Source organism: Falco cherrug, chromosome 1 (genome assembly GCF_023634085.1).
Source record: "Falco cherrug isolate bFalChe1 chromosome 1, bFalChe1.pri, whole genome shotgun sequence".
Taxonomy (NCBI): Eukaryota; Metazoa; Chordata; class Aves; order Falconiformes; family Falconidae; genus Falco; species Falco cherrug.
The window spans coordinates 68149006-68725721 of NC_073697.1; the positions used below are offsets into that span (position 1 = coordinate 68149006).

The 576716-nt window shown below is 40.0% G+C and overlaps 5 protein-coding genes and 1 long non-coding RNA gene across 9 annotated transcripts; 2 read left to right on the plus strand and 4 right to left on the minus strand.

The window, feature by feature from the left end:
* Positions 1 to 420: 420 nt before the first annotated feature.
* On the minus strand, positions 421 to 50231 carry SEC24B (SEC24 homolog B, COPII coat complex component). Of its 4 annotated transcripts, XM_055702396.1 has the most exons (25): positions 49927 to 50053; positions 44413 to 45764; positions 43636 to 44340; positions 36877 to 37062; positions 31479 to 31583; positions 26633 to 26713; positions 24945 to 25126; positions 23181 to 23365; positions 21895 to 21997; positions 20908 to 21034; positions 20170 to 20279; positions 19120 to 19232; positions 17487 to 17605; positions 17079 to 17134; positions 16546 to 16752; positions 15788 to 15911; positions 15032 to 15190; positions 14409 to 14582; positions 13621 to 13731; positions 12332 to 12507; positions 10511 to 10648; positions 5169 to 5273; positions 3970 to 4062; positions 2532 to 2635; positions 421 to 1307 (listed from the first exon to the last, which is right to left on the minus strand). In XM_055702396.1, the coding sequence occupies exons 3-25, from the start codon at positions 44321 to 44323 to the stop codon at positions 1193 to 1195; spliced, it is 3561 nt and encodes a 1186-aa protein (XP_055558371.1). In that variant the 5' UTR covers positions 44324 to 44340; positions 44413 to 45764; positions 49927 to 50053; the 3' UTR covers positions 421 to 1192. The 4 variants fall into 4 exon arrangements, with proteins under 4 accessions (XP_055558371.1, XP_055558351.1, XP_014141102.1 ...); XM_055702376.1 differs by lacking the exon at positions 44413 to 45764 and having other exon boundaries at positions 49927 to 50231; XM_014285627.3 differs by lacking the exons at positions 44413 to 45764; positions 49927 to 50053 and adding an exon at positions 49386 to 49419.
* Positions 50232 to 95294: 45063 nt separating this feature from the next.
* Positions 95295 to 404387, plus strand: COL25A1 (collagen type XXV alpha 1 chain). Its single transcript, XM_055700917.1, has 34 exons — positions 95295 to 96105; positions 96582 to 96651; positions 263851 to 263895; positions 265973 to 265980; positions 291942 to 291959; positions 311712 to 311738; positions 311904 to 311930; positions 323837 to 323908; positions 324815 to 324922; positions 329444 to 329479; positions 339648 to 339674; positions 342378 to 342422; positions 353015 to 353068; positions 354616 to 354642; positions 357013 to 357057; positions 361985 to 362017; positions 362180 to 362215; positions 366147 to 366191; positions 379258 to 379320; positions 380009 to 380077; positions 380992 to 381036; positions 382707 to 382751; positions 383310 to 383387; positions 386426 to 386449; positions 387903 to 387947; positions 389541 to 389585; positions 389889 to 389969; positions 390700 to 390762; positions 392534 to 392584; positions 392946 to 392972; positions 398000 to 398053; positions 402224 to 402277; positions 403498 to 403524; positions 404265 to 404387. Exons 1-34 carry the CDS (start codon positions 95746 to 95748, stop codon positions 404346 to 404348), a joined length of 1938 nt encoding a protein of 645 aa, XP_055556892.1. The 5' UTR covers positions 95295 to 95745; the 3' UTR covers positions 404349 to 404387.
* A 19803-nt stretch (positions 404388 to 424190) lies between these two features.
* ETNPPL (ethanolamine-phosphate phospho-lyase) lies at positions 424191 to 438873 on the plus strand. The gene is made up of 13 exons (XM_005445984.3): positions 424191 to 424316; positions 426599 to 426717; positions 426880 to 427039; positions 427930 to 428004; positions 429762 to 429855; positions 430841 to 430957; positions 432699 to 432781; positions 433288 to 433513; positions 434382 to 434536; positions 435280 to 435369; positions 435575 to 435705; positions 436620 to 436687; positions 437561 to 438873. Exons 1-13 carry the CDS (start codon positions 424225 to 424227, stop codon positions 437690 to 437692), a joined length of 1542 nt encoding a protein of 513 aa, XP_005446041.1. The 5' UTR covers positions 424191 to 424224; the 3' UTR covers positions 437693 to 438873.
* Positions 438874 to 471267: 32394 nt separating this feature from the next.
* OSTC (oligosaccharyltransferase complex non-catalytic subunit) lies at positions 471268 to 475979 on the minus strand. Its single transcript, XM_005445985.4, has 4 exons — positions 475756 to 475979; positions 475421 to 475514; positions 473612 to 473809; positions 471268 to 472283 (listed from the first exon to the last, which is right to left on the minus strand). The coding sequence occupies exons 1-4, from the start codon at positions 475892 to 475894 to the stop codon at positions 472265 to 472267; spliced, it is 450 nt and encodes a 149-aa protein (XP_005446042.1). The 5' UTR covers positions 475895 to 475979; the 3' UTR covers positions 471268 to 472264.
* A 3854-nt stretch (positions 475980 to 479833) lies between these two features.
* Positions 479834 to 483595, minus strand: RPL34 (ribosomal protein L34). The gene is made up of 5 exons (XM_055712462.1): positions 483459 to 483595; positions 482572 to 482645; positions 482375 to 482474; positions 481551 to 481654; positions 479834 to 479961 (listed from the first exon to the last, which is right to left on the minus strand). Exons 2-5 carry the CDS (start codon positions 482634 to 482636, stop codon positions 479877 to 479879), a joined length of 354 nt encoding a protein of 117 aa, XP_055568437.1. The 5' UTR covers positions 482637 to 482645; positions 483459 to 483595; the 3' UTR covers positions 479834 to 479876.
* A 7826-nt stretch (positions 483596 to 491421) lies between these two features.
* Positions 491422 to 512638, minus strand: LOC129736237 (uncharacterized). Its single transcript, XR_008732543.1, has 3 exons — positions 512487 to 512638; positions 493350 to 493624; positions 491422 to 492205 (listed from the first exon to the last, which is right to left on the minus strand). It is a non-coding gene; the product is annotated as an uncharacterized LOC129736237 (long non-coding RNA).
* Between the last annotated feature and the right edge of the window lie 64078 nt (positions 512639 to 576716).

Sequence of the window (576716 nt, forward strand, 5' to 3'; positions counted from 1 at the left end):
GGTTTCAGAAAGATGCAACAGTGTGATTACATTTTCAATTGTGACATTTTAAAGCCTTTACTTGTACTGATGTAATTAATTTTTACACCCCATTTTTTTTCCTACAGATTGCAGCAGAAATCTAATCATCAAGTCTGAGTGATTACCAATGCTTACTCTAAATGGCAGCCAACAGAAGTCACAGAAACCTGGACCAAGACTACAGTAGTTTACAAAACATAAAACAAGGTTAACATATATGTCTTCTTTAGGATAACACATAAGAAGAGTTTTAAGAACTTTGTATCAATAGCTCATTTCTGACTATGCAGTGTCTTCTTGCGTAGGTCTGTGAAATGAAGTGGTAAACATGTTCTCTTCAATATTGAGTTCAGTAAGAGTTTAGTTGCAAAATGATTATACTTGCATAAACACACATGATAAAGCAAAATATTTTTAATTAGTAAGCCAATCATAAATAAATTCACCTAAAGTTAACAGAAGAAGCAGCTGTGTTCCTTCTACATGGATACTTTTTTTTAGCATGTTTTAATAGTCAACTTCATTGTCTAGCCTGGGACAAAACAATTCATCATTGAGCACTCAACAATTCTGCACACTGAGCTAAGTCTTTTTTTTTAGTTACATTTTTTACATTTTCTTTACAAATGTAATACTTATGTACATTATATATTTCTACAGCTGATGTACTTTACTGAAACTCTACAACTTTCACAGGGAATTCACTGAAGTCTTTAGTAAATATGAATCATCATTCCTTTTAAAAAGAAATTCATATAAACAACCAACATACATGTCGCTGCCCTTTGACATCTCTTAAGAATTTGGATCTGGAAGGGCTACTATAATAAATGTAAGAAAAAAGGTTTTACCTAATTGTACATTTTTTTAAGAAATATCATCCCACATAGCTACATAAATTCACCAGCTTGCAATAAACAGAGCACCATACCGCTGCACAACTGGAAACGTGTATAAACTAGTGAAACAGCTTCATCACTCCTAGAACTTTTAGACTGAAGTAAATCTGCAAAATTCTTTTGGAAACATACTTCTTCAGTGTAAAGCTTCCAAAACAGTGCTGGTCACTGTATATTGTGAAGAACAAGCACCCACTTTTGTGACTTTCCATATGCTTCACTTGGCCCATGCTTCTATCCGGTCAGGAGTTTTTCTTCTATTTATTCCTTGTTCACTTACAAACCTGTTGTTGAATATTAAGTAAAAATTCATAATATGAGAAAGCTGCTTCTGTCCGATCCTCAATTAAATGCTGAAAAAATTCTGTTTTGGCAGGGTTCTCATCTCTGAAAGAAGAGAGGAAAGTATTTTAGTCCAAACATTGAGCAAAAAGTCCACTATAAATTCAAGCAGAGGCATAAGCTCTAATGGATTGCTTGTTGTCCTTTGAAGTCGACTCAGATAAAAGATACTACAGTTGCAAGCAACCCAAAGTATAGGAAAAAACCAAAAGTTTGTAATACACTAACAAAAGCATCTTTAAGTACTATAAAATGGTAAAAAAAGTGGGTGAAATATAGTGTTTATCTTGTAGAAACACAAAAAAGAAAATACAAAAATTTTGTTTTAGAGGTTAACAAATATGCTGTTGACAATGAATTCTGAAAGGGTTAAATTAAATCCTGATAATTATTTTTAAAAAATAAATAGAAAATTTACATCTCTGGTTACGTGTAATCTCAATCCCCTCCCCACTTTTTCTTATTTGTCAACAGACCAGAGAAGGCAAACATGTCAAAGATCCAAGACTGTTGCCCCAACAAAATTTTGCTGGGACACAGTCCTCTGTACTGGTTTAGTATGACATACTGTAAGCTCTGTTATTTACTGTGGTGTCTCAGCACTACTTGCAGTTCAAGCGGCAGACACAATGACAACAGTTGAAAAGCTTCAGTCCTATGTTTAAACATCATCTGAGTAAAAAAGTCATGCTCTCTAAAATGTGATCTCCCACCTGGCTCAGTAAACTGAGTACTTCTAGAGAAGACAAATGAAATGTAAACTCAAACATAAACATTTTACAGAATTTTAATTTCTTTAAGCAGGTCATGGCTTGAAAAAGCTTTAGAACTTGCCTGATCTGTCATAAATCAACTGCTGTCCTACGGAGCTCAGAAACAAACACATATAATTATTAAGCCATCTACAGATTGTTAACCTGACTTGAATTTTTTTTTATATGTATGTATTGAAATTAAAGAAGCTATACCAGAAATTAACCTGGTTAATCCAATGACCGTAAGAACATCCACTGCTTTAATTTATTCTTTAAAATATATAAATATGCAACTAATTCCTACCAATAGAACTAATAGTAACCGCATTTGCACTAGATTCAATGTTGATGACTTTTGCTGCTAAGGGGTATTAGATAACAGCACTATATCAACTGGAAAGAGGATGTTACTCAGTTTCTTCCAGGCCACATATTCCCACTTTTCATCAGCATCAATTAGAAATTATAAATACAAGTTGCCAGTAATTACTCAGTATCTAACAGAAATACTTACTTTATTACTTGAAGAACTGGACTTAAAGGTCTACTGTCTCTAAGCCAAGATATAAAAGATCGTGTCCTTTCTGAAGAAAGAGCATCTACCTCAGGAAGCTGCGTCTGGTTGAAGGTAATGGAAAGAAGTAATTGTCTTTTATTATCAAAACTATTAAAAAAAATATATCCCGATTTGATAGTCATAATTGTGACCCAAGCCACAATTTCTGTTAAGAAATTACCAACCATGGATTACATATACACATTTTTTTCTTCAGTTTTAAGTACAAAAATTCAGTAATATCTGTTCTGTAGGAAGCAGTACATCTTTAACTTAAACTGCCTTAAGTGCAGAAGACATTAGAAAGCAACCCCATTGAAAGTAATCTTTTCAAAATGCTGCTTTCAGTTTTCTTGGGTGTATCTTCCCCTGTCAATCAAGTTACCACATGTTATATTTTGCATCACTGAAAATATGACCAAACATGAAGATGTGAAATTTGAATTGTAAGCAAATTCCAATGCAAAGATTATACTGGACTATTTGGTGGGGGAATGAGCTGAAAAAAACAGAATTAAAAAACTTAAGCCATTCACTAAGCTAAATGTACCTACTCTTAAGCCAATATAACCTTTTAAGACAATTAATATGACATAAAATAATTTATTACAGATTTAAGAGTAGTTTCATTGCTAACTTTGTAGTAAATGAATGGAGGACATAATTTAACAGCAAAGGTAACTTTTTTATCTTATTTTTATTATAATAGCTGCTATATAACCACTGAAAAAAGTTACCATCCTTCCTTTATCCAACTTCTTCCTGAAAACTGTCAACTAATACTTAGCACCAGCTGATCAGAGGGGACAGTTTTAAATAGCTAAATAAAAAAGCAAAATACAAAACTCTGAACAGAAAGTCCAATTTTATAGTAGTCTTAAATGTCACCACTCTTAAGTTGTTCTTGTAATTACAACTTGTCATTTACTTTCCCCCTTCATACTATGCAAGCTTTCTAAACAGAAAATATCTTCCTATGTGTTTCTGCAATGACTGATATGTTATTGGTACTATCTGAGTATCTAACACAGGCTTCTGAAAACCATGGTATCAATATAATAACACTAGTCTTAATTAACACATCTGAATATGTATTCTTTCTAAGAAATCCCATCCTGTTCTTATGAGTCCACAAGTATTTCCATAAAAATAAAAAAAGCAGAAATGTCATAGAACAGTTTTTTGATGTTATGGAATGCCAAAATTTACATGTTTACATCCTTTCCTTGAAAGCCCTTGACAACTTCTGTCTCCTACGAAGGTGGCAAGAGCGAAGGTACCAAATAAAACCCCCTAATTCATAGTTACATAATAAAAACTTGAATATGCAGAAAACCAGATTAAATATAGATTCCAAATGTAAGCACTATAGAGCACAGCTCATTAAAACGCCTACCATTGTCTGTGGTACTGATGCATAGTTTGGGTATCCAAGGACATCTTTTATGAAGTTGTTATCACAGTTTTTCCCAATCCAAATGTAAAAAATCTGTAAGATATCAGAATCAGTTTTACTAAAGGCCTTGCATAAATTTCAGAGAGAGACAAGTGGCGATGCAATTAGAGGAATACCAGAACAAGAACTTTCATGCAAATGAGTCACTTGACAGCTCCAGCTGCAACTCATATATACATCTCTATATTCATTATTTGTACATTTACTTATTAATACATCAGTAGCATTTGGAATAAGATCATTAAATGTAAAAAAACCAAACCAGGCAGAATGCAAACACTGAAAGAATGGGGATGAGGATGCAGGACACATCTATATTGGAACAGTTAATGCAGTAATGTCCCATGTTACCTCCTAAAATGAAAACCTAAAATTTTATAAAGTCACACTGCTGTGTCAGTTACTGCATATTGACTTCTCAATCTAAACAAGTCATAGTAAAGCATCAATTATCAAAACATATAATGTTAATCATTTCAGACATCTGGAGACAGAAGCTAGTTTTGACATTCACACTCAGCCCCTGAACTCACACAAGTTTTAAAGCACTTTCCAGACTGCCATTAGAGTAGCATAATGCTTTATTCAATAAGTGTGTTCTAGTGACATTTCTATGAAAACCTTAAACTGTATTTATAGGTTGCATTCACTCCCCACAATTCCACCATTCTTGCAATTCTTACACAAGCCACAAATCATAAGACCACTTATATCTGTGTGTAACTGGGAAGGTTCCTGCAACAATGAGAAATGCTTTATCAGAGAGACTGTAGTAGTACACGTAATTTAATAACCATGAAGAGAAATTCTGGAAAATAGAAATCCATTATTTCCAGAAAAAACACACCACCTTGATGTGAACTCTTGGTATATTCTGATCAGTCCAGCATGAAAAAAATTAACCTCTGAAACCTTAATATGCAACCTCAAAGATACTTCTCTGATCAAAATATGAAAGCCTTTCTGTCTGATCAAAATATGAAAGCCTTTCACTGGAACACAGATTACTGCCAGGTTACCTGGAATGCTGATTCACTACACTGTTACTGTTGAGACTGACTGCTTTAAATAATACAGCATGCACTGCAGCAGTTTTTTGTTTGTTTTTAAAAAGGGGATGTGTGAAACCAGTAACTTACTGAACCACAATCCATAAGAAAAGCTCCTTCTCTTGTCAACTTCTCTGCAGACAGCTTCTGAAGAGGTGGCTGAGGAACAACTCTGTCATTTACATGTATTGTACTCTGTAACAAAAACCAATACTCAATCAGAATATAAATAAAACCTATTTTTTATCTTAACCTGGTAAAATAATACAGGAAAAAATATTGTTAATCTCCAGCAAAATGCTGAGGATTCTCATGTAACAAAATACTATGCTAAGCCTAAAAAGATCACGTATATCAAACAATTCTAGAATGTTACTTAACCTAAAGGCTACTTTATTACCTAAAAAAAAAATAATGCAAGTTCATTTAAGTTGTGTACGTAACACTTCTCATGCTATATACGCCAAACTTATAAAGGAATTCTAGTGTTTAAATTTTCTACAAACAACCTCCCATAGATTTTTTTTTCGTTGCATTGAACTTCACTAGAAACGCTGCAAGGGCAGATCACCATCAAATTCTACTCCCTGTAAGGATTCACTGTTTTACTGCATTCAAGTAACAAAAGTTCCTTGATGTAACATCCTGCCTGAAGCAATACATGGGTTTATCCACAGAGCCCTATGACTGATCTTATTAAAACAATCTGGCTCTTAGCAATGACATTATTAAAAATACCGCCTTCCTCCTCCTCAGCAATAAAAACAAACAAAGCCAATAATAAACCCCAACCCCCCAGTATTTTCAGATTAAAGCTCCAGTACAATAATAGGTTTAATATCTACTAAGAATCTGTGAAACATTCTGCAAATAATATATGTAAAACAGTTTTGAAACTAAGAACATTTCTACATGACAAAAAATTATTAAATTATTTCAAAAATCTCATACTATAATGCAGTAGATCAGAAGGTTTTGGGGATTTATACATAGTGATGACAAGCAACCTACTGAATTCCACTTGGGAAAGTTCCAGGCTTTACTCAGTGCTCTCAAGAATCAAATGTTCAAAGAAAACCAACAAAAACATTAAAAAAAATCTGTAATGTGTATCACAGAATTTTCTAAACAAACAAGAAATTTAAGAACAGCCTCTGTCACAAATAGTTTAAACCAAAGTAGTGCTAAATAGCAGATTTGAAAAGTCTTGAAAGGACAACTTGAATCTGGTGAATCAGCAAATGGTTACAGGACTGGTGCCACAGCCAGGGGCTTTGGCTACTTAGACCATGGCACTTGCTTTGAGAAACCTGGTCTGCTGGGGGCTGATGGTGTCCATCTGTCAGAGAAGGGGAAGAGCATCTTGGGTCATATGCTTGCCAGGCTGGAGAAGAGGGCTTTAAACTAATGTGGCAGGGGAGGGGAACCTCAATCCATCCCACTCCTTCCAGTTTCAAGCCAGTGTTGGCCATAGATGCCCAGAGCCTGGACAGGGATCGCAGGACACCTGAAGAGCAGCACAAAGGAATCCCAGCCACTCCGGCCAGTAAGTCACCTCCACTGGGGGCCCAACTTCAATGCCTCTATGCAAATACACATAGCATGGGGAATAAACAAGAGGAGTTAGATGTGCACATGCCTTCAGGGCTATGATCTTACTGGCATCATGGAGATGTGCAGAGATTGCTCCTACAACTGGAGTGTTGGAATGGAAGGATGCAGGCTCTTGGGGAAGGACAGGCAGGGGAGACAAGGAGGGGGTGTCACCCTCTATGTCAATGACCAGCTGGAGTGCACAGAGCTCCACCTGGGGATGGACAAGCAACTGACCAGACAGAGTTTATGGGTCCAGATTAAAGGCAGGGCAGGAACAGGTGACATTATAGTGGGGGTCTGCTACAGGCTGCCTGACCAGAAAGACCAAGCAGATGTGGCCCTCTATAGACAGATAGGAGCCACCTCACATTCATAAGCCCTGGTCCTCATGAAGGACTTCAACCACTCCAATACCTGTTGGAGGGACCACACAGCAGGGTATAAGCAATACAAGAGGTTCCAGGAATGTGTTGGTGATAATGTCCTTTTCCAATGACAGAGGAGCCAAGGAGGAGAGGTGCTGTGCTGGACCTTGTTCTCACCAACAAGGAAGGGCTGGTGTGGAATGTGAAGCTCAAGGGCTGCAGTGACCATGAAATGGTGGGGTTCAAGATCCTTAGGGCAATGAGAAGGGTGCATAAGTAAGCTTGCTACCCTGGGTTTTGGGAGAGCTGACTTTGGCCTCTTCAGGGATCTGCTTGGAAGAGTACCATAGGATAAAGCCCTGTAAAGAAGAAGGACCCAAGAAAGCTGGTTAATATTCAAGGGCCACCTCCTCCAAGCTCAGGAGCGATGAGTCCCAACACAGAGGAAGTCAGGCAAAAATGCCAGGAGGCCTGCATGGATGAACAAGGAGCTCCTGGACAAACTCAGACACAAAAAGGAAGCCTACAGAGGGTGGAAGTAAGGACAGGTAGTGCAGGAGGAATACACAGAAGCTGTCCAAGCAGCCAGGGATCAGGTTAGGAAAGCTAAAGGCCAGATAGAATTAAAACTGGCCAGGGACATCAAGGGCAGCAAGAAAAGCTTCTATACATATGTTGGTGACAAAAGGAAGACTTAGGGAAAACGTGTGCCCTCTCCAGAAGGAAACAGAAGACCTGGTTACCCAGGATATGGAGAAGGCTGAGGTAACTTGATGACTTTTTTGCCTCAGCCTTCACCAGTAAGTGCTCCAGCCACACCACCCAAATCGCAAAAGACAAAGGCAGGGACTGGGAGAATGAAGAACGGCCCAGTGCAAGAGAAGACCAGATCTGAGACCATCTAAGGAACCTAAAGGTGCACAAATCCCTGTGACCTGATGGGATGCATCTGCAGGTCCTGAGGGAACTGGTGGATGAAATGACTAAGCAATTATTCATTGTATTCAAGAAGTAATGGCAGCCTGGTGAAGTTCCAACTGACTGGAAGAGGGGAAACTTACCCTTTTTAAAAATGGAGTTTACAAAGCACACCCAGGAGAATTACAGGAGAGTCACTCTCACCTCTGTGCTCGGCAAGATAATGGAGCAGGTCCTCCTGGAAACTACACTAAGGTGCATGGAAAATAAAGAGGTGATTGCTGACAGCCAACATGGCTTCACTAATTTCTTATCCCTTCTCATGGGGTTACAGCATTGATGAATAAGGTAAAAGCAACTGACATCATCTACCTGGACTTGTGCAAAGCATTTCACGCTGTCCTGCACAACATCTGTCTTCAAACTGCAGAGATGTGGATTTAGGCTACTTGGTGGATAAGGAACTGTCTGGATGGTTGCACTCAAAAGAGCTGTGGTCAATGACTCAATGTCTAAGTGCAGACTGGTGACAAGTGGTGTTCCTCAGGGGTCAGTACTGCATCCCGTGCTGTTCAGTGTCTTTGCTGGCAACATAGACAGTGGGACTGAGTACACCCTCAGCAAGTTTGCTGATGACACCAAGATGCGTGGTATGGACAACACACTGGAGGGAATGGATGCCATCTGGAGGGACCTGACAGGCTCAAGAGGCACACCTATATAAACCTCAGGAAGTTCAGCAAGGCCAAGTGCAATGTCCTGTAGTGGGTTGGGGCAATCTAAAGCACAAATACAGGCTGGGCAGAGCGTGGATTGAAAGCAACCCTGTGGAGGAAGACTTGGGGGTGTTAGTTGACAAGAAGCTCAACATGACCTGGCAATGTGTGTTTGCAGCCCAGAAAGCCAACCATATCCTGCGCTACATCAAAAGAAGTGTGGCCAGCAGGCAGAGAGGTGATTCTCCCACTCTACTTGGCTCTGGGGTCCCCAGCATCAGAAGGACATGGACATATTGGAGTGAGTCCAGTGGAGGGCCACAGAGGTGAGCAAAGGGCTGGAGCACCTCTCCTATGCAGACAGGCTGAGAGAGCTGGGGCTGTTCAGCCTGGAGAAGAGAAGGCTCCAGGGGGGACCTTACAGCAGCCTTCCAGTACTTAAAAGGGGGATTTGTAAGAAAGCTGGAGAGGGACTTTCCACAAGGGCACGTAGTGATAGGACAAGGGGAAACGGCTTTATACCGAAAGAGGGTAAATTTAAATTAGATACAAGGAAAAAATTCTTCACTGTGAGGGTGGTGAGGCGCTGGCACAGGCTGCCCAGAGCAGCTGTGGATGCCCCATCCCTGGCCGTGCTCAGGGCCAGGCTGGATGGGGCTCTGCGCAACCTGGTCTAGTGCAAGGTGTCGCTGCCCATGGCAGGGGGGTTAGAACCAGGTGATCTTTAAAGTCCCCATTCTCTGATTCTACGATTAGCGCTCTGGTATATGATTTAAAAAGTGGTTTGTCAATTAACTTGAGTAGGTCAAATATGCCCTATTTTCTCTATTATTCTACTAGAAATAACTGATCTGAAATCCTTTTCTGTGCTAATGAAACTGGATGTCCCGAAGGCACTGCTGGTTCTTTACAGCACTCGCACACTGAATATAGCATTTCAGCATAAGTTCCACAAAAAACTCAACAAGGTTAGTTGAAGAAGTTGGCTTCCCAAATTCTGGGGGTCGGGGAAGAGTATAAAAAGACTAACTAATCAATTCCACTGAAGAACACTGAGTTTAGACTTGCATATGTGAGTTTATGAAATACCTTAAAAAAATGTTTGAGACTAACTACTCGCATTATCATATGAATTTGTGTGACACTTAAAAACAAACTCCTACATATACTTTTCTGAAGCTAGTGACTAAAACTCATAAAAACTTACTTAAAAAAACCAACGTATTTTTGCCATTATAGCTAACTTTGACCTTAAATAAAAGCCTAACTTACTACTACTTGTTAGAAAAATGCATCCATTTCCTAGGCTACCTCTGTAAAAGGCAAACTAATAAAACCTGGTTTTGTACATGAAGTACTTCCTCAGTCTGATCATGTCCATCTAGAAGTAGAATTCTGTTTCATCCACATCAGTCTGATAAACAACTGGAAGCTTATTATTGCAGGCAACTACATCTTGTTTCAGTACACAAAACCTAGAATCCTCCGGCACATCTACTTCACCCATTTCTCCCTGACAGTTCTAAAACACAAAACCATAAAACTAGAGATGTTTCCAATGCATACTATCTTCTCTGCTTTCTTTGCACAGTAGAAAAACATGTAATTACTGTCACCACTGAAACAAGGTGAAATAAAACCACAGTTCGGCTCATAACACATTACTGTATTTTCAAATTTTGAGTTGAAAATACAGTAATGTTTTTCTTGAATTTTCCTAATTTACAAAAAAAGTTCAGTTTACATTACAGTAACAACTTTAATTATTGCAGCACAACATCAGGTTTAACAGAGCATTAAAACTAGAAAATGTTATAAAACAGGCTTCATACATTACCTCATCAATCAACTTGTCTATTCTGTACAAGTTGGGATGTATCATTTTCATCAAATGAACAAGAGGCTGGCTCTTCATCTGGCACATTGCATAGACGCGATCATCCAAGCGTGTACTTGTGCCTGTTCTAAATGCTTTCTGAAAGAGAGCAGTGGTGTTACAGAAATAAATCCTCTGGTTTATGTTCACGTCTAAACAGTGTATTTCCAGTTTTTGAAAGTGTCAGGCAAAGAAGGCAAAGCTTTTGTAAAAAAAAATATGTATCTTATTGAGATACATTAGAATCTTAATCAAACACAACCTGAATACAATACCTTTTAAAACTTTCTAAAAATGTATTATTATAATAATACAGTAGCACTGTTAGAAAGCCACAAACCTATAATCCATTCTCCCTTCTTATTGATGAAGGAGAATAAATTTTCCCTCCACTTTGTATAAAATTTTATGTGATTGGGCCAGCATTTCTCATTTTTATTCTTGACAAATGTTACTGGCCTGTGAAACTCACTAATGCAAGATGTCATGGGAAGATATGAGCCTAACAAAATTGAAAAAAGATAATTCTGTGGATAAGATTAACTGATCTACTATTAGTAAGAATTAAGTGTTAAGAAAAAGCTTTGGAAGGGAAATATACTTTCATGTTTTATAGCAGGAACTAGGCGCTCTCAGGATAAAATTTCCTTTTAACTCTCTCCTCTACTGGACTTCTCAGATCTCCTTTAGAAGCAATCTGTAAACAACCACTGTGAAAAGCAACACGATGGAATAAGCACCATATTCTGATTCAGTGGAGAATATTCCTATAATCAAAGTTTATATTCACTTTTACAACAAAGCTATGTACATCAGTGCTCTTCTCCTCAGCTGCCACAGCATTTTGGGTTTGGTTTCTCTATATCCCAGGGTTTTTTGTTATTACTAACAAAGATAATTAAAAAAACTACCTCAGCAACTTATTTTCTCGGCCACTCTTCCTTATTTTTTACACAGATCCTCTTGAAAATAAATGGTCTGGTCTTTTCTCCACCATTAACTGCATTACTTATGCAACTACCAAAGAAGTTCTAATCAGTATATTAGAGACTGAAATTAATCACTAAGCCAAAGAAAATGAGTTAATATAACTGGATTTCTTACTAAACTTATATAAAGGTTTATAACAAAGAACGTCAGACATGAAAATCTTTAAACTATGCGATTTACTAATAACAAAAGCCTGCAGGAAGTTCTCTTTTTAAATATGACGTTTGGTAACACAAAGTTATTGAAAAATTAAAGGGTAAAAGTAGTAACCAATTCTATATGAACTTTTAAACTACATCACTTTAGTTTCTGTAATAGGTTTCATTGTATCTCCATGGAAACCCACTGTCCTTCTTGGTACTTTAAAATACGAAGTGTATGTACCGAAAAATATTTGACTTGTTTTTTCTTCATAAAATAAAACTGAAGAAGTACTAATAAACAGCTTCCAACAATCTTTGGGGGCAACACCAATTAGCTGCCAAAATCTAAGAAATGCTAATTGTTACCATATGTAATTTTAAAAAAATTATATATTTATTTATTTTCATCATAAAACCAAGTAAGACAAAATAAAAAAAAATTGAAATCAAGTAAACCAGTAAACCATTCAGGTACTAATCATTTAAAATAAGCTAACATAGTGATCTTCTACGTGAAAGTCCTGTAAGCTCAAAGAGGATAACTCAATTTTCATATTTTTAGAGAAGTGCAGACACTGCTTGACCTAGAGCTGAAGAATTCCTCATATGGACCAACGAATTAAACATTTATTCACTAGATTATACATACCTGTTTGAGAAGGGCCAAAATATACAGTGGGAACAGCTTGAGGGAATTTGGTGCTATCAGCATGGACTGCTGTAGATTTGAGGCAGTTGACATGTATGCTGCCAAGGAGTCTACCACAGCATTAACTAAGGCATCTCTTGCATCCGCAAGACTAGATGAAACTGAGCGATCCACAGCTGTTGGGTTAGAAGGACACAAGAAGTTACTAGAGTTAGCCTCACTCATTTCCTTAAGCTGAACATATTAAGTCATGCTTTTGGGTGATTACTTTAAGATTTAAAAAAACCCCAAACCACCAAAAATCCAATCCAAACCAAAACAAAAACCCCACCAAAACACCACCTGTGGTCCCAGCTTTTTTTAGAAGTAAATAAAATGACTGTCCACACAGAAACTTAACTTTTCCAATGCTTAAGAAATACACAGTGGCTGATCTCTGTTCCCTAGTTCCTACTGCTGAAGTATTAAAAAAATTGTTTAAAGACGTGGTATGTACTTGAGACTAAATATAAATCTTTTTAACCTTATGCAAATAGCTTAGCTGATGAAACTCTGCTGTCCTATCTCCAAGATAAGATTTGCAGCAATTATTTTATTCTGCTGAGAAAGGGCTGCAAATCCTTTGGTTGGAGGAAGCCACCTGCTGGACTGAATGCACATACAGGATGAGATACAGACATACTATTTATTCCTAATTTTTTCAACTATTAATATACAATGCAGCACATGCTAAAATGCTGCACAGAGCCATCCACATTCAATAGCAGAGATCAGTCTATGAAACAGCTACCTACAATCCACAAGAAGGGGATAAGCAAGAATTTTCAACCTAGTAATAGCAGGATAAAAGCATAGATAACTAATGCATATCCTGGATACACTGTTGTCAGAAATTGCCTTTTAGTCTCCAGCAATGGACTAAACCGAATCACTCTGCTTCTTAAGTAATCCTAGAATGCTAAACTTTCAAGATAACAACCATGATGATACAAAAAAATGAGTGTTTTGATCAAAGTCTATTATGGTTCTTTGCCCTTTAATAAACACTAGAGAACAGTATAAGCAGTTCCCTTTAAAAGATTAAAGTCAACTAAATATTCAGACTAGGAATATTTCTGTTAATGGTTTAGGTGTAACTGATTTTGTCGTCTTTTATATTCTCAGGCTTCAGTGTGCTCCACTCCAACCTTTTACTACAACACCCAGGCTCCATTCACTGCTTCATTTAAACAGCTAGCAAAATTAAGAACATACAAAAGGATATTTCAATCTTCCTGGTCTGTACTCACCCATGTTTGCTAAGAGGCATACAACTGCTTGTACATCTGCTCCTGCATATACCTCAGCCAGTGAACTTACTACAGGCAAGCAAAGCGTGTGCACTCGAATTCGACGTTCACCTAATAAAAATAAGTAGAAATTACTATGCAATATCTCCTGGTAGAGGTATACAAGTTCAGTCATTACAGCGTATCTCCTCTCATCCACAATGCACTTGTTCTGTAAAAATGTGCTAGTCAGCAAATTGCTGTAACACTCTCCCACTCCTGTCTCTTGACCTGTTCAAATTCTGCAGTGCTCTAAACCATTCAACTTAAAAATCAGCACAGGTTCATAACACAAACCAGCTTGTAACACCCACAATAAATGTCTTGATGCTACAAATGAAGTACATTGATTTCCATCCCAAAATTCTGTGGCATTATCCACAACAGAAAGTGGCTGCTATTCTTTATGCCCACCCAATGTACTAGCAACTTACTCCAATCCATCACAGGTCTGGGATTCTGGACAAAGTGTGCGCCTAACAGGTTACTATTCATAACCACAACACGCCTTTTAAGTAAAGGAATCTTGCTGAATCCGCTTTATACAAGAGGGATATAAATTACATTTTCCCATCAAAACATCTTTATAAAGATTTACATTATGTGATCAACTGCCAAGTAGTCTCACTAGCTTTGACAAGATTCTCTTAGGGTACAGAGAACAACAAAAGGCTGTGGAACTAACTATACAAACATCATATTAGAAAAAACCAAAAAGCCCAGTGGTCAATCCATTTGAATTTACTCACCTTTGCTGGAAGTATACAAAAGAGCTGTTTGAAAACAAACTAAAGATGTGTCAGTCAGACTTTCCTCAATGGACATTTGTACTGCAAATCCAGCATCAGGATTGACATTGGCAAGGGACAATAAATCAGTAGATCGTACAAAAAAGTTACCATGGAAAGTGTGTATTGAAAGACCTAGAAGCAGATTAATTAGAGTGAGATTAAAACAGCATGAAAAACTATCAATAATTAAAACTCACAGCCATCAAGCTATGTTTAAGAAAACAGTAAAAATACTTATTCTATCACACAGAACCAATTACATGAATCATTAGACATTTCAGCATGATCCTGTAGAGTTCATGTTCCAATTCTGAAGACTCCAAACTGAATGATGCCCTTACACTACACGTCAACTCAGCTGAAATGAGATAGTGCCATCTTAAATTTAAAAAAAAAAAAAAGAAAAAAAAAGGGAAAAGCTAATGTAACACATCAAGAAGGCAACTACCTTACTCTTCAGTGGAAAAGAAATAACCTGACTGCTACTAATCGTCTACTGTTGCTAAAGACGAAGCACATCCAAAATAATAGTTAATAAGCTTACACCAACTTTTCCATATATATCTGTATTTAAAACTTACCTTTTGTACACCTTATGCGCATAACTGCTTCAAACCCAATCTTTCTTGTAAGGTATCTTTTAAGGTCTTTTTGCAACTTTTCAGCCTGAGCAGGATTATGGCTATGGTGGAAAGATGGATAGTAATAGATGCATCCAGCAGAATACTTGGACACGCAAGCTGTGAAGGGGGAAAAGATATAGTTAAGAGGTAAAACCGTAACATGATGTCAGGACACAAAAATCATGCCCAATCTTCTGCCAAGTCACATCTATGTTCATCTTTTTCTTGATATGACCTGCATCTCTAAGACAGCAACTGGTCCATACTCAGGCCACTCAAGACAGTGATGAGTCACCCCAATACAAAATTATCTAATTATACACTTACTTCAATAAGCATGCTACCTTTGGCAGCTAAGACAGGAGTGCATGCAGAAATATTTAAAGGTGTAGAGGCAAAATCAAGTGTGCAAGAGACATAAATCTTTGTTCTACTCTTAAGATTAAGCTTTATTAACTCCTTGCCATAAGCTGTTTCCTGTTCTTGAGCAGGAGAGCAGCACCTTGTTTAAAAATGAATTTCCAGAATAAATTGTCTGATACCATCAATCCAAACCTCCTGTTCTTTACTTCAAAGTTAATTCCTTGCAGCATTAGCTGCATTTACAAAAGTACAAAAAGGTCTACGTGATTTAAAAATTCCTTAAGTAACCTGTGCTTCCAAAGACAGACAACAGTATGGAAAGAGCAAAAGCATACGTTAGGTACTCCTTACCAAGAGAAGCTAGATCAGAATATTGTGAACTTAAGAGAAATAAATCCACAGCAGTCTGCTGGCCTGAGCAGTCCAGTGCCAACTTCTTATAAAAATCTGTTGCTGGACCAAGATGCTGGACCACCTTTGGTGAATAAATTATACAGGAAACAGTTAAGACTAAATCATGCTCTCTTAAGACTTCATGAAACAAAAGAATATTATTCAGTAGCAAAGTGTAATAAGGAAGTTTCCTTTAAACAATAATTTATAGGCATTTCCACCTGGAGAAATTATTTTCCTTATGCTCCATGTTATTTTAGTTTGTATTTACAAACACTTATGTTCCTACTTTTAAGAAAGTTTATGTTCTCATACAAATAAACATTCATGTAACTATGTAACACTGGATAGAGGGCATACAAGGCCATAAAAATAAGAAATCATGTTTTAGGTCTACAATAACATAACCATGCTTTAGTTCAAAACCCAGGTTGCTATCAACTCGGTCAGAGATATTTGCAGCTTCTTTTGCTTGCCAAGAAAAGCTATGGACCAAAGGCCCAAAAGAGAGCTCGTGCACTTCGAAACAAGTAATTCCACACACACATACATGCATAAACCAGTGATCTTAAATGCACAAACACAGACTTTAAATCATTACAATTTAGTGAATTGTTATAAAAAAACCCCAGAGTTGATCTGCAGAACTATGCAAGTCAGAAAGACACAGCCACTCCCTAGTCTCATGAGATGAATATTCAAGGAAGTTGTTGTACCTTTGTGCTTGACCTTTGATTGGGGTCTTCTCTGGAATGTAAAAGCCCTGCTCCCAGAGATGGTAACTGAGTTTGAAAGACAGATATCCGGCCACCCGTCGGAGACATCAGTTTAAACGCAGCCTGAAGAGCAGGGCCCAGTGCACTGTGTGTTTCTCTTGTATTGGTGAACATATTTGGTAACGCATTCAGTAGATCTTTTATCAGCTGCAGAACAGATTGAAAGGTGTTTATGGAATTTTTTAAGCTTGAGATTTTCTGCTATTTCTAAAAAAGTAGGGGACTGCCATAACTGAAGTGGAAAAAATCAGTAACAAATATTTCAGCTTTGTTTCAACACACTAAGGAAAACAAAGTTGTAATTTTAAAAACTATGGTGCAAACAAACAAACAGCATGTAATACTTCCATAATTAAAAAGTAGTATTGGAATGACGTATTATGAAGATAGGCTGGAATTCAAAGTTTAGAAGGAATGTCTAATTTTGAGTATTTAACTCCTTAAATTTGATGTCATATTTTGAGCAATCATACCTCTTTGCTTTCATGGAGATTTACAAGTAAACTATCTGGTGTAGGCAGGAAAATATCTGTAGGGAGAATGGAAAAAGCATTTTATTAAAGAAAAAAATAGCGTTAAAATAGAATAAAACTTTTCACTGACCACTGCTATACATACAATGAAATAGTCTACTTTTCCGATACATATGTTAGAGAGAACAGCACAGTCTATACAAAACTTGTTTTATTCAAAGCCAAATTAACATCTGAATTTCACTTTTTAAACACCACCTGCTCTGTAGTTAAGATTATTTTTCAAATATATATTCCTATATATTCAGTAAAATTGACCTAATATCACAATATTTGAGAGATTCTGATCTTTCTTCTGGGAAAAAAGTAGCTTCTCAAAAATTTAGTTTTAATTTTCTTTTTACTTACCATCAATATCTGAGACAATCAGCATCTGAGGCTGAGATAAACCTTCTTGTAAGTTGTAAAACTGAACAGTGCTGTCAAACGTTATGAACCCTATTCTTGTTCTTGAGTCTCCAGGCAGCCTGAAGCATTAAAAAATAAACTATTAAGCCCTAAATTTCTCTCCCAAGACACATACATATGCACAGCTTCTGCTGATGTTAGCAGAAACTCAGCTCATTGTATACAGGGGTGAAGGGAGAACAAAAGAAAGGAGATCTGGAACATGAATACAAGCAGTATTTTTTCAGCATTTTCTGAAAAGCTGAGATAAAAATAGAATATGGATAAGCACTAATATAATGATGCTTTATTCCAAGACAGAACTTAGTAGGTTCATTTAAATGTTACGCTGACACATGAAAGATGGTAGCCTTCTCAGTTCTCCAACAGAAAACAGTGCATTCTGCTCTTTCATAACTTAAAAAACCCAATTACTAATTTAGTTACACAATACTTACAGCTCTAAACCAAAATTTAATGTCTCTACAATGCAACATACTTGTTTCTCATGTGGACAATATTCTTATGTATGGTATTAAAATTACAAAAAGAAAACTTAAACAGGATTGCTCAAATAAAATACAAAACATCAGCAAGCTCTGAAAACCATGACTGAACAAAAGCAAGAGGCAAATACTGGGTTTACCATCTGGGTATATAAATTAACTGGATGTACTGATTTTCCTATAGACTTCGCATGGAATTTTATGAATCTTCCTATAGGAATTTAGCCTATTTCTGAGAATCTGACAAAATACCTGTAAAGATCTGAACAAAGCCAGACTAAACCAATAAATTTAAATGAAGATTTTTGTTGTACATGTTGATGTCTTTGTCAGAAATTAAAATCAAGCTTCCTAAGAAAAACTTGTAGAAAACAAGTTTTCAGAGTGAGGCCTCCATAGGAGTTTTCTCTCCATAGTTTTCAGAAGACATGAACACGGTGAAGTTTATTAACCCTCCCTCAAAACGCACGACCAAAAATCCCATACATGCCGTTCTGGTACAAAAATGAGAACAGACAGAAAGTGGCACAGGTAGATGTAAGTAACTGTGATCTAAAAAAAAAAATCCCAAACTGACAACGCAATTCACCTAGGCAGTCTCACACTAGAGGTTACAACATTCCAGTACGCAGCACCTTGGCCATTTTAGTGCAAGAACCAGCCAATTTAATCACTGTAATTTACGTAGTTTTGTTGGTCTAGGCAGCAGGGAAGACCACAGTTTACAGGTGTTTGCACAGTCAACACATTATTCCAAGTTACAGATAAATATTCTTTGCAGATGATTAAGTAAATTATTTGCAGATCCACTTTTATAATCATATGCAGGGATAGCTCTCATCATCTAAATTGCTTCAATATGTTTTTTTTGTGGGGGGATTGGTTTTTTTGCTTGGTTGGTGGTTTGGTTTGTTTGGTTTGGTTTGTTTTTTAGACATGTGTCACATTTCAGAATCTCAGGCAACAGAACTTCTGTCCTTTAGGGACAGAATGTTTAAACACTATATGCAAGTTTTCTGCAAAACTGTAGGTTAGTATTGTTCATAATAACATGTTAGATAATTTGAAAAGGTTATTTATGTTCTTACTTGTCTAGGTTTTCCAGCAACGACTGGCAGACTATTGTCAAATATCCAGCCTCCACTGCATTATGAGACACATCTAAAACAAATAAATATACCGCAGGCTGAGGAGGACGAAGCTACAAAGTAAAAAAAAAAAAATAAAAAATAATGTTCAAAAATCATATTTAAAGAAATGTTAAAAATTATTAGTCATTAAAAAGGGAAGTCAAAAAAGGGAATACTTAGAAAAATGCAAGGTATACATTATGCAATAAAACTGATCTACTAAGAGTCACGCAGATAGATTTAACCCAGTCCCAGTGGTTATTAATTCCCATTTGCAGTAAGCATACGGTGTTATGCTTCAGAACAGAAAGTGGGTATTTTATTCTCCCCTTCAGTCAACTCAAACGTGACACTGATGCCAGATATGGAATTCACTCTTCAAAACATTTTATTCAGCATGTGAACAATGTGATCTATTAAATGGGGTTAAATTTTCTACCTACATCCTCTTCCCAACCATATAACAAGCTGTATTTACTTATTGCCAAAGGTCTTGGCCACGTTGTTTCAATTCAAAGACAAGAGAACAATTTATTTTTGCTGCTGTTAATAATGGAATTATGAACAGGACCTTTTCCCAGGCCTTGTTTATCTTTCTTGGAGACAAGACTGCTACCACAGCAACTGTAGGTTCACTCCTAGTTAGCATTGTTTCTGTCACAATTACTAACTAAAAATTTGAACCCAATTTAATTCTCTTGTTATTCCATTACTGGTCTTTTAAAACCTCTTCAAAATGAAGGAGAAAACCAGAAACCACACTGCATCGGACTCAAACCAGACTATGCCACACGAAACTGCACTGGACTACACATATTGCAATTGCCTTTAACTGAAAAGCCTCTGCCAACACTCAAAATAAATAGGAATTTTAACTGTTCTTTGGTGTTAAGAGGACCTTCACAGGAAAACTAAATCACACCACTGGAGTAATATGCAATGTTAATTTCAAACACATTTATATTAACATGCAATTGCTATTGAAGTTACCACGAAAACTTTTTTTACCATATAATCTGAGGAAGCAATTAATTCCACTGTAGAATTTTGGACCTCTGGCCGTTTGTGAGGTTCTCCATAAGATCGTGTCAGAGGATTATACATAAATTCTTCAGGAACTAGGAAAAAAAAAAGTTTCCCCCACAAAAAAGTTTATATATTTGTCAACAAATACAAACCATTATGGCAGCTAAAAACAAACTAATGCAGACATATCTCAATTATCACTAACAACAGAAAAAAATTCAGAGTAAGGCTACATAAAACAAACAAACATTTCAAGTATCCCAAGAAACATCAAAGTTAAATAACTGGAAACAAGAGGTTTATTCAAAACAGCAATATAGCCCCAATTTTAAAACACCAATGCAAGTAGAGCATTTCACAACAAGCTTCAATCTGTATTGTTTCTCATAACCTCTGGCCTAGATTACAGACAGTATTAGCTGTCATCATGTGTCCATCTGCATATTGCAACAGCAGTCAGTGGAGTTGAGTTGATTTTGTTACACGAGTGATCAGGATAATACGATCACATTTTCTTCATCTCCCAGAAAATTGCAAAACAACCTCTTGCTTCAGAAAATGCACAGCACATTTGACTTATGATCCACACATTTTAAAAAACATCCTAAAACCACTGCCATTTTCACCTACATTTTAATCTAAAGTATCCCATACTCAAAATACCGCAAATACTCAAAACAGATTCTATAAATGGAAGCATCTCCTGCTGCAGAAACTTACCATCATTCACTCTATAACACAGATTGCATTTCCACCTTCTTTGATCAATGAAAGAAACAAAAGGGTTGATATACGTCCTGCAGGATCTGCACCTCACTATTGTGCTTGTTGTTATTACTGGTAATTGCTAAAAAGAAAAAATGGTACGCTGTAACAAAGGTACATAATACATTTAATGGAAAACATTACTGTGCAGTACAGTGCATAAAAGCTTCATAAAACTAGATACTCTTATCTTTCCTTTTATCTTTTTAGCTTATTTTCACACAGAGTAATTACGATGCCTATTATAAACATCCTCCCATTGAAAGTCAGAAGAAATAACATTTAATCATTGTCTCAATCCAATCTCACAAGTCAAAGATGTAGTAAGATTTTTCATGAAATTACTTTAAATTACACAGTTACAATAGCAGAACTACTATGGTAAAAGGAATTACAAAAGACAGGACAACTCTGAGTGACTAAATATGACAGACAGCAAACCTTACACAAAGAACACACACTGTAAGAAAATAAGTCATATCAGAGTTATTCACCTCTTCACATCAATACAAGTAAGTTAGGTGGAGAGGAGTTGCTTAACAGTTACGAACACAGCTTCGATCTTACATTGTGCTTATCTTCTACTGACAGAAATTATCATGCCATTAAAACATCCAACAAAAGCACCTCAAGACAGGTATCTGCCAGTTCTGAGCCAAACACACAGAGTAGTAATTCACAGCTTCAGAAAACCACAGACAAGCAAACATTCACACAGTATGGAAAAATTTTTGAAGGACATGTCCAAAAATATTTCCCTTACAAATTTCAAAGAGCAGCAGCTGCAAGGCTTTTTCCCTTCTTCCTCTCTAAGACCCAAACAATTTTTTGCTACTTTTGTTAAATTCAGGACTTACAATTCATTGTATTTTATTATTTGAACAAAAGTACAACGAATGCATATATTAAATATAGATACTAAAACCAAAAAAGCTACTTTACCGTTAGGTCTCTGAAAGGATGTAGCAACAAACCCAAAGGAAGCTTAGCTTTGTTTAACAAAGCCTGTGTCTGTGGAATATTTGTCAATGTACATCGAAAGGAGCTGAAAAGAAATAAAAATATTATGTTGCAAATGAAAATTTGGAAGAAATTAAACCCACTGTGTTAACATCTGATTTTGAAGAATTTTGAAATTTAAGAAATCCTGTTTTACAAAGCTTATTTAATAAGCAAAATTAATGCACCACAGAGATTAAAAAAGCTTCCTAAAGAAACAAATACTTTCCTGCCTCCCAATTTAGTAGTTCAGCAACACAAGTATACCAAAACCACTTGCAATAAAGAGATAAAACTGCTTTTGGTACAACACTCTATGTAAAGTGACATCTTTTTTTATTCATTATAAAGAATTTTAGGGTGAAGGAACTAAAGAAGGAATATAGTATTCACTAGTTCTCAGAAAGCAATTCTATAAGGGAATAGTAGAAAATACAAGAAAATAGTAGATCTCAAATACTGGGAGAGTAAAAAAAAATATCTTTTCTTTTGTGTATGTAAAGTAGAGGGTGGACTTAACACTAAAGGGCACTAAAAAATCCCTATGTACGAATAGTGCTGTCCAAAGTGTTCCACACATACAAATGATTTTGAGATCCCCAGTTTTGTTATTCCTATTTTCTGGTAGGATCATGCATTGCCACTAGGGCAGTAAGCTGAGTTAATTTGGGGCAATGTATAAATTTTATTTTGGAATTAGAATAAGTTCTTTGGGGGAGAGCAGTTTCCATCGTACCTAGCTGCCCCTGATGTGGGATAGTAGATACTACTACTTAGCATTAGAGGTGAAAGGATACATCATAATTGCAGGATTACCACAGTAAAATATACTCACAGTTTATTCAGTGTATTTAAACATTACCATTGTAATTTTCTGGGAAAAAAATATCTATGCAATATTACAAAAATATTCTATGTAATGTACTGCATAAAGTGAAGGTGTTTATTAATTATTTTTTTTAGATGCATAAATCAAGGCAAGGATTAAGCAGGTTTCTTCATGTTTTAATAAGCGAGCTACATTCACTGCATATAATGTATTTTGATGGCAGGACAATTTCAACGTTTGTATAAGGATGTAGAGGATAAACTTATTTTCAAGTGAAAGGGAGTATATTAGCTCATCACAAAGATTAAAAATCAGCAGTCAGTTTACATATTTTTTGATGCTTTAAATAATTGTTAGTCACTGAAAAAATGTAAGATGTTGTTCTAGACAGTACACTTACTCTGGACTGCAGTTTAGTTTCCTAAGATCAGAATTCAAGTTAGGCACAGGTGCTGGAACTGAAGATACAGGCAAAATATTTCTATCTTGTGTAAGGTTTACTGGTCTCAAACTTTCTGGCTGCTGAGAATGCTGTAGACTTAACCCCCCTATGGAAGAGGTTAGCTGGTTCACACCTGGATATTGCTGAAAAAAGGAAGAGCATTGCAAATGGGTAAACACACAATCATGTTTAAACCACCACCTTAATCTTGTGATTCCAATTCTTCCAGAGAGATATTTAAAAAAAAGATCCAGCGGTAGTCAGTAACAAACCCAAACAAACAAGAAAAGAGTTGTATGGTAGAAACCTAAAAATTCTAAGACAAATGTGACATACCTTCCAAATATGTATCATTGGACAAAACTGAAATTCATATTAGAAATCAACATTTGAAGCCACACACAATCCTTCAAGATTTCCAAGCATAAGAAAACAAGTTACTAGCAAGGTGACAATTCTTTTCCCCCTTTGAAGACGTTACAATGTAACTTTTCCACGTTAAAGAAACTTTTCGTGTATTTATTTTAAAATCAAAATAAAATGCCATAGAAGAGGAGAAGTTGTTTGTCTGGAAGGCACCTTTGAGGTCTGGCAGTCCAACCCCCTGCTCAAGCAAGGCTAAATTCAAAATGAGGTTGCTCATAGTTTTGTCCAGCTGAGTCTTGAAAATAGCTAAGGATTGACGATTTCATAACATAGTCTGTTCTAGTGCTTCCCCATTCCCATTCTAAAGAATCTTCTCCTATGTTCAGCTGGAATTTCACTTGCTACTTCTAATTGTTGGGTTTTATTCTTTTACTGTACTCCTGAGAAAAGCCTAACTCCATCTCACACTATAGTGAAGATGAAGTCTTTCAAAAAAGATTTAATAAATGAATATATAATTTACATCTCCTCCAAGTAACATTTTACATTACCTCCGCACCAGCAAAAGCATTCCTGGATATTATATGCCAACTTGTGGTACTACACTCAGTTCAGTAAGAAATTCTGATCAACTCCAACACTCATTTGCCATTCAACTCATTTGCCAGCTAGGCCTTATTTCAGAGAGTGGAATTTGTAAATCAGTATGTTCCATTTTCTATACCCCTTCTCACACACTTCACTGCACTGCTTCAGCATTTGTATTTTGCCTCAGTGTCTTGCCTCTTCTTCAGTTTCACTGCTCTTGGGTGACTCCCATGCACACTGGGAGCCAGGTGAGCGTATACAACTTCTTGGGTGTTTGGTGCTCTCTTTACCAGGAAGACAGAGCAGATGCAGGAGGCAGCCTGCTCCACCACACACCCAGCAGAGGCTTTAAGAGCTCTCTCATTTGGACCTTATGCCATACTTGGCCCATAAGGCAACATAATGCTCGAGATCACAGCCCATAGCAGTGCTCTAATCAAACTTACATTTGCTGATCAAGTACTTCATTATGCTTCTGCATGTTTTCCTATCAATAAAGTACAGCTCTTTGAAACATCAGACCTTGAAACTGTGAACGCTGCTAATAACTGATGAAGCAAAATTGTTAAGCTTATTTGGAGATACACTTAAAATTTTAATCCAAAATCTTTCTAGTCAGAAGTTAAGATCCAGAGATATGACATCAATATTATACTTAACATCTGTCTCAGAAATTATAAAAATAAAAGATGAAAATATGTAAAAAGCAATACATAATGCAGAAAAGACTGTTCCCATGATGTTACTTTTAAAATTTAAAATACAAACCTGTGGATAGTGCTGAAGCCCAGGATGGTGTCCTGGATTACTGGGCTGCACAGGAGTAGGTGCTGCTGCATTTTGGTAGCCAGGCTGCAGTGTTGGATATCCATAACCAAAGGGCTTGGAAGCTTTTGATGTTTGGGGGACTGATGGAGCAGGAACTGGACTGCTGGTCACAGAGCGCGTCTCTGGAAGGACAAAATAAATCCCACAGGTATTGAATACACTTACTATTTCTTCATTTTAAACGTAAACTCCTAAATACTTAAAACAACACTTCCATTTAAGTTTTTGCATTATCCACCAGGTTGTTTATCTGCACTGACCAAATAAATTAGCTGCGCAGATTACTGCAAAGGGGACATAGACATGGGAAGAAGACTACAGACTTATGTAACTACTAGCAAAATGCTATTTTACCCATGCAACTTAGGAAAAAAAGAAGCATTTCAACTGAATGAAAAAAAACCCCAACCTTAGAACATTTTATTCCAAGATTTTTACTTGACATAAACCACAGAAGAGACCATTCATGCCTAGTCTCTCCTCTATCACTTATGAATACTGTTAAAACATATGGCTAAGGTGACAGAACTATTTTCTAAACGTAATACTTCAAGAAAAGCTCTGTCTCTACTAGTCGTGCCTGTATATCACTGCAGCACAGTTTAGTTCCACTATTTTTGAAGGCCAAACTGGAAGTAACACATAGACCTAAATTCTTAGAAAACTTAACGGTTCTAAAGAGAAGAAACTACTCTTTAGAAATGTTTATAAACATGGGCTAGGTTTCAGGAGGAAAACAAGTTATTTTTGGAATATGCCTTCAGCAGAACCAAAATGGTTATTAGCTGAGAAATCAGAATTCATAACCCTGCAGCCATACCTCAGCTACCCCTTGTTGCATGAGCTAGACCCTATGTGGACAGCAGTATCAGCTTTTTATTTAACGGAGATTGCACTTTACACAGGAATCCATTAAACTAAGCAAACTACTTTAAGTCTCAGAGGCCAGAGCAATGCAAAAAAGCTAGACGGGGAGGTCCCCCAGATTAATCCAATTATCATTTAAAATATTGGTTAACATACCTACATTGAAGAGCATCTTTTTCACCTGCTCTCAACATGACCACTCTACCAATTTCAAGACTGAGGCAGTTTGCTAGTAGGCTCACTTAGAACAAACCTGACACTCCTGATATTTTTACAGATAAAAATAAGCAAAATAGCAGCCATTTTCTTTAAACAATGAAAAACAGAATAAAATAATCTGATCCAAGCATCTCTGCAAGCTGGTATCGCTTGTCTCAAAACTTCATTGGCATATCAACTATTACGGGCTACTAATGTCAACACAATCAGGTATATAGTATAACCTAGAAAAAGACGCCTGCTTTCACAGACCATACTTCCAGCACTACCATCAATATTACAATGGGAAGTAAGACTTACGATACAGGGAAGATTTATTAAATGGTTACTCCAACTTAACTGTTAAAACCATGAAAACTGATTAAAAAAAGCAAGGTATGCTCTCTAATGATTGCACCCACTCCTTTCATAGACATTTCATTTCGCCTACTTGCTAATTAAAAACAGACACCACCAGAAATAACTTAAAAACCAATCATAAACAGTAGGAATTTAAGTCTTTAAACAAACAATTCATAATTACCATGTGATAAACTGCTTACCTGGATAGCCACCTCCTTCCAGGGCATCATAATTGTTCAGAACAGGAGAGGCACTGCTCGTAGTAGAGGAACTATCAATTGCTGGGGAAGGAAAATTATTTAAGTTAGGTGCTTTAGGAATGGCAAATTTTTGAGAAATAGAGAGACTAAGATTTTTTTCTAAAAACTTTCTTAAGAAACTGTCAAGAAAGATCCTGTGAAAGAACACCAGTTCAGCCCTACAGCTTCAAAGCTATTACCACTACAGAGGAGAGGAAGGAAAAGATAAACAATCAACACGATATTAAAAAACAAATAAAGCAACACACGCCCAAACAGCAAGAGATATCAATGGGAAAAGGACAAAAACAATGAAAAAAGTTGCTTCTTGAAACAGATAAAGTATTTTTCTATTAAACTAAAAGTTCTTTCTAGACTACGTCAACTGAAGCTATGTACAATTTTAAAATAGTCTCTATTGTGACTTCCTTCATAACTGTAAACAAGTGTTCTTCATAGTGATTGTGCACCATCCCCACCTTCAAGCAAAACAAAAAAGTATTTAATTCTTTCCTCCTTTCTGTGCAGCTGTAATTCAGAAGGTTTTTTTGTTTTCAATGTAAAGCTTCTATTTTCCACTGAACAATGACAAGTGGTCTCTGCTTCAGTCATAATGTTTTGGCTGCACCAAAAGTACAAAAATTGTAAAAAGTAACTATGCAAAAGCAAGTAACAGAAGTTAACTAGCCAGAAGTAGAAAAGCACATGGACACACACATAATTAGTTGTTAGTACTGAAGGGACTCCTAATGCTTCATTTTTAGTTCACCCTATGTGTATATCTTGAATATCTTACTGTAAAATACTGGAAACAAAAATATATTTTAAAAAATTTCTTCCAGTGCCATTTCACACACATTTACAAAGAAAAAGGGCCAAGGGGATTAAATGTATCAGCTGCTCCTTAAAACACCCCAAGCCATGAAGTGAGAGGAAAGAGTACCTTTAAGAATTCAATAAAGTCAATTGTGTATGTGTATCTACATATCTATGTATCTATCTAACTTTTGTGGCAGAATAGACTCAAAAGAGATTCACCGATAACTGTTCTACTCAGAAGGGTCAACCATGACCACACATCCCACTGTGAGGCTGAAAGAATTTCTAGGAAGAACTTAAATAGTCACACATTCAGATTTGATCCCCCTTCAACTGAGATTTCCAAGTAAAGAGACTCCTGCATATGGAAACATAACACCACTGACATCTGGAACACATTAATACCATGGCAACATCATGACTGTATAGATTATTTTTGATCATTTTGCCTTTAAAGTGTTCATCTAAGAAACAGAAAAACTATTCCAAAAAACCACAACACTAAGAATAATTTTATTTTTAGAAGTATATAAACACTGTGAAACTCATACAATGTTAGTTTTCAGATTGTTGTAAATTTCCCCTATTTTTTCTTCCTGAAGTTTATAACAGAACATAACTGCATGATTTCTTTTCCTACCAAATTTTACCTTTCTTCCTGTTCTAGAAACTGAAGGAAACAGGATTCATTATTTTGTTCCCCAAGGAGGAGCACAGCTTTTAAAAGTTTGGTAAGTCCTACTACAGGAAAGCCAAAATATACTTTTATTACGTCAACAAGATCAAGATTCAGAATTTTCAAGAAGTATTTTTTGTCTGACCAGAAGTTAATTCTATATTTCAAAGAAATACCAAGAGGATATAAGCAATTGTGAATGTGCAAGACAAGGTTCAAGCTTTCTGATTTAACCACTATGTCACTCTTTGCAGAGCTTCCCCACACACACACACACAGTAAATTGTATTCGTAAATTTATATCCATCTGTAATAAAATTCCATACAAAATGTGTTTGCTATTTTCACCAGGAAGATATTAATGATACAGTGAGTTGCAAAGAAATATGTACTTCCCAAGCTCTGCTGGAAAAGTTAAGAGCAACTAATTTGACAAATATATGAAAGAAAGTGTTTTAAAATCGTGCTGTAAGTAAAAATAATGCAATTTAGTCATACTTGTACTAGAAAAAAATATTTATGCATCATTTCTGACATACAGAAAAGTTCTAGTCAGAAAGCATAATCTCAGATATTTTGAAACACAAACAAGGTGTCTAACTTAAATAACAACGTGAATACCATTACTGAGAATCCCATATACTTACTGAATACCTTCAACTTAAGGTCTTTGCTTCTAAAGAACTTTCAAATTTTGTAACATATTCTTGAAAAATGTCAGAGTCCCAGTGCCTACAAGAATTATGATGTGTCCTGTTTACTCTCCACTGGAAAACAAACAGTTGACTCAAAAGCAATGAGTTGTACAGCTTCCTGCAGACCAAAAGTAGCTTCAAACTCTACGCTGGTCACAGGTGTCAGGGAAATCTCACAGGTTCTCCATTGATAAAACACACAAGAACTTCCACAAAATTAAACAAGAGTTTTTCTATGTTTAAATTGAGCTACAACAGCTGTCAAAGTTTATAAGCAACAGATGAAAGAACATATTAGGAAGAAAGAAAAAAAGTCTAAAGAATATTAGAAAACACTGCTTAGACAAAAGCAATACTTGTAACATGCTTTTATAGTTAAGCAATTATTTTATCAATGTAACTTTTGCTTTCAGAGTTTTCAAGAACTCTTTGGCAACAGTTAAAGACCTAACTGGTAAGAGTGACAAAAAAATTGATAAGCTATGTTAACACAAGCAACCAGATGTCCAACACCTATTTTTCATAAAACCACTGGCACCACCTGAGCTAGAAATCCGTCTACAGAATTTGTTTAGGATTTACATTAACTCCTCATGACAGGGCATAAAACGGGATGCTTATTAATCAGGTATCCTACACATTGAACATGAGTGCCCTTTCACTCTTTTGCATAAGATAAATTCAATGATAGCTCAAAGGCTTCAGGCTTTTGCAAAGTAGAAAACTTTAGAAAGATGGTAGGTAGTATGAAAACTTTGTTTCTGGTAGGTTTAGGGAACAAAGCAAGGAGACAAAGGTTGCAACTGATAAAAAAAAAAAGTGACACATCATTTGACAGAAAACTTGGCACTGGATTAGGCAATGATAATTATCTGCAGAAAATTCATTAGGTAGCCCTGCAACAAAACCAAAATGCTCCTCTGGCTCTTTTAGCCACTCTTTAGAAAGTGGAGTTCAAACAGCAGCTGCATCACAATAGCCAAAGCAAATTTTATATCCCAAGGCAGAATTGTTTTCTAGCTGGTTAAGTCTAATTGGATTTATCAGAGCTTTAAAAAAAACAAACACCTGGTATCTAAAATTAGGAAGTATCCTTAGATTTAGAAAGAACAGTTTATTCAAGAGTTACTATACATAATTTCATACTAACACTCAAGCCTGTTGAAAGATCAAGAATGTGTTATCACAAAAAGGGTAAGAAAGTAAAGAAACTGAACCAATAATCTGAAATAGCAAGGATTTGCAACAGAATATGCAAAGTATCCTAATATTTGTGCTCCCCTGGAGTGGAGGCAATAATACCACTTGTATTGATATTACCGCACCCTCCAAATATTGTCCTTCTCTGGCTGGAGCAATGACAAATGTCTTTTGCTGAAAACGCCTTCCTCCTTGGAAAAAGAACAACAGCAACTAATTTCTTCTAATGTTCTAATAATTCAACATAACAGTTGAATCACTATTACTCAAACTGGTAATATGAACCCATCATACTGTTCTTGGTTATGACCTGGATGTCGTCATTGTTTTGCTTCATTCTTCACAGTATTACTAAGAGTGCACTAAGCTACTTTCACAGTATTCTAGCTTAACGATTTTATTATTTCATCAAAAAAATCAGAATTATACGGCACTGATTTTTTTCTGCCTAGCTGCAATATGAATTATAAGCCTACAGGAAAAGTTACAAACGTTTGTTATCCCAAGTAAATACTCAAAGCCAACACACACAAATAGCTGTAGTATTTCAGCACAAGGTATATGTGCTATTACTTCCAGCTATCAACAAGGCTGGAAGTCTAATGTTTAATCTCAAAAAGCTTTTTACGCTCTTACCACTCATATATAGACTGTAAAGACTTTTCTTTAAGTTAGAAGAAAAGGGCTACCATCCAAGAAACTAAGATAGTGAGAAACATCAAACTTGCAAACCCAGGCCATTTGGACAATATAAGCAGAATCCTTGCAACCAAGAATATAGTATTTCAATCAATCAGGATAAACTGCTTCTTAAAAAAAAAAAAAAGGAAACAAACTTTTTAAGTTCCTATACAAAGCAAACAGGTTAAAACTGAACCTATGTGCCTAATCATAGAGATACACCTTGGAAAGAGAAAAACCAGCACAGATTAATTTACTGTCTTAAAAAGCAACTTACTATCTTTCAGTATTTTACTTTACTAACTTAATTGTAAGAGTTCCCTATATGTAACATGAGAAATACGGTAAACATCGTTTAATGTAAAAATACAAACAGTATCTAGCTGCTTAACATAAGAAATCATCAGTCTGAGTTCTAGAGCTAGTTATCTTCACTTAAGAGTTTAAAACATACTGAAACTCAAAAATATGGGGGTCTTGCAAGTTGTGAATATTTCTGTTAGATACATAAACCATCTGATATTAAAATGACAAAAAAAAGACCGTTTGCTGACCACTACTGAACTCCTTTTTGTTTACTACACTAAAAACAGCTGGGAACTTTATAGTTAACTTGGTACATGATGAGTCAGAGTGACATTTTTGTCTTAAAGGAAAAAAAGTTTCAGAGGATGGAAATACGGAACAAAACTTCAGTAGGAAGAGAACAAGATACTGGTGTAAAGCTAAAGCCAACCTGCTTCCTCATCCTCCTCATCCTCTTCCTCATCATCTGAACTTGATGACAAGGGAGCTGGTGCAGAGCTAGCTTGATTATTAACATATCCACCATACTGCATGCCTGTGAAGTGGAAAGCACAAACATAAGAGTCAGACAGACAGGAAAGATGAGAAATGAAAGTCACAAATCATTGCATTAAAAGTGAGAGAAATTAGCCACTCTAGCGAAAATCCCAACATGCAAAAAGTTAAATCTACAACCCTGGACTACAGAACTGTAGTTCATATATGAACTATATAAGCAATACAATAGAAGCAGGTTTTAGTGGGCTAGTTTAGCAAGTTATTAGTAGCACACGGAAGTTGGCAGGAAATTTTTTGTATATGTGTGTATGCACACGCATATCAGGAAGTTAAACACACACACACAGAGACTTCCTGTATATGTATTTAAAATACATCAGTTTATCCACCAGAATACTTTCATAAGTTAATATATAGAAATAAATTAGCTCCTTCCTAGATAAATTCAAATTGCGTTATGAAAACATTAATACTCAAGTTCTGCTTGGCACACCTGCCCCTTTTAACAAAGGAATAATTCACATGAGAATTCCAAACACTGTCAGAAATCAAGGAAATATAATGCTGCTGCAACATGCCAAAGTACAAACATACACCTCAGCAACACAGTCCGTGAAATTTAAGCTAAGTAAACCTGAAAACTTGGTTAGCCTTATTTTTAAATTAGTGCCTAAATTCAGTCTCATAGACCATATTTAAGCACCTAAATACACTGTCCACTTTTAAGGTCTGGTAACAACTCAACTATTACCACATACAAACTGTAATCTATGAGGTTCTTTTAGTAGTAGGTGGGTTTTTTTTAACAAAATCTATTCTAAACATATGTGAACAAATATACCCAAAAGCAAAACATATATATACAATTTTAAAATAGAGTAAAGCACGCAGCAATGGCTTATAATTAGTTTCCTATGTTACTCATGATAGATGCAATTTCAGCTCCTCCAAGAAATCTTAAGTTTCTCTTGTCACGGGGGCAGGGTTAGCAAGGATTTTAAGTATGCTTGTAGTCAGGCAGAAACATCCTATGTAAATGCATCTGATGACTGTTTTTCTTAGTGTGAAAATATCCTAATTCTTCAAAACTCTTCAGAATTTGGAATTTTTTTCCCTGTAGAAGCACTATGGCACCATCAGGGTAGTGCTCTTTATTTAACACTGTAAAGCACTATAGTGTTTTATGTTACACGTAATCTGAAACTATCATGGTAATCAATAATCGCCCCCATTCACAACTTCAAGTAAAATAAAGATTGATGTAGTTACATTTAACTAAGGACTAAAAATGCTGTTAGTTTCATGGCTTTTTAAAAAAGGGTTAGCAAATGAACCTAGGAGGACCACTTCAATTTCACTTAAGAAAAACCAACGAAATCAAGGTGAAGAGCATCTATTCAAATAGTGGAAGTAAAAAGAAAACAGAGCAAAACCGTATCACAACATTATTGAGAAGCTGAACTTTCATACAGAGGTTAGTGCAAGGACAGACATTATTTCACTTTATCTAGTGCATTAATACTCATACAATTCCAATTAAGTTTCTCCACAATACAGGTAGTCACAATGACAACGGCAAAAATCAACCCAAGTGCAACTGAGGTACATTGCATTGCCTCAGTTTCTCTATACTGCTAAAATACAGGACTACCTCAAGGGATTCATAGTCCCATCTTTTATGAAGGCTACTGGATGTACTTGATAAGGAGGATACAAGAAAACCACTCTGTGCAAAACCAGACTACAGCCAAGGAGACTACGTCTTTTCTCAGGCCTAGGAGAGCTACCAAGAGTAAGACAGAACAACTGTGTTACTGGGAAGGAGAAAACCCAAAATAATTAGCATGCAAGTAGAAGGGGGGGGGAAAGGATGACAAGAATAGATGCACTGTAACACTGAGAGCCAAAGTAAAAGAAGATGGGCACAGTGTGAGTGCGCAAAGACAAACCTCTAATAAATACCTCTAACAAATAACACAGATAAGAAGAAAGAAAGTAAATGTACCTGGGAAAGGGCATGCCAATGCAAAAATTCCAAGTATGGGCAGATGAGAGAAAAAGACTGAATTAGTCATTCTACTAACACTACTTCGGAGTCTTTGGAATGTTCTTTAGAATAACAAACTTCTGCTAAAACTCCCCCTTTTCCAGTCACTGGTCACATACATAAAGGATACATGTACTCAGAAAGAATATACAGAGATTAAAAAATATATTAGTGACACAGAAGTTTAGGAATCATAACCTATGTCACCACGAATCCTCTGGAGGCAGGGCTGGATTGACTTACCAGCCTTATGAGTTTGCATAGATGTTTTTTATTTTCATTGACAGCAGTACTACAAATTCCTACCTTTAGGCCACTCCAGCGCTGTGCTAGCACAACTGTCGGGCTACAAAATATCTGAGAACTGATGTGGCTGAAAAATAACCTAGTTTACCAAGTCATTCTTGGGTGGAGAAGCCTCCTATTTTGGTTCACTGACCAGCAATACCTAGCATAGGGGAAAAAGCAACTGATGGGCAGAAGTGAGTGGCTGAAGACAACAGTTCCAAGTGCCACCATGTGCCTAATCATGATTTCTGTTGTGACAACCCAGTTCTGCTTAGTATCTTTTACAGAGTTGATAATAATGTTAAAATATCTCACTCTTAAAACCATAAAAGCCTGTTTTGAAATTATTCTTTATTTTGAGTGAGATTACTTCATAGGTCTGGCTTAAAATGCAACCACATAATTTAAATCAGCACAGGCTTCTTGGACTGGAAATTTCTAACCCTTGCCACCAGCATACCTGTGATGTAATAATATCCCATTTTAAGGCTTTATCCAATTATCTGTTACAGACATCTGGAAATGTAGGCAGGAGGACACAAAAAGTTAAGAACTCATTTGCCTATGAAATAAACCAACTATTTAGGTATTTTAAGTACAACTACCCATACCATGAAAGACTTTAAAACGTAAAGCATACATTTTATGTGGCTTAAGTTTCATAATGGAGGCCCCACCAAAAAATGAAAATTAACCACATGCAGAAACATTCTGAAGTTCTTCAACTGGCTCTCTATCCATAACCCTCATATTTTCAACAAATTTTCTACAGCATTAAGATCTTAATACTACAAATAGCAGTTCTCACAAAACGAACCCTCCTTTTCTCAATTCTTAAGCTCTTTGCTTTAAGTTATTTTCATTTACCCATCAGTTCCTCTCATCGACATAAAACCTAAGGGAGTCCACAAGTAACATTCAGACAGGACACACATTCTCAAAGTTCATCTCTAGGATGCCATTTTCAAGTAAATTATTTTTATCTGCATTAATTTTGTATAGATGTCTATGTAAGATTAAATAGGCTTTAATACACTAAGTTTTTTTGTCCTGTTAGAACTTAGCCCAGTAAACAATTATAGTATTTTAATTCTGTACAGGAATGCCCATACAGGAGCTTAAAACAATGAAATCCACTTAAAAATTAAGTCAAACTGGTTTTCCAGAATGCTTTCACGTAGACAACGCTACTCTATAATAAGAAAATAAGGGCATTTGATCTCTATATGGGAAACACACTTTGAATTCTAACAACTCAGACAAATATTCAGTAGATGTATTCTATTTTTTCAGTAGGTTAATTTCTACAAATAAATTTATCACACTTAGTTGGTGATAAAAAGTTATTGCAAGCATACATTATGTATTTCAGACTCAAATGAAACTACATGAAGAATTTCAAGTCTTCTAATGCTCATAAAAATACCATCTAAACATAGAAATTGTGATGACATGTACATGGATTTATTATTGATTATATCAACATAAATACAACTAAATCAATGCAAACTCCTAACATCTTTATATTCCTGACATAGGTATATTGCTGGTTTTAAAGTGTGCTCATTCAGCTACGTATTGCATTAATGTTCACTTATATGGAAGTATTTGAATTTAGAGAAGAGTTCAGCAGCAACTGCAGTGGTTTCTATTTAATGCACCAAATGTTCACACATTATACAGGAATCACTGCAAGAACATATATATTGCATATCAAGGCAAGCACAGTTCAACAGCTAAAATCCTTTTTCTCATTAGAAACACGGTTATGCAATTTCTTTGTCAGATGAAGCAATAGGTTTCTTTCTAGCAAGCACATCTACAGTACAAATTCTAACCAGTACCAAAGTCAACTATAAAACTGTGCAAGAACCAAGCACAGTTTCATAAACTGATTTATCATTTTCCTTAAAATGGTAGACCATGCATAGCATGGTTTATAGCATTTATAGCAATGAAGAATTATCTTTTTGCCTGTAAGATCTACAGAGTTGATTCACAAACAAGTTACTTCTTTATATTTTCCACTTCACCAGAAAAAGGACAAAATGGAGAAAAAGGGGAAATTTAGACATTTATGTCAGAGGATTTTGGAATTTAAGAACAAAAAGACATGCTGTGACAGTCATAACCCATGCTTTCTACAATTATTTTGAACACCAAACATGTCACATTTTCTGGACAAAATTAACACCTACTTCCACCTCACGCACTGAGTTCTTTCTCTGTAAGAATTTTAAATTCTGAAATTACCAAGAGAAAACACAGTCAAAAAAAATAATCAATGCAGTAAATTACATTTGGAATACTAGATACAGCAACATTTAACAGTCAAGAGGCAGGTCAAAACATCAGGGTAGAATTAGCATGGCCAAAGAAGGCTCAAGACCCACTGATTCTTTGTCAGGAGGCTACCAACATCAGAATAAAGAAGGAGCTTATAGAAGAACGCCTCTGTTCTCCCACAAGGACTCTTGTAGCAGCTTTCCACAGGAGCTTACAGCTAGGGAGTAAGAAAACAATTCTATCAGTTTGAATTTAATACTCAAACTTGCTCTGTTTCCCAGTGCAAGTTTCATTTACACCTGACTTTTCAATACAGACCGATCACAATAGTGAGCGAGCAGCTGTGTGGCATTTAGCTGCCTGCCAGATTAAACCACAACAGTCGTCCTTCCAAGATATTAAAAATGAGCAGCTTTTTAGAAGACTAAAGGGAACTAGGAAGAAGGGCTTTTTGAGGAACAGACATGTAAGACTGCTAACAAAACAAACAAGCAAAAGATGACATATGGCCAAAGGAAATCAAACAGAAGAGCTAAGAGAAGCTAGAACCAGGTGGTATAAAACAAGAATGCTAAGGGAGCCTGATGAGATGCAAGAGACAGTCTTTAGTCAGACAAACGCAACAGCAATAAAGCTTCCAGCATTCATGTACGCATGTGGAACAGGGCAGAAGCCTGTATTGTAACTTCATCCCATTCTCTTTTAGTACCTTCCTGAAGGGCCAGCTCTGGTGACTGTGGAACAGAGGGTGAAGATCGCGGCTGTGAAGAAAGGCTTGGAGCAGGTGTCCTTACTGAGGAGATCACAGCAGAGGAAGCAGATGTTCCAGCCCCAGGCTTGGTAAATGAAACACTCTGGCTCTCAGAGTGCACAGGCTGTGAAGAATCAATGCCACCTAAAAACAAAAGCAGAAAGCAGGAACACTTTGTATTTGCACACACAATTACACAATGCAAGCAATCACATTTGTTTTCACAATAGCTACAAAAACAATACAGTACTTCAGAGACATGTCTTCAAACAAGTATACATGGAAAAGTTGGAAGATTTTTATAAAAAAACACCTATAATATTAAAACTCCATTAAAATGAACAAATTGCTCTGACAACTAACAACAAAATGGAAAGCATGATGTAGTAAAGTTAAGATCAAGCAGAAGCTAAACTGATCTATTTTTGATCCATCCCTGCACATCCATACTTTCACAGGTTCCTCTTCCCAGTTAAGAGGAACAGTCCATGTGGGATAGCTCCCTCTCAATATTCCTCCTACACACAGGAAACCCGAGAGTCAGCTGTGTAGCAAACCAGTATTCTGCCTCCCTCACAGGGCTGGCAATTTGCAATTTTGGTACTCTGTTGTGAGACCCACATTCCAAGCAACTTGTTTCAATCAATCCTGCGTATTCCACAGAACTTCTGATGTGTTTTAAACATCTGGAATAGATATGATCTTCTTTAAAAAGTTAGATTAGTGCTTTGAGAGATTTAACCCAGTCCACAGAGAAGGACAATAAAACCTCAATTAAGTTAGCTTTAAGAGGGTTGGTCTGTGTTTATAAATAGAAAAATTTACACATTTTTCAATTTATAAATCGTCATTGTGCTAGGATTCTTTCTAAAAAAAACCTAACAGAGCAAGCTGTTAAAAATAATAGAAATAGTTTGACCAATATTAGTCAGTAAACACATAGAAAATAAGAAGAACAAAATTTACTGTTTGTAGAGCACTCATTTAAGCTACAGAATTCATTAAAGGATGCACATGTAATATTAACTTTGTTTTATAGCAGTGCAGTTTATCCAGTCCCTGACTTTTATTTAAATAATGGAGCTGATATCTGAAGGACTTTAGGGGGAAGCTGAGGCTTCCTTTAGAAGGGGAAAAGAAGAAAAGGTGGCTTAAAATGATCCTTCTGTTTTTCTAGTTTACCATCAAAATTGACAGTATACATTGTCACCACCTTCATGGAACTTTTTATTATGCAGTTTTCAAATATAATGTTGAGCATACATATGGCTTTTTCACGTGTTACCAAAATTTTTATTTCTCCAAAGTACACATACACAGTACTTTCTATTGAAATGCACTTGCTATAACCTCTGGTTCTACACATTATGTCTTGTAGACTCCCCACAGAAGTATCAGCACCTGTCAGCAGAAATCTTGCTAGGGTAGCTAAAAAGCTTCCTCAAGCAAGGTATGCAAGACAACAAGGCAAGTTCTTTGTTACATTAGCGTGCTTACCCAGGTTTTGTAGCAGAGTTGTTTATGGGGTTATGGTATTTTCCACACTTCAAGTCAATACAGCAATGCTTACAGCACCAAGTACTGCTGTAGAGCATGCTAAATGCTATAATGTCACAGTGTCACATGTTCAAAGCCAAAACCAATTTAAGGTCAGATTAGCTGAAGATTAAATACCTTCCTGCCAAGTACTACTGTGTATTCCCAAACAAAAATAATCTAAAATACCCTACAAAATTACATGGATCCTTTACATGTATTGTAAGAAAACATTTTTAGACTCTGAAGAAAAACATAACAAAACTAGTAAATAACATAACCCCCCCATATTTAATACAAAAATCCAACTGGCAAAACTTCATGTTAAACTATTTGGTGAGTATGGAAAGTTTTCAAAAGCTGTAAGTAACCAAGATCAAAGGAAACATTTGGACAAAGTTGATTTAAAAACTACAGAGTTAGTAACTGTCATCACATGAGACAATCTATGGTTGTGGTAATTATACCATCTTTTTTTTTTTTTATCTCTGGCCAATAAGAGGATGGTACCCTGTCATGTAAGTACTGATGAATTTAGGATGGTGTATTTCAGCTCTATTTCAGCTCAAGACACAGCTGGACTGAACACGAGTTTAGAGTACAAGTTCCCCATCAGCTTATCCAGGACAAACCCAATCAGGCCATACAACGTTCCCACCAACAGATACCACGAGAAGCCAGCAGCTTTGTCAGGCTGCAGTAAATTACACAACCCAAACTCAATGACACAGTATTTTCTGGTTTTTACCTCCCACTCCTCTCACATTTAATGTGCACTGAAGTTTTCCCTCATGCCTTTCAACCATGAATGCCTTTTGCACTAAAAATGACCAGGTACACCACTTGGTTACAAAAACCATGTACTAATAAAGACCTAAGCTAAAAGGTATGTTACAGAAAGAATCCACAGAGCTGTGCAAATGAGGCAGTGTGATTCATTAATTTTTCCTATACACTATCACTTACAGGTTTTTTTATTTCCAACTTGAGACCTACAGGAAGCTGTTAAGAAGTGTATCACCACAGTACCTTCACAGATTTTCAGGAGAGTTCAAGAACCACCCCTTTTGAGTTGCTACAGCTACAGTCTTGATTTCCTGTCCTCCTGCCCCCTTGCCCCCCCATCACAACATGTAGTTTCTGCCGAGAGGTTTACCACCTCTCTGCAGCTTCCTCTTCAACATCTTATCTCCCCAACTTCCTGTATCTTGTCTGCAGTCCCTCCCCTGTTTCCAGCCACACCTATATTAGCAGATTTACAGGATTAGAGCCTACATTCCTATGGAACTGGGGCAGCAAGGACTTTAGATAGATCTGACATAAGGGGAAGTATGTGCATGAGATAAAGAAATTAAAGCGTCTCCTGCTCAAGCAGGCTGCCTACAATTACAGGACAGTAGACAAGATCCAGGAAGCAACGAAACCCATACCATCTACCTGCAACAGGAGTTCTCTATCTCCCTCTCCTCAGGGATAAGTCCAGTAAAATTTGGGCATCCTTGCTGATACCCACACTGACTGGAAAGCACCAAGAAAAATCAGAGTGCACCAGTTTCAGCTGAAATAACCTAGAAAAAACATTAAGGAAAGCCGTTGACCTAGAAAGACAAAAAGCCTAAATAATAACAAGTGAGTTATTTACACAGCACAACACCATTTCTGCACAGGTTTATACCAACACTGTTCCAATGAAATACAGAATTTAAAACTAGAAGATGGCATTTTTGCTAGATGAAAGTAGTTTAAACCAGCAAGCAGAAAAATATCAAATATTCCTTTATTTATTTATACTTTGTTTATACTTCCTAAAGCAAACAAAATCAATCTCACTGGCTGCTATTCATCAACACAAGTCAACTTCCAGAAACAGATTCCTCTTAAAATAAATTTTTCTTTTTCTAGTGAAATCTCAGCAAGCTTCACTGAAAATACTTCAGTGATTTCAGACAGTGGCTGCCAAACTTTTAGAAAAAGGTTGTGTTGCAGTTCTAAGTCCTTAGTACGAGACGTACAGCAGCTCAGGAGTTTGATCATAATAGATGCAAAATTTTGGGGGCTTTCCAAGGCCTACACAATTGGATTTTTAAAGAAATCAATTTGTAACTCCAATGCTTAGAACTCTTCTGGTTCAAGCAGAAAACAATTCATACATCACCAAACTTCTGAAAGGCTTAGGCCAGCCTAAGTTTCCTGAGCAAGTCCTGTTTAAACATACAGATTTTATTAAAAAAATGTCATTCTTTCACATAAAGAATGTTTGTTTTTCATCAGAGAGCTTTCAGTGTTCACTGACTGCACAAAACTGCTGCTGGAAAATACAATACAACAGCATCGTGACAGTCTTTTTAAGATTTGCTTATTTATATTTTAAGGATTGTAAGGGGTCTTCTTTCACAGCACAGCAGCAATGACTGCAAACTGTCTTACTAGCACAATGACTAATAGTAGGATACTGTATCAAAATTTCTTTACATGAACAGTCCCAGAAAACACGCTTAGGAATTTCAGTGTATCTTAAAATTTTCCAAGCAATTTTGCAAAAAATCTCTACACAGAACAAACTGCAACTGTTTTCAATCATTTTTTCCTTCCTGCAGAACAGCAGAGAGGATGAAATATTCAGAAAAATTCCTTCTTATAAATCACTCATTTCCTTAAATTCCTTTTGTGTTGTACTCAGAAACTTTCCAAGGACATGAAACAACTGGTAAACAATTTTCAGTAAATTTGCAGTAAGACTGCACTGGGAAATTCAGAAAGCGTATCAGTGTCCCAAAAAGTTAATAAATTATGCCAGGACCAAACAATCTATTATTATTTTATTAGTTATACTCATTGTATATTTATAATATATTTTTAATTACATATATTATTATTTTATTAGCCAGGTGTTGTAGTAATCTAATTTTAAATAATCTTAGCCAAAGATGTTGAGTTCTAGCCTAAAAAAAAAAAAGAAAAAAAAAATGTCTGATATTGTTGGAGACAGTCTGTTTAGCCCCAGACTTAAAAAATGGTATGTCTTCAGAATTTTGTAATAAAACAGCCCAGCTTCTCCTTCAGCCTAGCTACTGGTTGCTATCTTTATTTGCTCTTTCCCCGTCAGTAAATACAAAATCATGTATTTGTGTGCTGAGGTTGAACCAGGATTCAGATGAAAGAGAAAAAAAGTTACATCTCCAGATAAATCAGTTCCACAATCCAGTCCACTGTGCAATGAAGCACGGGGGTGCTTATTTCCGCAGCTTTACAAGCTCAGAAAGAATCTGAATGCGGTTTAAGTAGTTATGCCTACAGTCTGGCAAACAAACCAAGTACTGCAATATTAATCAAGTCTAACAGAAACAGTGGATCAGTGATTATTTTTGTAACTGCAAAGTATACACCTGTTACACACCACTACCACAGCCAGTTCTGTCAAGAGCTCTTTGAAATTCAAATGTGATATTACAACTTTATTACTTTTTCTTGAGGACATGTATTAACTCGATCACTCCCTCAAGACCACCACTGAATGGTTTAGAAATAAGACTATCCTCATATTGCTCTTCATGGTTTGGTCAGCTCCACCGTTTTACCTTTAAAACAGCTTTTCCTTAAAAAAAACTACCATAATGCACAAATCATAGATTTCAAGACACCTCCAAAGAAGTAAAATTAACAGGCATTTAAATTAAAACGTCTGTAAATAAAACACTAACAGTCTGAACAAACAATGAGTTATTTTCACACTACTGTGAATCTTACTATTCTGGAATGATACCTGCATTCTGTCAAGTTCAGCTGTAGAGTCTGCACTCAGCAGAATCAATTTTTTTGGCCAGAATTTTAAACCTTTAGTCCTTGAAAGAATTCATTTTTATGCTCAACAATGAAATGCCATTAACTTCAAAAGCTTTTTAAAGAGCTCCCCTACTTTTTCTTTTTTAAATAGTGTTTTGCTTCATGGTTTTGAAATATTACAGAAAAATCTCACTGAGCACCTTATAAACAGAATTCAAATCTACTAATATTCAAAGTACTAAAACTGAGCTGAATGATGACACTCTACATCCTACTCTTAAGGGGAGAAAAAGCAGTACTGAAACCAATTTCAACCTTGGTATGGATTGCATGAGCTTGATTTAGGCGTAGCATTTTTTCCCAGACAAAGCTTTATCATCAGTAAATCATTAGTCTTACAAAACCTCGGCTACAAGGACTCCTAAAACAATTCCAATGCTAAACTATAATCTGAAATATCTGGCATAAAAAAGGAAACATTATGTAATTCTCTAATCTCTCTCTCAGCAGAAGAGAAAACCATTAGTCTTGCACAGCTTACAAGTCAAAACTGCATGAAGTTAGAAAATTACCATTATAGAAAGAAAATTAGAATTTTTCTGTACGGACTATTGCTCTCTCAGAGGGACAGCAAGATGTTTCAATGTGGAAGCACTCCCACATCTCTAACCTCTTTCATTCTTAACAAGTACTGCCTACCCTATAAGCTTTTACTCAGTTTTCCCATGAACCAGAAGCTGCAACTACCAGCAAGGACTAAGCATACTTGCCCTCAACTGGCACCTTCACAACTTCAGTCTCTACAGCTACATCCATACTAAACATCAAGTTGTTGCTATAAAAATCAGTTAAAACCACTGAACCTGCTCTCATTCAAATGCTTATAAAAAATATTAAACAAAACCACAATTTCCTCCAAACTCATGCCAGGTTCCACTTTTTCTGAACTTTCTGAAGAGTGCATGCATGTTCACTTAGGTAAAATTTAAAGAATCAACTTAGATCTTGACTTAAAAAAATCCTCTAGCCAAGAAAGGAAAAAAGTATCTTTGTGATTAACAGGCATTTCAGAAATTACACATTCCTTCAAACCTGCATGAAAAAAAAATCCCTTCCAAGGCCACTCACATTAAAAAAAAAACCCAATAAACTCAAACCACCCCCCAAATAGTGTCTTTTTCTGTATCTCTCAAAGAGAAACATGTCAGTGATACCATTTGCTGCTATTGTGAGGACTTGGTAACCAATGAGAAAAACCTCAAAAAGGAGCAAGGACCAAATTCAAAATTACAACATACAATGTCACGTAGTGAACAAGTACAAGCCAACAAAAGCACATGATTTCTGATGTTTCCCAGACGCATCTGGAAGTTCACTATCCTTCAAATACTACCATACCTGTGTTTATTTGGTTGTTTACTTTAGCAACCGATCTAGTGAGATTGCTGCAGAGGTTGTCTTGAACAGACTGAGCAGATGAAGTAGTTGATAATGTTGTGTTATATCCCACAGGAACATGCTGTTGAAGTGAATGAGGTACTGATGTACTCTGGCTAGAAAACTTGTTTGTCTCTTTCACTTGTCCAACGACAGGTAGACTCTGAGAGGTAAATGCCTGCCCATACACACTGCCAGGAGCCGCAGGAGGATAGGAAACATTAGGATACACGGCACTGGAAACCACAGGCATGGCGTAGTGATCAGAATTAAGGGGAAATCCCTGAGATGCAACTGAAGAACTGACAGAAGTGCTGTAGTGATTACCAAATGCTGAGTATGACTGCTGAGCACTCGTATGCAAGTAGGATGCAGATGATATTGCTCCTTGAACAGGTCCTTCAGCTGACCCCACTGTATGAGGAGTTTTGTTGTACAACTGCTGTGATTCCTGTGTATTCAACACACTGGTACCCACAGAAGGTGTCATCACATTTTGTGCTGGTGATGAATAGTAAGTACGGTAGTAACTGGCTCTGTACTGATTATCCAGATGTGAAGCAGCAGCTTTATTGGGCACTTGGGAATAGTGTCCTGAGGGTGCACTGTAGTTGGGAGGATGTGAGCCATAGCCAGAGGGAAACTGCATCCAATTCTGCACAGGACCTGAAATGAAGAGAAAATGTCACATGTATTAAAGGTGTATCTGCTAGTAGTGCCAATGGACTCTGTACTTACTCTAACAAACAACTGGCTGCTTCTTGTTTTCTGTCACTATTTTTGAGGTCGCTGTCCATCAGCAGAAAGAGAATAAACCAAGCATTACACACACAAAATACAATATTTGAAGCAATTTGCAAATATACACAGAAGTAATAGAAAAATTCATTGTTTCCATTATCAAAAGAGGTCTCCATGCCAGGACTGTATGCCTCACATTTGTTGTACTTTGAGTATTTTTAAGAGGTTAATATTTAAACAAATAGTGAGCAATGGTAAGCACCAAATTGATGCTTCTGAGTGTCTGAATATGCCTACGGAAAATGAAAAGCTGTAGTCAAACCAATATGTCAATATACAAAAATGTAGGTATTCTTCACAAATCCTCCATACAGTGACCAAGATAAAGTGCCACAGGGCAGCTATTTTTGTCTTCTGTGTTTTGTGTTATGCTTTTATGAAAACAAACATTTTTATGAAACTATTGAGTATCTTACAAGGCACTTCATTTCTGTTTAGTGCCTGAAACTTACATCAATTTTAAGAGATGTTGATATCTGAGAACTTGACCTCTGCTGTCACCAAAACTGGCTCTGTAACACTAGAGGTTAATTACATACAGGTCCATCAAGGGCCAGTTGAGTAGTTGTTTGCTGAATGTTAACTATGTCCAGGCTGTTTTTTTTCACTGCCAACTGATCAATGGTAAATCTGAAAGTTCTTCCTCAAGTTCTTTTCCCAAACCCTATTTTTTGTTTTCTAGAGAATGAAAAATGCATTTCCTTAGATAACCTCCTTTCTTAAAATTACCACACCCTACTGCTTAGGTCATGCTCAATGACTATGGTGTTATTCCCAGCCCTTGGCAAATACAAATGCACAGCACTGGGCCACTTGCAAACTAAACAGCAACTGCTATAATAATTAATTTTTCATTTCCCCCTTATACTTACAATGATTATAAAATTCATGTATCCCTTTTCTTGTCTTCAAATTCTGAAAAGTCATTGCTCTCCAAATAACACCCAGATAGTCTATGATTAACTTGCTTATGGGATTCTGTTAACGAATTCATTATTAAAACTGCTTTGCAATGAACATACTGTCTAAAATTGCTTTCTGATAAAATTAAAAACATATTTTTATAATTGACAACCCAGAAAGCTGAGCAGAAGAGGAAGAAACTAAAAAATAAACAACAGTAACTTGGACTGCTGGGTCAAAAGACAGAAAGGCACTTTGGGAGAAAGCATAAGGAAGCTTAAAAAATATATATACTCTCCTCAAGACTCCGAATGTAGCTATGCTGCTGATTCACCATTTTCTTGAAAAAGTGGGAGCTGCTTCATAGAGCTCTGTAGTTTATTCTCCTTTAAAGGAAAATGATTTTGAGTTAGCAAGTCATTAGCAGCTACGTGAACTGTGGCAGACTTTCAACTCACTTTTTTGAAATCTGAAAGAGCAAACTCAAAAAATACACCAAAAACCTATATCTGTCAAGGCTTATTGCTTTAAGCAGTTACGCCACTTAAGATGGCAAGAAAAGATGCTTCCTCTGAAGAGTCTGCACATTTGTTCTACTAAAATATGTGGAATAAACTAACTGAGCAGGTGTAATTTAGTAACTGGTTTAGGAGCACCTAACTCAAAAGGTTGCATGTCAAACCATCTAATGTAGTATCCAGCTTTGGTTTGAAAAGCACACACCACAAATAAAGGCAGATTAAATTACCAATACAAGATATCAGTCTCTACATCACAGGATGCCAGAGTCACCTTTATCAACATCTTTAAGTAGAAACATCTGTAAGTTTAAAACTACACATGAGCACACAAAACTATAAACCCATTAAAACCTCACTAAGACAGACACATCTGACATTTTAAAAATTGTATTTTTTATTTCAAACTCCTGTTTTTTTAAAACAAGTTTTACAATTACAGATGAAAGATTATTCCCATTATCTGAAGTGAGGGTTTTGTCCATTTGGTTATAAAGAATGTGAGTAGAAAGTAATTTTACTGCAATTAGTAGCTGAAGCTACTAATGATGACTAGATAATTGGACTGTTTTCAATACTGGAAATCTGGGTACATCTTCAGTGTCATTTTGATATCTGGTTAATTGCACAATCTGTCCCAATGTCTCAAGTGCTCCACCTTCCTCTCAAACCACTTGACAAATAGCTCAAAAAAAACCCCCAAACCTCCATGGGAGGAGCTGAAAACCTTGGCTGCACACAGGTGTACTGCTAAAACACCACCTCTGTAATGAAAGCAGTGAACCTCTCCTTCTACAGACAAATTAATGCTTTATAATGTATTACTATACAAACATTAACAGGCAAACCCCCAAAGCCTTATCACTTTTTAAGGGGGGGAAAAAGCAACCACTAAAAAAACCAAACCCACTGCTGTGGCTATAGCACTACATGAATTAGTAAAGCTTTGCTTGCTAGTTTCATGTTTCTTTGGGTTTTATGTCCATGCATTCTCTCACCTGAATAATTTAGCCATCTGCAATATACCCTGCCCACATGTAGTCTATGTACATAAACTACAACATCAACTTCCTTTCCAGCCAAAAACATGTTACGTCTTCTTTAACTTTTAACATCCCTTTACTGACCTCCAGAGACTCACCACAGCTCCCGCACATGTCCCTTATGGGATGGACAGAGAGCAGCATTACTGTGCCTCGTTAACTGCCAGCAAACAAGCCAGCACATCAAGCCACTGCTGAGCTCTCACAACAGCTCAGTCATGCAATTAATGTCTGGCTCCTTCGTTCACCCAGCTTCCCATTTCGCAAAATATTCAGGAATTTCGTATCTTTCAGATCTCTACCTCTTTATCACATTTAATGAAACTATCCAGAAGACCCAAAATCCGAGCAGGGATGGAAAACGGAGCTAAATAACGCCACAATGAAAATTACGGTCCCAAAATGCTAGTAGAGATAACAATGGTAAACTCACAAACCATTTGTAGACACCACTAGACAAATCTTCTGAAGAACCATGAGGATTCAGTATAATTAGCTTCTCAGTGTTACATTTCAATACTTTAAATTGTTAGCACTGAAATCCTCCATGCTACTGAAAAATACACCATCTTTTAGTAGTGATTTAACAAGCAACATTTTATTATGCTGAAGTCAGAAAACTGGTCACTTTCCACTTACATACAAAGTCACCTGTAAGACTACTACAATAAAAGCTTCTCAAACTTGCAAGACTGTATTCAGAAGAACTACATTTCAAAGTCCCAAACTCATGAACACCCCCTCAAAGGCGCTTTTTTTTTTTTAACACATTATTTGAGTACAGGATCAAACTAAGACCACCGTAACAGAAATGGGAAAAAACCCCAAACACAAACAGAATTTTTTAAAAACCTATGTTATAATAAAACTGAAGTTTTCATGGGTCTCAAATGGACTTAGTCATTGGAGCAAGCAAAACTTATTAAAAAACAAAGCTGAACATCCTTTTTAATATCCTGTATGTGCAACAGGTTGCTTGCTTTCTGCAAAAAAAACAGTCTCTCTTTTATCTGATCCCTGGAACTTCAAGGTTTTACCTGAAAAATCCATGGTTTATGAAATTAAAACATAGAGCACTCTAAACATCTGAAAGGATGCACTAGTGTTTTCTTTCAGCCAATACAGAAATAGCTGTATTCACTTAAGTATCTTACACTTACACTCCACTGTACCGACGTAAAATGAAATTTCAAAAGTGATGTCAATCTTTGTGAAATTTAGTTTCTATCAGAGAATGGAAATTTCCAGTAGTTTTTTTCCTGTTACTATTCCCCCTCTTCTCCCCCTCCTATCACAATTTAAAAAAGACTCAAATCCTGTGTTATAACTCCAGAAGATTAGTACTAAAAGAAGACAGATACACTAATCTAAAAATTCTGTAATGCTATTGCTAAATGACACAAAATGACAAATTCAGAGTTCTTGCCTGCAAATGATCAAATACACATTACTGTAAGATATCTTAAGGAACACAGAAGCCAAAGTTAACTTGAGTAGTCTGCAAGTTATACAACAAAAATTCAAGACTATTACTGAACAGTGTACAAATTTCCCAGAACTGAGGAAAAACTTCTGAAGAAATTAAGTGGTCTACTACAAGGTTTTAAACAAGCTATTTTTGAGGATATTAGCAAAAACATAGAGTTAATTAAAGAAACAAACTGTAATGATGGCTCTTTACAGTTTCATTCTGTTAAAAACACGAAAAGAACATGTGTCAGTTTCTCTTTCTATGATATTTGCAGGTTATTGATGCAGTAGTAGCTGTGTCCTGATGACATGTGTTTTTATTAAAAGCCACGTAAGCTGGCATTTTTTGAGTAACTTTAATATTGTAATGCTGAGTTTTGTCAAAGTTTGGACACATCTAAGGCATTAGTATCTCCCTAAAATCTACCATTTAATTACTTTTGTTTTCTTACACTTCAGTGACTTTTGCATTATCTGCAAACTGACTCAACCTACTTTATAGACACGTAAGTGCTTAACTACCACTTTGGACACAAGAAATATTCATGAGTAAAAAATATTGTAGGTTGTTAGCCTGCGTACTGATCTGTACAGAAAACACACCTGTGCACAAAACAGCTCGACTACAAAAAACAGCTTCACAGCAGAAGCCAAAACTCTATGCAAGAGGCCCCATTTAGATACCAAACCATCATTAGGTGGGGACAAAGACCATACAGGCATTCTTTAAAGTTAACGAGGTGTATTAATAAAGAACTAATTTTATAGCGCACCAATTTAAAAACGAGGAACTGCACGGTAATTATTTTAATTCGCGTACTGTTAAAGGCTCAGCACCTCTTCAACTGAAAAGCAAGTCAGTATTTTGTGACTCTGAACCGTTTTACCACCGTTTTTCAGTGGCCCACATTTCACCGGTCCAATCTTGCTTATTCAACTCAAAATCCAAGAACCAGTTGCGGGAACGCCTACCCACCTACTACTGTTAAGTTCATGAACAGTTGCGAAGTAAGCACTCCCGTCTGCAATACGTGGTTCGCTGCCCGCGCTCGGGCACGGCTGCCAGCGCCGAGGCCTGGAGGCGCCCCGGCACCCGGAGCGCTCCCGGGAGGCCGCGACGCGGGCGCCGCAGCAGCGAGCGGGTCCCAACCGGCGCGCAGGGAGGCGGGTGCCCCCCGCCGGGGCTGACAGAGCCCGCGCCCCGGGGGAGTTAGCTCCGCACGCCGCGCCGGGCCGGGCCTTTCCCCAGCGCCTCCGCCGCCCTGCAGAGAAAGGACTCCGCCGCGGCCCGCGGGGCCCTCCGCCGGACCGGCGCCCACGCCGCCCCCCTCAGCGGCTGCCGCGGCGCCCCGCACCTCCCGCCACCCCAGGAGGAGGGGAAGGCGAGCAGGGCCCCCCCGGCCCGCGGAACCCGCCGGGCCCCCCGCGGGGCAGCCGCGCAGATGGCCCCACGAACCGTCTCTCCCCGCCGCCGCGACCGCCAGTGCTAGGCCGCGCCCAGGCCGCCCGCCCCTCACCGTTCTGGTAGCCGGGCGCGCCGCTCGGAGGGGCCGCGGCCTCCCGGGAGGCACCAGGCCCGCCCGGGTAAACGGCGGCGGCGGCTGCACCGGCGGGCCGCGGTGGCAGCCCGGCAGGCGCGGACATGGCTTCTCGCTGCGCTTCCTCACTCCGGCCCACTCCTCTTCCTCCTGCTTCTCCGCCCCGGCCGCAGCCGGGCGTAGAGAGTCGCCGACGGGCCGGGATGCCGCGGCCGCCCCTGGGGAGCGGAGAGGGCAGGAGCGCGCAGGCGGGCCCGAGCGCCGCTCCCGCCACCGCGGCCCTGCGGCCGTTAACGCCGCCGCCCGCAGCGCCCCCTGGCGGCGCCTCCGCGGCACCGCCCTGCCCGGCGTGAGGTAGGCCGGGCGCCCCTCCCGCCGCCGCCGTGCCGGGCTTCGGTCCCTGCGGGGGTGGGTGCTGCAGCCTGACCTGCCCCGCTCCCTGCGGGGCGCGGCCTGTGCGGCTGAGAGGCCCGGCCCGGCCCGCTTGGCCTGCGGGTGGTGGGGGCCGCCTGCCCCGCCTGCAACCCTGAGGGTGCGGGTGGACAGGCCCGGGGAAGGGGAAGCTTCACCGCCCCTGCCACGACGCACAGACATACCGTACAAACCCCTGCCATCGTTCTGCCCGGCTGAGGCTTTTCTGTCTCTATAGACAGGTAATAGATTAAGAACACATAGAGGTAATGTGAGTGCTCTGCACGGCGGAAAAGGCCTCACAAGGTGAGGTGAGGTGAAGCAACAACTGTAATTCTGTATACACCCTGGGAGGCAGGGTGAGGTGAGGGAAGGCTTTTATTTCTGTATTAGTAGGAGTGCACACTCCATAAGAGCATGTGTATACTGTCTATTTAGGCAGAAAGGCCTTGACAAGGAGGAGTGAGGCGAGATGAGGCAAGGCTTTTTAGTCTTTGTACAGAACATACACTTTATATTCTCTGAACAGAAAGTGTTGGTGAGCCTCCCGTGTTGGCTGCTGTTGGCAAAGGGTTGCCATTCAGCTTAGCACTTTCCACTGTCAATCACACACTAAACCGTATTAATTTTGACTGTGTGTTTGTCTCTACCACCTATCAGCTGTCGTTCACTCAGATGCTGTTCAATAGTGAATTCATTGCTCAGGTTCTTTTATTAATTATGTCCAGAAGTTGAAAGCACAGTAACATCTACTGGTGATCGTATTGTCAAGACCAAGCCCAGCAACACTGCGTCACCTTGTTATATGTATTTGACCAGTTCCTTCCCTGTCTGTACACTTTTAACTGTTTCTGGTTATTACATGTGTCTGTCATTAAATACTTCAATACTTTTTTAATTACTTTGCTTGCACTCTTAAGTATATGGTCCTGCTCTGTTTCTGTTATTATGAAGCATGCAGGGCATCTTTAAATGTGGCAGGAACTGACTGTATTTTAAAGTTTCTCTGCCTTCACATCCTATCAAACTCTGTACAGGTGTCTTGCACAGGCCTCCATTAGTCCTTTGATAGACTATAGATCTGTATCTGAAAGAAATTATTTCTTTTCCATATCCTAATAAGCTAGGGCAAGAAATAATGGGCTCAAAATGCAGCAAAGTTCGGGTAAGCTATTAAGAAAAATACATTACCTTAAGATACTAAAGGAGCAGATGACATGGGAATGGTGTGATGTTGCCATAACTGAAGGACTCTTAACAGGGGTTACACAAATATATTGAGATTCAGATCGTTATCCAGCTTTGGTGCAAGTGAATTCTTGAAGTCCCTCTTAGGGCTATATTGTGGTGATATGGCTAACAAATTCTGCTGTTAAAGTTGTTATTCTTTCTTCATAACCCATCCTCTATTTCACAGAAAGTACTTGTGTGAAATGAATGCGTGACAGCAAAATATTTCAGAAATATGGGCAACCAGTTGGTTTGTCTTTTCACTCCCAGTGACATTTTAGAAGGTGTATAACTGTTTCCTTGTACTATAACTATATTTTGTCACAGCATGCAACACATGTGAACCTGTGTTTTCACAAAGGTGTTCCCTTTCCAAAATCTTGTTTCTCTAACTCCTGTACTGTGAGATTGTAAATATATCCTATATCACAATCTGTGAAAATTATGCATCAATTTACGAATTTATGATTAAGCACAAGGGGTTATATATCATCATGCTAAAAGCAAGCAGAGGCAACTGGGAATTTTCCCATTGCTTTGAATGCTTTTACAAAACCTCTTACATGGCTTAATTAATGATTTTCTATGAACAACTGTTACACTGTGGTTAAACCCATTCACTCCTAGGAAATCCAGATGTATTGGCAGCTAGAACACAAGCCCCTAATGGAAATCCACTGTGAACTCAAATCCATTAATTTTGTTTTCCTCTTTTATAATGAATCTGAATGCATTAGCAAGAAATGAGTATTAATGTCCGCTGTTTATGATATCATGCAACAAATAACACAAGAGCTGGTTCACCTAGGCCATTGCTTCCACTTAGTCTGGTAACAAGCTTACAGGAGTAAGAAAGTCTTTGGCCAGTTGGTGCGGCTTAATTACTAACAGATTTATTTTGACCTTTGGTGCAGGAAATTTTGCAATGACACAAAAAGGTCCCTCTGTCATTTGGGGCTGGGTGAGCAGAACATGAAAGTGTATCTCATTACCTGTAATCTGGTAAAAAGGGCATTAAATGCCCAAACCTAGAGAGCAAAAGTTATTTTTGCAAAAAGGAAAATCTGGAAACAAAATCATTATAAACTGAGTTAGAAATAATTTTGAACAAAACTAAATCAAGTCTCTTCCACTTTGCCATACATTTCAGAAGGAGAATGCCAAAATTAAGTGCTTTTATAATCTCCATCAACAAAATACAGCTGTGAGTCACCTTAGCTCACTAAAAAATTCCTAATTATTCTCCTGCTTTTCTTACAGGACGTGGGCCACTTCAGTGCAAAGTAATAAAGCTTCATGTTTTCACAACCAGAAGTCCCAAATTGTGTTAACATCGTTGTATTTGGGTAAGTTGACTGTAGTCACTGTAGTGCAATTGCTTTCCAGAATGAGAGGTTGCAAATCAAGACTCTTGGTGTCACTGTAAAACGTGCCTCTGCTTGAGTGACCTCTGCATCTGACTGAAGGATAAATCCCTGCATCTGTTGGGTGAGATCTGTGCTGTACTTCATTTGTAGCTGGCTAATGAGTAGAAGAGGCCCCAGCATAGTCATGTTCCACTTTAAATAAAAATCTTTCAAAGATCTAAAACCTACCAGAGAAATGTGATGCAGCTCAGCTTTCTTACATATGTACAAATTTACTTTCCATGTAGTTTATTTTATTTATTACCCAGGTAACTCCACAGAAGTTCTGTGTCTCAGCAGCGAGCAGACCTTTTTGTCTGCCTGAAGTGCTTGGCACCTATTCAGGTTGGGTACACAAGACTGAACTGTGCTTAATTTCAATGGGTTTTCTTCTTTCCTTTTCCTTTTTTTCTGAGGTATGTATACCTGTAATGGAAAAGGCTCAGAAAGCAGCAGGATCTGCCTGGCTGTGGTTTTACCAGCTCTAAGGAGAGCCTTATGCATGCACATTCTATAAGACATCATTTTTACCAGTCTCTATGCAGATTATAGGATAAAATGAACTGTCACTGCGACTACCAAGGTAATTGTGGTGATCCAGCCACCTTTGACTACCTTGACATCAGCAACGGTCTAATAGTCATCATCCTAGGGTGGCTGTAATGATGTAAGAGACTGACTTAGCTTTTCAAATCTTCTAGATTTGAAGGGGGAAGGGACTAAAACTAAGATCATTAGAGATGAGCCTGGGGCAACATGCCAGGATTTGAACTGAGATCGATAGCACAGCTGAAGTGCATCTATGCCAGTGCCTGAAGCATGGGCAACAAATAGGAGGAGCTGGAAGCCATCGTGCAGCAGGAAGACTGTGACATACTTGCCAGCGCAGAAACATGGTGGGTTAACTGTCATGACTGGCGTGCTCCAATGGGTGGCTACAAACTCTTCAGAAGGGATAGGCAAGGAAGGAGAGGCGGTGGGGTAGCTCTGTATGTCAGGGAGTGTTTCGACTGCCTAGAGCTGGATGATGGTGACAGTAGGGTTGGGTGTTTATGGGTGAGAATCAGGGGAAGGACCAACAAGGCAGATATCCTGGTGGGAGTGTGTTATGGACCACCCAGCCAGGATGAAGAGGCAGGTGAAACATTCTACAAGCAGATCCTACAAGTCTCATGATCGCCAGCCCTTGTTCTTGTGGGGGACTTCAACCTACCAGATGTCAGCTGGAAATACAACACAGCGAAGAGGAAACAATCCAGGAGGTTACTGGAGTGTGTGAAAGACTTTCTGACACAGCTGGTCAGTGAGCAAACCAGGGGAAATGGCCTGCTGGACCTGCTGTTTACAAACAGGAAAGGACTGGTGGGTGATGTGGTGGTCAGAGAACATGTTGGACATAGCGATCATGAGATGACAGTTTTCAATTCTCAGAGAAGTAAGGAGGGGGGTCATCAGAACCACTACCTTGGATTTCCAGGGGGCTGGCTTTGGCGTGTTTAAGAGGCTGGTTGACAGAGACCCTTGCTAGACAGTTCTGAAGGGCCAAGGGGTCCAGGACAACTGCACATTCTTCAAGAAGGAAATCTTAAAGGGGCAGGAGCATGTCCCCATGTGCTGGAAGATGAGCTGGTGGGGAAGACCAACCTGGCTGAACAGAGAGCTTTGGCTGGAACTCAGGGAAAAATGGAGACATTACCACCTTTGGAAGAAGGGGCAGGCAACTCTACAGGACTATAAGATGTCACGAGGTTATGCAGGGCAAAAATTAAGAGGCGAAGCCCAGCTAGAACTCTGGCTGGCCACTGCCTTAAAAGATAACAAAAGATGTTTTTACAAATACATTAGAAACAAAAGGAGGGCCAAGGATGATCATCCTTCATTGGATGTGGCAGGGAACATTGCCACAAAAGATGAGGAAAAGGCTGAGGTACTTAACACTTTCTTTGCCTCACTCTTTAACAGCAAGACTAGTTACCCTCAGGTAACTCAGCCCCCTGAGCTGGAAGACAGGGATGAGGAGGAGCAGAATGAAATCCCTGCAGCCCAGGAGGAAGCGGTTAGTGACCTGCTGCTCCACTTAGACACGAACAAGTCTAGGGAGCTGGGTGGGACCCACCCGAGGGTACTGAGGGAGCTGGTGGAGGAGCTCACCAAGCCACTCTCCATCATTTATCAGCAGTCCTGGCTAACTGGAGAGGTCCCAGGAGACTGGAGGTTAGCCAGTGTGACAGCCATCTACAGCAAGGGCAGGAAGGAGGATCCAGGGAGCTACAGGCCTGTCAGCCTGGCCTCAGTGCCGGGGAAGGTTATGGAGCAGACCAGCCTGAGTGCCATCATGCGGTACATACAGAGCAACCAGGGGATCAGGCCCAGCCAGCGCGGGGTTATGAAGGTCAGGTCCTGCTTGACGAACCTGATCTTCTATGACAAGATGACCCCCCCAGTGGGCAAGAGAAAGGCTGTGGATGTTGTCTACCTGGATCTTAGTAAAGCCTTTAACACTGTCTCCCACAGCATTCTCCTGGAGAAACTGGCTGCTCATGGCTTGGACAGGGGTACTCTACACTGGGTTAAAAGCTGGCTGGATGACCAAGCCCAAAGAGTGGTTGTAAATGGAGTTACACCCAGCCCGTGGCCGGTCACAAGTGGTGTTCCCCAGGGCTCAGTACTGGGGCCAGTTCTGTTTAATATCTTTATCGATGACCTGGATGAGGGTATTGAATGCACCTTCAGTAAGTTTGCAGACAATACCAAGTTGGGGTGTTGATCTGCTGGAGAGCAGGAAGGTTCTACAGAGGGATCTGGACAGGCTGGACCGATGGGCCGAGGCCAATGAGGTTCAACAAGGAGAAGTGCCGGGTCCTGCACTTGGGTCACACCAACCCCACACAGCGCTACAGGCTTGGGGCAGAGCGGCTGGAAAGCTGCCTGGGGGAAAAGGACCTGGGGGTGCTGGCTGACAGCCGGCTGAACATGAGCCAGCAGTGTGCCCAGGTGGCCAAGAAGGCCAACAGCATCCTGGCTTGTATCCGAAACAGCATGGCCAGCAGGACTTGGGAAGTGTTTGTCCCCCTGTACTCGACACTGGTGAGGCTGCACCTTGAATCCTGTGTTCAGTTTTGGGCCACTCACTACCAGAAAGACATTGAGGTGCTGGAGTGTGTCCAGAGAAGGGCAATGAAACTGGTGAAGGGTTTGGAGCATCAATCTTATGAGGAGTGGCTGAGGGAACTGGGGTTGTTTAGTCTGGAGAGGAGGAGACTCTGTGCAACTATCTGAAAGGAGGTTCTAGGCAGGTGAAGGAAGTCTGTCCTCCCAGATAACTAGCAGCAGGGTAAGAGGAAATGGCCTCAAGTTATGCCAGGGGAGGTTTAGACTGGATATTAGGAAAATTTTTTTCACTGAAATGGTGGTGAAGGATTGGAACAGGCTGCCCAGGGAAGTGGTTGAGTCACCATCCCTGGAGGTATTTAAAAAACATGTAGATGTGGTGCTTAGCTACATGGCTTAGTGATGGCTTGGCAGTCCTGGGCTGATGGTTAGGCTTGATGATCTCAAAGGTCTTTTTGAACCTAAATGATTCTATTATTCTGTGATTCTCTAGACCAAGGTGATGAGCTCTGCTGACTGCTATGCTAGAGTTGATGGCTGCTGAATGTAGCTAATTATTATGGCCTCAGTGTCTGTGACTGAAAGTCAGAATAGTTGTTCCATTTTGTAACCCCTAATGATTTGTGTCATCCCTGTTAACAATCTAGTCTATAGTTTCTGTGATACCTCTTCAAATCTGGAAATATGACATAATTTCTTACTTAAATTGATACTCCTGACTGGCAATTATGCCTGGTAAGCCTCTTGAGTATGCAGTGCAGATAAACATATATATATCCAGACTTGTAACACTCCTGGGTGGTTTCATCAGCTGCAAAATTCAGTCTACAGGATTAGTACTTAGAAATTGCCAGGCAAGCTATGAATAAGGAAGAGCCTCAGCTATATCCAGAGATCTAAGTATTTTCATGAAAGGGGAACTCTAGCCACAAGCTTTCACGTGACCTTGGAGGACAGCTAAACAAAAGTGAGAGAGTCTGGGGAATTTTTGCAGCTGGTGTGCCACATGCCAGCTGTAGAAGTGTAGTGATGCCGTGATCCAAACAGGCTGAGCCTAAGCTCATGAAACCTTTTCACTTTTCAGCTATTAAAGTTATATGTTTTTCCAGTAATTTTTATAAGACCTGTAAAACTAATAAACCCCTGAAAGATCTATTACTCTCTGGCAGTTTGATATTTTATAGGTTTTCCATTAAGATGGAACAATGACTCATCTAAACCACTGGAGCTCCCTTCTTCCTCCTTGGCTCCAGATGTGCCGTTTGCCCCCAAAGCAAAGCTTGTTGTTCTGAAAAAGAAACGTGCTGCAAACATGGGAACTTGCATCCAAAAATAGTTTCTCAGTTTTTCCGGATGTCTGCATCACTGGTCTCCACTGTATCTTCACATGGGCAGTAAGAAACCCACAGACACAAACCAAAAGACACAGTTCCTCCCCCACATTATAGGACTGTGCAGGCTCCACTTACATGCACACCAGAGGTCCTGAGGAGCTCAGTCACATGGTAAACCCCTTGGCTTCAAAGGTTTTTCATATGAACGATGGCAATGAGATAGGCTCATATGAACTGTAGATCAAACCATCCAAAACTAAAATAGACGATAATTAAACTATCGAAGCACAATTAAAACTTAAAAATACCATGTTGTGGATTAGCAGCTTAATGCCATAAACTTCAAGGACTTTGCAGTGATTGGTGCTTTAGAAACTCTGTTTTTCTGTGTACATTTGAAACAACTTCAGAAGTTGAAATTGCCTCTATCCTTATCTGAAGAGACTGCTGCCCTCTGAAACTAATTGAAAAATTCCTCTCACAAGATGTTTTGGCAATATTTGGGAAGCTTGTCATGCCAATTAAATATTATGGACACTGGCTGGTCAGGGCCTGATTCTGTACTGACTGCCTTGCTCTCTTCAGTGGGACTAACTCTGGAGGATACCCAGGAAGCTCCATGCCGGTAGGAAAAATATTACTCAAAAGCATCATGTAAAGGCACATATTCTTACTTTACAGCCATATAGTTGTAGTACCCCTTCCAGTACTACTTATTTAAGGTCAGATTTTTTTCATGAGTAGCAGTGCATTGTTTTCAGCCAAGGGAGCCCACAGAGTGCTTTTCACTTCAGAGAATAAATAAATGTAATTAATAAAGAGTTTACAGATTGAGTCATATGATGTTATATGCATGAAAAAAATTAAACAGTAATTCTCAGTTTCATTTCCAGGCACAAGCTAAATAATAGCATTCATGGAGAATTCGTGGAGAGAGACCTGAAAGAAGCAGAGGACAGTGAGCACTTTGGATGTAGGAGAGATAAGGAGGGGCCCTGGGAGAGCCAGGGGGCCTGGATGAGGAGAGGCTGGATGGGAGAGGAGCTGGAGAAGAAAAAAATTTGGAAGCAGCAGAGACAAGGAAGCAGGGTGGACTGGCCTGAAAAGGATGAAGAAACAGCACGGACAGCAGATGAACTTTTGAAACCTTGTGGGGGATTGGTGGCTGTGCCTGGGCAAGGTGCAGGAACTACTTATTGAAGTTAACCTGGTATGGGGTGGTAAAAGCCTTGGTGCAGCTGGCTAGTTTGGATAGTGCTGTGACACATAACGAGAGGCATCTGTTTTTTTCTTCCCCTTTGATGTCTACCTAACTGCTTCAATTGTAACTGAGATCCCAGTTTGGGATTGGTTCTAGAAATAGATGAACATTGGCTGACAAAATATTTACTACCTGCGGAAAAAGCAGCTCTGGCCTGACACCATTTGGAAATGTGGCTGAATATTTTCAGTTTCAGAAGTACTTTCTTTAGCATTTTTGACTGCTGTAGAATGCAAAATGAGGAAAGGTGATGAAATGACTAGTAGCAACTGAAATGCAACTAAATGATTGATACTAAGTTCAGCTCCCATCTACCTCCTTTTTCTCCTTGATATCAAAAAGCCTTTTGTTTTCATATCAGGCTGACCCAAAAGATCTGTTCATTTATTTTCATTTTGGCCAGAAGATCAAAACCAGCATTGTCTTGTATTCCTTTTAGTACTTAAACAAGTCTTCTGCTTCACAAACATGTGCCCGAAGTTAATCATGTGTTTAAGTGCTTTCCAGATTAAGGGTGTTAAGCATGTGTCTGAATGTGTTCCTGTGTAGTTTCCAAGGGCAAAATACTGCCAGAAAAATCGACTGGACAGGCCCCATTCCCCTAGTTTGCTTGTCCCTAAGAGTGGGGATTATGTTTATAGGACATAAATTAACGCAATGTGATCTGAGGTCTCCGAAACTGGGAGCACTTGCCATGCAACAGTGTTTTTTTCTTTCCAGCTTTAGGCTGGACTTGAACAGGGCAATTGGGGTTAAACTTAGCTTTCCTGTTCAAAATTTCATGCTGTTAACTTGCTATAGCTGTGACAACTTCTGTTGGTCTTGTTGCACAGTGTTCACTTTTTATAGACTGGGGTTGTGTCACAGGACCAACATGTTTATGTATGTGCAGGGTGGAGAAAGCAGAGAAATGAGGGACCCCTTTTCCCATCTCCTTGGAGACCTGGGAGCAGCTGAGAAGCCTGTGCTCAAAGATTTTATTTTACTGTTCCCCAAGTAAACACATTCATGAAGAGACCTGGTCAAGCATGGAGGGGACCATAAATAAATCGCTCCCCTGAGAATAGCCACAGGCATTCACATTTCCCAGCTGCAGAAGCTGTAACCAAGAAGCATTCTGCTAGCTTTGGACATGAATCGATCCCTAGGATACACGTTTAATGTGCTGAAGTCATTAGTTCTTAAGGATTTCAATTAGAAAAATCACTGATATTCAACAAATGGCAGGGAATAATACTAATTTTTTTTTAAAAAAATTATTTTTTAAAGTTGAAAATTTATTTTCAGAATTTTTTAAAATGTTGTATTTTCTCCATTAGCGTATAGCATGTCAGAAGCAGTGTACAATATGACAGCATTACTGGCAATCAAATAACAAGAGGATCAGTATGATGTCCCTTATTTGAAATAATATTTGACCTGAAGCATCATCACCAGTGATACTGGTTACTAATAGTACACAGGGGCTTTTGCTTGCCCAGTTTGACAGGCTGCACAATAATTCAGAGAAAACTGATTGCTCTGCAATCTCTGCAGATAGATATCCCAGAGATAATCCTGCTCCCTTTGTGCTGTAGTACCTTCTTTGGCCTTCGAGGGAAAAAAGAGAGTATGTTTAGTTTTAGATGGGATTTTCCTACCTGCAGTAAACAATGCAGGTTGCAAGAGGAGTTTTGGTGGGGAGAGAGGCGGAGAGGATGAAGAGGAGAGTCCTGGGCTTCAATATCACATTAATGCTTAACATATTTCTAATTCTTACTTCAAACTGAAGAGATGTGTAGTTATTTTCAGGATTTTTCTTTTAATTCTACCTATCAAGGACAGCCAGCATCCAGTTGTCATGAGGATTTTGATCCCCTGGTTCTTCAAAGGTACTTAGTCTTTCTGGGTGCCATGAACCTATATAGCATTTTCTCTGTTTTTTGTACTTTGCAGTGCAAACACTCTATATTCCACCCCCCCACCCCCCCCAATGCTGCTCATCTGCTAAATCTTTAATATTAATCTGGCAAAAAAAGCAACATTTAAATGTAAATGGTGAATTGTTAGAGATTAACATAGTTTGCTCTGATTGTCTGGCCAATGACTCTAAAGTTGTTTTTTCCAGGCTACAAAACCCTTGAGACAGGGCCTGTGTCTCTCTCTGGGTATTGTAAATGTCAATCACACAGAGAGGGCTCAATAAATAAATAATGCTGGTTTTGTTACTGCTGAATGATGTTTCCCTTGCCAGATAAATTACAGCAGAGCAAAGATCAAAATTCATATGAAACAAAAGAACTACTCTGATTTATTGGTGCAGAGGACAGAAAACTGTGTGAGAGCACACTCCTGTGCAAGTTCAATGTTACTTCTTCACTTTTTTTTTAATGTTGGAGATGGAACACTTGGTCTGTCTTAATGTTCTTCAGCAGGCTTCAGAGGAAACGATACTGAAGTTTCAAACAGTCGTGGGGTAATGCAAGCATGGCTATAATGACCAGGATTAGGAATTAACTCAATAGGCAAGTTCCTTCCCAAATAATGGGCTTGACTTGATTCAGGCAAGTCCCCAAATATGTGCCTGACACTTAATCTTGACTTCAAGAGAAGCTAAGCAGCTGCTTAAGCTGCCCTGAATAGCAACAGTCTCTCAACTATGGACTTCTTACGCTGTGCCTAGCAGTGGCAGTGACCAAAGGGACTGTAGTGGGTGTCCAGCAGCTCCGAGGATTATGCCCATCCTGTGTGTGTTGGAAACACTGTACTTTGTTCTGCATGTGCTGACGAACACAGCTCCAGTCTGCTAGCTACAGATTAGAGTTGAAACAGTAACAGCATCTCTAATCTCTGCTGCATTTAGCATCCTGAAATCCTATACATCTCTCGAGCCTTGCTACAGAAAGTACAGAAGCAGATAAAGCAGAGGATAGATTTGTTATGAACTGCTTAGAAAGTAAGTAAACAACTTTTTCACTTAAGCTGGTAAAAGTCAGGACTTCAGTAGCGTTACACTGGTGTAAATGAGCACAAAATTAGACCTGCCATCTGATGCAAGCCTTGCAGAAGCTCTTCCCACGGAAGACCCTCGGCCGGGGCCACTCGGCAAAGCCCACCCTGCCTTTTTCAGCGGCCGGTGGGATGCGTTACGACCCTCACGTTGCCAGATCCTGCGGTAAATCAGGGAGCAGCCCTCACTTCAACCGGTGTTAACAGCGGAGCGCTGCTCCCGCACCAGCGCGGGGAACGCAGCGAGGCGGTGGGAAACGGCGGGGGCCGCGGGGAGGTGCTGCTGCCCAGGGGATGCACCGGCTGCATCGAGGGACGAGGGAGAAACGCTCCAAACCAGGCTGATGGGCTATAGCACGGGGGGGAACAGTTTTGGTTTTTGTTTGTGGTGGGTTTGGGTTGTTTTGTTTTGTGTAGTTTTTTTCTTTTTTTTTTTTTTTTAGGCATTCAGGTTGGAAATTTCAGGCAGAAACGTGCAAGGCTGTTGTGTGGAGTGAAACTTAACTCATGGTTTGCAGTAATTCCGGAGGGCTACTTTAGCGCTTAAGAAAAAGCATTGCCTTTGGGTTCGATACTAATTGCTAATCCAGGAGTTTACTTCTCTAATCTAGAACGTTGGCTGCTGGAATTCAGGTAACAAAAAGATCTGTGGTGCTGTGTGTGGAAGGGTTTAGCCTGCTTGATAATATGACCTAGACATATATTGAAAAACAACCACCCCAATTTACAGGATAAAATGAAATTAAAATTCAGGGATGTAATTAAACAGAGAAATTAGAAATATGCCTGGGAATTCAAGTAAGGGGATTTTCTATGTCTGGGCAGAAATCCGATAGGTTTAATGGTGATTCCAGTTTGAAACTGAGGTGTTGGAAAAAGCTTTTGCTGGAGCTGTGTTGAAGGACTTCCAAAATATGAAGATTAACTGAAAAGTCCATTTATGTGTTTATATTTACTTGTCGCCGTAGCAAAGCTCCAGCTGCTGTGTAGTTTTTATCACATTTCCCAGTGACTGGGGATGCTGTGAGTGCTTGCATTGTTCATTTGCTATTACATAGTATTGTCTTCTGCTGGCCTATGATGATTGCTGCCATAAAATGAAGAATGTGAAAATCGGTAAAACAATGTCAAATTTGTATTGTCCATTGGCACATAAATGGCTATTCATCCACAGGGAGCCCACTTATCACTAGTGATCTTTTCTCTGTGCCTTTCTTGACATGCTGGCTCAACTCTGGGAATTTTTGTAAAAGCTTTTCTGTTTTGTTTAGTTTTGTTCAGGGCTCTTTGAGGGGTGGGTGGGAGAAGGGATACTGTTTTAGAAGTATTTTGGACATATAAGTTGCGGCAGTTCTCTTGCCCCCATTTTATAGAAAAAGCCTAATGTCTTCATACTTGTGTGTTTATTTTTAGATACCCTATTTCCATATTTAGTGAATGCAGTTCTCAGCCTTGCAGAAAAAGAGGCCATGTATATGGGTATCTAAACGCATAGAATTGAAATTCCAGAATAGTGTATAAATAAGTAGCTCAATTCCCAGTCAGACTCAACTCTGCGCATTTATGTGCCCCACCCCGCTTAATGGATACACTATATTGTGCATCTAAAGCAAATGTATATTCTTTAAGGTGCCATTTTAGGGAAAATATGCTTCTCAGCTACTGCCTTCACACAGTTTCCATCGCTGCTGCTGCTACTTTTACAATCAGATCCCACTTCTTGCCTCTGCTGAAGGTAGGCATGGCAGCTACTGTCTGGTGGCTGCAGCAATGGGAAGCAAGGCATTGGTCCCTGGCAAAACCAGCAACACGAGAGGTAGTAGTGGGATGTGGAGACTGGGAGTCTGAGGTCCCAAGGAAGATGGAAATTGATGTGCTAAAGGGGACACATGCATTGCATGATACATTTGATATTTTTGTGTGGGTCAGTGGTAATCAGGTGTTACGGCACAATTCCAGCTCAGCTTTGCCAATAAGCCAACTGTAATTCTGTGGGGCTTTGCAGGGAGAAGACAGGGAGATAAATATACACTGAAAGGATAAAGTAACTGTTTAAATTTAATTGGGTAAGCTGAAAAACTTGTTCGTGATCAGAAAGCCTACGCTGATAAGCCCTAAGCTTCCAGGAAAAGTATGTCTTGTAGAACAGGGAGCATAATGAGAAATAGTTTAAATTTTACTGTTTCTATTCTATATGGCTTGCAAATATTCCTTGTGTGAGAAGTGTACTTATGAGTCTTCCAAGTATTTCTATGTGCAATAGAAATATTTCTTTTTTTTTTTTTTTTTCTTTCTCTAAGAAACTGGTTGGAAGATTGTGCTGTTTTCAGCTGTTCCACTGGCAGGACTCAGCTGGAGGGTCTGCCATCAAAACTTTACCTGGGTTATATCAGATTCTCATTGTTTTTTGGGGGGAAGGAGGGGCATGATCTTAAGATACGTGTATGCTTTGCAAACAAATATAAGACTAGACCCTGCTACAGGCAGCACAAAGTCTACTTTAGGCAGAACTCGCTGATACTACTTTACCATGAAGTGAGAGCAGATGTTATTGGTGAGCAGAGGAACATTGGAAGCCTTTCAAAGGAAACACATTTAAGGAGGGATTTGAAGGAGGAAGTGGCGGGAGCTTTGCACGTGAGAGGTTATGATGAAATGTTTAGACTTGATCCATAAATGACAGGACAACATTCAGAACAGTCTCACCAAACGAATCATAGGCTATTTGATCTGCAAGTGTCAAGCCTGAAAAGTCCCTTGGCTGCTTGTAAGCATTTCAAAGTGAATTCTTATAAAAGGTAAGCTTAAATGTGTGCCTTCCTTTGGAAGGCGGATTAACAGTGCTCCTAGGAGTATCAAAATGAGAGACATACTCAGTTGGTCAAGAATCTTGATTCCCCAGTCTACAATCAGAGGGTGAGAAAGAAACTAAAGATAGTGGTTGACGCCAACACTTCTCTTCTTGCAGATAAGCTGGCTGTTATATGAAGTTTTCAGTATGAAATTAATTTCAAAGCTAGGACGGGGAAATAAAAAAACCTTTAATGTGTGTTTTCAGTGCTCATCAGAGCAATCAGGAACTTCTAGGAGCTGAGTTTGGACATGTTTCCTTTGCCTGGTAGAAGAATGCCAGCACTACTTCGACCTTTCTAAAAAGTACATCTTTCCCAGTGATTAATTTGCAGAAGAAAAATACACATACTGATTGAAGGAATGAAATAAAATGTAAGAGGAAGGAAGGAATTAGAATATTTAACTGGAGGCTCTGGTCAAATTCATTCTTCCTGGTTCTTCCATTCTGCACTGTTTACTTTAGCTGCACCCCACTGCAAAGTTCAGCTCAGTGTGTATGAATTTATAGAGGATCTCTTCTCTATTTTTAATACACAGATGTATCGAAACATATTTTCACAGAAAAGGGGGAATCTGGTCTTACAAATGCTTTTAACATTAATGGAAACCCTGCTTCTCTGTCCTTTAATTGCCTTGAGACTCTCCAGATGGGGGTCAGATCCTTGTCTCCTATCAGTTTTCTACTGACCACTCACCCAAGTGAGTTACTGCAGGCTTATGCAAACAAGAGAACTGTGGAATCAGATCCTTGGGTTTTCGGCATGTACCCTTCTGTGTTGATGATTAGTCTCTCTAAAATCAAGTGAGATAAGAGCAGTAAGCTCTGCTAACACAGCCAGGCCGTGTATGGACTTTGGGTGATGCACTCCTCTTAAATCACTGCCTGATTCCTTCAATGATTCAAAAGCCAAACCCAGAAACTAATCTATCTATGGCCAAAGTATTTCTGTTCCTAAAAAAGCCAGTGAGCTCCATATGCAGATTTGGGGCACTTCTTGCTGTTATTATTTTAAGGTGATGCCTTCTGAGTAGCTGCCATTTCTCATTGCTGTCAGAGCAGACTAGTAGCTCAGACTGTTGCTGCTGGCACTGTGTCTTGTTGCAGAAATAGTTTATTTGTATAGGTTTCCGATCCTTTGTAAGTAGGAGCCCTGATGCATTTTATTGATGCTTCTGGCTGAAGGTGGCCAGTTCTCATTCTCCTTTTACAGTCTGCATGTAGTTAACAGCTATCAACTGCTCTCATGGAATGAGGATGAGCGTTTGTAGTAATTCTCTCTACTACCACAAACAGCTTGCTGGGTCTGTGCCAGCTTCTTCAGTGCTACCCCACTGTGATCCCACCGCTTGTGTTTCAGATCCCTCGGTTTCTCCTTCGCTATCTAATTCTATGCACTTGCTTCCTGGCAAGGTCCCTCAACAACACGATACCACAGAGCAAAGCTAATATCCTCCATGCTAGGATTTTTTTTAGGAAGGGTTGAAAAAGGCTCTCTTATCTTGGCAGGCTGGCATCTAAAAAGTGGGAATGTTGGCAGCTTGCTCTTGGATTGGCCATTCTGAGGAAACTAGCTTCATCTCGCTCTTCATTTTTTATGCCTTTTACAGTCTCACATGTACAGTTTTACTTCTTTTCTTGGTGGAATAGGTTAAGAGCTGTTGATTAGACAGACTGCATCACAGTTGGTTGAAAATCAAAGGTCGAGATTTTCGAAATGTTTAGGAAGATGAATAAGCAGCACGCTTCCTTCACGATTAAACCAGTGGCTGAGCTGCGGGAGCACAGAATGTATGTGATTTGGGCCATTTATTCACATTCCCAAGTATGGCCTTTTGAGCTAACTTTAGGTACTTCTGAAAAAAATCTTGGCCAACTGTCAACAACATAATCAACAAGCAGAGAAGTCAGTTCGAAGTAGACCACCCTGAAATAGTTCTGCTTTTGCTGGCAATTTATACCATTCCCCCCTGGATCTCTGCCTTGAGTGGAATATCCTGTTGGATTTATTGTGGCTTCACCACAAAAATGGTAGCGAAGTCCCCTCTAAATTTTCTCATGAGGAAGGATTCAGCTGCGCACGAGGAAATAAGGTGTCACAGATAGCATACATATTGTTTATAACCTTTTTCTTGAAAGTAAGTATCTTCCACCATCTTTGGATCTTCTTGGATTCTTTATCCTGCAGAACAGGCAAAACTATTCATAATGAATCAGTAACATGTATTTTGGCCCTGCCCAGAGAAGTGGGAAGGCAGTGTATCTCGGTTGCAGTGGAAAGAAAAATATGCTTTTAGAGGATATTTAGACTTATGTGTTACAGCTGGGAGCTGCTCTCCTTCTTTTATGGAAGACAGAGGAGCACTGAATTCACCTAGCAAACCCACACATGGCTTTTAGTGCAGATGTTTCTGACACTTTAAGAGCAGTACTCCTCAAATGGGGCACTCTGGCATGGGTGAGGATTTTAAGCACCGTTTGCCCAGACCTCACCGAGGTCTCAGACTGACATGTGGGAAATCTGTATTTTTTGCCAGACCCTGCAGGTCTCCCAGGGGGCAGCTGCAGTTCACTGCCTCAGTCCCCAGCTGTGGAGGTGACGTGTGCTACATTTCCAGGAACTAAACCTCAGTAAAACTAACCAGCTGGCCTTGAGCTCCTCTGTTTTGGGACTCTTCTTGTGGGTCAGTGTTGGGAATGTACCAATATTAGTTTCCCAGGTGCCATGACAAGTTTTACCATTTTGTTAAATGGTGCTAGGTTTTGTTGATTATATCCTGAAATACAAAAGTAAACTCTGCCTTCCACCAGATTTAAAACAGTGGTGGACTATTTGCTTTTTGATGAGTATCGTGTAGAGGCATTGGTATTAAGTGTTGTGGGGGGATTATGTGGCTTTTCCTTTATTGCTGGATGGGAAGTTTATATTAAAGGGATACTGGGATGGAAAGGTTGAGAGTCAAATGTTTGGTGTTTGGTGCTGACACTGAAGTCATAACTAATGAGAGCAAGCAGGTATACAAAGAAACCTATAATAATTCCCATGATAATGGAGTTTAGCACCAGAATAGTGCATACTTGTACATTATACTCCATGAGGCTTTAGCACTGACATAACCACTAACAGCTAGAAAAAAAATTCATTAGTAGGATGTGAGGAATTAATTTCAGTACTGATAGAAATTGCACCTCAGGTGCAAAATGCTTAAAAAGTAGATGTACGTGGGAAAGCAATGTCATTTGCACTAAATGTTTTTACAGTAATGCATGTGAAAAAATAATAACTTTGTGCTGTAAGGATAGGTGAGTTTAACAAAAAACCCACGTAAGATATTGCCTTCAAATAAAGTAGTCTTCCAGACCCGTGTACAACTTCTTTTCTTAGTTGCTTTTTACCTTTCTTCTAGCCTCTGATTAAGATTCCATTTGGGTGTCTTTTGTATCCGCAAAACATCAAATCTGAATTTACTTCACCATTTGCATTTTTGGTTTCCTACTGCTTTACATCTTACTTATCAGTAGCAAACCTGTTTTTGTCACTATTTATTTCAGTTCAGATATTGTGCTGCGTGTTTCAGGTTCCCAACCACTCTTGCCCCTCCACATGCAGAAAACAAGCAACAATCTTTGCAGGAGTGCAGATCCCAGCGTAAAACATTTCTGCTAATGTGACTTTGGTGCATATGCCCATAAGACAGCAGTGTAAAAGGAAGGGAAGGCATTCTTCTGGGTGACAGGTTTTGCTGGCTTCATAAGTCTGTGGTGGTCCCCCACTTTGTTAGGTTGTTAACTGGTGTTTGGGAGGGGCACAAACTCATCGTTCCAGAGGCTATGGGAGAATAAGAGGAAGCTGGCTTGGCTCATAATGAAGAGAGTGCAAACAGCAGGGTGAACTATCAAGGCACAAACTCATGTCAAGACAGCAGTCATGTTGGGCTCAGGCAGTATTTTAAATTCACAGTTGGCTACAGCTTATTGGAGAGCCTTGCTCCAAAGACTGAAAATACCAAAAGGTGCCTGAATAAAACGCATCTGGAGAAAAAGAAGTATTCAGAGTACTGGTCACTGTAGGGTTCAAGGACATGTTATTAGTAGGTTATTGCTTCATTTTCTGGTATAGGCAGTTGCTCTCTTTGAGGCATTTCTATTCATATTCCCTCTAGGACCACAATTTCCCCTTAAAGAAGGTTACTGTGTGCACAGTTTTATATTTAAGCAAAAGCAAAATACATTTAAATTGTAGATCTGTTAGAAGGAGTTACCTATTTCTTTTTTTCAGGGCGTTGGGCTTACTTAGGGCAGTTCTACATTTGCTTTGTGAAGCTAGGAAAGAGATAGGTTTAGAGATACTGTGTTTTACTTAATTTCTTTCTAAGAGATGACTTTTACTATCTTTAGACATGAATTTGGATGGAATAAATTTAATTCATATCAAAATTAATTTAGGTTTCAATTTCTTAGCTTATTCTTGTATTGAGAGTAAGTCAGAGAAACACATTGATCAGTATTAATTTTCTGTTTCATAACACTGTGGTAGCTGTAACACAATAGTGGGACAATGACTGGTTATTTCCCTGAAGTTTCTTGAAGTCCCAGGGCTGCACTGTAATCTTCTCAAGATTTAACATGCATTTACTAACAGCATAAGTTCTAGCCACAAAGCACATGATTAAAAAGTGCTGAAAGAAATGTTGATATTTAATTTCCTTTACATTAACAGTGGCATTCCAAAAAGAAATAAAACTTAAAGAGTTCAGAAAGTGAACAGGCAAAAGGGAGACTTGGGGGAAAGTTTCAGTTTTCTACTGTGCATTTGAGTTTACTTAAGGTAATGTGATTTACTTATGCATGTGAAGTGGGGAGTCAGCGGTACTTCTCTCTGCAGGATCCTGGAGCAATTGTGCCCAGTTCGTCGGTATGTCATTGCTGGACAAGTCAGTGGCAAACTCATTGTGTTGCTTTTCTCTGAATTCTCTCAGTTGCAGTCTGAAGCAAGTTTGGCTAAGCCATAGGCAATACAATACCCACATATGTTAGCCAAAGCAGTAAAAGCTGATAGGAATGAGTTAATACAGTGTGAGTGAATAATGTAGGTGAAATGGAGGGTTCTGGTTTGTGATCCCTGTCAGATTTGGCAGTGGCAGCTGATTCCTAGCTGCACCAGCTGGCTGTCCTGCCCTTTTTTAAGGTTAGTGCCCCTGTAGCAGAAGCGATGGAGCAGGAGATGTACCTGCTCCTCAGCAGCAGTGCACTGCTCAGTATTTTAACATAAACTAAAATCAGTGGTGCTTTAAGTTGATATGTTGGGCTGTGCACTGTGGCGTCAGTGGAGCTGACGTGTTGCCTGCTGTGCTGTCTCTGCCATCAGGGCAGCAGCTTTTGGCAAAAGGACAGAGAGGATTTGAGGGGCAGCAAACTTTTTTGGATGGCTTTGCTATACATGTTGGGAATTGTGTACTATATTACTAAATTGAGAAAACGTAAAGAGGAGGAATATAATTGCACAAACTCCCTATTAGTGACATATTAGAATATTATAGCACTCACAGTTTTACTAGGTTCCCTGCTATCTTAACCAGCTTTGAACTGTAGTTTAACAGGTCACAATCCTATAGTGGAATTCCACTTGAATTTTGGCTTCCAAAGGCAACTGACAAGATTATTAATTTATCGCACACTGCCATTTGCCTGACTTCATCACCAGTGTTCACAGCATTTTGCAAGGAAACGTGAAGCAGGTCCTAGCTCTGAAAGACTTGTAATTCAACAGTCAGACCATGGCACAGAATTAAATCAAGGAAGGGATGCAAGTCTTTTTTTCAATAGTATGGTAGAGAGTTTGCCACAGCCACATTATCTGAAAGAGAAATTCTGTGGATGCAGAGGAGCTCAGGCGAGCTCAGGAGGGAATGAGTTGACCCTTCTATGCTACAAATGTTCAGCAATGGATTAAGCATTTGGAGAAATCCATCTGAAGACATGTTCTCTGAGACCTTCAGGAAAAAGAGAGGGTCCCAGAGCCAGAGCAGAGACAAAAGATGTCCAAAAATATGGCTTGTGTATTTTGTACCCAGGTTTCACAAAGCTGTAGGGATCCTGGAAGTTGAAGACTTTCTTCCATAAGAGAATGAGCACTGTTCTTCCTTCAGCCCCAGTAACTATGACAGACAGCACCTCCTCTTTGCAATCCTTCCCATGAGAGTGAGTCTCCACTTCTGGCCAGTGGAGACACAGATGGGCAAACAAATGTAGTTAGCTAGCAGACCAAGAGTGAAACTCACAACCGTAGATGATCATAATGCTCTGAACTACTGTCTAAGTGTGGAATTTATTTTATATTTCTTGGAGGTGTACACAGCTTTTAGCAGCACCCTTTTCTGCCTTTGAAATTGAGCAAAACTAAACTAAATGCAGAATATATGAAATCAAGTCCAACATGCAGACCAAATGGGGTTAGTGTTTGAAAGCTAAATATAGACAGTGTTTCTAATCAGGGTTGGAAGGTCAGGAATAGAACAGCATGGCACACAGGATGCAGAAAGATAGTCAATTAACCTTAATTCAAGTTCAAAGTTTCAGTCTGTGCTGCTTTGCTGGCTGGGAGTGTGTGTCGAAGTACCCATGATATTTTGGTGAGGGCACTATGATCTGTCAAGATTTTCACAGCCCACATCTAAAAATCTATTTTTAGACTTCAGCTCTTAAAGGGGGGGAAAAAATAAGCAAGCTAAGCCAATTTTTGAACAAAGTCTTAGAATAATATTTATTGCTGGGCTGAAAACCGTGATGGCCAGTTACAGATGAGCTACAAACCCCAGAAAATGAGGCTTATAGTGGAAACTGCAACTCAACCATGTAACGATAGCATTGTAGATGGGATATGGTAACACAGAGCCATTCCCTGCCTGAGTGAACTGTCTGCCTTGGAGTTCTGACTCCATCCTCCTCTTTTTGGGGCTGGAAGGGAATCAGCAGACATCTCCTCAGATGCTAAGCATCAGAAACATCAGCATATCAAGTTGTATCACGGTTAATTTCAGGCCTGGAAATAAGAGAAAGACTTTTAGAATACACTGTAAATAGTTAGCAAACTGTAGAATAGGCCACTAGGAGAGAGGGGAGAGGAAAAAGTAAAGGATCAGTGCTCTAGTGGCTTAAACCATGCCCATAAATAAGGGACAGATGTTTCCCGTTGGAGCATCCACTTACAAAACAGCTTCATCTGTGCAAAGTGGCACACTGCAGCTTCTATATATAAACTGCAGCATAACACAACATAGCTGAGTGTTTATGGAAGCTTGTTTATTTGTAAAACATTAAGAGTAAAATCAGATATTTAAGAGCAGGTGGGATGTCTGTTGGTAAGTTCCCAATATTTCCATGTACAACAGCACAATTTTTTGTCTGCCTTCACAGAAGATGCTGCTATGTTCCTGCAGTCAGTGCTGGCTGTCGGTTCTGAATGCTACTTTTTGCATTTATGCAAGACATGAAAGCATCCAGAAGGTTGAGATTTAGGCCATCCAAGGCCAGATAATTGAGGGCTAATGTACTCTCCATATCCTTAAGTCTGTTTCCATGCACAAGTGCATTATGGTGTTTCATTACCAGATCATATAACAGTGTGATGTGACAATGTGACATACTATTCAGCAAAACAGGAAATGTTGAGAAACCTTTCTGTATTATTCACATCAGCAGCTTTCAATAATAAGTGACATGCCCTCCGTGATGGAATGAGTACGGATCCATTAGTATTCTTCATAAAGCATCACTCTTGTCATTATGGTAATGACAGACTTGCATGCTTAACCTATCACTTACAAAAAGAGTATGTTTGTTTCTATAGAACCAGATTGTTCTCCCCCACGTGTACTCAAGTAAGTGAGACAATTCCAGGATTAAGGGTCTCAGCAATGTCAGCAGGATTAAAGAGAACATTTTTTCAGAAGTGACTGGGATTTGTTAAAAGCCTCTTTCTTTAAAGTGTTATTTTTGATGCATTCCAGCAAGCACGGTTTTTACTAGGTTCATCATATACTGCAGTGCCTCAGCTACAAAATCTGGATCCGGATTCATAACTGGACCAAAGTCTCAGGTCTTTCTGTCCTTTACAGAGACAAGAAATTGTGGCTTATGACAGCCAGACTCCCTAAGAGCAGGATTTAGTATTAGGAGATTAGGAGTCCCTTTCCTGATGTACCTGATCTCAGGTACATCATTTCACTTGTATTTCAGTTTCACAATTTCCAACAAAGAGGTAAATAAACTTTTCTATCTGGTGAAAGGGAATCATATCTATAGGAAACATAAAGCATATTAGCATGCATATATTCAAAGACATGGTTAATCACATAAAATAGTTTTGGGACACCTCAGAAAAAAATGCTTTTTCTTGAAGATACCCTCCCAACCTTATAAAAAAAGTCCAGACATGTTTGTTTCACAAGCACCCCTGTTCAGTCCTTGCTAACAATTTCTGTCTGCAAGATTGCACAGGCAGCCCTGCCCCAATGCAGCATCAGCATTTGGAAATGCTTTCCCTGACTGTAGTTGGCTTGAAGTGCCCCTCGCTGAAAAAGTGCTCCTGTGTAATCAGCAGGGGCAGGCAGGATGGTGTTTGCTGGGGTGTGAATTTGCAGCACATTAGCTGCTCTACATTAACTCCCATAGTAAATGTGTCATTGTGCTCACAAAAGCATTCTTAGTACAGATTACGGCTATCCACACAGGAAGCTAGTGCAGAGTAGCTAGGGCTGTATAAATTCACACCTTAGCTTAGTCAGTACTAAATTTCCCCTGTGGACAAGCCCACTGTCTATTCACCTACTTAGCTTGTGTGGCTCATAATGCTGCTTTTCCTCAATTGCCTCGTTTCTGAATTTGCTCGTGGATGCATCTTCTTTTCTGCCTTTGAGAGTCATTCGTTACATGCTAACCACCAGGCAAACCTCTGGTTCCCGCAGCTGCTTTCACGTATGGTACTGGTGGCCTCTGAGCTATCAGCGCTAGGTTTGCCTGCTGGAAAACAGGGATGCTGTGGGATGGTACCTCAAGTTACACCCACTGCCGTGTTTCCAGCTGTAGCTGGTATTCCCTCTATGGACACCCTCCTCTGTCCTCCACGACCGATTTCATCTTCCCCTGCCTCCTCTGCAGCTCTTTGTAACTGGCTTGGATTAGTGTTGTGTGAGAAAAGTGAAGTCCTAGCGCGATCTAAGCATGGGCTCACTGACTTACCCCATACTCTGAGAGCAGCATGCTCAGGGGACAATCTGAACCATACCTGAGCAGAGCTGTTATAATTTGATTATTTGTTTTACAATAAGATCAACACCTCCAAATTGTTTGGACACCTTTGGTTGGGTATAAAGCTATCCGTTATAAGCCAGGAATGCTATAAACTTCCCTTTAGCACCTGCTTTGCCTCATTACTTGCTTTTATGTTGCTCAGACTTGTTGTCTGTCAGTTGGATGGTAAGCTGTTTGGGACAGAATGGATGCCTTTTATACTTTACCAAGGTCTAGGAGAATGGGGGACCCCTATCCTGTTACACAGGGGCACAGCCGCAGTACAAGTAATGGTGATCGTGATTACAACTGACAACTGAAATAAATGGCGCTCTGCAAACCTCTCCCACTTCAGCTGCATTAACATGAATGGCAGAGAATACAAACATGATCCCAACATTGAAATCTAGGATCAGACTGGTAGTGTTACAGTTGTATTTTCCCTCCCCTTTTCATGACCGGATTACACACCTTATTAAGAATATTTTCCTGCATGCTTTGTGTTATTCCTTTGCCCTCAACGGTGAAGGAATGCAAGAGCAAGCCTAGCATTTCTAAGCTTTCTCTCTTTCCCCCTTGCTAAAGTATGTGGGACTTGATGTCTAATCCATACGGTTTCTAGGGCAGGGTACTCAAAGAGAAAACACCATTATTGATAGAGGACATCACTGAGGTGCTTGAACAATGCCCCATTGTGAGAATGGAGAGGTTGTTGATGGTTCAGCTCCAAGCCTTGAATACCCTTTGCTAACCCCACAGCTGACCCACAAGAACATTTTCTCCTTGCCTGCTAGCCCTCTCTTTTCCTGACGAGTCTTTGTTGCTTTTCTATTAAGGGTCCTCGGTGTACTCATTTGCATGGCGATTTGCACTTCCAGCTCACAGATAATCCACAGCCAGGATGTCGCTTCTGTTCTAGAAATAAACCAAAAGGGTCCAGAGAGCTTAAATATTGTATTCAAGGATGTGCTTTGCAGAGGAGAAAGAAGACCATTCCTGCTCCACTCAGCTTCTGCGCTGTACGTCTTTCAAACACAGAGTTATTAATGCAGTAAGTGGGAAATTCTTTCCAAAATCCTCTCTGAAAGCTTGATGAGGTGTATGCCCACTTCCCTGTAACTCCAGCAGGATGCTAACTTTTTATCACAAGGCCATCATAAATAATGGATTTTAGGGGAACTTGGAATCATTGCTAGGAAGTCTTACTGCTCCATAACCACAGATGGAAAGCTCTTTAGAATGGACACCTTGTACTGATTTCCTTGCTGAAAACCTTCGCAAATGCAGATTTTGGCTTCCTACCCAAAGCTTTGAAGAAATTGCTTTAATAAAATCTATCCTCCCCTCCCTAAAAGGTTATTTTCTCCCCACAGCTACCAGTGTCTCAAAGCAAGTTAGTTTAGCCAGGGTGTTTAGCAGAGAAGAGGGTGCATGTAATTCTCACTTTTGACCCTGCAGGCCTGCGCTTAGGCACTACAATCACAAGCTGCCTTAGTCAAACATGGCTTTTAAACATCCAAGTGAAAAGTGTGTGTGTGGTGATGATTCCTAGTTTCGGGTTAGGTCAAAGTAGGTAAGCTTTATGATGGTCTTAACTTTTCATTTCCATGTTCCAAGTAAACACTTGTTACTAATTTTGTAAACGATGTGATAAATAAATATGTTACTGAGCTTCAGCAACTTTAACTTCTTTGGTAATCTTCGCTTTTTTTTTTTTTTAAAAAAAATAAGTATAAGGAGATTAACTACTGCAAATGTGAATGTTTGGGTTTATTGATTTGACAGGTTAATATTGAACTCTTGTCTTGATCAATATTTGCCTAGGAGGATATTAAATCTTAGTGTCTGTTACAAAAGTCAGTACATGTATTGTAACTAGAACAGAAGAAAGTTGTAATGCTAGAAGTTTTATTAACCAATAATGAAAGTTTGGTAGAATTAATTATTTTCAGGTTAAAGTCAAATTAATCAAACCACTGGGCTGCTTTTTTAAGAGTGGTCAGGCATCTTGACCTGCAGTTTGGAGATGCTTACTTTCAATTTATCCAAGTTTAATAAAGGAAAGTGTGTGGAGGGGAAACAGCCAAGATGATTGATTTACAGTTACATAAACCATTTTGTTTAACCAGAGATTAATATATTTAATTTCATGTGAAAGAAAAGCCCACTGAAGGAACAAACAGAAAATCACAATACTTTTCACCTCGCTTCAGCCAACAAATAGAAAAAGCAATGCTTTGAGCAGAGCTTGTTATTGCATTTGTTATACTTGCTTTCACTAGGTATGTCAAGAAATTTCTCTGTATTATGGTAGTCTAATTTAGATTTTAAGAAAATGGGGGAAAATAGGCAGACAAACATTTATCTCCAGGGAGGAAACAACTGATTCAGCTGCAGCCAGCTGTTTCCATACATTTACCAGAGTACATTCCTCCGGGGCTCTCACACTGCTGACCTATAAAAGGTGAGTGCTAGGAGCTTTCCAATGTGTTATCTTTCCAGCGTAGATGCAAGACAACATGAAAAAGGGAAATAGTTTCCCTTGTTCTCTTTGCTTGACGAGCCACCTTCCTCCTTCTAACGGGTTTCTCAGAGCTCTGCCACTTAATAAAAAAGGAGGTGACACTGATCCCCAGCACACATTCTTCCCATTTCCCTGGGCATAGGTATTTAACAAAAAGGAATGTTCCTCTAAAGTTTTGCCTAACTCTTCTCTGAATTACTGTGGGATGGCTCATGCCATTCCACAGCTGTTGTCTTGTTTACATAGCATGGTTTAAATGGACATTCCCATCATGGGACATATGGAGCGTGGATGTTACATATTGCATTCTAGAATAAGGCTAGTTAAATCCCACTTTTATGGCTTGAGTTTTTAAGTCCCTGTGAGACTTTGCTGCAAGAGACTGACAGGAGGGACAGGTGTATCATGGCTTCAGCCTGGTGACAAGTTTTCACATTCAGCTGCATTCTTCCAGTAGCAAAGGGCTGAGCAGCTGGCAGCCCCCGAGCCTCCCTGCCTCTGCGGGAATGCCTGTGGCAGGGAGAAGAATGTGCTGCGTCCCTTGACCCATCACGCAGCCGCATTACAACACAGGCACGGCTGCCACTCGTGTTCGTCAGGTGAGGCCTCCCTCCGATGCAGCCTCAGCCACCCTTATTTACCCTGAATGTGGTCCTGAGGTCCTTACCCTGAGAGATGCTGAGTGCTTTCAGGCAGTAAGCAGATCTCGCAACCAAGAATACGCAAAGAATAGGGCTTGCTGCATTCAGGTCTCTTTTTGCAAACAGCAACACTTTCCAGTTTTGAAATTGGGTGGAAAATGGACATACCTCATCATGTTCCCTTGCTTGCTTAAACCGAGATTTTAACAGGAATAAATTGCACTATTTTTTGCAGGATACAGTTTTAAAAGGGTCCTTCTGAAGTCCATTCAGCCTGCAAGCAAGGTAACTCCGTTAAGTGAGTGCTCCTAGATGCAGATACCCTTTGTGTGTCTATTTTAGGCAGCAATTTTGAGGAACAGGTATATAACACAACTGTGAGAGCCAAAAGCACATAAAGACTGGGCTTGTTTTGGCTGCATTGCAGCTGAGGGCAGCTAGGTATGAACCAAAGGGCTAGATTACACTTTGTCCTACATGGATGTGTTAGGGACGAGAGTACATCCTCCCTACTCCCTCCCTCTGCCTCATGTCGCATCTCTCATGGTCTGCAGAAATGTTTCTACATAGCTCCAGGGGAGGAGCTGGTACCACTGGCCAGGACTAGACATTTCTGTGGAAGCATAAAGTAGGGCTCAGCAGGCTGGGCATATAAACTGGCTACATTGTCAGAGTGGGCACAGCAAGGGCTCCCTGCACTGCTCTTCCACCAGCTTTCACCTGGGCCGTCCCTCTTCCTTCTCTTGTGCATGTTTGTGGTGCTATGGCAGTGAGCAGGATGAAGTGCTGCACCAAATTCCTATCCTAACTATTCAGGCTAAAAACCTAGCCGTAGGAAAAATAGCTAAGAAAAAGCAGAAACCAGTCACCTTCTTTGGTTGTAAAAGAGGAATGGTGTGAGAATCCAGGGTGAAGTCCCAGCCCCCCACCCCCTCGTATGAGCTATAGCCAGCAGGCAAGCGCTTTTCAGAGTCTTTTCTTGCAAGATGTGTTATAGGTATTTCTGCATACAAGCTATTTCCTCTTTCTTTTTTTTTTTTTCCCCTCTCCCCTTTGAAGGTCACTGTAAGGGTGAGCTGCACCATTACACAACTCAGTAAAGGCAGGTGCTACAATTACCTAGTCTAAAGAAGCATGCAAGAGCATTTTCTCTTTTGCAAAGAGAGCAAGCATCTGGATCTTTCCTCTTTTACGGTAATTTCATTTGCTGTGAAACGAATGCATTCAGATCCCTGAATTTTCCTTGAAGACTATCCCTAGGTACCAGTGAGCTGATCTGCAGTGATCTAGAGGCTGGGGGATATATAAATCTCATTCATTTATGGCCACCTTCCTCCCGCCCTCCCCCCAAATCATATTCTCTCCCTCCAGATAGCAGCAGCTGTGACTGATGCATCCATCCAGTGGCAGGGAGGACAGCGTGGGTCTGAAGCTGCAATGTTGCTTGGTAACCACCTGCTGAAAGCACCACAGAGCCAGGTGCTGGAGCCCGTGGCGTCGCATCTCTCAGACAAATGGGTGCCTCACAGTTGGCCTGAGGATCAGCAGTGCTCGACATGGACCCTTTCTGCGCGGCAGCCGCTGCGTTATGTGCTGGGTTGTCTGGTCATACCGTTTGAGAAGTTTGGCTCTTTTTCTCATCTCTGCAGTTGATGTTGTGCTCTTCACATGTGGCTTTGGAGCACTCCAAGTCCATAAGGACAATGCAAACCTATTCTGCACAAATGGACAAGGACATGACCCTGCATCCTCAACACCATGGCAGAAGAACTCAATGGCACAAGAACTCATGTATTTATGAAAGTATTCCTATTTGGATATATTTATCATATAACATTTTGTGATGTTCTGAGACTTTGTCATGTGGTACACTTAAAATATATTTTGGAATTCTGACATATTTGGAGCTGAGTCAGATGTGGAGCTTGGCTCCAGATCAGAATCTCGCTTACATTAAGTCTAGTTGTGGTATGAAACCCTAGACTGGGGTTTGTATTCAAATTAAATAATACTAGAATCCTGCAAGCTGTTCTTGTAAGAGCTCAGCTATATTTAGCGGCTACCTGAGCAGCTGAAGCTTTAAATAAAGTCAGTAGCACTTGCTGGACTTTTGTCCAGCATGATCAGAAGTCTTGTTGAAAAGGAAAAAAAATAAGGGTTTTTTTTGAAACTGAGCTGGTATATAGGCTTTACTTTTAAAAAAAGGAAGTATTTGGCCACAGGTTTGAGTTCATATCAGGGAATTAAATGAATTTTTCTTTCTAATGCTTTCCTTTTTCTGTATTTTTCTTAGCAATGAATGAGCCAATAACTCAATGAAAGGAAGAAGAAAGATGACCAAAGCAACATAGCCATGAAGTATCATGTGTCTGATGGTGTTGAACACAGATATCAAATTTGTCATTGTGCACATTACTGGCTTAAAACTCAGAAGCAAAATCCAAACCAGGATCAGAATGTAGCAGAACATTTATTTTGGCACATTAAACATAGAGTCACGTATTTAGCACAGCTTGTGGAGGAAGAGTCACACCTTTAAAAACAAAATGAAGCCTGTGTTCGCACCTCACGTGTGAAAACTGGACCTAAAAATAACACAATGGTTTTCCTGCATTAAGCAGACTAGAGCACATGGAGCCATCAAGAACTTCCTTAGTTCCTTGGACCTCCTACCCATTTAATACCTGTTCCTTGCCACGATCCCTGCCTTGCCATTTTCCCCTTGCATAAATATACATTGTCCTATCTTAGGCTTACCAAGTGGTGCTCAGAGGCCGTGGCCTCCTGGCAAGCAGCGTGGACAAGAGGAGCAAAGCTGCAGAGCAGAGCCATGGGTTCTCCTGAGCCAGCACCAATGTTGCACAGGCTTCAGGGTCTTTGTCCCCAATCACATCATCCTATTCTCTTCCAGCAGGGAGCCATCCAGCCTCATGGGCCCAGACTGCCAACCTGAACATGGTACTGGTGGGTAATCCAGGCAATTCACTTGAAAAGCACGCTCCTGGTCTGAGCTAGAGCATTAATGTATGCCCAGTCTGATGCGGCAGCAGCTGCTAAGCATCTGTTATTGTTGCTGTAGGCAGGGGCATTGCCTGAAGGTGCCCCTCTCCCTTTCTGTCTCTCTGTTGGTGATCTGATAACACAGAAAAGCCTTAATTTATTCATGCCTTCCCTCTGTGTGCTGTGCTCTCAGTGCCACCATACATAATGACAGCGTGTTAGTGAAGCTCTGTGCCTGCTTATGAAGCACAGCAGGCACTACAGAAATGCTCTGTGCTATTTTTCAGAATTACACAATTTTATTTAATAGTGCACTGGCTACAGGCTCTCCTGGATGCTGTAGGTAATTTCCCCATATTCCAGCCTGGTAAATGAGGAGGAGTCATCTTGTTTCCTCCAGGCACTGCTCCCCTGGGAGTGCTGCTGCCTGTGCAGATGCACAGAAGAAATGGTCCAGGTGTTCTTCTTTTGGTGCTGCTGCAAGGGGCCCTGTGCCTGCCAGGCTGGGGGGGTGGGGGGGGTGGGGGGGAGCGTCCTCCCTGCGCTGAGCTCCTCACACCAGCACCAGCCAGCGGGTCAGCTGTGACATGGCTCCGCATAACTTTCAGACAAACCCAACCCCTCTTTTTCCTGATGCGCAAGAGGATTCTGCCTGCCTTAGTAAATGTGATTCAGGTATCCGCAGTGATGAGAATGAAACAGAAGGTAAATCACCCATTCCACCAATGGGAAGGACTCAACAAGCGTGAATCTGGTAGGTCTTCATAAGAAAGTCATGAGACTGGCTGTGATTCTTCAAAGTACACAAACGTAATTTATTTTCAAATTTGCTTATGGTCTGAGCCTCTAGTATTTGCATTTTCAAACTCTTCTGAGATTTGGAGGGCAAGAACTTACCTCACTCTCTTTCTTTTCTCTGTTTAAACAGGTTCTCATGTAATCCTGACCCTCAGCACTGGGCTGCAAAGGAGCAGGCCATCCCTGCCATCCTGCCTCAGGCAGCTTCCCCTAGGCGAGAGCTGCCACCCGTGGTGCTGTCTTGCAGAGAAGGGCCGAGGGAATGTGTTTCATTCTGAGACATTCCCAGATTGCTGGCTACACAGCCCTGCTCAACAGCTGAAGAAAACACCAGTGACCCAGAAAGAAAGTAAAGATAGGAATGAAGCCCAAAGAGGAAGACCGTGGCATTGGTGACTGGGATATCTTTGACTTCAGGAGAAATAGCAGAGGCCAGGGACAAGCCAGCGTGTTGGCATGCTGGTGGTGGCTCAGAAAGCTACCTCTACCATCAGTTTTCTGCTGCCTGCCGTGCTGCACGCGTGAGTGGCTGTGCCCTGTTTGCTGCGGAGGATTTGCCTCCAGCAGAGCAACCTGCCAGGGGCAGCCCTGCAGCAAAGAGCTGTGGCGGTTTCAAAGCGCATGCAAACCAAAGCTCTGACTTTGTGGTGCTCACAAGACCACAGTTGACAGGACTCTGTGTGTGTGTGTAAGAGTAAAAAGCAAACAGTAATGTGGTAACTTTCCCCTTAACACAGGAGCTATTACTGGAGTCCGTGTGCATGGCTCACACAGCCCCTTTATTATGACACCTTGTAAGAGCTACCTTGCATGATAGAGTCCTTGTTCTCTCTCATCCTTTCCTGCTGTAAGTTTTCCACATGGAATGACACTTTCTTTAAGTGCTTCTTCATTACACTATCAGCTACCTCTCTCACCTGGGAAATAAAAGCTAATTGGCCCTGTGCAATTACAAATTCATATCACAGGCACTCGAGATAGGCAAGATTAACTAACAACCATTGCAAAAATGGTAATGACTAAGCTAGAGACACCTTGAAATTGTTACCCAAAGCGAAAAATTGTGACCAGCATATTACCCAGGTAACGGTAAACTATGAAGTCATACAGACATCTTTGGAAGCTATTTACAGGCAATTAAAGCAGAAGTCATAAATGATAAATTGCAACATTCTCAAAATCTGAAGTGTTAAGTGCTTCCATCCTAAGATTTCTAAGCTATGGATAATATATCCCCACATCATTTTTTTAGAAAATGAATTGCATGCAAGTGACCTTCTATCCTCCTCTGTCTTGATACTCTGTTTCACTTTGTTAGCAATTAGTACTACAGAGAAGACATCTTTAGCTCAGAACAGATTTTTCAGCTCATTTAACAGTTCATTGTTGGATGATAGAAAAACAATTGAATCAGAGAGTGGAGCTAAATGGTTCATCTGAGTACAGAAATGCTGTTTATTATTTCGGACACGTGTAGAAATGGCACTCGCTGTCTCAGGCCATCATTTCAAGAATGAACTGGGTACTAACTCCTAATTCTGTCTACCATAATGGTTGCCACAAGTCAGCGTTGCTACCTATGGCCTGAGGCTGAACTTCATGCAAAAGCTCTTCCTTTCCAAAATGGACCCACTTAAAGCCGTCAACTCCAGTAGGCCTGCCCAACCCTACAACCCACAGCACTACCTGGCCACTGCTGCACTTGTAACTTGTAAAGTACTTAAGGATGAAAGATAATGGGAAAAAAAAAAAAAAAGATTTTGCATTTTTAGAGCTCAAAGAAGGCTAACAAATAAATGAGTCTTTATGTTCATTTTAGAACATTGTATGGCTTCAGGCAAGTACATGCTCCTTTTCAGGGTAAAACAGAGGAGAAGCAGTTTTGGTCTTTTTGGAAAAGTTTACAGAGGAAGCAAATCGTGTCTCTTAAGTGGAAGTGAAAAAGAAAACAGTAAAAAGAGCCATGTGCCTGCTTCCTTGAAAGTCCTCAACAGGGGAAGGGGGGAGTCTTGTTAGAAGGGTGAGATGTGGTCTATACTTGTATAGAGAGGGAAATAAGAAAATAGCTTCAAGAGGTGAGAAATGCCAAAGAAATAAAATAGGTATGGTAAAAGAGGTGTTTAAGAGGCTTGTTCTCCCTCAATGTATTCCCTGAAATCCTGTTTAATATTAACGGGACTTGAATACACAGCTTGTGGGGAAAGAACAGTGACCTTTGTGGGTTTAAGTAGGATCCTACAAAATTCAGAGCAACACAGGAGGCAGCCAAAACAAGTTGCTTATGTTCTAAAAAAATGCAACATACAGATTCACAGAATGAGCCACTGGGAAAACAAAACAAGACCAATAAAACAAGAGAAATAAAGAGACAGTTAACGTGAGAGCCATACCCTAAACTCAGGCAGATTCCTGGCATCTAGTAGATCTCATTGACCCGTAGAAATGGCATTAGATATGTAGTCTGTAATACAAAGAGCTTCTGCTCACTCCAGCCAGCAGATAACTGCAAAGATATATACATTCTCAGCAGCACATTACTGTAAAGAGTGTTCCTTCCCCTTTTTGCTATGCCATGTGATGAAATGCCGATGATGAAATACACCTCCTTGCATGATTTTTCATATAGCCACAAAGAAAATAACTCAAGAGACAGCATTGCAAATATTCGTACTGAGCTACATTTCTGCTGGAAGCATTTAAGAATATGTAGCAGTTCAGTCTTCAATGGATGTTTGGCAGTAGAGCTCTACAGAAACCTACAGAGCTAGGATGCGGTGACAATGCAGCTGCAGTCAGAAAGGGGACAAACTCTGCTGGAAAGAAGGATGCTGTCTCTGAACTAAGGGGAAGATGCGACAAGCCTTTAACTGGAGGGGATCACAGGAGCCACAGGAAGAAACAAAGAAGGTGGGAGTAAACACAGAGGGTGATTAATTTTGACGGGTCCCATCTCCTGACTGCAATAAATCAGTACATGTTAGCCTCAAATCTGGAAGAAGCGACGTTCCGGCAGATGCCTCTGAAAAGCTGATTGCTCCAGCGCACCCTGATTCGCAAGGGTATGAATGGCAGCAACAGGACAGCTACAGCAGTAAATCTCCCCACGGCTTATCTGCATTTCTTTGTCAATATATCTTCTCAAATCAGCATCCAGCAAAAAAACCCCAACAAAACCACCACCAAATCCCAAACAAACCAGCCTCCAGATGAAATGGCTAAGGCAACATGCAACTGCCCTAAGAAACAGAGCAGGAGTTTGGTTATGGTGCGTGCTGAGGAGCAGCCAGCCTGCAGCACAGCTACCCAACCAAGAGGCTGCGAAGACCCTCAGACTCTTACATCAGTCCAGGAAGCTTTACATCAGGGTTGGAGTTCATGAAATTTTACATCTGATTTATATTATTGGTTTCAGAACTCTTCACTCTTTTATAAAGTGTATGGGACTTTTCCCATAAACATGGATTGAGGATAAGGCTTTCGAGTATTTTTTACACATTGTAATCATATACAGGCATGCTATCGCTTGCAAAAAAAAAAAATATATTCCCTCTCTCTACGTGTATATCTCTCTCTCTCCCCTTTTTATTTTAAGCATATGGGCTGGTATTCCTGTGGGTAAACCACCTAAAAATTAGTTCCAGAACAGACACATTAATGGAGACTCAAATAACTAAAATGTAAAGTACAGCTGATGAAACCTTGGCAGCAAAATATTTGAGCATTGCCAGAAGAAAGTAGATTCTCACCTTATGGCCAAATTTCATTACCATTTTGATAACCAATACTACCAGTTTGCTTTGGCCTTGGTAACTTTTCAGTATTTCTTACATTCTGGAGATTAATGTGTTGTTGTCTGCACATAACACATAGTACTGCGACACTGTCGGATTTCTCCAGTTGAGTTGGGGTCAATGCCCGGATGGGGCATTTCCCGGGCACCTGCGGGATGAGCCCCCTCCCGAGCAGCACAGCACGTGAGCCTGGCGGGACCATTTCTGAGCACGCCACTAGTACCAGCTTTTTCCATGTGGCAGAAAGCTGACAGGCGCTTGCTTACACCCGGTAAAGATTCCAGGAGGAATTTGTAGATGAGTGAGTTATAGATGCCTATTTTCTGGCTTCCTGAAGGGAGTTGCTCTGACGCCAGATTCTATATTCATCACAAAGTTCATTGGAAAAGGTATCTTCACTTCATTTTGAATCTGTTTTGTGAAGCATCTGCTATGTTTCATGCAGGCTATGGCTGATTCCTGTGGAAGCGAGCAATTCCTACGTAGGATTTACACATGACAGCAGCAGGCAGAGCATTGAGGGGCAGGCTTAATCCTCAGCTGTGCTCCAGCTGATATCAAAGAGCTTTTATATTTAATAAGTCTCAAACACTTACAATCACAGAGGACAGAAAAGTACAGAAAAATACAGTAGAACCAAACTATACTCCAGGGCAAGATGAAACAGAAAATTAAAAGCACAAGATTTCATAAATGGCTAGAAGTCCACATTCAATAATAATGAATTATAAACAAATCATCCTGCTGTTTCAGGAGGATAGTTTGTTTAGATATGATGTCAGGCAAAACCCACTGAGTGCTGATGTTGGGTAGGTATATGCCAGAAAGCAGATATACAAGTAAGTACCCTGGGAGAGGACTTCTCCCTGAACCTTTTTTTCCTTTCTTTGTTTCATCTAGGAGAGCGATCCTCAAACATCATAGACCCCTCTCCAGCGAGGCTTTCTGTGCTCTGCATCTCTGCTCACCCACCTGGCCTTCCACATCAAGCAGAAAATACTTCAGCTGCAGCGATCAAAAACATTCCCTCTCCTGCCCCACCGGGGGAATGCTGCTCCCAAAGCTCGCTGGGGTCTGTTTCTGTCCCTCTAACTCAAGGACTGTTTTAATTTTAGACCTGAGCTGTCCTTAACCAGAAACATCAGAAAGACATGTTTTTAGAAGTTTTAAGCAACCCAGAACAAAAATCTCAGCTGGAAAACACTCTTCCTTAAGTCCATTGCACACTTTCTTCCTGCAAGATACCCCCAGTGCCATGCACAGGGCAGCCTCTCCACATGCAAGAGGCCAGCTTCTTGATCTTGAGATCTGCTGAGCCCAGTTAAGATGGCTTCATCCTGTCACCCGTCTAGGTAGCAAAACACAACCTTGAAAGTTCCTGTATCTCCTCCTGGTCCCTGTTTATATAAATATCAAGTGTTTTGTGTCACCATGATAGAGCTTTTCTGCCCTTCTGCTTTTTCATCCATAGTGTTATGATCCCCCACCATCAAAGCCTGTCCACTCTCTTCCCTGAGTCCTACTTCCACTCTGTCAAGAAAGATAGGAGCATTGCCCTCAACTATGAAAGACTATAATAAATCCCCTTTCCTCATATTTCCCTCCAAACATTATTGCTTTCTGCAGTGTTAACACCGAGTTGCCCTTCTTCTCCAACTTCCTCCTTTACCAGCCCCCACCGTCACTGATACTTGCTGCCGATCTCATATGACCCGTTGCTGATATGTTCCTGCTCACCCATAAAGACAGTGTCTCTCCCAACTTCCTGAGAGACTGAGACGGAAAGAGCATTTAACATACATGTAACTTTCAGCTGACTGTTTTTGACAGTGCAATCTTGGAGAGATAAAGAAACAGGAAAGCTTGTGTTGATGTCTAAGCAGACATCTATAATTCAGCAGTGCAATTTTCTGGGAAGCATGCGTGTGGAGGGCTCTGGGTGAGGAAGCAGCATAGCGGGGCTGTGGAAAAGCCCTGCAGAAGAGATCCGGGACTAAGGAGCATGACTGATACCAAGGATGGTAAATTAAGAGGGTACCTAGTGGTCCCTTTCTCCCTTAAGACTCACTGGGTTAGATCTCCACAGCCAGCATTATCAGCAAAGACTTACATTTTCTTAGAGGCACAGCAAATAGGGAAGACTAACCAGCTTGACTTTACCTTTGGCATAAAAATAATAGAAGTAGTGTAAAGAATATGACAGCTACCAGAAGTCTATGGCAGTAATTTGAAGAATCTGTGCCCCTGAAAGATGCAATAAAGTCTCTGGCAGCTGGCGGCCTGATGGAGTTGAGATGATGCAGACACAAGGCTGGGACCTGTAATCCCAAGCAGCCGTGCTATTTTATTATGCTTATTCACGTGAATACTTGTGAAATCTACAGGAGATCTATGGATTCTTTAGCTGATAATATCTCATGACTGGCCTCCTTTATCTCTCCTGGGAAAGAAAAATGTCCTAAATGTTCATGATCAGGTTTCAGACACTTTTCTGACAACCAGCTTACTTTTTTAGCTTTGTGACTCTCGAAGGCTGGGCTCAGTGACACCTTAGCTCCATAATTTTTTGTCCAGATATCACAGGTATCTTACCCCATTCTCTTTCCTTGACAATGTCACACAGAAGAGGTTACAGGGCATGGAGACACATGTAAAAGAGACCTCTCACATCCATTTTTGGAATCAGCTTTAATGGTTACCATTCCATACCCTATAAATCACCCTTTCAAAGCTTTTACAATTCTGCAGCCTTCAAGGAATTGGGCTTCTTTCCTCCTTTTCCTCTGCAGAGAAAAAAACCAAAGCCTAGAGAGTCACAAAGTCAGGAGCTCTGGAAAGCCTGTTGGTCATCTTCATGTACTTCTGCTCTGCAGCGCAGGAGGCAGATCCAAGCCCATTGCAAGGAGAGGGAAAGTGGGTGACCTGACAGCTGGTGGTTTGGTGTGGATGAAAGGTCTGAGAAAACCAGGGTGTCTTCTCAAAACCTCAGTAAATCCATAGGTCACACTTCTTTTGCACTTAATAGTAACCCTGTCAGATAGATTTTGTCACATACTTATAGGCAACTTAAAATTTACTTTAGATCCAGGGAAACTAACCAGCCATTTTGCAGACGCAGATAAGCCTTAGAGTAGGGTTTTCTGGTGTGTGGGGTTTTTTTAATTTGTTTTATTTTATTTTTTTCCCTGCCTGGGGTGTGATGCAGTTGAGCATCTTACCAGTAAAGGGGTTGCTATACACATTTGATCTGAGCATGGTCAGGAAGGGAAGATTTTTCTCTGGAAAATTTTTATGAAGAAGCGACAGTTTCCCTGAACTTTGTTCATCTCCTTCAAAAGTGGATTAAAATCTTCAGCTGCTAATGGCATAGCATTTTGAAACCATACTTGAATAACTGGGGAAGGGACCAACATTGATAGGGATAGTCAAACTAGGGATCGGTGCAGAAAAAAATAGAGCAATAAAACTGGGATTTCCTTTGAATCCAAGTTTGATCTGTTCAAATTTTTGTCTTTTATCCTGACTATCTTCAGCAGTGGCTGAATTATGATTGTCTTCAGAAGAGTAGGAAAAATTTGCCCGAGATCAATCATCCTTTATTAAAAAACCCTACACATTTAATATATATCAACATTGCATTGAATTCTATAATACAGGAAGCTGAATCTGAAATTAAATTGGTTCTCAGATTTTCTTTTCAAGATACAACAACTTTGAGAGTTATGACAGAGCACTTGTGCTTGGATTACTGACTTTTTTACCGTTTGCTGAATGATGTGACACTTTTTTCCTGTGATGTGACACTGGGTAGGTAGTAGTGAGCATGTAGACATCTGTGCCCAGACCTCACTGAAGTAATGAGAAATTCAACAACTGATTGGAAAAAGCAAGTCTTCAGACTTCGCTGCTGCCTTCTTCAGACCTAGTAACATAAAACAGAAACCTTGAGAGGATGGAGGAATCACTAAAAGCATCAAGAAAGGAAACTGAAGATAAGTGCAGGTACTGGACATCCTGATAAGGATTTTCACTTGGTATCGTCATAGTAATTTGGTTAAACAGAGAGAACAATTTGGCCCTGAACAGACTTGTGGAGGCCAGTTTAAAATGAAGCACTTGTCATAGAATCAGAACGGTTTGGGTTGGAAGGGACCTGAAAGATCATGGGGTTCCAACCCCCCTGCCATGGGCAGGGACACCTTCCACTAGACCAGGTTGCTCAGAGCCCCATCCAGCCTGGCCCCGAACACTGCCAGGGATGGGGCATCCACAGCTGCTCTGGGCAGCCTGTGCCAGCCCCTCACCACCCTCACAGTGAAGGATTTCTTCCTAATACCTGATCTGAATCTACCCTCTTTTATTTTAAAACCATTACCCCTCATCCTATCACTACAGGCCCTTGTAAAAAGTCCTCAAATATGCAGTGATTGTAAGAAGATATTTTATTCCAGATAAATTACTTGGAATATACTAATTCCAAGTTGGTTAAAAATAAAAATCACAAGACTTTATCTGTCTTTAAGTCACTTGGAGGACATGGTCCACCGAACCAAGGGAAAAATTCCTGCTGCAACTAACTCCCTCACCCTCTTAAAATCGATACAGAGATTTTTCTTCTGCTTGCTTCCTGGTTCTTTCCTTTTAATTTGGTAATCAAATCAAATCAGTCCATCTGCTTCCTTTTCTGATTCCTGATTGTTTGTCCCACAATAATCTTTTCAATCTTTGACCCACAATGTCTGTAGGTTTCAGAAGATTTAGCCCGTTTTAAGGATAATGCTTATAGAAATGTTAATCTGCATTATAACAACTCTGTGATTGCCAACGTCCTGTGATCTTCACCTTCACATTTCTGGTAACTTTTGTCTTTGTGTTGGGGCATAAAAATAGCCTCCGAGTTACTGTTGCCTTTTTCAGAAGTGGTTTCCACTGTGATCCCTCAGAGGTGTATTGGCTATTGTAATAATTTCTCTGGGAGATAAAATTACTTCTTAAAAGTAACTGCTTCTGCATACAGAAATTATTTAGTAATGACCTCACATGAAAAAATAGGAAAAAAGCAACCAGAAATTTGGAATTAACTTGATGTAGACAATTTCCCTGCTGTATAATTAGCTTTTTGTTCTGGATCCTATGTCTTGACACCCATCTTGGCATTTTTGTATCCTCCAAATAGTCCAGCACACTTGAAAGTTTACTTCCATGACTAATCCTATTGATTTGCATTAGACAACTCACGTGAGTGGTTACACATTAATATAGGACTTTGCAGGCTCAGAAACTCTTTGTCCAAACTTCGTCCTCCCAGCCCTTCGCCATGACCAACGGATTCCAGTGGTGTTCATTCATATACAAATAAACAAACCAGGGAACCAAGGGATATTAATTGGCCTGGTGCCAGGGAATGGATGTCTTTTTTTCACTCTGAGGTTCTCAGGTCTGGTCTCCTTGTACCATTCCTGATTATGGTTCTCCATTCAGCAAAATTCTTGCCAGTGTTTCCCAAGCATCAATTGCATTTTAAAGCAAGTATTTGAAGCAATGAAAAATATAAGATAGTTGGTTTATCTGTTATGAGGTGTTTTGTAATACAGTCACATGAAAAATGCTTGTGAATTTTAGCAAAGAATGACATACAGGGTCTGAATTTTGTCTTGAATCAGTCAGTTTGTAGGGCTAGGCGAGCTGGTTTCATCATGTTGGAAAAGGAAATCCTGTGAAATATATTAAAATCCAGATGTAAGTGGGGCTTTTTTATTTCTCTCTCTCTCTCTCTCTCTCTCTTTTATTATCAGGTTTGCCAAAATACCAGTAAGGTTATGGAACTAATAAACTAAATCCTGGGCTCATGTGACTCAATTGCCTCTAGTCTGAAGATAAGTCTGACTTAAAGATTCAAATATATGAAGTGTTTGTACAGTAGATGTGAAATAAGTATATTTAAGTATTAAATCACAAGCAAGTGTTATCCATCTGCTAAGTATATTAATGTACTGCATCATGTATACTGTACTTTAATGTGCTTGTATTAAATTTAAAGTGACAGAAGGCAATCAATTTGGATATTTGAAAGTGAAAGGCGTTTCCAGTTTTTTTCCCCAAAAACAGTGAAGTAAATTGTTTTCTGGAGGTTTTTTGGTGATTCTGTGCTATCTTGGCAGATATTATGAGCAGCTCAATGAGAAATACCATACTACCTAACCTACCAGGGAGCTGAGAAGTGAGGCTAGTCGCAGAAGTGCTGGATTCCAGTTCTACCTTGCATTTTACCCATATAAAACCACAAAAGTTGAGTAAAACCTCATTTAGGGTGCAAGATGCACTCTAATTCAAAGGCTGAACAGAGCAGAAGTGAGAGGAATGGAGGAAGCAGTAGAATGCAGATACAATTCAAGTCCACATATAATGAATAATATATAAGTTCCATTTGAAAGCGGGAACATTTGGAATACAAGGTTTTAACTCTATCTTGGAACATGCATGACCATTATTAATCAGTTAAGCTTTTATCCTGGTGTGTGTCACCTCAGTTCCAACACAGAGTCCCAGACTCCGATTTATACCTGTATTTATTCTCTGCCTTCTGCTCTCTTTGACCATGTGTGCAAAATATTTTACAAACTGAATGCAGCTTGTCATTTCAGCAGATGAGTGCTTATTTTTCACCAATCTGTTTTTGCATAATTCTAATCACAAGTTTATGTTGTATCTGGTAAAGAAATCCAGTAGTGGATTGTGGATTGGTCAGCCAGAATACAGCACACTGTAGACATAAAAATATGGAAAGAACTCCAGACACTAGTCCTGTCTGGTGGAAAATTGTTATCTGCAAACACCATCCACATCTTCAAACACAGACCCATGAAATGCAAACAGTAGCATCTTGTGTCAATACCTTTGGCCTGGTCGTGCACGAGATCTGCTGAAACGTGGCGTTTAGAGATTCAAATCTTCAAAGTGAGAGCACTCTCCTCCTGGTGGGAAGCATGGTTGCCTCAGGTCTGCGTGCATGAGCACTTCAGCAGACCTTACCTAAAATTCTCCTCCTTTTTTGCCACCGTTTGAGTTGTGTACTGCAGATCTGCTATTTCTTATATTCCACCTGCACGTGTTAATGGTCAGCTCAATATATCTGGGGTACAGTTCTTATTTCAAGCTGCGTTATTCTAGCTACCAGATACAAGATAAGCTTTTTAAGCATTTGAAGAGTTTTGTAACCTGAACTTGCATGCTATATCACCTTAAGTGTGATCAGTAATGTCTGAGATACAGTTCCTGACTGCAAGCAGTTAAATTACTGCTTGCTTGTATGAACAGCCATCGGGTTTACTCCTGGAGTAGGAGTTTGACTCTTCAGACCAAGTTACTCTCTCTATTTCAAAACCTATAAATCTTCACCAATAAAAAAAAGTAAAAAACAATAGGTTTGTTGTTTGTTTGGCTTTTTTGGGGGTGGGGGTGGGGTGGGGAGATAAAACCAGTTCTTCCATTGCATGGATAACATTCTGAAAAGTGCTACAGCAATCTGGTTTCAGTCTTTGCTATGATGTTAGTAGATGCCTTTTTGACTCTGGCATCATCATGGCTGCAAAATAAGAGGCAGGCTCACTGGCACTGAACATACACATGTCCTGGCTTTGCTCTGCCTCCTGCTTGTGGAAAGCTGGCAAAAGCAGCAAGGCTGAGTCTTACATGTTTTTTATCCAGTTTATTGTGTTTAGATGGGGTAAGTGTACTGCAAAGCTGCTGGTTGTCCACTTGATGGTATCAAGTAACTGAACACAGGAGGGTACTGCTGTTTAATGCTCTCTATTTGGGCAGACATGATCAGATAATTTTTTAACAGGTAAACCAGCTGTGTTATGTTCTTCACCTACACGAACAACTTCTGTGTTAGATTTAATCAGATTATGCTTCATTTAGCTTGCAGCTCAGATTCTGTAGTTCAGTCTAGTCTATTCAGGACCAGCCTTGCTGTAAGGTGGATAAATATGCCTAATCAGGAAAATCACCATGGTTTTTCTGTAAGAAGGGGATACTGCTAATCTGCATCTTCAAAGATTCTCTGGTATCTGTTTCTACATGAAAACACATTAGGAAGAAAAGCTATTGGAATTAATTTATTCTCAAATTCTGTCATTATCAAATAGTTTCTAAGCATTTTAACAAACTTTTAGATTAAATCTTTCCCAGACCAAGTTTTGGGAAAAAGAAAAATGTAACTTTAAGCTAGATCAATGAGAAAAGCTTGGCACCGGTCTTTCTCCTATCACTCTTCTCCATTACATTTCCCTTTGAGGATATATGTGAGCAGATTCACGCACGAGGAATGGATGAGCCTCATCTCTTCTCAGAGGTGACACTAGTCAGGGCTAAGATTTCTCTCAAGTGCATAGAGGCATAGCTACCCATTGCAAAAAAAAAGCACAAAACCAATTTCTTGGATAGTTTAAAGTTGTCCTTGCCTGGCTTGGGCTTTGATTCTAGTACAGCAGAGTTTTCTATTTCTCCCAGAGGGAAAAATAAAGGTTTCTCATCACACCTCTCCAGAATAGGAAACATCCAGCATGAGATTTTTTATCCCATAGGAAAGCAACTTTGCATTGTGTCCCACAGAAACATGGTGATCTGGCTCATTGGGCAATCTTTACAACAGCAAGTACGTGTAAACCTAATGCAACAAGGGACTTTCTGTCTCAGGCTATTTAATTTCTGATGTGGAGTATGCCTTGTCCAAAACAAACGGATGGCATGATGCTGGGACAGAAAGATGCTTGGACAGAAAGACTGTGTCTTTCGGCCAAGCAAAACATTGAGCCAGATCACACTGATATATGGGTACACAGTTGTCTGTGCCCCATATGGGGCACTGAAGCAGTCAGAGGATGTCCATATCTGCACTGAAATAAAAAGACCTGATCTCGGGAGGAAATTTCACCCTGGCCTAGATGAGGCAGCACCCACTTGAGTACCGCACAGGCAGCAGTGGCGTGTGAGCAGCAAGCCTGCCTCAGCCAGAGGCGCCTCAGTAACCGCCTGCCTAAAATGATAATCATATCCTAAGGGCTTGCAGCTTTACTTTGCTGGATGTCACCACGAGCAGGGGTGAGTAATGGCACTAGTGAACTAACAGCAGGGGGTAATGTTAAGCGCTGGAGCTGGCGCCGACGGCTCCCAGCGCCTCGTGGGCCTGCCAGCTGCTCCAAGGCATCCTGGGGTACCGCTCATACCACACTCAGGGAGCCCGTGCAATGCACCAAATAAGAGCATGTGGGTATTGTTTGTTTTCTTCTGTCAGATTATTCATTCCAAATACCATCTTGTCTTCTTATTACCAACAGATAGTCTGTGAGCAAGTCCTTGTTTCGAAAAGAGCAGTTGTTTTTCACAAGTCGTGATCATGAAGTACGTGTGGCTTGGGGAAATTTGTTTGCAAACCATCCATTGCAGCTATTAACTCTTTATCACGAAGAAATTATCACCTAGGGCTATGTAATCATGATTTCTTCTCCCTGACTAGAGCCCACAAAACTTCTTTTTAGAAAGAAGAAAGACAAGTTATGAAGAATAAATAGCTACAAATTTCTGGTACGCTTTCTTCAAAGTCTGAGTAATTATACCAAAATCCACAAAGCTTTTTGGATCCATGTTTTCAGGCAGTTCTGATTGCTTGAATACCTGGGAAGTAACAGGTAATAAAACTGCACAAATATGACTCCATAAGGAAACTCGATTTGTAGCACAAACCAGCCCTCTCAGTCTTATCTGAGAAGTGCCGTAGTTGCACAAGTCTCTTTTTTCACCTCACGAGCCTTTGTATCTCATAAGGAGTCAGTATTCATGTGAATAAGTGCCAACCAGGGCGAACTATGTGTTTCTGCAGAGTCTGGTCCTGCTTTGAGAAGTTTCTCTATTTTGAGAAGTTTGTGGGGCACAGGAAACGTCTCATGAAGGTGGTGCACCGTGCTAAGGCCAAGATGAGAACCAAACGGGTTTGGAAGGCAAGAGGCAGCGGGGGAAGGAACAACACCCAACAGGCTGTCCGCCAGGTCACACGTGCAGTTCTCTGGGTGTCGATGCTTCCTGCTGTACAAACCAGGAGCCATGAAAATGGGTCAGTGAGTGTGGAACAGCGAAGAAGCAACTTGGTAAATAAGTAAATTAGCTAAAATTAAACCGGCTGCACGCAACGGGGAGTTAGCGCACGCCGCTCCTTTGGAAGCCAGCCCTCGCACCGCGAACGTGGCGACCGTTGAGTTAGACACATTCGTCCTCCCAGCTCTATAAAAAGAGCGGGACGGCGGAGCGCACCCCGTGTTTCATGCCCACACCGTGGGCACGGCGGCCCGATCACAGGCCGCTGTGCGTCACCCAGCGCGGCCGCCCGCAGCTCCCCCGCCCGGCCGGGCCGCCCCGCAGCCCCTCAAGCCGCCGGTACCTCAGGGGCGCGGACGAGCTCCCGCCCTCCCTTCCCGCCATTTGTTAGTCTAATGTCCCGCGCGCGGCGCATACGTTATGCAAAGAGCGCGGCCAGCCCGCCCCTCCCTCCGCCCAGGTGAATAAATTATGCTAATGAGGAGGGGGAGGCGGGCGGGGGCGGCGGCTCCGCGGCGCGGCTGGCAGCGGGGCAGCGCGGGGGCTGCCTGCCGCCTGCGGGCTTCCCGCCTGGCGCGGCGCGGCTGCTGGGCGCCGGCAGGCAGGTGTGGGGGCAGCAACAAGTCCGCCGGCGGCGGGGAGGAGAGCGGCAGGCGGCGGTGGGGGGGCGCTTCCCGCCCCGCGCCTGATAAACCTCTCTGACAAGTGGCAAAGGGCTAGCAGAGCACGCTGCTCCCTCCGAAGGGCGGGCGCAAGCTGCGGGGGCTCGCCCCGCACACCAGCCCTGCTGCCGGCTCCTGGCTCCTCGCCCCCCCCGCCCCGTCCCCCCCCACCCCTTCCCGCCCCTGCTGCGGGGCTGAGTCGCGACCCGCTGCCGGGCGGCGTGCGGTGCGGACCGCGGTGCGCGCCGCCGCTTCGCCTCGAAAGTGTGTGAGCCGGTTGCGGGCTTTTCTTCTGCTCCCCGCATTTTGAACAACGATATTCTTATTTTGCCTTTTTGTTATTTATTTTCCCGCACTTTATTGCTGTTATTTTTCTTGCCGCTGTTTGCGAACTAATCGCCTCCATGGGGGGCGGAGGGAAGGAAATCAAAGCTGCCGCAGCCGGAGGGTGCCGGAGCGCGCCGGGGGAGCGCCGCGGAGCCGCAGGACGGGATGGCAGCGGGGAGCCCGGCTGCGGCGGGGAGCGCTGCCCGCGGCGGGCCGGGCCGTGCGGCTCGGCGGTGGCCGCTCTCCTCTCGGCGCTGGCGGCCGCCTCCTGCGTCTACCTGGGAGTGCGGACCAGCGACCTCCAGGCCCGGGTCGCGGCCATCGAGGGCGCCCGAGGGGGCTTCTCCGCCGCCGCCCCGCTCCCGCCGCTGCCCGGCTTTTCCCTGGAGCAGCTGAACGCGATGATGCAGGAGAAAGTGGAGCGACTTCTCGCCCAGGTGTGCGGGACGGGGGTGGCCGCTCAGCCTGCCTGCCTGCCGGGGGTGGCGGGTGCGGGGCGGCGGGGGGCGGCCGGGGCAGCTCCGCGGCGGGGAGAAGCGGGGGGGCGGCCCGCAGCCCCGTTGTTGGGGCGGGCGGGGGTCCGCGCTCACGCTTTGCTCGTCCGCAACTTGCCGCCGTGCCCGAGCCTCAGTCCCTCTGATTCTGGATCGTGCGTGTTTAAAAAAAAAAAAAAAAAAAAATATGCGGGGGTGGGGGGGCACTTGCGGCGGGGATGGGAGAGGGTGGGTGGCGTCGGGCTTGTTTTTGTTGTGGTGGGGGTGGAGAAGGCAGTGAGACACCTTGGGTCGAGGCCAAGCGGAGACGGCACGGCTGGTTGCGCAGCCCGTGGAATAGCGGTAACGCAGTCCGCGCCCGCGCTGGCTGTGCGGGGCTCGCTCGCCCAGCGCCCTCACGTCGCTTCTCTCGCCCACAGAAATCCTACGAGCACTTGGCAAAAATCCGAGTAGCGAGAGAAGCGCCTCCAGAGTGCAACTGCCCACCAGGTAACAGAGACAGCTTGGAAACCTCTTCTCTGAGGATTGTAGCTCTGGGGGTTTTGGTATCCCGATGTTTTGCCAAATGTAAGTCAGATCCATGGGATGCCTCTTCAATCACCAGTTGTACCCTGGGTGGAAAAGCCCAGAATTGTCTGTTTCCACTGTGGCACTGGATCTGAATTAACGGTGGTTAAAAACCCCGGTTAGGCTGGGTGATGCCAAACAGTAACGCTTAAGAAGTTCATGGTCTACCCTAGCAAGAAAAAATATATTGTGTCTTAAATGGGGTAGTACTGAATCAAGGCATTGTATGCCGAGCTTGGGAAGTAGAACAAAAGTTCCTAGCAAAAACATCGAACAACTTATCACACGGATTGAAATAGGTGGAGAGTCTGTCGCAAGTTAGCAGTAATATATACAGGCGTTTTTCAGTCTCATTTTTCTGTAGTCTTGGGTGAAAGCAGTTCCCCTAGGAAAGGACTGCAGGTTCATACCGAGGGTTCAAAACTGCATGTGTGTTTATGCCACCGGTGATGTTGCTTGACTGGAGATGGGGGTCCCTAATACTGGGGTCAGTTGTTCATACACACAATGTACGCGTGCAATGTTTCCTGTGTTTTCCATGCTGCTTTTTGACAGCTGATAACTGTCTATATTGTTTTATCTTTATAAACTTCTGCTTATACCCAAGTTCAAATGGCATCTTAAAAGTTAAGAAAATAATGTCAGTGTTTCACAGGGCAATGCAGGGATTCCAGCATCCTCTGTGTGTTGAAGCACACTAGCTGCACAGTATGCTTTACACATCCTGCCACTCTGGATGAAAAAAAATATCTCCTTTACAGGTGGAGTATTGACTGTCAACAAGACTTAAGGTGCTGATATTTGACAGTAGGATGTGTGACAGTACTGTGTATATAAGGAAGGAGCTATTCTAGTTTCAGATTTAATTCCTGCCAAACTCATCAGTCTGAAAGGACTACGGAATCTCTGTGTTAAAACCGACTGCAGTGGTCGGTACAGTATTTTGCTGATGCTACAACTGAAAGTGGAGTGTTTACTGGCTGGTATAGGAGTTACCAGGGCTAGCATGAAAAGGGTAATATATATGACTAGGATTGTTTTAAGTGTGCATAGAATTACTTAATTCCCAGCTAGTTTTGGTAAGGAACATTGGCTTCCTACTGTACTACATATGATTTTTTTTCTTTTAAGGCTGACATGTGCATACAGTGTTGATCTTTTTCTGTTGCTTAACTGCAATAAATGACACAATTCAAGTTCCTGCACTAAAAATGGGGGTTGTTTCTCAAGTTGTATGCAAAGATGTATCCTGTGAGCCCGAAAGGTTGAATTTGATGCCAAGCTCTTTTTCCTTGTTTGAATTAATCTGTTACAATGTTTTCACTTGCTGTTTTCATACTAAAGGTCGGTATCTACTTTTCCACAGTTGGTGTTACATGCTGCTTTACTTCCCCACTACCACTAGAGCTCCACATCATACCAATTTTTATCTGACCTTTTTTCTTAAGTAGTATGTTTTATGAAATAGATAAAGAGCAACAGAATATTTCTCACATGCATTGTAAAAGTCGTTGCTAGATGCAAGTCAAAGTGATCTGGGAAAAATTTTCAAGGGGGCAAGATTTGTGGGATCAGGAAAACCTACATGAATCGTTACAAAATAAAAAAGAAAATTGCAGAGAGGACTAGTTGGTATGGGAATTAGAAATGTGATATGGAGCTTTTCACCTCTTGGTAACTATTTCAGTTTGGAAGCAAGTTTTGTAGTGACTGAAAGATGTTGCCATGTGATAGCCTCATTTTGGACAGCTTAAAATGAGTTGATGCTCTCATGCTTGTTGCCAGTGGACAGGTGTCTACCTCAAAATGGCATCATCTTGGGAGCCTTGTCTGAGAGAACAAGGGCTGAGTGGCACCACCACCCGAGTGCAGCGCCTTCCTAACAGCAGGCTTAGGCAAAGCAGGAGGGGATAGAGCAAATAAATTGTTGTTTCTTTGTTTGGCTCACTTTGTTTGTTAGAATTCCTTTTTGACTGGACAGGATGGACTTTTATTTTCATCCTTAATGCTGCTATTACAAATCTGGACTACTGTGTTCAGAAAGATGCTTGGTTTAATAGGAAAAGCATTATGGAAACCTGGTGATTTTTCTGTTGCCTGCTATTTTTGAAGCCAAAGAGTACATTGCCTCTGCACTTTCTGACATGGCTCCCTTTTGCTGCTTTATTCTGCTCTGCGTTTCTTCCCTGGGTTTCTGTAATAATAAAATACATGTCTGTTAGAGGTGACTTTGGAAGGCCTTCATGGTACAGAGGTGATTTTTGAAACTTCCCTATGCTGTGAGAAAAGTCTGCTGCTAAATGGCCACCAAGGCAGTTTCCACCAACCTGCTCTTTGAAGAGGAATAAACATTATTTAAAAATATATTACATTGTTCTCTACCAAAAGAAGAGAGGGAAATTCAGTCTGCAGACAGGAGGTTGAGAATGTGGCCTTTGATTTAGGATTAAAGTTATGTGGCTGGTGTAGTTCTCATTAGCTTGGGATGTTCATCCTGTTGTGGCTCTCCATGGTAGGAACTTGTACATTTGAAGGAAAGTGGGTTGGAACGGCTTGGATACCAAAGGCAGCCAGATTCACAACTGCTTGTAGCTTGCAAAGCTGTCCACGTGTAGCTCCTTTAAATTCAACAGTATTCAGTGTTCTGCCTTGAACTTTGTCTGGAGTGAAGGGTGGTCACATTTCTCTTTAAAAACTTTGTTTTCACTAAATATGTTTTTTCTAATTATTATTATGATTATTTTCTAGTTATTATTTTCTATTTTATTACAAAAGAAACACGATGTGAGGAGATATTGGAGTTTTGATTTTAATTCTGCAGGACTAAAACCAGATACCAAAGATCTTGTAAATATTTTTAAAATGACAATAGCAGGCATTCTTTCTCTTAAAGCAGAGTAATAAAGTTTGAAAAGTAAATGCATGCTGACATTCCTCGTAAATTACCTCAGCTCCACCAAGAGTGCCAGCTTAAATCTCATGCTTGCAACTAGTGCTGCAGTCACTGCTGGCAGTTAGCCTTCTGCACATGGGACTGGGTGGCAGACTGAGTGGCTAAAATTATTTTAAGGCTAATAAATTAATTTTACTTTTCCAAATTTATCATTTATTGTAAATTAACTATTTTCTACGGTAAAAGATGAAAAAAAGAAAAGTAGGTGTGTAGGTAGTTATTTCATGCATTTCAATCTTCCTTTAAATAGCTGCAGGAGCATAATGAGCTTTTATGAGAAACAGTCAAGCACAGTGCTGGATACTTCTTATCAAGTGCCAAGAATTATACTGTTGTGGAAAGAGTAACATGCAGAAAGACAGGGATGCTACCAATTCAATAGAATTTTAAGAAATTCTTAGGTTTTCATAGATACTTCAGAATTTCCTCTTCCAGAAAACATTCGTGTGTATACCTGTGCCCTGTAGACCTCAACTAAAACAATGCTTGCATGTTTCAGTGAATTGATCCTTTGTATGTTGTAAGGGTCAAGTTCTGACACTTGCAGTCATGTGCGTGATGTCTCATTCTGTAAGGGGTCCTCAGAGCCCACTCCTGGAGTCCGATGATGTTGGCAGGAGTAAGAGTCAAGTCTATTTGTACAGAAAGTTCAAACTTGCTCAGCAGGAAAGCTAGCAGTGATTATGTGTGGGTCTACATGTCCCTGTTGGCCCGTTTAGGGAAACAATTACTTTTTTTTTTTTTTTTTCCATTTTCCTGCTTTTCTTTTGAGGAAGACCTTTATAGTGAATTTATTCCTTAAAAATTATATGCAAACAGTATTATATAGGTAGGAATGCCTATATGCTACACACTATTTCTGCGATGACAAAGTGTAGGTTACATAACATAGGAGACTTTTTTTATCTTGAATTGCTACATCACACTATGCATGGATGCTCACTATAGCTTGCATGTAAAATGATGAGGTTTGCAGGTTTGAGGGTTTTATTGTTTGTTTGGGTTTTTTTTCCCCTTCTTTTTCTCCCCAGAATGTTATCTGAACTTTGCTGATGGATAGCTGGGAAAGTTGACCAAACAAATTTACTTTTGTTTTTCTTTGTGCCACAGGCAATGTTTATTTCCTTGCTGTTTCTCTTGTAATTTTCCCATCAAGAAACCTGCTTTTTTCTTCCTCTTGTGTTCAGATACCTGTGACTTCAAACCTTTTCCAGGCGTGGACACTGTCATCATTCTTCTTTCTTAGCCAGCTATTTTGTGCTGGTTTTGTAATCATGTCATCTTGATTCTTTGTTCCAGTCTTAAAAAGCCTTATGGTTTGTCATTTGAAGTACCTCCTATTTCACTGTGTAATTTGCTGTGATCAGGTTATAAAGCTTGTTTCAGTGTTGTTGTGTGTATATAAACCTGTTCATTCAGGAGATCAAATGCCATAAGCCAAGGGTATTTTTTTTTGGGATGGAGAGTACCACTTGGTCTTATTCTGGTTATAGTCATTCTAGTGTGAAAACTGTGTTGTACAGCTAGTTCTTCCATAAAATAATGAGTCTGCTGCATGCATTTTTGGCAGCAGGATGGGTGACAAAAATCAATGTATTTTCTTAGCATCCCAGTACTGTTTTTGTTGTCTTAAGCACCTAATGCTCTTTTTGACATGCAGTGGAGGTACAATTTGGACACTCTTTCTTGTTTCCACATGTTCCATAAGGACTGTTTCCTGGTGCCTTTTGATGAGTGAGGCTGAAGGAATGGAGGTTAAATAAATCTGGGGGAGTAAAAGAATCCCAAAACAGGTATCAGCTGGGTATTATTTTTTTTTATTTTATTTATTATGACTACAGTAAAGCAGTTGTGTAAAGACTGAAGAGGTAAAGAAAAGAGGAGCTGACTTAAGTGTTCAGTGGTAGAGAGACTCAAAAGAAAATACAGATAGATACAGAAAGTATCCAAAGTGTTTTTCCCTGTTACTTAAAATTCCAGAGTCTGCTATCTGAACCTAGCTCCCAGCGCTACTTATTTCTGCCATGTCTGTATCATCTATTTGCTGAATGCGGTGCTCAGCTCTAATTTTGTAATTTTTCTGACAGGGCTTTGGGTTCTCCTTTCATACCTTCACTGGTTTAATATTTTTCATTTCAGTTCCTAGATAAAGATGTTTATTGATGTGCAGCAGCATGCAACCTTCTGGGTAGTCTGTTGTCTTGTTTGGATGACTGATTAGAGATACTGTTTTCTCCCCACAGAATAGCTAAATATATTTTATTGGCTAAGATGTGACCTTTTAATTCCCTTCCCTCTGGGTAAGGAGGTAGGGCGTGCAGCATGATGAATGAAACATAATGTAGCTCAAAGGAGAACTGATTGACAGCAGGCTGCACCAGGTTTTTATCTTTTGTAATATCATTGATGTCAGTGGTGGTGTAACAAAGGTTGATTTGACCACAGATGTGTTATTAACAAAATATTTCTCTATGACTTGGATTAAAATTCATTGAACTTGCACACTTTTGTCAAAAGGCACATTAAAAAGGTTTGACTAGCTGCACAAATGGTTCTTGGATTGAGATTAATATAAGAATTTACGTTCTTATATATGTTCTTAGATTTCCTTCCATGTGGCAGCTGTCCATCTTGAACTGCTGAAGTGTCAAAGCAGTTCAAGTACAGTGAGTCTTGCAGTGTGAGAAGTGGCTGCTAAGCCCCCTTCTGGAACAATGCCTCGCGTGTGTGTTCTTTTGTCTTTTTTTCTTTTTGTCTTTCTTAAATCATTAAATATATGCATCTCTTTCCTTAAAGAGTCTTTGAAGCTTGGGTAACTGAGTTCTGTTAGGCAATACTCCCCACCCCTTTCGTTAAAGGTTAGTGGGTTCTTGGGAATGTGTTGCCAGAAGAACAGCGCTGCCACACTGGCATTACAGCACTTGCTCTCCTGCTCAATCCCTTCTGAATTTACTGGCTGCAGCTTACTTGTCTATTTTCTGTATACACAGAGCAGTAAAAAAATCAGCTGGCTTTGAAAACAGCATGACTGACAGAAGCTGTCTTTATAGGGCCTTTTATGTTATCAGATAGAATCATATAATTAATATGTTCAAGCTACCAACCCTGTGAAACCATCAATCTTTAACACAGAACTTGAGCAACGTTCTTTCTTCAGGAATGTTCATCTACAAGGAGCAATTCTCCCCGTCATTGTTTCAGTTGATTTTCTAAGTCAGCTACAAAAAGGAAATCTGACTGCTTGCTTAGAACTATTAAGAAGATGTAAGAAAGCATAGAATAATACAGGCTGGAAGAAACATTTTTCACTCTATACAATTAAAGCTGCAGCTTGCAGTTAGATAATACACACAATAGTGAACACGATGCTGCAGGCTTGCTTTTTGGAAGCTTCTGGACTGTCATGTTTTTACTGATTAGACTTACTGCAAAGCAGTGCCTGCTTAGATTCATCTGCTAGGGTCTTTTCATGAAATTAAGCAGAAAAAGCTGTTTGTGAGACCTTAATAAAAATAAATGTCAGGACAAATTTTCAGAACTGAGTGCCAAATTTGAAAGTGCAAGATTCATATGTACCTCTCATGTAAATACAGCTATGTTTTTCTCTGTTTAGACTTGATCTTCTGGGGTATCAACCCTGCCTGTATTTCTAAAGTTTGTCATCTCATTCATGCTTCTGGCCTCTGGAGCAAATGTATCTAGGCCATTATCAGATATTTCCTTCCATGTGGTTCACAACTGCAGTGTCTAGTCAGTCGTAGCTCAGCAAGTTGTAGGATCTGCTTTAAATTTGTGATTAAGTGCAGTAGCCTTGTGTAAATAGTGTCCTCAGCTAAAAATGTGCTGCTCTGCAAATAGGTGAATGCGTATGACAAGAAATTGCTAATGCATAATGTGCCAAAGCTAAAATAATCTACTATTTAAATATTTCCTTAGATTGTCTAGTTCTTAGCAGGCAAGCTACAATTTACTTATTTGTAAAGTAAACCACTTGTCCTATGCTTCGTATTCACAAAGAAAACCTTGTCATTGTTCTCTCCTTAAAACAGCTTTTAAAATATGTTGGAAGACAGTCTTGTCTGTGATGCAGCTATGAAACTTATCCTTTCTTCTCCTCCCCTGCTCTTCTGTCCAGGTTTTGGGTTTTTTTTAGGTGTGTGTGTTAAATTAAACTTGATTCTTGTTTATATGTGCAGATGTATTTTTACAGGAGCAGGCATTTACATGCAGTTGTAAATATTGCATGCGTGTTTGGGGAGAACTGTTTCTTCTTGAGCTTGGAAAGCTTTGAAACAGATGATGCTGCCTGGTGAGCTTTTTGAAGAAATATGAAGTTATACAATTGTGTAAATCTTTTTACTAGAAACATATGTTCTTGTAATTATCAAAGATACAATGACAGCACTTTGTAGGGCAAAGGAACAACAAATGGAATGAAGAAAGAGTGTAATAACAGAGGTGATAAAACCGGGATGTTACTTTTTCTTTTAGAACATTCTGAAAATTAATACAGTGATTTCAGAGACTTTAGCTTAGATGTGCTCGACCAAGAAGCAATGTGGCTTTTAAGCAGGAATAGTTTATCCTACACTGTCTTAAAAATTAAGCAGGAAATTGCCAACTATGATGAAAATATAGTTTTCTTTAGAATATGTACAGATGAATTACCGGAGGAAATGGATGGAGGTCTATTAAAATCAGTACTTCTGGTTTAGTCTTTGTTAGGCATTATAATTGTCATCTTAGTTTTGGTTGTGCATGAGACTCATCTTGCAATTATTGTGTGTGGGCATGTATATCAGAAAATTAATGATTTGTGTATTTTTAAGTGCTTAGGAATTTAAATTTGGGTTTTTAGGAATAGGTCTTACAGAGATATATTTTTTTTATTTTATTTTATTTTTTCTCATAGATATTTACCTCTGCTCGTATGTCTTGTTTGGGCTCACAATGGAGAGTGGATCACAAATTCAGGTTCTTGGAGAGGTTGACAAGGAGGCTGTACAGGGGATAATGATGGACATGAATCCCTCTAAGTAGCTTCGCCTACCTTTCTGTGGCTCTACTACAAGCTCAGCTGAAGTAGTGTTGAGGAGAAGGGTACCAAATGGTCTTTCTCTTTGATCTTTAATCCTCCTTTTAATGCAATATACTGTACTGTATAACATAGCAGTATGATGTTTTTGGTAGTCTTTCACACTCTGCTGTAACTTGGACACATAGTAGGCTGTCTGCCGAGTCACAGTGAAATAGCGTAGAATATAGCTTGCTATAGCAGGGAAAACCTGCATAAAGCCAGGTGGCTGATACACTGCTTCCCGCTGACCGAAGTAGCTGGTTTGTGCCATTTCCTGGTACTGCTTTGGTTTGATGGTACCTGGGAGGTGCTTCCCCTGAGCACTAAAGATTTGTGGGAGGGTAGTGTTTTATTTTCTCCTCTTTAAAAAAAAAAAAAAAAAAAAAAAAGAGAGAGAGAGAAGGAGAAACGGAACCAGTTAGCTCATAAACTTTCGTTTTCTTACCCTTTTGAAGAGTTCTAGTACCCCTAGGAGTAAGGAGCTGTAGAGGATGAAAATAGCACGGGTGAAAGACTGTAGAAAATAAGTAGTTTTAAGGCCTTTACTGTTCTTTCATTTGCAGTTTATGCTGTCTTAAGAGGAAATCCACTTATTTTACTTTGCACTTGAGTATTTTTAATATCCCTTCTCTGAATATAACAGCACGGGGGAAAAAAGTCATACCACATGTATATGTTAAAAGTTTAGCTTATGAATGAGGTTCCTTCCATAAGTATAAACTCATTCTTAGCACTGAGGTTCCTTCCATAAGTATATACTCATTCTTAGCACACTGTGCTTAAGATTATGTTGAAAAACTGTTACTGAAAAGATCTTTTCTAAATTGTGTGTGTGTGGGGGAAGGGACGGGGAACACAGAACGACTTTCAAAATCAGGGAAATATATTGAAAATTGGAGACGACAATCTTTTATCAGAGGTGTAGCTGCCATTGCAGCGATAGATTCGTGTATGTATATCTGAAAGTGGAACAGCACCCTGTAATTTGAAGGATGCTAAATGGAGTCTAAAAAGATACTTCTGTGACTAAGACCATGTACAGCCTGTAAGAGCAAGAGCATAGCCAGCTACAGACTAAGACCTGGCTTCTGCTCATAGTGCTAGTTGTGTTGCTAGGGAATGATGTAAGGTTTCTTAAATATCTGCTTCAGCTGGGTAATAGTAGGGTTTTCATTGAGGACTGTGGTGCTGAAAGTCAAAGTGTAGATATCTTAAGCTGAGGAGGTATTTCCTTCAGCTGCCACCTCTAATAATCTCATATTCTTATATGAGAACCAGCTGCTTGAAGGCACCCCTCCTCTTCTTTCCTGCCCTGTGCCCATACCCTCTGAGTAAGCTTCTGTTCCCTTGATGCCATTGGGCGAAGCCTTGATACCTGAGCATTGGGGTATGGCTGCAGGGGATTAAAAGGATAAACTCCACAGTCTGTGTATTAATATTCTCTTCTCCTGTCACAGAGTTTACATCTAGATAATGCCCAGTGCCTTCACTGTGGAAAAACACTGTGAAGTGTTGGCTGGAGAATCTCTGTGCTGTCAACCCTTCTGCTGCTTTTTATCAAATGTTCCTTTAATGTTTGTACCTCCACTGCTGTACTACTGGTTGCTGCCAGCTGAAGGTTGACAAATGCTGAGAAATTGTCACTTCACCTTGACATGGAGGTGATTAATATACTATTGATTTCATACCTTTCACCTCTCAGACAGGATAGCTGTCAAACTTCAGTAAAAAAATACTTCCTGACTTGTAATTTGGCCCTTGTACCAGGAGGTGTGCTCTGTGTAGACCAAAGTGGGGCCCTTGTTCAGGTGGCCCTTATGGCAGTGCTGAGCGTGAACTCTGCTGTTCTTTGTCCTCTGTCCTGGTGGATGCTTGATGGTTGTTTGTGTTGGTTAATAATACGCAGCTGAGGGAATGGCTTTATGTGGCACTTAAAAATGTGGTGGTATCTCAGAAACGGATCGTGGTGTTTGCTGTAGCTGTCTATGTGTTCTTATGAAAAAGTTGCAGTTTGGTAGGAATCATCTTATGTTTCCCAAGTGGCTCCTGGGAGTAGATGCACAGAATACTGATGAACCAGAGAGGCTGAAAGATACAGTGGCATGGCATCAGCTTAAAATGAACCAGTGCTTAGCCAGCCATTGTCAATACTTACTTAGAGTTGGTGTCTTTGTAACGATGACAGCCGTGTTTGTAGAAGGCTGGAAATGTTTCTGTATGTGAAGATGAAGTGTTTTTCCAATGGAGCAAGCATGTAAGTGCGCTGTATTTTTTTAGTGTAGGGAGACTCATTTTAGTGAAGAGAGATTGAGGTTAATATTAAAGTCTGACAGTTGTGGATTTCACTTTAGGACAGCCTTGCATAATTCCTTAGTTTGAATTCCAGGCTAAGCCACATCCTAAAGTGCTGTGGGAGGACTTTCTTTCAGTACATTCAATTAAGAAGCAACACACAAGCTGTTGGAGTGGCCAGTTAAAAAGAAGCATAAGCCTTTAAAACTGAACCACCAGCAATGAGTAAGAAATACAGCAAGACTGAAACCCTCACTTGTTTTTTTTTTAATTCTCTCTTAAAATTGATTTGCTGCTACAAGGTAATCTTTTGATGTATTCCAAATAATTCCAGTCCATTTTAGGATAATAGGGAGAAATTAATCTGTTTTCAATGTGTATTATAACAACTGGAACGCTCTGGAAACACTCTGGAAAAAGCTCTTTCATAGCACTTTTAAAGGAATGCACCTTAGAGGACACATTGTGCTTAATGAATTACAGCAGGGAGGACTAAGTAAGAGTTCTCTGTTGTGACTGTATTCCTTTACAGGACTGCAAAGCTGGGGTAGAGCATCTCACTATTTGAGTTCTTCCACCTCTAAAACAGAATTGATGTAAATATATTAACCAAAGTGCGCCAAAGACTTACAGGTACAAAATATTCATAATTTTGAATAAAGTTACTGTCTTGAGGAGCAGAAGTTTTGTTCTCTCCAATGCATTCCAATAGTCTCCTTTTAAATTTTGGTTATCACCTCTCCATGCTCCGTTTTGGTCAGTAGTACAGGATGTGATCAGATGGAACCTGTTGAAGTATCATTGCTGGCAGTCACATGTTCATTTTCTGACCATACTGAAACAGGATGTTGTATAGTGCTCTTCTCTTAGGTTGTTGAATCATCATGTGTGAAAGTAGTTGAAAAAACATCGATTTGCAGCTGAAGTAACTTTTTGGGAACTGTTTTGAAGGATGTTTTTGTTCTAAAAGCAACCCACTCAAGAAACATTTTCTTAATTGAACGTGTGGGCAATGCTAGCTCAGAGCACTTATGCAAAGACAGAAGTAGCTGCTTCCGCTATCACAATTTCTGCTATCCAAACACTATTTTACTCTTAACTGAAGGTAGGTGGAAGTAGCCTTTAACTGGAATTCTGATTGACAATAATCAGAACTGATATGTGCATATATGTTACTTCAGGCACATTAATAGTCTCACAGATTTTAACTGAAATCGGTAATTACTCTGGAATGAGAGAGCTGAGTTCGGCCTCATTTTTTTTGTTTTATTATTTGTTTGGGTTTTTTTCTTGTAACCTTGTGCATATCTGTTTATATGTGCAGCCATTATCATCTGCTTTAGCTTTGATATATATAGTTCTTTTCCATCGTAAAAAATATAATAATTTTTGTTTATTTACCATTCATTTTATTCTTTACTTTTTCCAGTCTCTAAGCAAGAACATTATGTCTATTATCTACATCTACTTCTAGGAATACAGAATTAGTTTTGTAATATTGTAAGAGTTATGGCTGCACTTGGGGACAGTCTGAAAAGTAGAAATTATTAAATATATTTATCTTTATGGGAAAGTTACATATTCTCAGATCTCAATTCATCGGTCACAGACCTGCTGAGTATTGTTCTGAGAATTGTTGATTGTTTAGAATGATTAGATAAAGCTACTAAAAAAGTCTTAAGGAAGTCTTCAAAACCTCAGTTCTCAGTTCTGAGGGACAGAAAAAACCAGACCCAAATATACAGCTGGACCTTTATCTTAATTTCCTTACCAACATGACGGAATTCTGCATTATGCATGTTTTTTTCTGCTCATATACATTTTAATACTTGTGGAAGAGGTGATCCTTCAGTTCAGCTCAGACCGTTCTTTTAACTCTGAACTAGCTCTCCTGTTTCCCACTTTCCTGATGCTATTCTTAAAAAGTCTCTATTTACCTAACCCAAATGTTCCCCTCTTCCTTTTTTTTTTTTTTTTTTTTTAAGCATTAATTAACATTTTTCATACCAATGTGTTTTTGTAAATTTCTTTGCTTGCAGTGGTATGAAAAATTTGAAGATCCCTGTTTGGGTCGTAATGTGGAATAATCATAAAATCACGAAATATCTTGAGTTGGAAGAGACTCATAAGGATCACTGAGTACAACTCCCTGCTCTCTGCAGAACTAGCAAAAACTAAACCATATGATTAAGAGTGTCCAGATGCTTCTTGAGCTCTGACAGGCTTGACGTTGTGACCGCTCCCCCGGGGAGCCTGTTCTGGTGACTAACGACGGTCTCAGTGGAGAACCTTTTCCTAATGTCCAATCTGAATTTCCCCTGATGCAGCTTCATTCCCTTTCCTCGTGCCCTGTCTCTGGTCACCAGAGAGAGGATATCAGTACCTCCCCCTCCTCTGTGCTCCTTAAGGAAGTTGTAGACCTTGATGGGGTCACTCCTCACCCTTCTCTTCTCCAAGCTGAACAAACCAAGCGACCTCAGCAGCTCCTAGTAAGTCTTGCCCTTGACCTTTCACCACCCTGGTTGTCCTCCTCTGGATACACTCATAGTCTGATGTCCTTCTTCTATTAAGGTGGCCAAACCTGCACACAGTACTTGAGGTGGGGCTGTGCCAGTGCAGCGCAGAGTGGGATGATCACCTCCCTCAGTTGGCTAGCTATGTGGCGCTTGATGCACCCCAGGACATGGCTGGCCCTGTAGGCTGCCAGGGCACACTGACTCATATTCAACTTGCCATCAACCCAAACCCCCAGATCTCTTTCTGCAGGGCTGCTCTGCAGCTTCTTTTCCGCCAATTTGTATGTATAACGGGGATTACCCCATCCCAGGTGGAGAATCTGGCACTTGCTAAATTTCATATGGTTGGTGTTTGCCCAGCTCTCTGGTCTATCCAGATCTCTCGGTAAGGCCTCTCTGCCCTTGAAGGAGTCCATAGCTGCTCCTAGTTTAGTATTATTGGCAAACTTGTTTAATGTACATTTGATTCCTGTGTCCAGATAATTTGCAAAAACATTAAAGAGCACTGGCCCTAAAACTGAGCTGTAGGGAACACCCCTGGTGACTGGCTGTTGACCGACGTAACCCTATTTACTATCACTCTTTGAGCCTGACCTGTCAGCCGATTGCTCACCCAGTGTATTAGGGACTTGTCTAGCTTGTATGGTAGACATTTTGTCTGGAAGGATATTGTGAGAGACAGTATCAAAAGCTTTGCTAAAATGCCAAACCACCACATCTACAGGCTTTCCTTGGCCAATTAGATGGGTGACCTTGTCATGAAAGGGTATTAAGATGATTTAGCAGGACTTTCCCCTCATGCTGGCTGTGACCAATGACTATCTCTCAACTGTTTTTCAGTAACTCCCAGAATAATCTTCTCCATAATTTTACCAGGTACTGAAGTGAGACTGATAGGCCTGTAATTACCAGGGTCTTCCTTCTTACTGTTCTTGGAAACTGGGACATGCTAGTCGACTGGGACCTCTCTAGACTCCCAAGACGGGTAAAAAATAATGCAGAGAAGTCCCATGATGACATTGGCCAGCTCTTTCAGTATCCTGGGATGAATCCCATCAGGCCCTATAGATCCAGCACACCCAGCTGGAGCAGCAAGTTTCAAACAAGTTCAGCATTGACTGGGAGTTTATCATCCCCCCAGTCATAGTTTTCTAGTGCAGGGCTCCAGGGCCCATCATTGGTGTGGAAGACCAAGGCAAAGACATTAAACATCTCCTCTTTGACTACATCCCTATTTGTGAGGTAACTGACCTCATCAAGTAATGGACCGATGTTATCACTGATCCTCCTTTTGCTGTTAACGTATTTTAAAAAAAGCCTTTTTTGTTGTCCTTCACAGTGCTGGCATGTTTCTCCCTAAAGTGGCAATCAGCATCTCTGGGGTCCTCCCATGTCACCTGTACTTGCTTCCAATGTCCATACACTTTCCTTCTACCAGAACCCTGCTCAGCCAAGCTGGCCTTCTGCTCTACTTGCTTGACTCCTGACACTTTGGAATTGCTTGCTCCTGTGCTCTTAAGAGATGGCTCTTAAAAAGTAACCAGCGTTCATGGATCCTGATACCTTCAAAAGCACATTCCCAGGGGACTTTGCTGACTAGCTCCTTCAGCAGCCCGAAATCTGCTCTCCCCATATGCAGGGTTGAAGTTTTGCTGGCAGTTTTTCTCCTATTGCCAGTGATTTGAATCTCGGGTACTTCATGGTCACTGTGACCATGACAGCCGCCAGTCACCACCCACAAGTCCTCCTGTTTACAAACAACAAATCTGGGAGGGCATCTTTCCTAGCCAGCTCCCTTAGTACCTGCACCAAGTATTTACCTTCAAACATTCTTCAGCAGTGTGCTAGCAGAGGGGAGAATACATTAGTCTGTTGCTAACTTCCATACTCAGAGGAAAATCCAGTTGTCAGAGACTGAGGTAAGTGAGGAGGAATATGCCATAGCAGGGACAAGGTGCCTGATTTGTTCATAAAGAGTCTTCCAAGATAGCCTAACAAAAAAGAATTAAGGATTGACACAACCTGAGGGAAAAAACAGTAAAATAGTCTTTTAACATTTTTTCTGTATGGCTTTTCTCTGCAGCATCTGGGAAAGGTTAGCTTGGGGTGGATTTTAGTATTCTGGAGATTGTCTCGCACAGTACTTACTGCTCACTCAGTCTGAGCAGTGGATGACAGCAGGATATGTTGAAGTGTAAACTGCTGAAAGGGCTTCCCAAAGCTTAGCAAATACGTGATATCACGAGGAAAAAAAGGTGACATGTCTGTGGGGTGTCTTCTACTGAAGATTTTGTAGATATCTGCTCATCCAAGATCTCCATATTTAATGGCTTGAGGGACAGGTTGGCTGGGGACTTGAGCAATGGTATGTAGTGGGGTAAGTGCCTCTTATTTCTGGGTTGCTTCCTACTGATGTGTATACGCAAGTAGTCATTGCACGCCCTCAGCTTCTCCTGAAAGATCACGAGCAGGGAGAATGCGTGGCCTGAACGCTGCCCTCCTGACAGAAGGTGTTATCCTGCTGCGTGGAGCTGACAGGGAAGGAATTTATAGGAAGACAGAGGCTAGTGTGAGCTAGTAGTAAGTTATTCCCTAAGAAAGGGAGTGATCATAACTCTTTCCTATTCTATATCACTCTCTTCTGGTCTGGTAGTAACACGACACAAGCAGAAGCCTGAAAACAGTGCATGTGCTGGCTTCCTCTGTGCTGCAGCAGTGTTCTTCAAAGCCCACAGGAGCCATCACACTCTGCATGTTATTTATCTCTATTGAAACAAGTTCAAGTGCCAAGACAAACGGGCTGTGGCAGAAGTTGACGTTGAAGTCCTAAAGCATAGGGATGGACTTGATTTATTCCAAAGGCTGTTATCATCCCTCCTTGCTTGATCGTGTTGCTGAGTTCTTTATCTCTCTTTTATTTCCTGCTTTGTGTAGAGCAGGAAGGACAACAGCTAGGGCCTGAACTCTGATCCCTCCTATAGACTGGTGTTTTGCTAGAACTGGACTTGACTTATGGACTTATGGTCCCAGATGACTTTTTTTTTTTTTTCCTGAGGCATGTAATTTCATTTCTATGCTCGGCTTAGTAGCCTAGTGACCACATATCCCTATTACATGTGTGTTTGTCTTGTGAAGTGTAGGGCTTCACAGGAAAAGATTGCTGGGGCACAACATTATTATGCTGTTAATAATCATACTTTGTGTTGAGCTGTAATCACTTAGTTACTAATAATAGCAGTTGGATAGGGATAATGAAGCCAAAACTTTCTAACTCTTTGGGAAAATTCCTGCTGGTTCTAAAGAATGCTTGTTTTAAATGAAGACACATATCTCCTCAAACTGTCATCTGTCTTTCAGATGCCCAAGCATTCTCTCTCTTTGACTGCCTTCAGTGTTCTCTAGACTGTGTTACTGGACGTGGCCAAGAGGGTTACTCACATCTCTGTATTGCGCTGTGTTCAGACACACTAATCTTTTTGTTAGGCTGTGATTGGTCACCTCAGTCTAAACCCTGTGAAGCTGAGTAAAGTGTCTTGAGGAGGACTTTTTGTGACAGATAGTCAATAGTTTAAAGTCTGGGAGAAATCTATAGTGATCTGTGGGGGTCCTTTTCACGGCAAATGGACAGATGATATTCTCCACTTGAGGTTACACAAAGCATACAATAGCACCAGGACTTGCATCCACGTCAAATGAGATTGCATGGCTGCTTCATGATGGCAGCATACACCTTTCATAGACACAGCAAGGGGACATTTACTTGTTGCTACTTTCCTTTCATTTGCTTTGTGAGAATAAGACTGCTCTTTTATGAAGTGAAATAGCATTCATAGTAAAACAATAGCTTCATAAATGATGCCATTATATACATATGTACCTTCTATAGAACTGGCCCCCATTTTCTTTCTGAAATGCAATCACAAGGAAGGCTAGAACCAGTAGTTCTGAATTCCGTTGATTGTTTTGGTAAAATACAATTAGTTTTTTTAATTGTGCTGTGAAATGATTGAACTGAATAAAAAGACAATTTTTTTTCCATAAAGAAAGTTAATTACATGCTCTTTGATTAGCAAAGAAAGTACATAACGTTAATTTTGCTGAGCATGCTGCAAAATAACTACTAATGTATTGACCAGCGGCAGGCGGCTTATGTTCATTTGCATTCTTTAAATAGGCTGCATTTTACCATTCAATTAATTTTCTTGTTCAGTTATGTACTAAATACCATCTTCTGACGTTGGCCTTTTTAGAGTCAAAAAATGCCTCTTGGTTTAATTATGAGGACAAAGGACCGATTTCTTATTCTGCTGTCAGCTAAGAACAGTTATAAAATAATGAGATGGAAGTTGGGAGTCTTTTTATCCCTACATGACATACTTAAACTTAGTATGGTTTGGGTTTTCTTTTCCTTTTCCTGAGTGGAACATCTCTTATTGTGGTCCATGACAATATCTTTTAGTGATAATGTGTTAATATCACTTTTATTTTTCTGTTCGCTGTCTGCATCAGGAGTAAAAGTAAATACAAATCTTGCTGGTTGACTTGGTTGTCAACAGCTGAATACACTTAATGAAAACAGTGGTTTAAAACTTTTGCCCCAAAAGGTGAACTGTAGGATCAAAGTGTATTTAGTAGTGTCGTTAGCAATAAGTTGTCTTTCTAACCTGTTCTCACATGTAGTGTATTTTTCAGTAATAACTATTCCAAAGCCTGGAATTTAAGCTAGTGTATATGGCTATATATTAGTGAATAATTTTTTTTGCTTCAAGACAATAACAGTGAACAGACTATCAGCAGAACTTCTGTTAAAAACCCCAAAAAACTAGCAAAAATCTTCTATCCTTGGAAGCTGTAGCATTCTTTTAAAAAACTTGAACTTGAAAAATCTTACAGCCTTATTTCCCAAAAAAGTAATGGAAAACTGCAGAAAACTTTTCTTTGAAAAATACCTCTTTGGATTCTTTCTGAAGTAAAACTTTAAAAAAAAGTGCAAACAAACAAACCAAAATCAAGAGAGACCCCATTTTTACAAGACAGTTTTTCATTAAAAGTTTGATAAATGACTGAGCAAAACAGACTAGCTATAGGCAAAGAAGTATCCTTCAGTGCTGTACAGCATTGCTGGACGCATGTGGTGTTACAGGATATCAAGGGAGAGGAGGAATAGAATGTTCAGAGTTTTGTTAGTGTTTTCTTTTAGCCTTTTTGCAGAAGTCATTGCCTGTTTAATCCAAGCATAGTCCCTTAAAGTGAGAGGAAGAACAGCTCCTTGGAGCTAACTTTGAAATTTCATGTTATTTCCATTAATATGGACTCAAAAGTGATTTTTTTCCTTTGGAGACTCATTCTCGTGTTACCTGATTTGGTAGAAATATTTTCACTTGACTTGAATGAGAACTAGGTAAAGTTGCACTACTTCATATGATGAACTACCTCACAGGATTCTTGTGATACACCATAGCTATTAAAAAACATTGGCCTTTATTCACAGGATATACCTAGCTGATGAATCCAGCTTTCAGGTTTTACATATTTAATGGTTGTTGGTGGAGGGCTACTCATACTGAAATACTTTATTTTCAACGGTTACAAATCTGTTTTGCACAGTATACAAGATCTAGGTTGTTACTGGGCTGGATTTCCAGTGCTTTGCGCTTATTCTAAACCCCTTATACTACTACATTAAACAGCTTAAAATAGCTCAGTGTGTTCTTCCTGATGGATCTGTGGTACTTTATCCCTACTACGCTTTTTAGACTGACCTCGAATTTGAATTAGAAACTGTATTTGTTTAAGTCAATTATAGTTAAGATATATGGAGAAAAGGTGACTTTGAAAAAGTGAATTTATGTTTTCCATACATGTGTTTTGTTTGCAAATGAGGGTGTGTTTTTCTTTCTATTTGGCAGCGTTGCAACCCATGCTAAGTGAAAAACAAAGCTGCATTCAGTGTAAAGCTCCCTTCTCCCTGCCTCCCACCAGGAATCACTGTCAATAATAAACCTTTTGAGGTAGTGCTTCTAATGAATCAGGAGGCAGAACAGGCCATTTGCACTTCTGTTGTTTATTTGGTTTCTAGGGAGATTCTTCTTTGCATGTAGAGATGGCTGTTGAGATGTAAGGATATATAGGCCGGAAAGAAAGCCTTGGTTAATAAGGTGAGACATTTCTAAGTTACTTTCTTCTTGCCCATTAAAATAATGATTGGAATGCATTTTCTAGAAACAAGGTGCCAGTTCCCCAAACAGATGTATATTGCTGTTGGCTGGATGTGTTAATAGGATAGGTATTACATATATATGAGGTGTTAGGTCCTTAGCTACTTATTTGCATGTGCAGCTATACAGACGTATTAGGGCACTCCTGTCCATGCATATGCTTATAGCTCTTCTGGTTGGTTTTTTTTTTTTTTCTGAATTTTTGCCTTTAAGAATTTAGATTAGCACTTTACATCTCCATTTGTTACATCCAAATGTACAGATTTCCCCTGCCTTCCATTAGCCTTGAAGCATTGCAGGGGGGGAAAGCCTTATTCATGTAACAAGTGTAGCTTGGATCGAATCTCATCTATTGTTGGTGTCAATCAAAGTTGGCTTTCTCTGCTTAAGTAAATCAAAATTTACCAGGTTGGGTTTGCCCGATCCTTTATTGTCCCACTAGATTGGTCAACAACTTCCTAACACCTAGGTTTGTAACTTCATGTTTTATCAGAGTTTCTGATGTACTTTTTCTGGAGATCTGATGGGTTCTCATAGGCAAATGATGACAAGTTGTCTTGGTTTTGGCTGGGAGAGAGTTAATTTTCTTCCTAGTGGCTGGTACAGTGCTGTGTTTTGGATTTAGTATGAAAATAATGTTGATAACACACCGATGTTTTAGTTGCTATGTAGTGCTTACGCAAGTTGAGGACTCTTCAGTTGCCCATGCTCAGTCAGTGAGGAGGTGCACAAGAAGCCGGGAGGGAGCAGAGCCAGGACAGCTGACCCAAACTGGCCAAAGGGATATTCCATACCACAGAATGTCACGCTTAGTGTACATACTGAGGGGACCTGGCGGGTGCTGCCAGTCACTGCTCAGGGACTGTCTGGGCATCGGTCAGTGGGTGGTGAGCAGTTGTGTGTGCACCACTTGTTTTTCCCCTTGGGTTTTTTTATTCCTCTCTCTCCCTCTCTCTTCATTACAAGTGTTATTCTTGTTGTTGCTATTATTTTTTACTCTTGTTTCAATTATTAAACTGCTCTTATCTCGATCCATGGGTTTTACCTTTTTCTGATTATCCTCCCTATCCCACCATGGGGGAGTGGGGTGGGAGGGAATGAGCGAGCAGCTGCATGGTACTTAATGGCTGGATGGGGTTAAACCATGACACGAGTAAACAACTTTTTATTTTATGGTAATATTGTAGATATTTACAGTTACTTAAAAGTTAGTAAAAGAAGTTATTTAGGATAAAATTTGTTCTCTTTAAGTTAATAGGACTTTTAAAACTGCATCTTTTCCACATGTTGCTTATTTTCATGAATTATTGTTTGCCCATAGAACAGTACCAAAAATAGAAGAGCACACCCTGTTCTTACAGCAAACTCTTTTTTTTTTCTTTTTCCCTCCCCTCTATGTACCATATTATTACCAGAATAATTTATGCCATGATATGCTGCTTTAACTCATCTGCGCATTCTTTTTAGCTGTCTAGCGGTGCTTTCATTGTTGCTTTAACAGGTAAGCTAGTGAGAAGCATTTTAATTGCACACCTAACAATCGAAACTGAAAGGCATTTTGTTGTTCAGTCTTGCTTCCACTGCTGCTTTCTGTATGTTTCAGTTTCTGGAACAACCTGGGAGGATCTGCAAATCTATTTGAGGACAGAACTAGAATTCAGGTGTCTCAAAATTGAAAGGTTTACATGAATCCTGAAGTGGACAAATAATCTGAAAAAAAAAAAAAAAAAGTGTGCAGTTGAGTAAGGCTGAGTACAAAATACTTGGGATGTAAGTAAGATTGCTGTACAGACATTGATAAAGCAGCTATTCTGAAGAACTTTCTGGGGTTTATAGTCAATTACAAGCTGAGCGTAAGTGTTATACTCTTATGACAAATGACAAATAGCGTGGGTATATCGAAACAGGTTATCTGTATGAAATAGCTCCTGCACTCTGAATTGGTAAGGTGTCACTTGCAGAATTTTGTCCAGTTCTGGGAAGCATTTAAACACAAACATGGCTCAGATGAGGAGATTCCAGAGCACAGCTGCAACAGCCATCAGAAGAAAGCCTGTAGGTACAAGGGAGTTTGAGAACTGGAGTGGTTTAGATTAGAAAGAACAGAGGGGAGGAGTGAGTTTTCAAGACCTAAAAGTCAAGTTGGGGGGTGTGTTGGGGGGGTGGAGAAAGAAGGTAGAGCAAGCTGTGTGTTTGTTTCTCATCTTCTCTACAGAAGACAATGCAAGCAGTGGAACCTGTTCTATTTGATGGTTATAGCATCTCCATTACAAGATGTTTTTTAAGAAGAGACCTGTAAATACGTAAGGAGTGATATTGATAACTTTTGCCCTTACTTTATGGAAGGTGTCTAGATGATCTCTGGAAATTCTAGTGTTGCTTCTCAGTTGCTCAAATGTTAAACATCCTGCAAGTTAAATATTGATTCATTGCTTGTGGCAGGTATCATTGCTCCATCAATACCCTTCATAGATATGACTTTTTAGAATCCCAGGATTTGTTCGCTGTCATCTTTACACTTGAATTCAATTTAAAAGATAAGACTGCCTGTAGGTATAGGTGTAACATTGATATCAGAAATGTATAACTGCCAAGATTGGAAAGGAGAAACGTAGCTCAAAAGCCAGGGCTAAGGGGTACTGTTCGTGTATAACAGAAATGTTCTGAGGAGCTAAGAGATTGGCAGTACTTTCTTTTCCAGTTTTCGGTTGTTGCATAGTATGGTAGTACTGAAATATTGCAGTCAGATGATTTTATTTCTAGAAATTCATAGATTCTAAAGTTAGAGTGATTTTCTAAATTGCCAAGATAAAACTTAAAAAAATAAACTTCACTGCTAACACTATTTAGGGGAGAGTGGAGTGCTTTTTGGATGATTATTTGTTGTAGTAGCATAGTGACTAAATTTTTGTAGACCTGCTTGCCAGTGTTTGATTTCTTTCTATTTAGCATGTATATGGATTTTTTTGGTAAGAATTTTTCCTTCAGTTTCAGTGAGGCTGTGTGTATCTTTGGTGATCTTTTTACATGCAAGTCAAGCGATTACAGCTCTAGTAAGTACTTGGTTGGTAGACTGTGAAATAAAAAAAGCAAACATGCCACAGGAGATACCAGAGTGAGTTAAGTTTCATAGTGCTTTTTTTGGTGTGTTTATGTGTGCTGTTGCAGACGCAATATGTTATGGTAGTATTTGGAGAAACTGTGAAATTGTGTGGTTGTTTTCTTTTCTTTGGGCATGGTACTGAAATTGTGATCACTGGTACAGTAGATGCAGTTCTGTTTCAAAAATAAACAGTAAAACATATTAATAAGAGCTAGGATAGAATATACCTCTCTAAATCCTCAGTACTTCTGAAATTGTTAGGAAATCTGTTAGGGTAACACTTGGAAAATCTGTCTTTTTGCATTATGTATAGAACTTGGCGTGGGTCTGTTTGCTGTATTTCTTGATTCTCCTTTTACACAAACCTCCTTTACCTGTTTTATTCTTCACAAATTAATTTACTGGGAATTCTCCTGCAAGATTTAACAGAATCAGTCTGATGTGTTTTTCTTCATTTCTCCCCATGTCTTCCTTAAACCTTTAAGAAGTTGGCATGGCTAGCTAAATGCTGGAATGGTAGATGAATGCTCCTTAGGTTCAGAAAAACCAGGGGCCTCACAGTGAAGGGAGCCTCCTTTGCTTTGAGTCACAGTTTGATCAAGCTTGGTGCTTTCTGTGCTCCTTATGAAAAGAGGTTGCAGTCAAAACCATAGTACTGTTGGCATCATTTCTGTATATATGAGGTGGCAGCCGTGATTAAGCAAACATGACTTTAAAGCGTGGCTGAATTCTAAAAACTGACTTGTAAAATTAACACCTTCACTAACTGTCTGTTCCGTATGTGTATGAAGACATGAAGTATAATTGACTTAAGTGACAAAAAATATCATTATTCCTAGTCCTGTCATCAGCAGGGTAAACTGCTCCTTAGGCATCATCAGAATTGTTGCATGACTTACAAGGCTAATCATTCTCACCCATGCTAACCCCCGTAAGCTCATGTTGCAGAGGTCTTTGCCAACAAAATGACTGATATGTTTTGACTCTCACAAGCTTTATGGAAATGGTGTGCATGAAAATAAGAATGATCTTGCTTGATGTTGTGGGTTTTCTTTTTAAATAGGTTATAGACTGATTTTATTTTTCTTTCTTTCTTTCATAAGAACAACTGTAGATTTACTGCTATATCTTTTGGCCAGTAGCAGATCTGCAGAAAAAACATAGAATGGGTACGAATACATCTCTGCATAAATCAAGAAACATAAACCTGAAAATATCACTGTCGGATGTGAACACACAGTAATTTTTCACTTAAACATGCTTGCAGCCTCCGGTAATTTGCTTCTTGGAGTGGTGTTCAGGTACTGATTGTTTTCTGTGGTGGGCACATATAGTTTACCATCTAAACTGGTATCCAAAATTACACTTTAAAATTACTTTCTCCTGAAATAAGCTGTACAGAGGCAGTTGATGACTGCCAGCACATGGGGTAATATTTGTGAGAAACGGTACTTACACTGCTGCCGCAAACTCTAGGGATCAGGATATCCCTATAACCCCCATAAAGACCATTATGTGCACATATAGAATGAAGCACTAAGACCAGTGTCTTAACAACAGTCACGTTTCAAACCTGGGAAATATATTGAGGGATTTCATTGACTATCTGCAGTTTGAAAGCTAGATGCCGATTTTGTAGATTAGCCTTTCTATTTTGAGAGTTGTTATCAGAACGACAGCAAGTTCTTAATGAAGTTTGAGCTTTGTTGCTGCTAATGATTATGCCATTGTTATTTATATCTGTAAATGAAGGTTTTAAAGATGAAAAGAAATGAAGCTTCAGAGGCAGCTTTTGGGACTCCATCCTCAGAGGAGTAAATTCAAGATGGTGGGCGGGTCCTTGCAGGACCCTGCTGTTCCTCTCATGGGTTTGGTTTGCTTTTCAAAGGAGACAACTGTATAAATTACACTAATTAATAAGAGGAACTGTATTCCCACTAGTTTCTCTGAATTAAAGCCCTACATGATAACCTTGGACAAAAGAAATGCTGTAAATGTTTTTATTACAAGTATTATTTTGTACACGCACAGATTTTATGGGGATCTCTTTACGTCTCTGTTTCTCTTAAGAGCAAGATTAACATTTCTGCAAAAGAAGGTCTCCATTTGGCCTCATTATGTTTGCTTTTTGGCCTTTGCACCCCTGTGGTGGTGGGAAACTTGTCTGTAGTCTTTGGGGGATTTGTTAGTGTGAAGGGGAAAAGAGGAAATGTCTTTGTGATCTAGATTCATTCAAATGGGGGGATGGCTATTTCTCTTTTATGAAAGTGCAAAGGTGCATAAAAATTGTGTGAATATGTCAGTTAGGGGGCTGTTTCTTGTAACCAGTGGATTATAGCCTATCCTTAACATTTAAGCAATTTAACTTTTTAAATAAGTGATATAAAAGCGTATCTTAGAACAATCCTTGTTATTTTATAGGGCCTTAGAAATGTGAGTCTAAAATAAGAAACATCTTATGTTGTAACAGTATGGAAAAGGTAAGTAATGATTTTCATTAAATTAATTTGAGAGGGTTTTGTAACTGTCATCAGTCTTTGGGTGTTTCTTTTTTCCTTTTTATAAAGAGCAGAATGTTGATGATAGTGAGTTTTAAAGAATGATTCAGCTACTTGATCATTTAAAAGTGGAGGAGTTTCTCATGTAGTACCTATGCATTGCCAAGGAAACTTTTACGTCATTAGTAACTCTTTGGGTTAGGCAATCTTGTTACTTTAAATAAAATCTTTACTGTTTCCCAAGACCTGGACGATTCTACATTGTTAAAAGAACCCTAAAGATGTTATAGTAATATTGTGCAACAGTTGGCAGCTGTTGACTGGAAAGTTTGCTCATTTCAGTGTATAGTCTGTTAAAAAAACCCTAAACCCAAAACCCACACCAAAAAACCTACCCCATGCAAAAACACGATCACAAAACCACCATCACAAAAACATATCATGAAATACTTGCAAACAAAACAAGTCATGACACTAAACGATCTTCTAATTTTGGTAAGCATAATTGGCAATAAGCTGCTAAGAGGAGGAACTTTGAAAGAACAGTCCTAACTGCTTACAAGGGTAGGAGTATGGTCTTAGTAGAGAGATTCCACATACGGTACTGAATTGTGTTACCATTCCAAATTCAGTTTACATTACTAGAAAAGTCTTAAGGTGATATTTACTATATGGAACAGATTACAATAGTGATCAACAAGTTATATATAAGTATAGTCTTAGGTATAATGTGTTTATTCCTCTCAGTATTACTATATTGCTTAGGGACTTTGCTGGGATCAAGATTTTGTTGCCCCAAGTATTGTATAAACAAAAGGGGGAAGGGGGAGGCAGTCTTTACTCCTGACACTTTACGATTTAAGCGTGAGGTAACAGGAAAAGGTAAGTTCAGTACAAGCTCTTGGGGAGAATATGTAAACAGTGTGGCAATATTGGTTAGTACAGCAGGCAATCATTGATCAAATTGGCACCATAAGAGTTATGAAGTTGTTTTATTTGATTACCTTGTCTTGTAGCAGGAAACCAGAGGGTTTATCCTTTTAAGTAGGACTTGAAGAAAAATAATAAGGAAGCTTTGCAGATCTTTGAAAATGTCCTGCAAAATGGGAAGGGCAGGATGGGGAAAGCTTTTTGGAAAGGTACTGCTTGAAAATTAGAAAAAACAAAAGTGGGCAGACATTGTTATTTGCTGTTTAGGCACTGAGCCTGATGTTTTGGAGATGAGATTATTGGGAATGTGGAAGAAATTGAGTCACAGAATGGTTGGGGTTGGAAGGGACCTCTGCAGACCATCTAGTCCAACCCCCTGCTAAAGCAGGTTCTCCTAGAGCAGGTTGCACAGAATCGTGTCCAGGCAACTTTCAAATGTCTCCAGAGAAGGAGACTCCACTGTCTCTCTGGGCAGCCTGTCCCAGTGCTCCGTCACCCTCAAGGTAAAGACGTTCTTCCTCATATTCAGGTGGAACCTCCTGTGTTCACTTTGTTCACATTGCCCCTTCTCCTGTCAGTGGGCACCGCTGAAAAGAGCCTGGCCCCATCCTCTTGACACTTGCCCTTAAGTTATTTGTATGCATTGCTAAGATGCCCTCTAAGTCTTCTCCAGGCTAAACAGGCCCAGCTCTCTCAGCCTGCCCTCATAAGGGAGGTGCTCGTGTCCCCTCATCATCTTTGTATCCCTCCACTGGACCTTTTCGAGTAGTTCCCTGTCTCTCTTGACCTGGCGAGCCCAGAGCTGGACCCAGCACTCCAGATGAGATCTCACCAGGGCAGAGCAGAGGGGGAGGATAAGCTCCCTCAACCTGCTGGCCGCACTCCTCCTAATGCACCCCAGGATGGTACCATTGACCTTCTTGGTCACAAGGGCACACTGCTGGCTCATGGGCAACTTGCTGTTGACCAGAACTCATGGGTCCTTCTCCACAGCACTGCCTTCCACGTAAGCATTGATCCATTAGAGAAAGGAGTGCCAACAGAAAGAAAAGGGGAGAGAAGAGATTCAGCCATAGCATTCCATACAGGTTCTCACATCTGTCCTGAATGAAAGATGATGTGCAAACTGTGTTCCAGAGTGACCAGGAATTTATTCACTGCTCTTGAGTTGGGAGACATGGAAAGAAGTCTTGTGATGGAGGGATCGGGGTGTCTTTTCATGTTGAACATATAATTGAACACGTTGAGTTGAGAAATAAGAAACAGCTAGGCAGATGCTAGATGCTATCACTGGACTCTGAAATGACTTCAGTATAAACTTCTCCATCTTGGTCATACTATTGAACTGGAAAAGTTGGAAACTACCTAAAGAAAATGCATAGAGGTAGAAATAATAAGGACCAAAAAAAGAAAACAGAGGTTCCCTCTGCCAGCCTGGCTTGAGGTGATACAAATATTGCAGCATCCTTTGAACAGAGCCTTGTTCTTTAGCATTGCCTGCCTGTAACAGATGTATGCTTTACTTTATCCAATTTCACGGCTTTGGTTTGTACAAGTTTTATGTTTTCACAATACTCATGTGTTTTTAACTGGATACGATAAAGTTTCTACTTTCTGTATAGTTCCTAATTCTTCTGAAGTGCTATATGGCCAATAATTTTAATGGAAATAGGAGACCTAGAATTCTGAATTATGAGGGTTGGATTTCTGAAGCTGTTCTGGAATTTGCTTCTCACTGACTTAGTTGAAAAGGGTAGTAGGTGCTGAAATCAATCTAAGTGCAAGTCCTTACTGTGATGATGTGTGTTAAGATGTTGCCTGAGCACATACAAACATAGACACTTAAATGCTTTGTTAAACCTGGGCCAAGATGTAATACTTTAAGAGCCAAGTATCCATTTTTTTTCATCAAATATATGAAGAGTACACACACAGTTGCTCTCAGCAGTCTCATGCGTGACTAAAAATTGCTATTCCATTGGCAATGATACCATGTCTGTGGTGCAGCCCAGCTGTATCAGACTTAATGACAGAAGCATCAAGCCAAGAGCGTTTAGCCTAGACTATGAGCACTTCAAAAATATTAGAATTCATCAATGGTCTGCAAAGACGAACAAAAAATAGCTGCACAGATAGAGTATGGTTAGGCTGTAAAAATTCTGGTTATTTAAAGGAGGTACTGGCATGTAACAGGGCTCTGCTGAAACGAGTAGATCTCAGACCTCTCTGTCTTGGTGACATTGCTCAAATTGAAAATGTCAGAAATGTCACCATTTGAGCATGACGCATGAACATGAAACTTTAATTATATTTCTTAAAAAATGATTTTACAAATGATCAGATTTGCTTGGAGTTATGATGAAGGCCTGTTGCTGTTCAAGACTGTAATGAATCATCAGTTTGTTTGCTCAGTATTCACACACCCTTCATGCAACACAGACAACATGATTTAACTGAAAAAATAGAAAACATTTATTATATGAAGATGGAATACACTTCAGAGGCTGAGACACAGTGATGCATAGGTACATGAGTTCAAACTAGCATTTTGGGGCCTGATTCTGTGGAGCAGTTGCAGAAGAAAGATTTGGGTTTGAGTGGTGTTTTGTATGTGGTTTGGGCTTTTTTTTTTGGGTGGTGGTGATTGTTGGCTTGTTTTTCTTTGGGGGTGTGTGTGTGTGTAAGTGCAAACATGGCTGAGCTTTGTGGAGGAACTGCAGTATGCTTTACTCATTAAACTTGGGCTGTAGAGTTCTCAGAGTAAGTGGAATAAGAGGATTTGAGAAAACTATAAGGAGTTATCTACCCCCTGCAGACCTTGGATCCTGTGTTTATTGCAAGTAGTATGAAAAGCCTCTGAAAAGCACTTTTTGTAGGAAGATGAAGTTGCTATAAGACCTTTTGTGAGAATGCATATCAGCATGTTGGTTTTTTTTTTTTTTTTTTTTTTTTTTCTGGCTAGGAAACAGCCTGATACTTCAAGCTCCCCAATCTCAGTTTAAATTTCAGTTTAACAAACCTTCTTTGGAGAATGTGATTTGATTTCTGAGGTGAGTTTTGTGAGAATCTGAGAAAATGTGTGTTTTCAGCACAACATGCTAGTTACAGCTGCGGTTTCTCTTGTTTGTTTATTTAAGCTGAAATCTGAATCGAGACTCTGGGATTGGACCCTGGCAAATTAAATCACCTCAGTCTGAAACAAACTGGTACAATTTTAAGAAAGGGACATGTTTATTAAAAAAACCCAAACAAACAACAAACCCAAACAAACACAAAATTTTAGTAAGTGCTACTAGCATTTCATTATACCTAAAGCGTGTGGTAGCTCCTGATATTGTGTTGGGAGAATTTTTGTGAAGCTGCTTTACAAGAGTATTTCTGTCTGGCTCAGTGAAATATCTCTAAGATTTGTTTTCATCCTATGAGATGAGGAGTTGATGTGTTAGCAGTAGGGGTAGTAGGAGAGACTGTTTTCACAACAGGCTAACAAATGAGAAGCTAAAGGGGAAGGACTGTGACAGAGACTTCTTGTGATCTGTGAATGTTCAGCTTCATTCTGCTGCTCAGTGAAAGACACTTAAGATCAATCACGATGGTAAGAAAGTTTAAGATGCTGTTTGTTCTGAATTTTTACCTTTTTTTTTTTTTTTTTTTTTTTTTTTTTTTTTTTTTCCCTGAGGTGTAATGACAATTCCAGTGCCAGGGTCATCCCAGATTTCTCATACCTCTTGAAATGTCTCAACATAACCAAATGTGTTTGAATATGTTTCTCCACAACTTGTGGGTTTGCTTTAAAGCAGCTAAGTGTATTGCAGGAAAACTGTTGGCCTTTTTATTCCACACTCAAGAAACTGATGAAAGGTACCATAAAAATACCTGACTGCAAACAAAACCTCCCTCTGCTGATACAATTGTCTTAAACCAGAAAGATGCACTTGGAGTAGTGCTGCAGTGAGCCAGATGTGTTCTGTGTAGGACTATTTAGTTGATCCTAGTTCTGTATTCATATAATCTTTTTTCAAAAGTAGGATGTATTAAAGGTAAGTCCCTATGTTTGCTTGTTGGATATGATGCTAAACTTGAGATTGTTTATAGATAAAAGTTCTACTTTTGAAGGTAAAAAGGAAAACTTGTATTATTGGCTGCAATTCCCCACAAATCTCACAGGTTGTAAAATGTATCTACAGGCAGGTGTTCTGCACACTTAATCTGGTATCGTTACTGCCTGATGTGCTAGTTTGTACCTCTTGGAATATTAATTTTAATAATTACTCATGTGTGGAAATTACAGACTTATTAAGTCTCAGGGTTGTTTTTCTGAGAGATGATAAAAAGCAGGTAAGCATGCCTCTGTTCAGAGAAGTTTATTTGTAGTAGACTTTTGTCTGGAAAGGAAAAATTGTTAAAATTGAACCTTGTATATAACTGTAGATATGACTGGATGTAAAATGGAGACACTCAAAGTTAAGAGGGGGGATACCTGCTCAGAAGTAAAAAGAAAATAAAACCCCGAATTAAATATAATTTCTTTTTCTCCTCCTGCATAAATGCTCTTGAGCATTGGCCATAGCACTGCTACTGACTGATGTGATTGCAAAAGGCCACCAAGTGATGTGATTTTGCAGAAATGCCCAATAATCAAGAGGTTTTGTACTTCTCTCTCTGTGTGTATGTATGTTTCCCTATTGCCTGTTAGCGACGTAGAATTCTGTTATTTCTCAGCAGTTATGTGAACTTTTTTTTTTTTTGGGGGGGGGGAAGTCCTTTACTGGCAATATTTTTCTGGAACATCATGTCTGTACTGTAAGTGGATTTGCTGTGATTCTTATTGCCCATACTATTACTATAGCTTCTCTACTGGTTCCAGATGTGTAAAATACAATATGGGGTGGGAGGAGGGAGAAGTATAATGAAAAACTTCTGGATTTCCATATCATAGACAATTGCTGTAATTTGGCAAAGAAAGTTTATGGAAGTGCATATGATATTTAATGGAAATGCAGTTACTTGATTAGATCACTTCAAGGAATATAGAGTAAAAAAAGCTAATTCTGGACCCTCCATATGGACCATATAAATACTACTAGACAGTTTGCCCATAAAAGCAACTGTCTTCTTATATAAAAAGGAAGAGAGAGATTGTAGGTCAGAAACTGTTGTATTGTAGCTGGAAATACACCTGAAAAGATTCTTGAACTATGAAACCATAGAGAAAGCTGAAAGTTATTCTACTTCCTTCCACCCCCAGTTCTCTTTGTGAAACTGGAGTTCTCTGGATGTGCTCTGTTTATCCAAAGGCTTTGATCTTGGAAATTTGTTGGAGATGTCTTTAAGTTCAGTAGGGATTCGCAGAACCAGCTGAATCTTTGGACCTGTCACTAATGAATTTAAACTTCCAAGCAATCTTCAAAATGCCTTAATGTCCTTGTATCAGATGCTGAATGCATCCACCTAACCTGTTTAAATGTGGGTCTTTTTTCAAGAATGTGGTTTCAAGTGTATTGTGTATACATTCAAAGACAGTGAAAGGGAGGCCCTCGAGCTAAAAACAAAGCAATCCCCCTAAAAATAAAAGCATCCTACAACATCCAAGGATCAGTCATGACTGAGATAACCAAACAGGCCTTGTAGGTGAGTAGCCTCAAAATCAGAAGGGATCCTTACTGTGTTGAGAGCAGCAGACTCAAAGCATAACATGGTCATCCTGGCAGAGCAAACTGCTCAGGGTATTGTAGTGAGGGCATGTTTGATACATAGCACTCAGTTTGGCTTGATGTTATACTTATTTTTGAAGGACAGATACTGTTCCTTAATACTACAGTAAGTTGAGAATAACCCCCTGAAGTCAGAGCTCTCTCTGATCTAATATACAGATTATTAGCTTAATTCTTATCACAGGTAACTGCAAATTCGTCCCTGATGCACAGAAAAGCTGTTGTAGTTAGACAAAGGTGCAACCATTTCTGCTGTCACTTCTACATCTGTAATTTTGCAATATTGCTGTGTGTGCCAACAGCATTAGTCTGCTAATTTACCAAATACTAGAACTAAGCCAAATATACACACTTCAAGAACACTGCTGATCAGTAGTTTAAATATTTAGATTAACCCGGGCCTGCTTGTAAAACAAGACAAACCCATCGGTTTCCAAGCCAGTCAGACTCAGCATGAAGTAAATTAAGATGCACATTTTACTAAAGAAAAGCTAGAATTAATTATAGAAGCAGCTACAGCGTCCCATCAAATATGTGGAGAGCTGGGAAAAGATGGCTTTCTTAAATTTCATGATTCCTGAGAACCATGTATTTTCTTCCATGGTCTTTGAAGATAAACATTTTTGGGTTGTTTCAATAATAGATGTAGATACATGAAGTATCTTGTATGAACTCCTCAGCTTGTTTATTCATCTAAAATCATAATTATATAATCATCTTAGCCACTGCATGTGTGCGTTATATTGTGGATTAACACTTCATATTATTAATTGGGGGAGGGGGAGAAAATGTCTTTTTGCTTTGTGTAACTGCAGTGCATGTTAATAGCTTAAAAATGCTAAAATAGAACTTGAAAGTGTTCTTAATGGTTAGCTGATTTACTTTTTAATTGAATTTCAGACAGAGGGCAAAAGTTTGTCTTTGAATTCAACTGCAAGACAGCTTTCAAGTTAGGTTAAAAAAAAGTGGGAGTCACTTTTGAAAAGACAGACTACACAACTGTCTATCATTTGGGCAAATGAAGCTGGCTTAGGTTACACAACTCTTTATATTGGGTTTAAAGGGGATAGTGCAAAAACAACAAGTGATGCTATGTAAAAAATTATATTAAATGGTATAAACCAGAAAAAGTTGCTTGCTTAGAAGATTATTTGTCTGTAAACGGGATGCTTTTTTCTTGACGTATGTGTCCTGAGTTGTCTCAATGATCAAACAGATTTTCAAAATACTTTGTCCTAGCAAATGAAGGAGCTGGATACAGGGTTCCTTTTAGATCATTTTTAGTTAAATGTTTCCTACCTTTACTTTGACAAAAAGAGAGGCCTGTAGGAAGTAATGCTTTCATCATTTCAAACACATATTTCTATTCTAAGCATCTCAGGTGGTCTGTGTGCTCTTAAAACTGAGTCTTTTGAAATAACACATAGTTTTAATACTTTTTTAAAAAAGTATAGCATGCAGTAAAATAACCATAGTTTGTCTTCCTTAGCATTCTGTGTTTTAAGCATTCATGTCACTGTATTGGCTAACATGACTCTGGGGAATTTCCTTTATAATTGTTGCGCTTACACTTCAAGAGTGATTAGAGTCCCAAAACTATTTCAGAAAGCAAACTGATTTTCAGCATTCTCTGTCGAGAGGAGAATTGAACCTCCTTGTTGTAAGAGGTGGTGTGGGGGTGCAGGAGATAGGGGAGACTAAGCAAAAAAAAAAAAAAAAAAAAAAAAGAAAAGATCTCTTAATATCATGGGTTGGACCTTATGTTTGAATGTTTTGGGTACTACCAAACAGTCACTTCAATACAGTTTTGGATTATGACATGCATTATAATAGATTTTGAGATCTATGAATTTTCTCTCTGAAGTTGTGTGCAAAAATATCTCGTGTTTGAGTAGAGGGCATATGAAATGGTTGTGATTCAGGAGGCGGCTGCAGCTAACTCTCATGTCCTCAAAGGAGCCAGCAGAGTAGGTAGGACCTTCATTCTACCCTTGTGGCACTAAACCAGCAGTGATGAGTTACTGTCCTGGTGTCTGGCCCAGGTGGGAGGCAAAGGAACTGTTTATCAAGCTGCAAGCAGTTTGTGACCTACCAAAGGTGAGTGAAAATGCTCTTGTGAAACCACTGGTGTTCTGTTGTGTAAGGTTTTGTAGAAAATGGCTTTAGGGATGCAGTTAAAGGATATTGAATTTTGTTGGTAGAGTCAGGTCCTGTGACTTTGTAAAATTTCAATGCTGATAATCAATATCCATCTACAAAAAAAAATAATCTAATACAATAATTAACAAACACGTGCTTACTTTTTAACACTGTAAGTACCTTTTCTTCACTGTCTCTTGTTTTCTTTCTGTATGCTTTGTGGGAGTTTGGAAAGAAAGGTTACTTCTGTAGCTTGTTGCATAACCTTTTCATGAGAAAGAATTTTCTCAGTAAGTTCCTTGCCCTTATAGAAAAATCTAATAGAGAAAAATGGGATTCAACTCTTGAAAGGAAATGGGTAGTATGAACCATGAAGGAATGAAAGTGATCAAGTCATCAAAGGGTACTTAAAGACAGTCTCTAAATCACCAGCAAAACGAAGTCATTCTTTGGATCTTGGGGTTTGTGGGAGTCTGAATTTCAGGTGCCACTGTTCAGAGTCTGAAGTGGAAAAGTTGTCTGCTTTCAAGAAAGGAGAGAGAAAAAAATATATTAAAGTTTATGCTGTAGTTAGGTTTCAAAGTTGGTGCTGAAATAACTTAATAAAAGCTCATGATGTTGTTTCCATGAAAAATCAGTGGCTAATATATGCTTTGTGTATATCTGTGATTGCAGAAGCTGAGACATCTTTTATATTTTATTATGAATTCATTCATTTGCAGTAGATAAAAGTGCAGTGGCCAGAGAAATCTAGGCACCACTAAACCATATTTATCTTGACATTGCTTAAGAGCACTGAATTGTAATTTTTTTCATGGGTAGGAGGATTGAAGAGAAAATAATTAAGCAGAACAATCATTGTCCAGGCCATCACCTGATAAATAATGCTGAAATATAAGGCATGTTAGTATTTGACGTCACACCTCCATTTGCAATAAGTAAAAGCATCCAAAAACCCAGTAAGTTTTTGTAAACGAGAAGAAAGTGTTCATCTTGGTAGTTTACTTGGAAATTTTTATTGGGGTTAATTGCTTAGCAGAATATCAGAAGAAGCTTGAATATTGACTTAAGAAAAGATGGACTGAAAACTAAGTAATGGTTTCCCTGCAAATGCATGTGGGGAAGCAGTCTGTTGAGCACTTCCAGAGCATTGTCGGGATGAAGAGACTGAAGAGCTCCCAGGGTACTGGGTATGTCTGCAAGCTGTATGTGTGTTTATTTCCATGCCTCAAAAGTGCCATAAATTTACTGCATGCTTAGTGTGGTTGTGTGTAGTCTTTTCCTGACTTCTGTAGCAGGAAGGAATTTGAGATTTCTCTTAACTATACATGTATGTGCTCTCATAGCAATCTCTCAGCTTGCCTTAACTTCTCAGTGTTTTTCCTTTCACCTTTTGCTTTCTAATCTTCTGCTTACACACCCATTTTCCTGTAACAGTTGCAGAAACAATCGCTACTGAGGTGCCTATTTATTTATTTATTAGTGATGCTAAAATAAAATACTGATAAAGCAGAGTCCAGTTTCTGACTGTCTGGCTGATGGACCTTCCTTTTTTTTTTGGCCAAGGTAGAATTACACAGCAGGGAAACAAGTTAGGAGAAGAAAGTTTAAGTGAAAGAGTGACAGCACACGTACAGATTTGTGTGTGAACATGATATTTTCCATTCAAGTCCTTTTTTGATGGAGTTTTATTTTCTGCTCTTTCCAAGGATCCAGGCAAATGAGCTGTTTTATGGTTGGTATTTAGGATAGTTTATTAAACCCGTCAAGCTGGTTCCTTTTGGTACACATATCCAGACATTTACCGTGTCTCTGCTGAGAGTGTCTTCTGGAAAGCATTTTGAAGATGGAGCTAGATACTTGCGCCCCTCGAAGTCACTTAATGGTTTTCCTGGCAAAGATGAGCAAACCTGTGGCCATCTTCAGCAAGTATGTGAGGATTTCTCTGGGGATGTATGCAAAGCTGCACTTCCTGTTAGTGTATGTCACCTTAATTGGAGCAATCTGTGCATACAAGCACTGGGGAAACCTCCATTGTGAACTTCAGGATTTGTGATAAGGCATTGAAAATCACTCAAAAACATCAGTCGTGGCCTGGATCATATTGTATTAGACGTTGTGTAAACACAAAAGAAGACTGTCCTTTTTCCATAAAGAACTATGGACATGTTGGAGCTGGTCCAGAAGAGGGTGACAGAGGTGAGCAAAGGGCTGGAGCACCTCTCCTATGAAGACAGGCTGAGAGAGCTGGGGCTGTTTAGCCTGGAGAAGAGAAGGCTCCAGGGAGACCTTACAGCAGCCTTCCAGTACCTAAAAGGGGGATTTGTAAGAAAGCTGGAGAGGGACTTTCCACAAGGGCACGTAGTGATAGGACAAGGGGAAATGGCTTTATACTGAAAGAGGGTAAATTTAGATTAGATATAACAAAAAAAATCTTCACTGTGAGAGTGGTGAGGCACTGAAACAGGTTGCCCAGAGAATTTGTGGGTACCCTATCCCTGGCAGTGTTCAGGGCCAGGCTGGATGGGGCTTTGAGCAACCTGGTCTAGTGCAAGGTGTCCCTGCCCATGGCAGGGGGGTTGGGACTAGATTATTAATGTCCCTTCTAGCCCAACCCATTCTATGATTCTATGTTCAAAGTAAAAGCTATAAACAGAAAATGGGGTGGGAAACAGGACCACTGAAATATGTAAAAGAAGAGTGATCCTTGAGGGGTGGGAAACAGGACCACTGAAATATGTAAAAGAAGAGTGATCCTTGAGGGTGGCATCATGTTGCCTTGTTCTCAAATAAAAACACCTCAGACAAAAAGGTATGAAGGGAAAGTTGCTGGGGTCTGACCAAATGCAGTAAGAGACACTGATAGGCACTTTGGAATCAGAAAATGGAGGAAGTCTACAAGTAGAAATGTGGGAAGAATGTAGGAGGGTGGCAAAGAGGGTGCCAATTCGAAGAGACTGGCTGAAGAGGAGGAAAGAAAAGAGACAGTAGAGAAAAAAAGGTAATATTCAAAAAAGTAGTTTTACATGCACTTTTCAATATATAATCTTTAACTGTGAGAAACCATTGGGAAGAACTTGTGGTCACTCATTTTGACAAATCAGGCACCTTACTGAGATGCTGAAATGAGGATGTGCACCACTGGTTAAGCCACATTGAATTAAATTAATCTGTTTACAGTTTTATCACTGAAACAGTGTACAGATGAGGGAATTTACTTTTCTGAAACATACTTTTGCTCGATGTGTCCAGTTCTAGGATTTCCAGTTCAAGAGAGACAGGGAACTACTCGAAAAGGTCCAGTGGAGGGATACAAAGATGATGAGGGGACACGAGCACCTCCCTTATGAGGGCAGGCTGAGAGAGCTGGGCCTGTTTAGCCTGGAGAAGACTTAGAGGGCATCTTAGCAATGCATACAAATAACTTAAGGGCGAGTGTCAAGAGGACGGGGCCAGGCTCTTTTCAGCGGTGCCCACTGACAGGAGAAGGGACAATGTGCACAAAGTGAACACAGGAGGTTCCACCTGAATATGAGGAAGAACGTCTTTACCTTGAGGGTGACGGAGCACTGGGACAGGCTGCCCAGAGAGGCAGTGGAGTCTCCTTCTCTGGAGACATTTGAAAGTTGCCTGGACACGATTCTGTGCAACCTGCTCTAGGAGAACCTGCTTTAGCAGGGGGTTGGACTAGATGGTCTGCAGAGGTCCCTTCCAACCCCAACCATTCTGTGGTGTGATTCTTTGAAAGGCCAACACTGACCTGGAGGTTCAGGTATGGCTAAACTGTTAGTGTTAGTCAAGTTAACTTGACAAATAAAACTTATTTCATGAAAATTAAAAAGAAAGTAGAGGCAATATATGTGCATTGCCAAGGATTTAAAATTAATTGTATAAGGAGAAAAAATAATTTCTTTGATTATATTTTCTTGGAGAATTTTATCATATAATAGTTTGAGCTGGAAGGGAATTTTCAGGGACATCTTCAACTAAATCAGGTTGCTCTGAGCCCCATCCAACCTGACCTTGAATTTTTTCCAGTGTTGGGATATCTACCAGCTCTCTGGGCAACCTGTTCCAGTGTTTCATCACCCTCATCATGACAAATTTCTTCCTTATTCCCACTTGAAATCTACCCTCTTTTAGTTTAAAACCACTACCCCTTGTCCTATTGCAACAGGCCCTGCTAAAAAGTTTGTCCCCATGTTTCTTATAAGCCCCCTTTAGGTATTGAAAGGTCACAATAAGCTCTCCCCAGAGCCTTTTCTTCTCCAGGCTGAGCCAAATCTCCCCAAATCTCAGCCTGTCTTCATAGGAGAGGTGCTCCAGCTCCCTGATAGTCTTCATGGTCCTCCTCTTGACCTGCTCCAACAGGTCTGTGTCTTTCCTGTGGTGAGGACTTCAGAGCTGGATGCAGCACTCCAGGTGGGGTCTCACCAGAGCAGAGCAGAGGGGGAGAATCTGTATTGAGCTTTTCCAAACTTTCTGGTATGGTAAATAACAGAATTCTCCTTCTTATGGTATGATATACTTTGTGTATGTTTATTTAGTACATTAATAACACTGTTGTTCTGGTGGTGTTCTAGGTAAATACGTGTATTTTCATGTAAGGGGAAAATATCATACATGGCATAAATGAGATCCAGTGGATTGGGTGTTATTCCATTTCCAGTTCGTGCATAATCTTACAAAACATTTACTGCTGGTTTTAGTTTTGGTTGTAAGCTGTTACTAAATATGTGCTTGTGTTTGTACGAAAGTAAAGTACTACCTGTTGTAAAAACCTAGCTAGAAATGAGACTGAAAATTTTTATTCAGTCTTAGAGGTGTTATTGGTTGATTGAGCTTTGAGTTACTGAGCTGTACACCTGGTACTCTCTTTACCTGTTTGTTTAGTAGAAAAGCAGGTGCATGAGGAGTGTGTTGCAAAGATGTATGGATATCCCACTTAGGTGCTTTGGAGCAGTGACATTGCTTTTGCAAAATGTGATGTGCTTGAGGGGAAAAAGCAAGACTGCTAGTAATAATCCAGGCAGAAAGTTTGCCTATATGCTTTAATCTCTATTTGCAGAGCTGAAACAGATCGAAGGACAGGGATGCAAGAATGGAAAGGAATAAATACCTCTTTGTGTGATGACACATATTTTATGTGAAACTTACTTATTTTGGGGGGTTAAGGTACTAATGGAAGCACAGAACAATTGTTAGAGTAAAGAAGACTTATGAGCACAACAGGACCTTAAGTAGATGAATTAAAGATATCAATGTACCTGTCTGGGAGTGAGATCTGGGTTTTGGGGGTTTCACTAGCACTACTTCAACAACAGTTTCAAAATGTCTCCTGTGCTGTAAATTAGAAACTACTCTATTTTAATTAAGACCATGTGGGAGCTCAAAGGGGACTGAAGGTTGGGGAAAACGCCAAGGTGCATGTATTTGTAGCTGCTTGTTTTCAAGGAAAGAACCTTTCTCTACAAAGCAGCATGCTGAATAGAATGAAATCATTGAATGTTGTTTTGCAGTCACTATTTTTTTACATTGTAGAGTATTAAAAAGATTAATAGGTAACTTGATTGTATTTGGGGAGAATATTTCATATATGTGCATATTCCCTTTAAATGATGAGTAGTTGAAATTTAATTTTAAGTGGTGCTAAATAGAATGTACAGCACAGTGCAAAAGGCTGTAGGTATTTTCAACATCTGCATGTCAAAAAGCATAGAATTACAAAGTTAAGCTGGTTCAGATTAAACCAAAGGTAGTGTTTCATTTTTGTGTGTTTCAAGATGGCAATGTGAAAGTGATGCTTCATTTGACATGAAATGGTCTGTCTGAGTAGGGACAGAATACTTTATTTTGAACACTCTGTGGCCAAGTGAATAAACCCAGAGATTTAAACTTCTGAGAAGGCATCTCCTTACATCTGACAGCTTGAGCTGTGTGTTAGTTGCCCTGGATGTGCTAGGTGGAGCCCAGATTTGCCATGTATCCACAGTGCTCTGGCTGGGCTGTTGGGTAGTGAGGGAATAATTCCAGCCTCTGAGGGAGGTTTTATGACACTGGCTCTTAGTTTGTTTTTCCTCAGATTAAATTAGTCCAGTGGATTTGATCTGGATTCATTAATCCTTTCAAGTTGGCTGAAACCACACGTTTACTGAAGAAAAGCCTGCCCGCTTGAGCCAAATACCCTTGTCTTCGTTGCAAATGGAGAAAAAGAGAGCATAGCTCTATGAAAGGGTCACAGCTCCGTAAGGTCAGGTCCAGCGCTGCTGCTGTTCTTTTAGGAGGGGAATTGAACTGAACAGCCTCTTATCTAAATTTCTCACACAGTTTCTCTAGTAGCACATATCTAATGCTGAAAGCACTGCACTGTTGAGAGCTAATTTTCTTTATTTAGGTTCAGTAGTTTGCTTATCCTGCTACAGCTGATAACTTCATGCAGAAACTTCAGCCTTGATAAGTAGAACAGGAAGTATTTTAAATCCCGTGGATATGAAGGATGATTGTGTTGCTTTGTTTCATGTTAGTTTAGTAATGGAGAATTGATTTTGTTTTTGAAGTAAATCTCATAACACACACAGTTTGCAGTTGTATTCCATGGGGTTGTGTTTGTGTGTGCATGTGCACATATGTGTGACTTAAAGATTATTACCCCTTTTTACATATTGTATGGTAGGATCAAATTCTCAACTAAGAGGAGCTGAGATCCATGCAACTTTAGTGGTGCTGTGCTGATTTAAATCAGCTGAACTTCTGTCTCTTAAGTCACTGGCTATTAAGCTCATGTTTGCCTAATATGTAGTCTAAACTTATCTTTTGATTACCACTGCCACAAAAATTGCAGGTTTGCCTGGGTGTTTGCATGTGTCTGTTTGATGGGTAGGTACGAGGTTACAAGAACTGATGTGCAGATGTATGGTTTTTATGAATGCATACAGCACGTATGTGCATGTCCCTGGAGCCATATAGAAAATTAGTCTTTCTGTGATAGGGAAAAAGCAAGGTAGAGGCTGACCTCCCCATTACATCACGTAACCAGACAAATTCATGATGTAATGCCTTGTTCCTTCTAGCACTGTGAAGATCATATGTATTTCTATTCTTCTCCCTTTGTCTGAAATTAATTTATGAACTTTCAATGCCTTTTATATGTAATCTAGTGCATATTTTCCTCTGCTGGATCAGTAAGAATCCAGGCCAACTCCATGGAAGTCTATGGCACGATTAGGAGCAGGGGGTGAACCTTAATGAACTCTTTTTCTCTGGAACTGCAGTATACCATCACCTCCCCTAAAAATGGGGGCAGGTACAGATGCTGCAATTTTTGAGAGAATCCTAGAGGAAGAGAAACATGGAGCATCAGCAAAATCCCGTAATTCTCACTAGACAGAAGACAGAGTTCCCACTGCCTTTCGGTAGGAGCAGAATAGCTTTGCTCTTGTGGCAGTGTCTGGCTGTACTCCTGTGTGGAAATTCTGTACTGCTTACGCCTTGTCACAGAGCACTTCAGCCAGTGGTGGTGTGTGCAGGTTCCATTACAACACTAAGGATGTAGATGAACTTTTTACCCTAAATACCTAATAACATGGTGCATGCCACTGTATTTGGACGCTTATGTAAGCAGTTGATTTCAAAGTGTTCCTATTGACTTCAAAGGGAAAATATATCTTTTGATGTATGCTTAGATGCCTAACTTTTGGCATCCAAAGTTTCTAAAGAACTACATTGTCATTAACATCTATAGCATATATGTTTATACATATGTAGGAACAAAGGTCCTACCTTCTAAAACCTGCCTAAACAGATCCAAGACAGAAGTTAGAGTAGTTAAGTGTGGAAAGATAAAGCTCCAGATTCTCTTACCAGCAATGTAATCTTTTACAGGGACATGGCTTTTTCAGAAAGTTCTTTTTCAGGGGAGGAGTCGAAAGAGAAGGCATGCATTCTTGTTGTTGAAAGCCTGCTTGTGCTTTTTATGTTGACCTTTTTCAGGAGCAGTCTATCCATACATAAAGGAATGCAATGCTGACAAGTTTAATAAAGTTTTTCTGAATTGCTCTGAAAGAGGTGAGTGGGGGAAAAAAAAATTAAGATGCAGGAACTACTTTTCCCTCACAAATAATTTAGAAAATCATTCTCATATTTTGTTTTCTGTCTACCAGTGTACGTAACTCAAGGTGATCTCCCCCTGCTTTATTTCACTTGACTAACACTCGTGCAGTAAATTCTGTTGCAGTGAATTCCATTTGGCCCAGCCCTGCAAATGCTTGTATGATGCATGCTCCAGAAGGTAGCCCGATTAATAAATCAGTTCCTCTGCTGTAGCTAAGGTATACAGAAACTAAGACATGTGGAGAATGATGGCTGAAAGGTCTCTTTGCTTTGTAGTCCTGTTTGATATGGCAGTACAAAGTTACTGCAGCTTTTCTCATCTGTTATACTGAATGTATTTTTATCTGATATCTCCTATCTGGTCAGAAAACTGAATTACCATTGAAGGGAAAATGTAATCATTTAAGAAGAAAGCGAAATTTTAGCATAGAAATCTACCACAAAATGCATGTTCCATAAAACTTCGGTGTAATCGGATAATTCATGGAGGTGCAGTGGAATTCTTTTGTTTAAATCATCTTGAACTGCTTTTATGTTTAATTATGGTGAAAGCATACACTACTACTAATAATTTAAGATTACTACTCCACTTTGTAATTTGGAATGAACAGAATATTTGGAAAAATATTCTGATACATTACAGATGTATGTGCTTGTGCACTTGTCTTCATTCTTGATATGAAATGGGAAAATGGAGTTCAATTCATGCATAATGAATATATTTTGTGTTTAGATATAGCAATGTATCCATAAAAATAATTGCTATTGAATAGAATAGTTCAGTTGAAAAGGACCTACAGTGATCATCTACTCCAACTGCCTGACCACTTCAGGACTGACCGAAAGTTAAAGCACATTAAGAGCATTGTCCAAACACCTCTAGAACACTGACCGGCTCAGGGCATCGACCACCCCTCTAGGAAGCCTGTTCCAGTGTTTGACCACCCTCTCAGTGAAGACATGCTTCCTAATGTCAAGTCTGAACCTTTAAACCATTCCCATGTGTCCTGTCACTGGATCCCAGGGAGAAGAGCTCAGCACCTCCTTCTCCACTTCCCCCCCTCAGGAAGCTGTAGAGCGCAATGAGGTCACCCCTCAGCCTCCTTTTCTCAGAACTAGATGCACCCAGAGTCCTTGGCTGGCCCTCACAGGACATGCCTTCCAGCCCTCTCACCAGCTTTGTTGGCCTCCCCTGGATGCATTCGAGTACCTCAACACCCTTCTTAAATTGTGGGGCCCAATTCTGATACATTACATATGCATGTGCTTGTGCACACAGCCCCAACTGTGTTGTGAGGCTGCACTGACGCTGAGTGGAGCGGGACAGTCACCTCCTTCGGCTGGCTGGTTATGCCGTTCGGTCACCACAGGATGCAATTTGCCCTCTGCTGCCAGGACACACTGCTGGCTCACCCCCAGCCTGCTGCCAGCCAGCACCCCCAGACCCCCTTCTGCAGGGCTGCTACCCAGCCACTCCTCTCCCTTTTTATACTTGTGCCCAGCAATACTCCGTCCTAGATGCAGAGCCCAGCATTTGGTCTTGTTAACTTTCGTACCATTAACAATTTTCCAATGCTCCAATTTATTTAGATCCTTCTGCAAGGCCTCTCATCCCTCAAGAGAGTCAAAAGCACCTCCCAGTTTGGTATTGCCAGCAAACTTGCTAATGGTGCATTGAACTTCTGCGTCCAGATCATTGATAAAGATATTGAACAGAACTAGTACTAGAATTGAGCCGTGAGGAGCACTGCTAGTGACTGGTCACCAGCCAGATGTAGCTCCAAATATCAGGTATTGATATAACCTTATATTTAATGAGAAAATCTGTGTCAAAATATTTTTGATCCATGCAGCTAAATACTTATGATAATCTGTGCAGTCTGATACACTCTGTATTGTTTGCTAGGAAAATTTTATAACCTTTTTAGTGGACCTGTTCTAATTTTTTCTACAAGGGCTAACATTGGCCAAAAGCACAACTACAAAGCAGCACTGCACAAAGGTTGTCTGGCAAATCCTTTTCCTGCTGCTCTTGTGGTTTGTTTTTTTTTTTTTTTTTCCTGTGCCAGAAACAGTTCTATCCTGATGGAAGCTAGCTGTTACAACAAGGAGCTGATCCTCCTGGGGTTGGTAGAAAGGGCACTTGCCTTATGTTGTGGTTAATGGAGCATTGGAGAAAGGTTGGGAAAGATGAGGGGGAGCAACTGGCTTCAGCCTGCTTTCAGAGAAAGGAGGGAAGTATTTTTCCCGATTTTTAACTAAAACTGGATTTATTCAGTATGCGTAGCCATTGTGGCAGCAGTAATAGTGATGATAATGATAGTCTGTCAGTAGGTGGGTAAGACAGCCAATCTTTGCCCCTCAAGCACAGGCAGACAAGGCAAAGTGCTGCCTCTTCAGGTTATTCCTACAGACGGCTGTCTTGGACTGCTTGTGCCTTGAGTCAGCTCTGATACTTGCTGGGGGAAAAAAGAAAGAAAATAATCTTGGTGCTTTAAAAAAATATTTTCAAATCTATAGCAGTGCAGAGTTTAAATTGCACCTAAATTCCTTCCTGACAAATGCCAACCTGACCATCTGCACAGTTTGCCTGCAGGCCATGCTGCAGAATGGCTTTAGTATGAACTGTGAATCATCAGTGTTAGCACTTGTAGCTCTCTGGATACTCTGAAGAAGTAATAACCCAGAGGAACTGTGTGTGAGGTCTGAGGAAATCATAATATCTCAATCTACAGCCTAGCTCTTTCATGTAAGGAAAGATTTTTTTTTTTTTTTTCCACTGTTGCACTGTTAAGAAGATGCATTTTCTTTTCTAATATAATGGACTATAGTAATCAAGTGATTACTTGAAACCTTGCAATAAAGAACTCAAGAAATTTTTTTTCAACAGCTTGTTTTCATAATGTACTGTCAGAAATTACTTGATCTATGCTGTTCATTCTTAATTCAGAAATTATTTTTGACATTGTGTCCTTACAGTTTTTATGCTGTAGTGACGTTCATCTGAATGGTCACCTCCAGCAAACTGGAGTTCTTATTCTCTCTAAGAAATAGATCACATTTGAAATATTTTTACATGCAACTATCTGGTTACCAATTCAAGAAGTAGAGGGATTGTTATCATACTCCCAGGACTGTGATATAAGTTCTAAGTAAAACAGAATACAGTGTAAGTTGTTCGCTTTTCATGACTGGTTTGGATCATACTGATTCAAGTTTTTTAAGGCAGATGTGTTTTCCAGAATGACAAGGGGAGGTCACATGGTAGCTCTTCACACAGTTTAATTTATCTGGACCTCAATTTACAAGGATCTGAAACAATGTCAAGTTACTTTTCTGTCTAGTGAAAATGCATAACTATAACAGCATGCAATGGTCTCTGCGCTCATTCACTTCATTGCTGTCTGATAGTTGAACTGGAATGACAGAAACAAACCAAGTGTTTTTAATTCTTTCCTGGGGCTGAGGATATTAAACAGGAAGGATATTAAATGTCGTGAGTCAGATTATCACTTTGGACAAATTGGAGTAATGTCACTGAAGTCAAAGCACTGGTTTACACCTGCTGAATGTGTTTCCATGGCCTCAGTACTGTGCATAAGGGCAGCAATTCCTCCAATCATCACTTATAGTTCTTATAATAAATATTGATTTGTAGATATCAGCATCGGGAATTTCTACTTGAAAATAAAGTAATTCTTGTGAGCAATAACTTATTTTGAACAATCTTTCCATTGTCAAGAAAATTGTGATGGCTTAGGACTAACAGCCTCTAGAGGCTTTCCATATTCAGGTTTTGATATAAACTGGTTCACTTAGGGAAGAGTTTCACAGGGTGTGTACAACTTACTACTGTCCTCCAACTTTCTGAATTTATGAAATATACAGATCCAGTGGGCAGGGGTGACTGTTGGCAGAGGCTTTTAAAAACATCTGGGAAGTTACATCTGTGCTGGGAGTTTTAAATCTCAGTTGAAAGTACCCTGCCAGCCTCAGTTTTTTGGCAGCCAGGGAACTACAGATCTGTTTTTGAAAGAAAATCAGTTTTGGATGTCGCTTATGTAATTTATTCATGTATTGCACTAAAGCTTTTTTTTTTTTTTGTCAACAACAAAAAGGTAGCTGGTTATATATAGGCATCAAGTAGCACTCTGAGAAGATGAAAAGCGGGTGCCAAGCCAAAATTTTGGATTCTTTAGAAAGACCAATCCCATTTTGAGTGTGCATTCAAAGCAGTTACGGGCAATTTTAAACGTATTATTCTACAATGACACCCTTTCTTTTGAAACTTAAACTGTTCAAGAACTTAGATGGAGAGTAGAGTAATAGTTTTTAGATGACAGAAAAATACCAGGTCGGTAGTTCTACTAACTTGTGACAAATGGAATACCTTGACATTTTATTTAGACTTCAAACTCTGGCTGTGGGCTAGAACGTGCATTTTGTTGTGTGTCTGGGTTGAGGGGGCAGCGCACAGAGGAAGCTCCAGAGACGCAATGATGTCCCAGAGGCATAACCTGTCTTTGGTGCCGCTACTGCCCCAAGTCACATCTTAAAAAGGCGCAGAGTGCTTCTGTTAGCCCAGCTTGATGTGGGTGCCTGTCGTGCCTATGCTGCAGCCATGCAAAGCAGTACTCTCTTTCTCCCCATGAGAAACTATGCTCTTTCTCACACACACATCACTTTGCAGCAGCGAGGTCTGAAGGGAGGCCCTGCCACAAAATCCTAGTGTTCAGGTAAGTCAGGAAGGTTGACAAAGCACAGACAGAAGGGGCGAAGCAATATTCTGCTTTGACAGAATAGTCAGAAGACCAGGTTTGTTTCATAGCGGGAATATGCCACACTTTCTAACAAGTTACTAAACAAAAGGCTAATTCAGGTTCTGGTATAGATTGTCTGGGTCCTGGTATACATTGTATATGGGAATCTATATCTCCTGAACAAGGCCGATGTTTCAGTTTGTGCTTACGTGGTACGCAGGCTCAACTGAGTGCTGTCTTTCACTGGTGTGGTGAAAGATGCATCTACAATGTACTTTGAAACAGCGGCTGCAGTTGTGTGAAATACCCTGGCTGTCTCGGGGTTAATAGTAAAGTGGGGAACAGTGCTAGATGATTTCTGTGTGCCTCGGGAAGATTTTGCTACTGATGGCTGTGGTTTCTCTACTTACCGGTCTAGCTAGCTGCAGAACATACATGTGCCACAGCTGTACTGTGAGAGTCAAGTTACTCAAGTCATTAGTTGTCATATAGCTACTGCCAAATTAAATGAGTGTCCAGAGTTACGAAGAATGTAAGATTCTACTAGAGAGGCATTTATTACCCAAGCTGACGGATAATATGTACTGAAGAGTTTACATTAGTAATTCTTTTCTTGTTTTATGGAGAGCCATAAATGTCTTCATGTTTTTAACAAGCATAAAAAGACTGACCAAAACTTGCTTTTTACATTGATGCTGAATGGTCTACTGTACATACCTGATGCACGCATCTGTTCTGTTCAGTACAGAATTCATGCAATTCCAGACACAGTGCATGTTAGATACCGTCCTGCTCTCTTAGGGGGTAAGTGCTATGTTAAGCCCTGAGAAACCAGTTCCCAAAGGCTCTTGCAGATTTGGAAAGAGCTGAAAATGAAGTAAAGGTGTGTTGAGAGAGGAAAAAAGCTGTCATTTGCAGAGGCTAAAAACTGATCCCTGCTTCAGGTAAAGCCTGTGAATAGCTGTGAGCCATTGGGTTCATTCTCTCTCTCTCTGGACCTCTGTTAACTGTTAGCAAATCTGTGACATTGGCAGTGTCGGGGCAGCAGAAGGCATGTCTGTCTACATTCAGATGGCTCCACATCCTCTCTCATTCCAGCAGTCTATTACTTCCTCTTTCTCACTTCAGACTGCAATTAGCACTTTTTTATGACTTTGAAATATTAGAAGGGGGAACCATGATGGATAGTAATGTAGATGCTTGAACTTTTGGGGAACATTCTTTTCATATAGTGGTGGTGCCAGCTGCTCCATTGGCTCTGTCTGGTTAATGCTTTTTCTCTTGATGGTTTTTAAAAATGAAAACATGCTGAAACCAAGACATCAAGGTTATTTTAAGTCTAGCCAGCAGTAGAAAAAGTGGCTGAATTAAAGTGCTTTGTTCTTCAGTGAGGGGCAGAAGTTTTAAGGCTTGCCTTTCAGTGGTTGTAACCCAACAGAATAACTAAATACCCTATCAAATATAATATGCTACAATATTCTGTATTTTGTGGCCATTAACACTTGCATCTAAACACATTCTAAATGTGAGCAATCAAGAGGATATCCTGCATGGTGTTTTCATGAGGGATACAATTCCTCCAGTTCTGACTTTGTCAGCCTAGCATTTCTGGATGGTCTCTTCAATTGGATGCCTGCCACCTTGGTTCACAACATGTAATATACCATCTATACGTGTTCTAATACAAGCGTCAGCCGTACTAAAATTTTAATTTTCTCCCAGTTAAAATTGCCAGTTTCATTCCAATATGTTAAATAAAACTGACCTTTTTTGATTTTAGATAATTCATTTTTTAATAACTTGGATTTTAAAATCAGGTTTCCATGTACCAAAAACTGTCTCGAGGTACTGGCAATGTGGCCAGCTGTAGACTTCTAACTTGAGGTACTTAAGACTGTGATTATATAGTTTTTCAGAGCTGAAAATTGTGCTGTGGGCATTTGTACTGCAGAGGTGATTTTGATGTTTGAGAAACAAAACTTAGATAATGAGAAGTTGATACAGAAATAATTTAAAAATTAATTTTTCATAAGCAGCAGGACAGAGACATTAAAAAGCTCGGAGTGAGGGTGGTGATGAGAAAACTAGCTAGGTAGGTTGTTTGGGATGCTGATGATATTGAAAGACATTAAAAGACTGCTGATTAATTTTATCATACATTAAAAATAACTGAATATTATATGTTCATCTTTTGTTGATTTAACTGTGACTGTCATGTCTAATTTTTGTAGTATTACTTCAAACAAACCCTTTTAAAGTGAATTACAAGGTGAGACTGTTGTTTTGACATGGGAGGTGTGAAAGTAAGTGTGGTGAAATAACACTCCTTAATGTTAATGCAACATTGTGCCAAGTGCAATGACATTTTAGCATCATAATGCACTGATGCCTGGTAAAGGTTGGGCCACTTCATTCTACTGATCTGTGGAAATACCAGCCAATGTTGCAGAAAAATGCAGTCCTTCAGTCCAATTCCCATTAACTATGTGGAAATATTCCTACAGAGTAATAAAGCTTAGACTGACACTGGACTATTTAATATGTAGAAAAAGGAACTGCTGTAAATTTTATTTGGCTTAGATATAAATGAGATCTGATTATAGCACTTCATGCACTCTTTATAGCAGCACATATTAGTCTAATGGCTGAAGAAAGAGGATCTCAAGCTACCAGGATAGTAGATCTTCATACTTTAATATTGATGACACCAGTTAAGATCCAAGTTCAGGAGAAAAAAGCCCCAACATGGCTTTGCCTTCTATGTGTAACTGCATCATTTTACTCTCCAAGTCATTGCTCTTGGCAGATCAAAATGTCAGCTACACTACTATTACCCATCAGGCACTTTTCAAATAATAATAATTACACTAACAAACAGATAAATAAATAAATTTAAATGCATTGTTTAAAGGGGATAAATGTGTTTTTCCTTTGGGGAAAGCTGTGTTGATAAGGAACCCACCTAATTATTGTTTTTGTTGGGTTTTTTTAGTGTCCAGTAAGAGTATCTATTAGACAATGTAAACATTTTATTAACATAGCCTCTGCTGTACTTGTTCTGTGAGGTACAGGGTGGCTTCTGTTACTAGCTCTTTCATATTCTGGCTAATACATGTAACATTTTTGTTTTAAAAAAGAAGAAAATGTCCATACTATGTCTTATCTCACACACAAACCGCGCCCCCCCCGAGCCCCGCCTCCCCCCCCCCCCCCCCCCCCCCCGGTCACATTCCAAGATATTCAAGAAAAGATACAAAATTTTAATTCTTTAGGCCCAGTCTGTCAGCCCTTTTGATTTTGCTTTTATGGGGACACAGTGTTTTGCCCTTTGGTTCTGTGACCACAGAGGGTATAAATGAACCTTTCGTTAGTAGGCCATTGCTTTATATGCTGAAAAAGTACCTGTATTCATCAGCTTCCGTGTAGATGCTGTAACATTGAGGAATTGTGTGGAAAAGGACAGAGAAAAGAATCTTATGAGGTTACTATGGTAATATGATGATTTCATGATGTAATTCCTGGGTGCATATGTAGTGCTGCTCCCCAGTCTCAAAAAGGATGTGGTAGAACCAGAAAAGTCATAGAAAGGGGTGAAAGGCTGACTGAAGCTATGGAGTCATTCCTTACACAGAACAAGCTAAGACTCCTCATGTTGAAAGAGGTGCAGATATCACTGTGTGTAAAAGCTCAGCTGATCCACAAAAGGTGAGCACATAATGACAATTTGCTTGTCTTTTTAATGCAAGGTCAAATGATCTTTGCACAAAACTGGCTTGCTTACAGCAAACAGAGTTAAATGACTTTTGTGCAATGTATGGCGAGTCTGTGGAAGTCTTTGTCACAAAAGATGGTTGCTGATGGTGTACAAGGCTTCAGAAAGCATCTTTATACATCTATGAAAGAAATGTTTGTCTATTAGGCATATACCCTTACTTCCAAAATGCCTGAGCTGCACTGTCACTGGGACACTTTTCTGAGAAAGTATCATTGTGTGCCACTGCCCTGTAATAGCTTTCCCCAAACATCCACCTTTGGTCTGATAAGCAAATTCTTGTAATGTTTTGAAACTAGCTAAAAGTGACATCAGAATAGCGTGGCACATTTAAATTTGCTCCAAAGTTTTAGAAAAGGCATCTATACCAGCGAAAACTTCACAGGCAATTTTCAAAAGCTGCGTTCTACAAATAAGTTGATTAATTTACAATTTATGTGGCGCTTTTTTATTTAGTGTTTAAAAAACAGTACAGAAATGGGTAAGAAATGTTAACAGAGGTTGCAGATGGAGTTCACAAAGAGCAAAAGATCAAACTTTCAGTTTCTGTCCTCCCATGTATTGAAACAAATTACATAAGATTTAAACTATAAATACAGAGGTTAAAAGTTATGCCCTAGTTTTAGCTATGTAGATATCTTTCTCTGCTAGGGGCTGTTTGGTCAGAAATAATGCATTAGTGGTATGAGCTGTTTGAAGAAAAAAACTCACCCCATCATTACTATTTATACCTCTAATTTTTTATTTATAAAAGAGGTTGTCATAGGAGTCCTGTTTCTCTCCCATACATAGAATGTGGCCAATCATCTGCATAAGAGTTGCATATCTAAATGATTTTGTATATCTGGAGATGAGCGTCTGAACAGGAGTCACACCCATGAATCTGTGGTGAATCAACGAAGTATTGGATTTGCAAGCTTCACACTTGGACTTCGTCTTGGAAATTGTGCTGAACCTGTGTTAAGCAGAAAGTTTGTCTAAACACTTACAATGATTCCAACTTTGAGCGTATGAATTGTTCTCCATAAAGTAAATTTTAGTGTAGTTAGGGCTTCTATTTCAGAATATAAATGTTTTAGGTACTTAGTGAGCTGCAACAATTACAAGATTAAAACTTCAGTACTAGGCAATTCTGCTATAACCAATACAAGGTGCTGGGTTAGCTCTCTAGACTACTACATATTTGAATTCTGCTTTCAGATGCAATGTCTTACAGGACTGTGCAAAAGAAGGATATCTTTTTTTTTTTTTTAAATAATGCCATCGGCAACATATAGAAACACAGAACTAGAGAATAAAAATTAGGGGATTTTTAAAATGGAAAAATCTATTAGATGCCCTAACAGGCAAAGAGTGTTTTTATCTAGTATTTTTCTTCCGGGATACTGCTGTTATATTGCAATAGTATTTCTTTTTCTATATTTGGGGGATGGACAGGACAGACTAGCTGGTTATTCCCCAGTTAATTTAAACAAATATTAATAGTATTTTTTCATAAATCATAGGCAAGATTGTCCTTAGATATCCCCAAAATATTTTTAAAAATCCTGATCTTCGAGGTATTAAAGTACAATGGAAAGTGGCATAAGATTTTTTTTTTTTTTTAAATGAAACAAGTTATCCATCATCAAAAGCCAGAAAGCAGGAAATCAACAAATATTTCTCTTATACCTGTATGGTAACATGTACTGTTGAGGACTTGCATGACTCTCAAGTTACTAATTTTTAATTTAGATATCCGTTAGGTGTTAAATTTGAAAACTACACGGTGCATAAATGTTTCTACTGGGTACTACCATCAGAATGTCATTGAGCAAAATTATTTAGCTTTCTTCCACTCTTTTCCAAAGCTTACTGGACTTTAAAATCTTGGTTAGTGGTGGTTTTTTTTTTGTTTTGTTTTAGGAAGGAAACCCCAATTCAAGTTGTTCTATCACTTTAATTCTTTTCTTCCTTAGAAATGACACCATGTGTTGAGAATTTTTCCTTGTCTTAATTTCTAAATGTTTCTAAACCATTGGGTTTTCCTCCTGTTGAATGAATGTTTTTTAAAAAATAATAGTAATTAAACACTGGAACTTATCTTTTGATTCACTGGATTTTCCAGCACTTGCAACACTTCAATTACTTTCTAAAAGATATGTTCTACGTCCAGTAGAGATTACGGGGCTGTTGAAAGCGTCAGTTAGTGAAATTCAAGAGATCCAATGAGATGGATGATCATAACACTTTCTTCCAGGTTTTGGTGTCTGAATTTATTGAAATTACTGTGTTTGTCAGCCAGTTCAGTCAAATTTCTTTAAAAAGTTCATAGAATAGACAATAAGCCATCATAACAGGCACAGAAACATAGTCCCGGGACAGAACTCCCACTGATGCCCTGATTACGGCCTGAATAAGGATTTGCTTTCTGGAATAAGACCTAACAAAGTGTGGATTGTGCTGCATAAATGCATTTCCAGTGTGGGGTTAAGCAGGAGGTCAAAGGATGAGTGCCATTCACATAAATATGAGTGTGAAGTAAAAGAATTAATTTCAGTTAACTGTGCACAAAGGAATCAATGGAATTGTTAATCCCAGTAAGCTGTTCATTGCTATATGCTCTTGTAATAGCTATAAACTTCTTTCTTTTTTAATTGAAAGGAGAAATAATTCAAATTAATGAAACTCTTGAAATGATCTGTAGCTCTTGAATATTTTTTCAGTACATTTTTGGATCATATTTTCAGAAGCGTTCGACTTCTGTGTTATTGTGATAAGTGATAACAAGCAGACTTCTAGTGTCCCTTGTTCAGAAGGTAAATGGGGGCAATCTTGAAAACAGGGTTTATTTACGTGAATAGGTAACCAGACGCTGTTAGGCATAGGGGAGTTCTGGGAACCTGCTTCGCTCTCAAACCCAGCTGCAAAGTTGATGCATGATTTGGACCTGTGCTGGTCATTGTTTTCATAACAGCCCAGTGTAAATTAAATGAGTCTTGAACGACAGCTATACGACATACCTATATGACCTCTTCTCTCACATTTTAGTCGCTAGTCAGATCTCCTATTATAACTGATGTATGTGCAGTTCTCTAGAGCACAGGTCTGCCTTTAAGTAGGCTGTTAGGGTGAAGGTAAAGTTTAGGTCTTTTGTATTTAGAATGATGCCTGGGCTTAGGGATGGATCACTTAATTTAACCCAACTGTGCTAGGGCAACTGAATGAGTGTATTATCATTGTGTATTGATGGGTACACACACATCTTGTCTAGCAGTAATGGACTGCATAAACAGTTTGCCATTTCAGCTGACCTACAGCTGAAAAAAATTATTTGGAAACGTGTAACAACTTGCTGCATTAGCTGGGGAAGTTCAGTCCACAAAAACTGAATTGTGGGTGTATAATTTTACCTTGAAGGTACCATTATTTCATTATGTGTACCTTGCTAGACTTCACTGTTTTGCAGACCATGATGATGCCTTTTTATAACTGGACATACTGAAACCTGATGCAATCAGGCCAATAAAGTGTTGAAACAACTCAGGGTTAAAGCATGCTGTGTGCTTGCCCTACAAAAGGGAAAATTGGTTCCATGTGCTCAAATTAAATGTTGATTTAGACCTCATTTTCTGAAATGTAAACCATGCTTTTGAAAGAACAGCTTGGTAAATACTTTTGGTTTTATTATATGGATTTAGAAATAAATTGGGGAGAACTTCAGGCCTGTCTTGTCTTCCTTCCTTGGGAAGAGGTTTCATTCAATTGAGCAGTGTATTTCAGTGTGAGTGTGTACAATACGGACCCTTTTGCCATGCTCAGCACTTTGTATACCTGATTGAGGGCTATTAAACTCAAATTTGATGCACTGGCGGAGTTAGCTGAGTCTTGTTTAACATAATTAAAATTCTGTGGTCAACTTTTTTTCCCCCTGCATTCCACAGCCAGAAAAGCCAATGTGTGCTTCGTGAATGGCCTTTGTAGTCAATCTGTTTGTCTCTACTGAACTGCTTTTGTTTTTAATAGATGTCCTCTGTATGGTCATTTCTGAATGTCTCTTCAGTGTGAGTTAAACTGCTAATACAAGTACCTAGAGTGATCTGGAGGTCTGTTCAATCTCAAGGAGCCTTAAGGTTCAAACAAGGGTCTACTGAAGAGCAAATCAGTTAACGGTTAAGACAAAATGTAGTGAGCCAAATAAAGAAACCACAGTTCACATAGCTGACATCATCCTATAATATCTCCCAGACAACACTGTTCTTTATAATGTGTTTGATGCATTTTTTCTTCTGTAGACACAAAGATTTCAATTGACTTGAGTGCTCCAGAGGCTGAATTGTCAAAGGTATTTGAGTACTTAAAGGTACACACAGAAATTTATTTGGATTAAAAAATAATGCCTAGGCACTTCATTCCTGTTTGTGATTTTAGGGACACCTATTTGCATTCCTAGATACTGAAATACTTTAGAAGTCCGGTAGACAAGAAGGTCTTTCATTTTCTGTGAGGTGTGTCATCCTCCCGTTTGCTTGCTACGCACATGCTACGCACAACATTGGTGTGGAAAGAGGTGAGAAAAGAGTGGAAGCTGAAGAGCTGATGTGACTGAGCATGTTTACCACAGTAAGCAATGCATTTGACACGTTTGGTCCTTGTTTATGGTGATATCATGTATGGGATAAAAAACTGGTACTGTCTGATGTTTAAAACATAGCTGAATGCTTGATCTCTGACATTCTTAGTGTTGATGTTGGCAGCCAGCGTATAGACAGAGGTCTCAGACATTCCCTTCTAGCACAGCCTCCTCTCAGATAGCAGAATCACTTACGAGTCTTTTACCAGCTCTTTTCTTGGAAGACAAAGATGATAATTGGCTCCCAGTTTTGCCGAAGTACCCTATTCCTTCAATTGGTGGTGAAGTAATTTTCTGTCAGTGTGCTCCCCACTATTTTCTGTAGGCTGGATGGCACCCTTTGAGGAGAAAATGTTCTGAAAAGGCTGTAAGAAGGAATTTTTTAAAATGCGGGTTTCTTTCTCAGTGGCCTGAATAGTTAAAAAAAAAGAGGAAAAGAGTGCAACATCTACGTTAAGGTATAAAACCTCCACCTAGGTTTTGTCTAGCTGCTTCCTCTGTTTTCCAGGCTGGGTGTCAGTGTTTGGACTCGCAGTGGCTGGTTTTGAAACAGCCACTGAAGAAGTTCTGCTGCACCGAACTGTGAGCCTGGAAGAAACCCACGTCTGAGAACAGTCCTGCCTGTGTGCCTGAAGAGTACTCATGTGGCCACAGATCACTTTATTTTACATAAGGCAAGGAGCCTGCAGCTGTAATGCTATAGGCAGTCAAAACTTTGATTAGCTTATACTGATTAGCTTTGTTGTGATTTACCATGACATAGCCTGTCATTTGACTTATGTCATCGTTGTAAGTGGAATGTGATTTTTCTGCTGGTTACTTTGGCTAATACCGCATCGTTGTGATGGGAATTGTTGACTCCATGTCTAGGGAGTCCAAGATACAGTTTTACAGCAGTGGCGAAATATACTGCATAGAGCTGTCTGGCAAACAGTTTACTATCTGCCCTAAATGTTGCAATGTTATTAATATGTTTAGAACCAAAATTATACTGACAGCTATTGTTTAGTAATCCATTTTGTTACAATCTCTTTATGACATGGGTCAGATTTTGTATCTCTAGTGCATTTTTAGGGCCCTGTGGAGTTTTTTCCTTACTTAAGTAATTGAAATCATGATAGTAATTAATGTGTAAGGTTTCTGGCTATAATAGAACCCCTGTCAGAAAGTACAGAGTCTTCAGGAGACAGGAAAAAACATTTAGTGGGAGCCTGTTTTCAGAATTGTCTTGTTTCTCTAGGAAGGAGGATTTTAATGCTGGTTTGAAATTGTGCTTGGTGTTGAAGAGAAAGTGCATTTAGGGAAATATGGCTTTTATTACAAAGGGCTTTGCATGTGGGAAATTGGAAAATATTGTTTTCAGTGATTTCTCACAGTAAATCTAAATGCTGTGGGGAAAAAAACAGATGACCTCTCGGTTTGGCATTCCTGTAGCAAATCTGAAGGGAAGGCTCAAGTCGCCAACACAACTGTGGAGCTTACCAAAGCCCAAAGGGTGATTAAAGCATTTCAACAGTATTTTACTCTTAGTCCCATCGTGCTTGGGTATGTCTTCCAGATAGCTGTACTGATCACACTCTGTGGGGGGTGGGGAGAATCTAGGGAGAAGGATTAGGATATATCAGGATATTTAATCAACTTAGGTGAATTGTTTAAGACTATGTTAATAATAATAATAATAATGTTGTTAATAAATTCAGTCTCTTTATCCTACTATTAATAATATAATAATAAATTTAAAGGACCAGCTCCTGCTTTGGTCAATGTGGAGAATTTACGGTTTTGCTTTTAAATGCATCAGCCAGGATTGAGATTCTGTAATACCACGAAGTCCTGTCCAGTGCAAAAGAAGGTGCTGCTCCTTTAGAAATATGACTCTCTTGCTGTGAATACGTGTACTGTTAGTTGCTGCTTTTCTGTTGCCTGGCTGGTTGTGCCCAAATTGCTTAACTTGGTTAGTTTCTTACTTCATGATCGTTACAGACAGTCAAGTCTGTCTTCATCTGTGGGTGAAAATAAAAAGTACAAGCTGTAGATGGACATAGAAACTGTCTTCTCAAAATGAGCTGGTGTCCATAGCTGTTACTAGCTCAGATAAAATGCTGTTGTAGAAGCAGCAGTCAACATTACTAAGACAGGTATTATGGAACCTAGTAATTGGGATATGTAGAGCTCATTCTTAAAAGGGAAATTCTGACAAGTACAGCTTAGACTCACCAGTAGATGCCTACACATTAGCATATTACCTATTAGCATATGTACTGAGGGTTCCTACCCAGTGATTGTATTGATGTGTTGAATCTGTTGGGGAAAACACTCATGGATGTATTTTGAAATAGTTATAAGTAGTATTGTGTTTACTGAAGCAGCACAGCATGGGCAATTCCAAATTTAGGATGGAGCTGGATAATGAGAATCTCAAGCTTTGTGAAGCCTAGCTTTTGTCTATTCCCTATATGGCTGCAGAGTATTGCAGAGGAAGCTATATGGAAATGTCTGCTCTTTCCTTCATTAACTATTTTCAAACTATAACAACTGTGAAATGAGAGGGGTAGGTAGGACTCGGGCTGGTTGAACAGCCCTTGATTACTTCCCTTGATAGTGCTGAAAGCTGTATGATTCTAGATCCAGCTCTGAGATTACCAAATGCTATCTTTGCATTTCCCTAATCAGGTCCTATCAGCCTGACATGGAAAAGAGTGACATCAAACCTGCAGGCCCCCTCCAGAGAAGAGCATATTAAATACAGGAACTTGTCCCATAATACACTTTGTAAGGCCTTCATTAGCTAGAAACCCCCAGCATGTCCTAAACTTGACAAGCAGAAAACAAGACTGGTGTACAGCCTGTGCATACAGAACTGAACTTGGGTGAATCCTGAATAAATGGTTCCATGTATACCTTCGCCTAAGGTATGCCAGCATGCTGCTTTTCTGAATTTGTTCCCCTTTGGAAATTTTTGTGATGCTTTCCTAACTATTCAGCAGTCAGAAGTAATAATAATAATAATGTTTAATTGTGACTAGTCATGGAAAAGGACACAAGAATAATGGTACTACAACTCCAATCAGAATACCCTGAAGGTTAAAGTTTGGCTTGTAATTATAGTAATGTCCTTATTGTAAAAGGGTGCCTTTTTTCTTATGGGACAACATAAATTTGAGCTCATTTCTTATCTGAGCTCATTTATCTTTCACGTTTTCTTTCCCTGTGAAGGGAAATGGAATCAGAAGTCAGAAATGAATTTTTAAGATGTATTAATTGGTAATATCTCAATCTTTGAAATGAGGCATGTGGTAATTTGATGTTAAAATGGGAAGGAATGGAAGGATATGCAGTCCAATTGGGAAACTGAGAGGGAGGCATACTTTTGCTTGATAGAACCTTAGCTTTTTACAGATGCTATAGTAGAGCTCAGTTATGAGCATGTGTAAGAAAGGGAGTGGCGACTGTTTAATAGTAAGACCTTGAATGTCCCTTTTGCTATTCATGCAGGCACTGATATTATTTACATCTCTATAACCATACTTTAGGGCTGTGCCAAGATTTTTTAAGTCTCCCCCCTCCAGCTAATTGATTATCTGATGTGGGCTGCTTTGACTTGGCAGTATCATATATACACAAAATGAGGTACAGGGGCAGCTGGCATGCTCATTTCTAATTTCAATGCTTGGCAGCTTCCGAAATCAGCACGGGGCATACTGAAACACTTGGCACTTCACCCGAAAGTAATGAAGTCTTTCACTTAACCCAGTGTGAGGGTAAACAGGATGTTAGCCAGAGTTGCTTTGGTGTCAGATATCAGGTTAAGGATAAAAGGCACAATAATTTATGGACTAACTTAAAAGTTTCTCTTTTACCATTCCATTTTTTGTTTACATTATTAATAATCCATTCATATGTTTTCTTTGTAAGTTGTAAATTGTTATCTGCATAGGACTATAAAACAATAATTGAAGTCTTTCTTTAATATAAAGCTAATTTCTTCTTCCGCTTGACAGATTAAGGAGATGATAAACAGTTTCCCTCGTAGTACACGTGCTGTGGCTTCAGCATTCTTGCCTAACCTTGTGTTTCTCAATTTTTGCTTCTGTAGGCCCTTGCCAAATTTATTTTACCTGCAATGCCTATATGAGACTAAATTCTGAAAGAAAGAATTATGAAATGTATGCATGTGTGTAATGGCACAGAACAGAATATGTGTTTATCAACTAATGCAGTATTTACCAGTGCTAATAAAGTAATTAATAAAGTACTAGGAGAGATGATACTAAAAATTTCTCTGTAAAGTAATTGTCTTGTTGAATACAGAAGGTATAATTGGTCTAATGTGGACTTTGTAAGCATTTGCGAAGGATCTGAGATATTATTAATGTAGCTGTAGAAGATGGGTTATATTCTGGAAGTATTTGTAACTAACTGCCCAGGGAGACTAAAGTATTTTACAAGAATGAATGTGTAGTGTAAACAAGATTCTGCAATTTTGTCCTCAAAAGAACTGTACTTTATATTTTCATGAATAAACTTAGCACAGAAATACAGAATTCTACCTATAAGGAGGGAAAAAAGACAACAGTTTTCCAAAACCAATCAGAAATTCATGTATATCATGTATAGGATAAATGACCTTGAGGACTAGAATAATAAAATAGAGGTTAAACAGCCTAGTTCAAAGAAAAAAGTCATGCATTTGGGGAGTAACAGTCATCATAATTTCTGCTGTAAGGTGGGGGGCCAGCAGGTAGAATCCCTGGAAAAGGAGGAAGGCTGGAGTATTATTCAGTCGATGAAGGTGTAAAAGGTGTAAACTGTCTATAAATAAAATGAAGCACAGAATATAGAATCTATCTTTTGAAAGTATGAGTTCCTGCATGTTCCTTCAGTAGAAACAGGAATAGGAAAAAAAGACTAACTGAACCAGGTAGTTAATCAGCCTATGACAAGGTTCCTTGGGGTCCTGAGAAATTGTATTTGTTTGTCAAAAAGCTACACTATGCCAGAGGAGTTCTTTTGATTTCCATATTTTTTATGTGAAAATTCAAGTCTCTGTGATCAACCACAGCTTGGTTTCTATAATAAACCTAACTGGATAAATCCCAGTCCTTCTGTGTCTAGGATAATCTCTGATAAACAAAAGCAAACAAACAAAGACCTCTTAGGTTTCCATCTGTTTCCAGTGTCAAATGCTTTCTTCTACTCTGGCCTTTGTACAGTGTCTGCTTTTATGTGGCCTGCAGCCAGCTGTCCTTAATCCATGATTTCGTGATCTTACAAAGTTAGCTTGGTCATTATGCAGCTGGGAGGTTTCCAGGAGAAAAACTAGATTTTGGTAGGGTATATTGGCACTTCAGTAGGTGGCACTCTTCACTTTAGGTCTTGCCCTAAATTCTATTTTTCCTCAGGAATGAGAGGTTGCAGTTTTGCCTGTGGCCTTAGCTAACTTCTGTTTTGGCAAATGTTGCTTGATCCCCCTGAATTCCTCTCGCTGTGTTGTTTCCATGCTGTGAATTTTACTTCAGTGAAATATTTGAAGTAAAATCACCCTAACACTGGAGTCAGATCAGAAAAGGACCCAATAAATGGGACATAATCTGCTTCCTCTTCCACAAATGTTCATCTTGTAATAACTCAATGGTTTCCATTAAATTGTTCCAGATGGAGTTGGGTAGAGCTGAGCCGTAGTCGTCGTTATTCCTTGCTAATATTTTGTATGCGGTCCAGGCTACTGTGGTTGGTACTGCAGTACTCAGCCCATGGTACACCTAAATCTTCATGTTGGTGGTCTGTAAAGGAGCCAGCCCTGTTTATCTGACATTCCCCGTAGGCACAGGGTCTTGGTCTAATGTAACTTCACAGGAAGGAAAGTTTGCAGTTAAGCTGCCTTTAGAGCTCCCTAAACACACTGGCTCAACTACACCACTTCCTAAAGCTTTAATGTTTTGGACCATGGTTTTTCAGTTCACCTTTTCAGGAAATGTAGTAACTGAAAAATATGACTTTCGGAAAAACCCAAAGAAATCCCAACAGACTTTTGCTTAAATCTGTGCAAATCTTGTCCTACCAAAAGAAAAATGACATGTACCTCAGTTTCCACATTGTGTATTTCTTGGGGTTTGGCCTTAAATGAAGTTCCTGTGATCCCTTTGCTTGATTCTCACTTACTCAAATAATTATATTTATCTGTCTTAATAATTGGTGATCTCCCTCTGTAGTTGGTCTTCTGTTAAAAGGGCTTACTTCTAAAAAAGGGGAGGGGGACAAAAGAAAAAATGCTGCTTACTTTGTGTCTCTTTTGCCTTTGACTTTAAAAAAAAGTTAATGTCTTAACTGTATTACCTTCTCTTATGTTTTGATGATATTCTGAATCTCACTGCCTGCCAATACATATAACAAAATAAGATTTTAGTTTGGGGCACTTGGTCCCTTTCCTGTCTGTAAAACAGCACAGCTCAGTCAATAAGGTACACTGTTTGTGCTGGCTGTCTATCTGTTCTGGTTACAGACAATGATAGAGGATCTCCTCAAGCCTTGCACTGCATATTCGACTCTAAGGCATACAGTAATTATTGTAATAAGCTGGTATTGATTAAATAGCTGTGTTTCCCCAAATGATCAATCTTTATTTTCTCTTCTACGCTGCTGCCTGGTGTTTTTTATGTGTTGCCACGCAGTTTTCATAAAGGTGATAGCATGAACAGAGCTGCATTCTGTGAAAGAGAAGATTCTATACCAATGGCAGTTGCTGTGACAGTAATATTTCTCTGTATTATTTTTATTATTATTACTCTATAACCTCCTAAAAGCAGTTTTTAGCTTGTTTAGAAGTTCTTACTTCTGTTCACTGTAGGAGGAGAGTAGAAAGAGAATATATGGCTTGAAATAATTGTACCTGCTGACGTGGTTCTAAATAAAGATTTTTGGAGGTCTGTGCCTTGAAAAACACCTGTCATTGTGTGGCACTGCAAAGCCACTGTGTTATTTCTTACTGGCTTTGTCTGCATCTAACCACTTACAGTGTAACTTTTCTCATCTCGATATCATTCATTGTATGATACTGAGGATTAGACTGATGACATGAGAGGTCAAGATTCTCTAATCTTCCCCCCTCCCCTCAAGCTTTCACTTTATTTTTAGAAAAGTTTCTCTGATACCTCAGCGCTCTCACTGTTACAAAAGCGACACAAAATGTGTTGCTTGGCTGGGGGAATGTGGGTACAAATTTTGCTGTGGCAATGGAAGCTTCGCCTTGGTGTGTCTTTTACTGTAACACGGTGACAGAGGGGTTTAGACTGTATCCTTGTAGCCATCAGCTTCTGTCCAGAGATTTTGTATTGTGGCTCTCCTGTGACTGATAGCTTTTGTAGAGTTCGCTGGAACCACACTGACCTTTAGCAATTCCCCTCTATCAGAACAAAGATGTCTGCTGATTCCAGTCTGCATAAATTCTGCATTTGCTTTTAAGCTGTTTCTGTATATAAGTGTAGGTTTAAAACTTTCAGAACCCATTTTTAAGCACTGACAAAAAAAGAATAGCATTTCTAGGACAAGAATGTCTGCAGAACAGTAGGAAAATAGCCAAGCTGTCTTTCACCTGCATTTTTTAACCCTTCTGTAGTAGTGGTTATATGAAGCAACTCCCTTTTTACTACTGTCACAACATTTTGGCTCTAGTCACTCTTACTTGTGGGTTGAAAAGATACGCTTGCTCGGAAAATGCACTTACACAGTGTCCCTCGCAAATGTTTGGCCAGATCCTTTTGCAGTAAGCAGACAACTCCCCGAAAGTAAAATGCCATCTTAATTTCATCTTCAGATGATGATTTCATAATTGTTGCATTTCAAAATCCCTCTTGGACCTTATAGATATTGCTTCTGTCTTTACTGGAAGTTTTCAACAAGCAGATCTGGAATGGATACTAGTCTGGTTTGCTTTAAAATGACAGATAAGTGAAGACTGAATGAAGTAAATCCTTTTTGAAAGGAGTGGTTTTGGTTTTGGGTGTTTCTTATGCTGATTAATATTTTCCCTGCTGGCAGGGGGAAAAAAGGCCAGTAATTTTGTATCTTCTGACTGTGGTGTAACCTGCTTGGAAACAGTGTATTATAGCTCATGACCCTACAGAATCTCACTGGAATCTCTTTGCTGGACTGTGCTTTTCAGTAGATTGACATGTAATCGCGTAGGTTTGAGGTTTTTAAAACCTATTTTCTTGCAGCTCTAAAGGTCACTTCATAATGGCAATTCACTTGGAAGAGAAGTTAAAATTAAGTCATATTTTTTCTCACTTCTTTTCTAGATTGTAACCAAATAAATTTCAATCTCAGTTATCACATAGAATTTTGCTTTTGTTTAAGGTTCTAGATATCTGAAGTAGCTTGAGTTGATTCCAAATTGGCTTTAATAGGACATGAATAAGTTCTGGCTGCAAATTAGAAAAAAATCCCTCAACATTAAATGAAAGGTCTGGAACAGTCTTCTGATTAGAGAGTGTTTGGTTCAAAAATCCCAAAGTATTTTGAAATTGAGTTTGTTAGGTACTGTATGATAACTGTACATCACTGAACTTGACGACTCGGGAGGGCTCTCATGTTCTTGTGTCCCTAAATGTGTCTTGTAGCTGAAAGCACAACTGGCCCTGGTTATTAAAGCGAACTGTTAACTGGAAAGGATGAGGTAATTCTGTTTCCCAAGATCCATTTGTGTTTCTGAGGTGTGGGGAGCTATGCTGGCTTGTTTACTTGAGACCCATGCTGGGTGGTTTGTCGGTGGTGAGGAGATTATGCATATCTTCACAGCTGGAATAAAATAACTGCAAGCAAACTTGGAAAGGAAGCAGAACTCAACATATGCAAATATGGAATATTATTTTGAGAAGCCTGAATATTTTCAAGTAGCAGAACATTACTGCATTAATCTCGTATGGAAAGAAAATATTATTGGAGATAATAGCTAAATATTACTGAATATAGCTACATGTACAGCAGTAATAAATATGCCGTTCCCTGGAGGATTTTTAATATTCAGAGAAGAAGTCTGACAGTAGTGCTTTACAGTGTCTCAGATCCAGAGATGGGAAACAGTAGAAGTTTCCTTTGCCAAGGGCTATATATCTGCATTGTAGCCATACAGGCTTGTTAGTTCCCTGGAGGTAAAGTGGCTTTTTGGTCACCTTCTATATCATGTGATTTGGGTACAAATATTGCTTTCCCAAAATTTCCTCACAGGACTGGTTAGGTCTCCATAGCTGATTCAGCTGTCTTAAAGCTATGATCCAGAATACTGGCCAGAAACATGTTTTCAGTAGGTACCAAGTTGTACGCATTGGTTGCAGCGATCTATTTTCAGATGTGGATCTGTTTCTGCACATCTGAAGATTTTTTAGCTGCATTAGAAATAGTTTCTACAAGTAACTTATAAGTGTAGATGCATACGCAGTCGTGTTGACATAGTCATTTAGTCTACTTTTAGACTCATAAGAACTTCACAGTCAATGCACCTTATCTTTTAAATTGTATGTGAATAATGAACATAAATGTGCTGGGCAATAATTGCGCATCAGTGATTGTCAGCTATTAGATTTGTAGCAAAAAGCATGAATGTTTGCTAAATAGGGGTGTGAATAATCACGTGGTATTTAATGAAGGAATTAGGTGAATGATTTATTATTTTAATAACACAGAAATAGCCTGGCAATTTTTATGTTTTAATAACTTGTTGATATTTTGAGCAGCAGCTCATATACTGGACAAAGAAATCAAATCTAGTATCAAAATTTGTCTTCAAACTTTGGCAATGAAGTGTAGGCTTTGATAGGTGATTTAGATTAATCAGATTTGTGCCTAAACTGTCCCCGGTTCAGTATTAAAACTAAAAATCTCTAGGTTTTTTGCTATTATTTTGAGTATGCTCAAATATACAGTTCAGTGGAAGGAATGTATTGTACAGAAGAAATCATTTCACCTGTAGGTTCCCTTCATTGTTCTTTAACCTATTTCTGTGCTTTTAGGGAGAGCTGCCTAGCAATTTTATACAGATGCTTCACAAAACAAGGTGTATGCAGCGACTTGCACTTCTGTGCGGGTGGAATGCTCTGGGGGGATAGGTAACAGCAGTGTTAGACAGGGATCCCCCGTAACTTGTGGAAGGAAGCTTACCTTGCGGGAGTTGTCTGTTGCATTTTCCTAGGTGGCACTTCGGTCAGTTGCATGTAGTATGTAAATGTGGGTGTGTATCCTTCCAGAAGATATGTCCTTACTGTACATATGGTATCTATCTAGCACGTAATTTGCGTAAATCAAATTTCTTTCTTCAGAGTAAACTTTTGGGTGACAGCCAAGCTGTACAGTCATCTTTATGTTGCCGTTTTAACCTCATTAAGGGGAAAGGGAAAGCTGCCTGTTTTCCTCTACTACCGTGTATGCATCCCAAACTCTCCAAATCTAGCTTCCTGTCTTGTTGATCCAGCTCAGTATTTCTACAATATATGTACAACATGTGTTCTGGTTACAGTACACATGAAGGCATCTCCCTGTGCGTACTCACTGCCAGAGTGGTACCTTCCTTTAGCTTTGAATAGGTGGCTCTGGTGTGCCATCTGCTTTGAGTGGGAGTGAGTGTACACCAAGAAGGAAGAGGAATTGGCTGCAAAGATGGGCGCTAGGCCCCCTGCCCCCTAAGCTTAATAATAAAAAGAATATGGACAGAAGCCAAGTATATTATGTACCAAAATCACTTCCTCTGCAGAATGCAGTTAAATGAAAAACATATGGCGTAGCTTGTTGAGTTGATTTTGTTCTGTGCTCTGTCCTGGTAATGGATTTGTTTTCAAAATTGAGCGTTCTGCATGTTTCTTGGTGGATGCTAGTAGGCTTGGAAATATCACAGCATGTGGGACCCAGTAAAACACGAATTTCATTTGTTTTCCTTGGCTTCTGTGTGTCATGATGTGTTCAAGATGATAAGGTCTGGAAAACTGTAAATTTTAGTTAGGTCTCAAGTATGAATCCTGAGACTTGTCTTCATCTTGCAGAGGAAGTGTAGTAGTAGGAGGAAGGCTGTTGTTCAGCTGTGCTCCTGAGGGTGTACTGTGCAGCCTATGTTTTGTTTACATTAAAGGTATGCTGACAAAGCTGTTGGCTCTAATACTGGACTTAATAGTTTTGTTTGGCTTTGCAGCTGTGTCTCGCTGTCCTTTCACGTTGCCTGCCTGCAGTTCTTCACAGAATTATATACTGCAGCAGCAAACCCTGCTCCAGTGACACTGCTGAGGCCAGGATTCTGGTATATTTATGTATTGTCTTCGGAGTTTGCCAGGCACTTTGAAAAGATGGAGATAAGTGGATGGGCATCTGTGTGCTCTCATTGTTTTGTGACCATTTAAGGAGCTGTGAGCTGAAATGAGCCATATGACTATTTGTTTTTCCTTCAGCCTTGTTCTTGAAAAAGTAGAGTTGGGGAGAGTGAAGATAGGGTTCCCCTAGCTTATCTGGCTAAGATACATGGTTCAGAAAAGAAAAAAAGTCATAACTTTAAGAGCTTGGAAGGTGAGCTTTTCATAAGGAATTAAAAAAAAAAAACCCGAACCCAAAACAAAACAAAACCAAAACCCCCTGAAAACCTGAAATACTGTGACTTTACTTCTTAAAAGAGATGTTAAAAATTCAAAACCTGGCTGCTTAATATGCATATTTTAAGAAGCGCTGCAACTCTAAGGGGCTGTGGTCCTGTTGTACTAGCTACCATGGAACCTAAACTATACCCTGCCCAGTGCAGCGTGCTGCTCTTTTGGACTGTGATGGTGCAAGGCATGTCATCTGTGGGGAATTCTTTGTAAGATAGGGTCGTAGAAAGATAAACTAAGGTCAAAAAGATCATGAAAATTGCTAAAGAAGGGAGCTCTGGCTTCCTTGTTACTGAAATATGTATTGACTTCCTCCAAATTTTATTTGGACAAAGGACAGTTCGTGAGGGAATTCTATGCCACTTTTCTATTTAGTGGCAATTTATTTAGCAAAATAAGTACTTACTTTTAAGTAGGGTGAAAATGTTAGTCCATCAGCCTCTCATGTGACACATTTGATCCTAATGAAAGATGAATATTTTGCAGTCTAGTCAGCAGGTCAGATTAAAGCACAGATTTTCCCATCTACCTATGTGGACCTCAGGGCAAAGCTGACTGAGGTCATAAGTGAAAGCCAATTTGCAAGTCCATGTCCTTAACCGATGGTTGTAAGTCACTACGTTTGTTGAAATACAGTTCCTTTTTCTGGAGCGTACCAGGATTTCCTAACATCTCAAATAGATACAGGTTTGATATTTTAAAGGCAGTGGTATTGCCAGAGAAACTACACTGAGTAGCTTTCACTCGATCAGCTCTCAGCTTTTATCTATTGCTATAATTCCTGGAATTTATAAGTAAAGGTATTTTGTCCAGCTTGCCCTGATAGATTGACTGTTTTGTGTCTGGGATAGTGTTTTTACGTTGGTTATAAAGGAAAAACAGATTTAGAGTTTGGGCACTAGAGGAACTTCAAGAGTCTGCTTGCTAGGTTGTGGGTACTTGGCCTCTTCAGAACAGCTGCTTAAGTTCATTTCACTTCTCTCTGTTTCTTGTGGGTGATGAGTAAAATCTCTCGGGGGGAGAGAGGCAGAGAGAGAATGAAGAGACATCGGGGTTCATAGCCTCAGCTGTTGGAGTTCATCACCCAAATCGGATAACTAGGATTCTCTTCTGAGTTTCCCACAGTGTGTTCTTCCTGCCAGCCTACAAGGTCATATGTATAATTGGGTATTGCAGTGAACTTCAGTCTAAATCTGCTCTGGTCATGTGAATAGTAATCTGAAAAGTGACTTCTGTTGAGCCTGTGAAGTCTATCAACCTGCAGCGAGACAGAGCTCTTCAACACTTCTTTGATTTTCACTGCCAGGAGTTGTTGCACCACTACAAAATACAAGCAGGGTAGTTGACAGCTGGGTTTTCTGAGTGATGGCTGCTCTCTCTGCAGATAGTTAAATAAGCCCAATACCACAGATTTGCAGCTGTATGTTGTAGACAGAATGGTTTGACTGGCTGATTTTAACAGTAGACGGTAGGGCAATGACACAGGTCCTCCTTGTTCCTTGGTAGAAGTGACAGTGATTTGGGCCTTGTGTACCTCAAGGAGTCTACCTGCCTTCAACATTGTCACCTTCTCCTACACACTTGTATGGCACAGCCTGCATTCTTCATTGCCTGGCTTCCCAGGTTTTACTGAGGCATGCTGAAATGGGCTATACAAAAACACTGTAAGACACAGGGTCTGCAGTCCTGCAACGCCGTCTAGGTTTAATTTCCTATCCTGCTATAATTCTTTATAGCAGTTACCACTCATAAATTATTGTGATGCAACAATGTCACTACTTTTTAATGGCTCCTCAGCTGGCATGAATTGGAAAAACCCAAGCAATGAAGTGGGATGACACCAATTCATACCAAGTGTGGATTTGGCCACTATGCTCATTCTGGCTTTGAGCTGGAAGCTGTATGAAGTGTGTCTTTTCCAGATTGCAAAGTGTGGCATTTCTCCGTATCATTACATCTGCTAGGTCTAGTGGGTAGAGCTCTGTTTACGATAGCTGGAAATTTATATGGAGAAGGATAGGTTCAAAAGGTCTGCAAACATCAGAGTAGAATTTGAGTAATGGCCTCGTGTGGTTTTCCTGTGTAATGGTACTGTTTTTATAGGCATTTAAACTATGGGGGGAAAAAAAAGTCAGGCTTGTGTTTAGATGACTTTTAACATTTTTTTCAAGCAATAAGTTTGATTTTGTTCAGCAAAACTCAGTTATTTTTCAGAAGCTTAGATGCTGAAGAAGATGAGTAAGATACACTGCAGAAATCTAGAAAAAGGTATTTTCAAATTAAAATAACAATTAAGTGTGCCTTATTTCATAAACTTGCATGAACATTTATCTAATCTTTCTTGAATTTGATACCAGCTTTTTGGTCTACAAGGAACCTCTCTTTAAGTGACTGGGGGTTAATATAATACTGTGTTATCAAACTTCAGTAGTTACCTGCTTTGACACCTAATTCAGCAGCTTACCTCATTATGTGTGCTTAATCACACTTCTAACCATAAGCCTATAGTAAATCCCACTGCTATTACTGGGGGGGTTTACCACTTGTGAGCATTACCTTGGATTATTTTGAGTTATGAAGTTCTCATAGTTCTGGATGTCTTTTTCAGCGATCGGGTATTGCCTCTTCAGACTGCAACATTACTGTTTTGGTGTGAGGAGTTTTGTAAACGCACAAGATATCAAGGCCAAGATGAATATTCTGAAGGAGGAAGGTTATTATTTTTTTTCCCTTATGATAGTGTAATGTTTCCTGTAATTAATCTGCTTACCTGGCTGCTAAACAAATAAATGTGCTACAACTTATTTTTGGCACAGGCACAGTGTGGTTAAGGGCACTAGCCATACTCTGACATGAGCTGGCATTCTGACACCTTTTGGCTGTTTTTGCAGCTCTGATGAGACCCATACGTTATCCCAGAAGGGGCAGTTATATCCACTGGATTTTCAGGGGAGTCCTTGTTGTGTAGGTTGCCATTTCTCTCCTCCATGTAGCTTCAAAGTAGGAATAACAGACAGGAGGGCAAGCCATTACAGCAATAGCACGTGTTGTGCCTGTTTAAGGTTAGTAACAGCATGATGTCCTACCCTAATTCTGGCTTTAGTATCATAGGAGAACTGATGGTGCACAGCCCTTCCAAAAGTTCAGAGCCCCAAATGGCTATTGCGCTCCCCCTATTGCAGCCTAGATAAGGTAGTCACCCTTGAGCTTCCAAAGTGCTTGCCCTCAAAAGTATACAGGTTTTAGTGTTACAGGAGGGCAGAAACTGGCCTTTTAGCTTGGGGGTTAGGGGTGACTAACATCTCATTCTGGTTTTAAAAAAATAAAATAAAGGCAAAAAACCCCACCCATGTCCAACACTGACTTTGCGCAGTTTGGCTACTCTTCATATAGCTCAATGTCTTCAACAGATGCTTGCTTGCAAAAGGACCAAACAGTGTAGAAATCTGTCTCATACTTGGAGATCACAATGTAAGCATGTGCCTACTTGAAGCCTGTGGTGAAAGAGGTCTCTTTACCCAGAATTCATACCCAAAAGTGTCCCTGTTTTCTTTTCTCCTTGCTTTGGGAAGTCATCTTTTACTGAATGTGGAATCTGCATTTCGCATGATGGAGTATGGCCCTGAAGTTACTGTATCTCGATCCTGCTGAGCTTCCCAAGTAACATTAGTTTTTCCCCGAATATGACATTGAAGCCTGTTCAGTCTGTGCTTTAAGTAGTCATGACTGGTTCTACTTATAAAAGTACCAGTATTGCACTTGTATACTAGACAACCAAGGTCTGTGCAGGAGAATTATTTTCTGCTCAGCGTTGTAACACCTCATTAGAGTGGGGATGTGGTCCTCAGACTACATGCCAGTACACCCATTTTATTTCAGTGCCAAGAAAGAGGAGAAAAAAACCTAAGCTGCCTTATTGAGAAAATTCTGGAAGCACCACCTGACTTTGTACAGAAGAAAGATGTCAACAGGCATTCTGGACCTGTTAGTGCAATTTCCAAATAAAACCAGACATTCCTAAACTGATAATACATTATCTGCTGAATATTTAGTTCACTATGATCCTACAAGCAATATTCCTTTAAGTTTTACATCTGGAACTGAGCTATTTGCTTGGCCACAGGACCCCAAAAGCCAAGAAAACCACAGCCTGCCCTCTCTAGGGTGTGTTTGAAAAGGGCAGGACAATGAAACATCATATCCTGACTTCTACAGAGATTTTGTGCTTAATCCTTCCAGTTTTGCCATAGTTTGGTTGTGGTCTGTCTGGAAGAGGCCATTGCAGGTCACCTTTTAGAACATTTGATTGTTTTGCCACCTTTACTCTTAGAAAGTTAATTGCCTATATCCATAAACATGTGAAGGGCCAGTTACAGTAAAACCCCTGAAGAACAACTGTCTCATATGTAGCCTGTAGCCTGTGTCATTTTAAAGGAAGTTATCATCATTGGAGCAAATTCCAAGCAGCAAACTCAACATGGTACACTGGTCTTGGTGCAGAGTTTGCTAGGGTCAAACCCTTCTTTTCTCTCTCTTCTGTTCTTCTGACGACATGATGGTGAGGGCACAGCAAGGCTGGCACTGAGAAAATAGAGGTCTTGTAGAGGACCTCCCATGTATCTGTTAGAGATGAGGTCGCTAGACAGGTGAACTCTCAAGTGGAAATAGGATGCCAGGAAGCGAATGGAGAGGTACAAAAAACTGGCTTCACTGATAAATTGGGAAAGGAGAACTCATACCTCGGGGGAAGGGCCCACAAATTCTTTGCCCAGTGCTTTACAGGAATGTAAAATTCTGGTGGTGTTGGTCTTTTTTGGCATCTTGTTATCAGCAGCCTTCTCTTCATCTGTTGTCCCTTAGTACAACATAAAACTGGCTTGGTATTTAGTCTAAAAAGCTTAATTTATGAACAATCACCAATTAGCCAGAAAGTGTGACAGCTTTTTTATTTGCTTTTAAATAGTCCATGCATTTCCTAATCTCTGCAATAGGGCTGTCATGCTGAAAGAGCCAGACACACAAATTGAGTCAGAAAATGAAGTGGAACCTACTCTTGCCTTTCTCTCATAAAAAAGATGTGCTTTTAATATAGAACATGGCCAACTCCATGTAAGTATAGAAAGGGCAAGGAGGGGTGCAGCCTTTGTAAATAGCTCAGAACTGATGGTGGACTCCCCAGAGATGGTGGATGGAGCAGAGTCTAGTACCTAATGTGCAAGATAAGATTCTGAATTCTTGAAGTACCAGTAACAGCAACAACTCAACATTTTGTCTAAACTGCTCCTCCTGCAGCTATACTTGCACCTTAGCTAAAGAGTTGCAAGAGATGGAAGAAGAGGAGAAGTAATATATCTAATCTTCAGGATTTATTTTTTAAATTGTTTTTATGTTTTCAGCAGATGTGACATCTAAATGTTTTGCAGCTCAAGTCTTACATAATAGAGTATCAGAGAGGGATAGCAAAAGGGGGAAAAAGTTGTAGTATGAACGTGCTATATGGAAGTTTGAATCAGGATTTAGTTTCTGAAGTCCAAAGGAGATGTAGCAAATGCTTGGGATCGTGACAACATATCAGCAGTCTCAGATGACCATGGTATAACCAGGATGACACCAACACGCATAGTTTAACCGTACAGGGCTTTGAAATCAGTAGCACTGGCTGGAGCTGTCCAAACAGTTGTTGTGTCAGGTGCAGCTGGGGCCAGTCACGGCAGGTTGCGTGGAAAGCAGTCTGTGACGTGGTGAAGGATGTGTTTTTGCCAGTTTGGAGGAATTCCAAAATCAGCTGCCCAGCCCATGAAGCTGCTAGGGTACAGATGGTGACTGTTGCCTTTGGTGGTCACAGTGTAGTGAATGTTAACTTGCAATGAATGGGAAGTGCTAACAAGGTATGAGGAAATGACAAGAACGTGCTTGTAGCAGGGTGGCAGAACATGTTCTTGGGTCGTCGAACAAAATATTTATTCTTGTAAATTAGATGAATCTCTACAGCAAGCCATAAGTTAATCATGCTGCAATGTATTTAAAGAAATAAAAAGTCCAAGGGCTTGTCAAAACCAAGACAGAAAGATCCCTGGAACAAAGGCAAGTTCACAATTTTTGGAGCTCTGAACACAGAGCCATCTGTCAATGCATAACATACAGTGGAAGAAGCAACAACAAAAAAATTATCCCAAGCCCTTATGGGTTGGGGTGTATCTTTTAATAGAATGTTAATTCTATGACCATTCTTGCTACTCCAACTGGACTTGTATTACACCGTCTATTCTAGCACTGTGCTGGTGTTCTGTGGCCCGTAGAAAGATTGGAGTAGTTACAAAGCTCCTGCAGGTTGCCTGTCTGTGTCGGTTAAAGTACCTAATAAAACTGCAAAGCTTGCTATGCCTGAGTTATGGTAATTCATGGAAATATGTCAGACTGATTCTATTCCAAAAAGTAGCATTGAGATGCTAAGAGTGTGCCTACATACCCAACTTAATGTTGAACCACGGATTTGCATCAATTCCAAAGCATCTAAATACACTGTCCTGCTCTTCAGGGTTGCTATTTACACTGTTTGAATTTAGCAATTCTTCTGTTGGTTCCAACTGTTCTGAAGAATCAGGCTGGTTTTATTTAAGTCTGTCAAGGTTTCTTTAATTAAAAATGGCTACAGGTTCAGGATGTTAAACATTCAAAAACAAAACAAAAAAACCCCAAAGCCCCTCTTAGGTTAAAAACTCATTTTAACCTCAAACAATTGCGATTTCATGACCAGATTTTCAACAGTGTTTGGGATCACCAGACTTCACCTCCTGCAGTTATGGATGGATTTGTCATAAATGCTCATGTGTAGGAAGGCAGTTAATGGTGGGATTTTCCAAGTTAGACTGGTCTAACCAGTTTGAAGGGCTTGCAGTAAAGGCATAGGGTAGTATGACGTGACCTATCACAAAAGCTAGTATCCTAGATTTTTTTTCCCCCAATTTATTTATTTATTTTTTGCTTGTTTTGAAGCATCTCTTTGATTCACTTCTGCCTTCCTGGGTGGATGGTGTTGGTGATACATGAAAACTTTCAGGACATAAAACTTTTTCATCTGGATCTGCAAGACTGATGATACTAGCTATAATGTTTTAAGTACTTTTCATATATTCTTGATTTTGAGGCTTGACGGTTTTTTGTGAATGCTTAGCTTTCCCTCAAAGATAAAGGGCACCACTGACTAAGTTGAAGTTGGTTTTGTGGAATCTTGCTTTTTCCCTTTGCATTATTTATAAAGTTAGTTTTGATGACTTTTTGCAGTCAACAGTATGTGTAGTAGATGCATGCAGACTCTGCTGGCACCATAATTAAACAATGAATTGTATTATCTGGCACACCAAGCTCTGAAGTTTTAAATTATTCAGAAACGTTTTTGTTGTGAGCTGGCGCATTCTCATTAGCATGGATCTGGTCAGCCAGGATGAATCAGTCATGCAGGGAAAATTTGCGAACTGCTAGGCTTGTCACCTCCTGTTAACTCAGAAGGGAAACTTGGCCTGAAGTAAGTCTCGACTGAGGGGTGTGTGGACAGTATTGATAGCAGATGGTACCCACTCCATTAGCCCTGAAGGAACTCGATTACGCATTGATGGGGTAGGCTGAGGAATGAGGACATGGATAGAAGAAGGTCTTGTTACTCATATGAATATGAAGAGATAAAAAGATAACTTGCTGCCTTGTACTGCTGAAGAATAACAGTACAAGTTTCAGTGATGTAGGCACCTGTCACTGACTGACTGAGTACAGGGCTACAGTGGAGAAAAATCACAAGCACAACTGTCCTTTGCGTGCTTAATTCCTCCTAAAATATTTTTCTGGAGTTGAAGAGAATATTCAACCTTTTTTAGAAAAAGATTGCTTAGTGTTTGTATTGCTTTAAGTTTGCAAGAAATCCCTTTTATTCTCTTAACTTCTACCTAAAGCAAGCACTTTCTTGTTTGTTTTTGTCAAGGAAACAAGAGCTCAGTAGCCAAGTCTAACTTACATTTGCATGAAAATTAGGAGCATCACAACTAGGAAACAAACAGCAAGGCTTTTTTGTTTTGGTGCTGGGTCTCATGGTGCATAGGGACGTTGATATGCTTGGTATGTAGGATGAAATTTTGGTCATGTTTAAGTCAAGAGGGTTTTCACAATGATTTAAAGGCAGGGGGGAAAATCAGGATTTCATCCCAGATATTACCGTCCCCAAGACTTCCAGGCCTTTCAACTAATTGAGTCATAAGGATGAGAAAAGAATGGTTTATGTGTAAGATGTGTAATACTGTAGAATATAAGTATTCTTTTGTATGGTATTTTGGCTTGCTTTGAATGAAATGGTGAAGGTCAGAATTTTTTATACCCCATCCTTTTTTTTTTTTTTCTTCTTCAGATTTTGTTTGGTAAAGCTACACCTGCAAATAAGTGAGACTTAATGTAAGTTTGATGGCTGACTTTAACAAAGCTTGATGTTTTATCAGCAAATTAAAGCATGAAATTTAATCCTTATTTTTCTTCAGCAAATAATATTTCTGTGTTGCAGAGTTGTGGCAGCGTCCCACAAATGAATTTTTGGTCTGTTGTCTAAACTTTGCTTACACTTTATTTCAGGTTACATAGGGAGCAATTAAATGCCGTTTTCTACAACACTATCAGAGGCTATAGAAATATTTTTCAGGACCCTGATCAGGATCACAGGAGAGAGTGGAGGCTATGTTAAATAAGCCAAGAAGTTTTTGTAGGGGTTGTCTAAATAGGTAGGAGCCAAGTCACAGGTTCAAAGGTAATAGAAAACCCATGGAAGGCAAAATGGAAGGACTAAAGTAAGGCAGTGGCTTGACCATGCATCTGTGAAAGGGGCTGACTTTGCAATTTGCAAGGGGTGGAAACTAGGCTTGAATTTCTCACCTCTTATGCTTCTATTTCTTAAATTTCATTGGTTATAGCAGTGAAAATAAACAGAACGGTACCAAAGAAACAGCCAACTTAGTAGTCACATACTTCTCTTTACTTTGGTATAGCCCAACAATATCCTAGGCTTTGACTAGTTTCTTGAGCCAATAAGCAACTGTATACATATTACTGTTAAAAAACAGTTAGTATTCAGATTATTTTGGTGGTCTGTAATACCTCAGATGCTTCTTTCAATGTACCCAGAATGGAGAATAATCATCACTTCTCAGACACTGCAAGTGGTTGCCAGAGAGTATTTCAAATGGCAATCTTCCTGATTTGAAGAAAAGGATAAAATTCCATAATGGTGATTTGGCAGGCTGAGGTAACCTCAAATCTGAGTTGCCAAACTAAAGTCTGTTTTTAATAGGAAGAGATAAACTCAAAGCAAAAAATCAGCAGAAAACTTTTATTAAGTGTCCACACCAGAAAATGTGGTATTGCTGATCATAACTGGATTTGAAAATAGTAAACTATTGCTATCTTAAAAGACAATACTCATAAATAGGGCAATATCAATATTCAGTCTGTCCAGCTTAATATAACGGTGCATGTATTTAAAGCCATAGATTTGTATTACACAACTCTGTCAAATATCTGGCTTGTGTGTCTCATAGTGATTTTCATACTGAACCCCTGAGCAACTGATCACCTATTACAGCTCCATTGCCATGAAATTAAATTAATGCTTCCAGATGAATAAGCAAAAAACTTCAGACAAAATCTCATATGACCTTGGGGTTTTTATCATTCCACTTCTTGTCCCGCTTCTAAGGTCTAGGAGCAGTCACTAGGTCAAGGCAGCAAACAACTGTTCAGCTAGCTGGTGGAGCCAGAAGTGTTCTTGGTGTGTTTCAGGGGAGCATTTTTAAATGGTTTTCTAGAACATCTTGGCAATTTCATGTGCAGTAAACACCGACAGCTGTTCTGCAACTCTGTAAAATGCTTTCATAGCGGAAGAACATAACTCTACTGAACACTACATGAATTGTACACTCTTTGTAAGACAGGTTTTTTTTCCCCACTCATATGGATATTGAAGAGAGCTGATAGCACGCACTTTGCCTGTAATGATGAGTGACCAGTTCTTTGGTTTCCAAGGGCTAAACTCCATGTTCAGGATTGATTCCAAGGGATATTAAGATCCTGTAAGATGTTATGAGTTCAATGAGTGCGTTTGTCTTATTGTACATATGGTTACTGGTAATATCTAGTGCTGTTTCTTTCAGAGAAGCATGAAAATAATAAAATAGGTGTGTGAGTACTCATGCAGGGTAAGGATTAGGCTAAAAATCAATATTGTGGTTGAACTAAGTACTGCAAGTACATAACAAAGGAGATATGTTACCATTATGAAAGCGTCATGGATGGCTAAATCTTTATTGGATATGTGAGTACATAATTCAGAAGGCTCCTCTGACCTTTAGTTTGGTTGTAGACCCTTTTGTTATATTAAGCATAAATATATTAGAGATATGGAGAGAATAAAGAAGAGAGAACACTTTTTGCTACATAAAATAACATGACTTTTCATTTAAGCATTAATCATTCTCAGTGCATTAACTACATTTTATCAGATTGCTTGACCTTTGCTGTCAAGGGAGTAAATGCAATTTTACTTCTCCATAATGAAAATAACATCAGGAAATATATGCAAGAATGCTTGTTTAATTTCCTCCTCCCTGCTTTCTTTCTCTGGAAAATTATGAACTGTTGTCTCAGTCCTATGAAACATATTTCGCTTGGTCTTGACTTTAAAACACGAACACATTTGTTTTTACTTCAGGATAAAACAAATTAAGTTGGTATTAAATGAGGTAATCAAATTTTTATCTTTCACTATTCAGTGAGTGGAGTTAAATTACTGCTTAGTTGTACATGTTTAATATTTCTAGATTTAGGTAAATGTGTGTCTGTATATGCGTTTTATCTTCAACAAATTAATATAAACAAGGTAAAGTAATATTAGTTAATGGTAAATTAAATTAAGTGATGATTCTGTGTTCTAGCACTAAGTTTCTGTGTTTCTGTTCCTGCATAGGAATATATCTGAGAGAATCTGAGAGTAAACTGAGACAATATGAACTCATCCATCTTGACTTCGGGCAGTTGAGAGAATCCTGAAATAAAGATACAATTAAAATTAAAAGGGAGAATGCTAAAACAGTTTCAGGCTGTTCAGGCAAGTGAGGCAGGAAATCTGGTAGAGGAGATGCTTTTGGAAGAGTCATGCAGAAAATACCAAGAATAGCTAGTGATAAAGAGAAGCAAATGTGTTATGGAGTCCTGATATTGTATGGTCCATCAAGAGCAGAATCAATTAAAATGACCCATCTCACTGCTCCTCCCAAAACACCTTCTTGGGGAATGGCTCTTGCAATACCAGGCAATTACCAGGGAAGGCAAAATATCCGTTCACTAAACACAGTACAGATGTATACTGGGCAACTTCTGGTGCTAGCAAGTGAATGAGAAGTGCAAGAAGGACAATTTAGATGGTGAGAGAAAGTTTTACTCTGAAGAACATGTTGTAAGTATGTTTGACATGGTGATTTAGTATTAGTTGGCAAATACACGATGCAGAGACTAACATCTACTTAATGGGCAAATGTAAGATACCCAACAGACTAAGAACAACGTAAGAAAATGGACAATGTAGGACGAACAGCTAATATTCTGTCAAATGCATTAAGTGATTGAATAATCTCAAGGAAAATCGTAGATGTTGTATTACTAATTATGATGGGTTAACCCTAGCAGCAAAGTGCCCACTTAGCCACTCTCCCCCTCACTCATCAGTGGAAAGGGAAAAAAGGAAAAAGTCAGAAATGAGAGAGCTTGTGGGTCAAGATAAAGGCAGGGAGATTGCTTATAAATTACTGTCCTGGGCCGAAAGAGGACTTGGGTAAATTTACCTTGCTGCTAGTTAAAATTGATTTAGGTAGTAAGAAACAAATAAACATTAACCTTCCCCTCCTATCCCCTGACTCAACTTCACTCCTTTACTTCACACTCCTCTACCTGCCCCAGGTGGCACAGGTGGGATATAGTCAGTATAAAGCAGTTCCTCTCTCCTGCTCCTTCCCTCACAATTTTCACCTGCTCCAGCACAGTTCCTCTCCACAGGCCACATTTCTTTCAGGAAATATCCACCTGCTTTGGCATGGGGTCCTCCATGGATGTGGATATCTGCTCTGGTATCACCTCCTCTTCTTTAATTTTGTTCTTGCTGTTGCCCCTGGTTTTTTTCATAGTTTTTTTTAATCCTCCTCTGCCTCCATGGCATTTTCTGCCCTTTGTCAGAGGTGTCACCAGCTTGGCTGGGGGGCTCAGCCGTGCCCTGTGGTGGGTCCACTGGTGTTCACTAGACTCAGCTTTTTCAGGCATGGGGCAGCCCTTGGCTTACTGAGGCCACCTCTGCAGCCTCCCACTGCCAGCCACCTGGGCACTTGTGCTTAGTTCTGTGTCATTGACTCAGAAATTATATTTTGAAAAACTGAAAGGGAATATGCAGTAACGAACACTATTGTACTTTTTTTGTTGTTAGTGTACACCCATTTTGTGGCTAAGTGGTAGAGGGGAAAGGAAGAGTGTTTTGTGTCAAAGTAAAGAAAATTTTTTGTTATTGTAGATACACTATAAAGTAAATGGTTTTGGCATTGTATTACTCTTAGTTTTACTGTTTTACTGATGACAGAAGGACTCGTAACTCAGAAGACTTCCACCTTAAGCAAGTTATGTGGTCTTGTAGTCAGTCCCTCATGCATGAACTGACAAGAGTGTTTTCACTTGCAGGCACTCATAATTTTATTCTGCTTGTTTATTTTGTGGTATTTCCCTCAAGATAGTTTCTAACACTCCAGATGCTCTGCACAAAACTTTAAGAAATAGTAATGTCATTTTGAGGATCGCTCAGCTTCTGCTTAAGCTGCACTTTGTAGACAAAACCTCAGTGCAGAATGGGTGCTCAGGTGGCAGCACATTTATGAAAAAGCTCTGTTTTATGGACTTCATTTTTGTTTTTCTGTAGATACCAAACAAGAGGCAACATATTGGTGGTCTGGTTTTGGAAAATACAGGAAGTGTTTATTTCTGTCCTGATAGCCTCTTAGTCTGGTAGGGTAACAACCTTCACAAACCAGGAGCCTGCCAGGTATGAACATCCCAGGCAGGGTGGTGAACTTTCCACTGCCCATTCTTGCTTCTTTGTGTCAATAAACTACAACACAGTTCGGTGTCAGCCAGCTTTCCTAAACCACATCACACTACAGCCTTGCGTGTCCTCTGCCTACATCTGTACAGTTGTATGTCTCTGTGGAAAAAAAGAATGAGAAGAATTACATGGTGGTAGAGATATAAAAACCTTTATTAACGAGAGCTTCAGAGATTATTTAGCTGTATATAATTTGTTGTAGTTTAACTCATAACGGGTGAATGTTTGTCTTTCTAGAAGAGTGCCTGTTAAGCCTGTATATGATGTAATGGCATTATATATATGTCATAGATGTTACAAAAGATCCCAGGATTTCATGGATCTGTGAACATTGTAATGGGACTATTTCTTGTGTCTGGCTATAATTTCTAAATTAATTCAAGGAAAGGGCAAAGAAGTCTATACGCTGCTTCTCTGGACTAAAGATTCCTCAGGTCTCCAAGAGTCTGGGGTTTTCTGTACAGGTTCAAATCCTGAACAGTTTATGGCCTGCGAGCAGCAGCCCACATCTCAGGAAGCTACAGTCTGTAACCATCCACCTCTTCAGCTGTGGTGGAAGATATGTCAGGCAGAGAAAACATTGCTTTTTTTTTTTTTTTGTAATCTTGCAGAAGCAGTTACTGTGGACATTATCTGTGAAACGTAGGTGTAGCTGAGGGCAGTGTTCTAGCAGGAGAACACACTGTATCTGTGTGCAGCTGGGGCTTTATGGTCCCTATTTTCAGGATGCATTTAGACCTATAAGTTTTTCCCACAGAGGTAGAACAGGTTCAGTAGGTTGTGTCTATTGATGTTTGTGTCTGCCTAGATGGGCTTCCTAGTAGATGATACACAGTACATACTCCTTAGTCAACATAAGGTTGGTAACTCCAAGAACCAATGGCGACCTAATAATAAATCTGTGTAGTCTGCTGTCAGATGTGCTTTGAGAAGGGAGTACTGGATAGGAAACATGACTGTATCAGTTTCCCTTCCCCTTTCCCCTACAATTTCTGCTCTGATTAGATAGCTACTTCTCTCCCTGCTCTGGTACACAGAACCCAAATAAATTCTAGAGCACAAACATATTGGTAAAATAGAGCTTAATAATTTAATTGGGAGCCAGAAACAGAAAGGATAAGAGAGTTACGCTGACCATACTTGTGACATTCTAATTTTACTGATTTTGGAGTCAAAACCAAGGTATGAAAATGGCACTATCATTCAGTGAGAAAGGGTTGTGTGTGTGAGGAACTGAAGAAGTGCATTGTGACTAGATTGGCAAAATGACGCTAATGCGTTACAGCTGTATTTAGAAGAAAATCTTTCAGGTTTTGAAAATTAACTGGTGATGGATGGATGGAGGCTGTGGCAATTGATATAGCAGTGGTGCCAAGTGAAACACATTTGTTACCAACAGGGAATAAAATATATGCTACTGAAACCCTTTAGCACAGCTTGGAACGTGATATAAATAAAGTATATTTTACAATTATGCCAACAGTCATTCCCAAGAAATGGTTTCACTCTTTGATTCTTCCCCCTCCACCTCCCTTCTGCATCAGTTTGTACATACGTACAAGTTTCTGTATTATGTTTTAATAAAGAAGTATGCTCAAATTAAGTAACTCTTACATTCAGACTGAGGAGGCACTGCATTCAGGGATATGCACTAGATATTCATTGAGCATCCAGACACACCAGCTCTCTTGAAGTGTTAAAAAGTCACCATCCAGTTGGTTGTGGATCATCAATAATAGTTGACACAATTGTTTTGTGCTGTAGAAGTGCCTAGAAACTCCAGTCATAGGCGGGCAGCACTCTGTCAGGCATGGTGTGAACGTTACATGAGAAGATGGTAGTTGTCCTAGAGAGCTCACAACCCAAGCTTCAGGGCTGTTGTGTGCTGTTTGTTAGACTTCACTTTTTCAACAAAGGGACATCTTTTGTTGTATTTTGCAGAATTCCTCTCCTCCCATCCACCTTCCCTAGTCAGAATAGGATTAAAAGAGAGTAGATAATCTAGTGCTGTCAGATCTTGTATTTCATCACTGTTGCACCTAAATTTGAATTTAACTCCCAGTTGGTGCACTGTGTTTTGAAAAGATGGATATAGCAGGCTGAAACCAATTAAAGAACATGGTCAATCTCCTGAGCTTTGGAGAGCGAGGAATAGGAGACGGAAAGGAAGAGAAGGTCTTTTTTCACCTATACTACTTGCCTGTTCTTTTCATAGACAAAATATATACCTAATAGAAATAGTAAAATAACTCCTGACCTCAGCTTTTTAATAATAGATTGAATTTTTAAACTGCTATGAGGCATGAAGTTTATATCCAGTAGTTCTAGTGTAAAGGTAAAAGCCAGGACCAAAACCATAGCGATGATTATGGCAGTTTCAGCAGCTTTTAAAATTTTATTCCATGGTTGGATTCTGTGTGCTCAACAGCTGTGACTTCTGTCTGTTGGTAAACATATGTTGAATTTGAATGGCTGGATAAAGCTCATGATTAAGTGCTGCACATCTCTATCATCCAAGTAATAAAGTTTCACGTGGAATGCTGTCAAAAATATGTGTCTACTGAAGGCTATTAAAATGGTACCAACGTCTTTTCTCAAAGATATCCTTTAGCAATATGTATGGGTCTTATGCCCAGCAGCTATTTAAAAAAAATCACTGATAGATAGATTCAAACCTTTCAAGAGGTATGACTGAGCCTGGTCTGCAATAAAGCTTTAAATTACTTAGGCTTTATTTTTACTTTGAAGAGGCTTGTTTTCTGATTAGGGCTTTGGTTTGCTCATTTACGTCTGTGAAAGGACTACATAGGATCATCTCAGTTTTTTTCTGGAATTTGCTTAGCAAGAAAATATAAAGTAATACCCTTTTCTAAACAAAAGCAACATGTCAAATGGCCACGTGAACATAGAAGTGGATATTGTGTTGGCTCCAGATCATGGAAACGCTACAAGCCTAACATATTCAGCATTATTCGAGCTGTCTAATGGAGGTGAGATTGAAACAATTACATACAAAATCAAAAATGAGATCTCGGTTGTTGGAGGGGAGACGGAGAACAATGGTAAGTGCCACTAGTGTGATTAAATGTCTCTTTCTTAAGGTTTGTATTAACTTACAGAGCTGTAAGAATTTGGATGGACGTGACTGTGAATGCTCTTGGGAGGGCAGAAGTATCTAAGAACTTGGAGAAGTTCCATTTGAGATTTTGTTTCTATTACTCTAAAAGTAAAAATGTAAAGGATTGGAGGATGCTTTCAGTCCCATGCAAGTTTAGATGGTTGCAAGCTTTTAATAGTGTCTGCATGTCAGCAGTTCTGGGAGTGCTTTGTACCTAAAACTTGGTGGGGGGTGGGACCGAAGGATGTGGTACAGGGAAGTACAGGTTTATAGACATGTTCTGTCAGCATTCATCCTCATGGTAATAGTTAAATATATCTGCTGCCATACTGATATAACTGAGCTGATTCACAAAATGAACTATAGATGCTTCACCTGGAAAAGTTAGAGGGGAAAGAGGAATAAAACATCATATAATTCCATGTTTTAAGAAAAATGAGGCCTGGTTTATGGTGCAAGAGAAAGCAGAGTATGATTTTTTCCTATCACCACTTAGTCCTCCTGCTGTGGCCTTTCTGTGGAGAATTTTAGAAGCTTTTCAGCACTGTAGAAGAGGGAGGAGCTCAGTCCACCAAAAATAAGAAACCAGGTGATTGAAAAAATAGTACTGAGTAACGACTCATAACAGTTGAAACCAATTCTGACATTTTTTTTTCACTGTGAAGCCCGTTGTTATAGAGCAGTTTTAATCCAGTATATGAGCCAATTCATATAGACAGGTTTGGAACTACAGATGCGGAACAGAAGCAGAAAATACCAGGAGTTTAAACTTCTATAAAGTTTGACAAGACAGAGAAGAGAGCGCAGTTGATAAGGGCAGAAATCTTGAAAGGGAACCTTTTAAGCAAAGATTTCCTGAAGATAGTCCAGAGATTAAATGTTGATCTTTAGGATAAGAATCATATAATGAATAAATCTTTTTACAAAGAAAGAAACGGCTATTTTTACTTGCATATAAGAGCAAGTAAACTTTTGCACTTCAATATTTTCATGTTCAGCTTGAGTGATTTTGCATAAGGACACTACAATTACATTAGTGTTTCAAGGGTTCCGATTTCTAAATGTCATTTTCATTTCCAAAGCAAGGAAGAACATACAAGGACTTCTTGTGTTATATACTGCTTTTAGTTGGAAGACTGTAAGATAAATCTCCTTACATTACCTGTAAGTATCATTCAAGACTAAATAAAACCAAAAAAGATAATGGATAAACTACTTTATATAGTACATATCGTTGTTGATCTTTGTCCCCGTCAGGCCTGAGTGGTCAGTTAACCTTTACTTTGTAGATTGCTTAGCATTTTTCTGTGAGAACTTAATCACCAACCTCAGAGGAAGCGAAATACTGAACTCTTGGACTGAATGCAGTATTCCATGATTCAGTGTTCTCACTTTTGCAGTGTATGGATTGTCCATTAAACTCTCCAGGTAACCTTTTTTAAATTAGTCATAAGTCGTGGAATTGCAAACTCAGAACTGTTATCACAATGGATATAGGAAAAGGGTATTGCTGGTGGATTCTCTGACTTTAAAAAGAAGTAAAATAAAATAAAAATATCTGTGAGTGTTAGCTAAGTGAATAGCAGATGCTCAGTCCTAGTAATTTCTCCAGCAGTTCCAGAGATTTTCTGCTCAGTATTTCTGGAATTCTAACAGATTTTTACTTTTTTTTTTTTGGTTCCCCAGGGATATATTCCTTCTGAAGACCTGCTAGCAATGAAGAGGTATTTTTGAGGCATTTGCACATAGTCATTAGGTTTGCTTTGGGGCTTTTGTTATAGGATATACTTTCTGACAACAGTTACAGTGTTCTATAAACAGCAGAGAGCCTGACCTTGTGCTAGGCCATGAAACCTTTCAGTGTGCAATCATACTGTGACCTAGAGCTCCCTTAAGGCTAACAGGTGCTCTGCTCACCCTCTACGCCAAAAAAGATACTTAAGATGTAATTGTGAACAAAAATTTATCAGGCCTGATTCTGAAGTCAGTTGCACTGAAATACAGCAGATGTGAAGTACACTCCCCATGCAAATTTAGTACCCAGTGATTTCAGACCTCAGAACTGAATGTCGTGTTCACCAACACACAACATGAATTCTACAGTTAATTGCAGTTATATGTTGATTATATATAAACTTTTGGTGGCTGGGAAGAGTCAGTGCTTTACAAGGATATTCAGGGCTTCATCTGTTAATTTCGCCACCCCTTTGCAGATTAGAGAGGTTATGAAAACAAATAGGGTGGTCTTGCCAGCAACATTTCACTTAATGGTAATACTAGCAATGCCCTGTTAAGAAGTTACTGACAGCTTTCTTGTGTTGCGAACTTGTCAGCAACAACGTATAGAACTTCGCCTGTGTTGTGTTAGCATAGAGGCTGGTAATTCATAAACGCTGAATTGTTCAGTTTTTGGCATGGCAAATGTTTTTGGGCTGACGGAGCAGATTGCTAATGCACTCAAAACAATAAAAGGCAATTGTCTCACTCAAGAAGAACTTGAGAACACATGCTTAATTTTCTAACAATTTCATCTTGTTAATTATCTCTTTTTCTGAAACATCTTCCTGGGAAATCAAGTTTTTTCAAGTGATACTGGGATGCTACAAGCAAAGCTCACTAGCTAGGACCCAAAGTTCAGTGTAACAGGGAGTTAGGAAAGACATCTTTGCTTTGCAGGAGGAATGTGTTGTGTACCTTTTTATTCCAAGAAGCTTAATTTGAATTCCTATAAAGTAAATCAAAAAAGGTTCCGTGTAGTTCCCAGTTACAGCAAAGAGGATTAGAAGTTGAAAAGATATCTGATATCTGCAGGTAATGAAACTATTTGTGACCTGAGGGTTTTTTTGTTTGAGCAATTACTCATTTGGCCTAGTCTGGGAAAACCATTAATCATAATGACCATTTTAAAGTGCATCCTTTCCTCCACGGGCAGAACCACAGAGGTCATCACCTAGTCATTCAGGTCAGTGGAAAGGTCACACGTCTCCTCTTGCTTGACTACTGGCCCAGCATGTAAGTTGACATTGGGTTAACAAATGGCCACTCTTCTAAGCGTAGGGAATGTGGCAAGCTTGTACAAATGGACAAGGTTCAGGCTTATAGAAACATACAGGTGGCTGGGCCTGTGGTTAAAAGCTGAAACAATGTAAGCCAAATGAGTGCTGCTCTCACCTGAATGAACCTAGTGTTCTCTAAATGACATATTGTTTGGCAGTTGATTCATGTTTGGTATAAACATGGTACAGAGAGAAAATTCCCATAACAATTCAGATTGCATATAGTTTTGGTTTTTAGGTTTTTTGAGACTCTGACCTCTCGAAGATTTAAGTATAATAATTTAAAAAATGCGCTGAATCGTGCCATTAACAATACTTCATTTTACACATGCATGCATGCTGTATAATGAAATGTATTTGTCTTTGTATCTTTATAGCAATGTTTGATTTCAGTAATAGACCTTAAAAGAGTATTAGCCGTACAATATTGATGAATATGCAAAAAAGTAAATAATTTATTATAAGCACAACTTTAAAGAAAAAAAATCTAAATACGGTTTGTTTATGAACTTGCATTTGAGATGCATAACTTTATGTTGGCTTTGTTTAAACTCCTGACTGATAGAAACATATGGTGGGAGGAAAAAGAACCTCAATTGAGTCATCTTCCCAAGGTTGATTAGATGAAGTCTAATTGCCTGTATGTCTGTTGTCATGTCCTAGGAATGTAGCGTTCCAACCAATATTTGTAGCTTGTGGGGTCAAATCCTAAGCAAAGTGATGTGGGAACTTGTAACAGCAGTGTTAGAAACGTGTTGTAAAACTCTGTGTTGCTGCCTTGTGTAAGGTGTGCTGTGGTGGCCATGTAGAGGAAGAGGGAATTGTTTGACAAGTAGAAGCGCTGTTGATGTGTGGGCGGACAGCACAAACTCCATCACCGATTGCCAGTCTCCCAGCCACATGGTCAGTCCCAGGCGTGAGTTGCTTGGGACCTGAAGTGAGAGCTGGCAGCGTGCTCGCAGTGCTAGTGCACCGTATGCTGCTGATTCTGATCCTGCGACTCCACTGCTGCATGCAGTTTCATTTTTACTTGGCTTGTCCTTTTATTCCCTTTACGGCATTTGGCTGGTAGTTAAGACTGAATTGCAGTTTAACTTACTATACTCACTGGGGAGCTAATACAGTATCTTGTCACTTGTAAATTGCCTCAGCATGATGCAAGTTGTCTTTTCAAATGTGAATTTCCTATCAGAAAGGAGCTGCATTTCATTACCTTGAGAAACTTATAAAGCCTTTTTTTCTGTAGTTGCTTGCCAGGCTCTGCAAGGTGGAAATACGTGTTGCGGGAAAATAGACTGCAGACAACATGTGATACTGGGTGCTTTGCAGAATAAAAATAGATTTTCTAAGATGTATGTACACATATGTATGTTTGCATGCCTATATATGTTTATCTGCTTTTGAATCAGTCAGCGTATTTTCATCTTTTAATAACCTAGTAAAATTGCTTTTAAATTATAATCTTCCCCTTCTTTCTGATATAACCATGTAAAGATACTCGTATAATTCAGTGAGTCTACTAGCTGGCCTGACTAGCTTTCACTTCACATCTGTTTGTGGCTCTGACAAGAACAAATTAGTACTATTTTCACTCCAGTGAAGGCAGCACAAGTCAGAAGGATGGTGTAAAGAGACTGTGAAAGAGATTTATATGTAGTTTTGTGATGCAAGTTTTATGCAGATAGGTTGGACTGAGGCTCCTATCCAATAACTAGCAGTTTTTAATCTGTGCATTACAGAAAACCTAGTGATTTTGCACCATGAATATAGTCCCTCCCACTATATCTGACTCAAGATATAAAGCAGGCTTTGGAGTTATGTTCAAATGGGACAGCATACACACCAATACCGGGATTTTTTTCTATCCAAGTATAAACCTTGAGATTTAGGGCAGTCATTAGCATTCATGGGATGATGCAAATGTAAAGGATGTTTAAAAGAATCCATGGGGATCAGCCTACAGGTTTTTCACAGACTAATTTGTTCCTTTGTAGTTAATGGCTAACTGAAAACTTTCCCTCTGAGCAATCCCGTAACTTTCTTTTGCAGATGTGTATCTCAGTCAAAATTCCAAATCTGCTTAGATCTGAGTTGCTGGTATTTGGTGTTTTCCATAAAAAGTCATGAAGTAGTTCTTGTAGTACTTTTCCAGCCCCAAAATATCCAAATTCAATGAATACTACTTCTTTCTGTGCATAATATGTTGTGCATTATGTAGCATATAAAAGAAATTTTTATAACAAGTGAATTTGGCTTGTTCCTCAAACACTGGGGTCACGAGCTGCTCTCTGCTTGCAGGTCTGTGGTTTTTTTGTTGTTGGTTTTGTTTTTTTTCTTTTTTCCTTTGGGCTTTATTTTGTGATCTTTAGTTTTATAGCTTTCTCTCCTAACAGTCTGCTGCTTATAGCTTCTCTTTGCTGCTGTTTTTCTTGCAGATTGTTCTCAGGCCAACCTGACCACATTCACTGTCAGCCAGCCCCTGTAGTACTTAATGTCCTGTCTGTTCAGAAGTTTCCCTACTTGTAACACTTGCACCTATTCACAAACATTTTACTTGCAAAGACCCCAGGTTCAGTAAATCTGTAATTCTACAGTCTAAGGTTCTGTCTGTAGTTTTCTTACTCCTGAATAGGTTCTGTGTTTACAAAAGTGTTTTCACCTCTACATTCTTGCAGACTCAAAATCTGACTTGAAGTCTCTTGTCTTCACCTTTGCTCTGGCAGTGGAACTGCCCAAGTTAGAGTGCACTACCAGAACATTTTGCATAAAGCTTAGGTTATACCTGGGCTGCAAAAAAAGATTACACAAAAGATGGCCAAGCTAGCTTAAAATCTAGCAAGCTGAGTATGGTGATCTGCGCTGTGCTCTATGCAACTTCAGTCACAAACAAATAAATACACCCTTGATAATCAGCTCTCCACCACTAGTGCAAAGCTGTTTGTTTTTCCTTCTGATTTCTTCTTGTTTTCCTCTTCTCCCTCCTTCTCCAATAAAAAAAGGCATCCTGCACAGTGCAGCTGCCATGTTTCTTTTACTGCAAAACCAGTGAGAACAGTACCACCACTTCAGGACTTTTTAAATGTTACAGTCTATTCCAGTCTCTGTTACGTCTCTCAACCTGTTTCTCTGCTTTCCAGGTCAACTTGTTCCTAGCTTTTAAGAATAGTAGTCTTTTTGGGTTCTGCATATGTAATGGTAACTGTCTGCTAATACTTATTATCAGATTCCATGTCCTCCAACCACTTGGAACTGCTGAATGTATCTCAATTGTGCTTAAGTGCCTTCTTTTGTAGTATAACTCATATACTGCAAAGAAATTCTAAACCCCACTCTGTTCTGACCACAGACTTTTAAGACTTTTACATTCTTATTACATGTATGGTGAGAGACAGCTAGGAAATAAAGATAATAGCTATTTACCGACACCTTCTTACAATATAATGCAACCAAGTGTGTGTGCAATTGAATCCACAATTCAAAAATAATAAAGTTCCTAGATATGCCTGCATTTCATGGAAATGAGGGCCATTTGTTAAAACAGAGATCTTTGAGATTAGAACACAGTTAAAAAGTGCAAGTTAATTTTTTTTTTTTTAAATGTGGATTCGTAACTGGATATATAGTCTTCCACTCCTGGGTCACCAGTTCAAATCTATCCCAGGTCAGTAGTCACTGAATCCTGGTACCATCTAACAGCTGGTGGTTTATGTGAAATGAGTAGCCTGTCTTACTTCAGTTTGTAGTGAACAGGTGTCCACACTGCAAAAAAGCAATAAACTACAATTGTTAGCTTAGCTAGCAGTCTTTGTATGGGAGCAAAAATCTGGGCTGCTGTAGAATTAAACTGTCCTGCAGCACTTGAAAATGATTTCTCCAAACTGGCACTGAAGTTTATTTGTGGGCAAAATGATAAGGTTTATAATTCTTATATTCTCTTCTTAAACTGCAGATATGGGGAGCTAGAACACTTAATGTGGTGGCCAAGATGGCTGTGTCAGAAACTCTAAATTACCTTTGTAAAAAGGAAACAGTAAGATGACAGCCTAATCTAAGTATCTAAAGATTAGAAAGGTCCGCTCTACAACATTGCTATTAAAAAAGCCAATGAATTAAAAAAATCAAGGAATTTCCTTGAAATTGTCTCCTGTTCTGTGTTATAGTTCTCATCTGATGTTGTCTCCAAGATCACTTTTCACAATCCCACTCTTCCATGAGAGCAGTCCTACGGTGGTATTTGAACATACTGAAAAGCAAGTACAAGACGTTAAAACCTGGTATTTTCAACAGACATACGCCCTGTCTATAGGTGAGAGAATCTTTGACGGGAGGGAATCTGAAAAATTAAAAATTAAATTCCTTAGTCATAGAGATGGATCATTAAAAAGTTTGTCTTAGCCTACCACCCCCGTTCCCCAACTCAGTAATGAAACCTACTGGCCGGGAATTTTTTCAGAAGCTTCTTTTTCCATAGAGTCCCCGTTACAGTGAGGAGCCTCCTCTCTCTGCCCCTGTCATTTTGCCCCATTGCAACAAATGTGAGGTTTGGTGCTTGTGGGAGGGCACGTGGCGCTGCTCGAAGGGTTGACAGGACCTGTGTGATCCCAGGGAGCATGCCCTGGCTGAGCAAGCCAACGTGCCTCTAGAGCCAGGGCTGTTGCAGGGTTCCAGCAGGCATCGCCGGACTGCCCTGCCCCAAACACTCGGCCGTGGCGATTCACACGCCGGGGCTGGTGTGCTGGGGAAAAGGAAAAAATGTCATGAGGACATGCAGTAGAAGGTGGCCTCACAAGGGCACAATGTTACACAGTTTTTCTTCAGCCTAACAGGTGGCTTGTCAACATAACTGTAATTTTATATAGAGGTATTCAGAAGCTTTAGAGACATAGTCTATGGCATTTCAGTTATGTCCATGCCTTTGATACTGGCGCTAGAGTGTTGGGAATGGTATGGCACTATTTAAACTCGGTGTATGTCAGTGTTGGCTACATGGTTGTGTGCCTAGTGCCAGCTCAATACTTTCTTGTGTCAATGACTGCTCATGCTGTGCATGTAAAAGGCAGCTGGAGTAGTAAAGCTTGGGTTTCGCAGATTTGTTGATAATACGGATGAACACTGTGTTACAAACATCATGGTAAAAAAGCCTCTTGGTAATGCATGATGTTCCGTCAGCTGAACACAGGAGTTTAATAAGTAAAGAGATGATAGCACATGGTTTAAAGTGTCACCTTTGTTAATGGTTCTGGTCCATGCAGACTATATGAGTGTGTGTTCTATTTTTGTTTCTCTAAAGAGGAGCTGTGTTACATTCTCTGCAACCTTTAGGAAGAAATAAGGACACTTTTTTAATTTGAAGAGTGGCTTAATGATTATTTTAAGCCCCTGGATTAAAACAAACCAACCAACTTGATATCTGTAAGGTTTCTTCAAATTCATTAAGAATTATTTTTTTTTTTCAGTTTTGTATTCTGACAGATGGTTTCTTTCTCATCTCATTTAGACTGAGTAGTTCTACTGACTTTCTTGATTTGTATCTGTGTATGTGAAGGAAGAACACGATGGCAGATACGTACTTATACTTCTGCCACATTTTCATTCCTATGATAACACGAAGGGTACTTGATGTGTTTAAAGTCTGCTTATGTCTCTGTAAAAGAAATTGATTAGCAATAAGACTGATTTTGCTTCCTTTAAGCTGAAGAGAGTTTTTGCTGCTGTTGTCAGAGTCACTTGGTACAGGCGATGCTGCTGTGCCTTTTTTACAAAGAAGAAACTATGAGATTTATACTCATTATGCTCTCTACCCATCAACCTGAAATAAATTCTGATTTCCACCAGTAGGTGAAAATGGAAAAGAAACAAGCTGTGACAACTACTCAAGTTTTCTGTGGGGAAAACTGGTTTAGCCTGATAATTTTAATTTAAATCTGAACTGTGAATTCCTTTGTTTGGGTGAAGATCCCCTAATAACATCAATTTTGCTTACCTATTTGTCTACTCTCTAAGAGGTCTTAAGTGGCTCTTGTACTCTTAAAATCACATTGCAGAGGAAATAACCTTCTATAGTAAAATCTAACTGTAATAACATTAGATTGTCAATTTATAGTCACTGAAATAATAAGTAGTCAATTCTAATGCTTAGTCTTTATTTTGCTTAGTGGGTTGCTGGTGGTCTACTGTGTACTCTGTAGTTTCTCCCCTTTTCACTTGCAGCTGTTTCTTTTGATGCCTTGGCAGCTGTAAGAAGAAGAAAGAGGAGTGATTGCTTAGATCTTCCCTAGTGCTGCTTGTAGCCCTAAGAGCAGGGAAGCGACATGAGAAACACCACCACTTTGAAATGGAATAAAGCCCAAACACCTACTTGTTATCAAGCTTGGAGTTTCAGAGAGGAGGAAAAGACTTGGCTTTCTTTGGCTATACTAAAAGCAGAACAGATGCAGGAAAAAGAACAGTGTGAGGGTACATGACAGAAAAGTCAGTCATCCCTACTTACTAGGACACCAGAAACAACATGATGTTTCTTCCTGCCTGTTTAAAGCACCCTATTAAGGAGCAGGAATGCCAAAAGGGAAGATAAATGAGCACTTCAAGCCTGTGTAGTGAAGCAGTGCTCAGCTCTGTCTCCTTCCCCTCTTTATTAGGTAGCTGCTCAGCAGGGCAAAGAGGAGGATGCTGAAGTCACACCCTTGACGGTGGATATTCTTTTCCCACTGTGTGGAGTGGCCTGAGTGCCCAAAGACAAGAACCAGAACCACTGAGCAGGAGAACATGGCAGTGTTGGAGACCTTGTCTAGTGTTTGCAGTACAATGAGTAGGATTGCACATTGCACGTTGCTAGTTGGGCTTTTTTTCATCCGCAGTCTAGGGCTGCCCTTTCCCGCTATAGCCACTAGATTCTCTACCTTTCCGCAGCAGAGATCAACATTAATATAAGAAATTAAAGAATATGTCAGTTGACTAATTTGGGTGTCACAGGAGCAGAATCATAATTTCATAATGTGATGCATATAATAGCAGCTGTTTAAGTGGAATAGGTATGATTGTCATAAATGGCCACATCTGGAATTACTGATGATGTTCAAGAATAAAAACCTAGAGAAATACCAGCATTTTAGGTAGAATGTGGAGTGTGTGATCTGTTGTCGCTTATGTTCGCTGGCTGATCAAACTGATACTTTCCTTCATAAAGGAGAAAGAAAATTGTGTCTGGATGTCCATCTTGTGCTAGACGGAGGTATAATATTTAAAGGCTGCTTCAGCTTTAGTGAAAGCAAAAATTGCCATAGTGAAGAGCTGTGAACTTTGAAATAAAAAACCCCAAATTGTTGACATTCTGGTACAGCAACTTCTGGAAAAAAGATGCTGGTCAACACCTAAGAACAGACCGAGGATTACGGTTTTTTGATTTAACTGGAATTGACAGAAGTTTTACTTCTTTGAATACTACTACAGTGTGTGCCACTCCTACAGGAAATAATTTACTACTATTAGAACAATCAGGAAAGGTTGAAAAAGGAAAAAATGCAATCAGTAAGATTCATAAGAGCTCATCAGGATTTCATCAGTTGCCTAAGATTGTGATATAATAGGTTTGTTTTCAGACCTAGCCTTTTCACCGTGCTGTTTGAGAACACTTAAATTGTTGGCCTAACAAGGTAAACGTGCTTTGAAGGAGGCATTTTATATATTTTATTGACAGTTTTTATGTTTTTGTTGTAAAAACAAGAGGAGATATGGGCAAGGCTTTATTGTTTGCTTAAAGTGTTCCTAAATAATGGCTAATGATGCAGAGTTCTCAGACCCTTTAGAAAAACCTGTAGGGACTGTTTGTCTCATGATAGATTTCTGAAGATGCCTTCGTAAAGAATGGCTCAGTGTGCTTACAGTAGTTAGCAATGGCTTTTATTCAGTCAAGCGGCTCCTTTTATGCATCAAATCTAACGCACCAATGATTATCACAAAAGAGCTTGATTCCTGTGTTACAACAGTAGAATAATAAACAGCTAGCTGAGAAGTAGCTCTGTATTGCCACTGGTTCTCTGCTCAACAGATATTGAAAAGAACCTGTGTAACTCTTCCATAATGGTTAAATAGATAGTAGCATCAAATATGTATGTGTGCCATTCAACTGCCCCCACCTCCAACGGTCCTTTAATCTTATGCATCTTCTTAGTGAAGGTAGGAAAGGGAGTTTGCTCTTACTCGTCTATTTTATGTGTTGGGTTTGCCATCCATACCTGAAAAATTAAAACTGGGAAAAAAAACCCCAAATAATATTGGGCATATCCACACCTTTTCTGTGAAAATTATGTATTTAGCATTTCATATAGGCTGTATTAGTACCATACCTCAAACTATATTAATCACATAGACTGTTCTCAGTTGGGATTCATTAGTGGATTACATTGTCATTAATCTGTTGTAAAAAGTGTCTAATGTATAATCGCTGTAAGCAAGTACATCCCATACAACTGTTGAAGAAAAAAAGTGTCTGACATTTAGTAGAAAAAGATGCTATTAAGATTGTTTTTAATTTAGTATTTTTAAAATAGTTTTCAAAATGTGGATTTTGTAATTTTTTTAACGTAAACTTTTGTCTTTTTTCAAGATCACTGTGTTAACTGAGTAGAAATATTCCTTGTTGAACTGTATCATTTCATGTTATTTTAAAGGTAAAGAAAATAGGAAAATGACAGATTTTTTTTTTTGTTACCTGAGTGAAAACAATGACTTGCAATTACTTGTGCAATTTGTTCATACATACTGCCATATATTGAATATTATACAGGTGAAAAAATACAGTGTGGAGGGACAGAACAGAGGATAGTTGTCATCACAGCTCTTAGCATTTGATGGATGATGGATGTGGCTTTTAATGCATTATCTACAGATCCATGTATTTAAGGATTCATTGATGATGGGGAGAACTTTGGTGGGTCACTAACTCACACTCTACCCCAGAAGTCCCTTGAAATTTAATTTATTTTGTGATACTGGTGGCCTAGCTACTAAAGTTTTCAGGCTGCATGACTATATAATTTTAATGGTGTTCTTGGTCTTGCTCGTATCTGAAAAGCTAGGAAGTTTTGATGTTAGATTTATCATTGTTAGCATTTAACAAAGAAGATTTTGTAAACAAAGTTGTGCTTAATTCTCTGTGGCAAACATGAATGAACGCTTGAAGTGGTGATTTGACTGGAAGGTCATGAAGATGTTTTTTGACTGCTGAACTGCATCAACTAATCCTAGCTTTTCATAAGATGTCATCTGTGCAGTGCTTTCGTCTCGTTATGTTAATAGTAGTAAGAATATTGTTGGGAAGAATTCAAAAAGGTGAACTGAAAATATTTTTTTTAAAAAAAATATTAGGGCTAGGAATGATTAAACTAACTTCTTAAACATGCTTCTTACCTTGTGTCTGCAGTGTAATGTGTATTAACTCTTGCTTCAAAAGCTGTGCCCATATGTTATTCTGGTAAATTCCTATCAAACTGCTCTCATTGCAACAATTTTTCCTTGTCTGTCAGGACTTGGATAAAAGGGTGTATAACTGAAATGTTATACATTTTTTTTGTTTGTCTGTTTTTTACTTGTTTGCTATTTGTAGTCTACAGTTACATGGATACCATGCAAAATTCTGTCTTGTCTTTTATGGGCCAACTTCATGCATCTGTATGATTTCGTTATTGGTGTGGTGTTGCTGGCAAAGATGCTGTTTCAGAAAAATTGAGTTGAAATGATGCATATGTCTAAAGCTATCTGCAAAGCTGCAAAACTTCATATTAGGATATGTGTGTGATAAAATACAACTTAAAGGAGCTTGGAGATGGATCATAGATGCATGAAGGTGCCTTACTGTGCTGTTCCTCAGTTGATTGCTCTTTAAATACTTACAGCTCATGTTCCTATTTCCTGGAGTGCTTGGTGGTCCCTTGGAGGAAAGGGGGCAGAAGGAGTGGGGTGGGAGGTGAAGAGTCAGTGGAAATTAGAATGTATTTTACCCTTGCCCTTGTTTTAGTTCTGGGAAGCCCGCTTCAAAAGCTGGATCTTTAAAGGTCTTTGCTTTTATCTGGAACACACAACCCCCTTTAGAAAGTTTCTTTTTCTTTCGCTTGACACCTACACACTAGGTTAGCCAGTGTGCTAAACAGCAATGTCTAAATGCTTCCTTTTATGTGTTTCTAATTGCGGGGGGATGTGGAGTTCAGAAGGGTCAAATTAGAGCTTGCACACTGAGCTGTGACAGTGACAACTGACAGGACCAGCTCAGTTCTGCCTCTTCAGGCAGCCAGTTGGAAAAACTTCTTTTTAAAAGTAACCCCTGTAAAATTTCTTGCTCTGAAAGTGCATCTACTAGGCATGTTTGTGCTTACTATCCCATGGGCTGTTTTGTTTGGTTTTTTCCTTAAATATAAGGGAGTTTTTGGACATTTACTGGAACCATGTAAAGTATGTTTGCTTTTTAATGAAATTTGAGGAGTGAGCAAGGGTGGATGCGTGAGAAAGAGAAACAAAGAGAATAGGAGTGGCAAGTGGATACTTTCCTAAAATTTGTAAATGCTTTTATTTGGACTCATATAGAAGAAGAGTACTTGCACTTTTTCCCTATTTTTGCCTACATTACTATTATACTACTATTCTAAGCAGAATTGCTTCATAGTATTAAGAACGCATTTTGTGAACAAAACTAATAGCATTGGGTAAAATGTTAGACTAATTATCTTAGCTGAATAGATCCCAAATTAGCACTCTAATTATTATATAGTTCCAGGGTCACTTAATGGAAAACCAGTGGAGCTACTCTGTGTATGGAAAGGGAGAGCTAAGAGTAAACTTTAAATGTAGAATTATATATGCAGTCTTTTTGTACTTCAGCATGCGTTTGAAAATATGCTAATGAAACTAGAATAACAACATAAAATAGCTGGGTGCAGAAGAACAGGCAGGTCAATGGAATGCTTTGTTTAGATATATTCTGTTAGTCCTTATGATATTGTTCACATAGGATCAGAGTTTGCTACTAAATGCTGCTTTGCGTTTCTTTGCAGCAAGGGCACCTCACTTATGAATTACAGCTGTTGAAACCAGCTCTTATAATAAGCAAATTTGGTGAGGTGGTAGGGTGTTTAAAATTGATACCTAAGCCTGAATAAACTTTCTGGAGTTCTAATATTTTACTGGATTATAACCTGTTGTTTTATAGCACTGAAAGTAATTTATGACAGTTAAAATAAGTGACAAATGGGGGTTTGGAATGTGCTGCTTTTTCCCAGGAGGCTAAGGGTTAGACGTGGAGGTCAGATATGCTGTACAGGCAACTTTGCCTTTTCTTTAGAATGCCTCAGTGCTCCTAGTTTGAAACAAAACAAAAAGCCAAACAGGCTAGTTGTCTCAGAACAACTTAAGAAATTGCTTCAAGGGTCTTTCAGTTTTTCCTAATGTGAATTTTGATTAGTTTTTTGCCTCTATTTTTTTTTTTGTTTTTGTTTGTGTGGGGTTTTTTTTGTTTTTGTTTTTGTTTTTTTTTTACTTTGAGTAAAAATTTTTGCTGCTGAACTTTTCAGGAAACGTTTTAATTTTGTAAGTATTACTCTCTTTTATTGTGAATTGCCCATAGCATCATCAAAACTGCAAACTGTGGTCTTAGATTTTTACTAAATGTCATCATAGTATATTAGTTTCTGTTTCGGGACTGTGTAGGAATGAAAGACCAGAAAAGCCTCAGAAGTTTATCCTGTGCGCTATCTTTCTTAGGCAGGATGGTTCTCTAAGTACCTGTTGTCCAATCTTGTTTAAATTGTTCTAGTGCTAGATTTTTTCCATTTTCATTGGTAATGAAAATCCATTCTGTAGCTTCTTCCTTGTTTAGCTGTATCCACTAGTTTCTGTGGATTCAGTCCTTAATAATAGGTGTTAGATAAGAGTCACAGATGAGACAAACAACTAGACCTGTTCCTTGTATTGATGGAGGACAACTGCATTAGCCTGCTGTGGAGGATGGGTAGCCAGCTTTACATCCTGCCCTTCCATGATGGAACTAGTTATCAGGTAGCTGGGGCAGACTATGTGTTCTCAGAAGTGAACGTCTGTCCACTGCAAAGTGTCACATCCAGTGGTGTCATCACCAAACTGCTGAAGGATTATTTCAAGCCTATGCTCATTTTGCTCTATCAGTAGTGGCAGAGTCAATTTGCAGACCCTAATGAGGCATGTTGAATATTCCTTCAAATACAAACATTTCTGCTTCAAAAAACTTCTTGATGGACACTGCATTTTTCTGGGTAACCTTTCATTTTTTGTAGGCCAAATGAGCATAAATACTGAGGCACCATCATTCTTGGTGCCTAGATTCTGCAGAGAGAAGCCATGGATAAATAAATCTGTACATCTTAGGGCATTAAAAATAATATTTCAGGTGAAGCAGCAGTTGCAAATGACTTCAGTTTTATTTGTGTTGAGTTTTGATACAGTCATATAATTTAGTTTCTTTATTGTCATTAAATATTTCCATTTGTAACAGCTGTGTTACTTAAAATACCGATACTGGGAAGTACAGCAGGAGATGGAAATACTTCATTTGAGAATTAAATGATTTACTAAATTACAGTTTAAAACTAGTTGCTTCAGTATTTTAACAGTAACGTTGGTGGGATATCAATTATTTCAAAATGGTGTTTGATCTGCTTTCCTATGTATTTGCTACAGTTATTAATTCCTGTATTACTGAAGCTGGTGGGATTCTTTGTTCTGCTCCTAAATACATAACGTGAAGTCTGAGGAGCCCCAACTAATTTAACTTTTATCCCAGTGGAACATCATCTCTAGCATATTACCAAAATAAACAGTAAGGCTAATGAATTTTTCCCTAAGTTGATTAATATTATTTCCTAATTGGAAGTTATTATAATGCAACCAGTTTTACATTTATGGTAATTAGGCTTTAGAGTGAACATTTTCTGTATTATAATACAAACATGCTTCAAAGTGTGGACCATTATCTCTAAAAGCTAAATGGAGAGAAGCATCACATGTGGAAGAAATGGCTTACCTTATAAAATATTTCCTAATTAAATGCTGAATAACCTGATTGCTTTAAAAATGTGGGGTAAATATGACTTAATACTAAGATTATTCTCCAAATACAGTATTAACCACCAGCAGAATCTGGTCTTGTGTCATAGATGCTCCAATATTGTACCTGGCTATATTTATATTAGAATGCCTTCAGTAACAGCAAAACATCTTCTGCTTTCCATGGGTCCTAAAACAAATATCCTGAAGATCTCATCTCATCAGCTTGCCACTGTGTTTGTATTAAGTAAAGTGAACTGTTGAAGATGTGGGAGCTGCATGCAGCATCAGGGGGCGAAATGACACAGACAGTGGGTCTTCATGGGCTGTGTTTTTTCTGAGCAGATGTGATTATAAGTAAGTGGGTGCCCTGTGAGAACACTTCCCTCTATCTGTTCATATAGTGTGTCTTTGGCTTTACTGAAATTCAAGTAAAAAGAGGTATGATAGGACCTGGGCACGCGTGCTGAAGTTTACTGAAGTTGACAGCTGTTTACCTTGTGCTTGTGTGACTCTTTGAGCAGAGCTGTATTTACGTATTTGCTTAATCACTTTACTGAATAGGAATATTAACTGGCAGAACAGGTTTAATGCAGGCAGCACCTGCCAATCTACCTTAGCTGCGTTGCAGAACGACACTTTCCAGAACTCTGAGGGCAATTCATTCCTCATGCCAGTCACTGGCCTCCCTGCCCAGGCTGCCAATAAACTGCCAATTATGATGGTGGATTTTGTGAGGCTAACAGGTGTTCTTGAGGAATTGGACCACCAAACCATTTGACACAGTAAGCAACAGCAAAGAGTGAATATTACTGTATATGTAAATGTGTCACTATATATCTTTAGTGTTTATACACCATATTATGAATTTTCCAGAGAATGTTTTTAATCGATGCAACAAAATGTTACAGTTGGCTATATATTCTGTGTAAAAACTGAAAGGCTGAACTAGCGTGACAGAGACCTCCTGTTTGTGAGCGATTTCCCCCGTGCAACACCCTGCAGAAACAGCTTTGGCACCAGGAATGCACAATAGCCATGAAAGGCTGTTTTGTAGCAACCTACTTCCTCCCGTTTCCTCCCACCCATGAGTTTTCCCGGTGGGTACTGTCCCCAGAAATGAAGACCAGTGCATGTGGACCACCCAAAGAGATGTTTCTGTGAGGTTTTAGCAAAGGGAGGCAGTGCACTGGTGGTCACAGCCTTCCTCAGGTTCCTCCATTTTGCCCAAGCGTGGGATGAGGGGCAGACAGGCTCGTAGTTTCGGACAGACTTTGAGAATACATGGCCTCGCGCCTTGGTGCCGTAAACCAGTTTGCATCTGATAGTGTGGTGTTCTAATGTTTGTTTAATTTTATAACTTCACTGCTATGGTATTTGAATGTGCACTTAATTGGACTCACAGCTCTCCTGTGGACCCAGGTTATCACTATGTATTTACATCAGCCAAATGTACTGCAGGCATGAGTCAGAAAAGTACTGCCTTCAGTATTCTCGTCATGCTTGCAGTAAGGTAGAGAGAGCTGGAGGAGTCCTGAATTCAGCTTCGGGTATCTGTATATTTTGTGTCTAAGTCGTGCCTGATCACATGAAGTGTGTTGTAGATGCAGAAGGTTAAAATGTGTTTGCTTTTTTAAAAAATGCCCTGTGTTTCTGTGGATAAGAAAGATTTCCCAGCCAGACAGAATTCCATTCAGAAACTGGATTAGTTGATGACTGAGTTGCTATGAACAGCTTTGGGTGCTATCTGATTAATCCATAGCTGACTGTAGGGAAATTACAAGATATTTTGAATGTTGCTGGATTATGTGAAAGTGAAGTAATTTAAAAATGAGACTAAAGATACCTGTTAAGAAGTTGAACAGTGTCTGCCTTAGAAAACAGGTATTACTGAATTCTTTCTTTCGTGTTTCCAAATCTAGTAATCTGGTTCAAGGGGCTTTGCCCACTGCTGTCCTCCATATCTCTGCATGTCATTTGGGAAACACTTGTTTTCAGGACATGAGACAGTAGTCAATTACTGTTCTTTAGGAAGGAAACAAAAATCAGCGTCGTCTTCATTTTACCTACCATGAAAATTGATGTAGTAATGCCTACATCACGTGGAACTGGGATATTGCCATTGTTGATAGTGTGCTTTGAGGTCTCTGAGTGTACTATATACTGTATAACAGTATTTTGTTTCTATTGAATATTAATATAAGCATGTATATATTTGTTCATGCTTCCACATACTGTGAAGGTTGCTCCTTGGAGGTTAAGTGTAGACTTACAGAAGTTATTTCTTTTTTAGCATTTAATTCCATTTCCCCTGCTCGTTCTCTTTTTGAACTAAATTATTTCTGATGCATGCTGTTAAAATAAATTAAAAGGTTGCAAAGACATTTCTTCAAGTACATATATTTATCTTTTTTGCCAAATAAAGTACTGTTTCACAGATTTACTCCTGGGTCTTACCCCATGCATAAAGACTGGGTTGTAATTCCTTGAGTACTATAAAAATGGGATACTTAGTCATCTCAGAAGAGCCCTCAGGAGGTATTAGTTGATTAACTGAGTTGAGGAGAACGACCAAAGACTTTGGAAATTCAAGAAGTCTAACAATTATTTTTTTTATTATTAGTATTTTTAGAACTGTACTGGGGTAAGCCAATTTTCAAAGTATCCACAGCAAGATTGATCTCAAAGCATATAGTCGTATGAACTTGACGGTCTGTGAATGAACCTTTGTTTTTCACAGCTTTTCATATTGGGCTCTGATTTGAGATGACCAGAGGCTATATTTCATCTTTCCCACCAGAATTCGTATATATGAGATTGCAACTTATTTTCTGATATGTATAGAATATTATTAAAAGGATGTGATTTAATGATATTTTATCATCTTGTAGACCAATTAAATGCTCTTCATGCTTTATCTTTTTTTTTTTTTGCTTTTTCTTCCTTTTCTGGTTTTGCCTCTTGCCAGCACAGTGAATGTAGAATCTGACGGAGAGAGATGCAATTATTTTAAAGCATTGTAGTGCTCTATTACAAACCTTTTGTCTAGTGGCTCATAGTATCTCTATTTCAGATTTCATTATGTATAACAGAGACTTATGCGTTAGGTATGACTGCTAGGCAGTGGTTTGTCACTCGGATGCCTGCTATGCTCTGTGAGGACTAATGAGGGAAGGAATGTTTTGACTAGACTGCACAGCCAATGTACTGAACTTTATGCTCAGCATTAAAAACCAGAAGATCTGTTCGGTCAGACAAGCTGCATGTACCTAGAAAACAGCAGGTTCCCATGCTGGAGAAGACTTTAATGGTGAATTGATCAAGGCCTAGGGCTGTTAGTGCCCCTTCTTTGACTTTAAGTCCACCTTAGCTTAGTGATGTAAAGTTTAACAGTATACATGGTGGTGTTTATTCTTTCTCAGTTCTTCCCCTTGTCTTTTGCAATTTGGGTGGACTAGGAAAGTTTCTCAAACAGCAATCTGCTGGTACTTCAGCATAAGAAGGATGTACTTTGCTCAGGTGCTCACCTGAGTCAAATTTAGAATCTTTGACTCAAAGACAGTCAGGTACAAACTTCCCATGGAGATTTTTTGCCGAGGCTGAGCAATCTGTAACTCCATGCTGTCTCATTTAAACCTGCCTTAGATACATCAATATGTCACAATTGCTGCTGTGTACTCAATAGGTCCCTTAGGTTTGCATTTTTGTTGTTATTCCTCATAGACCTTTTTAACCAGAAAACATACAACGTATGTGTGTGTCCCATTGTATTTTTTCTGCACCATTTATAACAAGAAATACTATCTGTTACTATCTCTCCCAGACCCAGTTCAGCTACTCAAGCTGTATGGCATAAATTAGAAAAGGTTTGATTAATTTCTCTCTGTTGCAGCCTTCCTCAAACCTTGCCTTCCACTTATGCCATAAAATAGCTGCATAGACAGCATCACAAAGGCCAAAAGGAGACTTGTCCTGAACAATCTGTCCCATGTTATTTACACAGTATGTATAAGGTAAGCATATCTTTGTGGTTTTAGGTTTTGATTTTTTACCCCTGAAAAGGGAGAGTTTAGCCAGAAACAGTTGAGTAAGAGAAAAAAAAAAAAGTTTAAATAGTCAATGTAATGATCAGTTGGTGGTTGCAGAAGAGCATTAAGGGCTTACAAAAATGTTGGAAATCACAAATTTACAAAGTTCTAAATTTTTTATTGCTTTCAAAATAACACACTGTTCTCTGCCCTGGAATCTACTGCGGCAATGTGATGTTCCAACCTCAGAGCCCTGATTCCTCAAAAGACAGTTTTACACTGATGTTTATTAAGAGGGCATATGTATAGAGAAAAAGTATTCTAGAAAACTTTTTTTACTATCTAGCATTTATTTTACCGTAAGCGTATAAAAACTGCAGAGACATCCTTGCTTTACATTGTCTGTTCTGTTTTAATACTTCTATTACCTTCTTTAAAAGTATATTTGCAAATATACAGCAGACTTTCATAGCAATACAATAGTTTTAGTTACATAAGAAAATGCCATTTTTTATTGTCTCAAATTGTACTATGAACAGTCCATGAAGTTATGCTCGCTTTAATCTGAATTTCAGTGCATTGAAAAGCATAGATTTAATTTACAGCGGTTCATTATGATCTGCTAGTATGAATTGGTGTATAAAGAGGTCTGTGGAAATCCTCAAAGTAGTTCTTCCTTTAGGAAAACACTCAATTGGATTTTACGTGTCACCAATGATACACTATCTTGACCTTCGGTAAACTGAGTGGTTAATGTCATGTTACATATGTTTTCTTTATCAGACCTCTGAATTTTGCCCAGCTTTTGATTTCCTGCCAGTGTCTGGAAGTTGAAATAGTGAGTGATAGACATGGATTAAAATGCAGCTTCCCTAATTTCTCAATTGTGAAACATCTCCAGCATAATATACATATTGACCTCAAGAGTAATTGTGGCTTTTAAATGTTTCTCAAGATTTAGCATTTTTCTTCATGACACAATGCTATAGAACACAAAGGCATGGCAGTGTGCTATCAAAAGGCTTGCTTAGCTACTGAAAGGACTGTAGTTATATTAGCATGGTGCTCAACTAATTAGTTCCTCCCACCACCCTGTCATCATGAGAAGACTGCTGTGATACCTGAGCTAGCACTATATGTGATAGTTTCTAGCTTAAGTTTGCTAAATCATTTTCCATTTCCATCCATCTCCTTCTGCCTCCTTGGAAATTAAGGCGTATGAGCTGACTGACCACTTTGGTTAGGAAAAAATAAAATAAAACAGACAAAAATATCCCAATTTGAAAGACTTGCAGGAGTGTTGAAACTCTATGTGACAGAATGCTAGCATACTCGTAAATCCTGATCTTGTACCTGAGCATCACTGTTATACCGTACCATTCATCTGTACACCTGTACTTGGCCTTGCATGCATGCATTTCAAATGAGCTTCTGAAAACTAAATTAGTTTATTTTTGGTCAGAATTTGAATTTTCAGGACAGCATATAGCAGTATTCATACATGGTCTTGTTTTTGAAGCTGTAACTCTCTCTGGAGTGATCTAGGTGCTGTGGCTTTCACTGGCTGAATGGAACTTTGTTTCTTCTGAGCATTCTTTTGTGTTTTTATCATTATGTGCCTCTTATTTTCCAAAAGCTTCTCAAACATAAAAGACAAATTCTGTCTGTGGGACATTTCCATGTGTCAGAAATCGTTGATGAGAAGCCTTAAAGTTTGGAAAAGTTTGTGTGTGTATTTTAAGGGAAGCAAAATTGAAGGAAATGAGAAAAAAAAAGCCTAGGCAAAGCAAGTACATGGAGAACTTGCTGTGTATTTAAGGGTATCTGTTATGTCGGGACATGGTATGCATCACTGCTGCCTCTTGACAGGTTCACCATGGAAAGACACAAATTAAATTCTTTCAGTTGCAGTTTTGAAGCTAAAAGTGTTTGACTGGTTCAGCCTCTGAATGGTGTTTAAGGAATAAAGGGAAAAAGAACAGGAAGTTCTAATTGGCAAATTACTTCTTGTTATTTAGTTTGGCTTCCAAATTGGAAATTACGATAATGAGGAGCTTTGTGGGACTAGCCCTTGAAGAGGGCCAGGCAGCTTTTTGTTCAATTACCATTTAATGTGAAGATATTCAAGGAACATATTGTAGCATTTAAGCCATCACTTTCTATTAAACAAGTATTCTAAAGTAATGATTTTTAAATCCCTCTCTGTGGATGGCTTTTGTGATTTTAAGATGTCTAAGTGAAGTGTAGATTGCAAACAAAGGCTAAAAGGTTTTTGTTGTTATGTAATACTTAGCAAAGTGACTTAAAATATATTTCTCAAGATGTAGTAAAGAATACAGTGTTGTATGCCATGATAGGACGACTTCACACTAACTCAGGAACTGTCAAAGTGAATATATACATTTTAAATGCAACTTTCATTCATTCTGTTGTGTTAGAATTTCTTAACAAGTGTTGTTGTTGACTGAAAGCAAGATCATTGAGAAGGATCTGATCCTGGAAATATATATGTAAAAAGTGTTGTTAACTCGTGAATTTTATCTTGCTGATCAAGGCCTAAAACTTGAACTGTTTGGTGTTACATGTATTTATAAATACAAGGGAAAAAAGTCTGAAAATAACAGAGGAGATGTGAAAACTCAGTCCTCTGAGAGGAATACAGTGTGAACTCTTAATGTTTAAAACTTGCTACTAGTAATAGGTTTATGTTTATTTAGAGTGCAAACAGAGAAAATCAGTTGTTGGTTCCATAGAAAATGGACTGGGATTGTACTGTTGTTTTTTTGACTCTCCCTGTTTTGTGCTTTCTTAGTGCAAATGACTCATTCCTTTTCTTTGCCTTGGAGCGATCTGTTTTAGCAATCTTGTCTACTTTTTATTTTGTAGAGCATGCTGCACACAAGCTTGGTAAAAATCTAAAGATTTTTACTTTCTGAGCAAGGAAATGCTGTAGACAAACCAGTTACCAAGTTCCATAAAAAATCTAAAGGCAAAAAGTATTCAGTAATCATGCCTTGAATGGACCACTTAAAAATAATAGTTTTACGCTATTAAGAACCATTTCACACATGCACATATTTTCTTGCCTACAGTTCTGTAATTGGCCTTTCCCATTAAGTTGCAAGCTCAGAATAAACAATCCTAACTAGCTGACTTTTCACTTTTCAATGTTCACATTAATTAAAATGGTTAAGTAGAATACTGGAAGAGAGTTAATTTGTTCAGCATGTTTCCTTCTGAATTGGATCCTTTCAACCCCAAATCTGGCCTAAAGCAAGTGCACTTAATGCCATTTCTTAAACCTCTTAAAACAGGGGCATGTAATAGGAACACAGTTCCTGAACTCCAGCAATGATGCTGGACGCTGTTCTCAGACTGACTGTTCCCGTTTCGGTATGAGTGGATGACCAGTGGGTGATGCATAGTTTCACTCTCCTGTCCAGCACAGAAAGCTGTTTGAGAGCAAACCTACAGGCAATTTGCTTTATGTTTTCCATTTGGCATAAGCTGTCCCAGGAAAAAAAAACCACATCAATTCATTAAAAAAAAAAATATTGTTATGTATGCTGTTTAGTTACATTTATATGTTAATGTGTGTGAGCATGCAACTGTATATCAATGTATACACAGATTCATATGTACATATACATGGTACTAATAAAGGAAATATCAGCAGATTATAGTAGTAAAGTACTTCATTTTCTGCAGTCGTAACCAAAAATATTTGGAATTAGCCCCTGAAAAAATACGGTAGTTCATATCAAAGTTTCATAGTAAAGCCAGGAAGGGACCTCTAGATCACCTATGTTGACCTCCTTCCGTATATCACAGGGAATACATTTTACCCAGAGACTGTAATGAAAATATTTTATTCCTCAGGAGACTGCATGCCATCAGCAGTAAGCAAGAGAGACAAATGCATTAGTAAATATCTGAGCCTTCTGTTATCATCCAGGTTGTATAAAATATATCCCAGTGGCCCCAGGGAAAGCCTGTGTTCAGCAGTGGAAGGGGAGTGAGGAAAGAAACCAAAGTCCCTTGCTCATCTAACTCAGGGGAAACCTTTTCATATTTGAACGGTCTGGTGATCGGTAATGCCTTGAGCATGTGAACTGGTCGCATACCAGTCAGGTATCTCAAAGGCAGATTCCTATGGCAATTTTTAAACAGTGGGTTGCTTCATCTCCTATCTGCTTTGAACCCGTGGCTCGTCTCTGATGGTCCATGGGAAGGCCTGCCCAAATACAGTGAACTGCAGAACAGCATTTGTTTCTGACCTCTCCAACATCTGGCCGAAGCCCTGAAGCATGAGATTCAGTCATGCTGAGTGTTGCAAAGCATTACAAGCATTTGGAGGTCAATACAGGCAATCTTACTCTCCCCTTTTAGCCCTTGCTAGACTGAGATAAGCAGGGGGTGTCATAGATCATCAAGTATCAAAGCTAAAAAGGACAGCAGCATCCCTGCAGTAGGACCCTTCACAAATAGGCCATTGTTTGTTTTTTTGGTGGGGTTTTCTTTTTTCTTCTTCCAGGAAGTAGAGGATTAAAATGTCTTGGATATTGTGTCTTTCTTAGAAGATTCCTGGTAAGATCTTACAGAGTTTAAGATGTTTGCAGATAAAAGTAAAGATGAGTTTAAGTAGACCTTGCTTTAACATTCATAAGAGACCTAGATAGACGGTGTGGGTAGTTGACAATTCAATTTATCTTGGCAGTTCCCTCTACCAAATCTTAGTGCAGCCTTGAGAATGAATACGTTCTGCTAGTGGAGCACAGTCATATTAACCTGAATGGCACTGTTTAAAGTATTACTCAGTTTCTTCCATCAGAGATGTTATTGGATCAACTTCCCAGTTATATGGCATTCCTAAATTATTTTTTTTTTATTGGTACATTAGTTTCTGATTCTGAATTATAGATTCATTTTGATCTACAACAGCATAACTGTTACAGATATCTGGGATGGTGTATGGAACACCAGAGTATCAATAAATGCATTGAAACATCTTTCCTTTGCTCTCAGACATACCTATGACTTTTGCTAAAGGAAAAAGATTTGCTTATCAAAAGAAGATAAGTTTATAACTTAATAATTCTAAGTATCTTTTTTTCAAGAAAATATGTTGTGTACTGGGTGCTTTTTTAATAGACATTGAAGAACAAGGACCAATGACAGTCAAAATCACAGACAACGAAAAGCATAAAAAAAAGATGATTAAACACCGGAGCTTAACACTTTTAAGAGAAATGGTACATCTCTATGTCAATCTTTTTATGATTGAATGCCTGTCAGGAAAACGTGTAATAGTGGAACATGGTGCCCAGTGCAGAGGTAGATCATGCAAAGGGAGTCATCCAAAGATGAGTAATGTGAAATAACTCTCTAGCTTTAGCACTCTAGAAACGCAATATGCACAATTATTTTTATTACTGATTTTGCTGTTTGTTTTTCATTGCAACTTCTTTTCAGTCCAAGACACAATTGAAATATGTCTTCACAGTAAAAGAGAAAGTAAGAAAGGATAGAAAATTGAGATTTTAAATCCCCTATTTAATAGTCACTTATGTCTAATGTAACTTCAGTTCTTGGTTTCTATTCAGAATTAATGATGAGGAAGATGGAATATTTCATATCTCCACTGAACCAAAGATGAAACAGTTAGACCATTGTCATCTCGATAGAAGATTTCATATCTCTTTTGCATAAATCTGGCATCTGAATGCAAAATGCAGTAAGCACATCATCACCTGTCATCATGATGCTATCTTTGACGGGTTTGAGGAAAAGTTAGTATGCTTCATTCATTTATATATTTCTTCTGTGAGTTTTATAAATGAAGATGATTAACCATACTATCAGTAATCCTACTGCAACTCCAAAAGCAGAAACACAAACATTATAAAGTCAAACTGAATTTCACAGGAGCAGTGAAGCAACAGCACACTGTCTCACACAACAGGCCCATTAGTAAAGTGAAAGACCTGTCACTTATAATTTATTGAGTCACTTATAATTTATTGAGAGAGGCACACCACAATTTTGGAGCCGCGAGGACATTTTTTAATACACCTCTAATGATGCTGTATCATCCTCCATAAAATCCTACCGTCTGAACTGCAATGTGCTTCATCACCTTCTGGCAGGCAGAGAAGGTGCAAAGGAAAGAGTGTAACAGAGCCATGCACGTTTTGTGGCTCTTGTTCTGAGCGGTGCACATGGAGTCACAAGCTGGTAACCAGCTAGATGAGAACAGCAGGGGAAATGAAATCATATAATAAAGGGAATGCAGTGAAGCGATTCCTTCTTTAGGGTGAATGAGGTCAGAGGGGCAAACGTGCTATGAACTTTGTTGCTGTAGCAAGAACTGTGCTTCAGAGAGCCTCAGAAATGCCATCCACTCAAATCTCAGTCCCTCCTTTGTTTTTTATTTTTTGAAATCTAGCACAGCTGAAAGCAAAATACCAGGCATTTAAGGGATTTTAGACCCACTTTCAATTACTGTTGCAAAGTTAATGCTAAAACTTAGTTAAAATGAAACATCTGCCTCACTGGTGCTTTCATAGGGCTGATGTTCCCTTGGATGATAACAGGGGATGTCTCTGACATATACGGAGACATTAATTAAAACTGCCATTTTCAGCTGCCTAATTTCTCTCTTCTCTGGAAGTCACTGTTCCCACCACAGGATCAGCAGGAGGGGAGTGTACAAATCTACTGCTACTCTGTTGTCTGCCTTAAACTGTTGATGAAGATGGGTTTATGCAAATATTGTGTCCATGTCATTACTTCATGTTGATTTGTTATTTTTGGGGGTTTATTTTTGTATTTATTATTTTTATTTTGTTATGCATAGTATATTTTAGAATTATTTTATTTGCTTGTTTTTCTTAGTTTTGTCTTATTTGTTTTTATATCTTACTCTCTTTTTTCAGTTTGCTGTCTCACAGAGTAAATTCCCCTTTCTTTTTGTCATACCTCTTCGTTGAGTTTATATGTCTAGTTGTAACACCTGAATACAGCCATACAATATGGAAAAATCAGTTTTCTTGGTAATGAAGTGGCTAAAGTGTAGTCTTTCTACCTGTAGTCGTTACACTCTGAGTATATATATTATATGGAAAGGCACAAAACCCCCAAGAAATCAGTATCAGGAATAAAGTTTTAAAAATACCCAAGATTTCTATCATAAGTCCTAAAAAGTTTTTGTGGCTTGCTTAGATAGCTTGGTAGATAGAAGGAGGAAAAAGGAATATTTTCATCTTATGAAACAGGAAAATCCCATTGAGCCACATCTATACCTTTTCGGAAGTTTATTATATATCTATAGAAAAGAGGAGGAGAACAACAGAGAAAACTTCTTCAAGAACCATAGATCATATTGGGAACATACTGTCACTGGCTTATCCATATTTCCCAGAGGCATGTGGCGACGGAGACAGCCATTAAGCTGAAGCAGAGCTATACTTTCAGGAGATGCAGGACACAAGAACAAAACAAAAAGTGTAACCAATAGCCCGTTGAAGGGTTTAATTAGGGCACACTATATAGATGTAGAATGCTTCTCTGTGTTTTGACCATTTAAGTTCTCATTAGCTTCTGCTGACCTCTGTGTTGTCACCGACATTGCCTAGTGCTTCAAGAACATCACATTCCTCCTGCTCACTGTATTTTCCTCATGAACTAAGCTAAGGAGTAATTACCATACAACGTGATAGTCCTTTGATTGTTCTCAACCCTGAAGGTCCCAAAGAACTCATTTCTGTATCATATGTATCTAAAAGCATAGAGACACAACAAAATGTTAGTTCTCTTATGCTTTCCTACTGTGTTTTAAAATGTCTTACTCTTGAAGAGACGTACATTTTGTTGTAGTTACTCCCTGGACTGAATTATTGTTTCCTTGAAAAACACAGCATTTTTATTCCATTGCTCTGTTGCTTCTTCAGACTGTGAGCTGATCCTCATCCTCGCTTTTAGGTTTTACACTGACTTCTCAATGCAACCCAATTTTAAATTTTCAGTCGCAGTGTAATGCTTTCTTGAATTTTTATTGTTTTGCCATTGAAAAAAGTGAAGGAAATACTGAATGGCATACAGAGATATAAAAATTATATTTTGCCGAACATAGTTAAGAATATTAATTATATGCAGTAAAATTTCATCATCATTTTTATAGTGTCCTGCATAAATAACAAAAAAGCATGTATTCTAAGAAGCCAAAGAGGGCCAAGCAGGATCTCACATCTCAGAATGTTTACAGCTTTTCTTCAGACTCCTCAGTGTATTTTTAGCATAAGAATCAGATCAAAAGCAAATACGATAGCTTTATTTTTTTTAATGCATTACGCTATTTATTGCCTTCTGATATCCTCTTTGGTAGTCATTTGTTCTAAGTAGGGAAAGGAAGTTCAATGGAAGATAGAGCTATTTTGTCAAAGCAGATCTCAGTGATGCAGAAGAGTTCAGGAGTGAAATAGTTTTTCTTGCTGCTGTTCTACTGAAGGCATACAGAGAAACTGTAACGTGCATCGTCCTGAAATGTCACACTGCTTTGTGCTACCTTGCCATCATTGTGTTAAATTGATATTGCCATGAGGGGAAAGAAAATGTGACTTTAAATCTCAGGGATCTTGCTGTTCACATTTTGTCTCTGTTACATTCTTCATTAGGCGAAGGAGTTTCATAGTGAGCAAAGTTTATTGTTGAAATTTTTCAAGACTGGAAACAAAAATCTTCATTTTGTTGAGGGATTTTTTGGGTATGCGTGTGTGTGCATGTGCAGGCAGGTTTGCATATCCACATCTGTGTGTCAGTGCTTCAAAGTGGAGTTCATTTTGGCCAGAATATATATGAGAGAATGCAGTTGGCTTCTTTCTTTGACAGCTCCTTACTGGCATGTAATTGCTCAGTAGCTTGTGTTGATCAATTTGCAGCCTGAAGTGAAAATGCCACCATAATGTGAAGGCTGTGTATATCCTTAGGCAGTAAGGACAGTTCTTTTCTTCTGACAACAGGCCATTTAATTTCATCTGGTAAATATGTAATGAGACAATGCTGCATGACTAAATGTACCACAGGAAACAAATCCATCTGTCTTATCCTTTCATAGGTCATCATAATGGCTAATTCATCTCACTTAAAAATGTATACCTTCACCTTGTTCCCAGCTCTTGAATCTAGCCATGCATTCCTCTGCTAGAGTAAATGGCTATCTAATCTGAGGAGTCTGTTCATGTGTAGCTACTTACAAACCATAATCAGGTCACATCCTAACCTTCTCTTTGATAAAATAAATAGATTAAGTGCTTAAGCTTTTCACTCTAAGGCAGATTTCCAAGCCCTGAATAATACTGTTTAGCTGTTCTCTGAACTGTTTCCAAATTGTCAGATTCACATTTTCAAACTGATGCTGGTACTGACCACTTATTTGCAGTTAATGATCTAACTAATGTTATATGAAGTGTAAGCCTTACCTCACTCTCTCTGTACAAGCTAGAGTTGCTTCAACTGCAGCATCTGCAGATGCTCCTTTTTGCTTGGTTAGTAACCACGACCAAGGACGCTTCTTGGAACTCATACCTGTCTTTAATCAGGTTCCCCCATCATAACACTGGCCCTTAGGATTTCGTCTTGAAGACGTGACTTTGCATTTGACAGTGGTCCGGATTTTTCTCAGGAAAAATTTCTCTGTATGCAGTTGTTGATTCAATACACTTTTACTCAGTAACTGAGAGCTAAACCCATGTCATAACAGCTGAGGTACTCTCCCTGCTGAGGAATACTAACAAGGTGATTCAGTTAACTCCAGAGTGCTGGAAAGAAGATGAATTCTGCATGTAATCTAAGCAAGTGGGGTCCAAAAGGAACCCTGCAGTTGATCAGGCTTAGGAGATAGCTGAAGCCTTTGTTATTTTTAAAGCAAACTGAAATATGAGGTTAATCCTCACAACAATAAGTTCTCGCTCCTAATCGAAAGGGCTTTGTAGTTGTTAACTAGCAGTTCTGCATGAAGTTCAGCAACAGCAAAAGAAGTTTCCAGATGCCTGATACTGGATATTTGGAAGCTTTAGTATTGATCTGATTCTTTTGCACTGAGTTTGTGCTCAGCTTTAGAGAATCTCGCTGGGGGCAATAGCAAAGGCAGTTCAGCAGCTTCAATATGGAGCTCCATGCATGACAATTCACTTTGCTGAGCAGTGCAGAGCTCCATGCCAGCAGGGCTATATTGAGTCTTACACCTGCTATGGGTTCACTCAGAGCTAGCTCCTGTATCTTTATGATGTACGTTACACCCTTAGGCTCTTTTGAAGATCCAACCTGTGCTGTTATTTGAGAATAAGAATTTCTCCTGGCATTTATGCAATGTTAAGTCCTTTAAAGTCTATTTTAAAATGTTCAATGATTATTAAAATCAATCTCTTTGAAGACCTAATATTGATACAGTGGGCAAATACATATCTACTATACACATGCACACATGCAAACATTTACAGATGCAAATACACAGGCACACAGAGCACTCTTCTGCAAAACCCACCACTTTTTCTAGCCAGGAGCACACTAGGTTTCACGGAGCCATTATAGTACTAGCGGGTCCCACAGGCAGCCTTCTGTGAAACTGTTATTGTCATAGCACTGTGATTATACAGTATTTGATATTCTCAGTGTGGGCAGAGGTGGTAATGACACTGAAGCAAACACTTTACGGTGTTTAGTCAGCTGTGTATTAAATGTTATGTATCAACATACCTCCTTGTTTGAAGATTTACATTCTTGCTGGCCTGGCTTTAAAACAAGATAGATGTAAGCAAAGCATATACATAGACCAAAAGTGGAATACGTATGTGAAATATTTGTGTGCTTTTTATTTGTTGGAGGAGTAGAAAGTTTAACAATTACAGCAGATTCACTTTATTAGGTCACCACAGTGTCCAACATAAAGCTGTTAGAATGTGAAACTGAAAAGAAAAAGCCAAATTTATGGATTTGTTCAAATCTGATGATTATTCAGGACTGAGGTATGGGAGTTTGTCTCCCTGTTTATAGGGCCAAAACAAGAGCCAGCAGTTTGTCTCATTATCTTTATTGAAGGATTTGTTTGTGTTGTGTTGCAATTTCCCTAGTTTTCCCTGAACAGCTGACGTGAAGGGTATGTTTTTGGTTATGTAGCTAGTGGCAGGGAAATATCAGTATCAAGAGTATCAATAAATTTTGGATACAGATGCAGTGATCTATGCATCACCTTAATTTGGATGGAAGCCATGATTTTTTTTTTTTTTTAATTTGTGAATGTACTAAATGTCGTGTGTGTAGAACTGAGTCTGAACTATGAGATAACTGCCTTTTCTAGTGCCCCTTTACTGAAAACTTTAATCCTGTCTCAGGGAATCAAGTTAATCAAGTGAGGGAATCAAGTGAAACACTGACATTTCGATGAAGCAGAACTGTTTTCTGTGTTGATTGGTTGAAAGCATAAAATTTTACTAATTTACAACATTTAACCTTAAAGAGAGTTGAAGTGATTGTGTGTTGAATTCTGTGTTTTCTTTCCCTTGAGTGAGCTGGGGAAACAGGGGTGCCACAGCTGCTGTGAATGGCCTGTTAGGAAGAGGCTGAGGTGCCCAGGTGTGACTGGGGGTGACAGGACCAGCTGTAAATGGTGTGGTGAGGGGCTGGAGGTGCATCCCTGCACCTGGGACCAGGCTGTGACCTCCCTCCTGGCTTTAGAGTGGGGGTGGCTGTTTTAGAAGACCAAACTGCATGTAGATAGAGAAGGGCTAGAGGAATTTGAAAGTATTATTTCATATAGACTTTTGGAAGAGCACATATATGTGTTTTGGAGGTATAATAACTTCAGGTTTAACTTTGCTGGAACAAGAAGGATTTGGATTTAAAAATCTGTGTGTCTCGCACCTGGAGGAGTACATCTGTCTCAGCAGAAGAGCATGGCTGTTCTCTTTCATTATGGGGAGCTTCGATCATTTGAAGCTTGTTCCTTTGAAGTGATACTAGTGAGGGGAGAACTGCTGGGAAGTTCAGAGATGTAAGTAGGGGCTGGAGCTGTTGGCTTGTCTTTATTTGCACTTTTACTTTGAGTTTTGGCTGATGAACTGTCTTTCCTCAAGAAAATGTGGCATCTTGCACATCTGAAGTGTGCTGGCTTAGTCTTTTTGGAGTAAAAGACTGAGGTGGCCAAAGACTGTCTGTCCCTATCCCACACACACCCCAAATTAGGCTGTATGTGAGTGAGTCAATATTATCTTTCAAACACAGCTAAATTTGCAGAAACAGGGAGATAAAATATTTCAACTTGGCAAACTAAGCTAATTGTTGTAATGATACTGCATATAGTCAGTGAACAGCTTTTGATTAATGTCTGACAAAAGCATGCTTTCAAACTAGTTTTAAAGGTCCTGAAAATCACCTTTTCCCTGAAAATACTGAATTTTATGTGACAACATAAATATATGTTTAGTAATACATGTATTGGCTGTGAAAACTTTTTTTCTGATCCTTGGCTATGCAGCACGTTTCTTCTGACAGGTTTCCATTATAGTGTGACATCTTGAAGGACTGTGCTCCCTTCCACTGAGGATAAGCTATATGTTAAATAGATTATAAACTTTACAGGAATATATTTTTATCCGTGTGTTTATTAGTCATGCAGACACATCAAAGTCTTTCCCCTAATGGATAGCTGTCTAGTTGCTTCTCACTGCCTAGGAGTAAGCAAGGAAAAGTTTACAAACCGCTTGAATATACCTTATGGAAAAGGAAAACTATTTCTATCAACAACAGTATTTAAGCTTTTCCCAGAAATTATAGTCATCTTTTTTTTCTTTTTTTTTTTTTTTCCCCTTTCCATTCTTTCTTGTTCTCAACAGGATGCCTTTTGCTTACTTTATCCTAAATATAGTCTGAGCTGTAATCATGGAACTATTTGTTCTGAGCAGTAGTAGTGAAAAGAACAATGTGGCTGATTTGCACAAGGATTTCTTACTCTTTCTATAGTTCTGACAATTTTGTACGTGAGCTGCATTTGAAATGTAAGCTTTTATGGGGTCCTTTATGAACCACCTGAACCTTTGGATTTGCACTAAATCTTGAAAACTACTGCTATTCCATGGAAAATTACTTTCTTCCTCTGCTCAATGGTAAACAACTATATATGAAACACTTGAAAAATGCCCCATTGAGTAAATGCAAATGGTAAACAATAATCCCTTACATAAATAGCTTTTCTAGAGGGAAAGGGGCATTTCAAAATGGAAAATCAGGGAAGTATGTGAATAATTCACTAGCTCTACTAGCTTTTGTTAAGGGTGGCTTGGTTGGTGAAGGTTTCTCTGCTAAGAACCTTTCCCTTTTGGCATTCATGTCCATCATATTGATAGCTTTCTACTCTATGGATAAAAAGGATGTGACTATTTTTATTTTTGTTTAATGTGGAACCCAAGGCTGATGTCCTTGGACTACTATGTGCCAAAATAGTAGTAGTAGTCGGTTAAATGATAAAGCTTACTGTAAAGATTTGGTACTTCAGCAGTATGGAGCAGAAATAGTGAATCATCTCTTTTCCTTTGTGCTTTGATACGTTACTGCCAACTCTTTAACATGCTGATCCTGAACACTGTTTTCATTGTTATTTTTAAATAATAAGATCTACAGAGCCAAATAAAAGTAGTAACATTGAATAAGTATATTTGGAAAACTTTATTCAGATTTGAATTGGCAATTGGCACAAGTCAAAGTCTGCATGCTTCAGTATGAAAGTTGTTCTCATGTGTTCTTAATGAATATAAAGTACTTTGCATCACTCAAGGGATATCAAAGCATATAGTGTATGATCATATAGGTCTTACTACAGAACTTTATTCTCTGTAGAACTATTAGAGCTTTTCCGCAAGCCCTCTCCACGAAATAAAGGAGTTAGGTAGTGTACTGCCATGAGACTAATCCCTTATCCAAACCTCAAATCCTGTTCTGCTTCTATCACCAAAGGGAGACAAGGCACTGGACCTTGAGAGCTGAAGTTGAGGCTTCCTGTGGTGTCTACTTAGTGTTGGATGTTCATATAGAGAAATGGAGCCACTGTACTGCCACGGTCTGACTGGCTGTACCTGCTGGTATGCAAGGCAGGTAGGACCACATCATACCAACTTGCTTCTCATGCTGCAAATAGCCAAGTCAGAACCATATGATGTGACATCTTGAGTTACAGCTATGGTCTTGCCTTATGCCTTTCCCCTTCTCTTAGGCAAATCAAACACTTTTCTTTGGTGTTATCCCAGCACACCTTAGAATCAGTTTAGGTTGGAAAAAACCTTTAAGATCAAGTCCAACTGTGAACCCAGAACTGCCAAGTTCATCACTAAACCATGTCCCTAAGCACCGCATCTACGTGTTTTTTTAAACACCTCCAGGGATGGTGATTCCACCACCTCCCTGGGCAGCCTGTTCCAATGCTTCACCACCCTTTCAGTAAAAAAATTGTCTTAATATTCAATCTAAATCTCCCCTGGTGTAACTCGAGGCTGTTTCCTCTTATCCTGTCACTTGTCATCTGGAGAGCAGGCCTACCCCCACCTGCCTACAACCTCTTTCCAGGTAGCTTTAGAGAGCAATAAGGCCCCTCCTGAGCCTTCTCCTCTCCAGGCTAAACAACCCCAGCTTCCTCAGCTGCTCCTCATAAGCCTTGTGCTCCAGACCCTTCACCAGCTTCGCTGTCCTTCTCTGGACACGCTGCAGCACCTCAATGTCCCTCTTGCAGTGAAGAGCCCAAAAGTGAACACAGGATTTGAGGTGCAGCCTCACCAGTGCTGAGTAGGGAGGGTACAATTGCTGCCTTAGTCCTGCTGGCCATGGCATCTCGGATACAAGCCAGGATGCTGTTGGCCTTCTTGGCCACCTGGGCACACTGCTGGCTTACGTTCAGCCAGCACCCCCAGGTCCTTTTCCCCCAGGCAGCTTTCCAGCCCCTCTTCCCCAAGCCTGTAGCATTGTGTGGGGTTGGTGTGACCCAAGTGCAGGACCTGGCACTTCTCCTTGTTGAACCTCACACAATTGGCCTCTAGCCCATTTGTCCAGCCTGCCCAGATCCCTCTGCAGAGCCTTCCTGCCCTCCAGCAGATCGACATTCCCTTCCAACTTTGCATTGTCTGCAGACTTGCTGAGGGTGCATTCAATGCCCTCATCCAGATCACTGATGAAGATATTAAACAGGACTGGCCCCAATGCTGAACCCTGGGGAACATCAGTTCTTTAGAATTGAGAGTTAGGTTTTCATACTATTTGCTGTTCATAGACATATGCTAGGAAGGATGATGAACAACATCTTCCCAGGTACACAATAGTGTTTGTGCAAGACAGCTGCTTTTATGATGTAGTGAAAGTTGAGGAATGCTGAGAAATCTTTGCTTCCTAAAAGGTAGATAAACTGTCACTTCATAAATTGACAGAAATGGGTTAATAATCATCTGTTTCTTTACTGGTCAGAAGGTCAATAGATGAACCCTCTATGAGTCGGCATTGACAAGGTAGGTTTGAACTGGAATTTGACAATGGGGCTCCACAGTGAAGCTTAATATGAATTATATTTTCTTACAATGTATTAGAGCCAAATGCTACTGAAATATGAAAAACATGATCAAAATCTGTTTTACTGCAGTGCTTCAATGAAATGTGGAAATCCATACAACCTGTGAGTTTCCTACCATGGATTAAATATGGTCCCAAGTCTGTGCATGCATCTTGGGGTTAGATATCACAAACTATTTGAGTTTCTAATTACACTGAGTGTAATCAGACCCTTTTGATGTGTGTGCATGTGAACATATAGTTTACATTTACTGGTGAAGAGATTACGCTCTCCTTGCTGCACGTATTTGGTTGTTGGTATGTTAATAGAAGCTTTGTATAAATTGAGTGGAAAATGTGAGTCATAGTTTCCTTTCTTTCTGTCTGTATACCCTGTACAATACCAAGGAAGGCATAATAATACTTGGTCTAGAGTGCTCTTTAGAACGGAGATTCCTCAGCATACAGCTTCTTCCTGTTTTTGCTGCAGTGTAAATTATTTTATCAGAGGAAGCAAATTAATAATGAAACAGTTAAGTAATGTTTTCCGAAGTGTTATTCTCTTACCATGTTTGAAAAATGCAGGAAGTTATATTACCCATTCTGTAACACCATGTCCAGTGACACTTGTTGGAGCTCCAATTTTGCCTACGAATGTGTGAAGAAAAGCTCCTTGCACTTCAGGCTTGTAAATTGCTTTATTATTTAGTCTCAGCCAATTTATGTTCCACAGGTGGTGATCTTGCAGGTGTCAAGGTGTGGTTTAGGAACACACAGATGTTTGCACTTGTACTGGTCACCTAGAGACTCTTCTTCATCAGTGATGACCATTTTCTAACCCACCCCACCCTCCATCATGTGGATTCTTACCCTACTTCACCACCTTCTCAAAAATCATCTCATTTTGATGCTCTGTTGGGGAAAGACAAGATATACACACTGTATTTTTCCTATGCTCTATTGTCTGTCATAATTTTGTGCAAAATTTCTTCATTTTTGGACCTGTAAGAAAAGACCTGTAATTCATATTTCAGAATGAACTGAGAGGTGTTACTACATCACATACAAATCACCATAATGAAAATACCGTGGCACCTGATGAATATATGCAAGAACAAAGAACAAAAAGTATCCCTGTAAAAAAAAAAAAAACACCTCAGATTACTACTGTTAGGACTAAAGTAAACTCTTTTCCCAGCTCTGTGCATCAGAGCTGCAATCTTGAATTGCAATCTGGGTGGAAAACCATATGCAGGAGTTGAGAAGAGCATAGAAGACTGTGTCTCAGACTCATTGTCTTTGATGCACAACTTCCAGCAAAACAAATCAGTAAAAAATACTGTTTTGTAGGCTAATAAAAAATACTTCACAATGCATCTGAAGATAGATCCATCAGAGGTTTTGTAAGTTATCCTCATCTTGCTACTTAAAGATGAAATCATCATTAACATTGTAAAAAGCATATTTGATCTTTCCTGAGGAAAGTGTAACCTGCAGTACCACGAATGTGGGTATTTACACAGTCTCAGCTGTTTGGGTGGGTTATCAGATGAAAGAAAGCTGAAGACGGGGCCATAGTCAAAGTAATATTTTCCACTGCAAACTTTCCATGAAGGAAGAAGTTTCCTGTTTCCATGTTTTTATTCAGAAAACTAATGTATCAAATCAGAAAAGAATGTCACTGATACATTGATACTTTCATATTTCTGTGCAAGTCAGTCAGCTGGTTTGAGGCCAGTGGCTACTGGACAAAGAACTCTGTGGTAGAGTTTGCTGTCATAAATAAATGTTTTTTTGGTTATGTTAAGAGAAAGGGGATAGATAGAGAAAAAAACATGAGGGACTTCTTATTTTTCCACTTTCTCTGCTTAACTGGTCACTCGGATAAGTGCAGCTTTCAGGGCTTTCACCTGTAATTGACATTCTTTTGAATACTGAAGTTCTTGCAGTTCTCCTTCTACCTCCATCTTGAGACATGCTTACTGAGGGGGAAGTAAGAACATAAACCAGAAAAGCCAATATGGATGGATGCATAGAGAACACATACATAATAAATACATAATGTAAGTAAAAGTAAGGTGTGATTGCGGGGGGGTTGATGATAAAGCTTATGCATGTATAGTAGTAAAAACCTAATTGTAGTTGTAACTGATACAATTGGAAATGCTTTTCAGGTTTCAATAATTTAAAACCAGATTATAGGCTCTTTATTCCTAGTGTTGAGTAGAAAATCAATCAGTTGATTGATATCACTGAACATGCTTTCAAGAGGTAAAGATTTGGAAAGAGACTTGAAAACAGTAACAGACACAAAATAAATAATCATCTTCTTTGTGTAATATTGATGGTTTCCAAAGGAGTTTGTTTAACACCAGGACACACTTTTTTTAAAAGCAGTTTGGGGTTTTTTTGGTTGGTTTTGATTTTGGTTTGTTGTTTGGGTTTTTTTTAGTATGGCTAAAGAATTCAAATGAAAAGCAGATGGATAATATTTAGAGGTTGGGTGGAGTTTTTGCCAACAAAAAAAGACAATTCTACATTTAGATACTTTTTGTAAAGTAAAAAACTTTCATATAACCAAAGAGCATGCCAAGCAGAATAAAATTTGTGATCACTAGAATTGCAGTGCTGTAGCTCTGTGTAATATCAAGGGGGAGAGATCTGTTTTGCACATTCGTGGTAAATCACTCCCCATAGCTACAAAACAACTTGCTTCTGTCATCAGGGGGTTAAAGATGCGGTTGTCTTCCTGTTCTGTTAAGAGAACTTTTATCCACCCTTAGCTGTTCAGGGAAATGCATCAGGAAAAAGATTATTCACAGTTGTCCAATACTGCTATTACATTTCTTTTGAAAAAAATCTTTTTCTTTGTTCATCCAGTGTTAAGAAAATATGGAACTTCACCTGTCATCTTGTCAACTTATTTATTTCTTCTGTCTTGCTGAGCCGTTTTTATTCATAGGTGAACTTGTGAAATCATTTGACTGAAAGAAATGGGGCATTTTGTAGATTAATGTAATCATCAAATTAGAGGCAAAGTTCTTGTCATGTATGTCTTGACTAAATGCTGTAGCCTCCAGAGTTTTGACTCATTTTAAATGTGTGGTTATCTTAATGCAGAGCCTGACTAAAGGATATTTGTGGAGAGTGTGCTGTCTGGCATTTTGTATATGCCTTCAGCCCCTGTAATTGAGATACAATGAAACACCATTGAGAAGACAATTCTTTTCCGCAGAAGTGTTTGACAGTAGATATCATTGCAGGACTTTAGGAGAAGAAATTTTTAGTAATTTACAGATGTCTCGTACTACGTTGGTTGCCATTTCCATTTTAAAACAAAGTAAAAAATATTATTTTTTTTACCTGTAGGACTCCAGACTCTCAGGATTAATTTCTTACAGGAATGAGGAGTAATTTCTTACAAGAAGATAGGATTCAAGGTCAATTATACCAACCTAACAAATTAAAAAACCTAATTAAAATATTGTAAGGAGCTGATAAATAAGCTAGCTTCAAGTATTTCTTTTTTTTTTAAAAATGCTGTTACCACAGAATCATAGAATAATTCAGGTTGGAAAAAACCTTTAAGATCATCGAGTCCAATCATTAACCCAGGACTGCTGTGTCCCTAAGCACCACATCTATACATTTTTTTGACACCACAAGGGATGGTGATTCCACCACCTCCCTGGGCAGCCTGTTCCAATGCTTCACCAACCTTTCAGTAAAAAAATTGTCATAATATTCAATCTAAATCTCCCCTGGTGTAACTCGAGGCTGTTTCCTCTTATCCTGTCACTTGTTATCTGGGAGAGCAGGCCTACCCCCACCTGCCTACAACCTCTTTCCAGGTAGCTTTAGAGAGCAATAAGGCCCCTCCTGAGCCTTCTCCTCTCCAGGCTAAACAACCCCAGCTTCCTCAGCTGCTCCTCATAAGCCTTGTGCTCCAGACCCTTCACCAGCTTCGCTGTCCTTCTCTGGACACGCTGCAGCACCTCAATGTCCCTCTTGCAGTGAAGAGCCCAAAAGTGAACACAGGATTTGAGGTGCAGCCTCACCAGTGCTGAGTACGAAGGGTACAATTGCTGCCTTAGTCCTGCTGGCCATGGCATCTTGGATATGTCCCATATGTCACATGATGGCACTCGGGCTGGTCTGCTCCATAACCTTCCCCGGCACTGAGGCCAGGCTGACAGGCCTGTAGCTCCCTGGATCCTCCTTCCTGCCCTTGCTGTAGATGGCTGTCACACTGGCTAACCTCCAGTCTCCTGGGACCTCTCCAGTTAGCCAGGACTGCTGATAAATGATGGAGAGTGGCTTGGTGAGCTCCTCCACCAGCTCCCTCAGTACCCTCGGGTGGGTCCCACCCAGCTCCCTAGACTTGTTCGTGTCTAAGTGGAGCAGCAGGTCACTAACCGCTTCCTCCTGGGCTGCAGGGATTTCATTCTGCTCCTCCTCATCCCTGTCCTCCAGTTCACGGGGTTCACTGGTACAACGTATACAATTTTTTAAAGAACAGCTTTAATATTAGTCACAAAATACAGCACATTGCATAAAAATAGCTGTATGTACACTGCTAAAAGATAATGTAAAACCATTCTGAATAGGCCATGCAAAGATTAGTTTGATACTAGAAGTGTCTGAGCCAAGGGGTGTGGAACAGGTGAGGGAGGGCATACGGATAGCTGAATGGCACCATCACCTATTGGACTTGATCAAATAGAGCTATGAAGGAATTTTTTTTGCCACCAATATTTTATGTTAGACAAATGTTTCTGGCCTAGTTGTTACCATGAGGGCTGGTTGATGGAATTGAGAAACTGGGCAGAAAAGGAATGAATAGTTTTTTTTTTAAAGAATCTCTATTATAAGAATTTTTATTACTGTTTCAACTCATGAGGCCTGAAGTGAACTTCAGTATATTTTATTCTAATATACTTATTCAGTGAATTTTAATAGATAAGATTTTGTTTTACCACCCTTTCATTTTTAGCTGGAAATATTAAACATACAACTATATAGCAACCAGAAAAATAACTGAATTGAAAGCTTGAAGTGAATGCCAGTTTGGGAGCATATGTAATTCTTTGTTCTTTGGTTTGTTTTTGCACTGACTGAACAGGTGAATATGTGGATTCAGTTTTTCTTGTTTTGATAGCTTGAATATGGTTTAGTGATGCTGCTGAACCTACAAAAAGCAAAACAAAAACTCCAAATCAACAACCAACAAGAAAAAAAAAAAAGTCAGTAGCTCTTTCTATACCACTTAGTCATTCCCTGTGAAAGAGATAGGAAGGCGATGAACAGGGTGGCTTGAGCGCTGAGAGTAACATGGAAAACTTTCCAGGCTGTCCCTAGGCATTAAGCTGAGCTCTGTTGGACAAGCCTGCTAGGAGTGCGCAGGATGCCTGCTGCATCCCTGGCTGCCGGGTTGGTGGGGTAGTGACAGTGGCAGCAGAGCCCTCTGTCCTGGGGTTACCTTTGCAGGTGGTGGGAGGGTTTGTCTCTGAAGTCCTTATCCTGTGCTGGTAGCTTTTGCCGTCCACAAGAGGACGAGGAGCAGTATAATCCATGCTTTGCAGTAGGTAAGCCTCCTTTTTCTTGCTTCTCTCTTTTTGCATACTGACTGCCAAGCTGTCTAGGTGCAATCCAGATACAATGAGCTGTAATGCGAAGTAGCTTAGTCTGGCTTTTTCCTTTCCCTAGCCCTTTGCAGTGTTTAGGTGGGAAACTGTCTCCTCTGACAAAGTCAATAGATCAGCAAGTGTCAACAGACAACTGTTGAGGCCAGACAACTGTCCTGACTTGCTTCTCTTTATCCTGACCAAGGAAAACTTCTGAGAAATTAACACCTTGTTTAAAAGAAAAACATTGTCAGCACATGACTACTCAGTGGTAATTGTGTCTGAAGGTCTATGCTTTGCTGCAATCATTCAGACTTGCACAATGTCAAAAGATTTGTATAATGTAAATTCTAGCGTTTGAGGCAACAGGTTGATTACTTCCAGAACCCAGACAACTCTCTGCAGTGAATAAACAGTAAAAGAAGAAATTACAATAATTACTAAACCACCCTTTCTCTCTGAAGAGATGGGTTAGAGGAATTGTATTCAGAAAAAATACAGGGAAGTAAAAGGTGATGGGAGGTTAAGACCAAGAAATGTAGAATGAACTTCTGTTAATACATGCCTTTTAGGGCTTTTTAGCGTGGGTGGAAGGCAATGAGCCTACAGGTCCTTCTCTGCAATTTAACTTGTGCTAAAGCAGGTGGAAAATTACTGGGAACCTGGAGTTTGTTCTTTATATTATTTTTGAAGATATAGTTAACAGTTGTACCAAGCGCTGTGGCAACTTCAGATACTGAAGTGGCATGTCTGACAAAAGATTGGTGTTGAATGACAGTCCTCAATGATCAGGTAAGAATGTAAAGAAGGACTGGAACAAAGTATATCTGTGGCTTGAGAGGTCTGTTCTTGCCAGAGAAATAGTCTATGCATCTTTAAAATTGTATTCGTCGTGTATTCGCTGTATTTGCTTAAGCAATGTCAATTTAGCCTCCTTAAAATCTTATTTTTAAATTAATCTCAACCTATAATATCACATTCCAGTTAGTCCTTGACTAGATACATGAACCTTTCAGTGCCTAGTCACTGTAATATATAGGAAAACATAAAAATAAACTGAAATCTTAAAGATAAGACCCATCTGGAAAACAGCAGAAAACTGTCATGTAGTGCATCTGGAATGACCTATTCCCTCAAATTTGTGTGTGAAATGGAGTATAAATCAAGGCTATACAGAATTTTCCACCCCAACCAAACCAAACAACCCATAAAAGAAAAGCTATCTGAATTCATTATGAGGTGTTACCATAAAATTAAGGAGTTCTGGAACAACACTGGGAAAACAAATCATGAGTTATGCATCAAAAAGTTGCAAAACCTTGAATGTTTGCTTCAGCCTACTTTTGCTTGAAGGTTCAGTGACTGAGCTATCATTTCTTAGTTAATGGAATGACATAAGAAAGGAAGAGGATTATGAATACAAGTTGAAAATCTCTTTTCATTAAAGATATCACCTTGTGAAGCAGTATCAGTGTATTTATCATGCTTTCGCCTTAGGAATATTATGTGGGTGCTGAAAGGTATTGACTTCAAATTTTGCAGAAACAGACTTGACTAGCATTCCAATTAGGCTGAGTTGTGGCTATTTTTGTTAACAGGGTAAATTGCTAAAACCACATTTCCAGTTGGCAATTCATTTTTTGAAACATATCAGTATGTCTTTGATGGTTGTCTTTATTTTGTAGAGAACCAACTTGATATAATCAACATTTGATGTTTCTTTTTGTTGACTGAAGCTGTCAACAACTGTACCATGCAAGTGTGGCATGGTATTTGTGGTTATTCTTTATTTATGTTCTTCAAAAAATAAGCAAGGAAAGACATGCAGATCAGTTTGTTGGGTTTTTTTTTTTTTTTGCTCTGTGTTACAGGAGCAAATTTTCATTGGCTAATGGAAATATTTTGAACTTTTTTTTAAATGATAATTTAGTAAACATTTAGTGTTCTCATCTCATTAGAAACTGAAAGACCATAATGCAATATAATGTGACAGCTTAATGAGGTTGTATCTATTTAACTTTACCTGCTAATAATTTCTTTCCCCATAAAAACATTGGTAAGTCTCAGACTTAATTTGTTTTTTGACAGCAAGCTTTATCCATGTGTTCATTCAGTTGGTAACAATTGCTTCAAAATATCAGAAAATAAAGAATTAAGTATTTATGCAATAGGCTAACAAAAGGCTTTTAGGAAAAAATCCTGGCAGAAGGCTTTCCTTATTTTTTTCTTCTTTAAACTCTTCACTAACAGAGTTTTAGCATCATAAAGAGAAGCTTTTTTTCATGCTTCCTGTGAACATTGTAACAGGAATTAATTCCTGACTTTTACTACCTTTGAGGAGGACTTCTGTTTATTGATGCTGGATTCATATATTTATTTTTTTAAAATGGGTTATGTAGTCAAAAGTCTGTAAAATAGAATTTGTGGATTCTAAATTACATACTAAATTTCTTTGTTTTGCAAAAGAAAAACAATTTCTTCTCAAGTATGTTCAGTAATGTTATCAATCTTGGAACTTTCTAGCCATTGATGAAGCCTGAAGTTTGTGTTTGGTTTTGAAACAGATACTTAATCCTTACTTGGAATATAACACACTGTAGACAGCAAACAAAGCATATGTTACTATACCTTTTGCTGCATGATATGACTTCTACAATGTCTGGAGGTGATTAGGAATATGGAAAACAAGCTTTCATGAATATGACCACATCTGTCTTTCTAACCAAATTCTCCTATGGGGTTTGAAATTCCAGTGCTCTGAGCTCCTTAGAAACTCTTTCAGTAACTGAAGGATTTTTCAGAACAGTATTTAATGGATTGTGTTTAAAGAAAATGTCATGTATTGTAGCAAAATAGAAGGGAAATTGTTTCTCAGTCATCAGCTACAGGAACATTTAATGCCTTCTCCCTCAATAAAATCACTGGTGGTGCAGTTTTTCCTTTAAGCAGATATATTGATTGATTTTTTTTAGTTTGGGTTTTTTTTTTTTCCTTTTCTATTTCAAAGGCTTAAGATTAAATAATTTCTTAAGCCCAAGTTATCTTCATTTTTCCAGTGTAATTTAATATGTGACACTTAGGTCAAATGGAGGGTTAACTTCTACCAGGGAGTTAACTACACTGTAAGACAGTGTTACAGTGATTAAGTAATACTGTGAGTTCCTTCTGTTTCTTCTCTGCAGTACGTGTGCAAAATAAAGAAGTCAAGATCTGGTTTAATTTAGGATTTCTATTTCCTTGTAGTCATAAGAGCTCCTGTATGGATGTGTCTGCTGCAGATGTAAGGAATTTATATTACATCTGTTCTGAGTGGCCAGCTACTCTTTTGGTGTAATAGCTGTTCATAGAGAGTAGCCCTTGTTTTTCATGAGTGGTGGCTCCTGATGGCTCCACCATGGCAGGGCAGTGCTCTGCAGTGTCATGACATTGGCAGCCAAGTTTCTGCATGGAATTCTACTGTTTTCCATCAGTTTTCTGCTATTAATATTATTCTGATTTCTTTCGAGGTTTCGGTGAAAATATGGTAGCCAAATTAACTTGTATCAGAAAATGCAATGAAAGGATGGCCCTTTAGGATCCTGTAGATTTTCTCTGTGGATCCAGCTCTAGCATTTCTCTGAGTGGAAGAGCATGTTGTCCCTCACAGAACACTTTACAGGTAGCATGGACAAGAGATTAATGCACACCTTCTATGATCCTTCCAAATCCCAAGGTACGGGGATAAATTCAAGACAGAACTAATTTTTCTTGGGGTAGATTTTAATGCTGTTAATATTAAATGGATTATTTTGAATTATTTTCCTTCAACTGGTGTATAAAGAAGAGTCATGTGAAATTCTATGTGTGGCAAACTTTATTACAAGGGCCAGGATGTGCCCTGTTTGCACTCTTCTTCGATGTAAGTGAGAGTTGAGCTTCTGAGATTCTATAATTGGTCTTTATTGGTCTTCCATAATAGTGCTTCTGAAGCGCGTGTTGAAGGAAATAATACATATTTTAGTAGTATAAAAAGGATAGTTTTCATGTTATTTATTTTTTAAAAAATCTTGTAGCTTTAGCATGGGTTTTTTAATAAGGTGAGACACAGAGAGCTGCTGGTTATATGAATTTCTCACTGGGGAGAGAAAAGAAAACTCCATCAGTAGCTCTGTCAGCTTAGTGTGGATGCAGGGAAGGCCCAGGAGGAACAGAAAGCAACAGCCAGATGTCAGCTTGATGGGGAAACTTTTTTCAATTTCTGTTCAGACTATGGGTTGTTTCATGAGAGGATGATAAACATATGGAATAAATTATGGGGAATCTATTTGGAAGCTAAAAGCATAAATGAATTCAAGAAACACCTAGATTTCTTTTTAGAGAAAGGCAGTATTGAGGGATATTGTGAGAAAACAGGATGACTGCATTAATGCCATCCTAAAGTAAGGAGATACTCAGGGCCAGGTGGCCTTTTATTCCTAATGCTTCTGTGTTTTTTACTTTATCCTTGAATATTTGTGTTCTGAAATACCCATCTCCAGTTTGCAGTTGAAATATGAGTTTCAAAACTGGCACGTTAATTGAGGCTAAGGTTATTGTCCTTAGGTGACTGAAAAGAATTGCCCTTCACGATTAGAGTAGCTTTCCGCATTAGTCTGAGTGGTATGGGAAAGGTTGTGCTGTATGGACAGCTAACAAGAATGTTAAATATGGTGATTAATTTATTACTCAAGGAGACAGTAGAGGAACATTTAAAAAAGCTGTACCTCTGGATTCTGTGTTATTTTGGTCCATTTCTAGGGTTACTCATTTACATATTCGATATCTTTCTTTGACATCTTTACATATAAAGGTATTTTGGTCTGTCTCTACTCGGTTAAACGTAATTAAAATTAAATTATTCTATAAAAGTAATTTAGTCCTGCTGAGATCTTACAAGACTTGTGTCCTAATTGTGCATCCTTATGTATGTGATGTGGGACAAAATGAAATTCTCCTTTCCTCCTTAGGGGCCATCTTTCCATGGTGCTGTATGTTTCCTGCCTACATTTCCAGTAACACTGTAAGGGACTTAGTTTGGAATCAGGCCCTCACAGTCCTGTACTCGATGCGGAATCAAATAATTGATTTAGTAGTAGCTTAGAGGAAAAGCTTCTTCACATCAGGTGTTACAGCTATACAGCATGTGAAATTTAAACATTGTACCATGGTTCTCAGATAAAAATTGTAGAAAATCAATGCACTTTTGAACTAGCACATGGTTAATTAAAATCTGAACAGTTCACTATTGTTCAGTGTCTCTCCAGTTTTATTTTGTTTTCTACCAGAAGCTCCCCTTAAATTGAAATATTTGCAGTCAGAGCCTTTGCTCACAAATGAAGTCGCCCCATAGTAGGTGATCATATAATTGTCTGACTGTGCTTTTACAATAAGTGTGAAATAAAAGCTTTAGTACAAATAAATACACTTAACATGCATCCTAAAATCAGGAAATTTATCTTTGAGCTTAAGCATAAGGATGTACTGAAAGATCTCACTGTATAATTGCTTTGAAACAGAGTGAGGAAAACTTTATGTTCATCTGGACTACTGTAACTGGCCTCTCCTGTCTGTTCCTTTCTTCTATCTCATGCCCTCCAAGGGCTTTGCACGGTTGCTTTCCTTGCATGTAATCTGGCCCTTGAGCTTTATTATTTTAAATTAGTCTTCACTTACACAAGTCAAAATCTGGAATTCCACTTCCATCTGTTTTAGATCAAGAATTAGAGATAGAAATAACTTCCTACAACTCAAGGGTGTTTGTGTGAGATCTGAAAATAGAACTTGGTGGTAGTGGAAAAAAGCCAGCATCTCGTTGCCTTGTGAGCTGAAGCATCTAATTGTAACTGGAGGGAGAAAGTAAGTTAAGTGTCAGAATGTGTTTAATATTTCTTTTGCTGGTGCTAAGGCAGCAATAAAAGATGTAGACTCACAATAATAGGAGAATCAGGAATAGTCTTTGGTGTTTGCTGACATAAGTAAAGAGGATACGGGCCAAAAAGTGTCCCTAGGAGGAAACGCTAATTATGTGGCTGCTTGAAAAAGGAGTTCAGAAAAGCTCTGTTAATTGTTTGGCTGCTGTTCATGCCAGATCTGAATATATCAGCATTTTAAGCCATTACTACCTTTCCATCACTGATAAAGCACTCCAGACCTTCTGATGAAGTAACTTACTGCGAGTAGTTATACTCTGCCTGTAGCCTGCTGAGATCATTTATCCAGCCCATGGTGGCATCATCTTTGGGGATGCTGAAAGGCACACGATCTGATGATGGGCAGTAGGAGGGCCAGATTCCCTCTCTTTATCCCAGGGGAGATGCCAGCTGTTAGAAAGCTGCCACAGGTACAGTTGGTTCACTTCTGAACCCACTACGGTATGAGCCTGAGGCACCTGTGGGAAGGTGAGTCTGTAGGAGAGAGTGGGTGGAAGGCAAGAGCTGTCAGTTGTGTCGTGCCTGTCCGGCCATTGGGGCTTGGCTCTGCTGCTCTGGTGCAGTGCGGTTTCGGAACGTGCACACACAAGGCAGTTGCTGAGGTGAGCACAGGCACAGCAGCCCCTGACAGCTGGCGGTGCTGCATGGCTCTCTGCCCAGCAGAAAGGTTGGACGCTGGTCACCTGCAGTGTCTCCAGAATGTGAAGACCTAGCGAATCTCAATGGCAGTGCTGTACAGATTCACAGATTTCTGTGGGTGAACAAACACTGCATAATCATGGCAGACTTTTACCCTGTGGCATGGCAGACAAGATCAAAGTTGACAAATTCCAGAAATTTGTGTTCTGTTCTAACGAGGTTTCTAGAAGCAAATACTGATTTTCAGTATCTGATTTCTTCATGGGTGGTTTAAGCCAAGCAGTTTTACATAGTTTTTTGTGGTGTTGTGTTTGGTTTTTTTTTTTTTTTTTTTTTTTTTTTTATTTCCCATGTTGATGGGTCAGAATTCATGGAATCGGTCCGACTTTACCACAGCACACATCGAAACAGTACCTGGCTCTTGTCTTTGCTGTAGAAACCTTGTACCTGACTAGTGATACGGGGTTTGGAGGGTCTGCACCTGCATCTTCATCTAAACCTACACTATATGCTTGTTATTCCAAGTCACAAGACTAATGTGGACACGTGAACTTAAAGCATTTTGTGAAGGCTGAAAATGTAAAATACAATTCTTCAGGAGGTGGAAGTCTAGACGTGAGCGTGCTGTGGTGCTGTGTGCACGGGGGAGCATCACACCTAAGAGCAAGCAGGCAGGTGCTGCTCCAAAGGAGGGTACAGGTCTCCATTCGCATTTCTGCCTCTCTCAGAGCTAGAGACCAGTTAGCCAGCCTCCAGGGGAACTTTTTTGCTCATCCTCCCTCTTACCTCTGGAATGGTTTAAGTACGAAATGTCAGCCGTATACAAGCTTGGACTTGGGAGAAGGCACAGATTTAGATTGTGCCTACTTATTAGCATTGCTACAGAAGTGCAAAAGCCTTGTGAGCTCCTATTCCAGTAAGAACCTGAGCAAGTAACAGTCCCAACCCATCCTTAATCAATTAATCCGTTTTTTAAATTTTTTTTTCTGTAGAATAAGCCAGGTGGCTTGGTTCCCAGTTGCTTGGCTTTGATCATTAAACTATATGCGTTTTCTGACATATGAGTCTGAGTACCCTGTGACAGGCAAGCCAAGGGGATCAATGGAGCTGTGTGTTTTCTTAAAGCCTTTGTTAAGTTGTGGAATAAAACACAACTTATTTTCAGTTGAGGGAAAAAATATATTTCTCCTTCACAGAGATGAATGGAATTGGCTGAGCGCTGGTTTTGTTTCCAAAATCATTCCTGCTGTTCTTCATGCTTTTGCCAGTTTCATATGGAACTTCCTGGATTTCTCTCTCACTATACATATAACATTAATGTATTAAGCATGATATTGAAATGTGGCTAGAGTATTATGTTTACTGAAGACTGGCATGACTGCCTTCATGAAACAATTGTTACATGCTAGCTGTGCATGGAAAACTTGTTCATATGTACAGCATTAAAATATTGCATCCCTTTGTCTAGACATCAAAATATTGGATTTGGTCACCTCATGCTAACACGCAAGTTTTAGAATGAGCTCAACATTGTCTATCCAATGAGATGATAATATCTTTTTCTGTTAGGTTTACCTTTCCCAACCAGGAAGTAAGATCTTTGAGCTAGAAGTGAAGCTGCTTTCTGGTGGGTACCTGCCTTCCCCCAGAAAGGGAAGGGACTGCCAGCAGGGCAGCTGTTACATAATGCCCTGCAGACACAGTACGGGGGGTGGCGCGTTGTTCAGTAATCTGACTTGTTCGTTAGCCAAAAAGTGATTTCCATGAAAAAACTTGTTGGCATACAGAGCTTGATGCATCATGTCACTTTATCTCTGTCCCTCCCTCCCTATACGTATTAAATTTCTTAGAAACAGGTGAAGTGATCTGAGTGAGATTAGCCTGTTCCAAGTTTGTTAAACAAAGAAGTGGAAACAACAGGAGTGCTTTCAAGTGATGGTGATGACGGCTGGTGTAAATTTGGGATCAAAGCTAGTCTCATATTAAAAAATGTTTAATTATTATTCTGAAAGAAAGAGGAATGGAAAAGGATACCTCTTCTGGCATGGCCAAGGTAATTAAGTTAGATTCAAGCATACTTGCTTGCACATTAGAAAACCTTTCACTAGCTTAGAGCACAGCAGGTGGTTACCCATGTCTTCTAAGTTTCCACCTTTGGATACGTGGACTTTGACAATACATTTTGAGAGAACGGCACTGGCAAAAGCTAATACGTTTCAGCAGCTAGGTCTCTTAAAATTTTGGGCATTCAAATGCCCCTTTTATTTCCTATGGTCTTACCCTGTATTAAATAATCACATTCCACTTCACCTACCAGGTACCCCTTTCTCTGTGAACAGGCAGACATACTCGATTGCTTTTGTCTTGTGAAGCCAGTGTCAGCTGTAAGCAATGTAGCAGCAGTACATCTGCTTAAATAAAAGCAGCGTGCTGTAAGTCCAGGAATTTTTTCAGGAAGCACATGATTTTGATGAAGGACTATAAATTACTGTCCAAAACAATGAAGGCCTTTGCGTACACTCTGCTATAGAGTGAGATCTTTGGAAAATCGATAAGACTGTCTTCCCTGCGCGGATGTTGTTTCCTCATTGTTCCAAATGAACTTCATTTACTGCTTTAAGAATGGCATTTCTTATTTACTTAGGATAACATAATATCGATTTAGGAAGTTCACATGCCAGCAGCAACCCTGTGACCAGAATTAGCTCTGTGCTGTGAAATATTGCTGCTCTTGTGTTGAATTCCTGTGCAGAACTGTCAATAATATGAATAGTAATGGATAGCTTATATAAAGCCTAAGAACACCTAGAAAGGAGGTGACACCATAACTCATCAATAAGTTATTTTTCCTACGTATTGTTTAAAGTAAAATGATAGAATTTCTGAGTGAAGTCATTAGATCCGGAAGTCAAGTGCTTGTCCGTAGGCAACAAACCAGCTGAGAGACTTCTGAAGAGAAATGTTAACCTTGTTCGCATCTTGGTCCTTACCACACAACAACCCCTATGTCCATCATATTTACCCATCAGCCACTCTAACCTTGTGGTCATCAAAATTCAACACAATTTTTCTGTATTTTGCTTCTATGTGTTTAGCTTTTCAAGCATGAGTTGATTTCCTCTCCTTGGGTGATACTTGCACTTCCTTCAGCAGAGAATCATCCACCGTTAAGGTGCTGGATGCCCTTTTCCAGGCTTTAGCAGTGTGAATGGTGCTGATTCCCACATTCCCTCCTTGGTCTGCTCAGTGCTTCATCATGCTCAAAAACACTGTTTCCTGTGGTCTTCACTTTAGCCTAGGTTCTGTTCTTAACCAGGGCAAAGGATTTTAGTATCGTTAACCTCAAAGAAAGTAATACATTACAAGGTTTTTCTTTGTAGAGATTGTTTTATTACAGTAGCTATGTTTCTTTTGTATACTTGATGCAACCTGGTTTTTTTTTCATAAGCCTTTACCTAAAATAAAATTGCTTCAGAAGTTCTCTCCAAATTATGAATAGACAAAATCAACAAAGCCTAGAATTAAAACAATATCAGATGTTTTGCCATTTTGCCTGATTATATACATATGGCCAATATAAGCCAAGCTGAATAGCATTTATTTTTTACCCCTTCCCCCAAAGGGATTGAATTGTAAAAGGTCTCTCAACAGTTTTAAGTTAATTTTTGGTTTCATCTAGTTGGTTCACCAGACCCTATAGATGATCCACCAGATTATTGTTACTTATTTTTTGTGAAATGAATTAATACTTGAAAGCTTGCTTTCTATTGTGGCTTACTGGCAAATGAAGTATGACAATATGCATTCTGAGTAAGAATTAATTTTTCTGTCTGACTAACCTCTGAGTCAAAGCTTTTCCAACAGATGGCATGAAATGTATTGCAAAACCCCATGCACTAATGCTGTGATGTAAATTATCTAATTGAACTTTGACAACCTGCTAACCAAATTGTGAATCTTACATCATGCACTAGGTACATATATGGACTAAGATAAACTCTCCTGTAAGTAATAAGAAATGCAAAAGGATTCCTACACGTGTAGAATGAAAATGGTAAAAACATACTGCTAAAACAGTTTAGAAACCAGGCAATCAATTGCTATTAGCATACCACGTAATGATCATGAAAATGTGGCATACTGAATATAAGTGGTGCAACCTCAGGTGACCTCCCCAGTGGATAAGGGAAAGGCTGTGGATGTTGTCTACCTGGACCCTAGAAAAGCCTTTGACACAGTCTCCTACATCATTCCCCTGGAGGAACTGGCTGCTCATGGCTTTGATAGGGGTACTCTGTGCTGGGTTAAAAGCTGGCTGAATGACCAGGCCCAAAGAGTGGTAGTAAATGGAGACGCATCAGCTGTTGGCTGGTCACACGTGGTGTTCCCCAGGGCTCAACACTGGGGCCAGTTCTGTTTAATATCTTCATTGATGATCTGGATGAGGGTATTGAATGCACCCTCAGCAAGTCTGCAGACAACACCAAGTTGGGGGGGAATGTTGATCTGCTGGAGGGCAGGAAGGCTCTGCAGAGGGATCTAGGCAGGCTGGACCGATGGGCCGAGGCCAATTGTATGAGGTTCAACGAGGAGAAGTGCTGGGTCCTGCACTTGGGTCACACCAACCCCACACAATGCTACAGGCTTGGGGCAGAGCGGCTGGAAAGCTGCCTGGGGGAAAAGGACCTGGGGGTGCTGGCTGACAGCCGGCTGAACATGAGCCAGCAGTGTGCCCAGGTGGCCAAGGAGGCCAACAGCATCCTGGCTTGTATCCAAAACAGGGTGGCCAGCAGGATAGGGGAAGTGATTGTACCTTTGTAGTCGGCACTGGTGAGGCTGCACCTTGAATCCCGTGTTCAGTTTTGGGCTCTTCACTGCAAGAGGGACGTAGAGGTGCTGGAGCGTGTCCAGAGAAGGGCAATGAAGCTGGTGAAGTGGAGCACAAATCTTATGAGGAGTGGCTGAGGGAGCTGGGGTTGTTCAGTGTGGAGAAAAGGAGGCTCAGGGGAGGGAGACCTTATTGCTCTCTGGAGCTACCTGGAAGGAGCTTGTAGTGACAGGGATGTTGGTCTCTTCTCCCAAGTAACAAGTGATAAGATGGGAGGAAAGGGCCTCTTGTTGCATTAGTGAAGGTTTAGACTGGATATTAGGAAAAAAAAAATTCACTGAAAGGGTGGTGAAGCACTGGAGCAGGCTTCTCAGGGAGGTGGTGGTATCACCATCCCTTGTGGTGTTTAAAAAATGCATAGATGTGGTTTACTGATGGACTTGGCAGTGATGGGTTAATGGTTGGACTTGATCTTAAAGGTCTTTTCCAGCTGAAATAATGCTATGATTCTAAGTTGGCACGATTTAAATAGGGACCTCTTTTTTTCTGAAGATCTTTAAATGGAGGTGTCTGTCAGTTATGTCATCTGATTGATTTATATATTAAACAGTTATCAATGCAATAAGAATATATTCCTGTAAAGGGGGGGGGGGGGAGATAGCTGTGTTAGCTTGTTACATAACAACCTGCACTAACTGCAATGAACTATTCAGAAAAAGTTGTGACTATAACTTACTGGACACCTCTGTGTATGGCAAGCTGCAGTTTTCATGCACTGAGCGAACAGCTGCTGAACATACAGACTTCAGCTTGTTGACTGAACAGTTTGGTTGAAATAGCTGTTTCTTTACTTCTTGACGGGTAAAGTAATAAAATCTGATAACATGATACATGAATCCTGCTATGAAGTATAAATAAAAAGAATTGGAGCTGGACTTTCTTGTAAGCTCTGGATAATTGTTTGTAAAGCCAGAAAACCTTTTAATTCGTATCACTCAGTGAAGACTAATGTTGCAAACATCTATCCTTTATTGGAGTGTGGTATTGGACGCTGCAGGCTGCCTTTGCAGAGAGCTGTAATTTGTTCTGAGAATTTTTTTCTTTCTATAGCTACAGTGCTTTGACTCTAGACATGCTCTAGTGCCACCTTCTCTTCCAGCAGTGCAACCTAATAACGTTTTCAGCTCAATACCTGCCTTCAGCAATGCTAGCAGATAACTAGAAAGAAGCCTGCTGTTGATAAAGGAGGAGAAAAGTAATAGCAATCACGGTGTTGACACAAAATAAATGAAGGGCAGTTTTCTAGAAAATGGAGACAAGTAATAGCAAGAGAATTAGAAAACAGTGGGACATCCAGCCTGCAGAGCTACTTAGAGAGATGAGTACTTGCTTCCAGCCACATTCATGAGGTTTTTTTACGAATGCCTAAAATGCCATTATGGAGGAAATTAACCTGAAAACCTAAATAGTCTATGGGGGGAAGGAGGAAAAAAAAAAAAAAAAAAAAAAGAACTTACCAGAATCACTGAGTTACAAGTCAGGCTATATCCCAAGCTATATGAATTTTTTTTTCAGGTGAGAAATAACTTATCTTTTCTTCTGTTGTACTTGACCAAAGGATATCTATATCTCACAAAGTATTCAAAAGATACAGATGATAAACAAATGCAAGAACAGGTTTTATGAAATTCATCTGTAATGTTTTCTTATGCTATAGGATGAAAGAGGATGAAATCTAGTTTCTACTAAACTTCTTGACCATGCAGCTTTGTTCTATTAGAATAGTGTTATTTCAAAGCATAAACATGTACGGGCTCCTTAGCCTCTTTATTGAAATGTCTCTTTAGCTAGTGGACCAACAAGCCTGTTACAGAGATTCTAAGAATTGAGTATTAAAATGCAAATATTTATTTTTTTAATGTTTTTTTTTAATTATTTGGTGTTTCTCTGTAATATTTCTTCTAAGAAATGGTGAATACATTTCCAGCATCGTAATTGGCACCTTGGAGAATCAACATATACAGCAATGAAGTTAAACTGGGTTTCGTGGAGAAATGAGTCTGATGCTTTAGTAAGTCTCCGATTTGAGAATGTATGCATAGCTACAATTGGATTCTGTCACAGAACAACTAGGAAGGTCTGTTGTCCTTGGACCAAAAAATGACCTGAAATACAGAGTGCATTTTGTTGCTTAGCATGCATTGCCTTCTCAAGGTTTTTTTCCTGCTTTTTCTTTAATTTAACTTCTCCTGCTGGATCACTGTAAGTAAATAATTCTTTACAGAGGAAGAGAAGAAAACAAGGATGTTGACTGAGGCCAGAATCAGTTCCTGTTAAATGCAATATAAGGTAGTGTCTCTGGAGAAATTTGTGTTATTGTGAAGCTTCTAGAACTCTTCATGGTTCCTAAAATAGCTCTACTGTGAGACTGCAAGGTATCTGTTTGTTTTGTGGGCTAGGTGCCAGGTTATTTCCACATGGAAACATATTCGAAGAATAACTTCAAAAGCTTTCTTAGTCCTCATGGGACATTCCCTGTTAAGAGTGCAGTCTACTCTCTCTCCATGTTCATTAAAACCACTTTTGATTGACAGTGAATTTGTTCACAGAATTTAGTGGAAATAATTTCCTTTTCATAAAAGGAAGTTGTCATGCATTATTCACGAAGGACAAACCCATCCAAGTACAAACTGAGCCATCACTTTCCACAACTTGGATTGCCATCTTTTTCCCAGTAGCAACCCTTCAGGAGTTCTGCCCACTCTGTGCTGGGGAGACTTGTTAATAGTCTGTTGTGCGGATGCTTGACTGCACCTCGTTGAAGCTTTGGTTTGGCTCTGTAGCTGGGAGGTTGTAGGCAGTCTGCCTGCTGAATCCTCTTCAAGTTGTATGAACACAAGATCACATTTGCTTGTTGGGTTTGTTGGCAATGATCTGTGGAACTGTCTGATCATCAGGAAGGATAGATGTCACTCACCAGCAGCGACCTGGCTTTCACTTAAGACTAATCTGGCCTTGGTCATAGTTTTGAGGAGGTACTTCTGAGTAAGAAATGGAAAGTTTTGTATTATACAGTTTTTTAATTAGGCTGTAATATACTGCTGATTTCAATCATTTTGCGATTTTCATGACTGGTCATCTCTGACACGCCTTTAGAGACTGACCCTTTTTAAATACAAATTATCTCTGTAATGACCACAATGCACTCAGGAAAGACTAAAATTGCCTATTCTAAGCAACTTTTGTCTGAGTTAATGGTTCCTTGTTCTGGTAGTGGTGCACTTTGTCAGCTTTCTTTTTTTTTTTTATCAGATGGGGAAATGTTGTTAGAAAAAGAAAATCTTGCTAAAAAGAAATGTTGTAATAAATAGAAAATTTGAAAAGAGCGTGGAAATTTGTTTCTTAGGAGGGCATAGCCTCTATCACCAGGGAACCACTGTCTGGTGGATCCCTTGTTGACTGTGGATCTGTTTCTGAAAGCTTCCCTCCTCCTGGGGACTGACTGTCAGCTGTAGCAAATCATTGAAAGGGAAACCTTTCAAAGTGAGGAGGCCACAAAGGTGGTAGAATAAGTGCTGTTTAATTGCTCCAAAGCAAATAAGGAGAAGATTAGGCCCTTTTTGAGGTCCCCATTCACATCTACAACAGAAGTGCCTTTTGTGCAGTAACCTCTATCCATGCTGTAAATACGATAGTGACTGGCATTGGTGCAGATACAGAAAGATTCATATGGTTAGGGTTGTCAAAGCTCAAAAAATTCCTTCTGGGGTTGGTAGACCCCAATTCAGCTGTGATGCAGTCAGTGACTAGTGTGTCAGGAGCTGTCGAGGATATAACTCCCATGTGAATGGGGAAGCTTTTATCATAAACCTACCATGTGCTATTTTCTTGTGCTTTATGTGAAAACTGAATTTTGCTCTAGTACCTCAGTATCTTGTGCTTTTGCTTTTGTCCATTGGGCAGGCTGCTGTTTTTTCATATTTAATAGAATTATTTTCTAGGAGATAAGTCAGCTGTGTCTGCAAGAAGTTTTCTGTAATGCTATAGTGAAAGAAGGCATTACTGAAGTAATGGAATGGCATCAGAAGAGATTTTTTTAAGTAGTGAAAGAAACAGTGAGCTGTGATGATACGATGAAGAGAATGCAGTGACAGTTAACCACCTAAATTGGGAAGATCCAATCCTGGTTTAAAAACTGTAACTAGTTGTCCTAGAAAACCAATTTCACCTCAATATAGGTTTCTATTGAACTAAAATGAATTATAATTCACCTTATTCTATGCAGTCATGAAATCTTTTCATTCCAGAAAATTCTGTGAATCCCCTGCTCTCAAGGAAAATCAGAATATATAGGTAACACTAGTATCAAGAGCTTTTAATCACCACGTTTGATTTTTATCTGGAATGGGAAAAGAATTGAGGTCCAGACTATGGGACTCTGCAGTGAAAATTTCCTAATGCAATGTTATTCATAACATCAATATATCTGAAAATAGTTTGGAGAGCTGGATTGTCTTATCTCTAAAAATATTTTCTTCAGAATCATAGACTGGTTGGGGTTGGAAGGGACCTTAAAGATCACCTAGTTCCAATTCACTTGCCAAGGACAGGGACATCTTCCATTAGACCAGGTTGCTCAAAGCCCCATGTAACCTGGCCTTGAACTCAGGATATAGTAATATGTAAGGGGAGCTTTGCATCATAAAATGAAAAAAATATGTTCTCATAAAATGTAGTACTTTGTTCTGTGTTTTTTAAAATTCTCTAGGTATGGCAGTTTGGGGTTTTGTGTTCTCATCCTAGAATAAGCCACCTTCTTATCAAGTAGTTTGCCAAATATACTTACGTCTCTATAGCATCCTGGATGTGTGCCTAATTTCTTCTTTACATTTGACTCCTGATTTCCAGAGACTGACAAACAAGAGGTGTTTTTGAAGTACGGGAATGTAACCGATACCCAAATTTCCTCTTTATATGCTGTTGACATCAAGGTGAAGGGTCTGTTTCAGTAAGTAATAATCTGAGACATTAGGTTCTTCAGTATATATTTGGGCACTGAAATAAATACCATGGCTTTCAATACCATTGGGGGTTCATTAGCTTTCAGTGATTCTGTTAGCAAGTGTTCAGATTTGAAGTTCACTTCTGTTCTAAGATATTCAACAGCAGAGTGTTGCTCTTGGAAAATCTTTTACTTCACTTCTACATGCAAGCCCAGCAGCAGACTATTCCAGAGAAGTGTTGAAATGCATCAGCCTGTTTCAGATTGTTACTAATTCAACTGCATCAATTTCTAAAGAAAGAAATTGGTTAAACGACTCTTTTAGCTAAAGAATTGCCATTTGTTACAAAAGGTGAATGGACTGTGAAATATAGGCTGTGAAAAGTTGACATAGTTGACCCTAAAATGATTTGTTGACCTCAGAAGTGACAGTTGCTACTTTTGAAAGCTCTTCATGTCTTTCTAAGCCTCTTATAAATGTACACTGCTATTGACTGAATTTTTTCCCTTTTTCACAATCTTAAAAAATGAGAAAATGAGTCTACACACTGCTTAGTGCAATTAGAGAAGTATTTATACTCAGTTTTTTTTGGCTAATGTGTTTATCCCTATAAATGATTCTTCAAGCAACACTGCCACAAGCATTGTTTTTGATGAGCCCTCAGTCTTGTTCTCTGTCTATGTCCTGACTTCATCACTCAGTACCTCATACTCAACCCAAAATAATCACTCATTAAAGTGCTGTTGTATTTATAAGCTCAGATGGTGTTGGTTGAGAAAATAAACTTTCAAGTGCAATTTCTATTCAGTATATTCTTCTGGACATTCAAACTGAAGTGTTAGTATTTGAAATGAAAGGGAGAAGGAAAACATTTCTTTGTGACACTTATGAATAAATTACCATTACTGTAACACTTGCAGCAAACTAGAGATGAAGGAAAGTGTTCATTTACATTTCAGTAGTTGAAAGGCCTGCGTTTTAGTCATTGCCTTATATGCCAGAAATGTAGCTTTTAATTTAGTCTAAATAAACAACATGAGCAGGTTTTTTTCACCGTTAGTTTTCACTGATTTCTGATAAGCATGGTTAGGTTTGTATGATGGATGTGTTCCTTGCTGGGCGAATCGATACAGAAAATCACTTGCAAAACTAAAAAGTAATTATGTGGGGGCAGAATATGGAAGGGAAATAAAGTAAATCTGTTAGTTAGGAAGCCGTTTGAAGATTAAATCCCCAGATTAAACATTCATGAATTAATTATCAAAGGCTTTATCAAATGGCTAAACCTTGGAAAAAACTTGACAACACTCCTATGTCTCTTTCCTTGTCTGTCTAAAATGCTTGCTTTATATAAATGTAAAAAGACTTCCTTGTTCAAGAGAAATCATTTAGTTTAAAAACATTCTGAATTTTCTACACAAGTGATTTCTGTCATTTAAAGGTAATTTTTGTTTGTAAGAGCAAACGCCTGGCATGTTTTCAGATGTGAGGCACAGGGCTTTGGGCTTTGGATTTTCTCTTAAGGTTTTTTTTTGTTATTATCTTTCCAAATGAGAATGTGACATTTGTGTGTTACATTGCAGACTTCATCTGCTTGGTTTTTTATGACGTCATTGAGATTTTTTTTTTCCTTCCCCCTTTTTTTTTTTCTCCTGGTTTCTTAATTCTTCTAGGAACTTTTCTGAAGCAGTTATGAGTCTTCATATTACTAGAGTTAGTAATGCCCTGAATTGCTACTAACATTCAGAAGTAGTCATGGGAGACTGGGCAAGGTGGCCACTAGAAGAGAATCACACCCCTTGTTGACACACAATCTAAAATGTGTTTATTTGGCAAGACATACAGCGGGTCGATAGCGATTCCTGTTCTACAAACACACATGTATCACACACAGACCAGAGCTTCAGTCCTACAGTTCAGACCCATCCGGTGACAGGGGAATGGGGTAGTCACTCAGCGAGGTGACATGCAAGGTGTGTGGGTGACGGCTTGGCTACTACATGTACCAGTTGTTCTCATCAGGCTGCAGCTTCTACAAGGTATCCGACATCCATGTATTGTATTTCTCTCCCCTGGCCCCTCTGTTGGCCCTGGGACTGTCCTCATAACTATTTATTCCTCTCTACATTAGATCATTGGCATAGTCATGTAGCCCCAGGCCAATGTCTCTGACTCCCTCCTCCCCTGAGGCTAGCTAGTGGTTGCTGCTGTGGTTTCTATCCCCCCTTGGCCTCCTGCCTGTATGTGTTATAAGAAATGTTACCTTTGTTATCCGGCACATGCTGGATTAATCTAGTCAGCTTGCACTGGGCAGATTTAGTCAAGTCTTACTTACTCTAGGCAGCACCGTGGATAGGTTACACCTGGTGTTGTGAGTTACGAAAAAGAGAACTCCAGGCAGAATATTAACTGGACAGACTAACGGCAGCCCCACTGCCCCACAGTAAGGTGCTGTTTGCAGCCACCTATTTGGCAATCCAGGAGCCCTGTAGTTATGAATATGGTAATAAACAGCGTATTCTGCACTGCCCATCTGTGGCTCTGACCTCCCCGTCCCCTCTATGCTAGTCTCTCTGTCCTCACACGGAAGGGAGCCACAGAGCTCAAGTAATTGGGTGATTAGAAATTGGATTTTCAGAGGCATTTTGTAAAAGCTTTTTTCTTCTCAAATGTCTTTGCCTGACATATAGTACTTTCCCCAGTGATTGAGTTCTGGCAAGGTAAAAGGGTGCCTGAAAAGACATACATTAAGGCTAACACTGAAAGCTGGTTTTGTGTTTTCCAGTGACTTGGATAAATGTGGAGGGATTTTTAATGATGTTAAGTTTGTTCTTTTTAGGTAGGCATCAACTCTAAATCGGCTGTAGACCCCTACAGAGCATCATAGAAGAGCAGTAGCTAGTGATTCAGTGCCACTTGACTGAAATCTTTTTTAGAAAGCAGAGTACCATCTTTCAGAGTTGTCTCCCATAGTGCTGCCAGCTTATAAAGCCACTTTCTGAGGGAAATTGTTGCTCATAGGCAGAGATTTCATTAGTTCTAAGCGTATGATAATGATCTGAACACCACAGTATGCATGTAGTCTTCCTAAAAAAATCCCAGTATAAATATGGAACTATTTGATTCTCTGATATAGAAGCATTTGTACATATTTCTACTGATTCTCAGGTTTTTGAGACCTGTGATGATTCAGGAAACGGGTGTAGTGTTTTTTGACCTTTTCGCAATGTGTACTGCTGTAGTGGGCATCAGAAATCCTGCGTATCATATGCGAGAAAGCATATCTTTAAAATTGCTGGAAGCTTTCCTAGAATGAAGATGACTTTAGAAGAAGCCAGAATTGCTGATTCAGAGGGGAGCTCTCATAGTCATGACGAGAATTTTTTTTTTCTTCTGTACAGTGATGTCTTAAGGGAACAGAGCAAATTCAAACCTGTTGATTTTAGCGGGGCTCAGGATCCTCCAGCTCCTGTAGCCTTTGTCTGCAGGCATGTATAAATGTGTCCCTTCCTTTGAGATGCTGAGGAGGCAAAGTACAGAAGAGGGCCTCTCGGTCTTAACTATACATCCTGCGCTTGACAAATGAGCAGCACTTACGTTGTTTCCATTTAGTCTGGAGTCCTGTCCTGCACCTGTGCAAACAATAGCTTGGGAGGTGGATCTGGAGTAGTGCACTGGGTCAGCACGTGGCAGTGGGTCAGGCTGGCATCAGTGAGACAGCATGTCTGGATGCTTCGCAGCACTTTTGTCTGCCCTCATACTTCAATTTAGAGGTATGAGTTCAAATTACTTTCAGCGTTTAAAAGCTTTAAAAGTGAGGAAGGTTTTGAGTGCTCCTGAAGGGCCATATTGACTCCCTGTATGTGACTCTCATACAACGAAAGGTTTCATAGAATTTAAGAATAATACCCACAGCAGGAATCACTAATGTCATTGCTGAGTGGCTGGGATCCAGCCATGATTCCTGCATTTCTTGAATGTTGCTGCTACATCAGCTTCTCAGGACATTTCGTCCACACACCAGGAGGTTGACAGACAGGTCCATGTTTGGCCTGCAGCATTACTCACGCTCCGATGCTGTCAGTGATGAAACTGTATAGCATGGACTCAAAGTGGACTATAGGTGACAGCAGGTGTTCCATTACTCACTGTCTGATAACCCTTTTCTTGCCTCGATCCCTGCTGGCCAACACAATGCAACATACTGTGCCACTGGACCTGTTATTGAATCTGCTTGTGGCACTCAGATAATGCTCTGTAGGTGCCTGAGAAATTCTGGTGGGACTTTTAACTAGCTCCTTAAAAGGTCCGTGAAGATATTGTGATTTTATGTACAATCTGTTTTGCTAAAACCGGATTCCCAAGCATGGAGCAGAAGATAACTAGTAATACTTTGCTCTTTTACATTATGTTCATCAATGATCTCAAGCTGCTTTGCACTCATCACATTCATCCAGAGTTTGTGATGGTTGGACCTGTTTCATTCAGAGAGACACTGAGGCCCAGAGAGGTTTTATGACCTGCCCAGCATCACATAGCACAAACAAATTATGAATCTGGAAATGTCTCCTTGCAGAATATTTTGACCTCAGTGTGTGCTAACAGCACATTTCACAGATGGTCCACAATGAAGACCTTGTGAAGGTAGCCCGCTTGCCCACTTACCAGTTTTTAGGGCTTGTTGGTGCTCCACTCTGCAGGCCTTAGCAAATGCAGAGGTAACGGCCTCTTGTTTCACTGCGAACCTCTTTCAGGTGATTTTAACACCTGACAATATCCCCGTGAGCAGGGTCTGTAGTGGGAAGTTAACCCTTTGTGGCTTTTCAAAATACTGGCAGCTTCTTATGTGCTTACTATTGGAATAGCTGTTCCAAAGCTGTTTGTAGTTATTTATATTTGTGGAAACCTGTATATTTATTTTTAACAAGTTCTTTATATACAGTAATTTTGGTTGATTTTTTTTTTTTTAATATATGGCTGCACCTATTTCTTTTTCTACAAGAAATGGTGTTTCTGTCTTCATCAGGGCAAATTTACATGTACAGTAGCTAATGGTCTCAATATTTATGAATTGTTCCATAGAGAATCATATTTAAACAGTAGGGTTTTTGGTTGTGGTGGTTGGGGGTGGGAAGCACAGAGTGGATTCTTTTTTGCACTTTATCCAGCACTGATTTCTAAACAACTCAATATCGGTTGCTTTTCTCATTTTGTGACCCAGACAAGATGCTGTGCATTTCAACCAGGCAATTGATATTCACAGTCTTTTTGTCTGTTGCACAAACCTTATTCAGAGTCTTTAAGTTCAAATAAGTAAATGGACAGTTATATTTTATTCATGGTACCAAAGATATTGTATTTTATTAGTGTGGAATTAACACGAGTAAGCCTTGGGAAAACTTCTTGGATCACACTGTATTCTGTGGCAGCCGAGTAACAAGAAGATACTGAGAAGCCAAAAGGCTTCTCTTCCGTTGTGAATACAAGTGGAAACTATAGCTGAGAATTAATTTTTTCTGTTGTTTCAAAGTTTAAAGATCTTTTGCCCTTGTCAATGTAACATGTGATCCTAGATCTGATAAATGAGGTGGGATTCACTTGAGGAGCCTGTTAAAGTTAATGTGCCAGTCTTCTTGCATTCTACTGTTGCTGTTTTGTTGAAAGGGTTGGCTGTTCGTATCTTGATTTTCCCAAATACATCACACTGCAATAGTCTGAACGTTTGTTGAGCACCTGTTCAGGGTAAAATGCTGACAGGGTACACAATAGAAATTGCTATATAATGTTACCTATGAAAAAGGCTGTAGAAACACATTACAGTGCTTTGAAATTGGCACGCTCCTATGCCATTCCAGCTTGCTTCCAAGAAAAAAATACCATTGACTCCAGCAAGATAACATGCCCAGATATGAAATTCATCACCTTAAACAATGAGAAGCTGACATAGCATTGTAACTGTACCAGCATGGGCATTATGCCCAGCTGCCGATGTCTTTAGAGTTCATTGCTTTAGACAAGAATAAAATCCCACTCTGCAAGTTTGCACGTGGCTATTGCAGAATTGGCATGAATTCCTGAAGAAGATAGCTTACTATTAAGAAAACATTTAGGCCTCCCGTGGTGATAATGTTAAGTCACTTATGTGAAAACATGCCACAGCTATCTGGGCTGGTACAAACTATTGCTCTGGAGTACATGATATTTATATGTGGCCTTTTAAAGGTCTTGCAGTGCTTGGTAGATGATTCCTCTTATCGGCAGTAGTGAGTTTTGAGAAGTCTTGACCTTGAAATAAGTGAAAAATGTCTTTAAAGTTATTGTCATTTTGGAAAAAGAAAACCAATGTCCTCCACAGGCTTCTTTTTTGTTTTGTTAGTTTTGAGGGTTTTGTTTAGATCCATTAAATGCCAGCATACGAGTGTATTTCTTAATCCTGTCATTGCAAGGCTGGACATGAACCCCTTACTAGATAATGGACTGTATTGGCTATCATGATAAAGTAGTAATTGCACATTTTAATTTGCAGAAGTACTTGCAGTGCTGGGAGGAGATAAGTAATTGCAGGTTTGAAACCTGGAGTACTACATTTAAAGTATGAAAGTTATAGATTCATACATGTTGACCTTGAACTGCCAGAAACAGTAATAAACATGGTAATGTAATATTTTTCTCAGACATAATAATCCTATTAAATAAACATTTCAGAGTCAGCTTATTATGATTTGTGAATACAGAACATTTCTTCTCTTCCCTAATGTAATAGTTTGGATATTAGAGGAAGTAGAGTCAATCCACGCTGGAAAATAGAAAGTGAATTAGATCCTTTTAGTGTTACTTGACCAAGATTTTACAGTAGATGGCTACTCTTAAGAACTGATAGTAAAGAAACTATCTTCATGTCCGAACTATAGCAACTGTAAATACTGAGCGATTCAAGTTTTAGTCTTCACTTTCTCTATTTTTGTGGTTCATACAGAGATGATGTGATCCCAAGAGCTTATGTTCTCATGAGAAACCAAAATGAGTGACTCCTGATAGGGAAAAAATAGTCCAAAGGTATTACAGATACTGAAAAGTTTCAGAATACTCACACATATGGTAGGATTCTGAATTAAGTACCTTTTTTATTCATGTTTTCTATAGGCTTTTATATTTAGTTTGTGTGTTGTCTGAGAAAGCACTTTCAAATCCCTTAAGGGTCTTTAGAACAGTTTCTTGCTGTATTGATGCAAAGACAATAAAATGATAGTTGTGTGCTTGTCAGTTTTTCATTATTAAAAAAATTAATAAGAACTACTAATTCCCATCACTACACATTATATCTTTTCATGAAAATTTCCCATTCTTCAGTCAGGTATTAACTGAAGGAAGTTTTCGACACATGGTATGTCAATTAAGAAGGCAAGTTGACAGTTACTTGTGAAGTTCTGCAGAATGTGAACACAGGTTAAGAAGATTGCAACTCTCAATGTGATTTATGTTGTTGATAATTTTTATGTGTGACAGCATTCTGAGCTTAAAAAATTAATATGAAAAAAAGGAGTGATGCCTATGCATTTTACTGCAATGGACGGTGTGGAGAATCTCATGACAAGGAAGAAGTATTAATATACTTTAGGAGATTGGCTAGCATTTTCATTCTTAGTGAAATTGCACTCTGAAAACTACTAGTATTATATGTCTAGATATACACAAATACCCTTATGTCTCATGGAAAGGAAAGAAATATCTGGAAGATGCTTCTACACTGCATAGCAAGAAAGAATGAGGTAGTTCAGAAAACTGAGACTGATCCTGAGTATCAGGAGTTGGTACTCAATGCAGGAGGCTGTGAGGACTGTTCAGACTGCAGGAAAGGGGAGGAACAGAGAAGTACTCCTCCCTTTACTGTAATGAATAAGCACTTTGTACTCCAGTCTAGTATTTTCTACCCTGCTCTTTCCACATGGTGCAAAATTTCTAGTGGGGAAAAAGATGCTTTCATAGTCGTGACTGAAGTTTTCAGCACCCTAATATGTATGAACACCTTGGTGATCAAGATTTTACATTGCATGCTGGGCAAATGACTCGAGTAGCACTGATAATTCAGTACATCTCTATTTTCCATATGATAGATTCACTGTCTAGGAGAACTGCAAGACAGCATTGAACAAAATCTTAGAATTGTTTATGCAATTTAGAAGACTTTGGAAGGTAATTTCATTAATCCCCTGCTGGTCCTGCTGTGAAAAATCTGTGTGAACCAGAGATTATAAATACATGAAGATTTCCAAAAGCTCCACAGTAGTAAGCACCTGCAATTTTACTAGTGCTAGGAAACTGTTTTCCATATTCAGCTGCTGCTTCATGCATGAATAATAACCACTGTAAGCTGTTCTTCCTTAGGTATTTGCATATATTGCATACACTCGCCTACTTTAATAAACACTTTTGGATGCACACTTTCTGATTAAGCTTATGAAAAGGAAATAAATGACTTAACTATTACATCTATAGCAAAACTCTTCACAGGAATTCTGAAATTTTTGCTATGCATGACAGTCTGGCAAATGAGACAACTATTATGAATTTATTGCGACAGTATTTCTTGTTTTTATCAAAGGTATATATTTTTCACCTTACATTACTTTTTTGTGTGTTGAATGGTGAAAGTTACATTATAGTACCCTGGAATATTAACTCGTTGTTATTTAAGGACAGCGTACCAATGGCACTGATAATAATGGTATTACCAACAGTAACTGCTTCTTACTTAATTGTTTTCTCCCATAGATCTCAAGTTCTTTACAGAGGAAATTGTAATAGCATGTGTAATAAATGTATAATATTTGTAATGTAGTGCTAGAAATTTTATGGCTTGGGAGAAGGAGGGAAGAGGGGCTTATACTTTGTGAATATCACTGTAAAAAAGCCTTTATTGAGTAGAGTGGAAGGGAGTAGATGTTAATTAAAGGTCCTAAACAACCCCATGTATTCATTACTGGGGGAGCTGAGGCTCAATGGAGAATATGCCTTGTCTGTTCATCATTTTAGACAGGCTTTAGGCAAGGCCAAGGAGAGTATCAGGCTTCTGAATTGGAAGGAAATTTGGTTCAGAGACCTTCTGAACCAACCAGCAACACCTTTGTTTTCTGGCTTTTGTCTTTGTTGGATTTTATTTTTAGAGGAAAGGTTACATTTATCTTGTTATACCTGGAAGGGGGAAAACAGTAACATCTTAGTGAAAGCTTGAATAATCAAAATCAGGGTTTGATCATAGGGTGCTGATTGCATTTTCTGACTGTTCCATAAGTGAACATTTCTTTGACTACTGTGATAATGAGAAGAGGGAAATCTGCCAAACATATTCACAGTAATGACATTAAAGATCATGAAAAGGAAGCAGCTGAAATCTGGACATTTTCTAGCAGCGATGACATTTCTGCAGGCAATCAAGACCCTAAATACAGAAAGCTTCCCTCCCTCCTCCCTTTCCTCACCAAATGTTGAGGTTTTTTAATAGGTAATAGTTACATGACTCAATATCTGGCTGTCAAAATTACTCTTTTCATGGTGAAATGAGTAAGACTTTCAAGAGCATGAAAGTGAGTGGGCTGCCCCTATTGAACCTCTATTGAGCTTCTAAGTGACCTTGTTGCAGATTTTTGTCTTTCCATCTATCCTCATCCAAAAGTGATTAATCCTAGTGCTGAGTTCAACACCATTGATTTTGACATACCTTTAAATTCTGGTTCTTCCTTTGTGCCCAGGTCCGCTATAAAGCGATTTTAATGGTACACATCCAACACCACACCAGTATCTAGTTAAATGTTCTTTTGCACAGGAATTAATATAACCTTTCAAATAAATAGATTTGTAGTTAAAGGCCTGCCTTTATTTAATAAGTGGATGTTGCCCTAATTTTTAATTGTTCATGCATTTGTTGTCTTTCAGTTTTCTCATAACATGATCTGAATCTGGCTGTCATCTAACTCAATTAAACCTGCTCAGGCCACTTGTCTTTGGCAGAGACTAGAGACTCATATTCACTAATAACAAAATTTGTGGGGTTTTTTTCCTGGTTACTTTTAAGCGTTAACTTGGGCAAAACAAATTGTTTGCTTTCACCAACAAGTTGTGTAAATATGTAAGTGAGGAGTTGCAAATAACAACAATAAAACCCCTTTTTCTTCTCTGAAATTCTTACTGTGTTATAGTGAAATTGCTGAACTTCATAACAATATGGTTAATATTTGCTCTGTGGTCTGTTATTTGTGTGTAAGTTATCTGAAGACCTGGTAGACTTCCAGATTTGGCATTTTGTGGCCCATAGAGAGGGGCTGCCTGTCCTAGATCTGCTAAAGCTTGCTTCCTTCTCTGCGTGTGCTTATATGTACACACGCATGTGTATGCTAGCACTCTCTAGTTCATGGCTGCATTTGAAAGGCCACAGTAAGCAGGTGGTTTTGCAGCCGTGTTTTCCGTTTATATAGGCTTTCGTTGATTGCATTCACTATCCCTTTAATTAGGGTTGATATCGTAGTCTTAATTCGGAAATGATGTTTGAGCTTTGATGTTCAGCAGACGATCATGACCCTGTATTAACATCTGAGAAATATTGCCAGACCCTAGCATGCTTATTCATGACTGACACCGAGGAGTTAGTCTCTGCCTTTATCCAAGAGAAATTATTCCAATACTCTGCTGTCTGGCTTGCCAAGTAGGTTTATATGCAAACTGTAACTTGTTTCAAACATTGTTGCCAAGTTAGTATTTTGTTCAGGAACATATGAGTACATATCACCGATTTTGGAATCTAAATAAAGCTGTAGGCTTCCAACCCCCTCCCCACCCCCACCTCCACCCCCCCCCAAGAGCTCTTCACACTTGTTTTCCACAAAAACACTGGTCTCTTCCAGCAGGTCTGTGGCCCTTACTAGGGCAGTTCTGTAACTACGGTGGTAGGAGGGTGTTTCGCTTCCTGACTCAGACAGTCCTTGTTAGATCCCACTTGAAGATTCTTTTAGTAATGCTTAACCTTGATGGGGGGGGTGTGTATAGCTTCCAGTTGTATTATAAACATAACTTTTCCCTGCCTGTAGTAAAACACAACACTTAGTCATAGGAAAGTGCTAATGTTTAACTTCCTGTAAGTTCCGCTTTCAGGATATTTAAGTACAGCACCGTATAAATTTATTAACTCTGGACAGCATTTTAGGTGTAATAGAGAGCCCAGTGCTTTTCAACATCCCATTCTTTTGAAGGAGTGTTAAGTCATACTGTCTAGTTTAACTAAGAAAAATGTTTGTAAAAGAAGTGGCTTATTCCATTTGTGACACCCTGAATGCGTCACATCTGGCCAGGTTAAGAATGTCACTCTTGCTCAGACACCTGTACAAGGAACAGCCTTCCATTATGGTCAGCTGCTAGAAGGTTATATTGTGACGCTCAGAATCAGGTTTTCAATAGCTCTTCACACAGAACATAATAGGGTCCTTGCAGCTTGACTTGTAGGGTAAAAAGCCAAGAGCTTGCTGTTTTCAAGCTTGTTCTCCATGATTGTCATTTCACTCCAAATGTTATTGCTGCTTACTGATTGTGGGAAGCTACAGTTGTGTTTTGCAGATGGAAGGCCAAAGCAGGTTGCCCTGTCGACAGCGAGGTGTGTTTCTTTTGTAAGTGGCTTACACATCAACCCACTCATGCTTGGACACAATTAGAAAAGTGTGCCACTATCTACGAATTTGATTAACTTGATTGGCTTAAATACCAGCCTAGCTAGCTTTGACTCTGTGCTTGTATTAGGTATGTAAAAGCTTGCTTAGTGTCTTTATTTCACTCTCTGAAAATACTGTGAGTAGTTTGCATCTAGTCTTTGAATATAAATAATAACAGGTTATAAGTAACCAGTGTCTAGTTTTGGTGTATGAGGATCTTTAACTCTTGTTTACATGGAAACATGTATAAACTATTGTGTGTTGGAGGACAGCTAGCTTTGTAATATATTATGAAGACTATCCATTACTTTGGTGTTTTCTCTGAGACTGAGCTAAATCTCAAGATGCTTTTTTTTAACATTCGGCACTTTCCCAAGTAAAAGCCCTATGGCTTCAGGGGAAGATCTGCCTCAGTCAAAACTGATAAGACCCTCTGGAGTTGCCTTAAAGTAGAAGGCTCTTTTGTGTGTGTGCTTGACTCTGAATGTATATTTGTGTGTCTGGCAGTCTAAAATGATAAATCAACTCGTGTATTTTCTTGAGATGGAAATTTTACTCATTTGTACTGCTAGTCCATTTTCTTTGTATATGGGTAAAGGATGTTCTATATAAGTTAATATGAACAGTCATTAGATTTGTTGTGTCTCTATTATGTCACGAGAAAGACCTTGATAAAGAAAAGGGCACAGGTTCCACCTGTGAAAAGGCAATAATAGAGTGGATTAAGTTATGTGAGTTCAACATGGGGTTACAGTTGGCTGACAAAGTTATAGCACTGGACGGTTTCCAAGCTACCGAAGATACAGCTGGTCACAGAGAAGCAGGTGAGAGCATCCATTCTCTTGTGCTGCTTTCTGCAAGCCCGCTATATGTGGGCATGTACTAAGCTTTATATTTACATCAGGCAATTTTTGACTGTTTAAAAATAATCAGAAACATGTCATGAAACGAGTCACTACAATAGTATAATAAACTTTTATCCATTAATTCTTTAATCGTACTCTGAGCCTGACTTAGTACAAGTTTCCTTGGTTGTCCTCTTAAATTATGAGACGCGTATAGCAAGAATGATCCAACTCCTGGTTGTTTTGGCACCTGCTGAAGTCTTTTTGTTGTCATTATCCAGTGCGCTTGCATCTCAACCTGAAGTACTGTTCAGTGGATCAGAGACACACTGCTATATTACATAAGCACAGTCTCACAAGAGTGTTTAAAACATGGGAGATTGTACTTTCCTTGAAGACTTTTTTTCAGGCAAGTATTCTGTTTGAAATAATTGAGACTAAGGCGCAGGATGTAGCCCAGGATAATAAAAATATTTTACTGCTCTCTGCCGGGTCAAATATGTGTCTCCTTAGGAACCAGAGCCAGTGTCACTCAAAAGTTCACAGGCAGCTGTAAGATGTAAAGCAAAGCAAACAAGTTACTACTTTTTTATTATTTTTGGTCTTTTGCAGTTGTGTACCTCCTGTGTTAATTCAGACAAAATATTTTGAAACATTTGTGTTCAGTTTGTTGTTTTCCCTTCCTGTAGGTGAGTGGTGCATTAATAGAGGGGATGCTTTTATAGATTATCCAGAAGAAACTGACATTTGGAGTTTGGGAGTAAGGCAGTCCTGGCACTCTTTTTATTTATTTAGTTTGTTTGTAAGCAATAATTGCGCTGCTTTGGTGCTGTTATGCAATAGAGACTTATTGAACCTTTTAAAGCCACTTATTATTTTTTGTAATTAGAACTAACTTGTGCAGCTGTCACTAAGCTCTTCGTCAGATGATATATTTATTATGTTAGAAATGAGAGGAGGCACGTGAGTAAGACTTTGAAAAGAATATGCTCTGCTCAGGGTAGGGTTTTATGTTTAAATGGGTGATCAGCACGTGTGGTTAGACCAAGATGATTGCAGTACCAGTGCCTGACTAGTTATGTGCTGCCTTTAATCCCGTGGTATTGTATTTCATTGTCTCCCAGTACACTACTGTCACAACTGAAATAAAAACCCTCTAAATTCAATGAACACTTTAATCTGTCATCATAATCACGAAAGTCTTGTCAATCATGGCTTAAAATTTAAGCATGCGGATCAAATCTGTAGTAAGAGGAGACACCTGGACTCCACAGTGTAAGTGGAGACAGTCTTGGATGTTAAATATTTGTTTCATTTGTGTTGTACAGTTTTAACTGAATATGGTGTTAGTGTCGTTCCACATCTTTAAAAATTTAGAAAGGTTATTCAGTGACTTTGCTGGAGAAACTTTTAAAATAAAATGAAACTGATATGACAAGTAATGCAATGGAAATTTTACTTTTTTGTGTCAACACTTTGGATTTTAGGCTTGCTCTTGAGCTGAGAAGTAAAACCAGAAAATGTGGAAATTTGAGTGGCTTATAAACAGGTTAAGGTAGATCACTTGCAGGTTGACCAAAAGGCACTAAAACTGAAAGAGACTCTAGTCACTTAAAGGTGTATTTGGTTCATCCTCAGCTTGTAAACAGATACATTTGGTAAGCCATTTGCTTTTACATGTTCATTTCAAATGCAGATTTAAAAGTATGTTGCTCTTTGCTCACATAGCAGCTACTTCAGTATCATATCCATAGTACATAAAATAATAAATTTTACACCCTCTCAATAAAGTCTAAGGCAACATTGCTGTATTGTCAGTTTTAAAAAGTTGGATTATTTTTTTTTTTTAAAAAAAAAAGTGGTACTCAAGAAATTACTAGTTCTGTAAGTGCTGTAATAGAAAAATGTAAAAATTGCAATTTGTCATACTTCAGACAGGTTTTGCAGTGTCTAAAGTGAAAAATCCATTTGAAAGCCCTTTCAGTGAGGTTTTCAAAAGCACTTGTATTAATCTAAATTGAATCTTATTGGGAATTGTAGCAAAACTCCAAACTGATGATGAGCATTCGGAGTGATCTGGATCATTGATCCTTAGGTAATTTTACTTTCACTGCGGCCAGTGAAAATAACGTGACTGCCCGCAGTATGGGTTGTGAGTAGCTGACATATCATTATTACCATTGCGTTGCCCTTGCCATTGTGAGGTTCAGTTTTCAGTGGCTTATCTTTTTGCCAAAAATGAACCACAGTCTGTCAGTGTTTCTTTTTAAACAGGGCCAGATCTTTAAGACAGAAAGTTAAAGGAAATATCTTCTGGCTTTGTGTTCTTTGTTAATAAAATCTCACATAACCATATTCTGGAGTGAAAGATTGAGATTTAACTGTGGTTGGTATTTTTATCAGGTATATGACCTTCTGCTATTATCATGTGGGAGGAAAAGATAACACTCTAATTTCACAAAGTTATAAGCCTTGGGAAAGTAATTTTCGTATGCTTGACACTGTTTGCACTTAATCATGTTTGCACGGAGGTGAGCTATCCCAGCTGCTCCAAAGCAAAACCACCAGCCTGTGTTACATCTCCCCAGAGCACTGAAGGTGTGTGTAACTGGCACGTGGGTGCCTGAGCAGGATTTTTTCTAGCTGTTGCCCCTACTTGCTGTTGTACTGGGCCTGGCAGCTGAGAGCCATATGGCCAACAAGGATGAAGGATGAATTTTAAAAAGCAAAACAGAAAAAAACCCAAACAACAACCAGGTGCAAATGCAAAGGGAAAGAATGTGAGGAACTTGGTGGAAGTTATAGAAAGAATAAATTGTTGTAGGACTTGGGAGGAAATAGAAAACGCCACTTTGACTCTAACACGCTGTCGGGGTTTTGGCCTGTGTGGCCCATACATCTAAGCTGTGTCCATCCCACTGCCACATGGGAGAAGTGTGTTGCCTCAGGAGAGAAGAGTTGCTTAAGGAAGCTTTAAGGTCATGTGTTTCCTCAGGTCAGAGTGAACCCATAGAGAACGTCATGACCAAAGTCACCCATGCACATGCAAGACCATGTGCCTAAGTGAAAAATCGCTCAGACTGAGTGTAACTTGACAGAACTAACATGAAAGCCACAGCCAGGATGGAGGCCCGCATAGTGCTTCCTGCATGGAAGCGTACCTGCCTTTTAGTGGGGTGGGGGAGTGCACTGACCGACACAGAAAAGTCCCTGTTTCTCAACAGCACTACATGAAATGCTGCAGTCCTGCTCCGTTCTGACCTATAGCTTATGTTACTGTGTAGTTACTAGGGAAAGACTGACTTGTTCTCAGGAACCGTGACAGACTCTGTACTTGAGAGTTAGCATGCCCAAAGCACCGCGTTTGAGAAGGATGATGCTGTTGTTGTTTGTCATTTTCCGGATGGCAAAAATGTTGACACTGGGGTATAATGTGGCTTCCTAGAGGTGGATGCAGATTAGGTTTTAAGGTTTTAAGGACTTACAAGTCAGAAGCTTTTGCTTTTATACAGCTATGGTTGTACTGTGTAGTTACTTTATCATCCAGTATGGCTGGCGTCCTGAAAAAGTGTCTAAATCTGTTCCTAAAGGTAATTTAAATTGTATTGAGTGTCAAGAATATTTCAATTCTGATACTTTATTTTTTATTTCATCTGCGTTGGTATCTGAAAAAGTTAAATGAAGCCTAAATAGTTTTTCTTAATGCAACATATGCTTTTTGCATCATAGGACCAACTATTGATACAGCATGATAATAATACAATGGAATGGCAAGTTGAAATGATGAGAAGACTTTCATGCCTTGCTAGTATAGAATAGCTATCCCTACATACTTCAGCTGTCCCTCAGCAATATTTGTCAGCCAGGTGATAGCAGCTATTTCTGTGTTTGCAAAGATGACCATGTGTGCTTGGAGTGTTATATGTTCATTAAAATAGTTTAGCAGCCTCACCACTAAAACTTAGTCTGTAAGAACCAGCAAACTTTTCCAGCCCAGGCTACTGGGATGTATTTCAGACTGCTTTAACAAGATAGAGCATAATTAGTGCTGAACACAAAAGCTGTGATCTGAGGTGAATAATTTTGCTGGTTGCCTTATAAATGTGAATCTTCACCTCTGGCAGTATTTTAAATATCAGTTACACACGTTCCATCACAGCACTTTGGTGATGCAGCAACTTGTGAAAAATACAAGTGTTTCCTATCGTACTCCTCCTTCTACTGAACAGAAAAGAAAGAGAGAAAATGTCAGTACAATGAAACTTTGGGACCGTAATGCATCACAGGCTGCCTGTGATTTGGTAAAGTTTTGTGATATATATATATGAATAGGTCAGTGAAGGCACTCCTAAAACTACAGCTGTGGCAAAGGACATGGCCAAAGTGTTGGCATACATAAGGATGAAGAATAATGCAAAATATGCTGCAAGCCGGTTAGGTAAACCAGTGGTGCCTTTTTTGCTGGAACACTGGTCACTTGTATAGAACATGAAAACAACAATATTGAAACAAACACAGAGAAAAAATACAGACTGCGGGGAGGAGGATTTGCAGGGACACCTATTACCTGTGTTAATAAGGTCATGTGTGGTATTTGCAGAAAGTAGATAACATACCTTTTATTGTGGCGTTAAGGGAAGATATGTATACTGGATGTTTTGTGTGATGTTTAATGGGCTCAGTCTTCAGGTTGGGCTGGGAGCTGGTAGCCAGCAGAGCAACTAAAAGGGTGAACATCCCTTAGGCACTCGGGCATCGAGCCCCAGGGAGCAGCACCAGCAGCCATCACAAAGGTCTCGGGCAGCTTCAACCCAATGAACGATCGGTGAGCTGGGTAGGGAAACCTAACTTCAGGCACTTCCAGTGACTGACTGGATCTGAAGAGGACCAAACTGGTGAAGTACATTCATTCCAGAAACCTATATCTGTGAGGAGTGTAGGTGGAGGGAGAGAGAGGGAGAAGTGGAAGTTATGCAGCATTTAGGGAATGCTCAAAACCCAGGGTTGCTGTGAACCCTCTACTGCAGCTGTAACAGAAGGAAAGTATCTTTGGACTTCTAGGTTAGATGGAAAAGAAGAAAGGGTGTCCAGTGGTTGCCCATAGACAAGAATTGAATTTTATGTACATCTTGCTTGTCAAGGCTGATCTTCTACTTTATCGTTGAAGACATAAAGTCTTGCTTAAGAAACTTTTGCCTTTGGTTTAATTTTGAGCCAGTCTCTTGTTAGGGGGAAAGATGAGGCAGAGTGAAACTAGCAGATTTAGTGGAGCTGTCTTTAGAGAAATCATGGAAGTAAGTTTTGAGTACAGACACTGCTTGGAAGGAGGACCTGCTCTTGGGAAGATGCTTGGGAACCCAAGGGCTGAGCGATGCCAGGCTCTGCAGGAAAGGCTGTGTCAGGCTGTTTGTCACCAGCTGCTGACTCCTGGTATGGAGCAGCTCTGCTGGACATACATTAGTGCTCCTCCTGTAGGAGTTACGTTGGAGCGAGACCTCAGGACTGTGGACAAAGCATGAAATGTTTCAGCCTTATCATGCTAAAAGACTCACTGCAGAATCAGAGAAAGCTTAGGAAAAGGTAACAATAATTATGATTTACGATATGGAGAAAATTCAGATGGAGAGACTGAAAAAATAGGGTATGTTCACCCTACAAAGGAGACAAGAAAGCATCTTTACTAGCGTGTGCTATTTAGCACGGTGGTATCAAGAAGCTGGGTAACGAATATGTTTCTCAGTCTTGTAACACTGTAAAAGGAGACACCTGTGATTTTATAAAACAGCAAACTTACCATCAACAAAAAGAAGCAAATAGTTCCTGAAGCAGGTTTTACACTGTGAGGCTTATTGTTACACAGGGTTTCTTAGGCCAGCAATTTTACAAGGTGAAGGTGAAAAAAGGCTAGACTTTGACAGAATTAATTCAGAAATATAGTACTGATTGATTTTAGAATTTTTGGAAGAAATGTCACCTTTTGTGCTTCAAGCATGTTTAACTACCATATAAGAAAAAGAATGAATATATCTGTGTATGCACAGTTCTGGCTATTTTACAAGTGATAATAATGGGATTCTTTGAGCTCCCTCACTAGTACCTGGTACTGGTGAAATGATGTACTGTAGTCAGATGGCATTTAGCATGCAGAGAAATGGTACAAATAATCTGATTTGGGGAGGTCAGATTTCTTTGCTGTGGATCAGATAGACTGATTTTGGCATTTCCTCATCCAAGTTGCATAATAGCCTCTGACATGTATCCAAGCCCTGCGATGCAATGATGTTTCATGGTGAGCCAAAAAGATGATGTACTGTGTGTGAAACAATGAATGATATTTATCCAGCTGAGGCTTGAAATGAGATAGATAATTTTATGAGGTAGGAAATTCAGGCAGGCTGTCCCAGTCACACTGAGGTACAAAGCAGAAGACTGACATGCCAGGTGGAATGATTATGCAGAATGGGAGCAAAGAAGAGTCCAAGTGTTATGTGAGCTAAAAAAGCTGAGAAAAGAGGGAAGAGCAAAAAGGCTGACAAAGTAGGCTGGAATAAATCTATGCAGTGTTTGTATGAAGGTGCTCAGCTTTGGAGATAGAAATCTTCCCATTCTTCCCTATTTGGGGTGGATTTGACAGCAGAGAAGGGACAGTGGATGTGTCTTTCGAGTCTCATGTTGCCCAGACATCCGTCGGGTGAGCTCAGCCCATTGGGATGTTACAGTGCTGTTTGCTGAAGTCAGTGACCATTCCAGCAAGAGGAGGCTAGCAGATTGGGGCAGTTAATCATGCAGCATTAAATGGAGTCACCGTGCTGATCCTGGCATGCATATTTCACAGGCAGAGGTGTTAGGCTCAGCGGCTGCTGCTCTGCTTTGCTGCCTACCTGCATCGCTGGCCTGTGCTGTCACTTGGTGCTCCTGCTGCCATAAAACACAGACATGTCAGTTTGCTGGGGAAGCATTCCTCTCCCTGTGAGCAGCGAGGGGTTGGCTCTGTTCAGCACGGTCCTGCAAGTCCTTCCTGAGCTGTTCTTGACAGCAAGAAACGTGGAATGGGATTAAATGATGGCAGCTGTGTTGCACTCTGGGAGTGGAAAGGAGGGAGTTGAATCCATTGCCAAATTGGGGTGATGGAGACTGAAATGCTACCAACAGCAGTTATCTTGCCAGTGCTACAGTCAAATCAGAAAGTGGGTGGCCTGGCTGGTTTGGTTCAGAGGGCTTCTAGATATTTTAATTGCATGCTTTCAGCAAGGTTGGCAGCTTTATGCCTGATAATACTGAAGTGATTCTACTAACCTCAGCAAAGTTGCGCAGAATTTACTCTGACAGTGTAATTGGGTCAATTCATTTTTCTGACTTGACAGGCAAAATCTTACGCTACTGTAAACTATGTGTGAACTGGATGTCCTTTGAAATGGCCAGGAAAATATTCTTCTTTTGATGTGCACATGGAATTCTCATTACTTTTAACAGTAGCTACGTGTGTGTGTCAAGCAACATGTGAGCAAGGTCCAGGGCATCAGTAAAACAGGGAACAGGATTCTGAACTCTCTTAGGTTGGTGCACTGGTTTGGTGTAAGAGCTCTTACTTGCAGGGACAGTGAGGACCAGCTGGACTTTGATATAACCCGAGATAGGTAAATCTTTTTCCTTTGACTTGACAATGCCACTGTACCACTTTCCAAAATTAGGACAAACTTGACTTTCTAGATAGGTTGAAGACCAAATGGCAAAGTATTGTGATGTGCCTGGCAGGTGCTGATAGAGGAACTCTAGGTCTCATCCACCAAATGGGTGGGGGGTTTTGTGTTTCTTTTTTTCAGTCTGCTGCTTTGAAAAGTAGGATTTGTTTGCTGTAAATATATCAATGAATGAAAGAGTACAGGTGGTGCCAGTGTAACAATATGCTAGTACCACCCTTAGTTCTAAAGGTGAACACGTGGATTTTTTTGAAAGACCTGACTGTTAAGGCATAACTTCCTCTCTCAGTTTGGGTCACTTAATTATTGAATCTGTCTCCTTAACAGCACAGGATTAGTCTTTAGAAGAAGGTTACAGAGCCAAAACTTGATGTAGGCAAAATGCACCTTGTCTATCCCTCTGTTACCAAATTTCCTACCTGGTGTGAAGCAATGTAACTTCATCATCATCACTGATTCATACTAATTAAAAACCTGAGCCAAATTTTTCCAGTGCCTCATAAGTATGCATTATTTTAGCGTAAATTATTTCTTCTATAGTGAAAAAATCTATCTCAGAGAAGGAAAACACTGTTCTTGTTTTAGACTTTTGATAGGTCAGTCCTTTTCCCCTTTGAGCAAGGACAACCTGTTAATGCTTTTGAAATATTCTTTTTTAAAAAGTAGATGGAGAACTGAAGACAATCCTGCTCTTGTTATCTAATGTGTCAACAATATCCACCAGCTTTACATTTTTATGTCTTTGATAAATTAATGACGTCATAGTTTAACTTATGATTCAAGCCCAAGCACTGCAAAAATGCAATAATAAATACATTTTAAAAGAGTGTATTTTCCATCTGTTGTATCTGATTTAGAAAAATATGCATAGGTCTGAAATTAGGATTTATGGTGTTCTTAACTGTCAGATTAAGGCAGATTCTCTTGTCTCTTAAAGCTCATGTGACTTTTCTTGATATATGGCAAGGCACATAGTGGAGCACATAGAACAGTAATTTGCTTTCCTCTAGTAAAAACTGTGTTCCATATAGCAGTATAAAAACAACAGATCTGCTGCAGACCTCTGGCACTGCTGAACACAGAGGACAAATTATTAAATTGTTAAAAAGAAATAAGGCACATTGAGGCAGCCTCTCCAGAACCACAGCAATGATATGACAGTAGTCTACCAGTACAAATTATTTCTGATTTGGATCACTATAATCTAAGATCTCTGATTGTAAAGATTAGAATACCCATTACTAGGAAGTAGATGTCACCAAAATTGTGCTTAATATGTTTTAAAATGTCTTGGAAAAGCTGTTAATAGTTACATTCTTGTTCCTACATGGTCTCTGCAATGGTACTACATCAGTAGTTATTTTGACAGCTACTGTCAAATTTTGTCGAATACTGACTATTGAGAAGAATTGTGGGGTTTAATTAGAGGAATTTGGGGGCGTAGAGGAATTGTTTTTTACAGGCTTATTATTGAGTTGTTACTTCTTATTGCTTGTATTTCAGTTAAAATATCAAGTGCCAAAGTCTAAAGCTGTTATCTGGCTGAAGCTGGTTGTGTGTGGGGTGTGAAGATTTTTTCTATTTGTGGGTTTTCGTTTGTTTGCCAGTTTCTTACAGTAGGTAAGAAAGGCAAAACTTTTTGAGCAGATGAAATTTAGTGCTTGAGAAGATAAATTCAGATAAGTGATTGACTCTTAGTTTTTGGACATTGGTCACGTGAAAAGGGGTAGGGGGGCAGAATCCTCTCAATCCCAGGTGTTTGATCTGTCTATTAGCGCCCCAGGAAAGCTGAGACCCTTGTGCCTGACCAGTCTGTCAGCGTCCTGTTACAGGGACCCTTCACTGGACACTCCCGCTGGATCGGAGGGTGATTCGACCGACTTGTTCAGGGAAATGCAGCAACAACATCAGGGGGACCCCTCGGCGGGTCTGCCCACTTGGTTTAAATGTGTTACCCACCGCTTGCAACTGCTAGTGCCCACGAAGGACTCACACTAACAGTTTATGGAATAACACTCTTTAGTATAAAATGGTGGCAATAAAAAGATTTGTGAATGCCGGTGGTAGGGACTGTCTGCAAAAACAAGTACTATACAACCAAAACCTTAATTACTAATGACAGCTAGAATGAGTTAGTTATTTAGCATGCATAAGTCAAAGTTCTTCCCCAGTAGGCATCCCTATGGGGGAGAAGACAGGTTCAGCCTGTCAACTGATCCCAGAAGTTACAATGGAGTCTTCCCTAACTTCCCCCTCATTCTTTCACTTTTTATACTTTTTTTTTACTCTCACGTGGAACTTGAGTGACTCTGGTCATACATTCTTTCATTATTGATTGGTGTAAACTTCTCTTGCTTTCACTTAAAGACATAGTTGATAAGAAATAGAAAGCACGTGCTCGGTGAGGGGTGGTCGTGCCTTGGAGGTGGGTAACTTTGGGGTGGAGGGGTGTGTTAGTATTACAATGAGATTATAACAAGCAAATTTCATCTTAAGAGAATAGTTGTGCCACAGTTGTTGGCCCAGCAACGGACATAATCTCATGTATTTTCCATTTGACAGCCGGTACGGTACCATCAAGTCCCAGCCCTGCAGGGAGCACAGCAGAGCCTGGCTGCGGTGTCTCCGCTCTGCTCCACCCTCCATTGCTCCTCCAGGACAGCAGGTTGTGTTCCCTAGGGAACCATGGTGGAGTAGATTCTGTGCATGCCAGCTGTCCTAAAGTGGCAACCATATTTTTCCCTAAAAAGGTTGTTATAATAGTACAACTTCTATTAGGTCCCAGTTTTCTAGAACTTCCCCTAAGCAATTTTCCCACAGAAGTATAAATCCTCCCCCTCCTCCCCATTTCTTTAATTTTCAAAATTCCCTTTGTGGATGTGGAATGTAGCATGTAGATGTAGCAGTGGCATTCAATTAAAATACTTCCTAAACTTTCTCTTCATAAAAATCAGATTCATAAATGTTTTTGGAAGAATAAAATAATTTCAAATATTTTGAAGCTAAATTAATTTAAAAATGAAAACCAGCTGATCTCCTGGCATTTCACTTTTACTCCCTACCTGTCAGTAAATGTAGCAAGCTTAGGAAAACAACATTAGGCAAACTTGGCTACTATAAACTAGCTTTTGCTTATTGCTCATTATCATTAATCTTTATTAACCCAGCTCGTTCCACTGTGATTCAGACTTTTGTTTTTCTTTCTAAGTGTTATATTTTTAATATAAAAATATATTCAAAGCAACCTACTTTTTAACTACTCTGGATTAAATTCAATTCAGCATGGATGTTTCTGATACAATTCTAGAGACATTGTTATGCTGGGAAAGAAAGTTCAGAATAGTTGTGTCATATATTGTGTACCTTGTGCAAGCTGCAAAAACCTGTGGACTTGTTGTAAGCTGACACTGTCCTTAGAATAAATTTATTCACCACTCCTTCTACTACAATGAGTCTTCATGAAATCGTCCAATTAGTGCAAAGTTATAAAACTGTAGACAGATGGAAAATTAATATTTATAGCAAAATGCCCAGGGTTTTGATAACTGGAAACTCTTAGAGCAACAGATGATGTTAGCAGTTAAGATTTAGAGAAAGCAGCTGGTTCGGGAAATCATGAAAGCTTATGTACTTTCTGAAATACTAGGTCATCTAGTGATGACCTTAAATGTCAGCGTTAATGTTTCTGTGAATACCATCTGTGATTAACTGTTTAAAATGAATTAGTTTATATTGGTAAAAAATAAATAAATGGATAAAGATAGAGAAATTATTTTTTCATACAGTCCCCAAAACCTGGTAAAAATTTGCAAGACCCACCTCTCATCTCACAATTTCTAAGAGGTTTGAAAATGCCACCACCTTGACAGAGACCCAAGTAGTGCAGAAATCACGAAAACTTTTAATGAGAGAAAGAAGCGATCCACATCACTCAGTAGCCTTAAATGCTGCTGGCCTGATGAGCCACAGGTCAGGGGCGGTGCTATGATTTCATTAATACTGGTGTAATTCCAGAGTAATTTTCCTAACTTCAGTGCTGTGGTTACTTTGGAAATACAATAAGTGGTTTTCTGGTGATTGACACTTGCTCTAAATGTAGTAATCTCAGAATAGCAGCTTGGAAGGGATCAGCACTTGATGTCAGAGGAAAGAACTGAAGCCCCTTCTTTACTGCCACTGTACACAGCTACTAAACTGGCAATTTAATGCTCTGTGGAAATACGGTTTGCTGGTCAAATTTAATTCCCTCCTAAAATTCATAGCTTGAAGTTACCTTCAGGGTTTTCTGTTAGCGGCTTTAATGCCAGACAGCTGGTCTGTAGCTGAAGCTTTTTAGTTTCAAAGTTCTTTTCTTTTCTCAAAAGGAAACTTGGTAATAGACACGTTTGTGTATGTGCACGTGCACTTCTATAGCATAGTTAAAGTTTAATAAAATAATATTCTGCAGAACAGGCTGGGAATATTTTGTTGCTATTTGCTGAAAGACAGGTCATCACCCGGTGAAGAACCTTATAAGCTTCTCCTGCACATCCATGTTTCTGATCAGCCCAAATTGCTGCACAGCTATGTTGTGAGCTTGGGGATAGTCCAGGAAACCTCCCCTGAGGGCTGCTGCAGGGGCATTGTGTGTGCACAGGGACTCGAACAAGTTTCAGTGTCAGCTGGGGGAGGGGGGGAACTATGTGTGTGGAAACTTATTACATGTTGTAACATGCCTCTACCTGTGTAAGGAGTTTCCATGGATATAGAGGCTGGAGTGTTTCAGGAGGAAGTTGCAAGGCTCTCCACACTGAAGTGGCACTTCTGCTATTTTTCAGCATATAATAACAAAATATTCTTGTCTCGTTAAGTATGCTGTTGATTATGACTATCCTATGCCATTCTTGCTTTGTAGAATATTGTCTTAAATTTGTGTTGCATCTTGCCCCTACTGTAATTGTTAGAACAGAAGAAGAAAGAAGGATTTTAGTGAGACTTAAAATGTTCTGATAGGAATAACATTCTCTGCCTTCAGGGCAAGAGCTGCTTCTCTTTCTTTCTTTTTCCTTCTTTTCTTTTTTTTTTTTTTTTTTTTTTTTTAAATCAGTTCTTTTTTATTTCCCTGGCAACCTAATGCTATTTCACATATATATTGGGATTGTATCACTAATGTTACTTTTCAGCATCTTACTCTTTTAAGCCAGACCGCTGTAAATACATCATGCAAAGTAAGATTTGACATTCATATGCATTTAAATACTATGGGATGATAGGATGACTTGTAAAATCTTGTAGCTGTTTAAAGTAGCAGAGAAACGCGCAACATTTGCACAAAACCAACTGTGCACCTAATATCTATTACAAATGGTGAGATACAGCCCCAGCAGAGGTGCTTGTGCTCCTGCATGCGTCGCTGCTTGTGGAAATTCCACCTGTGCACCTGCATTTCTTCAACAGCTCTGGAGTCCCACCCACCTGCGGTTCTCTCTGCAGAGCAGCAGCATGTCTGTGCCACCACCATAGCACCACAGCTGCTGCCTCTCCTCCTGGCTGTGCAAGAAGTGCAAGTCCCTTGCATTTTCAGGAACAGTATGTGAAGGGCACTGAGAAGAGAGCAAGGACGTTGCACTGGTGTCTGCAGCTTAGAAAAGATGTTGAAGGTTGGAGTGCAGAAATGAGGGACAAAAATGATGTAATTTTTTTTTCTTTAGAGGTGGCAGCAGACGCTGACTACAGTATGTAAATATTTCTGGAGAAAGGACAATGAGCAGTAAAGGTTTCCTTAGCAAAAGGCATGCAGGGACTAAGCTGTTGTGTTATGACTACCAGGTACAAACTGGATGCAAAGAACCTTAGTGTCCAACAATCCATACGCTGTTGTTACTGTTCGGGGGATGGCGAGCCAGGTGATGGTTTCACCATCTCTTGGATGTTTTCAGATGAAGGCTGTATGCATTTTCCAGAGGATATGCTCTCATAAATAAATATTAATCTTTGGGCTTAATACAGGAATAACTGAATGAAGTTTAATGCCTTATGCTAAGTTTGGCTTAAGAAGATTGAAGGAACGGTGCAGCAATTTTGAGGAATACAAAGACCTTTTCTTGAGAGAAGAAAAGGAACAATTTCTTCTCTGGGATTGGTGGTGGAAAGCACGAGAATTGATGGGCTTCAGTGCAGCAAGCTGGAAAATAAAGAAAAATGTTCCACTTGTCAGAACAGTGAAATACTAGGGTAAAAATGCCTGTGGAAGTTGCGGTAATAATTTAGATGTGGTAAACTATTTCCTTGAGAAAGAGGGATGAACTGAATGACCTCTCAAGTTTCTCCTAGCCTGTAGTGGGTAATGTAGCTGTCAGTTTTATCTCCAGCTTCCTAAATCTTATTCTGGTTATCTTTTACCCCTGCTCAGCCAAAGTCTCTGGACTTCATGTAATGCATCTGTTTAATCCCTTTACATCCAAACACAAATGATATTCTACACAAAATTTCAAGAAAAAAAGTTACAACCCACCATCTTCTTTTCAGGTCCTCCAGGAAAAAGAGGTAAGCGGGGCAGAAGAGGAGAGACTGGTAAGTTTCCAATTTCATAAGATCCATTGTTACTGGATGTCTGTGTTTTTGGGAGGATGCATACCCAGCATGTCTTCATTTTCAGTTTTATTGCTTGTGTGCTCTGAAAGAGAGTTCTGAAAGTCCTCTGGTAAAAACTTGTGACCCTTGGCATATTACCTGGTGGCCTTCCAGAGTTTTCTAGTCTTGGGCATCGTTAATTTGTAGGCACACTTCATAATGCTTGACATGGTACCATTGGTAACACATTGGTAATTGTCAAACCATTCTGGTGTTAGAATAACTCCGTGTAAGTCAGTAGTTGGAGTACTGTAAGTCGGCATTGCATCAGGCCCCCCTGGTTTGAGGTGAACAGTTTTATAAGGAAATAAAGGAGGAAATAAAATTACTTATGTTAAGAATGTAGATATTCAGGGAAATAATGTGGTAAGTAGACTATGTATGAGAGAAATTTTGTTTACTAGAAATGAATAGCAATTAAGTTCTTACAAAAATAAGAAAAACATTTGTCGGTTTGTTACCCTGTACCAGGGAGATTGCTGTTGAGAGAATCACGCTGTTGGTGCAAAGCTTGAAATTTCATTTGCGACAATGGTGTGAGATGCTGAGTATCTCTTCCTGCTGACCTTCATGGGAATTGAACTGTTGATTAGCTTGCTGTGTTGAGTTTTTCATAACGGTGAACTTTCTGGAGATGATGCAGGACAAAATGAGCATTTCTGTTCTCCTTGACTGTCTCATCTGATCTGCCAGCTAGGACAATCTTCCAATCAGCTTGATTTCTGTAGATCTTCTGTAGTCTTTCTTATCTCTGTAAATGATCGTTTATCTGGTTCCTGAAATCTATGTCCTTATTTTTCTGCATCACAAAATTGAAGCCAAGCCCTGCCAAAGGTTAATGCAAATCACCTTGGTGTTTCCATTCAGTATTGGCTTAGTATTTACTTCAGATAAAAATGCTATGGTACAGAAGGAAATTCTGTGGTTGAAGATTGTCTTACAAATGATCCTCGCAATTACATTGCCGGATGGTGTGGATTCATTTTACATCTCAAATAAACACATATTAAACTATTAATAAAGGAAATTGTTCTCTCTCATTTAAAAGCAGACCTGCACCTTAAAACGCTGTTTAAGAATGTTTACCAGGATAAAGAAATTACCTTAGTTACTGGACAATAAAATCGCATTGTTAAAAGCAAAGGGCTGTCAATATTAAAAGCAATCTCAAAGTACAGCTGCTGCTGTTTTATACTCCTTTTGCATTTCACTTGACTCAGAAATTAGAGAGAGGCATAAAAGCTTAATGAAATGCCATTGATTTGGGAGCTGCAGCTGCTCAACTTAATAAGACTGAAATTGTAGATTTGATTTGTGGCCCTTTGATAATGTTTCCAAGAACTGCTACACAAAAGTCTTTGAATCTAAATAATTGAAAAAATGTGTAAATATCACTTCATGAAGTGTGACATTTTAATAGGGAGCATTTTATATGTGTGCCTTGAGAAAGGAAGGTGATGAAAAGAAAGTTCAGCTCTGTCAGGTGGCCACTGAAACCTTCCCTCATAGGCAAAGTTGGAAGGCTGGAAGATGCTGGTGCACGTATGTCTTGACAAGATGCCCAGGTTAAATGCCAAGGGTACTTTGTGCAGTTTTGCAGCCAAGCTGTGATCGAATGCCAGCTGTGTGGCTAACTGGTGGGGTGGGTACATATGCTTTATGTGGAGTATGGCAACATGAATTGTAGTCAATGACTGGTATTTTTGGACTGGCATGAAATTGCATGGAAATGGATGGAGAAGCAATTTGCATAAGATTGCATGACTGTAATTGAAGAATTGATAAGGTAAGTGCATGCATTCAGGCATTCGTCATATTTACAAGTTGCAAAGCACAGCCAAAGTTAAAAAGTACTTGAATGGGAAAATGTGTACAGTGTATTAGCAGTGTTGCTCACTTAAAATCCTGAGGCCTTGTGCTTGGCTTCATACATGTGTCTTCCTTTAATAACTGCATAAACTTACATATTCTTTTTTCTCTTTTGTTTTACCCTCTTTTCCTCTCCCCCACCCCACAGGACCTCCTGTAAGTACAGTGATACATTGTTGGTTCTTCCAGAATCAGGGAGAAATCTGTTAGATCCTGTTAAGTTACCACCGTGATAAAATGATCTAATGTCATCAAGAGGGACTTTTGATATTTATACTTACACAGCGTAAACACTAATTATCTTGGAGCTGAATAATTTAATTGGAAAGTTCCTTAAGAAAAAAGTCTTAAAACCGTAAGGCTTTATATTCAGCACTCAGATGGCAGTTTGGACCACAATTCCACGTAAGTATGTTACGCTCGTTTTGCTTATGACTTGATAACAGATATTTTACTGCAGTGTAAAAATGTGTGAATATGCCAGACTGAGTCACTTTTGCTGGGTAGTAACTTCTTCTGTGGTTATCACAAAGTCTTGGGGTGCAGGCTCCTTGTCCCTTGGAGGTATGCAGCCTCTCCAGCACATTGCAGTGTAATTGCAACTGAAGCCAGGAAGTGCTTGTGTAAAATGAGTATTAAATAATACTTGTCAGTTTAGAAAGTTGGCTGGATCTTGTGCTAATCCTGTTGGTAAGAAAACAGTTTCTGTCTTCTGTGGTTTTATGGTTGTTTTGGGGTTTTTGTTTGGCTGGGTTTTGTTTTCTGTGTTGTATATTCCCAGGGTAGGTCAAAAGACTAACTTGAAGAACAGAATTGAACACATATATCTCAGATATCTGTATTTTTCATGTCATCCACATGCACCAGATGGTGTAAAAGTGTGACTATTAAAACTATTTCTTTTACCGTGTTTGCAAACTTCTATGTTTTTTTTCTTTGATAGGTATTGTATTTCCACAATACTTTCAGGACCAGATTATCTGTCTGTTCTATGCTATGTGCATGTTTGAGAACAATGAATTAATATGTTGAGGTTCTTCTGTGACCTAATGATTTTCTGTAAACTGTGTATACTGAGCAGTGATACTACTTATGCTTGAAAGATTTTGACCATGTGCTCAGCAGTTCATAGTGGCAAATTCGTTTGACAAGCCATCAATGAAAAGCCAGGCTTAATGCATAATGCTGCTGTGTATTTGAAAGAAACACTGGCTTCCCCAATTTCTTTTGCTGTCTTCCCATGAAACACAAAGAGCAACCATAAATCATGATACAAACCATTTTCCTGTAGCAAGACAACGTGGCAAGAGTTCACTGTGTGCCTCGTTATGAATGTCTTTGGCTTCAGCTCCCCACTGTTTTTGTATAGGTCCATTTAAAAAACAGAAAAAGACTTAACTGTACCAATATTAACACAAACCTAAAATAGCTCCCAAAATGTAATAATTTTAAGAAGTATCTGACTTAAAATTCCAAGTTTCATTCTCAAAACTTAAAAGATTTCATCTTGGCTGACACACAGTAAGGGTTTAAGTTGCTACAAGGCATTTAAAAATATAATTTCTGTTCCTAATACACTTTTTTATTTTCATAGACACAGTCTGGCTAGGGGAAACTGTTGTGAACTTAATTATTGTTTTCACCTGGGAGATTGTGTTATTTGTTTTATTTAAAATAGCAAGTATTTGTATATCCCACATAACACTGCATGGAATTAGGTGTATGTTGTATTTTCAAAGGCTGCTGCAGTGCTGTTTATTTTCCTTGTAAATGACTACTGGCTGTCACATACAATAACAGTCAAAGGCTGAGTTTTTTCAAATTATTTTTAATGATCTCTTATACCATTCTCAAATTGCTTCTTTGGTACCTATGTTGTAGTTGTAGCTTATGTATCTAATTCTTTACTGCCTAAGCGCTAAAGTTTTTTTTTTTCTTTTAACCACATATTACCCTTCAGTCTGCATGGACGATTCTCTTCATAGTAGAAAGGAGTTTCAGTGAGCATCAAAGTAGCCAGTAGCCTTTCAGTTAGAGGGTTTATTTAAGTTAAAACATACAACTTTCACTGTGAAAGCCTTATTTCTTCACTGTGTAGTACCTATTTGATATTTATTGGTTTGTAATATTGTCATATATAAAAATTAAACAATATGCAAATTATAATTTACCAGTAATGTACTCTGCATGTTTGTTATGTCATATGTCATGACTGTGTTGTTAATGTGTGTCATACCATTTCATCTCATTCAACCAGGGTCTACCAGGGCGAAATGGCTATCCGGTAATGCATCATATATTTATGATAGCGTATATTACTTTAAAATCATGTTGTATTTTGGTGGGGTTTTTTATTACTGTCAAAAAGACCTTTTTTCTGTTTCTCAGATGCCTAGAAAATATAGGACTTTCCTTTAAAAACAAAATGAAAAACCTTTTAGAAGTTTTGAATAAGAACCTGTTTACAATGCATAAATGCAATGCACTGATTATTGGACAGTTTACATATTTTGTGTTGAGTTTCTGCATTCTTGCATACAAAAATAATTTTTTTACTTTAATTTTTAAAAAAAAATCTTTAGCAAGCTACTGCATCTCAATTTTCCATATTAGAAAGCTGCACAATTGACATATGGAACCTCTAAGTCCTTTCTTTTTACTCTGTCCTTTTTCTCTTGACTGCTTCATTCAATGCATTTTGAGCAAAGTAAAATGCTATTACAGAGGTCCTAGGAGTTGGCTGCATTGTCTTTTGCAGAGTAATTTCTGATAATGGAGATGCAATTCATTTTTCTGTCAGTTTCATTCATATCTTTAGGATTTATTGCCTGAAAAAATAAAATATGAAATAATGCATCTTTCTAAAATCTATTAATAACCTATTTCTTTCAAGTAGTCAGGCAAGCTGACTACAGTGTCCCACTCAGGGAAAAAAGCATACGCCTACCGTCACATGTGTATTAGAAACCAAATGACAAAATGTGTTAGTGGATGTATTTCAGAGACAATATGTATGTACAACATAATGACTGTTAAAGTATGATAATGACCTTACTTGAAGCACTAGAATAGTATAGCTCAGCGGGCCCTCCTATACTGATTTGCCTATATATTTCAGACAAAAGATGCTTAATTTTTCTGTGGCTTTTAAAAATGTTTCTATTCATAAATATGAATTGGGTACCTTGAACACCTGCAGGTAGAGGGCAATTTCATAGAATCTCAGAATGGTTTGGGTTGGAAAGGACATTTACAGATCATCTAGTCCAACCCACTGCCACGGGCAGGGACATCTTTCATTAGACCAGGTTGCTCAAAGCCCCATCCAACCTCACCCTGAACACCTCCAGGAATGGGGATTCTCTGGGCAACCTATTCTAGTGCCTCACCACCCTCATCATAAAAACTTTCTTCCTTATGTCTGATCTAAACTATCCTTTTTTAGTTTAAAATCATTGCCCCTTGTCCTGTGGCCTTGGCAAAATAAAATATATATATATCTTCACCTTTCTTATAAGCCCTCTTTATATATTGAAAGGTCTCAAAAATGGCTCCCCAGGGCCTTCTCATCTCCAGGCTGAACTCTCTCAGCCTTCCTTCATAGGAGAAGTATTCCATCCCTCTGATGGTTTTTATGATCCTCCTCTGGACATGCTCTAACAGGTCCGCATCTGCCTTGTGCTGGAGACCCCAGAACTGGGCACAGTACTCCAGATGGGGTCTCGTGAGTGGAGTGCAGGGTCAGAATCATCTCCCTTGACCTACTTGACCATGCTTCTTTTTATGCAACCCATTTCAATGCTTTTCTCTGGGCATCTTCTTTAGTTGCAGAGTCTTCTGAGAAATGTTACCAAAGACACATCATCTAATGTCTATTTTTACTATTACAAGTAGCTGAAAATCACCTGGTGAGGAATCAATCATCGGCATCAAGAAACCTGCTTGGATATACTGAAAATAATATTTGGTTTCAGAATGCATACCCCGATTTTACTCAGAGAGCTTAATCTGTGTAGGTGGGTGCACAAGTGTGTGGAGGAGAAGATGGAGTGAAAAGCTTGCTAAAAATACCTCTTTTGGTCATCATCCAGCTGTAAACTCAGTATAGAAAGGTAGGGATTTAAAAGAAAGAAGGACCACAGTGACAACAAACAAGCCCTTAGGCTCTTAGGTGATCGCTTCTGTGGAAATTAAATATCTTTGGTGTTCTTCATTCCAGTTAATGAGCTTAATGCTCATAAAGTTTACACTGTGCAAAGTACAAAAGCCTCACAGGCTTAACTTCTTGGCCTAAAGTATAAACTGAGAAAATGAGTGAATGTGTGTATCGGTGATGGACTCATGCATGTTTTGCAGGCTTCATGGAGACAGTTTGAAAATGTAATTTTCACATTATATTTTTTTATATGTAATATTTAGAGCCTGAAAGCCCAGGCCTTTGTCTAGGTCCAGCTGCTTTCTTGAAGAGATTTGTTGTGGGATCTGAAGACAGATCTTGGAAGCCATGTTATTGAAACTGCTGGGTCTAATTAGTGGCATTGGTATGGGCAAACTTTAGTCTGAATGCATTTCTGTGCATGTGTACAGGCATCTCTGTGTGCACAGGCAAAGGTGTGCTAGGCACTGATTGAACACTTCTGCCTGCCTGAAAATAACTGGGAATAGAACTTGGCTTTGGTTCTTCAAAGGCATCACTTGGCTGGCTGTGTCGATCTTTCAGTTACAGCCATATCCTCATGCTTTGAGTGGGAAATATGTAACAGCGAGTTCAATGCACTTTAAAAGTACTTATACAGCCCTGTAGAGCTCTATGAAAAGGCTATTAGTGTTTAAAGTTATTTCTCTAGGGTCCTATTTAACTCCAGTAGAACCCTTATTGCTTTAATCTTTATTGGATTTTATAGGATATTCTGTTAGGATAGTGAAGTATATCTGCCACGTATAACCTGAAAAAGCTCTCTGCTTGATAGGCCAAAACATAGCATTGTGATCTCACAAAAGCTAGTGGCTGTTTTCTCCAAGACTCAAGTTTTCATTGTCTGTGTTCATTCTAATTTTAAAGGTAACTTAAGAAATAAGAACAGTAAGAGGAATTACGGTGAGCAATAGAAGTTTCTAGGAAGATATGGTATCAAAAGTCAAGAAAATAAGCTGGACTTACTGCTAATGAGTACCACAGTTAAGGGATTTGTAAGACCATGATTAACTGTTTAATATGTAAGGCACCATGAATACTATAAAAAACATGCATTGGTACAGCTTTTTTCCCTCATTAACATTTGCATAACAGACAGTGACCAAATTCAGAGTTGTAAGTCTTGCAGCTTGAGTTTAAAATTGAAATAGGCTATCACTTGTTCTTAAATAAAAGAGAACAAGAGTGCACAAACATTAGAGAATGAGAACACAGGCGTTTGTTTCCGGGGGTTTATATGACGATGTCACTTCAGAAATAATGCTAGAACTTGGAAAAAAAAAAAAAACCAACAAAAAAACCTCAACCACTAAAAAAATCCAGCAGCTTCTGAATGCAGTGAGGAAGCCAAATACACAAACCGTGTAGTGCTCTTCAGGGGAAAAAGAATCTTATAAACTGGTTGAATGGGTAGGAGTTATTTACTGTTTTCCATTGAAAAACTGAGGCAGACTGAGAACATTTTTCCTACTCCTTTTCCCAAGTTGGGTTAAAGATCAAGCTCAACATCCAAGTAAATCATCCTGGAAATTGTTGCATGTCTGGTGTAAAGCTGCACTATTTTCAGAATAAAGTGTTAGAATATGAAGATGCTCACATAAGTTTACTTCATAGAAGAGTGGATTGGGGACATTTCTCCTACATCTCTCCATGGTGTCAGTTTGCAGAGCACCTGATGTATTTACAAGACACTTAGGAGCTGTAGAGGATTATGACTGCTGCAGGTGATCATATGAGTACATGGTTATGAATATTCTGTATCTGTGACTGTGATAGTGAAGTAACAACTGCCTCATCTGCAAAAGCCAGCAATATAACAAGATATTTTTACCCTTTTCCTCTCTTGCAATTATAAAAAGAAATTGCCTTAGATAAGCAAAAATAGAAACTTCACATGGTGATTTAAGAAAATTATTTGTGCTGCAATAAATGCCTGCCTACTGGTATGTTCTGGTTCTAAAATGTTTCAGTCCATTTTATACATAGAATTACAAATAAAGATTAGAAAATTAATGGAATAATAAAACAGCATTATAATAGATAAGCTCACTGTGCCGTTAGTAATACAGACAATTGTTACCATACGCTGGATCCACCAAGACCCTCTTTAAAGTAGCAATTTCCATCTCAGATGCATAAACAGAGGACACCTGTGTTGTAAAATCCACATCTCCACATGGCATTTTCTACATGTCAGCATGTGATGCAAACCAAGCACATAATGCGAGGATACTGTGGGTTAGTGAGGATCACTGTAGTTTAGATTCACAGCTGATGTCAGTTCAAAATCATACAACCCATATATCAATCAGAGAAATACAGAAATATGGCTGATGGCATACAGATAGGGTAGATGTAATTTAACAATTAAATGTCTTGTTTTCTGTATTCTCCCTTGCAGCTTTAAATATGACCCTCTTCTTTTTCCTAATAAAGCATGTATAGGTAGTGAAAGAAATTAAGCTGATTTGTCATTTATTTGACAGTGTACATAAATTTCTGGTCACTCTAGGCTCTCTGTTGAGTTCAGCTTTGCAGCTAAGCAGGTGGCATGCAGAAGGCTGTAGTTATGATTTTCATGTTTATGCTTTGGCAGGCATAACTAATGCTTGAACTGTACCTAAGGTCATTCATACTTGCCTTTTGTTGGGCATGCCACTTGAAATTTCCCAGTCATTTCCTCACAACGCACGATGCAACTCTCTGGTGTAACAGAAATAGCTTTATTTATGAAACAAACTACCTTGGAGCAAAATTTTGTGTTCCAAAGAAGCTGTAATTCTAGGACTCAATTCTCATTTTGTATTTGGCAATTGCACATGGTTGTAGAGCAAGTAACCAGTGACAGTTAAAAAATGCCTCTTACAATTTGCCTGAACTGTAACTTTCTCACAAAAAAAATTGAGATTCAAAGAAAATGTTAAATCACTTACAGTAGAAATCTGGTATTTAATTATTACTTATATCTGTCACAAACAGCAAAGGAAATTCCAAACCATCCTATAAGAATTCTTAAGTCATCGGTTCCTTCACCTTGAAGGAGGGTTGCCAACATGATGCGTCATTTTCTTTCATGCTGGATTTTTCATTTGGACTTGTGATATAGCTGAAAGATATGTAAAACTTTACTAGCCATACAGCTCCCAGATGAATATTCCTATGTGGGAGTTTAAGTGCGTTGTTAATCCTAGCTGAGGTCAAGGGCTATAATATTTCATTAAAGAAACTTATTCCTAAATCACTGGACTAGGTGGTTGGATTCTGTGATTTCCAGAAAGTGCAAAATAGAAGTGTTTTCTGAAGGCTGCAGCACGCCTGCTTCCCCGTGTGGTCAGCATTCGGTTCCCATTTATAAGACAGGCAATATGAGGAGGGGAACATCTGGAGCAGGCGGGCACCTGAACAGGGTGTTCTTATAAAGCTGAATGAGGAACTTTTCCCCTACTGGGAATCAAAAAGTTCTTTCATACACCTGTGGTGGGCCCCACACTGCTTTGCATCATCCCGTAATTACACCAGAAGTGATATGGCTAGTGCTTGTTCAAGCTAATAATGTTCTCAAAGATATGCTTTGGGTGTTCTTTCTTAATGTGAGAAGTTAGCTGGTAGAACAAAGCCCTAACGTACTTTGTCTCCATTCCTTGGGATCTTTGGGATGGGCACATTTAGTGTGTATCTTGCCTTTTGCATCACAAGGAAAATACTAGGGTGTTGTTTGGACTGCCCTTGTTTTTTGTATTCTCAGCTACATGTGTGCATATTAAAATCAGGATTAGTTAAAGCAGTTTCTGAAAGCAAACATACTTGTCTGGTAGGAAGGATTTATACAAGCAGTGTGGAATGTCAGTTGCAAGTTTATTTCCATGACTGTGTAGGATACAGATCATAAATCATCCTTAGAAAAAGGTTATTTTGGTTCTTTTTTTTTTTTTTATTTCTCTTTTTTCTCCTCTCTCTGGCTTAAGGTAAAACAATTAACATTTATTGGTTTTGCAAATATTGGGATCTGCATAGTGCTGATAATCTAACAGAGGACCACTGAGTTAAGAATTCTTTTTGGATTATTTTATACATGTTCACAGTAGCTATTTCCAGTATAAACTAGAGGAATTTAACCCTTTGCTGCTTTGCTTCACAAAAGGAGCATAATGGAAAAACAATCATGCACATGAGCACTCATCAGTTGAAAAGACTATTAAGTCTTTAATGTAGAAATCAGTTTATTGCTGCTACATAATATTCTTACCAAAATAAACTGCTGTTTGCTTCAGTTTGGAAGGCTGGAATTCTTAGCAAGTGAAGTAATGCCAGAAAAAAATTGAAAATTTTTAAAAGTCACACTATTCTTTCTGTAACAGTTCCTTGTTTTACCAGATCAATTGCAACTAAGATAAACAAAGGTAAGGGCAGAGTCTTCTACTTTTCTTCATGCTGAGCAGCAGTTACTCAGAGAAGCAATCCCCAAAAGAAGTAGTACTTACTATGAGAGGGCAAGGTAGAACTGGGAGCCATGCGAAGAAAAAATCAGGAGACAAATTGTGGGTGCTAAGGAAGTTCTTTATTTCCTGGTACACAGATTTTTTTGTGAATCGGAAGCTGCATCACTGTATTGGAGTTTAAGGCTTACATTCAAATTCATATTTTAGTTCAGTAGTATTAGACATGTATATTGAGGTTTTTGGCCTCCAGCAGTTGGAACGATCTCAGTTTGCCATTTGCAGTTAGCTTCACTGGGTGACATTAACAAAGGTACAGTATTTTTCTATAGCTGAGAGTGAGGTTGAAAGGAAGTGCTCCAAAAGCACCAGGAGTAGCAGACAGGCAGTTCAGGAACTTCTGTCATGCATAACGTAGTATTTGCATACCCAGTCACTGTGAAAGTTCAAGTTGAGGTTCCTTTTCTTAATCAGAACACTCTTGAGTGAGGCCTGTGATTTTCCTTCAGGTAGTCTGACTGATTAGCCCATCTCCGAAGGGAAAGTGACCTCAGCGTTTCCACTTCCAGCTGTGTGGATCAATTACCCTGATTTTTTAAAATCTACTCTGCATATGATAGGAGATCTCTCATTTTAGTTCTCTGCCCTTAGAGTATGTAAAGTGTAATCTGGTATTGCCATCACACGCATATTGTTTCTCCCTAGCTGGGAATACAAAGAAACACACTTTTGTTCTTCGTGCTGTCACCAGCTACTGCAAAACTCTTTCTATAATCTTGAAAACCAGTTATGTCAGAAGAAAGCAATGAGTATGTTTTATTTGGATGTATTCATGTGTGGATCCCCAAAACTTACAAGAATAGTCTAGAGATTTTGAGATTAAACGAACTAATGAGATTGGTAAATGCTTTAGTATTTTTAAAGTTGTTTCACTGAACTATATTTTGTCTTTGGATTCACCTGTTCAGCTCTGGTGAATTTCAATTTAACTTGCATAATTTGACTGAAATTAGAAAACAAGTGAGAGGAGTGTATGATTTGTTAGAGTATGGCTCAGAAAGGCACAGGAATGTAATATTTGCATTTGCAAGTTTTCTTGGCTCTGGGGGTAGCCCATATTCTGTACTGTAGATCGATCTGATTTCAATAACTTTTGTTTTTTTGGCTAAATGTTTTCTCGGTTGAGTTTGCCTGTTTCTGCTTGTGCAGCAGTTCTGAAGGCAGAAAACTTACTCTCTGACTGTGCAATGACACACCAGCTCTACTTAGAGTTAAAAGGGGATTTCAGAATCAAAGTAGAAAAATCTCTGAATTTCTTTCTGGATAGGCAAGCTTCAAAAAGCAGATGTACGAGTATGGAGAAACTTAGTAGTTTTTCCTAAATACCTTGAGGGGGTGAAACGAGCAGCAACTCAACAGCAAGATTTTGCAGAGATGAGCTTTTGTTCTCCAATGTAAAAAAAAAAAACAACCACCACCTCCCCCCCAAAAAACCCACCAAAAAAACCCCAAACCAAACCCAACCAAATAAAGAAAAACACACACAAAAGAAATTCTACTTCTTTTCACATAAATTTCAAAAATGCATAAATGGAATTTGCCATGAAAGAAAAAGAGTTATCGGAAGTTTTTTTGGAAGTTGGACCTGTATATGTCTTTTCACCTACAAAAAAAAAAGAAAGAACTGCAGAAGTAGTCTGAAGCAACATTGCTGCTGAGGATCTGAATTAAAATGACAGGATTCTTCTAGCATCCTCTCAGTAGTCTCTCTCGAGCCAGTTACGAGCAAACAAAATTCCCTTTAGACACTCCATCTAGCTGGTGAATATATGGCTCCAAGCTTTCCCCTTCATGGCTGCTTTATTGTATTGATTCATTCTTGAGTGAGTCTCTTTTCTTCCTCCTCTGTGACTTGCTCCAATTCCTTACCCAGCAATATAGTTTCTAGGTCCCTCAAATCTTTTGGCAGCCAATATAGTGTTACAACTACACTCTTTCAATCATCTGCTTGCTTCTGATAACACTTTTTTTCTCCCCTCTCCCTCTCCCTCTCCCTCTCCCTCTCCCTCTCCCTCTCCCTCTCCCTCTCCCTCTCCCTCTCCCTCTCCCTCTCCCTCTCCCTCTCCGCATTTTCTCCCTTTTTAAACCCTTTTATGTTTCTTCTTGAGTGAAATATTGAAAAGCAGAAAGTTCTTAAGTTTTCCCAATAGTCTCATAAAAATACTAGCACCAACAGAAGGGTTATCCTATCTCAAACATTATCTCCTACCCAGACACTATTCATTGTCATTTTCCAGGCATGACTGACACCTGGGCTTACAATAAAGAACACCCAACTTCTCCTCTCGCTCCTCTTCCTCATCCTCCACACTCATGTGAACGGGTCAACCTGCTATTTTCAACCTTGTCATAAATTTCCGAATGTTACACTTTAGGTTTAAATTGCATTGTCCAGTGTTTTGCTTGAAAGGCCATTAGGACTGTGGTCTGACGTCAGTGGGACAGGACATTAAGGCATTAAATGAGGAAGAAAGAATGACAAAGTTTGTAGTGCATCCCCAAATACTGATTTATTTCCTGGAACGAAATAATCTTTTAGAGTTTGCTTCATACAGGTTTTTTTCATAATGATTTATGCTTTTTGAGAATTTACTGGTTCCAAGTAATTTTGGAGGGGACAGAATTTTATGTGGTACCATTAGCTTTTGATGAATGATTTAGGTTATAGTGTGTTTAAAACAGTAGTGTCTTTAAACTAGCTGCGTGTATATTTGTGCCTTTTAAATCTAGTAGGTACATGACAGAACTATCTGAATGGGCTTGCGTGTGCAGAATTTTATATTCCAGTTATTTGAGCACATTTGGCAGTGCATAGCTGAAAACACCTGCTTTGGAGTTTAAGTTTTAATGCAGTGCATCCGCACCATTATTTTTTTCTCATCTTGTATCCCAGTTGGAAATAATGCATTTTTGGACTAGGACTAGGTATGAACGCTGGCATTTTGGTTATCTTTGAATTCTTCAAACAAAGTTTTCTTTGACCACATGATAGACCAAAGAGATTGGGGGTTTTATCTACATTTTTATCTATTTATGAACACTTTGTTACTTTGGCTTTTAGGTTTTTTTATCTTTTAAGGCCTTTGTAACTGTTCTCTTTTTTTGGAGATGTATCCACTCTGATTAATCTCTTTTGTTGTAAGTCGAAAGGAAAGTATCTCTATGGCAGCTGTATGGTGTTTTTTTTCATTCCCTGGGAGCCCCATTCAAAATATGTGCCTCTGTAGGCAGATAAAAGGAACGTGATGCTCAGGTTCTTCTATCCTAATGGAACAAAAATCAATTTACATACCTGCTCTTGAGTTTTGGTAATCTTCTAAAGCTGATGGTTCCACCGAGGGAAGGTCAAAAATTGGCTTCTGAAGGTTAGTTCTCTATGATACTGTGTTATTTACCAAACAACTGTATATATTTTTTTTAATTAGCGGACTTCATTCCCTCTGAAAAGAGAAAATTTCTACAAACCAAAAAAAGAAATTTACTAAAAGAAGCATAATGGTTTGTTTTTTGTTTTTTGTTTTTGTGTTGGTTTTTTTTTATTATTATTATTATTCTGTAAAGCCATCAAACAGGTAACAAGAAAGATTGTTCTTTAGTAGGGTTTCAGTGAGCAAATGGATTCACTTCCATGGTGGTGTAAGGAGACAGATTCTTCAGAATTATTCCAGGAGAACAAAAATCTAATTCATCAAAGTCATCGTGCCACAGCTGTTACAACAATCTATCTCCCGCTGAATGCTAGCCAGCTAATTTTTGAGAAGTGACATTTTTTCACAGTTTATTGTTTTCTCATCAACATGGCACCAACCACATCAAATATATTCACACAGTGATGTTGGCGTTGATGAATTAGCCATGTGCTTTCTATTTACAGATACAGGAGTTTCAATTTCTTCAGGAGAAACTTCATTCTTTTAGGTAGAATGTAAATTTCTTCCTGCTCTGTGTGTATGTTGTCTGTGTTCAAGTACTTGTTAAGCTATACAGGAATTCAGTAGCATAATGAGGTATTTTTATGGAAACACGTAGTTCTGCAACCTATTGCAAGGCTGTTTTTATGGATGGGTGAAGCATATGGGGGTAAGCACTTTAAGATCACAATTTCAAAACAGTTTATTTTTTAACAGCAGGCAGTTACAATGTGCTGTTTCTCAATTCACTGTACCATATATGATTTGCCAAGTTTAGGCAGGTTCATTTTACAATTTTCTTTTTTTTTTTTTTTTCTTCTCTCCTGAAGAAGTACCTGAGTATCGGTTAGGTATTTCATACTTGGAGTTTTGATCTACGGTAAACAGTGTTAGACAGTGATAAATAATCTGTTTAAAATGAACCAAAACAAAACAGAGTCCACATGACTCCTTTCTTTACTGTAACTTGAGCTATGTTGCTTTTACTCTTTCTAGGGTCAACAGTAGTTTCCCTTTGCAGTAATTTGTCATACAGATATGACTGTACAAATGTTGCAGATGCTGGTGAGATGTATAGGCTACAAGGAGAAAAACAGTGTCTGTCTGGAAATAATCTTCTTGCTAGCCTGATGTATGGAAGACAAAAAAGTGCTTCACAGTTTGGGGTTCACAGTCATACTTGGCCCTTTTCTCCTATATATTTGTGATGTGTGCGATGTTGGCCATGATAAATAGAAGGATGTCTGCCTACAGTCTTTTAGAAGAGTTCATTCCAACTTATATCTGCCCAGTTTTTTCTCATGGTTTTTTAGACATATGTATTTCAGCAGGAAGGGCAGTCATAGTTCTCAGATACTCAAAAATGCATCTGCACCACAAGAAACTGCCTGTCAGATTTCCTGCATAAACTATAAAAATAAAAAGTATCTCGGCAATTATTTTTCGGCCGTGAAATATGCTTTTGAAAAGCTGTGACTATAATTTTTCTTGCATAGAACTCTTTGTACTCCCTTATTGTTACCATATGCAGTGCTTTTTTTGTAGTTCAGCCACTCTGAATAGCCAAACTCTGAACAATTTTTCTTTCTTCAAATCGCCTGCTTCTAGACATAACCAGTCCATCTTATGATTGCAAAGGAACTATTAGAGTATTCAGACTGCATGTAGGGCTCCCAGCTGGGAATCTTGTAATCTAGGGTGATATTGCCCCAAGGAAAAGTTTGGAAAATGTACCTGGCATTTCTGGTTTATTTTGGAATCTTTAAAACTGTCCCTCACTTTCTATCTTGTTCCATCATCGATGATTTCTGTCATCTAACTTAGGCTAATATAGGAACCAGAACCACTTCATGAAATTCATAACTTCAGTTGCATGTCCTTTTGTTTTTTGAAATTCAAAGAAATTAAAACGTATGGAAAAATGCAAACCTTTTCTGTAACAAGAACAGCAAAATGCATGTAATATTCCTGCCAGTTATGCTTGGCAGCTTACTATTAGCATTGGCTTATTGCTTCAGATGTGCATGCTGCATATTTCTCTGTACTGAAGGCACTACACTTGACAGGTGGTTAAAAATATAAATTGGAATAACTTCTGATTACCTTTATGCTCATGAACTGAAATCTCAATACTGAGAGCCTACTCTAGGCATGGTGTAGCATTTCTGGCTGATGGAGGTATAGCCTGGAGACTTAATCATGGTGCTGCTATTCTTCATTCTCCAGGTTTTATCAGGACCTTGCTTCTGAGTCACTTTGGTGTTTCCAAGGCATGTTTGAGATCCTTATTAGCTTTTTAAAGGCAATTTTGCAAGTGTTTTTGATGAGTTAATGGCTTGCAACCAAATGAGAGATTCTTGGATTTACAGGATGAGGCTATTAAAGGCTTAAGAATGCCCCCCACCCTCACCACACCCCACCCCAAAAAACCTAAAAAAAAATCCCAAAAATACCAGTGTGATGGATTGGGGAGCAGTTGGAGTTCAATTCTTGAATTAATTTGAATCACTATTTTGCATGAGTCTAGGAGAAGCAAGATGTTGCTTCTGAAGGCTGAATGAGATGAAGTCTCTAGCAGTTCAGATGGGATCTGTAAGCTCCTGGTCAAGAAGATCAAGCAGCTGAACAGTGCTGTGAATTTTTTGAATTTTTTTTAAAAAAACCCAACTTCATTTAAAACTAAATTCCTACCTTGGAATACATTTATACTTATTTTGCAATCTCCAGGTGATGATCCATCTAGTTGAGTTTTATGTCTCAGGTAGTAGCTCATGTGAATTGCTTGAGGGCAGAATTCAGGAAATCCTGAAATGGACTTCTTAGAAAGAATGTTGTAGTACTTCATTTGTCTTTGTCAGTAATTTTGCTTTATGTGGTAAAGGGTTTTAGACAGCAGGCTCAGCTCACCTTTCTTTCACTCTTGTAGAACATTCTTTTCACAGAAGAGTTTTCTCCAGCCCAAATGATCTGTATTATTTGGGGTTTTTTGCAGTAATATCCTGATTGCTGGCCAGAGAGACTTGTTGCACGTTGATTTAGTGTACTTTTTTCTCCCAGGCTTGGAGCAAGTGACTTCTGTACCTGGGCTGTTCTCTCACGTTGTTCTTAATGGCAATCATTTCCATTCATTTTTTGAAAAAGAACCAATAATATTTCATCAGTAGGAGAAATTTAGCTAGCTGACGAGCTTATCTTACTCATTGCCCTTATAAGTTCTAAACCAAAACTTCACTAAAAAGAAATCTTGTCAGACTTGCTAGGAATTATATAACCTTGCTAGGAATACTATACTACGTCTAATTAAAGTAAGCCTTGATAAACCTGTCATTAACCAAAGGAGAGAAAAAGACAGACATGGAGATTCATCATTTTAACGGTGTTGTGATGAGGAAACCTGACAGTTGTGTGGTTTTAAACTTCTATCAATCTTGAACTAAAATAGGTGGTTTGAAAAGGCAATGTGTCATCTTTCACCTTACCTGAATTTAGTGGGGTTGCAAACCTGCTGTCTGAGAGAGATTTCCTTTCTTTTCCCACACATAGGTATTTTAAAATTCAGTCTGACACAGTAACGGGCATGCAGCTCATACAGCGGCTGTAAAGCTAGATTCCTGCGTTCTTCTGAATCTCCTATTGTATATGGATTGACATAAGAGATTTCCAAGCAGTTGCAAGTACCAATTTAACAATCCAGCTTACTATAAATTTTTTAGAAATGTGGAATAATTTAGCCAATTTTATCAGGGTAAGAATTTCTGAATTCTGAAATGCTGCTGTAAGAGTCTAAATTAGTGTATCTTAAGACTGCCAAATGTGTGATCTAAAAAATTACTGGGGGACACTTTAAAATGTTGGGGGGTTATTTATTAACAACTGAGTGCTGAACCACACGCCTATTAAAATCAATCTGAAAATGCACTTTTAATTCAGTGCATTACAAACTGAGTCCAGAAAAGACTTGAATACTGGCCAACTTCAGCTACAGCATTGTTATGTCTCATTAGCTTTATTTGTTGGGCCAACACTGGCCATGAGAAATGTTGAAATAACCTCGGCCACTTATTTGTGCCATGAAGTTCCAGTAAATTGAAATACAGTCTACCATGGTGTCACTGGGATTCTGTTCAGTTTTCTGTATTCATACCTCTCTCTAAGATGTAGGTGTTTCTATATTAATTTTGTGTTTGTGGAGATTTTGAGATACCTATGGTCTGCACTGGGGGAGAGATGATTTTTTTTTTTTTTTGCCAAAATACTTGATTTCACACCAAATAATCGGTAAATACAGAGAGTTGCCAAAGTCTGAGAAGTCATTAACATTTGGAGATAATAATTGACCTGCTTGTAATTTTTTTATACTCAAAACTAGAACTAATTTGCAGTGTCAAAATTTTTCTTCATTTTTTCCACAGAGAAATGTGTTTGCAACATTTCTCTGCATGCTTCCAATTAATATAAAAGCTACAAAAATTATGCATTCTTAAAATATGCCAATCTATTTTATTTTAAAACAAAAAGCCAAACCCCTTCCTTTAGGTAGAGGGTGGTCTGCAACTTATAAAGAAGAAATGACATCTGTTTCTGTTTATTATGTATCTCCTGCTTCACAAGTCAGTCTTCTGATGAGTATTCCTTAAACGAAAAGGATCACTGAAGGATGAGTGGAGAACTTAGAAGTAAGAAGACAGGCTGCATCTTCCTTTTTTCCTTCCCTTGGAAGATTTTTTTTTAATCACTTAGTAGATTTCAACATTTTCTTATCTTCACTTTTCACTTAGAATTTTCTGAAGAAATTAATATTACATTAAAACTGCCTAAAGTAATAATACTGACTATCTTTGTGGTAGGAACACACTCAAGATTTTTGATGCATTTGCTTACGTATTTAATTTCTAGCAATAACCCCTAAAATCCTTAAAATACTTACCTCCAGAGTAACCCATATGTAAAAAGATACTGCTTAGATGAAAAACTACCGATTTTGTATAGCGTTCAAAATCTGACTAAAAATATCTTTCTTTGAGAAATGTTACATTTACAGTCTTCATGAGGAAAAAACCAGACCAAAATGGCACTCATACCCCCCTTACTCCCGTGTGTTGTCTCTGTCCATATTAGGGTTTTTATATAGGTAGGTAGTGCTAAGTAAATAGCTGGGTACTATTTGGAAAAAAAGCAACATACTGTACAAACACCTTTGGTTTGGTATCTTGGAAAAAAATGTATGTAATGCTGTAAGTAAATATCCAGTGTCGTGGTTTAACCCCAGCCAGCAACTAAGCACCACGCAGCTGCTCCCTCCCTCCCTTCCTCCGCTGGTGGGACAGGGAAGAGAATTAGAAGGGTAAAAGTAGAGAAAACTCATGGTTTGAGATAAAGACAGCTTAATAGGTAAAGCAAAAGCTGTGGACACAAAACGAAACAAGGAATTCATTCACCACTTCCCATGGGCAGGCAGGTGTTCAGCCATCTCCAGGAAGGCAGGGCTCCATCACGCGTAACAGTTACTGGGGAAGTGAAATAACCATCACTCTGAATGTCGCCACCTTCCTCCTTCTTCCCCCAGCATTGTATGTTCAGCATGACACCATATGTATGGAATATCACTTTGGTCAGTTGGGGTCAGCTGTCCTGGCTGTGTCCTCTCCTAAGTGTTTGTGCACCCCCAGCCTGCTCGCTGGTGGGGTGGGTGAGAGGTGGAAAAGGCCTTGGCTCTGTGCAAACGCTGCTCAGAAGTGACTAAACCACCTGTGTTACCAGTGCGATTTTCAGCACAAATCCAAACAACAGTCCTGTACCTAGTTACTGTGAAGAAAACTAACAATTTCCCAGCCAAAACTGACACATCCAGTAACAGCATACATTTAGAAATGGTAGTGGAAACCTAAAAAGGGAATGCGTAGCCCAGAAGAATCATTTTCAATACCATGTGTCGTATCTACAGTAAGCAAACAAATAGTGTACATGTCTGTTGCATAAACCTAATCATCCCCCTGCCTTTCATGATACATTGTCTTGTCTAGTTTTCTAAGTTTTTTTATGGCCATGGCGTTATAGAAGACTATATATTTGGTACTTGTCAAAAATTACTCACTAATCTGTAGTAGCTGTAATTTAGAGAACAAAGCAGAAAGCAGTTTGAACTATATAGTGCAGCTCTGGAGACAATCAAGTTTAAGTCAAAGACAGGCTATAGTTTAAAGTCTTTCTTTCAGAAAGAATAAAAATATCTTTGAGTATTTTGTGAGACTTCCAGTGCAATCATGTAATGAATTTCAATATATATTGCCTCATGTTGGATTTTTCTCAGTACATCCTGAAGTATCCTTACGTACTCTTTCAGCTTATCTCTCTTAACCAGCCTGTATCAGTTCTGGAAATTCTTATTGTTTCCATTTTTGAAAAGTGTTTTTTCTATCTTTCCAACACTAGAAAGAAGTAATTGAGAAAAGAAGGAAATGACCATGTTTTGCCTTAAAAGATTTAGTATTTTTATAATGAAATAATAATATTAATTTTCACAGTAGTGACCTCTTATCTTCAGGGGTATTTTTTTTCTCCTGTAGGGCAGTATGTCTCAAGCAAATTTCCTTATTATAAAAAGCAAATCCCAGAAGCCTTTCCCAGACTTCAGACCAAATACTCTTGATAGGAATGGAATCATAGGGAAAATACCTGTTATTTCCCATTGTGTGCAGGAGCTTCTCTTCAGACTACTGGGAATTTCTGATTCTTCTTTACTGAGACTGTTCAAGATGCTACACATAGTCCTTTAGTTCAAGTGCAGTAGCTATGTAGCATGGGTAGAGAGTAGGCAAAAATTTAGCAGTAGTTAAAATACCTATCACTGTAAGGGAGTACAAATTGTATTTTTTCCCTATGATAAAGAAACGTTCCCAGCAAAAAGTGCTTCTACACAAAATGCAAGCATTGCTACAGCTGCAAGAGCTTTGGGCTGGTCCCTCTAAGCCAACAGTTTGACCCCATGATGAATTTTCCTTCTACAAATACTTGCATAATTCTTTTCTGTATTCATTCATCATAACAATAATTAAATATTTTGGGCTAAGCTTGCAGCAGACCAAACAGTTCAGTTTAGCTGCTGGCCCACACAGGCCTCTGGGGAACCTTAGATACTTACCATGACCTTACTTTTGAGTGTTTTAACTGGTAATATCTGTAGTTTGCTTTCTAGAAGTATATGTATTCATAGCCAGGCTTCAGCTCAGCCTCCATTTTTGCACCTGCAACAGACTGTGTGTGTAAATATTACTAGATAAATATCCTGTAGTACAGTGCTAGAAAAATCTGGGAAAGCCAATAACTTGCAGGCATGCTTTGGTTTTTGGGGTGTATAGTACCATATTTAGAAAATTGCTAAATAACTATGAGAAAATTAGTAAGTGCTGTATGTGTGGGATCAAGAGGCACTGAGGAAGCATAATAATAAAAGCTGGCTTGTTAATGCACTGTGAAGTGTTGTTTGCTTTGTTGGATACCAGTGAAGAAGTGTACAGAGATAACATTTGAAGGATATTGTAGGTTATCCCAACAGTCACAAGCTTTCCCAGGACATCAGCACATAAAAAAGGTAGTGGCCATGCAGATAACTAAGATGCTGGTGACCCACTTTACACTCAGTATGTCATCTACTCATGATGTGACAGGACATCACAGTAAGTGCTGGAGGGAAAGAGAGGTAAGGGGGTTTATTCCTGTAGGGCTTCCCAGGCACAGTAACTTGTTATTGGATCTGACAAGTACATTAGTGCACAGTCTTCTTAGAAAGCCAGTAACATACCCCAAATAATGAATTTCACAGTATGTACATCCAACTGATGTTCTCTTTCCTACCGAGTATGTCTGGAATTCTTGGCAGAGTCCATGATCCAGGCTGGGAGAGGACAGATTGCTAGGGAATGCATTAGACTGATAAGGCATCACTTTTTTATAGTGGTTTTATTTTTTTCTTCCTAGCTGGTTGAAGTGACTTATTCATGTGGCTATAGTACCTATTAGCAATAGTCTAGAAGGTAGGAATATGCACTCCTGGGTGAAGGGGTCAGTAGAACCCCTGTCAACCTGATTTAGACTAAGCTATTACACTTCAAATTCTTCTCACAAGCCAAAGTAGTGCTCAAAAAGGAAGCAAAAACCAGCAAAGATAAAAATGGGTCAACATAAAACCAGCAAATATATGTTCTCTTCTCAACAACAGAGATCCAAATCAAGCAGTGTGAGCTATCAGTTCTAAGGAGCCGTGTGCTTAGGGAGGGCAGTCTTGAGAGGTGCCTGTGAAGCTCCAGGGGGAATGTCTGACTGTAGTGCCAGCATTTAAGAGAAAGCTTCTCTCCAGCAGGTGTAAACTAGTGTCCCTTTTGCATGGGACAAGACCTGAAAGCTCACAGTTTCAGCCTAAAAGAGGAATTTAATGGTAGAAACAAGTTCTCTGCCCACTCTTACTCCATTGTCAGTGAAAGGTAACTTCACTCTTCATTTGTCAGAAGGCATAGCAATTAAACAGAACATTTAGAATTAATCCAACTTTCTCTAGCCCTCTTCTGTGATCACTTAAATCTGCACTCGATACAGAAGCATTTACTGAGTTACAACAGCTTACATTCACGGTAAATCCTTCCTAGAAGTTGCACCCATATAACTGGAATCAGCCTCTGGACTCTGAAAGAAATAAGTGAATTGTAAAGTATCAGTGAAGATAATTCCATGTTTCCCAAGGAATAATAATAATAAAAAAAAGCAGGATAAGGCACAGGACTTCTTGACTAAAGTATTGGCAGAAATCGTTAGTACCTCAATGAACTGCATGAGCTGAAGTTTCTTATTAACCATCATTATTAATGTTAATTTAAATACAGATCAGTTATGAGATTTTAAATGTTTGCTCTTTTCATCCTGAAACCATGTAAAAAAAAGGTTCAGTAAATAGGCTAACTATTCTGTTTTCTCAGTTATTTAAAGAAAAATACACAAACCAGATGCATTATTTCATATGTTTGGTTATGCTGTGCCACTGTGATTTGCCAAACTAACAATTCCTTCATTGCACGTTGGTCCTGTCTTTTGTTAAACACCAGCTACTGCCTGGTTACTTCCCACCATTCTGTTTTTATTAATTCTCTCTTAGGTCTGCTTCTTTTGTTGTTTCTCTTCTGTGTTTCATTCTCAAAATATCTTTAAGGTATTGCATTTAACTGCTGACATAAAGTTACTCATCTTCCAAAGCCCACAGTATTCCCCAAGTCTGTATATTTTCCCTCATCTTCAGTGTTCCTTTGATTTAACTGTTCCATTTTGTTTTGACTTTTGATTATCCCAGGGTCCGATTGGTATGGATGGAAAGCTGGTAGGTGATTTGTTCAAAACCAGTGTAATTTAGGTCTTGCACATAGTCCCTCTTCACTTTTGTAATTATTCTGGATGAAATGTATGTTAATCACATATTAGCTTCCTTCAGCATAACTTATTTCAACCTCAATAGCATAGACTTTTTATGAACTGCTGAAAAGCCACTTCAGTCTTTTGTGTCTACAGAAGTAAATGGAGGTCAGCCATGCTGCTCCTGTTTCCTTATCATTTTCTGTCTGGATTAGATGGGAAGATAGATGTTCTTACTTGGGCACTCTGTCCAAAGAACACTCCACAAGGGTAGTTTGGTGTTGCCTTTCAAACAGCAGAATATTATTTCTGACCACTTATCTGTGACTCTTGCTGGCTTCCTTTTTCCACAGGTTTTTCATTTTTGTGTTTTAATTTCTCCATCTGGATTTTGTTGGCTGATGAGATCTGAACAGCCCCATGTCTCATTTTAAATGCATTTGTATGCTATCCCAGATATTCTTCAGGGAGATGCTACTTGAATTAAGTTAGAAATAACTTTTTTTATACAAAGTATTTTTAAATATATTTCTGTTTATGTATATATTTGTACATTTATGTATTTGGATGTATGAGCCTGGAAGTTTGATGTTCCAGCTCTTTAAAGGTTAAAATCAAGCAAAAGATGTGAAAATCCAGTTTCTTCACTTTCTCATGCTATTGTTTTCACTCCCCCTCTCTTTTTCTTTTCCAAGACAGCCCTTTTCTTCAATACCCTGAATACATCTTTTCCTTTCTGTCCTTTCGCTTGCTATAAGCCCCGTTTCCTTTGCAAGCTCAACCTGTTAACTTGCAGTGTCAGCTTCCATTTTCTTCTCTTAAGACTTTTTCCTGTGCTCCTTGAGGTCTCTTTCTACGGTTAAGTGACTTTTCTGCAATGATTGCAGCCTCCAATCAATAGGCTTTTTCTTTAATCTCCTCTTTTAGCAGATCGATCGCTTACCTGTTGGCTTCAGCTAGACCTGGCTACACCATATATATTTTCTTTTTCTTTTGATATCGTTTACATATCAGCAGCTAATATTAGGTTAAATTGCTAGGAAGGGATTAACTATCAACCACAGAAGACCTTCCATCATGGTAATTAGAATAGGTTGCCAAACTTAACCCCTTTTTTCCCTGCAAAAGAATGTATTAAGTTGGTAATGTATAGGAATATATAATGGAAAACTGTCCTGAAAATTTTGCTGAAACCTTGACAGATTAGGCAGCTATACCCCCTGTAGTAAGGCAGATTTAAAAATAAATAAATTTTTAAAAAGCAGAAATCAGTAGTAGATAGTCAAGTACGTGAACAATGAACCAGAAGTTCAAAGTAGCATCCACTAAAATACACCTGATCAGTTATTGGTGTTGGGACTGATCTGCACATGCATGCAAAGAGCAGCAGTCAGTTGAAGCTACAACCAGTGAATCAATTTTCAAGTACATAACATGTCTGAATGAAGAGGTGTTCATTAGAAAAAAACTCGGAGTAATGCTGACTTTTCAGCCTTGAAGAGTTTTCACTCTGATTGTTATCTAAACTGTAGAGAAATACTTCCAGCCAAAATATTTTAATCCACGAGTAACATGCATTGGGAATAATTTATGCAGCAATGAGCCAGAATGATGTCAGCAATCCTGGAGCCCTTTTGGGCACACAAGAATATTAATTGAGATTGAGCTTGCTCAAATGAGTTATAATATCAGACTGTATTTGTGTTAGAGGGTTTTTTAATGAACACCAAAGTAACTCACAGCTTTATTCCTGATCCTTTCACAACATAGAAAAATGAGAAAAGGCAAAATGAACAACCTCTTTTTCATCTCCGACGCTTTGAATAGTTGTGTGACAATGACCCTTTACAATAAAAAGGTCAGTATGGTGATGCCTCTCTCTACCTGTACCTTTGTAAGCAAAGCTGATGAGTTCCCTATTACAGTGCTTGCTGCATCCTCTGGTTAGTGTCACTTACTAGATCATTAGTGAGAGGGAAAATTATACTGTTAACTGTAGTAGCCAGTAGGGCAAGGAATATCTAAAAGCATATAAAACTACTGAAGGATTGGGAACAACAGACAAAACCAGAAAATAATTACCTTCACTAATACAAAGTTCCTTCTGTGTTCAAGAAGCCAAGAGGATAAAAAATCCTGCTATGAGTACTTTTGTATTCAGCATCTGCATTTACGGTTAAATGCAGGATGGTTGCAATAGTGACAGCATATATAAACTAAGAGTAACACAACTACTATATTCCCCATTATCTCATAGTTCTGTTTCCAGGTTTCCTCCCTCTGTATGGCAGACGTGATAAAAAAGTAATTAAAAATGCACAAAAAGAGAAAAAGGTAAACCAGTAATGCTGTTAAGACTGAGAGTAGAAAGTACTTTCATGGGAGCATGATTCCATCCCTGACATTCAATTCAGGATATGTTTGTGTTATGTGTGTACGTCCCTTATATATGTATTTATAGCATGTACCATGTGGACACTTAGTAGCCTACACGTCTAAGTTTGGTTGAGGGGAAAAGTGTCAGTTTTCAAAGAATTTTGTTTTATTTATGTATTCTATTTATGTGCTTTCTACTGCTTTGAATCAACATTTTGTTGAAACGCTTGGTAATTTACTTTCATTGAAGTGCTTTTTAACATATATATCTTGGAGACATTTGGTCAAAATGTACTGCAACTTTGGATATACTTGCGAGACAAACAAATTGTGAGTTTGTATATAAAAGTTTGCATGCATAGGTCTCAGTTTAGTTAATTTATACAAATTAATTGTACAGGCTGCCCAATACTGCATCAGTAAGCAATTTCTGATAATTTTAGCATAAGGTATAGCATGTAATAGCTCAAAAACTGCTGTGATGAGCAGATTGTGGTAAAGTCTGAGTGCTGAGGAGTCCAGTTGTATTCATTAACCTAGTGTGATGTGTAACTGCATAGAACTGACCAATTCAAAAACTTTACTTCATATTAGAACTGGCAAACTTCAGCCAGTTTTTTGTTTGTTTGTTTGTTCTTGTTTGTGTGTGTGTGTGTGTCTGAAAACCTCTATAGTGCAGAGTTGTTGTAAGGAACTAATACAAAACTGCAGCACCTACAACAAGAAATGCTTTAGGCTGCCTTCAGTGTAAGGATTAGATAGCCACAGTAATTCTTTATCTCACCATGATTCCTCTGTAACCTTATGTCTAATATTTCTTATATTTGTTTAAAAAAAATCTTTGAAAATTTGCATGTGAATTAAAATATCTTTTTCTGGGTTTTAATTTAGCACAAAAAAAAATCTTTTTAATTGGTAAAAAAAGCATTTTTCTTCAGCTGCTTTTCTTGAAGATAGCAGTTCCCTTTTGAAATGCTTCCACCCTTCAAAGTCACAAAGAATCACAGAACATCTACAGTTGGAAGGGATCTCTAGAGGTCCTCTGGTCTAACCTCTCTGCTCAAGCAGAGCCATCTAGAGCAGGTTGCCCAGGAACACGTCCAGACGGCTTTTGAATATCTCCAAGGATGGAGACTCCACACTCTCCCTGGGCAACCCAGATCAGTGCTTGATTACCCTCACAGTAAACAGTTTCCTGCTGTTCAGACACAAAAGTTTCAGCTCTTTGTAGTAGTACCTTGTAGCTAAAGTGAAGAGGGTTTTGTAAGACTCATAAGAAGTCTCAATAGTCAGTTTCAACAAAAGGTTATGTAGTTTCAGTTCAGAAGCTAAGGTAGCCCTAGGAGTTTCAGAAATTCTCTCTTTATAGGGAGAAGTATAGAAATATTTGTCTCTTTCTTACAGTGTGAGCTGATTGTCTGGGTCGTTGTAGTTCATAGTCACAGCTACTATACCATTTTGTAATATAATTCTGCTTCATGCAAATAATTTGTAATGAGTGGACTGGAACATCTGAAGGCTTGCACTGACTTTCCTGGGCTAGGGACCGTAGCGATGGGAAGTCTGCTCTGTAAGGGCTTGCAGCAGCTAGAGATACATCAAACTCCTCACTGTGCAGAGAGACCCTCTCCGTTTGCCAGGAGTGGTCCAAGGATGATGCTGATAAATAAGGGGGAGGAAATATATCAGCTAACTCTTGGGTAGCTGATAAAAGTTCATCTACTGCTGACTTGATGGTTTAAATATTGGTTTACGCTTGGTTAAAACTCTGGTGCTGGCAGCAATGGCAAAAAGACTATTGTTTGCCCAGCAATGCCTTTCCCCAGCTTTTAGACTTTAATTGTTCAACAGGCAATAATGAGCACTTCCTTGAAACTTAGGGGTGAGCCAAAATACAGGAAAAGCACCCAATGCCTACTTCTAAATCAGCTCAGTATCTGTAGATTTTTTCTAATTTGAGAGTGATTGAATTGGGTCTTTCTGTAACTTCTAAATTATTCTACCTGAAGTATGAAGTTTCTCAAATGCAGGTTCAATGATGTGTTATTGTAATTTATTTCTGCAATAAGTGAATTGCAAGAAAGTTCATCAATTTGAATTAAAACATTCAAATTCAATATACACTTAAGAGTCCAGAATCTGACTTCAATTTGTTGTTAGAGAGTACTGTAACTTCTTGCTACTATTTAAGGAGTTAATTCTTGTCATAACTTTCCATAACATTATCTTTTTCTTGTTTTTCAGGGTCAGCCTGGTCCTCAAGTAAGTGCCATCTTATTGTCTTACATAGTTTAAAGTTAAAGACAAGGCCCACCAAACTCAGGTTATCTACAAAGTATTTTGATGGGGTTTTTAATCTAGTGTAATAAGCTAGAAACTGGTAAGCATTGCATAATTCAGTGAGGCAAGTATTTTCCAAGAGAGAAACATCAGCCCCCCCATATGGTTGTCTGAGTTCCCTCAGCTGTTTGACCAGATGGTGGGGTTGACAACATAATACTGAATAAAGCAAATCTCCTAACTATGGCTTGAAACTTTGCCATTTAACTTTAAAGCAAGATAAAATAACTTAGCAAATGTGTAGCAAATGTCATACTTCAACTGCTTATTAATCACATGCTAATAATGTTGCTATAATCCAGGCAGCTCTCAGTTATTTTAAATATTTCAATGCTAGCTATATTAATTATATACACTGCTTTGAATTAGTTCTGGTTTATGTAATAGTAGAACTACATAAGGTAGTAAGATAATAAGAACTACTTAAGTATAGTAGAATTACTAATAGTAGAACTACTGTTTAAGAATAGTCACTTTGGTGAGCTGTAATTGAAGATGTGGAAATCCAGGGACCTAACTTAAGTTCCAAGGTAGAAATAGACCAGCAGAAAGGAAAGATTAGGTATAGCAAAAGTTAAATGTAGATTGTTTGACTTAAAGAGCAGTATAGAAATGTGGAAAAGCAAGGAAATGGGGGGGAAGCCAATACCAAAACCAAACTTAGGAAAATCAGCTTCAAAACTCTACCTTTTTGCATACTCAAGATGCATTACGGGAAGCAAATTCTGGTCTGTGGGACCATTTTAGCATGAGTTGCCTGAAGCAGGATTTCTGTGAAGGGTGTTTTATATTGCAGAATCATAATTGAAAGTCAAAACTTCACAACCTTATTGACAGATAATTTTTTTAAGTTAAGATTTTCTTTACAGGAAGCAAGCATTTTCCTCAGACTTTTTTTTTTTTTTTTTACTGTCTCTGATCAGCCTTTTCTGTTGAAAAACAATTAGTTATAAACCCTCATCCTACTCAGTTTGATTACCTAGTATCCTTGCACTGCCAGGCTCTATTTAATAGTATTATGCAAGTAGCCTGTATGATATTGGAAATGACCACCCCCCCATAGCACTTATATTTCACAGTAGGCTTTTGATGTGTGTCTTACACAAAGAGGTGTCTTCAGCCTCTGTGCTGCTGGGGGTCGATGAAGAGAGAGCTTGTAATTGTGTGTGGCACTCCTGCTCTGAACAAGCTCTGCTGAGGGCCTGAGGCTGTTACTTGAGCCTGTGAGCTGCCCTCTAGTTGATGTTGACTTGTGCTGCCACCCATGTCTCTTCCCTCTGGGCTTGGACCCCCACCTCCCACATTTCAGTTGCTTGGAGAGCGTCTCTTGATTAATTCTTGTAAACAGCTTCTCAGTCTTTAGAGCTCATATCTTTACGTGGAATGCCCTGAGGTAGCTGTAGGCAAAGAACCACGGTGGATATGGCAGCAATCAGTGCTATTGCAGGGGCAGAAAGGCAGAGAAATCCTGCCATGATTGTAAGAGAAGTGGGTGCAAACCATAGGAAAAACCCTCTAATAATCCACCCACCCCGCCTCCCCAAATTGTATTAACCTCTGTGCCCTGAACATTTATGCCGAAGGCATGTACAAGCTACTAGGACCCACAGGACTTTGGATGAGTATTCTTATATTCTAACTTCAGTAGTTCCTCTCAGTGGAAATGCTCATCTCTGTGGCAGTGCCATTGTTCTGGGCAACACTTTCCTAATTTGTTCTGGGCAAGACTTTCCTAATACTGCCTTTTCCCCCTTTTCAGCTCATGATGCTCTTATTGAGGCAGGGGTATATGTATGTACCCAGACAATCTGACTGGTTGATTGAGTCCAAGAATAATTCTTGCAAGGGCACTGGTGAGGAAGTCATAACAGCAACACAGTCAGAGTAGGATTCAGCTTCACATCATAACAGCTTGAGACAGAGCAGGAATTGGCCTTAGGTTAAGATGCCTAAACCTAGAAGCTTGTGTGTAGGTGTTGACATGTGAAGTGTCTAAGGACTTCTTGCAGTTAGTGAAGATTGAGTCAATACTCAGTGTACCTACAGACCTCTTCAGCTCATTGTAAACCATCAGGGCTCAATTACATTGCCTGCACACAGGCTTTTTTTGTTGCATGAGATGATCCAGGGTCTCCAGCCTAGCCTCTGGCTGTTGTATGTACAACGCCTGGAGCTTGTGTTGGACCACTGTTGCATCTGTCAGTCATGGGCAGCTGTCTTGGGTACCTAGGGAACCTCTCACATGATACTAGTTGCACACATTCATGCTTCTTAATTCCTGATTCTGCTTATAAGCGGCTACTAAATCAAATAACCATTCTGCTGAATTGCTTTCTAGCCTATGTTAACACCTGTGTGTCTTAGGGAACTACATGTACGCTGTACATTTAGATCTTTCCTCTTAAACTGGAACCCAGATCCAGGTAACTTCATGAGACAGCATTTTAAAAATGTTGAAAGCTGTGGTTGAAAATCTTGAGATTTTTAAAGATCATTTTAAAAGTATCAATAGAAAACAGAATCTGTTCACATACAGCTAAAATAAGTTAAACTCCCTCAGTTTCTCATTAAAAAACTGCAGAAATTTCAGCCACCCGTGATTGTCAGTAATTTCCCTGGTCTTAACTGTGACCATGAGAAATCCAAAATGAAAAGTATTGGTGGGTTTGGTTAGTAAGTAAAGGCTTCCTGTCTTCAAAGACCAGCATTGCTATGCTGACAAACGAAGCATTTAGGAAGTTTTTGTTGTCATAGCCAGTAAGTCCACACTAAGATCAAAGACAAATTCTAATCCTTTGTACACTCAGTGTTAATTATTAGCACCTACTCTTCTTTGTTACCATTTTCAAAAAGTGCACGCCAAATTCACCCAACGCGTACATAATCACTGTGTGCAAATATAAATTCATAACATATCAGTAACACCTCCTATCTTTTTATCTTGGAATTTTTACTGCTTCTTTTCATCAAAAATACACTGCAAAACATAATTTTGCTTCATATTTTCCTGTTTTAAGTAAAAAGATTTATTACATCTCACAAACGTGGGGTTTTTTTTTCAGAAAAGCTCATGGTTCTATTGTATCTCTGAAAGGTAAAGACTATAATCAATAGCTAAGGAATTTCTAGCATAACCTTTAAAAAAATAAAGTGCCTTCAAATGAGTTTGGTTTTCTGTTAGAAAGAAAGCTGTTTCAAACACTGTGTAAACAGAGTTTCTTTGTAGAAGAGCAAGTAATATTTTTTTTAATATTTTTGTTGAAACTTAAATTCCGGCTTTTGACTCACTCCAAAGAATACCTACTTTTTCTTATTCAGAATGTAAATATATGTTTAGGTTAGCTTGTACCAGAAAGGGTTATTTCCCCAATAAATCTATACTGTGCATACATGTCCTGTTTAAAATAATGGAAGTATTCATGTTTGTCAAAGAGCAGACTTTAGCTTCTAATCTAAAGTTAATTCCATAAGGAACGTACTATCTGGGTAAAGAGAGAAGGCTTGTTATTTTTAACTTTGTTGTTTAGAAGTAAAGTTCCTATAAATATTAGAAAACAGTGCATTTAGTATTACAGTGAAGGAAGGCAAAATGAGCCTTTACAAAATCCTGCTGAACTAAAACTATTAACAACTGCAAATGTGGGTCAGGGGTGGTGTTTCAGTGTGACTTTGTCTCAGTCAGCCAAGTATTTTATTCTTCATGGCAATATCCTCTCCCTGGCCTATCTCTAGTGCAACATACTTTCTCTCTTATGTCAGCATACACGACCACTCTTTGTGTGGGACTTTGAGATACAGCAGCCCCACAGATGCTTCTCCCTTCTCTTTGGCAGCCATTCAAATCTGCATTAGAAATGGACAAAAATACTGATGATTGATATTTGTTTTCATGAGATTCTTGTTTTCCTGTATGTGGGATGTCTGTGGAAGAGATGTTATTTCAGTCCGAAATTTTCCAGTGTTGTGTGCATGATGAGGGTAACCATAGCAATTCTGGTGACAAATATATGCGTGTGTCTTTTTCACTGTCAAGCTTCAGAGTATGTGACTGGAATATTTTTAATTTCTGATGGCAGAGATTCTGATTCATGGTTGGACAGGCTATTACTGGCTTGTGCTGTCAATAGAGCTGGTGGGAACCATTTTAACTTTTAGTTTGTCAAGGATTGAGAAAAATAGCCAGCAGGACCTAGGCCATAGTTTTGTGGTGTTTGGGATGACAGCAGTGTATGTAGGAGGTTTGTTTGTCACTTCCTAGAGAACACTGTGATGGTAGGGGGAATCCTAGACCTTAGGGAAGAGTTGAGTATCTGACAGCAGGAAGGATGGGAAGGGACTTGTGTAAACAAAATGTATTTAATGTCCTGTTGAGTTTCCCTTTCAGTTTTGGTAGTTTGTATAGTCACCTTCATTCCAAGACCTGTTAAATATTCCTCTTGGTTAGCAGATGCCATTCAGTACTGGGCGTTGACCAAGTCAAGTTATCATGGATGTGTTTTGATGGCTTTTTAAGCTATGGGCAAGGTACATAATATGTCCTATTGACTAATGTTGCAAAGTGATCTCTACCTGTCAGACCCTTAAAGCTGGACATGCTTCTTTTGTTCTGATTACCATAAACTGAGGTGTAAGCTCCATGTTTCTTGTTCTCAGCAGTTTGCCTTTAGGAACACCTTGAGTTTCTCTGCTTGTGTGGAGAATGGGGGAAGGAGGCAAGAAGTACGCTTACGAAGGACAGAATCTGCATAAGGCTGGAGAAATAGTTCATCAGCTTGAGATACACAGTGCAGTAAAGTTGCTGCTCCTGAGAGGAGCCCAGTGGTTGTACTCAGGCCATCAGCTGTTCATACCCTAGAGAATGATCTTGTGTGGTGTTGCTGCTTCTAGCAGCTGACAGCCTAAGCTCTTTTGTAAACTTTGATCCTGCTGAAGGATTGTATGACTCAGTTTGAATATGCAAATGCTACTCTGCTTTTGAGCTAGGAGTTGCAGGTCAGATTTTGCTGTCAAACTTTAATTGGTAAGTTAACACCAAACAGGTACAGTCACTGAAATGTTTGTTTCCTAGGCAAATATGGGGTGGTTATCTTTGTTTTATATATTTGTGTTTGCATCCACACCTTTTTCAGGATGCCATCAGGCCATTATTTCAGGGAAGGTTATGAAATTCTTTCAATAAATTTTAGGCCTTTTAGTTTCTTTTTAATTCCTTATGTAAAACTGTGATTACCTATACAGAAATCAGAATATGACTAAGAAGGTGGGTAAATTCATGGAGGGATACACTCTGTTACTGTGATCTTTCATTTAAAGGGAGCCAAATATAATTTTGCATCCAAAGTTTTGGGTTCAGTTTTTTGTTTCTTCTGAAGTGTCTTCGCTAACATGTAAACAGGGGAAAGAGATACTGCATTGCCCATGTTCTGCCCTCGGTATTAGCGATGTCAGTGAGTGTTGAATACAGAACCTTGATGTCATGTCAAGGCAGGTGCTATAAATTAGGGAGGAAATCTGTTTTCAAAGGGGAATTAACATTTTGTTAGCTTTGGTAAAGAAGGACAAGTACCGAAAGAGAATAAATAACAGGGTTTTTCTTTTGAAAAAAAATCTTCCTAAATGAGTTTAAAACATTTTGGTTTTAGTTTTGAAGTTTTCATATGCATGCTCTACATCTCCTCTCAACTACTGTCATCAAGTCCAAACTAATTAGTTATGCCTGTGTAAATGAAAATAAATTTAGATTTAGCCTAGGAGTCTGGGCTCGTAAACAGCAGTAGAAATAGATTAATGTGTCTTTTAAAAAATAATTAGTCTCATCTAATAGCCAGGTAGGCATAGGAAGACAGCCAAACATGGTATGTAAAAGGTATTTTTTTTTAGATAACCTTATAAAAAAGGATATACAAAAAAATGTATAATGAGGCCAAATACTTGATCCCATTGCTGCTAATAACAATTTACTATCAATTTTGAGATCATAAATAAATCTTAACTGTGGTCAACACGTAAACAAACAAGCTTGTACTAAGTTTCATATGATTTAGCAGGCAGAGCTTCACCATTTGCTTACCATTTTCCTTCCTTTCTAAAGCTGTAGTAGAATTCCTGAACACTATTGAAATTGTGCAGTCTTAGCCCATATTGACTTGTGAACGCAAATGCCATCATCATGGCTTTTCATTTTATGTTAATTGCCAAACCGAACCACATCAGAGAATTTAGGAGGAGAAATCATGCTCAAAACTTGTTAACTGTCTGATGTGTACATAAATGTTTATGACACAAAAGATGCAAGAAATACATCTTTCCAGAAGGAGTTAATGTATTTAATTGTCTTAAAGTATGTTGCTTTCTCAGCTTTGTATGTAATAAAGTAGAAGTTAATTTTGTTAAAAGGAACTAACAACAACAATAAGCACTTCTAAAATATGAAACACTTCAGTTACCCCTGATAGACTTTCATACATGTGTAAAGCAGGATAGCTGTGAATATTAAATGCTTTTTCAGCTAAGCAGATGGCATTAGTGAAAATAAGAGGTTTCTTTGCTTTGTGAAGAAGAGACCACAGAACTGAAAATTTAGGTACAAATTGTGCTGGAGTATCAGTTGTACCAAGACTAAGGAAGCACCACACATAAAAGGCTGAGGAGAGTAAGTTCAAGGCATCGACAAGAAAAATTCTTGTAGCACTGGATATTGTGCTCTGCTTCCAAGATGTTTTTTTACTGGTCTGTTCCCACCCTTCTTGTCAGGATTTTTGAAGGAGCCTCTGGTGGCAGATTAATGACTTCCTTACAGTACCCTGATAAGTGAACTTAGTCGGAGGTAATTGGACTTGTTAGAGCTCTGTTCATCTAATGTTAGATGCCTGAAGCGGAGGCCAGACTCCTACCCCAACTGTGCTACTGTGTTATTTTACCTGCTCTGATAGGCATGCTTTTGAGTTACAATTTCAGTAACTACCTCTGGAAATCTTGTGCTGAAATAACAAGGTGTTCAAATGTTCTGCAGCATTTCCTGGAAATGGTAATTTATTTCTGGTTTTCTTACCTGATTCAGAAAAATGTCAGATTTTAAATCTGTTAATCTAACAATTACCAATTCAATCTAGGTTTTGATTTTCTACAAGCACAAAAATATGAATAGTCATTGTACAGAAATCTATGGAAAGGGCTCTTCAGGCAAGGTGATGTCAGCTCTGGATGCCCTCATAAAATAAGGTCTGTTGTTATGAAGGTGGCTTCTTTTACTAAACCTGAAGGTCTCCTTCCAGAGCTGCTGCATGCAAGAGATGAAGAAAAGGTGGAAGATGGGGTCTTGGAACAGTTCAAATTGTTTGGCCCAAAACTTTTGGAAGTTGATTCCCTCATTCATAGTTCACATAGTGACCACTGATGGTACTGTTACTCTGAAAAAACAAGTCTTAGAATAAAAAAAATTATAAAATTAATATATAAAAATCTAAAACAAAACATGAAGGACAACATTCTGTTTGTAGGGTGTTATTAACTTTTCTTCATGGTGGCATCATTAGTTTCTGAAAATAATTGGGTTTGTTTAAATAAAATAAACATGAAGATCTCAATCATTTGTTACATATGCTAGCATAAGCATCATGGGGAATCACACATTGGCATTCCATCTATTCATCTAGAAGTCGCAGCTGTCGCCAGAGCATACTAGATCTAACAGCAAGTGAAGAACTGTGAAGCAAAAATTACTTGTAAGCCTTATTTTAGTATAGTATTGCTTAGCTTAACAGAGTACATGAGTACAAAAAAGCAATTGCAAGCCTAGTACAGTGGTTCCATTATGAGATGTACAAAGAGTTGTCAAAATATAATTAAGAACTCTGAAATATCTCTTGTATTCCTAAATCGTTTCTTTATCAAATGACCTTTGTGTTTTCTTCACCCTATTCTACAGATGACACAAATACACTAGTGTCTTCTGTGTTTTATTAGGAATTATGTCAAAGTATTGCACTGAGTTCAGGAATATTATATAGTATTTTATCATCCTGCTGCACATGTTTTTAATTTAATATTAAACTCTTACTGGCTTATTGTTTTTACTGATCCTCATGCTGTATTTCAGATTTGAATTCCAGGTCAATTTGTCGCAGATTCCAGTAGTTTCACTAGCTTTAAAGAAAAATTAAATGAAATGAAGAGTTATAAAAATGTGTATTTCATCAAGCTTATGGTGACTTAAAGATAACACTGTGATATATAAGACCTTAGTCTTTTAGAAGTTTCTGAAAATATCAGTTTCCTTGAACACCCATTATCAGCCCAGAGCCCTGGTGACTTTCTGTGCTGGAAGCTTAGAAATCCTGCAAACTAGAGAAGACCTGGGAGATTTGAATCTCAGACTGTCAGATGGAAGCCTCAAAATTTGTATTTTCCATTTTAAAGTGACACTTTTGTCAATTGAAATTTTACTTTAAGCAGCCTCATATGTAGCAGAAATGCTTCAGGTTCTTTATTGAATTGGTGCTGTCATGAAGAGCTGTGATGATGTGCTATTCTATCCTGTAAGTATGAGTCAAGTTTGGAGAGGAGAAAGAATAAAAAATAGAAAATGCAGCAATTCCTTTCATTGGAGTGTTTTGTGTACTGCCAGTAATGCTATTAACGAGCATGGCACGGAAATGTCCATTCTATTTGCGAGCTTTAATCCACAATGTTAGGCTTGAAAAATGCTTTGTCTGTCCATGCAATAGCATAGGAGTTCCTAATAATCCTTTTTGCTGATGTCCATCAGTAACATTCAACAGTTGTGAGCTGCTGAGAAACATGTGAGAGGATCACATATTTTCAGAAATACAATCCAGTTATATTGCACAGTATGTCTGTTAGTGATCATTTGCCAAAAAGAATGAATATCCATTTAAGTATACAAATACATATGTGTGTAATTTCCCCTGAAGATGTTCTGAATTTTGTAGACCAAACTATTAGTCTTGAGGAGAAAACTGTTTTGTTTTTAATAAACTTTATGTTGTCTTAAATTGCTTCCTGTATGAAGATGTTGCCAGCCTTGAAGGTTACAAAAATATCTTCAGTCATCTCACTTTTATATATGACTATGTATAAAAGTATGTGTATGTTTGTAGTTGATATAAAAATTCCTTTACATTTATCCAGTGTTTCAACTCAAACTTTACAAATCTGAACTGTTCTCAAAGTAGCTCTATGAAGTATGTCATTGTAGTTACCTCCTGTTGTAGATGAGGAAATTGATGAAGATAAATGAAAGGTTTAGTTCTCATAGCATTTGTTTCAGACATATTATTTTATATACTATTTTTATGCGCTTTAATTTCTATATACTCATTGACTTTGAATAAATTGATCTTTGATTAAGGCCTGAAACATCCCCATCAAGACTAGAACTATCACTTACGGTGTCAAGTCTTTGCCTTTTTTACCAATGACTTGTAGCTAGGATAGTTTGTAAACATTTGCAGTAACCTGCCTCATATGGATTTGTGCAGTGCAGCTTTTATCATTACATTTGTCAGGCAGTTCTTGTAAAAAGGCTTGTTTGGGTACTGGTGGAGCATGACATGCACAGAAACTGTTTAAGGAACTACAGGACGTGCAAGAGGGAGATAGGAAAGAAAGTAGGATAAGATCTTCAGACAACCGTATGTTGGTATTTCACTAAAAATATGTTTTTCCCAAGCATTATCATATCCTCAAGTTTAAAAAGTTACCTAGGTTGTGAAATATTTTCATTACTTTTAATCTGTGGAGGTTATACTGCAGTCTCAGAAACTTCTATCCCTTGGGCTATGTTGTACACTGCTATGGCTTTATACTAATATTTTACTGCCATCTTCTTTTAACTGTTCATGATATAAGTAATCAAACACACCACTTCTTTTGCAGCAGCATTTTATAGTAGCGTTTGCAGACAACACTAAAAGAATATCTAAATCTTTCTTTGGCATTCTGCTACCTTGAATGTGTAAATGTATCCTGTACTGAGTAGTAAAGTTTGGAAAAGAAAAAAACAGTGTATGACAGGATGCCATGCCTTTGAAGTACTCAGTGAAACTCAGGGCATTGGTACTGAAACAAGTGTGGATTCACCAAAGTAAACAAAAGAGTGGAATTGACCTCCCCTCATTAAATGTCTGTGTTAAAATATATTTGCTGAAATTAAGTTTGGAGTTGAAATACAGCAAATGTATGTTAGCTGCAAAACCTTGTTTGTATGTGAGCTATCCAATATTGCTCATTTACGCAAGTTCAGCTTTTATTAGTTGCCTTGATATGCCTTGATATGGTAACAGGTACGGGCCAAAATTCTTCAAAAAACGCACTAGACTTTTAGTAGAAGATTCTTTGAAATTAAATCTTACTGCTTTCAGGAATTAATTTTGGGTTGGTTTTAATTTCTTCCAAAGAGGGAGATGGGAAAGTGGGATAATTTATGAAAACAGAATTAAATTAGTATGGGTCACAACAATCAACCTGGTTGGGTTTTTTTCCTTGAATAAGCTTACTATTACTTCACTAGCTGCCTTGTTTTGAAACTAGTCCTTATTTCAAGTAGATGAACAGGGAGTTTTTCAGGTACCTCAGTCATTTGTTTCTGTGTGGTTATGATTTTTTTGTAGAGCTGTACCCTGCACAGCATCTGTTAATGAAGTACATCAACCTCCTTGACCCAATTGCCAGTGAAAGGCAGATCTGCCTGGTAGATATTTATGTGCTATTTCTCTACATACAGTAATGGAAACAGTAAAATTGAAAGATCCAGAGGGCTAGGTAGCTTGGAAGACATATTTCAATGGCCACAGGTTATTCTCTTGTAGGTAGTGACTGGCATTGGTGAATCTCCATTGCTCTGAAACTTTCCCCTTCCCTTGCTTTCTTCCTTTGTCTGTTTTCTTCAAAATACTTGAATTTTAGCCTTTCATCCTCATCAAAAAGGTTCTTTTAAGTCAAACAAAAAAAGACCAAGTGAGCAAAGGACACTCATCTCGGCTGAATTACCAACCAGGCCATTAAGCAATCAGGGAAGCAGGAGACGTCTTTCAATTACAGAAGCCACTGTTCAAGTTTTAGGTAAAAAATGATGGAAACATAGAAAATGAACTGCTGTTTCTGAAAATAAAAGGAAGTTGTTAACTCCCAGTGAGGAGCTGTTTTCTTACTAAACTAAGAATAAATGAGAGAGCTCGCCTATGCATAAGTAGCTATCAAAGAAGGTACTAAAAATATTTAATAGTGTGGTTTTTTATCTCAAAAATATGGAAAAAGGATTTCATGAGCTTGATTGGTAGGAGGTGTAATTTTTTTCTTTTCAATGTCTATTGTGTTGGGAAAGAAAGCCAGAATGTACTTCCATGATCCCTGCAGTTTTATAAGCCCTAAATTCCATCAGACTATATTGGTCTCCCTTTTTTAGTCTTGTTCTTTTATTATTATTATTGTTATTGTTGTTTTCCCAAGTTCTCATTTGGATTTGGAGCCTATTAATTGCTTCTACAAAGTAGAATGTGTTATTTGGGTTCAAGGCATTGATACGTAATGCATCTGCTTAGATGAGGGGACCAGAAGGATACCAGGCTTTTTGAGGCTGATTGCTGGTACTGTCCCCATTGGCAAGTGCAGAAAACTCCTCTGGAGTGGTACTATGCCATTGTTATTTCAGTAAGTGGGAATAACTGGGAGGTTAAGCAGTGCTAGTTATTTTTTTTCTCCTTTGTTTCATATCCCTTTTAACGTTCAATGCAAAATAAAAGGTGTGAAGTCTGTGGCACTAAAAACTGTTTAGAGCTATAACTTCTTTCCTGTTGCGGTAGTTTAACACAACAATAAATGAAGTTTTTATGAGGAACAGGTGAAGCCATCTACCTTGAAAACTCTTCACGGTCTAGTTCTTCTTATTGTAAAATTTGAAAGCAGCCTTTCATTCTTCTTTGTCTTTCTGTCCCCCAAACATGCTTTTTTATATTTAATTCATTGCTCCTTCAGTTTCTGTGGCATCATTTCTGTTGACTGCAGTGAGTATTTACTAATGAAAGTACAAGACTCTACTCAATTGCACTTGTCATGTTATCGAATCTTATAAACTATGAATCTTATCAAGAAGCCCATGACTTACAATAAATATTTTCATCTACTGATAGCAGACTAATTTTTTCCCATTCCATATATGTAAGTTTTTTCTGTCACTTGTGACATAACCACTCAACTACTGAGTGAAGGCTGATACAGAAATGCAGTCTGGTTTTTAAATTCCACCACCAGCATGCTCACACATGGGAAGAAACACACATACGTATATAAATTCCTATTGGAGAGGATATAACAGGGACACAAAAATAATCTGCTGTGTAGTAGTCTAGTATAGGATGGTGCAGGACTTCAAATGTCTATTCTCAATGCAACAAAAGGAAGAGGAGGAAGAAGTAGGGAGGCTCCGTGAAGTTAAAGGAGTGCAGAACAGCTGAACAGACTACCAGAGATACTGGAGGATGAGGAGTTAATCTCAGTCATACTGTATATTTTAGCAGGGTCTGTTGCAACAGGACAAGGAGTAATGGCTTTAAACTAAAAGAGGGTACATTTAGAATAGATATAAAGAAGACAGTTTTTACAGTGAGGGTGCTGAAGCAAGAATAATCTGTCTAGAGGGGTGGTGGATGCCCCATTCCTGGAGACATTCAAGGTCAGGCTGGACAGGACTCTGAGGAACCTGATTTAGTTGAAGATGTCCCTGCTAATTGCAAGGGGGTTGGACTAGATGACCTTTAAAGGTCCCTTCCAACCCAAATTTTTCTATGATTCTAAGACAGCCTGTGATGCATTTCAGTTCTCAGTTGGACATGTAATTTGACAGGGATCTGCTGGAGGTTTGGTGGAAGACTAGGAAGCCTGAACAAGTCTGTATCAAAAACATGTCTCATTTTTTGAGTGTTTTATAAACCAAGTATTGAATGCCAAAATTGGTATTTTGTTGTACTATCATTAAAAAATATTTTTAAAATCATGAATTGAACTTCAAACAGTCCTGAGGCTGGTTTGGAAAAAGCAAATGTAACAGTTCCAGTCAAAAAATCTCACTGTTCAGTCTGTTTTAGGAATTGTGATTCTGTAGGGCACACATCAGTTGTGTTTTCAAATGTCTTCCTGCAGGTCTGAGCACCAGCAAAAAAATTGTGTGTTTCTGTCTTTTTGCTATACCCAAGATCATGCATTTGTGTCCTCCTTGCATCTATGGCATTATTGAAAACAGAAACTCTGGATGTTTTCTTATAAAATCAGAGAATCAGCAATATTGGATTTTCTCCTCTGTGTTTTTATGTGCTGTCTTACACGTTTAGTAGAGGAGGATATCCTTTGTGGTGGTTGTTTTTACAGTATTGCATCAAAACTCTAGTATCCTCAGTAAACTTCTGCTTATCTAGCAAGTAGAATAGAAAGGTGTGCTGTGGGCAAGGCACTGAGGGCTTACATCCAGGAAATACATGTATTACAGTGTATTGAGCAGTAAGTGGTAGTCAGGAGGCTTTTGACTTTACCAGAAGCCATTTTCTTACCTCTGGCATGTACAGCAGCTACTCGATTCACAAGAACCTTAACAGTCAATTTAGATTATGATGTTTGCTTAAATTCATTTACGGCAATAGTAAAGCCAATCTTGATTTTTCGTGCTCAGGCAATGGGTGCAGTCATATACTCTCTGTTCCATGGAATCTTCACAGGACTATTTGTGTTGAGTTTTGCAGATTTTCAAAGAAAAATACTGTGTTTGTCTGTAGAAGGAAATAAAAAGTTGGGGGAGAGGACAGCCTTATTCGTTAAACAAAGAAGACAAGTGTGTCAGGGAAAGGAAGAGGAGACCTCCGCTAGCAGGTTCTTTCTTGGGACACTGAACCTTGTGTTTCTTCCTGGGTACTGAACTAGTCAGTTAGCAGTGACCTCTGTGCAGCTTGCGATGCAATCTGATGATTTTTGTGGCCAACATTATAAAGTTCAAAAAAGCACCCCATCCTCGTCTCAGCAAGAGCGCTGCATGAGAAATGAGTGTCTAAATTACAGTCTAAATGCTTTCTTGACATATTTTGGGTAGATCATGTTCTCCTGTCTGCAGTTTATGAACTTGTCTGATTTATGCATTGGCGTAAATCACTAGCTTCTGAATATGGTTGTATGGATTTACAGCAGCATTCACTTACAGTTTACTTGTTGGTATGAATGTTAACTGAGCTGTTTATCTAGATTGTTATATATATCAATTTTATGTTTCTCAGGTTACATTTATTTACATTATGTTTATGAAGCTAGGCACAGTTATCATGTCAAATATTCAGGTTTCTTTTTCTCTGCCTTGGAATATTGTAACAAAAACTTGGAATATAAGGGGAGCAAAGAAAAGATTGGTAAGTGTATTTTAGGTGATGGCTTGGCTTTTTCTATAAAGTTTTCACCATAAGTCAGTCATATCCCAGGCAAAGGATAAAATAAGTGAAAGAGAAGGGTATATAGTTTCAGTGGTACAAGCTGTTCTGATTCACCAGAAATTCTTGTGAGCCCTTGTAAAATTGATGCAAGGTGAGATGTTGGCATTGTAAACTAGCATATGTAAACATTGGCTGTAAACAGGGCCAAGTTCAGCAAATGTCAAAACCACATTGTGCAGTCATTCAGGGCTTGCATAGTGAATGCAAGACTAAAATGAGTGTTGTAACTTTGAAACAGTATTGTGTTTCATAACACTCCATGTAACCTCTTATCTTATGATTCAGCGTATCTTACCCTAATATTTTGCAGCAGCTCTAGGTTAGCCTGGGGATTGTTGTTATAGTCACGAACTTGCAATTTGTGAAAGTCATGAGCCAATTTCAAAGAAAGAAAAAAGCTGATCTTTGTAACGGAATACTTTGTTGTCATGTGCTGAAACCACCTCAAAATAACTACCCTCAAAATAAACTGCAGGAATTGAAATAACTTAGGCAATGTATGGCATATCATTTAGATGTGAAAACATGCTTAAACTAAGTTGGCAAATTGGTTTCCTTTTTGAATTTGTCTAGATACCATTGGCCTGTTTAGTTTGCTTTTCTGCTCATCCACACAAGACCACTATTCCCTTACACTGCCAGTTATACTGTTATTGTGGGTGCTGTAGCTGCCAGTAGGGATGAATGCATTGTATGCTGTTTTATCCCAAATAGAAATGAAAAAATCTTGCAGGCTACATTCAGTCCTCTAGCTGCCAGGTTGCCTTAGCTTATGGCTGTTGTGGTTAAATATAGGAAAGCAGTGACTATATCTAAGAGGTTATCATCACCTGCATTTCAGTGGTACCTCTGTCTGATGGGAGCTGCTGAGTTTGACATCTCAGGTTCCTTAGAGCCCTGAAGGTGGATGATCCCACTGGGACCTGGGACTGTCACAGTCCAATTGATTCTATTTGGGTGGTTGTTGCCAGCTTGTGCTGGGCACTGGCAGGTCCTTTTAGCAATGGCAACATATGGGTTACCTTAACAGTCAATAAAATTCTGGATTACTCAGCCTTGACTTTGGAGCTTTCTATAGAACCTAGAAACATTGCTGTTTCTTTGAACCCCTTCCTGAGAATCCTTTACAATTTTCAGTTCTACTTTCCCCTCAGTGCTTGGAGGAGCCTTTTTGGTCAAGTCACGGTAGAACTGCCTGTATTATGGTTAAAGGCAGATCTATAGCAATAGGAATATGGACAGAATATATCTGTAAGAGAATTCAGATAATTTTGAATGTTTGTAAAACCAATATAAATCAAATACTGGCTTTTAAAGAGGTCCTCTGAATATAACCATTGCAAAACTATAAAGGGGGAAATGGCTGCAAGGGTGGCATATAAAATTAGCATCTTTCAGGGAATTAATTAAAAAATGCCAGCTGTGTGAAAAAATCATGCTAATCACACTCGGATAACGCAAAGGGGAATGTTGTCTGAATGAGGGATTGGTCTTATGTTTTATTGTACCACGTTCTCTTGCCTTTCTTTTTCTTGTACACATATTTATAATAATGTAAACATTTTTTACAGAGAATGGAAATGGGATTTTGATAGCCAAAAAAAAAAAAAAAAAAAGGTGACCTGCCAGTAATCCTGAGCATGGCTGTTGAATGGATTTGACCCTGATTTCAGCTTTGTTCTTGGCTGGCAGGTGCCTGGAGGCTTTTCAGTCTACTTCAGAAGACCTTGTTTTAAAAACAGTAGTATTTGTCGCCCAATTATGAATGCAGATTTTGCATGTGTTTGTGATTTACAAGGCCTTGCTTATGTGAAACAGGCTATAAACTCTCCTTGGAAATGTATAGTAGTCTGGAGTAGATAATTACACTTTGAGAAAAGAGCCTCTGTTTCCAGTGAAAACACTGTAAAGTTATTTCAGAAATGCTCTGACCTCAGACGTTTCATATAACTTACACAAAATGCTTTCACATTTGTGCAGCAGCTAGCAGCTTGATCTCTGCCATCTCATAAACGAAAGCACAGAAGTGTCCCTGGGAAAAAAGCAGGATGTCTATGCTGTGGCCTACAAAGCTAGTGTTATTTTACTCACTCTGTTCTTTGTGTCTATACCCTTAAACAGAAGAAACCTTGCCCTCCTTTAAACAAATCTGTCTCCTAATCACACCCCACCCCCGCAAACCCAACTTTCCCTCAGATTTGTCTTCCTCCCTGCCTCCACTCAGTGTACACACACTAATAAATTCTGCAGCAAAAACCTTGGGAGAATTTCTCAGCACAAATGGAAAGAAGATGTCAAAGGCTGAGGCTAGGAATTTTGTTTTTAAAGTAGAGAGAACAATAGAGAACAATTGAAACAATGGGGGAAGAGCCAGAGATGGGTGAACAAGCCATGAAAGAATTGCATTAATTTTCTTTTGATGAAACCCCACTGGTTCTCTTCTCTAGCATCCAAAAGAGCTATTTTTGTTTGCAATTGTTTGTTTGTTTTTCAAGACTGTTGGTGGAAAGCAAAAGCATTGCAAACACAAGTGCAGAGGCTTGTGAGAATGTTTACACCAGAAATGCTCTTGTGGCCTTTTGAAAAGCTGTTTTTAACTTCTGGTACAATGAAGTTGTCAGATATATGACGTCGTGTGAAAAATGTGTGTGCTGGAAAGATGATTTAATAGAAACAATGGTGTGTGGCACATCATGAGAGCAAACACCAAACAGTCATAATTGCTGGCTTTGCCCAATAAAGAGCAATGAAAAAAACCCTGGATTTCAGAATATGATGTAGACAGGTAATTCTCAGAAAACCCTGTGCAGAAAAAGGAGAACAAAATTTAATTAAGATATGTGTTTCAGTCTTATTTAAATACAAATTTGGGTATGGATTGTGCTTTCAGAGAACTCGTGACAGAGGAAATTACGCAAGGGAAAGGCAAGGGCCACTTCTGTAGGTAGAGACAGTTGAGCATGTTGCCAGCATTTGTAGCAGGCAGACAGTCTAGTGGCCCAGCAGATTTGCTGGCTGAAGCTCTTGTGTGAGCATGCTCCAACTTGTTTCTATTCCAGTGAGCCAGGAGTTCAGTGTTCAGGGAACTGATGCAGTCTCAGCTGTTTCAGTTTGTACCAACTGGCAGAGCTGTGGCAGGCATGCCTCGGGAAAGTTGCGAGCCAAAATCCATCAGAAGCAGGGCTACCCTTGGACATAAGAACGGCGTTGAGCATCTGGATGAAGACAGTAACAACTCCCACAACCACAGCATGATCCAAAAGCCAACATCTGTCTGCAGTCTTGGTCATGTCGTGTTATCTATAATTTCAAGCCTAAGGCCCAAGAAACAGGATTCTGACTGTTGCAGATAGGGGTCATGTTATTTGCAGTTTGCAGCCAGTAAGATATTTAGAGCCAGTAATGGTTTGATAATTTGAGGAGATAGAACACATGAGCACAGCCCTTCACTTGTGCTCAGTGTTGACTGTGAAAAAAGGCAGTAACAGCCAACCCTGGCTGATTTTAGTTCATCCCATTCTGCAGTTACTGTTACTGATGGTATGAGTTTGTGAATTCACAAGCTCAATGGAATGTATGTGCATTTTTTAAAGTGGGCCTGCTGAAAATATACTCTAATGTCATGTCCAAGTAAGTATATGTGGAGTCTGTAACTAACAGTAGACAATGCTGCATGTAGATTCCAGAACACGTGCATTGGAGAGGGTCAGTAAGAGTTAAAGTATGAAAAAAATAGACGGAGAGACCTTAAAGGTGCAGCAAGGTTGTAATCCATTAAATTATTTTGTTTAATTTTTTTTGAAGAGGACAAGTTCTTGCAGGGTAACACAAAGTGGGCAGGGGTCATAGTTAATGCAGCAGATAGTTTTGCTTCAGCTAGTGGTGAGCACTGTCCTTTCTGAAGGAGGCGTGGGGATGTCAGGTAGCAGACTTGTTTCTATATCCTCTGCAGCAGACAGAAGAGATGGCAAGCTATGGAAGGAGAGGCATATGCTTTAACTCCTTGAAAGATTTAGCAGCAGATGCTCCTCTCTGGCATGCATTAGAAGTCCTTAAAAATAAGCAGAAAATTGGCTGCAATAGGGGTTCTCAAAGACTTGCTTGCGGTTGATCACATCTTTAATATACAGCAGACTGACCTTCCTTCCATTTGCATTTATGTGAACCACATGAATTTTTACTAGTATAAATTCTGAAATGGTTCAAATGTGCTCGGCTCAACTGGGTTGCACTTGGTTATTTCTAATTATGTTGCTGGTGGCAACCTTTTCTTGTGCTGCTTGCATGCAGGCACACACACACTCACTCTCTCTGTTGTAACAGTGGATGTTGCTAGCTTGGATGGCTCCTTCTCTGTTTCCAGCTGCTTTCATTATGTACCTCAGGTCTTTCTTTGTAATGAAACACCTGCGTATCTTTCAGAAAGCTGGAGGTAGAGTCTGCTCTGTGTAAGCAGCCAGTTCTCTGCAGACTGCTAGCATTTTTATTCACAAGATACTAACCTGAAAACTAGTGTTTTAGAAACCTGCTGGTAGCTTTCTGGAAGGTGCTCAATAAAAATGGCATAGGAAAGGGCCTCGCTGTTTTGTGATTCTGTCACCTTACTGTTTGGCTGGTGGTAAGTAACAATAAATATTACTTCTGCAAAACCATGTTATAAAAAGAGCTCATTTTGCTTGAAACAGTGTGCTTGAGACTAAACACCAACTTCAGCTTTGCCGAAGCTAGGAATGGAAACACTGCTTTTAGATTCCCTAATCCATTTTTCTTTGGCAATCTAAGCCAAGGAGGGTGCCAAAATACATGACAGATATATATGTCTCTGAATTTATTACCTGCACTTGCAAAGGAGTTTTATAGTCTTAGAAAACATTTACTATCTGGTAGGAGATAAACTGTTGTCCCTAACCAAAATCAATAGAAATTTTGCCATTTCAGGCATAGTTTTGCTTGTCTGCTAGTCTGATTCAACACAAGGGGTGAGCAAGCTATTCAAGAAATAACTGCAGAGTGCCGATTATTAGTACAGTGAACAAGCCAGCTCTGGAATAACCCTGGCATTTGGAGTGAAAAATAATAAGGAACTGCATTGTGAAGAAAAAATCACAGGCTGGTGCAGACCTGTTACTTGCTGTATCTCAGGACTTCGTTAGTATCAGTAATCTATCTTTGCTTCTGTTTCTTTCAGGGCCCTCCTGGTCCAAAAGGCGAGAAGGTGAGTTGATGTACGGGTGACACTAACAACGTGAATGGAAAGTCCTCCCAGCATGAACTAAAGAGACCGTTTCTATTGACGCAGTGTAATGTTAGATTATGTAAGAGAGCTGGGTAGCACACAGATGCTGTGTTAAACCTATCATCTCATCTTTCCACTTTGCAGGGAGATCAAGGTGATCAGGGCCCTCGGGTAAGCATCTTAAAAAAAATGTTACACTTCCCCCTCGCTCAGTAGGCAATTAGTCTTTAGTGCAAAACTAAATTAAATACACTGTCTGAGCTAATTATGCTTATTAGCTGCATTTACCCTGCATGTTGAAGTTAAATGTCTGCAGGACAGTAATACTGAACATGACCAGATAGTGTCTGGGAAGATTTGAGTAACAATAGTAATGCATTAAAATATAGTTTCCATTACGGGTGGAAGCAGGTTTCACAGTGATTTTGCTCTGCTGTTTAAAAGCTGGCTTTCCTAACCAAACCTTTCAGTTTTCCCAGCAATGTTTTCACGCCTTGCATGGGCTTCCACAATGCAGAGGGACGGTGGGTTTCTAATAAAAATGTACTTCTAGATTTCATGTAAAATATATCTAGTATTTAGGGAATTATAAACAACTATAATGTATGCATGTATTAGCTCTTTTTCCTTACATGTATCTATTTAATATTTTTAATAGCAACAATATTATCACCTCATAAATACACCCAGACAGTTAAACAGAACATGGTTTAGTTGTGGAAATGTAAAGGTTCTTTTAATTTTTAACTGTCATGTTTATTTTAATAGAGGAATACAGGGATGAAAGTTCAGATAGATTGGCTGTGCCTCTTCAATCTTTACATCTGTGCTTCGTTAGAAAGTATTTAATTACATTGTTCTGATGATGTAGTGACTCTCTTCAGTTACACATTTATAAATTTTTCCATAACAAAGTGTTCCATGATATTTTTTACTGTCAACTATGATAAGTATTTTGAATTTGCAATTTTATTGAAGTATTTTGTTTCATATTATTTTATGTATTTTAGTTTAATTTCATTTTACTGTTTGCAGTCAATAAGATTATCTAAAGTCACAACATGTTTTTATATCTGAATTTGATGTTGGTGCTACCAGTGTTAATTACCTACAGGGTGTCGAGTTATGTTTGGGGATATGACTGCACATTATAAAGACAGAGGCCTATTACTAAACAGCTTTAAATATTATTTCAGTTGAAACTCAAAAAGAAGAATTGGAAAAGTATTTAAAGAATTAAAAAGGAAGTAGAGGGTAATAAAGCGAGGAATATTTTTTTGTAGGCTAACTAATACAGACACTGAAGATTCTGAAGAATGGGAAAATTTCCTTTTAATTTCTAAGCAAATTTAGTATCTCTCAGGAGCCGTGCTGGGCTGTGTATTTTGGCTGGTTCTGTGCTACAGAACCTCATGAGGAACATGAGGAGAGCGAGGAGAGTGTCTGTGGCTTATGAGAGGATGCTCCATTCAGATAGTGTGAGTCAGGGGTCTGCGCACAGGTGCTTGCACTAAGTGACCTTATGTTCAGAAGAACTGGTGGTTCGTTCAGAACAGGAGAGCACATTTGATGGAGGCATTAGAGAGGGATGCAGTAACAAATAAATATGGAAGAACAATGTTGTAAAGAGTATTACATAACTTGAGGGTAGGAATTTGGAATTATGAGTGTTGGAGAAGTTTCCAGGGAAAGATCCAGAGGTCTAAACACAGAAAAGCAATTGAAGTGGTGTCAACACAAGGGAATGATGATGCTCTTTTTTCTTATGGTGGCACAAAATGTCAGAGCAGAGGACAGTTTTGGAAGGAAAGCAAAGGTGCCATAGCTTCCACTGGTGTAGATATCCTGGCAAAATATTGGAGAGATGCAAGAACTGGAGAGTAGATAAGTGTGCGAGGCTTTCAGTCCCTGGGCTAGAAGTGTTGGCGATACCCAGTAAGAAGATGCCAGTTTTTTCGGTGCTACCTTATAAGAGGAAAACCTGCAAGAGCTGCAGTGGAATATCTGCTACACAGAAACCATTGTGTGTCCCACTTTGCCAAGACATACCCCCTATACTGGAAGGCAGTAGAATCCTTACTGGACCACACAAATTATGGTTATGGCTACTTTGTGGGTTTGATAAATCAAGTACAGCTAAAAAGCAAAAAATATCTAACCTAAGGAATTCACGTTTAAGGACATCTGCAGCAGTAGCTGGCAGTTGAGATTGAATTCTATATCTGAATGTAGAAAAATAATAAGTTCAGAAGTAAAGAGGAAGAGGTGGAAAATAGCACCTTGTGGGTTGGCTGAACCTCCACGGACTGTTTAGTCAGTGCATATTGTAGTAACATACCTCTTTTTTAACTATAAGCATATAAATTAGGTAATTTGCCCAGTCATGTTGTTATCCCTTTATCTCTTTTGAAGTGCATTTGAATGTGTTGTACAGCAGCTTCTCCTTTTTTGCCTTGTGTATTTCACAAGTAATAAGTACTACAAAGCCTCTAACCATTTTATGTTTCATGGTACAGCAGTTATCTCTTCTGATGACTGTCTTCAGCGTAAATCTGCTCAACTTACTGTGCCAGAGGATTTACAATATAATTAATGAAAAGTATATGTGTAAGTTAGTCATGCCCCAAATGAAACTAAACCCATTTAAACCTGGTTGGTTACCTTTGCATGAAGTTTTCCATCACTGCCTATGTAAAATAAATGGTTTTGGAAGTAATACCGTACTGTATTATTTTAGAGAAATGTTGTACCTGAAAGTGACTGTGGGATGACATCAACATTTGGATTTGCCAAGTCTACAGAAAGACTGGATATAGTATCTAAATGTGATAAACATTTTAAAGCTAATTAATCTTTTACAGATAAGGAGCCTGAAGTTTCCTTGGGTTTATATTTTTACATATTGGTTTGAAACTAGCATTTAGCTTAGCAAATATTTCCATTGTTCCAAGTAATTTTTATGACTGAAATTTCAAAATTACCCTCATTCTTTAGAAAAGCTGCTTCTTTTCCTCCAGGCATTTTCATTAGTAAAAGAAACCAAAGTAAAATGTAAAGACTGTCCGGGTCAAGCTGAGACCTTAAACTTTTAAAATTCTGCTGAAAAAAAAAAATATTTGTGAAAGAAGAAATTTTTACTTTCTGTCCTCACCAAAATTTTCACCTTGAGACTTTTGAGAGGTCCTTCTTTCCAAAAAAATTTCAAAAGTGTAAAAACAGAAATCATTTATCTTTAAAATTCTTATTCACAGTCACTGGACATGCTGAGTGTATATACTGAACTACTTGGAAGTTCAGGTTTTCTTGAAAATGTCTTCAATAAATTAATACACTAGTAGGAACCCGGCCCTGACAATACTACCCAGAGTTCAGGCAGCTGTATTTTTAGAATAATGGGTCTGGTTTTGTTTTGGTTTGGGTTTTTTTTGTCTTTTTTCAAAGAAACTGAGAGGTTTTCTTAAGTATTCAGAAGTAATCTATTGATCAATCTCCATCATACAGAGATGGCATAAGGGCTCTAGTTCATAATGTCATATAGCTTACTCTACTTATGTCCATACTGCCTGTAGAAAATGTGAGCTAAAGCAACATTCCAGTAGTGTGACTGATGTTGAAAATCATGCCCTGAGTGTGAGTTTGAGCAGCAAGTTAATACAGCTTTTGGTCACATGAGACCACAGATAAGGTAGTGGTGGATGCGTTCAAAAGTCCTAATCTTATTTGAAAAAAACGCTCTTTTGATTTCTTTATATATTTTTTATGTCAGATCTCTACTCATTACTCTAAAGTTCTAGTAGACAACATTTAGGTCAAATACAGAACTAGCTTTCCTCAATACCAGTGTAAGAAACAGTAATGTTAGTAAGTTTTTTGGATTCTTGTCTTTTTGCAGAGGACATGGCTTCATGACATGTCTACAGAAATTTGCATTACTGTTCTGAGCCATGTCAAAATTAAAAATAATGGGGTTTAGCCTGTGGACTATTAGAATAAATGCTGATGTCAGTCCGGTGCTCAGTTTCATTTGCTCAGCTCTACCACAATTTAAAAAAAGCCTTTGAAGATTTCATAATGGTAGGATTGCAAAGGATATATTGCCAAGTAGAGATTGTACCATGACTAAATCTTCCGAGGTGAACATTTAGGAATGGAACAGCTAGTACTGAGTGTCTTAATAAGTCTGTTCTCATCCTTCTGTAAATGACATAATAAATCTCTTCTGTCATTTAGTTCAGATGCATGAGAGATTCCTTGTTTATTAGGTCCAGAAATCATCAGCTAGCAGCTGCCTTTAAATTGAACTTGGTCTAGGTACAATAAGAAACAACTCGGAGGCCATACTTAAGTATTTCACAAAATTATTTTCTCCTTTTGGTATGCTTAACTAAATTTTCCTAGCAGCTGGTTCTACACAGAACTGATAACATCTCTAAAATATCTTCAGCAGAAGAGATTAAGTTCTAGAAAGGAAAGGTATTCAGAAGTTTATTTTATTGTGTTATTTATTGACTCAAAGTTTTAAGATTCCTTGTGTACTGTTAAAACAGTTAGTTTTGGGTAATGATAAAACATTCTTTTCTATTTAACTCTTTCCCCTTTGCTGATTACTTTTAATATATTTGCCACTTATTTGCTGCACACTAGAGAGAAATCATTGTTCTACAATAGAAATTTTGCAGGTTCTACTCTTATGTGCTGGCAAAGTATTTTAAAATTGTCTAATATTGACAGAAATGGTCCTGGAAGCAGTCTATTTACTGAAATAACTAAATACAAATATGTGTGTATATATAGATACAAGCTATCTCTTTAAGCTCAACTATTGCTTCACTTGTTACATTATAAACAAAACTTTTTTTACTGTCCCATATTAAAGGAAAATTAAAGGTATCCAAGTGATACATTTTCAGCCAATTTTTCTTTTAAGAAAACTTTAGAAAGTCTGGTTTTAATATGTGTGCATTATTACTTGTTAATATTTTTCGAAGGAATGTGTAACAAATATTTTGAACCTTTTCCTGTTCCTACTGACAATAAATGGAAAACCTCTGTTGATGTCATTAGAATCAGTACCTCATTCATAAATCAGAAAATACTAGTTACTGAGTGATGATCAAACCATGATCATTAACTACTCACCCTCTTTTAAAGCCATCTTATTTTGTATTATGTTTCATTCAAAAGTTGGTTGGTGGTTTTGGGGTTTTTCTTTTAGAATGGAATAGGTTTGCTTCATAAAATAGATAGTACTATATAAATTAACCTGATTTCTTGCCTTTACCAAAAGCAGGATTCCATTTTTTGGAGGCATTGCAACTGTAGCAAATGTAGGTAAATCAGTGATGTAATAGGAAGCTTTGTTCCCAAAGAGTGCATGACGCTATTTTTATCCTCATTCAACATCTTGGCAAAGCAAAAATGTATTGTATTATAGTCACAGTACTATATTAATTAAATAAAAATGTACATAATTTAAACATATTCTGTGAATTTCTTTCAGGACTGTCCTTGATGATGTTTGATTAGATACTACTAAAGTTTCTCTTAACTTCTATAAATACTGCTCATTAATTTTATCTGCCTTAATAGAAGGACTACATAGCTTTCATTAGCATAAATTAGCATTGTCCCCACCCTTTTCTTTTCTGATTAAATACTCTTTGGTTTCACCTATATGAATACACTGCAAAAAGCTGTGGCAAAGGTGGTGATACAGTGATGCTATTCCCTTAAGTGGTATTCTTATGTCTGTATAAAAGCTTATTTTCTGGTTTACTATGTGTTACTTCAAACATATAATATAAGCACAGTACTGCTTTAAATTCATACTTTATCAGTATGACTACCCACATAGTTATTTCTTCTGTTATTAATTGTCCTGTGTAGAGCAAATTACAGTTCAAGTTATAAACTATATATAACCACTGTTTCAAACTGTACCCTTAATGTGCCACAATAAGAAGGCTAAAAAATGTTCGTGATTCTTTCTGTTAACATAACTTTCATGAAAGTAACATCACTGAGAAAACTGCTGGAATCTGGTTTAATGTCAATTTATCATGAGCAGTTAATTTAACTTCTCAGACATTGTTTCCTTATCTGCTACATGGCTACAGGGGTGTTCACCTGCTGCATTCCTCGGACTAATTATCTGTTCTGCTTCACTAGTACTAGGCTGATGTGGCTCCCCTGTTTTCCATTAAGCTGAAACTAGGGTAACAAATTGGAGCAAAGTAACCTGGAGCTTTGTAACTAGAAGAGGTTAGGAAAGAACTCAGATTGTACTGGCTGCCAACTTTGTCTGAAGCATTGGGACACTCAGACTTGAGATGTGCCTCCTTTCAGAGTTCATGGGAGCATCCTTTTGGCTCTGGATGGCTCTCCAGGGCCAAGCTATGCCTTTGATGTTTTGCTCCTGAGGTTCCCCTGGGGAATGCAGAACAGCTGTGACACTAGAGTGCCACATACTTGCTCCCAAGACAAGGATGTTGTCATTCCTCTCTAAGAGCTAGGCAATGCACATCTTCAGTCACCACCAGTTGGTTTGCATCTTGCCCCTTTTTAGTAGTGACAGAGGAATGGTGAGGAAGGAAGTCTCTGAACATCCTGTTCCTTTTTCTACAGCCCTGTCCTGTGACTGAGAAAACATCATGTAGTCATTCCATCTCAAACTGCATCTGCCACACAAAAACACTGCAATATTTCACACTTGATTTAGACCAATATGATCAAAACCAGCTCTAAAACCCATCCAGCCCTAATAAATATCACAGAAGTGGCTTGAACCACTTACTTGTATTGCATAACTGCAGTGGGTATAAAATTTGAAGAGAAAAATAAGCCAGGGGAGAAGATTTTTGCTGTAAGAACCAACTTTGGGGGGAGGACCAACCCATCCTGAAGTTAACTTGATGCCTGCCACCACTTTCAGTGAGAGGAGTAGGTTTACCTTCAGGAAGGGTATTCTGTGTAGGTCAGATAGTGATCACTCATCAGAACTCGTAACAGAGTTGTGTGGAAAACACATTTGCATCACTGAAAATTCATCTTTAATACTAAGACCAAAATAGAGAGGTTTTTTCCAGCTTTGTTCATTTTGAGTGCAGCATCAGGTAGAGTTCGTTGTGAAAATACAGAGATTGTTATAGGAAATAACGCTTTTATAGTGATACGTTTGTGCTAGTTCTTTAAACATTACATTTTTATTATTTTAATACAAAGTCTATATTGTTACATAATGTATTCAAATTAAAGGTCTTTGCCGAATGATTGCCTAAGCGAAAAGAAATTCCTGGTTCCTTGTCTTGTTGTGGTGCACTGTTTTAGTTAGCAGATTTGCTGATGGAGAAAGCAGCAGCTATGATAAAAGGGATTGTATAAAAGAGCTCCCACTGAGAGTCCATGGCACCGTACAGGGTGATACCAAACACTGTATTCCCCAGGGCAGTTACAATAATTAGCTGCAGGACTGGCACTTGGTCTGAGGGATTAATTAGAACTGCAGGTAGTGTTGGGGGGAGGTAAAGCAGCCATAAAGAGTGTCAGGATCGCTCTGGCCTGAAGCCTGTGTGATTTGATGTGAAATAGCAGCAGCTGGCTGTAACCTTAGGAAGTGCAAGTGAACAGCAGGTGGTAATTCCTGTCTCATTTACCATGTCTTCACAGGAACATGTAAGCTTGTGCAGCTTGGGTTTATTGGCAGGTCAGAAGGAAAATCCTAAGGAGGACTGTGACATTTACTATACTAAGCAAATGCAATAGTCAAAATGGAGTGTACGCAACATAGTGCAAAACCAGTAAAGCTGTTGCTTAATGTTATTATACTTGCCTTACGACGAGGTTATAATGAACTTATAATATTGACCTCATGGAGACCAATGCACAAAGCTGAATGTACTGTGAAATATCTAGGACTGCTAGTGGGAATTACATCTTTGAAGGCTGTGATGTATGTAACAGGAGGAGTATTCCATCTAAGTAAAAAATCAGAGAGAGGGAACAATATGTTCTGGCATCCTTTGGTTTTCTCAGTAGCTGTTGTATGGGGATGAGTAGGCTTTATCTGCATTTCCAGGTAGGTAAGCAGGACACTGCATTACATGGTCACATGCCTGTTAGCCTCCACCAAGCATCATGTTTTGCTTGGCATTTGGGCAAAAATTGCAGCGAGGCATGCAACAAATGTGCTAGTTTAGAAATTGTAACCAGCCAGCATTTCAGGGTGAGCTTGAGTCGCTGTCAGCAGAGGAATTTAGTGGGCCAGTGGTCGCTGTTGATCACTGTAGTGTTTTATATTCTGTGAGGGCCTCCCAGGGTGTAGAACGAGAGCCCTTCCTATGTGCAGTTCAAGAATCAAACCAAATAAAGAGAAAATTGAGTAACTTTGAATCCATCGTTGAGAACAGCTTTAGATAGAGAAAAAATAAAACAGATCTGGGGGATATTTGTGACTATATTTATAGCAGAGTGACAGGAAAGGAAGAGAACTCATTTTGTGGGAAGGATAGCTCTTTTTATGCCTTTTTAGAAGCTCATTGTTTGCCAACATTATCTTCCATGGATGCCAGAAGATGCAGTGCCTTCTAAAGCCTCCCACACATGCAAAAACTATGTACCCATTATAGTTTCTTTGCTGGGTTCCATTTCATATTCACGTGTTTCTGGCTGTCTCCAAATATGCCTGTTACATATGGGGAGATGATCCAGATCCAAGCTGGCACGGCATGTCTCTGACCATTAGGTCTGAGATTATGCCTGCTTTGGGTGAAGGAAAGAAAGCTTTGTCCTACTTGGGAAGAAGCTGAAGTTACTAAGCTGCTGATGGAAGAATGGGATTGTCCCTTTTTCCTCATGCGTTGTTTATCTAGGCAGAAAACTGCAGTTCTGATAGCTGCTCTTGAACTGGTTCATGTGGTGTTGGGAAGTATTGAGAATTCTGGGGCTGGACTGTGAAATGTAAATGTCTTTGTGTGGAGCTACACAAAACTTTAAAAATTCTTTCACTTCCTCTCAAGAAAAAAAATATCTTTCATGGCAAACCAGTATATTTTCTGAGTAAACTCCTTTCTTAAACAATTCTCAGCTCTCCTTCATGTTCAAGAGAGATAAACCAAACCTAATATGAGTTTTGAGCTTCTGCTTTTTAAAACGTCGAATTGAAAATATGCTACTTTTAGAGGTAGCTGGAAATTACTGTGCTGTAATCCTAAAGGCTAATGAGTAAAAATGAAGTTGTTAAAAGATTCTCTGTTTATCCTCTTTTTTTTTAATAAATGAGATTTAAAGTTTATTGCTGGCTACTCAGATTTTAGTTATTTTGTAGGTTTCTTGTTTGTACTCATTTCCATTACACGAGTATTCAAGTTTTATTTAGAAGAGGAATGGACCATATGCACAGCAGGGCTAATGAGTCACAGATGTAAAGATTCTGGCACGGTACTATCTAATAACTTCTTTAGCTCGTATTCCATAATGAGATAAATGTAAATATTATACATCTGTTTTCTAGATGATTTATCATTCCAGTCTTAGCAGTGTCTCAGGAGTGAGTTTCTTTAAATGTTTGGAGGTTTAGTCTATTTTGGTTTTGTTTTCTTTTTACTTGTTTCTAAAGAGGAGATTTCAGGTCACTGAGCCACACCATGTTCGTCAGAATGGAGTGGGAAGGCTGGTAAAACTGCCACTGGCTTTATGGGATCCATTTACAGGGTCTTAGCTTGTCTCATGGTTATATATCAGGAATAAAGATGCTGAATGCAGCCCAGAGGTGCTACTGAAGGACATGTATGCATCATGTACCTTTTTCCGTAAAGACCAGTGCAGTCTTCGTGATCCAGAGGATCTCTGATGTGAATGTATGTGGAGTTGAATAGAGCAAATATTTGTCATATTGAAAGAATCTGCTGCAACTGAGGGACCTGGCAGGCTGCTGTTGCCTGTTGGTGCTTTCCACCAGGCCAACGAGACTGCAAAGGTCTCTTGCACTGTGGCAACATGGGTTGCCCCAGCAAAGCCTTCATGCAGGATGTCTTGGAAGCCACCTTGTCTGGCAGCCAGAGCCAGGCACAGCCTTCCCTTTCAGAGGTGCCAAGCTGCAGTCCTGCAGCCATACACTCCAGGCCTCACACAGGGGCTGTGCCACCAGCCACACCTCATAGAGGTGGCATGGTGCATGCATGCATGCGGGGAGCTTAGGGCAACCAGACTGTATTTTAATCTATTTCCTCAGCTGATGCATATCAGCCATTGAACAAGCCTCTACTTCAGTCAGCGTGCTATGCTAAAGGCAAGGAGAGGACTTGGGCATTTCTTTCTTTAGGAGTTCACTGATCAGCTCTATAAGGTTTCAGTTTTATCAGAATGTCTAATTTGCACCCTACAAGGCAGCACAAGAAAGGTGTTGAACTGAGAGCAAAATTCACCCCTTGTATTGTCACAGCAGGCCACAATTACCACACTCTTCTTTTTTGTACCAGTACAGTGCAAATTCTGCACGTGTCAGTAGCATAGGATATGCAAAACCATATGCAGCACACAGCACTTCAGGGGAAAAAAAATTGCCCTGCATAAGAAAATGCAGCTATGCATACGTTTTGAAAATATTGGCCTTGGCCATTTCAGACTACCCAAGATGTAGCAGTAGATTGTTGTTCAGTGTTTATAATTGTGTACTTATTACCAGTTTATGTGCTGAATGTCATATGTTAAACAGAATGTGAGGAGCAGGAAGTTAATCATGCAAAGCGCTTCAAAATCCACTGTCGCTGCTGTCAAGTTCTGCAGCAATCCAGAGTCAAAGCTTTCAGCATAGCTCTCTTGAAGTGCTACAGCACATTTCATTTGAAAATGGCTCAGTCATCTGCTGGCTGATAATCTAACAACTGTCAAATGATCATAACTATTCACTGTAATTTTAAGAAAATTAATCCCTGTGGGACTGCTCCTTCTAAAATCTCTTGATATTCTTGTAGTGAAGTAACAACCTGCATCTGCAGTGTAGTGCAAACCTAACTGTTTCCCATATGACAGAGAGGCTGTTTCCTGTCAGTAGGCAATGTGGGGTATACTAAACAGTGTTCATTCTGTTTGTCTGTTAGTAAATTGTCTCTGTGATGTTTGTGTTGTGCTGTTTTGGTACCATGTTATGCTGTGTCCCTAGGGTCTGCCAGGCTTCCCCACAGTCGCTGCTCTGCACAGTAATCAGATCCTCACCGTCAAGGTTTGTGGCTGACACGTACCTGTTCAGTCAGGTCTCTCTGTATCAGCATAAAAGTGCACATGAAAATTTGTTTTTACCATGGAATACCAATGAATCCTTATGGTGGACCTAAGTCAACCCTTACAAATTGCATTGGTATAAGTACCCCTGATGCAGAGCATGGCATCAAATCTGTAACTGTGTATAGTGTTAGCCCTGGAAACACCCACAATCCCCGTTATCCTGGTCAGTATTTTATTTTCAGATGAGATTTTTCTGTAGTTCTGCTTCCCTGAGGCACACAGGAGTGGGGAAAATGCCAGTGAACTCCATACTGGTTACGTAGAGTCAGCTTTTTGTGTTAGATATCAGAGGTTTAATCTGTACATACAGATTTTTGCAAATTAAGCAGGAAGGATTGAAGCAATCTGGTCAAGCTGGAACTCCAGTCCTTATTAAAATCACACCATTCTTCATGGCACAATATGCTGGTTAGAAAATCTGACTGAAAGCTGAACTGGTGCTTTGTCTCTAGAAGCTTTGCTGAAGGAACAGCATATAAAAACACTTATTCTTAGAGCCCAGGTAATGAAAAAGTTAATACACTTGAAGAATTCTCACAGAAAATCTGTGCAGAAAAAACTTACACAGTTAAGTCATTTATACCATTAATTCATAAAGTGTCGCGTCCTGTACGTTAGAGGTAAATTTCTTCAAAACAAAATGCACAGTTTCTGTCAGGCAGAAGCACCGGTTTGTATTATTTTAGCTATGATAAATCTAATGAATATGTCTTTATTTCTTTCTCGGGCCTTCTGATGTCTATTCTTCAATTCTCTCATCTCTGATCTTCAACCTTTGACCTCACCTGCCTGATCAGATGGTGTTTCCTAAAATCAATCATGGGTTTCTCTCTGCTGATCAGCAGCTCATTAAACGCCGCCTCATTAAGGTAGTGCTTCATCTCACTGGAGTCTGGTTCTTCTTTACATTCAATTTACTTTCTGCTGTACCTGTTTTGTAAGATGCCTTCTTATAGCAGGTTGTTAATATGAAAATGTTTTTGGAATGAAGCAACTGTTAATGATATTAACAATTTAAAGGCTATGGGTAGCTTTGCTAAACGATCCACATTTAAGATGCAGTCAGCTTTTTACAGCAGTTTGCAGTGGTGTGCTGGAATTTAAATAACTTCAGCACCATTTTTTGGTGTCTTTTTTTTTTTTTTTTTTTAAAGGTGAAGGTAATATGTTTTGACAACTCTTTTGAAAATTGGCTTTTAGAAATGAATTAGTAGAAATCATTAAGAGAGTCACATTATTGTCACTGTAAAGCGGTTCCCCAAAACAGATGAAAAATTACATACAGGTTCCTGGAAATGCAGTTATTTTCTATGCTCATTTTTTAAATCTATCCATGCATCACTGATTGGATTGGAAAATTGCCATGCAAACTGAATATTCTTACATTCTACTTCTCTTTGTTGCCTCAGCTTTGTTATGATTATGCCAATTGTGAAGCAAACAGCTGCTTATTGAAAACGGTTACTTGCTCTGGAGAATTAGACGAGTAAAATACTGCAAGGCTACCCCAAACTTTGGCACATGTCCTGTAGTAGGACAAGCCATTTAGAATTTGAACCTCTGCTCTATGGCTGATTGTACTGGACAGATAAAACCCCTGGTCTTCAAGGCAAAGTGCAGACTCTTGTCACAAGCAGTGAAGAAGCCACTGTCCAGCTTCTTCTAGCCTGGCACTCTTTCTGGGTAAATCTAGCACTCTTTCTGGGTAAATCAATGTCTTTTTGTGTAGTTGATGGCTCTAAAACAAACTTGTGATGAGTTTTTTGTTGGTTTAGGGGGACCAAGGACAAGCTGGACCCCCTGGGCCTCCAGGACCACCGGGACCTCGAGGTCCCCCAGGAGATACCGGCAAAGATGGTCCTCGCGGGATGCCTGGCTTACCGGTGAGTTAGTCTGTTGCTGTCATGTTTCCAAATTCCTCTCAAGTGTATGCCAGCTCAGTTTCAAAAATGTTTTCTGAGGCAAGACTGGCAAGTAAGACATGTGGAAGCTGAACCACTGGCAGATTTCATGGTGTACCTGAAGTCTCACATATACAGGGCAAGTTCATAGCAGGGCCAAGAGTAACACCTAGGTTCCTTGCCTCCCACCCTTGACAGTTTCCCCACACGTTCTAAGGTTTCCCAATTGCTCATTGATATTTAATAGCTGCATAAGGAGGGTCTGTCCCTCTCCACAAGTAGTAAATGTTTCTACTTACACTGCAAGACAAAATTGAATTTGAGATGTCATAGCATTGGATGGGCTTGACTTTTCACCTCCCGATTTAGCCTCAAAAATCATGGAATTTAAGTAATAAACTACTAAATGCTGCCCAAAATGTAGTGAAGTTTTAAGTCAGATTCTGCCATCTTTACACAAGTCAGATGGAACAATTTTCTTTGGCTTATCCCCTGTATTTCACTAGAACAACCAGCAGAATCCAGTATATAGCTTATTGTTTGGTTTAAGCACAGGATCAGACCCACCACCTTTGGCACTTCGTAATCTGATGATTAAACGCTTTTTAAACAGATGCATAAACACGTGGCTTTTTTTTAAAAAAAAAAACAAAATATGAATATGGTTTTGGTTTTATATTTTGCAGCCTCCTTGATTTTCATTTTTTTAAAATAAGTACCCCTCTTTTTCATCACAAATGCCACTGTGTTATTAGTGTGGAAACAGAACCACAGAGAGGAATGAGATGTGACAAGTGAAATACCGCATGTACAGATACACATCCTCACACACCCCCATGATAAGTAAAGATCGCAGCCAAGAGGACACATAGGGAACTAGCAAGGGACCAACACTGAAACATTTTTTTTTTTAAGAAAAAGGATTGCTCATTATGTGGGGCCAGGACAAGAAGGCATTACATGTCCCTGTAGGGCCTTTTATAGGTGAAACCAAGAAAGAAAATATCCACACTCTTGTTCTGGCCCTGCTCGGGTTACCTCATCTGAAATTGTATTAACTGTACAAATATAATATAACATGATGATAATAGTAAGACTCTGCTAAAATTTCCTGTGAAAACCCAGCAAGGCTTGCCAATTAAGACCTGCAGTACTGCAGCGTTGCCTCTGCTGCTGTTTTGGTTTGGTTTGTATTTTACCACCATTGCCCTTGAAAGTTCTAGCTCAAGGTTATGAAATAACATGAAAAATCTGTTGCTTCCATTGTGTTGCTTTACTTTGACCAGCTACTCATTTCTTGTTAGTCCTGCAGGAGATCAGGCTTTGGGCCTGTTGTGGTTTAACCCCGGCCAGTGACTAAGTGCCACGCGCTGCTCGATCGCTCCCCCTCACCCAGGGGGTGGGAGGAGAATCGGAAAGGAACGTGAAACTTCAGGGTTGAGATAGGAACAATTTAATAATTGAAATAATATAAAAATGAAAGAACAATGATAGTAATAACAGTTGTAATGAAAAGGACGGAGAGAGGGAGAGGAATGAAATCCAAAGGGAAGGGAAGAAAGAAAACAAGTGATGCACAACACAACTGCTCACCACCCGCTGACCGATACCCAGGCAGTCCCTGAGCAACGATCAGCCCACCCTGGCCAAGTCCCTCTGGTTTATATACTGAGCATGATGTTTTATGATATGGAATACCCCTTTGGCTAGCTGGGGTCACCTGTACTGGCTGTGTCCCCTCCCAATTCCCCGTGCCCCTCCAGCCCTCTCCCTGACAGGGCCTGAGAAACTGAACAGTCCTTGACACAGTATAAACATTACCCAGCAACAACCAAAAACATCAGTGTGCTATCAACACTGCTCTCACACCAAATCCAAAACAGCACTGCACCAGCTACTAAGAAGAAAATTAACTCTCCCCCAGCCAAAATCAGGACAGGGCCTCATCTGGGCCTGCCTTGTGTTGTTTTAGTATGGTAAAATTGGCTGCCAACAGCACAGTGGCTTCTGGTTTGCTGTAGTGAGGGTGAGACTGAAACCAGAACCCATTTCTGACTGCAATGATACCATTTTTATAATTCATGCACAAAAGGCCAGCAGAATCAGCTGGTGTTGCTGATTACAATGTGACTGTGTGTTGCTTCGGGTTTTGTGCTTTTTAGCAAAGGGAACATTAGTGTTTCTCATAACAGGAAAGTCATGCATTTTATGCAATGAGGTCATTCCGTTTCATAATAGTTCTGTAGTGATTTTGACTTTAGATGGCAAGGGAGAGTTTCTTTTTATAGTTTTTTAAGCTGTGGCTATCTTAAGCCCTATAGCATTATGGAAAATCAGTTGATAATACTGCTTTAAAATCATATACAAAAAAGCACTTGGATAGAAACCATCCAGACAGATTGCTGACTGTTATTACCATCCCGTTCCTTGCTACTGTCCTGTACCCTCAGGTTAATGTTTCTGATCCTCAAAAGGCTTGTTCCTCCATAGTTATGTGATATACAGTTGAGCAGCAGAACTGTAAAGGGAAAGCTTAGCTGAGAGGTAATGACAGCTTTCTATTTTTAAAAGGCTTGTGTGGACCTTTGAGCTGAAGAGCTGAACAACAGTAGCCACACTGTGTTATGAGCAGGGACATTGCAACATCACACAGCTATAGAAGGATGTCCTTACAGTGGCCAACCACAACTAGAAGGCAGTAATACCCTCCTTGCAGTGCTAGGCAATGCAGGGGCTTTTCTTCCAACCTGTCCTGCTCAAGCAAGGAGCTTTGCAATCACCAGAGCTATAAGATGATGTTTTGGCCCTTGCTTTTCCCCATGCCTGTACACTTGCTGTGTATCCTGAAAAAGTCAGGCAGCCAAGGTAGCAAGGCACAGTGAGCAACTCCAGCAGCCACCATTACTTCTCTTCCACAGTGTAGCAGGGCTGGGAGCAGCCTGTGAGCCCACACCTCTCCATCTGTGCCCACACATCTCCATCTGTGTCATTACCACCTTGCATACTGGAAGTGTTCATCCTGATACAGATACTTAAAGCTTCTAGAGATGTAAAGGTGTTGGTTTCTCAGGCAGGAAACCTTTAGAGCTGAGGAGGTAGAAATGCTAGGGAAATGCCATTGGGCCTACTGCCAGGAGAGCAAAAACCAAGGAAGGGGTGTAAGAAAAGGTTGTGAAGCCTTCTGCTAAACTTTTCTTTGGATGTCAACAGAAGAACCTGTTGGAACCAGAACATACTTGCGTTCCTATGGCATGATACCTAGAATAGGTTACTTCCCTTTGCATCGCACAGAAACCAGCACAGAGACTTTGAAACTTTAACACCTCCAAGAAGAAGTAAAAGGAGAATAAGGATTTTTGCTGGTAATAAGACAAAAGAGTGTGATGCAAACTCTTGAAATTATTTCACCATTATCTCCAAACATTTATGAGGATCTCTTGATGCTCACATCAGGCTGTGTGATTACTGTATATGTAAGTTAGCAAGGCTTCAGAGTGAGATGAAAAGTCCAACAGGTCTGGCTAATTAGCTGTCAGAAATCTATGCCTGTGTGGTTTCTCTCTCCTGGGTGTCTTGGGGTGCAGATGCTCCTGTGTGTTTTCTTCTGAATGGAATGCGCACATACCCGGAGAAGCAGTTCTGATTCTTTTTGGTTGCCAAGAACAACAACCTCAGAACAGTTATCAGGTTTTTGATAGTTCTCTTTTATAACAAAGCTGCTAAAGAAGATCCTGCAGCTGTGCTGATACAACAGCATATGGATTGCCCTGTGCTTTCTTGGGTTTATAAGGGAGTGATCTATAAACCAGATCACTCAAATGGTAGGAACTGTTTTTTGGATGGATATTTTTAGTTCACATTGTACAACTTACATGTTTTACTGTGTCTACAGACAGTTGTATGTGTTCATATGGGAAGAAAGGGGAGAAGGTAGATCCTGACTTCTTGTAGATCTGTGCCCACAGAAAGAGAATACATTGGCAAAATGAAGGATTACTGTTTTAAAAGCCAATCCAAGTATTTAACAGCTGAGTAATTATTGCATGGCTTCAAAACACCAATATTCATGGGTTTATATGGAACATGATAATTTCCAATGGTAAGTTATGCCTGCTAATGGAGGTGATGACACAAAGCAGTAATTTTGCAATATGTAAACAGGGGGATTCAGCACATATGTGAAAATAGCATTTCATTTTGTCCTTTAGCGCCATTGACTGCAAGGGAATATTACATTTGGAACCAAGGAACAGAGTCAGAACAACGATACTTAACTGTTGCCTCAAGAGCTATACCATTACAAGATTGTGAAATAGCACTTGGCCTCTTAAAATGTCTGAGGCTTGGCCTAGTAGTTTAGAAAGAAAAAAAGGTTATATATTTAATCTGCAGTCAGCTGCCATACCTGTTTAAGAGTGGAATTTTAAAGATATTTTATTATTAGGTAGAAAACTGATTTCAAGACATGTTACTGGAATTATTTTCTCCTTTTTTTATTGTCAGGGTGAGCCAGGAAAACCAGGAGAACAAGGACTGACAGTAAGTATTTGTCTCTTCCAGTTTATTAAGAAACTGTAACAGATACATGACATACACAGTTTTTAAAACGAGAAATTCCAAAAAGCTTTATAGCTGTGTATTTCCTAACTTTCCTTTGTCACAGACTATTTGAAGCCTCACTTGTGAAGAAAAGATGAGAAAGACAGCATACTTTTTTTACATACGGTTGCCCATTACATAAGGCAATTTTTTTTAACTTCCATAAGTAGAGGGAAATAAAACAGCTAAGGGCAAGGGCATAGCAAAGCAAAAAAAGAGCCGAGCCAGGTGTTCCCAGTTCCTGGCCCCCACTTATCACTGTCTCTGAAGTTGAGCTGTTTCCATCTTGAGACCATGGAGCAGCACAAGAACCATGTACTTGTTTTAAGGGCCAAAATCCCAGCTGTCTCTGTGGCAACAGCTCTGGCCCTTTGCCTGATGGAACAGCGCAGCATACTGAAACTCTCAAATATTCTTCTCTCCTGGGGTTTTGTATTTTTCCCTCTGTGTGTGTGTGAGAATGTAATAGTCAAATGAATGCATTTTTTACAAATATTAAGATATGGGAGTAGATGTTTTCTGTTGCATCAGGAATTAATTAACCCTATTCATTTCAAAGCAAATTGAAGCTCCACTGGTTGTAAATCAGCTTCAGGCACAGGGTAAGGCATCAGAAGTTTCTGCCTGTCACATATTCCCAGAACTGTGAAACATACAGAGTTTTTTTTCCCTTAAGTTCTCCCTAAACACTCATGGTCATTCCTATTTTTATGAGAGATGACAGAATTGTAGCCCGTGACATGTGGTTTTGATTCCTGAATGCTTCTGAGGAGGAAGATTATATGCTTAGCAATCAGTGCAGATATGATTGCTTTCTGTTGGAATTTATGAAGTTTTAAACAGGTGTGATGATATTTTAACTTGGCAAATTGCAAAACATTTTGAATTGACAAAATCCAATATTTTTTGAAGAAAAAACTAAGATTCTGAGACTCAGAAATACCTGCTGTGATCAGCCAGTTAAAGTGCTGTACTTTTAAAATTCAAGATAATTGTTTAACAAACCAAAATCAAAGCCTCCCAAATGTATTACCAAGGGCTTTTGCATGTTTTTGGGCTCTGTTTTGTTCTGTCCTTTTGGTTTCTGAGGGTCTGTTAATAATAGGTGCAATAGCTAGGAAGGGGGGGGGGGGAGGGCGGTTGTTAGTTTTGTTTTCTTTGGAATAGTGTCCTATTTGACCTCTGGACAAAACTCACTCAGATTCTACAGCAGTGTCTTCCTTCTATTCAAGACCAGATCTTCAGGTTCACAGAATTCCTGAGGGCTTTTAAAGCAAAACATAGTTCATCACCTTTTAGTCTCCACATTCAGAAGATTCCCGCTGCTCTAAAGTAACCATTTGTGTGTAAGAATACAGAGCTACTACAGACCTGTTTCTCTAAATGCAAGTGTGTTTCAATAAAGAAAAAAAGGTGTTTAAAATATCAAATTGGCAAGCTTGAGTTAGAGAAAGACCCCAGATAACATGAGTTTCCAGCTCCAAATGCCTGCTCTAAAAGTCAGGCTGACAGCTTAAATGTTACATTGTGTGTAGATCAAGTAAAGAGCATCAGAGTATCAGGGAGGTAATTAATTTCTTTTTATTCTTCTGGATGCTTCTGACATGCTCTTTATGCCAGTATAGATTTCCAGACTTTCTTCCCTATGGAAAGTGGTACAATTATTCAGGTGTTGTCTAGCCGCTTCTGACATTTTCCATTGTGGATTTCTGTACTCAGATATCTCTCTACAAACATATTGGAAATTGAGACACTACTTCAGAAATGGCTGATTTCCCAACAAGTATGCTGTAAAATTGTGCTGTCAGAGAAAATAGGTATATTTTGATGTGGAGAACACAGGCCTTTGCCTACCTGAGATTCTTTTTCTGCATTTTCCATGTATTATCTTTTTAAAGTAAATGAACGTGGAGATCTCTGCTCAAAGGAACTTCTAGGTTAATTCTGCAGGAATTCTTTTGTAAGGACTTGCCTTTGTTTCACACCAAGAGTCTGGAGTCCAAGTTAGCATCCTGTTTGTTGAAAATAGCATTCCTGGTTGAAAATCTTTCCAGATTGTCAGAGTGCCAGTATGCTTCTATTGCTCTTCTATTCTTGCAGTTGAGATGTTTGGGAGAGCTGTTTACAAGGGGGTTTGGGCTCTATATGTTGCTGTGTCAGGAAGAATCTGTTTTCTCTTTAACCCAAGATAGTTCAATTTGGTTTTAAGCATGATGGAGGCTTAGGTTTAAGTTAGAAAGGTATGACTGTATGCATCTTTAATGTTAGAAGGGAATGTAAGAACAACTAGTTGCAATTTGTGTCTGGTTTCCGTTGCACTTGAAAGCCCTGCAGATCTACTTTCTACAAGAGATGAAGCTATCATTCCTGTGTGCAGAAAGGATTAAGAGAATGCAGAGGGAGACCAAGCAGAGGGTCAACCAAAGGGATTAAGTTTTGAAATATTATGTGGAACTAGCAAAATATATGCCCTGCAAGAGGGAAGGCCAGTAGTTTCCTTAGCTTTTCAACCTTTTCAGTTAAAGTTGTGTCCTGCCTCTCCTAATTCATCCTTACTCCCATGCCATTTGTCTTCTTTTCCTGGTGATAAGGACTCTTAAATACTATACATTTTTTTCTGGTTTATCTTCTAATTTTCAGAATAAGTTGTAAATGACTTTGTGATTCTTTTCTACCCAAGAGCTAGGATTTCAGTTCCAGACTATTCATAAGAACTTAAGGTGTTCAGTGATGGGAAATCTCAAAAGCTGACACTGATGATCAAAATTTTCCGGTTCATAAACTGCAATAGGATGGAAGGTGTGCATGGGGTGGTTTTGTTTCTAATTTCCACGTGGAAGAGTTTTTAGTGCTTTTGTGTTTAACATATTTTAAACTAGTGCACAGTAAAAAAAATTTGGAAGAATAAAATTTGCAATGTTTTCAGCTCCTTGTAAAAGAATTAAATTTAAACACGTTCAATGTATGAATCAACCACTTCTTGTCACTGAAAAAAACCCCGTATATTATTTTATCCCCCAAAACTGGCTTTAAAGACAGGTAAGTAATTTTACAGATGTTTTGCATGAACAGAATGAATCTCCAGAATAACCAGAAAATTCAGGTAAAGGTGTCTCTCTGCAAAAGAAATCTATACTATAATGATTAACCCAAATGCAAAATCCCTCTGCTTTAAGATATATTGTTTTCCAAACTAATAGTTTTGTGCTTATACAACCTTGCTGGGCATCTGTTCAAGAAAATAAGACCTATAGTTACTGCTTTTACTAGTTATTCAGAATAAGAAGGATGTCCTTCCAAAGGATATTGCCATTTCTGTGAAAAGCAGTGGAAAATTGTGACCTTGCAGTTGAGTCTGCAAAATATCACATCTTTAAAATGAATTAATATTAATTTTTCATCTTAGGTTTAAATGAACTCAGAAGGATCAGGCAGAACTAACTGGGGAGTGTTGCTGGCTTCAATTCAGGCTTTTAGACCAATGGTCAAGGTCAGATCCTCAGCTGGTGTGAACCTTCATAGCTCCTCCAGGAAACTACCAATTGTGATTTTCTTTTCAATTGCCAAAGTCCTGCAGCAGCCCTCTTTGTTTCATTCTGTTAGCATGTTCACAGTAAATTTTATGAGGTATCATTCTTTAGCTGTTTAGCTGCAAACGTTTACCAAGAACTAGCAGATAAAACAGAAATTCTCAGCCCGTGCCTCTCACAGCAACTATTTTTTTTTTTTTCTCAAGTACAATTGCATTGGCCTTAAACTGCAGGAATTCTCAGGAAAAATAGGCTTTGGCATTTTGTAACCTCTGTACTTCAGTAACGGTTGCCACAACAATAACTAAGAGAATGATGATAAGAAGCTCTGCCTGAGCACTAATTAACTCTTATTGCTGCTCTTTTCATCAGCTAAGGTAGATAGCATAGGAGGGGGGCATTGCTCAATCAGAAGTTATATAAGGTTTCCCATCGTAGTTAATCTGTTTTCTTAGCTGGTCATTCTTTTATCTAGGCAATTAATTAATACTAAAGTATTGCACCTTTCAATACTAAATACTCTAGAAATTACAGTCTTTATGAAACACTCCTTAACCATGCAAGAACACATTGTCAGAATTGCGTTATGTGCCCGTTAAACACAGAAAATGGGATCAGTGGGTAGAACACAAGTTCCACTGAAATGCGGATGAATACTTTGTATGAAACCTGTGCTTTCCTCTTCATGTACGTCTGCTAGTTCAGGTTTCTTTTTGAGTTCTTTATGTCATTAGAACAGTAAGAAATTGGTTTGTTGAAATAAGGAGGTGATCGTTCCCCTGTACTCGGCACTGGTGAGGCTGCACCTCAAACACTGTGTTCAGTTTTGGGCTTCTCACTACAAGAAAGAAATTGAGGTGCTGGAGTGTGTCCAAAGTAGGGCAGTGAAGCTGGTGAAGGGTCTACAGAACAAGTCTTATGAGGAGCAGCTGAGGGAACTGGGGTTATTTGGTCTGGAAAGGAGGAGGCTCAGGGGAGGGAGACCTTATTCCTTTCTACAGCTACCTGGAAGGAGGTTCTAGGCAGGTGGGTGTTGGTCTCTTCTCCCAATTAACAAGTGATAGGATGAGAAGTTGTTTCTAGTTGCACCAAGGGAGGATATTAGGAAGAATTTCTTAACTGAAAGTGTTATTAGGCACTGGAACAGGCTGCCCAGGGAAGCGGTTGAGTCACCATCCCTGAGGTATTTAAAAGACATGTAGATGTGGCCCTTAGGGAAGTGGTTTAGTAGTGGACTGAGCTGTGCTAGGTTAAAAGTTGGACTCAATGATCTTAAAGGTCTTTTCCAACTGAAATGATTCTATGATTCTATTTTAAGTGTTTGATGATTCTTATAGGCACCAAAAGGGAAATACCTGTTCTCAAGAACAGTCTTGGAACTTCTTTTGTCCTGTAGAAATATAGACACAGTGTCTCCTAGAGGCCTTCTAGTTACTTTACATAGGAAGTGTGGGAGCTTGAAAAAGTCTTTTATTCAAAAGCTTTGGGGGAAAAAAGAGAGGTTTTGTTTGACAGTGTATTGTACCATTGTGATGTATTTTCCTATATAACTTTTTCAGTATACAAAAACATTCACTTTTTCATCGTATTTTTGTTAGGCGTTTTCATTTGGTGTTTGTGCTTACTGTCCATGAACTCTGATACCTTGTAAAAAGAACCATTATTGCTGCCCCAGACCTGCAAATTGCCCGAACTTTCTATTTCATACATTTCTTTAAATGTTAAATAACTAAGTCACTAGAAGTTGAATATAAAAACACTTTGAGAGGCTGTTGCTAATGTATCATTCCCTGAATTACTGTGCTTTGAAACTGCAACTTTAACCTTTACAGGGCAGAATTATTTCTTGTTTTACAGCTTGCTAAAGCACAAGGAACAGAGTAAGCTTAAAAGGAAAATATAATTGTAACATAGAAGGGAGGTCTAGGACGAATTCTGTACTCAGAACATTTGTTCTAACTACATTTAGGTCAGTCTTTTCAGTTTTTGTTGTTTTTTTATTTTTATTATTGTTATTTTATTTATTCCATATAGTTATTTGTGAAGGCCCAACTGAAGTGTTGAACTTCATTTGATCATTTCTGTGATGCCAAGGTTTGATATGATATAAGCGCTGGAGGTCTGTTGATTTAAGAAAATAGTGATTGAAGAATGGCATCCATAGTGGAAATATTTTACCTTTTAAAAACCACAGTTGCATAGAAGACTTTTATTAACATTTGTTTATCCTTGGTTACCCAGTTTTCCAAGTGCTCAACTATCAAATAATTCCCCATCTCCAGAGAAACATAGGTAGCAGTTGAATTTCTTTGGAGCAATACACCTTCTTTTCCATCCTCCTATTGAAGAGCTGTTTGAATGAGAACCTAATTCATTGAAGCCCTGCAATAGCTTTTCATAGCTGCCTAGATAGTTTACTCAATTGCATATGATGGCAAAGGGTTCTTCTGAAGTGTTCATGGTATGTGAAACAGAACTATTTTTAATTTTTATTGTATTTAGTTATCTTCCTATTCTGGGCAACCCTTACAATGAAAATTTTAAGCCCTCTCAGCTGAAGTTTCTCAGTGAACGTGTGTATCAGTTTAAAGCAAAGTAGCATAATTTTCTAAAATGTTAAGCAGTCACGTAATCCAAACAGTTTTCATAAACTTTCATGGGAATTTTTGAAGCCTAGGTGCTCCTTATAAAATGAGCTTTTTAACATTAGTCACCAATGGTTTAGGAGTTGATTCTGAGCGTGGAAACTCTGGCAGCTTCCCATGATGCAGGCAAAAGACAAATATTTACTATCAACATTATCTGCATAGACTATTATAGAGTGATTTGTTGATCAATTATAGATAACATACATATAGGCAGGAAGTGAAAGAATTCTACAGCTCTTTTCTTAAAGGCTTTTGTTTTACCTCTTTCATATTCCCAGGGATGATAGTGACAGAGATTGAATGACAATATATTAGCTGTGGTAGTAGATCAAGCCTCCAACTACTGAAGACTACTGTGTGTTTCACAAGTGCATGGTCACTGCAGAGCAGAGGCTTTGGGCTTGAGAGGAATGAGGTGGAGAGCTGTGGTAGTAGCTCTCTGTACTGGGCAGCCTGGACCAGAAGAGCTATCCAAAATGAAGTTTAGCCAAGTCTGCATTTGCAAAGCATCCCTTTGGTACTACTGCAGCTTTTATGGAACAGAGAACAGCTGAAGAAAAAGAAAGAAAAAGCAAAACAATCTAAGGAGTTGGTTGGAAACCTTTACGTATTTCTTGCCTTCTGCTCCTGTCTCAAGCCCTACACAGAGATTTTGATTGCTGGTCTTACTGTCTGTTCATCAAGTGAGCAACACAGCACTCTTCCCATTTCAGTAGAGTAACCGGGGAGGGGAGAAATCCATGTGGACTTACTGAATTTCCTATATAGGTTCTTCTAGAAGCTATCAATTATACCTCTGGAAATGAACTCAAGTCTTGAGGGTTTTTTTTATTATATCCCTTCATGTTCTTCTCTTTCTCCCAGATTGTACTTGGGAGAATACTTGCTTATTTCTATCTCACCAGTGTGGTTCTGTGCCTTGCTCAGAGAATGTAACTCACTCACGGAAAATAGGCAATTTACAGCAATTCTGCAGTGGTTTACAGTTTTTTGAAGTCATTTTCTGTTAGTAATTTAATTTCAGGTTTTCTGGTTTAAGTGGCTGCTGGCAGGGTTATGTGGGGGAGGGATGGGAGATTTCAATGGATGAGCTGCTAAGTTTCCAGTGGCTTTGAGCTTCTTTTCCATTGCTAGGGAGCAGTGCTTTAAATAAAAATTGTTCCCTTTCAGCTATATCATACAGTCTGAACGGTCAAAGGATAAGCAGCCGTTGTTATCATGTGTAAATTGTGAAATGTGTCACTTTAGGTAAGGTTTTAATTACAATTGGTTTTCTAAGCATAGCTTTTCTGAAGGTAGCCATAATGTTGGGGACTGTTTTTGTCAAGTGGCATGGTAGCTCAATGGGCATGAGCAATGGGAGCCATTTCCAATCTGAGAAAGCCTTTAGTACCCGAAATGGAAAACTACTAATTGTATAAATTATTTATTGATAGGTATCTGCTGCTGCTTTTCTCTGAATGATTCATTTTGAAGGCACAATAAGAGCAAGACTATGCTATGTATAAATATTCTCTTATTCAGTAACTCCTCTGGAGGAGCTGGAATGATGGCAATGGTGAGGGGGAAATTCTGGGAAAAGACCTTTTCCTGGAGACGCCTGCAACATCTTGAATTATATCCATCCCACAGGCTCACAGCTGCAAGCACCACGCATAAAGTGCTCAACAGAGCAGCACATTTAACAGTTTACTTTGGGGGATGGTAATAATAAGTGAATGATCATTTTACCTTTAAGTAGTAAATTTGTATTGAAGGCTCCTGAATGGTAATTTAATATAGCTGAATGTCTTCAGGTTTTATCAGCTTCTTAAATAGCTAGAAACTGAAGAGGCAATATCCATTCCTTGAACGTAAAAGCAGCAGGTATGACCTATAAAGGTAATCTGTTGTTTTGTATTTGGTCTGGCCTATTGATGGAGGAATTTTTCTTAAGACCTGAAATTCCCCCAAAATGTAACTGGTTAATACATGAAAGGTCAACAGATAACTGATGCCCAGGGTGCAGACATCTGGAGCTTATTTTGGTAACGGTGATGTAGGAAAGCTCTAGTTTGTGCATTAATTTCTTGGAGTTTTTAAGATGTTAGTCAGACCTGCACCTTTCTCACAGAAGAAGGAGAGGGTTCCTGGCTTATCACCTTCCATGATGTCAGACACTGAAAGAAACTTATTTCACTCTCTGGAAGAAAGGGAAAAAAAGCTGTTTGTGGAGTATGTTGTTGTATCTGTGATTGCTTCCCCAGCAGGTCACTTTAACCTATCAACATTCTCTTGATTTGTTTTATCTAGTTTTTTCCCTGTCTCCAGTGTTCTTGGAGACTACAAGCAATGCTTAAGAAATAGGCTGTTCTTCATTTACCACATTCAGTATTACTGGTGTCCTCAGCCTCTAGCAAATCTTAGGGTTAGAACTCAGGCATTTACTGAAAAGAAGACCTGATTTAAACAGCAGGTTTTCCAAAATGCAGTGGGCTGCAGGGATTTTTTCTCCACTCTGTAAAAGCAGATAGTGTCTCTACTCATTGCTGTGATCATCACCAGTCCTGAGTGCAGGAAGAAGGAATTTTTCATCCTTTACCTCATAGTTGAATTTCCATTAGCAAAATATGTCCCTGCAGTGAAAAGGAGATGCTTATAAGACGTAGTTCTGCTGAGACAACGAGGCAAAAGTTTCAAGAAGCAACATTAATCTATGTTTTTGCAAGGTTTGATGCCCAACCTTAGACATATGAATCCACTTTTGAAATCGCAAGACTTCATAAAAATCAGTGGATCCAGGACCCAGAATTACCACCAGTGGAGATTATCCATGTTAGCAGTTTAAAGTTGCATTGGAGCAATGTTCCAACAAGTCCTGCATCTGCCAACAGTGGAGGATTCTGCCTAACTTCACACTACCTTAAGAATAAAATTGGCCCTGCATTTTGAAGCAGCTGTTTTTTTGAATAATTGCAGTTCTGATATCTGTCAATTCTTCTTTTGTTCTTTCACACATCAGAAGGATTTGGATTCTCGAGTTTTGACTTTTTGTTTTACACCCTCATGGACTCAGAATTCACCTTCCTTGATACAGCACCAGAACCCAAAGTAAGAACACGGGGAAAACAGTAAGAACTGTAGTATATATGGTCTGGCTCTTACCAAAACGGAATGCCAAAATGTCAAGGACATAGTTGGCTGATCTATTTCCCTGCTGCCTCCCCTCTCCACTGTGGCCACAAACCCTGGGTACTTCAGAGACACCAGATGAGAAATGGGTTCTATTAATATTAACAAGACTTTGACTCTTGTATGACATTAAGCAGTTAAGCTTTCCTGAATTGAAATATCTCTTCCTGCCTTCTCAGGATAAAACGGTGATTCTTTTACTTCCCAGGGGCATTTTTAATAGTTTCTGAAATAAACTCTTAATGATTTTTCTTTTAACTTGCAAATGATGGCACAGATCACATATTGGGTAAAAGATAGTCATGTATGCTGACACCTAGAAGGTGAAAAGTTTTTGAGTCTTATGCTTCTCTCTATCTTAAAAGCTACCTGTCTGCCTAAACCTTGGTTTTATGCTGCCAAGCAGATGTATTACTGTGGACACACAACTGGCTAACTGTTAGCTGGTATCAGAAAGAGAAAAACCACAGTTGTCTTAATGTTAACAGATTTGTCAGTATTAGAAGAAACAGATGGGTGGAAAAGAAAAGATTAGAAGGGGGAAAATTTGCGTCTTCCAGTTAGTAGTTAGATCAGTTCCAAAAGAGAAGGGAACAGATCCAATGTGCATTTTTAGTATAAATTTTTACTTGATGTATAAAACATAAGCTGGTTTCCATCCAGTATCAGAGTGCTTGCACAATAAGACAGTTTTAATTGCTCATTTTGGTTTAAATTGGCTAGAGTTATGATGTTAATTGAATTGTTTTCCCTTTGCAGGGACCTCAGGGGCCTCCAGGACAAAAGGTATAGTATAAAAAACAATACTGTGAAAGTGATTATTCCTCCTGGTGCCAAATTGCGAGCAGAAAAGGTGAATGGAATTAGCTACTGTACACCGCATTGAATCAGTTAGTTTAGGCTCTGAATTTTGTTTTTGCAAAATGCAGCTGTATAATGTGAGACATCAGATTTCTCATTTCCGCCACCATAGGAAGTTCAAGAAATACAGAGCAGACTGTTTTCAATCTGTCTGCTTAACTTTCAGGTGAAAAGGTCACTACAATTTTCTTACTCACGCACTGGTATGACTAGGAAACCAAAGTTAAAACATTGTGAAAGGTGGAGAGATAGAGTTTCTGCTTAAATGCATGTCCTTACTCAAGTAGATCAGTGCCATATGACTAAAGAATTGACCAGCAGAAACAAAGGACATAGGTGTTGCTGATAAATGGTGCTGGGTTGGCAGTGTTCAGGTGGTCCGCCGGTGTCTTCCTGTTCCTTCAGTAACCGGAGACCTGACTTCCTGGGAATGCTTTCAGCATTATTTACACTCATTAAAGCTGACTGCCTCGGTTTGATGGAGTGAGCTTAGGATTTATGGAATTACACCATTAAAACAGTTCTAGATATATCAGCAATAACAGCTAGTAAGTGGCACTTCTCCAGCATCTCACCCATGCACCACCAAGGCAAGTAATTTTCTAGATAATTTCAAAAGTTTAAAAAGTTGTGTGGAAGATATTTAATAAAACAGGCTTAATTTTAACATATGCAAGAAGGATACCACCTCTGTTTTATTTCTTCTGCGATAATATTCTCTAGGGTGAAGGTTTGCTTGCATCTGTTCAAATGGAACTTTTTCAACAAAAGAAAGAAAAACCTGCTGATATGTAAAAATGTAATCCCAAAGCATGTAAATTGGTGGAATTTTGTCAGATGTGAGCTGTATAGGGTTTGCAAGTTGAAGGAGAAGACTACCCCTCATGTTTAGCAATGAGGGAATGCAGCATTGTAAAGCTGTACTAATGTCTAAGTTGTCATTATAAAATTATACCCTAAGACTCAGGGAGGAGGATATGTTACATGTACAGCATCAGCAAAACCTATGTGATGATGACCTTTTGAATATCTGATAAACTTGTACTTGCCATGGTAGAAACAACTTTATTTACACTTTCTAACATCCTCTGTCTCATAAGAAAAATCAACAGCTATAGAAGACTGACACTGAGAGGAAGAACTGTTATGATTAGGATAGTTTATTAAGGCTGATGGTTTAATATTCTCCTGAGTTTTTTCTTTAGTTTTCTGGAAAAATTATACAATGATGTGAAAATGTTCACTAGGCCCCCTTTGCAGCGGGTAGCAGTCACAACCACGCATCCAGCAAAAAGAGCCAACAGGAACATCAAAGTGGAAGCTTTGGGAGTAAGGGGAGAGCATTCTGGGTCATGGAGATATGCTGACATGCCAGTGTATTATTTCTTAGTGGTTTGCAGCTCTGTTATGAGCTGGAGCCTCCTGGGCATTCAAATGTTGGAGGTATTTTGTGATCCTCATGAGTTGCTTCTTTTCTTGTTTCACAGGATTTCTCAACTCTATTCATTGAGAAACATGTGCATCCATTTTGGATGTGTTCCCTTTGGGTGTTGGTGCCCTTTGACTAAACCATTTCTAGTGGAACATCCAACCAATATGAATAGAGGGGGAAATGTCATGCATTGATTCTTGGGATGGAGACAAAGCAGGGCATGAAGGGATTCACAGGGTGCTTATTTGTTGTAAGGGTTCTGGGAAACTGCACATTTCACTGTTAACAAAGCCTCTGTCTTTCCCAGTACCCTGTCCTCTTTTTAGGGTGCCAGCCTTTCAAATAGCTGTTATGGTTTTGTATCCTGTTACAAAGTTTATAAATGAAAAAGAAAAGTAATGCTTTCAGTTTCCTTGCTAAGCGATACCAGTATTATGTAAAACTAGGAGAATGCTGTGTTAAGCATATGCAGTTTTCCTGCTTTCCTTATGCCTCAGGTTTTCACTGAACATCTGTACCAAGTCGCACAAGTTCCTTCAAAAACATTGTCCATCATACAGAAATTTATAGTATGAGAGCTTTGTAAAATTATCTTTCTGATGTTACAAGTCAATGCTGATATTTTGCTTTCCTTCTTAGCTCCTTGTGTTTGGTTTGTGTTGGCTTTTAAATATTGATTGCAGTAATACTGATGCAATTCAAAAGACTATCTGCAATTTGCACTGTCAGGCTGAACTGTTGCAGATTATCTCCAAAAAGCCTTAAAACAGATAGGTGCTACCAGTTACTGAGCTTCAAGCATCCCTCTTGAAACATTAATGGTTTTGTTCAGGTGCCAAATTCCATTTTGTAGGATCAGTCTCAGAATTTATTGAGAGCACTAAATGGAATTGCACTTTAATTCTTTCGTTTCTTGTGAAGCATCCACAACACTACAAAGAAATCAGCTTGAAGTTTGTTTCTGGAAGAGGCCATACAGGGCGGCAATCATTAAAATGTACAATATGAGAACATGTCTAATTAGTATAAAATCTCAATTGAAAAGAGAACTCAGCTTGGATAAAAATTAGGTTTTGAAAAATTTATTGCAGTTACAATAAGCAAGCATTTACCATAATTTCTAAGTGCTGTATTAAGAGATGAAAGGTTTCACGACCTGTTTAATTTGCTAAACACTGGTGTCTGTTTCCCACCAGGGTTCTGTTGGAGTGCCTGGTGTTCCAGGGAGAGACGGACAAGTGGTGAGTTCACTGACTTTGTCAGCACTGCCATTATTTATGTAGTTGATTAAAGCTACTTAGGGCTTGTTCACATGAACAATATGCAACCTTACATCCAGAGCTGTGGTTTCGAATTGGCTGCATTGAAAAACTGTACAATCTGGTTTGTGCTCTGAAGTATTTTTTTCTAGTTTTACTTGAACAGGCAGCAAATGTAATTAATTAAGCTGAAGATCTGGTGGTTCAGATTTGATGGTGACTGATGGATTCCAGAGAGAAATGTGTGTTAGCGATGCGCAACTTCAGACAGTATATTTACAAATATATTTTCCTGTGGATTCTTTTTTTTACTGTTTGTTAACTCAGTCCCATGATGCAAACACTTACGTTAAGATTGGGTATTTATACAGTGCCAATACACTGTTAATGCAACCTATAAATAGAGAATAAACAGAAACTGGAAACACAGGTGGAGAATAATCTGAAATTGAAGTTGGGGACGAAAATGCAGAGGAACAAACAAAAATATTCTTGAACACAACTTGGAGGAAATGCTAACTCAAGCAAGTCAGTGTCATCTTTCAGTGCCATCACCAAGTTAACTCATAGTTCAGAACAGCCATCCATAAGGAGGGGTCGCAGTAAAGCAGCAGGGCTGTTTCACAGCATTGCTAAGGTTTGTTGGCAAATCTGGGTGGTGAAGTTTAAATAATATGCCTCCCTGACTGTAAACTGTACTATCCATCTGTTGTTCTCACAAGCACTAACATTCCCAGTGAACTTCAAAAGCACTTGCAGGGAATACCAAAAGGGAAATGTATGATATAGGTTGTTCCCTATGTTTAAGCAGCAGCAGATGGTAGTGTATAAGGATCACATTATACAACCCTTCTGCTTCCCTCCCCAACAGCCCTAGGAATAAAAGCACTTAGATGTTTCAAATAATTTAATTTTAAGTCCTCTTTCTTAACAAAAAGAATATATTGTTTATTATAGCATAACGTACAGTATGAGACCTGTGTTTTGACAGTGGTTACAAGAAATTATGTAATAATCAATTATTTCGCTTTCATGATAGTGAGAATGCTAGGAACTTATTTTTAAAATATTGATTATTGTCAGTCCTGTGGAACAACAAAAGAAAAAATATTCAGAATTAGCTATATATAGCACACAAGAAGTTATAATAAAATGTATGAAACAAATTTGCATTACGACCTGAGATTTTTTCCTTCATATTTTATAGTTGCATTCAATTGCAAAATGAATGGGAGACAATGGTACTTGCCAACACAGATGCTGTTGCTGTACATAATTCAACTAATTTTTGTGACCAAAGTATGAGTGAAAAGCCAGTGAAGGCACACTTTGCAGCATAATTTTCTTTGGATGTGTAGCAAGATGTAAGAAGACTGGACAGTGTGAGGTTGCAAACCACATTGAATAGAACTGATGATTCACTTTTTATCCAAGAGCTTTATTTTTAATAGCATCATCACATAAACTCTAGTCAGAAATCTTCACTCAGATGAGCACAAAAATTGGATGTTGATGAAATTAGTCAAATGTGCAAAACTTATCTGATTATTAAAGTGTCGTTTGGGGAGATGTGGAATTATTTTTAAGCTGTATTGGCAAAGTTGCTGTATGTCTATTTTTAGGAGACCACACAAACTTACCTGCAGTCATGAAGAAGGAAAGAAATATGCAGTTGCCTTTGATTAAGGGAAAATGCACACACATCTTCAGATGTTGTTTATCAACTTTAAATTATGGTTTTAAAATGCCTCCTAACATTTTTAGTTTATGGTTTTATGTTTATTTGATTTATTTCAATATTTAAGGCACCTAAAACTTTGAAAGCATTCTTAAATTATAGCCACATTAATAAAGATGTCAGCATATTTTTAGCGTAGCTGGACTGTTTTACTTTTGACCTTTAAGAAAAAAATAGATAAAATTCTAAACTAAAATCTAGATAACCGGGACAAAAACCTTACAGATAAAAATGAAATGTGTTCACATTCTTTTGTTTGTTTTCATGGTTGGTTGATATTGACTAGCAATCACTTCCTTATGTGCAGAAAATACATTATTTTCATATAATACTAAGCAGATGAAAGTTGAGTATTGCTACCTCTCAATAAATAGATAAGAAATTCTGCTACCTGGAAACAGCGGTAGAAATAAAGTTAAACTGATGCAGTATTTATCAAAAGTTAGAAAGTATAGTGCAGCCTAGGACTCCCATGGTAATAGTTTGCTACCAAAGGGTCCATTCTTCCAATTTCTATGAAAAAACAGATTCTCAGTGCACTGTGACACAGAAGATATTGTTGAACAAAGACCAGAGTAATAATTTCAAGGGTTGGGCTGTACTATGAGCTGGCTGCTGGGACTCCTGGCTTTACTCATACAGATTCATGCTGATTTGCAGAATAGTGGAATTTGACTTGAATGTGTGATGCAAGTCATCCCCTTTTTAGAAGTTATGTAGTTAAAAGGCTTTACAAAAGCCTTACTGTCTTGTTAGCCTTTTAATCAGTGAGCTCACTCTGTCAAACAGCAGCATGTGCAGTGTCCTGAGTTCCAAGTTAATATTTTTTCTTAGCTTAAAAGGCAGTGAGTGTTAAGCACATGCTTAAAATTAAGTGTGTGTGTGAATGCTTTCCTCATCTGGACAATGAAATATCTTTCAGCTGATGAATGCCAGCAGTGAATTAGCTGTGTTCTCCTTAAGTTGAATAATACAGAGCTAGGTCATCTCCATCTTATATGTGTCTCTGTAATTTTCCTTTTCCTTTCCCTTCACTTCTTCTTTAATTGAAATAGTGGATTATGGGAGACGATTGACAACCAATAGGTCTGGGAATGAGATCATAAATTCTGAGTGCACTTAAAACAAGTTTCTAATCCCTTAACATATGAAGTACTTCTCTTAGACAATCTCTAGATAATAAAGTAAGTGTAATTTTACATGACCCACATGTTTTTGCAGGACTGTTAACTAGTAGATTTTTCTTGTTCTAAGAGCAGTAGCAAAATCATTGCCATAAAAACTTCACACGTTTTTTCTTTTAGGCCAAATCCAATGAAACATTACAGGTAGCTTACACGGGCATTAACATTCTTTCTTTGTTCCTGCATTTGGGAAACTACAGCCACACTGCTTATCTTGTTGAGAACAGTAACTGGAAAGGAGATGCCTAATAATACCTGCAGCTAGAGAGAGTGTCATCCCTGGGATGGACAGAAGCCTTCTGAGATAGGTCGGAGAGTCTTTCTGAGTGCTCCCTTTCCTTTGCAGACCGTTGTACAATCCACCTGTAGTAGGTTGCTTCCTAGCAAGATGCCACAGAAGACAATCTTCCCTTTCTTGATCCGTGGCAAGAGGTCCTCAGATACTCAAACAGTATGAGAAAGGATTATGTGCGCATGGAGATACGAGGTTGCAGTGGTCTAGGGATATCAGATCCCTACTTTAATCATGTTGAAATGTCCAGGGGTTCTTGGAAAGTTTGACTATGCAAGCATGGCATACGTATTCTGGTATATGTTTAGTGGTACTGATTTGATAAGGACTCCCGGTGACTGCAGGACAACACAAGGAGAAAAAGGGAGATTCCCTAGGTAAGGATTGCATTTGGCCTGAAGGAGCCTAGTTTCTGGAGTCTGTGCAACTAACTTTTTTTTTTTTAAATAGGGTTTGTCTGGAGTGCATAAACTCCTCACTCTATACTTCCATGGAATGCTTTTTCTTACATAGTACTGGGTGGTTTTGTCTTTTTGCAATGGTGTCTTGAGAACAGAATGTGTGGTCAGGGTAGTTCCTTCATTTCAAATTATTTCAGAGTTTGACAATAGCAATTAGATAAACCTAAGAAATATTTCCTTTCTTATCAATAGAGTCTGGGTGTGCACATTTCTTATTGCTTTCTTCATGCTTCTCATCACTCTAATTTACATGTATTTCCCCATCAGTGTTTACTGTATTATGTAGGGGACAGTTTTTAAAGTACTATTATCACATTTCTTTAGAGAAATGAGGGAGAGCAAGTGTGTACTAACATTTTCTTCAAGTAGAGAAGCATAAAGGAAGGAAACATCATTCAATGCACTTCAGAAATTCTCAGGCAGTTTTGCAGGCCAGCTGAGCCTTGTTGAAGAGTCTTTCCACTTAATTTCAGCTGGTGAGTGGGCCAGGAGAGATTTCCAGTCCTTAAACAAACAATTTTAAGTTACTTTTGGGGGGGTGGGGGGTGTGAAAAGCAAGTTGAAAGGCAGTAATTCAACCCTGGGTTGAAATGGAAATCATAGTAACAATGTCTGAGAAAACACTTTTTTCCCTTCCGTCCTCGATTATATATTTTAGAGTAAAATTAGACTGGATTAGGTTTGGGGGCCTCTTGTATTTCCTTATCCTTAAAATTGATTACATTCTAGTGACTAAAAAATATAGCAATACTGACAGCTTTTCTTCTTTAGGGTGAGGTGGATATCAACCAGCTGGTGCAGTTATACATCTCACCAAAACCAAACCTATTTCAGAACAGCAGCCTCCAGACTGTTTTTCTCTTACAAAAAAGAAAATCTGGGGCCTCCAGCCATGTTATTTTTAGCTGATTAATTCTGGATATGAAGGTATATGCCTCCAGGGCACAAAGCACTCCAGTAAGGAGAAGCATTCGTTCAGCTGCCTTGACTCCTTTCATATGGACTAAGTGGGTGAAATATTTTCAGACCTGTTCTGAAGTAGGTTTTATGAGTCCATATTGACAGATTTTTCTCATATTAGTGACAGAGCCCAAGCACTGCTTTACACATTTAAGTGCTCATCAAATTTATATTCGCTTCAGTGTAAGCATTAAGACTGCCCCTGCCACAGGAGTATCTGAGGAAATTACTACACCTATGTATTGGGCAGAGTGCTGAAAGACGTTCTTTCCTATATTCCAAATATAGGAAAGACAGAGACAGTCTGTCAATGTTAATACAGTTATACAATAAATATAGGCTCAAGAGTGCCAGGTCACAAACCAAGGAGTTCTCATGTGCTGTTCAAAGGAGCATCCTTCTGGTTATTCTTTGAACTGTCTGAAACTCCTGAATTGAATGCTTGGTTTTGGTGTATTCCTGGCATGTTAGCATTTCATTTGCTCTGGTAATTAATATTAATTGGAAAGAAAATCCATATATTTATGAGTCTCAGAGCATTTTGTTGAAGCCAGTTCTGGAAATTATCAGGTTTTGAATAGCTAATGGTGATCTTCTGCATAACTCATTCAGTCATGCCTTGACACTGCAGTTTACTGATGGAACAGTCTTCTTTCTAATTCATCACAGCAGTGACAGTAACTTAGTTTCTTAGAGTGTTGCTACTTTTGAGGAACCAAAGTGCCTGTCCTCCCATCAGGGCCTTTGGGGTTAACATGTGGGACTTATTTGGTGTTAATGGCAGTCCTCCATCCACAGGTTAGCTCCTGTAATATGTTAAAGACTTCCTGTTATTGACAGCAAACACCACACCACAACATATCTGTTAGAAAATGCACCATCACCGTTCCACTGATGGGTTCCCTGAAATTTCTCTACAGCATATAAACAACAGCAAAAAAAAAAAAAAAAAATCCCACCGAGTCTACAGCATTCTTCTGTCTAAGTGGTCATCAAATAAATTACTGGAACATTTACAATCCTGCTGAGTTAAGCTGCTTGATTTTGGGTCAGTGAAAGAACAATAGCACATTTGCTGGAAAATTTTATTTCCTCCATTCTGAGACCATTTGTGAATTCAGCAAACTGGATCTGAATAAATTTGGATACTGGTAGTGAATAACTGGGGACTTAAGTGTTTATAAGTCTTCTAGTGGCAGTGTCTTTTTCTGCATAAACAAGAGGCTAGAGAATTACCTTCTAGTACTACATAGGTTTTACAAGAAATTTGGGGAAAAGGAGCTTTTCTAGCATTTTCTAACATTTTATAGTCTATTTGTGTAGTGAGTCATGTCATGAAAACAGTCCTTTTTTGGGGATGGTGCAGTTACTCAAAGGCAAGAGAAAACAATTTTATATGAAACAGAAGCTAAAAGCGACCTAAAGTATTCCTGATGCAGTGTGCGGGTTTATCAGTTTCGGGCAGGACATTTGTACATCTGGTAGTTTTGTTACTGCTTTTACAAATGCAGCAATATCTTGGTAGACAGTATATTCAGATAAGATGGTGCTGGTAGCACAGCATCCTACTAGACTATTTCTTTGTCAACCATAGTTCAGTTAAACTCCACATTGCTGAGCCAGTGTGTAGAAATCATAGCCCATCTCAGTGCCAGTAGGGATAATTTATTTTTGTTATGGTATATTATGGTTGTCCCACATGATTTTCATTGCACAGCACAGCTTCTATTGTGTGGTCTTGCTGAGAATAAGAATGCAGAAGAGCAGAAAGGGCTAGTGACAATTCCTTTAAACAGAGTACTGAGACCTTTCACATCTCCCCACAGCATCTTCTCTGCAGTCCATCCCTTTCAGCGAAGAGTTTCAAGGGGATGCTCTGAGGGTGGCTTCACACAGTTTCTCTGTGCCTTGCATCTTCTTCTTGTGTGAGGGTGTAGTGTGGCCCTCATTATAATTTTAATTGGGAAAGTGGGTTGTGTTTTATGTAGGCACTAGAAGGTTTTAGAATATGTCTGGGTTTTGTGATTCCAGTCTCTTTGTCCCTGAATGATTTCTCAGGATTTCATGATTGCAGAAAGGCAAGTTATGACCTAAAATCAGATGCAGTGTAGACAAAGTTACTCTTCATATGGAAAAGAAAAACCGCTGGTGAGGCCACTCTTGGAGCACTGGGTCCAGTTGTGAGCTTCTAAGTACAAGAAAGATATGGACATACTGGAGAAAGTCCAACAAAGGGCCTCGAGGATGAGTAAGGAACTGGAGCATCTCTCCTATGAGGAAAGGCTGAGAGAGCTGAAGCTGTTCAGTCTAGAGAAGAGAAGGCTCAGGGGGAGTCTCATCAATGCGATCAAACACCTGAGGGGAAGGTGCAAGGAGGATGAGCCAAGCACTTTTCAGCAGTGCCCCGTGGCAGGACCAGAGGCAGTGGGCACAAACTGAAACACAGTGGCTTCCCTCTGAATAGCAGGAAACACATTTTTTTACCGTAAGGGTGACTGAGCACTGGCACAGGTTGCCCAGGGAGGATGTAGAGTTCCCATCTTTGAAGATAAAAGCCATCTGGACGTGCAACTCTAGGTGACCCTGCTTGAGTAGGGAGAGTTGGACCCAATGATCTCCAGAGGTGCCTTCCAACCTCAACCATTCTGTGATGCTGTGAAAAAAAAAAAAAGTCTAGATCTGAAAGCTAGATGACGTGCAGAAGACAATTGCTCCTGCAGCCTAACACCTTTGTTGTTAGTGCTGTTAAAGCAAGGCTGCAATGTGAGTCAGGAAAGACATTACCCATGGCCTGGTGAATGTAAAAAACACGTGAGATTAAGGATCTAGTTTTATAGCTTCTCCCATTTTACCAAGTTGAAAAGCAGTTTGATTGAAATTAGTGCATCAGATGACATTGTTGAATGTCTAGTTTTCCCTTGCAAGCATCACTCCTTGAAGAGCAGTGTGTCTTCAGCCTTTTAAAGGGCAGCTATACTTCTTGTTCAACTCCAAATACTAACCTGTGAGGCTGAAGCATACTCCTACAGCATTTTGAGCTGTATGCAGTTTTAAGATATGCTTCGATTAATAAATAAATAAATAAATAAAAGTAACTAAATGGACAGAAAGTAATTATCTGTACGTCCTAAGAGGAGTATTTTAAATTATTTTCATGCCAAGAATCAAAATCGTCTTTTGGGACCAATATTTCTAAAATCACACAGTACTTCAGTGTACAACAAGGGGAAGAGCTGCCAATCTACTCGCCTTCAAAATGTTAGGTTTTGCTGCTGGTTTCCTTCATGTCTGCTTTTGGAATTTCCTAACTGGTGGGAGGTCTGTCAATGCTTTATTCTTTTTGGGGGTTTGGCTGGAGGGGAAACCAGGGGTGTTGGGGTTTTTGTAGTTCTTTTTGTTGGTGGTGGTTGGTTGGGTGATTTTTAACGTTGGGCTTTAATGGAATTGTTAAAATATATGCCGGTAAAGCCAGACTGCCATGCCTACAAGGCACGCAGTGTGAAAAAGAGAGGCTCCCTGGCACAAAGCTTGTTTTGCTGTGCACTGAGAATGTTCACCAGGGGTAGGATATAGAATAGCTTATGTGCTGTACATTTTTATTTCGTCTTACTACTCCCTGATTCCTTGTATGGACAAGAAAACAGGGTTCCAAAATAGAGAAAGAACTATTGCAGATATGACAGGAAATTATTTTAGCCCCTGTTCTTCTGGCCTTTAGAAACAGAGGGATAATCCACTTCAAAAGCATAAAGCTACAGGGTCATTTCTGTGCTGTCCTAGGTTTGCCCTCTAATTTCTGATCTAATTTCTGCTATGCTAATGCCTAGTACTTTCAGTGCCAGAAGTGTAGCCTTGGCCATAGGAAGGTTGCATATAGGTCAGAAATGAGACTGTTGGTGTGAATAGGGATTAACTCTGACTAGGTGACAGCCTGAGGTTTTCATTTTTTTTCTGAAGAAAATAAGATAATTCTTTTGTCCCATTTTTGCAGTCTCCTTTTTATCACAGTAGTAGCTGTCTGCACTCGGCACTGATGTGTAAACCTGGGAGGAAAGTGCAGGCTTGGGACCTCAACCCTCTGCTTAGAGATTTAAATCCCTGAAAGTGTCAGCTGACAGCAGCTGTTTTAAAATGAAGGGGACAGAAACAAATTTGTTTGGAGTGTGGGGATGAGGAGAAACACGTGCATATTCATTGGTCCCTCCTGCTTCATTTTGTCAACTGGCAGTTTTCTTCAAGTGCCTTTTGGGTCAATCCTTTAGGACACTTATGCCTAATCTCCCAACAGCTTCAAATCCTGACCACTCGTGTATCAAATGCCTGTGGTACTGTATCAGCCTTAGAACTACGGTAGTACAAAGGAGCCTTGAAAAAAGGGCTGACTCAAATGGCTATTTAATTCCCTGTGATATTAATGGTACCTGACACTTTTTCTCTGGCTTGGAAAATACCTCACTAGTGTTTCACTAGAACTTCGATGGTTTTGTTTTATATTTTGAAATAGCCCAGCTCTTAATGAAATCAAGATGTAATTGCTGATCCTGTTACCTAATTTAGAAATAGAATGGAACCTACTTTCATGGACAATCAGAGTTTATGTATCTATGATTAAAATATGACTGTGGAAGTAAGGAAAAGTCCTTTCTTCATGGAAGACTTTTATGCAAGATTGGAAGATACATGCTGTTGCATTTGCAACAAGCCTTTATCTTAACTCCTCTGTAACTTTTGAGTAGAAGGTTGGTTCTTCATGTTTGCTAAGTTTGAACACTGTATAAAAGTTGTCCACTGAGTTTCTGATATGAATTACTGTTTCTGATTTGATTACTATATTAGCTATTTATTTAACTTTTACACATTTCTATACATTTATATCGCAAAGGGCTTACAGAAGAACCTACTTGCAGGCTTTTTGAAATCTTTTTTTGGGTGTTATTTTAATGTGCTTTGCCACCCTAGAAGTACCATGCAGTTGTATACATGAGGATTACCAAAGAAGATGGGTATTTCTTGTGAAACTGAGACATACTTCTGCAGAAGGTTTTACCTAATTAGCAAACACCCCTAGCTGTTTTACAAAAAAGTCTAACCATTGCTTTATCATTTTAAAATAAAGAATATCTGTGGGGTTTTTCCATAAATCTGGGAAATAAACACTAGGAAATATCTTTAATGGTTTGTTTCGGGTTTTTTTCTTTTATTTTTTGGTTTTGTTTTTACATTTGGGGTGAAAAAGGGTATTTATAAGTAATTGTTATTTGTTGATTGACTGATGAAAATTATTTATGACTCCTTGAGCTGTGGAAGAATATACATACTATACTTTAAACATACCCCAAATTTGGAACATTGACGTAATGGTGAAAATTTTAAAATCTTTTAAATCTACTTTTCAGCCACTGGTAGGAGTGTGAAAAGGACAAGTAAGGTATATTTAAAAAATTAAAAAGCTGTCTGTTCTAAACTCTTCCATTTCTGGAACGGGACCTTCTCGTTTTTCTTCATTATCTGCTTTCTGTATGAAACCAGAAGCATAAATGTCAGAAACATTTAAGATAAACATTTCTTGTAGTATGTCTGAGTTGCAGAGAAGAAGAAAGCATTGGCAGTCTTACTGGGAAGGCTATCCTCTTAAGGTTAATTGGCTAGCTTTTCAGAATCAGAAGTCACAGTTCTGTTTTTTTAGTTTGGCATCTGTGTATTTCTACCACCTTCAGTAAAAAATATTTCTTATCTATACAGGAGTTAATTAGAGTTAAGCCACCCTAACTGATGAAATAAAGCCCAATGATGAAATTTTTGTGCCCAACCGTGGAGTATTTACAGTGTCTTTTTTTAATTTTATCATTACTTACCCAATAAGAGACAGCAGGGGAAATGCTGTTATTATACTTCATCATGTCTTTCTTAACCCCAGCTTGTGTTTTCTTTGCATTTAGGGTGAGCCTGGTTTGCCTGGCATAGCAGGAGAGAAGGGAGCAGCAGGGCTTAAGGTTGGTATTGAAAATGGTTAAAACCAGAAGCACACAGTATGTGAGTGAATGTATAGATAACAGTCATGCTTTCCAAATTGGGTTTATATTCTGACTGGCTTTTAATAATCTGCTCCCTCCAGTGATCAGTGCTGTAAGAGGCTTTACACATTTCACCATAAAGAAGCATATTCTTCTGCTATGCATGTATAATTCCAGCCAGTGGCACTGACACATATGCATCTACTGCCATGTGAATGTAATATGCCTGCAAATGTTTGGAAATTTGGGAAGCTCTTTAGAAAGGCTTTGTTTATGCTCTTTACAACGTGTTTCAGGCTTCTTTTCAAGAACTACTGTGGTCAATTCCTTGACAAATGTCAGGATTAAGTCTTGAGGGCTGATCCTGCTATTACGGAAGTTAGCAACAAGCCTCATTAGAAGCATGTCTCAGCCTGTATTTGTTAAATATGAATGTCTCTTTACACTTGATTGTTAAATAATTTGTTCAGCTATTTTAATATTGAACAAGTGAAACAACATAAAGTTTATGATAACTTCATTTAAAAGAAAGCTCAACATGTCTGACATGATGGGATCTGTGGGCCTCTTGGAAGGGGTAATACTAAATTCTAATCCCGTCAGCTGTGAGCGTGCATCTTTGGTGCACATGTGCTCCTCAGCTGATTCTGTGCATCATGCTACTGCTGACAGACATGCAGGGCAGGGTCTTTACATTTACTGACTGGCTGCTTGTCCATCAGGAATGAAAACAAACCATTTGGGAACATGACCTTTTCTTACTTTGTATACAGAAGAAGCCAAATTATGGCAGTTGATCCTTAATTCGTATTCACAGCTGTAGTCTTTGAGTTGCCTAGCGACTGCCAGCCATCACAAGGGGCAAAGATGAGCCAGGGTGCAGTTCTGAGCCAGAAATGCAGAGCTGAGTTGTCAGGGTCAGGCTGGTGTCCAAAAGTGCATTTGCCATTGAGCCAGTTTCTCAAGCAAATTATAATTTTGAAAAATGTCTATAAGCCATCTTTTTGTTACAGGCAATGTACGGAGCACTGAAGGCTTTGCACTTTGAATAAATCATGAATTAGTTCAAGACACTTCAGGCATTTTGTGTCTCCCAAGGAGCCTTCTAAGCTGTTAACAGAATCATAAGTCTTTTCCCTCACATTTGGCTTTTGGATTTTTCCTTTGTTTGTTCCTAAAATAAGAAGAACCAAATGTAGGAGTCACATAGGTCCTGGCAGGCTGCTTCACAAAGATATATGTCTGTTTGTCAGGGTTTATTCTGGGGCAAAATGGGGAAAAAAAGTCTTTAGATGAAAATCATCAAGCTTTAAAAATTATGTTGAAGATATATTGCCTTTTGAGTTCTATTAAATTTACATATTTTATTGTTTATTGAAGATTTTCTTGTTGGATTTTATCATCTAAGACAATGTCACAGTAGTGACATAATTGTTAGTAATTGACATACTAATGACAATATTACTAACATTTTGATTTTTGCTTGTGGTAGTAACTTACAACTTTGCTCCAATTATTTTCATCAGGGTGACCCTGGAGAAAGAGGAGAAAAGGTGAGACATGTTTTATTTCCTTTGTGGTGGTTGTGTTTTGGAGAGCCGCTTGGAGAATTGCCAGTGCACTGATTCAGAGTTTAAAAAGAAATAAACACAGCTAATACCTAGACCTTGAGCAGCATTGTGCAGCCTTTACGAGTTTCAAATGAATACCTACTAATGGAAGTTACTGATCCGCGATTACTGCAGTGGGATTAGTCACAGAAAGCAGTCAGTGGTCATGTGTTAAGGACTGCACAGCTGAGCAACTGTGCAACTAATCCTAACCATGATTAGTCTCAGAAAAAGATGAGTCTGCCTGGATAAATGAGATCCACACATTTCTCATAATTTGGTTTCAATGTTCTGTCAACTGTGCAGAGTAAAACAATTCGGTAACAAAGCAATAACTACACAGACTCTAAATGATAATATGGGTAACCAGTTCTCTGCATACTAAAAGTGGATTCCTCCCTTCTTGCTTTGATCAGATTAAATAAGAGCAAGTGAAGCTGTTAGGCTATAGAATGCATGGAGAGGTACCAGCAGCACAAATGGTACACTAACGGTGCTCTGACTTGCAGTGAGTTAGCAAGGAGCTACTCCTCTGACATCCAGTCATGTGAAGGCAAGATGAGGGGGCGGAACAAGCTCCACACTGCAAAAGTGGGTGTAATTGTGCTCCTCCAGGGAGAATGGGCAGTAGGGGCACCCACATGAGAGTACACACTGAGTGAGAGTCAAGCTTCTGCATCTGTACGAGGGCAGCTTGAGAAATTATGTAAGCCAAATTTTGAGTAGGAATTTGTACACAGCCTCATCTTCTACGAGTACACTGAGACATGTTTTTAAAAAATAAGTTTGTTGTATTTAGGTGCAATTTTCTCTTGAGAAATGTTTACCCATGTCTTTGCAGCTGCAATTGAATTTCACTTCCAGATCTTTGTAAGTCTGGGTAATAGCAGCTGGAAGCATGTTTTGCAAAGGCAATTCATTTCACATTTTGAAAGACACATCATAAAAATAATCCAGGGGAATCTTGAAAGTGTATACCCCACATGTAGAGGTATGTAACTGGGATTCTCTTTTCATGAAATCATTGCTTTGGTTAAAATTACATTTGTTGAAGAACTTCAGTAATCCTTTGTTTGTTTTCATACACAAAACAAATAACTACAAATGTTAATATATACTGAATTTCTGTTACTTAACATAGTGATATTTTTCCATGATTATCCTTTGACTTTTCCTAAAAAATGTAATTATAAATGCCCTCAATATGCTTTATTGTGTCAAATGAACTTGGGATGACATTTCTAACAGTTGCTATTTTGTGTTTCCATGTTTCATCAAGCCCTTAATTAACATGCTGTTAGATTGTCAGCTAGTTCCCATTGTGACAGTCACTGTGACATACAAAATGGTCTCTGTTATAAGTATTCTGAATGGAATTTTACATCAAGGTTTTCAGAGCAATATGGCAGATACTGAATAAATATTGTTATTGGAATAGTACTATTGGTTATCAGACAAAGACCTGGTAGAATTTATTCTATCCTACTTAGACAACATTTATCAATTTTTTGGCATTTTAAATATTCTTCACCCTTTACTTGAACCTCAAATCCCACAGAAAATTCTGGCCTATGGTCTTATATAGAACAAAGACTTTTTGGTGCAGTCTGGGCTTATTGTGTGGCTATATAACTATAAATGGAAATTGCATTTTTCAATAGACAAATCTTTTGAAATGTTTCTTTTTCAAAATTGTTTTTAAAGTAGAAAATGTCTTCCCAGCCGTGAAAAATTCTTTTCTGAACATCACTTCTTTGAACAGTAAACAAGGCATAGAATTTATGTAGAGATAACAATCATTTTGGTGGCTTCTTGGAGGAATGGCATTCAGTGAAGCTTTCTAGTTTGTGTATCAATCATGACAGACTTCAGACTCAGAAAGTATATGCCATAAATTATTTGAGAATCCTAATAAATAATATAATAATACCTAAATAATAAAAGGTATTGGAATTGTGAGTCACCAGAATTTGATTAGATGCATTTAGGTGAATATCTCCCTCTGTGTTGGAAAAAAACATACTGGTAATCTAAAATGCTGAATCACCATGAAATCATTCCTTCATTGCTAAACCACAGCGAACTGGGGAAGTCTGTAGACTATACCAACAGGTAGTTATTTGATAGTTTGTGGGGGTTTTTGAGGACCTGTGAAAGGGATTACATTTATAGTGAAGACTGTGTAAGACATAGCAGCTATATAAACCGTGCTTGAGAGATTGAGCTTGCCAGTCATGTTGTAATGTGGACTCTTCTCCGCATGCTGTGTGCTTACATAAAATCATTAAAATATAATACGTATTTTAATTATAGGGTGATGCTGGAGAAAATGGACCAAAGGGTGACACAGGAGAAAAGGTACACTATTTAACAGTGGAGAAAAAAATGTGTGCTTTAAGCGTGCTTGCAGTACAACTAGTTAAGGAAAAAGAGTAATTCCATCAAAAGAAAAATGCATTTTAAAATATGTGTGTGTGTGTGTGTGTGTAAAGATGTTGAATGATTTGACTGAGTTCCTTTTTATGAATAGCAGAAAAAATATCATTGTTCTGTCCAATTACACATAAAGTTCCTGACTTTATACATTAGAGCTTTAGCACAGGATACATCATAAATCAGCATCTCTCTAATTAGCACTGCTCTTTGCTGAAATTTGCATTATAGGAAAACTTTGGTCACAAATTGCCAGACCTCTGGAACTAGGTCTGCTGGGTTATAGCCATTTCTGATATATCCTTTTACATTTTCCCTTCTGTGCTCCCCTCAAAGGAAGGGACCAAATCAATATGGGACAAAAAAATATGGTATCATGATGGGTAACTTCACTCCAAATTGCCAGCTGGACAATTTAGAGTTGAAGATACAAATAAATTTTAAACCTTCTTGCCAGATGACATCAGACATAACCCCACTTAATACTTTGCTAGTTCATTGTTGCAGAAGACCAACACGTCGTAGAAGTCACTAAAAGGTAGACATTGTCAAAATTTTATTTTACTTAGTTTTGATTTATTTTATGTGAGACCCATACTGTATCACTGGGGGAAAAAAAAAAAAAAACCCACAAAAATTGAACTTGAGTTATTAAATGTGCTTTACTTATACAAGTTATAGTCTTTAGCAGTCAGAGCAAAGCCTGTGTTGCATGGGAAGAAGGGTCAGTCTCTTCTAGCTATCACTTCGGAACTCATATGCTTCTAAAAACATTCATCTTAGTGGCAAAACTTGGACAGAAGCATAAAAATTTCTTCATGTATCGCTATATGTGTAATTGCTTAACCAACTCACATCAGTTTAGTGCAAGGAGAAATTTATGGCAGATTTATCAAGCTGGTAAGGTATGCATGCAAATCCCTCAGGTCCTGTAATCTGGATACAGTAAAGCTATGCTTTCAAGAACACAAGGATTTTATGGGGCATATTGTAAAATCAGCAATTAAAAAGAGAGTAGATTGAAGAATAGTGAAGTTATTTGATTCCCAAAGTTCATTTAAATAATACTTTATCTGCAACCATGCTTATTAACCCAGATGAAAGTCTTAAGAACTTTATTTAGTTACTTACACAATGTATGCCAATAACATCACCTTGATCCACTCTTATGTGATTCAGGAATATAGTCTCTTAGCAAGTATGAGATTGTTGCTCAGATACGTAGTCCTGCAACAAGTAAATGGGAAGTTTATAACCTCTCAGGGAAGCCTAGTGCAGCTTCGTGTGTTGTTCTTCGTGTGTGTGTTTATCAACTGTGAGAGTGAGGTTGCATCCACTAGAATGCCTGTACTGCACTGTGGCACTGTGGTCCGCAGGGCACATATCTCTCTTTTTGGGATTGTTTAAGGAAAGAAAAACTTCTCTCCTTCTTTCAGTGGGAAATCCTTCCTCCCCAAGTATAATGTTTTAAGTATTTCTGTGTGAGCTTTCAACAGTTTGGCAGTCTAGTTGGGATCAACTTGTGGAAAGTATAGGTCATCAGGAGACTGCTTATATTGCTGTATCTGGAGAAACTTCAATAATTTGTTGAACTTCTTAACACAGAAGTCTCCCATCTCTTCCAGGTTTCATATAAATTTCAGAGGTGGCATGGCGACATGGGAATATATGCTGTTTGTGCGAAGTGGATTGCTTTAACCATAGCAAGCTAGAATCCACTACATGAATTTTTACAACAGTCAGCAGCACTGTGACTTAGTTGACTTTCATTATTTTTCCTCCATTTTCTCTACCTGTAAGACAATCTGCCATCCAGAAAAAAAGATCCAGATCTTATAGGAGAGCTGCATCTTAAAGCTTCTGATACATAGCTGTGCAAAAACCACTTCATAAGGAGCTTAGGAGTGTGGGTTTTGACAATTTAGAAGTAAGAATTAAACTTGATGTCATTACATTACTTTTGTACTGTTAACAAGGATTGTATTATTTCCTGCTTTTCAGTGTAGGCAGGAAATTTTTGCTGTATGATCATTATGTATATATAATTCCAGCAAAAATTCGGATTCCAGCAATAGCCAATCATATGCATTTAGAGGAAATCAGAATGATTGTTACAGCCACATTCAACGAACATGTTCACAAAGTAGCCTTGACTTTTTTCTGTATTTTCTTATTCGTATTTTTTTCTGTATTGTGTCTTCACTTGCTCTACTGGTGTCATGATCATCTTGAGGTGGCAGTTAAACTGACCTTGACTATAAACCCTGCTATAATGCAGGGTTTCAAAGTAGCTCAATAGCATTCCTTCTGTATTTTCCACTGGGTGCTTTGTATTGGGTGGGAAATTAACATAACAAACTATGTTTGCTTTCTTAAAAGAAGCAGATGAAAGCAAGTTTCAACAAATTTCACAACCAGCCTTATTGATGCACTAAGCTTATATATAAATCTCTTCTGTTATAGTTTTTCCCTACTATACAACCTGTGCCTTGTATTTGGGTAAATCTGAAAAGTCTGGGGCATGTGTTACATTATGAAACTTCATTAGTTTTTTTCCAGCTGAACACTTGTGGTGAGGAGTGTTAGACTTATTAAGGCTCAGTTTTTAAAGGCTGTTTTTAAGAGAGCTGTGGGATGTATTCAGAGACAAGACTAGTGTCCATACAGTTCTCAGGTGTTCAACCACATCCATGTACAAACCCTTCCTGCTCAGTAAACAAGCCATTAATTTTATGTAAATAAATGCAGAGACAATTGCACTAGATCATAATGCTGCACATATGCTTAAAAGATGTAATTCATAGCTCCCAAAACTTAAAAGCATTTATCTAAAAGCTTAAATAATGTTTCTGTGAGAAAAATACTAAATTTTAATTTTTGTGGTCAGAGAGAGATCAGATGACAACAGTTTCAGACTAGGTTTAGGAAAGAGTTCTTGTTTGTGCGATTAAAGTAGCTTTGTTTTCCGAACTGCTGTACCTAGTGGCTCTCAGAAATATGGAGCTAGGTGCCTACTTCTTGGCCTGTGACTTAAGAAATAAACTGGTTTTGTTAAATTGTTCTACTTTGAAGACAGTCTCAATGCCAGACTTGAGTCCTTCCTTCCGCTCTTCCACTGCAGTCTTGGTCCTTAGAAAATACCAAGTATCTTCCTTCTGTGTGCATGTTCCCATGCTAAAGTTTCTTCATTTGCTAACTGTCTGACTCATCAGAGAACTGAGAACATGCTGTACCATATTTTTTTCTTTAATCCCATATAAATTTCAATTTTTGCTGAAAGTGGATTATAAATACTTTGTGTCCTATCTTCCCTGTATCCATCATTACCCCTTAAAATGTTTAAATGGTAAATGTCTCTTACCAGTTGTTTTTCCACTTTATAGCTACAAAAAATCCTTGAGGCTTTGCATTTAGTTGTACACACTTGTAAGGGATTTCAGCAGTATCACTCATGCATGCCTATCAAAATGAGGCAGCTCAGGTTTCTAGACATTAATCAAGCTGTCATAATATCACTTTTTGTGTTTTCTTCACACAAGAGCAAGCTGCAGTAACTGTGTAAAGAAAATCTATTCCTACTCTTCAAGGAGCGGGGAGCACGTTATCTGGTAGCATTTAATTTTATCAGGCAAATAACAAAAAGATCCCAAACCAACTTTAAAACTGGCATTCACAGGACACTTCCTGCAGTTTTACTGAATCATCAGGAATGGGTATCCCTTATTTATATTTTAACACAAAGAATATTAAGCATTTATACTCTGCTTATAGATCTTCAAAGTGGATTACAGTACTGGCTTCTGTGCTACCTATGTAAATCACTAGCAGGCTTTGGTAAGCTTGAAGTTGCTACTGTGTAGTAAACTGTAACTTTCAATGAACAATCCAAATTTATTTTGAATAACAAATAATGAGACGGTTCATCAAATATAAGCACTCTAGCCGTCTTCAGCAGCAACTAGCAAACTTTCATTAATTTAGTTTTTTTCAATTTTTTTTGGTGTGTCATTTAGGGAAAAAAAGTGCAGCAAAGTGAGTATACAAGAATTTTAAGGATCCTGCGACAATTGTACAAAACTGGGAGCTAACAGCTTCCTTGGCCAGGTCACTCACTGATCCTCTGCCCTTGTGCGTATCACTGCTTACCAAATCCAGTCAACCCAGCAAAACACAGAAATATCTTTCTGAATGCTAGATGCCTCCTCAGAACAAAGACCCTTCCTGAATACATAAATTATTATAGCTCTCTCATCCTGTAAAGTATAATACTTAACTGCATTAAATTATCAGTTAAAATATGCTGAAGAGCTGTGGAAATAGAACTGTGACTTGTCCTGATGGGGATAAACACAAAGGTCACTGGCGTGTTTTTTCAAGGTAAACTTTCATTAGCACAAAAAGCTTTGTCAGTTGAGACCCGACACTTGCCATCTGTAGAATTAGGTTGCAAAGATTGCCATATTCTTTGTAAATGGCAGTAAATTATTTTTAATGTGTATCAGCAATTTAGAGATGTCAAATTATGTCCCATCTTCTGGTTTTATAGAAGTACACTTATACAAAATCTGCAATTATTACATCTACATTATTAGTTGTGAAATTTGAGGTTAACTATTATGTGGTTTGGATGAGTGAAACTAAAACTCTCTGCTGTTCTTGAAAACAATTTTCTGAATCACACTGATTTATTGGCTAAATTCCTATGTAGCAGTACAGAGAACAGGTAGTCTTGCTATGTATGTAGTTATTTTGCTATATAATCTTGCTATACTCTTGAATGTTTTGTTATATCTGTTTCCTGAAAAACTGTATATGTAATAAGTGTGATTATTTCTTGTGGATTTTGTATCAGGGTGACCCTGGTTCTTCTGCTGCAGGAATTAAGGTAATTTAGTTTTAAAGTAGTTGTACAGGGAGAAGAGGGATGGTTGGTTTGTTACTTTGTGGTGTCACAGACATTTTAGATACCATTAATGTTATGGTTTTCCCCAGCTCTATTTTTAATGCATTTTGTCATATCTCATGTCTTTCATCTCTTTTTTTTTAGGGTGAACCTGGTGAATCTGGGCGGCCTGGACAAAAGGTATTAGTTGGAAATGTTCAGTTTTCCTTTTCTTCTCTGTTGGATTTGTTATAAATGATGTTACACAGATATTACCAGTGGCACTTACCCATATTAGGATGAACCCAAGACAGTACAATTTAACAGCCCAAGCCCTGTACGCATTTGGTGTATGATCATTTTGTATTTTAAAAAAGCACAGGAATGATGATAGTAATTAACATGAAAAGCAGTATCAGACTAACTCACCCACCCTTCTAGCCACAGCACACTTCTTGCCTTGAAAGCTTACCTAATATCAGCTGCTGAGACTAACAAAGAACAGCTCTGCTCCTTGAGTGTTCACAAGTTAACCCTGCATGTTTGACTGAATATTAATATTCAGACTATAGTACAATATTACATCTCATTAGGAAGGAAATAAATACTGACTAGAATCCCTTTCACGTATATCTGTAAGGGGAATCAAACTGTCAGAGGTACACGGTACGTTTGGAACGACATATACCAGGTAATGCCGTTCTATTCTTCCTTGCAGGGGAAGAAATTCCCCTGCGTTCTGCGTAGCTGAGGCTGCTATTGCAAGTAAAAGTTCAGCAGGAGCTGTAATGACTCTATGCTGTACAAGGCCCTCTGAAGTTGGGGAATTTCCTCTTTGAATCCACAGTACATCAGACACAGTGAATGCTGTGCCTTCAGCTGCCTTTCATGAGGAGGAGGCAGGTCCTGCTGGGGAGAGCTGATGAAAGGGCAAAGAGAAGAGACAATGAGAGAAACAGATCTTTGCTTTGCAGTACTTGGTTTCCCACGAGAGCTTTCGGCACCATTCTTTCCTCTTACAACATTGAAAATTACCCACTACTGCCAGAGTGGAGCGGAGTCCAGCTGCCAGTTGAGCTAGCAGGTATTCCAGCCAGGCAGCCAAGAACTAAAATTTTATATAGTGAATGGCAGTACAACCATTTTCTAATACTCTAGGTCTTTTGGTGACTAAGCAAAACCCCAAACACATACAAATACACAATAAAAGACAAAGACTTTTGCTTTGAGAAATTATAACTGTCATCAATTTTAATAGACTAAACAAAGACTATTATGGTTGCAAATGCAGTTCTTTAGTAGAATGTAGTGTTAATTAGGAAAGGTAATCAAAGTAGTTTAAAGCTATCAAATCCACAGAATCATTCAGTGTGTATATACTGCAGTGTATGCTTTGCTTGGGTAATAAACTAGACAATGCACTTAAGAGCCTGTTGAGATTCATACTCTCATTAGCTGGCTGCCATGGAAGCAAAACTAGCAGTGATTTATCAGCAGGCTCCTGGATCTCAGTCCCCAGGCACTCAGGTTTGATCTCATTTAGGTAACATAGATAAGTCAGATGTACGCAGTTCAGACTTTCTTTAGTCTCAGCTTGTTGTTCACACAAAAGGTTTAATGTGTTCTTTCCACTTCACCTCACAAGCTTCCAGTACGCCACATTCATGTCCCCAGCATGAACAAGCAGCTCCTGTAATACACTCATTCAGAGTGCCTCCTCCAACCAGGTGCCCCACGTCTGCTGTTCTGCTCCCTGCTTAACAGGGACTTGTTCACCACATCAGAGGTTGCGAGAGGCCCTTTTTTCAACTGGAGACATGCCTCTGCTCTCCATGTCACCTCAGTACTTTTCCCCCTACTGTGTCCCATTCCTATTTCCTTCCTGTATCTTCTCTCCTTCCTTATATTTTACTTCTTCCTCCTCTTCCAGTTATTCCTTATCCATCTTCTAAGGACAGATATACTGAGCTGCCCACCTGAATATTGTTTCCATGAAATGAAACGTGACAGTATTTCAGTGGCTTGACAAGGCTGTTGTGCTGCAGAGGTGGTAGAAGAACCTGCTCTGCCAACCTGAGCATTAAGAGATGGAGTTAGTATACAGCTTTGTATACTAAAAAATATGGTTTTGGATGTACTTTAAAAATTCTCATAAATCTTGCTCAGACCTTTCATATCAGGAAAGGTCCTGAAAAGAAAATATTATGCATTCATCTACAATACTAATTCTAATGAAGCATTCATGATTTCATTGTGTTTCACATTGTTTAATATATCTTTGAGAGGCATTTTAATGGTTTTAGATTACTGTGACTCCGAACTGGCTTTGGTGGATCCTTGCTGCTTGTTATGTGTGCGTCTATGGGGATTAACTTTGTCCCAAGACTAAACAGTGACCTACTGCAGCAATGCTAATAGGTTAGCAGTTATAATTATTCAAATGCTGTGCTTAAAAGTGAAATTCATTGCTTCCACAATTAGATTAGAAAAGGTCATGGTAGTAGAGTGGTATGTATGGCTACTGAAGAAAGAAACTGAAAGACAGAGGAGTAGGGTTTTGGAGAGAGCATTTTGTCAGGAATGAGTACAGTGGAGACTTTTCAAGATTAACAACCTGTTTTCTGCTTTAGAAAGTGTTAGGCAACATATTGCAAAATAATAGTGTCTATTTAAAATGGTATCCTAGCTTCTATTCCTTCATGTGATTTTATAGTTAGTATTTTGAGACTGGAATCTTTCCTGTGCTTTTAGGGAATGTGAACAGTTAAAGTTCTGGAGCAACTGAAATGGACAAAGAAGCTGTTATCAGATCCTTCTATAACATTTTAAAATCACTCCATTTGGTAAAGCAATTTGCAGACCCTTTATTGTGTTTTTCAGTTGGTGGCAGAGTGTAATTTTGTTATTAGTGCTTCAAGTCTACTTAATAATACTGCCTCAAAGAAGTGTCTTTGGCTACTGTAGTCTGATGAACAGCTGTATTATGTATACATGTCCTTGTGTACCTATACATGTGTATGAATGTATGTAAGTGTGTATGTATACACACACACGTAAACTATTTTAATAGCATAATCAGCCCAAACCACAGAGTTGAAATCTGGATTTCTGTAAAGCTCGGGAATGTACAAAAGCTGGAATATAGTTCAACTCATTATAAAACTAAAAGTTGGCTTCGGAGTTCAGATCTGAGCTTCCAGAAAGTTCAGGGAATGTTCAGATCCAAGGTGCTGGTTGGAATCCATCTCTGCATTAAAAAAAAATCTCCAGCCTTTAAAATAATGTTTTCTTCACATGTGTTTGTGCTTTTTTTCCCCCTGTTCATCATCTTTATTTCCCTAGACAACATCTTTCCATTTAGCTGGTATCTCAAAATGATCACTTGTGTGAATGTTGTCGTTCCTGTCCTAGACTAATATCAGCTTCATTTCAAAATTAATACATTCAGTTTTCAACTCCTGTTCCAAAATTACCCTTGCAAATGTAGTACTATAGGTCTTTTCATTGCAGTTGTACATAAGCAAGGTGTTTCTGGGTAAAGCAATAGAAGGTTACATTTCCACTATCCTTCATGACACCCTGTATATTCACAGATAAATAGCAAGCACTGAAATGATGCTACAGATAGCTCTATAAAAATGATGGCCCAGTTATAATTAGGCAGTCCTGCTTCAATTGCACAATTTAAACCAAGCTCTTCTGAATTGCCTTTTCAAAACTAAATCAGACAGTTACACAGCACAATATCTAGCTCAGCGTTGAAAATGGAACAGAATTAAACATCTGTCGTAAGTATGGAACTGAAATGGCAGTGTGTAAAAGGAACCAGTATGCTTCTTTTTTTCTTCTCTTTTGGTGAAGGTTAACGTGAGTTCATTTTTGGCTTTCCTGACAGGGATTTTCAACCTGGGTGTCATCTTCATATCCATGGTTCCCAGAAGACATTTAAGTTCTTAACATGACTCTTACTAATTGTATATTTAAGTCACTCATTTTGAAAATATCAGTACTGCTTGAACTGACTAGCAATCATCTGTGCTGTTCTATCTTGCTGTGGAATATACAGGGGTATTCACTGGATAGTGACCATAACTGAATAATGTCTGTAATATTATGTAATTTTCCTGTATAGGGTGAACCAGGTCTCCCTGGGCTTCCTGGACTCCCTGGGATAAAGGTAAATAAACTGTAGTCTCTGTTGTACTGGGGGGACACCACAAAGAGGGGGAGACTGCAAGAATGTGGCTAAAATAGACTTATGGTACTTGTGCTATATCTTCCGAGTCTCTGGTATCGAACTGGGGATTGTCACAGAAAGGTTTCACTTGGAAAACTGGTTGTCTGTGAATAAGCAAACAGTATAACTTACATTAGAATGTGAAGTAGAACATTGCATTCTAGTGCATTAAAAAATAGCCTAATAGAGAATTTTTATATATTTTTATTTAATGGAAGGGTCTTGTCATCAAAATTTTACTTGGTTTCCACTTTAATGTGTGCTTTCCAGTAACAGTAGTCTACTGAATTTACCAAGCCTACAGCCAGAGGACTGCATTAATTGTACACAGGCTGTGGAGAGCTGGCTCTGTCAAGAAAAACACTCTGTGCTCCATTACACAGCAGTGATTTCCACCAACTAGTCAAAATGTTTTAATAAGATTCTATTCAGTGTTAGCCGCAGTCCCTGACCTAATACCTGGTTTAGTCCCTGGCTTCCGGTTTGTCTGGGATCTTTAGGTAAGTTGATACAAAAGACATGTGGTTGGTTTAGCTCTAGCGTAAGTGGTTGCATTGGGAGTTGCAGACACTTGCACAGTTTGAGCTGTAACTGTATAATGCTGCACAGAGTGGATTCACGTATCCTGAGTGAATGCAGATTAGAGTGGTTGCTTCTCCTCTGTGGCAAAGGCTGTTCATTCAGAAAACAAAATCTCTTTGAAACTTTTTCTTTGCATTCCAGCACGGGCCTGTGTATACCTCAGGAGATAGTTTATATCATTTCTCCAATAACAAGGGGAATAAGTCAGAGGCCAAATGCTTGTCCATTTTGGTAGAATACTGGATTTAGCTCACGGAATATAACATTTGCAGTGGTTTTCTCAAGGGACCTGTGAATTGCCACAGTAGTAAAGCATAATGTCCCTTCTGTGTTACTGGTAAATTATGGGAAGAACGGAATGTGCATATGAAAGTTTGCATGTTGTAATACCTGGAAATATAGATCCCAGGGAGGCTGTTCATTTTCTACAAGGGCAAACTCTATATTGACTAATGAAGATCATGTAGGAGCAAAGTCCTTTGTGTGACCAAACTGTGTTTCTGTGAGGACCTTTGACAGCAATCCCTATGCTGTTTAACAGTGAGCAGAGGTAGCTCAGCTGGTCAGTGCCAGTGTCCTGGGGGCACTTGCCAAAACCAACTGGAGTTGTGGCTGGTCTTCGGGAATTCCATTGATGCAGACCATGCACGTCCATGCATATTATCAACAACTAAATAAAAAAGTCTGAGTCTGAGTATCTTGTCTGGGAAAATTATTGCTGTTAAGTTTTATTTATTGGTGGTACGAATGGGTTAGAAGGGCAGCTTTCAGGTTCATCCAAAAGGCAAGATGTGAAGTAAAAAATGGACAGAGCGTGGGAGTTTTGCTCAGTGAAAATTTATCTCAGAATTCAGTGGATACAGTGGAAAAGCAGTACAGTTGTTTGCAGAATAAAATGGAATAATTTGGTCAAATATTAATCCTTTAGGAGAGCGCTAGCTTCTATTAAAAATAGAAAGGGGAGAGTGATGGTTCAGTGAGGAAATTCTATCCAGTGCAATTTTGCATTGAGGTGGCTAGACACACCCTAGATGGTGACAAGTGACCTAGCAGAACATGCATAGGAGAGAGCAAAGCATTTCTGATCACATCAGACTTGCAGGGTGGGTGCTGTTTGATTCAAGGCATATGTAAACTCTGTTCAATTAAGAAGTCTACAGAAAAGCCTAGATTTTTCTGTCGTAGAGCCTACATCTGTGGCATGAGCAGTGGTAGCAGAAATTAGAGAATGGCTGGAGTTAGGATAGGGGCACTCATCAACAAAGAAAAAGTAGTAGTTTAGCCCCTTTTTCTCATCCTCTGTTTTAGCAAAATTTATGTATCACCATGGTAAAATAATGTCAGCAATTTCCAAGAACAACCTAAGTGATATTGAGAAACAAATTTCCAGTCAACTAATGTTGATTGAAAGCTACTGTGAAATAACAGTGACTGGATGAGAAACCTGAGCATGAAGGAAATCCATTTGTCTGGACTTGCAATCTGTTGAAGCTATCACGATATTACCACACAAAACTGAAAAGAATCTTATTTGGAGCAATGACTTTTTCTTTTTTTCCTCATTGTTCCATGTTGTTTGTTACATTTTTTTCAGGACTGCTGGGGTCTGTCCCTATCAGGACTTTATAAAACTCTAAGATATGTCTTTGCTCTTCTGTCTTAGTAGTGATACGCAGTGGTGGCATAATGCAAGACACAGCACAAACCCCACACAATGTCATTACAACATCTAGGAACTTGTTACAACGTGTAAGAAGTTTCCATAAGGGAAATGGATTAGAGTTCTTGTGCATTTGCATGCCAGCACAGTAGCTGTCAGGAGGGATTTTGCAGGCTATTCCCAAGCTTTTTGAGATGGACATCTGGCCACTCTAGCAAATCACTAGTAGGGGCATGTAGGAGAAAGTGATGGGGCTCAGTACAATGCAGTGGCCATTTAATCTCTTTCCCAGTAGGAAAAAAAAATGAATATTCTTGTATTGCTGGTATTACTTTAATACTATTCTTTTCTACAGTATTGTTCTCTTCAGTTTCTGTGACATTATGCAGGTGTGCACATGCACACTCCAAAGTCTTCTATAGAATACTCTGTTAAGGTCCCTTACAGCTAAAAAGCTTTAGGGTTCTCATTGCACTTTTTGATCCTTCTTCAGTCCTATGTAATTCGAATTACAGAATGTTCTCCAAATTTGTGTCTTCCTGTGATGTTCTAGAAATTAACATGTTATATTTGTTTTCTGGCTATTTCCCTGAGTTATTCATAAAACACATTTCCCAAATGGATTGGAAAGATTAGCCCTAGGTGGCAAGTGCATCTGAAATGCATTAATTCCTGTAGATCAATGGATATAGCTTAAACCAGTGTTCAACTGGCCAAGTAGTCAAAGAAAGGGGACATTATATATTCCAGAAATCAGATAAACAAATAGCAAAAGTTCATATCCATTTGATATACAGTAACATAAATCACACAGGTGATTTCAAATTAACAAACTAGTTGTCTGAGGATCGTGTTTACAGAGCTGTTATGTTCTAGACAGCTTTGGAATGGCTGGATGTTGATAGACAAATACATAGAGGCATCTTCAAGACAGGTGACAAGAAAGATGCAAGAGAAGACCCCATGTTGCCTAATTTTGAAAGAATTTCCTTCAGTATCTCTTAGTACTTCCACGTAATGAAAAGAAGATAGCATACAGGGATATTCTACACACAGGACACTCTTGAATGTGGTTCATCTGGTCTTCCCTTTGACTATTGCGTAAGCAACTGAAATCTCCTTTTCTTCAAATGTTAGCTGAACTATGAATTTGCTTTCTTGTGAATGAATCTCTCCACAGTGGCAGGCTGTGTTACGAAATGCTTTAGGTAACTGTGCACATACATGGCATTCCTTACAAATGCTACACCAGCCTGTGAAAACATAAATGCCATGCCAGGCAGTGGACCGTATCTTTCCAGCTACATCTCAGCTTTCTTCTCATGGTTGAAGAAGCTTCCCAAGGCATCCAGTCCAGTATGCTTGAACATGTAGCCAAACTACTTAAAGGATTAATAAATACTAATCACTGGGAAAGTTTCAGCTTCTTATAATGCCATTTCAATTAATTAATCAATGTTCCCAGGAACCTGTTAGAGCTTGGTTAAACATGATACTGGAGTCTGAATGAACAGCAACATTGGACGGACATGCAAGTATCATATCTGAATTCAGAGTATGCAGCAGGGTCTTTTATTACTTTTCTAGACCCATTCACTATGCACATACGGATGTCTTGGGAGTTCTTCCTGTTCTTTTTCATTCTCTCCTCATTGTCAGTTGGTGCCATGGAGGAAACACAAGCGCAGTCAGTTATTTCCAAGACAGTGATAAAGCTGTCTGTGACATGCTGGAGAAACGTTTCTCAAGCACCTGTTGCTGTTTAGGAATGGCTGGAAACTTAATGAGCCCCTGAATGTGTTCCACCATGTCACTTGGGAAGCAAGTAAGGCACCTAAACACGGAGTATTAACTCATTGCTCTGGTATCTCCCAACTGATGCCAAGCAGACGCAGAATACTTTCTATGAAACAAAAACTTCATATATCTGTTTTATCTCATAACTTTCATGGGATGATAAATACAAAGCAGTATGATGATACATACAAAGTACTCACCGTAATGTAAATCATGTATACCCTTATCCATTGTAATGGCAGACATCTCTCAAATCCATTGTGTTGCATTTTCTGGCATTTGGGCAATACAGTCCTCAGATTCATCACTGAAATGGGAAGACCACAGAACACAAGCTTCTTCTCAGTAGCAGCACTTTATGCAGGATCTGGCTTTTCTTTAACATTTCTAGCAATTCTTCCTGTTTTTAAAACAAATACTGAAACAAATTTTGTGAGTGCAACTAAGTTTTTATTCTACCGTGTTCAAGGAAGCTGCTGTTGAATGGTTTGGCATGAGAAAAGAGAGGATGCTTAGCCCTTCTGCTTTTAGGATGTAGGAGAAGTTTTCTATTTTCAGATCCAGTGGAACTAGCTGACTCAATAGACTTGCCAGTATTAAGCATCTTGTATCTTTTTATTCAATTACTTTGGATTGACTTCCCTGGGACTGTGCTTGAGCAAGGTTTCAGAAGAACCTTGATAAGGACATGGACTTTTATGAAAGCAAAAGCAGTTCTAGTTTTCATCTGCTTTGTACTTAAATTTCTTTTTCTCTGTACATACTCGAAGATCTTATCCTGTGACTTCCCTAATTCCACGTGAAGACTGAAAAACTTGCTGCTCCACAGAATGTATTTTTTATAAGAATTGATACTCCTTTCATCCAGTGAGTTCTGTTACAAAAGAAAACTTTCAGAGAAAATGAGAGGCAGAATTTTCAAGCTGGGTGCATAGAAGTTACTCTCCTATTTAAACTCTTTCCTAACAGAGACTGACTGTTGTTGAAGCTCATGTGTTTAGATATTGGTCTTCTCATCTGGTAGCAAAATGAAAGGAAATCTGAAGTAAATGGTAGCTCCAAGCATTTCATTTTGGAGTCAATGTCATTCATCACTTATAGGGAAGTTCCTCAAGCTCCCCTTTCCCCCCACAAGTTCTTAGGAAGGCTGGGCAAATTTTCCTGATACATTTTTCCTTTTCCATATTTCCATACTTCTTCCAGGTTTTCTTCCTTGTTAGTGGCTGTTACCAGAAAACCTGGAGGGCCTATATCTCTCTGCATTTTTTCCAGAACTCAGATATTCTCGTTCAGGCTTCAGTTCATCATTACCCTGTAGGTCACCATACTCGGACCTCTTTCTAGCCTGAACTCAAGAGCAGGAAGGGACCAGCTGACCTTGTGACAGGCACCTCCAAATCCAGGATCCAGACATTTGCTGAACACGTTAATTGCAGCAATTGAAAATTTTGGGAAATCAGCTTCAAACCCTGCTTCATAGAAGCTTAGGTTTCTCCCTGAATTGCACTTTCCTGAGCTGATACATATTTTGAAATATTAAACTGTGAACTAATCTCCAACCTTTCATCCCTCACATATAGTGTTCTTAAGAGTGGGTCATCTGCCTGAGCAGAGGAAAATATACAGTGTAGTATAGGTCAAATACTGAAAAGTAGACTGGAAAGATGTATGTTCTGGGTGAAAAAGAGAACTGATCTAAAAAAAACAAGACTTAGTACCTGTGTTTGAAGGGCTTGTTTTCAGAAGTAGCTCTATGCATGGGTAGGTAAAATATAAAATTTTAAAAAAATTACACAACTGTGAAATTGATTTTCAGTATTCAGTTTCTAGAGTGGAAGTACATATACAAACATGTATCTGTATGGATGTAGCTATGTATCTAGCTTTGTTCATTAACTCCTAACTGTCTGGTTTCCATATGTTACAGCAGTAATTACTTGCATAGGGTAGACATGTAATTTCCCAGAACTAATTTTGAGAATCAAGGCCAGAAAATGAAATCACTGTTAACATTGGACAGTATGCATGTGTCAGGAGTGTGTACTGGCGCATTCTTTGAGATATATTCAGTTCTTATTAATCCATCAGAAACTATATCTTCGAAATCATGAAAGCTCTCATTTTCTTTCCTGGAAAAGGCTAAAACATAACTGAAACACTGGATGTTGTTTCCTCTAAAGCTATTAGTAATTGGAAGACTGAGTTTATAAAGTTCTATTTCACAGCATCTGTTTCATAGTGTATTTTAATTTTTTTCTTTGGGGAAAAAAACCCAACAAACAAACAAACAAAAAACCCCCAATCCAAATCCAAAATTTTGAAAACAGCTGGTTAATCTGAGAGTCCAATATTCTGCTGTATTCAGAAGTCAATCAATTTTGTTATCCAGAAAGAAGACTTGACATCAGTAATCTGAAAGTATTTCTGTGCCTCAAATACACAATTTTAGATGGTCAGAAAAGAGTGTGTGCAATAAAGTACTTTATATTTCAGAGTAGTAACAAAAAGTCCTTAGATTTGTCATCTAACTGTTTTCTAAAGGAAGCAATTTGGTGAAAGATTCTTCATAATTTAACAGTTCGGTCATCACAAAGAATTAAAAACAAGGCATTTTTTTGTAATTACATTAAACATCATTACAACAAGTGTTTTTATTCTAATTCTGAGAAGCAGGTACCATGCTGACTTGAATTATAATTAGCTTTTAAATAAGAAGTCCTTGGCATGACTAATACCTGCAGAATTAATCAGTATTACTGGTTCTGTTAACACCTTCCAAAGCAGCATACCTTCTAAGCAGGAAGAACTTAAAAGGAATGGGAATATTAGTCTCACTAAAAAGCAATAAATGTCGTACAAAGTAGGGTATGTTGTGAAGCTTCAGGGTTTTAGCCAGGTTGTAAGGTTTTACTTCTCTAATTCTAAATGAATCATAAAGGCTAAACATGCATCTGGAAATTCTAAACCAGAATGTTTTTTTCTAAGTTGAGAGAGTGATTTGGGAGTAAAGATATTGTTTCAAATGCGATGAGTGAGCCAGACAACCTGTTTTAACTGGTCATTTCTGGAGCCAATCCTGAACTCTTACAAAAAGCTTTAACAAAGACCTTATAAAATGGGGTTAAGGTTTTTTAACAGATTTCCTTTTATCTTGCCTATTTCTTTCTTATGAGCTGAATACTGTAGTCCTCCCAAGAGCAAAATTCCGTTGGACATCAGGTTATATATAAAGTCCCTTTAATACTCTTCACATTGAGAAATTATAAGGTGCCATTCTCTCTGACTTGTATAGTCTAAGGCCAACAGAGTTTCTGAAAAATTGTCTCACTGGAACTGAGTGCCATAGATGCAGGCAGGACATAAGTAAGCACAGCTTCATCAGTTGCCATGGACTGCTCCATTCCAGTCTCCTGAGAATTTACCCCTTGTGCCTCTCCAGAGTGGAAAAGTTGCAGCATTTTGGTTAGATAGTAATCTCAGTAACAATGTCTGAGGGCAGAAGATGGCAATTTCTGGGAAATCAACACAGGTAGCAGTGAACCAAATCCAATTTATTATAATTTCATAGTTGTTCTACAAATTGCCTTGCATCTGGGTTATGGGTTTGGGGTTTTTTTGCTAGGTCTTCTTCTGTATAGCATCACCTTTGCAGGATTTTTTCAGTAGAGTTAGGCAAGGAAAGGTTATCAGACTGTTTTTGTTTTAAATATGCCTGGAGTGAGTCAGGGTAACATTTAAGACAAGCATACCTTGGTTTCTTGATGTGATTAAAATGAGAACCCTTCCATGACAGTGTTTGTCAGAAAGGATACTTTGGGCTCTCCCAAGATCTATGACTCGAGTTTGCAGGGTGCCCCATGCTGGATGCAGGAATTTTGGGAGAACCATTAGACCTACAGGCAGGAGTTTGGAAGCTCCAAGCCTGCCCCCAGGTTGTGTGTGGAAGTATGTCAGGGTTCTCCTCCAGCCCTCACAGCTAGGTTTTCCTTGTATGAAAACTGTGAGATGGACCCACATTAGCAGAATCCTCCACAGGAATTCTGGATGTTTTGGCATGGTTTCCCACCCCAGAGGTGTGCACACGGGAGTCCTGGCCTTGGAGTGTTCAGACTTCCAAGTAAATGCGAGGGAAAGGTGAATCCTGGCTCTGTGGCAGACCTGCCAGTCAGCCCTGGAGGCGCAGAGCTGCCATGGTCCCAGCACTAGGGCAGACACTGAATATAATGTTTCAGGACCAATAAGCCATGTAATAAAGGTGAGAGTCTGACATTTAAACTTCTCTAACTAGTTCTAGTGCATAGCACTAGATAAGGATAAGGATCGAAATGACATTGTTCCTTGCAAATTCATGGTCTAAAAGTTGGTTTAGTCTCATTTCTACAGCATAAAGAAAATAATGCAGTAATCTGATGTAGAAGGAAAATAGTAAGGTGGTCATGAGACTTTAAAAATTTGGGTTTTCTGAGAGCTGTTGCACAATTTAAAACCATAAAGGGAATAACTGGCTCGTGTGTTTTACAGTTTTAGCAACAATGAAATATTTTATCAGTTACTTCAAATATTTTTATTTACCAAAGTAGGATAGTAATTTCAGAAATGGAAGCAAATTTATTTCATTGTTACAGAAAAGTCCATGGTTTGGGTGCTTTTCTGCAGCACAGCTTTTCTTTTTGGCAAACATTGATCTGGATGGGAAAATGTGTGTTACATTCATTAGAAGAATAATTATAGAAGGAAGATCCTTCTGTGGGAAACCCGTGTATCCAACAACTGCTGTTCTCTACTGATGGGTTGTATCAGCATAGAGCCATGTATTTCAGGCACTGAAAGTGGGCTGGGTCCCTCTGCAAGAGCAAAGTTTCAAATACTTTTGTTGTGTGTGTCAGTTGTGCAACGAAGGCTAATTCTATCTGAATACAGTATGAGAACCACATTGTTAGTAGACATTTGCCAAATTAATGGTGTTTAAAACAGCAATTATAATTGCAAATGGAATTTCAGCTGTTTCACCTTTTTTAAGTGAAAGTCCAAGTTTTAGCCAATTACAGGTTCTATGAAAGTTCAAACAAGACAGTGACCGTGAACCATGTGTCTTAGGGTTAACCTCTAATATCTAAGCTAACCTCTGCCTCAGCCCATAAAAGCTTTGATCACTGTGAAAACCAATTTATGAATATGTATAGATAATAATCCTCATTAAAATTTTACTGTCCTCTGAAGTAAATTACAGGCAGCTTTTTTACTATTAAATTCTGATACAGCTCAAATTGCAGTAGGTGTACAGCAGGCTTTTTTCTTTTTCAGACATTTTATGATAAAAGGTGAAAATTAACATTAACAAGGTTTGTGAACAGTAGTATATCATTTGCTGTCTGACCCACTAATATTTCTACAGTTGACAAATATTTGAGGGTGAAAATGAACACACATAGAGGTAATCTTTTAGTCTTTTAAAACAGTAACATACCAAGCCATTAAAAATTATTAAAAAGAACAAATCACTCCTGTAAACTGGAAGCAATTTGCAAGCTTGTTGATTTTTTTTTTTTTTCTAATACGAAGTTGCCTGTGTTGTATGGTTGATACAAATTGCTCCAAGCCCTAACAGCAGGTGAAGTTTGAATGCTGAACTTCGTCTTGTTGGATTTTCTTTCTAAGCAGTTGGATCACTTTCTAAGCAGTGATTTTGTAACTGTGCCAAAGGGTTGAACCAAAATGCACAGAGTCATCACTTGCTGATGGCTTTCTATACAGCTGCCAAACTGTATTTCAGATGGGGGAGTTCCCTACTCTTCTTTCCAAACCTACCTGTTTAACTCCTCTTTCTAGATTTTGTGTTCCCTGCCCCTGCTTTAGCAGGCAAACAAGCTTGTGACAGATTTTCACTAAAACTTTGGGTTTATTGTAAGAAGTTGTAGTGAGATGTTTAGGGAACTATTATAAATCTTGGTTACTTTGATTCCTTCCATTCCTCTCAGCATTTCACAGTGGTTTGGGACAAAGTCCTGGCTCATTTAATCAAGAGACATAAGATCAGGAGGTGTTTGTGAATCCCAGAGCTACAATATTGTCAAATCAAAGTGCAGTCCTAAGCAAGCACTTAATTTTGCTTTCCTGCAGCTACCTTCCAACTAAATCATAGATATCATATATTTAAAACAAAACCTAAACCCCTTAGTCCTTGTTTTCCTAACTGCATTCCTCTATGGTTCTAACATCATGTTTCTGTGATGGACTAATCAGAATGGTCTCTCCCTTGCTTTGCATAACAGGGACATCTGCATGCCTTACTGAGAGAAAACTGTTTTCTTTACATTTCACACATCATTGGCAGTGCTAATTTTGATAGATTGTCTATTTTTTTTTCCTATCTGAATGGCATAAAGGATAACATTAAGTAGGAAGCCAGCAATATTTGCAGAATATAATTGCAGGATACAGTAGGTATGAGGAATGGGCATTGCTTCTCATGTAAATGTTTCTCTTCTGAGTAATTGAGACAGAAATGCCAGACACAAACCTGAGGTAACAGTTGTTACCTCCAGTAACTTTGAATGGTGCAAAATTATGATGCACAATGAGCATTTTAGTTAATGTTTTATGCTGTGGTTACACTCAAGAAATTTGAAATTAAATTAGAGAGGTCACAGTTTCACATTGTCCAGACTTCTTGTCTTTTTACCTAGAAACTTAGTTCAGATGGCAAATCAGATCTGTCTTTTAGTCTACTTAGCCTCACCAGCACGAGATAGAGGGAGAGTTGCACATTTTTCTTAATGTAGCCGGGTCTGAACTATGCAGTTTGTGCAGTAAGAATAAGTTTAATGTGTGATAAGAATATACTCTTGGATCATGTTCAAGTTGGCATCTACCATAACTGCCACATCCTTCTCAGCAGAGCTGCTACTCAGCCAGATCTGTTCCTAGTCTCTGACACACCGCTTCTTCCCCTCCACATTTGATAATGTTTTAAAACTCTGTTTCGTATAAGATCTGTATTCTACTTATGCTAATTAAGCCACCAGCTTCTCCTGTTATCAATTTCACTAGATATTGCAAAGCACATTTTTCTTGTCTCTTCAGAGATTTGGGGGGAAGGTGGGACCTCCTTTTGGACCTTGACCAAAAGTGTTCTTTTGTGGTATGCAACTGGTATAGTCCTGAGCAAAATGTGAGAATTTCACACAAAAGCTGGGCATCAACCTCTGAATGACACTTCTAAGCCTTACCACTGAAAAGATTGAATCATGTAGTCACTGCACGTTTGTTCTTCCTGAAGTCATAATTAGCTGGCCAAGAAATTAGTCCCAGTAAAGTCAGTATTAAAACAGTCTGGGGCTATTGAGTACCTTCTTATTCTAAAATAAGTGATTGAAGCTGCATTGTTCTTCATCTACTGACATTAAAGTGCTTCCATCTGCAATGACACCCTTATGTTAATCTTGCTGATGTGCGCTAATATGAAGACTTGCATAAACTGTAAGGTTATTTTCCCATAACAGCAAAAAAACCCCATGATTGTCTGTGACATATTTGTCTTAGTTTATTTCTTTGTTATAATTTTTTGAACCATGGTCAACTGGACCTTTGTGCTAGAAAACTCATTATTTTGTTGTATTTTTTGATACTCTAAATTGAGGTCAGTGAGAGTTTCCTATGGCTCTCTGTATAGCCACAGGAAGGATTTCTCTGGTTATATGTTTGCTAGAGACCTTCTTTGCTTTGTTAATGATGTTAATGATGGATTGCTGATGACAGTGCAGATGAATGTGCAAGAAATCTTCCTAATTTGCTTACCCCATGCAGTTTACCTGCATTTCTATGGAAGCGAAGAAGTGAAAAGAAGAATTATCCAACTGCTTATATTCACTGTCTCTTTATGTTTTCAGTAATCATGTCAATATAGGTTTATGACACATATGTATTTTAGCTATTTGAAGAGGCATTTGATAGGTAATTTTAGTTATTAATTTCAGGGATATTGTTAAAAGGCTAATAAATAAATCTTTATTAATTGGGGTACAGTACTGATTTTAAGATTCACCATAGCTTGTTGGGTACATCTTCTTCATTCAAATTTATGTGAAAAAAATGCAAGATTAAATAGCAGGAAGCCTGGTCCACAAGAGTTTGTGAAGGAAAACGTATGGCTTATTAATCGTCCGCGATGCCCCTTCAGGCATAAAGATGAGTAATAAAATAAGTCCTTACTCCTCTGCTTAATGCTGCTTCTGCTACAACTTAGCTTGATTCCTGCTATTTGCCTGTTACATTTGTACAAATGAATGGGCAGGAAGGGGTCGGAACAGAGAGGGAACAGGGAGAGCTGTGGCTCTTTCCCAGGTGTTCACATCCAGAGAAGTCATCAGGGTATAAAGAACTGAAGAATGAGGAGGGAGAGTACCATGGTGCTGGGAGTCTCTGACTTGGAAGGTCACTTTTGATCTCCATTTGGGGGATGCTGCAGCTAAGTACCTCCCTTGTAAAGACATTGCAACAGGACCATCTGGCCTCTTCATTTGTCATTGCTTTGTCATACCCTTACCCTGTCTGCCTATCTATTCACATGCTGCAATAGAAAACTATCTTATAACACATGACTAAAATGAACTGTCCCTTTTTAAATTTAAGGAATCACTTAGAACTCCCCTCCTGTCTTCAGACTTATTTTGATATTCGTTTGATATATTATGTTATAGTCCAGGTTGCATATTAACAGTTGTTAACCTCACAAAAATGATGTTTGACACCTCCATTTGCATTTCATGTGCTGTGTGATGGCTAGCTGCAAGAATTCATGCTTATGAATGTTACCTATGATGAAAAATACGTCTGTGTAACTGCTGCATCACAGCTGGAGAGCTGTAAGCAATACAGGGAAAATACTATCCAAAAGAAACTTGTGTTACTGTAATTATATACTGCAAAATAAGTAATCTAATGTTCCTCTCATATTGATTTTTAAAGGGTGAACCAGGTTTCATTGGTCCACAAGGAGAACCTGGGTTGCCAGGGCTACCAGGAACAAAGGTAAGAGTAATTGGCCAACACTCCAGTGGAACGTCCTTAGAGCCAATGTCAAATTCAACTTCCTCAGCAAGTAGTAGAGACTGAGACTGTACTAGTGGAGGAAAATGTGGAAGGTTCATGGACCAGTGCTATGAGATATGTGTCTTTTACCGATGCCGTCAAATAATGTGAAGGCAGATGTTACATCCATTCACAATTTGAGTTCATCCATTGCCTTTGCTCATGTTAGCATGCCAAAACTTGTTCAAGAGGCATAATATGTATTTTTAGAAAAAAGCTTGAAAGTGTGTGGAGGTATTAGAACTTTGATATTGTAGACCAGACTCTGAAATTACAGATCCACTAAACCCATATTTATTTATTTCTTCCTGTGGGGTTTTTTTTAGCCATTGTATGGCAAAGTTAGAATATTATGAAACCTACAGTCTCAAAGTTTGGGAATCTTTATTGCAGTCCTTTCAGAATAGGGGAAAAATACCTTACAAATCCCATTTCCATTTTGAAGCCCTCTTCTTTTGCCTTCAAGAAGACTGTATTTACTCAGGGGACAGTTCCCCAACTCATTTCAAGTCACAGTTGAACGTGAAAATGTTTTCTTCTGATGGTTTGGTTTCTTTGGTCATGCTGAGTTGGTGTTGTGCTGAAGACCACCTAGTATTTTGTGATATATTTGTATCTCTTGCAATAGGGTGACAGAGGAGAGGCAGGCCCTATTGGGAAGGGTGAGCGAGGTGAACCTGGAGTTCCTGGACCAAAGGTCAGTATGATTTTATGTTGGAAATGTTTTGCTAGCTTTACACCTATGAACCCATCTTTTTTCTGCAGAAAAATAGAACAAAACATTGGTGAGTAAACTTTTAAATGAAAATTCTGTCAAATACTCCAGTTCAGTTCAGAAGACAATAGCAGTTTTGTGTTCACAGCTGTGGAACTGCTGTCTGAATCAACTCTTATTAGTTGGAAAGATACTACCTACATACACTGTCACAGAGTTAGCCTAATTCATTCCAGCTAAAGTCCTGACCTCCAGGTCCCTAACTTTCAGCATCGAACTTCAAACTCTTTGACCAGTGAAGCTATTGAATGCAGAGAAAATCCATTTTGCATGCTGTTTTCTAACTCTGTAAGAAAAAGATCATTCTAACTACATTTTAGCATTGTCTTAATATTTTCCACTGCGTCAATACCATCAGTTTTCCTTTTCTGGTACATCTTGAAAACAGTAGGGCAGATTCTGTGCTCCTTGGCCAGTTAGTTTGTATTCACCTGAACTGCTGGGAAAAGAAGTTGTGGTAATGCTTTATTTTAAGCTCCTTATTTTAGGACATTTAACTATCTTCTCTGTCTCTTAGCTATCATTTTTCAGGAGCTATGGAATGACATAGGTCATTCCCACAAACCAATGTTAACGATGTCTACTCTTTACTAATGCCAATACTACTTTTCCTTTGAAAGGATGGAATCTGTGGCCTTTGCATGCTGGTGTTAAAGAATATATTACTCTGAGTGCTATTAAATTCAGTGCCTTTACAGATTCATTATCTTGGTCATATAAAATGAAGTATTTCTGCTGTTCTATACTGTAGTTAGTCATTACTAATTTTCTTTTTTCTTTTTCTCGGCACTCCCATTTCTCTATCATCTCTCTCCTGTCTCTTTTCCTTCAAACAGGGGAAAACAGGTGAACCTGGATCTAGAGGCCCAAAAGGGTCAAAGGTTAGTAGTAACAAAACTGTCTTTAGTGGAGTAATTAACACAATGGTTTTAGGATAAATTATTTGTAACATTTCACAGAAGCTTCACTTATCTCTTTAAAAGAACTTGTAGCAGTCTGCAGTGTTCTTTATAAGCAAAACCTTCTGACTTTCACTTTCAACTATTAGAATAAAATCCTGCATGTTTTAAACACTGTTTCTGGTTCTTTCCCTGTTAGAACATCTATTCAACTGCCTGTGCAACTTGGTTTCTCTCTGTGTAACTAATGTGTGTTAGTCCTCGCACATGCCAGGAACCAACACCTGACAATGCCTGTGAAGATTTAATTGGTTTTTGCAATAATTCTGTGGATCCACACTTTGATGAATTGGGTGGGAATCAGTGGTATTCCACATACTGCAGGCTGAGATATGTTGGTCATAAGTCCTTCAAAGGCAAGACTTGTAGGTTACATTAGTGTTTAACCTACTTTTAAAAACTATTTTGATTATATCTATCCATCCATCTCTATATAAATATAGTTGATTAGCATATATGTGAAGAGAGATAAAATATATGCTTTTCTATTACTTCATCTGTTGTGCAAATACTGTGCTCACTGGACTTCATGTTATATTATGGAGTCAAAATAAAATGAAAGTAGAATTGTTTTGGCAGTTATTGAGTCTACTGTCGCAATAAAGATGACGAGACAATGGAGACTGGTGGGATACTGTTTGCAGCGCTTGTAAGGCCCGTTCACAGTGCTTAAGAACATGATTAGATAAGTGCCACTTAACCTCATTCCAGAAGGAAACATTGGAAAGTGAGGGAGCAGATGAGGAGATTAAAGCATCAGAGTGAGAGTGGAAGAGTGAATCAGCCTCTCATTTGCCTACAGTACCTGGACACTTCCAAAATGCAGCAAAAAGATAAATACATCCCCTTTAATTCCCTTTTTATCAAAAAAGAGAAATACACTTTTCATTTTACCTGCATATTTGTCTTGAAAATATGGACCACAAAAGTCAATCCAGTATTGGGAGCTTCATTTTTTAACATGACATGTTAAAAATGTCTAATGACATGTTCACTGGCTGCTGCCAAGGCGACACTGAGAGACAGATGTCACAACCTTGATTTTGTCCTGCCACTAGCCTGCTCTCCATATTCTTCATTAGCCCCAGGAAAGTTTTCTGGTTTCTACGTTTTCTATTACCACAGGTGAATTAATCATTCTTCCCTGACTTTTGCCAAAGTTTTATAGATTTCAACACGAACAAAAGTTGCAGTTCTTACCCAGATTAATCTGGAGTAAAATAAAAATATACGATCTTGCTATGAAAGCATGAAATTAAATGAATCGTAGTTATTGGATGCTGGGTTATGAATGCATACATGTTTGAAATTCTCTCTGTTGCTTAAAACATATTAGTAATAGTTGGGAAAAAAAGCTTGATTCTTTGGGACTTCTTATTCCAAACCAATACAGCACTCTGTAACAATTCACACAGAACAAAATGGGTCATCAACCCTGCCACAATACAGATTTTTAAAGAAATTTTTCCTTTAATTAAGATCCACATTCTGTTTATGATGAAAGACCTTTTAAACTGGTTTATTTAAAAGGTAAGAACTACATGATATATTGTCAAATGGCATATCTGTTTTCAAATATCATTTTTGCATAGGGCGATACAGGTGACAGAGGTGACACAGGATCTACAGGCCCACGGGTAAGTCTGCTTCTCATTTCAGCTGTTTGCTTTCTACTCTTAGATTCAGTCCACGCTATGAATTGAAATTGTGTCAGCAACTCTAGTTAATCTGGTGAAATTGGGCAGTTGACTGGTGGAATGTGTGTTGCTAACTGGCCTTTAATATGAATAACAGCCCTTGCTACCATTTGGAGCAGTCTCCTGTTCACAGCTCATGGGCAGGATGTTACATGCCAGATGTTCTGACATTGTTCACAGCTAATACAGAGCTAGAGTATGGGAACTGCTTAAATTTTTAACCTCAGAGGTTTCATATATTTGCTTTCCCACTGCAGCACAAATCACTGTGTACTGACTTGTTTCTTTATGTTTACTTTTGAAAAAATATATATTTTCCTTTAAAAACAATCTTTAGTTTAATGGTAACTTTTGTGGTTTGTAGTAATATATTGTAAGTATAACAAGATTCCAACACCACCCAATCAAATCAAAGCATGTGTCAGTAGTTAAATGTGTAGAATAGTCTTTGGCTATTTTTGGCTAAGTCTCAAAATTTTTATGGAAAATATATTACAGGGACCACCTGGACAGAAGGGTGATCAAGGTGCAACAGAGATAATTGATTATAATGGCAATATCCACGAAGCTCTGCAGGTATGCAATACAACACGGCTGGAGTGGCTTAGTCTGATCTGGGAAAGAGCAGTTTGACAGCATTCTACTTCTCTTTTGTGTAGACGTTGAAAACATTTTGTTTGCAAAGATTTGCAAGATTTGCTGAGCTAATTAATCAGGGATCTCTTTCTATATTTGGAAACCATGTTTTCTGTTCCATGTTAGACAAACTGTTTCCTTGATACAATTTAGCTGAGTGAATTAGCTTCATTTCCCCTGGAGTGTACTGACATCATCTAATGAGGATAAAGCTGATTCATTGCTGGCTCTGGTGCTTAGTGCTGAATTGATGTAATAAGCCACATACATAGGTTCAACAGAAGTGTCTGCTTTTCAGTTCATGTAGTATTATATTGACATTTCTTTTTTTCCTCTTTTTCCTCCTCCTCTTCTTATAAAATGCAAAGTGCAGAATATTTGAGATTTGGAAACCTTGTAACATGGTTCCATTAGCAAGCTGTGGATTCAGTCAGCAACTTGAGTTTGTTAAATAGACCAAGCACCAGTCTTCCAACTTATTTATTTCCAGAAAACTTATTTTGACTGGTGTGCAGAAAAGTGTGGAGGATTAAAGTGGGGTTACAAAAAGAATGAATGAGCGTTTGCATAAAAGCAAAGTACCAAGGTGACATATGTCATTGCAGTCAAGGTGATTTACACTGCAGTCTACTCAGATGCAAATTCCATGCATTATAGCTCTACCGAAGTGAATGGCTTGCTTATGTGCAACTGAAGAGTGAATTTGGCTCATTGTGCAGCTGATCATTTTCTCACTGAATCCGCTGAGCTGTTTTTTCTTGCATTTACTCAGTGGGAGCGGATAGATGTCTGGCCAGTCATTTGTTTTTCAAGACTTTTGAAAAATGAAAAAATCTCACTGCATTTACTAAAATGTGAAAGCTTGTATGTTGTTAAGGCTAAGTCCACTCTTTCATTGTGTGTGGCGTCTATGGGGAAGTCTACATAGGCATGTTGTAAGGCTCTGAATTATATCTGTCTCATTATTTGGTTTACTTTTAAGGGACACACAACTTTCAGTCTTTTAAATCAGTCTCTGAGATAGATGCCTGAAGTAGCCTGAAATTAATCTTGCATATCACCAGACACATTTACCAGGGGCTTTAGCCCCTGTATCTCCTGTATCCTGTCTTTGTGTGTTAACTCTGGCATCAATGTTACTTTCAAGTTTCCTCAGAAAAGCTGCAGCACATCGAGGAGTCTTAAAAAGGGACTAAAGTCTGAAGCAGTGGTTGAAACTGTATTAGGAGGCCCTTTTTTGTAAATAATTTCAAATGTCATCACCTTCTGATCCATGGCAACAAATAATTTACATTAATGGAATGGTTCTGCAAGGGTGATCTAAATAAGATTATACAGGAGCAGTCAAAAATACCCTTCCCAAATCCAGCTCAGTCCTTTCAGATGGCAAGCACCCATTCCTATGTTTCCTGGTGCCACCTTCTTGGGGGCTCTGAGATTTGCAGCTCTCCCATAGAAGCAAATGAGAAGTTTCAGTGCTCAGCACTAAGCTGTGAACTTGTACAGGATTTGGCCTGCTGATTTAAGAAGTTGACAAGAGTTTGCAAGATCTGGGCTGCCTGTCTGTTTTTTTAAAATTTAGTAATCAAGCAGCCTAGAAGCTTCAGAACAATTTAGTTTCTTTGCTTTGTGCCTCCCACTCAATTTCATGTGTCGGTGGAGAAGGTGTCTTAGTCCATCAGCACTGAAAATTGCGATCTTAAAATCATCATCATCATAGTTTGAGCAAGACCCCTGCTAACTGTATGCAGCTTTCACTTGAAGGACAAAATTCGTGTCTGTAAAAACCTAATCTTCAGAAGTATTCTGCAGAATTTCCTAAGGCAAAAGGCAGTAGCTGCAAAAGTTTAACCTTTGTAGGAACTACAGGATCAGATATTAAAACCTGAATATGCTGCTGAAAAAGAACCCGTTAGTGTGAACGTGGAAACATTAATTTGTAATAGTTTAGGTTTTCATATCTAAATAAACTAAACTTTTAACTATTTTTAAAGTTCTTGATATATTTCCATTAATATGTTAAAATACAAAGGACATACATATATTAAACCCATATGTTAAAGAACACTTTTTTTCCAAGTACTTCATGTTGAGCAGCTTCCAGATTCTTGACAACAGTATGTATTGTTGCACTGGCAAATGAAAATTCTTTTAAAGTTTAAAACAGAAGATTGCAAACCTTTGTTTGACCATAGGAAAACTATTAGAAAAGCTAAATATTTCCTGTTCCAAGTAAGCCAGTACGTTCTTCACAGGCAATAGGAAAGCATGTGCAAGCAGCAGTATTTGGGGGTTTTGTTCTGTTTAAAAATGTAGACAAACATTTTAATGACTTCTAAACACTGTTTCACTTGCTTTTAGATTCTTCTTTGGCAAACAAATAGTGTCAAGTCAAGATCTTTTGCTTCCTACATGAAAATGTATTTTGTCTTTCCAAATATTTAAAGCAGAATTGCAGTATCTATAGCTGGGTTTGTAGACCGGAAGTTTTGGATTTAGATCTTAACTTTTATGTACATCTACATTTCTATATGAAAATCAATGTTGTATCTCCACTCTACGATTTATATTTCTTAATTATACATTGGTGCAGAACCTGCAGAGAATGCAAAACATAGGGCAAGTCCTTCAGTCAACTTACGACACCAAATCATGTTTTATTAAAATGTTTAAAAAAAAATCTTTTGGAAGACTTTTGCTGTGGTTTACCTATTTAGTCATCATTTATTTGATCTCTTAAATTGTATAAGAATCTGCAGTCTTCATCTGTTTAAACTCCTGATTCTCATAGAAGCCAAGTAGCTAGTACAACATGGGGAGTTAAAAATAATTTGGTTTTTACTCTCATTTTTTGGAGGCATGGTGTGTCCCCAATACAGCATAGGTTTTGTGGAGATGATAGTTGTAGCAAGCAGAATAATGTATTTCCTTGTTCAATACTGGTAATTGTGTCTCTTTTTAATACATTTTGCCAACAGAGGATTGCCACCCTGACTGTCACGGTAATTCCTATTGCATGACTTACTGTATGTTGTAGAACTTCTCCTTTGTGTTGTAGCATGTTCATAATTCTGCTAGTTTGGGACATACTTTCATTGGGTGTCAACCTGGTTCACACCATCACATGTATTTATTTGCTTGGTGTTCCCATAACAGAGAACCTCTGGTTAAATGCCATTCAACAGTGGAACCAGTTCTGCTCCTGCCGAATTAATGACAAAATTTCAGTTCACCTAATTAAGAGACCAGGAAAGTATAGAATTCAGTAATTCTGTAGGTACACATCTAGGCAGATGGCTGGTTTGGAATTTTTAGTGTATGTTCCCATCTTTGTGTGTCTCCGTGGAACATAGAATGAAAACATGAAGCAGAATTTGAGTACCAAAATAATTTTCAATTACCAACCTTATTTTCAGGGCAGAAATTCACTTCTTTCAAATTGGCTTGCAAAGAAACTTCATTTGGGAGCTTTCAGACCAGATGCAAATTAACTCTTTTCTAAAAAAAAAGGCCTGTTGCAGCTAACTATAAATAAGTAAAGCTAAGTAGAAAGCTCAAGTATGAGGAATTCTCTTGTCCCACCTTATCAGATCTCAAAAATCAAAATAAACTTTCCAGCATCTGTCCCCAAAATTGTGCAGACATCTGAACACTCCAGTGCTCTTACTCCAGCTGATTTCTGTGGGAGGTTTAGCCATATCAGGCCAGACACAATTTCTGAGAATACTGACACCAGCTAGGAGATGCTTAGAGTATCGCAGGTTCTGCCTTTTCTTAAAGATGCATACTTGGTATAAACAAATTATTTTATTCTTCTTTCTCTTTCAAGTTCTTCTCTGCAAGATTGCTCTTAGTTCTATTTTCCCATCTGTACAAATGGTCTCTTTATATTAATAGAGAGGATTTTTAAATGTTGATTGTTGATTTTTTTTAAAAGGATCCCCCGCCCCGTGCACCATCCAAACCAATATTTGATAAATGACACTGTCCCCAGCCTGAGGCAGAAATGAAACAGATAGTTACAATTTAGTCCATGGCAAGTTCACAAAGCACTGGGTATCCCCAAATACACTTAGCATCTTTTAGCAGAATCCTCTTTGCAATCAGTTGGAAATTTTTTCTGAATGTGGATTGTTTTGGATCAGGATATGAGCGCTGGCAAATGTGGATGATGTGAGTTTTGGTCTCCCTGCCATTAAGAGGAGTTTTGCCATTTTGTCAATGGGAGCAGCAGGACCTTATTATAAAATATGAGCTGGACTCATTTTAACAGGTTTTTGTCGTACCCTTTTGGTTGTTGAGAGTTGTCATAGATTAACCAACTTGTCCCTAACTGTTCTTGGTTTCCCTTGTGTTAAAAATCTATCCCATTTTGCTGTTGTACAGCCTGTGTTTACATGGCAAGTCCTGCAGGAATTTATTTAAAAGCTGAGAGGTTTGTATGTTTCTGTTTAGGGACCACCAGGACCACCAGGACCCCAAGGGCTGCAAGGGCCAAAGGTGATATTCCTAATATTCCATTGTATCTTAATAGTGAAGGTATTTTCTGAGGGTTTTTTACCTGGTGTGTGCACAGAGGTACATGGATCTCTCCTGTACAGAAAATTTAACTGCAACTTTACCAAATATGGTATGTTTCAAACTTTGCGTCCAAGCCTTTTAATATGTAGCTTTCCAGAACAGGTGCTTTGTTTGGTTGCCACACACACATGCTCAGCTGAGAACCAACAAAAATGATTAGTACTAAAATGGGGCAAAAGCATCCCCGCCCCCCCCAGATCTGCACTAAGGCTGTTCCCTAGGATTTTGCAAAGTAGCCGCACAACCAGATGCTCTTACTCATCACTTCTGGCTGGATAGGAATGAGGTAGGCAAAACTGTGTGCAAGGCACCACTGGCCACAGTATGAGGGCATGTGAATGAAGATTTTATATTACAGTGGTGCCCTCCCAAACAAGTACAGCATTTTCTAATGACAGTAAAAATTAAAGGACGCACATGCAGGCAGGAGCCTGGCTGCAAAGCCAAGCCTGCTAATCCCACCTGGCTGATGCAATCATAGTACCAGAACTGTAAGTGAGTAGCCCACACAGAGACAATGAATACCATATGCTGCACTGTTCTGTAAAATTTAAAACATAAATTTGCCTATACTTTAAAAAAAATAAAATGCTGCAGTTAGTGGACCTTCCTTAAATTGGTTTTAAATTAGTTGAGATAATTCTAGTTCTTAAATACTAGATATATTTTCTGTCAGTGTCTCTAAGCTCTTCCAAGAGTAAATACATCTTTCTTCAATAACAGTGCTAGACATTTCAGTTTAAGGCTTCATCCAAGGTATCATATGGAAATACATCACATTATACAACTTAATTGTTTTGAGAAATTGTGAGAAATCAGGTTCATTCTTCTACATGAAAACTGATAATGGAATACACTGTTAAGTGCGCAGAAATGGCTTTCTGCATTAGGATCTACCCAGCATTTCTGCAGCCTGGAGTATGTTGTAAAACACAAGGAGTTGGAGTGTGGAAGAGGTTGTGTTCCTTCACATGGGTGAGCGTTCTCATCCAAAATTAATGATGTAAAGCTGAATTCAACCTTACAGGAGTTGTTTTCCAGTATTATAGCCTCTACCCATCAATGTAACTTGTTCCCTTGGAGAATGTTGTTCAGGAACCAGTCATAGGGCAATGTTGTGAACTCCTTTGCTGGGTGATTTATACTAGCCAGGGAAAGAAAACATGAAGTCTCTGTCTACCCTACATATATTGAGAGCCATGATCCCTTATTTATTCCAGTTGCTGACAAAGTTCCCATTGGATTGGAGTCTTTTCACAAAGTTTCTGGGGTTTCTTCTTTTTTTTCCCCTTTCTTTTTATGCACTGTCTGGCCTTTATACAACCCAACGTTTGTGTAATGCCCTCATCATCAGGGCTCTTTATTCAATATGTTGCATATAGGTATTATATATATGCTGTTTGTTTTGAAGGTTCTCAGGTTTTGCTGTTGTTAATTATGGCAATTTCTCTGCCTCTTTCCTCTGATGTCTGGGACAATTGGGATAACCCAATTCCATCTCAACTTTTGCAGGGTGAACCAGGATCGCCAGGAGCTCCAGGAGCTGAAGGGGAGCAGGTACATTATGTGTAAATAATGCAGTGAAGATCATGTGAGCAACCGTAGGTTATTTCAGGAGATTTCTGTGATCTAATGTTGTAGATTAGATTTCATAATTTAGATAATAATAATATGATGATAGTAATTAATAAAGATCATTATTATCTTTCTGCATACTCTAGCCTAATAATGGCTGCATTTCTACATATCAATAACAAAGGTCAATCCATGGAATAACTTATTTTGCTTATTAGGATCAAAGCTAGAATTCTGTTGGTGTATCTGTTTGCACATGACTTGCTGAATAAGTACATATTTTAGGGTCCTAAAGGCTCAAAAGGAGATACAGGTGATCCTGGAATGCCTGGAGAAAAGGGAGGAATTGGTCTGCCTGGCCTGCCAGTGAGTATAAAAAAATTAATAAATTTTAGCTAAAATACTTGTAATTTTTCTTTCTTCTGCTATCAGGAATTTCCAACAGTACTGATAAATTGCAAATGGGACACAAAGCACTGGGGAGGAAAATTCTGAGATTGTTCTGCAGCTAATCTAGGAGGAGGTGTAAGATTGTCAGAACTTTTCATTCCAGTTACAGTCAAACAAAATATTGCTTTGGGAAGAGAGAGATTAGTTGGCACGTGGATCAGATTTGTACCTCTCTTGTAATATATAATGCAATTTGGGCAAGTGTAGCTTGTAGGAGAAAGGAGCTATGTTTCAAACATTTGTCAGGAATTTTAGATGACTCTAGATTGAGGAGGGAGAGAAAACACATCAATATTTATGGGATGCATTAATCCTATTCCTATATAGACATATATGTACAAATGAAATTTCTCAGTAAAAATAGAAACAATTCCAAAAATGTATCCATAATACAATATACCAACTTAAGAACTTGTCATAAATATCATGCCACAATTGATAGCTGACAATATAAAAGCATACCTTTACATTTGTTAAGTTTATTAATAAAATAACACCAAAATTTTAAAAAAGGAATCCCATTATGTGTGCTGTATTATTCTTTTGAAAAAATTATAATTATTTGAAAAAAAGTATTATAATTTCTATATTGATTGCTAACAAGATTAAAGCTGTTTATAAATGCCATTTTGTAATGATTTTGTAGGGAGCCAATGGTATGAAAGGCGAAAAAGGAGATGTCGGTTTGCCTGGTGCCCAAGGTCCTTCAGTAAGTCTCAGTGTGGTGTTGCAGTGAACACAGTGGTCCATCAGTGGTTCTCCAGCTTTTGATTCTGAACAATAGTTCATATCCACGACTGATCTTTCCTGACATCTTTGACGGTTCCTACACTGGAACTTTCAAAATATTTTTCTTTTTTGAATAATTTTTGCTTTTTTGAGAATTTACAGATTTCTGGTCATAGAGCTAAATAGTGTTTAAGAAATTCTGAAGATATAATCCTGTTCTGTTATGTTCTCTCACTATGAACATTCCTGCTCACTTCAGTGAAAGCCTTCTGGCTCTGTAACGAATCAAAAGAGAAATACTTTGCAAGATAAATGAGAGAGATGAAACTGATGGGGGGGGGGGGGAGGGGGAGGGGGAAGAAAACCCAACACCAAATCTCTCTCAACACCTTGTATTCTGAGCATCTGAGAGAGACCAGTGAGAACTAGACTAGACTGACTTCAGTGATGTCAGGAATAGTGGTATGTGATCCAGGATAAAGACTAATTTTATGAGACCAGACATTCTCCTGTTTTTTCAGAGCATTGTAAAGGCATTTAAAAAAACAAACAAACAAAAAAAAAAAAAAACAACCCACAAGCAAACAAAGAAACCAAACCCACAACAAAACCAAATCAAACAAACAAACCTCCCCACACAATACCTTTATGATATGGGTGTTTGACATTACCAGAGCACAGTAAGTTAGGAAACCTCAGAGCAGAAGTTAACTACTGCTGCCTTATTAGCGATGTGCCCTGGGGATTTGAAACCACAGCTATGAGGAGTCAACAAGGTTACCCTCTGCCAATGACACACTAGGCACCCTGATCTCCAAGTCTCTTTCTTTGAAATTAAAATTAGTTACCAATTAATTCACTAACTGATTAATCTTGTGCTGATTGTTTTCACTTGAAACGAGGCTTTTCGTTTTCAGGAGATTTCACAGATGGTGGAGTCTCTGTCTTATGTTTCAAAGCTGATTTGTTGCTGCTATTGCCATCACCAACTAGTCTGGCAGAAGGGTTGCACATAAGTCTGGAGCCCTGATTTAGTATCCCTCCTGCCGCCTTGCAGGTTACGATAACAGCCCTTTGGGATTAAACCCGGGAAGAGAGGTGATATTAAACTGTATATGTCATCGTTAAATTTTCTTCTATGGATTTATTAGGTACACAGAAAGCCAGCACAGAATATACATGCAGTAAGTGCTGAGCAACCTGATTACATATTTTAATGACTTTAGGGACTCATTGGTACAAGTGAGCTGAATGAAATAAAAGGAAAGACAAGGGGCAGTTTTGAAAATATGCCAAGCCCTAGCTTGAACTTAGTATCTTTTCCATTCATCAGTATTGAGGAGGAATAAATCCACACATTGTCGTCTTCTGTGTCTGTAGATTATGTAGTATGGAGACAACTAAGGAACACATACCACAAAATATTAAAAAACAAGCTCAGTACTGTTTGTTTTTAGAAAGACATCCCCCCAACACCTCCCAGTAGCTTAAAATGTATCTCAGACCCTAGGAGTAAGAATCAGGAGACAGGCATGCTGCCATATGGCACAGGTAAACCTATGCTTCAGGTACCCGGTCTTTCAAACCAAAAAAATTTCCATTCCTAAAACCTTTCTAGATAGGCTGTCAATGTGCACCATTGTATCACTATGTTTGTAAGTGCCTGCCAACAGAAGGGTCAGTCTGACTTTTGGTATCTGTGAGGGATTTTTCACTCTGCATAATTTAATGCCGTTGTTTTTTATCTGTAGATGATAGGACCACCTGGACCACCAGGGCCACATGGTCCTCCAGGACCTATGGTAAGCTTGGAAGGAAGAGAGGGTCTAGAAAGGGCCTAAGTCCTCTTGTCATTTTCATGCTTGCTTAATAGAAGTGCTATGAGAGCATGTGACCATTACAGAGAGATCTAATTTAGAACCTTTTCTGCATGTCTTGAAGTTCATAGGAAGCAGAGAAACAAATTACATCTGCCTATGTCATTGTTAACACACTAGTGGTCTGGTTCAGTCTCTGAATCAGGTGTTCACAGTTGCTTTATTGATAGCTGCATTTCATTTGTGAGGACAAAAATATAGGTGCAACTTGCACCCCTATAAAGCAACAAACTCTTAAAAATTTGTGGCATATTTTCATAATAAAAAATGGTATCTTTATTTTCAGGGACCTCATGGACTGCCTGGCCCAAAGGTAAATTAATGGCTGCCTTGAATAGTCACGTTCTTGATGTCTGCAGAGTGTCATGCTTTGTTCTTTAATGCATGCAGCTATATTTTGTCTTATGTCTCATTTAATAAATGTTTCTGATATTCTTAAACCTTAAAGCAGATTTTAATATCAACAGATAGCTCAAAAGCTTTTTAGATTTTCTGTGATTTTTTCTCAGTAGTATTTCTATTGAACATTGGCTATATCCATTTTTTGTATTAATATTTGTGATGTGGCACTACGTTATTTATTTTCCTATTTATGGGCAAGTTACCATTGTGCTTGCAATTGGAATTACTTTTGAACACAAAAGCATGTCACATGCTCAGGAAATGGAGTCAGACAAACTATTCTTTATCTATGCTCTCTTGCATCTCCTACTTCTTCCAGTATGAATGGTTTTTCACCTTCTTAGGTGCCATTTACTTTGCTGACCAGTTACCAGTTCCTTCACACATTATGCAAGTTCCCGATGACAAACTCATGTGTGTATTTTCATGTTTTCCAGCCTGGACCCCCTGATCAGGCAGGTCTGCAATACTATTTGAACATTTTCCACAGCATAGTGCATGAAGATACACTGTAGGCACCATCTATGCCCATGTAAAGAGCTCAGGAGGAGGAAAGGGGCTTTTGGCAGAGTTGGAATATTTTGATTTGTGCTTTGTAATTCACTAACCACCAGAAACTAAAATTCAGTGTGACACTATAGCATAGCATTCATTAGGGCCAGTGGTGTTGTCAGGTATGATCATTTTAACCACTATAGCTCCCTAATGACATGCACCTTTCTCAAAAAATAAGTAAGAGCAGGATGGGGTTTTTTTTAGTTTTGAGGATTTCTTTTGTGTTTTTTTTTTAAGGTGTGAGACAGAAAATCACAGGTTTGGCTCCTTATGAGACTGTGTTACTTTGGCAAAAGAAGCCTGAGTCATAAATCATTTTTTGAAGTCAAATCTGTTCCATCTTAGCACCAGCCCTGCCTTACCTCTGGCTTTTGGCCCTGGACCCAGGCTTTTGTGAGATTTGTCAGGTCTGTTTCCAAAACTTCAGCATTTTCAGTGCTACTGCTCCGAAAGTCACATCAAGTCAAATAGAAGCATGAAGAAATGGCTACTTAGCCAGGGTGCAAAGCAGGCAGATGATGTCTGGAGTTACTTAAAGCAGCAGACAAGATTCTATTGAGATTTTTTTTACAAAATATGAATATGATATAAGGTAACATAATGTATCAAAGGGAAACCTAGGAAGAAGGCGATGGAGAGCAGCCTAGATGAAATACCCATGTATTTCTGTTTCCCAAAAGAGGCAGGTGTGGTCAGTACTCTTTCTGACTGGGCAGCCCTCATGCTGAGGTAGTTTTTCATGATGCAAGAATGATTTATTGGCAACTCCAAGGCCACCATTATCCTCTTAGTGATGTTTGATGTAACAGCCTATGCATAATTTAACAATCACAACAAGACAAGTGCCATTTTTTATGCTGTTTAAACTTCTCTTTATGAACACAGAAACTGTGGACCTCCCAAACAGCTTGGCATTGTATAACCTATACTGCTTCTTTTAATTTGTTAGTTTAATTATGTATGCTTAAAGGTTTAAAATATCTTTATGTTAGATTTTGCTGCAAATTCCAGTTTGTCATATGAAAAATTATTGCTTTCTTACAAAATGTACTTTTCAGGAGATCTCACTGTAGAAACCTGCAGTTTTGAGACTTATTTTTCTGAGTTTCTTTCAGTTGGAATTATCTGCATAGAATGGTTTATGGGATTTGAGGAAATTCCAAAAACCCCTGAAAGCCTGAAACTCATGCTTAACTCAAACTATCTAACTATAGTGATAATTATTAGGAAAAGACTCAAAAGAATCTGTTACTTATAAGTTTCCTGTAGGTTTTTTCACACATCTTTTAAATCTCCAGCAGACATCTCCCAAGTGCTTTTGCCCAGTACTGTATCAGTATGTAAATTGTCAGTAAACTGAGAAGGTTAAATTTGTGTCCTTGTTTCAAACTGGAATTTGCAGCCATTTCTGAGACTGGCTTCTTCTATCCCAGCTTAAACACCCATTATAGCACCAAAAACTTGGCATTTATACTTTTACATTTAGGGTGAACCAGGGTTAAATGGTCTTAAAGGATTGAAGGGTGAACCAGGTCAAAAGGGTGACAGAGGGCCCCTTGGTCTTCCAGTAAGTAAAAAACCCCAACTATTCAATCTCAGTGCAAATCACAAACTTCTCTTTCTACTCCTGATAAACAGCTCTGGTTTACTCAACAGCAAACACAGAATATACCACCTCAGAGCAGAGCATCGGTCTTTGTTTTGTTTTACTCCAGATCTGTGCTATTGTCCAAAGTAACGTCCTGTAACACCCATTGCTGTCAGGTTGTTGGTTTTTTGTTACGTGTCAGTTGAAAGTGTTCAGTGTCACAAGGATGCCGTCACTCCCATTACATTATTCACATTGTTATTTAAGTGTCTTATGGTGTTTGCGTTAAAAAAGGAAACTGCCCTTTCCCCCACCTCTTCAGTTATTCTTCCTCTGATTGTACTTCTGCAGTTAAAATGGAGAGACCTAACTGAGGAAAGTTAAAAATTGATTTAGGGATTATTTTTTATTTGTCTCATTCATTAGGGATGGTGGATTGTTACTTTTGCCTTGTTCTTTAGAAAATTTCCATTCGGAGTGTTTGGCGTAAATTTTGTCTTAGAATGAAATAAAGGACCTTAAAAGTAAATTTTCGAGTGGAAACATTATGGTTCTTAAAATTTAGGTTGACAAAGAGAAAATAACTTGTGTGCTTACTTTGTATGTTTGAAAGCACTCTGAAATGTTAGTTTTATTTTTTGCTCACAAAAAGACCTCATTTTTCCTTTTCTTTTTTTTTTATGTATTACTCCACGTGATTATATTGTTAATAGTAAAATACAAGAAAAAGAGTTAGTTGACCCAAAGGAACCCAAACCCCTCTGATTAATATTTTCAAGAATTATGTGCAGGGCCTGCAGACAAATTTATATGCAAAATTATGTGCAGGGCCTTCACTAAGAATGTTCAATTATTTTGAAAAAAAAAGTTCATTTTCAAGTAGACGGTCACAGCTACATAGAGAGGGGGCTTTGGAGGCCTGAGCCAACTCCCTGAAAGTGCTAAAAAGAAGAAAGTTTTAGTTCTGCCAGAAATTATTGTTGTCGCTCGGAGCAAAATATGCCATTAGTTTTTCAAAGTTATGTAAGTCTTGTCTTGCCTCCTGCTTACAACTTTTTCTAAATGTCTTTTTAAGGAGCAAAGTCCAAGTGTTTGACTGTCTAAAAATGACTCATTTTGACCGTTAACGAGGGTTGGTTTAGCCCCCCGCCTTCTGCCCCTTCCTCGCCCCGATTATTTCCCAAGTCCCCAAGAGCTGTGGTCCCCCCGGGCTCAGAGTGACCGCCAGCAGTGCCGGGCTTTCGCTGCCGCTCTGTTATTCGCACAAAATCCACGAGAGGTCACCCCGTCCCCAAGGATGCCGGAGCAAATAGCCCCGCTGCCGGCTGCCGCCCGCCCCCGGCCAGCCCGCGGCTGTGCGCTGAACTGGGAGGACGCTGGGAAAACAGGCGACGTGACGGACTCCCGGGCTCTTGGAAATGAATGAGGCCGTTGTAGTCGGGACCCCGAACTTGGTGACTGCATAATGCAGTATTCTTGCACCTAAGTACTTTCCATCGTGGTTAACGTACGTTGTTCTTTCTTCGTGTAGTGTAGTATGCAGTATTGTCAGTATTTACAAATAGCATCTAAGTAAATTGAAAAGTAAATATTTGTGTGTTGAGGCTCAAAAACACCCTAACGCCTGGTGCTTGTAGCACTCCTATATACTGTGATGTGCAGGCAGGGGTGGGTCAGTGATGTTACAGTAATGTGAGAACAGAATCAGGCTCTTGATGTTTTATGTGGATTTTAAACCAACTAATGTGATACCCATTCCAGAACCCTGTCACAACTTTTACTGTATGTTTGAATTATGTTTATTCATCAGCATCATTTACTAATCTCACGTTCTTGTCATTTGTGTTGTATCCATCATCCATGCTTCCACCTAACCACACAGGGAGCATCTGGCTTAGACGGAAAGCCAGGACCCCGGGTGAGTCCCTTGTCTTTCTGTGTCGCTCTTCGTTACTTGGTTCGTGTGCTTTCCAGCGGCTCCACCAGCCACGCTCATGGAAAGAAGGCCAGACACCACAGGCATTTTCCAGGCTGTATAAGAGGGGGCTTCGAGCAGGCTCTTAGGGCAATGTGTGTGGGAAAGAGAACGTAATTCTCTGGAGAAGGAGCTCTGGTTCTTAAAAAGGTTGTTTGGTTTTGATTTTCGGTTGGACAGCTACCTTGGCTGGGGTGTGTATTTTCCCGAGTAAGGTTAGGGATTTAGTTCACGCAGGAAAACATGCTTGTTCAATGCTAATATGGAATCAGCAAAATGGATGCAGAGGTGCTGGGCTTCTGCCATAGGCATTCTGATATTAAACATAAATGTTAAATTGTTTCCTTTCTATAATGATAAAGAAATGGATAAAGTGAAAGAGGAGTGGAGTTATGTATTTGAAGGCTTCTCTAAGATTCCCATTGATCACTGCAACAGGCAAGTCTACCTTGCAGGTGGACATTTCAATTTAAAAACTAATCAGTGTTTTGAAAAATATGTATCTTTGTGTGACCTTTCCTTTCACTTTTTCTGGCAAAATTTCTTTCAATAAATGTAAAATCTTTGTAAATCTAATGGCTTCCATGAATAAAGTAAAATCCAACTAGAAGAAAAATGTGTTACCTCATAACAGGAGAGTTTGTAGTTGGCATTTTGAAAGCCAAATGTATTTGTTTGGCCGGGTCCCATCACAATTAAGTCTGAATTTTTAACCGGTGAAGACTGATTCCATGTTAGTTCTTGGCTAGAAGACAGCTGTTTAAACTAAAGACTTGTAAGAACAAGACCTCTCTCTTACCCTCTTTGTTTCCTTTCATAGGGTGTAGATGGCCCAGTTGGTCCCCATGGCCCTGCAGGTCCCAAAGGAGACAGAGTAAGTAGATGTTCCATGTGCTTCTCTTTACAAAGCAGCTGCCGCAATGGCAAAGTGTCGCGTGGCTACTTACAGTGTGCCTAGAGGTTACTAAACGCAACAGTATCTCATCTGTTTAAGGATCAGCTCACAACTGGATAGGTGTTCTAGTTACACACACATTTATCTGTTTAAGGTCAGTTTTGTAACTCATTAACTTCAGAGGAGCTGGTATTTTGTAATGACTAATCAGTAAGAAAATTACAGGACTTTCAAGTTCACAGTGCTACACAGAACATAATTTTGGTTGATTTCATTACTTCATGTAAAGGGATTGAGTGAACAAACTGGGACAAAAGAAGACAGTGTGATCTGATTATATGCATGTGCAATGGCAAAAAAAAAAAAAAAAGAGTACTCTCACCTCTGCACTTAAATGTTTTTATCTTGAAAAAATTCTTTAACCTCTATAAAATTTAAACTTTTCTTCCTTTTTTTTAAAGCTTAAAAATAGGAGTCCTCCTATGTTATTTGAAATATTCACAGTAAATTTTCTCCAATGGAAAAATATGATAGGGACCTTAGTCTTTAACTGTGAGCCTGTCACCTTTAACAATAAAACGACCAACTTGTACAACAAAACAGGAGATGTTACTTTATACTAAATAAAACCTCCAAGGAGTTGCCAGCCCAGAATTTTGTCTCTGAATGTCTCACTTTAACAAAAGAGCTGTGCTAAAATGACTTCAGACTTGCTGTATTAAGGACATGGCCATGTGGCACAGGTCCAATTAGCTTTAACAGCAATACATCTGAGAAAGATATGTGGTGTGACTTGATAATTCATTTTTACAGAACTCTGTGTTGAGAAATAAATACAAGACATGCAGCATAGTCCAAAATAGGAACGGTAGACTGTAGTTACCAGGACAGTTAACCGTCTGGAGGACCTAAATATTATTCTTTTTTTCCTAGGGGACTACAGTTTCAAATCTTTTTTTCAACTAAGTCATAACTTTTTTTCTATCAACTCTCGATGAAAATAGTTGAACGTAATTTCCTAAACCTCGGGAAACAATTTAAATTGGAGATACATGTAGTAGTATATATAGATACTGCATATTTTATTCTTGTGTTATGAGCTTTTATCTTAAGGATACACAAAGTTTATACAAAATTTATATAGATGGTGAAAAAGTAGACTAGGAAAACAGTGCATGTCACTAGAAAATAGGAAAACATGACTTTTAGAATGAATGCACTATTAATTTACTGTGTGAGCTTAACCATGTAATTTTCTCTCCAAACTTTACACTGTTCATTGATTATTAAAAGCTAACACAGGATTTCACACTTCCTGAGGTATGATACTGGTGAACATTCCAATACTGTGGTTTTGTGCATTTCTTTTGGTAGAAACAGAAATGGTAATTAATAGTATGAATTAATATCATTTATTAGGCTGGTGTCTTACACTCCTTAATAAATTCTTCAGCTATTGAAAATACCATTTTGCTAGGTGCTTAGGGAGCTTTTACCGAGACCATCTTCATTAAGCAGAGGAGCTGATCCTAACAGGCCTCTGAATCTGACTGTGTACCTACTAATCTCACTTATACATTGTCTTGAGAGAAAATTGAGAACATTGGTAAGCAAACATCTTAAACTACTACTAGTGAAAGGGGACATGTAAATGTGAAGGGTAATGACATGCATAATGAATATCCAACTTCTTGTCCATCTAAAAGAGGCTAAAAGACAAAATTAAGGAAATGCTAAGTTCCTGAAACTCTTGCCTTGATGGCAAAGACCTGGTTTTGAGCTTGGGTTTGGCGCTTAGATGTGTAGCCTGTGAAACAATGTCATCACTACACATGTTCTGTTCTGGGAGGGAAAGTGCATTCTCTTTAATTTGGTTGAAATGTTTGTTATTGTGGCAGTGTTATGAAATCAATCTTAAAGGAGACACCAATTATGCAGCTTTATCCATGCAAATGGTAGTTTGTATTCATCCATGATTCAGGAGACTGCAGTGAAACAGGAGGCAAAAATCAAAGGCTACAGCTTCTGTTCTTCGGGTACTGATGAATTGTCTTACAAAAATATTAAAAACCTTGAAGTCTGAGAATGTCTGTTTCCCTGAAGAAAAGAAATGCTTTATCGTGATGGCTGAGGGCAGTATGTCCATGACAGTTCATCAATCTTACATAATCCATAAACATTCAGGATCTCACTTGATATTCCAAACACATTTTAGCATGTGCTTTGTATTGGAGGCAAAAAATTGTGAGATACCTTTCTCTAATTATATTCTTAAATAACAGATGAGATTATTTCCTAGACTGATACATTCAGTATCTTTATGTCTGCCATATGTTTAGAAATATTATAGGCCTGTCTTGAGAGGACTTTGTACAGTCATCCTTGCTGTTGAAGATCTAAAAAAATTATACCTAACTAGTCTTAACATATTTCAAGTATTGATCAGATTTGTAGGTCAGCACATTAGTTTCTTCTCAGCAGAAAGTTATAAAGCTGCAAGGGATATACTGTTTTGAAAATCAGCTGTTACTTCCCAGTACCTCTTAGCGTTCTGCAAGGGCATCCATCCTAAATCTGGCTCAGAAATGGCTGGAGATTAACAGAATTCAGGAAGAGCAGGCATTACGTATCCATCACCACTAGACTAAAGTGAGTATGGACAGTGTACACTTATGTAAACGTATGAAGTATCTAAAATAGATCCAAAGTCAGTTACATTGGACAAATTCCTTACTGCTGTGATTATTCAACAACAGCTTCAGACTCAGTTTATTTTGCTACCTGCTTTTTTGTATTATCCAGTAAATAAAATTTAGACTTAGCAGCCCATTTTCAGAGCTTTGCTAAGGGACTTGGCTGCACTGATAATCACCACTATTAATTAGGCACACAACTACATCTCTGTCTTGTGCTTTTAATAATAGAGTAATGAATTAATAATGAGTAGTAAATAATCCAGACCTTTAGAGGACCTTCTACACAGACTTATCACAAGAGCTTAAGTGCAGCTACTGCTAGGACAAAACATAGCACCTCTGTATGTCAGGGGTTGCACAAAGCCTGCATTAGGTTATGTTAAGGAAAGAAGGTGAAGAAGGAATCCAAATAACGCTGCATAAAAAATCTAGGGTAGGAGCTTTGAAACTGGAAGTGGTCAGGACAGGCCATTTAATCTCATCAACACTGAACAGTTTAGTTCTCTCAAGAGAGTATGGCTTTTCTGCTGGATTTTATTCAGAAGAAAGAGCACCACAGTCCAAAATGAGACTGCTGCCCACACCTGCTCGCCAGCCTTGGCCGCCAGTAAACTCACAGAGGGCTCTGCTTGCAGTTACATGGGCTAATGTGGGCTGACTCAAAAAGTTTAACTCCACGTCAATCCTGACAAAGAACAATTTGAGAACAAAGATGATTTTGCTACTGTCAGCCTGAATTTTTCCACCTTGAAATTGCATTTCATTTGGAAAGGTTTGCTCTATATTAAGCTTGCAAAATTATTTTGGTAGCATCCCTCTTGAAATCAGTAATTTTTCCATGGATTTTGGTGCAAAATGAGATCAGACTTCTAGAGTAATAGCTGTACTTGTTTGTCTTGCACATTAATACAGTTTTGATTTAATAAACTCGGGTATTTACATCGCTAATTTAGAATCCAATAGAGCAGTTAGCAACACAGTACAGCGTATGGGATAATCTTCACAATGTCACTGTTAATAGCATTGCCTGTGTAAATACAAGCTTTGATTGACACATTTTTGGTTGTCACTGTGTTGCATCTCAGCTGCTGTGCTGGAGCTTGATGCTGTACATCCTCAGTTTTCATTACAACATTGGATTTTTGCTAAGCGTGATGTTGCAGCTATTACTAGCCTAAAATTGAAATTGGTGCAAGTTCAGTTTAAAAAATATTTTCAGTTACTAATGGATTTACAAACAAATGTAATATCACATGCCCAAAAAGTCATTTTACCTAGAAAGTAATACACCCCTTCTTTTCACCCCCTTAATCATTTTATAAAAATAAATGAGCTTGGAAATTTTTCACTCAAAAGATTTAGGAATGCATAAGCTTTAACCTGAAGCACTTGGTAGAGATAATTTCTATCTAAGACAACGTTTTTGTTTGCTTGTTCTACAATCTTTCCTTAGGGTGAAAAGGGAACTGTAGGTGACCCTGGACCCAGAGGACCGTACGGCTTGCCTGTAAGTTGCGCATAGTTTGTACACACTGCGCTTTTCATCACTCCTTGATTAAACTTGATGTGCTTTATGACTGCTTTTCACCTAGTGATACAATTAGCTGGAAAAGGCAAAGGCAGATAATGATCCCTGCTAGTGCAAGGTCACTGCTCTGTATCACAGACTTAGATTTCTACCCATGCACTTGGTCATGCAAAAGTAGTGACACAGTGACACAGACCTGACACGAATCAGCAAAGGAGAGGAAATCCAGCATGCAAGGGCTTCTGCTTCTGCGGCCTGTGGTCTGGGGGCTGTGTGAGCGTGGCAGCAGTTCAGGATGAACTGTGGAAAGCTATGATTTTCTTAATGTCAATTAGCTCCTTGGTTTCCTGTGCTGCAAGGCTACTTCACCACTGTATTTCTGTTTTGTTTGATACTTCAGAGACCAGATTTGTTTTCATTTCTGTGCAGTGCGTTCAGAAGCAATTTGAGAGGTTCATTGGTGATTCATAGGTGGAGATGGTATGCTTTAAATCAACTATCCAAATGATATTGTGTTTCTGAAATATGAGTAAGAACTTCCTTTGGCCTAACGAGGACAGCGCCAATAAAATCAGTTGACTTACTCTATTTACTTTGCTGATGACTGGGTCAGGTGTGTAATATATGCATGACTATTCTATACTTTGACACAAGAAAAGCTGTGTAAATGTGTTTGGCCAGGCACAACAAGCCTTTGCAAGAGACTTGCAATGTTTCCATACTCTCTCCAGTCTAATCTATTTTGTTACTTAATTTAAACTTGAATACAAACTCGTGGTTTAATTGGATCCCTTTAGTTGGATCAGGACTCAATGACTAGAGACAGTTCTCAGGCTTTGGGGAGTGTTAAATCAGCTTGCAGTGCATGTTATTTGAAGTTCACTTTTGTGAGATAAGGAAAAAAATCCAATTTCTGTTTCCACTTCCTGTGAATTAAAAATGAAAAATTATAGACTTTTCTGTATTTTTAGTTTGCTCTTGGAATCTGCATACTACAAAAAAAATTTTACAGTCAAGTTATCAGGTCCTGGAAATGTTAAACACTGACAGAAATGTCCTTCACTAATGGCAATGCTGTGCCTACAGCCTTAGCAGCATGGGGTACCGCTGTACAGAAGGAGCGCAGAAGCTGGGCATCAAGGCAGCTGTTGGTATCACAGCTTAGGGATGCTAATGTAGTTTATATCGTTCTTTGGCAGGGCAAAGATGGCGAGCCTGGCCTTGATGTAAGTAATATGTATGACCAATACACTCTCAATGGTAGGTAAGCGTCTTTCAAGAAATAGCTCACTGAGAGTAACACCTTTGTTTCCCTTTAATGTGCATGCAGTACATACAGAGAGTGTGCTAAATGCTGCATTTGTTCTTTCTCTATGATAAAGAGGACAAAGATTATGCAGTATACAGCCCTTATCCACAGACCCCACCAGATACACTGTTTAGTAATACAAGTAGTTGGTTCTTTGGATGTCAATAGGCTGAAAAACTGTGCTTGGTAACAAAATATTCAGATTTTTGGCTCAGTCATAGAAAGACAAGGAGTCACTAACATTTGTTTAAGTAAATTAATCTTAACAAGAGAATAATTCCATAACCATAAAGGGATAAATTTCAAAATATAGGCTTTTTCCTTGGCATGCTAAAAAGACTTACTGAAAATCTTTTCCTCTACTCCTACACTGGTTTCAGACCTAACTTGGAGGAGTCTTTCCTAGAACGTACATATACTACATAGCATGGAATGTTGCCATTTTGAGTGATATGATTTCTTTCTGTTGCTGCCAAAATAACTCCACAAAACACTATGATTTACTTGCCTCACATGCTGTCATGTGCATGCATGTGTGCACACATAACACATGTACAAAGCATGTAGTAAAATCATCTTTTTTTATGTTTTCCAAGAGTATTTGAAAGCTTAACCTGCATGTGAATAAAAGTCGACCTATCCATTTTGTTTTTATAGGGTTTCCCTGGTCCTCGAGGAGAAAAGGGTGATATAGGAGAAAAGGGAGAAAAGGTGACCACAGCGTTATTAACTGTTGCTTGATTCCTCAGCCTAGTCAGTTCTGCTGTCTTTATGCTATAAATTGTCCCATTAAATTTATCTTTGTTTTACTGTGTGCCAAAAGGCAGGTCACAGGTACATGCTAAGCAAAATCATGAAAAACCACGAAAATTTATGCACAGAACTAGTGATATCAACGTGTCCCTAAACACAGCTTCTTTTTAGAATCATTTTCTCCAATCCATCCTACACTCGCTGAAAATCCTTGTCAGCCTGAAATTTTTAATGCAGACATCACTGAAATGTGTCATTGTGGTAGTAATTTTATACTGAAGACCCCAACTCTGTTCCCTGGCAGTGTTTGCAGTATAACTGCTGACCCTAGTGTATCACGCCTGTACACACTACCTGTCCCACACCAAATGGATAACGACAGGAACTGTTTACATTTCTATTTTTGGCAATGTCTTATTTGCAATTAAGTACTTTGTGATACTTATGGATTGAAATTAAATCACATACGCTACCTTTCTGGTAAACCAGCTAGACAGTGAAGGTAACAGAAACAGCCTAACTTCATTTGCACTGTCCAGACACAGTGACATAGAAATATGTTTAGTAAAAAGCAATTTAGGGCTAAATGCATGCAGAGAAAGCTAATGTGAAAATCTCCTCTATTTCTAACCAACACAGAGCCCAGTTGCTAAAAATGCTGAATTACCAAGCCACTTAATATTAAAGCCCATATGCAAAGCAGGTGATTTTTCTATCTCAGACAACTATTTTGCCTAGCTGACATGTACAGAGTTATACGAGGACCACTTCCTATCACGATATCTGAAACAAGAAGCAGGGTTAAAAAATCACCATGGCTGTTTGAATTCATCTCCTTTTCTTAATACTGTCAGGCAAAACACTTCCCAAGAATGCATTGATAAGGATACTATGTAATGTATCCTACCCTTCTGTTCCTTGTTATATTGCTTATTTTAAGCTCAGAGATCACTGGTAAGGTACTGATTTTGAAAAACAACTGTTGCTTAAGCAAGTGCTCTATGAATATTATAAAGGCAGTGTCTGACCTGGCAGAGTAATCACAATGAATGGTGAGCTCTTGCTTGCTGTCAAAGACTACAGATCTTTCTGTCACAAGCAAATAGCTTTATTTTTTGAGAGTAGTTATTAGTAGAAAGGTGTAACAGATAACTGCCAGCTCTGATAGATGACTGGCAAAATGGCCAGCCTGTGCCTAGTGGGAGATTCGGTAGGTGCCAACCTGAATGAGGTTAACAGTATGTTCTCATACTGGGATACATTAGAGGAGTCATGTCCAGAAGAATAAAATAAGTTATTCTCTAATCAATCCTAGTGAGGTTGCTTGAAAACTGCAGGTGGTGTTTTCAGCCTCCCAGTTCAAGAAAAACTTGAGAACTTGGAGATGAAGAAGGCTACCAAGCTGACAGGGGGCTGGGGCACGTGCAACCAGCAGAAGAGGCTGGAAGGATGTGCACTGGCTCGGTCTGACAAAGAGGAGGCCAAGCTGCTTGAAGGGGAGGTACAAAGATGGTGGAGCAAAACTCTTCTGGTTAATGGCAAATGGGAAAACACAGGACCATGAGCTAGCTGCTCCTGGGAGGCTGAGAGTGGCTATGAGGAAAACCTTGTTCACTAGGAGGGCAACGCAGCACTGGGACAGTTTACCCAGACAGGTGGCTGAACCACTGCCCAAGGAGGACTGCAGGACCTGCTCTGGTCTGACCCAGTCTGGGGTCAGGGAATCGTCCTGCTCAGGGTACAAAGTTAGACTAGGTCACGTGCAGAAGTCCCTTGCAACCTGACCTTTAAGACTCTATGTTTCCTTGTACAGCTAGAGATAGGCAGATAAAATACAGCCATCAGAACCTCAGATCTCTGGAAGAAAAGCTGGAAAAACAGTTGGCTTGTACAAATATGATATCACATGAAAATGGAACAGCTGAGATTCTTGCACTCAGGATGTAGAAATATTTTAAAGTCCTAGAGTCCAGCATGCTGCTTTTGAGTGTTAGTTGATTATTCCCAGAAACTGACTAAATAGCTCGAACATAGGCCCTCCAGTTCCAAGAGGGCAAGGGAGTTCTACATGTGAATTGTGTGTGGCCACAAGGCACGGTGAGGCTGGTTCTGGCGCTTAGTTGTGATTCAGGCTGCCTGTGTAGCCTTGATCTGCTGGGCTGCAGGAGTCTGGTGCCCCACCCCCCTAAAAATTTGGGAAAAGGTGAAACTTGTTTCTTGAGGAGAATGCATGGGATAAAGTACTTAGCAAATCTGACAGATGTTTCAGAAACCACATTATCTTAACAGTGTTCAGGTTAAAAGGATTGCCAGAAAATCTGTAAAGCAAAAATGGAGATGTAATCTCTGCATTAAAAATTCCTAGAATATTCAAAGCAAATTAGAAAGCAAAGGAAGTTCTTTCTTAGTGAAAAATTGGTGAAGATACAACTGAGACCTCTGGGAAAGAGACTTCAGTTTCACAGTTTCAACACATTTTTTCCAAAGGTGAGGGAATACTTGTTACTTGCAAGTAAACTGGTTTTACCAAAACCACCTCAGCTGCATCAACTGTTCCTTTTCCAAATGGAAGGCTGACTCTCAAAAGACACAAAGTAATGCAATTAATAGAAGCTTTCATTATAACAAATTTTCTCAGTTCTGGTCTTTTTCCTCATGTTAATTGCTAAATATCTATGACCAAATTTGTGTAACACTACCAATTTCAACAGAGATAAACCAGTTTACAAACTGAGGGTCCAGCTCACGATTTCTTGGTTTTTAAATATTCCTTACAGTATTGGCTGTTAGACTGACATCGCACAAGGTGAGATTAGCGAGTTTCTAGTTAAGAAACTTAGAGTTGCATTGCAAAACTCTATATCATTATTAACATTTTATTAAGAACCAGTGACACAGTTTTTTCATAGACACACTATGATAGGTAGGGATTATATCTTTACTTCTTCAGTTTGAGATGAGTTCTAGACTGATGATTTTTATTGTAACTTGTCAGTAGATCTGCTACAGTGAAAGCAAGTCAGTGTTTGCATTATAATGTCTGCTTAACTTGGCTGTAAAAATAATTTTTAAGTGTTCTAGCTGTAATTACTTATATAAAATTATGGTCCAGGAGCACTCGGCCTGAAAAAGGTTTGTACAATTGAATTTCTATTTGCAGGTTGTATGAATAAAATTAAAAAAAAAAAAATCTTTTAAAAAAGGAATTGCCTTTAACAAAAGGTAGACATGGGGTTGTGGGGAGAGGGAGGGAAGAGGGCCCTGATCCCAAATGTGCAGTTGTGTCTCTTGTAATAAATATTGACAGAGGAGTACGATGTATCACAACAGTGGCTGGAAGGGCACCATCCTTACCACCCAACATTCCGCACTGATGAAAATCTATGCATGTGAAGATCAGAGATTGTTCCGACCATAACAGTGTTTCAGAAGTGCCACAAATTTGTATTTCTCTAGGCACTGAGAAAGGGCAGGAAGGATTTATTTTAATCTTCATCAGATATAGGTTTTCCATATCTCCTATGGATCTCTGTAGTTCAGAGCAAGGAGGTGAAGATTAAGAGACAAGAACTCAGTCTGCCAAAAAAAGTAGTAAAGTATTTAGAAAATCCAGACCATTCTCTACACAGATGACTGCTGCATTGTTTTGAATAAGATTGTAGGTTTGCCCTGCAAAACTGGAAGTTTAAATAGTTGTCTGCTGACTTGTAACACAAGTTAAAGAATTAAAAGTCCTGAAGATAAAAAAAAAGTCAGAAACCAAACTGTACTGTCCGTTTTCAGAATATTTTTTGGAGTATGTCCATGCTCTGTGCTTGCATACACTCGCAGCAAATATATTGGCGTTAACATCAAGCACAAATAACATGAGATTTGACTCTGAAATTGTTGGGCTTCTGTGCTATACTGTTGTGTTTGCAGATTTAAGATGAAAACCTAGCCAATTTACAGTTCCTGACTCCCGGGGATTTTTTTTACATGACAGTCTCATAATTTGGTAAAGAAGGGTAATGTTTGGGTTGATGTTTCCCTAAATATTATCCTGTGACTTTTTGGCACACAGACAAGGTAGACAAGAAACTCTGTTCCTATCGTGTCATGAATGCAGTATGTTTTGTTCACAGAAAAGTTTTTTTTCATTTGAATGAGTCAAGTATGCTGTGATATTAAATGAATAATGTGCTTTCTTTTCTTTTTTAAATATGATATAGCTAATTAATTGTGTAAAAAGAATTTTTCTCTCTTGTTAATGGATTAAGTCTTTCTGTACTGGTGTGGAACTATTTAAATGTCTATGTACTATGCTTCACCAAAATCCGTCTGTCTTTCCAAAGGGGCATTCCTTCCTTCTCCTTCTACCTTCATTCCTTACAATTCCTCTGTCTTTTTTACCCTTTTCCTCACAAATTAAATCCTCCCAATAGCCACAACCTCGCTTGCTGGTTCTCCAATATCATACTAATTTTCCTATGACTATTTTTCCCATTTCTTTGTGATATTCCTGATTTACTCATCCTTCCTATCCCATTTTTTACAATCCTAGTCCAATTTGTTTCTTTTTTTTTTTTTAACAGAACCTTTTATGATTTTTGTGAAATTGAGAGCAAACCTGAAACTCATTTACCATTGTGATCAACTGGTGTGAAATCGATTATAAAATGAACTCTCTAAACATTTTATACTGCTTGAAGGTGAGGTCTTCTTTGCAGGTAGCTTTGTTGAGGGAAGTCAACTCATTTCCATGAGTAATTAAAACATTGTGAGTTTTATATCTTAAAAGAAAACTCACTATGAAATCAAAGGACTGAATTTCAGTAAAATAATTAGATGAAATGTTGCCTGCAGTAGAGGGACCATTTAAAATTTGGAATATTTAAATAAAGAGTCTAATTATCACTTCTGATTACTCTATGATACCAAGACATTATGAAATCATTGAAAGTGTCATAGCACCTCTCCATCAAGCAGCTTGAATGTTTTAATTCCTGTAACAGGGTTTGAAATGGTTGTGTTGTATTTGGAATGACAAGAGTGCACCCTCAGTAATGTCTGTGGATTTCTGTCAACACCACTAAGAACAGGATTTGTCCCAAACTCTTACCGGAATGCAAAGGGTCAGTTCAGCAAAGGCCAGTTCACCCATGACATGGCACCATGGAAGCTGATAGAATTTAGCCAGAGACCAGCCATCCTTGCAAAGCATCCGTGCCACAGGCCTTTTTTTCACAGAGACTGAGCTGATGTACTCTGCTACTGCAAAGTCACTTCTGACTAGTGACAAATCTAGGGAAGCTGACAAATTCAGCTTACCGTGCATGTGCACTTCAGTACTACCACTTAAAACAAAAAGGAGACATCTTACTGTGTGGATGTGGATGGGGAGGATTTGCAGATTTGCCTCTGTCTCAAGAAATCAGTGATTTCAAGCCCTGTTCTAGGATTCAAAACATTCATAATACTGATATGAAATACCAACACAAACTAATACCGACTGATTGCAGTTCTTGCTTGTGATCATGTAATTTATTTTTCCACATAATGCACCATCCAAACCAGAACACAGTGGTAAGTGTCCTTTCAGCTCTCCATTGGCTTAAAAAGAAAAAACCCAAACTTTTAAACCAATATTTCTTTAATTTTTTTTTTTCCAAAAGAATGAAACTTGTTTTATCCAAACCATTGTATCCACAGGGGGAAAAGGGAAAGAAAGGCAAAAAGGGGCCTAAAGGGGAGAAAGGAGAACAGGGTGCTCCTGGATTAGATGCACCTTGCCCATTGGTACGTCTCATTTGTGTATTGGACAATCGATTGCCCTGCTGTAGACTGATGGAATAAGAAATGAGGGGAGAGGAACGAGCACCAGCTACTGTGTCACCTGTTACCCATTGTTAATGCAGTATCTTAAGTTCTTGGCAAATTCTCAAGCAGTCCTTGTTTGTCAACCTCCTCGTTTGGTTTAAAGCACCATACTTAAGACCTTCAGACTAAATTTGTGGCTTTTGTTGGTGCTTTATTTCATTTTCTACCAAACATGTTGGCAAGAAACCAAATTTTGGATGTGCCAGAGTCGTCGAAATTGTGCCACGGTGGTCAGCTTGCTCCTCTTGCCTCTCTGTTGTTATTTGTTCACTCCAGCTAAGTCAATACTGAAGGCATTTCCTTGATAGTAACATTGCAAGTTAATCTTTACAAACAGGGATTCCGTGGAATTAAGGGGGAAAAAGGGGAGCCAGGCCAGCCTGGTCTGGATGGGCTGGATGCCCCTTGCCAATTGGTACAGTATTTCTCTTTCCTACCAACCCTGCATGCAGTTCCTTTGTTTGTAGTCAGCCATTCTCAATGTAAAGTAATGTTTTTCTGAGCTGACTTTACATTATTCATGTAATACATGCATGTGCATGAACAAACCAGTTGCTTCAGTGATCCTAACGGCAATGAGAGAACACACATTTTTGTTGACACCTCAAACCTAACTCTCAGTAGTTTGCTCCCACATCACATGGCAACTTGTAAGTTTGTGTCCTTCCTACATTTTCCCTGAGAATCTTTGGTTTGTTATTTTCCTCACAAAATACCTATTGCCTTACTCACCCTGAACGCAAGTCTTTGTAGAAATCCAGCACAACCTCCACCTCCACCTCTAATCAAGTCTGATGACTTCTGTCTGCACTGGCTCAGTTCTTCACCCTAGCCTGCCCCAGAGCTACTCTGCACCCTGGACTTCCTTTCAAATCCATGCAGTCTTAGGTGCATGTTTTCATGATTTGGTCAAATGAGTGTCATGTACAGAACGATGTAAATATTAGTTCTAAAAATCAAGTCATAGCTTTCCATTAAAACAAGCTGGAGCCTGATCTCCCAGGCGTTACCCAAGTAATATTCTTGGTGCCTGGCCTGTTAATCAAATAGTATTCAAAGAGATCTGGAAATGAAAAGCTTACCTGAGGTTTGTAAGAAGATAACAGTCTGCAGCCCAAACCCTCACTGTCTTTGTTATTTAACGTCTTCAATTTAATGGTCTTACCCTTGGAACTTACTTTCCTGGAATACACACGACACTCCCCACCCTATGTTAGCATGAATTCAAGTTCCCACCTATACTAAAATGCTACTTGTTGACCCTCTCCCTTGTACCAATCTGGCAACAGTGATTTTTATTTAATGGCAAAGTAAGTTTAAATTCTTTACCATTTAAAAAAAAAAAAAGGAACAGTACATACACATATCCTAAAGATACAATGAAAATTTTCTTTTTAATTGTTCACAGTAAAATTTGATCTGCATGTTCTGATATTGTTTGGTGGTTAAGCACGGTTCTCTAAGATGAATGTTAAATTAAGTAGATTTTGTTTCAACTATAGCACATCTAATTTGAAGTCAGTGGATTTTAATCTTAAATACATAGTCCATTAAGATTATTCCATAGTCCATTTTGTTTGCTTCCAATTAATGGTAACCATATCTCATGTTTTGTTGGGGATAATCAAGCATGCTTTTGTAATTCAAAAATGTTTCTCTGTCTCTATATTATCATTTATATCTGGAGATTCACTAACAGTCATTGATGGATGAAAAATACTGCGTTCATAGGTAATTACTAGAACAAGCTGCTAAGCAAACAGCACTGTTTCTTGCCTTAAGCAGCAAGCCATTCCCACCAGATTACATACAAGCACATTAAAAATTCTCATTAACCACTACCTTCACATGTAAAGTAAGATAATAAGTACTGTTATTCTATATTCTAAAAAATGTCAAGGCCCAATCTTTTTTTTTTTTTTTTTTTTGCTCATTGTATAGTCTAATGACATAGTATCTGCTCCTAATTCTGAGCTTACAACTCTCTGGATAAGCTGTATACCAATGTAAATTGGAATGAGTTTCATGAAAAGCAGTATGACTGTGGTCAAAAGTTGGCTCTGATCTTACTGGACACATGAAGATATGTGAAAGCAGGGTGGTGACAGAAAAGAAATGGAGTGACTCTCACTAGCATAAGAAGAAATTAGATGGCCATATTGTCCAAGTGATGAAATAATCATTGCTTCCGTACTGCCCTCCTCTTACCACTGACATCTTCTTCCACTATGTCAGTTGAGGTATGTTCAGGCCTTAAGATTTTGCTGCTTCATTTAAAAGCTAAGAATGAAACTGAATAGAAAATACCCAAATTTGAGTCTCACTATCTTATCATTTGATTAACTTTGTACTAGGACCCATAAAACACAATATCCTCCAGATAAAAGTGATAATATCTTTTTGCTCATTGATCTGGTACATTCAGCTACAGATTGTTGTGAATAACAGATTATATTTAAAATAACGTGCAGCCTGAGCTCTAACAGCAGTATGAAACTGATGAAGATGTTCTAATGATTTAGGGGGAAAAAAATTCTTTATGGCAGAGAGGCACACATATGTATTTACAGTGTAAACCTTCTCTCCTTTGGCTTTTCCTTCTTGAAAACAAGAGAGGAAATAAGTTAGGAACTGGTAGCTACTTACTAGATAGTAAGTCAGAGCTGCTTCAGCTGTTCTAACAGATATTGATGGCTTATCTATACTATCAAACTTAACTATGCCTTTTTTTGTTTTTCCTCCCTCCCCTTGAAACAGGGTCCCGATGGATTACCAATGCCTGGCTGTTGGCAAAAGGTAGGATGCGCAGAGCTTTTTTCTTTTCAGGGGCAGTACATCCTCGGCACACAGAAAAGCCTGTCACAGTCATACTGAACAGTATCAGAATATACTTCAGAGCCTCTCACAACACAGAACAAGGCCTCTCCATCACAGCAGCTGGTGTGCTAAGGTTGTAAAATATGTAGAAGTAATAACTCATTGAGGCAGAAACAGTTGGCATTAGATTTCTGGAAAGTCTACGACTTTTCTCATTCATATGAAGACTCACACATACTTTGGTTTGTGCACATGACCACTGCTTCCCATTCTTTATAAAAGCTCATGGGTAGGGCATTTTTTCAAATATTTATATTGATCTCTTAGATTATTTTTCTGGGACACGTAGAACAGCAGTGCATCCTGTCTTTCTCTTTGCCTTACCTTTCTATTCTTCAGTACATTCTCTTGGCTGTTACATTGTATGCTAATGTTAACTGACAACACTATTTCAGTAAAGATTTAACCTAGGCAGTGCTAGATTTAAAAACAGAGATTTCAGACTAATCTAAATGGAAGGATACTTGTGTACATTTGAAAACATAAAGCATACATGAGACCCTGGGCGTGTTTATCTCTGAAGAATAGCCGGTGCTGAGGAAATAGCTATCCATATTTGCAACTCTGCTATATCTATGTATTTGGAATAGAAATTTGAAATAGAAATTTACTAATTTGATTAATCTGTATCTCTTTTTGTCTTTGCAGTGATGAATCTAACCTTACAAGCATGAAGTTGTGTATATAATGCTCCACTTTTTGTATTTATAGTTGAAAACTGAAAATTTGATTTTACAAGTCTGAGATATGTTTACATGTAGCTGCTTCTACTTGTTTGCAATAGTCCATGTGTACATCTTGTTTTCACTCATATCTGCAGTTAGATGATACATAACTGCAGGGTAAACCTGCAGAGATTCTCTCTCTAATGAGAGAGAGATATCTCAATACAAAGATCAATAATAGAAATCTGATTATTTCTGTAAATTCTTATATTTTGGCTTGTGGACCTACATGGACAATGAGTTCCATGAACTAGTTTACAAGAAATTGTGACCAAATAAGAGCAAAATGCTATGAAATGTACTGTACCAGCTGCCGTTGGAGTTTACTGACTTGGCTTCCATGTCCATCTTAAACACTTCACTGATTCATGCCACCATATCTGCTTGTACGGACTAAAAGCATGAATTTGTGTGCCAAACCTGCTTGTTGTGTGATCATGTCACATGCTAAATGGCTGCTCACAGTGACCTTTGATTCCAGCTTCTGAATTGTTTCCTTTTGTCATCTCAAGGGAGTCACACCATGGCTTATTGCTAAAAAGAGATAAACCAAAGGAGGATAGAAAAAGGCCTTGAATTTTTGGGGAATAGAGTTCCAACTGCAGGTGGATGGCTTCCAGTCTTGCGGGTCACTTGGTCCCTTTGATCAAAGAGGGTCCTGCCTGTTAATCAGCGTCGGTTTGCCTTGCACTGCTCATGGTTGTGAAGACATTCACGATAGGCCCTGTCGAGTCCTTAATCAAGAAGGAAAGAAGTTTGAAGAAGAAACCAGACTTCTCTGTGGGTTGTTTGAAAAGGTTACAGAGGTGCTGCAAGGGATCATTTGATGGCAGACACCACCTGAGACCAGAAGCTTCTCAACCTTGTTCAAGGATGGACAGAGTATGTACTCTGCATATTGTGTTTTGGGACTGCTGGAGGAAAAAGCATTCTTGTGGCAGGGATGAATTGGAACATCCTCCAGAGGAGGAGGATAATGGAACTGACCAGAGACATTATGTACCATGGTGTGGTTTTCAGGTGATTCAGTTTAAATTACACAAATCTAGCTGAACTTCTTTGCAGAATTTTGGAAGCTATGGTTAATTTTGTTACCTTTTCCCATAACTGTTGCCATAAAGGATGCATTTCAATAATGTATTCAACATTTGGAGTGATGGTATTGAAGAAAATACTTCAAGCCACATGTTCATCTTGTTTCAGTATTAATGGTTTTTATTTCAGAGTCTTTGAAGCCTTTAAGTCTAAAAAGAAAAAAAAAAAAAGAGTTTATGTTTGTATTTCACAGACTGATTTATTCATCTTGTTCCTTTTCTGCTGTTACAGTGACCTTAGTGGACATTATTACTCAAAAAACATTGGAGAGAAACAAGTCTGTGTGATTACGGCTGCACACTTGTCATCGCACTACACTGTTAAAGGTGTCGATACTTCTCCACTTCTGTTCAGATGACTAGCTTTCTAGAGAAACGTTGGCAACATTTTGCTTCCCCACTTTTTCTATTGCTTATTTTGTGCACATTTGTAGTTTTTGCCATGAAGTATTTTTTTCCAGTTTTGAGTCTTCATATGGTGCGCTGTAGTTAGTTTGAGAGACTAGTTTATGAGAAATGGTGCCATATTTGGCAGATGGAAATTCTTTTTATATCACTTCTGTTCCTAGTGTATAGCAGGATGATCACAAACTTCTTTAGTTACTTTTCCTGAGTTGTCTTTCATACGTAGACCAAAACTGAAGTTGAAGACAGCCTGTCTCCATCCATGTGAAGGCACCTTGCCCTTCATGGAATACATATTTTTCTTTGCTCCATCATTTCTGAATCATGAGAAGATGGGGACCTGCTGTGGTTGCACTTTTTGTATTGCTTCACAATCTCAATCAATGGAAATGCCACTATAATGCAGTCTTTCACTTTGCTAAGTCTTTACTGTCATTTTGGTATATCAGAGACAAAACCAGCATTTCATAGGGGAAGATCTTCCACAGATTTTTAAAACTAAGAATTAGTTTAGTGGCCTCCATCTAGTAGTACCTTATTAATAAAAACAAAATTCCAGCACTATATAGATATATATACTGAATTTATACATATTTTTACTGATCAATTCCATCTTTCCAAAAATAAACAAGTGTTCATAGATACGAGGAAAAATTTCTTTGCTTAAATTTGCAGACGTGCAAGTATCAACCTGTTTCAATAATCATGATACAATAGTAAAAGCCTTCATGTGGCATAGACTGAATGTAAAACGTTAATAATCAGAGTGCTACAGCAGTAATGTGAATGAGGGACTTTCCAGAAAGCGGACGAGTGGAGCAGCATGGAAGCCCTCCAGCTTGGCAGTTTCAGTCTGCTTGTTTAAGAAGCGCTGCCTCAAAAAAAAACCGGCTGAGGAGCAAGCTGCCCACCTAACAAAAGTGAGTCTCTTATGCCTATGTCCTGACTTGGCACATTTGGCTAGGTATATTATAGACATGATGACTAGTAGTTGAATGTTTTTTATAAAATATCGAATACTGGCAATCATACAGTAAGATGAAATATTTTTTGAATGTCCTCAGAGTATTCAAATGCAAAATCAAGTAGAATGTTTATTATCTGGCTAGGTGTTTTAGCAATTCCATACCAAGACTGTCCAGAAACACAACTCATTTAAGAAATAGCAACAAGATAAAGAGCTATTAAATGCATGCTGTTATTAGCACTTTCATAGTTTTTAAATTTCTGTATCTATATTTTTAAACTGTCCTCGTAGCATCCCTTTCTATATGAATCAATAAAGCTAGCAGAACCTTGGTTCATGATTTCTTCATTCAGAAAATACAGACGCTACTGTTAAGTGTTAGTCAAAACTCAGTTTTCTTTTAGCACCCTGACACTGAGAACTGCTGAAGAAATACTTAAGCACCTTTATTCAGTTTCTTTTCTGTCTTGTAAATTAATTTCTTTCTTTAACTCCTGCCAGGTAGGAATACTTTTTTTCCCCAAATAATCTAACTGAATTTTTTTAAACTTCTGTATTGTTCAATATCATGAAAGGTTCATTCCATTTAAATGACCATGGGTGAACAGCAGATAAACAATTAAATCTGACAAGCTAAACTACATACATAGCTTTGACATTAAGATTTGCATCTCAAAGATTGATTTGAAATGAAACCTAACAGTATCTAGAAAAGTGGCATGTTCAGTACAAGAAAACAAAATAATTTAGTTTAATATTTCATCAAGAAAAGCACCCTGTGAAGACTTGCAACATGTTTATTTTGCTGAAAAAGCAGCTATTTTTGGTGCTAGTATATCTTTTCTCTTTTGACGGCAAAGCTACAGTTTGAAACACCTGTGTGTTGTTGTATCTTTTAGTAGCATTCCTCCAAATAGATATGATTTATTTTGTTTAGTTTGTGACAGGAACAGTAGTTCCTCTACCAGTCTTTTCAGTGGTAGAAATGTGTAGTGGTATTAGTCTACACAGTTTCTATATCCCTGACTTTTCAGGTATAATTAATTCTTGTTTCTTTGAGAGTTTTCAGTATTTGTTTCATACCAAGTTTTGTAATCTGTTACTGCAGTGTGCTATAACCATATTGTGCAGAAGTCCTGCTACAGAAGCAGCAAGTCTTTTAAGCACTGTATGGAATATGTCTGACATACATGGTCCTTGTCTTCATATTCATAGATTAGCTATGGGGAATCTTTCTTTCAGGATGCTTTGGACACCTTTTTATTTTTTCCTGAGGTAAAGCATGAAAAGTTAATTCATGGAACAATGATACAATGTATTTTTTGACTTATATTTTTATTTATTGCTGATTTTGATGTCGTGTTCTGATAGTGTAGCAAAGCAGAATGACACTCTTCATCCAGCTATTTATATATTCTTTTAGTGTACTGTGTCAGTAGTATGAATGACTTTCAGAATCATCAAATCCATATACCTGCACATGTGTAAAGTACAGAGCTGAAGAAGGGAAAATTCTTAAGATTGATGTGCAGTGCGGAAAGATAGCATTGGCTCCACTGAGCACTACCCTTGTGGAAGAGTGCATGTGAGCATCAATTACCCAGTTACACCAGCGGAAAAGACAATGCAACCCCAGTGGAGATAAGCAGACCTCTGGTCCTTGTGGGAAGGTGGTGCTGCATAAGGCTGGGGGCCGTGTTGTAAGATGTGGTTTGGATCCTGGATCACGTTAGGGTTTGGAGAGAGTTGTCCCACTGACCACCACAGAACAGGGATTGTAAACCTGGGCTCAGCCACGCAGGGCTCTTCACTTGGCTGTGCATCCCTTTCCCCAGCAATGAAATGGGAAGAGCGATGCATCCTTCCCCTGCAAAGCGCAGTGGGATGTGCAGAAGGAAGGACCCAGGTATTGTGCTTAGTAGCAAGGGGAATATTATCAACTTCAGCAGTGTGGTTTTGCTTACATCAGGACCACTTCAGCGAGTAAAAACTGCAGAGATCCTCCCAGTCTTTTGAATGGGATCAAGATGTTCAAGGCATGCAGAAGCAGACCTTTCCTTTCAAATTTCCCAATCTCTGCCACTTGACCATCTTAAATTACATTTTTTATTCTCTGTATTTTACCTAATGAGAGACTTACATTTTCATACTAAAGAGTCACACAAAACACTAACATGTGCCAAGAATAGTGGCAGTCTAATTTTTAGTCACTGCAAAAAATTATTCAATTTCAGTGACCAGAATTAAAACTAACATCTGATTAATTTTACCCCCCCTTTGTGCAACTTGTTTTTGTGGATTTGAATGTTACTGTAATGTACAAAGGAAGGTTTTCTTGCACCCTCTGTTATTGAAGTATTTTACATGGTGGTTGGATTCATTAAATGCTGTTAGAAACAAGTGCCTGCCACCATCGCTTCTGACAGAATTTGAAAAACATACTCCACAAAACAAGTAGAGTTTGCATTAAAAAAAAAGGATTTGGAGTGTTGTTTTTGTTTCATTTTGGTTTTAAATGCATCCAATTATCAATGCTGCTTGGAAATTGAATTTTCTTTGGAAAACAGGGGGCCTTAACTTAACCTGGGACCGTTAGTGTTTTACTTGTTTCTATTTAAAAAAGAAATTGTATGAATTTCCCAGATACCATTGGTACTTGCACACTTCTCTGAAGTATTATGAAAAGTTGGGTTGGTAGAAGAATGTTTTACATATCGTTAACATATATGTGGATATTCTTATATTATTGTACATGTTTGGGAAAATATCACACAACTTTTAAAATGTCACTAAGATGTATGTATCTGACTTTTTCCTTTGGAAAATATTATATATTTTTATTTGTATTTTTTACTTTTTTAAGTTCATTAATATGTGCCGTTATTTTTGTATTGGAAATGGTCTCATAAATGCAGTAGAAGAGAGAAAAATACAAAGTAAGGTAATTTGGCAAGGATTACAATGCTTGGGGGGAAAAACACATGGGTCAGTATCATATTATCAATACTACAAATATTCCGAGTGTCTTAGCATTGTAAATATGTCACGAGACCTCTTTTGACAAATAGTGTAAAGAATTGCAAGGTTTTAATCACCCATTTTAATTTGTTATTAATTACCACTTTCTTGTGGCCTCTGGTCTTGACTTAATTGAACCCGATCAAACAGCATGCTTTTGTTTTTATTATTAAAATTTCTCCTTGTTTTTCGGTTGAATACTGTTTTGTTTTCTTTCAGTTTTGTACTTCGGGTTTTGTTTCTTGCTTGTGAGAAGTTGATCTTCAGAATTATTTTTACACTATTTATGATTTATTTTCATAATGTAAAAAGTGTGTAATTATTAAAATATTAATCCAACCGTTGGTGCTGATTTTGCATAGTTATAAAGTTGTTAGTGTAGGTGCAAAAAATTGTTCTAGTCTGTCTGGATTGGAAAAAATGTGTGCTGCACTGTGCTAATCTGTAGTCTGAAATCTGGTGCGGGTCCTGTGAGTCAGTATTTACAAAGACGCAAAAATCAGGGCCTTTGCAACCTGTTCCATTTTCCTACAGTGTGCAATAAAACAAAAACCCACCTCACTCTTCCTACTCTTAATGTGTCTTCTCCCTTCAAAGTCAAGTCCATTAAGTCATCTTTTTGTAAACAGGCCGCTCAGGCTTCGGGCATCCACAAAAGTAAGGAAGGAAGAAGCTTTGCTGCAGACCAGAGCCTTTCCTCATGCTGGAAAAGCTGCAAGCATCTATGTATAAACCAGAAGTCAAAACTGTTGCTTAGGCCAGTCCATAGGCATCCTAGGATCCAAAGAAATAAAGCTTAAAATCACCAGTCTCCCCCTTCTATAATACTGAAGGTGAAAAATTAACTGATCCAGTTTGTTCAGAAAAGACAGTAATTATTGCAAAATGGTATATTTTCAAGTACCCTGGTCTAAGAAGACATGTATGTGCAGGGGTCTCTTTGAACAAAGGACTTTCTTTGAAAAATAAAACATGGGGCAGCAACTGTAATCTCTTCAAAATGTTATTTAAACGTTTGGGTTTTCTAAATCCCAAAATATTTTAGACAAACAAAACACTTCCCATTGTTTCCCCTTCCTTCACCTCCAAAATATAGTCACTCTAGGCTAAGAGAGAGAATGAGCACCGCCAGGGTTTAACTTCTGTTCTTGACTCTTGGCAATGTTCATAAATGTTTGTTAGTCTTACCTAGTTCAGGTTTTAGATTCTTGGGGGAACTGAAAATAGCTTTTCTCCCTTTCCCAGATGAGGTACTTACAGGTTAACATGCCCAGCATCCCTGAGGAAGCACCCGGTGACACCGAGAGCAGCCCCTGCTCTGCCATGCTGCACATATGTCCATATGCATATATATACATTAAATATATATATATATGACCTGTAGTGTTCAGGGAAATACTGTACACAAACCTCCTCAGAAATCGCAGTCTCCCTGTGTATAGTGTAGATGTACTCAAGCTGCTTTAGTTTGTCTCTGAGATCAAAGGTGGACACAGCTCCTGTCACATCAACCAAGATGCAGGTTTTTAATGTGCTTACACCAAAATGCAATGTTCTATAATTAATAAATATCCTGATTACTTTTTCTGTGTGCAGGTTACAGCTTGACTGAGTTTTCCAAGCGCCCACACTTAAACCAAGCAGTCAGGAGCTCTCGCTGGATCACCTTTGTCTGGCTGCTCCCACCTGGAGCTAACAACTACCTAACAACTTTTTTCAAGGTTTTAGGAGCTCTCTTCTCTTTGGCGTCTTAAGATTGTTGTGAGGTAATTAGTTCTGGTTGAGATAAAGCTGACAAAAACAAATACGACCAAAACAAAATTAATAATCTAAAATATCAATTTTCACTATTATTTCAATTAGCTTGTGTCAGAAAGATGTGCATAAAATAGATTTGCCATTTAAAAACCTGGAATTGCAAACACTACTGGTTCATTCTTGACAAAAATTATTCAGGACCCAGGGAGCATGCGAATGGCTCTGCAAGGTGATGCTGCCTTGAAACCCAGTAAGTAACATCATCTTGCCCTTTTCTGCCTTCCCCTGTAAAGGCCTATTTAATTGGCCTGTTTAACCCAATTAACAGACCCTGCGCTCAGCTGGCTCGGACTGCTGGACTGATCACCCCATCAATGCACAGGCAAGTCCATTCCCCTTCCAGCGCGCATGCCAAGCGGCTGGCTATCCCTGAGAAGCTGCAGCTGGGTATGGTTTGTTCATCTTTACCTTTCTGCACTGAAACAGGTCTTGAGCGCAGATCATTTTCCGCTGGCCACCCGTAGTGCTTCTCAGGATGCACCAGCAATACATTGTTTTTCAGAGGTACAGTAACTCCTTAAACAGTTAAATAGGGAGACAAAGGCACCTTACTTGGATACTTTGAATAGTGCTTAGAAATACTTACTCCTTTTCATCATTTGTGCAGGAAGCCGGGCTGCTGGTTGCTGGTACCCTGCCAGGACTAAGCCCTTAAACAAGCGTGGAAAAGATCAGTTAAAATTTTCAGAAAGCAAACAGAGCAGGACTGAGAAAACTGTATGGTTTGGGATTTTTAAAAAACCGCAAGTATTTTGAAAAGAAAGGAACTATATCGGGGAGAAATAGCTGCTTGTATTTACTCCTCAGCATTACGAGGGCAAGTGGAAGAAGCGGGGGAAGTCTAAAAAAGCCAAGTGACAAGGTGCAGGAAAGCCCTGTGTCTTGAGCAGGCTCTCTCTGCTAATCGGGGCAGGGGGAGACCTCTTCTGCTCTACGCGAGACCCGGCAGGCTGGCTTCTGCTGACGTTATCAAAAGTGTGTGCAAAAACTGTGAGCTAAGAGCAAGGGACAGATATTTTCTTGATTGTTAAGCCTCTTTCCGTGGCTGTGAAGGAACAGGGAAGCAACCCTGCCCTTGCCCTGCCGCCCATTCTAACAAGGTACTTCACCTACCACTCTGAGCTTTCCTGATGAAGTTTAATATTAATTCAAGTAGTTATTAACCTAGCTGTGAACAAACTATCTTTTGCTGAGCCTGGAACAAAAAGGTCTGATACAAGTAGGGCTGCTGCCAATTCGTGCTGGCAAAGGATTAGAAGCACAGCAATTTGCATGTGCCTTAAATCTCTTTGTGGTCCAGGGTTTCTGTGAGAGCAAGACTGGGCAGGTGAGCGTAAACAGCTGAAGTTTTTCAGTGTTAGTGTTCCCAGCAGCCCCGGAGGAGGGACGAGGCTGTGCTTGGCACTGACAGAGGGCAGGTACTAGCTGGGTGCAGGAAAATCATCTCTCCCGAAATGCTTTCAGACTCAGACTCACATGCTGCCACTCACTGCCTTGGCTCTAGCCTTTCTTTATGTTACTCTTTCAAAGGGATTGCAGTTATGTCCAGTATATAACGTGTACAACTTGAACTACATCTGCCCTGTGCTAAGTATCATTTCCCAGCTTTCACAGATGGGCAAAATGGAAAAGCGTTTGCTGACGGCATTCCTGACAGGCTCTATCCCAGGCTCAACTCGGATGTTAGCAGATTTAAATGCCTGTTCTCTTCTTGAGACCCATGAATGAACCTCATCACTGCCTGTATGATACTGCCCTAGCTGACTAGCTGACAGCTTTGACACCTTCATGTCTTTTGAGGCCATCCCTTCTTCTGCCTGGATGAGGCACCGAAAGCAGGCAGCTGCTGTCTCTGCTGGGGTATAAGAGGTGTAGCTGCTGGTGCCTCCTACTGCTTCTGCTGCATGGCTGATTTGATGAGGCAAGGCTTCTGATGCAGCAGGAATGCAGGAATGTGAAAGCTGTGGAGTTCCAAAATTAACACTGTCTGAAGAAGCTCAAGAAAACGGCTGTAGGAAAAGAAGTGCTTGACTAGAGAAGCAGAAAGGCAGATATAAAAAAATGTAAAAATCAGGAGGTGTATTTCTTCCATCTGCAAAATTTGGGATGAGATACTGGATACTGATCTAGAAAAGACAAGTATCAGCAAGGGGAATTGTGTGGCTTTACATAAGCTCTCTGAAAACTCTTCCAAACACAGAGCTGCAGGTGGCACAGACGAGCTGCAGATGGGCAGCAGGGAGTAGGTGCAGGTTTTGCTGCTGGCTGCCCATGCAGCTCTCGAAGCAGCCTCCAGCCGAGGAGCGGGGGGCATCATCCATGCGAAGGGGAAGGTAAAGCTGAGGTGCTCTATCAGCAGCTAAACTGGTCTGAAACACAATGCCTCTGGATGTGAGTTCTGCCATTCTTCCCCATGAAATTGTCCCCTCTTTTTTCTTACGGGCTTTGACGTCCAGTGAGATGGTCATCAAGGGGAACCATGAAGAAATAGAATCAAAGGATCGTTTAGGTTGGAAAAGACCTTTGAGATTCGTCTGTAACCCAGCACTCCCAAGTCCACCACCGAGCAGGCAAATCACTTCTACATTGGCGTAGTGGTTAGAAGGAGCTCATGGGACAGGTTATACTTAGGTCTTGCCCAGGCCAAAAAGGGCGTACCGATACATCAGGGCACCAGGGCTTGAGCCCTTTTCTACTTACATGTCTAAAAACACAGAAAACCATGCTCTTACTAATTTGCTGCGCTTTACAAGAAATACAGGTACTGGCTTTGATGGATGGATGTGAGTACACCTCAGCCTACACTTATGACCAGGTTCCGACAGAGAAGGAGCTGTGAAGATCTTTCTGTTATGACCCTAATTCTGATTAAATCAGCCGCTCGGTGCCCCCCAGGAGGATGTCTGCAGCAGAAGCGCTTTGCCCACCGTAAGCACACCGAGCAAAGCCGCGCCTGGCACCGCCGGCCCGGCCCCGCCCCCGGTCCCGCCCCCCGGCCGAATAGGCCCAAAAATGGAAGGGGAAGGCGGGGCGAGCAGGGACTGGGCGGGGCCCGACGCCGGCATAAGAGGCGGGGTGTCCCCAGCGCCCCCAGCAGTGTCATGCCGAGCCGGGCGGGGCAGGGCAGGGCCGGGGCGATGGAGGAGCGCTACAGCAAGGCGGAGACCCTCGCCCTGCGCAGGAAGCACATCGGGTAGGGGCGGCGGGGCGGATGAGGACGAGGACGTGGACGTGGACGTTCTGTGGCGGCTGCACCGGCCCCCGGCGGTGGCGGCGGCCCTCACGGCGCCGGGGAGCCTCTCCGGCCCCGCGTGGGTCCGTGCACGACCCGTCATCTCCGCTTGCCAGACCCGTGTGCCACCTCCGTGCCACCTCCAGCTCCCGGGGGGGGGGGGGGGGCGGGGGTAATGCCGGTGCAGCCGTTACAGCGCAGCACGTCAAACGCTGCTTCGCTGCTGCTAGCGGACCCGCGCAAGCCGCCCGACCGTGGTGCCCGGCGTCCGTCTGAAACGCGGCGGTGCGGGGTCAGGGCTTGGGGTCCGTGAGCGACCTGCCCGCTGCTGAAGAACGGACGCCTCCGTGGGGTGAGGCTGAGGGGTCACTCAGCCGGGAGCGCCCGGGGCCGTGGGGGACGAGCGCCGGCAGCCGCCGCCGTGTGTGCCGCCCGGGTCTGGCCTCGGTGGGTGCTGCCGAGTGACAAACGAGTGCGGATTGTTAAAAGCAGTGCTGGCTGCTGAGGGCGTTAGAGGTGTGTGGCATGTACAGGGAGCGCAGCAAAGGGTCACAGAAGTAGTGCCCTGGCGCGGTGTGCGGGGGGGGATGGGCGGGGGGCAGCGCAGGATCCCTTCCCTGCGCAGGGACTGTGAGATCCACCGTGCCGGGCGTGCAAAAAGAAACTCACTGAGCGAGCTGACACCTGTTAGAAGAAAAAAACCGTAGTCAAGAGATGGCTGATGATGATGATGATGTGCGCTGCTTTTAAAGCGTACCAAATAGCCTTGGGAAAGACCTATGCAGTGGGGCTAGAGACTGTCAGAAAGTGAACTAACTTCACTTTCTAGGGGTCCCATACGGGCTTTACAAGTTCATAATATCAATATACCCAACAATAACTCTGTGACTGAGTTAAACACAGGTCTTTCCAGGTATCTGAGGCCATATAAACATTACTAAAAGTTCAGAAGACTTTATTCCCCTCAGTAATAACATCCAACGTAATTACATAGCTGGCATGTACTCCAAGGTGTGTGTGGGGGGGGATAAAGTGTTTAAGGAGTACTTTGTATAATTTTACAAGGAGCCTGAGTTTTGCTGGAAGCCGGTGTGATTTAGGTGCCTATAAAAAGCTGCTTTTAAAGATTTTATTCCAAAGCAAGCAGGATGAGATAGTGAGATCTTTAGGACCCGCAAGGCAATAATGTGGTGTTCTTGAGTGTGACCTCTATACGGTACGGTCAGCCATTGTGTGATGAACAGTGATGATATAGTATAAAACAAGGCTTAACAAACTTCGTTTTATTCACAGCAAGATAATTGGCCATTGTGCTGGTTTTGGGTGGGATAGCATTAGGTTTCTTCATGGTAGCTGGTATGGGGCTATGTTTTGGATTTGTGCTGAAAACACGGATGCTGTAGTCGTTGCTGAGCAGGGCTTACAATGAGTCAAAGCCTTTTCTGCCTCTCGCCCCACCCCACCAGTGAGTGGGCTGGGGGTGCACAATAAGCTGGGAGGGGACACAGCCGGGACAGGTGACCCCAGCTGACCAAAGGGATATCCCATACCATATTTCATCATACTGAGCATATAAAGCTGGAGGAAGAAGAAGGAAGGAGGGGCCATTCAGACTTGTGGCATTTGTCTTCCCAAGGAACCGTTACACATGATGGAGCCCTGCTTTCCCGGAGGTGGCTGAACCTGCTGATGGGAAGAAGTGGAGGGGTTCCTTGTTTTGCTTCTCTTGTGTGCACAGCTTTTGTTTTATGTGTTAAACTGTCTTTATCTCAGCCCACAAATTTTCTTACTTTTACCCTTCCAGTTCTCTTCCCTGACCCACTGGGGCGAAGGGAGTGAGTGTGCGAGCAGCTGTGTGGTGCTTAGTTGCTGGCTGGATTTAAACCATGACAGCCATATACGTTCATAAGGCATGTAAACAAACAGCTACAGCCTAGAAATGCAGCAGGACATGGAAGGACTTGCAGTCACTGTGCTCCTGGGAAACCACTTGCAGACAGAATCATGCTTTGAAAACACCCTTATTAAAGACCTACTTCTGTTCCCACTGTGTTTGGGGAGGTGTGCAGAGACTTTTTAATTTCAGCACCATCCTGACCACCATCTGAAGTGCTCAAGAAGCTGTTTGCAGAGGGAGGCAGTTGTCTCCAGAGCTGCAAAAGATCAACCCCCTCAACACCCTAAGGAGGGGGAACAACTGTGAAAACTAAAATGATGTTAAAACGTTTTTTGGGTTTTTTTAGGCCTTCCTGCAAAATGTTCTTTGCCAAGGACCCTCTGAAGATAGTGCGTGCTCAGGGCCAATATATGTTTGACGAGAAAGGAGAAAAATACTTAGACTGTATCAACAACGTTGCACATGGTAAGCAGTTTAACTTACAAGTCTGCTTCTATTCCTTCATTTCTAATGGGGATCAGAACACACTCCTCCCAAGTGATGATGTTCACATTGCTTCTCCGAATCTCCTTGTGTGGTTCAATAGCTGACTGCTTGCTAGTAATAACTAATTATTTTCTTCTTTAGTCGGTCACAGTCATCCAGAAGTGATAAAGGCTGCAACAAAACAAATGGAACTGCTCAATACAAATTCCCGGTTCCTGCATGACAACCTTGTTCATTACGCGCAGCGTCTTACAGCCACCCTACCCAAGAAACTCTCTGTTTGCTATTTTGTTAACTCTGGGTATGTCTGAATATTTTTTTTCCATTATGACTATTTTGCTTCTGTTTGGGATGGACACTTGGAAGGGCTTGGTCTAAACCTCACTAAGTAGGACTTAACTACTAAACAACAAAAATATTTCTAGTACTGATTGAAGGATCCTTCCCATGTGCAGCTGTCATATTTAGTGTGATGGCTCAATGAAGGAAAGCCAAAACAAGAAACTGGTCTGCTGAATGCTATGCAAAAAAAAAAAAAAAAGGGGGGGGGGGGGCGGGGCAGGAAAAGGAAATTAGACTGCAAATTGGTGAAATGTTATGTGCAGATCGGTGCATGCTATCGGTAAACTGGCATATGACCTTGGAAATGAGTAGTTTTCTTTAGGCAGTCCATTTAGTCTGTGATCACTTCTGTTGCCAGAACAGACAACCTGCAGGCGCTTGTGAGCAGAGGGGCTGCTATGGGTCAGGCTTTAAGTATGAGTACCTGTCCAGGGAGCAGATTTGCGTTCTCTGCTGCCTGATGGTGCAAGCGCTGGGGAGAATGGAGCTGTTGTGGAGGGTGGGAGATGGGGCTGGCAAGCTGTTGCTTTTCAAGGGTTTGTGGCTGCATTGCACTCTTGGCTGCAAAGCAGTCTCATTTGTACCAAGAGGAGGTAAATGTCTACGAGCAAACTGGGGGAGGGAAAGAAAGCATCTCTTTGTTTGCTATTTATACAAAGAGCTGTTTCTTCTTTGCCCTTTTACAGACATTCAGTCTCAACCTTAGCAATGTAGTATGTATAGTACCAGAGCCTGCTGCGTTGATTTATTATATATCCATTAGTCCCATGCCTCCTCTTCTCTGTCAGAATACCACTTTAATTGGAAGTGCTTCCTCACTGTTTGGTGGCTGTATCTGGTATTATGCAGGTCTGAAGCAAATGATCTTGCTTTACGACTGGCTCGGCAGTACCATGGGCACCAAGATGTGATCACCCTTGAAAAGTAAGTACACAGAGTAGCTTATGTGAATGTAGCCAGAAACTCCTGCCATTACTTCAGAAGCGATTTTTCAGCAACCCCCTGCTGTTTGTACTCACTGCCTGCTGAAAGAAAAGCTTTGTTGCTGTCATACTAGAACAGGTCAGGAAATCCCTTTTCTACATTCAGATAAACACAAGTTTTGAAGATCTCTGAAAAAGAAGCTTGTCAGGCACCCCAGAAAGTCAATCACCTGTTACAGGGTATTTCCCACAGAGACTTCTAGAGCAATTCAGGCCAGAGACTTGAATGTTGGTTTTCAACACCAGTGAGTGGTTTGGCCACTGGGCTGCTCTGGAAAAGGGCTTTCTGTTTGTCATGCTCTGCTGGACATGTTTCTTTTTGTACAAATAAATATTCAGTGGTCAAGAAGAAAGATCCTGTAGCTCTGCAGCGGTGCTGCACTGATGCACCACTCTCCTCCAGTGAACGCAAGTACACACAAAACCAAGCAGCTCCAAAATTGGGAGACACCGAGAGGGCTGTCAGCCGTGGCTGACCACATCTCTGTGTTTCCCTATCCTAGATGCAGCTGTAGAGTTAGTTATGTGCTGTAGGGCTGGATCTTCTTAGGCTGTGATTAGCAAGTCCAGCCAGAGCAACTGCAAGAGCATGTGTCTCTGAATGGCACAAAGCTGCTTTGACCCAGCCGTGCTCAGACCCCTTTTAGCCCTCCTTGACTCATGTGGCCAAGATCTGGAACCACTGAGAGCAGCTTCTGTCAGGAGAAGCTGAGGATGGAGCTGGCTCTGTCACTGTTTCACTGCAACATCTTGTCTTTCTGAACACGATGGGGTATTTCTTTGCCATTGTCCCAAGGCTCTGTAGGCTTTTGCCATAGCTACCATTCCAGTCAGGGTGGGCTTTCTGTCTTTTCTTTGTGTCCTTTGGCAGATTTTGTTGACTGGCTAGTAGAAGGGTGTAAAGAAGACAAAGGAATGCAAAACTGTCCTCTCTACCCCCTGTGTATGCTACTGTGAGATTGTGATATGTCTTTGATATGGTTTGAGGTTCCCTTCACTTCAAGTTTATGGCTGAATGAAAGTGTTTATTGCCTGAATGAAGCTGCTACATGCTTCAGTCTCAAGAATCTGTTTCCTCATTTTTAAATTAAATTGGTCTCCGTCGTAACCAGCTTTTGCATACTCTGCAATATAAAAGTTTTATATTCATACATTAATCCTTATCCTGAAAGTGACTTCTGCCAGACAGTCTAGCCTGCAGGGCCTTCAGGGCAGGCGGTGGTGTGCTGCTGCTGCGTAAGATCCCCACCTTCCAGTGCAATGCACACTCTTGAGAGTCTCTGCAACGGTGTTGGGGTCTTGCTTGCAAAGCTTAGATTGGCTGGAGTGGGGCCCACAAGCTGGAAATGAGGGAGCTGGTCTCACCCTTTAATTGCTGGGTAAGGCTGCTAGGGAAGCCACCTTAGAGGCAGTGCAGTCCAAGGAACATCATCTTGGTCCATCCCTATGCTGGCACTTAATTTTATGCAAGAAAAATACCTCCTGGTTCCAGTCTTGCTGGTGAATTAAAGTCAACAGCAATTGCATATTGCCTGTGAGAGAAAGACAAAGAGTAAATTAAATCAAGATCCCTTCACAAACAGTGCTACTGTGTTGCAGATACAGTTGCTTATTCTGGACTATTTATGGGCACGGTTGTAAATTTAGCTCTTCTGTACATTTGGTGAAAAATGACTTCAATATTTAACACTTATGCAGTGCTTACCATGGCCATGTTACATCTCTGATTGACATCAGTCCCTATAAATTTAATCAGCTGGGAAAGGACAGCAAGAAGGAGTTTGTGCATGTGGTAAGTGTGTTTTTTTGGGGTTTTGTCATTTTTATGCCTGTTATGCAACATATTGAATTACCCACTTCTGGTGTAAATACACTTTCATTCCGTTTTGCTGATGCTAGAGTACATGTACTTGGCTGTGTGTCAGTGGATTAAACACAGCAAAATTGTTTGCTTTTGGATTTCTAAGAAGTTATTCAGCTGTGAGACTGACTTCCTTCATAGCGCTACAAGTTTCCTGAGTCACTGCACTGTGTAGTTACACAGTTGGAAGAACTTAGCCAGTATCTGTTGTGTTGGCTTGTCTAAAGATACGCAGGACAGGCTGCTTCCAAAAACTGGCAAGGCAGACCGCACAAGTTCACACAGATCTGGGTATAGAGCTCATGGGTGTCCAGCTGAGTGGGATACTGTTTGATTTTCAGCCTGAACTTACAAAGACAAAAATCATTCACAGTCCAGAGATGTACACCAAGCAGGTCTTTCCTATCTAGGCCTCCTTGTGTTAACCACACTGCCGAAGTAGTATCTACGTTTTTATACCACTGCCTTTCTCTTATTTACTGAACATCTCCCGACTCTGTTTGTAGAGGCTTGAAGGTGATACAGCTTCATACCATGACTTGGATGCTAGAATGGAAAACCCCATTCTCCACTTGCAGAAATGGATCTTTCTGCAGAATCTGAAAGGAGATGATGGATGAGGGCTCAGTATTGTGTCTTAGGGGAAGAGGAGGGGTGGTCTTGAAAGGTGATGAGGTAGACGATGCCTTTTTCAGCAGCTGCATCCAGTAATGTTGAACACATCACAGGGCTGGATTGAGTTTAAGCTCCTGTAAGCATTTTTGCAATTCCATGGAGAAATTCAGGCTGTAATAACTCCTATTATCCACCTGTGTGGAAAGACAAAAATGCAGAGCAATAGGAAAGCACATAAATATTTCATAGAAGGATGGGTTTTAAAAGAAAAAAAAAACCAACAACATATTGGTCTTTTCAGGCTCCTTCTCCGGATATCTACAGAGGGAAATACAGGGAAGATTACCCAGATCCAGCAAGTGCTTATGCTGAAGAGGTGAAAAAGATTATTGAAGAAACACAGAAGAATGGACGCAAGGTGTGTGGTTTGTGCTCTAGAAATGCTGAGGCTTCATCTATGAAGTGTGGCATGGGGGCATGAAACAGGCAACTAAGGACACGTTTCTTTACTTGGTTTCCCTTGCCTCACCCCACCCCCCACCTTCATTTTCCTATGGTGGGTTCTGTGTTCAAAATGAGTCATTTTTCTACCTGACACTCGTATCATAATTTTTCTAGGCATCAATGAAAGGATCAATAATAGTTGTAAACAAGACGATAACAACCAAAGCAGTTTAATTTCCTATTTTATGCATTGAATCAGTAGATTGTAAATGTGTTAGGGCAAGCTGATAAACTACGTCACAAATTCTAGCAAGGATATATAGAAGTCTCCAGGACATGGAGAAAATATGCTAGATAAAATCTTCATACTGGATTTCTGAGTCTAGTAGCTTAATATAACTTTGGAGTCATCTAGAAAGGTGAACCTTTCAATCATTTACAGTATGACCTTGATAAAAACAGACAGTGGCTGAACAGGTTTACCTAAAGTATGTATTAATATTTTGTATGATGGCATTAGTGTTTTGAGACATGAAGGGCTTGATCCAAAGCCCACTGAAGTCCCAGAAGACTTCAGTGGAGACTGGAACAACATGTTCCCTTCTAGTCCAATGGACTTAAGTCACTCTTATTTTAGTTTCTTTATCAACTTTTTTTTGTTCTCTACTAACGGATAGTTTTGTGTTTTTCTTCCCTTGTTTCCTTTCTCTTGCATATTTCTTAGGTTTTGGTGACATAGATCTGTGGCAGGACAAGTTGTGCTAAAGGCTAAGCCTCACATGCTATGGGAAGCTTCGTACTCTTTGGCCATAGCATGCCTCTTCAAATATAATGTACGGTTCTTTACACGTCACTGCTCAGCCTTGTTTCCAGGAAGACTGCACCAGCCCAGAGAGACCTCTTGATGCTCAGGGAGGGTTCACAAGTGGTGTGGGGATGCAATCCCTTAAATAGCAGACTTATGCTGAGACTTTGGGGTAATATCGTATCTCTGCTGCATAGACCTCTGCTGTTGACAAGAAACAAAATTTTGATGTTCCAGTGTATCTGATCTGCTGCTCTTCCCCTTCCTGACTTGAAATAACTTCTTTTTCATTCCTAGCAACTGGACTTATTTCACCTATAGAGTTTTTCTCCTCTTTTGTCAAGTGCCTCATGCTGACATTTTACTTGTGTAGTTATTTGCATTAGGCAGAGGTGCCCAAAGCATAGCCTCAGGTCATCTTACAGTTCAGCTTCTACCCAGCTATGCCTGGTGTTCAGGGTTGAACAAAAAAGCTGATCACCACCTATGCCCATTACTGGAGAGCCTTGGCATTAAGCAAGTTATTAACCTTCTGGGAAAAATGGCAAACACTGCTATGTGTGTCCTGTAAATTGACATTTGTAAATAAAATTACAGTGCTCCCGGGAGCCTGATCCAAGGTCCACTGATACCAGTAAGTGTCTTCCACTTTAACAACTGTAGGACTAATGGAGCTCCTTGTATTCCCATCGGGTTGCAAAGGTGGCCCTGGCTACTGCAAATTTGGGCACCCCAGATTACAAAATGAATAAATTCTTTAGCCATAGCTGTTCTCAAGAGCCCTCAGATGTCCAACCCATTGCGTGATTAAATTAAGGCACACATTTAAACATTTATTTCTAGACTGTTAGATGTTTGTGCAAAGGCCAAGTAGATGAACACAGCTCTCACCTGCATTTGTTTTTTGTAGATTGCTGCCTTCATAGCCGAATCCATGCAGAGCTGTGGAGGCCAAGTAATTCCACCTGTGGGATATTTCCAGAAAGTGGCAGAGTACGTACATCACTTCAAAAGGGCACAACTGGAAAATTAACCAAAGAAACAGGTTCTTTACTATAGGCTTATCCAATCAATTCAGCTATCACCCTCTCTTGTTCCTGGCTATCTATGGTTCCTTTCTACTTTTTGAAGACCATGATTCCACTTCTGTTTTTTTATTGAACATCAGCTGACTAATTGTTTTTGGCTGGATAATTGTCTTTCCTTTTCTATCTTTATTCCTCAGGCCATAAGTCTGATGGAAGATGAAGTTGAACCATCATAGATATAACCCTGCAGTACCATTACAGTACCTCTATTTTGCACCAAAATACCAGATTATTTTTTTTCTTAACGTTTAGCAAACTAAAATGTTTGTCGATTGAAATAGCTATAGCTGTGTTTCAGCAACCTGGTCTCACACTGGAGAATTTCTGTAATACAAACTGCCTTGTCCAAGATTGCCTACCCAAGGCATGTACTGCAGAACTAGTCATTCAAGCTGTTCTATTTGTTTTCAGGTACGTGCGTGCCGCAGGTGGGGTGTTCATTGCTGATGAGGTCCAGGTTGGCTTTGGCAGAGTTGGGAAGCATTTTTGGGCATTCCAGCTGCAAGGTGAAGACTTTGTGCCAGACATTGTCACCATGGGAAAGCCCATTGGCAATGGCCACCCTATGTCTTGTGTGGTCACAACAAGGGAAATTGCTGAAAGTTTTGGTGCTTCTGGACTGGAGTATTTCAATACAGTAAGTTTGTAGGTGAAGGCTTGCCTTTTTTTTTTTTTTTTTTTCCTTTTGATCTGCATTTAGCAATTAGAAGTTGTTCAGGTGATTCAGCTAAACTCTGCATCCATCACTGCATCATGTTACTAAGAGCTTGAGCCAACCTCCATCTAATATCTAAAAGCAAGCTGTGAAATATGCTCTGTACCAAGTGGTGTGTCTTAATATGGACCAGCATTAGCTCTCTGGCAAGTCGTGCATCCCAGCTCACATCCATACAGATAAATTCTTCCTTACTTTTCCCTCTCCCCACTCCGAAATGTTGGCCATGTAAAATTTCACTTTCTGGGACAAGCTGTGTGCTGGTGGGGCTCCTGCCCTTGCAGGCCTTGGTCTGCTTTGTCACCTAACAAAACAGTGACCCTTTACCAGGAAACCTGAGCTGCCTGCATGCCACAGAGGAGCAGCTTTCTTTACACTGAGTCCTCTTTCTGCTCCTTTGACTAAGCCTTCTTCCCAGCTATCGTGAATCTTCCTGCTTTCAATGGAGTTTATACCCTCCAGTTCAAGAAATACCAGACCTATCACCCACTGCTCTTCACAGGAGCATTTTGCCTGCACATGCAGTTAGCAAACCATGAGAGCAGACTGAATGCTTCAGCTGTGAAATCTTCAGATTACTGAAACCTGAAGAGGAGGCCCCAGCCTTGGGCCTCTCACACTTCCCAAAGCGTGAGAGATGGTGCTCCACAGCCTACACAGCACAAAATCCCCACCTCCTCAAGCTTTCCTTACAACATGCCAAGCAGGAGAGGGCAAGTGAAAACCATGTGGATAGACACAGATGAATGTTTCTGATGGGTTTTGTTTTCCTGTCTGTCTTTACTATCAGTTTGGAGGCAATCCAGTGTCTTGTGCTATTGGTTTGGCTGTGCTGGAGATAATAGAAGAAGAAGATCTCCAAGGAAATGCTACACGAGTAGGAAATTATCTCCTGGAGTTGTTGGCTGAGCAAAAGGAGAAACATCCCTTAGTGGGAGATATCAGGTGGGTGCCTTGCAGCAATGTCAGAGAAGAAGAATAACTGTGCTAGAAAAATCAACAAGTTTGGGGTGAGGGGAACGCAGAAACATTGGCATCATTATGCTGCACCTCATTTTTTTTAAAAAATCGACTACCCAAAACTGATACTGCAAGACAGTATATTTTTCGAAAAACTTGTCCATTCATCTGCTTAGTTAGGTTTAAGCGTAGCCACTGAAAAGCTCTGTGACAAAGCAGGAGAAAGAGCCATCTGCACAGAATAGCCCAGTTGTCAGCACACTGTCGGGATGATGGTGATTTTGTCCAAATCTCTGGTCCATTTCATTTGGAGATGTTAGTGTGGGCTTTCCTCATCTCGTGTTACTACCATGATAACTGCCTTTTGGTTTTTAAGGGGGCATTGGGTTGTGGGGTCGTTCTTAGTTCTGGTTATTTGTATTCCACAGCTCCTTGACTTGGTTTACAGGATAAGAAAGTTATTCCGTCATTCTTAACTGGCCATGTAGCCTTAATGAGCCAGCTAAATTTATTTATTCAGAAATATCTGTTATCCCACTTATCATCCAAAGTAGCCAGTGCCAAAAGATGAGAAGAGAGGAAGTCTCCTCTCTTTCCTGCTTCTTCCTCACTTGCCTCCCAGGGAAGGGAACTGCAGTTGTTAGAAACAGGTTTTGCATTTGCAGTAGGAGGCTTGGGTTACTGACACTGGATTTCACTTGTCTGCATTTTTTTTTTCCCTGTTCCAGGGGTGTTGGACTGTTTGTAGGGGTGGATCTGGTGAAAGACCAAGAAAAGCGAACACCAGCCACTGCTGAAGCCCTTCATCTCATTTACAAGTAAATGGTTTTTAAAGACTACATGCAGTGATTAAACCCATCTAATATTCCCCAGCAGTTAGTCATTAATTTCAGTTTACATTTGTGTAGTTTTTGGTACCATAGTAAAACAAAAGCTTCAAAATCAAACTCATCCTGAAAGATCTGACAGGGCACATTAAAGTTTTATACCTCTGTCTAACACAGATGTTTCCTCTTTCCACAGGCTGAAGGAGCATCACATCCTTCTTAGTGCAGATGGACCCCACAGAAATATACTAAAATTTAAACCACCAATGTGTTTCACAATGGAAGATGCAAAACATGTAGTGGAGACACTTGATGAACTTCTCACAGGTATGCATGCTTTAGTGCTCAAAGGAATACTCTGTTAATTTTCCAAGTGACTCGTTAGAAACAGCAGCCACCATAATCTAGGCCATTACATGCAAGAGAAAGTAATCAATTACATTTCTTACCACTTGTCCAAACTGCTGTTCTTAACACAAAGTCTTACAAATAAATAAAAAATCTCATATGTACTTTATCCAAATTTTAGGCAAAATCCTGCTCTTGATCCTTTCTCTCACAGACTTGGTGTTACTACACATTTCTGGTCACATATGCTACATGTTAAGGAGCAAATATATTAATTCAGCACAGGCCTGAAAAACACTGCTGAAACACTGGTGAAACTTTCCATAGTGTGCTCTACCTTTTTTGTTGTTGTTGCTTTTTTTGGTTTGGGTTTTGTGGTTTTTTTTTTCCTTTTAAACTGGTGTACTGGAACACAATTGTCTCACTTACATTTACCCGGAAAGTTTTCAGGCTCTATTTATCTTCTACCTGGGGACCAATTCAGGAGAAAATAATGTCAGGTATACTGTTAGCGTAAGGACTTTCCGAGCCCATTCTACATTGAACATTCCCATCTCCTGAGATTGTGACAGCTGGAGTTAAGACTAGCATGAACCTGCTGGACAAAGACAGAATTCAGCTCTGAAAGGTCTAGCTGAACCCTCATGCTACAGTCAAGCTGCTAATTTCCTTCTTTTCTCTAAACACCTCCAAACTATAGTCATGATACCTTAATCACATTGCCTCAGAAAAATGTTTGGGGAAGTATTCATCATTCTTCACTTACTCTTCTGTGCTAAATGCCCAGAGGAACAGCCGATCAGGTATTTTTACTTCAGCCAGCTGTTAAATTGACTATGTGCTTACTTAACCCTGGATCTTTCAGATTTATTTATTTTCTTATTTTTTTTTAGAAATGGAAGAGGCAACTGGAATGAAGACAGAAAAGAATGCATCTGCGAATGCAGAGTGTAAAATAAAAGTATGTTTTGAATTTTTTTTAACTCTTATTCAGATAAGCATTTGGCAAAGCAAGTGTAAATTATTTTGGTAGGGCACACCCTCATTTTTGGTGGTGTGAATTGTTCTGCGCCTTGAAACTGAGCTCAGAGCATAACCTGCTACTAGAAGCCTGAGAGGATTGTGTTACTGGGGCAAATCCAAAAAGAGCTGAGTAATACAGACCTATGATGAGAAACATGTTATAGACAAGCCCCTCGCTTTGTCTGCCTTGTGTGCAAACAAGACCAGCCAGACTCCGGGCTGCACGAAATTGCGAGCTCAGCAGTCAACAGTTTTACTAGTTCTAGGTATTGCATGCTACTGAGGGATATTTGGCTTTCTAAGCAAGCCTTCAGCCAGGAAGGTGTCCAAGTTTTGGGACAGTTCCAAGGGTTTCATTCCCACCATTGCTTTTTGAGTATGAATGGCTAACAGGCATCCAAATTAGGACTTCATAGGTTACAGCCCCAGCTTTGGATAAATGATAGGTAATTTCTCACACCCTTAAAAACACATCACCCACTGTGTTATAAGGAAAGCTTGCTGAGTTGTCGCATGGTGAGTTTTCCAGTGATGCTGCGAATGGTGGGAAGGCAGTAACTCAGCCGTCGGGGGATGTAATAATTAAGGCAGAGACCCTAAGTATTGCTGGCTGTCTAGATTGTACTATATTTGGGATGCAAGCCTCCTCTTACAAACATTTGTACACATTCAGTTCCATTTCTTTCAAAGCTAAGAAGTTGTGCTGCTAAAGGAGGAGAGTCAGGCCAGGCTACTTAATGGCAACCAAGTCTGATGGCTGCCTGCTGGAAGACACGTACGTGCCTTCACTGACATGTCATTTCTGTTTCAGACAACTGAAGAGAGTTCTCAACCAGAAGGTGCAAATGAAACCATTGGCCATATGAATGGAGCTGCCTGCAGACAAGAAGATGGTCTTTATTCTAAAAACCACTCACTGCCAAGTGAAAGAATAAGAACATGAAGTGGGAAGGTTCCCTCATTCAGTTTGAATGTGTGTCCCAGTCTTGCTTTTGAGATGAAGAGTGCAATAGTCGGAGCCCTAGGATCTGTTTGAAGCCTAGTCCTACCTTCCATAAACTGGCTGAATTTGTATTAGCTATACATTAGGAGTTTAAAATACCTTTTCAGATATGAGAGCTGCACCATGTAAAATCTAGATGTGACCAAATGGAATATTTTGTGATATGCAAATACCTTGGTGCTGATGGCAGGCTTGACATAGGTACAGTACACAAACTCGGTGAAATCTGTGGATCTACCAATATTACACAGAATCTGAATTGCTTAACCACCATACAAGGAAATGTCAATCCTATCAATTTTAAAATTATATGCTTAACATGCTATTTTTACAGTATTTTAAATTTCAATATGTAATATTGAGATGTTAATTACTTCCCATGTTTTAATGGCTGAATTCACAAAACAATGCTTGAGAGAAATTATTATTATCTTCCAATGTAACTTAGGTCCTATGGACTATGTTGCCAGCTGATGTGAATTGGGGTAGCTTCGTTAATGTCAATGACACTCTACCAAGAGTTTACCACTGTGTGTGTAAAGAGAAGATGTTTATGCAGGGTATTCTCACCTTATGTTCAAAGAAAATGAAGAATCTGGATGCTGATTTTCTATGGGTAAAGGAACTTTTATAGATAACTATTTATATGGAGTAAGATTTTATGAGTATTGTTTTTCCAAAAGTTTATATATGGAATACTCTCGGTCCAAAAAATAGGCAAGTAGAATAGACTTGGCTGACTTGCCTCCTTATCAGTGTTAAATTTCAACAAGAACACACAAGTCCTGCTTTTCTTTTTTTTAATACATGCACAACTCTATGCTATGGATGACACTGAGGGCTTTACAAATGGTTTCTACTTCAGAGGAAAAAAAAAAGACAAAATGTATCTCCTCTTCAATTTTAATACCCTAAGTTCTGCTGTTTGTAATTGCTGCTAATGATCCTGCTGATGTGACTGGAAATTGAACACATTACCTAATTCCATGGTTTCCACGATGTGCTATATTAATATTGATGTTTCTGGTGTAACATTTTCCAACATCCTTAAGCTGGATTATTTTCTGTTTCATGATACTTGAATAATTCTTCCATCAAAATAAATCTCTTATTTGTAATTATTATGTCCTCTACAAAGAGGGGTTTTTTTGTTTTAATTTTATCCTCCCGGAACAGTTCTGATGATTATTCAGAACATAAATAGAGCCTGAAAACAGTTCAGTTTTGGTTGGGGGTTGTCTCCATGCCAAAGCAGAACTGGCCAGGCTGTGTTTCCCAGTGGCCCTCTGCTCTCGGCAGCTCTGAGCTTCCAAGCCAGATGTTAACTCAGCTGCTGCAACTCAGCCCTTGCTAACCGTGCACCAGGAATGATGTCTGAGGTCTTTTCCAACGTGAAACTATGCAAAGACCTAACGTGCTGTGTGTCCAAAGGCACAGCTTAGGTCACTCCCCTTATGAAATGGAGTGTGGCTACTTGCATTATACTTCATCTACTGCGTGCAGCAGCAGCAGCATGCGCTTCCCAGGAAGCAAATGCTTGTGCAGTTTATTGGAAGGGTTAAGCTCAAAGGCACACAGCCCACCAGTCTGTACTATGGCACTGACTGTTAGGGCAGGTCATTAATTTTCAAAAGCTTTCTACCTTTCCTGTCCAGGCTGTGCAATTCCTGGTTTTAGCCGTATTCTTCAGCCTCCACTCTAGCCCTTACATTCATCAGACACCTCCATAACCCAGTTCAACTCACTTAACCCTACAAGAAAAAAAATAAGGCCACACTTTTTTCCCCATTGGTTTTCTGCAAAGATAATGAACGTACTCACTGAGGAGGCCTGGGCCTGCACAGACCATGCAGCAGGAGGAAGAGGCAGTGGGGTGAGAGAAAGGCAGGACTCCATCCCAAGTGGGCATTCACATGCTGGAGTTTTAGTTGCTTTTATCTTCACTCTAGCTCATCATCCTACTGGAAGTGAAGTCAGGTTAATTTTATTGCGTTCTCAGTTTATCACTCTTTCAATCACTTTTATATTGCACGTTTAAGACTTTCAAGCAAACAGACTGGTTATGACAGCAGGAAAAGGAAGGATGGTGCTTGCTGCAAATACTGATGAAAGAGTGACGCTGAGTCTGAACCCACCAGCAGTTAATTCCCCTACATGAAAGCAAGCAGGACTGAACCTGTACGGAGTCAGAAAGCTGTGCCTTAAGAGAGCACTCTTCTGGGGAGAAGAATCAGGATGAAAAGTTGCCATTTCAACACACCACCACCGAACTGCCAGGGAAACAGAGCATGCTGCATGTCCATATCTGAGGAAAAATGCCTCAGCCTTAGCTCCATTAAACATTGCAATGGAAATACACTGAGTAGAAGAATTATGGAGGAGTATTATATTTTGCCTGGTGCTTTTTAGATATATGGTTTCTTAGACATACAACACAGTCTTATCAGAGAATACATTTATAATCTTTACAGCTGTTAAGCTTGGTGGCTGTGAACTAACAGGCCCAGCACACCAAAGTCCAGAGGGGAAAAGTCCCATCCTGTTTTCCCCCTGCCACACATACACAGAAGCAGCAAGCTCTGCTGATAATCTGTTAAAAAAAAGGGGAGCTGAATGAAGGGGACCAAAGGACAAGCCTGAAACGCTTACTTTCCATGTGCTGCTGCAATGTGCAAGACATTTCTGTTAAAAAAAGATTAAAACATAATGCAGAGACAAAATTTCATTTTTAATGTGATAAAAGTCTGGGTCAAACATCTGACTGGGACACCTTCATCTAAAACAACAGCTTTCAGCACCAACATGCAAAACCACAGAGATTAGAAAAAGAAGTCAGAAACAACCAGCAGAAAAATATTTCTAAAAGCGGAGAAGGCTGTTTAAATGTGACTCATTTAAATGGCACACAAGAATTTGTACAGGCATCTTCTGGATTCTAAATTCCTAGTGTGCAGATATTCTAAGCTAAGAGCTAAAAAACCAGGAAGTGTTAAAAAGAAGCTGCACTCAGTAATATACTAGAGAAGTTAAAGGAACCGGGATGACAATGAAAGAGTATTCATTATACTGTGCAGTTATTACTGTGTATATACATATAAGCATATTGTATATAAGCACATTTGATCTACCTTGTTGGGTTTTTTTCTTCATTTGATATAATAATTTGGGAAAAAAACCCAAGTGACTAATGCTTGCAAGCAGAGCACATTAGCTCACGGCAGCAGAAAGGTTAGTTTAATTTTCCAGGTTTCTCAGTGATGACTTGAGCAGGTGAGCTAGCAGTGTCTCTTTTCAACCCGGACCTGGCCTGTGGTGCTGCCAGCCAAGCTCTGGCAGAAGGATTATGCAAGGGAAGACAAGGCCAAATGAGTGTGACAGGATTTCCCTATCTCTGCTACCCATACACATTGGTGTTTTCCCACCTGGAACATTTGATGTTATTGGTGTCTATGGTTCAGCAGAAAAGCTGTATTAGAAAAGACAAGCTACGCTTTTGCATTTCCCACTGACTTGTGGTATGACTAGACTGTGTCATGTCACCTCTGTAGGCTTCACCTTCCAGACATGCAGGGTATCTTACAAAGGGCGTGAGAGAAATCTACACAGGAGGGCTTTTCATGTTGATATTGCATAAGGAAATACATTTGGGCTTAAACAAAGGCCCTAGGTACAAAGCACCAAAAGTTCAAATCCTTCACTGAGCTTCACAGCTCAAGACCAATCTGCGCTAAGCAAAACAAACTCTTGTCTCTCCCCATCTCTGCTCACAGTCATTCATGTGTGTTAGGATAAACACAGCTCCAATATCACAATAACATACATTTACAACATAGGATTAAAAATTACTTACAGGAAGCAGAAGGGGAAGCATATGAAGAAATGTGTTTTGGCTCAGCACTGATGGTTGCTAGAAGTCTTTAATAATCAACAAGGCAGAAAGTCTTGTGGTCGCATGAAAGCCTGAAAAAGGATTCCTGGCTTCAGCTTAGCTGTTGATTCAGTGAGTGACAACATCTTTATGTCCCTATTTGCTTCCATGTATAAAAGCAGCTGTAATAACCTTTGTTATGGTTTGTAAAGGTTATTCACCTTATCAGCTAATAATTAGCTTATCACCTAATCACCCAATTATATAGGACTCCAAGTAGTTAGCTCAATGTACTTATTTGCAGTTACCTCACTTTATACCCTACTTGCATGTGGTTTTGTCAGGAAATAAAGCCCTATGATGTGCAGTACAAAGTCAGAGACCGATTACGTGAAATATCATGAAGCACTGGATAGATACAACCACGGAACAACAGGGAAGCAAGCAGTCTGTCTCGCATCTCCCAGGAAGCTTAGAGAGCTAAAAATACTTTTTCAGCTGGTGCAGGGTACTTCTTCTAAGCAAAAAGAAAGCTTCTGGTGTCCATTCCTCAGTTTCTTCATTCTAGTCACAAAATAAGGCACAAAAGGAGTTCATCTGGAAAATGCGCTGCTAACACGCTCCAGTGACTTGCTCTTGAGAACAAAGATTTCTGTTCACAGTATAAATCAGCTCTCAATTAAGTTAGCTTTATTCTACTCTCTATTAGGCAAGATACAGATCATACAAATTGTAAATAAATCAGAGTGTAAGAACAGACTATATCTTGCACATTCATCTGTGAAAAACAGCATTATAGTACAGGTGAGACCTACGGGGCTCTGTAAGACAGGACCAGATTCCCTTCCAACTTAGGCATCTATGCAAAAATAGCCATGGCATTTAATCCTGCTTTCTTAACTCACAGTTAAATGAGGACACTGTTACAGGTGGTGAAGCTCCACTGAAAAAATAATGACTTCCAGTGTAAGCTAGATTTGATGTAAGAGAGGTTTTTTTCTGACACAGATGTGTAAAATATAACAAATACCTACAAGTAAGGACTGTATCTTCACTCTTTTGTCTGAAGTGTGTTAAGCTGTTTCCTGATCCACAAGAGAGGTTGGAAAGTTACCCGCGAGCACAGTACGAAAATATTTGCCCACAAATGCACATGGCTTCAGATAAGTTTGGAAGACTTTTCCATCATGCCCCTATTTACTTATTCCTTGCATCCCCATGAAAGTCCTCTTTTCTTTCTACGACACCTAACGTATGCTGCCAATCTTTCCCCAGTTTGGATTTGAGAGCAGGGGGATGTGGGACACTGGAAAGCATGCCAAGAGATCACTTACATTGCAAGTATTCCCTCCTCCCATAGCACGGCCGAAGCAGCACAAGCCTTCAGTTGCCGCTGGGTACTCACCTCCAGATACATTTTCTGTTGACTTTATTTTGTCTTCCAGTGTTCATAAAGTTACCAAATGTCTTCTTCCTCCTTGTCCCTCAAAGGTTTGTGAGCTACCGACAATACTGCCATCTGTATAAACTTGCTATTTCACATTCCAGAAGAACAGTCTAGAGGAACAAATAGCAGCTATTTATACAGGCATTTATTCTATAAATAATATATGTGCATGTACATTATGCCCGGGGGTGTGTGTGCACTTGTATCTATATATATTCTTATAGATGCACAAACACATATAGAAACATTTATACAGAAGCATTCCAAAGCAATTTATCTATGAGGCAATCTCTTTATGTCAATAAATGTAATGTAAAACAGAGGGAATCTCCATTTGACATATTTTTTGGATGAATAAATAGATTTTATGAAGGAGGGGGGTCTTAGCTAGAGACTAGTAATTGCAGGTGAGCCCTTTAAGAATACTTCAGTGTACTGCTGTCATGGGCAAAGATATTTCCACAGGCAGCAAGGAAAAGGAAAAGGCAGTAAGACATCTGTAGGCCACTGCTGGAAAAGGAAAGAAATACCACCTAAGTACAAACCCTGAAAAACACAGAGCTTTAAAAGTGTGGTTGACAAATTAGACTACATTAACAACAAAAAAAAATAACCTCACTTACGAGTCCAGGTCTTCATTGCATGGTATTCTTCAAACTGAGTAAATCTTTGTACCAAAACATGGTTTTATGGATTAAACTGGTTAATTTATAGGTTTAATACTGTCAGAAATGAGATCTTGGGGAAAAAAACCTTGCAACCAAAAATGCCTTAGAGATGCTTGAAACACTAAACACCAAGAGAATGCCTGTAAATAAAAATAGCTGGTTGTCTTGAACTGTACATACAGGAAAACTGTCAGAAGGTACAACCATTTTGTGCCTTACGTGCTATTCTCGTAACAGGACTGGCCAACCTGCCGAAATCTGGCAGCGCAGGATCTTAGGCATCAGCCTTCACGGTCCTGAGCTTCCCTGATGTGGAGCTGCTCTGCTCTGGGGCTGTAAGTCCCTCTGCCTGCACTGGCACTAAGGGCTGCACAGAGTTCAGGCACCCACAATCCTGCTGCTCAGATGTCTGAAGCCACGGGCACACATGGATTACCTCGCGTTCCGAAAACAAAACGTCTCTTTCTCAGCATTTAGAAGCAAAACTGCAGCACCTACAGGAATCCTGACCAACAGACCTGGTATCTTCAGAAATGCCTAGATGAAAATTATCTCTCTGCTTGCTTTTCCTCTCACATCTCCCCCCAAAGTAGTCAGAGATAAAAGAGCACAACTGCCTTCCTTCACCTCCTTTCTCCTGGTCCGTTCATAGACTGTCCTCCTGCCTTGTTTCAAGGGGCTCCTAGGCCAGTTGCTAGGGGGCTGCTAGTCAGAGGTGGCAGTTCTGCTCTGGTAACACTTCCCCTGTGCATGCTGAATGGTGAATTACCTCAAGACAGTCTGTTCATTCTTTCCTGTTTTTCCAGACTTTTTTCTATTCAGTTGAGTGCTTTATACTTACACAAAAAACAACCCAAAGGCTTGCTCAAACAGAGTATTCCTTTTTGCAGAATGGTCCACCAGTCACACCTGCATTTTCTATCGCTGTATTTTTTGCCTTCTCTAAATGATTACCCAGTCACACCTGCATTTTCTATCGCTGTATTTTTTGCCTTCTCTAAATGATTACCACTTCATTTGCGATGTCTCCCTGCAAAGCAAACATTGCTTTTGGCTCCTGCTGGACACAGCTTGCAGCAGACTGCTCAAGGGGGAAGGTTCATGGCAACTGAACCATAGGCATGAAGAGCAGACTGCATGGGAAGAAAGTGGTGACACATTCCAGCCCATGGGCACCAGATTGTCTTAAGCAAGAGGCAAATAGGAAATAAAAACAAGGAAGCAGAAGAATCAAATGACTTGAAGCACCTTATAAGTGCACAACACAAGGACAGATGGGAGAAAACTGCCAGCCAACAGAGCATGTAGCGGTGCCAGTGTATTTCCATATGTGTCTCCTGCTAAAGGCTTTCTAGATGGTGTTACAATCCAGCCCCTATTATTATGTACTTGCTGAGGGCCTTAGAGCAGCAGTGTTGCCTTGTCTGAGACGCAGGAGTCTCTCCCAGTGGGTATGCAATGACAGCTTGCTTAAACTGGTTGAAATTTTTTGTTAATACACAAGTGTTTCCTCTTGGCTGGCCTCCATAAAAGCCTATGCAGCTTCTAACAGGGCATTGCATCTGCCTCACCCTACCTGAATCAAACTACATGCATCAATCCTTCAGTATCTGGGTTTTCCAAAAGATAATCTACTTCACATGGGAAAAGACACACCAATGACTTGAGATTTAATTCCACTGGTTTGAAAAAAGTTCTTGTTTCTCACAGCAGCAGCAAATTTGATTTTGCACTGCCTAGATTTCAAAAAATTTTCAAGTCTCATCATTTGTACAATACCAGTGGAAAAAAAGTCTCATGACTCTGCTATCAGTCCATTTTATGTAACATGTTTGCAGTGAATGATTAAACAAAAAGATTATTGCTTAGTAAGTTTTGAGTAGTTGCCCAGAAATCATGCATGCAGAGCCAAATACTACCATTGATGTTTAAGCACTTTGGAAAGGATTAACTAAAGAACAGTGCCAAAATTTGTCCTTTGAATAGGGAGGTGTGCTTGCCATTGAAATGTCAATGACAAACTCAATACTGATCTGAAACTTGACCCAAAATGCACAGGGAACCTCATTCTCCTCCTGTTACTTTAGATACTAGTGCTAATGTACACTGAAGGACAAATCCGTGGTAATGAAACTAGTGATGACCGTGGTCTGTGCAAATGGGGCTGTGTAGGCTTATGTCTTTGACAGTTCTCTTTGTTTCCCTTTATGAATGTCACACATTTGTGTGACCCAGTAGGCTGTTCAGGAATAATTTACATCTGTAATGCTACGAGTAATCTTCACAGAGATTTAGTTATTTAAGTTTCAAGTGCTCCCTGAGTTGTTGATTCCTTAATAATTTTCACATCAGGCACATCAAAAGTTCTGGTATAAATACATGGGCAAGCACTGTCACAGAAGAATTGACAAGGGTCCCTATGGCTTGGAAAATATAGTGGGTATAGTGCCAGTTCACAAAATTATTGTGAAAAGCAAAACCAAAATAAAGCACAAATGCCACTACTGATTTCATAACTAATTACCTTTACTAAACATTTTCACCATTTGCTGAAGTGTAATGTTCAGCATTAATGGAAGGCCTTGTCTGTACTTGAAAGTTAATTCTGACCAGGTCAGAGTACATGTACATTGCAATAGCTATTGCAGAGTAACTTGTGTGTGAAAACCTGTTCTGGAATCAGTCTGCTGCATTCCACTTTAGATTAATCCAGGGTGAAAGAAAGAATTTGGGATCTGACACATAGCAGAGTTGAAAGCTTTTTTTAGAAGTACTTGAATTTGATATTTTCTAGCACTGTTCTCTTCTTCCCTTTTCAGCAGGCTTTTTGGCATACATATAATTCAGCTCTGCAGTAAGGATAAAGGGAATAGTAAAAAAGAAGGGAGTCCTTCTGCAGAACCCTTTTATTTATTAATTCCTGTTGATGTTCTTCAGTTCTACAGCAAATGATGTAACTAATGATCTTCAGGTATCTGAGGCCTCTGCTTATACCTTTTGGTTCAGAACTTGAGGACCACGGTGCCCAAGACCCCTGTGTATCTTGCATAGCAGGCTCTGTCTCAATAATTCTGCAAAGGGTAGGGAGAGGATCAGCTCGGACACTGCAACTGCACAGTCAATCACCGTGACAGCCAATAACATTACTTTTAGAGAGATCCATAGCTTTGCACGAGATTTTAGCCACCATACTCTTTAGAGCCCCTGAACACAGCAATGATGACACCAGCAATCCCTAGCTCTTTAGACAGCTTTTTTACTCCTTTCAGCTGCAAGAGGGACAAGCAGCATTTCCAGTACCACGTAGCAGGCCAGAACTGCTTACACTATGACTTTTAACCCTCGCAGAGTGGTCCCCCTCCTCCAAGGGGGCTCCCAGAGCCAAAAAGGAAATGCTCCTCTGCATATGCAGCCACTCTTTCTATTGGGAATGCCTGGTACAACTGTGGAACAAAAAATGTATATAAAAATAAAAATAATACAAAATCAAAGCAGTGGCAATAGACGACTCCAGGTCATTCAAGGCACTCTGTATTTGTTTTCCTTGGCTGTGGTTCTGACTGTCCTAAAAGCTGGTGCTCTGAACAAAACTGGTGTTAGTACCCTAGCCTTCAGCTAGCTAGGCAGGAAGCCCAGTTTTCAGTACTGTGCTCTTGACCACAAAGCATACACCTGGGGCCAGGATTTGATGTGACAGTTTTAGGCTAGCTACTACCAGATCAAAACCACTGTGGCCACAAGCTACACAAAGCTGATTCGGTGCAGATTTAGCTAACAATAAATTCTGAGGGTAGAGAGAGGGGAGGTTTATTTTGATAGGTGTTATGCCAGATGAGGCATAAACTGCCCTGCTGCAGATAGCATAGAATCCATAAACTCTACATCATGCGCTTTGGCAAATCTGATAGAAATTCAACCAAGTGTGTTCCCCTCATCTATGTCAAATCATGCTTCTAGGATGCTTCAGAGGTGAACAAAGCCAGTATCTGGTACTGGATGGCATACCTTGAGACTGGGGAGTTAGATACTAGTCTCATACAGATGCCCACCAGAGGCACTCATCACTCTGTCAAAACCACAACTATAAATCACCACACCAGGATTTAGGCAATCCTCGGATTATGCTGATGAAGAGTACTGCTGGAGATTATATGCAAAGAGTCACTGAACATGCCAATCGTGATGATTTTCAGTTTAAGAAAACAAAATGAGAAAAAGAAGAGTCACAGTGTCTCTAGCAGGGCTGTCTCTAGGCTTCAGTAGCAGTATGAACTGAACTTAAAATGGCTGGCAGCAAACCATGCATTTTAAGATACGTAAAATCTCAATGTGTGGCAACAGTTGAAATACTTAACTAGGCACATTAACACTTGGAACCCTGTGTGACTTGGGGAGGGAGCCACTGGAATAAATGTCAAGTGACCTACATGTGCTATCCTTTATTTCACATGGAGGTATCCAGCCAGACCATGATACAGACTGAGCTCAGGGACACAGAATAGCAGCAGGAGGTCTTCCACTAATCTGCAATGAATAGCAGGATCAATCTAAAAGAGACAAGGTGTTTCAGATTAGGAGAGACAATCTGCATCGCTTATGACTTCTGTGGGGAAATGTCTTGATACCTATCCTGCATTAATGCCTTGTGTCCGTGGGAATGGCTGGGAAGCACATTTCCTCAGGAGTTTGAGCATTTCAAAGGTCTGGAGCAATCTTGCATAGTAAAAGAAGAGAGAGAGAACAGTGTGCATATCTATCCTGAAACATGCTTGTAAATATCTAAGCCACACAGAGCTTTCCACATGAAAGGATGTATCGAGCTTCTGCTTGCTCATCAGCTCTATTAAGCAAGACAGCTCTAAAATTTGTTGGAATATACCATATTCCCAGCTGGTATAAATTACTGTGGCACTTCTGTCTTCACTGAAGTTATGCAAGTCACAACAACCTTGGATCAGTATCTTCATTCACATGCCTGCATCCCCCGTCTCATGCATTCAAACTACTGTATGAAACAGTGTGTGAATTTACAGACTACTTTTACCCCCAAAGTGCATAAATAGCCTGAAGTATAAACCTACACTCCATCGGTTTCCACCAGCTCACATACTCTTGGGTTATACTATCCTGCATTAATATACCATAAAAAGGAAGTATCAACACATATTAAACAAGCTGGTTGAAAGAGTTAGCAGTTTGTCTTGTAAACAAGCATCATGCTGGCTCTACTTTATTCCTAGCATTAATTTCTAATTAAATAAGCAATTGTAAGTGTCTGAGAAATTACATTCACCGTTCACCCAGAAAAAGGAATCCCCCTTTGCACCCCATACCCTATCAGAGACTTCCGCCGCATTCATATAGCCCTACTCATCCATCGCCACTCCTCTCTTGGCAGCAGTGACTGAGGAGTATTACATAGTATCTTGTGCACCGGATAAATCAAGTGTACCTTTCTCTAAACAGAGACAGAAAGGGAGAGAAAAGCCTCACTGCTGCTACCTCTTCCTCTCTTTGCTGCCCCCCACCGCATCCCCCCACCCCAACCCACTACACTTCACCTCTGCCTGCCATGTGGTCTCTCTCCTCCTTCCCATCCTCTGTTTCCCACCACTAGTCCCAGCACTCAAGCCCAGAGGACCATGTTTTGCTGTACATCAGCACTTCCCTGATCTGCCGTGAAGCAGCCATCCCCACAAAGCTTCTGGGCAATGAAGCTCCAGGAATTGATCCCCAGAGTTGTCCTGCCCACAACAGAATCTCATTTCCTCCACTGTGGCCAGTCACATTCTCAAAGGGAAGAACAGTTAGGTGCCTCCTGCATCACATGGCATTACCACCTCCCCGCGCTGTTCAGCTTGACCAGATATTACTCTCACCTCTCAGGCACTCCGCTCACCTTGCATCACCCTGCTGGCAAACTATCACACACGGCTTGTCAGGCAAACTCATACCTGCTAACCGCTGAAAGCTCTTCACAGACATGCCCAAGGAGACAAAAAACCAACAAGAGACAAAAAAAAAAACCAACCGGGGAGACTCCTACCTCTCTTCCTCAGTCCAGAAAGGCTCTCAGAGGGACAGGGGCTACCTGTAAAAACACAGCTGGCTCTGCTCTACAAAAAACAGAAGTTGTTCCACCAAAGCAAGTTCCCTCCAAAACACCACTGCCTTGCAGGTAGCTACGGGGCCGCCAGGCCTGGTGGTGGCCAGGGCACACACCCTTCCCCACCTTGGCCCCAGGGCATGGGATGCTGCTTTAGGAGCCTCTGCTCTTTGCTCCGGTGTTCCCCAAACAAATCCCTCCTGGAAGGTTGTTTCATTTTGGGGACACTGGTAGGGAGAAAAAAAACTTCTTCAATGTGAACAACCACATTCACTATTAACTGTGCAGAAATAACCCAGTTCTTTTTCAACTGAAAATAAAGGTCAGGTAACTTTAGGTTCTATGGCTGTCTATGGCTGCAAATATTTCTGGGTATAGCATCTCCATTGTCTATGCCATTAAGTTGTTCTCACGGTGTGCTCCGAGATGTTGGCCTACAGCTTTTTTCCAAACGTTTCTGGACACAGTTAGGGAGTTGGTGCAGGTAGGAGACCATCCCCAATAAGCAGGCTGGATGCGGGCACCCTGCTCTGGAGGCTAATGCCAATGTGAGCCATTCTGGGTCACAGGAGTAAGTGACAGATGATTAGGACTTTTATATTTTAGTACAAAAGGATTAGGTTCTTTGCTGCCTTGCATCTTTTACTACTTTTATTTCTCCTTCTAAGACTGAAAATACAGCCTGTATGTTCTTCCACAGTTGTCAGTCTAACTTTACATGGGAATTTACAAGTTAGTACAGGAAATTTATTTTTTTTTTTTAAATTACTGAAGTGAATTCAGGTCTTGGAAAAATGTGGATCTCAATGCAAACCTTGTTGGCTGAGTCCACATTTAATTTTACTATAATGCAAATTATGCAACAGGATAACCTGCTTACTGTGTTAGTTGAGTCAGCTTCATCAAAGGCTTTCATAGGAGGTGATATAACATCCTAGTAGGCTTATAGAATTAGTGACTGCGCATTGACTGTGTGACAGGAATGATACTGGACTGGAAAATACAGAGGGTATTTTCTAAGCTCTGGGTAAGTATGTGACTTCTGTGGGTTTATACTGCTAAAGCCCCAAGCACAGGGAAAATAAAACACTAAAGGATGTGCAAGAAACAACACCCGTCATTTGAATTCCTCAAAATAATGAAGGAATCTGTTTTTTCGAGCACATATTACACATCTAGTAACATCTAAAACAAGCGGCCTAAACCAACTGGCATTGCTCCCTGATTCAGATCTTCTTGAACCACCTCCGGACTGCAAGGGTTCAGTGACTTCCCTGTGCCCTTCAGGAGCAACAAGCTTTTGAACCTGCTCACCTGTTTGCAAAAATTTATGGAATCTGTAAATGCAAAGGCTGGATCTTTTCCCAGGTTATGTATGAGTCAGGCTAACCAGAGGGCAGAGGGGCCAGCAGATGCACACCTTAGCGGTGGTAACAGCATGACTTCAACAGAATGCTCATAAACTATCATTTAGCTGGTTTGCCGCACCTAGCTATTGCAGGTTATTTTTGTTTGATGTTTAATTGCTTACTGAACCTTGCGCGACCTGGTAGAACATATGACATCAACCATGAGTAATCATTTGTTTGTAGTTAGTTACTATTAACACTACCAGGTAGCTTGGGCAATAATAATTAAAAAACAAAAGAAAAAAAAAGAAAAAAAAGGCAAAAGTACTCAATAAATACTCTTTACCTGTATTTAAAGGGTTTCCCTTTTTGTGTCTCTGATGACTAAGGAAATTAATAAGCAGTGTGGAAAAAGCTGACAATATCGTGGAGCAGAACTATAAGTACATAAATAAATTACTATATATGCGGTTATATCAGGACGTTTTGTATTGACTGCTCCTCTTGCTGCTAAATTGCCCCTGTTTTGTCAGACATACTCCAGAACTGCCCTGCTGCTATTTCTAACCGTGATGTCTCACTCTTTCTCCTTCCTTTTTTAAAACAAATATCTAATTGAAGCCTTTGTCATGGTGGGTCCCGAGGTACAGAATTAGTTTCTGCTGACATCCAGCTCATCTTTCCACTCCCAGTTTCCAAATACCACCATCACCTACCTATCTATCTACTCAAAGCTGTATTTACTGTGACTGATGCTAATCCCAATTCCTTTCTCACTTGTATGTCCAGCCTAACTCCCTTTATTTTCCAACTTTCTCAAATAAATATTCCCATTTAGCTGGAGGTTACAGGTATGATGTAGGTCCAAATGTATTATAAATCAAACCAGGTAATCCTATTTTTTTCTGGCCCTTTCTGTTGTGAATTTCCTTAGGGTTTGTCAGTATAAAATTAAAGTGGCTGCATGTCACTATTGAATTGCTTTATTTACTTTCATTCAAGGTTTCTGGGGAGCAGTCATTTAGGTGTTTAGTTATATATTGTGATATTCCAGCTTCTATACATAATAGCACAATCAGTGCTTTGGCCATGGATACCAAAATAAAAAGAAGAGATAATTCTGGCTTTACAGGCTGACATACAAATGTCATACATGATTATCATGTATGTATGATATCATACATGACATAAAAATATCATAGTTTAATAGATTGTATCACTTGCATAAATATCACTTGCATAATGTGTCTGCATATCCCCTGGAAGCCCAATTCAGTACTGTCTGCACTGCACTACATTGGATATACATTACAAGGAGATAATCAACCTTTAAAGCACTTCAAGAAAAATCACTGTAATTTGGTTCAGGTATCTAAAACAGTTAACAGTCTGGTTTTAAGACAGGGAAGCTTTATTTGCTTTTTGTTCAGAATCATAGCAGGTCTCCTACAAAAATACCCAGGAATTTTCCCAGAGACATGGCAATATATTGGTTGTGGCAGGACACTATGCTGTTCCAGGTACTAGGAACATACTTATCAGAAGAGTAAAATTCCAGGGCTTGCCTGAGAAGAATCAAATAAATAGTTGCACACAGTACAGGGCAGAGGTACATCAACAGGCCTTACACAGGAACAAACTGTCAATGAAGTTACTGATCAAAACAGTTCCAAAACCATGCAACCAGTTCCAGGGCCTTGAAGGCATGTGAGACTGAGATGTGGTGACTACCAGAATCCTATTCTGTGTGGGAGTCTTTGAGTGAGAGACCCATCTCTTTAGCTGCCTTATTCTAAATTACTAAGCTGGAACTACACTGGGTCTGTTTAATTTTCCTTCAAAAATTTTGTCAAATCAAACACATTTGTTTCTACCAGTTTCAATGTTTTTTACTAGATTTTGCAAGTCCAGTGTACATAAGAGAAAAACTTAAATACAGAGAGTGACCTTTCACTCTGCAAGCAGAGGTTTCAACAAAGTCATGTCTGATCAGATTTCAGAAGATTTCAAAACTTTTGAAAGCCTTGGAGGTATCTGTGAAACAGAACCTGCTTTTTTTTTTTATGGCTTGTTACAATGTTAACACGCACCGAGACACAGAGCAGGACCTGGCACTCCAGCTAATCCAACATGCTGTGCTGACTCAGAAGTATAGCTGGAGACTAAGACGACTCTGGCTTACACAGACAAACAGTTGATAGAGTATTTTGTCCAACATCCTAACTTCAGCGTCTTCTGTCTTCTTGCCAAAGTGAGACTTTCTAGCTAACCTTATTACTGCTGTGTTATTATCTATGCCTGCACTACTTATTTCCAACACATTTCCAACAGCAGTGTAAATCTCACAGCTACCACCTTTCCCTGCTGCTTGTACCTGACCACACACAGTACATAAGCTGTTGCCCTATACAGAATTTTGCAGGTAATGCAGTAGAGCAGATATCAATGAATCAAAGACGGCACCAAGGGTGTTTCGCTTGCAGTGAACTATGTTCCACTTAGAGGTTTCCTAAGAAGCAAGGAATATAGATTGAATAGTCCCTCAAAGACGTGCTTCCTGGCATATAGCAAATGAGAAGGAAATGTCCAGTAATTTAACAAAAAAGGATGTTCAAAATTATTAAGAGAGCTTTATCATTTCTGTACTCAGTTTTACCTGAATGTAAACTACTGGAACAACATTGATTCAACCCAAGAGACCACAAAATACTGTTACCTAAAGTGAAGCATTTCCAAAATGTTCATGCAGGTTCCAGAGTCTCTTCTGCTGCCAAAGCAATTTAAATTTAATGCATTCACTTTATTTAAAAATATCTCTCCGCTTTGGAGAGTTTGGAGCCAGATGCCCTCCTTCTCAGCATATGTAAGTGATAATGGCAGGTGAATATGTACTATACAGTAGCTTCATATTTCTCCCATTAGGATCCATGTCATTTTCTATTTTTAAGAGCTGACTGAGTGTTTACTAGGCTACGCTTCATCTCCCTCCTTCCCCTGTACCGTAACCTTGTAACCCAAGATGCTGGTGGCAGTATTGGGTTTGCAGTGCTCTGACCTTTTGTTCCTCTACTTGAATTTGACTGGTTATATCCCGCGATGGCTGCTGGTTGGGTTACACTGATAACCTTTCATGACATGCCTGGTGAACTTCCAGGCAGAAACAGGGAAGGACCATGACTTACCTCAATTCAAACAGTTCAGAGTTGGCTCCCCATTAGGCTGGGATGGTGTTAGATCTTTCTGAAATTGCCCTGGATACACATGGGGCCATGAAGGGACTTACCATTTAAGCCTTCGGGTGACTGATCCACAGGTGACCCAGGTACTGAATTCACATTCTGGGCCCCTTTCTCCAGTCCTTATTCAGGCAAAATACTTAGTGAACTTCTTAGGTATTTTGGCTAGTAAAGACAGAAGAATCAAGCCACTTGTGGAACCCATCACACATATTTAACAAGAAAAAGCAATTTCTCACCTGCTATGCCACCATACATCACCCATCACACAAACCTGATCCCAAAAAGATATCCAGAGAAGGAATGACATGAAAAATGTGAAGATGTTTGAATTATTTTGTCATTCCCATCTGGAGGATCTCCACCTAAACCACCTGGGAGTTTTACCTGTGTGCCAACTGTGAGATCAAACTGGAACCAAAGCACTGACTGCCACTGTTTGGTGGCCTGTTTCTCAGAATAAAAAAAAGACTTGGTAGAAGCTGGAAAATTGCTGCCATTTGTTAGTAAGGCTCTGAGCTTTTTTATTTATTTGAAATCTTTCAGCCTATCTAAAAGTAAAACAATAGATTTTTTCCCCTGATTTCTGATGTATGACCAAACTCATGTTTCTATATCCCACTCAATTCACTTCCAAAAGGTTTTATTTTCTATTTCAATTTTCTGTCACTATTCCAATCTGGAATATTAAACTTTGTGTTCCTTTTCATATGCAATAACTCATGGGGGTGAACACAGTTCTTGGAAAACGTTCTTATCACCTAGCTAAAAAAGCATTATTTTGAATCTCCTTTTTGCACAGGACTTGAATTAATTTTGGCTTCGACATACCGTAAAACTGTGCCTTACTGAATAGCTAGTTGCTGCTCAGAACGATGGTTCCTCCTCCGCTGACCCCCGGCTGCATCTTCCCACCCTTGCCCTTGGCCAGCACAGGCACTTATTTGATGCTGTGGAGAACCAGGTCAGGAAACTTAACCGGAAGAAAATTAATCACTTTTTTTCATGGTTTATTTTTTTACTGTTTTGGTTTGAACCAAAAGGTTACTGAGGGTTCAGAAAAATGCAGAAATAAACTAATAAAAATTGCACACTGTTAGATTGAGTCAAACATTTTTCTGAAAGTTTACTTCTACCCATTTGCCAAAAGTAGAGTTTTACCTGGTATGACTAGAAATCCTTCTGTCTTGCCACTTCTTCAGACTATGGTCTCTCACATTACCCCCAGATTATGACACTTCTGGAAAGTTCAGTGGACAAGACTTGGATTCCTTCTGGCACATATCTCCACACCTTGCTTTCCCTCCACCTCCAAAACACATTCAGTTATACTCAAGGCAACTCACATTTTCAAAGACTGACACAATTTACTAAGAAGCAAAACAGATGCATTTTGCTTTTCAGATATTTTAGTGAGTTGCTAATACTTTTCTGAAGCAATATTCTTTAATTTAATCATTAGCCTTCTTTTTTATTCAGCCCCTCTTTGAGGAATTAAAGTCCTTTTTCATAAGGCCATAGCCTATCAGTGGAAATACAACCAGCTGCTATTTTCCCTACATGTCATAGCCATATTTTATAGCACTTCACTTTTTTAATGTGGATGCACAGTTTATACTTATTCATAGAGAAGACTCATTTGTTTTGATTATGTATTCATAAGAGTAACGACTATGTATTCATAAGAGTAACTGCTGACCATTCCTCTATCTCCAGAGACCAAAATATGATCTTTACCAAATCACTAGAAAATAGACAGCAGCAGAGGAAGCACGCTGACAAGACCTTGCTGATTTATGCTAGCTTCCCAGCTGAGCTCTCATACCTAGGGTTGCTGTAAGAGGTAATAGACCTTTACATTGAATCCTTCGTTTGTCTGCCTGACCTGCCAGTTAACTGGTAGTTAACAGTTAATGCATTTCCCAACAGTGTTCTGCGATAAAAGAACATGCTCATGGTTTCATAATGCTTATTTCATTGCAGGTGCTGTCTTCATCAGTTAAGTCTGTCTTTCCCTATTTACAACAGGGTTATAAAGCCCCACTGATTTTGATACTTTGGAAAAAAAAAAAAGCTAATATATTGTAAAAATGCAAGCCTTTTTACCCAGGTGTATGTCTTTAGAGCTCAAAGGATCATCCTTACCAATGATGAGAAATGCTGGATTGGCTCTTACATGTCTGATAAGTGGTGCACAAAACAGCTGAGTGAATTAACCAACCAAGGGCAAAAGGCAAAGATCATGCATGGGATTAAGGCAGACAGTGATCCCCCCTGAAACACGCTATTTGATCATTTTATTTTAAAAAGGCAGTATGACTTTGAAGACCTAACAGTATTTTCCATAGAGCTGAAAAGTAAGGATGACAGATGTCCCAGTAGCTCACTACCTACTGTCAGAGCAAATATAGTTTTCTTGTCACCACCTACAAATCCCAGGATACGACTGCCTCTCCTCCCTCCCATTTATCCCTCCATGTCTAATTCCACATTTCCTCACCCCACCTGCTCTGCCAGAGCTCCCATCAGCTTCCCTCACAATCACTGTGCCAAATCCCTTAGGAGCAGCAAGAGTTTCCAGTGCTCATCTGCAAAGTCCCTATCCTTCTTTTAATGGCTTATTACTGTCATGCTACTGACTGCAAGCAACTGAACATACCTCATTTTTTTATAAAATAAAAGGAGGAAAGAATGAGTTTCTTGGGTAAATCCCGAGATGAATGATATTGCAGGGAAAAATCACATTTGGTCAGGATTTCGCTGACATGCACTGCTGATTTTTATTGGTATCAATGGGAATCTGCATAAGGATCTAACTTCTCTTGCAAAGCATAAAACAGGGCAAGGAGATAACAGCAACAAAATGAAGCTCATAAAAACCTAGAAGAAAGTTATTACAACACTGACAGAGGTCATTCTGTGAACAGTCAGCGTATTTTGGTATTGGACCTCAGTTTTGCTTCCTACCATGCTGGCTGGGAGTACTTTTCATAAAGTGGCACTACATCTTGCCTGAAAACATCCTCCAGGCTCCAGCAATTATATGTTCGTTCTTACCCCCATCAGGGTCCTCAAAACCTTAAGGTACAACTTTCCAAGACTCCCCGCACAGTCCATACATGGTCTACCAGAACTCTACCTTCCTACTTCCTTATACCTAATTTCTCAAATGGAAGTTCTCAGCCTCAACTGCTTTACTCACAAATGAAATGAAAGATACAGGCTATGTCTACACAGCACAATGAAGACGTAGGTATCACCAAGTGACTTATTTTCAGGCCTTGAAGCAGCACAGTACAGTGACCATTAGCACCTAAACTAATAGCAAACGAGTTTTTATATCTCTATGGCACCAAGCTAATGCAGCTGTGCTGCTTCCAGCACTCCAGCTAGCAGCTCTGCGTGGCCCTGCTTTGTGGCATATGGATAACCTGATTCACGTCAGCATCTACATAGTAGCTCTGCACCATGTGAGACATACCTATCATTGCTGCTCCACGCATCCGAAACATGAGCACAGGACTCCATCTCAGTTGCCTAACCACTCCTGAGAGTCTTTTGCATCTTCCACAGCGATACAGGGTGCACTTCTCTTCAAGCACCACCTCTAGTTACTGACTTTCCTGGCTGAAAAGCACACTATTTTTAAGGAGCGGAAGGTAAGTATCTTTGTCTCCTCCTGCTCTTCCCCTGGGTTTTATCATTCTGCTGTCTTCTCTTCTAGTTACAGCAGATAAGACTGATTCAGCTGGTCAACAGACTGTTTTGTGCATGAAGCTATAGTTCTGCTTCTGTCCTATACTGGCTGTCCTCTTTTGGACTCTGGAGAAAAATATGTTTTAGCACCTGAACTAGCTGACTAAATATTTCAGTAATTAGGCTAAGTATCATCTGCCTTCCTGCAGGTGTGTAATCCTTTCAGGACTAAACTAACCCTTTGCACCTACTATATCGACAGCCACAACAGACAAACGGTATATACAGAAGCTGTTCAAAATAACTCACATCCTCTGCCATCCTGGTTGTCCCTCTTGGATTTTACTAAAGGTAAATTGTAATTATATGAAAGATGTTGGATCAAGATAGAACACTCCCCATGTCTTTCCTTTCATCAGCAGAGAAGTACTGCATTAATAAGAAAAGTCAAAAACATGTATCCTTACAGTCATCAAATAAGCATAGTGCAATAGTATTTCTCAGACTGTCGGAGAAATTTTTAAAAGAAGCCAGTTCAGAACTCTACCTGGTACAAAACTTCCAATTTCCACAGACATAAACACCAACAGACATAAATACCAGAAGCAATTCCCACCCAGGAATTTTTCCACAGGTCCCTAGAGGGCAATGTATCTAAGTAAAATGTGGAGCAATGAGGCTCCAGGAGAAAATCAGCAAAGGAGAGATCCTCCCAAACCACAAAAACAGGTAAGAATTAAACTTGGCAGATATTTCTCAAGGTGATAAGAAAATACGTCAAATGTACAGTGCAAGCAATTCCCTGAAATGTGTCAGAAACAACCTTCTGGCAGAAACCAAAAAATTTCAATTTCACTGTGTCTGCGAGTCCACCTGAAACTTCATGTTGGAGGTGTGGAGTGGGCAGTACGCCTGGAGGAAGAATAATCACCAGACTCCTCTTCCCTCCCTACCCAACTAACTGTGAGCTCAGCAATGCCACCCACGGGTTTGCACAGCCAACACAATGGAACCCAGTGTGAGTTTGCTCCTCTAAGCAGTACCACAATGCATTAGCCAAGCGATGACCATATATTTTTAGTAATAGTAACTTCAAAAAGTATACTCTATTATCAAATTATCAAAGGCTACTAGTGTCAGAGGTTATGCGGAGGGCAATTAGCATGGAGCTGCCTTAAGGCTCGTATGTGAGCCCACAGCATGCTCCTTAGGACCTGAAGGATGTTTCTTCAGCACAAACATAGCATAAAGCTGCCTATATTGAGTCTCTTCCAAGCCCCCATTACAAGACAGGCAAAGATGTTCAGGGAAAGGAAGTCTCAGTTACGAAAAAGCCTTTAACAAAATGTTTTACAGCTATGCCGCATTATGGCTAAGCAGGCATGAGTTACAGAAACCTCCTTTCGTCCACCAATACTTAACCTACACGTAATTCCATTTCATAAATGAAGACAAGAGAATACAGGAGACTTTTCAGGCAGATATAATTTGTTCTGAATTTATTAGGGCAACACAGCAACTGATAGATCACCACCTGAATTTCAGAGCACAAATATGGTTCCTCTGTGGCACCAGGGCAGTCTATAAACACTCCCCATACAACAGGAAAACCTTAAACGACAGCTCCAAACCTTGGGCAAATGTGCTGTATTTACAGCTGGGCCATGGCTGGCTGTACAGTGGGCCAACCCAAAACCCTGGACTCATGTATGTTCACACCATAAAGAAGCTTGTATCTCAGTCAAGAGTAAAGCTTTGGACTGTATTCCCAATTAATCCTTAATGAACGACCAGTCTTTCTAACCCTGTGGGACACTTTTTTTTCTTTAGGGCTATTTTCCACAGCCTAGGAAGTGAAAGAGTCATCAACAATAACTGAACATCCTGCCTCCCCTGCAGTTAAGTACTGCATCATTAAATTCCTGCGATTTTCCCTTGTCCTCATAATTTCTGATGGGACAGGGTCTCAGAACGGATAAGCACATGTGTCCGACAGCACTGGAGCTGCTGCAACTTCGTTGCCATGTGGCCATTAGCCTTGCTCTGTGCCAAACTTGCCTCTGCCTGTGGTGTCAGCACAAAGTGCAATAAAAAGTAACACGCTTTGTCTCCCAGATTACCTATCCATGAGTCTGTGTGTTATTGTATATATTGTATATATTATGGGATATATTGTGTATATATCCCAATCAAGACTGTCCCACTGAGGAGAAAACTCTTTTCCTAAGTGCGAGGATGTGCCCGTACCAGGACAGCAAGCGAGGTTATCTTGGGACAGGCAGCAGACCAAAAAGCGGATTGTGTCAGCATGGGAAAGGATTGGGCAGGAGGGAGGGTGTGTCGGGGCATGCTCCCAGGCAGAGAAAAGCTCAGCATAAACAGGGAGAGTTTCTTTGAATAAAGACCTTGGAAATGCAAAGAACTGGGCCACGCTAATGAGGGCACTGGCACTTCCCTGCAAGCTGAAAGCCGGGGAGGAGGGTGGAGGGAAAGAACAGGAAAGCGGATGTGGAAAACTGTGGAAGAGTTGCAAAGAGAGCTGTAGAAAGGAGGCAATCTGAAACTTCAATCTGACAGAGATAGACAGTACAGTTGGTCAGGAATTTGGTGGTAGGGTTTCTCATGATGAAATTTAATTAATGTGAAATCTACAATGCATGTAACTGAAACGCCAAGGAATCCTTTACCTGGATGAGGTGTGGTGGAAACAGAGGCTGCCCTTGTCCCAAGGAGCTTAAAAATTACACTTGGGCAAGATGCAGCAAATGGCTGCAATAGAGGGGCAACAAGAGGAGGCGGAGAGGCACCATCGGGCTGGTCTCAGCACCAGAGCCGAACTCTGGTCCTTTAATTTCGGAGGCACCACAGGGTCGGAGGCATTTTTAAAGGGCAGTGTGCTTGGAAAAGAGTAACATGGTATTTCAGCAGAAGTTTGCGGGGCACAAGCAAAAGGGCTAACAGAAGTGGAAATACGACAGGGCTCCTTTGAAAATTTATCAAGGGAGAATGTTTAGCACAACAGACTAATTGGAGAGAGCTGGGAGTAACCGTTTCAATAATATATGAGATGGAACGGAGGGTGAAGGAGACACCAGGAATGATCTTGCAGTGAAAACAGTCTACATCTCGGAACAGAAGATACAGAGCTTGCCAACAAACTAGCAAGCAGGAGGGGAAGCACTGTGCTTAAAGTTTCAATAAAACGCTGCTGCAAGTACTTTTTTTCTATAGAAAGTGCCCTTTGACAAAAGCATTTAAAAAGTCATTGTTACTCTGAAAATATCTGGAATAAAAAAAGTTTTTATAATAACTCTAGCGAATGCTTGCTGCTGAGCTGACAGTGCCTGACACTGTTGGTGAAATGCAGAACAGACAATTAGATCTAAATTTCTTTCCTAGCTCTACCATTAAGCTGCTACATAACTTTAAGCTAGTCACTTTACTGTCTCAACATCCCATCTGTAAAAGGGGCATAAGGGCAGCCATCTGTGTGACAGACACCAATGCTTTGAAATGCTCAGATGCAGGCATCTGTAAAGGGTGTTGAAAGACCCCAAAAAGGGCCTTTTCTACAGGCACTGATGCACACATTCTTCCTCCTATTTTCATTTAACTCCCTTTTACTGTTGAAGAGACAGCTACAGGACTTATTTGTAATGAGCTGGCATTTAAACTTCTATCCAAGTGAAACATAAGTCTCCCATACACCAGAGTGAAATCCCTACTAACTTAGGTAAATGCATGTTATAGATTGCAGTATTTTATGGGGGCTGCATCAAGAATTTTTCACATTATACTTCAAAACAGATGCCAGCAGGAAGAGTTTGGCAGGAACTCTTCTAGAACCTTGTGGTAGTAAACTCACCCTACTTTATAACCATACACACAGAAATCCTGGTGAAGTCCACACAACTTTGTCTACCTCTGCAATCTATGTTCTGACTTCTGACTCTAATTTATGGACATCAGTCATAATTTCAATACTACAGAGTTCTTTTCCATACAGTTACTGTATCTTAACCATTTAAATAGTTCCTTTTAACCACTTAATTCCTTCCCCACCATCAGACATACAGTGGATGTTCAGTCAAAAGACTGAGGCTTTACTTTTTTCTCTGTCTACATGAACACTGTGATTTTAAGTAATTCATACAACTTTATAATACTCCACTTTTTTTTATCCTTTGATAAGCTATGTATGAAGTCATCTTATATAAAATACATATACACACAAATACTGACTTCTTAATTGACCTAGTCTGTTAAGTGCTTTGAAATTTTGGGCTGGGTGCTCCTACAGAAATGCAAGTTGTTATCCTCTTGTATGCTTTTAAGCCCTTAAGTTTCAATTGGAAACTGAATTCAAGTGAAAGACGTCTACAGAAAAGTCTCTTACGTGCTTATACTTTCCCAACAGGAAAACTGGATCCAGATTACTCACCACTGAAATATTTCATGTACATACCAGTATCAGATTTCCGTAACCTACTTCTGAAGCCAGACTTCCCTTCCCAGAGTGAAGTGTTGCAGGGACTGTCCGCCATCCAGTGTCCAACCATGGGCTTAACAGACAATTAAAACTCCAGGTATGTAAAATCGACAGTTGTCAAGGCTGAAAAAGATTAAGAGTAGTAGTTAACAGCAATACTGGAACAAATAATGGTAGAAAAAAATTTTTTAGTCAGCTTCAGATATTATTTACAATGTTTAAGTAAAAGATACTTATTTTCCAAATGCAGCTGCACAAAGGCAATACCTTGTACTGACATCCCCAGTAGGTAAAATGAGGCTTTTTCAGTCACAGTCAACCTGCAGTTAAACACAGCTCTTGGACACATCTGAAATACTAAAAGCCTGACTTCCCTCTTTGCACCAGTCTGTCTCCAATGATTTCAGTGAAGTATAGTCTGGGGTTTTGATAAGATACAAAAATATTTAAGGTCACTGTGTTTCTATTGTCCTTAAAAACATTAGAGGGAAAAACTTCCTCATACATATAAAATTATTCCTGCTTAGGCTATGAAACCAAATGATGATTTAAACCTAGTTTGTTAATCATTCTGTTAAGTAGCAGTGATTTTAAGCATTGTGTGCCTTGTGTACCTTTAAAAAAAAGGTCTGAAGGAACATTCCATTTCCCTGGTTTTATGAGCTTCCATATTTATTGCCTTGTCTACTGTGTATATGAATCTCAGCATTTGTGACAGATTTTTCTTAGTTTGTTCCATTGTGTACAGACCATATGTTGTCTATGCTCATAAAACACTCAGTAATTGTATGTGCAGAAAAAAAAATAGTTACTCAATAAGAAACTTAAGAACTTTTAGGTTATCCCTGCAGAGGTGTTTTTAAATCCAGCCCCAGGAAACAACTGCCTCCTTTTCTCAGAGTTGTGATGAAACTTTGGCAGGATTCTCAGATGTATTTGGCAGTTAACCTCTACTGATTTAAACAAAAATTATGTACCTGAATTCCATCAGGATCTTGGCTTGACTGCTGTTGATGTAGATTTTGGATACAGGAGTGCCTTTGTTGGCTCCCTAGTGTAATGTTTGGGATGCAGTAGGGTTTATATTGTTTTCAGGATGAGTCATGCAGGCAGCAGCACAACATATGGTGCGGAGTGTAGAACAATAAAGACAAAGATATGAGACAGCTAAGAGAAAACTGGAACAGTCAAAGGAACAAGCAGAGGATGAGACAGGCTGAAAGGATTAGAGAAGCCAGGAAGCTGAGATTTGCCACAGATAGCAGGAGCTAATGAAGTGTGGAGTCAGTGCAGGGTGAAGTAGCTCAGACAGTGGTCAGCAGGGAAAATTAAAGGACCTGTAGTCAGAGTAGAAGGCACAGAGGTAGGAAACCCAAGAGGAGCTAGGCTGATGGATAGCCAAGTAGCTGGTGGGGCTAAGTGGTGGATTTTGGTGTGATAAAAGAGAAAGTAAGAGAGAAGAAGGAATAAGGAAGTAGAAGACCTGAGGAGACCGATAAATAATAGCCTTTGAAGGCAGAAATACCACATCAGTTAGAAAGAGAGCAATCAAAACCAGCGGTGGTGTCCTGAAACTTGAAAGTCGAGAATGACAGCAAAGAAACAAGGGATGGCAGCTGCTGAAAGACAACAGTGTAAATCCCTCAAAAAGAGCTCAGGCCAGCAGCAGGCCAGCAAAAGGAGATGAAACACAGTAGTTCAGAGCTAGTTTAACAACCAACTGTAGCAGAGGGAGGTGGACACACTTGGGTAGAACACAAAAGAAGTAAAATTCCACGGATCAGTGAAGCACAGTAAGCCAGAGGGATCTGGAAAAGCCTATGTAACTGAATTGCACGTTAGTGTCTTATAGCTGCTCCATCTCAGAGGAGGCAGAAACGGAGAGAATGCTCCATCAGCAAAATACTTCCTAGAAATATCACAGGCTCCCTCTACCCACTCACTGTCCTGTTTTAATACAGCACCTATACTGACAGCCACCTAACTGCAACATATTTCAGGTGAAAAACTAACATGGAAATTAGGAAAGGAAAAAGCCTTAAACGCTCATCCATACATTTCTACTTTCCTTACCACAACAGCCAATTTTCTGTTCTGGCAGTAGGCAGTTAATGGAGCTACTTTCTGCTGTCATATCTAGGTCATAGAACTACTTCATTTTTTCAGACTGAACTGAGGCCAGCAGGATTCTGTCCTACAGCTGCAGCCCCAGGGTATTTTTAAAAGACAGATTTAGTTATATACAAAGACCTTTCTATGACTGTTTTTAAAGCCAGAGAGCATCAGTGTTTGAAAGGTCAAAAGTTCTGTTCTCATCCACGGAATAATAAAGACGGGCAGCCACTGGAAGATTCTTCAAGAAGCCGATCACTCACCCCAGAACAAGGCCAGATGTATCTGCAGATTTTAACAGGCATTTGCCTAGGCTGTTCTTAAAGCTGAGCACAGCAAAAATTCCATCACCACCACAGATCATCTAGTCCAGTAGTTAAATATGTTACCCTCAAAAGTATTTTTCTAGTATTATCCCAAATCTTCCTTGCTGCTATTTAAGCTTTATCTACTACCAAAGCAGAAACAAAATTACTGATTTCCTTTTCACACTTACCTTTATGCTTCATATACTTTGTAGTTAAGTTTTGCAAACATCTTAGTGTGATGTTGTATTGCCGCAAAAAAAGGCAAGCACTCCTGTTCAGCCTGTGGTGCAGCAGAAATCAAGGATCTGCTCTGAGGAATCCCACATTTCATCAGTTACTTTGCTTGAGTAGCAGTGGTATTTTGCACTTGTTCCTAGAAAGAATAAATCAGCCTAGTTAAAATCACTATGAATCCTAATTCTGCCCTCCCAGCAGCCTCTGATGCTAATTTAGTAAGTACTCCGTACTTGATCCACATCACCAGGTGTTGAACAAAACTAGGTACAGGACAGACCTCAAGAATAAAGTATCTTTCCACTTTGATAAAAGGACATCAACTAATCAGTAAACACTCTCTGCAAATGGCTTTCAAAGTACCTCGGCATCCAGTTTATAGTTGGTTTTGGCCAAGCCAAGTTTCCATAACATGCAAGACAGCATCAAAAGCTACAGCCTAAACATCTGCTTTTCTTCTGTCCACAGGGCCCATAACTCTCATGCATGGCTTTTTCTTCATATGACTTATTCTTTAAAAATCCAAGTTGGCTACTCACTTTTTTGCCATTTTCTTCCAGGTGCTTAAAATGCTTCCCCTGCCCCCCCAGACTTTTCCTTCAGACTGAAGTTAACCTTATTTTTTTATTATTCCCCATCTCTCACACTGTCCATCCACATTTAAAGACAGATGAGGTACTGGAAGGCTGAATATAGTGAACATACTACCCATCATCCAAGAGCCGTCAGGAATAGCTAAAAGTTCTGAAACTTTCAGCCTGCTGACAAAGTAACATACAAAAAGTTTAACTTTCACGGTTTACTCTAGAATAACACAACCATTCTAAGTCTTGTCAAAATTTTCCTTTCCCTGTTTCCAGCTAGGGGCACACAATTACTGCTGACAACAAAAGGATACCAGTCCCCTCCTCAACATTGATCTTTGTAGTGAAAACTTGATACAAAAAAAGAAGGAAATTACAAATGTCAGTCTCTTGCATGTGTAAGGCAGCAGATGATACCATATTGATCTGATTTACTCACAGCTAAATACGATTTCTTGCAGGCTGCAGGTGGAACACTCGAAGAACTTTGACATTTATAGAACCCATATGGGATAGTTATGTGATGAAGTGAAACTCCATCTTATACCCGAAGAACATTAGTAACTTAACTGGTATCATTAAACAGGAGCTCAGCAAGTTGCCTTACAGATTCAAGATACTAGATATCAGAATGCAGTGCCTCTCATCTTTATCACCGATTAAAATGTGGTGCAAGTCAGACATGCCTGACTCCCATTATAGTGCCACAGCTGTTTCTCCAAAACGAGTTCATGGTCTCAGTCTAGTCCTTCACTGAGGGGTATCCATGTCAAACAAAAAGGACACCAGCGTAATTAGCTTTTACGAAAGAAACCAAATCACCTAGAAACTCTCGTATTCCTAGTGGCCACTTCCCATGATACAATACCCTTTAAGATGAGTTTGATGCATTAGTTGCATTTTTGCTGTTACTAAAATGCAGATGTCTCCGGTTTTCTCCCAATCATCATTATAGCTGAAAGGCCTCAATGAGACTGCAGAGTGTTACAAAATGCTCTCCTTCTGAGATTCTTACAATTGTTCCAGTTCCTTTCTGGTAACTGTTTCAACCCTCTTTAAGCATGTTCTGGATGAAAAATACTCTAAAGTAACTGCAAAGTTGAGAAACGGCAATTAGAAATTCTCAAAATAGGCCAGAACTATTGCAGCAACTCTTTCTTGTGAGGAAAACTGTATGCTGAAGGAAAAATACAATCATCACATTCACAAACGTGCAATACCAATTACATTGTCACAGACATTGCTACGCTGTAGCAAAAGTTGCCATTATATGCAGCATTTCTATGCCCGTCAGGAAAATAAACAAGAACTGCTTGTCTTCCCCACAACCATGTTGGTCCCCTGCACTGGAAGCAGCAGAAAACATTTAAGATTGTCCCAGTTTCTAAGACCATAACTCTTAAGAAGTCTAATATCTAGTGCTTCCCAATTCACTTATTAAGAACATGTACTTACATATGTAAAATAGTAACTGGGAATGGAAATATGTAGATTGTAATAACCATATCAAGCAGTATTTTGTGAACAAAACAAAACCAGCTTTGCAAGTAGTTAAACTGAAGCACTTTCAGTCTCCTAAGCAAAATTCCATTAGCACAAAATATTTAGAATTCGAATGCTGAAAATTAGTAAGAAAACCTAATGGTGGTACTTAAAAATATCCTGCATCAGTGTAAGAAAGGTGTCAGTTTTATTTCAGTCATCAGTGTGGACTACTTCATACCAATAAATGAACTTACCTGTAAAAAATATGTTTCAGTTAATACTTACACATCTTTAAAAATTTTTGATTTGTACTTATAAAAAAAATGCCACACTTACATTTACCAGCAGAAGTATTTATCAATAACTCTTAAAAATTGCTGGAATGTCTTCCCTCCAAAAATTGTTTCAGTAGCACAGACCTTCCAAACGTCTCGATTCTCAGAGAAGGAGGAGGGTCAGCAGAACCACTGTAGAGGAATGAAGGCAGTGGGTTGATTGGCATTGATAACATGCAGCTGTGGCCTTGCCTCAGAGGCAGTGAGTTGATTGACATGGATGATGTGCAGCTGTAGCTCTTCCTGCGAAGTGGTTAAATAGCCCTGAGGATGGTGGGAGAGGGGGTTGGATGGAGGAGCAGTGTGGTCTGATCTCTGGAGAAAGGAGCTACAACATGGGACAGTAGAATCTGACTGATAGTAAAAGCCTTGTTGCAGCCTGATAGCTTGCGCTGCAACAATTAGTGCCCTTTGTGAGGCAAACTGAGTTGGGCTCTGACTACAACAAACCACCACCTTGGGCTTCCAGAGGGGTGACTTTTCCCTGTTTAGAAGCCTGGTTGACAGTCCCTTGGGAGGGAGTCCTGAAGGGCAAAGGGGTCCAGGAAGGTTGGACATTCTTCAAAAAGGAAATCTTCAAGGTGCAGCAGCAGGTCATTCCCCATGTGCTGAAAGACAAGCCTGGCAGGGAAGACTGGACTGGCTGGAGAGAGAGCTTTGGCTGGAAGTCAGGCAAAAAAAAGAGTTTATAACCTTTGGAATAACGGGCAGGCAGCTCCGGAGGATTACAAGGATGTTGTGAGGTTATGCAGGGAGAAAACTAGAAGGGTCAAAACTCAGCTAGAACTTAACCTGGCTACTGCTGTAAAATAAAATAAAAAATGTTTCTATAAATATATTGGCAACAAAAGGAGGGCTGAGGAGGATCTCCGTCTTTTATTGGATGTGGGGGGAACTATAGTGACAAAGGATGAGGAAAAGGCTGAGATAATTAATGCCTTCTTTGCCTCGGTCCCTAATAGTCAGACTGGCTGTTCTGCAGGTACCCAGCCCCCTGAGCAGGAAAACGGGGAGCAGAATGAAGCCCCGATAATCCACGGGGAGGTGGTCAGTGACCTGCTACAGCACTTACACACACACAAATCTATGGGGCCAGATGGGACCCACCCAAACAGGAGCTGGCAGAGGAGCTCGCCAAGCCACTTGCCACAATTATCAGCAATCCTGGCGAACTGGGGAGGTCCCAGAAGATTGCAGGTTAGCCAGTGCGATGCCCATCTGCAGGAAGGAGGATCTGGGGAACTACAGGCCTGTCAGCCTGACCTCAGTGCCAGGGAACGTAATGGAGCAGATCACCTTGAGTGCCATCATACAGCACATACAGGACAAGCAGGGCATCAGGCTCAGCCAGCATGGGGTTATGAAAGGCAGGTCCTGCTTGATGAACCTGATCTCCTTCTGACAAGGTGACCTGCCCAGTGGGTGAGGGAAAGGCTGTGGATGTTGTCTACCTGGACCTTAGTAAAGCCTTTGACACCATTTCCCCCAGCATTCTCCTGGAAAAACTAGCTGCTTGCAGCTTGGATGGGTGTACTTTTCACTGGGTAAAGGACTGGCTGGATGGCCAGGCTCAAAGAGCAGTGGAGAATGGAGTTACACCCAGCTGTTGGCCGGTCACAAGTGGTGTTCCCCAGGGCTCAGTACTGGGGCCAGTCCTGTTGAATATCTTTATCAACGATCTGGACGAGGCGATCGAGTGCACCCTCAGCAAGTTTGCAGACAACACCAAGTTGACGGACTCCGTTGATCTGCTTTTGTGCAGGAGAGTTCTACAGAAGGATCGGGAAAGGCTGGATAAATGGGCTGAGGCCAACTGTATGAGGTTCAACAAGGCTAATTGCTGGGTCCTGCAGCTGGTCACAACCATGCCACGCAACGCTACAGGCTTGGGGCAGAGCGGCTGGAAAGCTGCCTGGGGGAAAAGGACCTGGGGGTGCTGGCTGACAGCCGGCTGAACATGAGCCAGCAGTGTGCCCAGGTGGCCAAGACGGCCAACAGCATCCTGGCTTTATGTGATTCTGTTATTATGTCACAATTTGCAGAAGTGTGGAAAAAGTATTTGGGGCGGGGGGGGGAGGGTAGGAGGAAGGAAACCAGATGTCTGGTCTTATTTATCTAGAGGTATTTTCAGCTTAACTCAATTTAACTATAAGATCACTTGGATTGTTAAGGGTTCATATATGTATATGCTAACTTTAAAAAGCTACACAGGTTATGCATCTCTTCCTGACTATACTAACTAGGCATCATCACTCAGAGATTATATTGAAGCCTACAGAGAAGCCATGGATTCAGTGTTTTCTACAGCAAGAGTGCCAGAAAATCAAGACCTCTACACTTCAGCCTGACTCTTTTCATTGCATTTGGAAGTAGGCCAAACTTCTGGTTTTAGTCACAGAGAGATGTATTCTTATAAGCTCTGCTTTACCTTTATCACAGTTTGGTTTTAACTTCCCACCCCACAATCTAGTTCAGTTCACCCTAGAAGTCAGAAGCACCAAAGAGATAAATAGTGTCACTAGTTACAAGAAGTTTTCTTTCCGTCACTGAAATATCCCTGTTGCCATCCCAAACCCCTACAGCAGAGGCCACCTGCTGTTACCTATAAAGAACAGCAGGCATTTACAGAAAATACCAGCCTTCCTTTAACTGAAAATAGGAGTCCTAGAACATATAGGAATACCTCTTCTTTGACAGTGCTCATCAGAAAATTTTTCTTGGGCGACCAAGAATCCTCCAACCCATATCCAAAATGAACCAATTTCCAGCTGTGCATTCTGACATCTTCCTACCTAGCACACTCCTAATTTGTGGGTGGTCTGTCTTCTGCTCTGCATTTGTTTTCCTGGTTCTCTCTGTGCCTCATGCTTTGGTAAGAGGATCACACCAGATATTAGTTTATAGCCTGTGACCAAAGAAACATAAGGGATCATTCAACCTTATTTGTTGCGGTCACCATCCTCATTTTACTCTCCCAAAACTATCTTCTACCTTGCAATTATAAGTCTGCTTTATTTGTTCTAAGTTATGCCCCCTAGCATGCAATTTTAACCAGATGCATTTCATAGACCACCAGCCTTCACTATACCATTACAACCACTGTTTAAGATCATTTAGAATCAGCTGCAAACTTGGAGGCTGAAGCTGAACTGTAGTGGGACAAGTGCTGAGCCAGAGGGTTCTCAGCTCCACTGATTGAAGCAACTTGGTTTGACTTCCTTCTCAGATGTATTAAAAAGTTGAGTAATGTATCTACTTATTTACTTACATATCAATATTCCCCCTTGAAGGTAAGTATATGTCTCACCAAAACTAGAGCGACCAAAAGATAACGCTTTGAAAAAACTGCAAACTTTGCAGTTATGAGCCTCATGAAACAGCTTCAGCTCCCTTAAATCTTAATGACAACATGTGTAAGATGAGGAAATGTCACAGGGAGAATGAGGGAGTGGAAGTGGCATATCCCAAGGGCAAACGATTAACAGCTAGATCAGAGATTTGATAAGTATGTGAACGGTAATACTTCACATTTACAGGAATAAACAGTATTTCTCACTAACAATTATTATACAGATGAAAATAGTGCTTCAAATGCATATGGCTTGCAAAAAAGACATTTATGGAGATTTAGAGAGATCTTTCCTTCTCCCAGAATGCAATACATGACTTCAATGAAACATGATGGTAACATTCAACCTTTTACAACGAAGACAAAACAAGCTGGAGCCTTGCCTCTCACAAAAAAGCAGCAGCTTCAGAAGTCTTCTTGGCTACTGATAACAGTATGTCATTTGGATACAGTACAAGTTCATGGAAACTATGAGGTTACTTTTTCCTGATATTAAAAAAAAGAAAAAAATCATTATTCAATAGTGAAAAATAAAGCTACAATTGTGTAGTCATAGTATGGCATTTCCAGTCTGGATGTAGAACAGGCCATGCACACAAGAAAAGCCTTCAGAAACTGCATAAAACTCAAACAATTTTGTAGAAAATAAGTTTTATTTGGCTCCATTTGTACACTTTTTCAAAAAGAAATGCACATTCATACAGTTTGCCTTTCCCAGTGCATGTCTGAATTTGCTCACATAGAGCCATTAATAAAGGCAAAATGTGCCTTTGAAACCATTTCAGACACATAGTATTTTGACTGTAAAGCATCCAAAATTACTAATTTTCCAATTATAACTTATGAAGAAGTGTTTGGGTGTTTCTTCTCTGATTCATCCATGTAACTGTCCCACACAGGGAAGAGATGACAGAACTGCAACAAAGAACTGTCAAGCCAATGGCTAATGGTCATTTCAGGTAGAGCTAAAGATAGGTTATCTATTTCATACTGAGCTGGGGTATAAGAGAAAAACCCAGTGAGGTAACTTGCTCTTTTCAAAAGCCCTAAAACTTTGTTTCAAAACTACAAATCAGCCACTGGTAGTGAGAGTTTGTTTGCAGAGAAAGCGTTCTTTCCCTCGTTGTTTCTCATGGCCAGGTCTCTTTCCTGTTGATGGAGACTATGGAATTGCTTGCTGCTTCTTCTTAAACACTTCATGGAGAGGAGTAAATTCAACTGAGGCTTTCATACAGCACAAACAGTACTAACCCATCAAGTAGCCCCTACAGAAAAAAACCATGAGTTAGAAAAAAACCAACACAGTTAGCAAACACAGGCAGCACTGCTCAAAAATCAAGAGACATACAGTCTTTAAGGACTTCAGACTGTCAAAAACTCTGCTGATCAAAGTATTTAAAACAATAAATCCCGTCCAAGTTACAAACTGACCAGCTTAACTACACACTCTTCCTTGGTTTATTTTCTTCAATGAACACTGAAAATGGATTAGCATCTTCTGAATCCAGCTTCAGTATTTGTTTGGAATTTTTGAAGCCCAGTTTACACCCTACGAAAGATTCTTTATTTCTCTTTACTATTATACTACCAATTAACTTATTCAGTATAACCCAACATTTTCAGGCACTCAACATAACTCTGGTCTCTTTCTCTTCCGTTTCTCTGAAGCCCTGTTTCTTTAATGCACTTCAGAATGAGAACTGTCAAGGCGCATGTACTCCATGAAACAAAGAAAATATCATCAATGAAGCAAGAAAATATAGAGCAGGTTCCTATCCAGGGAACCCATCACTTCTATGTCATGAAACAAAACTTTTAACTGTACTGCAGATGTTAAAATAGTATATTTAAGAAAGGAGGAATGACTGTCATTGTTAACACCTCATGGAGATACTCCAAAAATCAGGTTTCAGCTATTCTAAGTGAAATGGATGAACTGAGAAATACAAGGGGTAGGGACGGTGAATGGAATTGAAAATCCTGCATTTGGATTTTGCATAGCCTGAAAGCTCCAGGTCTTTCATACCTTTTTATCTGTGAATATATACGTATTAAGATGTTACATATATTGTATGCTTCAACACTATGTTCAGTTTTCCAGCAACAAAAACCCCCGAGACAAAAACCCCCGAGACATTAGCTTCACTTTAGGACTCCTTTGGATGTTTCTGAACACTGCTGCCATCAGTTCTTCCAGTTACGATCTCTCATATACTGTCACTATAAAGAACTCAATTGCCTTTCCTCGAGTTCTTTGAAACTTTTTTTTTTTCCTCAAAGCCCTACTTTTACCTGATCAGTACACTCAGTCTACCTCAAAATTCATTGTAAATCAGATTTGCTAATCATATCTTCTGACATACCAAGAACTGTCACCTTTTCTTAACCGCAGCACAATCTTACAGTAGCCGGCCCCAAAAGCATCCCACCTCATTCAAGGTAGCTTGTTCCACAAAAAGCATTCAAAAAAGCAACTTACAGCCAAGCTGCAGATCTTCAGCATACCTCACTGTATTTTCTGTTACTCTCAAATTTAACATAGGTTCATGAGACATGAAAGAGAAAAAAACTTGAAGAGTATTAAATCACTTACGGTAATTTCATCCTCATGAAAACTCTGGCCATGAAGAAGCTCAAAAGCACGCTGACAAATCCAATAAAGAGCAAGAGAAACCTATTCAGCTTGGGGATATTTGGTGCATTGGATCGATCCAGAATTATGAATCCTAGGCCACCCATTGTGAAGAGGAAGCTGGATGCAAGCCCTTCCATAATATATTGCCCATTTACTCTAAAGGGAAAAAAAATAGGGGGAAGAGAGTCAGAAAAAGATTAGTTTTAAAGAAACTGCTTAAATTTCAAGCCCCACCTACTCAACTTGGTTTAACTGTACAAATTCACAGGATGATTAACCTTGATGGCTGATTTTCTAACAAAAAGTAGGTATGAAAACTGACTTTATGCAATTACATCAATGCTTTAATATGCAATTTATCTCCAGGACTGATGGTCTGCAAGGCAACCAGTCAAGTATACTAGTGGTTTTAAACATAATGGTGTATACTAACGGCTATCACACAACCTCATCAGTTTTCAGAAATATCTAGTCCAAAGTAGCACCTGGTTTCATAGATGACTCGAGGCATGAACCCATGACCCCTGGGCCACTGAGCTTTCCAAGTCTTATTTCAATCCCAACATTTAGGCAGCAGTGCCTGAATCCTCACCTCAGTACAAATCCCACTCAAAGCACTATGTCGGCATACAAAGTGCATCTACTGGTTCCAGCACACCACAAATGCAGTTCTCGCCTGCGGTATGTTTTGTTACTGAGTCGCTGAACCTGAACATATTGATTGTGGGGACCCAGCCTGGAAGTTCCCCAGCTCCTGTCAGTCCATACAGCTATACTTCCTTCTTACAAAGCTCAGATGGAGAGAGGGGAAGCCAAGATGCAGAAAGAATACTGCACCTGGATCATGTCTCCTGCTTCCCACAGTTACTGAACCTTTTTCCTATCCTCATAATTAACAATACTAGCAACGTCGTAAGATTGGCATGGATGAAACTACTGTGGACGTTAATACAGAAGTTAAGATTATAATTATTGTCCCACATCCTGAAAAGAAACAATTTTGTCTTGTTTCATGTTGTTTTCACTGAAAGTGAACAAAGTACACTGAAAATGTACTAAGGTGCTATCAACTCCTGCAGCAGCCTAATTCATCTACACTGCAACAATCCGAGCCAGAGACATACATCTAGTCCAAGTCAAAATCTGTCTATGAGGCATGTCAGACTCACAGATTCAAAGAATTTTTTCAGTATTTAACAAAAGCTATTATTTGTTTCCACACCTATAAAACACACAAGTACAAACATAGATTTAACCTCTTCAGACCATTTTGTCACTAAGCAGTCTCTAGCTTACTTTCAGTAACGGAAGCAAAAGGCTCAAAGAAAACACTGTTCTTACACATTTGTAAATATGTTCTGCATGTTCAGACACGAGTCCCAACTACACTAGAGTTGAACAGGCCAGAACCAAAAGTTTCACAAAGATTATGTATGCTGCTATTAAGCATGATTAAACGTGTCTGCATCCACCATAAAACCCAACTGTAGCAGCAAGAGTCTGGAAGAAAGAGAAGCACTGCCAGAGCAAATCTTTCTTATCAAATTTAAGTTTTGGAAGGACTGAGGTTTTTTAGTTGCATTCATTTCAATGCCTTTTATTTTTTTTTTTTTTTTTAATATTTACAAACCAAAGACTGATATAGAAGAGATCCTGCCTTGCACAGAGGGCTCAAAAAAAAGTAGATGCATAGCTCTGTAGGAAAATTTCATTCACTTGCATTTAGGCATTTGCAGCTTGCTTGCAGCGGCAGAGCCCTTCTCCTACCTGTATGCCAAGAAGGCCACTGGCCTCTGATGCCCGTGTTCATCTGTCATTGACCCCACGCTGGGAGGTTCCACAATCACGTCATATATAATCCCTGCGAGAAGAAAAGCATGCATGATCTTTAACTTATAGCAGCAAACAGCGAGAACCACCCTAACACCGCAGGGAAGCCCGGAGTTGGCCCCGGGTCGTGTTTTACAACCGGCTTGGAGCCGGACAAGGGGGTAGCAGCGGCTCTGCTACCCGGGGCAGGGGCCAGCAGCCCGCCCCGCTGAGGAAGAGCTACCCCACAGGCGGGTCCTCCCGCCACACCTCCCGCCCCACCGGCCCCTCACCTCCGGTGATGAGGAAGTAGGACACCACCACCAGCGCGTAAACGGTCATGGCCGAGGGCATGTGCACCCAGCTCGGCCGCTTCAGCTTGATGTTGGGGCACTCGAGCACGGCGAAGGGCAGGCGGTACAGCGTCTCCATGGCGGCGGCACGGCCCAACGCAGAGCCGCACACCGCTGCTCCCCGCCGCGGCCGCCCTCCGCAACCGGACACGAAGGCGGAAACGGAAACGGGCTGCCGCGTCCGGGAAGGGGTAAATTAACAAATTAAAAGGAGGAGAAAAAAAAAAAAAAAAAAAAAGGGCAATACAACGAACAGCCCAAACGTTAGGTCCAGACTGAAAGGATGGACAGAAAACGCTAAAACTTTTTTTCTGCCCAAAATCATTCTGGGAACACAGAGCGCCGGCCGCCGGAGGATTTAGCCATTTTACTCACCTGCCAGGACCCAACAACCCTGACGTGTCGGTGCTGGGTAACGGCGAGGCGCGTGGGGCGGGGCGGGGCGAAGGGGGCGGACCCGCCCCCGGGCCGCGTAGCCACGTGGCCGCCCCCGCCGCGCCGCGGGCAGCGTGTGGGTCCGTGCGGGCTCGCCACCAGCCGCGCTTCTGGAATCCTCCCTACGGGCAGGAGCAGCACCGGCCGCGGGGCGGGAGCGCTCCTCGGGGCCAAGCGGCCCGAGCGCTGCGGCAGGTCCCCGGCAGCGGGGGAAACCCCTCGCCCTGCGGTGAGCCTGCGCGGCCGGGCCGGGGAGACGCGGGCCCGAGGGAACGGAAACGATCCTCAGCCGAGCCCCCGTGTCTGCGGGGCCGGGGTGCCCCGTGCATGCGGCGCCCCTTCTGGCCCGCAGCCCGAGGAGACACACACACACCCCACTTCCCTCCAGCCGTCCGTGCTCTGAGACCGGGGCAGGGGCCGAGCGCAGGGGGCACCTGTGTGTGCACAGGCCGGCTCACGCCTCCGCTCAGTCCGCAAACACCGTGTCAGCCCAGGCCAGCCGCAGGGCGACCCGCCACTGTCCTCAGCTGGGCAGGGAGAGAAGCACCCAGGGGAGGGATAAGGGAGAGAAATTCCACATTTTGAGTAGAAGCATGTGCAGTTGCTCTTGCTTTGCCAGTGGGGCTGGGGAGAGCCCTCAGGGCAGTTCCGTTTTCTCTCTACCTTTAGCTGAGCTGAGGTCTAGTCTCCTGACAGCACAGGGTTTCCTGCAGAAGAGGCACCTGCAGCCAGGGACTGAATTCAGAGTGCTAGTGAAGTAATAAGTCCATAAAGAAAAAAAACAACAACAAAACCCACCCACCCGCGGGAAGACTGATGCCTTTCAGCAGACATCATTTAACACGGGGGAGGGGCAGTAAATATGATCTCAATACCAACCCTTCCCTCCACTCCCGATTACGTGAGCGTGTTTAAAAGCACCCACTCCAGGTGAACATGCTTTGCCTCACCACGCCATCCATCCTACTACCCACCACACAGAGGGCACCGGCAGCCCTGACCCACAGGACTGCCCCCATACCTACTGCGGCTGTCTGCCAAAAAAAAAAAAAAGCCTTACTACCATTTCACTGACACTTTGCCTCACAACTGCTTTTATGTCTGCCTACAGTGGCGATACCAATTCTCCTAACTCATAACTCAATTACCTTTCAGTGCAATCACATCACTTATATCATATTATAACCATTATATTATATATAACGGTTTTCAGTCTTAGCCCTCCCGTTCGGAAAGATCTCTTTCTCAGTGCGATTTGCCTGTCAATAGATGTTTATGACATTTTTCCTAATTATTCCAAAAGTATTCTCCCTCTATCTTGCCTCCTTTCCAAAACCCCCAAGGAAAACTAATGTCACAGCTTTTAATGTAAAACAAGAGCACTTTCGGTACAAATGCTCACCCTACTTGCTGCTCCTGCTTTAAAACCATTTTTCCAGCATGCCAAAGTACTGAAGTTTGTACAAGCACAGCAAGGCAACAACTAATATTTTAACCTTGTAAACTAACTACATTAACAGCACCTAAAAATGTCAGGGTACTAGTGTTAGTCTTAAAAACTCCTATAATTAGCTACAGCCTTTAGAACAAGTTTTACATTTAATACTTACCAACAATATTGTTTTAATGACCTGAGACACTGTGAAGCAAATCTTGGGAGGTACAGCTGCTTTCACCATGCATGGTGTTAAGTCAGTGTAGTGGTTTAACGCTGGCCAGTGCCTAAGCACCACGCAGCTGCTCACTCACAGTGGGACAGGGGAGAGCATTGGAAAGGTAAAGGTGAGAACTGGTGGGCTGAAATGAAGTTTTATAGGTAAAGCAAAATCTGCACATGCAAGCAAGGCAAAAGAAGGAATTCATATTTTCCACGGGCAGGCAGGTGTTCAGCCATCCCCAGGACAGCAGGGCTCCATCACACATAACGGTTACTTGGGAAGACAAATGCCATAATACCAAATGTCCCCCGCTTCCTCCTCCTTCCCCCAGCTTTTATATACTCAGCATGACATCATATAGCATGGAATATCCGTTTGGCTAGTTCAGGTCAGCTACCCCAGCTGTGTCCCCTCCCCATTGCTTGGGCCATTCCAGCCCTCTTGCTGGCAGGGCCTGAGAAACTGAAAGGTTGAAAGTCCTCATAGTATACACGTTACGCAGCAACAACTAAAAACCTCAGTGGTATTAACACTGCTCTCACACCAAATCCAAAACACAGCATTCACCAGCCCCTAAGAACAGAATTAACTCTATCCCAACTGAAACCAGCCTGGACCACAGCAACCTCCTGCCCTCAAAGCCAGGAGGCACCAACACCATCGCTGTGAATTTGTGGGCAGTTGACCCAAAGTACAAGCTCACTGCTGCCAAAAGGGAAGTCTTGTCAACTCAGTTTTCTGTGATGTTTCTTGGTTGACTGTAGAGAAGCTTCAGAGCCAGGTAAAGTGTGAACAGACATTATACAGTCAGGAGGAGGAATCTGCACACATCTCAGTCACAGATTCCTCAAGTGATCTTAGAAACCTCTTCAAATGGCATCCTCACTGCTCCCCGTAAGTCTATGTGCTCAGTAATTATTTCTCTTTCTTATGGCAGTGGTGGAGCTCACTACTTTTTGAAAAAATAGTTCTTGGTAAAAATGGATACCCACATCTTCTCAGATACTAAGAGAAGTTCCAAAATTCAGAGCTGGGGGTGAGGAATACCACTGCACCCACAGATAGTGCAACAACAAGTGTGTTAAAGCACTCCTGGATAGCATCAGAAGCACATTTACAGTTCTCTCTACAAAACAGAATGAGGCAAAGTAGCAAAACAAGCCCATTTCCACTTCTTACAATTGCTTTTTACATCACATCACTGATAATAAACCAACGCAACTTCAGTTCACTACCAGAAGCCTAAATTGCTAATGCTAAAACCTACTTCTGAGAGCAACTGAAGGTCTGCCCTAGCTGTGCCCTGGAACTCTGCTCATATCAATCACACCTCTAACTGCTGACCCAGAAAGCACCCAACAAAAAGAATGCAACAGCTGCAGCTTTCTTCCAGGAGATCCAGATGTAGCAGTATGCAACTGTCTGGTGGATGCAGCATTGGCTTCCAGAAGTCAAGACTATTCAACCCACCCTCAGACTCAAGTAACAATAACTGCAGGACATACTAGTAGAAAAAATTTCTACCTTAGGCCTATACTAGCTGTCCTTTTCTTCATCTGACAATCTCTCCTCCCATCTTTAGTCTTAGTCTTGTTTGCTTTTCTTCAGATACTTAACTTCCTCCTAGGCCAAGTCCTCCAATGACCAATACAGCTGTTGCCATGAAAAAAATCAAAAACAAAACCAAGTATCAAACCTGCATTGCTCAAAGTTACTCCAGCTCCTCTACGGGACTGTGAGGCAGACCTGGGAGTCCTGTTTAACCAGACCTCCTTCCACCCGCCTGATTTCCCTGCCCGCGTATCGCACAGAACACAGCATCCTGATTTACAGCATTTGTGTCACCAAAACCCAATTCTGCATTATACAAGCTGAGAAGCAGTTCCTACCAGCTTTGACTAGCACACGGAATGACAGGACACAAGAAAAGTGGAGCTTTCATTTATTGGGGTGAAACTACAAATAGATTCACTTTGACTTCTGGCTCTGTGCTTGTGCCTTCAACACCTTCACAACAATCTTCTGCTCCTCAATAAGAAAAGCTCGTTTGATTCTGGAAAGTAAAGAAAAAAAAACCAAACAGCTTTAGGACATTTATCTACTTGAGTGAAAACACAAAGACAAAGTTACAATTAGTTTTGCTGTCTCAAACACTGTGTTAGTTCCACAACAAAAAGGGAAACCATGGATGTTCTTGTCAGCATCAAAATACAGCGACAGTGTCTAAAAGTAGTGGTTTGGGGAATGAGGCCCAGTATGCCTGCAAATTTAGGGCGAGTGGCTTGTAGGCGAGCAAGGTAATACCTGATGGCTGAACACTGGAAAAATCTACCACCTTGACTAACTTTGAAGGAAAAAACAAAAGCCCTCACTGGTAATCTAGTCATTCTTAAAGGCAGAACTGGCGTGACAAGTCATGGTCAGCCCTCTTCCTTAGAACTACAAAAACTTTATGGTGAGTCTAGTTCTCGACAAGAACAGTTCCCCTCTCAGCATTAAAGCTTCTTTGCACATGAACAGAGAAGACCCTGCCAGGTCAAGTCATGGCTAAATAGGATTATAGACACATGGGGCCACCATGCAAATGGACCTACATGACAGTACTCGGACATCAACAGCCTATTTGGCGGTTTCAAGTTAAAAGCACAAATATACCATACATACTCTTCTACCTTACAACATGAAAATGCTATCCTACATACCACCTGGCATATATGACTACCTTTGCAGTACACAAAACCCACCAAAGATGCCTAAACAGGCAGCAGAAAACCTGCCCATTACAGGAAAGAAGGTGACTGTTCTTTTGTTTAGGCAGAGAAAGACATACTCATGTATTAAAAACGACCTACATAAAGTGTTTGGGAAAACACTCAGAAAGAAAGTGGCTTTTAACACAGAAAAGTTATGCTATGGATCTGCAGCCGTAACAACCCATCTTCAGTAGCACCTAATGCCATTTAACTTAGAACTCAAAAAGAAAAAATGCTGGCCAGATATGCACTACAGATGAGAAGACTGGCATTAGACTGCTGACTCCAGAGATCTGCTTCGATTACCATTCACAAACATGACATGTTCATTGTAATAAACATTATTCCTCAAACTTGCCAAGGAAGTATAGAATCTACAGTTGTTACACAATAAAACTGAATCCAGTTGAGGCCCAGCAAAGGCCATCTTAAAGCTTAACTGCATAAAGATGCTTAATAGGCAACCAATTAATAACTCTGAATCCCAAAACACCACAAAGAAGCCAAAAGCTCCATTGATTTTAACTAGTATCTTTACATAAGACAAAATGGGATAACAGAAGTCACAAATCTTTACTACAGAGACTAAATATAAAATACAAAAATCCCAAATGAGCAGACTGTTTAGCACCGAAGCGAGAGTGCAGTAAGAAATCATTAAGAACATAAGGTCTCTACAAAGGAGCTTCACATGCATTAACTAGCTTAAACCGAAAGAACAAAATCGCACACATCACTACTAACGTGCCCCACGCTTACCCTCTCCATTTTACTACACCAATCTCAGAGAATAACCTTCAAAATCTTGGTCCACATTATGTATACAGTGACATGTAAAAATCTTGTATAATGTTACCTCAAGAATAAAGTTAGCTTTCTGCAAGCTTACCTGTCGCGAACACACTTAGCACACATGGAACCACCATAGGCTCTGCTAACATGTTTCTTCGTTTTTGACAGCCTCATAAGAACTTTAGGACGCACAGCACGAACCTAAAGAAAGCAAAAAAATGAGAAGTCTATCATAAGACAGCGATTCTGAATAACAACCGTATCAAGAAAATTCACTTTGATAAGTTTAAAAAAGCAGCAACACTTGAAGTTGACTAAGATGCAAGAAAGCGACAGAAGTCGTGGTGGGTCTATGTGCCATCTTCAGTATTCCTAGGCTGAGCTTTTCATTCTACCTCTGGGGTTCACCAACAGGTTCATTAAAAAAATGGCCTATAAAAAAGATTATTTTCCCACAAAAGGCCATCAATATTCATGCATTCCCATCACTGTTAAGAGCCATAGTGTTACACCAAGAAAGTATTTGCGAGAACACTATCACATTAAAAACATTAATTCCTTTTTTCTAAAATTAAAAGTCAAACTTACAGGGATTTTTTGAAAGCCTACCTAATAGGTCCAATTTAGACTTTTAAACCTACTACAGAATCACCTTGGTCTAGCTCTAAAAATTGCAGCCAGCTACATCTCAAAAAACAAAAGAACTTTGATGTAACAGCAATGAGAAGTGTAAGCATTAAAAAAGCACTTCCTCTAAGTTTTCAAAACTTATTTTGACAGTTAAGCTTTACAACATTCGTAGAATATTTTAAATAAGAAAGTTGTTCCAGTGAGAATTCATCAATAAACAGGTCATATTATATTACTTGAAAAGGCTCTTTATGCTAAAAAAAACTGTTAAAAAAAATATCTTATGCTTACACCACGAAGTCTTCCTGGGCATATACCACATGCTGACTTTGGTGCCTTCCCCACTTTCTTGGTGTAAAGGTAAACAATCCTGTTCCCGGGTGTTCGGGACCTAAGTGCAGCAGAAAAATAGTCAGTTAACATAACAATCAAAACTTAAAATTAGCCTTCTCAAAAAAATAAGTTCTTGGAAACTGTATCTTACTTACAGTCTGGTCTTGTTGGAAGCTGTGTTGTAGGACAACCTACGGCGGTAGGTCAGGCGCTGAACCATTTTTTACACCTAAATTAGTCAAAAAGAAAGCAGCACTAGTTTAAAGGCTGAATGTCTACATGGAAGTTTACTTATTACAGCACCACCTACACCTAAGCACTAGGTCTCTTGCCCAGGGGCTGCTAATTCTATGTCAGCATTAACAAAACTAAAGCCTTTCCTCATCAACAGCCAATACAACTACATTAAAAAACAACACACGCCAATGCGCAGAATGTGATTTGCAACAAAAATCCATCCGAACTAACTTGAATGCAGCTCAACATCCTGGTCTTGCCCGTATGAGGTGATGCTGACCCAGCAAACCGTTCAAAGCTTTAGCACTATGTATTTTCTAACCATCATAAGCCTGGCTGACAAGCAAACGCCGTCTCTTGGTATTTCCCCAGACAGCAAACTGCGCCAGCCGCACTCCAGGCCCGGACCGGAGCCTTCGCCCAGCCCAGCCCAGCGCGACGAGGCCAGCGAAGGCCGCCGTACCGCCTCCGCGGCGGCGCCGAGCAGCAACGCCCCAGCGGGGGCTCGGCAGCCCTCAGCGCCCCTCACCAGCCCCCGCCGCCGGGGCTGGCACCCCTCGGACGCTGGGCCGGGCCGGCCGGGGCCCAGCGCTGCAGCCCCCGGCATCGGCCGGCTGCGGCCCGGAAGACGGGACGGGGCCCGGCCGCGGAGGCCTCTGGAGGCCCGGCCTCTCCGCCGCGCAGCTCTGCCCCCGCCGGAGTCCCTCACCACACACCCCCGGCGCCCCCGGCCGCCTCTACCGCCTGCCGGGCCGCGGATGCGGGCGGATGCGCGCCGACCGCCCTCAGCTGCCCACCGCCATACCTGGCGCCGCCGGACCCGGAAGAGGAAGCGGAAACGCGCGGGTCAACGTTGAAATAGCGGCGCGCCGGCACCCGGAAGGAATAGCGGCACCTGCGCGCTGTGGCGCCTCTCGCGGCTACGGAGGCGGGCGGGCGCCGCCATGTTGTACGCGAGCGGAGGTGCCGGGCGCCGCCATGTTGTACGGCTGCAGGGGGCGGGCGCCACGGCCGGGGGCAGGCCTCTCTGCTGCAGGTGCTTCGCCTTGCACAGGGGGATCGCACACGCGTCCTCCCGCCCTGCCCCCACGGCTTGTTTTGGGTTTTGTCTGTTTTAATGAAAAAGCGTTTTTCTAAAACCATCAGCGTCTTGTTTTGGTTTCTTTTGGCTTGTTTTTTTGGCTTGTTTTGAGTTTTGTCTGTTTTAATGAAAAAGCGTTTTTCTAAAAACCATCAGCGTCTTTCCTCAGCAAGAACATTTTGTTCTTCATTATGGCAGTTAGGGAGTTGTAGGCCCACAAGCCGTTTCTCAGCCTGCTCTTCTCTGTATCGCAGGTCACTCACACACGCCTTTCCACCCGCCGACCCGGCCCATAACAGACCTGGGAACAGCGTGCTCTGCCGCAAAGCAACCCGGGCCACAGCCTGCCCCCCTGCAGGACTGCATCCCTTCTCCTGCCATCCTCAGCGCGGAGAGGGTTGCCCCTTCCCTCTTTTTGCAGCGTTCTGGTTGTTCAGGAACGCCTGGCCTGGAGGGCTGCAGGCCATCCCCCCGCGCCGCCCCAGCCCCGCAGGCTCATCCCCGCGCGGGGCTCTGGGGATCAGCACACCCCAACATCGGCCTGGCACCTCCTCGCTGCGCCAGCAGCTGTGCTGGGAGGCTGGGGCAGAAAATCCTCTTGCCTGTTGGTTTGCCAAGGCACGGACTCGCTGTCTCAGGGACAGGCACTCAAGCAGGAATATGAAGATATGAAACTTGCTCTGTCGGTCAGGTCAAAGGTTCACCTGACCCAACATCCCATTTCTGACACACAGGTACCTACAAACATGAGGGAAACAGGAGAGGGCTAGTTGATCTTTCACTTAATACACCCTCCCCACATTCAGCAGTCAGCACCTTACAAGCCTCCTGAGCTGGGTCATGTTTTTCTGACTTTGGTATTTAACAGCCTCTGGTAGATCCTCGAGCAAAGAAAAGGAAGGAAACAGCAAGAACTAAGGGAATGTAAGATTGCTTTTCAGCAGCCAGAAACAGCATGCCAGTGGTGACAGATCTGCCAAATTTGCAGTTACTAAAAAATAAACACAAAAGCTACCCCTCATCAGCTCCTTGCAATTGCATTAAGCACCACTTTTGTAGGGAGGAAAGGAGCGACGCTCACCGGAAGGAGCCCCACCGGATTACGCTTCTCCCAGACGTTTGTTTCAGCTCCCATCCCATGCATGCACATTGACAAGCAGAGCTGGCCTCCGCGCTCTGAAACCAGCAGCTGGCTGGCAATAGGAAGGCCCCCACTATCCATTTCTGGCCTCCCTAATGGATCCTGCTGCCACCCCGCCACACAGCACCAACACATCGAAGACCAAGAGAATTTAAAGCACACGTTTCCATCCCTTCTGCTCCCCAGCTGGTGGTGGTCCTGCTCTGCCACGCAAAGTCCATCCCCTCCTTCTCATGGCACACATGAATGTTGTGGCTGCTGCTGCAATTGGTGCTGACTTGTACGGGCAAAATCTTCGTACATCATCTGTGCGAAATCTCCCTCTTCAAGGAGCACAGGATTGGTCCCACCATCTGTAAGCCCCAAAATGCTCTTTTGCTCTGCTGGCCTGAGCAATGTTCTGCAATGATAACCAGGGACCTGCACATTAAATATGTAGGATGCTGCTGCCATCGTTAGCAGCTTCAGCTTTGCTTTTGGAGAGTACCAGGTGCCCAGAAAGCTTTGATGTGTGCTCCTGGCCTTATTTGCGAGTTTGTAACTCGCAGTTCATTGTACTGCATCCTCCCTGTTTTCGATCTATAATTATTATTTTGGCTAATTATTGACTCTTTTTAAGTGCAAATTATGGACATCAGAATTTTTCTAATTCATGAAAGAAAAGAAAATATGTATGAACTAGATTTTAGGGTATATTTAAAATAGGAGAATATTTCAGATGACAAGTAAATTTCAGAGCAATTAGAGTATTTAATATGAACCTTCTCGGCCCAGAACCCTGAGGGGAATAAGAAAGCCAATTAAATTAGATTAAATATAATGCCTAAATATAAAAGTGTAACAGAATCCAATTGTTAGAGAACAACACTATTAAATTATGATGGCGTAGTTTAGTTTAGATGTTGTCAGTGCAACAGGTAACTATTTTATTATTAAATAACAGTATTGATATTTTTTTGAACTTGCCCAGTTTGGGCTCTAAACACAACCGGTGTAAATTTTAGGCGCTGTCAATTACATTCCAGTGGTTCACTTCTAATGCACTGGCCTAGTTTTTCAAACATTTTCAGTTTATTTTGTAAGAGGAACAGGGCTGTCAGGCAAACAGCTCGCTAGAGCATCTAGGAATGTTAGCTTTATGACAGCTGGGTTTATGCTATCTAATAGGGGGATGAGATTTGAAGCAGGAGCTCACTATGCCCATTTTGTACAGTTTAGTGTTAGTCAAGTGATTCTCTCGTGTTCTCTGCTACTCCTACCTCTTCATAGGACCAAACCATCTCTTTTGGGAGCAGTTATTTTCTACATCCAACATGTCTCATTAACTTTCTGCACTTTCTTCTTTCCTTGAATGCAACAAAGGAGATGGATTAGCAGACGTGCAACCCATCAACTTGGAAGAGTAACAGTGGCATCCTATTAAAACCATTTTTTCCTTTCTAGTATGTCAGTGGAAGAACAGGGTCTGAGGATGTGGACTTTTTCCTTAAAATCTGGATGTTAGCTTCCAGGGTGTATTTGCTTATTGGCAGTGTAAAACTGGAAACCTTTTTTCTACCAGAGATGATTAGGAAGATAATCATATCCAATGGCAGAACAGTAATTAGTAACGTGGTGCCTTTTGCAGCAGCCAGCAAGTTGTCACCGTCTTCTGTTACTGCACCAAAAAAGCATTTTGTTCACAGTTTAAGACCAGTTCTTGGAATGCTGACCATCCTTGCTTTCTTTTCCACATGGTCCTCTCCTTACCTCTCTTTTTTCTTAAAGTCCCTATCTATGTGCACAGCCATTTGCTTGGTCCCATGGGAAGTTCCACCAGAGTAAGAGCAAGAGTGCCCAAATGAATAAGACTTGATAAGCCTAGCTGGACCCCTGGAAAGCATCCCCCTTTACTTTCCTCACCCTTCTGTCCTGCTTCCAGGGATCTCCCAGGCCCCACAAGGACTCCACTGCTCCATCAACCTCTCTTTACAGATCTTTCTAGGTCTCTCTGGCACTGTAAGGTTCAGTTAAAAAATGAGAGTTTGTTTTCACTTGTATTCACTTGCTGTCATACCAACCTCGACTAGCAAATTCTAAGAGGCATGGGAAGGAAAGTCAGCCTGTGTGCAAGTACATACTGTGTACTGAAGAGAAGAAAAAAAAGTGATGGCTGAGGGATATACTGCTCCTGTTAAGTTGCAGCCACAGTACCATTTCTATGAAGAGTGGATGAATATGTGTTTTAGAAACATCTCACTGAAATTAGAATCCAACCTCAGGTGCTGCTTGTATGCAACCGGCAGGATTAGGTCTGTAAATGAAGGAAGGATGCAAGAAACCTTGGAAAAGTACTAGCAACTGCCAGAAAGGGCAGAAAGAAGAGGTCCAACGATCCATTGTCTCTCCAGAGCTATACTTTTTCTTAAAAATCCCGTTACCTTTCCTCATTAACTGTGTGGCATGTGTCACAATCTGATTATATTCATTTATATCAGCATAACCTTCCACAACACAGACCAGTGCAAATTATGTTATGAGAAACTGTAGCTCATTTCCATTTCAGTGGAGCTTGTTAAACAAGCAAAATTATTTTGTAGCAAAGGGAAAAACAATTTAGTGGAATGCACTCCTAGCATAGGAAGTACATAACATCGTATTTGGGTTGAAACTTTTTCTGTCAGAAATGTCATAACCCCGTAAAAAAGAGAATTAAAATCCCGTTATTTTAATTTACATCTAGCCACGAGATAAGTAAAGTTATCATTGAAATTCTAATTAAATAGGATGATTGACTAAGGTAGGACATCAAAGAAGAGAAGTGAATATGATAAGTCAAAGTCTTATTAATTAGTCCGCGTGGAAGAAATTCCAGGGACGTCAAGCTGAGGCTGCTGCAAGGAGAAAAAAAGCAGACAAGAAAATGTGTGTTTCTTTGAAGTTAGGAACTGAGATAGTGATGGAGGTAATTGTGTCTGACTGGATCCAGTAATGAAGAGCCATAAATCAGACCTAGGAATCGGAGGAAAGATTCTAGTAACGAATGTGGCTGCCCCCCTGCTGCGAAGAAACAGAATGCAGAGCTGACTAATTGACCCAGTCTATCTCCCAGTAGCTCTCTGTTATTATTTATTAATTTTTAATTTCTGAATTATTTACGTTCTGGGAAATTATTTTTGACAGCCTGTTAGGCGTGCCAAAGTTAATGGAGGATGAAAGGACCGGTACTAGAATTAGCGGGGATGTAGTCACAGGCTACTGAATTTAATGATTTTGGAAGGGAAAATTGATTTCACACAGCGTGTCACTTTATACTACTTTAGGGATACACCAGCTATTTGATTAATTGAGGAATAACCAACTCAAAGTATATTTGAAGTGTAAATGAATCACAGTGCTCAGCTGTTTATTTTTCCCCTTTTCTGATGAGAACACTGAGTTTGCTTAAAGTTGCTGATTAAAACCAATACAGGTAGGCCCCATATTCACACCTGCTTACTTCCTCCTGCCTTAGAAAAAAAAAAATTAATTTCACCATCTGGAGGAGACATGCAATCCTCTGTCTCACTTGGGATGGAGTTCGTCCCTCCTACACAATGCCTAATTAAATAGGCTTTGTGTGCATTCCCCCTCCCCCTGTGGGAAGTGTTTAAGATGGAGCAGGGTACCGAGCCCGCAGGCAGCACATGCGGCTGAAACGTCAGTTCTGCACGGTGGTGGCTCACGGCTGCTTTTCATCCAGTCGCTGAGATGAAGTAGGAGTCCCTGGCCTACGGTATCTCCTATGTCAATCCTCCTGATGCAGCGGTGTAATGTCAGTCCACCCATCTACGGTGTGGAGCAATGAAAAAATAAAGGGGCTCTGCACTGCTCTTCCAGGCTGTGAAAACTGTATTTCATCTTCATTGTCAAATGCAAGCTAAATTGTGTCTGCTGCTCACACCTAAATCTTCTGGCCATCCAGACAACAAGGGCACAGGGGCAATCTTTTCCCAGCAATGTGTATAATGCTGTGGGCAGCTCACATCTCCAGAAAGACTCTCACTGGAAACATCTCCAGAGCTTCTCAGGATCGTCACATCAGTGCTCCTTCCCCCAACAGCAGCCACCCAAGGCGAGGGGTATGGCTACATTTCTTCTGCTCCTCCCGGCATCCTGTGGCTAGGATGAAAGGGGCAAAACACCCTCTCTGACACGGCTTCCTATGGCAGACTCGGGTAAACCACTTAAGGGCAGCGTAATCAGCTGTGCGGGCACTGGTGGTGGTCACTGTGATTTTGGGTGTCTGTAACAATAGTGTCTTCGGTTGGCTCAGTGTGACCTCCCAAACACCTTGACAATCTAGTTGCATAAAATGCTAGTCCTAACTGGTCCAGCTTTCCCAGTTATAAAATAAGAGCAATTAATACTACTATTTAAAAAAAAATCAGGGATTCTGTGAAGAGAATTAATGTGTAATTCTTTACTTGCAGAAGTTTTAGAGAGTAGTAAACACCAAATTAGGTATAGCTGCTCCTTTCCACAAGAAATAATTCAAAAACATCTGCCATAAATTGACATGGATCCCATGAATACGTGAGAAATGTATAGGCTAGACACCATTTCGAGTCCAATATGCAATAAAACTCTTAAATTAACTGGGACCACACTATTGAGTGGGAGGTTAATTGTCCAAGGGATCTGGCATTTTGGACATTTTGCTGTTGCTTTAAAATAGGAAGGGCTACCTACCGTGGCAAATGTTGACCATATTGTGGTGAGGGGAGTGGTAAAGAATAATAAAAAGTCAATCATGCATCAGTGTACCTTTAAAAAAATACATTTGTGTTCATTATTTAAAGATGCATTAAGAGGTACAGGAAGGTTTTGCTGCTTAGGTTCTCTAAGGGGTTAATAATTTATTTAAACATCTCCCTAGATTATTTTTCAGAGCACTTTAGGAGCACTAGGAACATTTCTTTGGGACGTTTACTGATGGGAACATGCAAGGATAGCCTGTTTTTCCTGTTACCTTTTGGATTATACCAGTGGCAATTAGCTATGCAAGGAGGATCAGCTACAACAGGGTGTTAAAGCAGATGTGTGACCCGTGGCCGCTACTCCAGGCATTGCTACTTTAACACTTTTTTCAGCATGTGTAGACTGGACTGGCTCCTAGAACAAAAGCCTGAAGCAAAACCTGTTCTTTCTCGGTCTCCTGAATCTGTGAGAGATCTTTGGTTTTATTTTGTGATTGTTATTAAAACTTTCTAAGGAAGAAATAGTGATGTTGATAAACCAACACAAAATACATTTTTTAAGATTACACTTTGTAATACAACTTTGTAATACACTTTGTAATAAAACTGTATCACTGAAACTACACTCACTGCCATGCAATTCTGAAGAGTTCAATTCACCAGCGGCAGAATTGAACACCCCAAATTTCATAGCAGATGTTTTATATATTTAGACAACGGCTGAAGAAACAGTGAGCTGTATCTTCAGATGCTACAGAAAAATTAGGCAATTTACTTGAAGGTCTGCCTTACAGCTTTAAAGTGGTCAATGGAAAACCAAATATGTTCTATAGTATGTGTAAAAATTAATCCTAAAATATTTATATTCAATAAATATGAAAGTATTTGGATGATTTAGCATGCTCTGCTGTTCTATACTGGAATTAATCACAGAGATGGCTTCTCCCTATTTCAATATTAAAACAAAAGGGGTGTGCTTGCAGTGCAGCATCCTGGGAATTCAGCTCAGAAGTCCAATTAACAACAACTAATTCCCCATACTGCCTATTTACCCCTAAGAGTTGACTAGATATAATGTCATGCATTTTGCATTTAAGCTTTTAATGCCCAGAGGATAACAAAAATCTATCCTGATCACTTTTTATTTTCATCATAAGAGGACAGAAGAAAGCATCCCCACTTCCCCTTTTGTTAAGTGTATCCATGTCTCGGCACTAAGCCTACGGAAGGAGCTGTTTCCTGCCTTCTCCCTGTGCCTCCCTACCTTACTTCTCCATAAATGCCTTCCTGCTTCAAGAAGACAGGAAGGTAATAATCCCTTTGGATGTGTATAGATAAGTGCATCTTAAAGCAGTGTAGAATTATTCGCCTTTGAGCAGTGATCTACTGCTCATTCACTGGACCAAGTTCACTGCCCTCTGGACTGTCACACTGTGTTGTATGCCGCGTATACTCCCCTCACACTGGTTGTCACTGCAAGAGCTATCAAGTTAGCACCTTGCTGTGAACATATTTTAAAAGCTGGAACTGTAAAATACTGTAAATGGTAATGACCATGCTATAAAATGCTATAGATTAGGGAAATACTTTCAATAACTAGAATTATCTTCCGCAACTCAATTTTGCTTACAATGTAAATCAGATTTGAATCAAATTCTCCAAAGGTAAACATCCAGCACATTACAACACGCTTTAGATGCAAAAGGGAGAGAAGCAGAGAGGGATTGAGTGGTGCATATGTGCATACGAGGCTCTGGATATTCCTCACCAGGTACAACCTAAACCATACATTAAAAATTAGGGACACATTAAAATATCTAGCTCTCTGTCCAGATGTAATGGTGTTTAATGGAAAAAATTAAGGCCCATATACATCTGTATTTATGACGTTCTGCAACAAAGAAATAATGCCATGGAACACAAAATCACTGGTTGAAGGGAATTTGGAAGAAAAAGGAAGTTGTTTGAGAAGAAAATAACAGAGCATATTAAAAGTAAAGCATATCACACTGCTTGATAGCAACACAAAATATGACGCTGTGCTGAAAAAAATGCATGGATCGATGTTAAGTAGTTGTGCCTGCAGAGCTGCAGGTTATTGTGCAGAAAACTGCCTACAAAATATTTCTGCAACACTGTACTTTGCTGTGCGTGGCAAAAACCCCAGAAGGTGTTACTTTTTTTTTTTTTTTGGAGCTGTGATGAACTTGGCTTATGCTTGGGATCAGACTGCCTGCTCCTTATGAGGGTTTCTGAATTGCACATTTGCGGATTCAAGGCCAAATCTGAATTCACAGCTAGCTTTCCAAGTACTCAGCTGCCAAGAGCCAGGCTTCTCACAGGTCCAGGAATCGGAACAACTGAACGGGAATGGAGCTCTTCTGAACATCCCAGACTAATTGGCTGATTCGTCTCTTAGCAGGCGCCTGTGACAGAAGTTGAGACAGCTGAGTGCAGTATTTCTGACATACTCAGATGCGAATTTTAGTACCTGTCTGTACAGAGCTGGCAGGTGCAAGAAGGGCCCTCCTCTGAACTTCTGAAGAAAAGCGTTGGCTGCATCTCGTTCTCAAGCAGGTTTTTAGATCACTCTGCACCTAGATCACTGCTCCCTGTGAGCAGCAAAAAGAGCAAAAGTCTGACAGGCTGATCCTGAAACATGGTTCTGTGGAGAGCAATACAGTACCCACATTTGTGTAACACTCCACAGTCAAACTTCCCGCTTGCTGGGAAGCAGAGGACAGCAGCACTAATGATTCTCTCCCTTCTAAAGCCTCTAGATTTTAAATGCTTTGAGGAGATTGAAGACAAGCATTAAATTTTGATTAAAGGGACACTGCCAACACTACATTAAGCTTAGAATTTAGGGGTTTGTAACAGGCAGGTGTAGGTGGATGGCAGGTTGAATGTAAATATTTCTTTGCAACAGAGCAAAGACAAGTATCTTATCTTTGAGCTGAGAACAGAAGGCATAAAAAATTAACTTGATTAGAAACAAAAGTAACATGGTCCACTCTAGTTTTGCTACCAAGGGAGAAAGAAATGCTGATGGGAGACACCATGTAGCTTCCCAAATGTATTACAGCTCACCAGCTGTTTGGTGTGCAAGAAGCCTGTTTAGTTGGTTGGGTTTTAATGTGGTTATGACAAAAAGCCATGCTGAATTCCTATTTTAATAAACTTACTAGGGACTGGAGTGAAAGGAAAGGTTGCCACAGGTAAGCTGGCACAAGGACTAGGCTACACCTAGCAAATGCCTTTGTGTCTGCTTTTAGTTTGTAGTGAATAAATACGGGAGGTGAAGCTATCTTGTGTTTCATGTATGGTCCACTGCAGCTGACGAGGGAGTACCTAATTACTTTCAATGATCAATGAGTTTTACTGCAACTCATTTTGCCTATGATGGGAGCCAGATCTGAACCAATTTTTCCAAGGGGAGATCCTAAAAGGCAGCACCTCACTGTAGCTTTAATGTGCACTAACCCTATAGAAAGACTATCACCCAGAAATGCTCATTCTCAGAGGAATGATGGCAATGTGAATCCAGATCTTCAGCTGATAAAAACCAGCTCCCTTAACAGAGCTACGCTAATTTATAATAGCCAAAGGTCTGACCCCACATCCCTACAAGAATTAGCTGCAGCCACAGAAATCTTCTGCAGTAAAGATGTAGCTCAGTTTGGGCTTGGCTCAACCAGAAGCAGGGTTTCTGCTGCAGATTTCTCTGCTGTCTTTGCAATATTCATTCAAACAAACCTTTCAAGGGAGCAGGCCAGAGAAGGTAAAGGCAACAGTGGCTATGATCGTCTTCTTGTTCTTCGTAGAGTATGAAGGAGTGAAGCAAACCTCAGATAACCGACCTGTGGCTTCAGATGTATTTTGAGTGCAATGGTAGTGCCTCCTCCCAGGGTCTGTGCAGCAGGTGAGAGGTGCTTCCCAAAGCTGTAGCATTAGGTATATATGATAGATAACAGAAGGCATGAAATAAGGCCGTGTGACTGCACTGGAGATGGTAGAGTTGCAGAAGGGTGCTGGAACACAAATTGAAAACTACTTGTTAAACAAGGTTAATTTGTTCTCCTTCCACAGTGTAAAATGGCTTCAAACACTTCTAAACTAGGTCATTTGACTGCTCAAGAAATACATGGTGCCAGGCAGCTGTCTTTAGCAACAAGTTTATTGGAGAGTTTGATTGCATCCCAAAAGCATGCTAGATATTTCTGACCATATCAAAGAAAACTCAACTATATTATCAAGGCACACTAATGAGGCGGTTTGTTTAATTGAAATACTTTAAGTTTCCATGTAGTACAGCATGAAAAAATCATTATTTTCATTAGATGAGCTACTCGTTAGCTGAAAATCTAAGTTACAAAATATCACAGTGTGAGATAATAAATACATTGTAAAATGCATTAAATCCAGGTTATTAAAAGGAATTTCTATTTAAAATATATAGCCATGTAATTTGAGCATACTTCCTAGTATTAGGAATCAGGTTTGGTTCTTTGAAAAATACAGCCCAACCCAAAGGACCTCATCATGCTCTCATTGCAATCGCTGTCAAAACTCTGACCCGCTATAGCCTGGATAAATGACCTGATTATTCTGTGTCACAGTTCTGCAGTAATGGGCTCTGCGTGTAGCAGCTAGCAGTTCTGAGGCTCACCTAAAGGGCCCAATTTTGGCCTTGAATTCATCACTGCTCTGTTTGATGCAGTCATTAACAGCAAGTCAGGAAGCACTTTATAGCTTATATTTTCAGGGGCAAATGCTTACCTAAAAGTGTAAGACTTGGAGAATTTGTGAGTTTTATGTAAGAGCGCGCATCTTCATGGGACATCTCCCATGCCATTGGTCAGAAGTAGTTGAAGAACTGTACTGATCGCATCAACAGATTTAAGTCCACGATGAGTTTGGGTGAAAAGGGGAAAATGGCTGGAAGGGATCTCTGGAGCCCATCCAGTCCAACCCCTCTGCTCAAACAGGGTCAGCTGGAGCAGTTTGCCCAGGACTGTGTTGAGCTGGGGTTTGAGTATCTCCAGGGATGGTGATTCCACAGACTCTCTGAGCAACCTGTTCCAGTGTTCGACCACCTTCATAGTAAATGAGTTTTATCTTATGTGTAGATTGAATTTCCTGTATGTCAGTATTTCCTGTATTTCTGGCTCTGAGTTCTTTACTCCCCCCTGCTTGGTATTTATACAAATTGATAAGATTCCCCTTGAGTCTGCTCTTCTTGAGGCTAAGTGAGCTCAGGGTCCTACTCTGCATATCAAGAGTTCTTCCTGATCACCAGCATTTAAACATTGATCTAAGATGAGAAGGAAATTGTATTTTGGTTTCCGATTCACAGATGGGCTTGTTCCATGTGAAAAAAAGAGTAATGTAAGACTCCAGAGCAACTATTGCTTTGTGTAGTTTTATCCTTCTTCCCTGCACCACTCTGCCCATCTTTTCTATGTCTTAGACTAATGAGGGTATTTTGTCCTCAATTCTCATATCAGTGGTTCCTTCCTAATTTACTACTATACATACACCAAGGGATCTTCTGCCTCATCTCACTGGTACTTTCTCTCTCTCTCCTCCCTTGCTGAGGGATTAGTTTGCCAGCACTGTGAAGGTGTCCTTGCAGCATTACTCTGTCACTAAACTAGCCAGCATAGTTCACCATGGCTGTGAAGAAACAGCCCCAAGGTTTAGCAGCCACTTCTTAATTCCTGAGGAGTCCTGGGCATGCATTCAGGTTGCCTCCACGTGTTGGCATCCACTGATGTTGACACATCTTCACAGCTATTGCTCTCCCTGCCAGCTAGTCAAGCCAGCAATGCCGAATAGTGCCACCAAGAGCACATAGATACCGGAGGAGATTCAGAAAGGACTGCTGAAAGATCGCCTTAGCTAGCAAGCCAGCCAGCGATTCAGGAGAGCATACAGATTACAGATGGTGCAATAATCTCACGATTGGCCAAATGTGGAGCCTAAGCAATACTTATATGGAGATGAGCATACATTAAAGGCTGCCAATGTGACAGCAGAGAGGGCCAATATTGAGGCTTGCCCAGGAACGGGCACGCTGCCCCCACATAGCCACCTGCTGAGATCGTTCATGCCAGAAATGCAAGTAATCCTGGTAAGGCAGGTGCCTGAGGGGATCAAGTCCTTAGTCAAAGACAAGAAATGCAAAAACCCAAGCCCAGGCCACCTTCTCACACCTGGCAAGAGCCCCTCTGCATTAAGCCCGCAAACTGTAAACCCTGGAGGTTGGAGTGCAAGGGATGAGAGCTGCACCCCACACTCCTGCCTCTTCCCTCAGTTATTAAGACAGACTTTTCTTCCTTTGCAGAGACAAAGTTGCACATTTTTGAGTTATCTCTTGCTCCTCTCATTTTGTGTGGGTTTTGTTAAATATTTTTAGAAGTCTTTCCTTTTTTTTTCTTTTTTTCTACTGGGGCCAACAGGGATGCGGCTTGCAGATTAGTACTACTGTTAGCTCTCTTTAATAGGGCTTTTCTTATCCCATTTAAGTAGAATAAAGAAGCTTCATTTGTTAGCTTAAAAAAAAATCAAGACTTTAATTCTTGATCATTGCTCCCAAGAGAACCCAGTTGGAGTTCTCTCATCATCACTGATCAAGTCTGAACTTTTTTTGTTTGCTATTCAATTTCAGTTGCTTTCATCATTTCAGAGCACTAACAGGCTTTCAGCCCCGCTGAAACAGGGGATGGGGCTTTAACCATACTGCGGTGAAGTCCCTGTAGCAACGGAAAACTGCTGCACAGCATTTAGCTATGTGCTCTCCTCTACATAAAACCTGCATTTACATTGAATTACAATTAACCTTCTATTTTAATCATAATAATCAATATTCCATATGGCTTTTCCTCCTTTTATATTATTTGTTGTAGAGAGACTGGCAGTCAATTTCTCTGATTTCAGACCAGTGAGAGATTTTATCTAAGACAAGTGTAAAAAATTTTCTGATTACTAAACTGCTGTAGATCACCATCTGGATCCACTGCTAAAATGATATCCATGGAATGAAGCTTGCTTATGGTACGGAAAAACTTGCTCTGGTGTTTTATAAATAGTTATTTTTTTCTTAAGAGATTCCAAGGATGATTTTGCAAGGGAGATCAGCTTATAAAGCAAGTCTGCAAAGCAGTTTTCCAGTGGGCATGCGATCCATCCAGGCCCTTTCTCTGGTTGCTCGTGCCTACCATCTCCTTTATGAGGAGATGCCGGAGTGGGTTTTTCTGAGTAAAATCTTTCCTAAATTTGCTCTTTGAGTGCTTCTTGAGGGTGAATGTTACCCAAGCTGTTAGGCCTTGCACAGGGAGAAAGCTGTTGTGATCAACTGATCAAGTATAAGCCACTGTTGGACCATTCCCAATAGGAACAACACAAATCCTGTCTACTGGCTATCGGTTTTGTTCTTCAGGGTCCTTGTAACCTTCAGTATGGGCAAAACCCCAGTTTCCAGAGACAGTCTGAGTAAGACAGCAAGGTCCCAAAATAGTCTGCTCAGCCTCTGCTGCTTTTCAGCTTAGTTTTTGTGCCCAGGGTGCTCAGGGTGCTTCTCTGCGTTTCTAAGTTTCTCCTAAGTGTTTCATGGCTCGCATGCCTGAAGGAAGTCATCAGCATCAGTTTTGGGTGCATTAAAGATGTTGACCTGGCAGAAACAATACAAAATACATGTTCCTTCAACCACAGCCGGCAGAGGGAAGGAGAATCTCTGCTGAAGACTCATGTAGTCCTTTGCTGAAGAGAAAACAGGCACAGTGCTCCTTCTACTGAGGAGCAGTACATGGCTCCACCTCAGTCCAGCTGATACCACCCAAATTCCCCAGATTTTCAGTGCTCGAGGTCTGCAGCCGGCTTGTGGTTTCTCCCTGGAGGGCTGAACTGTGGGAAGAGTGCTCTCTGCACCTTGTCAGTGCCTGGGAACAGCTGCAATTCGAGACATATAAACACTTTTTTTACCCCAAGCAGATTCCAATTAATGTGCAGATGGAAACGACATAGATGGTCTGTGGGAGAGAATCCTTGCTTGGCAAGGGATGGAGTATTGCTTTTATAAAACGCCGTAAGAGCTCTAGTAGCAGAGTTCCTTGTTTTTTAAGATCCCAGGTCCCAGTTCAGCAAGCTCAGATTTGTACCGAAGGACTAATGTTGCTGTCATTTCATGGAACAGGGATGCAGAAGACAGTCAGGAAAATCAACTTCTGCAAAAATTACATGATTTTGTGTACAAGGGAGAGAAAATTCAATTTTGCAGGTGGGAGCCTGCCACAGTTTAGCTGTCAGGGGCAGGAGGAAACTTAGAACCATGAGTGGGCACCTAGCAAAATAGTGGGGACATGAGGAAAGCCCAGAAATGTGCACCTTCTCTCATTCTTATTTGGAATCAACATCCAGAAGAGACAGTATTTTGTTGCAAATTTATTTTCAAATCCTCACAGCTTTATCCAGAACACATCAATTTTCAGCCTTAAACTCCACAATGAAGAAGATGTTACAGTGGGACACTTTCACTTCAAAAAAATGTTAAGTCGTGTGGTTGGTTTACCAGTGTGAATCTCCTGCTGTCCCTTACGCAGCTGAAAATGCTACACGCCTCTGCATCAATATAAAATATTTTCTTTTGAAAGGACAAGAGGAGACTGCAGAATTCTAGTTTTAGGCACCTTGGATTTAAACATCTTAGACTTTAATCTTTTTTCTCACATTTCCTTCTCTATGAAACAAAACCAAATTCAATCTTTGTTTGTCCGTTGTGATTTTTGAGAAAATTAACTGTACATAATTACTTTGCAAATAATTACTTTGTAAAAATTACTTGTAAAGCCTTTAGAGATCTTCAGATGGTAAGGGGTAGAAACATAATGGACGTGATAACCCTTTCTTTCTTCTTTCTCTTATCATCACTATAACTTGTTCTGTTTCTCTATGTTTTCCCACAAATACTGCCAAAGAAGGAATGACATTGCCAAGGAATCACATTGTCAGAGAGTGTTTTTAAAGTCAAGAGGCAGATTTTCTTCTGAGTTCTTCTTTTGTTAGATAAATGCATTGTCATTCTAGTTTCCAAACATGGTTAGTATGGCTAATTGCTCTTTCATCCACTGAAATTTGAGCTGATTAGGTCAAGATGAAAGTAAAGGGCTTTTGCCATATTGTATGTGGAACACATTTTATGTAGAAGCTACAGGGCAGCTTCCACCTGGCATTATCATGTCCCAGATGGGTTATTTTGGGTTATCATAACAGGTTGCTTATTAATTGGGTTATTAATATAACAGATTCTCCCTAAGCATATCCAGGGGATTGGGTGGTTAATACATTACTATTTTGCCTTAATGTATGGTACCTGCAAATAATACGTCAAAAAGCTCACTGATAGGCTTTGCAAATGAAAAGGCATTCTGAACTGAATGTATGAGCTAAAAAAAGTTATGATTTCTGCGGGGATAAAACTCTAAGCTGAATTGTGTTGTGTCGTGACTAATCACAGTTTAATTTTCTTCTGCAGATGGATCCATCCTCAATAGAGGGCAGTAGAGGATGAAAATGTAACTGTTGATCTGTTCACTGTTGTGTTCAGATCAATTCTCTAATATTCTTTTAACTGGCTTTAAAATGGACCCTTTTATCTTGAAAAAGGAGGAAGTAAGAGTGTTGGACATCTGGGGGACACACTGCTAGCACCCAGATGTTAGCATCCTTCTGTACCATTTACTCAGTCAATGCTACATCAAGTTGTGCTGGGTAGGTGGGCGGGAGAGTGAAAGCATGGAATGGGAAGTTAGGGTTGTCCTGGAAGGGAGAAATCACTAGTCCTGTGCCTTCACAAGGGAAAAATCCTGGCATTGCTTCGTGACTGCAGTCTATTAGCTCGCAGCGGCCCTGGGAAACAGCACTAATTCTCTCAGCGAAAACAAATGGAAACTTCCCCGTGCATGTGTCAGTATAATTATTCTGCCAAAAATAGTAGCAGATTTCAACTACCTAGAGGTTTTGCTTACAGCTGGTAAACTCTGTTGGCTTCAGCCCCAGCTGTGAAAGCCAAGTAGCCCAGCTGGGCGCTGGGAGGAGATGGCACTGCCCCTCACAAGCAGGTGGGAGCTGAGGCAGTAGTAGCCTTTGGCCTTGGCAGGGTGACTGCCTTGCTCAGGGCAGGGAGAGCAAGGTGCTGAGGCAGGACCAGGAGAGGAAGCCAAAGCTGGACTGCGGGAAGAGCTGGGACATCAAGGAGCTGGGGCACAGCCAAGGTGGGAAAGGCCAAGGTGGAGCAAAAGCAGGGTAAAAGCTTTGAGCGGCCATCCAAATGTACTGAAGCCTAGACCTAAATACCACACTGGAGACCCTGCCTTTCACTTGAATCCGCAAGCACTTCCATGGGGTGGCCTTGGCACAAGTTAGGCTCTCTGAGGTACAAAGCTAGGCCTGTATGTATGCTTGGTTGCTTTATGATGCATATCACAAAAGCATAATCTGGTTTGAAGTGTTACAAATAGTGCGTCCTTTCCACAGTGTCCACTGGGCAAAGCAATGATGGGGTGTAAACACACTTGTAACATGTAAGACGAGTCTACTTTTTTCTACCTGCCAAGCATGGGTACGTTCAGCATCTGACACCTAAATGTCCTCTTCTCCATCTCCCTGCTTGTTTCCACAGCTTCATTCCCTGCTTTGCCTTGGCCCTTCCCACCACCACTGTCTCAGATCTGCTGGTCCTCTTTAGTTCTGCCACATGCAGCTGCAGTGCTGGTGGCCACACTACCCTCCCCGTACTACTACTGTGTCATGCCTGATCTATCATCCCTGACTGTGCCATCTTTGGTTAGATCCCCACCACTCACAGTCAGCCATCATGAAAGATCCAGGTCTTTTTAATAAGCTGCAGTAATTAAAGCTTGCTAGCGATCAGGTAAGTTCTTACATGTTGTAGCTTTCTGCCTCTTCTTGTTCCTATAGAGAACAGCAGACAGCGCCTGAGGTAGCCCACAGTGCTGCCTCAGTACAGGCTGTCGTTTCAAGTTTATCTTCCTCAGTACCAACTGAGAAATGCAGCAAGCCTACTCCAGCTGACAACAAAAAGCAAGAGTCTGCTCAAAGAGAAGGACAGGGAGGAAGAATCTGTTGTGAATTTGGACAGGGGAGGTCAAAGAATTTGAGGCTTCGAGGGGAAGGTCTTTTTGGTCCAGAACATGTTACGCAGAAGACACAAATGTAGGATCTGAACTCAGTTTAGAGGCAGGTTATGAAAGGCCCTTGGAAGATAGATCAGGAGAGGGAAAGAGTTGCTTAAAAGGATGAGGAACAGGATGTCCACATAGAAGAGTTTCCAGTGGGATCCAACAGCAACATAAGGTAGGGTAGAGTGAGTCCTAATCCCCCAAATCTCTCACAACAGTCACCACAGCTGGGCACCTTGCCATAAACAGCAAACAAGCAAATAACAGAAAGGCAGAGCCACCACTCAGGGAAGATTTTTTGGATGGGTATCTGCCTGCATCAGCCAGAATTCTTCTGGTCCTTCTTTTCTGTAATATCTCATGTACCAAACCTACATGGGCTGCACTTTAAAAAAACCAAACCACAATCTTTCCCTAAATAGCTTGCTCTTCTGTAAATGCCAACATCAAGATGGCCAGAAGGTTCACTGGGGAGAGAAGCAAGACATTGCTGTCTTCCCACTCCCTGGTGGCTGAGCTCCTCTGCCTTATAGCTACCCTGCTGCAGCAGCTCTGTTCAAAGCTGAAAAACTCCCACTGGTGATGCTAGTACGCTTGGGTCCCAGCGATGAGAGCTGCCTTCTGCAGATGTATGAGCGCAGCCAGCTCATTTTCCCGGGAGGTGATAAGACTGGTTGGGACAGTAAATAATTAGCTTTTCTGCCTTCGGCTATAGAAATGATTATGAATTTTTAAGCACTGAGAGTGATTGAAGCCATTTCTGTTTGCTTTCTTTAGCTGTGTTGCAAAGTTTAGCTTCAAGAAGGAAAATACCCTCAGAGGAGGTTGACAGACAGGTGGGAAAATATAAAGATGCCAAGAGATCAGAGGTAAGTCAGTGAGCATTAAAAGCTGGGGGAGAAAGTCCTGATAAAAGGGGGTGGCTTTCATAACAAAGGAATTATCTTTCTTGTTCAGTCCTTCCTTTATCTGATAACAGGCTATTCCCCCAGAAAGTTGGCTCCTGGGAAGTTAGTTTTAAGCAGAAGTTGAACATGAAAGTTCATTTCTTGGCAGAAGTTGCTTTCTCTTTAATTTATTTATTTTTGTAAATTTATCCTAATCCTTTTTTTCTTAATTAACAGGATGCTGAAAGACACTGTGGAGAGGAGTTGTCTCTATTAAGACACAGATAGGATTTAATCTCAGAAGTATACTGCCTCCCCCATGGCCTGCTCAAGGCTGCCTGGTTATGCCTCCTCTGCTGACGGCATTTCTGCCTCCAGGACTCTTGTCCTCTCTGGCACACTAAGGGGTCCCCTGATGCCACATGTTGTGATGTTGGCTCTTGATCAACCTACTTGGCACAGCAATGAACCTGGAGGTACTTCAGGTTTTTCACACAATGCCTCATACTTATTAACTTTATGTGTTGCCTTGTCAACTGAAATCAATATTGATAATAATAAATGCATTAGCAATTAATTATAAATGAATTGACATTCCCTGGAAAATGCTTCTAAGGTAAAAACATGGGAGGACATTTTCTGAAGGTTCCCTGTTTACCTCTTATATTGCCTAAATGTATTAGCCTTGCAATTTTCTAGTGGTTTTAAAATGCTTACTAAAACATGTCGTTTTTTCAGCTGCTCCTCCACTTTCTCCTTGACCCACTATCTGGCTGGGCCAGAAGGCCCCTTGCCCCAGCTCCAGTGTCATCTTGCTGTTGTATAGGCAGAGCAGATACCACACTCCTTCTGCTGTTGCAACGGAGACTGCAAATCAGACCATGCAACAGCGGCTGGCGTGCATTGAGGAGCCCGATACCATTGCATCAGATTGAATCAGTGCATTGAAAACTTCCTCAAGGTGGCAGTGAGGGCCCAGAACAATTGGCCTAAGGTGTGATGGCTCCTGAAATAGGAAACTGTGTTGTCCCACCATGGCACCATGAGCCATTTTCCCTGCTGGAAAGACTGGAATAAGTTGTGATTGCAGATGGAGGCTTTCTGTCAAACCAGCGGGACAAGCTGAACAAGTCTCCTCCAAGTCCTGCAAGAGGGAGACCAAAATATATTTCCCAAAAGAAGGATTATCCGCCTCATGGAGGAAAGTTAAGAGGCTAAACAAAGAGGAAGAAACAGGAGCTTCTGCTAAACAGAGCAGCTGTATGACTTTAAAATGCTGTTCCCAAAATTATCACACTAGTGTACAGCTGCCACAAAGACAACATGATTTCTTGATGTTGAAGTGGCATCAGGGTGACTAGAGTGACCAGTAAGAAAATGCAACTACATGTTTATCCAGCCAAAACCATTTCCCTTCAAAGCCCTCCTTCATAAATTTATGAAGAGGTAAGGCTTGGAAAGAATCTCCTGCAATCACCTTGTCCCACACCTTCCTGTGAGCCAGGATCAGGTTTAGCCACCTCATCCCTGTAAGGCGTTGGTGTAACCTCTCCTCAAATCTGCCAGTGAAAAGGCTCAACATCCAGCGATAAATTAATTCCCAAAGTGGAGCTTAAAATCACTTTCCTGCAAATTATGTTGATTTATTTCTGTCTTTCTCACAGTGGCCACGGAGAACAAATGATGGCTGTCCTCTCTAAAGCAATTGTTTACGTATTGGAAAATTCCTATGTTTTCCCCCATAGTCTTTTTCCTCTAGACTAAACAAACTCGGTTTCTTCAAGGTTTCCTCATCACTTATGTTTTATAAACCTTTTATCATATCTGCTGCTTCCTTCTGGACAGTCTCCAACTCATCTGCATCCTCAGTTCTGCTGGGCCCTGCTTGGCGAGGGCTGACAATCTGTCGCTAAGAAAAACGCCACGCTTCTGACTGAGACATTAGAGAGCTGTTTCCAGATTCAGCATTTTTCCACTGGAGGTGTAAGCATTTTACCTTTTGTGAGTACCAATAAATATATATAAAATAAAACAAACAAAACAAACCAAAGTCTTGCATTCTTGAAGGTGATATGTCAACTCTGCACTTCAGTGGCTGCTGTCTTTATAAAACACTCACATGTGTTCCTTCACACTTTCTTCGCCTAGCAGCATGGCTGCTGAGGCAGTCAGGGGCCTTGCAGTTAGGAACTCTTCTAGAAGAGCCTCTTACAAGGCAGTGTAATTACAGTCAGCATTCAAAGCATTTCAAATAATCAAAAAACTAACCAGCCCCCAAACAGAGGCAGAATCAAAGAGCCTAGTGTGGAAAGAAATCCAGTGACCCTGAAGGCATGAGCAGCCAACCCAAAGAGATTAAATGACAACTGAGGGAAATGGGGGAGGAACTGATGGCATCAACAGTGGAATAACAAACAAATGCAGGAGACTTCAAAAAGTGAATAACTGGGCCATCAAATTACATATGTATTGGGATAAGGAGAAGCCTGTGTGGTTAGAGTGCCCAGGCTTGGTTTAATTCACCACCATGGAAGTCATTGGGTGTTTCCTCATTGGTATCCGTCACGGCTACCAGCGAGCACTTGTGTAGTCTTGAATGGTCCCACACTCACAGCCAAATCAGAAACACTGTCTTGTCTTCTCGCTAAGCCTGAAAAAGGGGTTGTGCAACCAAAAGCTCATCTGTTTTATTCATCTGTATTAGCTACAAACCTTCCACGTCAATATCCTTAAACCATGATAGCTGCTATCATGAAGCTTGCAAGTTTTGTGTGTGGGTTGTTTACCCAAGAGCACTCAACTCAAGAGCAGTCTCATTTCCAAAGATTTCTTTTCCATCTGTGGGCTCACTGATATTGCACAAAATGCTCAACAAAATATAGTCAGCAGCTCGTCTCTGATTAGAGCTCTTCATTGAGGAAACCTCCTTGATTTCAACTTCCAGACAAATTCATGGATCCCTCCTGTTTGTTCTCTAAGCTAAGCAGGAGCTTTATAACCCATACATTGGCTTCTTCTGTGTTTCCAATAACTTTAGGAGTGAAGTAGAAACTCCACATTGTCTGCATCATGGAATTCCTTTAAATGGTAGAACTGGGACCAACTCATCCTAAGGGTGAGACCAGCAAAAAAGAATTTGGTGCAATTAATTTAGCAAGCTTTCAGCCTAGTGTTTGTTTAACCAGCGTGGATGAGAGCAAAATTCCCCTGCAGCCCCTTTTAAACACCTCAACTAAGAAAATAAGCTTGAGTATGGTAAAGAGCATGTTGATATCCCAAGGGACCAGAGAAAGTGCAACAGGAGAGCGCCTCATACAGAAGGGGGAGTGTTAAGCATATTTAAACCAAACATTTCTTTCCCTTTCCTTTGGGATAAAACTATTTCCCATAGAAACTAAGGCTGTGCCCCTACATGTGTAGCCCGGGGAGAGATGCTTTGATGTGAAAGAGAATCCTGGTAAAGTACCGGATGCAGAAGCCAATGTGGAAATAGGAGGGACTTCCAGAAACAGGAAAAAGCATTGTCCCAGAGGGGCTTCCATCTCCCCCCTCCAGGTCGTCATTCAGACTGTCTGGCTAGTTTCCTCCTGCCAGTCACTTTGCCATAAGGAAAGTCTTGTCTTAGACATGGGGCAAAATTTTAAAACTTTTCCCTTACTTCAGAGAGCTGACAAAGTGAAAATGTGAGATTTTACGGCATAATCTAGATAAAAAAACTAAAGTGAAAATTTCACAAATGATAAACAAAACTCTGCTTTCAAGTGTACTACAGAAAAGTCGGAGAAATTGTCAGTGTTTCAGGAAAGCAGGAGTGCCATAAATTTGATTTAATCTAGGGAAGAAGGGAGAGTGATTTAGCTCTGAAAGTTTTTAGGAGGAATACAAAGAAATGAATGTGAGTATCAGCCTGAAATTCTTACAAGTATGTGCACTCATATGCTGTTGGACCTACACGGTAGGATGAAGGGAACCTGCCCACAAAGTGCAGATAAATTGCTTTAGGTTATGGGTAGGACAGTCTCAAAGGCACGTGGTGTGGAGGATCTGTGTGGAAACAGATTGGTATTGCAGGATGGACAGCCCATGGGGAGACTGTTCTAGAAAATAAATCTATTTCCATCTTGCTCTTTAAAAGAGCCCAGTGTTACTCTCTCCTTTCTTCACCCTTCACTGAGATTAGTGCTGGTCATGGACTTGAACTCCAACAGTGAGCTTACACGGAGCACGCTGCTAGTGCCATCACATGACGCACAAAGAGCAGAAGTCCTCCTGCACACTCATGAGCAGACTCTGGTCACATGCAGAGTCTGTTGAGCAGCAGCAAAAGAGAGTACGAACCATGGTAACTTGTTATTGTACAATAAGTCCCTCCTCACCCTCCAAGTTTTCACTGTTATCAAGGTTCTTGTGGGTGCTGGTTCTGAAACAGCTGATAGGCAACTGAAGTATCATTTGATCAGAAGACCTTATCTAGGCAAATGGCCCTATGAAGATAATGGGTGAGGTTTGTTTCTGTAAGTATTTTAGCACGAGGCTCACGGATAATAAACTACATCATCATTTCGTTGTATGCTTTGGCTTGCGATGACAGATCAAGTGGTGCATTCTGCAGCAGTTTGTCAGCACTCCCACTAGAAAGCTGTGAAGGTTTAACACTGCATCCCAAAGTAAAATCTGACATGTCATTTTGCACCCAGAACAGTGTGTTTGTTTAATTACTTAACCAATTTTGTTGAATTATTTCTTTGATGACTAAAGAGGACTTCCTACTGATGGTCTCCAAGATTAACGATACAGGTATATTTATTAGTAAGTTAGCACTTAGTGCCTACCTCACATAGATGAAGTACACTCCCTATCTTCAATATCTTCTTGCACTGACTGTCTACTAAATAGATTACTGCTCTACCTAATGTTCTTAAAGCTAAACAGAACTAAACATATGGATTAGAAATATAGATCTCTAAGCACTGAAATGTCTTCCTGAAGATACAGGGAGCTGGAGGAGGTCAGCACTCCTGAAAACTGAGCCACAGGATCAATGTCACAGCTAAATCTTTGACGTCACAGCTAACTCTGATCAACATTTCCCCGGATGTCCAGTTGGCAATGCAAAGTCCTTTGAAATAGGACCCAGAGCTGGAGGAAGCTCCAAGCCCTCCTGTACAAGGACTGGCTTCCTCTTTCTCTTTAATGGGAGTAAGAGTATTTTGCTCTTGCATAGGGAGCCCTGAGGTGTATTTAATTAATGCTCATTATGAACTCTGAGAGGAGCTTGAGACATAAACATGATTATAGCTTCAAAGCCTAGGGGATCACTCACATTTTACTCAGCTCTCTTATGCTGGCAGAGTTCTTACTGACCTCCATAAAATCCAAGTAGACGGAACAAAGTCTTCAGGATCTGGCCCATAATGTACCTGTCTCTCACTCCTGTGCTGGACTTTGCTCTAATCTGTCCTACATTCTTCGGGCCTCATCTATTCCTTGACTCGATCAGCCATTCAGAGGTGTTGCTCCACCAGTAGTGGTTCTCATACAAACACTTGCTTACTATCAAACAGCCTGGCCCTATTAATAATAACTTTAAAGGGAACAGAGAAAGGGAAGACAAGAAGTAGGTTCAGTTTAATAAGATTTTTCTTTCACCCAAGTTTTATGTTCTTTTCTTTTATCTTTTTATCAAGGCAACTGTATTCTGAAAAGCCTCCGGGTACAATAAACAACAGAAGGTGATGCAATGGCTGCTCGTTATTGCTTGATGGGTGAATCATCCTACTAGCTGTTATCTCCGTTATTGGAACAGATCACTCGAGGGCTGCATTGAACATGGGCCACAAAAAGTAACTGTACTAATGTCATGATGTGACATGTCAGTCTCTTTATTTCTAGAAGAGTTTCCTTTCAATTGCACATAGATAAAATAATAAGAAGGGGTTCCCATGGGATATATTAAAAATTATACCTGGGCCTTATTTTTATCAAAGCTCAGTTGGTACCGACTGGCCAAATCGTGCAGCCTGTGCTCGTGCCAGTGAGCAGCTGTTCATGCAAAAAATTCCACTGAGTCAGCAGGGCATCTCAAGCGAGCGACTGCTCCCTGTTCAGAATTAGTACTGAGGTTTTTCCTACCCCACCCTGCTGTTTTACACAAAATGCCACATCCTATGTAGTTTCTATCGTGTACGAGGGTACTCTTTTTTTTTTTTTTTCTTGTTTTCTGACTTTTATGAATATTGTATTACTGGGACCAAACTGAGAATGCAACGTTTCTACAGGCAGTATCTGATCATTTAAAAAATGCCAATGTAAATATGCTGTACCAAAAGCAAAGTGACCTCTTTTGTCTTTCTTACACATGATGCCTAGTCTGCACGAGGACCTCAATAACTAAAATTCTAAAACTGACCTGCCTGGCAGAGGAGGCTGTTCTATGGGCTCGTATCCGAGGTCCTCCAGCCAAATTACACTTTTGACATACAAAGCCTAACTCTTGGTGTTAACTATACAATTTAGCAGCTGTGATACGCTTTTGCTTTGGATATTTAATTATACTGACCTATTGCCTTACATCTGGGCTCCATGAAAACATTTCAGTCCTTCAGGAAGCAGGCATAGAGGCAGCAAAGAAAATTTGTGACTTTAGGAAGTGCCTCTGCTGAGCTGTCTCTAGTTAGCCTCTGCAAACCAGATCTTGTTTACTCCACAGTATTTTGTGGCTTTTTCTCCCTTTGTTTCTTGCAACTCTTTGTGCGCCATTTCCAAACCCAAAGCTTTCAGGGTCTGAACCAACAACTCTAGTACCATCAGCTGTCCCCTGGGAGTCGGATGTGGTACTGCATAGCTATAATCAGACCACATAGTGCCTACAGCAGAAAGAGGCTTACACTTTATGCAGAACTATCTGTGCAGAAGGAGAAATCAGGACAGCGTGGGCTGTAATAAAGTTATACTATTGCTTATAAACAAAGACCACTGTACTGTCCTCTATTCACATAAGGCCATCTTCCCCCTTGGCACCAGGGAAGAGATATGTAACAACAAAGGGGTCTAAAAGCCTTCGTTAGGCATGTCACTGATGAAGGAATTTAAGATTGCAAATGTACAGCTGCCTGGCCAAAACCAGCCATACAGTGGTAGAGCAAGGCAGGGCCACAGCGCTAAGGCAGTACAGCAGCGCACAGGTAAAAGCGATGGGTGTCCCAGCACGGGCAGATCTCCCTGTGCAGCCATCCAGACCAGGCTAGCAGCTGCAGAAAAGCCCAGGGTGGGGTTAGGAGTGGCTGCTTGAAGCTCTGTCTGCCACCATTTCCCTACCTGTGAATCGCATGTCCCTAAAGGAGCAGCAAAAGTCCTAGCAGTAGCCTCAGTACCTACTTAAATACCAACATCCCTTACGAGTCTCACAGAAGTTCATCTAAGCCTCCACCCCAGGCAGAAACACAATGGAGTAGTAAATCGGAGGGATACAGTGATCATCTTCATCTCTATGGTATAAACTGTACTTGGAGGCCACAATCCAGCTGTGACTATATACCTACTACTAAGCTCCTTTCAGCTGCACGTTTTGAAGACTGATTTGTCCCTCACATTTTGATTTGACATGCAGTGGAGAAAGAAACTTTTCGGAGATAAGCCCTTTCTCCCTTTTGCCATTAACGTTTCTCATTCTCTTGATTTAAAAGATTTACAATAAATGGCAATGAATACTCATGCACTAGAAACAAGTGATGCCACTAAATTTTTACAAAAGAGACCAGAAAGAGACATAGCTGTGATTTCTATTTAGCTATGCTTTCTTTATAAAGGGGTGTTTCCGAGATGAAAGAAGTAACTGTTATTGTAAAGTACTCTCCATTTTGAATCCAGAAAGCACAGGAAGCTGAGCAGTCTCTTTGTTCATCCAGCTACTGCTGCTGCTGGAGACAAAGCAAGTCATGCATCTACATAGTCTTATGTTGATTTTGCTTTTCTTAGACAAAAGCTTTTCTAAGGGGTGGGGTCAGTCAACAAGAACTGAGGAAAAGGGATTTGCAGTTACAGCTGTACTGCCTTCTGTGCCCTTGGTCAGCTTTCATCTATTTCATTGCTGTATACATTAGGCTATGGCAAAGTCAGTTCAGAGAGAGAGGGAAGGAAATATCAGAATAATGCCAGCATCCTGGGAGAAACCTTGCCCATGGAGATACAGAGCAGCAAAGACCCCCTGGCCCGATACACCATCCAGCCTCTCCAGCTGCGGCATATTGGGTGTTAGTTAAACGGGAAAGAGATATTGATGGTTGCTCCCCCCTCCATTTTTAAATGAAATTTCATATGGAAAATTGGAAAGCTGTTGACCAGCTCTATGGCTGGTGAAAATATTTCTGAAAATGCGACCAAAGGTTTTTTCCTTGATAATTTTTAAGAGTTTGAAGGTTAATCAAGACTTCAGCTTAGGATAAAGTTCCAGCAATTCTAAGGAAGCATAGGTTTAAAATCTTCTGGAAGAAAATTTGAGAAAGATAAGTAGATTTGCTGGCAAGAAAGTGGGTAGATCTCTTACTCAGAACAGTCATGTGCTACAGAGGTATTTATTTTTCCTAAATTTCAGCATTTTTTACATCTGCTTGAAAAATAAAATAAGGTAGAATGGATTGTATAAATTACATTGTATTTACATTAAATATAGCTTTAGAGTCTTCTAAGATAAAAGGATTTTGCCCTTCTGGATTTTGCTTTGTTACACTTCAATTCAGGGTAATAATATCAAGCTAAGGAGACTAATTGTCATGGGCTGAATCTTCAGCAGCTGGAAATCAGCATGGTTTAGCAGAGTGCAGTGCTATGGATGAGGCCTTGACACCACGTACTATTTCTTTGGCACCTACTTGAGCTAAAAGGTGGAGTGGCTATATATGTTGTGTGGTAGGGGGAAAAAAAAAAAAAAAGCTGAAAGAGGAATCAGGCAAGTTAATTGCATGACAAGAAAAAACAGGAAAGTCCCATGAAAACAGAACCAATGCAATGCTGTCCCTGTGCTCACTGACCTGAGTCTGGAGACATGTGTTAACAGCACACACCGCAGCCTGAGGCAGAAAAATGTGATGTGGTTGACAAAACTGTGGCATGACTAAAGACAGAGCATGTGAATTGTATTTATGTACTAGCCTCTGAAGTGGAGAGCATATTGTCAAGCAGCCTGAGGGAGCTGTATCATACGCAGCTCCGTGTGCAGCATAGTATAGCTGTATCCCATTAAGATGCTAGCAACTGAATATATTAAAAATCCTCTTGGAGGCTAAGGGTCCAATCCTCCTGCAGTGGAATCAATACAATTTTTGCAATTTATTTTTAATGGAAGAGAACCAAACTCTTTCAGCTGTTATTCATCTGAAGGGTTCACATGCATACACAGCAATCAGTAAGACTAGCAGAGAGCTATGTGGCTTGCAGTCCCAAAAATGCCCTTCCATAATCACACCAGAATGACTAGGGGTAGGCTTGCATGGTATATGGGCACAGACACACAACTGCTCTGCCTGTATCCTGCCTAAAAGCTAAGCAATCCACTCACTGAGCCAAAGCTATCAAACACTGTCTTTCAGAGCAACTAGATCAGCCTACAGCACAGAAATTTGTTTTCTGATTTGAATATACACCTAGATGTATCCTAAAAGATAGTGGCATTTTATAGTCTGCTGTTACAAAGACCATCACCTGCTATCTCCTTCCCTTCCCAACCTTTTTCTTTTTTTTTTTTTTTTTCTTTTTCTAAGCTTCATAGTTCACCTCTGGCTAAATAACTCATGTGCATGATTTTGTTTCCATCTCTCTCAGGAAATATACAGAGCCAGAGAAATAATCAGAGCTTTAGTACACCAGCTTCCTGCTCTGCTTCTTGGGGAGAACAGGCTGGGTCCTGTTCCGCCTTCCTGGGCAGAGAGGACTCTGCTGATGTTGGTGGATCTAAACAACAGTAAAGCATGAAAACCCAAGACACAGTCATCCACAGAGGGGATCCTAGGCTAAAAATACGGGGCAGTTTCTTAAAAAGCCAGATGCTGGATTACATAGGAATTTCCATTAAGTGCAATAAATGTTTAAGTTTTCCATTTGAAGTGGACTTGAAAATATAACTCAACGCATCCTGAAGGCTCAGAAGCCCTGTCAACACATTAAAAAACAATAATAAAATAAATCCCACAATGTGTGTATGTGTGGTGGCTCACGACCAAGTGCTGGAGGTGGGCAACGGTGGTCCTCTTCATAGGTGGTGGTGTCCTGCACCCTAGCTCTGCTGCAAAAGAGACGATGGGGAAGGAGCCAGCTCTGGGTCCTGCAGGACTCAGACCTCAGTGTGCCCCTTGGGAAACTGCTGCAGCAGAGCACGCTGCTTCTGACCACAGCACAGCAGAGAGGGACTGTGCTGTTTAATAAATTATCTTACTGCACTGCTACAGGAACATCTCCAGTCCTACATAATTAAACCAGGATAAATTTCACGTGCAGGCCATGGGAGCAGATTTTAGTGCCCTTCCAAATGTGGTTTTTTTTTTTGTTAACTGCTTCTTAATCTCATTCCCTTAACCACTCACCATTCCGTGCGTCCCAATAGTAGCCCATAAAGGTGAGGCCACTTCGAGATTTTCATTGCACGGGCAGGCATCTTCATCTACTTGGACAAAGGCAATCTGAGTTTTACGTGAAGAGCTGCGCAGCAGTAGCAGGTTCAGCTTCTTACCAAGAAATCAGTTACTTCACAGTGGCTCTGGTATCTCTGGCTGCAGCCAGTTGTCTGAAGTAGAGAACTAAAGAAAATACCTTACCTCAGGTTGGTTTTTCTCTTGTCTGTGTTGTAAAGACCTTACGGCAGTTCTCTTAAACAGCAGAACATGCTACACTCTCAGGAGCTTTTCAAAGAGGGGCAGGAAAATAGGGACAGTTTGTACAGTCTCTTCAAACAGAGGCAGCTTCTTCTTGCTCCTGCTGAGTCAAGGGACAATTTGTACACCACCACTAATGAACTTCCCCTTTTTAATTTGCTGATAGCATAAGCCAAGCACAGACCCAGTGTGCAACAGGGCATGACTGAATAGAGAAAAAATGCGTAGCATGTGGCCTGATTACTGCATATATACACAGTAGTGATGCTTTCTGTGCTCTGCCTGGGTTCAGAGCAGGGTTTTATCTCAGCCGGGCTTGCGGAAAGGTAGCAGATTGCACACAAGGCTTCCTCCTTGTTGGAGTGATGGAAGGTGGAACATGTATCTATGCGATAGGGGTGCATGGAAAGCGCATGCAACTGCCTGCCACAACAGCCTTCACGCATGATTGTATAGGACTAGGATGTACAAACAGCTCTTCTGAAGTGTAGGTGTACTTATCCTCTCACCATTCACACCTCTGCTGCTGGGAAGAGCAGTGAGGACTGACAGAGCTTGGGACCTGGCTCAGGAGAGCTGGCTTAGAGCAGACGTTGGCTGGGTGCAGTGCAAGTGGGCTGCAGTTCCTCAGAGCCCACCTCCAGACCCCCCCAGAGCTGTTGCTGTTGCTGGCTAGAGACATTTACTGACAACTTGTGGTCTGGCTCCTCAGACTTCGTAAAGAACAACAGACTGCTGCACTTCTGCTACGTGGTGATAGGGAACACACCTTGCTCTCCCACAGCCAGCTCCATAGCTTTGGAGTTCCACAGTGGGGTCTCAGACAGGATCATACCACTGTGACCTGGATGTCTTGGTCTTATTGACACCCATGCTTCTGGGATACTTTCTGAGAGGTAGGTATATATTCCCTGTAACTCAAGCAGATACAAGAGCTGTAGCATGATATAGAGATCACAGGAAGAAATGCAGCACAGAGGGGTCTCAAGATTTTGAGCTTGCTTCTATGAAGCAGTAAAAGGCAAAACTGAGAACTTGAAGTCAGAAATGGCATCAATTTATCAAGACAACTAAAAGACAAGAAACCACTGAGGTGAAGAGAATGGCTGACCTGAGAGCCTGCAGTGTCATGCAGAGTCCTCCGAGAGTCCAAATGACAGCACCAGGAGGGGATCATGTATAAACAAATGCTGACCCACGGCATCAGAAAGCATGGAGAGATGCCCTGGCCTCGCCAACAGAGCAGGGTGACAAGACCTGCAGATTGAAATGTCCACATTCAGCCTTCTTACTTAACAACTGCATTGTCCTGAGCTGCTGTTGGAGTGAAAAGTGTTTCATCCACAGCTGGTGACATCGTCTGGCTCTTCCCAACGCTGAAGTGAAATATGGTCTGGATAGTCCCAACGTGAAAGTGAAATATTTAGTAAATATTCTCATCTTCTCTGTGTTATTAGCAATGCTTTTAATATATTCACACTGATTTGGTTCCAAAGAGACAAAATCATTCCTGAGTTAACCATACCAGACATGTTTATTCTAGAAAGAATCCCTTTTCCCCCATATTTCTTAAATTTCTAGCTTCAAAGTTATACAGATGGCTATGAACTTTCTTGGGTTTTTTTTTTACCCATCTCTCATATCTCCTTTTGGTTGGTTGAGTGGGTGGTTTGTTTGAATAGTCATTGTTTTTACATGCAGGTATTTTCTTTAAAACCAGTAGAATCTTCATTTCTAAATGTGTGGTTCTGGCTTTTGGCCACCTCAGAAAATGTTTCTACCCAGTCGTCAATTACAATTTTTACTTCCTTTTAAAAATTCTTTCCTCTGGCAGATTTGGCCCATAACTTTTTGAGAGGGGCACCCTCTATCCTCTCTCGGTGCTACTGATGAGGCTGGAAACACCCATGGGAAGCTTTGCTTTGTCACACCACGCTGAAATAAGCAGTGGTGGCTAAGCCACCAGGGACAGCCGGGCCTCCAGCCAGCCGGGGCTTCAACATGTGTTTGAATGGTGATGGAGAGGCCACCATCTGAAGAATGTTTCTTGTGCTTTCCTATATATCTTACCTTTCCTTAGTGTAGTAAGAGAGCAGACAACTGCATCGGGCCACAAGTATTTAATAAACAGCATTTTTGTCCACTAGAGTTGTGGCACTTAAAAAAAAATAAGCATGCACTGCTCCTACTTTGCCTCAAAACAGATTGTGATCTTGATGCTTGACTTTGTGGGAAGCTGTTTCAACTAGGACTGCGCACAGAGGGCAGGCTTCCATTTATTAGGCTCACATATAAGAAAACTGCTTCTAGCACATCAGATCTCTGGCAGTACAGACCGTATCACACATCTAAGCGAGGAAACAGAGGATGAGTCGGACTTTGCTTCTACAAATGGAGCCGTGCACATGGCACAGCGCTTACAAAGAGGCAGGAATATTGTCTTTTGATCTCAGTAGGAGGGTGGGGACAGAGTGGGGGGGAAATGTGATATTACCCACAAGCTGGGGAAAGTTTCAAATCTCTGTCTCAGACAGGCAAAGTATTTGCTGCTGCGTTTTTGCTTTTATCCTTCTCATCACTGATATTAGCTCCTGATGCCCCTTTTTTATTCTCAATGAGTTTGTAGTAATTTATAAAGCTAAGTTTGAGATACAGTGGAAAATGTGCAAACTCAGTTCTTTAAATTATAAACTATATTAAAAAAACCTTTCAAAACGACTAGTTTGCAAAACATATTTTACTAATGTTAAGCTTTCATTTTCCTGAATAATGATCTTAAAATCCTAGAGCAGAGCAAAACTTCTGGTAGGATAAATTGGAGATTTGTTTGGACTAGGCCAAAAATTTATGAATTGGTGATGCTGGTTTAACTTAGTAAGAAGCAATAGAATTAAGATATGAATTTTGCAAAACATTTGTTGAAAGAAGGCTATGCTGTCTCCATTCAGTTTAACCATGCTATCAAAAAAACACACTGAAGTCAGTAATATTACAAAGGAAAATACAAGAAGAATGGCAGGGCGCATTCTACGCAGTTTTGTAATCTGTTAAAATGAATATCCTGAAACAAAGTCAGACTGGTAAGTACAGAAAATAAACAAAAAAAAATATCTCTGGATAGGGACACATTATTTTATATGAAAAATACTGCTTTATATATTTTTTATTTTTATTGAAAATCTGAAAACAATTTCAAGAGCAAAACCCCCTTATTTTTACTAGTTTTAAAAACCTTGAAATTTTCCAAAGAAATGTTGAGAATCTTTGTTTCCATTTCTTGTCTTTGACAAGACTGTAGTGAAAATATCTTCTAATCTCAAAATAAATCCTGGTATTTTAAAATACCAGTTTGTTTGGGTGGGGGGGTGTGTGTGTGTGTATCTCAGAGGAAGGAAGAACCTTTTGAGAGCAATACTGATTACTCAGCAGATGAGTAATTCCCACACCCCACTAACATAAGAGCAGACTGAGGTGACTTGTGCTTGGCCCCAGAGCAAGGTAGACAGGTGTTGTTACACTTTTTCATTGCATATTTCCAGTCCTACCAGCTGTATTACATTGTCATGGAAGATAATAGGATATTTTTTTCCTAACTCGCAGTGCAAAAGGCAGATGACAACTTAAAAGCAACCCAGCTTGATTTATAGGGTCTCAAACCTTTTGGTCACATTTGTCACTTAAGAAAAAAGTAATTTAAGTTCTGTGTAAAGTAACATGTTAGAAAGAGAGGGAAAGCAGGCTTTCATGTAGCCCAAAGCCCTTTACATTTAAAGCAGAAGAAAACCTCATAATTATAAAAAATCTCTTTTGTATGTACTGTAAACAGGCTGATACTTACATGCCAAATCAGCAGAAGAGGTGGAAAAAGCTAAAGACCAGTGTGTGAAACTGTTAACAGAAATCCCATTCATATAGATAAAGCAGCATGGATGAGCTGACTTTGTGGGGTTTTTGCATTAATTGGCTGTGACACTAGATACAAGGCTCAGTTCCAGAGACCAGTGTTGACTCCTCTAAAAGTTTGAATAATTAATCCAGATTCTCAAAAGAGAAAGCTTTGTACATGACCTGAACTTAGAACACGTGAAAAATCCTGAATGCACGTTTCTCTGATTCCCTAAATATTTTTGTCAAGACTTTCAGTGAGTGAGCAACTAAGTGAAAGATACATGAAAGCATTAGCAAATTGCAAAAACCTCCAATGTGTATTTATGGTGCAGGAAGTCTTCTTCTTTATGGAAAATAATAAGCCAATTTTGATCTCTTGGGCTGGAATTCCTCCCTGGAGATGATTCTTTCTTTCTCTTCACTGACTACAGAGGGAGCCAAGTTTCCTCAGACAGCTCAGGTAGGTGTCTGGGCTTCTGTAGCTTAAATCTCTCTAATGGTTCTAATGTGAAGGGCACACGCAAACTAAGAAGCCGATTCCCTTCAATTTTACAATAATTCTGGTGACACAAGCTTTCTGGGTGGAAGTCAGGTCTTCAGTTAGTCTGTTTCTCCTCTACAAATATTTAAATGTTTTCAGCTCAGAAGTTTGTATATTTTTCCTATGCCCAATAAAGACCAAGAGAAAGACAATATCCTAATGTAGTTAGCAGCAGCAACAGCAAGCAAGTTATTACACAGGGAGAATTAAATTAAAAGTAATAATATCAGCAAGTATCAGTTGAAGTTGATTTTTGACCACCAATCTATGAAAGTGGTAAATCTGTGTTTGTCTGGGGAGGTAGTTATTAAATTTTCTGGGCTTGTTTTTCTCCAAGCTCACAGCTTCCAGAAGAATACAGAGGATAGTCTGCATGCAGGAAGCCATCTGTGAAGGACATCAACAGATGCCACCACACGATGGTGGCACACACCTCAGGCTGTGGTGTGCCACATCCTTACGGAAAGCCCTGCTAGAGGAGACCTGCTCTGCCTAATAATTGCCAAGTCCTGTATGAGCTGCCAGTCAGTCACGTCCTGGCACGGAAGGACAAATGGGTCAGCTCCATTCCCAACAACCAGAGGATCCCAGCCCCCAAGACCACATAGGCTGCAAGTGTTACAAGACCAAATGCTGCAGACCTCTTGGGATATGGTGAAAGATGAGTACCTCATCTGCCTCCCTCCTGACTAGCGCTTTGAACTCCTACACTGGGTGAGATCACGCTTGAGGAAACTGCAAAAGGTGAGTGCTTTGCTCCCAAGGAAGGAAGACATTTGGTGGACTATTAACTATTTGGTGGACAATTAACTATTTAGTTGACTTTGCTGCAAATGGGAATAATCACAGACCAATCATGTTGATGTGGCTTCTTCCTAGATTTCTTGAGAGTGACAACTCTGTCACTCAGTTCCTTGAAATTTTACGGTATTTTTTGGTGATACAAAACCTTTTGTTAGAAGCGAGGCTTTGTGAGAGCAAGAAATCTTCTTAGACGTGAAACTATCAAATCAAAAATTAGCACACATCCACAGATATTTCAGTCCTTCTGGCTCTGCATATTAATGACATAACAGTTTGTCACTAATTTCCGAGCCACTCTGTGTGAGTACAGCTGACTCTGCACGAATAGTAAGTCGCCCACCACCCTGAGCACAGACCAATGTGACACCAAAACAGAGGTAAGAACCTGGTTTATACTGATTTTGGCATCATGATTATGCCAGAAAAGAAACATGTCACTGATACAAACTGTATGAGGTGAAAAGATGCATGTGCCTAGAACAGTCTCTGAAGAAAGCATGGTAGACACATTCCTCTCAAACCTTACCCTGTTGGTTTACTAATGGAAATTAAAAATTATATTTAGCCTTCTATTGTGTGGAAATTAGCCAGAAGAAATATTACACCAAAATCCATGCTCATGAAGTAGAGTTGAGTATCCACCTGTTCTAATCAGGTACCACTCCTGCTGCTCATACTGTCTTGCCTGCAATTTGAAACACTGTGTATTTGGGAAAAGAGGTTAATTTAACAAAGCTCTAATGAAAAACTTTGGGAATAGTAATATCAGCTGAGTGTCTGCCCTTCTGTGGCTTCAATACCACAGAGTTCACCTTGCTGTAGCTGCAGACCTTGCTTTCTTCCAGACTTTCTCATAAAGGTAAAGCAAGGCTGTCCACAGCCAAAAGCAAGCAATCCCACGTCATGCTGCTCCACATGGCTGCATCAGACCTATTTCCATTCGACTAGTGCTTCTGGCATTGTAAAAAGTAACATGGGAAATCCCTGTTTTGAGGTAATGCGGAATTAGAAATAAGTGGCTCTGCAGAAACCCAAGGCTGATGAAGTGAATTTGGATTAAGACCACAACCAAAATATTTTTGAAGTAGTTTTTTCTGTACAGATGAAGACATGCATGCATGTATATCATAATTATGCTTGACATCTGTTTACTGTTTCGGTCTTCATACCTGTATGCACATCTGTATCGACACTAGCAATTATACACACTACAGAGATGAACTAATGTGGATGTGTGTAAAGGGGTAATTGACAGTATCTTTTCTGATAGTGTAAGAGTTCAGAGGATGTAGAAAAAACCAAAACAATTGTTCACTAAACACCTGGATAGTCAGGGAGCTGTAATGTTCCTCTAGACAGAGGCAAGCCCACCTAAAACAAAAGAGAGATGCTGCAATTGCAAGCCCACAACAAGCATGGGACTCTGCTGGTGGCAGGTCTGAGCACTTATTTCTGCTGTCGACAAGCTATGGAAGAATTTCAAATGCATTCCAGCCCAATGGCCTCAGGAAGAAGAAAGAGGCTTCTCGGCACATAAACTCACTCTTCTATTAATGTTTCTTTCTTCCACTCAGGCCTGTGATTTTTAGCATATTTTTAAGGTACCCATGGATGCAACACCCAGCGAAGATAATCTTTCCCTAAATTGTTCTTTCAGTCTGTTGTTTACATTTCCCTGGATGAGGAGACCCCAGTTCTGATGAACGAGGTCACACAGAAATTGGGCAGGCCAAAAGCACAGGAAGAGAGGGGACATCCCAGTCACTCCACATTGACTGGGGATTCACATGGGAGAACCCCTGAAACTACTTCTAATTCCCTTGAAGGGTGGCAGACGGGGCGTGGGTAATAAAACACCCAGCAAAGCCAATGGAAGAAAAGATTTCTATTGATTTCAAAAGTTTGCACCAGATCTGTGGTGGAAAGGGTCGCTGCCTTCAGTTCCAGTTGGAGGAAGCAGAGAGGATAACCCCCCCAGGGGCTCTAGAGCAGGAGAGGACCTGAAAGGGGAAAGTGCTTTGAGAACCAAGTGGCAGCAAGCCGGCAGGAAGGGGGTTGTGGGGTCAGGGGGTGTTCAAAGATGAAGGCTTGAACGTGTTTCATAATTCGGAATAAAACCTTCTGATCCAGAGAGGTGTATTTAAATAATTCTGACTCATCTGGTGGCAAATACACCTCCATGGCAACTCCCTAAACCTAGCTAATGTAGAGAAACACCCAAGGAATGTGTTTGGAAATGTTAACTTGGTGGCATCTAGCTCGGTTCTTAACGTGCTGGAGCCCACTGAAACAAGGAAGGAGCTCTTGAAAAAAGCAACTTGTTCAAAGAACTAATGTCTTACTCCAGAAGATACATAGAAAATACAGTGGAACCATGGAAAAAATAGAATCCCTTCTGAAGAAATAAACCAATTAATAGAAAGAGAAGACTGAAGTGATTCTGCTAGTATGATCTGGTCAGGCAGGGGTTTTTATAAAAATAACGAGGGCCAGTTGTTCACTGCTTTATGTGAATCTACCACAACCAAGCACTGGAGAAAAATACAGGCGTGTAACAGCAAGACAGCATGCTTCTTACTCCTCACCCAGAGAACTCGCGCGCTCTGGGAAGTCACGCAAGGAGCAGCAGCATCTGCCAGCCCACAGAGCTCAACAGGCTGGGATGGGAAAGAGGCCACTGTAAAAGGTCTTTTTACCATCAGCATTTTTTAAACATTTTCAAAATGTTCAAAAAAAGATCCTGCCCAAATCTACTGCTGATCGACATGCAACATGCGACATGCAACACACCACCACTCTCAGTGTTCCTGCTGGGGTGGGATCTCCTCATCTCACGTTCAGTGGGATGTGGACACAAAGATCCTGCTGAGAAAACTGGTGATGTGCTTTCATCTCTCATCCCATGTTTGGTTTTTTTGTTTGTTTTGTTACGCCTTTGCCCTGCTCGGTGCTTTGCCTATTCAGGCTTCACAGGTGAAGGGTCCCTCTATGCTCCCAGCTAGGGCAGAGGCTCACCCAAGCCTGCCCTCCCCACCAGCTGCAGGTGTGAGCACAGTGTGCGTGATGGAGGTGGATTAACCTCTGCCTGCTGCATGAGCTCCTGCTGCAGCACACACAAATGGTCAGAGAGACACCTCCACGTCACTGTGCTGCACTAACCAAAATCAGCTACGTTTCAGAAAGAAGATTTTAAGCAAATAAATCCTCCCTTTCAGACAAACGTGGCTAGGATATGACATAACATGGTGGGTTTTCTCATCACCCTCTGGTCTGTAGTCTTAACAGCCCAGAAAAAACTAGCCCTGTAAAACCAAAGCAGCTTCACTAGGGGTCAGTGACTTTGGTTTGGGTTTGTAGTGCTACAGTTCAAAAAGTTCAAGTTTGTCTAGGCATTTGATGTATCTTCACCCTCTACTTACTCCCTGTATCTCATTGCATATCACATATAAATAGTGTCTTTCCCAAAAAGGCATGAAAAAAGCAAAGAAGCTCCTATCTCTTACATTTTTTTTCCTGCAAAGCTAAATTGACAATGAGAATGAATTATGGATGCCTTTCAGTTCAGCTTCAAAAATACGAGAACCAAATTCCCTTCAATGAGTGTCAATTAATATGGACATGCATGTGTTCATTAGAAAATATAGTTCAAGATAGAGAGATAATATTGTGATTTAAGCATTTAATACAAACAGAACAGGCCTCTACCAGGGTAGCTAATGTGGGAGCATATATGAAATACTGTGCAAAAGAAAAGAGGCACAGTTATTGCATGACCCTTCTACCTGATTTTGGGCATGGTGATGTGCTGATGGTTGCTTTTGTGGATTACGCAGCTCATTGAATTTTTACATTGTCTGGAGCATGCTAAACATAGTAACACCATTTTTAATGCCAGCACCTTTGCCTATAAAGCTAATAAAACAGGGCCAGGGACCTTCTATGGCCTAACCACATGGTGTAGCACTCGCCAGTCTTCCGTAGGCTCCACAGATGCCCTGTCTAATACGTAATTACTAATTTTTGTGTGTTTATTTCAGTTTAAAATGTGTGCAATAATGTGTTGCAGCTTAACAGATTTCATAGCAAGATGCTGAGGTTATACCTTGCATGCCCTGGGGTAGGTAGGCATGAGGGGGCCTCCCGAGGGTGCAAAGCCTGGAGGACGGTGCTGCGGACAGAGGTGTTGTGTGCAAACCACAGAAGCTGGAAGGAGCCACATGGCACAGTGTTCCCCCCACTTGCAGTTGGGAATACTCCTTGTGTACACTTTTCCTTGGCTTGTGTCAGGAGTGTGCTAATAATTAGGCAGCAACAGCAATCTGTGGTCCAGCTTGCTCCCTGGCCCCGTTTTATTTAGCCGTCTAGATGTACACATGATTTCATTGACACAGCACTCACAGAGACAAGAATCAGACCCTGCCTGGGAAGATCCTGCTGATAAAGGCTGGAGACGCATTCCCTCCTGGATCAAGATTAAAGAGACCCTTAGGGAGCTGGTTATAAATTCCTGACTCTCAGGTTGCTGCTATTTCCTGAACTAAGCTAGAAGAACGCTGTACTAGCTGGCTGTGAGCTATGGGATCTTTAGCATCACATATGGATTGGTGAAACTGGTGATGAGCCTACCTTCTCACCAGTCCCATGCATCCCTTGATCCCCTTATTTCAGTGCTGGGTGAAATGGAGCTGAAAGAGTTGTACTGGCCAAGGATCTCCACCTTCCTCCAGAATGCAAATATCAACTAAGCAGGTGTTGTTCCAGTTTCCATCTGTTGTATTACAAAGGGGCGCAGAGCTGGACCAAGGAAATACAGTGTTTCTCTAGACATGGCGTATTTGATTCTTAGTTTTTAGAAGTCATAATCATGCAGTGTTTTGTGATTTTAGTGCTTTTGGGTATTAACATTTCTGAGGTTTCACTGTGAGTCTCAATTACTGAAATGGCCAAGAATCTGGCAAGAAACCACAGGGAGGAAATCAGTTCTGTGTGGAAGATGCCAGGAGGCAAATATTATTTACATAGAGTGCAGACCTAGAGAAATTTAACAGTATGTAAATTTCTTGACAGATGCCCTGTTTGGCAGCTGCTCAGATGCAAATTTCACCCTCAGCCAGATCTGCAAAAACACAGATCAGTAATCCAGGGTAGATGTGATTTGGTAGAAATTCTGGATGACAACTTACAGCTCCCCAAACTACTACTGAATTTACAAAGAAATATCACATCAGGGAACTGATAATGTTTGTGGGCCTGAATCGGGCAAGGTGCCTAAACAGGTAAGAAACCTCAGTGAGGTCAGGAGAGACTGCTGCCTCCATAACCCATCAAAATTATTTGCCTGACTCTCTAACACAAGACTATGCTGAAGAAGGTATTACCTGCTGGCGTGCCCTGCCAAACCAGGGCACGAATCTGAAAGCTACTTGAGAACTAATCCAGTGGTGAAACAGAGATCAAAATTATTAATTTCTCATGTCTGCTCGGTGCCCTCCAAAGCATGAATTTGGCCACCGGTGCTGCCAGGTGTGGTCACCGCTGATGCAGCAAGCATCCAGCACGGAGCCTGCCTGGGACAGTAGGTGAGAGATAAGGCGCATCTGTAGGGAAGTTTGACTTGTTCGTGACCCTATCTGTTCAGTGGTTAAGGGTAAGTCCTTGTTTCTAATAATACACACTGAAAACTGAACTTTTATGAGACTTGGAAGAAAATTTTGAATTGTCCCTTTGTTCACAAGACACAGGACAGAAAAGTGGCAGAACTGCAGTTTAAGGTGATGGTTTTTTACAAGATTTTGTAAAGGTCTTTGAGTACATTTAACCCAGGACGCGGTTATGACCAGTCCATTAGAAGACATCTTCATCTTACTAACAGGCTGACATGGTTCACTGAGAAGGTCTCTGACCTGCAACCTAAAATTCAACACACGAGTTGATTAGCAAGCGCTGCTTGCATCTGGGGGAAAGACATTTCTACTTTTGCTCACCAGAAGGTCTCTGAGCTCTGCCTTATGCAAATACACAGCGACTACGATTTTTCTTTGAAGCCAGCAGCTTCCTGCAGTGGAACGTCAGCGTGACAATGTTGTGCACTCCTGTTGTGGGATACTGGGCACAGGGCCCATGTCAGACGTCCCCGTGGAGGCTACAGGGCAGCATTGCCTCCTGCCCTGAACAAGAAAGGCTAAAGCAACTCCGGCATAAATCTGTCAGCTAGGTTTGATTCTATGAAGAATTTCAGGCCTTACGGCCCTTCCGTTAATGCAGGGGGATATCCTGCTTCAGTTTTAAGATTGTTTCTGCTTTGAAGCATCTCTACTGCTGGAGCCATAGCCCTGGGCGTATTCCTAGCACCTATGTCCTGTCACCATCCAGCGGCTCCCTTGCCATCTTTAAGCAACCTGTCTACTCAGCAACAGAAGCATCCTGCCCCAGGCTGTTTCCCTCATCTCCCCCTTCCCACCGGTCAAATGTTACCTTTTCACCCCAAACCAACACCCCCTGCTCCGGCCGGGCAGAGGCCGGGCTACCCGGCACAGCTTCAGCGCGCTGAGCAGCGAGCGGGCGAGCAAAGCCGCGCCAAAAGGCCAAGAGCAATTCAGACGTTAAGTAGCAAAACTTTATCAGAAAGATCTGAGTTGGGGATTTCTTGGTCGTTTGCCTTTACTTCGGGATTATTTATGCCTCCTATTAACCTCACTCAACCACGGCACGTGTTGCGCAGATGGGAAAGCCAAAGCAGAAATAAGCTCAGCGGTTTCCCCAGCCCGTGCAGAGCGGTAGTAAAAGGCGAGAGGAAGCGCTGGTGAGCCCCGCGCCTGGCGATACCCGCGATCAGCGGAGCAGACACCGGCGCGGGACGGACGAACGACAGCGGGGGGGGGGGGGGGGGGGCGGCGGGAGAGACATACCCACGCGCTCTGCCGCGGCCACCGGCGCGTCCCCCCGCGCCTCGAGCCCCGCTGGCGCCGGCGGGGCCCCGCTAGGGGGCGCTGCAGAGACGGCGACACGGCGTGCGCGGGGCCGGCGGCGGGGGGCGGGGGGGGAGCCCGCACCCCCGCAACCCGCACCCCCCCTGCCCCCGCAACACCGCTATCCCCGCAACACCGCTACCCCCGCAACTCCGCACCGCCGCTACCCCCCGCAACACCGCACCCCCGCTAACCCGCAACACTGCTCCCCCGCTACCCGCGCAACACCGCTACCCCCGCAACACCGCCACCCCGGCAACACCTCACCCCCGCAACACCGCTACCCCCGCAACACCGCACCCCTCTACCTCCACAACACCGCACCTCCGCTACCCCGCAGCATCGCTCCCCCGCAACCTCACTCCCCCCGCACGCCCGCTCCCCCCCCGCCCCCCTCCACACTCCCGCTCCCCCCCGCTCCCGCCCTTGGCAGGGGCTCTGGCCCGATGCTAACAGAATCCCTCTCACATGTATTAATCATACACGGGCCCAAGGTGGGCAAACACCACGAGCAGACCCATCTTTCTGCCCAGCACCAGCCCGGCTGCGCAAAACACGAGCTGCTGAGCTTTTTTCTGGCCACCTCTTCAACAACAAAGCAGCTTTTGAAACACATGGATCACATGCTTAAAAAAAAAAATAATAATAATAATTACAAACCAGACATCTGACTTGCCCTTCTGCAACAGATGTATGACTTGGTATCACCCATAAAATCAATGTCCTGCATGCGCTAACCTGAATATTTATAGATGCAAAAAAGCATGTCACTTATGTAAGCCTAAGAAATCACGCACACACATGAATAGTCCCTTGTAAAAATAAATAATAAAAAAGGCTGTGTCAAGATATTAAATCAATTTTCCTTTTCACTTAAGATCCTTATATTTAGTTTTGTAAAAGTCCTCTTGGCAGCCTGAAATATATCCTGTTTAAACAGGAGCTTGTACTCAATCACACTTCTTTTTGCCTTCTTTTTTTTGGAATACTATTCCCACTTAAGCCCTGGACAAAAAATGTTGAGAAAGCAGAAAACAGGAATAAAGTCATCTTTGTTTCAACTTCTCCTGTCCCTTTTTACTAGGAGGGAAAAGAAAGTATCTGATGAATGAGCAATCCTAATGTCAGGGAAAAGACCTAAGCGACCTATGGATTTGGGGACTATCCCCTGCTTTAGCGCTCTTGTAAAGGGTGGGTGATGAGGTGATGTAGAATTAACGAAGTAACTTTGTCGAAAAGGAAAACATTTTATATGCTTTCAGTAAAGATCATTATTCTGCTAAACCACTAATTTACGCAGAGGTTCACAACACTAAGCTCAAGTCCACTGGAAAAGTGTTTCTTTCTGAAAGTCCAAAACAACTCAGCATTCAAGGGATTATCTTCTTACCACTCCAGCCAGGAGAAAAGCCCAGACACTGAGCAGTAAGTGCTGTGCTCTTTTTCCCGCAGCAGTAGTCACAGTGTCAGGACCTCAGTGTCAGGACACCAGTGTGGGAGGCATTAGGGAGAGGAGGGGTAAGAAGAGAGAATACACAGAGCAACCACAAAGGAAAAGGAGCAAGCTGGAGATGGAGAAGGTAGCTGGACATGCAGCAGGGGTTTCATGGCTTCTCTCCGTGTGGAAGTCTCGGAACGGAACTTATTTTCGGGGGGCCAGAAAAGTGGACATGTACGCATAGCACATGGGAGAGTGGTGGGGTGGGAAGAGTGTAGAAAGGAGCATGCTGAGCTGTGTCTGGACTGTGAGCATTTCATCCAAACTGCTATATTGTTGAGACTCTTGAGCAATAAAGCAAATTTTCATTCTAATTAAAGATTCAAGGGTTTTAGAACAATCACCAGAAGAAAGAGAGAAAAAAATGCAAATCCTCAGAGGACTCAGTAATGAATAACAAAAACCATTCTTGTGCATTGTCCAAAATTAATGGCATTCAGTATAATTGCAGAGAAAGGATTTAATGCTGCAGTCCACTGTGGCATTCTCTGTGAGTAGATGTGGGATGGCCCATGACCGACAGCAATACTTAGCCCAGGACAACATCTTCTGGCCAATGCATACCATAGATTGTGCTTGCTATGCCTTACTGTAGTCGCTGGGGTGGCAAACATTGGAAGGGGCAGAGCCTGAGGGCAATTAGCAATTACTTAAAGCCGTTACAGTGAGTTCACTTGCGCAACATGAATCATATTGGCCATATGCAGGATGCTTCTCTGCGGACATATGTAGCGGTGTATCAGCCAAGCCCGCAAAGCCACTGCAACGGTGCAAGGGTACTAAACGCTAGGGAGCAAAAGACGATCAGGTTGGAAGCTCAAGGATGAAGCACGCGTTGGAGGAGGAGGAGATATGTATACTTTGTAACTTCAGTGTAGTCATAGATGGGGTAAATCTGCCCAACATTCATACGTAAGCTAAGTACAGGATGGAAAAAAAAGTTCAGAGCAATGTGGCAAAACTTACCGTGTTTGCTAAGTGCGTATTAAATTCCTTTAGGAGTAGAACTACAAGACACAAAGACTGTACCTAAACTCACCCCCAGCGCCTTTCTGGCCCACAGTCCTATGTCTCCTTTCTGTGGGAGTCATGCTTACACGTGTGATACGAGGTGAGAACGTGGCTGAGGCACCAACTGTGTCCCGAGTCTCTGGCTGAGACGATGCCATTCAACAGGGCAGCAGATGAGAAATCCTGGGCAAACTCTAAAGGTCAAATATGACGGCTCTGCACTTTCCACTGCTTTACTGCCCAGGGGGCAAAGAGGGCTGCCCCAGCACTAGCTCACCGTGCCCTGCAGCTGGGAGCTGGATCTAGCCAGCCCATGACAGCAGTATGTTGCTGCCTTCACGTGCCAGCCCTGCCGAAAACGCTCTCACGCCACATATGGTTCAAGAGCTCAGATTAGTTATCTCTGCTGTAGTAGAAAGGGCTCTGGATTAGGACTCAGGAGGCTTAAATTCATTTGTCAGGTTAAGTACAGACCCTGTGTGCAACCTTGAGCAAGGTCTTTAATCTGCCTGAGTGTCAGTATCCTTTGGAAAGGGGCAGTAATTCTTCCCTAATCGCTGAGGGTTTGGGGAATAAAATTGGTAAATAACAGAGCAGCGCTCTGCTGCTGACAGGATGGCTGGCACAGCTCTCCTGGCTGTACCAAGTTCCCTTTCTAACTACCCACCGCACGTGTTGCAGATCTGGGGCACTTGCAGTCAGTGTTTTCATGAAACAGAATATAAAATCAGAGGGAAGCAGCAGCTACCGGGGAATTTTACGTCCCCTGATTAACACATCTTTAAGCACCCTTCACTGTTTTGAAGCATTCACTGGGGAACCATGCTCCCAAATTATATTTAACGTCTGAACTCAGTTGGATAGCTTAGGTGCTGCCAGCGATTGGGTACTATCGTTCACTCCACAGGCACACGTGGAAACTCTGATAACAATGTAAAAAATACCAATACAAGAGCAAGGCTGCTTTAGTGGCACTTTGCAGAAACAAAAACTGAAGAAGACAGTGAGTCCCTCTCAAACCTAACTGCGTTTAGGTTGCCTGTTCCTTCTCTTTAACCTTTGCCTGCCCCCTTTTTAATATTTCTCTTTCACACATTTTCTGCACGCAGGTCTGCAGTTTTCCTTCCTGCTGAGCTACAAACCCTCTGCTGCTTTATTCCTCCGCGCGGCGCTTCCCTGCCCTGGCTTGGAGCACGTAGGCTTCACCCCCTTGATGATCAGCTGAGGAGCAGATGGAGGATCAGAGGAGCGGGATGGCTGCTTTATGAGGCACACCCGCAGCAGCACTCATGGAAACAACCAAAGAGTGACCACAAGCCAGGATTTCAAATGCTGCAATATTCAAATCTGGGATATAGGGGAAGGTCAAAACCATAGGTCCCAGGGATCATGCAATTTTGGATTACTCTCAGCTTTCATTTAAAGCAAAGTTTCTAGTGTTCATATTCTCAGACAAAAGCTTGGAGATGGGAACCACCAAGGGCTTGAACATCAAAGGGCAAATAAAAGAATCCAGAACTGATTTCTTTTTTTTTTTTTTTTTCAAATCTCATGATCTTGCCATCAACCTCACATTGGAGGGTAGCTCAGGATTTTTGAGCATGACAGTCTGGCAGGACTACAGATGCCTCAAAATTATAACGAATTGAGGCCACAGCCGGCTTTTCAGAAGGCTGCTCCCTTGCAGCTAAGACAATACCAGGGCTGTGCAGAACAGTTTGGTCCTCCCCACACAGCCTCTCACTGGTGAGCATTGCTATCACCGGCAATTGCAGGCACAGATAGTATTTTTTTGCTGTCCCAACTGAGGAGGAAAGGTGTATTTTAAATCTGAAGTGGCTGCTGCATCACCACTCAAGGTGGTGAAGACCTTAGGCTCATGAAGATGCCCAGAGGAGATCTCCCTGGCTTGCCTTCAGGGCCAGCACAGCTTCTTAAAGGGGCAGGACTCCTGCATAGTTGCAACCATATGTTGAACATAGTGAAGGCATATGGAGCTAATTATGTAAATAAACAACTCAGCCCATGATGATTCTAAATAATGCAAAACATAGAGAGGCAAAACACTAATGTTCTTACTAATGAAAATAGATTCTTAGGGTGATTAATTTACAATAAAGAGATGCTGCATATGTCAAAAATGGTACGTCATCATATGATTTAATATAATCAGGCACAGCTGCATTGCTCTTGATGTTCATGGACAACGATCTTGTTCACCTCCTCGTGCATCTGTACCACAATATTAAAAGAGAAGAAAACTGCACAGCAGAGCCAGCAAACACTTGCGAGAAAAATATTTTTAAAGCATCTCGATAAATATTTACCGAGCTTTGGGATGTTTGAATGCTTGAGGTTGTGTCAGGAAAGAAGCATATGCTGATATCCTCAAAAACAACACAAGTGGTCAACATTCTCTGTACAAAAGGGAATAGCTCAATACAATAGGCCACTGTTGCTGTGACTCTCAGCATTGTTTACCTCTCACAGAGCTTCCAAGTACAAACCACTTCAAACAAACTACAGTAAGACTTTAAACTGAATCCACCCAACAGGTTAATAAAACAAATATTGATTGGGTTTGAGAGCCATTACAGTAAACAAACCCTTTTGGATTAAGAGTTCCTTTGTTCAAGCAATATTGTCCAGAGCCTTCAAGCAACATATTACAATCTCAGCTGAAATCCTCAGGCATTTCACAGTGTTTGCCCTCAAATCTGCTTTTATTTGTAGCATATGTATAAATACAGATACATGAAGTGATATGGGCAAGTATTTCATGCACGCAAAGGAAAGAAATCATGCCAAACTCAAAAATATGCTGGAAATTCTAATCATTAAGAGCAAAAGTAAAATTTTTCAAGTGCATATAATGATTTATACACCTAAATCTTATTCCAAAAACTGCAACTTGTAGACACTTAGCTTTGCTCCGCTAGAATCACAGCTTCTGCAATACAGACAAAAATCATGTGAGCATGTGCCAATGCCCTCTCACAAGGTCTCCCACAATGGATCCAACGGACTAGGAAAGCATCTTGACATGGTCCAGTACAGAGATGCAATCCAGATGCTTGACAGCAAGGGCAGAAACAGTGAGGACGCAGCAACATGGGAAAGATTTGCAGAGAGTTACTGCCCCAGGTGCAGACTGATCTGGACCATGCAGACCTTGTTGCCTGGTTACTTGACAGGGAGTGAAGACATCTAAATGCTTTAGATCCTTGCCTCACTTTCAAAAGCAGTTTGGGTGCCTAGAATATTTGTAAAGATCTAGATTTGTCAAGACCTAGAACAAAAGGTGTGACCAGAGGTCACCTTTTGCAAATGCTTCAAGATGCGGATCGAGAATATCAAGCCAGTCACACAGATTTAGGCATGTATCTTCCAAAAGTAATAGATCCACCACATGGTTTTGAAACTTTCATCTACCATCATACCAGTTTTATTTCTGCAAGTAACAGAGCAGGCTACAAATTCAAACACAACCAACCATGCACATTTTCTTTTTCTCCCGCAAACTTTACTTCCCTCTCTAAACACAAAACACACATTAGAAACGTAAGCACACAAAGAGCGACCAGTCAACAGGTTCCAGTAACATTTTCCCAGCCTAGTAATGCCAAATCTGGGAATGGTTTGCACTTGTCAGAGAAGTATGGAAATGCAGGAAAGAGTGAAACGTGAAAATGCTGTCAGAAGTTAACAAAGATATTCAATATTCCCATACAAAGGCATAAGCTTGGCAGTGTTGACAATTCCTGGAAACCTGATTCAACCAGCGGACCAGGCTCACGGTACGTTTGGGTTAGTAAGATACTACAGAGAGAAATGACAAAAAAGCAGGTAAGTATCAGGAGAGGGTGATTCTCCAGACATTTGAGCAAACCACGGTGCAAGAGCTTTAAGTGGCGTCTCCGTACACACATCACTTAAATAATAATTTATTCTCTGTTCCTGGCCACGTACAGCAAGTTGTGCTAAATACCTCAGCTCAGAGCAGGCATATGGCCACTGCGTGACTGCAAGGTGGGTACAAACTTTTTCCTGTCCTGGATTTCTTTCTGGGCATCCAAACAGACCCTGTCTGGCTTTTTCTTACTAATTCACAACATTCGGGTAATTCTCATTAAAGAATTCTCAACAGAGCCCACTCAGCAATGGAGACTGGTGTGGCACTACAGTGAGTCCCTCTAACCTGAGGCATGGTTTCTAAGTGACAGTGTGAGGTATTAAGAAATGACACCATCACTGAATGAAAGTGCAACGCATACCCAGTGCTCAGCATCTGCCTTAGCTTAAAGACACAGCATTCTGCAAATCTTGTAAAATCAGGTGGCTGATCTGATAAGGTACTCTGCATCGCTGGGGCTCTCCCTATCTGAGGACAGAATCAAACCCTGTGAGCTTCGCTCAGAGTATCTCGCTCGCAGATAGACTTCTTTGCTGGAAGAGTTATGCAATCTTAGCTTACATCTTATCACCAGCAGTGCAACAGTCAGACTTCAGGGTTTGTTGTCTCGCAGGCACCCACTTTATTCTCATTGCTGGGTAGCAGCGTTAAACACACAGCTTCAGAGTGAAAGAACAACAGGAGGGAATGAGTGATAAGGAGCAGAAAGAGCTTGCAGAGTTAGCACCTGCACAGCAGACTTACGCTGAAGCTCACTTCATTGATGTGGGGCAGTTCTTGCATCTGGAGCAAAATGATTAAGGGAATAAAATACATGTTCTACCACAGTGAATGCCAGAAGTAACTGTCGTGTTCACTCATGCTGCACTACCGAGAAGATAATATAGGCTATTGATTAGGTTTGGGTGGAACAAAACATATTTTAAGAGATCACTCAAAGAGCCAACAAAAAGCAGAGAGCAAATTTCTAAAATGGAGAATGATATTATATATCCTTCATGAGTGAGAGGATCAGTTCAGTGCTCCATCTTTTTACAATTGAGACAGGAGCTTCTTTAACGAGTCTTTATCTGTGTCCAAACACTAACACATACACGGAGGCTTTTGAACGCTTTGGCACTCAAATTCCCTTAAGTTGTAGTTTTGGTGGTTTTAACCCTCTTTGTCCATCACAATGCTGAATAAACTACTTTGAGCTTCTGAACCATGCCATGCACTGCATTCCTTGATGGCCAGCAATAGCTGAAATGCCCTTAGGAGAGGAGAAGGACCCCCCTTGCCACGCCCTGCACCACTCCCATGTACCATTCCCAGCTGTGGTGTCGAAGGCAGATCCTCAGCATCCTCAGCAATGCAGCATTCTCCACTGCTCTTCGTCTAAATACTGCAAGTCCTTCATGCTGTCTCTGATCACCTGTAGCTGAAATTGTGGGTGCAGCTGTACCGCAATTAGTATCCAAATTTTTAGAAAACACTATGGTAAGTTGAAAACAGAAATATATTTGCATAACCAGAAAATACTGTGGGATCAGTTCTGTCTGCTGCTGTGCATATGCTTGTCCTTCGAGTTTCCAGGCCCTAGTTTAAGTGGGGATTGACAAGAGGCAATCTAAAGCAGGGGCTCTCTAATAGAATTGCACTTTATGGTCCAGATTTTTTCCAAACCATGTCAAAGCATCAAAAAACGATGCTGAACAAACACAAATCTAGACCCATGCATAACAATGAGAAACTGATAGCCAGAGGAACTGAAAAGCTTCAAAAAATATAGGAGGTTGCATGTCAATAACAGAAAACAATGCATTGCACATAAATTCATGATTTTTTCTTTCCTTGAATGTAGAAACAAAAAATAAAATCTTTATTTTGGTCAGATATGGAAAGAAAGGGATTAAAAGAATCAGACGAGTGATTTGTAATTGGTCTCCAGACTGTACCTCTTCCTTTAGTAAAGTGCATGCAAGTGAATAAAACTGCATGGATGGACTTTATTAGCTGCAGCTTTCCTTCCTGACTCTAGGATTAGAGGAATACTTTAACCTTGACACATTCATCTTACACTCACAAAGCTCCACTTTTAACAGATGCTTCTCCTTTCCTCTTCACTTGTCTGGTTCTGGCACATAATTTTCTAAATTAGAAGGGGCTACTGTTCGGTCTTAAAAGGCAAAGGAATTCTCACTTATCTTTGTTAGCAAGAGCATGGAGAAATTCAAGATGGTTTATTATTAATATATCCTAGAAGTCTACTGCAGATGGCAGAAATACGGCAAAAGCAGAGGTTTCTATAAATAAGGCTCTTGAAAGGATACATTAGGCTGTCCTTTAAATATATTAAAGGAAAAATAGAAGGAGCATGATTTTATCTATTAGACAGTAATGTAAAGCCAAGGATACAAATACATGTTACTTATACAGTAGTGAGAAACCGTGTTTCTTTGAAGCTTCCTTTACACTAGAGAAGTTTGCAATGAGGTTTTCAAAAGCACTCAGCACTGCTCCAGCTCTGCACCAAGCAGCGAGTATGAACAACACTGCTCCTGAAGGCAGAACTGGGACATCATGGAGTATCTGTGAGAAGTGCATAGCTAGGGGGAAAGCTGCCATGAGCAGCTACTGGCACACCTATCATCCACAGACAGGAGGAAAAGCGTCTGTGGAAATAAATACTTGTTCAGATGGCTGGGGAAAACGAGAATGCAAGGAAGTTTGTGTGTGTGTGTGGAAGGGGATGGTATTTAGCAAAACACTCAAAAGTTAATTGCAGAATAAAAGAATATACCTCAAAGGTACACACTTCCTCAGTACACCGATTTATTATAATTACAGAGTTTACCCTTACCTTTTTTCTTTATCCAGCCATATAGTTGAGTTCCTTTAGATTAAAGTATATGTCTTGTTAATTATGGCATTTAGTTCTCAAATGGTAATTGGTGTCTGGTGCTAAGCTCCTATAACTCTTCTTGTCACTGTTTCAAGGGGGCCTATTCCATTTGCCTGGGGTAAACTAAAATGGAAAGTACCGTCTTATGTGAGTAATGTGAGCTATTTCTTGTGGCTTTCATGATCAAATATTGTACAGCTTATGGGGGGGTACAACTCGGGGGGAGTGACAATGGGCAGTCCTGCTTGCCAAGAGCTAATCAAGGTAGATGCTCCCATAATAATTTTGAGGGGCTTTATTACATCCTTTAAGCAGATGAAAGTAATACTGCTTAGAATAAACAAACACCACCAGACGTTGGGTGAAAATCATTACAGTGAGCCACTGGGAACTTTCCTGCCACGTCTTCCTTTAAAAAAAACATATCACAGGAGTGTGGGAGACAGAAACTTTTACCCCACCTAATCGCATTTTGCTCCTACCACTTGCAAAGTGTGTCAGGGACAAAAACTGAGAGAGGAATTTGTGGGTATCTGGGAGGAGAGCACCTGACAGCCGTCAGGTGCAGACCAGAAATGGCTGTCATATCTTCTTGTAAAACCGCACTACCCAAAACTAATGCAGACAAGCTCCCCCGAGGCTTTTCTTCAGGCACTTTAGGTACTCTCTGGTAACTCTCCTTTCAGGTCAAGATAAATAGATATCTTCAAATTAGACTCCAAAGCTGTATTTCAGCATCAGCCAGAGTTGCAAGGCACTTAAGTAAAGAAATTTCTAAATTTTTTCTCCCAGCGGCAATTTACCTCAGTAAGCATTTTCTCCCACAATTTCCCATTAAATTAAACAATTAGCCTGTTTTGTAGCTTTGAGGGCCTACACTTTCTGCATAAATAAAGTGTGTGCTTTTTCTGCTGCTATTTCCTCTGTCAGCATCATCCCCCACACTTTTCATGTGCGCCAACTTATCAGTATGGAGAGATGGTTAGGCAGTCTAGGTAGTCAGCAAGCAAAGTCACGCCTGTGCTTTTCCCTACACAATGCATTCCCAGAAGTGGCTGTTGCACACCACCTGTGTTTTCACAGCAGCTTTTTCATCTGTTTAAAGGATTTTCTCTCACTGTTTGAAGGTAACTAGATTGGTAGCCATATGTTTCCTGAATTGTCCTGTGCTAGCAGGAGCCAAACCACCTCACATTCACATGCAGAGGTTTTTACGCTTTTATTCTGTCCCCGTTTTGTGGCTGAAAGAGGGTGATGAAAGCCCATGGTAGGTCCCCCCGATTCATGGAAATGCTGAGCCTGACAGTTCTCTCCTCTCCTTTGGGCCTCCCTTTGGAAAGTGAGAAGTTAAAATCTCTCTTTCTATACTTTGGCTCTTGATGGAAAAGATCGATGTGACAAACGATCGCTAAATGTTTCTAGTCAGAGGTTTCCAACAGGCATTTCAAGTGACTTGCACTTGATTTGCTCTAGTTTCAAAGAGCAATAACCAATTCTTTGGTGCACAGTCTTTCCATATTCCTCAGATGAAGATACACGTTTTGTATGCATTATAAGAGCACTTCAGTTTGATGTGGCATTAATGCCTATCTGTCTGAGGTTCTCTGTTTCTTGTTTATGCCATAGGGGAAAAAAAAATCATATTGTATCCTGTTCCTTTCCCTTTTTCTTCCTCCAACAACAGCCAGGGGAATGCAGGACAACCATCCATTCACTGCTGTAATTCACAGTACTGACAATGAAAAAGTTACATTTGCTTGCTGCTTCAAGTCTGTGCAATCTTTTCCATAAATATGCCATCAAATTTCTGATCACCAGGACTGGATCCTGCTGAGGCACAGGGACAAGCAGCAAGACTTCTGGAGCCACTGAAAGGTGAATGGATCTTCAACCATCAAGCACTTGCAATAAAAGCTCTGCCACTGTAGGATACAAATGAATGTGCTCTCCTGCAATTTGAGATGACTACCCTGGGACAGACAGGAATTCAAGCTGTATCATGGGATTCTTATGCATGACTTTTATACCATCTTGAAGCCAACTAGATAGACAGTCCCAATCAGAAACAGACTATTCCCTTTGTAGTTCTGTGGGACTAAGACATTTGTCATCATAACATTGCTCATAGGTCTTGCTTTGCCTCACATAGAGAAATACAGTGAAATTGTAGTCTTGCTGAAGGCACATTTCTTGCCTATTACATCATTAGTCATTGGCCACAGATTTCAATTGCACAAGCAAAATTAGCAAGACAAAGAGGCTGTTGCTACCTGTGCTGTCTATCAGACTGCATCACACATCTGAACAGCAGATGGTTGAGAAATTGCCGCCTCTGGAGATGGCAAGGTGAGAGGGAGATGGAGGGAGATTTTGCATCTCCTTCCTTAGTACGATTTAATTTGCAGTCACCCAGGAAAAGGCCTTTTGCACTGAACGAGCACGGATATGTATAAAGGGAATTCATATTTTGGAAATCTCTACAAGCCCATTTTGTCGTCACAGTTCCCACTGAGAAACTCACTGGAACTTTGGGAACCCGGCCACGGCAGTATCACCAGCCAAGACCAATCACATAAGTCTCTGCTAAGGCTGGGAAGGACATCTCTGATAGTCTTTATTTATAGGAGACTTTTTCTACATGTCCGTAGCAGTGACATGTACTGTCTAATGAAAAAAAGCTGCAGAATGGAAGTCAGATCCAGCTGAGAGGTGACAATTGCCAATGGAGACACCTTAAATTCTTCCTTTTTGTATCATCCTGTATAGTAGGGTCAATACCACCCTGTCCTATCTCTGAGACTACAGGGGTCATGATAGTGATAACTTTGGAAGTTGCAAGGTGAAGTTTTCACTATGGTTCTGTTCAAAGAGGAATTCCTTCAGCAAGAACCTACTTGCAGTCAAGAGTCCCTAAGAAAAAAAATTAATTCTCTCAAGTACTTTCTGAAAATGGTGATTTTATCAAGAAGGACTAATACTGTCCCACTACAGTATCTTGTCTGTGCTGATCTGTACAGAACATGTCATCCCCTTCACCCAAAGACTGACAAAGAACTTGAGCATCTTGTTGGCAAAGCAACCCCAGAGCAAGCCTCACAAAGAAACATGCTACATCAGTTGTAGCCAGACGGTGTCATGCAATGTGTAGTAACCATAAATGCCCTAATACTAAAGCGTACCTCATATCAGCACCTGCTGTAAATTGGCCATGCAGTGTTATTGCCAAGGGAAAACTTGTCATGAAATTAGACCTGATTCAGATAGCTGATCATTGGCAAGGACACCACAGGACATCAGGTGATGCTATTTAGGAAGAGCAGGTAATGCTAACCACATTCTGTGGTCCTCTTCCCTCTTTCCCCTTCAGGAACTGCCGTGGTGTTAGTGCTAGAGGGTATATCCTCACCTGTTCCTTTTAATATTTGTTTATAGACTTCTTGTCTATGAATCTGTCTAATCACTTTTTGAACCTGATGAACCTGTGCCTCCAAAACATCCTGTATAAGAAAGTCCAAAAGTTCATTACCTGCCTTACCAAGGATTAATTTAAGTCTTTTAAATGATCTCCTACTAGTTTCACAAAGTGCTTCCTTGTTCTAGTATTACCGGATTTGCTGAGTTCATTATTTAGTTTACACATCACTTTCATGTGATACAGACTTCAATCATATCCCCCTTCAGCCTTTTTGTTTCCAGACTGAAGGGTCTCAGCATTTTTAATCTCTCCTTGTAAGATAATTGCTCTCTTGCCTCGATCATTTTAGCTATCCTTTTCTGGGCATTGTCTGACTCCACTATATGCTTGTTCAGATGCAGGGATCAGAACTGTGCCCAGCACTCAAGATGTGGACATAACCAGTTTTAGACAGGAGCAAAATGCACCTTCAGTCTTGTTCACAATATTGTTCCTGCTGATTCCCATGGTTTTGTTGGCTTTTTATCTGCTTCAACACATTAAGCCAAGAATTTCAGGGAATCATTGGTAACGATTTCAAGATCTGGTATCATTGATAACATGAAAATGGTAACTTAGTTCAGAGTCCATCACAGTGTAGGCCTGATTAAGATCACTTTTTCCTAGACAAATTACCTCACATGTACCTTAAGTGAAGTGTATCCACCACCTTTTTGTTCATTCAGTTTTATGAGGTTCTTTGGATGTTCTTCACCATTGGTATAGCATTTGATTTCCCAAAACTGCTTATGCAAAAATTACAGATTTCACTCTTCAGTCCCTGTTCTGTCACTGGTAAAGACTCAGAATCAAACTGGTCCCAGCAGTAGTCCCAAAAGGATGCTGCAGCTGCCTTCTCTCTGCCACGAAAAGTGGCCGATAAGTGACTCTTAGTTTCCTAATCCTTAATCAGCTTTCAGTACGAAAATGAACATTGCCTCTATCCCCACTGCAATTTTATGTCTTTAAAATGTTCTGGTGTGGAATGTCATCAAGGACCTTCTGAAAATCCTAGTGTAATATGTCTGCTGGATCCCCTTTATCCACAGGCTTATTGACACTCTCATAGAATGCTATCAGACTTCCCTTTACGAAGGTCACACTGGTTCTTTTTCAGTGGATCATATTTACCCATGTCTTACCGAAGTGACCTTATTCTTTAAGACTCACTGTACCATCTTGGTAGGGAGTCGGGCATCTCCATTTTGGAATTTCTGCTGCATCGATAATTTTGCAATGAATTCTGAAAATTCTGCTTTTCAGATATTCTTCAGCAATGTTTCTGTCTGGATATGTGTGTGTGGAGTGTGTGCATCTGTCTGCCTGTTGCATATTTTCTGAACAATTTCAAGAAATTTGGAGACTATTAAGAAACTGAGTAAATTCTAAAGGAAAAATGTAATATTGATGGGGTTAGTGCCATCCTTCTCAGACTGCTGCATCATTGTGGCTGGCATCAATCTCACACATACTGATAGGGAAAATCCATTAAGCCTCTGTGCCAAAACCCAGACAGGCATTCTTTGGATAGCTCAGCTTCTACCACACAAAAAGGAAACAAGTGCTGAACTTCACCACCTTGTCATTATGGGAGTTTCAAGGCCATAGACTTGCCAGGACACAGAGACCTCCAAAACTTTGACGTTACATTCAGCTCTGTGGTAGTTCACAGCAACAGACACCACTTTGGGTTATTTGTGAAAAGCTGTCTTACTGCCTAGATATAATTCTATCATGCCTAAGAACAAAGCCCCTAATGCCTCATTCAAGGGATTTAATAGCAACAGATACAATTATGTATGAACTACAAAGAAGAGCTTCCTACTGTTGCAGGAATCAAATTTTTCGATAGTTAACATACACAGGTGTCCATTTGAGGTTTATGTATGCCGGAAATCACTTCGGTGATTCTCTTAAAATACTCCTTGTTAAATCCATATGAATGCAGGAGTGAAATATTTTGCTTAAGCCTTCTCATTTTTGCAAGCTAGTAAGAACTCCTAACACAAGTGTTTTGAGCAAACTGCTGCTGCAGATGTGGTCCCAGGCTGTGCTACTTCCTCGTCACTGCAAGCTTTGCTGCTGGAATATTTCCTTGGTTTTGTCTGTTCATGCTGACCAGGTAGCAAGACTGACTGCCAAGGAGTCAACAGTGTTTCCAACTGACATTGGAGGACAGCCAGCCAAGAAATTGTCCAAGAATTTAAATCCATTTTTAACAGGACAAAATGAGCTGCCTGCTCATAATGCATGGGGGCATGATCCCATTATTCTCAAGCAAACTGGCTGACACTTTTGCTATCAATATACCATGTCCAAGAAAATATGGGCATGAAAGTAATGGCCTGATGTTACATCTGATGGTCCAGAACTGACACCAGCTGCGAAGTCCTAAAGGAGTTAACCACTTGCCAAGATCCTTGACATAACCAAAAGCTCCAATATTACTTCATTTCAAAATGCCCAAGAAGTCCCAATCCAAATCTTGTACTGACTACACTGATTGATTTCTTGGAAATCACTTTCAAACTTTCTCTAGACAAGGCTTGAGGTGATTTTGCTGTCCTTATAAACAGCTAGTGCAACCGCCTCTGCTCTTTCTCAACCATGAAACTTCACAGACTCTTGGATACTGTCACATCTGACCCTAGGATCTCCTTTTAACTCTGGTGATTTTAAGAGCTTCACCAAAAGCACGCTAATTTGAGCTGTCACTACCATGCTGTGCTGTCTCCAAGCACATGGTCTGGTTGAATGGAAGGTGCAACCAGCCAAAGATTTAATCCTTTCAAGCTGTTATTAAGGGAGACTGGCTGATGAGGCTTGCGGGGTTCCTCATTGTTCTGCATGTCACTCCTCATCTCACTATTGCACACAGCCCCCTGAAGCTGTCCCATTGGACAAGTTATCAAACCATGCCTCACTCCTCACAACCCCAATCTATCTGAAGGATTGCAATACAAGCAGGAACAAGTTTCGGATTCATCTCTGACATCACCTACCTGGCATTCCTTTGCAGCATGACAGTATTTGCTCAAAGCTATGGAGCTGTGCCAAAGGCAGACCCTTCTGTTATCAAGGCCACTGCACTTGACTCATTGGAAGTGCAGATTGTCAAAGGGTAAGCTGGAGCTGCTGTGTCAACCAGTTGACAACACACCTGTCTTTCAGTTCCTCAGAAACTTTTCTCCAGAGCCGGGGAGTATTATTGCGTTCACAGCCTGATAGCCCAAGCTCAGAAAAGTCTCTACTCAAGTGTGTAATACTTCTTTCTTGCTCAGGGTTCATAATGAGTCACAGACCTCACCACTCCTAAGACGAAAGAGTGCAGACCACAGAGGAGTTCAATTTGTTTCCTTCAGGTGGATAATTATGTCACCTAAAACATGTACAGAGGGCTTCATGGTTTCATGCAGTCTGAACACCTACTAGAGGTTGTTGTGTTGTATGTGGGGATGTTGCTCCTTATTTGTGCAAACAGAATTCATGCCATGACCTGTTTCTTTACTTCTCCATTCAAGCAGAACCCAGAAAGATGCAAGGGGGCTGTTTGTGGTGGTGTTTTGCTCGTATCACTGAGAAGTTACATTCACATACCTCAGGCTGCTCCTAGCCTGTGTGTGCTGCTCCACAAACACAACAGTGTACATGCAGGAATCCACTGGCTCAAACATACGCAGAAAGCTGTTTTAGGGACAGCTTCTCTTTGCTTTACCCATGAATGACTTCTTAGTGGGATTATTCCACATGAATAAGGAAGGGTTATCTGGTCTGTAAGACCTGCTTTCTTTTGAGTCTTGCAAGGGAAACAGTGGAAACTCTATTGTTGAGTCACATAAAACTAGAACAGACAAGTTGCTACGGACGAGGCTGTGCCACTTAGAGCCAACCCTCTGGTGGGAGCCATGTAGAAAGCCCTCTTGCTAGGGGCATTTTCCCTTCGCAGACCTCACAGTTGCTAATCCTGGTAAAGGACTGTCTCTGTCTCCCTGTGTAGCTGGCCAACCTGGGAGAAGGCAGCCTGCTAGCTGCTTCTCATCCCCCTTGGAGTGCTGAGGAACCAGGCAGGGAATAGCCGTGTCATGCTGTGCATCCCCCGCCCCGCACCCCCCACCCCCACCCCTGTAAGGAACAAGCAGCATTGCAAGGGGAAGAAGTTTTTATTCATCGCTGTCCCTTCCAGATAACCACATATAGGAGAGGGAGAAATCAACCCCAAGAAGAGCATGGAAAAAAAGCCCCAGGCTCCTGCTGAAGGGACAGGGGTGACGTACTGGGCAATTGTTTTCCCAGCTCTAATTCAAACAACATCGGCTTCAGTTGGCTGTCTAGCACACTAACCCTCTCGGCTTTAGTTCTGCCTCCTTGCTCCTATCACAGGCCTTTGTGGTTTCAAAGAACGGCTTATTAGGCAGTATCTATTTTCTTTCTGAATGTGTCACAGACTCCTTCAATTAACCACCTCATTTTCAAGGATCAGTCATATAGTCACCACATACAGAAACTTGGCTTTTTTGATGACTAATCGCAGGTGGCATACCTCCTAAACGCTAACAGAAGTATAATTTGTATAATAGACGTACGCAGAATTGTGCACTGTACCTGTCCAATCATGACTGCAAACACTTTTCCCTGGGCTTATGTTAATTTGTACTATCATGGTTTTGATGCCAAGAAACAGGCCAGTTGTTGTCTTCAGCAGCCTGGTGGACCTGACATCCAGGAACAGTTCGACACAGCAGCTACAGCAAGGAGTTAAAGATCATTAAGCTCATTCTAAAACCCTAGCTGAAGGGCTGGTGCACTGTTTGGGTTTGAATTAGTCAACCTTTGTTTGTTTTATTCATCCCAGCTGGAGAACTGGGCATAAAAACAGACCCTTGCTGCAAATCTATAGCAGATTAAAGGAGGGAAAACAGAGCACACTAAGAGGAAGAACAAAATCCAGCCCTCAATATTTTCATCGGTGTAACAGCTGTGGGCTTCAGGTAGAGTTTGAAAAGTGTCTCTCTGACTTAGGTTGCAGTTTCTCAAGCAACAGGGGTTACTGAAGGTACCTGACCAGCATACGCAAGGCAATGGCATGCAGAGGTACTAAATACTTCACCCCAGCCTTCTGCTTTATGCTGCTTTCAAACCTGAATCCCAGCCATGTCAATGCAAGTCCAGATGCCCAAGAAGTCAGGACAAAATATGTAGCTCTGCTGGACACATCCACTTTTTTGATCCTGGAAATCTTGTTAAGGTAGAATTTGAGAACTTTGGAGATTTGTCTGGGATTTCTGGATCTATAGCCCCCTTGAAGCAACACACCTCCTCCAGCACCTTTTGGATACAGGTAGTCACCACAGAGCCATTGTTGGAGTATACCAGCTGTTTCTGGACCTAACCGTGCCTACTGTGAATGAGCTGGACCAATGGCTTGCTTAGTAAATTCAGCTAAATCTGATTTACTGTGTGCACACTCCTCCACGTGCTGCTGCTGTGATATACATGAGCCACAGCCAGAGACTCTTCGCTCATGAGATTTCAAGGATCATTAGCTCAGGCCCAGTACACATAACTATGGTAAAATATGACCTACAGAGCCAGATGTGGTCTCACTCTACTGTGCACTGCTTTGTTTCCACTTAGCTCCTCTCAAGTCAGCTGGAATATTTCTGCGCCTAAGATGCACCTGTATCCCCAAGGACAAAGGGGCATTTGCAAAGTTACTTCAAAGCTTTAGAAATTTCTCTCCTCTGCCTGCTGACCTTTGGATAACTGAATTAAGATCCGAATACTTTCTAGAGAGTTCAGCCTCCTATGCAGTAGGGTTTTAAGAGATTTGTTTTGAAATCTGGAAAGCTTTATCAGTTGATGAACATGAACAACGTAAGATCACAAATGATACACAAATGTACCAAATGACAGCCGGAAAAACTCCATTCAGAAGCAAGAAGCAGTGATACAATGGAGAATTAGAGTAATCTGTGCAATATAATTTATATTTACTTTTCACCTTTTCAAGGATGTGAGTTTACCTTTGCTTTTTTTCTTTTACTGCCATCTTCTCATTTGCCAGCACATGCACCCACTTCTCTCTACGTATAGTGTTGCTGTAGTGTCCGGGCAGGGTTTGAAAGGTCCAGAAGCCCTAGAGCCTTTTCAAGGTTTGCTGGTCCAGTCCTTCCAGAGCAAGGACACACACATCCAAACAGTCTGCTCTGGGGTTTTACTTTTGTTCAGAGAGGTGGGATGATTTAAAATAAATAAATAGATAAATAAATAAAATTATTAATATTCTGTGCAACTGTTATTGGGACATGTCATTACACCTAACTCTAAATAAACTGAGTTCTGACTGATCTCAGGATCTCTTTGAAGTCGATGACATATGGGCACTGCTTAAAACTGAACACTTACTTGCTAATGCTCAAGAAGTAAAATCTGTCTCCGTGCAGTAGGTCGGTGCATGAACCAAGTGTCACTCAGAGTCCTCCTGAAGCCTGCCCAGAAGGCTGCCATGGAATTCAGCCTAAGTGGACCCCCTGCACAAGGGACAGCGCATCAACACTACCTGTAACAAAGGCAGATAAAACCAAACTGGCCAGCAGACATCAAGTCAGGCTGAGAACAGATTTTTCTACGTTTCTTTTTCACCAGCGTATAATAGCCTGGTCATGGCAAGCATCACACGGTGCTACGGCACTATAATACATATTACTAACAACATCAAAATTCTTTGTCTAAGAAAAAACAAGTACGGAATTCTTATTCACACGCAAGCAATAAAATTTTAAAGTTATAGCATAAGAAAGTTATAGCAAGTCCTAACTGTTGAAAACCACCTTTTAGGTTTAATACAAAATAATTTTCTTATTACGTATGATGAAATTCAGGTAATCTGAGAAACCCAGAAAGGGATTCTTGAATTTCTTTCCCTCAGGCTGCTCATAAACAAAATGATGTACAACTTTGGAAACTTTATTTCAGAATCATTATAGACCTTCATTTTTAAGAGCTGTTTGGAGGCAAATTCCAGCTGAAAATGTAGAAGCCTTCTTTTTGGCAAACTTTGTTTCAGAAGCTCTTTTCCTTCTGCCACAGCTTTACCTATCCAGATCTATAACGATCTGCCACAAATTGCCTTTATCTGGTTTACTCACTCCTGTTGATAATTTAACATAAGAGAGGACAGAAACAGAGCAAGACTTGTTTTGGGTAGTATAAGAAGGACGTATCTTTCAAGGAGTCTGCAGTTCTCGCAGACAGGTGGTGATGACCACAGAGCAGCACGTGAGGGCACACTACTTGGGTGATTCTGCATGCAAGTACATGCACTCTGTTACAGGGTTTACACACGCAGAAGGAAGACTTTTTTGTAGATACATCCACTGAACCGATACCAGAAAACTTAGCCTCAAAACAGCTAGGGAGGAAAACAAAAATCAACATTTTTCCAACTTTTTTTTTTTTTAAATGGTATGTTCAGAACAATGGATGATACTGCAACTCAAACATGGAAGCAATCTATTCTGCAGTGCTTATCTGCACGTGACACCTGTCAAGTTACAATGGTATATCATTAACTAGAGGTTAAATATGGCTACTTATTCAGAGCCACTGTGGCTTTGCCTTTGGAGACCCCATACTCAGTACAAGTAAGACTCAAGCATGTGTCTAAGTCTCTAGTCTTGAATCTCTCTGCTGAGTCAGCTATGAAGGACCAATAAAAGCTCACCAGGAGGCAGACTCCAGACCACTATGGCTGAGTTACAGCTCAAGAATGATAATTCTTTCTTCTCTTTCCATTTATTACAGTCTCACTAACAAGTTAGCCTGGAGTGCCCATTCAGGTTACCAGCCTCAGCTGCTGGCCCCATCCTGTCCACACAGGTAACTCAGCAGCTCAGCAACCAGTTTCCAAAATCTTACCACTTTTTATCACAAGGGAACCAACATGATCTGAACGTGGCGGCCACTGGGAATCCCTCATCAGCACTGTTAATTTTAATAGTCCTTGGGCTGATTCAAAAGCAGCCCAGAACTGAGAAGGACAGATAGCTGGGGCCAGCAGCCACACCTGTGACCCAATCTGAATTTTCCCCATCAGTCTATCACTCCTCTGAGATTTGTAAGCCATCCATCGATCTTTCCCTCAAGCCTACATGTCTGATGTGATCCTGTTCTCACATCAGCTAAACTTCGAACAGGATCCGTTGAGGACACATAAAACCAAGGTCTGATAACTAAGGGAACAAAATGTATTGTGTCTGTGTTAGTGTAAATGACAGGAACCTCTTCCACCTCTTCTTCCATGGCAGCTTTACCAAAGTGCAAGTCCTTAGAGCAAAGGCACAGAGTCTAACACATCTATTTCTAAAGCCGTGGCATTTTATACGTAATGATTTCCCTAAACTTCAACCAATCATGAAAAATTACAAGCAAATATAAACAAGATATATATGGCCCTGGATTGCCTCCAGAGGCCTGTGGTACACTGCAGGCAGAGGATAATGTAATTAAATATGGGCAGCCTGCCGACTGCTCGCTGTCGGCTTTGTCCGGATGTGAGCTGAAGAAGTTTGCCCTACTGCAAACATTTGTTCTACAGTGGTACAACTTAATTGAGCTTGGAAAGCTTCTGCAGGCATTAACAACTGCTTACCTCACTAATGAGTACAGATAACATAACCACTTTGACTCAGTGGGCAAAATCCACCCTTGTATCCATTTTGTACCCTTACAAGTGAAGTAGGCACTTATGGATACGTGTGCTTGGGGGAAAAAAGAGTAATAAAATAGGCTGAAAATGGTTCCTTGTGTTGAAAACATACTGCTGTGAAGAAGAACTCCACTCCGTGTGAATTGCTACATGATACATGGAATACACTGGGCGTAATTTGCTGAAAAATCAGTGGGGAACTTCCTCTACACTGCTAATGCTCACCTCCTTTCTAAGTTGCTTGGTCACCTATGTCAGAGGAGATTTAGCCCAGGGAGTCACAAAGAGCTACTGAAATATCTTTTTGCAATAGGCCAGTCCACACTCAGTGAAAGAAGCTGCCTCTCGTTTCCTGACATCTTTCTGGTTGCCATACTGACTTAGGCAAGCCGAGCACTCTGGCACCAACACACTCAATCGACTTCTGAAAGCAGAGCAGGAATGTTTTCAGCAAAGGTTATTTGCTGGGTGGTGCTGTTTCTTTCTTTGATTGGGTTATGAGGCAGCATTTTGATTTGATGAGAAAACAAATTAGTACATTGCCCAAGCCCCTCCTCTTCCCTGGGAATACAGACACTCTGCCCACAAGGTTTATCCCAGCCTAAGTCTCGAAGTCTCTTTGAGGAAGCCCCTTGTTAGAAGTATTGGCAGTTACTGCAAAAAACACAATGAGGGTACTCTGTCTTCCTGTGTTTCATACTGCAAGATCTAGTTTAAAATACGCTGCCTAGAATGGCTGCAAAGTACAGGGCAGATATGAGAGGCCTGTGTGGCACTGTAAGCCAATTGCCTTGGAATAGTTGCTTATCTGCTCTACAAAACGGGATGAAAAGGCCTTCCTTATAAAACCCTGTGCAGGATGGCAATTCCAGATAGTGGCTCAAGCTCCCTGAAGTATGACATTTTGCAAGACTATGGCTGGGTTTTGAAAAAAATAAAACCCATGTTTGTCTCTGAGAAGGTCTTTTAACAATGCTCAGTCCCATACTCGAACACACACAATGAAGGCGGGCACAGGAAGGAGACTTGGCCTGAGCTCAGGATTCCCTGGTGGTTGGGACTTCAGGGTTATTTTGATTCTGTCTGACTGGTACATTGTAATTGCACTGGAGCTACAGATGACAAATTAACTTTTTTTTATTTCTTCCCCCCCCCCCTGCTGTTTACAGGTATTTGTTTGGATTCAGGGGGTGATTTTTTTTGTACACAGGGATGTGTCAAGCATGTGTGAACATTGTATTTCATAAGATTAGCATTAAGCAATGCACCTGGGAGATGACATAGCCTGCAGCCCACTGCCTGTAAGAAAAGGCTTCTGGAAAGCCATGTCTTTGCTATGTATAGAATACGGCATAAGGTTTACACGTAAAACGTATCCTTAACAATACTGCCAAGACATATTTGGAATGAGCAGTCATGTTTTCTCTTAAATGGGTGGGCAGTTCAAAGCTAATTTGCTCACCAGCATCACTCAAGGAAAACCTCCTTCTGTTTATATTTGTACATAAGAGATATCAAGAACAGATAATGTCAGCAGCTGGTTTGCCTCTGACTCTCCCAAGTGACTTCCCACATGACTCGTCTGGGTGGAGGATGGCAAGCAAACCATCAGTAAGATCCCTATAGCTAGGTGCAAAACCAAACAGCAGCCTTTTCACTCCTATGCATAAAAGGCATCCCACGCACAACTTTTACCTTGAATAACTGAAACAGGAAGACATCTGACTTTGTTTAGCCTTTCACAGGCAAGGAAGCTTTGTCCCCAGCTAAGGCCATGACTGGGGCCCTCTTGAGACCTCCTTGAGGCGGTAGTGTCATGGGCAAGTAGAGTACCAAGGCAGAGCTGTACACTGGGTCACAGAGTAAAAACCATACCTGACAGAGGGCCTGGGAGCATCTAGAGCGGGCAGCTCCAGATCAGAAGCCAGGTGCCATTCCTGGTTCTGTATCAAGTTTTAGTGAAAGCCTCTAGCAAGTTACCCTACCTGCATCTGCTACTTACGCACATACATACGCATAAGAACAGCCATACCACATCTGACTGGTGGCCTGACTTTGACAGTAGCCAACATCATCAGATACTTTAGAAAGACTATAGCTACCCAGCACAGGCAGCTGATACTTTTCTGGAGTACTTACCTAACCCCTGACGACGTCTAGGATACACCCACACTGCTGGCTAAACGCTGACTTCAAGAGCCCATCATACGTTTCATTTGACACATTTCTTGGTCGTGCTCCCAGCCTAGGACATGTGATGCAGAAGACCAAAAAGTTGCAGCAACCAGGAATACACAAGAGTACAAGCAAAAGGCATCATTTCGGCTAGTGCAGCGAGGCACAAAGTAGCTTTGAAATTAGAAAGGGAAAAGAAGATGTAGCATAAAGCTCACTGTTTTCCATTGCCTTCCCAAACGCACACATGTCCTGCATTAAGTGTAACTGACTAAAATGAGCATTGAGCTTTATGAAGTATTTCTTTCCCTATACTTCAAATAGGAATTTAATTCGGTAGTTTAGGTACTTTTAGTAAATGAATGCTGCTGAGCTCCAGGACACCTTTATCTATCTAAGCAAGCAAGAGTAGAGATAGGAAAGAGAAAGCCAAGGGAAAAAATGTTTTTTTTCCAAATTGTTAAGAAATGTTCTGTTCAAATTTTGACAAAGGCTCAGTTTGGCTTTGTTGTTTGAACATGCTGGTCATAATGGACACTTCCTGCAACAGCGGGAACAACTTTTCTTGTGAATTTAGACATGAATTTTTCCTTGCAAGATTACTTATTTCAAGTCCTACAAAACCAGGGACTGCCATGCTTACTGTCTTAGCAGGCGATGACAGTTTTGTATTATATACTCATGCTACAGCAGCATATTCTGGCCTCGGCTGGACCCTTTGAGCTCAATGCCATAGAGCAAAAGAGTAAATTATAGTTCCTGTCTGCCACAAACATCTTAGTAAGATCCAGCCTCTCCAGTCATGCCTACTCCAGAGACAAGGAAAGGGCATGTATCATGGGATCTCCTCTGCACATGCTCCTGACAAATTGTGCATGTCATTTTCACAGGTAAGTTGCAGTAACTCTTCCTGCAGGAGAGAGAGACCAGGGTGGCTTCTAGAATGAGAACAGCTCCTGCAGTTTGTCCCTGGTATTCCATTTCACAAGAGTCCCAGCATACAGCTGCGGCTGAGTGAATTTTCATGGTCCATTTCTCACGGCCCAAAGTCTGTAATTTGGGCGCCCTAGTCCAAGGCATCAGGAGTGACAGGAACAGAATGATCTGTGCCATGGCAGAGGGATGGAAGAACAATAAGCCACTTCAGTATAAACTGGTAGTATGCTTAGTCTACATGGATGGGTATAAATCCAGATAGAAGCAGGGATCTTAACTCATCACCAAACTATTACGAAAGGGCAATCTCATTTCTTCTCACCTTCTTGCCTAATATTTCATTATTTGCTCACTTGAGGGTTACTCACATGGCTTTCCAGGTTAGTAGCCTAGGAGAGAAAAAAAAAAAAAGCTTCCCACATAATATTGTTGTTGTTGATAAACGAAGAAAGAGAAAAAACTAAGCATAAAGTTATGAGTCACCTGAATGCACTTAAGCCAGATGTAGAATTAAGGAACAGGCACTGACATGCATTCATGAGAAAATACAAAGTTGCTTTAGCCTCTCTCAATAAGGAATGCTGCAGGGCAGTAGGACTAAGGAAAGTTTAAAAAATAGAAAGAGAATGGGGGAGGGGGGAGGCTTCTTAACATATAAATCACAGTGTCAAAATCCTTTTATCTTTTGGCGCCCAAATCTCTCATCTGCCTTAGCGAATGCTAAACAAGTCACTAGCAATTCTTTGTGAATTTTTAATTGGTGTTTTCACAACCTTATTCTTGATATTTCTAAAAGAAATTAGCAGATGTTCACAAGAAGAGTTTTACAGAGATAAATCTCTCAGATAGACTAGGGGCGAATCTGAGAAAGAGCTGGATGTCCCCTACCTTAGCGCTGGCTGCAACAAAAACGCCTAGCTTTTGTCAGCTTCAGAATAGACTCTCCAGGACTGGAAAAGGTAGCTTGAAATTCCCTACATTTGCGTGAGCGTTAGGTTTTACATACAAGTCTGCAAGACTGGGTTAGCAGCACCTGCTCTCTAGTTCGCACATGGCAAGGTCACAGAAAGACACAAGTTTAACCTTTTTCCCAGGTGACAACACAAAACTCAGTTTTATATTGCTGCAATATGAAGGAAGAAGTGAAAACTTTAACATGTGTAGTAAATAGTCTGTAACATCATTCCAAAAACAACACCTACTGATCTGCCAGAAGAGGGAAATGCTTAGTCTGGTGTTGGAAATGGTTTATCAGATGGCTTATGACTAGATAGGCAACACTTCTGTTAGTACATCCTTCAAAAATTGGGTTTTGTTCAAAAGCCAGGGAACAAAACTTGACATCTTCATTTAAAGCTTGCTCTCTGTAAGACTAGGAAAGGAACCTAAATAGTCCAAAACTGAAATAACTCCTTTTGTTTGCAGCTGAATGAAATTGTCCACGTTGACTCTAAAATGGATTTTCTCATTTTGCTGTTTCACCAAAAGAAGGAAAATGCATGGTTTTGTTTGACCTAACCTAATTTTAAGTCAGCCGCCGAAACAAAATATCCGTTATTGACCCAATTCGGCTAATGACTAAACCTCCTGTTGCTAGAATATGTCGGGTGCAAGAGAAAGTTTTAAGTAAAAGGGAAGGTGTACAGTCAGTACATTTTTGAGGTTGATGCTTTTTCCAAATACCATATGGCTGAGCAGAAGTGTGAATGGAGCCATTAAGCTGTTCACCATGCCTGAGCCAGGGCTGGATTACAGCACCTGGAAACTCAGCTCATTATCTTACTGTTTCTTCTTCCCTGTTTCCCACTTCCATATCGCAGACTCAAACAGGAAATTCCTGAGGACAGCAAGCAACATTTTATTTTGTGTCTGGGAAGTATGTACCTGGTTTATAGCAAAGGCTCGTCAGTACAAATCCATACCACCATAGGAAGAACAATTGTTCTCAAATGCTTTCTTGTTTTCCCAGAATAAATACAAGCTGGTTGAAACAATTTTATTCCCTTTCTCCCAACGAAAAGACAACTTTAAACAAAAGCAAAATCCTCATTTTCTACGATTTGCAGCTTCTAGCTCTCCAAAATAGAAGAGGAAGCCCAAGTCCACACTACTGAACGGAGACACTGTTGACTTGAGCCTGGACACACCTACCACGTCTTAACGTGGGCTCTGGTCTTAGGTGAGGTGGAACGGCAGGTTGTAAGAAAAATAAGCTGTGGGGTCGAACAGGTATAAATTGGCTATACTATTGGAACTATCTCATTTGGATTTCTTAGTCCTAGCTGGAACCTCTGAAACCATCAAATGCAGAGGTGTTTTGAGTAAGGTCAATGAAAACATAACAAATCTAACCAGATAGGCCGCGATTTTCAACAGGTACCTATCACAGCTGCACCATCAAACCCAACTGAGAAAAATCGGATCCTGAACAGTTCGTAATCCCTAAATCAATCAGCTTTCTCTCTCCTCACCCCTTACTCTTACCCAAGCTGTGCCTTAAATAGGCTCAAGAAAACAAAAAATAAATGCATTTGTAAAGTAGTTTGTCTTCTTTTTCTTTATGGCAGATTGAGAGGAGGGGGAGAAGCATCCTGAAATATGGAAGAGCCTTTCTGTTTCTCACACATATGTAGCTTATTAAGGAAACTATCATGACTGAAGACACTCCAACGAAGCAACTCCAGGTTTCCTCTGGTAGGGCATGCATAGTAGCCCACGGTGTCAAAAGCTGACAGGATGCCAGGAATTGCCAGCAAACCAGCAGCAAGGGTTGTAGGCAGCATGGTGTGAAGTGTGTTCTTTGGAGCAAACACTCCTGGAGGACTGAGAAATTGCCTAAGAATTCTAAGCCATTTGAAGAGATTGTGGCATGTTAGAACCCACAGAAAAATGCTTCTCCAATGCATTATTTATTGCTTTTCTGTATTTATATAATATCCAGCTTCCTGAGAGTAATTTGTTTTGGATTGTGTAACACTGGGCAGAACATCAAACGTATGTTAATCAGTGGTAATAAAACACTAAGTTTTATGGTCACTGAGGTATTAAACATTGCTAATAAATTATAGGGCTAGCATTTTAAATGAGCTATAGTTTGGAGTAGAGCAGTAACACCATGTCTGAACGCATTAATTGCCATTGCCCGACTTCCTAATTATCAAGAGTTTCAAATATGTTTTTAAACCAATATATCACTCTCTGTTATGCACGCAATGAAATACAGCTGCATTTGAAAAGCTTCAATACCACTAAGTATTCTTCGCCTTCAAAGCACCCTATGGACATGAAAACACAGTACCTCTGTGAAACTGTTAATTATTACTATTGCCGTTTTATACATGGGGGAAGCAGAAGTGCAGAAAGGTTAAAAGTCTCCACTGAGACCACCCAGCTAATTAGAGTCAGGGTTTGCATCAATGGGGGACACATACTCTCCAGTCTTACAGCACAAGGAACAGGCACAACCCTTTCCACAGACACAGCCTGACTCTGCAGCGATGGCAATCCAGTCATAGCAATGGCATCCGGGCCCCACATTTTGTTTCTTCTTGTGGACTGGCAGGGACTGGAAGAAGTGAGAGGCGCTAATCTTCTCCAGGGATAACTCAGAGAGGGAAACTGTGCAGTATATGACAGGCTGTTCTGCTTTCCATGCACTAGGACACATTTTAAAAGCCACATTTTTGTGAACTGCTGTCCTATCCGTTCACCACAGGATTGCATCATCCCAACCTCCAGGGCAAATCATGCTCGTCACTTGGAACGGTGTCACTGGTGCAGCACACAACACACACGGCGCACAAGGACACCTCCGCATTTTCCAGCGGGCTAGTGTAAGCATAAAGCCCAGACGGATCTGACAACTGTTCCGCTGCGGGCTTTTCTTAACTGAGTGAGCACATGCCGTGAGTGGTGCTGGCAGGTGTGCTGCTAGTGAAGTGATCCAGGTGCTCTGGAACGGGGCTTTTGCAGAGGTCGTAGGATATTACCCCTAAACCAGGTGAGAGCCTCACTAGTGAGACGGTCCTTGCTGAGAATTGCACAAGGGTCAGGTTTCAAAGCAAGGGGCTTTAGGAAAGAGCAAGCTGGGGAAGCCTGCCGCATCCTTTCAAGAAACGGGGCTTACCCTCATCTGCAGAGGACTGCTAGCCAAAAGGGCTGCAGACAGGCCACACGCAGTAGGTTTGAGGAGCCTGGCAGCACTCGGGGATGAACGCTGATTTCTGCCTTCCATTCACCTTGTTTTAGCCCAGCTCCCACTCAGTATGAAAAATACAAGACATTTTGCTTCTGTTACTGTCCGTTAAATTCTCCCCAGGCAGAGTCCCGACAAACCAGCCTCATGCTGAAGTGCCCTGAGCCTGCACCCCTGCATCAAGCCTGCAGGCCCTTCCAGACAGCTCCAGGCACCTTGCCGCTGCTCACCAGACCGTATGTTCTGGGGCAAGACAGGACAAGAACGGCTAGCCCTGACTCACCTGTAAGGCGCAGGGGCTACAACCAAGCATGCAACGTGACGGCAAATCTGCAGGTGGGGAATGACTCACGTAACACAGGAGGGGCTGTGGCTCATCCAGCACGGCCACATCTGGGTGAGGGTGGGAGGAAAGCTCGTGCGTGCCAACGCAGGACGGGTTTGCTCCGCCAAGCCGCCTGCTGCACCCCTTCTGTCTGCTCCTGCAGCTCTGCCGCCTCCCTCCAAAATGTGGAGGGGCACACAGCCCAGCTGTACATCCAGGCAGCTCCCTGCTCCATGCAGGTGGGGAAAGCAAGCCCTCCCCTCACCCGACCCTGGGTGCTGGGTTCCTGTGCGTTGTAGGAGGCTATGCCCAGCCCTGGCAGAAAACCTCCTGCTGATGTGGCAGGGCAATGAGAAGGCTGAACGCCCAGCCTGTGCTGCAGGGTTTCCGACAAGGCACACAGAGCATAGGGACATGATACTTGGCAGCGGGAGCCTGCTCTTCTGCTTTGTGGGCTCTTTGCTGGCTGCCTTGTGCCTCCTGACGCAGGCACTCTGCGTGTGGCGTGGACCAGACCGCCTCGGGGACGCCGAGGGGGCCCCTTGGCCCCAGCGTCCCCTCCCTGGCACTGCCATTAATAACAGCACTCCCACCGCTCCCGAGTGGGCTCCAGAGCCATCACAGGGTGACCTGTCAGGGAGTCTGGCCTGGGGGATGCAGCAGGAGGACACGGCTGAAAAAGACATCTTTACTCCAAGGAGGCAGTCACTTTGGTGCCAAAAACGAAAATTATTTAATTTCTCAGGACAAAAGGGAGCTGAAAATTGGGATGGGAAGAAAGACAGAAAAGAAATAATGCAAATCAGAGCACATTCAGACATTTCACAATCGTATAGTAAGAAAGCATAAAGAGCATTCACAAACAAGCAGGCACAGCCACCAGACATGTCCCAGCCTCAAAATCGGAGATGACACAAAAATTGCATTTTAGGAAGAAACATTTATCAAATGAGGAGTTATGTGGAAGCTTCTGTGAGGGAAGTTCTCTAAGCTTCCTTCAGAAAATATATGTGAGCTCCGAAGATATTTCCAATCTTTTTTCCTAGCTGTCTTATCTCCCGTTCCTTGCAGAGACTTAGGCAAGAAAACAGAGCCTAGTACATTGGTTTGTAGTACTCTGAGCACTCCTAACACCACTGATTGATGGGGCCACATGTTGAAACACTGTATTTTTGCTTTTAAAATCCAGTTAAAATTATGAAGTCACAGTCCATCCTGACACATATATCCCTGATCTTTTAACTGCTGATGACCAATGCATACTCTGTTACAATATTGGCACCCACCTGAAAAAGCCATGCAGGTGTTTTTTGAAAAATCCTGCTTGCGTTTCTTGTGCAGTCAGGGCAGTGAACAGGGACATGGCCTCAGGTTGTAGTAACTGGACTTGGATTTGCAGTAACAATGAATTCGAATGCTTTCCCAGAAGGCTGCAGCCTCAGCTGCACTATGCAGCCAGTGCTAGAGCACACCTAGTTGCAAACAATGTAAAGCAGTGCCGAAGCAATGCTTTGCGATCCATATATCCTGCCAATGTGAGCAAGACCTAAAATCTTTGGGTAGCTTCTTCTGTCTAGTGGTCTGCTGCTTGCACACTCGTGGCTGGGACTGCTGCTACTGAACTCAAAGAGACATCAGAGGAACAGGACTGGAGTGTGACAGAGTAACAAGATAAAGCCCCATATGAACGCTCTGCCTGGATTTCTGCATGTTGCCGTATTAACAGTGAGCCTAGTCACAGGCACAGGAACTGCCCTAGCAACCCAAGTGCATTTGAAGAGTCCTCACAGGCATGTCTCACCCTGATTATTAAAATCCTGAAGATATTTTTCTCCATAGGCCACCCCAAAATATATGTTTATTACAGCTGATTTTGGAAACTACAAAACATGTCGGTCCTGCTACAGACCAGAACCACTTCCACATCAAAGCAACCTGATTCTTTCACCAGATTTATAAAGTGTCAATTCTTATCCCTCCTGAAAACCAAAACACCACAAATATTTACTTTTCTGTTCAACACACACGTCGTTTCCTGTTCAAGTATTGCAGGGAACACCACTTCAGTCATGTAGCAAACAGACATGACTTCCTTTTTGCTCCCTCTCTCTTGCTTTCCCTTTGGTCCCTCTGGCTCCAGATTCAAGCACATCCAGCCATTCCACTTGCTCTCCCACTGCCAAAAACTGCACATAAAATTTCTCTCATTCAGCCTGGCCCGTTTCTCCTGAGTGGAACAGAAAGCACCAAAGGGCCGCTGTGGCCAGGATTTTAGTAGCACTGCTGTTAGTCACCATTGGTCACCTTGCTTCTGATGTTAACTGTTGTGACCAGAAGAAAAGGCACATACGTAGTAAAATCATTTTGTCGTGCTACTTTGCAATTCTCCTACCAAAAACTAACACTGCTGTTTCATAGCAAGCTCCATCACTCACCATCCTACATCCCTCCACAGCAGTTGGGGAACTGACACTGGGATCAAAATGTGAACTGCACCACAGTTCGGAGTGTACTTCAAAACGTTCCAGTCCAGCTCCCTGCTATTCTGGTATCAAATGAAGAGGAGATGGATGTTGGCTTTCTTCTCCTAGTGTTTTCTCTTGGCTTCACACAGATTCTTTCATTCATTTCTGGAATATTTATCTGGTCCCATTCTGGAAATACTTAACACACTTTCTGCCCATTCATTTTGTTCTCTTCACTAGGTCTCCTCACTAGATAACCGAGTCTCCTCTTCTGGTTCAAACCCTCCCAAAGAACCACACATGGAACTGTTTGAACCTTTCACTGTATAATCCAAGGAGACATATACACACGTGTATATTCCTGTAATACACCTGTATTTCTTGCAGCCTAAAATGAGGCTTGCAACTAACAAGGATTTAACCAACAATGCTTAAAAGTCTACATGCATACTCCCAAATGGCGGCTATTAGAGATTTGGTTGGAAACAATCTGGGAAGGGGAATCCCACATTTGGATTATTTGTCACAAGTTGGGAGATGGACTCAATGATCCTTAGGGTCCCATCCAACATGAGATATTCTATGAAGTCATAAGAAAAGCAGGCTGTCAAACATAAGAAGAGAAAGTTCTGGGAGTTTTCCAATTATTATTGTTGTGAGGAAACCTTCTTGATATCCACATTCTCACCTTTTCTGTCCCATTTTATCCATAATTCTCAGACAGTGCTACTCTGTGCCATGCCCTAAAGAAGAAAAGTGCCAAAACCAGCACCGTAAAGCACATAAGTGCCTGAAGAAAAATACTGTAAGTATGAGAAAGCCATATTGGATTAATTTTAGTCTAATTTGAAATGTAGGGAGGTGCAAGGAGGAAAGAGAAAGAGCTTTATCTGAAGTATTTATATGATGCCCATTACTGGAGCATCTTAATTCTTTACAATCTCTAATGTATTTATGCTAAGAGTGCACTTGCGAGGGAGGGAAGTATTATCTTCTGCATTTTACAGATGAGGAACAGGGATTTAGATTCTTAAAAAATATTTAGGAGTCAAAGTCACTGATTTCAGCTGAAGTTGGGTCTCTAAGTGCTTCTGAGAATACAGCTCAAAGCAGCTACAATATGCACTAGTAACCATGGGGTTAGAGACCTACCACCTTCTGAACTTACCTGCCCAGAGGTCATGCAGAGTATAAAGTACAAGTCCCTCAGCACGCTTCTCCCTGCCCAGTTCTGCACCGCCTGGTCCTGCAGCCGATTACTCCTTGAGCTGTGCTCATCTTCTTCCTTGCCCCTGCTGAAAAGGATCCTGCTTCCTCCAGACTATGTCATCGGTTCACCAAGATCATCTGGACTCCAAAGCTCATCTCTAAAGTGCTTGCTCTCCCACTCTGGCTTGGTGTCATTGCAGTAAGGACTCTCTACTCCATCGCCTAACTGCCTCCGTTAGTAATGAAAGCCATCAAGCAGAACGAGACTCACCTCAAATCTCAGCTGTGCTTTACATATTCCTTCATTTAACAGAGAACTGATCATCATTCTCTGAGAACAGTTTTGCCCTCATTCATTCATAACATCCTCTTAAGGCAATGAAATTTATTCCCTCTAGAATGTCAAACACCTTACTAAAGTCAAAGTAAGGTCAAATGGTTGTTCCTCTTACAAGGCATGCTATCTGGACTTAAGAGGAAATCAGATCAATTTGACATGATTTTGGGACAGAGCGTGAGTAAACCTGTGCCATGCAGCCACTTGTAGACCAGAAGAAGATAATACAGGAAGCCTACAGAAATAAGAACAGGATTCAACAGCTGGGGACTCTAGGCAGCCTCTGTCCTCTCCTGGAAATGTTCTGAGAAACGTTCATGTTGCTGCTTTCTCCCATAGTTTGTTGAGCAATAGCCAAATATATATAGTTTATCTTATAATTCAGCCACAGACAAATAATTTATTTTTCCTAGTCCAGCTCATACCTACCTTTCAGGATGGCTAAGTAAGGCTTTGCTGTTCTCCATTCAGTGTTTATAATAACCTTGTGAAAGAGATCCTGTGAAACTACTGTTATTTTAGTATCTGGGGGAAAACTCACTCAAGTATAGATGCACCAATGTCACCAAAAGTACTTTTGAGACTGGTAAATTTCCTACTAAATTACTCTATCTTCCTTCAGTACGTGTCATTCAGTCTTTGGCATGCCTAATGCACACAGTGCAGATGTGCTTGTGGAAATGAAATCTTTCCATTTTCAGTTCATTAGACCTCAGCAAACTGCTTTCTCCTTTGGTCTTAGATTTTTGCTTTCCTCCACTGTTTCTGATTGCTCTCACACAGACTTCAGTGGCAAAACTGTCAGCAGTTCATAAGGGGGGCCAAATCCCTTCAGATGTTGCATACAAGTTTCAGAGCTGTTTTCAGATTTACTTCCTTTCCTATTTCCTTGTAGATATCCCTTTGATGCCACCGAGTAGATTTGGACATCACATATACGATCAGCATGTGGGACAATTTCCCTACAAACTGGCCACATTCACAGTCATGACTAGTCTGTTGAATCTCCAGAGATCAAAATTAAATGCATCCAAAGTCTGTATTGTTTTTCTACACCCTAAACTGTTACAGCAAAGTAGTCTTGGAGCCAAACTTCCTTAAACTTGACAGGACACCAGACTTCAGTCATCTGGGCACCAGACTGGATCCTACTCCAGTAGCTGAGATGAAGAAAAATCTTTTTAATTTATCATAGGAGAGCTTAAAAGGTGCTCATCAAAGTGTAAGCACTATTGTCATTGTCTGGACTACGATTAATATTTTACCTAAGCTGCCAGGCACTGGCACCTGAGTAGAACACCCGTTTTTCCCTCTCTCGGAATACGCCTGCTCTACGCAATACACAAAAAACAGGATTTGTACCAGGCCACGGGGTCTTTTGGTTTATTTTTGTGTTTCAACTTTTTTTTGTAAGCATACTAATTCAAAGTGCAGAGAGCTACAGTCTGTGATTCTGATGGTCAGTGCACAGGGTCTTCCTCTTTGTTCCACTGTACTTTTTGGCCCATGCTTTTGCTTGGCAGGCGGGAGGGACTGGGAGGTGCTCTGCTTCCAGGGCAGCGAGGATGCTTGGCTCAAAGAGAAAACACTATGGTCTGGGCCGGAATGCATCCTGTAGGAGGCCTCACTGCCCTCCTGGCTGCAGGCAGCAGTAGCAGAGGGAAGGTCTACAGGGAGGAACGGGCTATGGGAACAGGCTATCATGTCTTTACTGACTAGCTATTTTTCTTTAGTGATGTGAAGATATGTATGGCAAAAAACATGAAGTATAGAGCAGACACCCAAACAGCAAAATATTGTGAAGTGCAGGTAGGTGCAGTTCATGTAAGAGACCAGAGGCTCGAGCCTGCAGTCCCTGGTAGGACTCTGGCAGGACCACACACTCAGGTGCAAGGAAGGCCAGGCTGTTCAGGGACCTTTCTTCATACCAGGCATAAAATGGAGAGGCAGATATAGCTGAGATTTGGGTATGAAGGCTTGACCTTTCCATGATCTTCTGTACACTCATGGTTATTTCCAGTTCTTCAAGTTATTGCACACCAAGAAGAAAAGCAGATGCAACAATACAACAGCCAGAGTCACAACTAGAATGAAGCCTCAAAGAGGAAAGAGCTGGACCAGCATCTTCATGAGGAGTGGCTTTGAAAGGGGAAGTATTTAAGCCTTCTCATTTTGAAACTAGTTTCTCTTGGTTTGTTTGAAATGTTTTACTAGTTTGAGAGTTTCCACAATTCCTGTGTCGAGAGGTTAGCAAGATTTGCCCCAGCTTTTCTTTTTTTGTAATATAGGAGTGTGATATGAGAAAGTGAACACAAATCTTCTATAATTAAGACAGGGAACCTCCTGAAACTAGTCAGGTTTCAAAAGCAAATATATGTTTAAGCACAATGATAGTATTTTGGGAAAATTTGAAAAGCTTTAATCAGAAGGGAAGGGTAAAGGCACTTTTATTTCAGGAGTAGTTCAAGCATCATCCATCTTCCTTCCCTTCCATAAAGGCAAACATTCTCAAGTTACAAGTTTTGAAAGATTTTTCCAAGTCTCCATTTTCCTTGGAGCTTAACACTGTCTTTAATCAAGACTTCTTCCTGGAGCTCTACAGCTTATTCTACAGTATTTGTAATCAGCATTATTTCTAGCTGTTCACTCTTCCAGCCCCAGTAGCAGAAAGCAAGAATTATTTTCAAATTTACAATTGCATCAAAGTATCAATTAATTTAGTATTATTTATTTTTCATGCCAACTCAGCCAAATGTTGCTAGCAAATACTGTAACCAAAGCTCAGCTACTAAGACTTTTTTAGGAGGAATGCTTTTCTAGTCCCTTTGCTGTAAGGATTTGTGGACAGGTATTTAGAAGGGAAAAAAGAATTAACTCTTGAACCAGGTCCAAGCTGAAACTTAATGACAGCTTTCCAGGAAATAGCAGTCAAAAAACTCAAGGTTCCAAATAAATGTAAAAATGCATATAAATCCTACACACATTTGTTTAAGGGTAAATAAAATTGATCTGGTATAAACCCCAGAAAAGAGAGCAAAAAACAGATACTTCAAGTGCCTGGTAGAAGTATTTGGGATACTATGAAACTCATCCTAAGTTACTATAACAGAAGAGTTTCTACAGTAAAAAGACAGGGAAGTTTAATCATGAAAAATACAGCAGAATAAAAATAAACTATAAGCAATGCTGAATACAAAAAATGAATGGCCAGAGTGTTGGAAGCTAGCTATGGTGAGGACAAGACGTGGCCTCCCATGCCGCAGCCCCAACACCTGCCCTGAGCAGGCTGTCCTGTTGCCAGAGCTGCATCCCAAAGGGACCGGAGTGAAACACCCTCCCGCCTTGTACCTGTTGCCCTATCCTGCCTGGGCTGCAGCTGCAGTGTTTGAAGGTAGACAAGCTCTCGTTAACCCTTTCCAGGCTGCTGCTGCTCTTCTGAATAAACCTATTATGAGCAGAGGAAATTGCAGGTATTTCCTGGACTTACTGTTAAGTACTGTTAGCAAGTTTGGTAATGTCTCGAGGATACTAAAACAATAACCAATTGGAGACATGATAGACAGTGATTCCCTGCTGTGCCTTCCCTCTTCAGGAATCATCATCTGCTGTCTGTATTAATTCACTTGCTAATGTGACAACGTAGAGCCTTTTAAACAGATTTCTGAGCAAAACTGTGCAGAGCACAGAAGGTATTTATGGAAATTATAGTTTGGGGAGAATTTAGAGGAAAATCAGTGTGCAGACCCCACCAACAGCAGCTGTACATGGTCAGGCTGATAGACAATTTAGCAAACTGGGGAGACCGTGTTTCCTAGAAGGAGAGTAAAGTATAGCATCTTCCTCCTGTTCAGACAGCAAGAAAAGCTGAGAAGAGTTCAGCTCTCTTGTCTGGAGGTATCCATGCATGTTACTTTTTTGTGTGACAACAAGAGTATGTTACTCAAATATGAAGGATCACACCAAAATAATTGACAGATAACAAAGGGCAAAGAAGAATAAAACATATAACATATAAAGACATTTAGAAGAACAGCGTACAGTTTCTATCCTAAACATTGCTTACATCAAAACACAAGGAGATTTCAGAAAAGGATCTGAAGGAGAGATGCCTGACAGGACCGTTCAAGGAAAGTGTTTTCTGCACTTAAGTGATGACCAGGGTATGTATAGGGAGCAAGAAGCAAAACAAATAGGGAAGACGACAAGCACAATGTGGTGATAGCTGTTGTCATGAAGCAGAGCTGAGTGGGTTCACGGGGCAGATTTTCTGAGATGACAGTGAAGAAAGAGCTGAGGATCAAGGAAAGACTGAAGTGGAGGAAAGCAATAGCTGAGGTCACTTAAGAGAGCAGACAGCAGGGAGAGGATGCTGAGAGTGACAAAAAAGTGATAGACATTAATGGATTGGAGGTCTCAAGAGGGCAGGGTGAGGCAAGGGGCAGAGGGTAAATATGCTTTGTTGAAAGAAATGGAGAGGTGAGAGAGAAAGCGGTGCTCAAATGGATCAGAGGAAGACCAGTGTTTGGGGAAAACAGGAGCAAGGCTCTTTCAGTGAGTGGGAGTGTTGCTCTGGACTTGTAAGTCAAGTGAGGGGGCGAGGGAAAGGAGACAAGGGGCTAAGAGGTCGGGCAGGATGTCGGTGAAGAAGGCAAAGTCACCTTCTGATGAGATTATGAAGAAAACCAGGTATCACTGTAATTAGAGGGGCAGTGGGAGAGCAACCACGAGTCAGGGAGGATGCCTCGCTAGTACTCCCTGCCATGGAAGATGCTGGCCAGGGCTGTCAGACACACACTGCAGGAATAGTGCAGGGCCTTTACAAAATTTGGCAGGTCTTTCAGATCCTAGCCTCTCCCCACCCACAGCCCACCAAAATGAATAGCTCCATTCATTTGGGCCAGGGTATTGATTTCAGAGCCTTCTCTAACATGGAAATTCATTGAGGCCTCTTTGCCTTTGCTAAGCAGTTTCCTGACTGTTGCTCCAAGATCAGAGCATGACTTCTCCTGACCCCAGCAAAAGGGAGAGCCTAGCCCAGAGTGCTGGCAAGGCTGGTAAAAAAGTCATTAATCAGCAAATTAGCCCCTGACCACACAGGCCCAGCACCGCAGAGTTCTCCTCTTTCTTGCCAGCACAGCCAACACATAAAGGAGCCACTGCCATTCCCTCTGCTCCGATGAGTTTGCAATTGGTTTAGACAGATCAAGAATCTTCAAGCATAGTCTGTATTTTGGGGGAACGAACATTCACGCTGAAAACTCCTAGAGAAAACTGCAGCACTTTGATATCAGTTTTTGATCTGACACTGCATGCCTTTGTGGAAGGAGCTGATACAACTGCCTTGAGATTATTATCACTGCACCATAAGCGAAGTGGTAATGGTTTGACAGCTACCATACTAAGACCTCTGCCTGACAGTTTTATTGCTTGTTTGAGATCCCAACTATTCCTTTTTCTCAGCCTATTGTTTTTTGCTTCTTATTTATACTATAAGTGCTTTTTGAGCACAGATTATGGTTTTGCTCTATTCAGGGCACATCTAGTACAATACAGTCTGTCTGGCATGGAGAACAACAATAACAACATAAATGACAGCCATTCTGCTGAGATGCTAACTACTCTTTATAGCCTGCATGCAAAAAATACACTTTGAATGTGTAATGTTTTTAACTTAAGACACCACAGGATTAAACACACTAAAATAGACACTTTATACTACAGACAGCTGCTGCCAGCTGTGCCCTTTGAATAGAATTCTAGCAAAACTGGACTCGTGAAAATAAGAGTGTTATTAATATCATCCCAGAGAGCAAATAGAAAATAATTTTCCATTCTGTCATCCTTTTACCTCCTCTTAGTTGTTAGAGTAATTGCGTACAGTTTCCAGTGCTTCTAATAACCTCCTAAATCTTACACAATCTACATTCTCCTCCAACAGGTTGATGTTTCACTGAATGTTATTTCCATGGGGTGTTTCGAGTCTGAGTGTTTGGCGGTTCAATTCAGTCACAGCGTCAGCTCTAGAACTGAAAGCAAAGGGTCAGGTGACCCTGGCAAAGCAACCAGCTTAATGAATTAATGTTTGTACAAAGCTTCTGAAAAAATAATGTTATAGAAGTGCCAATACTATATGTAGATTTTCTTCCTCTGAGGCCTTTTGCTTGCAGGGAAGTACAGATGATACATGACACATTTTGAACATTTGAATTAAATAGGTGTGACTCCTTTCTGGAAGGAGCAGCTAGCCACTTTGTCCTCCAAAACCCAACAAACAAGTACACATACAGAACTGACTCTCAGCATTCCTTTTACTCTGAGTCTCTGCCTACTATCCACATGCTTACTTTTTACTGTACATAAAAAATCTATGCTTTTTTTTTTTGCTGTACCTAAAACTACTTTGCATCAATTTTAAGCAAAGTAAAATGCCAAATGACAGACAGATGCAAGAATAAAGAACAGCCCAGGTGCCTAAGCATGAATGCAGAATGACTTAATAAAAAATCCTGCTGTTTTGGGGCGGGGGTGGGGGGCGTGTTGATTAGACTTGCAACTCATTTCAAAGAAATTTTAAGTCTTGTTCTAATAAGGCTCACAAGAGGCCCTTTGGTAGTTTTCAGTGTATGCGTTACTACCTTTACACAGATACAAGCAAGGAAAAAAGAAGGAAAAGGCACTGCAGGAAGGTAGATAGTAAGAGCTCAAGGATCTTCCTTCCATTCAGGCAGTCTGTATGAAGGTTCCTGTAGACAGCAGTCATATTTATACTGGGCACTAACCCCATCCAGGCTTTCGTGTGTCCAAAGAGGCTAACAACTAGGAGAATCAGACTCCAACCCATCTTAAACTGAGCTACAGCAAGAACACAAACCCATGAGTCACAGTATCTTTAGGGGATTGCACAGGACTGACCTGATTAGCACTGAGGATGAAAGAGCAAGCCGCAATAGCATGCTCCACATTACAGATGCTGCAGAAAACCACTGGTAGAGCACACGTGCATTCTCTGAGCAAAGTTGGCACGTTTCCACTTTCCAAAGGCAAACTTGTCCTGGTATCAAACATACTGAATGAGGGCTACCACACTGGGCTACAACAAAGATCTCAGTGGATGTCACCCAGCCTTGTTACATTTCATTACCCATTGTCCAGCACAGGGCTGAGGTACACATGACCTTGCAAGGGCCTCGTACCCCTCTCTTCACGTCATGAAGACAAGACTTGCAACCTGCTCTGCTTATGTCTTGTTCAGATCAGCAGTGAGTAGATTCGCGCTGTATGTGGATAACTCCTGAAACTCTGATCTGTCATGCAACATAAACGCAGTGTGTGCTCCTTAGAGATCTAGCGAGCTCACATTTCTGATAATTATTACCAGGTAGAAATGTATTTTATAATTGAAGGCAGGATTAACTTGTACAGATACTTGAACATCAAAATTGAATACAGAATGGTATTCCCTATTTCAGACCACAGTTTAATTCTACAAACATGGAGCTATATTTAAAAAACCCACTTCAAAGGAGTCCTTTCCCAATAGTGAAGGACCTTTCAGTAAGTCTTTATCAGAATAAAAATAGGATTGAACAATAGGACCCCTAGGTGGTACTGTATCATCCAGACTGGCACTATATGACAATGTAGACCAAATGTTCAGAAGCCCTGACTGGCCAGATCATTAGCTCATACCTTTCACAGCCCTTTTTTTGTGAATTCTGTTACGAAAATAAAATTACTGAAATAAGTAGAAAGGAGATGAGAGAAAATGTAAGCAGGGCTGGCAGTGACCGATTGTTAGTTAAAGTGAAATAAACCTTATTTTTAGAAACTTTCATATCAGTAGGATCCTTAAAGGAACAGAATTTCCTGTCTTCCAACTCTATTTTTCAAGAGACAAAGACCTAAACACCATTTCAAAAGAGACCAGAGACCTGTCTGGCTGACAAGAATCACAACAGCAAGAGTTAAAAATTAAATATAATTACTACAATAAACAGGCTGTTGGAGGGACTACAAATCTTCCAAGTTTTAGGGCATAAGCCAACTTCTAAATTGTAGGGTTAGAAAAAAAAACAAACCTTTACTGTCTATTTATGCTATAAATGTCTTTGTAAAGGTGTTTGCCAAAGCTTTCTGGAGGCAGTTCAGTACAGTTCAGTGGAACTGGCGGGTAAAATCACAGGTGGATCCCAAAGTAGTTGTTAAGACCCCTATTAATCAAAAGAGTGCCCCTCTGGTTGTGCCCATTCTCCTCCTCCTTTCCTCTTTCTCCCATCACACAGAAGACCTTGGCTCTACCTTCACCCTACACTCCTCATCCCACTTCTGGGACTAGCTGATGACGTGGCAGAAACACCCTCAGAACTGGAAACATCTTCTGAATTTCACATCCTGGTTGATGTCAGGGAGAGGACACAGGAACAGAGGGTGGCTGAGCACCACAGCTCTGGTGCTGCAGGGACGTGGTCACGCTAGGAAGGCTGCAGACAAGCACATAATTTACAGTTGGTGTGAAGGCCACCAGAGTGGGGCATAACAAAGCCATCTCATTAACTACTCCCATCCTCCAACCCAAAGCATCACACTTCAGGCAAGAGCAGAAACTAAATAATTAAAAAAAAAAAGGTAAAAAAACCAACACCAGCACACAAAACAAAACAAAACAACCTGAAACCCCCATAAATCTCTTTACCACATAAAAGCTGGGAATAGAGAGAAAGTTAGGCAGAATGCCAGCTTCCTGTCACTGTGCAGACAAAGCATGTCACACCTTTAGTTTGGACATTCATAAATAGATTTAAACTGTTGATACTTCAGAGGCCAGTGAGCAGGAACAAGGAAATTTCTTTTTAAACTCTAATGACTGTATTCCACAGCAAGACGGCAACATTGGCAGCAGGCAAATAGTAGACTTCAGGGAACCGCTTCTAGCCTCCCACACAACATTAGTGTCTGCTGCAAGCAGCAGCATACACTGAAAGAGCCATCTCTTTTTATATCTGCATGGATATTGAGGCAAGCTATTAAATTAATTCTTTCTTAAATTAGTTAACAAATTAGCTAAGCCCTTATTTCACAATTGCCATAGAAATATACCCTACTACCTAAGCATGAGGGACACTGGCATCCAAGTTTGAGGATCTAGAGGGCTAGTGGAAAATGCTTAACTGGCCTTCTCCAGTGACTGTCCCTTGAACAAAAACAAGCACAGCCTTTACCGAGGGCAGAGGATTAGAAACACCACACTTATCGGAAGACGCTTCCCAGCCCCTAGTGGCTTCATATTCGTGTTTCTTCCTCTTCAGTTTGTATTCTCTGTGACCAAGGAGAATCAGAGATGGGAAGGAAAATGAGCATTGACATTTTTCAAGTGATCCCCAAAAGATGGTGTGTAAGAACGGAACATTTCATTAAACCAATGTCACAATTCCTAGCTAGTTAGAATAGTCCTCCTGCCTGCCACCTCCAGTGTCAGTAAGCGTATCATTTTGCCCAGACACGTCCAGCTGGCTTGGCACACGAGTGGTCTGCATCACGGCGCCTTGGCAGGCTGCTCCCGCGCAGCCCAAGCTCGGCATAAGCCAGAACAGCTGCTGCCTAAAGAGGAGAGCAGGGTCTAGTACTTGAGATACAGGTTCAATTCCGTCTCCCAAACAAGTTACTTCATTATGCTGTCCTGCTGTTCTCCATCTGAGAAATAATCCTCTTCTACTACACGGAAGTGTGGTAAGTATAAATAGAGACTGGTAGGCACTCAAGTATTAGAAGAGCAGGAGGCGTGTAAATCTCTAAGATGTAGTTGGAGGAGCAGAAGCAAATCCATAATGACTGTGTGAAGCACTCTTGGGTCCCACAGCTTAAGCTTAACTGCAGCAATTGCCCTTTGTGTATCTCCCAGAACATGGTTTTCTGAATTCGCTGAAGACTTCAGGGAAGAATTTGGGTTTAATTCAAAGAACATGCCTGCTGAAACCTTGCTTCTGGGTGGAGTAATCAGAGGGGGGTTCAGTTATTCTATTTCTCCCATAACATAAATTATGTGAGGCTAATGTGTCAGTCTTAGAAGTTCCTCCATCTGGAGATGGGACTTATGCCAATTATGTCATAATTTTTCTTGCCTGAAGTGCCTCATATTCATTGTATAGGAATCAAAATCCTAAACAGTTCAGGTGGTGAGTAGATTTCCCTGTGACAATGAAGTATATTTTATTTTAGACTTTTAGGCCAGCTTCCTGCCACTTCATAACAAAAATATGATTAATGATACGTAAAATCCATATTTTAGAATAGAAATAAATCGGGCCATTGCAGCTTTTTTGTCTGTCTGGGGAAATTTTATTCTGTCATTGCTTGACAACATAATTTTACAGACTAATACAACGCTTTGTACTTAGGGAATTTCGCTTCTGTGTTAAAACATATTTTTGCTGCAAAATGGTTTAGGAAAGGCTTGAATTTTGGAAAAGATTAATAGATTAGATAAGCTCTTTCTAAAAGAGTATGCTAAGACACTTTACCGATGGAATTTAGCAGGCATAATCTTATTTTAAATAAAAAATAAATGATGAATGGATTTTATTTTTACACAGGACTGTGAAGCACAGAGTTATTTTGGTGAATGGGAAATTATGAAGTTTTAGCAATTACAATGAATTCACAAAAAATCTGCAATAAAGAAAATCATGAAAACATTATATTGACCAAATATGTTCAGTAAGCATGCGTATACATAATACAAAATACTTAAGACGATGTAGAGATTTTTGCCCAGGCATCTCAAAGAGCTTTCCGAAGATGGAAAATACTATTTTGAAGGGGAGCAAGGGAGACAGAAACCAATGAAGTGAACTTTCAGGGGATCTACATAGTCAGAAGAGCAGAGGATGGAAAAGAGCTCTCCTCACTTACAGTCTGGTCTTACACGTTGGACTTATACAGCTTACAGGAATTTTTTTGGCTGCAAAACACTGATAGACTGCAATATAGTGACTCTTATCCTGGTTTCCAACTAATACTGCCTTTTCTGGGATTTGAAGCTGCTTCATTTTGCTAGAGTAAGGCTTCACATTCACAGGGAGAAAGGATTCACTGATGAATGGTTATGAAAGGACAACAAATACTTTGGGGAGTTTACTTTCACCACCATTCAGACAGCCCTTCCGACTCTATTTCACATGATTTGACAGTATCACAGCAAGATTGACAGCACCTGTTAGAATCAAACTCTGAAAGCGATAGCTCTGTGGACAGAGTGCAATGCAGATGAACAATGCATGAAAACTATGAGTTGTCGCCAGGCTTTGCAATTTATCACGATGTACCCACTGCATTTCTCTTTGGTTTCTCACATTTCTCTTTTCTTGCTTCTCCTCTTTGCCTTTTGCATTCCCACTCTGTTATTTCCTTCCCTTTCTCACCAGAAGATGCCCAGAGCCTAACCCCAAAGGCAGCAGCCACATTGTGCTGGGTCAGTCGGCAGCAATGGAAACCCATGGCTATGACCGGACTCAGCTGCAAGTCAGTAGCTTCTTCCTTCAAGCTGTAGTCCAGGAACTCAGGCACCCAGGGTGGGGAGTGTGAGAGTGTGTGCAGCAGGGGAGGTGGGTGGGGGTGTGAGAGTGTGTGCAGCATCCTCATGGAAGATGAGGAAGTTTGGATATGATTAACTGGTAGCATTGCTCCTGGAGCCGACTAGGCTACGAACAGAGAACTTAAAACACATCTCGTAAGTTGCAAGACAGCGGTCTAGCTACTGCAGTAGTTCTTCCAGATGTAATCAGAAGCCAAACTACACATTCGTATTAAGATCAGGTGATATTTGCACTTAATTTTGAACCTAATTGTGAACATACTGCCTCTCTTGTCATTCACTGTTAAGTAAGTCATCCTCATCCACAGGTAATTTTGAGTAACCTGAAGTGTGACAAAGATTTTCAGTGCAGCAGAGACAAGAAGTACAGCTGAAAATGACACTGGAAGATTCAAGAAAGGAACTTGACTATCACATTTACATTATTTCAAACCCAAGGTTTGAAAGATTTGATATATTATGATAAAGATAATTGAAGTATTTGGTATATTAACATCTTTTGGGGCTTAGCTTTTTTAGATGCTAGTATTGCAAAGCATTTCTACGCAAATGTTCATTAGAACACCATAAATAACTCTAATAAACCAAAACAACAACAACAAAAAATCCTTGGCTATTTTAGGTTGAAAGTGTCCTTAATCTTTTACTGGATTGAGAACCTAACAGTATATTATTAGAGACGCCTATAGTCCTGCCATCTCTGGACTCTGCTCGTACGCTGCTGTACAGGGTCCTGGCAACTCTGCAGCCCTTCCACAGAGAGGAGTGAACTTTGTAAACCTTATTGCTGCATTTTAATTCTCATACTATACTCTACTAAAACAATTACATGAGATCAAGAGTTTTCTCATACAGGTAATGCAAGCTGATGCCTCGTGAAAATACCGTAAGTCTTGTGCTGAACTGAGATGGACAAAATATCAGGAGTAAAACATGGCCTCAAATGTCATTACACATGTCAGAGTCAACGCTAACAAAAGGGACTTCTGATCCTATTTAATATCCTAATTCAACCTTCTGGTGGGGAACAGGATGAAACTCTGTTGCTTGAGTCACGTTTTAACCAGTTTGGGGTGAATTTGGCAATGCTATGTGAACTGGAACCAAGCTGAACACTAGGATGCTTTGCTGCCAACACAGGCGTCTCACATAGCTCCAAATGGTCTGGTATCATGAGCGTAAATAACAGTTTTAATTGTAAATGAGAGAAAAACAAAAGGCAATGGGACAGTCTTTTTGAATGAGTGTGCAAAGGTAATAGCCTTGTAAAACTGAAAGACAGAATACTAAGACTTCCATTTAAAAACATGTGACTAGTTTTCACAACTCCAGTTGGTTAATCAGGTTGTGGAGTAGAACGGATGGCTGCTGAGCTCCTGGTCCCTGTCACTTCTAGGTTGCCAAACAAAACAAAGAAAAGCAGTTGAAAGAGAGCAAGTTACTCAGTAACATTTCTGCAGGGATTTCCACCTGGCAGTGGAACAGGAGAACCTGAGCTTATGCAGAGGGTTCAAGTTTGAAAACAGCTCCAAACCACAAAGTGATTATTTACCAAGTTTGGCTGGAAAATAAGCCAGATGAAATCTGATGGCTTAGCTACACTTACAAAATTCTTTTCCAGGTCCCAAAACAGTTACATGAGCAGTTGGCGTTGGAAGACTTGTACCCTTCACATTAGTAAACCATGTTCTATCATCTCCTGACTGTATCCAAGAACCTGGCTGTAGCCAACGGGCCTAAGAACAATGAAACATTTCACCTGTATCGTCCTTACATTCAAGTTCTAACTTGGCCTTGAAGCTTAGCATAGGCTACTGTATGTCCCAAACTCATAATTATCACCTGCCATGTTCTATACTACTCTTTTCCTTTTTACTGAGTAGGGGAGGGAGACAAGAAGTCAGGAGAAGGGTTGTTTATAAAGAAACAGGAAAAAAAGTATTTTTTTATATCCTAGGATGTATATGGAACCCAGCAACTTTGATAAACTATACTCCTTACACGCCAGGCTTAATGAGTAAATAAGGAGGCAGAACAGCATTTTGTGTCTGTCTGTCTATTGCACCTTACTTCTGGATTGTACAATAAATCCATTTGTCAGGCCAGAGATGTTGCACCCATCACAATAGGTCAGCAACTGTGACTCAGAACACATTACATGCAGGAAGAGAAAGATGCAAAGATAAGATATTAGGACTGAAATCAATACAGGATTCTCTTTTACATATCCCAACAGTCTCATTAACTTCAAAGTAGCTGATATGAATGTAATTAAAGAGCAGAACAAACAGCAAAAGGGGGAAAAAACCACAGGGCTCTGTTTCAAGATCCTCACTTAAAATGGCATAGCACAGGGCTGTACCATAAATCACAGGATACACTGTCAAACCTAACAAAATTTAAAAAACCAATAATAGTAAGGTTTTAAACAATGTAAATTGTATAAACACGGGTATCTGCAGTTTAAACACAAATAAGCGCTGCCACCAGGGAGTAACTAAACAACAACAACAGAGTTCGTGGTGCTCTAACATGCTAAACCCAAATCACAGCTGCCTGGTAGAACTAAACCTGTATGCTATTCACACAACATCATCCTGTAAAAAAGGAGAACCAAGTGCACCATGACAGAGCTGGATCCTGGAGGCTTTGCAAGTCGACTTTGCGCGGTAACAACCACAAAAGACACCACAGTGCAGTGCTGAAACACACACCATTGCTGACCATTAAGGCTGGCCTGTTGGGCTGTTGACAGGTTCACGGGCTAATGTGTAAAATTAAATGAGAAGGCTTTGATGTCCCGGGGGTTGTCCCAGTCATGCTTAGAGAAGACGGATGTCCATGGGACAAGACCCAACCTCAAGGACAGTCAATGGCAGCAACTGCCAAAGGTGCTTTCCACTTGCAGTCATAGTGGGCTTGGCTGGGCAGCGTGCGGCAGCCTGCACTGCTGCTGGCCACAGTGTCCCAGCCTGCACAGAAACAGGGCACCTCAGTCCCCAGGCACCTCGAAGGTGACAGTGACACCCTGATAACAGGCCAAGTGCAGCTGACAGTGACACCTTGATAACAGGCCAAGTGCAGCTACAGGAAAACATGCAGAAGACTTTTGGGGAAAAAAGTCTTCTGGCATTTTTCATGAGCTCTAAATTCCTAAATCCTCTCCCTCCTATTCACCCCATAAATATGGATCAATGGGATAATCATATGGAATGTCTTTAATGGAGCATCAGCCCCTATTTCTTACATACATTGCTGAATGTTCCTACCAAGTGCTAAATTAGAATTTACAGTAGTGCTAATTGAAGTCACATTTGTGTGTGTGCTGCGTGCTGTTAGGCAGGAAGAGATTTCTTTTGCTGGAGATTAAAACTTCAGTAATGTCTTTTTGTGCTTACACCAGTTTAATGCAAAGGCAAAACGTAATTATAGGAGGCTGTTAATGGATTAGATGGCCAGTGTTGCTGTCTAGCTGTGTTCCAGTTTTTTCTCTGTTGGCTTTGTGCTGCCTGTTGTCATCTCCCAATTATCTGTTCCTTTTTCAGTTGGCAGCTTTAACAGTTTGGGGGTATTATTCAAACCCAAATTAATTTGTGTTTTTCAGGAATTGCTTAAAGAGTAGGAGTTTTATTTGGAGCGTGATATGGCAATAAAATTTTTATCAGATGCAGAAGAGAAATTTTATTTTTGCTGACTTTCACTTCCATGAAACTATTAACATAGATCAGCAAGAGCAGAGAAAACTCTATTATTGCAAAATAAAACAAGAACTTCTGAAAGTGCGTGGCATATTATTTGTTTCTGCATGGTCTATCATCACTAGCTACTATCTACTGTAGTTTCTGAGGACAGCAAGCTATGGCACTTTCCAAAAAAAAAATGGAGAGGGCATCTGCTCAGGTTTTAACTGACATTTGAACTGTTAATAATGGTAAATGAGTTCAAGAACATAAGGCATTAAAAGAAATCTGGCATTAAAATCTCAGGATCTTCATTCATGCAGGCAATGAATTAATAAATAAGAATACTGCTTAGCATTTATACAGTGACAAATCCTCCTAGGTGCTGCAAACCTGCAAGTCCCTTTAGAGCACTGGACCATTAATTACCTTACAGCCATTCTTCCTAATCTGTGCGCTGTGTTGTCACCATCCACAAAAATATACAATTAAAAATAATTAGTCATCTATTAGAAATCTATTGCAAGCATTCCAAGGAGAAAATAATCAATGAATGCAGAGATACAGAGAACGTACGGTGTTTCCCGAATCTAATGTTCCAGATGCACTAGCTTCCAGCATGGTCCAGTATCACCTTTTAAAGATGAAAACAGCCCTTATATCCTCTCTTGAGGAAAAGGGGGTGAGAAAGGGTAAAAGAGAGAAAGATGAAGGCAAGACAAACACAAAAAGAGTTAATTTGAAACTAATCAAACTCCATTTTCTTCCTCTGCATCAGAAATCGCTTTTATTTCAGTGCCGAATTCATTTTCAAAGACATGCCGATCCTTTTGAGGGGAATTCCGCACCTTACAGCTGTGCAATCCACCCTGCAGTGTACGTCTTGCTCACCCACCTGCTTACTGCAAAACACCCTGAACTTCCCAGCACTGACGCTGTGCCAGCAGAGCTGTGCTTTCGACTTGCGGCTGATCTCCGGCATAGAAAATGCCTAGCCCGTTATATTTTAAAGTAAAAGCAGTAAAGTTCAAAACCACATAAGAATGAGCTAGCTATTGTTACCTTGCAGAGTGTTATAGTGTACTGTGTATGGCTGTCTGTTAATAATGTGTTGGTTTATATAGCAGTTAAAAAGCAGTTTCATTAAACAGTTCCATTTTAAGAATAAGTTAAGAATGTAGCTTCTGAAAAAGGCTAAATTGTTCCATATTCAAAGTATAACCCACATGCTGAGAATAAAGGAACAGTCATATTTTAAACACATATTACACTCCATGCTTTGAAACATCATATAAATCTAGCTTTAAGTATCTCCCATTTGATAGTTATTTTATTTTTGCCTGCTTTTGTTTTCTTCTTCATTCATGTTGATTCGACAGTATATATTAAAACTTTAATTTCATTTCTTGCTATGCGTTCAGGTACCAACAATCAGTTGAGGTCTACCTGTTTAAAAGCTGATTCACTGGGGCAAATTATGTCCCTTTGTTCTCGTCAAGACAAACGTAGTTTTGTTATCACGTAAGATTAAAAGACCTGACCTTTGGCACTGAAAAATATTCCGGTAACTCCTACAACTCTTGAATACTCTAAAGTATGGTCCCGTGGTAGCTGGCAGAGCCCTAAAATATATACTGTATCTGGCAGAGGTATTTATTTTTAGCTTTCATCTTATGTGTGCATTAGCTACTGAAATTGACTATATTGTTGGTGGAACAATGGGTCAAGTCCAGACCTGGTGGATCCTATCTGATGGGCAGGTATATCAACGGGAAAGCATACATTCAATGTAACAAAAACATTGAGCTGAAGTCAGAGGCACACTATCTGCTCTCCCTTGGTGGTGGAATTAGGCTATTCCTTCCTTCGTGATGATGGCTAATGCACAACCAGCTCCAGGAGCACAAGCATTGTCACCGAGGAGCAAAACATGCTCAACAATCTGCCAAAATGGGAGGAGCAAGAATGCCCACATACAATGCAATCACCTACATACACAGACAAGAGATGACAAGTGGCAAGAAATATCATTTTTACCTCAGCCTGAGAAAGCCTGAGAAGCCTTTTTCTTTTTTCCTTTTTTTTAACAGAAATCAGAGTTGTTCCCAGATTCAGCCCACCACTACAGTCACAGCAAACAGCACAGTCAACCTGCTTCATTTTGTTATGAACATTGACGTATTCAATGCCTTCTTTCAACTTCTCCTCCACAGAGTCCCTTAATTATGAGACACTTTCTTCTTCACTCAAGAACAACTGCAACAAATTTCTAACCCTTGTGGTCACAGAAGTCATGTCGAGAACAGCTCCCAGGGTGACAGTAATGTTCCCACTACGGTTGCTCACCCCAGAGCCCACCGGACCAGTGAGTCTCCCAATGCATATCCCCTTTACAATGCTGGAAATTAATACAGTCCGAGAATATGGAAGATGAAAGCAGACTGTCAATAGCAACGGTTCACCAGGTGAAAAATACTGGTAACTGCCAGCTGCACCAGCAGGAGATGCCCACATCTAATATCAGCCACTATCACCAGTGAGTTTTGAGTAATCCATGCCAGGGATCACAGAATCTAAAGTCAGACCAACCTTTCTACTGCAAACATACGGAAAAATACAGCTGATTTTTTTACATGACAATTCATTTTACTTAAAAGAACCTTTAACTACCTTAGAAGAAATTTTGAAAACCAACATTTTTACCTCTTCCTCCCCCATTTGTACCATTTGGACAAAAGAGCAACAGGAGAATAAGGCAGGACTGAAAGAGAAAAGATTGTTCAAATTCCTAATCCAGAAAGAATGTTCAAGGCCAGCATACTAGGAAAAGCATTTGCTTGCTTATAAACTCCAAAAGTACATTAAAGCACAGAAAACATGTTCCTTCCTTATGTTCACAGCCTTTTTCCAACATATTTTTATAGTCACCTAAAAGACAACGTACAGTTTCTGTTCCTACATGCAGACTGCTGGAGTAATAGTCACAACTGAGCATTAGGAAAAGATATGGTTCAAAATGCAAATTCCAATTCAATTTACAGGCGATAACTTTTAAAGAGAGAGATTTTTGAGAAGTTTCTTCATAAATTGAGATTTTAACCTTCTATGAGATGATTCCAAATTCTCCATTTGTTTATTTCAACATTTGCATCATATCAACCATGTTAGCCACACTCAAAAAAATACTCAATTTCTCCTAAATTGTGCTTCCCACGTGTCTAGATTACCCCTTCTTGACATTCCAAACAAAATTATGAATGTGCCCTTGCTAAACATCTCCCATAAATACAGCTACAAAGAACTACTTCTAGAATAATATAGGGTGGGATTTTTCAGTTCAGTTTTTTTCTCTTTTCTAAAGGTCAGAATCTCATAACGGCCTACCAACAAAAGATATCAGCAATAATCTTTCCTCCTGGCTGAAGATCCAGTGGGCAATATTGGCCACAAGGAGACACATACAGGACACACCTGAACCAAACCCCCTGGTAGGGTTCTGACTGAAACCCTGTTATAGTTCAATGCTTCATGATGGTAAGGCACAAAATACTCACAGATACCAAACAGCATAAATTCATGGAATAGTTACAGGA

Excerpts from the sequence above, each read along its gene's own strand:
- COL25A1 (XM_055700917.1), top strand. The coding sequence starts at position 95,746 with ATGGGGGGCGGAGGGAAGGAAATCAAAGCTGCCGCAGCCGGAGGGTGC. Across the intron at positions 329,480-339,647 it reads CAGGAGAACAAGGACTGACA|GGACCTCAGGGGCCTCCAGG; the intron begins GTAAGTATTTGT and ends TTCCCTTTGCAG. Across the intron at positions 382,752-383,309 it reads CAGGATCTACAGGCCCACGG|GGACCACCTGGACAGAAGGG; the intron begins GTAAGTCTGCTT and ends AATATATTACAG.
- SEC24B (XM_055702376.1), bottom strand. The coding sequence starts at position 50,053 with ATGTCCGCGCCTGCCGGGCTGCCACCGCGGCCCGCCGGTGCAGCCGCC. Across the intron at positions 25,127-26,632 it reads GGAAGGAGGTGGCTATCCAG|AGACGCGCTCTGTGACCAGC; the intron begins GTAAGCAGTTTA and ends TTGTCCTTCCAG. Across the intron at positions 23,366-24,944 it reads GGCTTCAGCACTATCCACAG|CAATATCCAGGTGTGAACCA; the intron begins GTTTGTATTTTA and ends TCCTTTTTTCAG.
- ETNPPL (XM_005445984.3), top strand. The coding sequence starts at position 424,225 with ATGCCGAGCCGGGCGGGGCAGGGCAGGGCCGGGGCGATGGAGGAGCGC. Across the intron at positions 424,317-426,598 it reads CTGCGCAGGAAGCACATCGG|GCCTTCCTGCAAAATGTTCT; the intron begins GTAGGGGCGGCG and ends GGGTTTTTTTAG. Across the intron at positions 435,370-435,574 it reads GCCCTTCATCTCATTTACAA|GCTGAAGGAGCATCACATCC; the intron begins GTAAATGGTTTT and ends CTCTTTCCACAG.
- RPL34 (XM_055712462.1), bottom strand. The coding sequence starts at position 482,636 with ATGGTTCAGCGCCTGACCTACCGCCGTAGGTTGTCCTACAACACAGCT. Across the intron at positions 482,475-482,571 it reads GCTTCCAACAAGACCAGACT|GTCCCGAACACCCGGGAACA; the intron begins GTAAGTAAGATA and ends TGCTGCACTTAG. Across the intron at positions 481,655-482,374 it reads GCCCAGGAAGACTTCGTGGT|GTTCGTGCTGTGCGTCCTAA; the intron begins GTAAGCATAAGA and ends TGCTTTCTTTAG.
- OSTC (XM_005445985.4), bottom strand. The coding sequence starts at position 475,894 with ATGGAGACGCTGTACCGCCTGCCCTTCGCCGTGCTCGAGTGCCCCAAC. Across the intron at positions 475,515-475,755 it reads CTACTTCCTCATCACCGGAG|GGATTATATATGACGTGATT; the intron begins GTGAGGGGCCGG and ends TTCTTCTCGCAG. Across the intron at positions 473,810-475,420 it reads GTGGCCTTCTTGGCATACAG|AGTAAATGGGCAATATATTA; the intron begins GTAGGAGAAGGG and ends TTTTCCCTTTAG.